This window comes from Phocoena sinus, chromosome 1, assembly GCF_008692025.1.
Source record: "Phocoena sinus isolate mPhoSin1 chromosome 1, mPhoSin1.pri, whole genome shotgun sequence".
Lineage (NCBI taxonomy): Eukaryota > Metazoa > Chordata > Mammalia > Artiodactyla > Phocoenidae > Phocoena > Phocoena sinus.
In genome coordinates this window covers 36,648,125-37,091,348 of record NC_045763.1, presented here as the reverse complement: position 1 = coordinate 37,091,348, position 443,224 = coordinate 36,648,125, and the positions used below count along the sequence as shown (strand labels likewise).

At 48.0% G+C, this 443,224-nt stretch overlaps 11 protein-coding genes, 1 long non-coding RNA gene and 7 other non-coding genes across 33 annotated transcripts; 8 read left to right on the top strand and 11 right to left on the bottom strand.

Annotated features, from left to right (window-relative positions):
* The first annotated feature begins 5,282 nt into the window (after positions 1-5,282).
* PTCH2 (patched 2) lies at positions 5,283-21,749 on the top strand. Of its 6 annotated transcripts, none has more exons than XM_032613338.1 (23): positions 5,283-5,586; positions 6,146-6,487; positions 6,932-7,124; positions 13,435-13,624; positions 13,732-13,801; positions 13,992-14,083; positions 14,722-14,917; positions 15,517-15,638; positions 15,787-15,934; positions 16,020-16,151; positions 16,234-16,389; positions 16,474-16,566; positions 16,844-16,969; positions 17,063-17,181; positions 17,288-17,636; positions 17,786-18,098; positions 18,190-18,332; positions 18,418-18,598; positions 18,726-19,006; positions 19,096-19,233; positions 20,297-20,439; positions 20,527-20,626; positions 20,995-21,749. In XM_032613338.1, exons 2-23 carry the CDS (start codon positions 6,416-6,418, stop codon positions 21,256-21,258), a joined length of 3,621 nt encoding a protein of 1,206 aa, XP_032469229.1. In that variant the 5' UTR covers positions 5,283-5,586; positions 6,146-6,415; the 3' UTR covers positions 21,259-21,749. The 6 variants fall into 6 exon arrangements, 4 of the variants coding, with proteins under 4 accessions (XP_032469229.1, XP_032469238.1, XP_032469221.1 ...); XM_032613347.1 differs by having other exon boundaries at positions 5,752-6,487; positions 14,722-14,830; XM_032613330.1 differs by having other exon boundaries at positions 5,752-6,487.
* A 2,452-nt stretch (positions 21,750-24,201) lies between these two features.
* Positions 24,202-24,312, top strand: LOC116745669. The gene has a single exon (XR_004347515.1). It is a non-coding gene; the product is annotated as a U5 spliceosomal RNA (small nuclear RNA).
* Positions 24,313-28,331: 4,019 nt separating this feature from the next.
* On the bottom strand, positions 28,332-33,693 carry BTBD19 (BTB domain containing 19). Of its 2 annotated transcripts, XM_032602436.1 has the most exons (8): positions 33,077-33,693; positions 31,603-31,816; positions 31,457-31,510; positions 30,209-30,268; positions 30,041-30,109; positions 29,832-29,963; positions 29,579-29,704; positions 28,332-29,451 (listed from the first exon to the last, which is right to left on the bottom strand). In XM_032602436.1, the coding sequence occupies exons 1-8, from the start codon at positions 33,160-33,162 to the stop codon at positions 29,317-29,319; spliced, it is 876 nt and encodes a 291-aa protein (XP_032458327.1). In that variant the 5' UTR covers positions 33,163-33,693; the 3' UTR covers positions 28,332-29,316. The 2 variants fall into 2 exon arrangements, with proteins under 2 accessions (XP_032458327.1, XP_032458320.1); XM_032602429.1 differs by having other exon boundaries at positions 28,335-29,451; positions 30,041-30,268.
* A 108-nt stretch (positions 33,694-33,801) lies between these two features.
* On the top strand, positions 33,802-36,022 carry TCTEX1D4 (Tctex1 domain containing 4). The gene is given in 4 exon segments (XM_032637200.1): positions 33,802-33,874; positions 35,292-35,516; positions 35,519-35,856; positions 35,858-36,022. Coding segments are annotated over 4 exon segments (777 nt in total). The 3' UTR covers positions 35,999-36,022.
* On the bottom strand, positions 36,010-40,989 carry PLK3 (polo like kinase 3). Its single transcript, XM_032602402.1, has 15 exons — positions 40,642-40,989; positions 40,374-40,481; positions 40,163-40,279; positions 39,894-40,023; positions 39,725-39,812; positions 38,835-38,930; positions 38,549-38,747; positions 38,311-38,437; positions 38,026-38,117; positions 37,691-37,784; positions 37,471-37,554; positions 37,215-37,377; positions 36,928-37,057; positions 36,636-36,749; positions 36,010-36,528 (listed from the first exon to the last, which is right to left on the bottom strand). The coding sequence occupies exons 1-15, from the start codon at positions 40,849-40,851 to the stop codon at positions 36,337-36,339; spliced, it is 1,944 nt and encodes a 647-aa protein (XP_032458293.1). The 5' UTR covers positions 40,852-40,989; the 3' UTR covers positions 36,010-36,336.
* Positions 40,990-41,097: 108 nt separating this feature from the next.
* On the top strand, positions 41,098-54,160 carry BEST4 (bestrophin 4). The gene is made up of 10 exons (XM_032602414.1): positions 41,098-41,217; positions 50,140-50,303; positions 50,396-50,490; positions 51,083-51,316; positions 51,471-51,625; positions 52,030-52,107; positions 52,401-52,586; positions 52,687-52,767; positions 52,879-53,033; positions 53,207-54,160. The coding sequence occupies exons 2-10, from the start codon at positions 50,152-50,154 to the stop codon at positions 53,472-53,474; spliced, it is 1,404 nt and encodes a 467-aa protein (XP_032458305.1). The 5' UTR covers positions 41,098-41,217; positions 50,140-50,151; the 3' UTR covers positions 53,475-54,160.
* Positions 54,161-56,732: 2,572 nt separating this feature from the next.
* On the bottom strand, positions 56,733-59,380 carry RPS8 (ribosomal protein S8). Its single transcript, XM_032612929.1, has 6 exons — positions 59,307-59,380; positions 58,804-58,910; positions 58,237-58,336; positions 57,676-57,851; positions 57,314-57,443; positions 56,733-56,895 (listed from the first exon to the last, which is right to left on the bottom strand). The coding sequence occupies exons 1-6, from the start codon at positions 59,308-59,310 to the stop codon at positions 56,786-56,788; spliced, it is 627 nt and encodes a 208-aa protein (XP_032468820.1). The 5' UTR covers positions 59,311-59,380; the 3' UTR covers positions 56,733-56,785.
* On the bottom strand, positions 57,013-57,081 carry LOC116745435. Its single transcript, XR_004347429.1, has one exon. It is a non-coding gene; the product is annotated as a small nucleolar RNA SNORD38 (small nucleolar RNA).
* Positions 57,548-57,615, bottom strand: LOC116745440. The gene has a single exon (XR_004347430.1). It is a non-coding gene; the product is annotated as a small nucleolar RNA SNORD38 (small nucleolar RNA).
* LOC116745444 lies at positions 58,416-58,519 on the bottom strand. The gene has a single exon (XR_004347431.1). It is a non-coding gene; the product is annotated as a small nucleolar RNA SNORD46 (small nucleolar RNA).
* Positions 58,994-59,073, bottom strand: LOC116745406. The gene has a single exon (XR_004347419.1). It is a non-coding gene; the product is annotated as a small nucleolar RNA SNORD55/SNORD39 (small nucleolar RNA).
* A 5,867-nt stretch (positions 59,381-65,247) lies between the features above and the next one.
* Positions 65,248-88,502, bottom strand: KIF2C (kinesin family member 2C). 2 transcript variants are annotated; one of them, XR_004350672.1, is made up of 22 exons: positions 88,337-88,485; positions 87,387-87,481; positions 84,783-84,884; positions 84,567-84,615; positions 82,242-82,364; positions 80,352-80,477; positions 79,700-79,800; positions 78,952-79,047; positions 78,257-78,311; positions 78,003-78,165; positions 76,544-76,634; positions 76,211-76,274; positions 76,040-76,131; positions 75,137-75,279; positions 74,149-74,353; positions 73,920-74,030; positions 72,979-73,046; positions 72,536-72,641; positions 72,329-72,442; positions 70,724-70,847; positions 66,385-66,512; positions 65,248-65,534 (listed from the first exon to the last, which is right to left on the bottom strand). XR_004350672.1 is itself a non-coding variant. In XM_032637012.1 (21 exons), the coding sequence occupies exons 1-21, from the start codon at positions 88,401-88,403 to the stop codon at positions 70,532-70,534; spliced, it is 2,178 nt and encodes a 725-aa protein (XP_032492903.1). In that variant the 5' UTR covers positions 88,404-88,502; the 3' UTR covers positions 69,934-70,531. The 2 variants fall into 2 exon arrangements, 1 of the variants encoding a protein (XP_032492903.1); XM_032637012.1 differs by lacking the exons at positions 65,248-65,534; positions 66,385-66,512 and adding an exon at positions 69,934-70,614 and having other exon boundaries at positions 88,337-88,502.
* Positions 88,503-97,706: 9,204 nt separating this feature from the next.
* Positions 97,707-97,822, top strand: LOC116745646. Its single transcript, XR_004347509.1, has one exon. It is a non-coding gene; the product is annotated as a U5 spliceosomal RNA (small nuclear RNA).
* A 5,260-nt stretch (positions 97,823-103,082) lies between these two features.
* LOC116756521 (armadillo-like helical domain containing protein 1) lies at positions 103,083-105,950 on the bottom strand. The gene is made up of 5 exons (XM_032637059.1): positions 105,938-105,950; positions 104,232-104,456; positions 104,058-104,130; positions 103,621-103,920; positions 103,083-103,329 (listed from the first exon to the last, which is right to left on the bottom strand). The coding sequence occupies exons 1-5, from the start codon at positions 105,948-105,950 to the stop codon at positions 103,299-103,301; spliced, it is 642 nt and encodes a 213-aa protein (XP_032492950.1). The 3' UTR covers positions 103,083-103,298.
* A 2,265-nt stretch (positions 105,951-108,215) lies between these two features.
* Positions 108,216-162,452, bottom strand: ARMH1 (armadillo like helical domain containing 1). The gene is made up of 13 exons (XM_032637029.1): positions 162,297-162,452; positions 148,738-148,850; positions 147,488-147,715; positions 140,448-140,516; positions 139,197-139,363; positions 138,038-138,234; positions 134,699-134,783; positions 116,053-116,175; positions 115,879-115,951; positions 115,612-115,741; positions 115,442-115,519; positions 115,069-115,150; positions 108,216-114,994 (listed from the first exon to the last, which is right to left on the bottom strand). Exons 3-13 carry the CDS (start codon positions 147,691-147,693, stop codon positions 114,789-114,791), a joined length of 1,416 nt encoding a protein of 471 aa, XP_032492920.1. The 5' UTR covers positions 147,694-147,715; positions 148,738-148,850; positions 162,297-162,452; the 3' UTR covers positions 108,216-114,788.
* Positions 109,528-109,643, top strand: LOC116745653. The gene has a single exon (XR_004347510.1). It is a non-coding gene; the product is annotated as a U5 spliceosomal RNA (small nuclear RNA).
* A 201-nt stretch (positions 162,453-162,653) lies between the features above and the next one.
* Positions 162,654-180,959, top strand: TMEM53 (transmembrane protein 53). 4 transcript variants are annotated; one of them, XM_032603556.1, is made up of 4 exons: positions 162,906-162,925; positions 174,727-174,848; positions 175,116-175,275; positions 179,401-180,959. In XM_032603556.1, exon 4 carries the CDS (start codon positions 179,437-179,439, stop codon positions 180,052-180,054), a length of 618 nt encoding a protein of 205 aa, XP_032459447.1. In that variant the 5' UTR covers positions 162,906-162,925; positions 174,727-174,848; positions 175,116-175,275; positions 179,401-179,436; the 3' UTR covers positions 180,055-180,959. The 4 variants fall into 4 exon arrangements, with proteins under 4 accessions (XP_032459439.1, XP_032459430.1, XP_032459454.1 ...); XM_032603548.1 differs by lacking the exon at positions 175,116-175,275 and having other exon boundaries at positions 162,654-162,925; positions 179,491-180,959; XM_032603539.1 differs by lacking the exon at positions 175,116-175,275 and having other exon boundaries at positions 162,654-162,925.
* A 1,515-nt stretch (positions 180,960-182,474) lies between these two features.
* On the bottom strand, positions 182,475-406,602 carry RNF220 (ring finger protein 220). 5 transcript variants are annotated; one of them, XM_032603511.1, is made up of 15 exons: positions 406,227-406,602; positions 399,087-399,822; positions 219,384-219,516; positions 210,167-210,212; positions 206,547-206,648; positions 202,051-202,093; positions 198,335-198,378; positions 197,759-197,891; positions 189,433-189,529; positions 189,139-189,225; positions 188,944-188,999; positions 188,749-188,827; positions 184,478-184,586; positions 184,256-184,330; positions 182,475-183,502 (listed from the first exon to the last, which is right to left on the bottom strand). In XM_032603511.1, the coding sequence occupies exons 2-15, from the start codon at positions 399,709-399,711 to the stop codon at positions 183,431-183,433; spliced, it is 1,701 nt and encodes a 566-aa protein (XP_032459402.1). In that variant the 5' UTR covers positions 399,712-399,822; positions 406,227-406,602; the 3' UTR covers positions 182,475-183,430. The 5 variants fall into 5 exon arrangements, 3 of the variants coding, with proteins under 3 accessions (XP_032459402.1, XP_032459392.1, XP_032459415.1); XM_032603501.1 differs by having other exon boundaries at positions 182,476-183,502; positions 198,257-198,378; positions 406,227-406,519; XR_004345500.1 differs by lacking the exon at positions 406,227-406,602 and having other exon boundaries at positions 182,476-183,502; positions 189,135-189,225; positions 198,257-198,378; positions 399,087-399,783.
* On the top strand, positions 202,610-208,047 carry LOC116739280. The gene is made up of 3 exons (XR_004345511.1): positions 202,610-203,013; positions 206,300-206,350; positions 206,571-208,047. It is a non-coding gene; the product is annotated as an uncharacterized LOC116739280 (long non-coding RNA).
* Positions 406,603-443,224: the final 36,622 nt, after the last annotated feature.

Sequence of the window (443,224 nt, the reverse complement as noted above, 5' to 3'; positions counted from 1 at the left end):
ACCCCTGCCATTTACTTCCTATCCTTCCAGCCTCGGGTCAGTTTCTCCAGCTCAACTATTACACCTTGGAGACACTAGAGCAATCAGGAGGCAGCCCCTGCCTAGCCAACAGCCTATCCCCACAGGTTTTAGTGGAAGAAAGAGCAATAAAAGAAAGCCATGGTTTGAGAGAAGCCAGACCCCTTCTCACCTCCTCTTAGTGAGGTCTGCCCAATGTGGTAAGAAAGAGCCAGCAACCTATATCATCGTTGGAAATTCTTTCTGAGTCTTCTCCAACTGCACTCCTTTATACCCTAGTTACACAGACTCTCCTGCTTCAGATCATTGAGAAGTGACATTTCAGTACTCACAGCTCTTCTGGAGCCCTGTGCACCTTGCCTTCACCACCCCCGCTCCCAAACACACACACTCTGCTCTTGCCTCTCCCTACATTGCTTTTACAGCCTGCAGGTGTTTGGTGGAAGATGAAAGAGGTTCCTGGGGTGAGATTTCATCTCCTAGAATTATCAAAGGAAACGTTTCTCTTGATGTGCTCACTGTGGGTGGCTGTAATTATAAAGAATGATTTGAAATACTGGTTTCTATCTTGCTTCAAAAATCTGAAGTCTCTCAGGTTCATGTGAGTGATCTTGCCTGAATCTTAGTTGCTTTTATTGAACTTGTCAGAGACTAGATGAGCATTCCTACCCTGGGGGATCTCCACCTCCGCCAGCCTTCTTGGTTGCTCTAGAGCTCCACATTCCTCCCACTGGTCAGGACAAGGTTCCTGAAAGTTTGTCCTAATCAGACAGGAGTTGAAATGGCCCAGCAGAGTGGTTGAAACTGATAGGACTGCAGGGGAGGTGGGAATAAAGAGCTGTGGTAGTGCCCAAGATGATCCCCTTTGGAGGTGATATTAAATTTGTGGGGCTCCAATGATGCTAGAGACAGTTCTGGCCTCGATGGAAGAAGACCTGCCCTGTGGAATGTTGTTTGGCTTTGGCCAAATCACTGTCTCTCTCTGTCCCTAAGTTTCTACATCTGCAAAATGGAAAAGTTGGACTGGGTGACTTTTAAGTGACTTTCTCAGGTTTTGTCCCCTCTCAGAGCTTTCTGACCCTTGGGGTCCAGGTGGCCCAAGATGCCAGAAGACTGCTCCTTGACCGCAGAAAGGGGATAGAGGTGGGTGGATTTGGAGGTAGGGTGGAGTAGGGGAAGAGAAGGGATTGATTAAACTGTCCCAGAGCCTTCCCATACCCCTTTCTGATCTTCCCCACTGAGCTCGTGGAACCCCTGACAGTAAAGTAGAGGAAAAGCCTCTCCTCTACCTTCCCTTGCACAAGCCCACGAGCAGCTCCTGCTCCAAGGAAAGGAGGGAGCTGGAGAAAACACAGGGTGGGCTTCCCTGGTGGTGCAGTGGTTAAGAGTCCGCCTGCCAGTGCAGGGGACACGGGTTCGTGCCCTGGTCCGGGAAGATCCCACATGCCGCGGAGCAACTAAGCCCACGAGCCACAACTACTGAGCCCACGTGCCACAATTGCTGAAACCCACGCGCCTAGCGCCCATGCTCCACAACAAAGAGAAGCCACCACAGTGAGAAGCCCGTACACCACAATGAAGAGTGGCCCCCACTCGCTGCAACTAGAGAAAGCCGGCGCGCAGCAACGAAGACCCAATGCAGCCAAAAATAAATAAATAAGAGTTTACAAAAGAAAGAAAGAAAAAGTAGACAAGGTAAAAGTCCCCCAGGGGAAGACCTTGCTGAGTTTGGGTCCCAGCTGGGAGCAGCCCCCAGCTCAGGACACTGCTGTTATTGTCTCCAACAATTCCAGAACGGGCTGAGTGCCCAAGGTGCTTTGATTTCTCTTCTCTTTGTTCTGTTTGTCTGCCAGAAGGCAGGGACAGCTTTTGGCAGCATCTACAGAGGTTTGAAATGTAGTGAGCAACTGCATGTCCACTGGCCAGCTACCTCTCCATGGGACAGAAGCCAGAAGAGCCAGGCAGGCAAAAGAATTGATAGAATCTGCCCTGCCTCTCTCTCCCAGTGATGCTGCATGAGGGAAGTGGAGGAGAGGGGGAAGGGGGCCTTTAATGCCAAATCAAGGAGGACTCTGGGGAGGTGTTGAGGGTTTGGGGTTTTGGGAGCTTGCCAGATCAGACACAGTTTGATGGCTACTGGTGCAAGAACCCCTCCCCCAGTAACCCATCTCCCCTACCTGCCAGCAAGAGCTCCCTGAGCCTGTAAGGGGATTGACCGCCAAGACTGCCCTCCAAGCTATTTCCAAGGAGGGAGGCTGAACTTCCCAGTTCTTCACCATGTTGCTTTTGCTAGCCCACTCCCATCTGCAGTGGAAAGCGTCAGGGAAAACTCTAGCTGGATCCCAAGAGTGATCTAGGGGTCTGCACAGCCTAGTTTAGAAGCTGTTCCTATTTCCAGAGAATTGCAAAGAGTAGACTTTTTTTAATCCACAGGCATCCCTACCCCTAAGAAGGTACATAAGCCAGGTCTTGGTATGCTGCTTTTTAAATAGTTAAATGTGTCTGAGGAAGGGGGAGAGGGGTGTGGGGAAGGACCACCCAGACAGAAGGTCTAGAAAGCTCAGCTCTGATGGAGCTGACAGGGAGATAAAGAGGCTGAGCAGGAGAACACATTCTACTAGAGGTCAGGATGACCTGTCTTCAGCCTGAGCCATCTGCCACCACCCAGAAGGCTTGCATCAGGGGCTCTTCTGCCATGGATAAATGGGGAAATTCTGCCTTGATTCTTATCCTCTCTCCTTCCCTCACCATCAAGGTAAAAGGCCATTTTCTGATCTCTGGTTGCAGCCTGTAGCACTAGAGACTTGACAGGTGCTACTGGAATAAATCTGCCTAGAGGGAAGGGGCATACATTCCCAGGCTTGGCCCCTAAACATAATGGGTGGTGGTAGGGGGCTGCTAGGGCATCTGCTTCCCTCCTCCACATCTCAATGTCAATGACTTTGCCTGGCCCAGGTAACAGAAGCCAGCTCAAAGCATGGTGAGTGAGTAGCTTGGGGAATACCAGGGAAAGAAGGCCTGCCCTGGCTCCTCCCTCATGGACCCTACCCTGATGTGTGTGTGTGTGGTGGTTTGCTTCACTTTTCCTGGCACTGTTCCTCAGCTATATATATTATCTCATTTAATCCTTAGGGCAATGTCAGAGATTATGTGACTTGCCCAAGATCTCATAGCCAGTAAATGAAAGATCCAGACCTTGAACCATGTCTTCTCCTTTTATTTATTTATTTATTTTGCGGTATGTGGGCCTCTCACTGTTGTGGCCTCTCCCATTGCAGAGCACAGGCTCCGGACGCGCAGGCTCAGCAGCCATGGCTCACGGGCCTAGCCGCTCCGCGGCATGTGGGATCTTCCCAGACCGGGGCACGAACCCGTGTCCCCTATATCGGCAGGCGGACGCTCAACCACTGCGCCACCAGGGAAGCCCCGTCTTTTCCTTTTAGATTCTGTCACCCTCCCACCTCTCCCATCCAGATGTTCTCACTTCTGGAAACCTCCCTGAGTATTCCAGCTCACAGTGGTTTCCCATGTGGTCTCTGTGCTCCCTCTTAGGCTATGAACTTCTAAAAATCAGGTACTCTGCAACCCCAGAGCTTAGCAGAGTGGTGGCTCCATAAGAGACCTTAAGGAATATTTGTCTCAATCAGTAGTGAGATTTACTCCTTGGTGATAATGAATGATTGCTTTTCTCTTTTTGTTATTCCTTGGAGAATTTCTCTGGTTTGGGCCCAAGACACATACCAAGGTCCAGTGGAAGTGACTGTGAACCAGGCTATTCCATAGTTGAAGCAGGCTGTTTATAGAGAGAAAAGAGCAGTTTCTTCCCTCCCTGTTCCCTGGGGTCTGTGGCTTTAGCTCACCCTGGCTGAACTCAGCTGTACTTAGGAACTCAACTTTGTTGGGGAGAAGAAAGGTCACTTTGGAGCTCAGAGCAGTCAGAGGGCACTAGGCCCTGGGTTAGAATTGTTGGAACTGCAGACCAGTTTCTCCCACCCTGGTGTTTGGACTTTACAAGGCAAGAAGTTTTCTCAGCAGGCAGGCCCTGCCCTGAAAGCATCCATAGAAGTGCCAGACTTTACCACAGTTGTTAGCAATGGTGGGCCTGCTGTGGAAACAGTCCCAAGGCCCAGGTGATTAGCAATCTATTTCTCCATGGACCTTATGTCTCCAAATCTAGCGAGAAGGAAGGAGGCCTCAAGAACTACTTCCAGTCCTGACGACACCCAGCCATACTCATCTTTTGCTATAGCCGCAAGAGCAATCTGGGGGCCCACACAACCTAGTTTAGAGGCTATTTCTATTTCCAGAGAATTGCTGAGGGTATACTTTCTTTATCCACAACAGGACCCTCTTCTCTATGACAGGGAGGAACAAAGTGCTATGCACATATGCTGCTTTTACTGTGTAGTCACTACTTAGCCAACACCATCACATATGTATTAGTTCCTCCAAGGCATTTTGCTGGATGAATGTACCAATGGAAGTGGCAAACCTGCTAGGTGTTCACCCGCTTGGCCTAAAGTTCCCCTTTCCCCAGAACTGAGGAGAGATCTCCAGGGAGATGATGTTAATTGACACAACTTTTCAAAAAGCAGTTTGGCAATGTGTAGCAAGAGCCATAAAACTGTTCATACTTTTTGACCAAACACCCCAACTTCTGGGAATCTGTCCCTAAGGACATTCTCCGAATGATTGATACAAAGACTATGTAGTAACATGAAATGTTTGTGATGTAATCATAAACAAGTCTGGGAGAATTGACCAAGAAATTGGCCAGAGATAATAGTAGTTGTGTTAGAGTAATGAGTTTACTGGAGATTCTTTTTCTCTTTCCCAGACTTTACATGCTAGTATATTGATTTTATCCTCCTCTGCCACTCAGGGTTAATCAGTCAGGAACCTGCAGAAACACACTCAGAGGCCAGACAGTTGAAAGTTTAATAAAGGGACTAGTCTCTGTTTCCAAGTCACTTCCAAGACTGGTTTGTGCAACTCTCAAATTACTCACTCAACAATTTTTTTTTTTTTTTTTGCGGTACGCGGGCCTCTCACTGTTGTGGCCCCTCCCATTGCGGAGCACAGGCTCCGGACAGCCGCTCTGCGTGGCATGTGGGATCTTCCCGGACCGGGGCACGAACTCGTGTCCCCTGCATCGGCAGGCGGACTCTCAAACACTGCGCCACCAGGGAAGCCCCACTCAACAATTATTGAGCACCTACTTACTCTCTAGTGAGGGAGGCAGACTTTCAAGTACATAAATTGTATCACGTGCAATAATAAATATATAAATTGAGTGTTATAAGGCGCACAAAGAAGCAATTATCCGTTAGGAGGGGTGGTGTGACTCAAGGAAGACTTCAAAGGCGGATGGTTGATGCATGTTCAGTTTTGGGTCTCTTTTTTTTTTTTCCCAGGCCACGCTGAGAGGCTTACAGTATCTTAGTTCCCCGACCAGGGATTGAACCCGTGCCCTCGGCAGTGAAAGCGCGGAGTCCTAACCACTGGACAGCCAGGGAATTCCCTCATGCTCCATTTTGAAGGTGGCCTGCCAAAACAAGAGGGCCACGTGTAAGAAGGCAGAAATACATGGAATAACATGGTGGCTTTAGGAAATTACATGTGGCTCTGCAGGGCTGTAAGGAACATGGGGTGGGTGTGAAGGAACTATGGGAGGGAAGACTTTGATTGGATCCTGCAGGGCCCTGTGCTCCAAGTGGGCTTTGTGTTTTGCAGCTGTCATCAGATTCGCGTTTTAGAGAGATGACTGGCCTCAGTGGAGAGAGTGGACTGACGTGGGAGAGAATGGAGGCAGAGAGTTGTGAAAAGCAGTCTTTGGGTCTTGGTTGGGTCGGCCAGCAGATACCTTTTCTCAGCATTGGTCTCTCCTGACTTAACATTTGGCCAACGCATCGCCTCTCCGGGTTCTCCCTCCCTCCTTCTCCCCGAGGGCAGGCAGGCGGGCGGGGAAGCGAGGAGAGGGGTGGCCCTGCCTGGGTGGTCTCCTGCCCCGCCCCCCGCGGCGCCGTTGCCTAGCAACGGATCCGGCCGCGCAGCTCCGGGTAATTTGTCGGCGACTAAGCCAAAGGGAGGGCGTAGCCCCAGCCTTTCCCTTTTTCTTGGACTACAGACGCCTCCTCGGCACAGCGGTCGCCACCTCGAGCCGCGCCGGGCGTCGCGTAGCTGTTCCTGCACGCGGGAGCCACTCCGGTTCCGCGCCCCGGGCCCGCACCGCCCTGCACTCCTACAGCTCACGAACGCCACTGTACACCCGTACCCGCGGCTGAGCGGCCCCACTGAATTCCGACGCGGGACCTCGCGGTACGCGGGACCAGGCCAGCCTATGGGGGCGCCCAGATAACGCGGGTTGGGGGCGCCCAGGCCCCCCATCCCCGCCAGCATGGCTCGGCCGCCACCCCTTGGGGAGCTGCCCCCGGGCTACACACCCCCAGCTCGATCTGCAGCACCCCAGGTGAGTGGAGGGGAAGCCGGAAGAAGGGGCCGGGTCTAGAGACCCCAGGTCTGTCACTCGGCAAGGTGTGATGTCTCTTAAATGCCATGTGTTATTGGCCCTCGCCCGGGAAGGCTGTGTTGTGTGTCTGTCTGTCCGTGTCTCCTGCTCTGCCCGGTGAGAGTAGGTGTGTCTATATCCACCTCTGTCCACCTGAGAACAGGTGTGTGTATATGTATCCTATCTCAGAAAGGAATCTGTGCCTTCCTCAGGTGTATATCGGGTGGGAAGCAGGGAATGGAGTCAAATTTTTTCCAAGTTTGGGCCCGTGTCTGTTTAGGTCCTCTGTCTTGTATCCAGAAACCAAGAAGCTAGAGCTTGGTAGAGGGTGTAATAAGGAGAAAAGGGAAAGGTTTCATGTGTTGTTGCAGTAATGCCTGGCTGACCCTTCTCTTTCCATCCCAGATCCTAGCTGGGAGCCTTCAGGCTCCACTCTGGCTTCGTGCTTACTTCCAGGGCCTGCTCTTCTCTCTGGGCTGTGGGATCCAGAGACACTGTGGCAAAGTGCTCTTCCTGGGACTTTTGGCCTTTGGGGCCCTAGCGTTGGGTCTCCGCGTGGCCATCATTGAAACAGACCTAGAACAGCTCTGGGTGGAAGGTGAGTTGTGGACACTGGCCATAGCTGCTTGGGTATGGTGAGAATAGGGTGAGGAGCTGGCTACTGAGTTCTAGTGGGCTTTGCGCTGGGTCTGGAGGGGGCACCTGCCTTCCAGAGCCTGGGCGTCTTGGAGACCTGCTCCCTCTCACATCCATAGATGGACATCTGCAGATGGTGGAACCCTGTGAATGGGTATATGGAACAGTTATCTGTGAGTGCGTGTGTGTTTATTTAGCATTTACTGGCAATCTTTAATATGTATTTGACTGCACTGCAGTGCTTGTAAAGGCAACTAAAACAAGACCCATCTTTCAGTAGCAAGGAAAGTAAAATATATGCTGGGATATAATATACAATATAATACAAAGCAGAAAATGATTATGTTGTATAAAAGAAGGCAGGGAGAGATCACATCTAACTAGGAGAATCAGAAAAGTTAGAACTAGAAGGCTGGGGAAACAGTAAATCATCTGGCAGGCTTCCAGGGAGAGGTCCCATACACCGAGGTCCCCTGCAACCATTTAGTGGAAAAGTGGCACAGAATCTGTACTTTGAGGCAACAGCAGAGTCAAATGGAACCAAATCTTCACTTCCTAATGGTAGCATTAGAGTAAAATCATTTCTTATTAATAGTTTTGACATAATTCTCTTTTGCTGGAGCCTGGTATGGCAACCCTTTAACAGAGTCCAACTCTCCTCTGTTCTTTCCTGGGAAATTTACATTTGTGGGCTCACCCAAACCTCCCCCAGCCCTGGCCCACACCCAAAGGCAGGGCCCAGGTTAGACTCTCACACCCTTGAGTTATTTTAAATGCTAGCAAGCCCTAGGATACAGAGCAGATGTTTCCTGGAGCCTGCCTGCCTATTGGGCTCGCACACCCCATCCCCACCCAACCCCCCAGCCCTCTGCAGACCCTCACATATATACACACTCTAGGCCAGCCCTGGGGTCCAGAGCAGATGTTTCTCTGTGCCTGCCTGCCCCCAGCCCCAAGACAAACTTGCGCACACACGCACGTGCACATAGCCCCACCCACACTACTGCTGCCTGGGTGGTCCCAAATGACTCTTGGATTTCCTGCCACAGTAGAGGCTGTCTCCCACCTCTTCTTCCTTCTCCATTCCCCAGATCTTCCCAATCTAAACACTGCTTGAACCTCCATGTTTCCTCATCCTTTCTTCTACACTCCAGCACAGGATAGGCTGGATCCCACTGGATTTTTGCTGCTGCATGTGCTAGGGTGATATAAGAGGGTGGTAATCAATTCCTAGGTCTTTTCTCTTTATGTCAGAACATCACTCTGGGACTTCCCTGGTGGCGCAGTGGTTAAGAATCCGCCTGCCAATGCAGGAGACACGGGTTCGAGCCCTGGTCTGGCAGGATCCCACATGCCGCGGAGCAACTAGGCCCGTGCGCCACAACTACCGAGCCTGCGCTCTAGGGCCCGCGAGCCACAACTGCTGAGCCAGTGTGCCACAATTACTGAAGCCCTCACTCCTAGAGCCCGTGCTCTGCAACAAGAGAAGCCACTGCTATGAGAAGCCCGCGCACCACAACGAAGAGTAGCCCCCGCTCAGCGCAACTAGAGAAAGCCTGCACACAGCAACAAAGACCCAGTGCAGCCAAAAATAAAAATAAATAAATTTATTTAAAAAAAAAAAAGACATTACTTAAAAACAAAAAAAGAATATCGCTCTGCCCTGTATTGCTGGGGCTATGGGTGAGGTGAAAGCAGTGATCTTGACCTGATCTTTTCTCTGTACATCTGTCATTGAGGCTTCTTCCAACAATGCCCTAGGCAGTGAGGACTGAAGGGTATTTTCCATTCCTTTCCTGTTTTGTTAATGCAGAAAGCAAAGAAAGAAGCTAGACATTAGCTATCAGAGTTCTGGACTCTCCAGCTTTGCCATGGTGAGATTTGGAATGTGACTTCTCCTTCCTGATCAATATTAAAGCTGAAGGACTCAGATAAATTCTCTAAAATAAAAATCACAGGGAATCCCCTGGTGGTCCAGTGGTTAGGACTCTGTGTTCTCACTGCCGAGGGCCCGGGTTTGATCCCTGGTCGGCAAACTAAGATCCCGCAAGCCAGGTGGTGCAGACAAAAAAAAATAAGAAGAAGAAAGGAAGGAAGGAAAGGAAAGAAAAAAGGAAAATCATAACATGTAGCCCAACTAGTACTTACAGGAACAGTGATAGAGATGGTTTGAAACTGGAGCTGTCCCTGAAGATAAGGAACATATGGCCCTTCTGTCAGGAAGGCAGGGGACAGCCACGTATCAATTGGTGGAACCACTATTCACTCAGACACCCAAGGCTGAAACCTTGAGAGTCAGCCTCAGTTCTTCTTGCTCACCTGATTGGTCACTAAACAACTAAAATTCTTCCTTCTCAGCCTCTCTCAGATCCCTCCTTTCCACCCTTGCGGCTGTTGCTCTAGTTGAGGCCTGGCAGTATACTCCTGATTGTATCATTTAGCATGCTTTTAGCCACATGAAAGAGAGAGAAAGGGAAAGAGGGAGGAAGGAAGAAGTAGGATGATTTATTATCCCCCCCAACAAGGAGTCTAGCAGTAGACAGTAGAGAATTTCCAGGATGGATAACTCAGCAATCTAAGGACATCAGCAAGGACCCAGTTTCTTTCTATCTTTCTCCTCTGCCTTCTGCATGTTGGGCTTTTGTCCTCAGGCTTATCACCTCCTTCTCCCAAGGTGGCTGCTGCAGCAGTAGAAAAGGGAAGTCATCCCTGTCTTGCATCCCTTTTTGAAAGTGAGGAAAAATACACCACCTATCCCTCCCCACCATCCACCCCCACTGACTTCCCATTTGGTTATATACTTTGGCAAGAACTGTGTAGCATCCTATGCCTAAATCCTTCACTTGGCAAAGACGGTGGAATTACTGTGATTGACTTATTAGACTAATCAAGTTTCACCTCCGAAGGCTGGGGAAGGGCCCAGCTGCCCTGAATCATTAGGCCTTTCAGAGGATGGCCCAGGAAATTGAGGTCTATTAAGTGACTCATCTTTCCCCCTCACCTTCAAATCTGCCTCCGCACTGCCCTCCTGTGGTGCTTCTAAATCTGGCCGAGTCAGTCCCTGCTTAGAGCCCTTCCACCACTCTCTACTGGGTTTCGGGGAGTCTCCAAATCCAAGTTCAAGCTCCTTAGCATACTCTAGGCTGCTTATCCAGCTTTGTCTCTGCCTCACTCTTAGCAGCCCAGCAACACGGAGCCTCTTACAGTTACCTGCACGCACTTGGTCCAGAACCCCTTTCCCTGACTTCTTTCCCTGGCCAACTCCTATGCATCATTCACAGCTCAGCTCCAGAATATATCAGGTGATGAAAAAGCCAGGTCATCTCACTTCTCTTCTTAAAACATAACATGGCTCCCATTCCACACAGAGACAGCTTGAGTCCCTACAATAGCTTACAGGTCCTCACATGTGAAATTTCTGGACCAAAGATTATGAACATTTCTGAGGATCCTAAAACATACTGCAGTATTGCTTTCCCCCAAATATTGTACCAAATTAAACTCCTGCAGTAGGTAAGTTAGAATGCATTCCTGTAAGCCAGCAATGAGTACGACCAATTCTTAAATTTTTGCTAATTTGAACTATGATAATTCATTGCTATTTTAATTTGCATTTATTGGATTACCTATAAAGTGGACTCTTTCCATGCTGGCTAACCGGTTATATTCTCCCTTTTGTAAAGTTGTTGTTTTTTTCCCCCCACAGTTCAGTGGCTTTTATTTATTTATTTATTTTAACATCTTTATTGGAGTATAATTGCTTTACAATGGTGTGTTAGTTTCTGCTTTATAACACAGTGAATCAGCTATATATATACATATGTCCCCGTATCTCTTCCCTCTTGTGCCTCCCTCCCACCCTCCCTATCCCACCCCTCTAGGTGGTCACAAAGCACCGAGCTGATCTCCCTGTGCTATTCGGCTGCTTCCCACTAGCTAGCTGTTTTACATTTGGTAGTGTATATATGTCCATGCCACTCTCTCACTTCATCTCAGCTTACCCTTCTCCCTCCCCATGTCCTCAAGTCCATTCTCTACGTCTGCGTCTTTATTCCTGCATCTTTATATCCTTCCCCTAAGTTCTTCAGAGCGATTTTTCTTTTTTTAGATTCCATATATATGTGTTAGCATACGGTATTTGTTTTTCTCTTTCTGACTTACTTCACGCTGTATGACAGACTCTAGGTCCATCCACCTCACTACAAATAACTCAATTTCATTTCTTTTTATGGCTGAGTGATATTCCATTGTATATATGTAAAGTTTTCAACAAATGTGATGATTTTGACGTCTCCTTCCCCTGTTCCCCCTGCTTCTTCCCCACTCACTTACAGTCTCTTTTTCTCTCCAGTTCTTTCTCATTTTTCCATCATATCATTTCTCTCCCAGCAGCCATTGAATAATAACTCCATATATGTACCTACTGTGTTCTGGACAACTTCCTAAGTACTTTGCTCACATTGATTCTAATTCTACCAAGGTAGACATTTCTCCATTTCACAGATGAGAACATTGAGGGTCAGAGAGACTAAGTAATCTACTCAAGCACAGACCAAGCATCAGAGCCAAGACCCAAAGCCAGGTCTGTCCAGAGCCTTTGTGCCCCTCCCCCCCGCCCCATCTCTTCTTGCCTCACAATACATCCTAGTGCATCTGTCCTCATATCTGTCATCATCATCGTCAGCGAAGACTTATCTTTTTCTCTTCCTCATTTTCTCTGAGGATTCCTTATTCTCTTTGATGCTGTATTTTTTTTTTTTTAATTTTTTGGCCACGCCACATGGTTTGCAGGGATCTTAGATCCCTGACCAGGGATCGAACCTGTGCCCTCGGCAGTGAGAGTGCAGAGTCCCAACCATCAATTCCCTTGATGCTGTATTTTAAATTGTGCTTGTCTCTTTCTCTTGCTTTCTTATTAGCTCTGTCCGGGTTCCTTCTTTCTGCCATGCCTCCTTCCCCTCAGCAAACTCACTTACTGTGAGGAGCTTACCTCTGCCCTCCCCTCCTGTCCCTCCTTGTGGCAGCTCTGGCCCAAGCCTGGTGAAATAAACACTGCAGTACGGACCTGCTGCAGAGGAGTGGGGAGTCAGGAAAGGAAGAAAAAGAGTAGGTGGAATTGCCAGCGGAGAAGGCAGGATGATGGCTGTGTGAGACTGTTGTGGGGATGGGAGGTGTGAGCATATGGGTGAATCTGTGATGGGGAGTTACCAAGGGTTTGGGGCTCGCATGAGGGAGGGGATTGTGTGGGTTTGGAAAAGAGATTGGGGAGCATGATAATCCCAGGTGGGGCTGGAGTCTCAGAGAAGCAGTCCGTTGGGCCCCAAGGGTGGCAGTGACCTACAGGAAGAGGCCCCAGATGGGTTGAAGCAGGATTATGGGTCTAAGACCAGGCCAAGTCCACAAAGCCTCCGGGGTGGTTTGGCCCTGGCCCTCGCCTCCCCCAAACCACAGTCAGGTCATAGCATCCCTCACAGCATCCCCACCTCCCCAGATCCCAGGTACAGAGCTGGCCTCCGTGGCCAGTGCAATGCAGGACTTGATCAAGGAGATGAAGGCAGGCCTGGCGCCGGGACTCGCCGTTGTCTGAACAGAGAGGCTGGTGAAAGGGATCTTTTTCCCCAGGCCCGCTTTGATGTCACCTCTGCCAGGATCCAGGAGTGCTTGCATGAGTGGAAGCAGTATGTTGGCAGCATCACACTGAAAGACCGTCTGACCCTCCCCCGCACCTGTGCCACCACAGAGCCATTATTGCCAGGCACACCCCACCCCTTTGCAGAGCAGTTTGCAAAAAAGTGTCTGGATATAAACCACTGCCTGGGACAACCTGAACTAGGAACCACCCCCAGCGCTAGACCTGTTCTTTTAGGAGACCCTCCAAGGGCAGCCTCCCGATTGGCCCCTCTGTCCCTCCTTCTCCTCCCCACCAGAGTAGAGAGGGACTGAGTGAGGGCTCCCTTACCAGGACACCCCCAGAACCCCACCCTGGCCCAGCTCATGTTGATATCTCATTTTAAAGTTATTTGCTCCAAAGCCAGCCAGCCGGGTTCATGCTTAAACCTTAGGTCCCACAAGAATTCCACAGAGCCACACAGCTGGACCTCTCCACTCCAGATTCCAAGCAGAGGGCCAGGAGCCTGCGAGTCAGCATGGCCATCAGGGAGAAGCTTCCCCCACTTGTCCTGGGAGGCCTCTATGGGTTAGGGTCCCACGTCCCCCAGAGCTCTGATCCACTGAGGCTCTTTCCCCCCAGCTTTCTCTCTCTGCTCTGGCAGCGGGCAGCCGGGTGAGCCAAGAGCTGCAATACACCAAGGAGAAGCTGGGGGAGGAGGCTGCATACACCTCCCAGATGTTGATACAGACCCCGCGCCAGGAGGGGGAGAACGTCCTCACACCTGAGGCACTTGGCCTCCACCTTCAGGCAGCCCTCACCGCCAGTAAAGTGCAAGTATCACTCTATGGAAAGTGAGTCTGACTGAGCCCCTGAGCAGCTGGGGGTGAGAGGTGCTGCAGCAGGGCTGGAGCGGGAATCCGCCTCTTCTGCTGATGTCCTGTGCCCCTGGCTATTGCAGGTCCTGGGATTTGAACAAAATCTGCTACAAGTCAGGAGTTCCCCTAATTGAAAATGGAATGATTGAGCGGGTGAGTATCCTGAGCTGTTCTCTGAGACTAGGTAGAGGTGCAGCCTTTTCTGCAGTAAGGGAGGGCTTGGAGAGACAGGGAAGGGGGAGGTGGCGTCGGGAGGTGGGGGCATTGCAGAGGGCATCCTACAAAGGTCATGGAGAAAAGAGCCCAGAGACAGGACTGATGTGGCCTGGGATGTCCCTGGCAGATGATTGAGAAGCTGTTTCCCTGCGTGATCCTCACCCCCCTCGACTGCTTCTGGGAAGGAGCCAAACTCCAAGGGGGCTCTGCCTACTTGCCGTGAGTGCTGCCACAGCTGCTTCCAGGGCCCTGCTTCATCCCCTGCCAGGATCTCCCCAGCAGAAAGGAGGGTGGGAGTAAAGATGATGATCAAAAGCTCACCCAGGGCCTAATTACCTCCCAGGCCAGGGTCAGAGCACCGGCAGCCTCAGAGCTCTCTCCACATCCCCCTTCGCCTCACCTCCGAAGGAGAGGCAGACCTGTCTTATTTAGACAAAACACGAAGATCTGTAAGATCTGAACAAAGGATGGAAAAGATCCCCAGAAAGACTTTGCCAGGGAGACTTAACTAGGTGTCAGCTCAGCTGTGACCCAGGCCAGAAAGAAAACCTGTTATAAGCAGGTGCCTGTATGGTTATGTATTAGAACCAAGGATAGACGGTTTGGGAAGGAATGCAATGGGGCTTTTCTGGGCCTTTTCATTGTGTTAAGTACCATCTGTCTTGAGGTCCGTCTCAGCCCCGGTATCTGCCCACAGCTCACTGCAGCAGCCTGCTGGGCTGAGCCCTGCCCACCCTCCACACAGAGACACAGATAAGCAGCTAGGAGGAGGGTGGGCTACTACATGGGTCCCATCGCAGTGGTTTGGAGGGTGCATTGATCCTTGATCCTCACCAACTGTGAGCTCTCCCCTGCAGGGGCCGCCCTGACATCCAGTGGACCAACCTGGATCCAGAGCAACTGCTGGAGGAGCTGGGCCCCTTTGCCTCCCTTGAGGGCTTCCGGGAGCTGCTAGACAAGGCACAGGTGGGCCAGGCCTACGTGGGGCGGCCCTGTCTGCACCCTGACGACCTTCACTGCCCATCTAGTGCCCCTAACCATCACAGCAGGCAGGTGGGTTCCAGCCGGGTCTGCCAGGGACAGGTTATTTTCCTTCCCTTTCCCCTCATATGTTCCCCTGTTCTAGGAGAGAGCAGACTGCTCTGTGCTCTGCCCCCCATTTCCTGGACGTTGTTACCCTGCCCCCACTATGCTAGACACCTAGAGGGTTCCATTCCTATTCAGCTCTGCTAAAGAACCCTCAAGTGGCCTATGAATCCCTTTGTCCTTTTCTAAGCCCAGAAAGACTAGACTTCATCAAAATACACGTTTACAGGGAAACAGGACAAATTAGCTAAGCACGAGTATCATACCTAATTTCCTGAGTGTCTGTGTGGCCTTGTGTACGTGGACCTTTTTCCAAAACCACCAAAGTTATGCCGGCTCCTCCCCGCAGCCTGTCTCTAGGCCTCTGCTCCCTCTTGTGGCCTCCTCTCTGCAGGACACTAGCTGCTCCCTTACAGAGTAAGCAAGAGGCTCAGCAGAAGAGTTGTCTGCACTCCAGGTCCACAGAGCTCCGTGGCAAGCATGGTTCCTGGAGGTTCCAGCCCAGAGACACCAGTTATCCAAAACCAGGGCCTTGAGTAATGAGCCCCTCCGCTGTCCCCCTCCAGGCTCCCAATGTGGCTCAGGAGTTGAGCGGGGGCTGCCATGGCTTCTCCCACAAGTTCATGCACTGGCAGGAGGAACTGCTGCTGGGAGGCATGGCCAGAGACCCCCAAGGACAGCTGCTGAGGTAGGGCCTCCCCTGGGAGTTGGTAAGGGCACCCCAGGTCTGGGGAGCCACACCCTGACACCAGGCAACTCTGGCAAAAGCCCCTTGCACACCCCCTCCTGGGTGTTCAGACCAGCTCTGACCCCTACTTCTCCTGTACCCCAACCAGGGCAGAGGCCCTGCAGAGCACCTTCCTGCTCATGAGTCCCCGCCAGCTCTACGAGCACTTCCGGGGCGACTACCAGACACACGACATCGGCTGGAGCGAGGAGCAGGCCAGCACGGTGCTGCAGGCCTGGCAGCGGCGCTTCGTGCAGGTCAGCGTGGAGGCGTGGAAGTGGCGAGCGCGGCTCCCTGAGGCCGCCGCCACCTCCTGCCCCTCACACCGCCCTGTCTCTCCAGCTGGCGCAGGAGGCCCTGCCTGGGAACGCGTCCCAGCAGATCCACGCCTTCTCCTCCACCACCCTGGATGACATCCTGCACGCCTTCTCTGAAGTCAGCGCTGTCCGTGTGGTGGGAGGCTACCTGCTCATGGTGGGTCCTCCTGGCACCTGGTCCCCCACCACCGGCCTCCACCCTGGGAGGCCCTATCCAAGACTGCCCTCTCTCCCCACAGCTGGCCTACGCCTGCGTGACAATGCTGCGGTGGGACTGTGCTCAGTCCCAGGGTGCCGTGGGCCTCGCCGGGGTGCTGCTGGTGGCCCTAGCGGTGGCCTCGGGCCTCGGGCTCTGTGCCCTGCTCGGCATCGCCTTCAATGCCGCCACTACCCAGGTACATCAAGACTGCGGGGCAGACTTGGGGGCCGATGGCCCAGGCTGCCCGGTTCCTCCAGCTGCCCGCCCCGTGCCCCTCCAGGTGCTGCCCTTCTTGGCACTGGGCATTGGCGTGGATGACATATTCCTGCTGGCACATGCCTTCACAGAGGCTCCACCTGGCACCCCTCTCCAGGTGAGGCCTCGTCCTCCAGCCTGGGCTCATCTGAGGCAGTGCTGCGTAGGGGCTCAGAGCCTCTTGGTTTGAGTGACCTTGGGCTGGTAATTAACCTCTCTGTGCCTCATTTCCTCATCCGTAAACGGGGGTGATAATAGTGCTTGTGTCGTAAGGGTTGTAGTGAGGATCGGTGAGGTAATTCAAGTCGAGTACTTAGAACAGTACGATAAATATTAACTGCTATGAGGCTCCTTTCCCCCCCTCTGCCGTCCTTCACGCTGCCTTGTCCTGACAGGAGCGCACAGGTGAGTGTCTGCAGCGCACAGGCACCAGCGTTGCACTCACGTCCATCAACAACATGGTCGCCTTCTTCATGGCTGCCCTAGTTCCCATCCCTGCACTGCGGGCCTTCTCCTTGCAGGTGAGGCCTCACAAACGGGGCCCGGGCTCAGGGTGAGCATGGAGCCGGAGCAGGCTTCATCCAGGCTTTGTGCCCCTCCTGTCCATCCCGCAGGCGGCAGTAGTGGTTGGCTGCAACTTTGTAGCCGTGATGCTTGTCTTCCCAGCGGTCCTCAGCCTGGACCTGCACCGGCGCCACTGCCAGCGCCTTGATGTGCTCTGCTGCTTCTCTAGGTATCCCTACCCCACCAGACCATCCTTCCTTGGCCCCATCCCGTCCTGTCCCTTCAGCAGCATTTCCAGGCACAGACCCATCACCCTCTCTCTCTGCCTCTTCCAGCCCCTGCTCTGCTCGGGTGATTCAGATTCTGCCCCAGGAGCTGGGGGATAGGACAGTACCAGTGGGCATTGCTCACCTGACTGCCACCGTTCAGGCATTTGCGCACTGTGAAGCCAGCAGCCAGCATGTGGTCACCATCCTGCCTCCTCAAGCCCACCTGGTGCCCCCACCTTCTGACCCACTGGCCTCTGAGCTCTTCAGCCCAGGAGGGTCAACACGGGACCTTCTAGGCCAGGAGGAGGGGACAAGGCAGAAGGCAGCCTGCAAGTCCCTGCCCTGCGCCCGCTGGAATCTTGCCCATTTCGCCCGCTCTCAGTTTGCACCCTTGCTGCTCCAGTCCCACACCAAGGTAAGCCTCCAGGCCCAGGCAGGTCAAGGTGAGACACAGCAGAGGCTTCTTAGGTATCTCTGGGCCCCAAGAAGGGAAGAGGGCTTAGCCCAGCATCTGAGGGCCCAAGGGTATCCCTGGGCCTCCAGCTTAGTTGCCGTTTCCCACAGGCCATGGTGCTGGTACTTTTTGGGGCTCTTCTGGGCCTGAGCCTCTATGGATCGACCTTGGTGCAGGATGGGCTGGCCCTGACAGATGTGGTGCCTCGGGGCACCAAGGAGCATGCCTTCCTGAGCGCCCAGCTCAGGTACTTCTCTCTGTACGAGGTGGCCCTGGTGACACAGGGTGGCTTTGACTACGCCCACTCCCAACGCGCCCTCTTTGATCTGCACCAGCGCTTCAGTTCCCTCAAGGCAGTGCTGCCCCCACCGGCCACGCAGGCACCCCGCACCTGGCTGCACTATTACCGCAACTGGCTACAGGGTGAGAGGCAAGGAGACCGGCAGGGAGGGCTGCGGCCAGCAGGAGCTCCCAGAGCTCCAGGCCAACCGGACCCCACCCTGTTTTCCCCCAGGAATCCAGGCTGCGTTTGACCAGGACTGGGCTTCTGGGCGCATCACCCACCACTCATACCGCAATGGCTCTGAGGATGGGGCCCTAGCCTACAAGCTGCTCATCCAGACCGGGGATGCCCAGGAGCCTCTTGATTTCAGCCAGGTTAGGAGAGGACTGGAAGGGTCAGGGAGCACCCTGGGGCTCCAGGCTCCATGGGCCCAGCCTTCAGCTCTCTCTGCCTCTACAGCTGACCACAAGGAAGCTGGTGGACAAGGACGGGCTGATACCACCTGAGCTCTTCTACATGGGGCTGACCATGTGGGTGAGCAGTGACCCTCTGGGTCTGGCAGCCTCACAAGCCAACTTCTACCCCCCACCTCCCGAGTGGCTGCATGACAAGTACGACACCACCGGGGAGAACCTTCGCAGTGAGTCCCAGGGGAGCCCGCAGAGCCTAGGCCTGGGCCCACACAGGCCCTACCCTAAGGCCCTGCCCACTGCTCCCGGTGCTTACTGGCCACCCCTCCCTCTCCCTCCGTCCCCTGCCCTCCACAGTCCCGGCGGCCCAGCCCCTGGAGTTTGCCCAGTTCCCCTTTCTACTGCACGGACTCCAGAAGACTGCAGACTTCGTGGAGACCATTGAGGGGGCCCGGGCAGCGTGTGCCGAGGCAGGCCAGGCTGGGGTGCGCGCCTACCCCAGCGGCTCCCCCTTCCTCTTCTGGGAGCAGTATCTGGGCCTGCGGCGCTGTTTCCTGCTGGCAGTCTGCATCCTGCTGGTGTGCACTTTCCTCGTCTGCGCCCTGCTGCTGCTCAACCCCTGGGCAGCTTCCCTCATAGTGAGTCCTTGCAGGGGTGGGGCTGGAGAGACCCCTAGCTCCCCACCCTGCCCTGCCCAGGAGCCCTGGGTGAGCCCTGCCCTCCCCAGGTGCTGGTCCTGACAGTGATGACCGTGGAGCTCTTTGGCATCATGGGTTTCCTGGGCGTCAAGCTGAGCGCCATCCCCGTGGTGATCCTTGTGGCGTCTGTAGGCATTGGTGTCGAGTTCACGGTCCATGTGGCTCTGGTGAGCACAGGCACTAGGGGAGGGGTGGGCCAGCTGATTTGGTATTCAACAAATATTGATCAAGCACCTACTGTGTGCTGGGTACTATTTAAGAACTGAGGAGATAAGAGTACTACAGACGGGCTTTACCTTCAAGGAGCTTATTCTAGAGCATAGAGATAAGCAATAAACATGTAAACAAACAAATAAATAAGCAGCCATTTCAGTAGAGAGGAGGGACAAAGCCCTGACCAGAAAGGGGGGAGGACAGAATGGAAGGTGAGAAAATGGGAACCAACAATTCTTTTGGATGGATTTACAGTGAAGAGGATCAGAGAAATGGGGTGGTAGCTGGATGGCAAGATCCCACCAAGACAGAGATATTAGAACAGAGGCAGGCAGGCCTCTCTCACAGCCTCATGGTCTCTGGCAGGGGAGGAGTGTGGGTGGGGTGGGGTGGGGTGGGGGGCGTGGACCAGCTGGCAGCTCCGGCACAGACCTGGCCAGACCCTGCAAACAGCTCCCTTCTTTCTTCGCCCATAAAAAGCCTTATTATTTTTCCGCTTATAAGAATAATATATACTCCTTGGGAGACAAAAAATGTCAGCATGCTGGAAAGTACCAAGAAAGAATTAGAAATCCTCTGAAATGCCACCCCTAGAAGTTATCACTTTGGTGTCCATCCTTCTAGACCAGGGGTTGGCAAACTTTTTTCTGTAAAGGACCAGATAGTAAATATTTTAGGCTTGGCAGGCCATATCGTCTCTGTGGCAACTCTGCCGGGGTAGCCCAAAAGCATCCATAGATACTATGTGCACGAATGGGTGTGGCTGTGTTTCAACAAAACTTTATTTACAAAAAAACGTGGGACAGACTGTAGTTTGCCAGCCTATTCTAGACATCCCTGTGTCTCATTCATCTATACAGTGTTACCTATATGGACTCGTGCTTGCGTCCTGGGCAGCTCCCAGGGACTCGGTTCACCTGGCCTTCTGTGGGCCAAGGCATGGGTGAGCCCTGGGGACACAGATGAGCTGGCCGTGGTTGGCCAAGGAGCAGCTCCAGGACCACTTTATTCCCTTAGGGCTTCCTGACCTCCCAGGGTAGCCGGAACCTCCGGGCTGCCTGGGCCCTAGAGCACACACTGGCCCCGGTGACCGATGGGGCCGTCTCCACGTTGCTGGGTCTGCTCATGCTTGCTGGTTCCAACTTTGACTTCATTGTAAGGTAGGGGAGGGCTCGGGGCAAGGAGGCAGGGCTGGCCTGCACTGGCTGCAGGACCTGCCCAGACTGACTGGCCTCACACACCCCCAGGTACTTCTTCGTGGTGCTGACAGTACTCACACTCCTAGGCCTCCTCCATGGGCTCGTGCTGCTGCCTGTGCTGCTGTCCATCCTGGGCCCCCCACCAGAGGTGACCGCCCTCCTGCTCCCAGCCCAGGGGACGGGGTGGGACAGAACCAGAGCAAAATGCCCTCAGCAGCCAACAGACAGGGCTCAACTCACAGGGACCCCTCCCCATAAGTACCACCAGCTGAAGGTGGCAGCCTCCCCCTTTGCCCAGACATCATGCCCTACCCCTCAGCCCTCCTGACTTCTTCACGGGACCCACCTTAGCCATGAGGTGCAGGGTTTGCCCCAGACCTCGACATCCTGTCCCTTGTCAGCTCTCATATCCTGCTGGAAGCCACCAAAGACCCCAGCTTCCCAGCCAGGGAGGTGCTGAAGGAGGCTGCGTCCCCAGTAGCCCCTGGGCTCACTGGGGCTGGTGTCTCCCCCAAGGTGGTACAGATGTACAGGGAGAGCCCGGAGGTCCTGAGCCCACCAGCTGCACAAGGAGGAGGGCTCAGGTGGGGGGTAGCCCCCACCCTTCCCCAGAGCTTTGCCAGAGTGACTACCTCCATGACCGTGGCCCTCCGCCCACCCCCACTGCCTGGTGCCTACATCCACCCAGCCTCTGAAGAGCCTACTTGGTCCCCTGCTGCCACACCAGCTGCCAGTGGCTCCAGCAACCTCAGTTCTAGGGGACCATGTCCAGCCACCTGATGAAAGAGCAGCTGAAGCGTGGAGACCCTGTTCAGGCCACATGAAGGCACTGGGAAGCCATGGGGGGTTATTGAATGCAGGGCGGACTCCTGGAGAGCCCTGCTGCTGCTGCTGTCTGCCTCCATCCCCTCCCAGACCCAGCCATCACAGACCTCCCTGAGATCCACACTAAACCACCACCCTCTAGGCTGTGAGCAGCGTTGCACACCCGGGTGCTCCGTGTCCGTGCCCGTGACTGGGTGGGGTGAAAGCCAGCAAGCACTTCAGGCTGCAGTGCAGCCCTGTCCCCCCTCCCACCCCGCCCTGCTGCCCCCAGCAAACCAAGCCTGAGGGATCCTCTAGCACCCTTCTCCAGTCCTGGTCCCCCGCTGCTTGCTGACTTCTGGGTAGGCTCTCTGTATCCCTGCCCACCTCTTACCACATAAATTATTTATATGGAGACGTTTATTTTTGTAGTTTGTATAGATGTTAGCTATGCTGAAAGTTTTATTTTTAAAAGTGAAATATATTCTATATGAACTCATCTCAAATGACTTTGGCGCTTTGTTTTCAGATAGAGCTGTGAGTTTGCAAGTGGAGGCATCGGGGCCGCAGGTCATGGGGCTACCCTAGTCCTTGGTGTGTTTATTCGCCTGGCACGTGAAGATGATGTTCAGCCAATGTGTTTGTCATGTACATGGTAACAGGGTCTGGCTGAAGTGCTTAGTACACAAAGTGATACAAATGCTTTTGATGTCAAAGCCCGCCATGTGGCTTTCAGAGCCATCATAAGCCAGCCTTGTGCACCTCTCCAGACTCATCACCCACCTTCCTTTGTGAGTGGCATGGGGGGAGGGGCAGAGGGACACAGCCAGGCAACAGGTGAGAGGAGAAGTGGAAGCAGATCAAGAAGGCGTCTGAGGGAATTCCCTGGCGGTCCAGTGCTCAAGACTTGGGCACTCTCATTGCCGGCCCAGGCCCGGGTTAGATCCCTGGTTGAGGAACTAAGATCCCACAAGCCATGCAGCCAAAATAAAAGAAAAAGAAGGTGGCCGATTGAAACAGAGATGGGGATAGCAGGGAGGTATTTTAGGAGTTTTGTGCCCAGACCAACCTCCAAGGCAGAGGCCTCTGCAAGTCAGCAGTCAGCTTGGCGCCCCAGAGGCATCTTTGGCCAGACAGCTAGGGGATCAGTAGGGGCACTGCTGAAATTGAGGTTGCATTAGCAACCAGGGAGGCTCTGTATTTGAGCTGTTTGTTCTGTGAATGTTGAACAGGCCCACTATACAGAGGCCTGGACGATTCTGGCCACACCCCTGGGTGTAGAGTGCAGAGTCTCATCTGACGCACGAGGTGGGGGAGGTCTTTTATTGCCCTTCTCCAATTATCCCAGGGCTCGGTCTCAACTGACACACATACACACCCTGGGTTCCAGCCACCCACTCACCAGGACCGATCCCACCCCCAGAGTACTGCTTTCTCACACTCCACCCCACCAGGCCAAAGGCCAGAAAATCATGTTCTGACCAAAAGTGGGCAGGGAGGTGGGGGGGGAGGGGGAAGACTGCTGCAGCTGAATCAACACTAAGATGCTTGAGAAGACTTAAGAGAAGCAGGTGGTTGGCTTGGAACCTAGAGTAGGGGATGCATCCAGGATGCCCAAGGGATGGACACTGGATTTGGAGCCAGTAGTGTTTGGGTCACTTTGGAGGGGCTTTTGGGTAGAGCAGGAGAGCTCACCAGGCTGGAATAGTGCAAAAGATGTCACTCCATCGGTGCCACTTACCAGCTGAGTGACCTGGAAAAGTCAGAGAACCTCTCTGAGCCTCAGCTTCTTCATCTGTGAAATGGGAAGATTAGAGCCTATCTTGTAGGGTACTAGTTTTTCCTTCCAGGATTTTAAATGAAATATTTATGTAAGACATCACCCGGCTTCTCATAGGTGCTATTTCTGTAGTTTGTGGGATATTAGCTATGCTGAAAGCCTGTGCTCCAACTGCATGCTTAGTGAATAACCCTGAAACATTGCCCAGTGTCCTGGTGTGGCAGCAGCTGAAGGATTCCAGCCAGTTGGAGCCGGACCACCCCAGGAATGGTCAGTTCCGGGGCACTGACCACAGCCAGTCTTGGGGACAAGTCCCAGTGTTTGCAGGACAGCCCACCCTGCGTGGCAGTGCACACTATTCAGCCCCGTTCATGGCTCCCCATCACTGATCGCACAAGATCAAAGCCAAGCCCTCTCCAGGCCTAACTCCATCTAGCCTCTGCCATCATCCCAGCTCTCTCAGGACAGCGACTGGCTGGATTCACACCCTCATTCAGACACACCACACTCTACTCCAGACAGACATTACTTTCTATGTTCCCCACCCGTAACTTCACAGAGGCCGTTCCCTCTGCGGAGAACACGTTTCCACCTCCCATAAACCCGAACCATCCTTCCAGATAATTTGGATGCCATCTCCTCCAGAAGGGGTGGTGACCTGCCTCCTACATGGTCCCAAAGTCCCTGAGTGTCTGTGCTTGACCGTTTCTGCTTCTGTCCCTAGAACAGGGTTGGGGGCGGGTGGGGGGAGGGGTGGTCCCTGAGGGTACCGAATGGTAGGACTTAACCTCAGCCTGGGTAAGGAAGCGCCGGCTCCCGGGCGGACCCACAGCGATGAGAGAGTGCTGCAGCCCTGGGGTCCCCACGGTGCCGCCCTGCCTGGCCAGCGGCTGGTGTAGCCCAGCTGCCGGAACGGGCTGCGATTTGCATACCCATGGTGCACCACGAAAAGACAGTTTCACGCTGCTTGAGTTCCCCCCACGGGGTTTGTCCACTGTTGCAGGGGACAGTGCCTATTAGAAATCTATGGTCTGTGTAAATCCCACGCAGGGAGCGCGAACTGCGCAGGAGCGGAGCAACCATAAGTGAGCTGAGTGTTACGTTGTTCTGGGAGTGTTCCAAGCGGAAGCGAGTAACCATATTGCGGTTTTTCTTCGGCTCGTATAGAATTTTTGCCTTTTACTGAAGATTTCCATGGAGGGAAACAGTTTTGAGAGTTTATTTTTTGAGGTTGCGTATTTTAGTGGGGTTATTGGAGTGGGGTTATATTGGAGTTAAAAAAATGAGGTCAATGTTTGATCCTGTGTTTTAACAACTTGTCTGTAATTACCCCGGGGGAATTTAGACAAAAGTTCGTGTCGGAGGTTGGAGTTCCTTTCCAATTATCCACTTCGTTTTGCGAAGTGTGCCTCTTTTACTTTTCTTCTGGTTTCTCTCCAAGGCTTCGCAGTAAGTGATGAAGTTGACGAAATAAAGGAAGGCGTGAAAAAGCACTGAACGTTTTTGGCTCGACATATAGCGACACAAATTAAGCGCGACAGTGTTCATTTCCAATCAGGCTTATTGGTTCCCTTCCTAAAAATAGCAGAGGAGGCAGCTTGGTCAGATTGTTCCCGTTCAATGCTCGCTCGATGCCAGTTTTCCGTGTAAATATACACGGTTCCTTCTCTTAAGGAGCTTAAGTTTTTGGTGAAACCAAGAACTAAAAAAAAAATGGGTACATAATACAGAATCTCAGTGAAAAGTGCTCTACAGCAAGAGCATTATTGAGAGGACAGGGCTAGCTAGCAAATGTGGTTCTCTTGTTCCTGGGTCTTAGATCTACCTCACGGCAGGGGAAGTTACCTAGATCTGTGGCTTTAAGTAAGTATCATCTCCTACCTGGTGTCCTCCGAATTCACAGCCATCAGCTGCTCCCACTGACTCTCATATTCAAAGTATATGCTTCGCACAACCGCATACGTTCTTGGATTCCGGCAATAGCCTCCCAGCCCTCGCCTCACTCCCTTGACCGTCTTTGTCCCAATCCTCCACACAAAGGCCAAGTAATTGTTTAAAATGTAAATCCGATCACACCACCACGTCAATGTGTAACATGTTTTTTCTTCAGAGTGCAAACCCGCCCCGGAATATCATACATGCATTTCTTTACTTGTCTGCTCTTTCTCCTCCTAGAATGTAGGTTCTGTGAGGCAGAGACTTTACCTGATTTGTCCTCTGATAGATCCCATGACCCTAAATCAATGTCTAGCACATGAACACTCAATGAATATTTGTGTAACAAATGAATGAAGAGATTTATTTTCTAAACACATGTACTGTCCCACTACAGTCCTAAGCATTTTACAAAATTAATCTTCCTGAGAACCTAAATAGCTTCTATTTTTATCTCCATTTTATAAACAAAGAAACTGAGGCATAGAAAGTTAAATAGCCTCAATCAAATCACAAAGCCAGAAAATGATGGAGCTGAGATTCAAACCCAGGCAGCTTGGCTCCAGAAGAAGCATTCTCTTCATCACTGTGCTACTTAGCGATTGGGTTCAGGACATGCTACCCTAAAATATGGCACCTCCGCATATTATTTTAAGCTGAAGGAGTTTGAGAAAACAGGAAAGTCATTCTGACCTCCTCACACCCTCAATGCCCGACACACACACACACACACACACACACCATGAAACAGGTCATAAAACTCTCAAGTGAGAGCTGCCCTTAGTATACCGAGAGGAAAGCAGCATCATCTCCAAGGACAAGGAGACTCTGAGAAGAATTCTAACGAGCAAGTCTTGCTAAATTCCCCCCCAGATTACTACCCTTTAACCTAGCATAAAAATACTCAGGCTTAACTGTTTCTTTTTTTTTTTTTTTTTTTTTTTTTTTTTTTTGTGCTGTACGCAGGCCTCTCACTGCTGTGGCCTCTCCCGTTGTGGAGCACAGGCTCCGGACGCGCAGGCTCAGCGGCCACGGCTCACGGGCCCAGCCGCTCCGCGGCATGTGGGATCCTCCTGGACCGGGGCACGAACCCGTGTCCCCTGCACTGGCAGGCAGACTCCCAACCACTGCGCCACCAGGGAAGCCCTTAACTGTTTCTTTTGGTCTTCATTTCCTTATGAAGGCTCCCATGTCACGTAAAAACTTACATTAAATAAATTTGTAGGGACTTCCCTGGTGGTGCAGTGGTTAAGAATCCGCCTGCCAATGCAGGGGACACGGGTTCGAGCCCTAGCCTGGGAAGATCCCACATGCCGCGGAGCAACTAAGCCCCTGCGCCACAACTACTGAGGCTGCACTCTAGAGCCCACGAGCCACAACTAGTGAGCCCTTGTCCCACAACTACTGAAGCTCACACGTCTAGAGCCCATGCTCCACAACAAGAGAAGCCACCACAATGAGAAGCCTGAGCAACGCAACGAAGAGTAGCCTCCGCTCACCACAACTAGAGAAAGCTCGCTCGCAGCAACAAAGACCCAAAGCAGCCAAATAAAAATAAATAAATAAATTTATTTTTTTTAAATTGTATGCTTCTCTCCTGTTAATTGTTTTTGTCAGTTTAATCTTCAGATCCAGCCAAGGACCTGAAGAGGAGCAAGGAAAACTTTTTCCTCTCAATATTACCTTTTCTTTCAGCAAAATGAATCATGCTCTACTTGGTCTGCACTGTGCTTTTCTTACCAAAGATCATGGATTTCTTTTTTTGTTGTTTTTTAATTTTAGCTGCGCTGGGTCTTTGTTACAGCGCACGGGCTCTTCGTTGCGGCACACGGGCTTCTCGTGCAGGCTTAGTTGCTCCGTGGCATGTGGGATCTTAGTTCCCAACCAGGGGTGGCACCCGCATCCCCTGCATTGGAAGGCGGATTCTTAACCACTGGACGACCAGGGAAGTCCCAATCATGGATATTTTTTAATATCACTGTAGGAATATACCATAGTTAATTTAACCAGTCCTCTAGGTTAAACCAGTCCTCTAGGACTAGTTTGTCTTCAATTTTCATTATCCAAACAAAGTGGTACTGAGGGTAACCACATTTTCAGTCTTGAGAAATAATAGCAAATAACTATTTTTAATCCATGTACAATATTTTTTACATAAAATCCCTGAGAAAGAAGAATATTTTTTTCCAATTAGGGACTTCCCTGACAGTCCAGGGTTAAGACTCCGCACTTCCACTGCAGAGGGCACGGGTTCGATCCCTGGTTGGGGAACTAAGATCCCACAAGGCGAGAGGCACAGCCAATAAAAAAAAAAAAGTTAATTGTCCCTAATTTCACACTGATAGTATCTTTTTTTTTTCTTTTTTTGGCTGCTTTGGGTCTTTGTTGCTGCACACGGGCTTTCCCTAGCTGCGGTGAGCGGGGGCTACTCTTAGCTGCGGTGTGGGGGCTTCCCATTGTGTTGGCTTCTCTTGTTGCAGAGCACGGGCTCTAGGTGCGCGGACTTCAGTAGTTGTGGCACGCGGGCTCAGTAGTTGTGGCTCATGGGCTCTAGAGCGCAGGCTCAGTAGTTGTGGCGCACGGGCTTAGTTGCTCCGCGGCATGTGGGATCTTCCCGGACCAGGGCTCGAACCCATGTCCCCTGCATTGGCAGGTGGATACTTAACCACTGCTGCTACCAGGGAAGCCCCACACCAATAGTATCTTAATGGAATAAAATAACATTTAAATAAGAAAGCAAAGTCATCACTGAACATTTACAGAGCACTGATTATGTGACAGGGACTGGGGAAGTAGAAATGAATAAGGCAACACTCCAGGCCCCAGAGATCTTTCTCCAGGGAGATTCAGATCCTCAAGAAGACAAAAATGTGTAACAAATGAATGGGGAGTCTTCAATAACCAAGAAAGTAAATCCAGAGCTGGAGGACCATTGCCTTCAGGACCAGTGAATTTATGCAAAGGCAGTAGTTGAGAGAAGAGTTGCTAATGTTTGGAACCACTAGTAATTTTGAGTTCCCTAAAAGTGAAACCGATTATATTTTGTCCTGAGGGCAGTGGGAATGTTGAGGAACTTAATAAGGAGAGTAGGGCTGACAATCTTACACAAGTCTGGCAGCAGTGTGGGAAATGGTTGGGGGGGGGGTGTCGCCGCTGGAGTGAAGGCAGGAGGATTAATAAGAGCCTGTGGCAGTGATTCCTGCCACAGATACGACTGGCTGAACTGGGCTGAGAGAACTGAACCAACTGGAAAGATCTTGTAGGAGAGGAAAAATAATTTTCTCTCTACTCTCTGTGCTCCTGGCTGAGACCTTTGTAATAAGACATCTTAACAAGAGAAAACAAAAAAACCCAGAAGTTTATTAGCATGTATATCTCATGTATACATGGGAGATACCCAGGGGGAAATGAGTAGCTCCCTGAAGTGGCCTAAAATACCTGCTTAAATACCTCCTTCAGCTAACAATAGAAAGAAAACTGTGGGGAGGCCAGTTATAGGAAGGCCATCAGGAAAAAGCACCAAAAGCAAGGATAAGGTTTATTAAGCAGATTTCACTGACTTCGCTGGAAGATTCTCCTGTGAGTTAGTCATCCTGGTACAGAGAGGGAGACACCCTTACAAATGGAGATTTCCATTCTAAAAATTTCCCTTACAAAAGGGTAACTTCTCTGTTTTCAAAACTTCTCCCTTTTCTCAAAATAATCAGCTTAAAATAACCTTATGCCAAAAAGGCATATTTTGGGATGGCATATTCTGCTACCTTTCAGCCTCTTAAAAGGTAGAAGCCTCGGGAGGCAGATGTGAGGAAGAGGAATAAAGCAAGGATGAGCGGTAGACTTCTGGCTTGGGCACCCACGGAGATGAGAAACACGATGGGGGCAAAACTGGAGAAAGATGAGGGGCGAGCTCAATTTTGGATTGAGTCTGAGGTCTCTGTGGGACATTTAGAGAGAGATCGTCAGGAGGCAGGTTTGGAGTTAAAGAAGGGGCTGAGCTGAAACGATATGTGGGAATTAAAAGAGTAAACAGGGTGGGCGAGAGTGCCCAAGAGCCGGCTGTAACGCCACAGCACAGCGCGAAGGAACCCACTTCCCGGCTTCGCGAGGACCTTGAAGCCAAGGCTCAGCCCACTGACACGCCGCTCAGGCCCGCCCTCCCCCGGAACTTCACCCACAGCCCCTGAGCTTGTCAGACTGCCGCCCCTCCTGCGCCCCGCTAGCCGGGCATTCTGGGAGCGGAAACCCGCTCCGAGCGCGGAGCATGTTGGGAGCTGTAGTTTAGGAGAGGCCCAGAATTCCTCGCAAGTCGCGGCATTTGGTCACTTAAAGGGCAGGTCCAGAAAGCGATGATGCTCCCGGGGCAGGGTACCCCTCCGGCGGCGGCACGGGGCGCCCCGGGCCACATCCCCTCTCCGCAGAGCATGGCATTTCCACGCCTCTACGATCTGTTCCACCTGCAGGGAAGGCGAGTCATGGCGGAGTCACGCAATACCTACCTCAACCCGCAGATCCTGGGCTGCGCCCCCCGCCCTTCCCCCCACGCCGCGGAGTGAATCTGAACCGTGTTCCCCGCGTCCGTACCGGGATGAGCGGCTCCCGCCGGTTCTGCTCTTCCAGGGCGCTCAGCTCTGCCGGAGCCAGCAAGGCCAGTCTCAGCTCCCGCACCACCGGGGCCGCCACCTCGGCCGCAGGCCGCTCCAGCACCGCCTGCCGACGACGCCAGCGTTGAGCCCAGGCGGGCGGGGGCACCTGCCCAGCCGCCCGCTCCCCGGGTTCCTAAGGCCCGAGCCTCCTTCAGCGCCCCCACCCCGCGCTCCCCTCAGCTCCCCCTCACCGCGCCCACGCGCGCCCAGCTCCGGGCTGCCAGGACCAGCTCGGCCTCATCCACGCAGAGCTTGTCGCTGCGCAGCAGGAGCAGCAACGCGGGTGCCGACAGCTCCAGGAAACCACGGGTCCGGAGGGTCTCCTGTGGGTCCGCGATTGGGTCAGTGGGGAGCAGGATGAGGCGTGTGGGGTTGGGAGTATGAAGGTCGGGAGCTGTACCTGGCTGTGGGCCTCTATGAAAGCTACACAGCGCTCCTGCAGCGGTCCCAGGCTAAAGGATACGGCAATCTGAGAGCAGAATGAGGGAGGTCGGGTTGAGACTGGAGGGGCCATGTAGCCCGGCCCTCCACAGGGGGACCACCTGCAAGCCTGTCCAGCAACACCCACCTGCAGTGCCTCACAAACCAGCTCCACATCTAGCACCTTCATCACAAACTGCAGGCACAGCTGGGAACAGAAACGAATGTGGGTTGTGCCCAAATGTCCCTTTTCCAAGACCCCAGCCCCAGTCCAGAAGCAGTGAGCAGGCTTGGAGCAGTGAGCCACCCAGGCTTATAGCAGTCCCAGGCCCATACAGACCTCCCAGGCCAAGGGAGGCAGGGAATCACCAGGGCCCGAGACTTGGCAAACCTGGAGGAACTAGAAACTAGCAAAGCCAAGCCCAGCGACCTACCTTTTAGTAACATTCCTCACTAATCAAGCTAGGTAAGAGCCATGTGAAAATTCCACTCTCCCTTTCTCTCAGGACACTTATCTTTCTCCATGTGTCCCCCTCTGGACTCTTCTCTTTTAACCAGAAACTTGAATTTCATCCACAACATCTCCCTCTCACCCCCCACATCCAGAAAAGCACCGGGTCATGACAATTCCACTTCTCTCAAAGCCATGCACCTCTCTCGGGCAACCACCCCCACCCCCACCCCCCCTCACTGGACTGGTAAGCCCTAATCCCTTCTCCCCTTAGCTTCCAAATCCTCACTCCTTTATCTGAAACCTCATGAATTTCCACTGCCCTCTGGGTAAAAGAAGTCCAAATTCTTGAAAGTTCTGCAGGAACCAGCCCTTGGCATGCTCTCCAATCTCATATCTCCCTCTCCTCTCACACATTGAGTCCAGCCACACTAAATGTCTCACCAGCATCTTTTGTACCTCTGTCTCTGTAACTAGAATGCCATCTCTCCTCTCCCCCTCTGAACAAACTCCTACCTGTTCTACCCGATCCAACACAAATGTTTCCTCCTCCAGGAAGTCTTCCCCTCCTCTCTCCCTGGTGGCGAGACTAGAGACTCTCTGTACAGTCTCAGCACCATTTGCCCTTATCTGTCACACTTCTTATGGCACTGGGTTAAGAGTTTTCTTGTGTCTGTCTCTCTTTGAAGAACAGGGATCAAGGCTAACTTATCCTGGTATCTACAGCACCATCCATAAACACTCCACATGCCCCCACAGCACACACAGGGCACGCGCATATCCGTTTGCACACAGGCACACATAAGTGCCTATCTACACAGAGATACCCATACTTATGTCTGTACCGGTGCACGTTGCTCTCCAGGCTAGCCGGTGTGTGAGGCAGGATAGGAACTGAGCCCATAAGAGGCAGGGGAAACGAGATGAGGCGCCACATAAACCCACCTCTCGCAGTTCCTCCAGCCCATACTCCACAGCCGCCGTCAGCACCTCCAGCACCTGCAGAGTGGGTGATTGGGGGAGTGGAAAGGAGTCTCCCCCGTCCCTCAGCCACCCCTCCTCCCACCCAGACCCCTGCCCGGTGGGCTCACGGAGTGGCGGTGCAGCTTGGCACTGTTGGTGTACAGAAACTCCAGCACTGCCAGGAAGGCCTCAGCTGGCACGGTGCTCAGCACCACAGGGCTAGGCACCCCGGGGCCCGGCTCTGAGCCCAGAAGTCGCTGGAAGAAGTTGCATCTACATGCCAACAAGCACCGGTGGGCAAACACCTCCTGCCGTTCTTGACCGACGACAAAGCGAACATCACTGTGGGAGAGAGGGGCAGAGAACTAGGAAGAGGAGACCAGAGTCTCTGTGCAACTCTAGGCTTTGCCTTTGCCCAACTCCGTTTCCTTATCTGTCCTGTAAAAGAGACAGTCCCTCCAGCCGAAGGTCTGGGTCACACAGGCGTGGTTCTAATTCCAGCTCCACCTTGTGGTGCCTGGGCAAGAGACTTCCTACTCATTAATTCAGCTTTCTCATCCCTGAAACGGGATGCGAATCCCAAACCCTAGGAGGTGGCTATGTTTGATCAATTGATCACTGAGGGGGCACCAGGGCTGATATAAGGTTGATCCCAATACCCCTCTCCTCCCCGCCCCCAGCCTGTGTCTTGGGGGAAGGGAAACTCTTTTTGGCTTCTCCTCCACAGACTGCAAACTCAGCTTTTTCAGCCTCCTCCAGACAGGAGAGGGTAGGGTTGGGGGTGCAGAGTGCACCGGCTGCAAACAGACACGTCAGTGAGGCACCATCATGAGGCCGGACCACATTTTCCATCTTCACGATCACTACCGGCCCCAGCCTCTGGGCCTCTGAACAGCATAGCGGGTAGGAAGCAAGAGATGAAGCTTGAGCTTCCTGGAGCCTCCCAGTCTCAGGTCCAAGGCCTGGGGGTTCCCACTGCTCAGACCAGACTGCGATGCCCAAAGAAGTAGGGTTATAGGAGTCACCGACCCGTAGGGAGGGGCCCAGCTCCGAGGCAGGGGGAATAGAAAGCTGCATTCTAGTTCTCCTGACCAGCGTGACCCCCGTACTCTATCCCTTGGTTTCAGACAGCACAGCGTCCTGGGCAGGCAGTGTGCCCCAGGCAGCACCCTTGAACTACTTCCTGTCTGCAACTCTGGCTCAGTCTCTTGAGCTTTGTTCCTCTTGTGAGTCCGCAGTTCCCAGAGCAGGGTTATCTGCTCCTCTGCCTCCCTAGGGAGGCACTCAAGTTACATTCCATTTCTCAGGGTCCTGGGGGCAGAGGGCTCTTCTCTGCCAGGAGCCTAAGATCCAAAACAGGAAGGCCTTTCCCTGAGGTCACATAGCTGCTCTGAGCTCCGGTCCCCAGTGCCCCCACCTCTGGCTCTCGTAGACACTAAGCGACCAGTAGTTATCCTCTACACTTGACTTCCCCAGACTGAGTTCACCAGGGAGGAGGGTCAAGTCCTAATTCCCCACTTCCTCTGTACCCAGCGCTTCCTCAGAGTCAAGGGGCCCAGCAGAGCCAGCTAGGGAAAACCCACAAACAGGGCCCCCCCTCACCTGTATAGGGGGTTGTTGACGAGGCTTCGGAGTGCTGTGGAAAAGGGCGCAGCCTCCCCGTGCACAATCAGTCCTGGGGTCTCCATGGGTGGGGTAGGGCAGGGGAGTGAGCAGGAGGAACAGCCTAGGAGGCCTGTTGTCTGCTGGTCCGTGGGAGGCGGTAGGTGGAAGGAGCAGGAGGCCTGGTTGAGCCCTAAAGCTTGTGAGGAGCTAGAAAGGCCCGAGAGGGAGGGGCAAGAGCTTGGGAGGCCTGTTTGCTGAGAAGCTAAAGTTTAGGAATGAGGCAGGAGGCCCAGGTTCCTGAAGGCATCAGAGGCCAGTGGAGGAGGCCAGAGGCTTGGCTTGGGGATGGGGACTCAGGGAGGGGACCAAGAGAGGCCAAGGTAGAGCAGACTGGACTCAGGAGGAGAGGCTGGCTGTGGATGAGGCCCCAGCTGGGAGCATGCCCAGGCAGCGCTGGGGTGGGAAGCCTGTGGGTTTCCACGGAAACTAGAGCCCAGCCAGAGACGAGGCCCCGCCCAGCTCCCACAGGCCCAGAGAAAACTTCAGCCCTAGAGGGGCCCTAAGCAGAGTCGGAGGGTCTTGGCACCCTGGCCCCTGCCTGTCCTGGGTTCAGAGTTCAAACTCCCTGCCCCCTCCCACCCTCCCCCCAACAGGCACACAGGGTCAAGATCGGGCTAGCCAGGCCTGGGGAACCCCCCTCAGCGGGGAAAGTCCTTGTCCCTATGGACCGTTTTCAGGGCCCAGACCTGGCTTGTTTGGGAGGTGGCAGTCCTGTTGCTCCCAGAGAGGGGTCAGGTGAGGAGGTGTCACCTCTGAAAGAGGAGTCATGGTCTCTGGCATCCCTGAAATGCAACCGAACGGGGGGGGGGGGGGGGGGTCGGCAATCTGAGCAGTAGGGCACACAAGAGGTGTGGATAGGTCAGCATTGAGGTCAGCAGGGTGCACTTAGGAGTGGAGTCATCACTGTTGCATCAGGTCTGTATTCGGATGGGTCTCCCTTCCCCCTCCCCCAGCCCTGAATTGAGGAAGTCATCCGAGCCACACCCTAGCTCTGCACAGGGAACGGAAAACTTTTGCCCTAGTTGAGGCTGACGGGGAGATGATAGGGCCGGGGGCGGGAGTGGGGGAGCTCCTTCCCGTAGGCCCAGGTCCGGATTTCTGAGGGGCCTCCCCCACAGCCTCAGGGTTTCCCCATATCCCAGGCCCTCTGAGACTTGCTGACAAGTGGAGAGCCAGTCTTCACAAGGGGTGAAATGGACAGTGGGTCAAGAGCTCTGGGGTGGGGGGACACCAATCTGACCAGAGCCCCTCTCTACATCTGCCCCTTCAGTCAGACTTGTATGCCCTTGGGCTCTAAGCCCCCGCTGATCCCTCTCCCCTGATGACTCAGTCACCTGGCAGGTGCTCATAGTAGGCACACTCCCAGGTTAAGCCAGAGCCGGGACAGGAAAGAGGGAACCGGGAAGAGGGGAGTGCTTGCCCAGTAACCCATGGCAACTCCACAACAAAGGCAAGGGGCCCTTAACCTCCCACCTGCCAGCCAGGCCAGCCAGACAAGGGCTGTTAGGAGAGAGCTCGGAGGCCAAAGGCTACAGGTGACTCAGGTGTCTGAGGAGTTTCGGGAGAAGAGGGCAGCCATCCCAGAAGTGATTCTGGAGGTAGGCCCGGAAGCCAAAAGCGGAGAGTGGAAGGACCATCCTGAGTCACCTGGCCCCAGCCGCAGCCAGTTGTAGGGATCCTTGTGCCACCGTAAGAGCAGGTAGGGGTGGAGGGTGTCTGGATTCAAGACTCACAGGGCTAGAAGGATCTGTGGGGGATGAAGGAGTTGGGTCTGTCTGTCCCTCCCTCTGGTCAGGGGGTGGAGGCGCCACTGTCTAGGTTGAGGCAGAGGGCAGATACATCTCCCCCTTCTGCTGGTGAAGTCAGGTGGAAGGGAGAAAAGGAGGTGTACTTCGAGCTCATTTAACTAATCTCCATAGTGCCCAAGGCAAGTGGAGCTCAGGGGGCAGGGATAGCAAGATGATAGTCTGAGCAGCATCGCTCCCCTTATTGTGTCCCTAACAGCCCTTAACCCTCTAAGCACCTAGGAATCCACGCAGCCCCGGACTATTTGATTCACCTGTCCCAAAAAAAACAGGTAAGAAGGGATTAGGGGTTAAAAACGCTTATCATTAAGTAAAAGATGGGATGGTGTACAGAGACGGCCAGTGAGGGCCATCCCGTCCAAGCGTGGGTCTTCCAGCCGGCAGGTCCACGGCTGGCAGGCCTGTGCCCTCCGGTTACGAGGAGGAGGAGGCTGCCAAAGACCATGGGCTGAAACAATCACCAGCGCAGCCTCCAGGCCGTCTGCCCAGCATCGATGAGACCCGACCAGACGGCACGGCCCCGGCCTCCCGCCGTGGCTCCGTGCTAGGTCCGGCCTCGTCCTTTTCGCGCCGCACTCGCTGGCCGGGCCAGGCGCAGGTCTTCGGGGTCGGCGCCCATCCCTGGGCCCCTTGCCCCCTCTAGGCTCGCGGGTCAGCTCCTCTGGCTTACCCCTGGCGGCCGCCCGCAGGGCAGCGCCCTCGTACCACACGGAGTCGGCACCACGGGAGCGCTGTGAGGCCGCGTGTGCACAGCAGGCCCTGGAAGCGGCGTTGGAGGCAGGATTGCGTGAAGCGTGCTACTCCCACGCCGAGGCCGGGCGGCTGGCGCCGGAGCTGTGTGAGCTGGTGCACGTGCGCCTGCGCCTGCGCGAGCTCAGCCCGCCGCGCTACAAGCTGGTGTGCAGCATGGTTGCTGGGGCCGCGCGCCGGACAGGGCATGTGCGTGGTCAACCGCACGCTCTGGGACTGGGCCCGCGACAGGCTGGCCACGGCCGCGGTCACCAACGCCTCCTTCTTCGCCATGGCCACGGTCCACAGGCTCTACTGCGAGTGAGGACTCCCCCGAGTTTTGCAAAAACGGTTTATTATACCAGGAGGAGGCCCTCCCTGGGGCTCACATCCCAATAAATAAATGTCTGTCAATAAATAAAAGTGGTCCATAAATAACGCCCCCTAGCGAGGGGCTAAGGCTCAGGCTTTTCTTGGAGAAGGGGTAGGAGGCTGCCTCCAACCCCAGTAAAGCTGGTCCCTGATTCCCTGGGGGATTCGGCCCAGAGCCCCCAGTGAGGCACCAAAGGAACAGGGAGGGCCACAAAGGCAAGGGCCAGAGCCTTACAGGCATAGGCGTCAGGCCTGAGGGCTTGGGTGGTGGCCGGCCCCGCAGGTTGGGGCCTAGACTGGGCAGCGGTCCCGGAGCAGGCGCAGAGCATAGCAGAGCCGCTGCCTCAGGTCTGGGGAGCAGCCCAGCTGCTGAAGGTGGGAAGCAAGGTAAGTACAAGCACTGCGATTGCGGGCCACAAAAGTCACAAGGAGGGGCTCCCAGCCACTGAGGATCAGCTTGGTGTGGTCTCCGTAGAAGTTCACCTGTGTGCAGGAGGGTGGCACTGATCAGGGCCTAAGGCCCAGACCGTTTCCTCCCCAGCACCCTGGACCTCCCAGACCTTACCCCCAACTCCAAGAGAAGCTCTTACCTGGATGGTGCCATCACTAAAGAGCATGAGTAGGGCCTGATCAGTCTTGACCCACTGTAGCAGGAGTGGGGGGACAGGCACCTCCACCTCTTCCACACTGGGCAGATCTCCACCCTGGGAGCAGGGGCAGGTCACTTGTCTGACATGAGTCAGTCCTCTCTCCATTCATGTCTCCCTTAGAGGTTTAGCTTCTAGCTGCAGCACCCATCCCCTCGCCCACCCACCCCCAAAGGGAAACAGAAAGGGATCAGGATGTGTTCGTCCTCAACGTGCCCCACCCCAGTCCACAAACCTTCATGAGGCGCTGCTCCATGTAGGAGGCAAAATACCTCAGGACACTCAGCTGAGGCTGCAGGGCCCGAGGCACAGCACCCACAGAGAAGGAGAAGTGCTTGGTGCTGGTGGGGTCGTAGTGCACAGTCCTAGAGGGGAAGAGATGGAGACAGAAATCAGATGGAGCCCTGTACCCACGCCCCTCCCCTGAGAGACTGCAGGTCCGGGAGCCCAGGAGCACACACCAAGGTACAGCCCTGCTGCGTACAGTGGGCTGGATACAAGACACCCCATGACACCACTTACTTTCTGTTGGCTGACAGGGCCATGTGTGTGCCATCGTTGAAGAGCACAGCCACACGGCAGCTGGACAGTTGATACCCAAAGCCAAACTTGTTGGAATAGTCAACCCACTTGCTGACCCACACCAGAGGCTCTGGCTGGGCCAGGGGAGCGGGGTTCTGTTCAGCTGTCATGGAAGAGGAAGGAATGAGGACCTGTTCCTGGCCTCCCAGTCAAAGAACTCCCACCACCATTCACATACACCAGACCCCAGCCTCACCTGGGGACATGAAGGCCAGGCAGTTTCTCAGAGCACAGAGGGCTGACTCCACCACTGTGGCCACAGTCAGACCTTCTTCAAACCCTGAAGGGAACAGGGCACTGAGAATTAGGCAATAGTCCCCAAGGTCCTAGACAGTGACTCTCCACCCACTCCTTCCCTTTGGGCCTGGTCTCAGGCCTAGCAACCTCTAGCACCCTTCACCCTCCTGGTGGCTCACCATCTCCACTGCTCGCCAGTGTCCCACGGGGTGAACTGTCCTCAAGTGCTGTCTCTACCAGGCTGATGGGGGCTGGACCTGAAGCTGCCGGAGCCTGGAGGGTTGGGTGGAGAAAGGGAGTGAGATAGGCCCCGAAATCCAAATCCTTGAGAGTCCATGGCCTGGCCCTGCCCTGGCACCCGGGGCACCCCAGGTCAGCCCTTTCTGGCCGATGAGACACAGCCAATTAGGCCACCACGAGGCTAGATGTTTCATCAGCCTCTTTTATCCCAGGCTTCCCGCAGCTGCTAGGGTGGGGGTGAGTCAGGGGAACACTGTCCACGTGAGCACCTCACCTCGGGCCTGGCACCCTGATGGCCAATGGACATCCGAGTGAGGCTGTTCACCAAACAGGAGACTTCGTCCTGCTCCTCAGGATGGTTCTTATCTGGGTGGGGCGAGACAGAATCCTCAGAACCCTGTCCAGCCCCACTGCTTCCCGCTGGGATGATACTGTTAGGCATACCCACGTGCCTGTGTAACACATGCTCTCCCCAGGGACTCAGACTCACACCCTCACATGTACTTGACAAGCCCCCTGCCGCTCTGTACCCTCAAAACCACTGACATCCCAGACTCACTCTTACTCTTCTTCCTCCCAAATAGGCTCTTGGTAACTTTGACAAACAGAATCCTAGCTGGGTTAAGGGGTGTCAGGTCTGGGACTGTCACACAGCTGCTGACAGGGAGCCGGTAGGGGGTGTAGCCCTGAAGAGAGAAGGCGTGTGAGCAGAGAAGAGCAGTGCAGGGGTCCTGTCACCTGCTCCCATTCAATCCCCTGGGAATCCGCAGACTGGACATGTCTGGGGGGCCACAAACCTTGGTAAAGAAGTTGTGGCGCAGGATCTGGTCAATTGAGGGGCGGTCTTGGGGTGAGGCTCGAAGGATGGTGGCCAGGAGCTGCCGGGCAGGCAGTGAGAGGCTGGCAGGCAGCGTGTAGTGAACCTGTTTGATGCAGCGGTATGTCTCCTTCAGGTCAACTGTCTCAAAGGGGGGGCTCCCACATAGCAGTGTGTACCTGTGGGGCAGAGAAAGGGGGTCAGGAGTAAAGTGGAACATATGCCTCCCTGGGTACCCCCTGTGTGCACATGACCCTGGGACTCACATGACACAGCCCAGGGACCACACATCTGCCTCAGGGCCGTGGCCCTGTCTCTGCAGCACTTCTGGGGCCACATAGTTGGGGGTGCCACAGATGGTCCTGAAAGGGGGTAGGGAAGAGCAGAGGACAAGGTTCAGAAGCAGCCTGGCTGGCCCCTCATCCCTGCCCCCACTGTGAGTTCAGACAAAGCAGCTGCCTGTCACCAAAGGCCAGAGAACTCCTGCTTGTTCTGAGACAATGGATGCTGGGGATGGCAGCTGAGTCCCTGCCCACCCGCCTGGCCCAGCTGCTCAGCTGCTCTGCAGGACAGGGGGAGGCCCTGACCCCCAACCCAGCCCCCTCCTCCAGGGTCAACAGAGGGTCCATCACTGATCCCTTCCTCCTTCCCCCACTCCCGTCTGTCAGACACCCGTACAGGATGTCACCTCCTATGGTCTGTGCCACACACACCAACACCAGCTGTCACGTCCCCCATAAACACTCAACTACCACACATGCTATCTGTTTTACACCCAGTCTTCGTTGCCACAGTAGGTTATCGTGACACATGGGGTGTCATGTCCCACCATCCCTACACTCTCAGTCCATCTCACACATTCTTATGTCACCATCCACATTCACACAGGATCAGTCATACACCTCCAAGAATCCTTACACCCATCTGTCTCGGGGACTAAACACACAGAGGACCCACAGCCTCTCCATCATTCCCATTCACCCAGGCTGCCACTGCCACCATCTCACACACACACACACACAGCCCATCATCCTTTCCCATCTATTACACAGACACATCAGGCAGTCATCGTGCCTACCACATACATATTTAGTGTCTGTCACGCACGTCATCTGTGTCACACAGACTGTGGCCACCCCCCTCCTCAAACACTCACTTGTTCCTATGCTCCGGGGGCTCCAACCTGGTTGCCAGCCCAAAATCCCCCAACTTCAGTTCCATGTTCTCAGTGATGAAAAAATTTCCTGGACCGGGGTAGAGAAATGTGTCAGACGCCTTTTTCTCTGCCTCCCCAACCCCCCATCCTGTTGGCCCAGGAGTCTCACCCAGCTTGAGGTCTCGGTGCAAGATGCCTCGCTGGTGCAAGTACTTGAGTCCGGAAAGGATCTGCCGAAGGTAGTAGCGCACCTCTGGCTCCAACAGGGTGTGCCGGGCCTTCCAGATGTGGGCCAGGGACTGCAGAGAGCCACTGCCTCAGCCCCTCGTCTGCCCTCCCGGATCCTCCCTCCACTCGTGCTTGCTGAGGAAAAGCAGGGCTCCAACTTTGGGTCTTAAGGTCCCCATTCCCTCCACCACCTCCATCACCATCCCTCACCTTTCGGCTGCAGAGCTCCAGGAAAATGTATATGTTGTCAGCATCCTCAAAGTGGTGTGAGAAACGCACAATGTGGCGGTGCTGCAGGCCGCGGTGCAGCTCAATCTCGTTTAGGATCTGCAATGGGGACGCGGGGTTGTCATTCGCAAAGGGCTCCCACGCCACTGTCCCCACCCCACCCGTCATTTGCTGGGACTGGGTCCCGGCTCACCTTCTCGCGCTGATGCGGCTTGGTGATGCGGCTCTGCGAGATGACTTTGACCGCGTAGGCATTGCCGGTCTCTGTGTCAGTGGCCTCGTAGCAGCGGGCGAAGCCCCCCTATAAGGAGGGGGCATCAGGCAGGGCGCTCCAGGGGAGCGCCAGGGCAGGCCAGCAGAGGTTCCCGCGCCGAGGCCAAACGCCCCTGCCACGCCCCGCGCGGGCAAAGAGGCCAGCAGGGTCCCCCTCTACCCTCGCTGACACCACCCCCCCAGCTCACCTTGCCCAAAAGGCGGCCTTTGAAGTAGGTGCGGCCGCTGCGCGGGTCAGTGATGAGGCGCCCAGCGTCCGGCGCCAGCGGCCCGGCCAGCACCTCCGGCTCAGGTCCCGGCATGGGACTCCCAGGAGGTCCGGGCCCGGCGGGGGGCGCTGGCAGGGCGGCAGCACGCGGGAAGGGGCGCGGGGACAGGAAGCCGGTCGCGGGCTCCATGAGGGCGGTGCGGCGCTGCGCGGGCCCGGCTAATTCTGGCTTCCGCCAGGCCGCGGCAGCGCGTGGCGCTGGCTGGATTTGCTACGCGGCGCTCGCGCCCGAGAGAGCCCAGCGTTTTTATCAATGAACGCCTGCCCCCTCCCTGGCGTCTCGTCATTAAGAGCCCGCCCCCTTCCTGGAGGCGAGTCACCAAAAGCCACGCCCTTCCTCGGGCCTTACGTCATCAAGAAGCTCCTCCTCCCACCCATGCACCCGGAGGCCCAGCTTCCTGCTCCAGCCTTGAAGACGCAGCCATACCGCTAGTCACCATGCTGCTGGCCATCAGGATGTAGGAGCCAGCTGCGTCCCCGGTCCCCTACCTACCTGGTGATTGAGAGTCCCTCTAATGGGGGTCCTCTTTTCCCTCATCCTTGGGGGCTTATGCTGAGGTCCGAGGGGGCCTGGACATGTGGGGAATCCCCCTGGCAACTAGATGGACTAGCGTTCCAGCCTGGAGGACAGAGGCAGGGGCGGCGCTCGCTTTTGCCTGAGCTCGTCACCAACACTCCCCCTTAAGTGCGCGGGAATTTGCGCGCACTGGCACTGGCCACGCCCTTGGACAAAGCCCCCAGGCTCAGGCCAGTGCTGCCCCCCCTTAGGGCCTGAGAGGAATTGCACGCGCCCAGCTGGGCTTACCTGGCGTGGGGAGGAGCGTGGAGGCCTGGGCTGCTATGTTGAGTTTTGGGTTCAAAGAGCCTGGCATTCAAGGCTTTTGACATGAGCCAGGCCACATCTTTCGCTACCCACATCCACACCTTTGAAGGGCAGATCTCAGGTTCTGGAGGGGTGCCTATTCCTTTTCCCTGAAAACAACCACTGCCCTGGGTCAGCAGCCAGAGGCCAGAAAGTGAGGAATGGGAATTGTATTTTCTCAAATCTAGCAATAGACAATTGGGCAGGTGGTCCCCGGGCCATCTGAACCCCTAAATCTGGTCTATGCCTACCGTTCCCAGGGCCAGAGACAGAGAGATGGGGACTTTTTTAAAAAATTTACTTTATTTGAAGTATAGTTGATTTACCATTTTGTTAATTTCTACTGTACAGCAAAGTGATTCAGTTATACATCTATATTCTTTTCCATATTTTTCCATTATTGTTTATCACAGGATATTGAATATAGTTCCCTGTGCTCTACAGTAGGACCTTATTGTTTATCCATTCTATATATAATAGTTTGCATCTGCTAATCCCGAACTCCCAATCCATCCCTCCCCCACGCCCTCTCCCCCTTGGCCACCACAAGTCTGTTTTCTATGTCTGTGAGTCTGTTTCTGTTTCGTAGATAAGTTTATTTGTGTCACATTTTAGATTCCACATATAAGTGATCTCATATGGTATTTGTCTTAATCTTTTTGACTTGCTTCACTTGGATTGATAATCTCTAGGTTCATCCATGTTGCTGCAAACGGCATTATTTCATTCTTTTTTATGTCTGAGTAGTATTGCACTCTATATACGTACCACGTCTTCTTCTTCCATTCATCTGTCAATGGACATTTAGGTTGTTTCTATGTCTTGGCTATTGTAAATAGTGCTGCAATGAACACTGGGGTGCATGGGTCTTTTCTTTTTTAAAAAAAATAATTAATTAATTAAATTAATTTTTGGCTGCGTTGGGTCTTCGTTGCTGCACATGGGCTTTCTCTAGTTGCAGCAATCAGGGGCTACTCTTCGTTGCGGTGTGTGGGCTTCTCATCGCGGTGGCTTCTCTTGTTGTAGAGCACGGGCTCTAGGTGCGTGGCCTTAGTTGCAGCGCGTGGGCTCAGTAGTTGTGGCGCACAAGCTTAGTTGCTCCGTGGTATGTGGGATCTTCCCGGACTAGGGCTCGAACCTGTGTCCCTTGCATTGGCAGGTGGATTCTTAACCACTGCCCCACCAGGGAAGTCCCGCATGTGTCTTTTCGAATTATAGTTTTCTCTGGATATATGCCCAGGAGTCGGATTGCAGGATCATATAGCAACTCTATTTTAATTTTTCGAGGAAACTCCATACCATTTTCCATAGAGGCTGCACCAATTTACATTCCCACCAACAGTGTAGGAGGGTTCCCTTTTCTCCACAGCCTCTTAAGTGATGAAAAGTGTTATTTGTAGACTTTCAAATGATGGCCATTCTGACTGGTGTGGGGTGGTAGAAAGGTGGGATCTTAACCCCTCTGAATCCCAGGATCACAGGCTTCTTCCTGGGCTTGTCCTTTCACCTCTCTGTGCTCACTCTGTACCATCCAATCAATTATTAACCTGTTCAGTCCTCAAAGATCTGAGAGCACCTAGTAAGTGCCAAGCACTGTGTATATAAGATTGGTCAAGGTTGCAGCCTTCATTTAGTTTACATTCTGCTTGATGGAAACAGATAATAGGCAAGTATATAAACAAGGTAGCTGCAGGCTGTGAAAAGTGCTGTGAAGGAACTAAACATAGGAGCAACCAAAGAGCTTACTTTAGAGACAGTAGTCAGGAAATTCAACAAATATTTATTGAGTACCCAATTCCTGTCAGTTTTATCTTCCAAATATCTCTGAAATCTATGCACTTCGCTCCATCTTCCCCAAGCACCCTAATCTGGGTCACAGTCTCTCAGGTTGGGGTAATTGCTACAGCACCTTGCTGGTCTCCCTGCCTTTAGTCTCATCTCCATTTCAACCTCTCGCCATATGGATATCCCACCCAGTCCCTCATCAGGCCCACAAGAGCCTGCTTCTCTCACCTTGCCCTCCATGACCCCTGAATGGAGAACCAAACCAGCCAGAGAGGTGGAGAAATATTAGTAGTTCAGAGGAGTGAGGGGAAGAGGGGAATGGGGGTGGGCAGGAAGGCCTTAAGTGCCATACTCTAGAGTTTGGTCTTTATTCTACAGGTCAGCAATTTTCTAGGCGGGTAGATGGTAGAGGTGAGGCCAGAAAAAGCAAATCCACAGGGGAAATGGGACTGAGGCATGTATAGTTTGATAAGGCATATTTGATATTGCAATTTTTAAATTTTATTTATTTATTTATTTTTGGCTGTGTTGGGTCTTTGTTGCTGGGCTTTCTCTAGTTGCAGCAAGCGGGGGCTACTCTTCGTTGCGGTGCGCGGGCTTCTCATTGCGGTGGCTTCTCTTGTTGCGGAGCATGGGCTCTAAGTGCGTGGGCTTCAGTAGCTGTGGCACGCAGCCTCAGTAGTTGTGGCTCGCAGGCTCTAGAGCACAGGTTCAGTAGTTGTGGCGCACGGGCTTAGTTGCTCCGCAGCATGTGGGATCTTCCCAGACCAGGGCTCGAACCCGTGTCCCCTGCATTGGCAGGCGGATTGTTAACCACTGCGCCACCAGGGAAGTCCTGATATTTCAATTTCATATTTGGGAAATAAAGCAAAATGTCTTTGTATGAGTTTTCTAGGGTTGTCATAACAAAATACTACAGACTAGGTGGCTTAAACAACAGATATTTATTTTCTCACACTTCTGGAGGCTGGAAGGTCAAGATCAAGGTATTGACAAGGTTGATTTCCTCTGAGGCCTCTTTCTCGGTTTGTAGATGGTGTCAGTCTCCCTCTGACTTCACATGATCTTTTTTATTTTGGAGCCCCACGGAGCCCCCCCACCCCGTGCCTCGCGGCATGTGGCATCTTAGTTCCCAGACCAGGGATCGAACCCACACCTGCTGCCGTGGAAGCGCAGAGTCTTGTCTTAACCACTGGACCACCAGGGAGGTCCCACATGATCTTTTTCTATGTGTCCTAATTGCTTCATCTCTTAAAGACATCAGTCAGAGCAGATTAGGGTCTACCTCAGGACCTCATTTTAACTTGACCTTTTTAAAGTTCGTATCTCCAAACATAGTCACAATCTAAGGTACTGGGGGTTAGGAGAAGTCAAAGCTCCATCCATCTTAGGTTTTCATACAGGACTCTTTTTTTTTTTCGGTTTTGTATTTTTTATTAGTAGAATTTATTTTTTAGAACAGTTTTAGATTTTTCAGAAAAATTGAGCAGACAGTACAGAGAGTTGTCGTATACTTCCCCCTGCCCCTGCCCCGCACACACAGAATTTCCCCTATTATTATCATCTCACATTAGTTGGTACATTTCTTACAAGTAACTCTTCAGTGGTTTCCCATTGCTCTGAGAATGAAATCTAGAATCCTTGCAACCGTCTATAAAGTTCCCCATAATCAGGCCCTGCCTAACTCTCTAAACAATCTCTTCTTGTCTACTTTGCTCCAGCCAGGCCTTCTCTTTCTTCCTCACACATAATACCTGTTCTTACCTCTGGGCCATTGCACATTTATTCCCTCTGTCTGGAATACTTTCCCCCTAGTCTTTACTTATTACTCATTCATTCTCATCTTTTCTGGCTTAACTCACATGTCACCACCTCAGAGAGGTCTCCCCAACCACACTACCTAAAGTTGGATTCCCTCAACAAATTAACCCATACAGGACTCTTCAACAAAGAGATTAACAAGAACAATACAAAAAACAAAAAGCAAGTTTATTAACACGTAGAGCTTATGTATACATGGGAGATATCCAGGGAAAAATGGATAACTCTCCCATGTGGCTTAGAATTTAGGCTTAAATACCATCTGAGTAGGCTTTCCTGCTGGCGCAGTGGTTAAGAATCTGCCTGCCGATGCAGGGGACATGGGTTCAAGCCCTGGTCGGGGAAGATGCCACATGCTGTGGAGTAACTAAGCCCGCGAGCCACAACTACTGAGCCTACATGCCACAGCTACTGAAGCCCATGCGCCTAGAGCCTGTGCTCCGCAACAAGAGAAGCCACTGCAATGAGAAGCCCGTGCACCACAACAAAGGGTAGCCCCCACTCGCCGCAACTAGAGAAAGCCTGAGCGCAGCAACGAACACCCAACACAGCCAAAAATAAAATAAATTTTTTTTTTAAAGTACCATCTGAGTAGAGAAAGGGGGAGGGGAATGTAGGCCTCTTAGGGGAGAGTAAATAATTTCTAGGAAAGATGAATGGGCCCTTAGAAGAATGAATGGGAGGTATGATAGTTTATGACAAAAGTGGCCTGGATATGATATAGAATTCTAATTTCCTCTCCCGTGATATGAGATGAAACTCCCAGGAAGGGGATTTATGACCATTGAGTTCCTTTTGGAGGCTCTGTCTTTAGGCAGTTAAGGGGAGTTCAGAGAAAGCCTCTCCCTGCATTTGCTGTTTTTCAAGTGCCTACGGCTCAAAATAATCAATATGCCAGAGTGGCATATTTTGGGGTGGCATATTCTGTAACCATCACTGGCTCCTCCCCTTGGGAGGTTAACAAGGCTCCTGAGTCCTCCTCCGGGAGCCACAGCATCAGGAGGACATCCTCCTGATGCTGTAACTGGAGGGGCTGGCAGCCTGTTCTGCCTCCTCCCTCAGTGTAACATATGCTGCCATTAAGGGATCTTATGCACCTGTCACATACCAGGCATGGGGCTAAGCATTTATCCTCTGGACTGCTCACAGTAACCTTATGATGTGGATGTGATTATTATCCCCATTTCACAGATGAGGAAACCGAGCCTCATGGGGCTAAGCCTCTTGCCCAAGGTCATATGCAGCTACCAAGGGGCAGAGCCAAGATCTGAACCCAAGATGTCTGACTCCACTATTCATCATTGCCTGACTTTTTCTTTTTGTTTGGCTGCGTGGTATGTGGGATCTTAGTTCCCCAACCAGGGATCGAACCCGTGCCCCCTGCAGTGGAAGCACGGAGTCCTGGACTGCCAGGAAATTCCCCTGCTTGAGTTTTCTCAGAGCCATAGTTCTCTGACCTTGCATCTGTCCTCCTATACTACTCCATGTCTCCCTGTCCCTCTTACTAGTGCCCTTTCTCCTCCCCCCAAGACTCTCACAACCCCTGCCCAAGCTGAGTTTTTTCTGACCTCTCTGGGTCTCCATCCCCCAGAGGATGCTCTCAGGCCCACTGCTAGTCGAGCACGTATCCCACACTCCTTGCCCCTTGGCAGCTCAGAGTCAGAATCTCTTGACAGTATCAGGTCACAGAGGTCAAGGGAGTCTTTCAAGAATGAAAGATACCAAGTAAGGTTAGGACTCAGGAGGGGCCTACTGGATTCAGCAATAAGGAGATCTCAGGTGTCCTTGGTGGTGGCAGAGGTGGAAGTAAAAGAGCTGGACCAAAAAGAAGAGAGATGCTAATAGCTACAGTAGCATTTCATGCTAACCAAGCGCTTTATAAATATTAATTCATTTAATAGTCACAACGACTCTGTGAGATAGATACTATCATTCGGTTTCCCCAAGGGGAAATTAAGGACAGAGAGGTTAAACAGTTTGCTCAAGGTCAAGGTCACAAAGGTAGTTCACAGTGAAGTCCGGATTTAAAAATCTGGGCGGTCTGGCTCCAGACTCCATGCTGTAAACTGCCAAGTCATATATACAGCTCTTGGTTGTGAGGAGGGGAGTGGGCATTGGTGGTTAGGACTGGAAGAGAAGGAGAGGCAAGAGCCAGAGGAGGATAAAGAAGGGTGGGGAAAATGATTTATAGGTGGAGTGGTTCCCTCTCCTGGACCATAAACCAAAGGGACCTGACAGCAGCTGGGAAGGGAGATAAAGTGACCGAGGAAGGAGGGGCTGGGTGGGGCCTGGGGACTGCTCCCTCCTGGGGCGAGCCTTCAGGTTCTGTACCTTTACCCACAGCTCTGTGGGAATTCACAGCCCAGTGATCCAGAGAGTTGGTAACAGGCAGATGTGAGGGGGCCTCACATGGGGATGGGGGCTGAGGTCTGAAATGCAGCCAGCTGGTCTGCCCTCAGGGAGCACTGTCAGAGAGAAGCTACCAGGACTTCAGGGCCTGAGCTCCCACAGTCCCAGGGCCTGGCTTCCCAGGTACCAGAGACTCTTTAAGTGGTAAGCAGCCCAGAATGCTCTAGAAAAGTCACAGATCAGAGCTTGGGAAGGGGCTGCATGGCCAAGATAGCTGAGGCCCCAGAGCTGGTATCTTGCCCTTCCCAGGTCAGGTCCTGGGTCTTCCAGACCTCCAGGACACACACATGGAGTCCTGTTCTTTCCACATATGGACATCTCACCTGGGCCCTGGAAGGAGAACATAACTTGTCAAACCATGAGTTGGCTTCCAGACCTTGCTCATCCAGGGAGTTTCTTATAAAAATTGGGGAGGGGGACCCCTCAGGTTAAAATATACATGCACCCCAATGTTCATTGCAGCCCTATTTACAATAGCCAAGACATGGAAGCACTGTCCATCGACAGAAGAATGGATAAAGAAGATGTATTACATACATAAATGGAATATTACTCAGCCATAAAAAAGAACGAAATAATGCCATTTGCAGCAACGTGGATAGACCTAGAGACTGTCATACTGAGTGAGGTCAGACACAGAAAGACAAATATCATATGATATCACTTATACGTGGAATCTAAAACAAGGGTACAAATGAACTTAGTTACAAAACAGAAGTAGAGTCACAGATGTAGAAAACCAATGGGATGGGGGCGGTAAAATTGGGAGATTGGGATTGACATAGACACACTACTATATATAAAATAGATAATTAATAAGAGCCTACTGTATAACACAGGGAACTCCTCAATTCTCTGTAATAGTCTATATGGGAAAAGAATCTAAAAATGAGTGGATATATGTATAACTGATTCACTTTGCTGTACAGCAAAAAATAACACAATATTGTAAATCAACTATACTCCAATAAAAATTTTAAAAATAGAATAAAAAGAAAGAAAGAGAAAAGAAAAGAAAAGCCTGCCTGGGTTCAAGTCCTCCCCAGCTTTACTGAGATGAATCAGATGCAATCCTGTCCTCAAGGGTTTCATGGGCTGGAGGGGAGATCTCTCTGTAGATGGATTATAGGCCAGTATGATTAACTGATGCAAGGATGGACCTCAAAGAAGCAGTGAAAAGGAGTGAGGCCAGAGGCTGGTGATGGCAGGTGGAAGTGGGGGGCATCTCAGAGGCCTTATACCCAGATTAAAAGCCAGGACCTGGCACTGTTTGGCTCAGGGACAGGCAGGACAGGCATCAGAGGAAAGGTCTCTGATTCTCAGTGTCTGCAGGATTGCCTGGTTCTGGGATGCAAACAGTGGATGGACCAGTAGGTGGAAACCAAAGGGAAAAGACTTGGCTTTTCATGGTAACAGCCGCCCAGGATAAATGCCTGCATGCTCCAGGCTCCAGGCATTGTTTCTCTGAATATTACCAACTTCCCTGTGAGGAAGGAGTTATTGATACTGTTTTGCAAAGGAGGAAACTGAGGTTCAGAGAAATTAGGTCTCTTGGACAAGGTTACAGAGAGCTAGAATTCAAACTCAGGTTTGTCTCTCAAGCTTGTGCTCCTAACCACCTCTCCATGCTTCCTCTCTTCAGAAAACACTTGCATTGAGAACCAGCTCACAGTGTGGGGGAAGGAGCTTCCCAGGACAGGTCAGAGGTGTGATGTAGTGGTGTTTGGCACAGTGCCTGTCACTTAGTCAGTGCTCTGCGATCAGCAGCTGTTATAACACTTAATCATGCATCTGTCTTCTCACCTGGAGCTGGGACAGTAATTCCTGTCACCCTAGCTTCAAGGACATGGTGTGAACTGTGAGGTCAATGATGATGGCATTTATGACACTCAAAGGCCAGCCCAGCCCTGCAGGCATAGGGAGACACATCCAGTTCCCAGCACCAGGGAAAGCTGGGTGACAGCCTCAATCCATCAATGATAACCTCAGTCCAGCCAAACTTTATGGGCCCAGGAGGTACTTAAGTGCTGTGGGGTGAAGGCTAGCCCAGTTCCCCTTCCTCAGCACAGGCTGCTGTCCAGAGCAGGTAAGTAGATGTGGGGTGCGGGTGAGAGTGCCCTGGGCCTTGAGAGACCAGCCATCAGCTTCGAGAGCAAGACTCCAATGTGCATGGGTCTGGGCTAGAGCTGGATCTCCTGTCCTCAACAGTTCAGGACCCGGTTACTCCTAGCCCTGCAAGTGGAAGAGGAGCTTGGGGAAGCTTCATGCATGAGAGGGTGTAGACCTCAGCTCCCCTTTGCCCTACCTCATCCTGGTTTGACCCACACACCACTGAGTTCTAGGGGGTGGGTGTGTGCTCTGTCTGCTCTGCAGCTTCCTCCCCCTTGTCTACTGACACAGGGTGAAGGCTGGGTGGCGGGTGACCAGAGTTGAAGGAAGGTTGCCTGGGGATCTAAGGTGGGTGATGAGAAGGCAAGCTAAGGAGGTTTGCTGGGGCAGAAGGACAGCTCTGGGAGCAGCTCTTGTAACCTTCTGCCCCAGGCCCGCAGCACCATGACGGTTTCATACACCCTCAAAGTAGCGGAGGCCCGCTTCGGAGGCTTCTCTGGCCTGCTTCTCCGTTGGAGGGGAAGCATCTACAAGCTCCTCTACAAGGAGTTCCTCCTATTCATCGTCCTGTATGCTCTGCTCAGCATCACCTACCGGTGCGAGGGTGAGGGCAGGGTCTCAGGGCTGGCCTGCAGGTGACTAGGCTGCCTACCTCCCTCTAACCCAGGCCTCACCTGACATTCCCCAGGCTGTTGCTGACCCAGGAACAGAGGTATGTGTATGCTCAGGTGGCTCGATACTGCAACCGCTCTGCAGACCTCATCCCCTTGTCCTTTGTACTAGGTAAGTTCAAAGAACCAGGGGTTCTCCCTTGTAGCCTCCTAACCATCTTTCCTTACCTTTGGGTTGGGTTGCTAGCTCTGAGGGTCAGAATTACCCCAGCGGAACCGCTTGGAGGGCAACCAGAGCAGGCTCAGCAGGCATGGGAGCTGCGTGCGGGGTCCAGGATTTCCAGAGGACTAGGCCCTGCCTATCACGTGCTGGACCCTCACTCCAAACAAGGCCCAAGCCACCTGCTGGCTTCACAACCCTCTGGGTACTGGAGGAGAACTGGAGAGAGGTGACACCTCCCTCCCGACCCCCATGTGAAGCAGGGCTCAGAGTTAACCATTGCCTGGACTTGAACCATCACTTCTCTTCTGCTTGAGGAGGTTTGCACTCTTCTTCCTCCCCGCCTGGGTTGGTACATCAGGGAGGGACCAAGAGGAAGAGGCTGTCCCCCTGACAGAGAGGCAGGGTGCTGGAGCCAATGTGTCCTTCCCCCTGCCTTGGTTCCACCTGGCCTGGACCACGCGCTCTGGGTGGGGGCAGGACACGCTGACTCCTGAGACCTCCATCTTGCCTTCCCGTCCCCCCTACCCATGATGGTGACCAGGTTTCTACGTGACCTTGGTGGTGAACCGCTGGTGGGCCCAGTACACAAGCATCCCACTGCCGGACCAGCTGATGTGCGTCATCTCGGCCAGCGTGCACGGCGTGGACCAGCGCGGCCGCCTGCTGCGCCGCACCCTTATCCGCTACGCCAACCTGGCGTCGGTACTGGTGCTGCGCTCGGTCAGCACCCGCGTGCTCAAGCGCTTCCCCACCATGGAGCACGTGGTGGACGCAGGTGCCGCGCTGGGGGAGCCCTGGAGCGGGCGGGACCGGACCTGCCTCCCGGGAGGGGAGGTTTGACCACTAGGGGGAGCTCCAGGGCCCCAAGGCGGTGAGTCCCCGGGGACAAGGATGAGTGAGTCTTCATCCCTCTCACTTCATCCCTGCAGGTTTCATGTCCCAGGAAGAGAGGAAAAAGTTTGAGAGCCTGAAATCTGACTTCAATAAGTACTGGGTCCCCTGCGTCTGGTTCACCAACCTGGCGGCCCAGGCCCGGAGGGATGGGCGAATCCGTGATGATATTGCTCTCTGCCTGCTCCTGGAAGTGAGTCAGCCTAGGACCAGGCCCATCTGCCCTCCTCCCCCTAGTTTTGCAAACTGGAATAATAATTTTAGTGCTTAACACTTACATGGTGCCAATTATGTACAGCACACTTTTGCAAGTGTGAGGAAGTGAGGAAACTGAGGCACAGAGTGAAAAGAAACTTGCTCAAGTCACACAGCTAGTTAGTGGAGCTGGGAACCATGCTCAGACCTGGCTCCAGGCTCTGTCCTTGCAGTTACTTTGCTAAACTGCTTTCCATCCAGTCACCCCAGCCTGACAACACCTCTGAAAGCAGAATGAGCCTCTAGACCTGGCCCAGGCCTAACATGTGCTGGGCTCCCCTGTCCCCTCCCCATTCTTCCTTCCTCGCCTCCACTGACTTCCTCTTCCTGCTGTTCCACCAGGAGCTGAACAAGTACCGGGCCAAGTGCAGCATGCTGTTCCACTATGACTGGATCAGCATCCCCCTCGTCTACACCCAAGTAACTGCCTCTCACCTCCCCAGTCCCAGTGCCTACTGTACGTCCTGTGCTGTGTGTGACACTGAGAATGAGAGATGGCACCTGCCCTGGGGCAGTTTGGTCCAGTGAGACACTCAACAGCCACAGGCTCATCTTCAAAGCCTCCCTGGACACCCCACTAAGATGATCTCCTCCTATCTGGTGCTGCCACACCTTGCTACATGTTTTATTATACTTATTAGATCTGCCACTGGCCCTCGGGGCAGGGGTGGCATTTCTCCCTGCCCCACTTAGCCTGGCTTCCCTTTCTCCAGGTGGTGACCATAGCAGTATACTCCTTCTTTGCCCTCTCCCTGGTTGGCCGCCAGTTCGTGGAGTCAGAGGCAGGGGCTGCGAAACCTCAGAAGCCTCTGGAGCCAGGGCCAGCCCTGGGGGACCTGGACATGTACGTGCCTCTCACCACTCTGCTGCAGTTCTTCTTCTATGCTGGCTGGCTCAAGGTGGGCACTTCGGGTGGTCAAGACATGGGCCCAGGGCCCACCCCAACTCTGGGGTTAGAAAATAGGGCTCTAAGCCCAGGAAACACTCCATCACCTGCAGGTGGCAGAACAGATCATCAATCCCTTTGGTGAGGATGATGACGACTTTGAAACCAACAAGCTTATAGACCGCAACTTGCAGGTGATTAGGGGTCTGGTGGCAGCTCACTGGCAGTCAGGATCTCCCTCCCTGCCAGCTCTCAGCCCAGGTATGCAGGAGAGGGGGATCCTTGTGACCCGCTGCCCGCCCCAGGTGTCCCTGCTCTCCGTGGATGACATGTACCAGAACCTGCCTGCTGTGGAGAAGGACTCATATTGGGATGAGGACTCAGCGCAGCCGCCCTACACTGTGGCCACTGTGGCCGAGTCACTGCGGCCTTCCTTCCTGGGTTCCACCTTCAACCTGCGGTGAGTGGCCCACGCAGGCCGAGGCAGGACCTGAGTCAGCACATGGGCCCCAGTTCCCCACCCACCCTCTGGGGTGCCCAGGACTCGGTCCCTCCTGCCCCAGGCCCCACTCTGGGGAGCCGGTCCCCCAGCTGCCAGAGGCTCACTCACACCGCCCTCCCGCCCACCTGCAGCATTAGCGACGACCCTGAGCAGAGCCTGCAGGTGGAAGCGTCCCCTGGGCCAGCCCGGCCGGTGACTGCCGCGCAGACCCCGCTGCTCGGCCGCTTCCTGGGCGTAGGAGCGCCCTCGCCAGCCATCAGCCTCCGGAACTTTGGCCGCATCCGAGGAGCCCCTCGGACCCCTCACCTGCTGCGCTTCCGGGCCGAGGAGGGCGGCGACCTCGAGGCCGCGGGCCGCATCGAGGAGGAGGGGTCAGGGGACGAGGCTCAGGAGCCCTAAGCAGAGGCAGCGGGGCCGGGCCATCTGGCTGCCTCCCCTAGGCCCTCCGGAGCTATTAGAGCAGCACTTCCATGCACCCTAAGCCGGAGCACTTAGGGACGACCCTTGTGAAGGCAGAAGAGCCTGAAACAGTTAGGAATGCATCCACTTTGGCTTGGGGGAGGTGAAGCTAGGATACAAGAGGTGAGGTACAGAGGACTAGAGCCAAGGGGCACGATTAATTTCCTCCGCAATGCGGGGCTAGGCCGGTTCTTGAGGGAGCATCAGTATCACTGAAGGGCTGGTTAAAGTTTTGGGTATGACTCCCAGCATTTGATTCATTAAATCTGGGATGGGGTCAAGAATTTGCATTTCTAATAAGTTCCCAGGGAATGCTGCTGCTGCTGCCCCAGGGATCACAATTTGAGTCATACATAAAGAGATGTTTAGGATATTCCTTACTGTGATAACCTCACTCTGATGAGGCGTCAAAGTGTGTGCTGGGGTACTTTTGCTTCATCTGTCATATTCAATTTTTTGTTTACAATGAAAATATATTATTGTGCAATTAAAATTGCTTAAAACTGAACTGTAATGCTCTGCCAATGGACTAAAGATGAGGGTTTGAGAGTCTGCCCTGAAGCTGATTCAACTGATACGTGAGGGTAGTCATACACCACCCAGCCTAGACTTCCAGCATCTGAACCAAGCCCTTCTCTGCTCCCACCAACCAAACAGGGAAAAAGGACAGTTTAAGGGGTGAAAGCTGCAGGTCCATCCATCTCTGCGGTAGGACCGCAGCACTCAGCTGATGGTAATAAGAGGGGGCATTGTGGAAAACAGCCCCACAGAGCACTATATTAAGAGTTGCTGCTAAACTGAGTTTCTCTAAGATTCCTGCCTTCTAAGCTCAGCCACCACTGAAGAAATTGGCGAATGCCAAAACTGAACATTAAGGCCAAAGGAAGACAAATGCCAGAATTCAAAGGAAGGGAGGCATGAAGAGTGTAGGCAGAGGTCGTGAGGACGCACAGCCTCCTGTTGACTGACAGGATTACAGTGCTGGCTTCTACTTTCCTGCTGGGTGACAGGGGATACTGAATTTTTCTCAGCCTTGGTCGACAAATCTATACTGTGAAGACAAAGCACCTTGTGGTCACCATTCACTCAGAAGGAACCTGAGGTGTTTTGCTGGGTCTACAGAAGAGGTAGCCTTGCTCCAGGGTAAGAATGTTCATCTATGAAGGCAGTGCAGATGGATAGTTGATGAATTCAAGGCTCTTTAGGAAAAGAACCCCTTATCCTATGGACTGACTAGAGGGTGAAGGAGGGGAGGAATAAACATCAATGCCTTGTAGAGCTCAAATTAGAAGATGAAGGCAAAGTGTTGCTGTGCCATGCCCAACACACAGCTCAGCAAACATCAGCTAATGTTCAGGTGGTAAGGGAAGATCACTGGGTGAGAAGGCCAAGGCCAGGTCTCCCCAGAGCCAATGGTAAGGTTTTAGAGGACTGGACTGACTTTTTGTCCTTAAGTTTTTGTACTAGAAAAGGGGGTTCACCTTTCCCAACGTCTATTCACAGAAGTCTGCAATATAGCCATGGTGATGATTAGATTTTGTACTTCTTTAGCTCTTAAGACATGTGCTTTCCAACAACTTTAAACTGGATAAAACCTTTTTTCTTTAGAACTCATTAACTTAAGCACATATTTGAGTGCCTGGTATATTGCCATGTACCTTTCCAGGTACTGGAGATGCCAAAGGAAACATATCCCTGTTCCCCTGGAGATATATTCTAATAGAGGGCAAAAAAAGACAAGCAAATAAAATGAGCAAAATTTATGCCAAATTAAGAGATAAGGAGAAAAAACAGGGGCAAAGGATATGGCATGGAGGGGAGTACAATTTAAAATCCTGTGATCAGGGGAGAACTCACTAGACTAACAAAACAAAGACCTGGAAGGAATAAGCAATGTGGGTATACGATGGAAAGTATTCCCAACACAGGGAATAGTAAGTGAACATATGTTCAGTAAGGCCAGGATGGCAGTCACTATAGAAGGGACCACGTCCCACTGAGTTCCATACCATCTGGTAGGAATTTTGAGATGGGATGTCCTGTAAAAAAAAATCTTATCTTGGGCTTCCCTGGTGGTGCAGTGACTGAGAGTCTGCCTGCCGATGCAGCGGACACGGGATTGTGCCTCGGTCCAGGAAGATCCCACATGCCATGGAGCGGCTGGGCCCGTGAGCCATGGCCGCTGAGCCTGCGCGTCCAGAGTCTGTGCTCCACAAGGGGAGAGGCCACAACAGTGAGAGGCCCGCGTACCGCAAAAAAAAAAACAAAAAAACCCCATATCTTTAAAAATGATCACTGATAGCTGGGATTGCACTGGGGACAACAGAAGAGCAAGTAGGATGCAGAGATGTGACCAGAACAGTAGAGGTGGTGTTAAAGGTTGAAGCAACAAGATGTGGTGACATTAGATGTGGGAGTTATGACCCAAGGATGACCGTAAGATTTATGTTGTCATATGAAGACCACTATTTGCTGCAGTCAAATAATTAAGAAACTGTTTGAAAAGGGAAAGCTGAAGAACGTGATCAGTTTTGAACATGGTGACCTTTTAGAGTCCGATTATGATATCCAAATGCAGGTGTCAAGTAGGTCTGGGCTAGTTAGAAAGATGGAGCTTAAACCATCTTTAAAAGTTGATGACAGACAACAATATAGCTAAACTGAAGACAAGAGCTGACCCTTAGAGATTCAGCAGCCATCACTGGTAATATTACATACTTTTGAGTAATGAGAGGGGAAAGGATTAGGGTTCAAAGGAAAATTAACTTCAGAAAGACATCCAAAAGCTGACAGCATACAGATTATGTAAATGTGTATAACCTGTTCAAGAATGCAGAAATCTGGAACACAATTTCAAGGTTTCTAGACCATCCATGAACCTGAAATAAACCCCTAAAACCAAGGTCTGCACAAAGGGTCTCTAAGAGAAGCTTATAGAAGCAGCATGGTTTCAGGTTCCAACCATGGTCCAGTCAACAGCCCAATACTGTTGGGGGCCCTGTGCTGGGATGCCTCCCTCATACAGTCTCTCCTCAGCCTGCATGCCACATCCCTGATGCCACTGAAACTCAGCCTCAGGGATGAGAAATGTTCCTCCTGCTATAGAAAGGCACATAATAGGCCTGGGCAAACAGAGGCAGGCAAAGGGAGTTGGGGCACGCTACTGTGTGCCAAAAAATCAAATACGCAAACACAGGGCATAGAACAATAAACACCTTTATAACATGAGCTAAGATAGGAAGGAAGAGGGTTTATTTGCCTTTCCGGGCCTTGATTTTCCTCAGATAGAACTCCAGCTCCTTTCCCTCTAGCACATAGCCATCTGCTCGGCCACACTGGCCTGGTCTTGAGGCGATGCAAGCTGCAAGAGAGTATGTGGTCCTTAGCAAAATGACACTGTGGGCCTACCCACACCTACGTATCCCCTTAAGAGTCCATGTTGGTCCAGGTATCCTGGGGGCAGGCATGAAGCCCACTGTCTCCTCAGATATACTTTATCATCACTTAAAGTCAGTAGCAGAACTGGACAAAGTTTTCATCACTGAGACAACCCCCTAAGCTTGGACACAGACTTCTCAGAATACTCCTGAAACTCAAGAGGCAAAAACCAAGCTCAGGCCTATGGGCTCCTGCCCACTATTTTCCATTTCAGCTTCAAACTAATTGGATGACCAAATATTCTGATTTGTGCTTGTGTGCTGTTACCAAACTCTCTAGCCTACAGAGGGCACACCGTATCTTGGGACCCTCCCCTCCGCCAAATGCAAAAGCCATCTCACCAAGAAGCTTGCCCTGCTGGAACTGCTCCTCTAGAAGACTGCTAATTTTGGCATTCTTTTTCCTTTCATCATATTTCTTCTGAATTTTCTTTGATCGTTTTTTGTTTAAAATCTCTTCCTCCTCAGGAGTCTGAATAAAGGGAACACACATGGGTTAGTGGGGCCTCCCCAAACCCTATCTCAGGGAAGGAATGTCATAGCCTTCAACACTGCATATCCCATGCCCCTGCCACCTTCCTCAGCACTAAAGGCTTTCATCTCTCCCTTCAGTAGCAGAACTGGACAGAGTTTTCATCACAAGAAGGCTGGAATCAGGGCGGCCTCCCCTCCCCCCACAGGAAGTTGGTTCCCCAAACACGCACCAGCTTGGCCCCCTTCTTGCGGCCCAGGGGCAGTGCATAGTGGGACTCGTACCACTGTCGGTACGGTGTGCTGTCAATGAGCACGATGCAGTTCTTCACCAGGGTCTTGGTACGGACCAGTTCATTGTTAGATGCATTGTAGACAACATCAATGATCCTTGTCTTGCGTGTACAGCCTGCTCACAGGAGAAATTCAGAATCAAGCCATGTGAACCTAAGGTTAACTGTCCCCCACCCGCGCCCTAGCAGGGCCTAAGGAGATGGGAACTCTAAGCCTTTACAGAGCCATAGGGCATAAGCTCATCTTCCACACACCCATCTTTCCAGACGTGGCTGACACCCACACATACATGGTCTCTAGATTCAGCCCCAATCCCTGAAGCTACAGGAGTTAAAAGGCAGGACAGGATGGAGAGAAAGCTCCAGAACCTCAAGGTCTTTCAACAGGAGAAATTTCAGTATCTTGGTTCAGGCCATGGACTTCCTGCTAAAAGCACTTATTGAAGCTTAGAAAACGTTTAGGTGCTGAGTTCCCACCCACGCCTGCAGGGCCTCACTCACACTCGGAGCCCCAGGAGAAGTTCCCCACGTCCAGCCTCAAGGCCCGGTACTTCTTGTTGCCTCCCCGCACACGGACTGTGTGTATGCGGCGGGGGCCAATCTAGAAAACACAAGGAGACAGGAAGTAGGTTATCAAGGAGAAGCTAGAGAGAGGGAAGGGAACCCGGGCTGGACGGAGGTAACAGTCAGTGTAACTATGACAAGTCCTAGCATTGGCAAGTGGCACACAGGTGACCAAGACGGCCACAACCACGCCTAAGGATACTTCTTCATCACCCTAGTTACCTCCAAGAGTTAAAACCTGATTCCAAACACTGAAAATTAAGTCTCCGTGCAACAAAAATTCCAGGTTTCTGACTATCACTGAAGAGCCCACTCGCTCCAGGCGCCCTGCAGGTACCACTAGGACACAGTAGCTGTCATCATGCAATCTCTCAGTATTTACCCAACACGCAAAGGCGAGGAGGCCGCCTAGTCCCTACAGCAAATCGCAGAACCCCACAAAGATTCAGGCGGACCGCGGAGAGCAGGTGGGAGACCTCCCGGGCGGTGACGCCCCGCACGCACCTTAGTGTTGGCAGCGGGGCGTCCCAGCTCATACTTCCGCTTCTTGTGGTAGGGCTTTCTCTTGCCCCCGGTCTTGCGGCGCTTGTGCCAGTTGTCCCGAGAGATGCCTACGTGTGGAAGCGGGGCGAGGGAGCCTGAGCCAGGGAGCCCGGGGCCGGGGCCCGCCAGCCCAACGCCCCGCGCCGGCAGCCGCACGCTCAGCTCTCCAAGGTTGGCTCCTCCATAGCGCAGTCGGGAGGTCACAGCATTTCCAAGTTGTCATCACGCGCGTGCGGCCCGGCCCCTTCCCGTCCCGACCCTGGCAGCCAAGATGGTGCCGCTCGCGGCCCCGGTTCGTGCGGCCCCCGGAGCGGCCCGGGCGGCCCAAGCCCAAGCATCACCCTCCTCGCGGAGGCTCGCTGCCCGGCGCCCGGGCGCCCGCGCTCCCGGCTGGGCTGCGAGGCAGGATGGCGCCGGATTGAACTCGTTCCCCAACCAAGGCCCCAAAGCAGAGAACCACTCACCCATCGCTCGGCGCTGGCTGAAAAGAGAAAACGCAAAGCGTCACGGTTCCGTTTGTAAAACGTAGCCCCGCCTCTTGACGTATTTTCCGGGCGCCGCAGAGAGCGGCCTTGGGTCGGAGGGCGGGGCGTCGAGGTCTTGGACCTGAGAGGGTCGTGAGGGCGCTGTATCCCGGTCGAGGGTCGGGCTGGGGTGTAGGAGAGCCCGGCCCTGTGCGCCCCTCGGGGGGAGGTTGAGAGACCCAGGGCACAATTCGGGCGGGGCTTGCCTGGTTTTATTTACGTCTTATAAAGACCCGTTTTAGAAGCTACTGCTGTAGTCCTGGATGAGAGCTGTGAGTGCGTTGGAGAAGTGCGGAAGGCAGTAGAGGTGGAAACGAGAGGGGGACTTGGGTTTTGTTTTGAAGGGTTTGGTTTAGGGGGCGGGAGGTGTGTTAAGGATTCCGAATTCCTCACGTGACCAGTTGGATGACTATTGGTGCCACTTAGTGGGAATGGGTAGGCTGAGGTAGGAGCTGGTCTGGGCGTGTGCATTTTGAGTTCTTGGTGACTCCCGCACGTGGGAATGACAGGCAGATGGATGGTCATGTCTGGTCCATCCATAGAGAAGGGATCTGGACAGAAGGTGTTACTTTGGGAATCGTTGGCGTATAAATGGTAGCCAAAGCTACCAGAATGAACGGAACCTAGGGAGAGCGCATAAAGCAAACTTTTCTTGTAAAGGGTAAGTTAATACCGTAGCCTTTGTGGGCTGTAGGGTCTGTGTCACCACTCAGGTTTTTTTAAAATTTATTTTTGGCTGTGTTGGGTCTCCCTTGCTGCACGCGGGCTTTAGTTGCGGTGAGCGGGGGCTACTCTTTGTTGTGGTGTGCTGGCTTCTCATTGCGGTAGCTTCTCTTGTTGCGGAGCACGGGCTGGCTCTAGAGCGCAGGCTCAGTAGTTGTGGCGCACGGGCCTAGTTGCTCCGCGGCATGTGGGATCTTCCTGGATCAGGGCTCAAACCCTTGTCCCCTGAATTGGCAAGCGGATTCTTAACCACCGTGCCACCAGGGAAGTCCCTGCGCCCGCTCTCTAAATAGCAACACTCCTTTTTCTCTACTCAATACTAACATTGTTTTTACATGCTCATTATCTGTATTCCCACTAAAATATAATAAGCATTAGAGTAGGAACTGTGTTGTTCACTACTGTATTTCCAACACCTAGAATAATGCCTGGCATTTAATAAGTACTCAGTAAATATTTGAATGGTAATTTGAGTAAATTATTGTTCTACTAACATTGTATTCAGTGGGTTTTCCCAGTAGACTAAGGTCTTAAGAACATAGTGCACATATGTCATTCATCTCTCCATCCCCAGCCCCTTGGCACAAGAAAAAGAAAAGGCAATTGCATTGGACATAAAAAGGAGAAAGGGGGGACTTCCCTGGCGGTCCAGTGGTTAAGACTCTGTGCTTCCATTGAAGGGGGCAGGGTTTGATCCCTAGTCGGGGAACTAAGATCCTGTATGCCACTTGGTGTGGCCAAAAAAACAAACCAAACCAAAAAACCCCAAAAAAACAAAAAGAAGAAGGTGGATTCAAGGGACATTTGTTTGGTGATGGGATTTTGTGATAGACTGGATTAAGGGGATGAGAGAAGAGTGACATGAGGTTTCTTCCCTGGGAAAACACATTAATGGTGGGGTGACACCACCATTAATAGAGAACACAGGAGAGGCAGGTTTCTGGAAAGTTCAATATTAGGATAAGTTTGAATTGCCTGTGGGACACATAGGTGCTAATCTTTGTATTTAAAGTATTTGGAAAGATGAGTCTGAAGCTTAGAAGAGAATGGGACTGATAATTCCCACCCCCACCCACCATGGTCTCACTCCTCTATCCACCTAACCCAGTGGTCCACCCCCTCAGCTAGTCTGTTTCACATGAGCATTTTGTTGTTGTTACTGCAGAAAAAGCTATCAAAACCCAGTGCTATTTCATAATACGAACACTCAAAGTAGGAATAAAAGGAAATTTATTCAATATGGAAAAGAGTAGTTTACAAAGCCACAGCAAACATCTGGCTCAGTGTTAAAGACTGAAAGATTTACTCCTGAAATCAGGAAGAAGGCCAGGAAGCGGGCCTTCACCACAGTTATTCAACAGTGTACTGGAAGTTCTACCCAGAGTCTTGAGGAAAGAAATAAAAGACATCCATGTGTGAATGGAAAAATTAAAACTGTGTTTATTCACAGAACACAGATCACATCATCTTATAAAACTTCATCTTATAAAACTTCCTATAACAACAAAAAATTATTTGAGCTAGTCAACTAATTTAGCAGTTATAGGACAAAATATCAATTCACAAAAATCTGTCATATATATACACTAGCAATAAATAATCTGAAAAAGAATTTATGAAAACAATTCCACTTTAGGACTTACAATGAAAGAAAACAATTCCACTTTAGGACTGGTGGCACAGTGGTTAAGAATCTGCCTGCCAATAAAGGGGACACAGGTTTGAGCCCTGGTCAGGGAAGATCCCACATGCCACGGAGCAACTAAGCCTGTGCACCGCAACTATCGACCCTGCGCTCTAGAGCCCGCGAGCCACAACGACTGAAGCCCACGCGCCTAGAGCCTGTGCTCCGCAACAAGAGAATCGACCACAGTGAGAAGCCCGCGTACTGCAGGGAAGAGTAGTGCCTGCTCTCTGCAACTAGAGAAAGCCCGCGCACAGCAACGAAGACCCAACACAGCGAAAAATTAATTAATTAAAAAAAAACAAAAAACAAAAAATTCCATTTAAAATAATGTCAACATTAATATTTAGGAATATATTTAATCAAGTTATTAGACTTATTTTATGTATGTAAAGTTGTACATTTGAAATTACTAGAAAGTAAATTACTTTTCAAAACACCATGTCAATACCATGCCAGAAAAGCAGAGAAAACATCAAACTTCCACATAAAGGCAAAGCCTTACCCAGATCCAATTCACCCAAAGTCTATATGTAATTTAGAGGCACTGTGGGAAGTTATATTAGGAGCCACTTTCTTCCGCGTTGTGGATGACCTCAATGTGATACAAACAGTGGGATTTTTGAATTCCAATTTTCCACAGCATTCCACCAAAAAACTGTCATAGTCTTGGCAAATTTCCCCCACAGCTACCAAGGCCTTCAGGTACTCATTGGGCTGGTAAGGGTGGATGTGGTGCAGGAAACAGCCGGTCCTGGCGTCCCCCATTCGAGGCAGTGGAATCTATAGCTACCTGGGGTGTTCAACAACCTCGACGTCTTGCAGAAGTAGGTGGCATATTGCTCACATGGAGGCGCTGTAAATGAGCTGAGTATTTTTCTGGGTTGTAGCCGCCACCGTCGTCTGCATCTGGAGATCATGAGACACTGTGGTCTGTACTTCGTCTTCTTTTAGCAGAGATGTAACCAAACACAAATTGCTGCGCCCAACGCACAGAGAAGCCAAACAATTCCAAAACATTGGAGTTTGGAGCAGAAAGAGGTTTCTTGCAGGGCCACGCAAGATGGAAGGCTGATGCCCAAAAACCCTGAACTCGAGCCTTTTTTTTTTAATGTACTTGAAAGGTAAACTAATAAATGCATCTGAATCTCTGTTGGGGGCAATATTCAAGACAGACTCTGGAGTTCTTGAAATCAGAGCAAGACAGTTCTCTGTGTCCCACACCATGCCCTCCAAGTCTCTACTCTTGCTTTAGCAGAAGTCAAACAGGGGCACTATGATGCTGTGTGATCCTGGAAAGATCCTCTCTTCTGCTGTCCTCCTAGCCAGACCATCACTCCATGTGCTTTGAGACCATTAACATTAATTGTCTTATGCCTTTGTCCCTATTTTCATTAGTCACCTTAAAAAAATCATCTCCCAGATTATACCTATCACCCATGCTCTAATCCTGACCTAGGTATTACATTATCTTTTTTAAACCCATCTCCCACCATTCTTCATTTTCTAAAAATCTTCTGTGTCCTGTGTTCATCAGAAACATCCTGTATATCTTCACCCTCTTCTCTGAATGTTTCCTTTTAACATAAATCTGCTTCTTTCGGGATTTTCTCTTTTCTTGTCAGCCTTCTCAAGTGGAGGATGACTGTGCTGTTCTCTAGATGGGAGACAGGTGTGCTCCATGGTCTTCATTGCCAATTTCAGACCATTCTTACTCTATCCTCCCTAAAAACCAAACTTTGAATCTAAGACTACAACAGTCACTGCTCCTCTTTATTGAACTTACCTATAAATTCTAGTTCTCACCAATTTGTGCCTGGAAGATTTTATGTCCTGACTCACTGTCTCTTCCTCTAATAATACCCTTGGCAGTTTTTTGGTGCCTACACATGAGCATCTTTACCTCCCTCAACCGTAAGCTTTCACCAGCTCCTCACCCTGTAAGTCCTTAAACCTGGGATTGGTCCAACCTCTTGTGCCTGACACCTGGGTTACAGAGTGCTGCTGGTTAAAGGCACGTATATCTGCAGACTACTGCCACTAGAAATTAAGAACAATAATTGGCATTAGGCCCTGGAGGATCTTTACAGTGAAAGACTTACTTGGGGAGTTCCCTGGTGGCCTAGTGTTTAGGATTCTGGGCTTTTACTGCGTGGTCTGGGTTCAAACTCCAATTGGGGAACTGCCTGCGCAGCGTGGCCAAAAAAAAACTTACTTGAAGCATAAACTCTACTGGAGAAGACAAGATATTTAGACTGTAATAAATGCTATGAAGGAAATAATGTGCTGTCTTAGGGCAAACTTGAGTTAAGATGCTCTTAGATTGCTTCTCTGGGGTGACAAGATACCTGGGGTAAACTGAGACCTGAAAGAAAAAAGGAACATTTTGAAGAGCTGATGATTCCAGTCTGAAGGAACATCAAGTGTGAAAAGCCCTGAGAAGGGTGTGCACTTCTGGAATGGTGGAGTAAGGATCTTTGAAAAACCACTCCTCCAATAAAGCAACGAGAACACTGGCAAAAATCGTCAAAATCAACTTTTTCAGAACTCTGAAATTAACTAAAGACTTACAACAATCCAAGGAGCATTTATTCAAGAACAACAGCTAAAACTTTGTTCAGTGATCTTTATTGCTTTTTAATTTGCCCTAATCCCCTCCCCTTCTCCTGGCTCCACATTAGCTTTGAAAACCAGTAGCCTTCTGGCTAAGGTACTTGTGAAAAGCGGCAGCGTAACAGCAGGTGGAGGAGGCAGATGGGTCTGGAGCTCCCCAAAAGCCGCATCCCCAAAGAACTATCACCATTTAACCTGTCTGGCAGCTGGCTGAAAAGCTCCATTCTTAGGGCTTGTCTTTATTTGATCTCACTCAAAGGTCACTCTGTGAACAGCCCTACCCCTGGTGTTTATAAGAAAAAAAAGTCAGGGGCAACACAACTGCCTGAGGCAGGGTTATGAGTTGGGGCTGACAAGAGGCTGATAAAAAATAATAATAAAAAAAATTTTTAAAAAAGGAGAAATAGGAGAATATGGGAGTTTTTAAAATTCCCACATTTTCCTGGGAATCTAGAAAATCTAGACGGTCATGTGTGTATGCAGGACTGAGTACATGCCCAGTAAAGACCTGCAAAGGCCCTAATATCGGTGATATATGGCTGACCTTGAAGCTCTGCACGAGCAAGTGGAATTTATCTTAGGTTTTCAAGGTTGGTTTAACATCTGAAAATCAATCAATGTAATATACCTTATTAATAATAAAGGGGAAAAAACACATGATCACCTCAAAACACAGAAAAAGCATTTGACAAAATCCAATATCCCTTCATGTTAAAAACACTCAACAAATTAGAGTGTTTAGAACAAATTAGAACTTCTTCACCTGATAAAGGAGCCACAGCTAACATCATAATTAATGATCAGGAACAAGACAAGGATATCCACTCTCACCACTTTTTTTTTCTTCGTCTTTATTTTTTTGGCTGTGTCGGGTCTTCCTTGTGGTGCGCGGGCTTCTCTCTAGTTGCAGTAGGTGGGCTTCTCTCTAGTTGTGGCATGCAGGTTTTCTCTCTCTAGTTGTGGTGCGCGGGCTCCAGGGTGCATGGGTTCTGTAGTTTGCGGCACGTGGGCTCTCTCGTTGAGGTGCGTGAGTTCAGTAGTTGTGGTGTGCGGGCTTAGTCGCCCAACCAGGGATTGAACCGGCATCCCCTGCACTGGAAGGTGGATTCTTTACCATTGGACCACCAGGGAAGTCCCTCTCACCGCTTCTATTCAAAATTACATTGGGTGTTTTATCCAGGGAAATTAGGCAAGAAAAAGAGATAAAACGCATCTTAATTAAAAAGGAAGAAGTCAAACTTTCTCTATTTACAGATGACATGATCCTATATAGAAAGAATCTCAAAAGAATCTACAAAAGAACTATTACAGTTAATAAATGAATTTAGCAAAGTTGCAAGGTACAATATCAACACACAATGGGGGCGGGGGGAGAGGAGATCAATTAGGAGTTTGGGATTAACATATACACACTACTGTACATAAGATAGATAAACATCAAGGACCTACTGTATAGCACAGGGAACTATATTCAATATCTCATAATAATCTATAATGGAAAAGAATCTGAAAAAGAATATATACATATATATATAACTGAATCACTGCTGTACACCTGAAACTAATACATTGTAAATTAACTGTACTTCAATTTTTAAAAAGAGGTTAAAAAAAAGATCAACACACAAAAATCAGTTGTGTTTCTATACACCAGCAATGAACAATCTGAAAAGGAACTTAATAATTCCTTCTGCAATAGCATCCAAAAGAATAAAATACCTAGGAAATAAATTTAACCAAGGAGGTGAAAGAGTTGTACACTATAAAATATTGTTGAAAGAAATTAAAGACCTAAATAAATGGAAAGACATCTTGCATTCATGGATTGGAAGACAATATTAGGATGGCAATACCACCCAGAGTGAATGTAATCCCTATCAAAATTCCATCAGCCTTTTTTGCAGAAATGGAAAAGCTGATCCTTAAATTCATGTGGAATTGCCAGTGTTCCTGAATAGCCAAAACAATATTGAAAAAGAACCAACTTGGAGGACTCACGCTTTCTGATTTCAAAACTTATGGGAGTTCCCTGGTGGCCTAGTGGTTGGGATTTCGGGCTTTCACAACCACGGCCCAAGTTCAATCCCTGGTCAGGGAACTGAGATCCCACAAGCCTCGCGGCACAGCTGAAAAAAAAAAAGAAAACCTTATTACAAACTACAGTAACCAACAGTGAAGTATTGGCATAAGGATAGACATACAGACCGAGGGAATAGCATTTAAAGTCTCAGAAATCAGCCCATTCATATATGTTCATTTTCTTTTTTAAAATTTTATTTTCATTATTTCTTCCAGTTTATTGAGATATAATTGATATATAGCACTGTATAAGCTTCAGTTGTACAGCATGATGATTTGATTTATATACTTATGAAGTGATTATCGCAATAAGTTTAATGAACATCATCTCATATAGATATAAAATAAATAGAAAAAATTTTTTTTCCTGTGAGAAATCTTAGGATTGACTCCCTTAACAACTTTCATGTATAACATACGGCAGTATTAACTATATTTATCATGTTGTACATCACATCCCTAGCACTTACTTATCTTATAAATGGAAGTTTTTACCTTTCGACTGCCTTCATTCAATCCCCTCCTGCCTCTGCCATCAACTGACTTTCAACAAGGTTGCCAAGACAATTCAATGGGGGAAAGAACAGTCTTTACAATAAGTGATGCTGGAAAAACTGGATCTTGACATGCAAAAGAGTAAATTTGGACCCCTACCTCATAGCAGCTACAAAAATTAACTCAAAATGGATCAATGACCTAAATATAAGAACATAAAACTCTTAGAAGAAAACATTAGAGTAAATCTTCACAGCATTGGATTTGGCATGAGATTCTTAGATATGACACCAAAAGCACAAGCAACAACAAAAATGTAAGTTAGACTTCATCGAACTTAAAAACTGTTGTGCTTCAAAGGATACCATCAAGAAAGTGAAGACAACTCACAGTATGAGGGAAAATATTTGCAAATTATACATTTGATAAGGGTCCAGTATCTAGAATATATAAAGAGCTCTTACAAGTCAACAATAAAGACAATCCAACTTAAAAAATGGGCAAAGGACTTGCATATACACAAGAGAATTGAAAACATATGCTCAGACAAAAACTTGTACATGAGTATTCATAGCACAAATGGTCTGTTCATAATGCCAAAAAGTGGAAACAACCCCCAAATTCATCAAGTGAAGGATAAACAAAAAGTATAGCCATGCAATTGGAATATTATTGGGCCATAAAAAGGAGTGAATTGATATATGCTACAACATGATTCTTTAAAACATATGCTAAGTGAAGAAGCCAGACACAAAAGACCACATATGATTCCATTTATATGAAATGTCCAGAATAGGCAAATCCATAGTGAAGGAAAAATAGATTGGTTGTTTCCTGGGGCTGCAGGGAGAGATGAATGGGGGTGTGTATGTGGCTGCTTGAGGGTAATTTTTTTTTTTTTTTAATTGAGGTATAGTTGACGTGCAACAGGATTTCTTTTTGGGTCATAAAAATGTTCTGGAATTAGGGGTGATGGTTGCCCAATTAAATGAGTATACTAAAACCCACTAAATTGTACACTTTAAAAGAGTGAATTTCATACTGTGAATTACACTTCAATAAATGTAAAAATGGATTTGGCATGAAGTCTATTTTCATTATTTTAATTAATCAATTTATTTATTTATTTTTGTGGTACGCGGGCCTCTCACTGTTGTGGCCTCTCCCGCTGCGGAGCACAGGCTCCGGATGCACAGGCCCAGTGGCCATGGCCCACGGGCCCAGCCATTCCACCGCATGTGGGATCTTCTCCGACCGGGGCATGAACCTGTGTCCCCTGCATCGGCAGGCGGACTCTCAACCACTGCGCCACCAGAGAAGCCCACATTTTCATTATTTTTTAAAAAGCCCTGGCATATTCAAGAAATAAAGGCCAGTGTGGTTGGAGAACAGTGAGTGCCTAGAGAACCGTTCATTCATTCATTCAAAATATTTTGTGTGCTTGTCATATGTTCAGGATATTGTGGATAGAGTATTAAAACAAAAATCTTTGTTCTTATGTGCTTAAATAGCTAGTAATTATATAGCACTTATTAAGTGTGAGACATTGTACCTATTGCTTGGTGTGTGAACTCAGTTTTCTTTTCCTTTTTTTTGGGCCACACCGCACAGCTTGTAGGATCTTAATTCCCCAACCAGGGATCCAACCCAGGCCCCTGGCAGTGAGAGCACAGAGTCCTAACCACTGGACCACCAGGGAATTTCAAAACTCAATTTTCATAGTAATTCTATACTGTACAAGCATTATTCCCATTTCAGAGAGCACAGAGGTTAAACAACCCACTTAAGGTTCTGCAGTCAGAGGTCGGATCCCACCCTGCACTATGGCTTAAGAAGCTGGGCTCTTAGCTTCCAAACCATTCTGCTCACATTACATTCTCACTGGACCAATAGAGAGGAGCTGACCAGGTGGGGCCTAATAGGCCATGATAGGGCATTTAGAATTTATTCTTTGTGTTATTAAAGGGTTCCAAGCAGGGGAGAACCTATAAAGATTCTTCTGGCTGCTTGAGGAGAATGGGTCACTGGGAGTTAAGAATTCACAAAGGGGGGCAGTTAGGGAAGATGGTCAGGTCTGGGATGGTGGCATTGGACCTTTGCAATTTAGTATACTAAAACCACTAAATTGTACACAAAATTGTGGGTATTGGTGGCCTTGTTTTACAGATGTGAGAGAAGTTAGGTATCTGGAAGCTTTTAAGGCCTCAAGAGTTAGTGCCATTTCTGTCAAACTTCTGATTTAGCTGAATTTCTGAATCCAGGCCCTCTATTTGGTTATTTAATGGCACCTCAAACTCCTGTAATTTTCTCACCATGAGGTAGAGAATGCCCCTACTTTACAATGAAGTAACTGAGTCTGAGAGGGCTAGAACCTGGTCCATCTGACCCCACTCTTCTCTGGGGTTTCGGCAGTAGCCCACATGACCCATGCCCCACCATGTCTCCCGGACTGAGGCCTTTCTGAAACACACATTTGGTTGTATGGCTCCCAGGCTAAAAACCTTTCAGTGGCACATTACCATTTAGATAATTCACGTTCTGTGACACGGGATCTGGAGTCTTCTAGTTCCCAAACCATACATGCCGTATTGTTTGGTTTCTCAGTCTACCTGGCAAACTTCTCATTTTTCAAGATCAAACGTGTTACCCATCAGATCCTTTCCTGTCTAGCAAGGCAAGTGCTTTCGTGTTAGTGTTGCCACAGAATCTTTTCACATGCCTTGAGCAGACTGTAAATGACAGAGCACCATCTCCTTTCTGCTTACGGCTCCTGTGCCCAGGAGAGGGCCTAGGACCTAGTCAGCATTGAACAAGGCAGAGGTTGGAGTCTTCACCATGTCACTGAAACTGCAGGTGTAGATTTGGTCTCCTGGGTAGAGTACAGAATCAGCACTACCCAGAGTTGCAGTAGGGTCCTAAGTCCCAGAAGGCTCATACACATCCCTGGCACTTCCCACATACCACTCAACAGGCTGATTTTTTTCTCTTTATTGTTAGACACAATGTATAAATACATAAAACAGAAAACAGCAGGGATCCTCTTGGGCCTCAAAAAACAGCAGGGAAGGAAGAGGTCCCGGCAACTTTTTTTCAAGTACAAAACATATAAGTGCCCCGACCAAGGGTATGGAAGGCAGGCCAGGGCCAGCAGAGCTGAACTAAAGGCTCCTTCCCTCTCCCAAGAGCCAGGACAACCCCAGGGAGCTCTCCACCAGCAGCCAGTCCACACAGGCAGAGTGCTGCCCAAGGGAAAACTCTACACCAGAGAGCTTTCCCCTCTTGGAGAGAAGGGCAGCACATAAGATAACTAAAAGCTCCCTCTTTCCATCCTTGTTCCCTTCATGGCTACAACTGAGGAAAAGAAAAGTCGTGTCCCATGCACTCTGACCCCTCCCCAGCTGCCCTGGGCCCAGATGCCCCCATACTTGGCATTTACCAAAGCTTGTCCCAGCTCAGACCTTGACTAGACCCACCAGGTGCCCAGACCCACCAGGTGCCCAGAGTTCGCTGAGGAGGGAAGGGGAGGGGAAAAGGCTGGGTGTGACACCAAACAGATCTTTATTTGCATTCGTCAATGGGGCCGTTTCTTGCTGCTTATTTGTTTGCTGGCCTGCTCTTCTAGCTGCATGGCCAGGCGCAAGGCCTTGAGGACATCTGGAAGGAAAGGGTGGTGCACCCGGGGTTAGTGAGTCTCTCAGAGGCCTCATTCCCTCTGGCAGAGCTGCCATCACCCGCAGAAGGCCCATCCTCTGGCCGCACCCACCTTGCAGGGCTGAGAAGTGCTTGGCTTGCTGGGCCAGGGCACATTCTGCTTTATTCACAAAGGTCTCCAGGTCGTAGTCTGGCTGCTCAGCCATCTCGGAGAGCTCCAGCCAGCCCGGCCCTTCCTGCAACAACACAGCGCGAACCTTGTCAGGTCAATAATGACCAAACCATCTAGCAAATCATTCCTAGGGCTCTACCATCTGCAATGCAGATGCCCACTCCTCCAGCCATGCCCCATACCCTGCCTCCTGATCCTCTCCCAGAAATTCTCAGCTTGAATTCATCCTCTTCCCCACCCCAAATTTGTGCGTGTGCCTTATATCAAATGAATGTTATCATCTGTCTTGATGCTCAAGCCAGAAATCTCAGCAAGAACTTCTTTCACCCTGCTTGTCCCCCAATCCTACTAATTCCACCCCTGAAATGGTTCTTAAATCTCATGCCCTAATTCCAATACCATGGCCATGGTCATAGTTGGTCTAGACACCAACATCTCTCTTGAACTCTAACAATCTTCTAACTGCTCTTAACTCCTAAGTGCCTCTACTCATGCTCGCCCCACATCCCGAAACCAGCCTCTATACTGTGGCCATAGTAAGGTACCTAAAGCTCCGATGTGACCATGTCACCACTCTGCTTTACTCTCTTCAAAGGCATCTACTGCCCTCATAACGAAGTCCAGGCCTTTGGTGTGAACCATTAAGGCCCTTTAGCATCAGGTCCCAGCTGACCTGTCCACAGCCTTGATCTCCTTCCCTCATCTACTCACACCTTTTGCTCTGGCCAGAGTGAACCTCTCATTCTTCCTGAAAGTACCACGTCCTTTCAAACATTTGTACCCTGAGCATGCCACGGAGGGAGGACGCATGTAGGTATTTATCCTACATGTTCCCTCCTCAGTTCTAAGTGCCCCGAGCTCTCCCCTCTGCTCTGCACTCTGAAAGCCCCATTCTTAGGGACTCTCCCCCACTTGCTCTTCCACAGCAGGGATCACAGCAGTGGTAGCATCTACCACTTACTAAATGCTGACTACAGGCTGGGGATGGCTGAGTGCTTTAAAAACATATCACTTAATCCTCAGATGTAACCATCTTGTCTTGCCCATTTTGGGGATGAAGAATCTGGGGGCCCAGTGAAACTCAATGACTTTCACAAGGAAATCAGCTTATAAATAGAAGAGCCACGATTGATCAAGTCTTACTTTCGGGCCTGTTATCCATACTTCAGGTTTTTGGCCCTTGGTCTCAGCACAGGAGCTGGCATATAGAAAGTACTCACCAAACATTCACTGAACAAACAAGACAAGGTTACCCTCCAAACCCTCAGTCAGGAGCATGGGGTAGAGAGACCAGCTCCAGCCAGAACGATGGAGGAAAGCCTATGTGTGCCAGGCTGGGGAAGGAGGTGCGGTAATTAGCTGCTCTAGAAGAGCAGCTGAAAAAATAAATGGAGAATTAAGAAATGCTGGTGTAGACGGCTGCCTCTTGCCACCCCAGCCAGAAGACCCAGGGAGGGGCAAAGCCCAGGTCACGGTCAAGGAATGGCGCTGAGCCCGTGCTAGGATGGATATCCAGTCTCTCCCAGCCCAGGGCTAGCCCTCCACCTGTATAATCTCTTTGAGCTCTTCCATGGCCCTCTCCTCCAGCTCCCTGATCTGAGTCATGGCTTCATTGAAGCTGGACATCTGGGAAGACAGTTCCTCCTCTTCCTTGGAGAACTAAGGGGGCAAAAGCAGAGACACAACAGTGTGGGCCAGTCCCCATCTCAGGAGGCCACGTTTCTGTCTTGCCTGGCCCACCCTGCCCCTTACATTGCCTGTGCTCAGGGCCCTGTCAGAGCTGGCTTCCATCTCTTCTGTTTCCATCTGAGTTGGCTGCTCCCCACTGGGCCCACTGTGGGGGCTCAGCTCCTTGACCCTGAGAAAACAAGAAGGTCTCAGATCCCACAGCAGCCTCCTTGGCACTCACGAGTGTGCAGCACCACTCAGATTGCGAGACTTCGAGGAGATGGACTAGCAGCTTTGCTTTGGCCTAGGAGAAGTCCCTCACTCACACTGCTCCCCACCAAAGCCTGAGGGGATCGGAAAAAACCTTGTAGCATCATATATGAACTCCCAGGCCTCAGATTCAGTGAGTCACAGAAGAGGAGACAATGGGCACTGAGTCGCCAGAGCTTCCTCCCCACTCTCATTGCTGTCATTCCCTCCCCCATCCTGCACCCCCTCCCCATCCCACCTGGTGTAGGTACTAGTACCTGTCTGCATATCTTAGTGTATTTAAAGTATATTCACAGGAGCTTATGCCTGGTGAGATCATGGCGATCTGCAAAAGAGGGAATGGGCACTTAAAGGTCAAGGGTCACAGGGTAAGAGTGCTCTTGGGGAGGCTGCCAGTAGGAGTTCTTTAGGCTGCTAATACCCACGTGGAATTGGGGGCAGAACCCATTAAGCAACCACTCTGTGCCAGGCAACTTGCTCCATGAGCCCTGCAAACTAAGGTGCCTTAAAAATTGGTCCCTGGGGACTTCCCTGGTGGTGCAGTGGTTAAGAATCCGCCTGCCAATGCAGGGGACATGGGTTTGAGCCCTGGTCCGGGAAGATCTCACATACCGCGGAGCAACTAAGCCCGTGCACCACAACTACTGAGCCTGTGCTCTAGAGCCTGCGAGCCACAACTACTGAAGCCCGCATGCCTAGAGCCCGTGCTCTGCAACAAGAGAAGCCACTGCAATGAGAAGCCTGCGCACCACAACGAAGAGTAGCCCCCGCTCGCCGCAACTAGAGAAAACCTGTGCACAGCAACAAAGACCCAACGCGGCCACACACACACAAAAAAAAATCACTCACAGTTGTGGCCCTCTATTTCCTAGGCTGGGAGCCAATGACCCCTGAGGGAAGCCACAGAAGAGACGAGGACTGCCTCTCCTGCTTCCCCAAAGGTCCTCCTTCTGAATTCTCCAGCCCCCTTTTCATCAGGTAAGGGAGGAATGACCTTCCCCAAAACAAGAGCTGCACGGACATACAATAAAGGGAGAAGACCCTTTCCTCCCCTCTTGGGTAGGCAAAGAGGAGCCTGGTGTCCAAAAGCAGGGGGTGAAGCCCAGTCAAGTTAGAGCCTAGAAACCCAGGTGGCCAAGAGCACCAAGCCTCTTGCCCAGGGACAGGAGTGCACCACCTCCAAAGGGACCCTACTCACCATGCAGGTCCTTGAGTTCTCCCCGATAAAGGAGTCCCTTAGCACCTGTGTCAGCTTGCTCTCGCGGAACGGGGTGTGAGCTTTGTTCTGTCCCAGGGCCCTGATGCACTCCTGGGGCACAGCAGGGGAAGCTGAGGTCCCCTCCCTCCTCTTGAGATGCCCACTCTCTCCCTCCCTCCCCCAGCAGCCCTCCAGGCCAACCCCCTCCCCTCCAGCTGGGCTCCACTACCTTCAGAGCCAGGAGACTCTTGTTGATTTCTGCGCCCTCCATGCGGGTCTGCCGGTCAGCACTGGAAGTGTCTGCGCCTCGCTCGTTCCCTGCCAGATCCACCAAAGAGAACTTGCCATGCACTCTCCCTTTGGCTCGAAGAAGAATCTGGAAACAGGCGTGGGAGCGGGAAGAGCTGGAGTTGGCAAATGTCTGCCCAGAGGTCCTGTGGCAAAGGAGGACAAAGAAGGACTATGAGCTCCCAGGGTCACCAGCCACCATGGCACCCCACGTTCCAAAGCAGTCAGTTCTCCGGTAGCAGAGGGACATAGGTCAGGACTCTAAGATGTCTTGTGTCATCCTGTCCCACTTCTGTCCTGCCCTCCCTCCAGCTCTGGACCTAGTGGCTTACCCTTGCAGTCAAAGTACTGGATTCTGTGTGAGGGCCTTGGCCAGACCCCAGGGCCCATAGGACATGGGGAAGCATGAGTTGCCTCTGCTGCAGGGCACACAGGGAAGGAGGGGCTGTCATGAACCACTTGCTGCAACTCAAGGGCCCTGGGGTGGGCAGCCCTCTCCCTGGGCCTCCATAAGCTGCCCAGCATCCACTGCACCACACCTAGGGCCCTGGTAGTGCACTTCCCTACCTCTATACAGGAAGGGAGCTGTGGCTCCATCACTTCCAGCCTAGAGCACAACCAGAGCTCCTGTCTCCCACCACAGAGGGAGGGAACAGCAAGGAGAAACCCAGAGAAGCCAGGAAGCATGCCTTTGGGTAAAAGCCGGGGAATAAAGCCTGCCTTGGTCAGATTCAAGATACTTTGACTCGACCCTGATAAGTCTCGTCCTGGGTCATCGGCCCCATTGAGACCACTTAAGGCAGAGGCCTTCAGAGCCCGCACCAAGCCAGGGAGAGTGGCGCTCTGTGGAAACAGCAAAGGACTCAGCGCTAGTCTGTTACCTGACCTGGCATTAGAAGGTGGCCCCTTCCCCTGGCCGGAACTCTGACCTGCAGGCACTGCCTATGTCGATCATCTTGATGACGTCATCAGCACAGCTCACCACGTGCTCCTGCAGCCCCACCACCTGCACCTGCTGCTTGCCATCCTCTAGCACGCGCAGCTTGGCCTTCTTGTTGAGCAGGTCGAACAGCTGTGTCAGGCAGGGGAACAAGGCCAAGGCCATCAGGCGCCGGGCACCCCACTGACTCCTCCCTCCTTCAGGGCCGGTCCCAGCTTAGACAAGGGCTGGCAGCAGGAAAAGCAGGAGAGGCTGAGCTGGGTTATGCCAGACTAGCAGCGGACAGTCCACTTGGGAGCTGAACCAGACTGCCTCAGTTTGATGCGACCCTGCTACTTTACTAGCTATGTGAACCTGGACAAGTACTTAGCCACCTAGCCTCGTTTCTCATCTGTACAATAGTGACAGTGACAGTAATACTTCCTAGTAGGATTGTGGTGATGAGCTGAGACAAGTAAAGCACTTAGAATAGTGCTTAGCACCTAGTGACATCTTAATAAGCAACCCTAGCTATTATTATTATCTAGACCCCACTTGGGGAAGATGACTCTGCAAAAGCATAGAGGTAGAAAGATACATAGACATCTATAGAGAGAACACGAGTGTGAGAATGGGGAAGAAGAGAGTTGTGAGGGAGGTGTGTGGAGGGAGGACAGGGCACACACAGGCAAACCTCCCATCTGAGAGGTGGCCCTGAGGCATATTCCTGCCATGCTTGTTGAGCGTGGGTACCATCCCACCATTGGATGAAAGCTCCCACACGTTTGGGCGAAGTGGCCCAGAGGCTTGACAACCCACAGGTTGTTTGGCTTCTACAATTTCTAGCCAACCTCAAGGTTTCTGAAACTTCAGGGGCCCCAACAGCATAAACAAAGGGCTCCCTGCCAGCTACCTTCCCATTATAGATCTCGAAGAATGTCACATAGACTTCCAGGCCCAGGTTCCGGTATCGGGGCTGATTCTTCAGGAGGAAGACGTCCCGGGCTGTGGGGAGAGAGGCTGGATTAAGTAAGCGACCTGCCCTTCTGTGCCCAACCCCACTGTGGCAGAACACACTACTTACAGGCCATCGCATAGATCCCTTTCGATGCGTTCTGGGCTTTCCCACAGAGGTCTCCACCCATCGTCTGCAAAGGGAGGGGGCAGAAGACCGTGGTAAAGGGCCCTTGGCCTAGGCAGGGCACTACTGGCTCCACCACCATAGTGGGCCACACCAAAGCTGGGAGGGGAGGCTGGACCTACAAAGGCCCCTCCTTGAACCTGGCACAGCAAAGGCATCTGGAGATGGGGCATCTGCACTGAGGGGATTTTCTGCAACAAACTCATTGTCCTCCTTTTCAGAGACCCAGAATTCCGCTATGGGTAGGCTTGCTCTCTGCCAGGCCTGAATACTCACATGAGTCTTACCACTTCCTGTCTGGCCATATGCAAAACAGGTTGCTTTTCCCCCTTCAAAGATTGTCTGTACGAGTGGCCTTGCTGTGAACCTAGGAGAAAGGATGGGGAAGAGTGTACATCTCTCCTCAAATGTGCTCCCTGGAACATGGAGCACAAAGCAGGACTCCTGGAGGCCTCCTTCCAAGTATGAGCACACCTCTCACACAAAGTGGTCCCACCTGACCCCATCCCCACTTATAAATTTGAAATTCTCCTAGCCACCTGGGGAGAGCTGGACCGACCTGCAGGCTGATGGTCCACGCTCTAACTGAGCACCTCCTCTACCCTGGAGACACAAGGTGAAAGCTTGAGCTTAGCAGCCGACTTCCAGCATAAGATATGCTACAAAGATCAAAGAAACCATCTAAAGTAGGAACCTAAATTATTTTAGGCTTTGTGGGCCTAAAATAGGTCTCTTCCATATATATACATACATACATACATAAATATACATATATATTTAATGATTCTTTTTTTTTTTTTCTTGCGGTACGCGGGCCTCTCACCGCTGTGGCTCCTCCCGTTGCGGAGCACAGGCTCCAGACGCGCAGGCTCAGCGGCCATGGCTCACGGGCCCGGCCGCTCCGCGGCATGTGGGATCTTCCCGGACCGGGGCACGAACCCGTGTCCCCTGCATCGGCAGGCGGACTCCCAACCACTGCGCGACCAGGGAAGCCCTTAATGATTCTTTAAAAACACAAAATCCATTCTTAATTTGAGAGCCATATAAGAAGGGATTGCAAGCCAAATTTGGTCCATGGACTATAGTTTATCAACCTCTGGTCTAGAGCAGTGCTGTCCGATAGTAGCCACTGCCACACATGGCTATTGAGCACTGGAAATGTGGCTAGTGTAACTGAATTTTTTTTTTTGGCCACAGCGCATGGCTTGCGGGATCTTAGTTCCCCAACCAGGGATCGAACCCAAGCCCCCTGCAGTGGAAGCACAGATTCTTAACCACTGGAGTGCCAGGGAAGTCCCTGAAGAACTGAATTTTTAACTTTATTTAAACAGTCGCATGAGGCTAGTGGGTGTTGTATTGGACAGAGTAGTTCCAGAGTTTGCTGAGTCTGCTAAGCCCAGTGGGAAATGGGTGGCTGCACAGGACATAGGAAGAACCCCTAGGGCTTGCCCAGCCCAGCTTCAAAGAGTGCAATGGGTAATACCTCACTTCTGTCCACTCAAGCGTGGGCCACTAAAGCTGAAAAACGGGATGGGACAGCCCCAACAGGGCCTTCCAGGTGCTGGGAGCCAGAGCCAGCTCTGTGTCATGGCCCATCCAAAGAAAACACAAGAGGAAGCCAGGAAGGGCTTCAGGGTCAGCATGTCTGTGAGCGTGAGTGTTACCACAATGTCCCTCATTGGAAAGAGTAAAGTGTCAGGGGGAAGGAGGAGAAACAAAGAGGCAAGGGACTAACCTGTAGACGACTTCATTTGAAGCTGTTTCGTCAAATGCGAAGTCAAAGCAGAATGCTTGGTTCTCCAGGTACTTTGTTAAATCCACTTTTAACTTGGGCTCATGTACCAAGAGGACACACTTGCTAGGAACGGAAATCACATCAATTTCTTTCTTGGCCAATTCTGCAGAAGGACAGTATTTCAGGGGATACTCCCTGGACACGGGGGAACCCACAGTCAGTCCAAAGCCTCATTCTGACTGAATAGGGCTTACCTTGTTTATTCAGCGGTCGTTTCCTAACACAAACACATATCCTGTGCTCTTCAATCTTCGAGGATGAGAAAAGACAACCAAGAGCAAAAGGTCAGAGCAATATTGAAAGAAAGCTTGTCCACAACCTGTCCAGTTCTAATCCCAAGTTTGGCTCAGGCAAGGGCCAAGATCTAACACTGGAACCCACTATGCCCATAGTTACTCTGGAGCGTAAGAAGGTAGCTCTGAATTTTCTTCCCAGTTTCCTCACTCTGCTGCCTATAGGAGGGTTCAGCACACTTTCGTGATTAGTAGTAAGAATCTAGCCAACCTACTGAAGCAGGGAGTATGGGGGTGTGGGAGTTGATAAAGATCAGACTCTCCCATCTAGGCCTCACTAGCTCCAGCCCACCAAAGGGTATTAAAAAATCCCTTGAGGGTGAGTGAAGATTCCTGCACGCTCTCATTGCCTTAAGAGATGATTCTGTCTCTCACTTGTACACCTACTCGGGAAAAGAATCTGAAAAGGAATCGTGTGTGTGTGTGTGTGTGTGTGTGTGTGTGTGTGTGTGTGTATTTACATATATATGGAGAGAGAGAGAGAGACTCAATCACTGTGCTGTACAACCAACACAATGTTGAAATCAACTATGTTTTAAAAAAAAATTGTACACCTACTCAGGAAGGAGAGGTAGAAACCCTTTGGGATTACTTACAGGATCAGTCACAGTAAGTGGATGACATTCCAAAGTAGCCCGAAATTCTTTAATCATCCGGGAAAATTCCCAGTTTGGAAAGTTGTTGTCATACTCCTGTTTGGGATAGGAGTGAAGAAAGACTGACTGCCAAGATGTTATGTGCTCTCAGGCCTCAGTGCTAGGAACAGCAACAACAGCTCTTCATGTGCACACAGCCCTGCAGGGCTGACAAGCCCCCATACAATCTCACTGCCCCCAACTCTGGCTCTGGGCAGAGAACCCAGGAACAAAGTCTTGGGAACAAAGATTGGCAGGGGGCCTAGGCATGCACAAACCACTCTAGAATCTGGGGCAAGAGCCACTGTCCCACATCTTAGGAGACCAGCAGGCTGGGATTCCCCTGTGCCATTAACCCAACTAAAGGGAAATAATCCAAACTGGAACTCCACTGTGGCACCCCTGCATACACGCAACTAGGAAGTTGGGGGAGGCAGGCAACTGTGCCCAGCAGCCCACTGGACACTGAACTGTGTGATGGGCGTGCCCATTGGACAATCAGCAGCAAACATTCCTCATCTGAGGGCCTTCAGAAGAATATCTGAATTATTTGTTCTCTGAATCCTGATGAGAAACTAGTTAAACTTCTTGGATATCAGAACTGGAGCCTCAGAAATGCTGGGGCCGTACTGTTATCTCTGTTGCAGACAAGGTTTCAGTTAAGGATGCCTGTCCAAAAACCTTTGCCCTTGCTTCCCAAGAAAGGTACCTGAGCTCGTTTTATTCTCATTTCAGAGTTCTGGGCTCTTTTCTCTTCTCGCTTGTTCTTCATTTTTTCCATTTCCTTCACAATACAAGATTTCCTCCGAACTAGGGGGAGGAAAAAAAAGGAAGCCCTTTCTTTTACCTGTCTAGGCCAGCCTGTTCTTCTCTGGCTGTTGTGTTGAGTCCTGGACCTTTCCCAGGACTAGGCCTTCTCTAGACCCTTGCTCTTATGTCACCATATGCATGGAGAGGAAGCAACAGCTATGACTCTTGGGATGGCCAAGCCCACAAGAGACTTGCTAATGTGGGCACTCCAGGTCTAACCCAAGCTCTCTCTATGCCTCTGTGGCATCTTCTCAACAACCAGAAGAGGTGAGATCATCCCTGCTTGGTCTTGGTGGGCACTCTGGGCTGTTCTTCGGGTGTTGGCCAAGACTTTAGCTGTGATAGCACCTCAACTACATCAGAGGGCTCCTGCCACCTGGCAGTGACAGGGTCACCTCTTGTGAAAGATTGATTCCGTGGCCACAGGGAAACACGACCCCATGTGACAAACATGGTTTGAATTCAGGTGCCAAGGCAAGCCAGGTGTGGGACAGGCTGTAACTACCTATCCTGCACTAGGAGCAGGGCAGCAGACAGCTCAGCGTGTCTACCTGAGTTCACAGGGTTTGCAGAAGAGCTGCCTTGGACGGAGGAATGGACTTGCTCTTCCACCTCCTCGTTGACCATCGTCAATGGTATCTCAGCCACTGCAGGGCAGGAGGGCCTAGTGGGGCCGGCTGTGGGGGAACAAGAGTCATTGGAGAAGCAGGCAGGCATACGGCAGCCATGCTCATCTAAGCCCTAGCGGGTCATAGGCCAGGAGGAAGGCTACCGACTGCCAGCTCAGCAAGGGCTCAGGCTCCTACCGTGTGAGCAAAGTTCAGGCTTTTTCCTGCATCTCGGCCCACACCTTGAACCCAACAAGTCCCTCCACAGGGGCTGGCTCCTGGGGTCAAGAAATCTTAAAGAGGGTGGTCGGGGCAAAAAAAAAAAAAAAAAAAAAATCTTAAAGAGTGTGTGAGTAGCTCAGTGTGGGCTTCACCATGAAGGGCAAAGCCTTTAAAGGCCTGAACTCTTCAGGCTTGACCAAGCATGGGTTCTCAGGCCAGGCCAGGCCTTTCTACTCATTTAGGAGAAATTTCTGACTTCAGAACCCAGGTGGTTAACAGGAGCAAGGACTGAAACCTAGGAATAATGGGAAACTGAGCAACAACCAACCATATATTTTTTTAAAATAAATTTATTTATTTTTATTTTATTTTTGGCTGCGTTGGGTCTTTGTTGCTGCGTGCAGGCTTTTCTCTGGTTGCGGCAAGCAGGGATTACTCTTCTTTGCCGTGTGCGAGCTTCTCATTGCGGTGGCTTCTCTTGTTGTGGAGCACAGGCTCTAGGTGCGCAGGCTTCAGTAGTTGTGGCTCACGGGCTTAGTTGCTCCGTGGCATGTGGGGTCTTCCAGGGCGAGGGATCAAACCCGTGTCCCCTGCATTGGCAGGTGGATTCTTAACCACTGCGCCACCAGGGAAGCCCCAACCAACCATACTGATTCAACCCAGAAAGGTACAACCCACGGTGACTCACTACTTCCCATACCTGGTCGTGACCCTTTTGTTTGCCTTCACTTTATTAGAGCTGAATTTGATACACATTAAATGTAATGATTACAAAAATCACCTACTTTATTGACTAATAACTAGTAAAGTTGACAATTAAAAATGTTTGGGACTACCCTCTACCCTGCTGGTGCAGTGGTTAAGAATCCACCTGCCAATGCAGGCGACACGGGTTCAATCCCTGGTCAGGAAGATCCCACGTGTTGCGGAGCAACTAAAGCCCATGCACCACAACTACTGAGCCTGCGCTCTAGAGCCTGTGAGCCACAACTACTGAAGCCCGCGAGCCACAACTACTGAGCCTGCGAGCCACAACTACTGAAGCCAGCGCTCCTAGAGCCCGTGCTCCAAAACAAGAGAAGCCACCACAGTGAGAAGCTTGCGCACCGCAACGAAGAGTAACCCCCACTTGCTGCAACTAGAGAAAGCCTGCGCGCAGCAACAAAGACCCAGTGCAGCCAAAAATAAATTTTAAAAAAAAGTTTTAAAAACTCCATTTATATAAAGTCAAAAAAAAGAGAAAAAGTTAATTTATGCAATCTGAAGTCAGGACGTAGGTACCCTTGGGGGCTTAGGAACTGGGAGTGGGTCTGAGGGGGACTTTTGGGGGTGCTGGTAATGCTCTGTTTGATCTGGGTGTCAGTTACATGAGTGTGTTCACTGTGAACTATGTAGTTAACGATAGGTTTACTCTTCTGTATATATATTATGTTTAAATAAAGTTTAAAAAGTAAAGTGAGATGATTTCCAGATAAGGGAGCAGTGGGGCAGGAGCAGAACAATACAAAAGCCAGGGAGTGTAGGAATCCTAGGATATTCTAGAACAGGTTCAGGGCGATGTGTGAGGACCACTCCAGGGCCTCAAACAAGGAGAACAGATTCATTACTCACTGGGAACTGAAAACTGCTTGCGGGAGTTTGCAGATGCAGGCAGTTCCACCTCCATATCATTCTCCTGAGTGGTGATGCGAACCTCTGGGACAGTGGACATGCGAGTGGAGCGGCCTCGGAGACCTGAAGGACCAAGGGCAGAAGCCGATCAGTGCAGCATGATCAGGAGAGCCAACAGGCATAATAGAGGGGCCGTTGGGGGTAACCCTCCAAGAGTCTATACAGGAAAGGAGCCCACCAACTCCCCATTCCTTCCACCCAAGGAAAGGAAAAATTAGAAAGGCCAAGTACTAGTGACCCGAAAACTAATTTGTTACGTTCTGCAATCTGAGAGCTCCTGAGGGCTCCCACAAGAGCATCTGTCTTGAGTAAATGGAGGGACCTACAGACAATCTGAAATCATTTCTGGAGACATAGGCCTAATCCCTGAAAAAAAGTATTCTTAACCTTAGCAACAGCACCTACCATTCTACAATCTTCCCATACCACGAAACATCATGAGGTAAGTATCAGTATTCCCAACTAATGGAAGATGACATTAAGGCACAGAAAAATTAAGCAACTTGCCCAATGCCACTCAACTAGTAAGTGTCAGAACCAGGATGTGAACCCAAGACTGCCAGATTCCAGTCTGGGCTTTTTCCACTGCTCCAAGATATTTTACAGAGCCAGGCCTGGGCCACATCTTTAGAAACCATGGGATCAGCTACCTGAATTTTCTGGAATCTTAAAAGAATGCTTAACTGAGAGAAACAATTAAGTTATACTTTAATTCTTGCCAATTTCTACCCATCTATATAGTTTCTCTCCATAAGAAAGAAAGAATGTACCTATAAATAAAAGAAGTAGTGAATTTGGAAATAAAACACTGGTGTCATATAAGCAAATATCAACTTGTACTGAATTTGAGTTTCCTAAATTTGGGCTGATCTGATGGCTCTATATAATCCCTATTTTTCATAAAGAGCATGAATTATTATAATTTTCCTATTTCTCAAAAGATCTATAATCTTGTGTTTCATTTCTACTGTTCAATATCATGCACATTCATTAAGGTTTTTTTTTCCATTAAAAGGAGCAGTGAAAAAAAAAAAAAAAAGAAAAAAAAGGAGCAGTGGCAGTATCCTTTCGTGTCATGCACGTGGAGTGGGATGGCTGCCACCCCCATCTCTCTTGCAGGCCCTTACGGTGGTATAGCCTGCAAGAGAGGGCCAGCAACACACCAGTCATGCCCAGCTGAAGCTCAAAACTGCACCACCTTTTACCTTGGGCCCCCGGGAACCTGAAGCTCCAGGCATGTCATTTCTGGGCCCAAGGTGGCTGTGTTATGTCAAGGCAGTGATACCCCCTGGACTGGGACAGGCTGTGAGGTATAGCTGGTTCTGGGTTATAAGCTGGATTATTTGGGCAGTTTGTGCCTACAGCCACTGTCACAGATGACTGTAGTCAAAGTAGGTTTATGCTGACTCCTTCTGCAGAGAAAGCCCAACCTTCTGTCGGAGTTCGAGGCATTGTTATTATCTGTCCAATCTCACCCCACCCCCAGATCACCACAGCACTGCCAACTCTACTTCTAAATGGCCCTGACCTAGCTTTTCTCACAGCCTGCCCACCACCTCACTCCAAGGCATGTTGTTCCCCCAAGGAGAGAAAACAAGCCCACAATGGCTGATTACTGCTCTGGATTCCACAGTCCAGTCAGCAAATTTCCCAAATGCACCAAGTCCCTGAGAGGTTGGCCTAAGTAAGAGCTGTAGGTTGAACTGCTGAATTCTTTCTCTCCTTTTCTTTTTTTTAAACTGATTTAGAGGTATGACTGACATATAAAAAGCTGTAGATATTGAATGTGTACAATTTGATGGGTTTGGAGGTAGGTATACACCCATGAAACCATTATCACAATCAATGCCATAAACCTACTCATCACCTCCAAAAGTTTCCTCCTGCTCCCTTTGTTTTGTATTTTGTTTTTTCCTTTTGTGGTAAGAACACTTAACATAAGATCTACCCTCACAGTAAATTTCTAAGTATACAATACAGTATTATTAATCATAGGTCCTATGTTGTACATTAAATCTCCAGAACTTCTTTATCTTGCATAACTGAAACTCTGTACCCTTTGACCAACACCTCTCCCTTTCTTCCTCCGTGTAGGTTAGATTCTTCCTCACTGAGTAAGATGCTTGGAAGACAGGGCAGGACTCAGTCCACACAAAAGCCACCTGCTAAACTGGAGCAATGAGTCTACTTCACAGCTTCCTGAGCTCCAAGAACATCATTCTTGGCACAAACCCCATGACAGTGAGCCAGTAGAAATCCATTTACCTTCCTTTGGAGCAGGAATTTTGGAGCTGACTGATCTGCGCTTTTGTTTCTGAAAAACAAAACAAACCACCACAATATATGGCTCTTATCAATTCTCAAGGGCCTATCCTGGGCCCATGTGCTGTGCTAAAGAACTAAGCAGCCCCAGAAAACAAACCAGCAAAGAGCCAACAAGCCAAATGGGGCACTGGCTGCAGTCAGGTGACAGGCACCTACCTGAACCGTTACATTCTCCTGCAGGGGCAGATTGTCCTTTGGGTGTAAAGGAAGAAGCTGTAAGATTTCTGGGTTTATTGCAGCCACATCATCAAAATCAATCTGCAAGGAGCAAGTAAAAGCTTCTGTGAACAACATAGCTTGTTCAATCCAATTGCATCTCTGCAATCAAGGCTACCCCTAGATTCAGACTTTATAAACTTTAAGTTCCACCAAGTACTAATAGCTATAAACAAATATTTATTCCCTAGTCGTGTTTTACCATCTAGATGGATATTGCTTTCTGATTCCAAGCCAATGGTACCTGTCAGTGATGAGAATGAGGTGAAGAGGAAGGCAGACAGGCAGGCAAACAGTCAGGAAGTCCACAGCAGATCTAGGCCACTCAGCTCCCCTACTGCTCTGCGGGGCAGTGGGGTCCTACTGGGCATAGCCCCCTGAGCACCCCTTGCTGCCTGACACCAAGGAGGAAACAAGTTCTAACTGCCCACTGATAGTCAAATGGAGGGCCCTTCAGGATCTTATGGGCAGGGACCAGTTCCTGAGAGCCGCTACCTAATCCTAAATCTACCTACATTTTCTACTGGGCCCAGAAACTTCAGACCCAGAAACTTCTTCCCCAGTCTTAGTGTCCTGCTCAGGCCTTCCCTACTTCCTGCTCATGCCTGCAATAAGGTCACAATTCTAGGTTTACATCACCAGAGTCCTGAAACCCTCTGGGGACAACTCAAACTTCACCAGCATACTTCACAGCAGGTTCAAACACACCTAAATAGTACCAACTTGATTATTTCTGTTTCAAAATGTGAAAGAGCTGAAGCATGTACTCCAGGGTGAGAGCTTCACCTCCTACATATGCAACCTTTATGTATTAATCAGCTATTCAAACACTTATTAGGCATGAGTAAGGCTGTAGGGGGAAGGTATTCAAAAATGAATTAAGACATGTATTGCCCTTGCTTTCAGTGAGCTCATATGCTAGTGGGAGACACAAGCCATGTGCACAAAGGGCTAGAAACCAAAGCAGCATGGGATAGACGAGAAGGACAGAACCACCAAATGCAAAAGCTGGCGAGTACTTCAGTAGCCAGGCTTCTATCCACTTTTCTTGGACAGCTACAGACCCTTACCCTCCCCCACTCCCCCGATTCCAATCCCTAGACTACAGAGAGCATAAACAACACAGGAGACCAAAGTTCTGACATTAACTGATCCTCACTTTGATGATTCAGGAGGAAGGAATAAGAGTGAGAGTGTGAAGGCAGCGAGACACTAGGCAGGATCATAGAGTGGGGAACTGCCCCATTTGTCCCTGGCACTACTTTGGAAGGAGTGTGTGGTATAAAGAAAAAAAGTTGATTGGGATCAGATCTTGAAAAGGCTTTAATTCCTCACTAAGAAGTTTGGACTTTATTCCAAAGGCAATATTTAAGCTGGAGTGAGACCCAATAAGAGCTGTATTCCTAAACGAACAACAAAAACAAAAATAAGTCACACGGAACTGCTAATAGATGGTTGACAGGAATTTTAGGAACCTCTTGATTCAAGGACAGATAATGTAAAGAATTCAGTTCTTCTATTTCTCAGATATACCACCTAAATATATGCATACCTACCATAAGGCACGATACTAAGCAAGCCCTTTACATGTGTTATCTGTTAAGCTCCACGGAAGAGGGTCCAGGTCTGTCTTATTCACTTCTGTATCCCCAGTACCAAACACACGGGCTGGCATTTTGGAACCAGTACAAATGGATTTGTTGAATAAGTCCTCAAAACAACCCAAAATAAGTAAATATTATCATCCTCGTTTTAGAAATGAGGAAGTTGAATTTTTAAGAGGGACAGAAACGTGCCTGAGAACACATTAAGTAGGGGCAGAGCCAGACTCTAGAATTCAGGTTTTCATACTCTTAGCTTGGTGACCTCTTCACCACACCACAATGCCTCTAAAACATAAATATCTTAGGTACATCCCTCCTCTTCTCAAAATCCTTCCAAGGCTCCCACTGCCTACAGAATAAAATCTTAAACAACTTACTGCCAGAGACAAAGACCCTCTAGTTTCCTTTTTTAGCCTTTTTGCTGCTGCCAAGCATCCTTGGCCTTCCTCAATGCCCGGAGCCAGCTTCTTTACCAGTCCCCATGAGGGCCATCTCACTGTTTCTGTTAAGCTTTCTGGCCCCCACAAGCCCAGCTCATCCTCAGTGAGTTTCCACCTCTGAGCTGCTCTAGCATTATTCATCTGTAGTTGCCTTCTATTATTTGGTGTTTCAGAAACATACTTTTGTCTCCCCAACTAGATTATCAATTTTGCTCCCCAAATCAATATCATAGGTAGTGTGCACTCAGAGCTAGCTTGGGTGGGCAAGGTTTTAGAATTCTGTGCAGTTTACTTTCTAGAAACACAACAGAAACTGTTGATTGCTTCAATTTAGAACAGGCCTGCCTAAATAAAATCCCAATGCATTCAAAGAGGACCATATTTAAGACTAGGGAGGACAAGTCGACATCAAAAACAAGGCTGACACAAGTTCCATTTCCACACACATCTTTTAGGTAGGAAGGTGTTAAATGTGGTACAGGCATACTCATAGAACCTACCTCTTTGCCCTTTGTGGCTCCTCCTTCGGTCCATTCCACCGAAACGCAGGATTTCTCCAAGTTCACAGTCCTTACATTGGCACTGTGAATTAAGCCTATAGTATGGAAAGATCAGAGTTACCCATCTTTTTCACTTTTAGGATCGCACAGAGACTCTTAATGTAGAGTTGGCCTGAAGGAAGGGACAGTTGACTTTCTTTCTAACCCCAGGAGACAAACCACCTGACACTTCACCCTTGGAATATCCCACAGTGAGGTAGGCAAGGAACAGTTCTTAAAACTGAGCTGCAGAGGATAAGGACTCATCCCTACTCAAAAGAGAGCCTGCTATGTGGTGAAGGTATGTTTGGGCAGGGGAATCACTCTAGTGCTTAGGTGAGCAGTTCCTCAACACAGCACTGAGGCTCTAGCGCCCTCAGGTTTCCCTATCTCACTCCTGACCTTTATGTCAGACAATTCTAGTGATATAGGTGTTAGACCTGCCAGAGGTGAGGTAGCTGCTCAACTAAAAAAGAGAGGGTAGGATTGCAAGCTCCTGAAGAGCAGGGATCTCGTCTGTCTCGTTACCCTGAATCCCAGTATCTGACATACAGCAAGTGCACAGCGTTTATGGGAGAACAGAGGGGCCAGAAAGCCGAGGTCCCTGCAAGAGCAGGGCAGTTGCAGGGGCGAACTTTGGAGGGGAAATGAATCCAGCAACCCTGACGTCCCGGAGAGGTCCAGTGACACAAAGGAGCTCCGCTCATTCCTGAAGGACGGGGAGGGGACCCACCGCCAGTGCAGAGGCCCCTGGCCCTGGTAGAGAAGACTGACTGCCAGTGCGGAGACCTAGACCTGGGGGGTGGAGGGGAATCCCCAATAGTGATTCAGGGCCTGCTGTTTGGGGAGGGGAGGTAATCTCTGCCGTCTCAGCCCACGGGTCCCCTTGGCCTCAGGACCCCGTCCCTCACCATTACTGCGTTGTATCTTGATGGCGAGACCGGGAAACAGGCGAGCCTGAAGAAGCGACGAGTCCATGGGTAGGCAGGAGCTCCGGGAAGAGAAACGCGAAATGCCAGAAAATCACCACTCTACCAACACTGAGAAGTCTTAACGCCGCGTAAACCGCCGAAGTTTAAATCCCGCGCGCCGGCGTCCCTAAACGTCATCACGCTGTCGCCGGCCTCTCTTCCGCCAATCAGCGGCGCCCTGCGGAGCCTGTTGGGATACGTAGTCTCCGGGGGAGGGGCGCCTTCCGGGGCATGGGACCGCCTACTCGTCAGACCACAGCGGAGAATGCAGGGCTTGCAGAGAGCTTCGGGAACCGTCGCGGCCGGAGGGGACAGATTACAGGCATTCAGAGGGTTGCAGTACTGCTGGGGTTCCCTAAACTGAGAAACCTCAAGATGGTGTCTCAGAGGGAGGGCTCACGGGTCCTACAGTCATGGGTTCGAATCCGAACTTCTTTAGTTGCCTGCTCAGTGACCTCGGACAAGTTACAAACTTTACCTCTTCACGCAGTGGGGAGCATGTTTCCTCCCTCGCGGAATTATTGCTAAGTTTCAACGAGGGGCTGTCATTTACAATGAATGGAAGACCAGATTCACTGATTTTTTATCGAGTGTCTACCACGTGGTAGGCATGGTGCAAGGCGCTGGAGATAGCAATAATGAAAGCGACACGTAGTTCTTGCCCTCGAACTAACATTTCTAACGTGAACAGGGGACAAAAAGAAGAAAATTACAAGTAAATTACGATATGTAGTAAGTGCTCTGAGGGAAACCGAGAACTGGAATACAGAAAAATGGAAGAACCTACTTTAGATAAAATAGGGGAGAAATCTTTGAAGTGATACTTAACCTGACTCTAGAGAACAAGGAGGAATGTCAAAATGAAGGGCAGGGAGGTGGAGAGGCTTCCAGACTAAGATCTGACAATGATATATGCAAAGGCCTTGAGGTGGGACAGAACTTGATCTTGAAGAACTGAAAGAAGCCTGTATGGATAGAAGGCAATAGGTGAGGGGGAGAAGAATGAGATCAACTTAGCATCTTGTATCCCATAGTAATATTATAATTTTGGCTTTTGTCCTAATGAGAAATCATTGAAGAATTTTGAGCAGAGGAGTGACAAGATCTGAATTACATTTGATTTTATGTTTATTGGGCTTGCTGCTGTGTGGAGAACTGATTTGAAGCGGGCAGGACTGGAAGTGAGGTGACCTAGTAGGCAAGAGATTATACCGGCCTAGCCTGGGGTCATGATACTGGAAATGTAGCTAAGAGGATGGATTAAAGGTGTACCTTATTTGGGAGGTGGAAAGGTGGAGTGAATGGTTCTTGCTGATGGGTTTGTGAAAGGATTTTAGTCTAAAATGAAACAGGAGGATCTGAAATGGAGAATCTCACAAAGGCACCCTCCAAAGAATGGAACTTAGAGACTGATTTCCCATAATTGCCTGGTTTACAGAAAACAGACTTATTTCCTGACCAATGAACATCCACCAAGAATTACTCCCCATCCTCAAGCCAATTAACTTAATACTTTAGGACTCTGGTCAGACGTGCTTCTGGTCCATAAACACAACTCTGCCCAAACCCTCAACGGACTTGCTTGTATCTTGCTATAGCATATGTTTCTCAAATTGCAACTCAATTTCTGATAGGTCGAGCTTGCCTTGGTTTGCCTCTGTTTAGGTTGACAGGTTGGATACGTGAGTGAAGGAGAAGGGATAATCATGGATGACTGCTGGTTTCTGGCTAGAGCAACTGGGTGGGTGGTGGACTATTTCTTGAAATAGGAGAGTGGGGTTATGAAGGAAACAGTTTGGGGCGGGGGTTAGGTCAAAAGCTTCACTTTGGTCATGTTGAGTCTGAGATATATACAAGACTTCAGAGTGGAGGTGTCAGGTTAGCAGTTGGATACCCGAATTAGGAGCTCAGGGAGAGATCCAGGCCAGAGATAGAGATTTGGCAGTCATTTTAGGTAGATGTATTCAGAGTCCTGGAACTAAATGAGATCTCCTAGGGAGAGAGTATAGATGGAGATGAGAAGAGCCATCATGGAGCCATGGGGCATACCAGCATTTTGAGGGAGTGCAGAGGAGGAGCAAAGGAGGTGAGATTAGGGTGGTTTGAAGGGATGAGGAAAACTAGGGAGTAGAAGTAGAGGAAGGAATGAAGGAGGAAGTAACTCTGGAGAACTGCAGTAAGGACGGGCAAGATGAGGACATGGAAGTATCCTTTAAATTTGCTAGCACCTAAGTCATTGGTGACCCTGAGCAGTCTTGGTAAAGTATTGAAGATGAAAGTCAGAGTAGAGAGAGAAGTGGGTTATTGTTTACAGATACATACATATGTGATAAAAGAATAAAGATATGCTTGGGAATGATAAACACTAAGATTCAAGAGAGCAGTTGCCTCTGGCAGAGAGAGTAAAGTGGTAGGAGAGGGGTACTTCAACAAAATAGAATTTTGTTTTTTAACATGAATCATGTGTATACATGATGTTCATTATGTTATTTTCTGGGCCTCCTGAGTTAGGAGGGCAATATAAATTCAGACCCATCGCTACCCTTTTTGCTTTTTCCACCTGTGGGTTCAAGTAGTTGCAAACTTCCTTGCTGCTTCCCAAGGCCCTTGGGGCACTTGGGGTTTTGCAGGGGGCATTGCCAGTTCCTCAACCTTGGGCAGACCTAGTGAATTTCTCCTGGCCCTGAATGGGTGATAAAACTCCAGCCCTCATAACTTGTTTCTGATTCCAATACCCTCCTGTTATAGGAACCTGAAGTCAAGGAATTAACACCGAGTGGTCCAAAAACAGTAAAACCTATAGGAAACTCAGAGTCTCCAAAGTCGAGAATTCCTTTTGTGCCAAAAATGAAGAGAGTAGTCAGAGCAGCAAGGGGAACTGACCCAGAAGAGTCCCATGGTCTGAGAATAATGAAACCTCTAGGACTTTTGGAAACACAAAGCCATTAAATTGGGGACACTTACGTGTGCCAGGGACTCCAACATATTACCATGTACATATCACCGCAATAGAGAGGAAAAAAGCCCTCCCTTCCTTGAACTGGTAATGGAACAATCAGAGTCTATAAAATTGGTATGCTTTACATCAAAAAAATAGCAAGTTAAAAAAATCATTGTGAAAGGATAGAACAATATGTTTACAAAAAAGACATATATAAAAAAACAAAAACTAGAAACACTTTAAAAGTACAGCCACTGAAATAAAAAAACCTCTGGAACTGTACTACAGTTCCCAATTAATTAAATGATTTAGTGGATGCTAGGTGAAAGGTTACTGAGTACAGGATGTTTGTATGGTGCCAGAGTATTGCTCCACAGATTATTTGTTAACAATTTGTAAAGGGAAAGCACACCTTTATATGAAAAAAAGTGGCAGTCACCATTATAGCCAAGTGATCAAACAGTATCACCAGTAGTGAGGCACCCTGACATTAAGTGTCTCCTGATAGGATACAAGATGAAGTACACAGCATCATCTAAGAGATAATGATGCCAAAAATGTGTAAGTTAAATCCAGTCCAGCATCTAGACTTAGGTTTTATTCATTTTTTTTTTCTGAACTACTTGATAGTTGTGTTAAAAAAACACAATTTAACTGAATAAATTTGAAGATCTAATTGGCGATTAGACTGGTGACTCATGAATCGGGCAGCATTCCATTTAGCAACTAGGAGGGTGCTCTAAGTGGTTGTATAAAATGGAAGGTTTTTATAGGAAGGAGGGTGGGGCAAGGGAGCTATTAGCAAAAGAGAAGAAAGGATTATTTTTAGGCCAGGACATCTTTTTGTGGGGGAAGGGACAGCAAGGGTTTTATTATACAGATTGACTCTTCTTTCTCTGGGGAATAAAGAAGGCCCATTTGGCAGATTACCTCATTGGTGCTGACTAGAAAATTCCAGACTAAGTGATTAAGATTACATTTCCAATGAAGGTTGAAACTGCCATAGGTTAGGTATTAAATCTAGGATTGGTGTCATGGGCTTTAGCACAAGCGACACCATTTTGGGCCTGTGGTTTTTCTCTTTAACAGTTGCAAACATCATGACTCTTTAGCTCTAAGTATTTCAACATGCATCTCCCAAGAATAAGACCATTCTCCCACATAATTACAGTATCATTATTATACTTAAAAAATTGAAAATAATTCCCTAAAGTCTTTTATATCTAGAAATGAGATTTGTTTTAAAATTATTCAATAATCCAGTGGGCCAGCGGTGAGGGATGGGGAGACAGGAAATAACTGTGGCCATGAATTGATGATAGTAGATGCAGTCTAATGGAAAATGGTGTCTTTGTACTTAACATTTATTTGTTTGAAAAATTTTTTTTAAGATTTTTTTTTTTTTTTTTTTTTTTTGCTGTGGACCATTTTTAAAGTCTTTATTGAATTTGTTACAATATTGCTTCTGTTTTCTGTTTTGGTTTTTTGACCACGATGCATGTGGGATTCTAGCTCTGCAACCAGGGATCGAACTCAAACCCCCACCCACTGCATTGGAAGGCGAAGTCTCAACCACTGGACTGAAGAGGGGTTAAGGATTTGAGAAAATATAGAGTGAAAACCGAGAAATCCATGAGAAGACGGAAGGTAGTTGGGGGCCAGTTGTGGGGAGACTGTGACTGTAGCCAGAGTTGAAGGGAGTCAGATGCCTTGAGATGGGGGTAAGACTGAGGGAGAGCTATTTCAGTTGTGCCTCTCCCCTCCTCACCCCCACTCCTCAGGACCCTGGGTGGATCATTACCTGCCCCATTGCCTCATGAGGCTGTAAACCCAGCACTCCAGCCTGACTAGGTAGGGCTAGACCAGTAGACCTTAAACATTACCTCCCCACCTGCTTCATATCCTAGGGTCTGGGCCTTAGCCTTCCCCTAAATTCACTGACACCCCTAAAATAATAGGAACTCAAAGGGAAACATATTTGCAATGAAAGAAAAACAACAAACAGAGAAACCTGTATTAGATGAAGCTGAGTTAATAGACCTGGTCAAGTTTAAAATAAGTATAATAAATATCCCCAAAATATAAGGGAGGATATTGTTAACCTAAGGTAGAAACAAACAAGAAGAATCAGTTGGAAATACTGGGAATGAAAAATTTAATAGTTGAAATCCATACATGGATTGAATAGCAGAATGGTTACAGGCAAAATGAAATGATGAGCAATAAGATTAGGGTGAGGATTCTTCCAAACGGCATCAGGAAGGGATAAAGAAAACAAGAAAGATAGAAAACAAATGAGCTAGTTGTTTGTGACCCACAGTGTTGGTGACTAATCCTACAGCCATTCTCAGCCCCCTTCTCCCTTACTTATCTCCACATTGGAGATCGAAAAAGAAGGGGCTGAAATGAGGATCATTTGCTTGTCATATGTCCTCCCCCTTTTTTCTTGCCTTGGACACGGATGTTTTGTCAGGAGCTGTGACAGCTGTCTTGCGATCATGAGGTAGGTTATAGTCATCAGATCAAAAAAATTCAACACACTCAGGACAGCCAAGTAGGAAGGCAGGAAGAGCCCAAGAAGGTTCTTGGTGGCTGAACAGTTGAACTAATGCCAGCAACCACCTACAATCCAACTCCTTGCTATGTAACTACAAACAAAAGAAAAGAAAACAAAACCCACTTGTTTATTTATTTTTTTAAAAATATTCATTTAAAAAAAAAATATTCATTTATTTATTTGGCTGTGCTGGGTCCTAGTTGTGGCGTGTGGGATCTTTTTATTTGCGGCATGCGAACTCTTAGTTGAAGCATGTGGGATCTAGTTCCCTGGTCAGGGATCAAACCCGGTCCCCCTGAATTAGGAGCATGGAGTCTTAGCCACTGGACCACCAGGGAAGTCCCCCAAATTGTTTATTTAAGCCACCATTATTCATGTTTTCTTTAATCAACAACTGAAAACATACCTAACTAAAATATTCCTAACTGATGCCTTGTTCAATAATTTGAAAAAGAACTACAAAGTTGAGATTCAAAGAAATGAGAGGGGAAAAGGTAGAAATCAGTGAAAAAGAGATTTAAAAGAAGTATTTTAGGACTTCCCTGGTGGCCCAGTGGTTAAGAATCCACCTGCCAATGCAGGGGATATGGGTTCAAGCCCTGGTCGGGCAAGATCCCACATGCCGTGGAGCAACTCAGCCCATGTGCCACAACTACTGAGCCTGCACTCTAGAGCCCGCGAGCCACAACTACTGAGCCTGTGCACCTAGAGGCTGTGCTCTGCAACAAGAGAAACCCGTGCACCGCAACAGAGTAGCCCCCACTCTCCACAACTAGAGAAAGCCAAAAATAAATACATAAATAAATTTTAAAAAAAAGAAACTACATGAAATAGTAGAAGAAAACATGAGTGTATTTTTCTTAATAATCTGTGTGTGAAGAAAGCCTTTTGAACTATAACTCAAAATCCAGAAGAGATAAAAGATTTATAAATTTGACTCCATTAAAAAACACCTGCTTAGCAAAATGAAAACCTGGGAGAGAATATTAACAACTTAACGATACATGGCAGATAAAGAACTAATGTCCTTAACACACAGAGAGCTCTTTAAAATAAAGGGAAACTTTTCCTTTCTGTGATGCATGGCTGAAAGATGGCAATGCAGGTTTCCGAGAAAAATTGAGGGGAAAGAGCAAACATAAAAATGGACAAAATATATAAACAGAAAATACACACAAAAGATACAAAAATGTGGGGCTTCCCTGGTGGCACAGTGGTTGAGAGTCTGCCTGCCGACGCAGGGGACACGGGTTTGTGCCCCGGTCCAGGAAGATCCCACATGCCGCGGAGCGGCTGGGCCCGTGAGCCATGGCCGCTGAGCATGCGCGTCCAGAGCCTGTGCTCTGCAACGGGAGAGGCCGCGACAGTGAGAAGCCCGTGTACCGCAAAAAAAAAAAAAAAAGATACAAAAATGAAAAATATACTCAACTTCACTTATAAAAAAGAGAAATGCAACTCTAAACTACACTGAGACACCATTTTTCACCATTTAGATAGGTAGAAATTTAAAAACTTGACAATATCCTGTTGACAAAGCTGTGGGGAAACAGACACCCTCATATGTTGCTGGAGGGAGCACACTTGGAAACAAACTATAGAATTTGGCAGTATTTAACTAAACTACATGTGAATTTAGACTTTGACTCAACAATTCACTTCTGAGAATTTACCCCAAAATACACACTTAGAAATATGAAAAAACATAGGCACAAATCTATTAGTTCAGTATTATCCGTAATAGCAGAATTCTGTAAACAACTGAAATTCCCACCTATAGGGACTGACCGAATAAATTATAGTATGTCCACACAATGCAGTACTGTGCACCCACAAAAGAATGAGGGAGATCTGTATAAACTGACGTTGCTTGATTTCCAGGGTGTATTAAGTGAAATAAGTAAAGTGTATGTTACCTTTTCTTAAAGGATATAAAATATGTGTGCTAATAATGATGATAATTTTTTTTTTCTTCAGAAAGAAACACGTAAACATAAACCAGAAACTAATGAACACAGGGGAACACAGGGTGGAGGGGATGGGGTGGATAGGATAAGGCCAAAAGTGAGACTTCTCTTGAGTTTATTTATTTATTTATATATATATTTGTTAAAATTTTAGGCTGCATTGGGTCTTCATTGATGCATGTGGGATTTCTCTAGTTCCAGTGGGCGGGGACTACTCTTATTGCATTGCCCAGGCTTCTCATTGCGGTGGGTTCTCTTTCTTGCAGAGCACAGGCTCTAGGCGCATGGGCTTCAATAGTGGCAGCATACGGGCTCAGTAGTTGTGGTGCATGGACTCAGTAGTTCTGGTACACAGGCTGAGTTGCCCCTTGGCATGTGGGATCTTCCCGGGCCAGGGCTGGAGCCCGTGTCCCATGCATTGGCAGGTGGATTCTTAACCACCGTGCCACCAGGGACATCCCGGAACCTATGACCCTTTAACACTATGTGAATTACATCCTGCACTGCCTTGTAGCAAATCACCCCCTGTAGCATTTGCATTTCAGAAAGAAGGTCGCGCAGGCCAAGAGCCCCGAGACACACCGGCCCAGTTACCGGGCTGCCTGACGCCAGCAGTGACTGTTTTGAAATAACGCAGGAAGGAGAAGAATGCAAGACCTTCACTATTTTGATCCTTATCATATATGCCGGACTGCGAGCCGCACGTATAAAATCTTTTCCGATTCCCGAAGGAGATGGGGGCACAGTTCTTCAGGCGCTAGCCTGCTGTGTCTTCCTTTCTGCCTGGCAGAAAAATAAAGCCATCTCTCTCTTCCTCCAAAATCTCTGTCTCCGTATTTCTGTTCGGCATTGGTGCACAGGCCAGCTGATATTTCGGCAACACCATCATCCATCTGCTCTTGCTCTTAAGGCCAGTTGAAGATGGTCCCTTGCAGTTTCCCAAGCTAGGTTAGTGATGTGAAATTCTCCTGCCCCTGGCCCTACCTCCTTCCCTGTCCCCAGCCGCGCAGAAGGCAGTTTGCTGGTTGTCTTCCCCAATTCTTCTCCAAGTAGGTTATGTTTACTTCCCAAATCCCTGATCCAGAGGTGGGGGTGCCTACACTCCCAAACCCTGAGTGTCCACCTTCCCCTGCTGTTTGTAGTCTCTTGTGCTGTGCCTACGGTGGCACCTGGGCGGGGGAGGACACTGCCCTTGTCTAGGTTTTTCTAACTGTCTTACTCAAGTTCCAACCTCCAGCTTGTGAATCACCTGTGTCTCTTTTTTGACTTGTAAGCAAGTATTAAGCTTTGGGGTTGGGGGGAGGTCTGTAATGTGAAACAACTTCTTTTCTTCCCTCCCCCCACAGTGTTGTAAGTAACTTTTAACGGCCAAACCCCAGATTTGCACTTCTTTTTTCTCTAACTGCTAAAACCATTTTCTTGCCCCTGGTCTTACTGTAACATTTGGAAAAGGAATAAATGTCGTCCCTTAAACAAAAGAAAACAAAATAAAACAGACTTTCTAGTTGGACTAGACGACTATATTCCTATCTGGCTTGTGCTCCGCCCCCTGGTGGTGGCTCTAGACCGAGCAGGAACACTAAAAAAGGAAGGCATTTGCCGAAGCGCGAGGTTGGTGACTCAGCTTCATTTACATACCCAGAATGCACTGCACTCGGGATCATGCCTACTTTCAAAAGGCTCTAGCCTTCTATTTCTTTTGACTCCCGGCCCCGCTCGGAATCAGGATATTTTCACAGAACTGTGTGAAATAATTGCAGAACTCACTCGTTGTTTGCGGGTAAATAGTTACCGTTGGTGCCTTGGGACTTCCAGTTAGCCGAGGACTGTGTGAGCGGCTCTGACGGCACACTCTGGTTTCTCTTCAGAACGCATAAATCTTTCGCCTTTTACTAAAGATTTCCGTGGAGAGAAACAATTCCGAGTTTCTACCCAATTTTTTGAGGCCTTGTTTTTACAAGGTTAGTAAGTTGGTGCAAGAGAGAGAATGTTTAGAGTTTCGATGCGTCGCGGCTGGTAGCGTTCCCTACGCTGGAATAGAGCAGTCAACGCTGTTTCGAGTGAGTTGTAGGCCGTTTTGGGGATAGTGAGTCCGCGTTCGTTTTTCTCCAGGAATTTGTTTTTCGGTCTGTCGTGTGTCCGCGTGGGTGGTTGTTGTGTTGGTGTTCTCGCGGTGAGGAGCGTGAAGTCCGTGTGATTTCGGACCCAAGACTAAGCGCCCGGAGTTAAAGTGGTTGGCGGAGCGGTGTGATAACATTGGCGAGCCGTGCTCGCGGTTTCTGAAGGCTGCTCGTAAACAGCTGCGTTTCTCAGGGGGAACAAGGTGTTGTGTCATGTTTCTGGGAGGTTGTCTTCAGGAGGCGGGCGTTGTTAGGTGTGGACGGTGCAGCTGGTGCTCGCGCAGCCCGTGTGGTGTTCTGGCGAGGCGGTATCGATCCTGGCTTGAGTGAAGGCGGCACCCGGGAAAGGAAAGAAAGAGGCGCGGGAGAAATGACCCCCGCTTTCTTCGCGCGAGCGGCCGCACAGTTACAAGGAATTCGAATACGCACAGAGCTGGCGAGCGCACTTTGTTCCTCGCGCTTCGGGTTTATCTTCGCACGTTGGAGACCACCAGGCATAATACAGTTGAACTGCTTCTTGTGCACGGCACGCGGCCTGGCGCAGAGCAGTCAGTCGTCCAGCAGACGGCTGCTCGCTGTAGACTATCCGCTTAACCTGGCTTTGGTTCGGTCTTGAGTTCAAGTTCAGGCTTGGGCCCATCTGTTTGCAAAAGTTTTTTCAAGGCAGTACGTGAGCACCTCCGGCGAGGCCCACCTCTCTGGGATTGTGGTTTTAAGTGCTTCGCTTTGTGTAACTTGGCTTTTCTAAAAGCTTCCAAAAAATTGAAGTATAGTTGATTGATTTTTGTATGATACATATTTAAATATACACTTTCTGATGAGGTAGTTTAGCCTTAAAACTAGAACTGTTAAGAATAAGAAATGCTAGGAATTCCCTGGCGGTCCAGTGGTTAGGGCTCCACGCTTCCACGGCAGAGGGCGCGGGTTCTATCCCTGGTTGGGGAACTGAAACCCAGCAGGCCGCGCGGCGCGGCCAAAAGAAAAAAAAAAAAGAAAAAAAGAAAAGGAAATGCTGGAGATCAGCGGTTGTTTCCAGTTTCTAATGTGGATCAAGATCGCAAGTAACTGCTCTAAATTTTAATTTTAGAAGTAAGCTTAGGGCTTCCCTGGTGGTCCAGGGGTTAAGAATCCGCCTCTCACTGCAGCGGACACGGGTTCGAGTCCTGGTCCCGGAAGATCCCCCATGCCGCGGAGCAACTAAGCCCGGGTCCCACAACTACTGAGCCCGAGTGCCACAAGCACTGAAGCCCGGGCACCTGGAGCCCGTGCTCGGCAACAAGAGACGCCACCGCAGTGAGAAGCCCGCGCACCGCAACGGAGAGCAGCCCCCGCCCCACGCAACTAGAGAAAGTCCGCACGCAGCAACGAAGACCCAACACAGCCCAAAATAAATACAGTACATAAATTAAACAGACAAGAAAAAGCTTATACTGCATGACAATCAAATGCAATATACAAACCTTAACTGGATCCTGAACAAAACACAATAACACACCAAGGAAAGGAAGGCAGGAAGAAAGCAGAAGGTACACTTTTGGTGCCTTTGTGGAAATTTTAGTATGTACTCTATTTCACGCGACACTATTCAATTAATAATTGTATTTGTTTTCTTGCTGCTGTAACAAATTATCACACGCTTAGTGACTTGAAACAACTTCTGGACGGCAGGAGTCTAGAATTAAGGTGTTGACAGGGCTGCATTCTTTCTAGAGGCTTCAAGGGAGAATCTGTTCCCTTGCCTTTAGAAAGCTGGCTTCATTCCTTGGCCTGTGACCCCTTCCTTGCAGTCCAAATCTCTTGCTTCTGTCGTGCCGTCTCCTAACTCTGGATCCTCCTGCCGTATAAAGAGCCTCGTAATTACCTGGGGCCCACCTAGATAATCCAGGAGAATCTCCCCATCTCAAGATCCTTAATCACACCTGCGAAATCCCTTTTACCGTGTGAAGTAACATATCTACAGGTTCCTGGGATTAGGAGGTGGATGTATTTGGAGGCTACGACTCACACTACCACAATACCGATATAGTAATTATGTAGGAGAACGGCCTTATTCTTAGTAGACACGTAATGTGAAATATTTAGTAGTGAAATGTCATGATATCTGAAACTTTCAAATAGCCCAGTAAACAGAGAGAGAGAAAGAGAATGTGTCATAGGTACTCATTCTTTCAACTTGTTGTAGTTGTGAACTTTTGGAAATAAAAATTTGGGGGAGATTAAATGTATAGTAATCAATTTCATGTAACGTATATTTGTTTTGGATATTTGTATTATACTTAAGATTTCATTTTTATTTATTTATTTTGAAAAGTATTTATTTATTTGGCTGAGCCAGGTCTGAACTGCGGCACGCATGATCTTTAGCTACAGCATGAGAACCCTTAGTTGCAGCATGTGGGATCTAGGTCCCTGACCAGGGATCGAAGCTGGGCCCCTCTGCATTGGGAGCGTGGAGTCTTAGCCCCTGGACCACCAGGGAAGTCCCTTAAGATTTCATTTTTTAAAGCTCCATTGTTATTAAAGAGTTATCGTCTTAGACCAGTGGTTTCCAGAGTTTTGGATTTTCCAAGTATTAAAATTTCCAAACAATTTTGCGGTACTAATTTTTAAAATCATGATTCTACAAAAAGGCCATTCCAAGACTAAAAACAGTAAGAGTGACTTGACACCAAAGAACAGGGCACGTCTTTAAACCAGGATATCCATTTAGCTTTATGGAAAACATACCGATATTTCCTTAACTTTTCTCTCCTCCCTCCGCCCAAATAGAGGAAAGCTGAGGCTCAAAATCCCAGTTTGGGGTAAGTTAGGCTGCCTCTGACCAACAAGATCAGGGCCGGTGATGCCCTCTTGTGGCACCCTGGGGAATTACTGCCATCTGACTTCATGTCCTCTGACTTTGAGGGACAATGCCCTCACAGTAACTCGGTCGTTCATTCATATGTGCCAGGCATTGTTCTCAGCATTTGGGACATATCAGTAATGAAAACAAATATCCCTGCCCTGCTGGAGCTTACATTCAGGTGGGGGGACACCCAATAAATAAATAACACATAAATAAGTGCTATGGAAAAAACAGCAGTGGTAGGGGTTGGGGGTCAGAATACAGGGGTTGGTAGTGTGGGACGCGACTTAAAAAAGGGTAACCCCCCCCCCCCGAGAAGATAACTTTGTTTTTTTAAAAAATTATCTTTTTATTTGGTTGCACCGGGTCTTAGTTGCGGCTGGCGGGCTCCTTAGTTGTGGCTCGCCAGTTCCTTAGTTGTGGCAGGCACGTGGGATCTAGTTCCCTGACCAGGGATCGAACCCTGGCCCCCTGTATTGGAGCACGGAGTCTTATCCACTGCACCACCAGGTAAGTCCTGAGAAGACACCTTTTGTGTAAAGAGTTGAAAGGAGGTCATGGAGTTAGCCATGCAGACACCTGGGGTGAGGGTTCTAGGAAGAGGACCTCTCTCAAGTGTTCAGCAGAAGAGTCTGCACAAAAGCCCTAAAGCGGGAGCTTGTTTTGTCAACTTCAAGAACCACACAGCCAATGTGTCTGGTGCCCAGTGAAGAAGAGAGAGAGAAGTAGGAGAGAGTTCAGAAGTCATGGGAGCCTAGATCACCCTGGAGGCCGTAACAGCACGGGCTTGGGCTTTACTCAGTGAAATGGAGAGCCCTGCAAGGTTCTGAGCAGAGTGACAGAATCTGAAGTTTACAAGGACCACTGTGGCTGCTGTGCTGACAAAGAGAATGGGGCAGAGAGCAGAGTCATCTAGAGGAGAGATGATGGTGGCCTGCACCCGAGTATTAGCGATGGAGGTAGTGAGACATAGTTGGATCCTGGATATACTGGGAAGGTAGAGTCAACAGACAGGATGGATCCAGAGGTTAAAGAGAGACGTCAAGGAGAACACCACGATTTTGTTCTGAGTGGCAGGAAGGAGGAGTTGCCATCAGTTGAGTTGGGGAAGATGGCACAGGACTGGGAGTTCAGCTTTGGACACTGATGAAATACAAATCCGTATTCTCAAGCGAGTCAAGGAAAATTTGAACATAAATAATTTTCTCCGCCCTTTGGCCTCCTCTCTTCCCTCTACTGTGCATTGCGTATCTGCACCATGCATCGACCCACCTCCCCGTCGGCAGAAATACCTGGTCAACTGTAAAGAGCAACCTTCTCCTAGTATCAACAAGATAACTCCTTAGGAGATAACCTTCCTCCTTGATCTTGTAAGGGGCCCTGATGACCCATGACCCATTACTTGCTTTGTAGGTGTCGATGTGGATTGTGTCAACGTCACTGTGTACGTCATTTAACGTACAAAGCCCTGGATAACTGTGCTTTGACCTCTCACAGGCAGAACAGTTCTTGGAGCTTTCCGAGAGGCTGTTCCCGGCTGATATACGCCGCAATTTGGCTCGAATAAAATTTTCCGTTGCTTTCTTAGATCGACTGATTAAAATTTTCGTCGACAACACCACGAGGTAGAAATGTTTAGCTGGAAATAGAAACGTGGGAGTCTTTGCACAGAAGTGGTATTTAAAGCAATGGAATCACCAGGGTGTAAAGGTAGGGAAGAGGCTCCAGGTCAGAGTCCTGCCTCACTCCACCTTGAAGGAAGCTGGGTTGAAGAGGAGGTATCGGCAAAAGAGAATGAAAGGAAGCAACCGGAGAGGCAGGAGAAATACCAGGTGGGTGTGGTGTCCTGGAGGGGAGAGCGCAGGGGCCAGCAGGGAGCTGAGGTAAGGCCCGCTCCTCAGGCTGTGCCCTTGAATCTTCTACGACGTTGGTGGTCCTTCCCCTCAGACCAGCGTTTTTCCTTGGTGAGCAGAGGCACCCCGACCCGTCATCATAACTCTCACTAGATCTCCCTCTGCCCTCCACACACGGACACCAGATAGATAGCAAGACCGTTTGTTTGTTTATTGAACCCTTCCCAGCCAGCTCTCCTTTTCCCCTTCTGGCGGGCAGATCCCCAGCCTCCCACCAAGGGCCAAGAAGAGTCAACCGGAGCTTGGCCCTGGCTCCTTCCTCCTGCCAGGCTTCCCTACCACACAGCCTGGGCTTCCTGGCTTGCCTTGGAGGCTCTGTTGCTCCTTTTCTCCCACAGCCTCCCTCTGGAAGTGTGTGATGTAGGCCACCTGACCCTGATTACAATGGCCAGAGTAAAAGCTCATGGTGCTGTCGGAGAGGCCACTGAGATACAGCTCTGGGGACAGGGAGACGAGCCTGAGTGTGGGTGCCGCCGCACCTCTGCTCCAGGCCCCCTCACACCCCACTCACCTTTGGTGACATTGACTTTGTTGGCCGCCAAGATGTCCGCCTGAATGCTATCTATTTTCCTGTACAAGTCCTCGGCGTTGCCCTGAGGACAGGGGCAAGGGGAACTGGGCTGGATGCCAGGGCAGCCTGGACTTGGAGTTGGGCGGGGGCAGATGGAGGCTGCAGGCTGCGGTCAGGCTCTTAGCCTGACTGGAAGGGCAGGAAAGGGGACGGAAGGATGCCAGGTGGAGAAGCCCAAGCCGGGGCAGTCCCCCCCGCCGCCGGCCCCGAGGCCGAGCTGTGTGTGGGGCGTACAGGGGGAGGGGCCGTGCGCTGGGCCGCGCACAGGGGCACTGTTGTGTCCCGCGGGGCGCGGCGGGGCGGGAGCACTTACACGGAAGAGCTTGTAGAGTTCCTCCCCCATGGACCTGCGCACGTGCTCCTCCACCACTGGGAATAACTGCACAAAGTACTGCGTGGGCGGGCGAGGGGGCGTGGCTGACGTGCCCACGCGCTGTGCCCGCCGCGCCGCCGCGCCGCCCGCCGCCCGGCCGCCCAGCGCACCTCTAGCGTGAGGCTGGCCTGCCGCTGGCTGTTGCTGTGGTCCATGTTGCCCATGGCGGCCATGAGGCTGTGCACCACGCGCAGGTGTAGCATCTCCTCGGCCAGGCTCGTGTTGCCTCGCGCCAGGATCCTGGGCGTGGGGTGGGGGTGGGATTCGTGCTGCGGCGGCCCCGTGGGACCCTCCGGCGGCCGGAGCGCTCTTGGGGGCCCGCGGGCTGCACCGGGGCCTGGCTTGCCGCATCCGCCCACTACCTGCTGCCCGCTTACCCGATGGCCTTGGCGGCCGCGGCCTGCTGCAAGAACCACGGCAGGTGGGCGGTGAGCTGCAGAACCGAAGAGTCTGGGAAAGGGAGGAGTGGCCGTGAGGCTGGAGGACCCCTCGCCCTCGTCTTCCACCCTGCCCCGTCGGGGTCCACCACCCCGATCCCAGCGGATCCCTACCGCTGACGATCTGGGACTGCTGTTTGCTGGTCTCCTTGAAGGACGGTATCAGCAGCGCCACGAGGCCCTTGAGCAGCGCCGGGCACACGTCGTAGTTGACCAGGTCCTTGATCAGCTCGATGGCTGGGGAAGGCAGGGGCGCTGGAGAGGCCCACCGCTCCACTGCCCGCCCTCGCCCTCGCAAGGAAGCAGCACCCCCTCCCCTCCAACTCTTTATCGACCTTTCTTAGCACCTCTTACTGGCCAGCACTGTGCCAGGCGTGGGGAGAACTGGGCCGGCGACCCCTCAGTCCTGCCCTTCTGGAGCTCGTGGTTAAAGGGGAGAGGGAGGAGGAGGCCGAGGCCCCCTGGGACTCACAGAGCCAGCCAGAGCCGGAGGAAGAAGGTTGGAGGCTTAGAGGCTGAAAAGAGCTGGAGGTACCACAGAGGTAGGGCCGCCAAAGGGCTTTGAGGAATCTAGAAGGTTTCCTGGAGGAGGGAAGGACGGGCGCGTCTTCAAAGGGCGACAGGATGGGGAAAGACAAAGGGTGAGGGGGAGACAGAGCAAGTGGGTGTGGATGTGTAGCAGAAAATGAGAAAGGAGGCAAGGTCGACAGCAGTTTAGAGAAACTTTCCTTTCTGACGAACCCTTATTGAGGCCTTGTTTGCCTAGGCTCTGTGCTGAGGGCTCTCTGTTCAGTGTCCCAGTGACGATCCCTGTGACCAAGGAGCTTCATTTTGCAACAGCATGATGACTTATCCCTGTTGGACATTTGAGGGAATGAGGCACAGAGAGGTAAAGCACTTGCCATAAGGTACCACAGCTAGGAAGTGGTGGAAGCAAAAGGAGGGAAAGGTTCGGTTAGGAAGGAGGAGGGGACTAGAATTTAAAGAGGGCATTTTCTGTGGCTGCTTCGCAGTCATTCATTCCATCCAGCATTGACTCAGCCTTTCGGCCAACCTGCATAGCACGCGTCTTGTGCCCGGCGAACAGTTTGGTGACAGGTGCTATAAAAGGGGTCGGTGGGCTGTGGGAGAGCCTGGAAGATGGCAGAGGACTGAATATTTTTGTAAAGAGGAAAGAACCCCAGACAGGCAGAGCTGGAAGCGGGCGGGTAATGTGGTGTGATAGGACAGCGGGTAAACACAAGTGCTTGCTGCATGGAAGGCGGGGCTTAGAAGTGAGCTGTTCCCCCCCCCCCCCCCGCCCCGCCCCGCTGCAGAGTCAAGGGCCGCTGGCCTCTCCACCTACTTCGAGGGCACAGTTGTTTCCCTGACTAGCTCATCTGCACACCAGAATGCAGTGTAGACTACGTGAGAAATATTAACAGTATTATGTTTGAAAAACAAAAAATCAATGTTTTATTTTCTTTTTAAAAAAATTAAAAAGAAATCTATTTATTTATTTATGGCTGCGTTGGGTCTTTGTTACTGTGCACGGGCCTTCTCGAGTTGTGGCAAGCAGAGGGGATACTCTTTGTTGCAGTGCGCGGGCTTCTCCTTGAGGTGGCTTCTCTTGTTGTGGCGCAACCGGCTCTAGGCGCGGGGGCTTCAGTAGTTGTGGCCCTCGGGCTCAGTAGTTGTGGCACAGGGGCTTAGTTGCTCGTGCAACTGGGATCTTCCCGGACCAGGGCTCGAGCCCGTGTCCCCTACGTTGGCAGGTGGATTCTTAACCACTACGCCACCAGGGAAGTCCCACCTTTTATTTTCTTGTCAGGAGCTTTTACCCAGGAAGAACATGTTTAGGAGTCATTCTGTACAATGGAAGACAGGTTTTTGTTGGTAGGTACAAAGGCACCACAAACGTTGGGGGACCAACGAGTATATGGGAGGATGGGCATGCATGGTACACACATACACATTCCTCCCCAGTTTAATGAAATCTTTTGTGTCTTGGCAAAGACTTTCGTGGAGAGGAACACTTGAGAATTGGTAGTGGAATCTTTTGAGGTTTTACTTAAATAAGGGTAAGTATGTGGGATTTCAAAGACAAATGGCTGATGTGTAGAACTATAAAGAGGTTCGTAGTTAAGAAATAGAAGGTGCAGCCAACTTGTTGTTTTAGAAAGCAGTTCCAAGTTTAAGTTGTAGGTTGGGAACTGCGTTCTCTGATTCCCTGCCCCCAGCTGTAAGTGAGGCTCTAGAGAAGTTATATAGCAATCTTATTCATGAACACAGATGCAAAAATTCTACACAAAATATTAGCAAATTGAGTCTAGCAGTATGTAAAAGGAATAATGTGCCATCTAGCAATGCACATATATCATCTTAATAGAAAGAAAGTTTGAGAAAATTGAATCTCAGTGTGGTAAGAGCTATCTACCAAAAACTATAGCAAAGGTCATACCTAATAGATGAAACCTTGGAAACTTTCCGTCTTAGATGAGAAGGCAACCTCCCACACATTCCTCTCCACAAAATCTTTAGTAAAAGGTAAAAGACAAGCGATCTGGGACTTCCCTGGTGGCACAGTGGTTAAGAATCCGCCTGCCAATGCAGGGGACACGGTTTCGAAGATCCCACGCGCCGCGGAGCAACTAAGCCCGTGCGCCACAACTACTGAGCCTGCGTGCTAGAGCGCGCGAGACGCAACTACTGAGCCCGCGTGCCTCAACTACTGAGCCCGCGCGCCACAACAAGAGAAGCCACTGCAACGAGAAGCCCGCGCACCACAACGAAGACCCAACGGCAGCCGAGGAAAAAAAAAAGGCCAAGTGATGTGAAGAGAGACCAGAGTACACTTAGCTACATTTGCCACTCTCACCTTAACTGATTGTAACTCTCCAAGACTGGTGTCTATTCCTATGCTATGGCCGCTCCTCCAGGAAAATCTGTGAAAGGGATTTTTGGCAAAGATGTACTCTCTTTTTCTAAGCTCTGGAAGAGTCTAAGACTAGAATTTTTTCTTGAATGTTTGATCGCGTTCTCTGAAACTTCTGATCTTATGGGAAAAATTGATTACTGATTCCTTTTCTTTAAGGGTTAGAGGACACTTTGGGTTTTCTACTTCTCGAGTACGTTTTGGTAAATTATATTTTCTCGCTGTTTTCGTCTAAAGTTTCAAACATATTGCAAGAAGTTTTCATTATGTCATTAAAAAATCATTTTAATGAATGTACCATCTATAATGATGTCTCCTTTTATAGTCTTCATATTGATTATATGGGTTTTCTCTTTTTGCATCAGTTCCGTTTGCCCCCAAGACCCATGGGAGTAACACAGATGAACGCCTGCTTATGCAATGGATGTTATTACAAAGAGGAACCCTGATTTCAGAGAACCTGAATGTTATATAGCAGTCAGTAAGCATGCCTGCCCTTTGCTCTAAAGGGGGAACTGTCTTTCTTTTCTTTTCTTTTTTTAATTTATGGACTTTATTATTTATTTATTTACTATTTATGGCTGCATCGGTTCTTCGTTGCTGCGCGCGGGGTTTCTCTAGTTGCGGCGAGCGGGGGCTACTCTTCGTTGAAGTGCACGGGCTTCTCATTGGGTGGCTTCTCTTGTTGCAGAGCACGGGCTCTAGGCAGGCGGGCTTCAGGAGGCGTGACACTCGGGCTCAGTAGTTGTGGCACACCGGCTGAGTTGCTCCTTGGCATGTGGGAACTTACCGGGCCAGGGTTCGAACCCGTGTCCCCTGTATTGGCAGGTGATTTCTTTCTTTCTTTCTTTTTTTTTTTTTTTTTCTCTTTTTGCGGTACGCGGCCCTCTCACTGTTGTGGCCTCTCCCGTCGTTGCGGAGCACAGGCTCCGGACGCGCAGGCTCAACGGCCATGGGTCACGGGCCTAGCCGCTCCGCGGCATGTGGGATCTTCCCGGACTGGGGCATGAACCCGTGTCCCCTGCATCTGCAGGCGGACTCTCAACCACTGCGCGACCAGGGAAACCCGGCAGGTGGATTCTTAACCACCGTGCCACCAGGGACACCCCGGAACCTATGACCCTTTAACACTATGTGAATTACATCCTGCACTGCCTTGTAGCAAATCACCCCCTGTAGCATTTGCATTTCAGAAAGAAGGTCGCGCAGGCCAAGAGCCCCGAGACACACCGGCCCAGTTACCGGGCTGCCTGACGCCAGCAGTGACTGTTTTGAAATAACGCAGGAAGAGGAAGAATGCAAGACCTTCACTATTTTGATCCTTATCATATATGCCAGACTGCGAGCCGCACGTATAAAATCTTTTCCGATTCCCGAAGGAGATGGGGGCACAGTTCTTCAGGCGCTAGCCTGCTGTGTCTTCCTTTCTGCCTGGCAGAAAAATAAAGCCATCTCTCTCTTCCTCCAAAATCTCTGTCTCCGTATTTCTGTTCGGCATTGGTGCACAGGCCAGCTGATATTTCGGCAACACCATCATCCATCTGCTCTTGCTCTTAAGGCCAGTTGAAGATGGTCCCTTGCAGTTTCCCAAGCTAGGTTAGTGATGTGAAATTCTCCTGCCCCTGGCCCTACCTCCTTCCCTGTCCCCAGCCGCGCAGAAGGCAGTTTGCTGGTTGTCTTCCCCAATTCTTCTCCAAGTAGGTTATGTTTACTTCCCAAATCCCTGATCCAGAGGTGGGGGTGCCTACACTCCCAAACCCTGAGTGTCCACCTTCCCCTGCTGTTTGTAGTCTCTTGTGCTGTGCCTACGGTGGCACCTGGGCGGGGGAGGACACTGCCCTTGTCTAGGTTTTTCTAACTGTCTTACTCAAGTTCCAACCTCCAGCTTGTGAATCACCTGTGTCTCTTTTTTGACTTGTAAGCAAGTATTAAGCTTTGGGGTTGGGGGGAGGTCTGTAATGTGAAACAACTTCTTTTCTTCCCTCCCCCCACAGTGTTGTAAGTAACTTTTAACGGCCAAACCCCAGATTTGCACTTCTTTTTTCTCTAACTGCTAAAACCATTTTCTTGCCCCTGGTCTTACTGTAACATTTGGAAAAGGAATAAATGTCGTCCCTTAAACAAAAGAAAACAAAATAAAACAGACTTTCTAGTTGGACTAGACGACTATATTCCTATCTGGCTTGTGCTCCGCCCCCTGGTGGTGGCTCTAGACCGAGCAGGAACACTAAAAAAGGAAGGCATTTGCCGAAGCGCGAGGTTGGTGACTCAGCTTCATTTACATACCCAGAATGCACTGCACTCGGGATCATGCCTACTTTCAAAAGGCTCTAGCCTTCTATTTCTTTTGACTCCCGGCCCCGCTCGGAATCAGGATATTTTCACAGAACTGTGTGAAATAATTGCAGAACTCACTCGTTGTTTGCGGGTAAATAGTTACCGTTGGTGCCTTGGGACTTCCAGTTAGCCGAGGACTGTGTGAGCGGCTCTGACGGCACACTCTGGTTTCTCTTCAGAACGCATAAATCTTTCGCCTTTTACTAAAGATTTCCGTGGAGAGAAACAATTCCGAGTTTCTACCCAATTTTTTGAGGCCTTGTCTTTACAAGGTTAGTAAGTTGGTGCGAAAGAGAGAATGTTTAAAGTTTAGATGCGTCGCGGCTGGTAGCGTTCCCTACGCTGGAATAGAGCAGTCAACGCTGTTTCGAGTGAGTTGTAGGCCGTTTTGGGGATAGTGAGTCCGCGTTCGTTTTTCTCCAGGAATTTGTTTTTCGGTCTGTCGTGTGTCCGCGTGGGTGGTTGTTGTGTTGGTGTTCTCGCGGTGAGGAGCGTGAAGTCCGTGTGATTTCGGACCCAAGACTAAGCGCCCGGAGTTAAAGTGGTTGGCGGAGCGGTGTGATAACATTGGCGAGCCGTGCTCGCGGTTTCTGAAGGCTGCTCGTAAACAGCTGCGTTTCTCAGGGGGAACAAGGTGTTGTGTCATGTTTCTGGGAGGTTGTCTTCAGGAGGCGGGCGTTGTTAGGTGTGGACGGTGCAGCTGGTGCTCGCGCAGCCCGTGTGGTGTTCTGGCGAGGCGGTATCGATCCTGGCTTGAGTGAAGGCGGCACCCGGGAAAGGAAAGAAAGAGGCGCGGGAGAAATGACCCCCGCTTTCTTCGCGCGAGCGGCCGCACAGTTACAAGGAATTCGAATACGCACAGAGCTGGCGAGCGCACTTTGTTCCTCGCGCTTCGGGTTTATCTTCGCACGTTGGAGACCACCAGGCATAATACAGTTGAACTGCTTCTTGTGCACGGCACGCGGCCTGGCGCAGAGCAGTCAGTCGTCCAGCAGACGGCTGCTCGCTGTAGACTATCCGCTTAACCTGGCTTTGGTTCGGTCTTGAGTTCAAGTTCAGGCTTGGGCCCATCTGTTTGCAAAAGTTTTTTCAAGGCAGTACGTGAGCACCTCCGGCGAGGCCCACCTCTCTGGGATTGTGGTTTTAAGTGCTTCGCTTTGTGTAACTTGGCTTTTCTAAAAGCTTCCAAAAAATTGAAGTATAGTTGATTGATTTTTGTATGATACATATTTAAATATACACTTTCTGATGAGGTAGTTTAGCCTTAAAACTAGAACTGTTAAGAATAAGAAATGCTAGGAATTCCCTGGCGGTCCAGTGGTTAGGGCTCCACGCTTCCACGGCAGAGGGCGCGGGTTCTATCCCTGGTTGGGGAACTGAAACCCAGCAGGCCGCGCGGCGCGGCCAAAAGAAAAAAAAAAAAGAAAAAAAGAAAAGGAAATGCTGGAGATCAGCGGTTGTTTCCAGTTTCTAATGTGGATCAAGATCGCAAGTAACTGCTCTAAATTTTAATTTTAGAAGTAAGCTTAGGGCTTCCCTGGTGGTCCAGGGGTTAAGAATCCGCCTCTCACTGCAGCGGACACGGGTTCGAGTCCTGGTCCCGGAAGATCCCCCATGCCGCGGAGCAACTAAGCCCGGGTCCCACAACTACTGAGCCCGAGTGCCACAAGCACTGAAGCCCGGGCACCTGGAGCCCGTGCTCGGCAACAAGAGACGCCACCGCAGTGAGAAGCCCGCGCACCGCAACGGAGAGCAGCCCCCGCCCCACGCAACTAGAGAAAGTCCGCACGCAGCAACGAAGACCCAACACAGCCCAAAATAAATACAGTACATAAATTAAACAGACAAGAAAAAGCTTATACTGCATGACAATCAAATGCAATATACAAACCTTAACTGGATCCTGAACAAAACACAATAACACACCAAGGAAAGGAAGGCAGGAAGAAAGCAGAAGGTACACTTTTGGTGCCTTTGTGGAAATTTTAGTATGTACTCTATTTCACGCGACACTATTCAATTAATAATTGTATTTGTTTTCTTGCTGCTGTAACAAATTATCACACGCTTAGTGACTTGAAACAACTTCTGGACGGCAGGAGTCTAGAATTAAGGTGTTGACAGGGCTGCATTCTTTCTAGAGGCTTCAAGGGAGAATCTGTTCCCTTGCCTTTAGAAAGCTGGCTTCATTCCTTGGCCTGTGACCCCTTCCTTGCAGTCCAAATCTCTTGCTTCTGTCGTGCCGTCTCCTAACTCTGGATCCTCCTGCCGTATAAAGAGCCTCGTAATTACCTGGGGCCCACCTAGATAATCCAGGAGAATCTCCCCATCTCAAGATCCTTAATCACACCTGCGAAATCCCTTTTACCGTGTGAAGTAACATATCTACAGGTTCCTGGGATTAGGAGGTGGATGTATTTGGAGGCTACGACTCACACTACCACAATACCGATATAGTAATTATGTAGGAGAACGGCCTTATTCTTAGTAGACACGTAATGTGAAATATTTAGTAGTGAAATGTCATGATATCTGAAACTTTCAAATAGCCCAGTAAACAGAGAGAGAGAAAGAGAATGTGTCATAGGTACTCATTCTTTCAACTTGTTGTAGTTGTGAACTTTTGGAAATAAAAATTTGGGGGAGATTAAATGTATAGTAATCAATTTCATGTAACGTATATTTGTTTTGGATATTTGTATTATACTTAAGATTTCATTTTTATTTATTTATTTTGAAAAGTATTTATTTATTTGGCTGAGCCAGGTCTGAACTGCGTCACGCATGATCTTTAGCTACAGCATGAGAACCCTTAGTTGCAGCATGTGGGATCTAGGTCCCTGACCAGGGATCGAAGCTGGGCCCCTCTGCATTGGGAGCGTGGAGTCTTAGCCCCTGGACCACCAGGGAAGTCCCTTAAGATTTCATTTTTTAAAGCTCCATTGTTATTAAAGAGTTATCGTCTTAGACCAGTGGTTTCCAGAGTTTTGGATTTTCCAAGTATTAAAATTTCCAAACAATTTTGCGGTACTAATTTTTAAAATCATGATTCTACAAAAAGGCCATTCCAAGACTAAAAACAGTAAGAGTGACTTGACACCAAAGAACAGGGCACGTCTTTAAACCAGGATATCCATTTAGCTTTATGGAAAACATACCGATATTTCCTTAACTTTTCTCTCCTCCCTCCGCCCAAATAGAGGAAAGCTGAGGCTCAAAATCCCAGTTTGGGGTAAGTTAGGCTGCCTCTGACCAACAAGATCAGGGCCGGTGATGCCCTCTTGTGGCACCCTGGGGAATTACTGCCATCTGACTTCATGTCCTCTGACTTTGAGGGACAATGCCCTCACAGTAACTCGGTCGTTCATTCATATGTGCCAGGCATTGTTCTCAGCATTTGGGACATATCAGTAATGAAAACAAATATCCCTGCCCTGCTGGAGCTTACATTCAGGTGGGGGGACACCCAATAAATAAATAACACATAAATAAGTGCTATGGAAAAAACAGCAGTGGTAGGGGTTGGGGGTCAGAATACAGGGGTTGGTAGTGTGGGACGCGACTTAAAAAAGGGTAACCCCCCCCCCCCGAGAAGATAACTTTGTTTTTTTAAAAAATTATCTTTTTATTTGGTTGCACCGGGTCTTAGTTGCGGCTGGCGGGCTCCTTAGTTGTGGCTCGCCAGTTCCTTAGTTGTGGCAGGCACGTGGGATCTAGTTCCCTGACCAGGGATCGAACCCTGGCCCCCTGTATTGGAGCACGGAGTCTTATCCACTGCACCACCAGGTAAGTCCTGAGAAGACACCTTTTGTGTAAAGAGTTGAAAGGAGGTCATGGAGTTAGCCATGCAGACACCTGGGGTGAGGGTTCTAGGAAGAGGACCTCTCTCAAGTGTTCAGCAGAAGAGTCTGCACAAAAGCCCTAAAGCGGGAGCTTGTTTTGTCAACTTCAAGAACCACACAGCCAATGTGTCTGGTGCCCAGTGAAGAAGAGAGAGAGAAGTAGGAGAGAGTTCAGAAGTCATGGGAGCCTAGATCACCCTGGAGGCCGTAACAGCACGGGCTTGGGCTTTACTCAGTGAAATGGAGAGCCCTGCAAGGTTCTGAGCAGAGTGACAGAATCTGAAGTTTACAAGGACCACTGTGGCTGCTGTGCTGACAAAGAGAATGGGGCAGAGAGCAGAGTCATCTAGAGGAGAGATGATGGTGGCCTGCACCCGAGTATTAGCGATGGAGGTAGTGAGACATAGTTGGATCCTGGATATACTGGGAAGGTAGAGTCAACAGACAGGATGGATCCAGAGGTTAAAGAGAGACGTCAAGGAGAACACCACGATTTTGTTCTGAGTGGCAGGAAGGAGGAGTTGCCATCAGTTGAGTTGGGGAAGATGGCACAGGACTGGGAGTTCAGCTTTGGACACTGATGAAATACAAATCCGTATTCTCAAGCGAGTCAAGGAAAATTTGAACATAAATAATTTTCTCCGCCCTTTGGCCTCCTCTCTTCCCTCTACTGTGCATTGCGTATCTGCACCATGCATCGACCCACCTCCCCGTCGGCAGAAATACCTGGTCAACTGTAAAGAGCAACCTTCTCCTAGTATCAACAAGATAACTCCTTAGGAGATAACCTTCCTCCTTGATCTTGTAAGGGGCCCTGATGACCCATGACCCATTACTTGCTTTGTAGGTGTCGATGTGGATTGTGTCAACGTCACTGTGTACGTCATTTAACGTACAAAGCCCTGGATAACTGTGCTTTGACCTCTCACAGGCAGAACAGTTCTTGGAGCTTTCCGAGAGGCTGTTCCCGGCTGATATACGCCGCAATTTGGCTCGAATAAAATTTTCCGTTGCTTTCTTAGATCGACTGATTAAAATTTTCGTCGACAACACCACGAGGTAGAAATGTTTAGCTGGAAATAGAAACGTGGGAGTCTTTGCACAGAAGTGGTATTTAAAGCAATGGAATCACCAGGGTGTAAAGGTAGGGAAGAGGCTCCAGGTCAGAGTCCTGCCTCACTCCACCTTGAAGGAAGCTGGGTTGAAGAGGAGGTATCGGCAAAAGAGAATGAAAGGAAGCAACCGGAGAGGCAGGAGAAATACCAGGTGGGTGTGGTGTCCTGGAGGGGAGAGCGCAGGGGCCAGCAGGGAGCTGAGGTAAGGCCCGCTCCTCAGGCTGTGCCCTTGAATCTTCTACGACGTTGGTGGTCCTTCCCCTCAGACCAGCGTTTTTCCTTGGTGAGCAGAGGCACCCCGACCCGTCATCATAACTCTCACTAGATCTCCCTCTGCCCTCCACACACGGACACCAGATAGATAGCAAGACCGTTTGTTTGTTTATTGAACCCTTCCCAGCCAGCTCTCCTTTTCCCCTTCTGGCGGGCAGATCCCCAGCCTCCCACCAAGGGCCAAGAAGAGTCAACCGGAGCTTGGCCCTGGCTCCTTCCTCCTGCCAGGCTTCCCTACCACACAGCCTGGGCTTCCTGGCTTGCCTTGGAGGCTCTGTTGCTCCTTTTCTCCCACAGCCTCCCTCTGGAAGTGTGTGATGTAGGCCACCTGACCCTGATTACAATGGCCAGAGTAAAAGCTCATGGTGCTGTCGGAGAGGCCACTGAGATACAGCTCTGGGGACAGGGAGACGAGCCTGAGTGTGGGTGCCGCCGCACCTCTGCTCCAGGCCCCCTCACACCCCACTCACCTTTGGTGACATTGACTTTGTTGGCCGCCAAGATGTCCGCCTGAATGCTATCTATTTTCCTGTACAAGTCCTCGGCGTTGCCCTGAGGACAGGGGCAAGGGGAACTGGGCTGGATGCCAGGGCAGCCTGGACTTGGAGTTGGGCGGGGGCAGATGGAGGCTGCAGGCTGCGGTCAGGCTCTTAGCCTGACTGGAAGGGCAGGAAAGGGGACGGAAGGATGCCAAGTGGAGAAGCCCAAGCCGGGGCAGTCCCCCCCGCCGCCGGCCCCGAGGCCGAGCTGTGTGTGGGGCGTACAGGGGGAGGGGCCGTGCGCTGGGCCGCGCACAGGGGCACTGTCGTGTCCCGCGGGGCGCGGCGGGGCGGGAGCACTTACACGGAAGAGCTTGTAGAGTTCCTCCCCCATGGACCTGCGCACGTGCTCCTCCACCACTGGGAATAACTGCACAAAGTACTGCGTGGGCGGGCGAGGGGGCGTGGCTGACGTGCCCACGCGCTGTGCCCGCCGCGCCGCCGCGCCGCCCGCAGCCCGGCCGCCCAGCGCACCTCTAGCGTGAGGCTGGCCTGCCGCTGGCTGTTGCTGTGGTCCATGTTGCCCATGGCGGCCATGAGGCTGTGCACCACGCGCAGGTGTAGCATCTCCTCGGCCAGGCTCGTGTTGCCTCGCGCCAGGATCCTGGGCGTGGGGTGGGGGTGGGATTCGTCCTGCGGCGGCCCCGTGGGACCCTCCGGCGGCCGGAGCGCTCTTGGGGGCCCGCGGGCTGCACCGGGGCCTGGCTTGCCGCATCCGCCCACTACCTGCTGCCCGCTTACCCGATGGCCTTGGCGGCCGCGGCCTGCTGCAAGAACCACGGCAGGTGGGCGGTGAGCTGCAGAACCGAAGAGTCTGGGAAAGGGAGGAGTGGCCGTGAGGCTGGAGGACCCCTCGCCCTCGTCTTCCACCCTGCCCCGTCAGGGTCCACCACCCCGATCCCAGCGGATCCCTACCGCTGACGATCTGGGACTGCTGTTTGCTGGTCTCCTTGAAGGACGGTATCAGCAGCGCCACGAGGCCCTTGAGCAGCGCCGGGCACACGTCGTAGTTGACCAGGTCCTTGATCAGCTCGATGGCTGGGGAAGGCAGGGGCGCTGGAGAGGCCCACCGCTCCACTGCCCGCCCTCGCCCTCGCAAGGAAGCAGCACCCCCTCCCCTCCAACTCTTTATCGACCTTTCTTAGCACCTCTTACTGGCCAGCACTGTGCCAGGCGTGGGGAGAGCTGGGCCGGCGACCCCTCAGTCCTGCCCTTCTGGAGCTCGTGGTTAAAGGGGAGAGGGAGGAGGAGGCCGAGGCCCCCTGGGACTCACAGAGCCAGCCAGAGCCGGAGGAAGAAGGTTGGAGGCTTAGAGGCTGAAAAGAGCTGGAGGTACCACAGAGGTAGGGCCGCCAAAGGGCTTTGAGGAATCTAGAAGGTTTCCTGGAGGAGGGAAGGACGCGCGCGTCTTCAAAGGGCGACAGGATGGGGAAAGACAAAGGGTGAGGGGGAGACAGAGCAAGTGGGTGTGGATGTGTAGCAGAAAATGAGAAAGGAGGCAAGGTCGACAGCAGTTTAGAGAAACTTTCCTTTCTGACGAACCCTTATTGAGGCCTTGTTTGCCTAGGCTCTGTGCTGAGGGCTCTCTGTTCAGTGTCCCAGTGACGATCCCTGTGACCAAGGAGCTTCATTTTGCAACAGCATGATGACTTATCCCTGTTGGACATTTGAGGGAATGAGGCACAGAGAGGTAAAGCACTTGCCATAAGGTACCACAGCTAGGAAGTGGTGGAAGCAAAAGGAGGGAAAGGTTCGGTTAGGAAGGAGGAGGGGACTAGAATTTAAAGAGGGCATTTTCTGTGGCTGCTTCGCAGTCATTCATTCCATCCAGCATTGACTCAGCCTTTCGGCCAACCTGCATAGCACGCGTCTTGTGCCCGGCGAACAGTTTGGTGACAGGTGCTATAAAAGGGGTCGGTGGGCTGTGGGAGAGCCTGGAAGATGGCAGAGGACTGAATATTTTTGTAAAGAGGAAAGAACCCCAGACAGGCAGAGCTGGAAGCGGGCGGGTAATGTGGTGTGATAGGACAGCGGGTAAACACAAGTGCTTGCTGCATGGAAGGCGGGGCTTAGAAGTGAGCTGTTCCCCCCCCCCCCCCCCCCGCCCCGCCCCGCTGCAGAGTCAAGGGCCGCTGGCCTCTCCACCTACTTCGAGGGCACAGTTGTTTCCCTGACTAGCTCATCTGCACACCAGAATGCAGTGTAGACTACGTGAGAAATATTAACAGTATTATGTTTGAAAAACAAAAAATCAATGTTTTATTTTCTTTTTAAAAAAATTAAAAAGAAATCTATTTATTTATTTATGGCTGCGTTGGGTCTTTGTTACTGTGCACGGGCCTTCTCGAGTTGTGGCAAGCAGAGGGGATACTCTTTGTTGCAGTGCGCGGGCTTCTCCTTGAGGTGGCTTCTCTTGTTGTGGCGCAACCGGCTCTAGGCGCGGGGGCTTCAGTAGTTGTGGCCCTCGGGCTCAGTAGTTGTGGCACAGGGGCTTAGTTGCTCGTGCAACTGGGATCTTCCCGGACCAGGGCTCGAGCCCGTGTCCCCTACGTTGGCAGGTGGATTCTTAACCACTACGCCACCAGGGAAGTCCCACCTTTTATTTTCTTGTCAGGAGCTTTTACCCAGGAAGAACATGTTTAGGAGTCATTCTGTACAATGGAAGACAGGTTTTTGTTGGTAGGTACAAAGGCACCACAAACGTTGGGGGACCAACGAGTATATGGGAGGATGGGCATGCATGGTACACACATACACATTCCTCCCCAGTTTAATGAAATCTTTTGTGTCTTGGCAAAGACTTTCGTGGAGCGAAACACTTGAGAATTGGTAGTGGAATCTTTTGAGGTTTTACTTAAATAAGGGTAAGTATGTGGGATTTCAAAGACAAATGGCTGATGTGTAGAACTATAAAGAGGTTCGTAGTTAAGAAATAGAAGGTGCAACCAACTTGTTGTTTTAGAAAGCAGTTCCAAGTTTAAGTTGTAGGTTGGGAACTGCGTTCTCTGATTCCCTGCCCCCAGCTGTAAGTGAGGCTCTAGAGAAGTTATATAGCAATCTTATTCATGAACACAGATGCAAAAATTCTACACAAAATATTAGCAAATTGAGTCTAGCAGTATGTAAAAGGAATAATGTGCCATCTAGCAATGCACATATATCATCTTAATAGAAAGAAAATTTGAGAAAATTGAATCTCAGTGTGGTAAGAGCTATCTACCAAAAACTATAGCAAAGGTCATACCTAATAGATGAAACCTTGGAAACTTTCCGTCTTAGATGAGAAGGCAACCTCCCACACATTCCTCTCCACAAAATCTTTAGTAAAAGGTAAAAGACAAGCGACCTGGGACTTCCCTGGTGGCACAGTGGTTAAGAATCCGCCTGCCGGGCTTCCCTGGTGGCGCAGTGGTTGAGAGTCTGCCTGCCGATGCAGGGGACACGGGTTCGTGCCCCGGTCTGGGAGGATCCCACATGCCGCGGAGCAGCTGTGCCTGTGAGCCATGGCCGCTGAGCCTGCGCGTCCGGAGCCTGTGCTTCGCAAGGGGAGAGGCCACAACAGTGAGAGGCCCGCGTACCGCAAAAAAAAAAAAAAAAAAAAAAAAGAATCCGCCTGCCAATGCAGGGGACACGGGTTCCAGCCCTGGCCTGAGAAGATCCCACACGCTGCGGAGCAACTAAGCCCGTGCGCCACAACTACTGAGCCTGCGTGCTAGAGCCCGCAAGCCACAACTACTGAGCCCACGTGCCTCAACTACTGAGCCAGCGTTCAACAACAAGAGAAGCCACTGCAACGAGAAGCCCGCGCACCACAACGAAGACCCAACGGCAGCCGAAAAAACAAAAAAGGACAAGTGATGTAAAGAGAGACCAGAGTACCCTTAGCTACATTTGCCACTCTCTCCTTAACTGATTGTAACTCTCCAAGACTGGTGTCTGTTCCTGTGCTATGGCTGCTCCTCCAGGAAAATCTGTGAAAGGGATTTTTGGAAAAGATGTACTCTCTTTTTCTAATCTCTGGAAGAGTTTAAGACTAGAAATTTTTCTTGAATGTTTGATAGAATTCTCTGAAGCTTCTGGTCTTATGGAATAAATTAAGTATTGATTCATTTTCTTTAATTGTTAGAGGACACTTTGGGTTTTCTACTTCTTGAGTATGTTTTGGTAAATTATATTTTCTTGCTCTTTTCATCTAAATTTTCAAAGATATTGCAAGAAGTTTTCATTATGTCATTTAAAAATCATTTTAATGGATGTACCATCTATAATGATGTCTCCTTTTATAGTCTTCATATTGATTATATGGGTTTTCTCTTTTTGCATCAGTTCCGTTTGCCCCCAAGTCCCATGGGAGTAACACAGGTGAACGCCTGCTTATGCAATGGATTTTATTACAAAGAGGAGCCCTGATTTCAGAGAATCTGAATGTTATATAGCAGTCAGTAAGCATGCCTGCCCTTTGCTCTAAAGGGGAAATTATCTTTCTTTTCTTTTTTTTTAATTTATGGACTTTATTATTATTTATTTGTCTATCTATCTATTTATTTATTTATATATGGCTGCATTGGGTCTTCGTTGCTGCACGCGGGCTTTCTCTAGTTGCGGCAAGCGTGGGCTATTCTTCATTGCAGTGCACGGGCTTCTCATCGTGGTGGCTTCTCTTGTTGCGGAGCATGGGTTCTAGGTGCATGGGCTTCGGTAGCTGTGTCACGCAGGCTCAACAGTTGTGGCACACAGTCTTAGTTGCTCCGTGGCATGTGGGATCTTCTCGAATCACGGATCAAACCTGTGTCCCCTGCATTGGCAGGCAGATTGTTAACCACTGCGCCACCAGGGAAGTGTCGAAACTATCTTATTTTCCAACGCTTTTTGCTAAACAAACAGCCTTGAAAAGATAGTCTGGAACAAAGAACTGTAATTATTTCATTTACAAGGTATGCAGAAACGTGAAAGACCTGTAGAGAATTGTCTCCTAGGATTATTTTTCTTTTGCTAGAAGTAATCCGTTAGCAGACACAGTGGCTCTGTTCCTGAATTTAGGGGGAAAGCATTAGTCTTTCGTTATTAAGTATAATGTTAGCTGTAGATTTCTTTTTGTAGATGCTTTTTATCAACCTGAGGAAGTTCTTCTCTCACCCTTTCTTTTTTTCCTTCCTTTTATTTTATTTTTTTCCCCGGCGTGCCTCATGGCTTGTGGAATCGTAGTTTCCCAACTAGGAATTGAACCTGGGCCCTTGGCAGTGAAAGTGTGGAGTCCTAACCACTGAAGCACCAGGGAATTCCCGGGGAAGCTCTTCTCTAGTCCTATTTTTCTGAGGATTTTAAATTACGACATGAGTTTTGAATTTTGTTACATGCATTTTCTGCAATGATTGATATACAATAATGTGATTTTCCTTCTTTAGTCTGTTAATTTGCTAGATAAAATTGGTTGACTTTAGGGTATTGAACCAGCCTTGCATTCCTGGAGTGAACCCAGTTGGTCTCAGCCTGTTCTTCCCAATCAAAGAATCAACGCAGAAGATCCTCAAGGATGTATAGTGCCACCTCTTCCAGTGCTTGGTACTCTGGGGACAGGCCTTGGGACAGCCCCTTTCCTCTGTGGGCCAACCTGATTCAGAAACAGCTGGCCACTGCTTCGGCACTTTCTCTTTCATCCAGGCCTCCTGGGATAGCCCTCATAATCCCAACTACACCCTACCCCAACCTGTTATTGCTCAGATATGTTTCTAATCTGGAATCACAGAGCCAGCGACCCTGTGGAGGGAAAGGGTCCAGGACACTGAGCCTCCCTGTCTTCACCCATATGCTCTCCCACCTGGATAAAAATGCAGCCTAGGATGCCTCTGGCCACTTGGCAGCTATAGCCTGGTGCTATAGTCTTTCTCACTTGTTCTTTTATTGTTTGGTTGTGAAACCTTTTCTTCCTTTTTCTTGAATTAGTGCTGCTTGGTTTTGGGGTCTGAGTGGTTGGCTCCTCCTCATATCTGACTATAGGGGCCTGGTCAGCTGCAGCACAGCTCTCAGTAGTAGCTGGGTTCTTCCCAGGCACAAGCTGGTGGCACCGTAGTGCCAGGATGCCCTGGAAAAAATGCCAACCTGTGCCTCAGCTTTTCCTGCAGCAAGAAGTGGCTAGGTGAACCTTCAGGGTAAAAATGAATAGATGAGGATATTTTCATGAAATTTCCCTGACCACCAATGGCATTCTCTACCCACATGGGACCAAGCTGTCCAGGAGACAACAACCCTGTTCTGCGTCTTCACTTTGTACTAAATGCTTGAGCCTTCACTGATTATGTATCTGCTCCTTGATTATGTATGGGGATCCTTGGCAAAATGAAGATTTATTCACTGAATCATTGTTGTGTTTTTGGGTTTTTTTGGCTGTGCCACTCAGCTTGTGGGATCTTAGTTCCCCGACCAGGGATCAAACCCGGGCCGTGGCAGTGAAAGCACCGAGTCCTAACTGCTGGACTGCTAGGGAATTCCCCAATGAATCACTTTTAAAAAAAAAATAAACTTATTCATTTACTTTTATTTTTGGATGTGTTGGCTCTTTGTTTCTGCGTGTGGGCTTTTCTCTAGTTGTGGTGAGCGGGGCCTACTCTTCATTGCGGGCTTCTCATTGGGTGGCTTCTCTTGTTGCAGAGCACGGGCTCTAGGCGCGTGGGCTTCAGGAGTTGTGGCCCTCGGGCTCAGTAGTTGTGGCTCACGGGCTCTAGAGCACAGACTCAGTAGCTGTGGGGCACGGGCTTAGTTGCTCTGCGGCATGTGGGATCTTCCCGGACCAGAGATTGATTGGCAGGCAGATTCTTAAACACTGTGCCACCAGGGAAGCCCCCACTGAATCACTTTTGACTGAGTTTTAAATTTCACAGGTGCCACTGTTTACACCCAAAGTGGAAGTGCTAGTCCCTGCCCAGATATCTCCACAAGAACCACAGCCAGTTACAACTCTATACACTGTGCAAATTACTCAGCATAGCTGACTCATTCAGAAAGCAAAGGGAACAGGAGACTGCTGCCATTGGCAGCTTTGCCTGAAGCCTGTGGTGTTGACAACACCCAACTGTCCTAAACTGAAGCAGCCACGGATTTATTCATTGGCTGATTCATTCATCTAACAAAATGATTATTGAGCAACTTCTCTGTGCCGGATCCCTGGGCTATGAGGAGGACTAACATACAATCCCTGCCCTCAGGGACCACACAGTCCATTGGAGAGTACCAGTAAAGAAATTGGCATTTATGATTTGGTGTGAAAAGAGCCATGGGAACACAAAGGAAGCCAGGCTGGTGTGAGGGCCTGTTGAGGTCGTGGGGGATAGAGAATCAGGAGAAGACTTCCCTGGAGAAGGTGGCACGTGAACTGGCAAGGCCATGGGGAGAAGAGAAGGACTGGGAGGGAGAATGTGGTGAATGCCATGTTGGATGGTGTGTGCCACTCTGGTAGCCAGGCAAACAGGGAGGTGTGGCTGGGACACAGCGTGGTGGGTCATGGAGTGAGAGCTAAGGCTGTGTAGGCAGGCCAGCCCCAGCTTCTGGAGGATTTGCATGTGCCAACTACCCTGTAGAGGAGATGTTTTCTCATCTTTCATTTCAGGGAAGACTAAGACTCAGAAAGATTGACAAGCTTGCCCAAGTTCAAACAGCTAATGAGTAGTGAAATAACTCTGTTGGATTCCAAACCTCATATTCTTCACCGTTAAACTAAGCTCCACTGCAGCCTCTCTGGTGGAGGACCAGGAAAATAGACTGTGTGGGTACCACGCTGGAGAGATGAAGATCAGTGTAGATGTGAGAAATACAAAGACCTGAATTATAGCAGTGGAGACAGAATGGAGAAGGCAGAACAGATCTGAATGATATTAAGGAATTAGAGTTGACTGGTCTTGTTAGAAGTTGGTTGAAGGTGGGAAGCAGGAAGAGATGACAATTATCCACATGCCTAACCTGGGTGATTGGATGCTTTTTGTTGAGATTGGGACCTCGGAGAATGAAAGGTTTGGAGCCGGAATACCAGGAGTCTAATTTTTTTTTAACACCTTTATTGGAGTATAATTGCTTTATAGTGTTGTGTTAATTTCTGCTGTATAACAAAGTGAATCAGCTATACATATACATATATCCCCATATCCCCTCCCTCTTGTGTCTCCCTCCCACCCTCCCTATCCCACCCCTCTAGGTGGTCACAAAGCACCGAGCTGATCGCCCTGTGCTACGCAGCTGCTTCCCACTAGCTACCTATTTTACATTTGGTAGTGTATATATGTCAATGCCACGCTCTCACTTCGTCCCAGCTTACCCTTCCCCCACCCCACGTCCTCAAGTCCATTGTGTACATCTGCGTCTTTATTCCTGTCCTGCCCCTAGGTTCATCAGAACCATTTTTTTTTTTAGATTCCATATATATGTGTTAGCATACGGTATTTGTCTTTCTCTTTCTGACTTACTTCACTCTGTATGACAGCAGGAGTCTAATTCTGAACATGGTCAGTGACATCCAAGGGGAGATGTCCAGAAGGTAAGTGGCTATGAGGGTCAGGCTCTCGGGCTCAGGAGAGAGGTCTGAGCTGCACAGTGGTCACTCAGCCACTCTGCACTTCATCCGTAAAATGGGGATAATAGTGATATCTACCTCATCAGCTTGTTATGAGGACTAAATGAGTAATGAGCTAGAGCAGTACTCAGTATATAGTCAATCCTCTATAAAAGTGAGCTATTATTGTTTCTATCGTTCTGGGTGGTAATTAAAACCATGGGAGTGGATGAGGTACCACAGAATCAAAAGGAAGAGAAGAGAAGAAGACCTGGCATTGATTCCTAGGAGAAAAAGAAACCAACACCTAAGGGACTGGTGGAGGAAAAGGGATGTATGAAGGGCTGAGAAATAGTTTCCAGAGAGATAGGAGGAAGACAGGAAAGTGTGGGGTCTGGGAAGGAAGGGATCAGAGTCCTCAGGGAGGAGTGTGGGATCAGGAGGGTTTGTAGTTTGAGAGTTCATGCCCAGGGAGGCTGATAAGCAGCTCTGCAGGACCTATGCCCATTCATTGGACAAATAACAGATTGGGTATGTGTCAGCTACAGTCAGCACCAGCGCTGACTGAAACTGCAGTAAACAAAACAGATGCAAGGAGCATGCCACCGACACTCGATGGAAACTGGAGTGCAAGGGGAAGGATTCCTCCAATCCAAAGAGGAACCACAGCCTGTCAGCACCAGAAGAAAGCTCTGTGATCACCTGTCTGATAGATGCAGAAACCCAGAACAAAGACTTGCCCAGGGAATTGCAGTGAATGGGAGACAGAGCTGTAGCAGCAGGCTTCGTATTCATGTGGCAGACATGCCTCAGAAATGGCATGGCACCTGGGAATTGTGGCTCTGTCAGACAACCGTTGCCAAGGCACTCAGCACAGATGAGGTTGGTTTTACAATTCTTTGCTCCTAGAGCCTGGGAAAACCAGTGCCCCCGTTCTTTGTCCTCACATCCAGACAAGACTGCCACCTGCTGGCCACACTAAAGAAGTGCACCTCAGTGCCATCCATACACAGCTTTGCTTCCTTTTCCAGCAGAGTTGAGGGTATGAATAAGTTGGGCAAATTGCACTGTTGTAAGGAAAAGACCAGTGCCAGGCATCTTCCTGACCAATTACATCCTGTCTTTGATCTCTGTACATTTCTCCACCTCTTTTACCAAATCCTGTTCAAAGCCCAAAGTTGAAACATTAACAATATATTTTATGCAGTATTTTGTTTTAAAAAGCCAGGCAAGGGAATTCCCTGGTGGCGCAGTGGTTAAGACTCCGCCTGCCAATGCAGGAGACGCGGGTTCGAGCCCTGGTCCGGGAAGATCCCACATGCCGCGGAGCAACAAAGCCCGTGAGCCACAACTACTGAGCCTGTGCTCCAGAGCCAGCCAGCCACAACTACGGAGCCCGTGTGCCACAACTACTGAAGCCCACGCGCCTAGAGCCCATGCTCCGCAACAAAGAGAAGCCACCACAGTGAGAAGCCCACGCACCGCATCGAAGAGTAGCCCCCGCTTGCCGCAACTAGAGAAAGCCCGGGTGCAGCAACGAAGACCCAATGCAGCCAAAATAAATAAATAAGTAAATAAATAAATTTATTAAAAAGAAAAAAAAGCCAAGCAACAAGGTAATTAGTGTTACGTGCTATGGTGGTATACCTGTTGCTGAATCAATAATTACCAAGGTGTGTCTCCCACTGGTATCTGCCCTTCTGGGCCGGTCTCGCCAAGCCCAACCAGCCTGTGTGCTGGTGCTTAGAAGCATCCCTGTTGAGCGGCACACCCTACACCAGGTGCAGGGTTGGGTGAGGGGAGACAGTATCAGGCCCTGGCGGACACAGTGTTTAGGGCCAGGCCAACTGGGCAATTAGAAACAAGTTTTTCCCAAGGATTTTCTATTTTTACAAAACTCTGGAAGACTGTATAATAAAACTTATAAATGCTAAGTTAAGTGTCGCAGTTGAAGGGCTCATGTAATTTTGGAGAAATAATGTATCTTTTAAAAACATTCAGTAGGTTTTTATATGAAACTGTCCTTTAGTGTCAGAGCCTTGTGACCGTTGTTCATTGAAGTTACACAAGACCTGTGCCTCTTACACAGCAGGAAAGGCTGACACTATTCCCTGTGACAACTCAGAGGAGGAAACAAAGGCACAAGGTTCTACGGGGCAAAAGCTGTATTTAAAAAATGAAATCTTTTAGTATTTGTTTGACCTTGTGAAGGGCATGAAGCTGAGACACATAATTTTTAAAACTATGTTTTATTGTAATAATAATGATGTTGTCTATCCTCAGGTTTTGTGTGCTGCTCCAAACCGGTAAAAACAAAGAAGAAAGTCTTGTTCTCGTAACACTGGGGAGACAAGAGAGTGTGGTGGTGAGGAGATGGGTGCAGGAGTCAGACTGTCTGGGTGACCCACAACTTTCCCGCTTAACATCTTTGAGACTTTGGACAGGCTGTTTAATTGCTCTGTGCCTCAGTTTCCTCACCTGTAAACCGGGGATGATAATACTACGTACTCCTCAGAATTATCTGAGCGTCACTGGAGATGATGAAAGAGCTAGAACAGTGCCTGGCACATAGTCATCCTCAGTCACTGGTAGTGATCACCAGTTATTATTACTATGATTATTGCTTCTGTAACAAAGTTCTGGAACAGCAGGGACTTTGTTTCATTTGTCACTATATACACAGTGCCCAGCCCAGTGCCTGCTCTTGTTGAATAAGTAAATGAATGAATGAAAAACTTAAGTTATTTAAAAGTAAACCAACAAAGTACATTATCAAAAAAGTGAAAAGATAACAACAGAATGGGAGAAACCATTCTAGTATCCAGAATACATAAAGAACTCTTACAATTCAACAGCAAAAAGACAACCCAAGTTTTAAAATGGGCATAGGACTTGAATAGATAGTTCTTCAAGGAAGAAACATAAACATCAACAAGCACACGAAAAGACGTTCAACATCTTTAGTCATTAGGTAAATGCAAATCAAAACTGCAATGAGGTACCACCACTCCACATCCACTAGGATAGCTATATATATATATTTGGACATTAACAAGTGTGGGCAAGGATATGGAGAAATTGGAACACTCAAACATTGCTGGTGGGAATGTAAAATGGTTCAGTTGCTGTGGAAAACAGTTTGACGGTTCCTCAAAAGATTAAATGGAATTACCATATGACCTGGCAAATCCACTCCTAGGTGTATACCCAAAAGAACTGCAAACAGGCACTCAAACATGTGCATGTATATTCATAGAAGCTCTATTCACAATAGCCAAAAGGTGGAAACAGCTCAAATGTCCATCAGCAGATGAATGGAGAGACAAATTGTGGTATATCCATACAATGGAATATTATTCAGCCATAATAACGAACAAAGTACTGGGGTTCCCTGGTGGTCCAGTGGTTAGGACTCAGCGCTTTCACTGTGGTGGCCTGGGTTCAATCCCTGGTCGGGGAACTAAGATTCTGCAAGCCGCGCAGCGCAACCGAAAAAGAAAAGAAAAGAAAAGAAAAGAATAAAGTACTGATACATGCTACCACGTAGATGAACCTCAAAAACAGTATGCTAAGCAAAAGAAGCCTGATACAAAGTTCATATATTGTATGATTCCACTTTTATGAAATATCTGGAATAGGTGAATCCATAGAGACAAGATTGATGGTCTCCAGCAGGTGAGGGGAGGGGTGGTGGTCAGGGTAGGTCCCTGACTAGGAATCAAAGCCCAGCCCCCTGCATTGGGAGTGCGGAGTCTTAGCCACTGGACCGCCAGGGAAGTCCCAATCACACCTCTTAGTATTAGGAATCTACATAACTTCACAGAACAAAGAACCTCAGGAAAATTAACAATGATGCTCTTGCCTACCGCCAGTCTCTCCAGGTCTCTGGAGGACAGGGGAAGAGATGTTACACATTTGAAGACTCGTCTGTGTCTGTCCTGTTTGGTCACTTAGGGCCACTGTTTCCCTGCACTAACATTTCTAGAGGAGTCCACTGTGTCAGTGAATGCAGTTTGCTTAGGCAGGAATCCTGCTGTTGTACTTTGTGGCTGGTAAGCCACACTTCCAACTTCACTATAGGAAACAGGATCATTTTATGAGCATGTCAAGTTAATCATAGGTTGTAGGTCAATTAGAAAAAGAAATTATTCTCCAAATGACCATTTTCCAAATTCGCAAACATTTCCATTTTACCATAAACTTGTTTCTTTCAAGAGGTGGCGCCCAATTCTTCTCCCCTTGAGTGTGGGCTCAACTTAGTGACTGGCTTCCAATGAACAGAGTGAAACAGAAGTGACATGTGCAACTTCTGAGATTAGATAATGAAAGATATTGGGGCTTCCTCTTTGCTCTCTCTTGGATCACTCGCTCTGGGAGAAGCCAGCTGACATGTCAGGACACTCAAGCAGCCCTATAGCGAGGTCCACATGGTGAAGAACGGAGGCTTCCTGCCAACAACCAGCACTAACTTGCCAGGCGTGTAAGTGAGCCACCCTGGAAGCCTGTCCTCCAGACCAGATCATGCCTTCGGATGACTACAGCCCCAGCTGACTGCCTGACTGCAGTCTCATGACACACCCTGAGCCAGAATCATTCATTTAAGCTGCTCCCAGATTCCTGACCCACAAAAACTGCGGGAGATAATAAATGTTTATCTTTTTTTAGTCACTGGGTTTTAGGGTAATATGTTATATAGCAATAGGTAATGAATATAGATGGACTGATTTAACAGCTTTTGTGGATTTCTGCAAAGTTTGAATATAATGCCTTTCATGTGGCCTTCATAGCAGCATTTTAAGGAATCTTCATTTGTCTCTGCCCAAGCTCTCTGTAGCTGCAGTGGCAGGGAGTAGGGGCAAGGAGGGGGGACCTGGTGAGGAAACTTGCTGGAGGTCACCATGCTACATGGCCTAGACTGCCCATCCTTGGGAGAAGAGGGGATGGGGAGGGGGTGGGGCAGAGAAAGGGAGGGCAAGGGTCAGAGAAGGGGACCAACCAAGGGCAGAAAGTGGTACTGAGGGGCCGAGAGAGGCTGAGAGCCCTGAGAACTCCGGGCTTCTCCCGGAGTTCCGGCTTCTCCCAGCTTCTCCTAGGCCCTACCAAGTTCCGGCTTCTCCCAGCTCTCCTAGGCCCTACCAATACAACCAAGAGGAACTGCTATACACTTTAAATATTTTAAACATTTAAAGTAAACATTTTCAGTAAATTGGTAATTTGGTGAATTGGGTACTCAGCAAATTGGTCATCTGGCCAGTTGCATTTTGGGTAAGCACACACTTGGCAAATTAATTTACAATGATTCATCTGTTTCTAGTTAAGTCATACATAGTAATTTTTATGTTCCTAAGGTAACAGATACTAATATATGTACACACACATATATATTTCAAATTCCCAACAGAATTAATTTCTCCTTCCAAAAAATGTTGTGACTTTGACATTTCTCTTCTCCAGGGAGGGAGACCAGTGAGTGAATACTTCTGTGGCTTTAGACTGCTCGTCATGATTAAGTCCCTGCCTGCCACTAATTCCATTATAAATCGAGATAAATTCCAGGCAGGACCACTTTGGAGAAGTCCTCCCTTAATTTTAATTTTGACTCTTTTAGACTGAATGGGATCATCGTTAAAAGAAATTCTGAAGTCTTAATTCCATGAAAAAAAAACCAAAAACAAACAATCCTCAGAAATTAGCAGGTGTAAGTGTCAGAACCCTTTCCCTGGTTATTTCTACTTCAAAGTGAAGAACAGACAAGAATGGGCGATCAGATTCTGCTGCAGTGGGGACCAGAAAGCCATTACTTGGTCCCAGGTTTCCTCTTCCACTCTTTTGTAGGAACCTGGAAGGGCAGGGCTTTCCCCACGACCTTCAACATGGGGCTCCCTGACCCACCCCTCCTCCAGGGGCCCCTGCATGGGTATGGAGGAGATGTAATGTTACAAAACCCAGCTTGGCCAGACAAACATATTTCAGGAAACTGCATGAAAATATGGAGAAAGGGGAGAAAAAGGAAGAAAGAGAAGCTTATCCCACCTAGACAGACATGGAGCCACCACAACATATGTGCCCCACATGGCCCACTGCAGTGGTTTTAAAACTTGGCCACAAAATCATTTGACCCCCCTCCCATCAAGATGTGGGATCTACTTGCTTCCTTTGAATCTGGCCAGGAAGTGATGCTATGTGACTTAAGAAGCTAGGTTGGGCTTCCTTGGTGGCACAGTGGTTAAGAATCCACCTGACAATGCAGGGGACACAGGTTCGATCCCTGGTCCGGGAAGATCCCACATGCCGTGGAGCAACTAAGCCCCTGCACCACAACTACTGAGCCTGTGCTCTAGAGCCCGCGAGCCACAACTACTGAGCCCGCGTGCCTAGAGCCTGTGCTCCGCAACAAGAGAAGCCACAGCAGTGAGAAGCCTGTGCACCGCAATGAAGAGTAGCCCCCAGTCGCTGCAACTAGAGAAAGCCCACACACAGCAACGAAGACCTAACACAGCCAAAAATAAAATAAATAAATTTATTAAAAAAAAAAAAAGCTAGGTCAGGAAAGGCTATGCAGCTTCGGTCTGGAATGTCTTGGAAGCTCACTCAGGATTCCTCTTGGAATCCAGCCACCAAGCTGAGAGAAGCCTAAACTACAGGGAGAGGCCACATGTAGGTGCTGCAGTGCACAGTCCCAGCTCTGAGTCCCACCTTCAAGACCCAGAAGATCCCAGCCTCCTTGTGCTGCTCAAGGCTTGGTCTTAGGTGAGGCAAGTGAAGCATTTGCCTCTGATGCAAAATTTAAGGGAGAGATCAAAATCCAGTAATCAAAATAGATACTTTTTAATGCAATTTAAAAAATCAATGCAAAGAAATGAATGAAGAACGACCTATCAAAATGTTAAATAGGGCTTCCCTGGTGGCGCAGTGGTTGAGTCCGCCTGCCGATGCAGGGGACATGGGTTCGTGTCCCGGTCCGGGAAGATCCCACATGCCGCGGAGCGGCTGGGCCCATGAGCCATGGCCGCTGAGCCTGCGCGTCCGGAGCCTGTGCTCCACAACGGGAGAGGCCGCAGCAGTGAGAGGCCCGCGTACCGCAATAAATAAATAAATAAAGTTGGCACCAATTTAAAAAAAAAAAAAAAAGTTAAATAAAAACAGTAAGAGTGCCACGTGGAGCCATATTGGAGCCCGAGACAAAAGGAAAAATCAGTAAGAGTGATCCTCATCAGCCTCACTCGAGCTCCTGCTGTGGTCCCAGCTGTCTTCCAACTGAGGCCCCGGGAATCATGGAGCAGAGATAATCCATCTCTGCTGTGTCATGTTCAAATTCCTGACCTACATAATATGTGAGAATAAAATAGTGATAGTTTTACAACATTAAAACTGGGGTGGCTTGTTATAAGAAACAGGTAGCCAGAATACCCACCCCCCCCCCGCCCCCCTGCTGGAGAGCCTTATCATCTCCTACCTTCCTTCTCCTTTTCCTCCTCCGAACCTTGTGCCTTGGCCCTAAGAACTCTCAGAAAGTAAAGAGTCACTTAAGACACACAGCTTCCACTTAGCCATCTGGGCTGAAAAAACTAGGTATTTCAAATTTTATTCCCAATATGATGGAAGAAAATGGAAAAATGAGGAGCTGGAGGGGAAGTTGGGGGTCAAGGAGGTAGCCTGTAACGGGAGTAGGGACACTCTGTTGTAATGGGAAAGAGAGTAGAGGAGGTGGGTGACAGGCCAGGCAGGTTGGTAGGTTTGGAGGGGGGAAGGTCTCAATGGAAAAGGAGGTGAGGTCATCTCCTGGCTCCTCCATCACAGACGCCCACTGCGAGGGAAAGTGTCACCAGGCCCACTGAACCTCTCCACCTCCTGTTTTCACGGGACTTCCCCTGAGAATCCACTTTCCCTGGAGCCTTCTCAGGGAAGGATGTCATCCCCCGCCCCATGCAGCACGCAGGGTAGAGAGCACGGCCTCCGTAACTTCCTCCTTCCAAACCATTCCTTTTTCTCCTCAAATACAAACAAACAAACACAGACAAAACCCTAGTACTTGGCATAGTACTTGGCACACCACAGATGTTCAATTAATACTTGTTTTTAAAAAACAAGCCCTTATAAAGTTTAGTCCCTTCAGCTGTATCACTGGCTCCCCCTGATGTTGCCACCATCCTGGGGGAGCTCCACCTTGGTCTTGCAACTTGGTGTCCTCAAACTCAGAGAAATTCATCTCTGATCCTCTCCGGTCATCAGTGTTAGGCCCCACCTAAGACCTGTCAGATTTTCCCTCCCCTGCCTTTGGAGGAGTCGCCGTGAAAACTGAGAACCATATTCTTGCCCTTAACTTCCACTCCACCAATCGTGTGAAATAGTTCCTCCTGGTGGACGATCAATGCACATGCATGCTCTATATTCCCAAGGACACGAAGATTATTTTACTTTTTTTTTTTTTTGCGTGCGGAGCACAGGCTCCGGACGGACGCGCAGGCTCAGCGGCCATGGCTCACAGGCCCAGCCGCTCCGCGGCATGTGGGATCTTCCCGGACCGCGGCACGAACCCGTGTCCCCTGCATCGGCAGGCGGACTCTCAACCACTGTGCCACCAGGGAAGCCCACGAAGACTATTTTGAAGTGCCCGGTAAAAAAGAATAATTCTTTCATTCAACAGACATTTCTTGTACTCCTGTTACGAGTCTGGTTTATCCGAAATTATTTTGAGGTGCACAGTTTCACACCAGCAGACATCACACCAAAAAGGCAGTGACAATTCATGCTCCTGCTGCCTCTGCCAGAGTCAGTTGTTACGTAATAAACGCAGCAGGACTCTAGATTGGGCCTGATATGGGAAGAAGCTGGGCCAGTTCAACTCTGGAGGACTTCATCAGCGAAACTGAAGCAAAGCCATTTTTGCATAAATTCATTCAACAAACTTCTACTGCATACCACACTTTATATGCCAGGCCCTGAGCTGGAAAAAGAGATGAATCAGACCCTGTCCCTGCCCTGAAGCTGCTCAGAGGGGAAGGCATTTAGGCAGGTAGTCACTAATACAACGTGCATGTGCAGGACTCCCTCCCTCCCTCACGCACTCAACAAACACCTACCAAGGACCTAACATACGCTGGGGACTGTGCTGGGGGTATACGGACAAAAACTATGAGAGCTGCACGGAAACTGTGCACAGTCTGTGTAAAGGGAAGTTACCATTCTGGAGATAACTGCTCCAATGGAGGCAGGTGCTGGCGGGGAGGAGGGAGCAACATGGTAAAAAGGAAGGAGGCTGACATTTGGGCAGGGGTGACGGCAGGTCAGGGAAGCCCTCAGAGAAGAAATGCTTAAGGCGGGAAGTGGCGGAATGGTCACTTTGCCACGTGGAAGTTGGGTGAGGGGAGGGAGGTCACGGCGCCACTCAATCTAGTCTCCTCGGGGCTGTTTGATTAAGCCTCCTGACATGATTCCACCGCCAGCTCACCCCCTTGCTCCAATGCCAGCAACAACTCTCTGCTGCTGGGCCTGACCTTGGCTTAGATGCCTCTACCACTCCACCTGGCAACTCCTCCCCAGCTAGGAGGCTCTGCTCCAGCTGGTAACCGATTCCAACATAGCATTACTTCCCAACACAGCAGTCCGTGCACCCCCGCAGGGGTCAAACAAATACAAAGCTGACAGTGCTGCTGAAGGAAAGATAAGGTGGGCATTCAATCTCAACACTGCTTCCAGAAAACAATCTAGGCTGGGAGTGAGCGCCAGGCCTTTGCTGATCCCCAGGGTCTCACTTGTATACCTTAACCCTGGTACCGGCCTCCTCCCTCTGACCCTCCTAGGCTTCCTGGACCTGGGGCTCAGCCTGTCATCCTGGGCACAGAAATCCCGATATGTAGTGCCACCCAGACCCTTCCTGCCTTATGGGTCTCCCTGCACTGGCCTCCTCGGCTAGGCCCATTCCCCCTTCATGTGCCATCTCACTCTCCACACCCAGGCGCTCCCCAGTCCTGTCCCTCCTCTCTCTTCCTGGGGCCTCTCTATCCTGCTAGATCAGCACATTCCATTTTGTTGTCTGAACAACTCCAGTCTAAAGTCTCCCTGTGGCTCTGGCCTGCTATTCTATCTGACATTCAAGGTGCTCCATGATCTGGTCCGGGCCTACCTTCCTAGGTCTTCCTAGACTGAGACCGCTACCACCAAATGATCTCCATGCCACTCCCCAGACACATCTTGTACTTCCCTGTGTCTGGGCCTTCCTTTACACCATTCCCCTTTCCAGAATGCCCTTCTCTGCTTTCTACCTTCCCATTTTTCAAGGCTCAGCTGAAATACCACCTTCCCAGAGAACGCTTCCTTGATCTCTCCTGTTGAAAACAGAATCTCCCTTCTCTGAACCATCGGAAGAGCAGGGAAGGAAATAACATCCTGGAAACACCTGCCGTGTGCTGCATGTTAAAAGCACAGGCTTTGGAGTCAGACAGATCTGGTTTGAATCTGGTCAGCTGTGTAACTTTGGGAAGCATACTTAATCTCTCTGTGCTTCAGTGCTTTAGCTTGAAAAACATAAAAATGCCAACCCCCACCATTCATTCATTTGAACATTTGAATACCTAATATGTACCAGAATCTATACTCTTGTGGTTATTTCGAGAATTAAATGGAGCAATGCATGGAAAGTGGCTGGCACATAGGCATACTCAATAAATGAAAACTTATTAATACTACCTTTACGCAATCTGGTTTCTTAGAAGAACAGTCCTCAGGGTGATTTCTGTTTGGAGGGGAAATGCCACATAAGTCTGGGAACGAGAGCCAGCTCTGGACCCAGGCACATTCTAACAACTGCTAGAGCGTGTGGCTGATTCCAGGCCCAGAACGTGACTGTCGTTTTCTGAATAGCTTGCCCATCAGCACAGAGCCAGCACCTTCCCTCTGCCGAGGCTGCCTAGGACACTCACTAAGGCTCTTTGTGAATAGGAGAAAACGTCTCAGAGCAAAGCTGCCTAGTTCTCATGGCCACCTTGTGCCGTCTGGAGCAGACCCGGCCGCCTCCCCTACCTTCATACTGGACTTCCAGGTGCATAGTGCGTAGCACCTTCAGCACGCTGTCCACAATGCCGGGGTGTGTCGTCCCGATGATCGACTGGCAAGAAAGACAGCAGGACAAGGTGGTTACTCTTTCCTTTCCGTCTAGTCCACCTGGGAGAAGTGAAAAGCTGACTTCCAAACAGCCGGGCAGCCTTAGCTGAATGGGGAGAGGGGGGCAGCAGTGAGTCACTGGGCCCTGACCCCGCACCCGAGAGGTTAGTTTCTTTCTTTCTTTCTTTTTTTTTTTTAACATTATAGTCAATTTTTTGCATACTAGTAAGGAGGGAGAACTCTCTCTCTCTTTTTAAAAATTAATTAATTAGTTTGCCAGCGTTGGGTCTTCGTTGCTGCGCGTGGGTCCTCTCTAGTTGCGGCGAGCGGGGGCCACTCCTCACCGCGGTGCACAGGCCTCCCACTGTGGTGGCCTCCCCAGCTGCGGAGCACGGGCTCCAGGCGCGCAGGCCCAGCAGTTGTGGCACGCGGGATCCTCCAGGACCAGGGATCGAACCCGTGTCCCCTGCATTTGGCAGGCAGATTCCCAACCACTGCGCCAGCAGGGAAGCCTGAAGTTAATTTCTTCTGGAGAGGAGGGGCAGAGATGGGCAGCCAGGAATCTCCAGAGACTCTGCCGAGGTTGCCACTGAACCCTCTGGCTCAGGAGGCACTCGGTGGAGGCTAGCTGGCCACTGCTAGAGGTGCAGGGATAAGTCGGCTATCTTGGCTGCAGGGAAGACAGTCACAGGCTGGAGAGAGTGGAACTCATCCAAAATCCTAAATCTTCTCTCTCTCAGGATCTCACCTAATCAGGCAACCCTCCTGTCTGTGTCTTCTACCCGTGCACTGGTTCCTGTCTTTTGGCATTAAACATTCTCAAGATCACCCAGATTGAAAGCAACCGTCCTTCAACTCTGTCTCCTCTTGCTACTGCTCTTTCCCCCTTTACACCTAAGCTTCCCAAAGGAAGCTACTTCTTCATCCTCCATGCATCCTTTGACAGGTGGCTGTAATTTAATTTTTCCTGCCATCGGACAGTCCCCTAATTCACCAAAACTTTTCCTGCTGAGCTCAGCTTTCTGTTCTACCTGCACTGAATCTCTCTGCTGTATTTGAGCCAACTGATCATGTCCTTCTTCTTCGATTTTTTAAAAATTAATTAATTTTTGGCTGTGTTGGGTCTTCGTTGCTGTGCGTGGGCTTTCTCTAGTTGTGGACAGTAGGGCCTACTCATTGTGGTGGCTTCTCTTGTTGGGGAGCACAGGCTCTAGGTGCCAGGGCTTCAGTAGTTGTGGTGCAAGGGCTTAGTTGCTCCGCGGCATGTGGGATCTTCCCGGACCAGGGATTGAACCCATGTTCCCTGCATTGGCAGGTGGATTCTTAACCACTGTGCCACCAGGGAAGTCCATGTCCTTCTTCTTGAAACTCTTTTCCCTTACTTTTCACAGCCCTGTGTTTTCCTCTTCTCCTTTTATGGCTTATCATTCTTTTTCTTTTTTATTTATTTATTTTTTCTTATTAGTCATCCATTTTATACACATCAGTGTATACATGTCAATCCCAATCTCCCAATTCATCCCACCACCACCACCACCCCCTGCCATCATTCTTTTTCAAGGAGGCAGAGTGGTATATGGAAAGGACTCTGGAGTTAGAGTTGGATTTTAATGTTCACTTGGTATATATTTTCTACTTAGTGTGTGGCCTTGAATAAGTCACTGAATACCCTCCTAAGGCTTGTTAGCATCACCTTTAAAATGGGGATGATAATACCTGTCTCCATCAGCCACTGTGAAGACTAAAGGAAACAGTGTAAGCAAGCCCTGAGCACAGTGCCTGGCATGTAGGAGGCACTTAATAAATGGAAACTGGAAACAATAATGATAATCAGATGTTTTGCTGATCTTCTTCCTCAGCTCATCTCTTACATGCTGGCAGTGTTCCTTCTCTTCATACTTGGTGTATTCTACCGGGGTGATCTTATTGACTTCTACTCTTTCGGATATCACTTCTCTGTTCATGAACTCCAAACTGCCATCTTCATCTCGGATCTCTCTCTGGAGCCTCAGACTTTTATTTTCTACTGTCCTGTGGGCATCTCTACTAGATGTCCCGAGCAGTGATTCCTCAATTGAGCTAGGAATCAGAATTGCCTGGGGGAACTTAAAGGCCACCCGAAAGCTGTCAAATTCTACAGGAGGGGAGCTCAGGGTTCAGTATGTTTTGCACAAGTCATCCATCTACATCTTCTGCGACCAGCTTGGCCTTCTCCTGAGAATGGGCACTTGGGAGCCACCAAGGCTCATCAAGTTTATTGGGCCAAAACCTAAATCAGATCCGTTTTTCCTGTTCTCTTGGTGGCACACAACTCACCCCGTGGTCTAAGTCCAAAGCTGGCATCTTCTTGACTCCTTTTCTTTTTTTTGTTTTTGTTTTTGCAGTACGCGGGCCTCTCACTGTTGTGGCCTCTCCCGTTGCTGAGCACGGGCTCCGGACGCGCAGGCTCAGCGGCCATGGCTCACGGGCCCAGCTGCTCTGCGGCATGTGGGATCTTCCCGGACCGGGGCATGAACCCGCGTCCCCTGCATCGGCAGGCGGACTCTCAACCACTGCACCACCAGGGAAGCCCTTGACTCCTTTTCTTTTACTGTCCCAAGTCCCATACTCTGCCTCCGAAATGTCTGTCCAACCTGGTCACCTCGATTTCTCCTGCCATGGTTCAGGCCGTATCATCTCTTTGGTCTCTTAACTGCCTCCCTGCCTCCAGCCCTTCCTGGAGCTGTACTACTGAGAGCTTTCGATGGTTCATCTCAAAACCTCTCTTGGAGCCTCTATTGCCTCCTTACACGGTGTCTTCGTGTGGTCGCCGTGCCCCAAAGCTGACTTTGCTGCATTCTAGGGCACCGAGAAGAAGGCAGAAGACAACGAGAGAAATGGAGCTTTCCCAAGCACCGGCGATCTGGCTTCTTTCTTCACTTACATGCTGCCTACAAATGCACCAGGATTCTTTCCCTACCAAACTGATTCCTTTAATCTTTTCTACGGTCCTTTCATCAACCTTGCTGCTTGTCTCAACCACTTTTAAGTCTGCCAACATCTTTCTGATCCTTAAGTAAACAGGACAAATCACTCTGCTGGGAGACACGAACTCTCTGCCCTGCCCTAGCCTCCTGGAAGTAACGCTGATAGAACAGCAGACACGCAGTGGGAGGCTGAGCTCTGTTTCTCGTGCCTGCATGGAGTGCAACTGTGGAAGGTAATTGTCAGATGACTGAGTTGGAATCAGAACCACCGGAGCATGCGGCCTGGGCTCACCTGGGCAGTCCTGAGAGTCTGCAGGGACAGCTGCTGAGCTTTCGGGGACGCACAGGGCAGCAAAGCTATTAGACCTTTGTACACTTGATTCTGGTACTTGGGATTACTGTGGATCAAAGAATCCAACAGAACCTGCACTTCTTCCTGGGTCTCTTCTGACTTAGACTTTGCCAAGAATTCTGCTATGGATCGTACACCTGAGCAAAGGAGAGAGGAAATGCTAAATTGGAAGGGGTTTATGAAAATAATCCTTACTCAAGGTTACATAATATGAGGTAATAGGATTAAGATGTATTTAACCAGGCCTGTCCAGTCAAAGCAAAATCGAGGCTCTGTTCTCATGTTGCATAGCTACTGTTTTCACCTCGTGCCTAGGTGGCTGGGGGATTTTGTTTCAACGTAGGCATGTTGTCAAAATCTGTTTTAAAATTTAAAATGGCTCTGCAAAATGCACAAATAAAACTTGCACTTTTGATTGCTGTATGATAACTAACACATAGATAGCGCTCAGCACTAAATGTTTTTTGACAAATACTACCTTATTTAGCCTTGGAAACTACACTGAGAGGGAGGTGTTGGTCCCTTTTTAGGATAAATACACCGAGGTTCAGAGAGGCCATGGGGGAGAAATGACGAAAGAGCAGTGAGGGAAGTGCTTTAAAGAGGGATGCGTGGGGGATGGCATCTCCTGTGCACACCTCAAGCAGACCACTTGGTGGGACATACTGAAATTACCGGGTTATTTCCTTTTCTCACGGCACTGTAAGCCCTTTGAGGACAAGGACTGTATTTTATTCATCTTTGTGTTCCCAGCACCTTAGCGTATACCTAGCACACATATTCAACGATTTTAGTTCAATCTTATTTCTAGAGTTATTCATAAATGGCTCAACAAATCTTTGTTGAATGGATGCACGAAAGAGGATATACTTGAAATGAAGTATTTCCAAAACCACCATGGAAAGATTTGAGCAAAAGATAAATCGAGAAAATCGTAACTCTGGGTCTTCCGGTGGTGATCCAGACAGGAGCTAAGTGAGTCCAGCCCACAGAACGCTTCCTGTGCAACCAGGTCCTTGATGCGTTTTCCTCTAGCAGTGCTGGGGGCGGCCCCCAGGGAGACAGGAGAAGTGACACCCTCGTTCTACGTGGTACCCACCATAGCTTTCACAGATGAGCTCCTTGTACTTTCTGCCAGAGTTTGAGATAACCTGAAGTAGCTTGATGGATTCCTTCTTGTCCTCCTCCTCGATCTCCTTCAGTGCAAGTATTTCCAAGAGTGTTAGGGCCCCTCCAACCTCAAGAAATTCTACGAGATATCGACTACTGTCCAGAGGGATAGAAAAGTAGAAATAAGACATTGTCAAGTTCCTTGACACTAACCTTTCTAAGGGATCTCAAGGACCTTTCTTCATATACTCCTCCTACCCAGGAAATGTTTGTGGGTAAAGTGACACAATAGTTTGGAAATTCTTCCTTCCAGAAGGAAATGCGGAAGTTAAATACAATGGCCATTTCCTGTGCTTGGATTTCCAGCATCTGTGTCTCTTCTTCTTGAAAGGGCACCTCAACTGTCCCATGGGAGATCACCCCTCCACCACTCACGAGCCATGTGGTTTTGGGAGGGTAAGCAGGTGAAGGTGTGTCATCCTTCTGGCTGCAGTAATTGGTTTGGGGCCAGGCATGTGACCTAAGTTGGTCCAATGAGGCTCAAAACCTGGGACTTTCTTGGGAACGCTTGGGAAAGACATGTTCTCTTTTTGGTGTGACTGAGCTAGAAGGATGCATGTCTGGAGTACTGAGGACTACAACACATGGAGGCCTATGAATATAGAGGGAAACAGAGCTGAGAAATGGAGAAAAAGCGGGACAGACCAAATACTGAGAAATGGAGAAAAAGCGGGACAGACCAAATACTGAGAAATGGTGGAAAAGCGGGAGAGACCAAGTACTGAGAAATGGAGAAAAAGTGGGATAGACCAAATACTGAGTAATGGAGAAAAAGCAGGATAGACCAAATACTGAGAAATGGAGAAAAAGCGGGAGAGAACAAGTACTGATGACATTTTTTGAGCCCCTGGATATAGTCAGGCCTGAAATATGGATTTCCACTCTCTGGACATTTCAGTTTAGTAGTCTAATAATTTCTACTTTTTCCTGGTCCAGTATGAGTCGGTTTTCTGTAATTCACAACCAAGAAGGTGCTGACTAGCAAAGTATCAATGGAGAACATGGGATGGAGGAGCAACTAGACCAGGACCACAGCTGCCACCACCTCTGGGTCCAACCTGAGGGCTACCAGGTACCCACTGATAACTAGAAGCTAAGGTCCCATGTGGTGTGAATGTCAAGGATACCATGAGTCAGGCAGGCAACTGAGACCCCCGAGTTTCGCTAGAACAGAACTCACCTGCTTACAGCTGATAAGAAGATGCCAATGGACCTGAGCAGCTTATCTAAACGTGAGCCAGTCATGTAGCTGTACGACAAGTTAAAGAGTGAATTTCAGGGTGGTTTTCCATCCCGTGTCTGATCCCTGATACCACCTATGGCCCAGGATGACCAACAGCTGAATTGTATCCTTTATCTGAGAGGGGCCACTAGGTTGAAGGGGTAGGGGCATGGGTGGTGGTGGCAGGCATGTTCATGGTTCTCCAGAAAGCTCTTCTGGGGTAGTTCAGCCACTTTGGCTCTGACATGCTCTCTAGAGAGTAAGAGGCGCTGATGAATGGAGGGTGCATGAAGAAAGCTGGGGGTCAATTTCCGAGGCTTCTCTGTGCCGTGACCATTGCACCCTTGGGCTCAGCCCAGTTCATTACTTTATGCCTCATTCTTGGACTTCTCTAAAAATAATCAGCTTCATCATTAATTCTCAATTTTGTACTTGCTCAAAGCTTTATAATGGAGGTCACTATCTTTATGAAGAATTGTGTGTCTTCCTAATAAGAACAACAGGAGATGGTGGAAAAATTAAACTCTGATTTAAAACAACCCCAGTACTTAATGTTATTTTTTAATGTGAGCTTTTGCAAAAAGCTTCGTTGTAATAAAGCACCCAGAGCACGCTTCAGCTCGGATGCAAGGTATGAAATCAAGCCACAACAGAAAAGGAACCAGTCAACAATTACTAGGCTCATAACACATCACAGGCTCTTAGAACACTTAAGAAATTAGCTGAAATTACTGCAGCTCACGGAGGATGACTGAGAGCTTCCAAGACTGACAAAGGCTAATGTAATGGGTTGGAGGTAATGGTGCTTTGTTGGGGAGGGAGGGTGCATGAGGCAAATTATCTCGGCTGCACCCTGGTTCCCAGGATGCCAATAGAAGTAGAGACAGATTGGCTCATTAGAAAAGGCTCTTTACTGCAAAAACAGTGTTTGCTCTGGAGCCAGGCTCCCCTGCCTGTTGCCGTTTTAGCTGGGGGCCAGGCTATCAGCCCACCACCCAGCTCCTCTGAAACCCCAGCCCCCATTTCTGCCTCCATGCCTTCTCAGTGCCTCTTTTCTTCAGCTAGCAGCAAGGCTGACCGACTTTCGTCACCTTCTTTTTCCTCTGTCCCAGGCTAGCCTTATTTTCATAACCACGTCATTATACATATTTCTGGCCCATTATTTCCAGCAATTAGTTCCAGAAGTTTGCCACGATATCAGCAGTAGCTAACAAGTACTAAGCATTTATTGTGTGCCAGGCACTGTGCTAACTGCTTCGCTGGCATTGTCTCATTTAACCCTCAGCGCACCCTGCAGTGGGTGCTATCAGTATTTCCACTTCCTTCATGAGGAAACAAGCTCAGACAGTTTAAGGACCTGATCATGGTCCCAAGGTTAACTGACGGAACTGGGATTTGAACCTAGGCAGCCTAACTCAGAGTCCTGCTTCTTACTGTCAGCCCTTCCTGCCTATAGACAAACAGAGGGAGGGAGTGGGCTATTGACACAGATGGTGTTGGAGGTGGGACCGTGGCAGGGATTCACTGAAGTCACCTGGATGGTGTATGGGCTTTGGAGCCAGACCACCCATTTTAATCCTTATCTCTGCCACCTGCTAGTAAATTATTCAACCTTTTCAAGGCTCATCTTTCTAATCTATAAAATAGGATGATACTGAATTCCCTGGTGGTCCAGTGGTTGGGACTCCATGCTTCCATTGCAGGGGCCGCAGGTTTGATCCTTGGTTGGGGAACTAAGATCCCACATGCCTCACGGTGAGGCCAAAAAAAAAAAAAAAATGGTGGTTGGGGGAATGATACCAATACCTATTAGGCCTGGTGTTAGGCTCAAATGAGATATTTGTGCTGTACACAGAGTTCAGTGCCTAGAGCATAAAAAGACTCAATACATGGTAACTAATAGTTTTTGTTATTATAATATATAAATCTTTAGTTTTACTGATTGGTTCTAGAAGTTCAAGTTTAAAAAAGGGGTTTGAAGCTAATGTGGGATTAGGTGGCAGTCAATTTTACAAAACATAATGATGCTATATTGATTTGTTTTCCTTCAGAATCCACCGTAACTGGAGGGGTGGGGAGGAGAAGTGGGGGGGGGGGTCACTGATTCAAAATGCTATGTCTCTTCAGCCAGTCTCTTTTCTCTCCTGTATGACAAGGTCACAAAATGTTAGGAAATTATGAATAATTCCAGGTGTAGAAACTGAATATACAACTGTATATTAAAAGCGTGGTTTGGGAGTTCCCTGGTGGCCTAATGGTTAGGATTCTGGGCTTTCACTGCTGTGGTCTGGGTTCAATCTCTGGTCGGGAACTGAGATCCCACGAGCCGCGCAGTGTGACCAAAAAAAAAAAAAGTGTGGTTCATTTAATAAACATTGGCTGAGTGTCCACTAAATGTTGGGTGCTCTGATTAGCACTTAGGACATGGAGAAGAATGATACGATGCCTCGGTTAACAAGTGCAATGATTGAGTAAGAAAAGAAGAGGGCTTGGGCTTCCCTGGTGGTGCAGTGGTTACGAATCCGCCTGCCAATGCAGGGGACACGGGTTCGAGCCCTGGTCCAGGAAGATCCCACATGCCGCGGAGCAACTAAACCCATGCGCCACAACTACTGAGCCCTCGTGCCCTACAGCCTGTGCTCCGCAACAGGCGAAGCCACCGCAATGAGAAGCCCTCACACCGCAACGAAGAGTAGCCCCAGCTCTCCGCAACTAGAGAAAGCCCGCACGCAGCAACGAAGACCCAATGCAGCCAAAAATAAATAAATTAATTAAATTAAATTTAAAAAGAAGAGGGCTGAACACAGAAATCTTAGAAACACTAATATTTAAGGGGTGGTAGGAAAGACCCTGCAACAGTGACTGAGAAACGGTGATGGGAGAAGGGAGGGAAGAGGAGAGCTTTTTTTTTTTTACTTTTTATTTTTAAAAATATTTATTTATTTATTTTTTTGGCTGTGCCGGGTCTTAGTTGTGGCACATGGGATCTTCGTTGCGGCATGCGGGATCTTTAGTTGCTGCACGTGGGATCTTTTTAGTTGCGGTGTGTGGACTTCTCGGTTGTGGCAGGCGGACTCTTAGTTGCAGCATGGATACAGGATCTAGTTCCCAGACCAGGGATCAAACCTGGGCCCCCTGCACTGGGAGTGTGGAGTCTCAACCAATGGACCACCAGGGAAGTCCAGAGAGGAGAGCTTTAGAAAGGGCAGTGGTCAAGCAGGGCTGGGACCAGGGTGTGAGGCGAGTGACTCACTTGCTTCAGGTATTAACTTTTTTTTTTTTTGGCCGCGTGGCTTGTGGGATTTTAGTTCCCTGACCTGGGATTGAACCCGGGTCCTTGGCAGTGAAAGCGAGGAGTCCTAACCACTGGATTGTCAGGGAATTCCCTCAGGTATGAAATTTAAGGGGGCATCAAAATCTCAGTAACTAAATAATAGTTCCTGCATTATTAAAAAAAGAAAAAATAACATAAAAATACACAATGAATAAAATATCAAAGTTTTAAATAAAGCTAGGATCTGACACTGCCTCACTCACGTCACCCTTTGGTCGAGTGGAAAATGTTGTCAAGTTAGTGACAACATTTTGGTGAGGTTAGTGTCATGAGTTATGGGGACAAAGCCAGATTGTAGATCCTGATGTTTTTCAAAGCACCACTTGTGGACCACTGGCATCAGAGTCAACCCAGGGCTCTTTTGAAAACTAAAGAGTCCTGACATACAGATGGCCAAGAGGCATATGAAAAGATGCTCAACATCACTAATTATTAGAGAAATGCAAATCAAAACTACAATGAGGTATCACCTCACACTGGTCAGAATGGCCATCATCAAAAATCTACAAACAATAAATGCTGGAGAGGGTGTGGAGAAAAGGGAACCCTTTTGCACTGTTGGTGGGAATCTAAATTGATACAGCCACTATGGAGAACAGTATGGAGGTTCCTTAAAAAACTAAAAATAGAACTACCATATGACCCAGCAATCCCACTACTGGGCATATACCCTGAGAAAACCATAAGTCAAAAGGACACATGTACCCCAATGTTCATTGCAGCACTATTTACAATAGCCAGGATATGGAAACAATCTAAATGTCCAATGATAGATGAATGGATAAAGAAGATGTGGTACATATATACAATGGAATATTACTCAGCCATAAAAAGGAACAAGATTGGGTCATTTGTAGAGATGTGGATGGACCTAGAGTCTGTCATACAGAGTGAAGTAAGTCAGAAAGAGAAAAACAAATACCGTATATTAACGCATATATGTGGAATCTAGAAAAGTGGTACAGATGAACCTATTTGTAGGGCAGGAAGAGAGACATAGATATAGAGAACGGATATGAGGACACAGAGCGGGGAGGGGAGGGTGGGATGAATTGGGAGATTAGGTTTGACATAAATACACTACCATGTGTAAAACAGATAGCTGGGCTTCCCTGGTGGCACAATGGTTAAGAATCCGCCTGCCAGTGCATGGGACATGGGTTCGAGCCCTGGTCCGGGAAGATCTCACATGCTGTGGAGCAACTAAGCCAGTGTGCCACAATTACTGAGCCTGCACTCTAGAGCCTATGAGCCACAACTACTGAGCCTGCGTGTCACAACTACTGAGCCCGCACACCTAGAGCCCATGTTCCGCAGCAGAAGCCACCGCAAAGAGAAGTCTGTGCACCGTGATGAAGAGTAGCCCTGCTCGCCGCAACTAGAGAAAGCCCGTGAGCAGCAACGAAGACCTAATGCAGCCAAAACAAAACAAACAAACAAAAAACCCAGATACCTAGTGGGAACCTGCTGTACAGCACAAAGAGCTCAGCTCAGTGCTCTGTGATGACCTAGATGGGTGGGGTGGGGGGGCCTGGGAGGGAGGTCCAAGAGGGAGGGGATATAGCTATACATATAGCTGATTCATTTCATTGTACAGCAGAAAACTAACACAACATTGTAAAGCAATTTTATTCCAATAAAAAAAACAATAAAATAAATAAATTAATTTTTAAAAAGAAAAGAAAAATAAAGAGTCCAGGGACCCACCCTTAATCTACTAAATCAAAACCTGGTGGTGGGGTGGGGAGGCAGACTGGTTACCTGCATTTTAAACCTCTTTCATGCACACTAATGTCTGAGAATATTGGGGTTAACCCAGAGATGTATTCAGTGGATTCCCGTCAGACTGTGTTCAAGGCCTGAGTCTAATTAATAATTTAATCAATGATTAACTATAAGAAGAGAGAGCTGTGTTTACCTAAGCCTTTAGTTCTGCTTAGCTTCAGAGTCTCTGGTTCATTCATTCCGTTGTTCAACAAACACGTATTAAGTACCCATTATGTGCCAGGCACGTGTTAGGTGTTAGAAATACAGAGAGGAGTAGAACAGATGTAATTCCTGCCCTTGTAGAGCTTACAATCCAGTGGGGGAAGAGAGATATTAAGCAGGTAATAACAAGATGTTATGACTATTAAAATAGAGGAAGTGCCATGAGTATATTTAACAGGGGAACCTAAGCTAGTCTGGGGCTCTGAAAAGGGCTTCCTGAGAAAGTGATGCTTGGATTGAGACCTGAATAATGGAGTAGAAATTAGTTAAATAAAGAGGAGGTTTAGGGAAGGGGAGAGGGTTCAGGCAACGAGAAAAATACATAAGAAAAGGGTCTGAGATGAACCCATGGAGTGCTACGGGCATACGGAGCAGGAATATCCTGAAATCCACCCACGACTCAAATTATCACCATCATGGGGACCAAATCTGTCTTCAGCCCCAAGTCTGCTTCTGGGGCTCCAGAGCACAGGCACCTCAAACACAACATGTCCCAAATCAAACTTATCTACCCCCAGACTCACTCCTTTCCTTGTATTCTCTTCCCACGTAATGATGTCCCATTTGCCTAGTTTCCCAAGCCAGAAACGTGAGAGTCTGTGGGAGACAAGTGGAGGTGGCAGCTGGGTTAACAGGTATGGAACTCAGATTCCAGAGAAATGTGGGCGGGGTACACATCTGAGAGTCCTCAAACTGGAGTGGTGTTAACATCCTGACAGTGGCTAGATCACTTAGGAAGAAGCTGAGAGCAAGCAGAAAAGAGGGCTGTGGCTGGAGGCCGGCAAACACCAACATTTAAGGCATGGCTGAAGAGGAGAAGGATGGACAGAAAGAAAGGAGAAAACCAAGAGAACTGGTATCAGAAACCACAGGAAGTGTGTGTGTGTGAGTGTGTGTGTGTGTGTGTGTGTGTGTGTGGTGATATGGTCTATATGTGCTTCTTTTTGCTTTCCTTCTCTCTCTCTCTCTTTTTTTATTGAGGTAAAATTGACATAAACATTACATTAGTTTCAGGGAATAATGTTTTGAGAAGTGGGAATGGTCGGCTGACAAACGCCACTGAGAGGTCCTGTATAAGGCCTGAGGATGTGGTCACTGGGTTTCACAATTAGAAAAGCACTGGTAACCTTGGCAAGACCTGCGTCAGTGGAGTGGAGGGGACGGAAGTCAGGCTGCAGCGGGTGCAGGGGAAAGGGAGGCGGGGAAGGTCAACAGCCTTTTCAACAGGCTTCAGCACGAAGGGCAGAAGCAAGGTGGAATACAGGTTCCAGACAAGGACTGAATTAAAATCTTAAGGTGGAAGAGATCTGAGCATATAAATGCTGATGAAAAAGCTGGTAATGAGGCAGAAGTGAAGGCTATAGGAGAGAACGAATAAAGTCCTTGGGGAGATGGGAGGGGATTCAAGCACAACACAGAGTATTAGTCCTAGACAAGGAACACCCACTTCAACTCTGATGGGAGCAAGAGAGGTTAGCAGTGAGAATGAGGATATCTTTATAGACTGGGAAGACGGGACGTTGAGGGAGTTCTTGACTTCAGGGATGGTATTTTGATCACTAGATGTCCTGCTCTAAAATCTGATTGAGAATCAGGAGAAGAGCTCCCTCGACTATCTTTGTTCCTTTTCTCTTTTGAAGATTGCCTGTTTGTTTTCCTGTTCAGCAAAGGATACGTGAGTCTAAGCCAGGTGGTCAAGCGGACCAGGAACAAGCTGGCTCCCTGGGAAAACTCCTGTTCCAGCTCAGGGGCAGTCTTGCCTTGGTTGGTTTCAATGAAATTGTTGAGGATGTGACTCCTTGCGACTTTGCCAGCATTGTCCCAATCCTGTAGAAAACTCAAGAGCCGGCTAATTGCTGCCTGCTCCTTGACAGAAGTCATGATCAGTGAGTTCTCAAGTTGGCTACAGAGGAGGGAAAACAGACAGGTTACCAAAGTATTCAGAACCATGCAAGGCCTGTAGTTACTCTGTGAGTTTTGCTTTTCCAGCAATCATCTGGAGGCAGGGTGAACCTCTGTCACCCTCATGGATGTAGTGACGTTCAAAATACACCTCTAGGACTGGTCACCTGCTACTTGAACAGGGAGGATCCAGTTGTGTTGTCATGGAATTAAGAATATAGAATATAAATCTTTAGCTCTTTGGCTTCTCTGCTGGTGCCCGCAACTAAAAGGACCACAGGCTCCTTTTAGGCAGATGCTGCCTAAAACCATGGCCTCTCTTAGCCCTCACCTCATACAACATCAGAGACTGGGCCTTTAGAGACCCAGGCCCCTCTTACGCCAATCAGCCAAAAAGGTAAAATGCTCCTTAATCTTGTACCTGTGGCCTTTAGACTCTCTCTCTTAAAAACAACTTTTAAACAAAGTTAGAGGGAAGAAAAAGTTCTCATTCCATAGTTAGATTAATGGGCTGTGGTTTGTAGGAGTCTGTGTCCTTGGGAGAGTGTTTTCAGTGGGGGAGGGAAGGTTTAAAATAAACCCGCTTTCCAAAAATAGTTGTGATTGAAAGTGTTATTATCCATAACAAATGTTAGTGCTGATGGGAGAGAGGCATGTGTGATTCTTTTGTCTAACAGACAAGTGAAAGTCATATTTCACATCATCATGGGGTTTTCTGTGCTTTACAGAATATTTGTGAAACATTACTTGCAGGGCCACGATTGATATGGAGAAAACAGCTTGTGTGTAAGGGAGATGTGTATTTCACGAAGACTGTTCAACGTGAAATTTACAGTCCCATAAAGTGCTTCTACATCTTCGCCAGAGATATAGTTAAAAGGACTTTACAGTCTGAAACATCTTAAAACTGATTCTAAGTTAACATTTCCTCACATGTATTTGAGATATTGATGGGGCCCAACTCTCAGAATTTTATCAGGAAGCAATTGAGGCATGCTAAGACAGACATACATACACACCAACCTCCACTGCTCCCCGGAGGACACCGGGTATGTGCTCCCAGGAAGGGCATCCACGTAGCCTCAGGGATGGAGCCAGCTACAATGTCCTGTCAGCCTTAACAGCCAGGCGAATAACTGTGGATCAACCAAAATGCAAAAATGACCAAAACCCCTCATGGGATCAGGCATCAATCATTGTGAATGACATTACAGCCTTAAGTCTGAGAATAACTTACAGAGGCCATGGCCACCTTTAACAGCCAAACTGGACTCAAGAAAATGGGGATGAGTGGCTGTTCTAGACCCCAGGAAGGAGGGGTTGATACACCACCAACAGCAGGAAAGCAGCCTGTGCCCCTCCCCTGCCATGGATGGACTGTTTCTAGGATCAAAACTCAAAGTGCTATCAGAGATGCACCCAACGATTCTAGAACACCAAGGGTGGGAAACTTTCAGCTGGATGCTCCATATTATGGCCCCTCGAGGTTTCTTTGGATCTGTCTTCCCCATCAGCTTTTTTTTTTTTTTTTAAACAGGAAAAGAAAACTGACAAATGGCAGCTTTAAAGTCATAGTGATACAGCTGTAAGTCGTACATACGTAGTAAAGCACTGTGCAAGGTGCTGAGGGAGGTGTGAAGAGGCGCACTGCACTGCCCTGGCCTGGAGGAGCTCCAAATCTCATAGCAGTGGGGAAGAACATGAGATTTAGAGTCAGACTGGGTTCAACGCCCCACTGCCCACCTGACAAAGTAAAAGAGTAATAGTACCTGCCTCCCCCTTTTCTATCCTCCAGTCTCACTCCAGAGGCAACCACTTTCAACTCCTTTGGCTGTTTCTTCTGGTGTTACTTCTATTTGTCCAAATAATGAGTTTATACTACTTGCTATGGGCTGAATTCAACAAATCCATATGTTCAAGCCCTAATCCCCAGTGCCTCAGAATGTGACTCTATTTAGAGATAGGGTCTTTAAAGAGATAATTAAGTTAAAATGAAGTCATCGGGGTGGGCCCTAATCCAACATAACTGGTATAAGTGGAGATTAGGATACAGACACATAAAGAGGGAAGGCCATCTGAAGATACCAGAAGGTGGCCATCTGCAAGCAAAGGAGAGAGGCCTCAGAAGAAACCAATCCTGTGACACCTTGATCTTGGACACCTTTATCAGAGGTACAGAACTGTGAGATAATAAATTTCTGTTGTTTAAGCCATCTGGTCTGTGCCACTTTGTCATGGCAGCCCTAGCAAACTAATACATTACTATTATTTGGTTCGTCAATTTTAGGCACTATTTATTTCTAATTCTGAGGAATTAGCTCTCTTGCACCCTCTAACCCCCATTTTTCTCCCCTCATTCTCACAATATAGTTTTCCACAATTTATAGTTAAATCAATAGTTAGTGTTTACATTATTGACCAAGTAAAAAACACTGTTCATTCAAGCTGTAAACTACTATTACGTTTTCCTTCTCTTACAAGTTGGTTTTACCTGGAGTTAATAATTGTTTCTTTTTTCAATTGTTTAATTTTCTAAGTACTAGAGCTGTTTTCTTCCAAATATTCCAAACACATAGCAATGATCTTTCTGAATGTTCAACCCCTAACTGATCAGTCCCATCTTCTCCCTGGAGAACTCTGTCCCAAGGACCTCTGTCTTTCTGCTCCAGTTTGGACTGGCTGCTTGCTAAGCTTGGCGTACAAATGTTGTCCTGGGATTTCCTTTTGCTTGTCTTCGCTATTGCCCTATTTCCTGGATCCACGTCGTCCTCTTTGGTTTACTCTCTCATTTTGTTGAATCACATTCTCCAGTAGCTTCCTAAGAAATGAATTTTTTTCTGTGTCCTTGAAAATCTGAAAGTATTCTGACCTCATGTCAGATTGGTTGGGTGTGTAATTCCACGTTAGAACAAGCTTCCCTCGATTGAGCATCCCAGGGTTGCTTTTGAGAAATCTGACATCATTCTGATTTCTGTGCCTTTGTCTGTGGCTTGTTTTTTCACTCTTGATGCTTTGAAAACCTTTTCTGAAATTGTATGATGATATGCCTTGGTGCAGGTCTTTTTCAGTTATTATACTAAGCCTTCCATCCTGTGTCCTTCAGTTTTTGAAAATTTCTTTAACAGGCAACAACTAGACTTTTCATTGAGAAACTCACAAATGTCAGTCAGTGGAGGGTTTTTTTTTTTTTTTCTTTTTTCCCCACCTGGGGTTCTCAGGGCCTCTGGAGAAGAGTTTTCTACTTTCCCAGGGAGGATGAGAGGGTAGGGGTGCTAAGCACCTGGCTGCTGGCATCCTGGGGGTGGGGTGGGGGAGGGACTAGGGCTGCCACCATGTAGTGTGTAAATCTTCCCTCCATCCCTCAGTTTTCCACCCTGTATCTCATCCCTGCCCTTCAAACCCTGCCTGAAGTCCCTGAGTATGGAGGCCTCCAGAGTTCCTCCTTATGCAGCAAGAGAGTTTAGAGTAGTCGTTTGGCTTTTGAGAGCGGAGCTCTGGGGCCCGTGCTCTGCACACAGACTCCAGCCAAGCCCCCATGTTTAGCCCTGTACCTCATTGCTGACCTTCTGGAGTAACTCATGCTTCCAAGGCATTAAGTGTCTTGGAGATTAAGCTGGGTGAACTGATTTGCTTCTTGTTGGTAATCTCCCCTGGTTGGCAGTTGGTTTGGAACTTCTTAGGATATTTCAAGCCAGGTAACACTCCCCCACCTGCCTTCTATTTCCATATATCTGTTGACTTTCATCTGCTGTTGCTTCCTTCTCTGAGCTTTTGTAACTTAATACCTTTTATATTTCTTTAGTGTTAAGTCAGCAAGGTTTTGAGAGGTAGGGGGAAATACAGGGGGGCAGCCATGTTTAATCAAGAGACTACAGCCACATATGTATTTTCATCTCAACTTTTCTTCAAAATAAGATTTGATGATGATTGAAAAAACAACACCCTAAAACCTAATAAGTACAGTTTTTAAAAGAATTAAAGAAAGAAAACTGGGAAAAAGGGAGAAACCTACCACTTTCAAGAGTTCATGTTAGATTCGTAGGCTTTATGACTCCCAAATCCATATTTTCAGCCTGGGCCTCCCTCCCAGGCTGAGAATATGATTAAATGACCACAGACGTCTTCCTTGGTAGGTTTCACACACTCTTCAAATCCATAAGTCCCAAACTGAATTCATCAAGCCCTCACCCCTGCTCCTTTCCCTATGTTGCTCTTATTTCAGTGACTGTTACCACTCTCCTAGTCACTCAAGAGCTATGTTGACGTATTCCTCTCCCTTGCCCTCCTCATCCAATCTGCTGCCAGGTTCTGCCAATTATACCACCTAAATCTCTCTCAGACCAGTCTATTTAGCTTCATCTCCACTGCCACTGTTGTAGTTTACCCCCATCCCTCACGTGGATCGCTGCTACAGCCTCCTAACTGATCTTCGGGTTTACCCCAACCTAATCTCCACAGTGATGCGACAGTCTTCTTTTTATATCATTAAAATAAAATGCGCTTTATTTTCTATACAATTTTTAAAGGATACACTCCATTTACAGTTATTACAAAATATTGGCTATATTCTCCAGGTAGTGATGTGAGATTCTTTAAAAAATGCAAATCGGGCATATTTCCCTGCTTAAAACTCTCCTGTTGCTCCCCATTACCCCTCTTCATTCAGGCCGAAGAACGTCTTCCATCTAAGTTTTGCTGCACCTTAAATATGAGTCTGTTCCCGCTACCCCGCCCCCCATGTCACTGCTTCCAGTAGGAACTAAGGGGAGGCTGCCAGCTTCCCCATGCTTCACACACCATTCTCTAAAGTTCTCATACTGCTGGGACTTCCCTGGTGGCGCAGTGGTTAAGAATCCGCCTGCCAATGCCGGCGACACGGATTCGAGCCCAGGTCCAGGAAGATCCCACATGCCACGGAGCAACTAAGCCTGTGTGCCACAACTACTGAGCCTGCGCTCTAGAGCCCTCGAGCCACAACTACTGAAGCCCGTGCGCCTAGAGCCCGTGCTCCGCAACAAGAGAAGCCACCTCAATGAGAAGCCCGTGCACCTCAACGAAGAGTAGCCTCTGCTTGCCGCAACTAGAGAAAGCCCGTGCACAGCAACAAAGACTCAACACAGCCAAAAATAAATAAATTCATAAAAAAATAATAAAGTCCTCATACTGTTTCTCAATCATTTCTTTTCCTCTGAGGTCAGGCGTCCTGTCCTTCCCCGTCTCCCTTGCCCCAGTGCTGATTTACTTGCCATACCCACTTGCACCCAAGTCCTCCTGTTTACCCATAAGCTGCTAGGCAATTTCAGCATCAACCTGTTCCATCTTCGTAATTTTGGCTAGCATCGTCCCTGGCACATCGTGGATATTCAACAAGTGTTATTTAAATTGACATCCAACACACTGTGCTCATAATGAGCATTTTAATTTCCTTAATCTCACACAGTAATTAATTAAACAGATGTCCTGGGTGCCACTCCTAGCCAAGCACTGGGACTGGCATCGGTCAACATAACAAATATATTTTTTGCCCTCAAGGTGCTTACAACGCTGAGAAAACCATAATTCAAAAAGAGTCATGTACCACAATGTTCACTGCAGCTCTGTTTACAATAGCCAGGACATGGAAGCAACCTAAGTGTCCATCAACAGACGACAGGATAAAGAAGATGTGGCACATATAGACTCAGCTGTAAAAAGAAACGAGTTATTTGTAGTGAGGTGGATGGACCTAGAGACTGTCACACAGAGTGAAGTAAGTCAGAAAGAGAAAAACAAATACTGTATGCTAACGCATATATATGTATGGAATCTTAAAAAAAAAGGTTCTGAAGAACCTAGGGGCAGGACAGGAATAAGGACGCAGACGTAGAGAATGGACTTGAGGACATGGCGAGGGGGAAGGGTAAGCTGGGACAAAGTGAGAGAGTGGCATGGACATATATACACTACCAAATGTAAAATAGATAGCTAGTGGGAAGCAGCCACATAGCACCGGGAGATCAGCTCCGTGCTTTGTGACCACCTAGAGGGGTGGGATAGGGAGGGTGGGAGGGAGACGCAAGAGGGAGGAGATATGGGGACATATGTATATGTATAGCTGATTCACTTTGTTATACAGCAGAAACTAACACACCATTGTAAAGCAATTATACTCCAATAAAGATGTTAAAAAAAAAAAAAGGTGCTTACAAACTGGTGGGGTAGAGAGAAAGGGAACCAGATGATTTTACTGAGAAGTGTAAAGTGCTCTCATGGGGGTAAATCCCAGGGTCTGCTGGGGCTTGTAGGAGAGGCACAAAATCTGGACTCTGGTGACCTCCATCCAATCCAGCATCCACACTCATGGTCCATAGCCTAAACTTTGTGAATAGCCTGGGAAGTCTACAATTCCGAGCTCCTTACCCTCCCACCTCTTCCATCTGTTCTCAGGAGATCTACTCTTGGGCTTCACAAAAAAGTTATAGGCCATTAGGCAAAAACGTCCTCACAATCTCTTCATTCTTCTCATGTTATGGTATCCATACCCATCCTTCTCTTTTCCTTCTTTACTCCTTTACCAGAGCTCTACACCCACCCATCCTGCCTCCTTAGAGCCCTCACTCTATCCACTACTCCCTCTTCCCCTGGATCCTCAACTGCTCTCTTTAATTAGGCATTTTTTCTTGTTAACTTACTTAATTCTTGCCTATCCTAAAACAAAAATAAGCAAAAATGAAAACAAAAACCACTTACCTCACCCTCTTGTCCCCCTGCAGTCACCTCTCTGGTTTTTGCCCTTCACAGAAAAGCTTCTTAAAAACAGTCTACACACTCTTTTCTGATCCTCCACGGACCAGTCTCTCCTCAACCCACTGCAATTCTGCTTCTCTGCACTCCCCCTTCACTTGCTTGCACATTCAGCCATGCCTCTGATAACCTCCTAATTGTCCAGGTCAATGAGGACATCTTAGTCCTTTGTTTACTTGTTCTGTTGCTGCAACAACTAAAATCACTGACATCCCTCCTGCTCAAAAGGCTTTCTTCCCTGATGCCTCTCCACCCTGACATCTTCTCTTTGACAGCCTGCATCCCTGGCTGCTGCCTCCTGCCATCCCATCTTTCAGTTTCCAGTGCCTGTCACATTGTACGTAAATTGTCTCAGACGTGACTAGGACTCCCTCTGCCCCACTGCCAACCTTACTATCAGCAATTCCATTCAACGTGAAAGTCAACAAATACTGAGAGACAAGTGTGTCCCATCCTTGGGTTAGGCCTCTAGGGATAATTGTGAGAACGAAACAGAGTTCCTTCCCTCAAGGGGTATGCAGTTTGGGGGTGGCATAGAGCCCTGTAAATAAACCATTTTAAGTCCAATAGTGTGGTAAGCGCTAGGATGGGGCAAGCACAGGATACTTTGGGAATGTGAGCGAGGGACACCTAACCCAGCCTTAGTTGGGGTACGGGCTGCTATGGAAAATTTCCAGAGGAGATGCCATCCAGGCTGAAAGGCATCTGCAGCTAGCCAGGTGAAGAGGTGAGGAAGCTGTACTCCAGGTAGAGGGAATAAAATACGCGGAGGCTCAGAAGCGCGCGAGTGTAAGGTATATGTAAAGAATTGCGAGTGGAAGGCAGTGTGGCGTAGCGATTAGGAACACAGACACTGGAGCTGGATGATCTTCCACCTCCCGGCTGTGTGACCTTATGCATATTACTTAACCTCTCCAGGCTTCAGTTCTCTTACCTGAGAAGAGGGGATAATAATACCTCATAAGGTATTATGACCCTCATAAGGGTCAACAAACTGCCTAACATATAGGAAACTGTCAATAAAGCTTAGTTCTTATTTTCATTGCTGAGATGGTTCAGAGTGGCTGGAGCACAGTATGAGGAGGGAAGCGGCAAGAGACGAGGCTGGGAAAATGGGTGGAGGCCAGAGAACAAGGGGCCCTTAATACTCTGCTGCAGGGTCAGCACTTAACCCTGAGGGCAACGTGAGGATTTTAGGTCAAGGGCTTTAAGTCAAGAGTGACAAGAAAAGACTTTGTTTAAGGAATAGCATCTTGACTGTAGTGTAGAAAGGTGATCCGAAAGGGGCAAGACTGGAGGCAGGGCACCAGTTAGGAAGCTGTTCCCATAATCTCAGCAAAAGATGCTGATGACACTAGGGTTGGAGAGAAGTAGAAACGCCACATAGGAAGGAGCGACAGGACCTGGTGACTATCTGACTGTGGAGGATGAAAGGGGGAGGAATCAGGGAGGACGCCCAGATAACCTTGCTTCCTACTTCACAGAGAAAACAGGGCCCATCAGGAGCAACTCCCTTCTCTCCCTCCATTTTTTTGGTGGGGGCTGTGCCACGTGGTTTGCGGGATCTCAGTTCCCTGACCAGGGATTGAACCCGGGCCACGGCAGTGAAAGCCTGGAATCCTAACCACTAGGCCACCAGGGACCTCCTTCTCCCTCTATTCTTTTTTTTTTTTAAGCCATGTTGGGTCTTCGTTGCTGTGTGCGGGCTTCTCATTGCTGTGGCTTATCTTGTTGCGGAGCACTGGCTCTAGGCATGGGGGCTTCAGTAGTTGTGGCATGCAGGCTTCAGCAGTTGTGGCTCACGGGCTCTAGAGCACAGGCTCAGTAGTTGTGGCGCATGGGCTTAGTTGCTCTGCGGCATGTGGGATCTTCCTGGACCAGGGCTTGAACCCGTGTCCCCTGCATTGGCAGGCGAATTATTAACCACTGCGCCACCAGGGAAGTCCTCTCCCTCTATTCTTAACCTTACCACATGGGTATGCAGCCTTTTCGTGTGCGCTAGATTCTGCCCCTCTATCTTCAATCTCTCCATCTCCTCTGACTCCTCTTAAACTTGCTCGATCTCTGTCAACCCCAACAAATACATAAACAAAGCCTTTCCCTCATGCTTCTACACTTCCTCCCTTCTTCACCCCCAACTTTCTCCTTCTGGCCTAGAGGATAAAGTCTGAGCTCAATGTGGCATATAAGATCCTTCAAAACTTGACCCCAGCCTAGCCTCATCTGCAGTGACTTCCACGTTGCAGCAGACACCAACTTCTCAACTCCCCAGGCCGTTCCAGGGCCCACTTGTATCTCAATCCTGCTCTGCCATCAGGAATGGCCAGCCTCCTTTTTGCCCTTTGGCCAATTCCCCAAGACAGCTAGGGGTTCTCAGGTCTGTGGTCCCACTTATGCCACCTCTTCTCCTGCTATGCTGTAAAACTTCACCGTCCCTCCCACTAGAGTGTGAGTTCCTCAAGGGCAGGGGTTGGTCCTCCCTGTCTCTACGTCCCCAGGGCCTGCCTAATGCCTGGCACAAAACAGATGTTTAATAAATGCTCACTGGTGAATGAGTAAAGAAATCAGCCAGCTCCCGTTTAGATGGCTATATCTGAATGTTCATGATATGTAGGTCCATAAAACTACCAACTTCCCAAAGCTGCCATGTGCAGAGTGGCAGAATCTCCATCCAAGAAGGCCAGTGCATAGTCTATGAGGCATTTTACAGCTGACAGGAAATAGCAATGTCAGCAGCGGTGTCATCTTTGGACACTAAGGACAGGGATTCAGTGCCATGAACGGTCAGTTAAATTGTAATTGGAGTGAACTGTTCCTCTGCAAACCATAATGTTCTTTAGCTGCAGCCAAATGGCATTCAAGAAAATTTTTTGAAATGTCAAAGAAATCATTTCCTATTTGGTGCTCACAACCAGAGACTCTAATGATCAGTGGAAATGAGAAGCAAACAAATTAGCACTAATGGATAATGGCTTTTGGAAAAGAGGATTTAATTTATAGTCAACTGATCACGGCATGCAGCACGCAGTAAAAGTCAGTTTCACCAGCTTGATCGTAAGAACCAGAGCACACCCAGAATGCCAGAGAAAAATATACGTATGCCATCATGCTTATTGGAAACTCTCTGTAAGTGGCAGCCAATTAAAATGGTCATTATTTTACCTTGGAGAGAAAATGGTCTGAAAAAAATCAAAGCACATGAAATTAAAATCTGGATTAGGAACCTCGGTCCAAATTGGTTTGTTTGTGGCCTTCTAACCTTGGCAAGGTCTTCTGCAAGGACGACAAACCTACTTTGTCTTCAGCCCAGAGTGGACTCTTTGTTTTTAATTTCGTCTCCATCTTCAGAGGTGATTAATAAATCTGGACTCATCCATAAATCATTTCTATAGCAGCCAAACGGTTCTTCTTCGTGCCAGGAAACGAAAATCACAGAAATCTCAAAACCCTCGGCTCTTGTACTAAGTCAAAGGTCCTTAGCAACAAGTGAGAAGAGGTATTAAAAATCAGGGCTTCCCTGGTGGTGCAGTGGTTGAGAGTCTGCCTGCCAATGCAGGGGACACGGGTTCGTGCCCCGGTCCGGGAAGATCCCACATGCCGCGGAGCGGCTGGGCCCGTGAGCCATGGCCGCTGAGCCTATGCGTCTGGAGCCTGTGCTCCGCGATGGTAGAGGCCACAACAGTGAGAGGTCCGCGTACCGCAAAAAAAAAAAAAAAAAAAAAAAAATCAAAAGGTCACTAGGTTTCATTTCTAAATAAAATTTCTCAGAGGGCTTTTTTCCTCCTAAATCAAAAGACACATTTCTAAAAGCAAGAAGCCTCCAGGGCATGGGCTGCCAGCCTGGCTCCTTGTCCCCACATGGCCTCGGAGATAAGGCAGTCACTGTCTCCTGTTCCTGTGGGTTCCACCTGCACAATGGGACAGAGGCCTTCTCCCAACCCGACTCTTCACTCTCAGCTCCTTATTCAGAGAGAGAGGGAGAAGAGATAGAGACAGAGACAGAAACATTCTCCTTTCAACTTCAGGCCCAGCCAGAGGGTGTTCTGGCTTTTACTTCCACCTCAGGGCCAAATGCAACACAATTTGTCACTTTCTTCTCATAGATGCCCTTCCTTCTGCTCCCCACTCATACCCTCTTCACAGACTCCATCTGCCCCATCTCTTCCCCACAGCCAGCCACCATTCCCTCCATCCTGTTTCCATAGACCATTTTCCCCATCTCCTTCCTGCAAAACCTACTGCCGTCACCAGCTTCCCATACCTACCCTCATTCTCTACCCATGGACCCCCTTTTCCTCTCCCCAGACTCACTTCTGCCCCCAGCTCCACTCCACAGGCCTGGCTTCATGCCCTCCCCACAAAATGTAACTCTCTAGGTCAACCAGAGTCTCTCTGCCCACGTTCTCCTCACCTCTTCATTGCTCTATGCTTCATCTTCCTTGACCTGATTTCCTGTCCTTCCTTCCCTTCCCAACCTTCTTACTCTTCCCTGGAAAACTTTTGTTTCTCATCAGCAAAGTCTCCTCCACACTTAACGGCTCCACACTCGCTCTGCCCACCTCCAGCCTGCCCCGGAAGCTGGCTCTTCCTCAGGGTGCCACTTCTGCATAGCCGACCCTGGAGGAAGCTGCTTATACTCTTAAACCCAAGGGATCTCAGGACTGGGAGAGGGGCTAATGTCTCCCCACCAAAGTCCAATTCAGTTCCTATTCTACCTGCTCTTTGTAAAAACCCTTGCTACTTTAGGGTCATGCCATTCAGCTGTATTGACCTTTGCCCCTCCTCTTGCTGTCATCTACAGACTCCAGAACAACCTGCTTTACTGGTACCTGGCTCACAAGCATCCTCTTCCCTTTTCCTTCCTCAGGTCCTGCCATCATCTGGGGGGATTTCAATGGCCATGTCAACATCTTGGCTGTCTTCTGTATTCCACTTTGGCCACCTGCTACCATGGCTATACCCTGGACCCTGTCATCACTTGAAACTACTCAAACTTCATTACTCCACTTTCTTATCATAACTCTCTCATCCAACTGTTTCCAAGATATGGGTTCTCTGACTTCATTGGGACCTCCAGCCCATAACACTTTTACTCTCTTATGCAGTTTAGGTCTAAGATCCACCATCTCAACCACTCTTTTGCCAGGATCCTCAACTTCCTTGTCCTTTGTCCTTCCATTTCATCCACCTGATAAAATTCAAACCTGGATCAACTCAAGTCACCTCTCTGCAGCCACCAGTAGATGGCTGAATATTGTTTGGGGAAAAGTACATAGCACACAACCATGCAGACTGCTGCTGCTACAAAATAATGGTCACCAACCTCAACAGGGCTCTAACTGCCCGGAAAGCTGTATGATACCTCGGTCATCTTGCTCCCATTCTCCACTGCAGCTATTTCAATCCTTCTCTGCTGGTCTCAAATCTTGTAAATCATCTCCAATCCCTTTCTCCCTGGCTGATACCATGTCCCTATTCCACAGAAAAAGTAGGAACCACCATACAAGAATTCTCTCAAGTTCCTGCCACCAAATCTACTAATGTACTAATCTCACATGCCTCCTTTCTGTCACAGTGCAAATGTCCCTCTAAGTGAACTTCTCCACTAATGTTTTGGATCCCCTACTCAGGAGTCCCCAACCCCCAGGCCGCGGACCGGTAGCAGTCCATGGCCTGTTAGGAACCGGGCCGCACAGCAGGAGGTGAGCGGCGGGCAAGGGAGCGAATCTTCATCTGCCGCTCCCATCGCTCCCCACTGCTCGCGTTACCGCCTGAACCATCCCCTCCTCTGCCCCATCCGTGGAAAAATTGTCTTCCACCAAACCGGTCCCTGATGCCAAAAAGGTTGGGGACTGTTGCCCTACCTTATTCTTTTTCTGGGGGCGCCACTCTCTGTTCTCTCTTTTTCCTTATAATATTATCTTTTTCTCTTTGCTGGATCCATGCCAACAGCATTTCTCCCATCTGAATAAAAACCTGCCTCTCCTTCCAGCTATTTTTTTCTCTCTTTTTGCCTCTTAAAGAGCCAAACTTCTTAAAAGTGTAGTCTTCACTTCCTCACCTTCCCACCCACTTCTCAACTCACTGTAATTCGACCTCAGCTCCCACCACGCCACTGAAACTGCCTTTACAACCACTTCCTTGTTTCTAAAGCCAGTGGATTTTTTTTAGACCTTATTTTACTTGATTAGTCATCAGCCTTCAACACTTTCCTCCCGTGGTTTCTGGGAAACCATGTTCTACTACTGATTAATTAACCACTGTGGACACTTCATCTCAATTACTTTTGCAGAACCTCAAATGTAGGTGCTTCTCAGGGCTCTGTCCTAGGCCCTCTTCTCTTCTTACTCTACACATACTCCCTGGGCAAGCCCAACAAATCAATCCACTCATGTGGCTGCCATATAAGGCACAACAGACTGCACATTTTAATTTCCAGTTTAGACTTATCTTGCAAACTCCAGTCAGGCATACTCAGCTGCCTCTTGGACACCTCCACTTGGATGTCCCACTGGCACCTCAAACTCACCATGCCCAGAACTGACCCTCTCCTAAGAACTCTCCTTTCTGTTTGCCCAAGGCAGGAATTTAGAAGTCATTCTTCATTTTTGCTACTCACCCCATGTCCAAGCAGTCACCAAGGCCAGTTCTTTTAAACTCCTAAGTGTCTAAGGAATCCACCCCCTTTTCTTCAATCCTGTTACCTCTCCATGTTTCAGGCCACCATAATCCTTCCCCATTACTAAAACAACTTCCAAAACTGGTCTCCCTCCTTCTCCCAGTCCCCAATCCATTCTCTTCATTGATCTTTCTAAAACACATATCTGATTGTTACTCTTCCACTTAAAGCCCTGCAGCCTCCCCATTGTCCTTAGGATAAAGTCTAAGCTCTTGTGCTCATTGGTGTAAACTGCATTGGAAATTTTTTCCATCAGTAAGATCTACCCATAAGTTCAGAGCTGAGCGTGGTATCAAAGACCCTCCAGAATCTGGGCCTACCTGTTCCTCCAAGGTTGCTCTCCCATTAGTCTCTCCTCTGGCCAGGAAATGCTCATAATTCCTGGCACCGACCCCTCACTTTCCTCTCCTTTTATATATTTATTTATTTATTTTTGCCTGCGTTGGGCCTTTGTTGCTGCACGTGGGCTTTCTCTAGCTGTGGCGAGCGGGGTTTACTCTTCGTTGCAGTGAGTGGGCTTCTCATTGGGTGGCTTCTCTTATTGTGGAGCACAGGCTCTAGGCACACGGGCTTCAGTAGTTGTGGCTCACAAGCTCTAGAGTGCAGGCTCAGTAGTTGTGGCTCATGGGCTTTGTTGCTCTGCGGCATGTGGCATCTTCCCCGACCAGGGCTCGAACCCGTGTCCCCTGCATTAGCAGGCGGATTCTTAACCACTGCGCAACCAGGGAAGCCCTCACGTCCTCTCTTTGAGCCCTATAAGGTCTCATGTCTCCACAAGTCTTTCAAAACCCAGCTCAAGAGCCATCAGCACTGCCATAAATGCCCCTTCTAATTCTGAGCTCCTAAAATCCTTAGGGCCTACTCTTCTTGTAGTACTTACCCCTTGCACAGTATTGCAGTTGGCTCATGCATGATTTCTTTCCCTCTCCTTTTAAGACTTACGGAAGTCAGAGCCAAAAACTTAATCCTCACTAGAGTAGGTGGTCGGTAAATATTTTTTAAGCGCGTTGATAAATTTAAGAAAACTGTACCCTCTAGCCCCTTTATGTCCCGCTTATGTCCCGCACGAACAGGGCATTCGCTAGAAAATAGCACCTCCTTTGCATCCTCCCCATCTCACCAGTCAGAATATTCCTCGACCAGCTGGGTGGAGGATGGGCTGGCACGCATTCCTGTAGTCGTTTTGTACCGTTTTCTACCTCCAGCCCTCGGAGCTGCGGCTGGTAGAGGGTAGTAGAGATAGCTAGATGATGTAAGTCAAAGGGCACTGCTGTCCACCCGGTACGATAAGACACGGTTTAGGAAGGAAGACCCTCCCCAACCCCAGAACATAGCAACTCTCCCGCAGACCCTCTTACCTACACAGGAGGGTGGGGACTCTTCCTGACCGGCGTCTTGGCTGGCCAATACCTGACCCAGATCAAGCGAGTCAGCCAATGGCTGAGGGCCAGGGATAGAGCGGGGCGGGGCATGGTTGCTAGGGCCGAGCTAGCAGGGTGCTGCGTGAGGCCCCGAGAGAGACTCGGTGGTTGCTAAGGCGGGAGGTCACAGAGCGCGGCTCAGGGATTGGGTAGCGTCGAGGGAGGTGGGTGGTGATTGGGCGGTGCCCAGGAGGCCCCCCGGTGAGGTGCGGGAACGTGAGCGAGAGTTCCGGCCGGAGGCCCGAGCTGAGGGCCGGCGCCTTCATCATGGCCTCGGCCCAGCTGGACTACACCATCGAGATCCCGGATCAGCCCTGCCGGAGCCAGGGTATGGAACGAGGGTTGGGTCCAGTCGTTGGGAGGTGACCTAAGGAGTCTGTGGGTCTCAGGCGCAGCTGTGGCCCCACCCCTCTTGCGGCCCTGTCCTCTCGCGGCCCACCCCCTCACGGGGGGGGTCCCCCTCACCGCAGGTCCCAGACTTGGTCGGGTCCAGAGAGCCACGCCCCCTAGTAAGCCCCTCCCCCAGAGTGCTCTTGGTGTCCGAGCCCCGCCCCTTCGCGGCGTCTACCCGACCCCTAACCCCGTAGGTTGTGGCCCTTTTTTCTGTCTCTTTAGTCGGAGTTCCCAGGCCCGTACCTTCGCTTCTCTCCTGGTAGCTGAAGGCCCTCCTGATTCCTTTGTTTGGGGTCGGGCTTCCCACTGCTAGCCTTTCTTCGGCAGTTGTGGTTAGGGGTCCCACCCATTATATTTCATCCACTATTTTCCTCGGGGTCCATGCAAAAGCCCAGGACACAGAGCCTTCATCCCTCCCTCCTCTGCACTCTCCTTGGCAGTGGTTACAGAGCCGCCTCTGCCATGAAATAGAAGTCTGCTCAAATCCTGACTCCTCCCTTTGGTAGCTGGCTGACCTTTGGCACGCTTCCAGCTCTGAACTTCGGTTTCCTCATCTGCACAGCTGGGGTACCAATAGTAACCTCCCTCCTAGGGTTGTTGGTTGCACAACTGAGATTATTTGTCTAAAGGACCCAGCATAATGCTTGGCACAGAGTGAGCTTAATGATTAGCTTTGTTTTCCTCTCTACAGTCATATCATTACAGAAGGATGTGTGGGAGGCTCCACAAAATTAGTAGCCTGTAGAACAGGTCTGGATCCCTGTCAGTGTGAGTCAGATTGGGGGCCCAGAGAATGGAAAGTTTGGCCCTGATTGGGAATCATGGTAGAGGAGCCTTGACATGCACCCCAGCCTAAGCTGCATGTCTTGCCTGCGTTACTCCACATGGTCTTCACACCTCCAGCTGCAGCTCAGCCTCTTCTATTGCCACCACAACCATCTTCCCAGTGCAGAGCTTTGATCTTATCACTGTTCTACATAAAACCCTTCAGTGGCTCCTTATTGCCCTCAGGATAAATCAAATCCAGATTCCTTAGCATGGTATAATTTAGCAGACCCTGCTTACCTCTTTGATCACTGTGTCCTTCCACTGTTCGACTTGAGTTTTATGTTCTAGCAACCCCAAACTGCTTGTGATTCTCCACACACTCCTTGCTTCTCTGCCTGTGCTCCCTCCATTTCTTCTGTCTGGAATGCCCTTTCCCTCTGCTGCCCCACACTGCCCCCTCGCTTCCCTAGTTCATTATTTAAGGCTTCGCTCAGATGTTACCTCTTTCAGGAGAGCCTTCCCAGACCCCTCCCATTGCATCTTGTGTTCCTTGGGTGGGGTCTAGGAGGGGAGAGCAACCCCTAGGCTCCCCCAGAACAGATGGCTCCAGACCAGCTGTATTTCCCTAGAGTCCTCTGTCAGCTGAGGGCTCTTAGGCTTATAGATGTAAAAATGCTTTTGAAAAGTTTTGGCATCAGTGGGAGATAAAGCCAGTTAGTATTATTGCCCTTGGAGAACCTTCAGCTGCAAAGAGCTGGGGCTGCCTTCTGCATGGCCAGGAGGGCAGAAGTTCTCCTTCATCCCACGTGGGCAACCTGGCGGTCTTGGCTTGCATTTCAGTTCTACCTCCTGCTGTTCTATGGCTTTGGCAAGTTATTGAACCTCTCTGAGCCTCAGATTCCCTGTTGTGAGGGTTAACAAGGTAGTGACTGGATGTGTGTGCCTGGCATGGAGCAGGTGCTCCGTTGGTATATTTCCTCCCCTTGTGGCTCCCCTCCCTGCTTCAGGGGGCTGGGTCCTAGAATTGGAGGAAATCTCAGGGGGCCACTTTGTCCTGCATCCTTCTCCTGGCATGAGAGCATGCTGTTGCCACCAGACCCTTCCCTGACAGGATGCTTCCTCCCAAATATCCTGGCCTGTTGGAGGCAACTGGGATTGTTAGAAAGCACTTCCCTTTCTTGAGCCACAATAGGCCTTCCTGTCATTTCTGCTTTCAGTTCAGCATTTGCTGTGTCCTGGCGATGGGTTAGTTGCTGGTGCCTCAGAAGTGACTCACACACAGACTCCTTCAAGGAGCTGTGGTTCTGGGGAGGGCTGAGGGCTTAGAAGCAGGGGGTTTCACAAAGATGTGGTAACCGCAGGGCTAGGAGGTCGTGGTGGGTGCAACACAGAGCAAGGTAGTCTCTCTTCCTCTCTTTTCAAGCTCATCTCTCTTCTCCAAGAGAAATACCTCCAGTGCCTTCAGTTGTTCCTCCTCTGGTGTGGTTCTAATAGCCTTCTCCTTCTGATTGCTCCTCTGCACTGGCTTTGGTTTCTCATTCCTTTCCCTCTCAAAGTGCATAGCCCAGAGCTGACCTCAAGGCGGTATGGCCCTCAGAAGGAAGTGACAGCACTGTGATCCCCTGAATCTGTTTTCTTCCTGTCTGCAGAGAGCTCCCCTCCAGGCTGACAGGGCTTCACAGAAAATCTTTGGGGGTCCAGAGATTGTCTCTCTTTTGCAATTACTGTTTAATGGTGGAGAAGTGTGTAGGACAGCCATATTTGGTTTCTGGAATTGCTTTTCCCCCCTAATTGAACATCAGAGCCACAGAGCCCAGCACTGCTGTGAGTTGATAGAAAGGCGAGCAGCTTCTGCTGGCACGTCAGTTAGCTGGAAGGCAGCTACAGATCTGGGGTTGTTCAGAGCCCAGGGACCTTCTGCTGGGATTCCCACCAGCAAGTATCCATGGCTGTCTGGGCCAAATGAGTGTTGTCTGCCTGGTCCTTTGCTGAAGCTGATCCCTTGACCTAGCATTTCCCGCCATCCCACCCACTCCTCTTTGACCAGTGAACCCCTCACTCTCCTAAGTGAGAGTTGGGTATTCTCATCTCATTTCCTTGGGGAAGGTTCTGTTCTCAGGGCTCCCACAGCAGGGATCCCTGTCGTATTGCTGGAGGGTTTTGCTCAGTGTTGCTGGAGCCTGGCAAGGATGAAGTGCCAAATGAGCTGAAGGGAGTTGTTTGGCAGCACTTGGGCCCCGCCCAATTTGCTGTGCCATCCCAGGCCAGGGCTGTGCTGCCCCTCCTCCCAGCCAGAGAATGGTCAGCCAAGCCCTGCCCTGGGGCTCCTCTGCGGCTCACTGGCAGGCCAGCAGGCCTTCTTAAAGGCACCCTGTTGCTTTCATGTTCAGTAAACATTTTTTAGAAATAATTGATTCACAGAATTAATGAGGCTGGGACAAGGGGCTCACTCTTAGAGTACAAAGAAAGCCTTCCGTGGGGAGGGAGGGTGTCACAGAGAAGGGAAGTGATAGGTTTATCGTAGGCCCAGGCTTAATTGTCAGTCTGCTCTTCTGCTGAGCGCCTGCTGGGGTCGAAGAAATGTAGACCTTGTCTTGACCCCCAGGAAGTTTTCCCTGGCACCGGGGAAACAGTCTGGGGTGGACCACAGTCCAAACAACCATGGTGGGCCCCAGGGGTCAGCTGCCTTCCTGGAGTAGAGTGGCCTAAGCTGGACCTGGAGCTGCGGGAGGGCTGACAGGTAGATGGGGAGCAGCAGGAAGTGCAGAACTAGGGGCACTGGGGGGACTGGGAGTGGCCCGAGAGAGCAGGGCCCTGGCGGCAGGCCGCGGGGTGCTTTCAGGAGCCAGAGAGAAAATCTCAGGAGCTGTCATACCAGAGAGGCCTCAAAGGCCTGGGCGAAGGGTTGGGACTAGACCCTCTTCTTGTCTGTGGGGACCCCGTAGGTGCTTTTTTTTTTTAAACAGTGGAGTTTTGTTTATTTTTTTAATTACGGTATGTTTTCTTTCATACATTAATAAAAACCCTTCCTAATTTGTCTGCTTTATACCAGGCACCGTGCTAGGCCCTGGATCTGAGCTCCAGACGTGAAGGACCCTTTGCTGGCCTCCTTTGCCTGAGGTCTCTGTGGTTTCTGTTGCACTTACATTGTTGACCATGCCTGGCTCACATGCCAGGCCTGCCAGGAACCCCTCTTACGATTTTATTACTTCTCACGACCACCTTGTGAAGTAGGGAGTACTGTTATCCCGTCTTACAGATGAGGAACAGAAGCTCAGGGGAGGTGAAGTATCTTGCCCCAAGTTATCCCAGATTCCAACTTGGGAGCCTCACTCCAAAGCCTGTGCATGCAGATTTCAGTTGCCATCAGGAAGTACTGCCTGAATACAGTTCCATTTCTAGGAAACAATTAAGGACATGCAGGAAGAAAGAGGTGTCCATTAAAGTATTTTTGTAACAGCAAAAGATTGGAAACAACATCATGTCCAATAATGGGAGCTTGGTCACCATAAATTATGAAATATTCTGTAGCTGCTCTGCAGCCACTAAAAAGAATGGTGTAGAGATATATAAACCGACAGGGAGAGATGTTCACAACATATTGCTAAATTGAAGAAAGCAGATTACAAAAGCAGTATGGTTCCAATTTTATGAGATACTCATTTTCTGCTTTTTCTACAGTGAGCATGCGTTCCTCATGAAGTAATAATAACTTCAATTCATTGAACTCTTTCTTTGTGCCAGGGTAACATGCTAAGCCCTCAGTAGTCTCTATCTTATTCAGTCCTATGTATTATTATCCCCATTTCACAGATAAGGAAATTGAAGCTTAGAGAACTAGCTCAAGGTCTGTTTCATAGTTATTGGTGGCAGAACCAGAGACTTGAACCCAGGTATGGTTTTATACAGTATGCACTCCTAGATACCATGCTACTCTCCTATGCTGTTACTCCAAAAAAAAAAAAAAAAGTAAATTTAAAATGAAGTAATTTGGTTTAAATATAGGAACTGTGAGACTCTAGAAAGTATTTCTTGGGAGTAGAGGAAATTGAGGATCCTTTTATTCCTTGTATTTTAAGAAGAAAACATAGGTTCTTTGTATTTTCGTTCTGGCTTGCAGAAGAAAAGCACATATTGTTCCACAGATTCTTACCTTGTCAGCCCTTTCCTTTGTCTTCCCCATATGCCCCTGGGATATACACAATCCAATTTATGCTTTAGTTTTATGACTTGAACTGTTGTACAATATAGTATGTATCTGTAATTCTTGTATTACTGGTGTCAGTGTTGTTTGTTGAGAAAAGTCCAGAGGACAGAGAGCCCATGGGATTAAATTGTTTTGTGGGGTACTCAAGAAGTGCCAGGGTTGAAAAGAATACTTCTGCCTCGCCAAGGGGCTTCTGGGTATCCGTGATCTCTTTGACTTCTCAAGTGCTGTTGACTCTGCAGGACACCTCCCCCCACCCTTTTTAAAAAAATAATATTTTAACTCTCATTGCAAAAGTGATACATAGGGATTTTAGAAAGCGAGTAGAAAAAAAATCATGAAAAAGAAATTGCCTCTGATCCCAGAAATAATTGCTATTAATATTTGATGTATTTTTTCTATACATAAGTATGTGTAGGTATGTGTGTATGTATGTATATAGGTATTCTGTTGTATGTACTTCTTTGCAGCTTGCTTTTTCGCTTAATGTGTTACTGTTAATTCTTAAAATAATAACATTATTGAGATACAATTCACGTACCATAAAATTCACCCTTTTAAAATGTGCAATTCATTGGTTTTTAGTGTATTTACAAAATTGTGCAACTGTCACCACTGTCTAATTTCAGAGCATTTTCATCACCTCCAAAAGAAGCCCTGAACCATTAGCAGTCTCTTCCCATTTCCCCCTCCCTCCAGCTCCTGGCAGCCACTAATCTACTTTCTACTGTGTGGATTTGCCTATTCTGGACATTTCATATAAATGGAATCATGCAATATATGGTCTTTGTGTTTGACTTCTTTAACTTAGCATATGTTTTCAAGGTTCATCCATGTTGTAGCAGTGCTTCATTCCTTTTTATGACCAAATAATATTCCATTGAATAGATATACCACATTTTATTCATCCATTTACAGGCGATAGGCATTTGGATTGTTTCTACTTTTTGGCTATTGTGAATAATGCTGCAGTGAACATTCGTGTACAGGTTTTTGTGTGGACATATGTTTTCAGTTCTCTTGGGTATATACCTAGGAGTGGAAGTGCTGGGTCATATGGAAACTCAATGTTTAATTTTTTTTGAGGAACTGCCAAACTGCTTTCTAAAGTAGATGCACCATTTTTGCTTTCTCACCAGCAGTGTATGAGGGTTCTGAATGCTCCATATCCTCATCAACACTTGGTATTATCTGACTTTTTATTATAGCCATCCTAGTGGGTATAATGTGCTGTCTCGTGGTTTTGATTTTCATTTCCCTAATGACTGTGATGTTGAGCACCTTTTCATGTTCTTATTGGCCATTTGTACATCTTATTTGGAGAAATGTCTTCAAATCCTTTGCCCATTTTAAAGTTGGGTTATTTGTCTTTTTATTTTTGAATTGTGAGAGTTTTTTTATGTATCCTGGATACAAACCCCTTATCAGATATATGATTTGCAAAAATTATCTCCCATTCCGTGGGTTTCTTCATTTAAAAATTTTTTTTATTTATTTATTTTGGCTGCATTGGGTCTTTGTTGCTGCGCGTGGGCATTCTCTAGTTGTGGTGAGTGGAGGCTACTCTTCGTTGAGGTGCACGGGCTTCTCATTGCGGTGGCTTCTCTTGTTGCGGAGCATGGGCTCTAGGTGCATGGGCTTCAGTAGTTGTGGCACGCGGGCTGTAGAGAACAGGCTTAGTAATTGTGGCGCGCGGGCTTAGTTGCTCCACGGCACGTGGGATCTTCCCGTACCAGGGCTCGAACCTGTGTCCCCTGCATTGGCAGATGGAGTCTTAATCACTGCGCTACGGTTTCTTCACTTTTTGATGGTGTCCTTTGATGTTCAAAAGTTTTCAGTTCTAATGAAGTCTGTTTTTTCTTTTATTCCTTGTACTTTTAGTCACGTCTAAGAAACCATTCCCTAATCCAAGGTCACAAAGATTTACTCTTACATTTTCTTCTAAGAGTTTTATAGTTTTAGCTCTTACATTTATGTCTATGATCTGCTTAATGTATTACAGACTATTTCCATATGATTAAACATTTTTCTTTCATAGAAGTAGAATTAGTAAGTCAAAGAATGCATGTTTTTTGAGGCTTTTAATACATGTTCCAAAATTGTTGTGATTCTCTTCTCCCTATCATTTCCTTCCCCCTTCCTACCTGTCCCCCACTGCTCTGGTTCATGCATTTGCCAACTCTTGCCTGGCATGTTACAGTAGTAACACGACGTGTTCTTAACGGGCCCTTTCAGTGTAGTGGATAAACACAGTGGCGTGGTGATGGAGGTGCTGTGACAATACAGAGGAGGGGCATCTAACCCAGTCTAGTGATGAAGGGGCTGGGGAGGGCATCAAGGGGGGCTTCTTGGATGTCAACAGTGAGCTGACTCGGCAAGTGGCGTGGGCATTAGCAAAGCATAACATGGAGCATCAGCCTCCAGGGCTGGGGAGTGAGGAGCATGTGCAAGGTCCTGGAGGTGGGGAGTAGTGTGGCATGGTGGTCCAGAGATGGATGCTGGCTGTGCCACTTCCTGGCTGTGTGTTTTGGGGGAAAAAGACACCCTCTCTGTGTTTTAGTTTTCCTATCTGTAAAACGGGGATAGCAATAGTAGCTAACTCCTAGGGTGGTCAAGGGACCAAATGAGGCAGCGTATGTTGAGGTTCTGACTGTGATGGCCAGTCCCTGAGGAGGAGCAGGTGGAAGAGGTTGGTGTTGGATCTGTTGATATACAGAGGCAGCCATGTGTACGGGTTTGGAGCTGAGTGGAAAGAGATTTGGTTAAGACTTGTTTTTTTTACCCAGGGGGCCCCCTGGGGTAGTGGTGATGAGCTAGTCTCTGGGTCAGACCACCTGAGTTTGGATTCCAGCTTCACTGCTTATTAGTTGTGTAACCTTGAACAATTATATACTATCTCTGTGGCTTAGTTTTTAATCAGTAAAATGCGAATAATAACAGTACCTTGTTTGTACGATTGTTGTGAGGATTAAATGAGTTGATATATAAAGTGCTTCGAATAGTGCCTGACACAATTCTCTTTTTGCTGTTATCGTTATTGTTTTTCTTGGTGATGGCAAAGAGGGGGAGGTAGGAGCTAAAGGAGATGTGGAATTCAGAGAGGTTTGTGGTGGTTTAGGACCAAGGTGGGTTTGATTGCCTTTGCAGGGCTGTGGTAAGTCCTGGTGTAGAAGTGGGAGACAGAGCCAGTGCCCGAGTCTTCAGTGCCTGAGGGGCAGTGGCCAGAGGCCAGGAGATGTCAGCAGTGGGAGGGGGAGAGGGAGATGACCAGTGGAAGGAGCATAAAAGGAGCAGGGGCTTTTACAGAGAATGGAGGAATCATGACCCGGAGGTGGCAATAAATAACAATAGCCATAGCTCTTACTTTTATTACTCTGGAAAGGGCAATGGGTAACAAGAAGAATGCCAGCTCTTTCTCCTTGGATCTATCCTTCAGTTTGCAGCCATGTGTTCGTTCATTCAGCATGTTTCCGCTGAGTGCCTAGACAGGCCAGCTACAGTGCTGGGCACCGGGAATGTGGCGCTGAACGCGACAAACCCAGGTCCTGCCTTCACAAAGCCTACTGGCTGAGGGGAGACGGACATTATACGAGTAATTGTGCAAGTCATTAATCAATACAGACTGGATCATGCCACTCCCCCAGTTCCAGAATCTTCATTCGCTCTCCACTGCTCCGGATAAAATCCTGACTCCTAAGCATGGCTTGGGGGACTTTCAGGATCGGACCCCAGTCCCACTCTTGGCAGCTCTCCTGCCCACTTCTGCTCCCTCTTCCAGGCTTCTAGCCTCCTAGGACTGCTTGCTGTGCCCCAGAGCAACTGTAACATCTCCATCGCCATCTCATGCCCTTTCTCCACCTGGCATGCTCCTACGGTCCGTCAAGGCCAGCACAGCAAGCGAGTCTTCCTGTGGGAGGCCTTTCCCGGTCACGATCACTCTCTCAGCCATGTTCCCGGAGCATCTTGGACTTTTCTGGTTTATAGTGCTCCATGTCTAGAATCAGAGTGGGCAGCGTGGCTCCAGTGGGAGGAGGTCATGACAAAGGCTCTGAGTTAGGAATGGGCGTGGAGAGGGGGCCCTGGGAAGAGACTGTGTCGGGGGCGTGGGAGATGCCTGTGGGTAGGAGGAGCACCTTGTGGTTCAGGGGGGTGGCCGCAAATGCCTGGCTGGAGTAGAAGGACAAATTCCCTCCTTTTAGGAATGTTATGGAAAGCTTGGGCTCTGGGAAGAGGCAGTGTGTCCAGGGTGTCCGTATTCTGAGTTTCTCCGTGGAGATGTGTGTCTGGTGAAGAGTCATTTCTGCCTGAGTTGGTGAAGCCAAGGGTGCTGGCAAAACCTGCAGTGGAGCAAAGTGGAGTTATAGAGCCCAGCTGTGGGGTGAGGGGCAGCTCAGAGGCCCGGCAGAAGTGTCTGAACCTTCCCGGACTGGGAATGCCCCACCACTGCTGGTAAGGGCGGCCACCAGGGGATGTGACCACCCCTGGCTGCCTTCTCTCTTTTTGAGATAAACCCCCAAACCCTTTGCTGGTGTCTTGGTGGTGGTACCTGGAGGGGAGCCCCATAGGCTGGGGGAGGGGAGCCCATTCTCAGACAGCTGCACAGAGCTTAGGGAGCCTCCCTGGGGCAAGTCTCAGAAATCCAGCTGCTGGACCTCAGAGGGTCAAAGGCAGATCCAAACTGTAGCTGTTGATTACCACGCATGAGGCTGCTGCAGCCTGAGCTTTACGGGTAGTCATTGCCAGCAAGGTTGGGCCAGGGCCCCAGTGAGGCCCAGATAGAGCCTCTCCACCAGAAAGGCTAGTGCAGGCGAAGAGCTGCCCTGGCCAAGGACAGGAGGCCGCCAGGCCAAGAAAGGTGGTGAGAATATTTAGAGTGGCCTGGTTAGAGCTGTGGGACCATCTCTCTTATCGGAGGCTGAGGCCGGTGTCAGGGGAGCCTGGGACGGCTGGCAGGGGTCAGCAAGGGACTGAGGTGCTGGGAGCTCCTGGTCCAGGCTGAGTTGCAACTCAGTCTGGCATCCCCATGGGTGCAGGCAGTCAATCTCCAAAGGCCGGAGTTGCCACTGCTGGAGAGCAGGAACACTGAACTTTTCAATCACATTAATTTCCATGGGAAATTGTTGTCTTCCTTTTGTCCAAAGGTTAGTGATTTATATTTACCATCCTCTTAACTAGCCTTGAAATTTACTGTCGCCAGGTCACCACCAGCATCCGTAAATCTTAGGGTGGCAGCTGAGCATAGCCAAGTGGCTTGATCCTTGGAAGGGTACACCCTGGTCCTTTCAGAAGAGCAGATAACTAGCAACAGACAGTCTGTGCACAGAAGTCGCCCCAAGGAGGGTGGGTACTCACTTGGCAGGGGAAATGAGATGAGGTCTGACCGACAAGGTTGCAGGGAGGCCTTCTGAAGCAGCCAAGGAGGAGGCAGGTGGCTTGTGCCTTGGCACATCACCGAAGGAGATGAGCTTCTAGTTGTGGACGGGGCTGGTGGCAGAAGAGGTCTCAAGTGACTTAGCTAGGATGGGGAGCAGGGACCAGATTCCCAGCTCTACACTTCCTGTGTGACCTTAGGCAAGTAACTTTACCACTCTGTGCCTCAGTTTCCTCATCTATAGTAATATTACTTGTATTGTTGTTGTGAGGGTTAAACCTCAGTAAATACTGGCTGTTATTCTTCTCTGTCAGGACGGGGTGGGTGGTTTGGTAGTGGCCGCCAGAGTCTGTCTGCTTCACTTCCCTGCTTATACTGCCCTATCCATTTCTCCTTTTTTTTTTTTTTTTAATAATTATTTTATTTATTTATTTTTGGCTGCGCTAGGTCTCTGTTGCTGTGTGTGTGGCAAATGGGGGCTACTCTGTTGCGGTGTGCGGGCTTCTCATTGCAGTGGCTTCTCTTGTTGCAGAGCACAGGCTCTATGCATGCGGGCTTCAGTAGTTGTGGCGCACGGGCTTAGTTGCTTCGTGGCATGTGGGATCTTCCCGGATCAGGGCTCGAACCCGTGTCCCCTGCATTGGCAGGCAGATTCTTAACCACTGCGCCACTAGGGAAGTCTCCCATTTCTCCTTTTAAAGACCTCTTCTTCCGTCTGCTCATGGAATTAGGATAGCAACTGGCAAACTTTTTCTGTAAAGGGCGGTATCTTAGGCTTTGTGAACTGCGTGGTCTCTGTTGCAGCTACTCCACTCTGCTGTTTAGCTTGAAAGCAGCCGTAGACATTATGTAAATGAATGAGCTGGGCTGTATTTCAATAAAACTTTATTTGTGGACACTGAAATTTAAGTTTCATATGATTTTCACATCACAAAATCTTCTTTTGATTTTTAAACAAAAACATTTTAAAATGTAAAAAACATTATTAGTTTTAGTTCGAAGGTCATATGAAAACAGATCATGGGTCGAATTTGGCCCATGGCTTGTAGTTTGTAGATCCCTGGATTAGAAGGTGAAATTGCATGGTGGAAGTATTTATTCACTTTTCTCACCTGGGCTATGTCTTTGAGTCACTAAAGAAAGGGGCCCTCGCGTGGGTTTTTCCAGTTACCCTGCAGTGCCTCCTGAGAAGCCTAAAAGCCAGTTGAAGTGAAGGACAGAGGAAGGAGCCCCCTGGGAACCTGAGGCACAGGGACCGGCAGGCTGCCTGGGCCTGGCACCTGGCGCTCCCCTGCCAGCAGCCCGAGTAGCGCTGGCTCTGGATTGGCCAGTCACCCCCACCCCGAACCCTAGCTCCAGGGATGACAGTCTCATCCTGCTTGTGTTTCAGAGAACAGCCCCAACCAAGGCGGGAAGGAGGCGGGGACTCGACAGCCTTTGGTGATTCTCTTGGGCTGGGGTGGCTGCACGGACAAGAACCTGGCCAAATACAGCGCCATCTACCACAAAAGGGTGAGTACTGCAGGTGTGCGGACGCCCAGTGCGCTGGGGCCGCTCTGCGGGGTTCTCCCAGCTTTGGCTGCCCTCATCTCCAGGCTGCAGTGGAGGCTGACCACCAGTCAGCCCAGGAAGGCCTGGGAATGGCACCAAGAATAGCCTGTGAGGAAGACGCTGGGCTCGTGGGGACTTGGGCAGGATTATCCACCCTTTGCAGCCAGCTCTGTGGCCTGGTCTGTCCCCTTCAGCCCCCTGACCTGCTCCCCCTCCTTCCTCCCCAAGCCCCACAGTGGACAGCCCATCCCAGATGTGCTCCCAGCTGCGGAGTCAGCCCAGACCTCAAGTCTCTGTTGGCTAGTGCTGCCTCTCTGGGCAGCAGGAACCTGGGCCGGGTGTGCTGGGCATAGTCTGGACTCCTGGGGCTTTCTCCTTTTCTGACCAGGTGAGTTTCTGTCTTAGGGCTGACCATGACCCCTCACGTTTCCAGAGTAGAAGGGCCTCTTGGAAGAGAGATTCAGGACTGCGGTTTCCTTGCTTCATCTTAGGAGGCACCAAGAGTTGTATGTAGAGGCTGTGGTTATTGGAGAGAGCCTTGGGAGGGCCTGGTTATATCTGGGAAGCCCCTTTCACAGCTTTGGCCGCTGGCCTGACCCTGCCCTCCTCAGCCCAGACCTCCCAAAGCAGGGAGGCATCAGTACAGACCCCCAGCCACCAGCTGGAAGCCCTGCACTGAGGAGGAATGGCAGTCACCTGGGAGAAGGGCCAGCTGGGGCCCCCTCCTCTCAGCCTCCCTCCACTGACCCACGTCTGTGCTGTGCCCCAGGTGTGTGGTGGCCCTGGAATGGGAGAGGAGTTGGAGGAAAGATGTAGTTCTGAGCTTGAGGCCTCCCCTCAACCAACAAGCCTGGTCCTCTGGCATTGCCTTATTCCTTAAGTAGTTTCAGCTGCTTCTGAATTCTACTTACTGGGTGAGGCTGGTTTGGCTTCTCCATTAGACTAAGATCCTTGAGGGCAGGCAGAGGACTGGGAATAGGTGAGTGTGGCCAGAACAGAGGACAAAAGAAAGGGCAAGTGTGAAGAGATGAGGCTGGGAGGGTCCTCAGGGGACTAAACAGGGGTGTGATGTTAGACTTGTACTTCTGAGAGTCCCTCACTGCTGAGTGGGGAAAGGATTGTGGGGGCCAGGACCAGAGGCTGGGAAGTGAGTTTGTTGAGGTGGCCAGGACCTTGGGGCTGGTGGTGCTGGTGGAGGGAAGTTGATGGATCAAGGAGGGAAGTTGATGGATCAAGGAAGTTGATGTTAGGAGGAAGAGTGGTCATTGGATGAGAGATTGTGTGTGGGCACAGGGATAGGGAGGGGTCTGGGTAATGCCAGGTTTCTGGCTGCAGCAGATCCTGGGTTCTTTGAAACAAGGAGCACTAGAAGAGAAGCCGTGGGCTCTGGGGTGGATGAGATTTCCCCCAGGGAGTGTGTAGAGGGCAAGGAGAAGAGGCCCAGGACAGAACCCAAGCTTAAAGGAGCAGAAGACGAAGAGGGTCCCACGTGGAAAGGAGGAGTGGCTACAGATGGACAAGAAAACTCAGGGAAATGTGATGGAATCCACAGGAAGAGAGTCTTAGGGAAATGGACCACTGTCGAGGGAGAGAGGAAAGATGTTCTTGGGGCAGACGGCATGGGAGGAAGTGATGGAGTGGAGGGAGGAAGTGATCCCAGGGAAGGCAGAGGGGTTGAGGTGGCAGCGCTCGTTGGCAGGGGGTTGTCTGGGAAAGGAGTGGGTGCCTTTACCCCCTGGTCAGGAGGATAAGATGGGGGTAGAGAAAAAAATTTTCCAACCCCAAACTCCTGATACTTTATTATTTAAAAGAATATAAAAACGTCCTAGTCTGTCCCCTAGAGATCACCTCTATTTAGCCTTAGTATATATCCTTTCAGCTTTTTTTTCTGTTTGTGCATCTTTTCTTTACCTAAATAAGATCTCTTGAATACACTATTTTATATCCTGCTTTTTTTCGGGCCATGATCTCCACCATCCCATGTTAATACATTTTAATCTCATCGAGTTTCCAGTCCATATTCAGATTCTCTGATAGTCGCCAAAGTGTCCTTTACAGTTGATTTTCCCGAACCAGGGTCCAATCCAGGATCGCCCATTGCATCTAGTTATTTCGTTCCTTAAGTCTCTTATAAGTCTAGAACAGTCCATTTTTTCCTGTTTGTGTCTTATTGAAGAGCCAGGGCTATCAGAGAGTGTTTCTAAGCGCTCGTAATCCCAAATGCTGCCGGAAGGAAAGTACGGTGGGGACCGAAAGGTGTCATGGGATTTAGCCATTCGGGAGAACTTGGGCGACCATGGTAAGAGCAGTGCAGCTGTCAGAGTGGAGTCAGTGGGAGGGGACCAGGTGGAGAGGGTGTCAAAGTTTGGGAAGGTGAAGAAAGGGTGGGACAGAGTTAGAGGGGAACATGGTGGGAAGGCAGAGGCTTTAATTTTTTTTAATGAGATCAGTTTGAGCAGGAATCTGGAACGAGGAAGAGACTGAAAGTACAGGAGAGTGAGGTGAGGGCAGATGGATCAGGCTGGGACCGAGCATGTGTGGAGATGGAGAGATGGTTGGCTTCAGGGGAGAGGGAAGAGACTGGGATCGGACAGCCAGTGAGAGCCCGGCCCTTGGTGCAGGGGGGTTCCAGGAGCATCTGACTCGGGAGGTGGCAGCAGAGATGGAAACCTCAGAGCGAGGCCCAGGGAAGCTTGGTGTATGTGCCCTTCCTTCACAGGGGGTGTTGGGCGTTCACAAGGCAAGCTCTGTGCATGCACTCATGGGTGACGTGGAGGTGGAGGGCACGTGCACCCTCAGAGACGGTGAGTTCCCAGGACTTGCTGCTGAGTTTACGCCTGTATCAACAGGTAGTGCTGCATGGGAATGCTTCTGGGGAGAAGCGTGTGTGGGCGTGTGTGCACGCACATGTGTGGGCTCCTGAAGGTAGTACCTACAGTGGTGTGTGCACTGTGGGTGTGCGTTGGTGGCTGTGCTTTTTTGTGCACTTCACAGGTGGTGCAGTGGGTGCCATGGGTGTCTGCATCTGTGGGGTGTGAGGTGGACAAGGCTGTGTTTAGTCCCAAGGGTCGTGTGTGTGTGGTGGTGGTGTGGAGTATGTTTGCGTTCGTGGGCGATGCTGTGTGTAAGTTGAGGGTGGGTGGAAAGCACCCTCTGGGGAGTTGGATCAGAGCTCTTTGTGAAATTTTCCAGATCTGCGGGGCCAGGTAGCATCCGTGACCCCCCCTGCAGAGTCCTGGGAGGGGTGCTTAGGTACGTTAGGGTCTTGGTGAGAGCAGAGCCAGGAGGAGTTGGGGCACATGTGATCACAGTCAGCGGGAGGGGACAAGGTCAGGAGGCTGATGGCAGGGTTACCTCAGCTGACCATCTCTCTCTGGCTCTGGGTCATTCGAGTACTGCGCGCATGTAATTTTCTCCTTGTTATTACTCCTACCACCACTAATGACTGCTGTTCTTAGCTGAGGACTCTGTGCCAAGTGCTGTTTTGGGCACTCGAGGTACATTTTTTCGTTTCATTTTCACCACAATCCCATGAGATGGATGTTATCCCAACTTACAGCTGGGAATGCAGACTCAGAAAGATGAAGATGTTCATAAGTGCTGGTCCCAGGAATTGAGCCCAGAACTGTCCGACCCCAGAGCCTGCCTAACTCAGATTCCCCCGACGAGGGGCCCTTTGTCTCTGGCACATGTTAACGAGAGAGGATTAGGACTCAGAGTGGCTTTGGCTGCCTGTTCTAACTGGCCTAGAAGGGGATCTGTGTGGAGACCTTGAGGTGTACTTGACCCAGGCATTGAGGGGTACAGAGGCCTAGAGAGAGTTTAGCTAAGATTTTAGAATTTGAGGAACAACGGAGTTTACTGTATTTGGAATTTCAGGGAGAGTGAGGAGTGATCCCAGGCCTTGGAACCAGACATTTGGGAGTATGGCCTCTGTTCTCAGGGCCCTGTGGGAAGGTGGCAGTGGCCAGAGACTGATGCCATGTGGGCCTGGCTCACGGGTGGCCTCTGGTGGTCAAGGCTGGACCTGCAGGCTGTCTCGGGTGTTGGGTCTTGTGGGGATACCTGTCTGTCCCTGGGAAGTAGGGACAGGCAAGAGCAGAGTCGCTGTAGCAGGGTGTAGCCAAGCAGTGAGGCCTTAAAGGTGCCAGAGTTGAGCAGATGAGGGTGCAGGGTCAGGGGTGGGAGGGAGACAGGGAGCGGACCAGAGTGAGGAGGCTTCCTTCTGGTCAGCCCAGATGTTTCCAAAGTGAGCTCTGGGCTCCAGGCCTCGCATACCATCCCAGGCTGAGGGGGCTTGGCCAGCATGAAGCGCTTATTCCACAAATGGGCCTGGAGTGGACCTTCCTGTGTCTAGGAGAGGTGAGCTGTTGCCCAGACTGCAGCAGGGCCTGGAGCACTGCCAGCTTATGGGCCTGTGGAAATTGGAGATGCTGGACCCCTCTGACCTTAGCTGCTCCCCACCTCCCCACCCCATCCCCGAGGATAGACAGGGCCTCTCTCCTCTCCTCAGGGCTGCATCGTGATCCGATACACAGCCCCCTGGCACATGGTCTTCTTCTCTGAGTCCCTGGGCATCCCTTCACTTCGTGTCTTGGCCCAGAAGCTGCTTGAGCTGCTCTTTGATTACGAGGTTGAGAAGGAGCCCCTGCTCTTCCACGTCTTCAGCAACGCCGGCATCATGCTGTACCGATATGTACTGGAGCTCCTGCAGACCCACCGGCGCTTCTGCCACCTGCGTGTGGTGGGCACCATCTTTGACAGTGGGCCTGGCGACAGCAACCTGCTGGGGGCTCTGAGGGCGCTGGCAGCCATCCTGGAGCCCCGGCCTGCCGTGCTGCGCCTGCTGCTCCTGGTGGCCTTTGCCCTGGTGGCAGTCCTGTTCCACGTCCTGCTGGCGCCACTCACCTCCCTCTTCCACACCCACTTCTATGACAGGCTGCTCGACGCAGCCTCTCGCTGGCCAGAGCTCTACCTCTACTCCAGGGCCGACGAGGTGGTCCTGGCCAGGGACGTGGAGCGCATGGTGGAGGCACGCCTGGCGCACCGGGTCCTGGTGCACTCTGTGGACTTCAAGTCATCTGCACACGTCAGCCATCTCCGTGACTACCCTACTTACTACACGAGCCTCTGTGTCAACTTCATGCGCAGCTGCGTCCGGTGCTGAGGTCCTTGCCCTACCCACCTCACCTCTGCTCCAGAAATAAATGCCTGACACCTTCCCATAACCTACATCCATGGGTGGGGTCCTCTTCTGGTTCAACTCCCTGCAGCCCTCTGGGACTTTATGGTCCTCCAGGTAGAGAATTTCCATGGGCCTCTGTCCTGGGGACTGTGGTGGTCTGCTTATCCCAGGATTCTTGGGGCAGGAGTGCCTGCGCAGGTCTCTGCGGAAGCCTAGCAGTGGTTGTGTTTGGATAAGTGCAACAGGCTGCTGACTCCTGTGGCATTTAGGCTGTGAAGGGTTAATAAAGCTGCGGGTGGGGGGTAGGGGTGAGGATGAGCCCCAGCATTGAGTTCTGATTCCTTGAATAGAAGGTGAGCTTTGCAGGGAGGTGCCAGAGGGTAGGGGCAGGCTGGGGCAGGGGCTGTGATCTGTGCTCCCAAGTCCCGGAAGGGCAGAGCCCCACAGCATGGAGTGCCGTCCCTGTGGATCCCATTTAGCAGTTCACTCAGGCTTCTCATTGCCAGGGAGTCTAATGTGGAAGCCAGATGGGGAGCTGAGGGTACACAGGTGGGGGGCCTGTCCAGGTGTACCACACTTTGCCAGGAAGCTGCTAGATCCAGGAAAGTTGCAAGATGTGTGTGTAATGGGCAGATGGAGTGGGGTGCAGGAAGACAGCAGCGCCAGATGGGAGCTAGGACAAGCTGAGTCAGGAGCCCTAAAGACCAGAACCAGAACCACTGGCCTGAAAAAAACTCCTTCATCTCCTTGAGGGAGACGCACTTGGATCCTCTGTAGGTAGAAGTGGTGGCTTCAGCCTTAGAGTCCTGTATCATCTATTATTCTACAAGTCACTGCTGCACAATGCTGGCACATAGCTGGCATTCAATAAATTTTTGTTGATTTAATGAGCTTACTGTGGTGATCGAGGGACTTGGGGGGGCAGGGATGGGCTTTGAAAGTTTGACCTGCAGCGAAGGAGATGGCTGGAAAAGCTCTGGGTGGGAGCTGACCCTTGATAGATAGTCTCAGGGCTGATGGACCCTCTTGTCTCCAGAGCCAAGCTCTCCCTACATCGCCTCAGCCCTCTGGGACTCCCCCACTACTGTGGCAGCCAGTTCCTATGCCTGCATGGCTGCATTCCTAGACATGGCCAACAGGTGGCAGTGCTGCATGCGACAGTGCTCAAGGATCCCACAGCAGGGCGGGTTTCATGCCCTCACTCTGGGTTAACGTCTCCTGTTAGCATATGGTCCCCAGGGTGGAAGTAACCAGCCATCAAGGACCCACTGACGTGAGTCCAGGGCAGGCAGAGGGGAGAGTAGAGAGCTGAAAGGAGCCAGCCCGGTGGGGATTGGGCATTGCCCACTTCTCTTCCAAACCCTCAGCCGTCACTGGGGCTGATCCGCCTCAATGGGCCACATACATCCCCTAAAATCTTGGGGCCCAGGATCCTTGCTTTCAGAATATTTGGTGTCATCAAGCTGGGCCTGGGCCTGTGAAGGGCCTTTGCTGGACTCCAACCAGGGTGATTTGTCATCTGGGTGCAGAGAGGGACAGGAGCTGCCAACTAGACCTGATTCTATAATATTCACTGTGGGCAGCCCAGAGGAGACAGGTGTGTCAGATTTGGGAAGATGGAGGGTGGGCCTGCTGTGTGAGAATGTGTGAAGGAGATGAGTCTGGAGTCATAAAGATACTGAGGTCTTGAATTTTAGCAGAATCTTGTTTTGTCAAAACAGCTGTGTGTGGGGGACAAGGACTCATCTGCAGCTTTGAGCCCCTGCCCAAGTACCCAGAATGCTGCTCACTCACTGGCACTGGGCAGCCATGGGGATAACTGTTTGACAAAAGTCCATCTCCAGTGCTGGCTGCCCAGCCTCAGTTCCCTGACTTGAAGGCCCACTTTGTTTAAAGGAGGTTCCTACTGTTTGTTTCATCTGGGCAGTTAACTATACCAGACTGTTGGTCACTAGGATGGAGAACAGAAGAAGCCACAGGGGACTGAGATGGTGGTTCCATTTTTGGTCCCTGGCTCACTTCAAGGGACTAGAAAGGGACAGAGATTTGGGGCTTACGTTTTCACCCAAGCTTATAGCTGTTCCAGCCCTAGACTGGGGGATAGAGCCTGCAACCCCTCTGTAGCCCCAAGCTCTGACCTCTTCTGTGATTAACGAGCTGACGATTCTGCATCGATAAGGAATTAACCTGGAGCCCCTACCCATCAATAGTCAGGAGTCCAGGTCCCGGCCTCACCCCCACCGACAGTGCTCTAGGGCCCCTGAGCAGACCAACCCCACACTGCTTTACAAACCCGAAGCCAAGTCCTTTCCCGCACTGCGGCCAGGAATTAACCCCTTAACTGCCTCTGTTCATACCACCCCATCATCCACCCCTTCCTATACACATGCACAGAGGCAGCAGCTGTTTATATTGGTTTAATCCATGTCAAATGTAGTTTACAAAGGGAAAGGACAAGTACCTTTGTATAGAATATACAGACACAGCATCACACCATGGGGCCCACAAGAAGGGCAGGGGAGACAAACACTTTTCCCTGGGAACAGCAGTCTAATCCCAGGAAAGGTTCTCTGCAGAAGGCTGGGTAGCCAGGAGCACCCTCATCCAGCCCCAGTCTCAGCCCCTGCTTCAGCTCGGTTCCCATTTCCTGTGCCTCCCCCCTCCCCCAACTCCTTATGAGGAGCCCCAGGAGCTAAGACTAAGGAGAGGATCATGTCCCTTGGGGCACGTGCCCCACATCTGGGAGAAGAAATATACACCACTGAACACCGAGCACATGGGAGAGGGAAGAGAACCACGGGAGAGGGAGTGGGGAGGGAGAGGCAGGCACCCCAAGAGGTGGATGGGCCGAGCCCCCAGCCAGCCCTGAACGAGGCACTGCTTCTAGGTGTTCTTAACAAAAGAAGAAAATCATACAACCAAAGGGCAGGGGACGGGATAGAGGGTGAGGAGTTGTCCCATTTATACACAACATTGTAAACATACACGGTCTATATTACATGTGCTTCAGTCTGGTGTTTGCATGTCTGTCTGTCCATCTGTCAGTCGGCGGGGGGGGGGGGGTGCTGGATCTCAGGAGCCTTGCCTGGCTACTCCCCCTACCCCCACCTCCCTGCCCCATCCTGGGAACGGAACCTGGAACAGGTATGGTCCCCAATCTTGGTGGGAGCCAGCAGGCAGGGCCTGGGCCTCAGCCTCCACTCTGGCTCGAGTCCTGTGTGTGTGCATGTGTGTGTGCGTTTGTGTGTGCACATATGTACACGGGAAACCTGTGTGTAAGTATGTACAAGGGGGGGGGGTCACGTCACAGGCGGGGCAGGTGGGACGCTCGAGGCAAGGCCTGCCTGGGGTGGCCAGCTCACAAGTAGATTCTCCGCAGGTCTCCGGGCGCTGTGATGGTGTTGCACTGAGGGCAGAGCTTCTTGGCACCCTGCAGGGAGAACAGGGAGGGCTCTGGTTATACCCTGTGCTGCACATTTGCTCGTGTGAGCCCCTGGGCGTGCAGCTGCATCTCCCTGAACCAGCTGTATGCTGGGACCTCGGATCGGTCCTGCCCGCCTGCGCTGGGGAGGCATGGTCGGCTTCTGTGAGCAGGCAGGCACGTTCCTGTGTTGGGGAGACGCCAGGATCAAACCGGCTGGCCAGGTCCGCAGCGGGAGCCCCAGTAATGAGAACAAGGCTGGGTCCAGCTGTGGCTGCCGCGGCCCTAACGAGATTACACGCGGCCTTTGATCAGGACACAGAGCCCACGTCCGGGCCTTTTATTGCTGTCTCCGGGCGACATTTTAATGGCTGCTCCCGAGCGAAGAACAGGGGCAGGAGCAGAAGGAGCTTAGTAATGGGAGGGGGAGGGGCTGGGGCCCTGGTCCTGCTTACCCACACCCAGCCTCCTCCTGACCCGGGATCTCACTGCTATGCGTCATACGTGGGCCTGCTGGGGTGGGGAGATGGGGGAAGGGAGCAGGCAAGAGAACCCACCGGTGGGGAGAATTTAATAAACCTGGGGTCGGGGAGGAGAGAGGGTAGTGAGCTTGGGGGTGAACATCCTGGCTTCGGGCTGTGGTCTATGCTTCTGCTCCCCTGCTCCTCGCTCCTCCTCCCCCGAAGCAGGCTCAAGCACGAGCATGGACATCTGGGCAGTACCCCAAATGGCCACCCACTCCCGACCCCCATGCCACTTCACCAGGGTCCGCAGCCAGCACTCTTCACAGTGCACATGCCAACACTGGATGGACGTTAGGGGCATCGAGTATGAGTCCTAGGGAGAAAATGGGCAGAGAAGGGAGGGGTCACTCTGAGGCTGTCCCACCCTCTGAAGGGCCCAGATCACAGGGCAGAGACCCTCTCCAACCCCCAGGGAGCACTGAAGCCTCAGCAAGGGCGCCCGAGGTTCCCTTCCTCTCACCATGCAGATGAGGCATTTGTAACGGTCCCCACGGGATAGCTGCCGCTCCAGTTCCCTGACCCGAGCCTTCAGGGCCTCAAACGTGGTCACAGCTGAATCTTCGGTGATTCTGCAAAGAGGATGGCATACCTGGGCAGGCAGCAGGCTGGCATCCCTAACCTGAACCTCCAGCCTACAACTCCCCTGAATTCCAGAATCGCATATATAGCTGTCTGCTAGACGCACCACCCATATCCTCGATCCGCAAACTCCACATTCCAGAACTGCACTCCTCACCCTCTCCTTGCTCCTCTACCTCCGGTCCTGGTGAATTTCTAAACCAGACACCTGGGAACCATTCTCAAACCACTTCTTCCCAGTCACTCCTCACATCCAAAATCTGTCATCTAGCTCCTAATATCTCTGGCATCTCCACTTCTTTCCACAGCTACCACCCCTAGTCCAGGTGCTCATGATTTCCTCTGTGGATTGTGCCATCAACCTGAATGGCCTCTCAGACCCCAGTCCCCTCGTTCCATTCTGTTCTCCTAGCACCTAGAATTCTGCAAACCTGACCACTTCTACTTCTAACATTTTAGTGTCTACCTCAGAATAAAGCTCCACCAAACTCTCCACAAGCTTACAAGGGCCTCCTTGGGCCGGTCCCCGCCAGCTGCATCCCTCAAGTGCCCTGCCATGTACTTTATGCTCCATCCATGCCAAACTCCTGAGTTTCCCCACACACCCCACCATTTTTCACTCTACTGGCCTCTCAGCACTTTCTGCTCCTTCTGGATCACCCCAACCTCCTAACTCACTAGTCCCATCTCATCATTCAGGCCTAGTTCCCACCTCCTCCCAGAAGCCTTTTCCAAGCCCCCAGCCAGTACCCCAATGGTGGCTGCCCCTTCTGTGCTCTTCCAGCCCCTGTACTGGACTTCACCACAGCAGTGTAACCACAAATGTCTGTCACTGCTAGACTCACTTCCCTGAGGGCAAGCTGCTCACTACACCACTACACTCTGAACATTAGCCCCATACTAGGCACGTGAGTATGAATAAACATCTGCTGAAGAAACAGCTGGGCCAACCCCCAGGGAGAGTGAAAAATGCGGGGACTGATGAGGCCCCTGGCTATAGTCCTAGCCTACCTCAAGGGCTCCTGCTTGCTTCTTCCTAGACATGTCAGATGTCCTGTTGGTCCTCACCCGTAGTCCAAGCCCTGCACAAGGTCCCTACAACTTCCTGAAGACTCTCTGAGCTGCAATACTGAACAGGGAATAGCTAGGACTATTCTAAAGAGTGATCCCTCCCACCTCTCCTAAAACAAGTCAACAGAACCTGGAGAGGCTCAGAGGACGAAGAATGCTTCCTGGAGGAGTAGAAAAGATGGCACTGGAGACAGGCTTTAGGGAATAATAAGGACAATAATACAAATAAAAGAGCTAAAATGTATTAAGCACTTACTAAATGCCAGGGATTGTACTGAGGGATTAAAAGTAATTATCTTATTTACACCTCACAAAAACCCCATGATGAGATCCTAATACTCCTATTTTATATATGAAGAAACTAAGCACAGAAAAAGTAGCCTGTCCAAGGTTCACAGAGTGGGGAAGATGGGATTCAAACCCTGGCTGACTGATTCTGTGATCAACCAGTAACTGTGTAAGTAACCACTACCCTACACTGGCTACACGCAGGAGGAGACAGGCCTCCAGGCTGAGGGAACAGTGGGAACAAGGCCTAGAGGCCCTAGAGCCCCATCTGGCTGGAAGGCTCACTTCTGAGTAAGCAGAAGGTGCTACACTGGGAAAGGAGACTGTGTCCAAGAAGACCCCAGATGCCGCAATCAGAGAGGAAAGTTTATCTTACCGGCAATTTACAGGAAGTTGTTGAGAATGTTGGAAGAGGGCTGTAAAGGGTAAGAGCTGAGGTTTAAAGGGTGTATTCAATCAGCTGAGGTAGAATCACAAGGGTGGTGTGTGGGCAAGGACCATCTCCTAGGGTGGCCTGTCTTGCCAGCTTAGGGGAGAGAGTTGGCCCAGAAAACCTGAAAGCTTACAGGTAGTCTGTCCCTGCTGGGTGTAAGTGGTAATGGGGGGGCATGGGTAGGATGATGGGAAACATTTCATGGGCAGCAATGAACTTTGATCTCTGACCTTTCTCTTTTAGGGCACTAGCAGCAACACAGAATGTGACTTCCTGATGGCTGTGTCCCTATGTCAGGGATGCTCTAGATCCATCACTCCATGGGTCCATGATTCTTTCTGCCTTGCCTCTCTCCAGGGAAGCTGAGAAAGGCTCTGACTACAACTCCTCCTGGCACTGGCGGATTTCCTGGGAGCATCCATTCAACTTTCCAGCTCTGGAAAGCTTTTACCATCCCCTCCTTCCTCACAAGCACTTGCACGGCTGGCTCCTCCCCCAGGCACTTTGCCCAATGCTCTATGTGCCATCCCCACCTGGACTGTTGGTAAGTTCCTGACAAGGAGACAAGGATGGGTAGCTGTGTTCCCTTCCTCTCCAAGGACCAGGCTGATCCTATGAGGTTATTTCAAAGATTGGGAAACCAAGGCCTGGAGCTGGGGGCAGCCTACCCGAGTAGAAAACTAACTGTCAAACCCCAAACCAGAGAATGAGTTAGGGCTGGGAAGGCAAAAAGGATGGGGCCAGGAGAGAATGAAGCCATTTCCCACTTCCATCTCCAAAGGCTCCAAGGCCACATACAATTCCAGAGCCCACCCTATCTTGGATTTGCTCGGCACATAACTGGCCTCTATTCTTTGCTCTGGTGAACTACCCAGTCCTCCAGGCCCCTGACCCAGGTAGGTTGTGAGCTATTCCTGAGCCCCTCTAGGGTATGGGGTGGAGAATTTCTTGGAAGAAGCCATGTCTTCCTTTCTCCTCCCCTAGGTTGTGAAAAAGATCTAGGATGGGAACCCATAATGTGTACAGGGAAGAGAGACATCATGGGGACTGAAGGGCCCTAATCTTGGCAAATCCAGACCCAATGGAGATCTCTGCACATGACTGAGCCAGTCCCCAGCTCATCCCAGACAGCCCTGCCCACTGGTGCCTGTGCTCACACAGGTGGGACAGTCCCCAGCTCCCCCAGCCCTCAGCGGGTAGGACCTTCATGGATGGCCACTGGTTCTGGCCCCCACCTCCCCCTGGGCGCCACCCCTGATTAATGATCTTGTCTTTCTGATTTATGAGCAGCCCCTCCAGATGAGGGTGGGTGCCCCTTACGGCCCCGCCCGCCCCGCTCAGCTGGAGTAGGAGAGAATTATTAAATAAACATCCATACGTCATTCCTCCCCCCCCACCTCAAGCTGGTTGCGCCGAACCCGTACGGCCCGCTCTGGCGCTGACATGGAGCAGCTGCGGTGATTCATGGGCAGCTGGGCCCCACGCTGCGGCCCATACATCATGCCAGCAGCACTCACGGCCCTGGCCGAGATAAACTGATCAACCACAACGGGCTGGAATGAATTTATGACAACACAAAATGGAGGGAAACAAATGGGAGGTGACCCTGGGCCACCGACCCGGCCCTGCACCGGCCTGCAATCCACTCTCCTGGCAGAAGGCAAGATGGAACACTGGCCCTGGAATGAAGAGGTTGCCTTTTAACCCTGGGCAACCTAGCCGCGAGAGGAGGGAGGGGCGGGTGTGAGGAGTTAGGCAATGGCCAATGGCAGCAGCTCCAGGCAGCCAGAACTGGACAATGCCACCTCCTGGGGCCAGAACTGGCCTTGCCTGGGCTTCTGGAAAGGCAGTAAGGTGCCCTGCTGATTTCAAATCCTGGTGGCTCCTGAGGATCCAGGCCAGGGGTTGCCCAACCCTGGGAGAAGTGCTAACAGATCCCCTTTTCCCCTGCCTGAGAACACCGGCCAAAAATTCCTACCAGAAGTGATGAGACCCAATACTCCTGCCTAAAACCCACTGCAAGTGCCACCGGGACAAGAAAAATGAAACCAATTTAGCTCCCGATTAAGAAACAGAAACTGGAGATGAATCAAGTGTGCTGGCTGGGCTGGGCAGCCATACATCACACTCCCTGGGCGGAGGCCTCTGCAGCGGGCGGGCAGGCAGGCAGGCTGACTGCTCCTCCCTCCACGAAGGTTCCCAGGGCCCGGGCCCAGCGACCAATTCACAGAGGCATGCTCAGCACCAGCTGGGCCCCACCGTCGGCTGTGTGCCCAGGGCAGCAGGCCTTCCTGGTAGCAAAGGGCCCCTCGCCCTCCAACTGAGCTGTGGTTCCCCGGGCCTCCCTCCTGGCCACTCACTTCTCGATGTCACTGTTCTTGCAGGTCTTCTGCATGGCCTCCTGCTTGCTGCTCTCACCGTTGCTGGTAGATGGCATCTCTGCTGGGACAGAGAGGCAACTCACACTCTGGCCAGACTGGGCAGCACAGGTGAGGGGTTGGGCTTAAGGCAGTCACTACCACCCCCCATCACTCCTAACCTGCGTTAGGACTTACCGTCACTGGCCCATTTAGAGAACTCAGGTGTGATGCGTGTGCTGGGAGGGCCACCACTAGAGGAAAGGAAGGAGGAAGAACGAAGTGGGCCCTGAAGGCAGGCAGGATAACCCTGAGGGCGGGTACTGGGTTGACACCCACCTCAGGGCTTCCTATCCATCTAACCCACCCGCCCAAGCCTGTGCCCACACTTGCTTTAGGACTGCGCCCCGGAGTGCCTCTCTCTCCTTGGCTTCACCGGGCTCCTCGCCTGTGCAGGGGATGACGTCGGCCTCCGTGTATCTGGCATGGTGGTTAAGGACAATGGATCCTAGTTTGCGGTGGGCCATGAGGGTTGAATCCTCAGGAGGGCTCCCCCGGCCCAAGCTGAGACACTGACCCTGGCGGGGGGCGGGGTGTGGATGAGTGACCGGAGGTGCTCTCTACTTTTCTCATTCCCTTTGGACTGTCCCACCAGCCCCACCTTGTCCCGCAGTGCCCCAAGGATACTGTGGTTTCCCATACTCCAGAGTGTCATCCCCATCCACATCCAAGTCAGCATCACTGTCCGGATTCTCCTTGCCGCTGCACATGACGAAGCCAGAGCCTGTGGGAAGCAGGATATGAGGAGGGCCTGGGGCCAGCAAGACGAGTCCAAGGGTACCCCTTCTGTTTCCCTAGGTACGGCTCAGGTTTTGGGCTAGGCAAGGCCAAACAGAAACGTGGGCTTGGGATATAGAGAGCCAAGAAACTTGGGTGCTCTTGACTCTGACATTTCAGGCCTTTTCACTCTGCATACCTCAGCCTTCTCTGCACTGCCTCCTGCTCCAAGTGGTCTCTGCTTATAAACTAGCCCATTCATACACTAGGTCAGGTCCTCAGGAGACACCTAGTCTAGGCCTGCTGAACACCTGTCTTCCAGGTCTAAGAAGAGCAGGAAGAAGACAGAGACATTCAGGTCTACAAGGCCACCCCCACCCAGGACCTGGGCATCCCGTGTCCCATGGTCCAGCCTGACAAGTCTACCAGAAGGGAGAGTAGGCTGGCAAAGGCCCGTCAGAGCCATACAGCGGGATCCCCAGCCAACGTCCTGGTTTTGGCCATCAGGTCCTTGCCAGCAAAAACACCAGGCAGCTGTTCAAATATTTGGTGTCTGAAGTGCCTGACATTAATTATTCATCCCAACCTCACTCAGCCCAGATTCCTGGACAAGTGCAGTTATAAAGGGATGAAGAAGGGATGGCCGAGGGAGAAAAAGCATGCACACCTGCTTCTCAAAGCAGTGCATGGAGGCAAGCAGGTGGGCGGAGGCAGGGCCAAGGGCCGGGCAGGTAGCTGACCTCACCGAGGAGCATCTGGCACAGCCACAGGCACTCTCGGCCAGTGGCGGCGGTGGTGATGTAAGGCGCTGAGCTGCTTAAGCTACTCCAGGCCCGCTCACCTGCCATGTGGTCTGACTCCCAGGACCACCCTTCCTGGTGGCCCAGGGCCAGTGACCACAAAGCTACTTCTCCCTCCCTGCCCATGTCTTCTCCCAGTGGTCCCCGTCTCGGACCACATCTCATGAGCCAGTGGAACAGCCCTGCTGGGGACAAAAGGGGCTGAAAGCGATGGGATCTGGGTTGAGTGGAATCAGAGGTGTGAAGCAGCTCAGGGTTCTGCCCGATGATCTCAGAAATTTCTTGTTCATTCTTCCCACTTCCAGGGTCTTAACACGCTCATCAGGGCAACAGACATGTACCGGGCTGTCATGCCTCTCGCCTGTTCCTTCACCCTGTTACCTTAGAGCTCTGACCCTTCTTTTCCCTGCTCCAGCAGTGTCTGCAGCTCCCCTCTGCACACACGACCAAGTCCCAGCTCCTCAGTTAGACACGCTAAGCTCCGGATGCCTCCACTTCTCCACCTTCCCTCTTTCTCTCACTTCACTCCGTAAGCTCCACCTATACGGATAGACTACTTACTGCACCTCAAACGTCACCGTGTCCTGCTCATGCTCTCCCCTCCATCTGGAATGTTCTCCACCTTTCAAGCCCATTTTGAAAGCACTTTCTTCCTGATCCTTCTTCTCCCTCCTACACCTCTGGTCTCTGGTCTCACAAAGGTTCCACCCAACCCAGAGGGAAGCAGCACCAGGGAAAGAGAGAGGCCAGGCACCGCCCAGCCTCCACCCCTCCCTGCCAGTCCTCATCTGCCCTCCACAATGAGGCACCAACCAACTCGAGGCAGCAGGCAGGTCAGCAGCAGGGCCATTAAGCTGAGAAAACACCAAGTTACAGCTCTGTCTACTGTTCACGGCCAAGTGTCCTGACAGGCAATTCCTGCCTTGTGGGTGAATGGCACCTCTATAAACCCTCTGACAGTTTGGGAGACAAACTCTGCCATCAATCACAATGTAGCCGTCAGGTTCACTTACAGCCTGCGCCTCCCGAGCTCTGCCAACCTCCCTCCCCCAAGTACACAGAGCTCAGCAGTCAGCCTCACATCCTTGGCTTAGCCAGGGCCTGCCCGGCCCTGCCCAGCCCTGCCTTTTGGGTGGGCGAGAAGCAAAGCCGAGAATCCTGGCACCACTCCTCAGCCCAGTATGGCTCCCATGGCAAAGCTGAGAAAACTGGGCACCGCCAAACTGCTAGGAAAAGTCCTAGCTTCTCAACACATAAAGCAGCCCAGTGGCCGAAGTCCTTATCTCTGCAGTCTCATTGCCTACCAGGCCTGGACCAGGTCTTGTACTCCAGTGGAACATAGCTATTGTGGTTTCCCAAGTCCTGCATGTTTTCTCATGCCCCCTGCCTTTGTACTTCCTGTTATCTCTGCCTAGAAACATCTCCCTCTTGGTCTACAGAACAAATTCCTGCTCGCTCTGCGAGTCTGACTCTTCTCAATCATGCCTTCTATTCATAGTGCCTACACATGGTAGTTGCTCTATAAATACTTCCTGAATGAACTCACCTCAACATTCTCTCAACCTTTATCAAACTCACCCTCTGCCTGGCTTGACACTGAAGACAGTGTTTCCAGATCTGATTCCTACCCTCAAGGTGCTGAGTGTGGACGAGATGTCCCCAGACATTTCTACATAGGGGTCCCTTCTGTGGCGTCCATCCAGGCTCCTGTGCAACTCCAAAATCATATTTATTACCATGTATTGTCACTGTCCCTTACCAGAATGAAAGCCCAAGTCTGTGATCTCAGCGTCATCCAGCACAGAGCTGGCCAGGCCCACAGCGGGTGCCATACAACACACCCAAGCAGTAACGGCTTAATGCCAACAATGCTGTTCTATTAGGTCCTGGGAGCCCTGTGCCAGAAGGAAGGCCAAGGCCTGATTAGCCGGTGGCCTGGAGAAACCTCTCAGGCCACAACCCTCCCTCTCAGACCCCAGCTCTCGGGTGAGCCGCGACCTTCTGCTCCCTTGACCAGCCTGGCAGGATGGAGAGCACAACACATCTTGTTTGCCAAGGAAAAGGCCTCTCTCTGGTCTGAGCAGTTTCCTCTGACCCTGACCCCACGGGCCAGCAGAGACAGATGTTGGGAACCTCTCCCTACCCCCACAGGTGTTCAGAACAGGCTGCCGCCACCAATTTCACTCTTGTGCTGCTCCAGCCAGCTCCAACCTCCTTCCCAGCACATTAAACTTTATTTTCTTAATGAAATGTCACTTGCTGACTTCTGGCAGAATCATAATAAAAAGAAACCGCCATAAAGCCATTTTATGCAGATAGCGTCCCTGCCAGCTTGCGCCCCCCACCCTGCTTTGAGAAGAAGGCTCCACAGTCATTTTATGTTCTCAGCTGCTGGAACATCCCAAGCCAGTACTTAGAGGCAAGATGGCACAGAGTACTCCTTTCCAAGCCTCTGGCTCCTGTTCTGTGTAGCTCCAGGGATAACAGGCAAGCTGCCACTCCTGATGCTACTATCCAGAGAAGGGACTCTGCCCCTGGGACCTGCAAGATGACCCAGAGTACCCTATAGTCACCAGGGAGGCCGCCTTGCTGAGGCTCAGCCCCACTGTATTGTGGCACAAAGGGCTGGGCTGCCGCCCACAGGCAGACTAAGCCTGAGAGTCAGTGATGCTCAGCAGTGGGGGCCTGGTCCTGGGAGGACAGGCGGTGCAAAAAACCTCTTCCCTCCATCTGGACACTAGCAATAGAAAGGGAGAGGGTTAAGTGCATATATAAGCCTAAATTTTATAAAAACGACCCCCCTCGCATAAACTCCTTTTTTCTTAGGTCAAAGAGAGAGAGAGAAAAAAATCAGCATTAATTTGATCAACTGATCAGATAATCGATTGAGAAACTGGAGATGCCCGCTTACTGGGGGCAGTAACGTCGTGGAACATGAAACCACAAAAACGGAGCCATCGATTTCCTCACCTGCTGCTCCCAACAAAACCAGAGCCCAGGGAGAAAGGAGTCCCGGGGCCTCTGGAGGCGTGTGCTCTCCAAACGTGTGGTTTGGGGGTGGTGGTGCAGAGCAGCAGCTTCCGGACAGTTTTACACTGGAATTAGTTACAGATGCAGTTACGGTGTCTTGTGTAAACGCCATCGATTGGGGAGCTGACAGTCTGGGGAGCTGCGATGCGGGACAATCAATCGGCCTGCAGTGTCACCTGCCACCTCGCTGAACAGTTGACAATGCAATTATCCAGTGTGGAGGCAGGGAGTTGGCGTGTGTCAAACGCACTTAGCCACTTTCCGGGCCTCCTCGATAACGTGTTTCACTGCTTCACGTCAGGAGAGACGCAGAGAGACAGACGCCGTTTAAAACCACTGATACTTACTCCTTCTGCCTGTACTCCCCCGGTCCCAGCTTAACAATTGTGTTCCAAAAGGCGATTAAATCCCGTCAGTCGCCACAGGGGACAAGAAGGTGCCCTGCTCCTTGCCACCTCTCCTCGCCCCTCCCAGCAGGCAACAGTCATAACTAAAGGTAGTAAGGAGGTAGAAGGCAGCAGCCCTAACGCTCTCCATTCCAACACTGCCTGCAGCAGTCGGCTGTTCCAACACCTGTCACTGACTGCACCTGGCAGCAGGGCTGTGCTGGGGGACATTTTTAGCATCTGGGGCTCCTATCTTTTGGAAACCAACATGGCAAAGGAGGCAGCAGCTACGGCCAGGCCAATTTCTCCATGCCCCTGGGCTAAGAACACCTCTCAACCCCTTGACCCATAATCTGGAGCTGAAGTTTTATCAAGCAACAGCCAGTTAAAAGACCTGTGCCACAGCTGCCCTGCCTGTCCTCTCCATGGCATCTCATCCCAGGCCACATGGAACCAGCTTAAATCTAAGGCAAGAACTCGAGAAAGATGCAGTTCCTAGGCCAGGATTGGGGCAGGGCAGAGGCCCTGGACAGTGGGTTCTCTTAGTATCATCCCTGTCCAACACCTGTTTGATTCAAAGGGGCTCAGTGCTGGATTCCAGGGATGCATTTTCCTCCAGGGCTCAAAGATGGAGTTGCAGCACCTTCCACTTTCTGTGCTGCCTCCTGGGAAATCCCTCCATCTCGCCACTCATGTGCCCACCACATCACTGTGACCTTATCTGAGGCCAACCATTCCATATTCTCTCTCCAGCCTGTCCATTCCAGATATGATGAGCTCCAGGCTCCCCCAATCCAGCTGGGTGAACTTTCACTGGCAACCAAAACAGAAGGGACCAAAGCTCCCACCACAAGTCTCTTCTCCGGGACCCAGGAACTGGTGACAGGCAATGAGGAGAGCTGGGGCTCATTCATCACATACCTCCGTTGACTATAGGCAGGAGCGGGTTTGTCCCCAAGGGCTGTATAATTAGGTTTCTGCTGTGGCCCAGCCTAGAGGTCCCTTGCTCTGCCCAGGGCTGGCATAGGGCACCAGAAGAGCGTCTTCCTTCCCTAACTGTTGAGCTCTTTTAGGGGAATGTTGGTGAAACACTAGGGTCCATGTGCTGCCCTTTATGCAATTATTAACTCTGGGTGGGGAGAAACAGCAGTAGCAGGTTAGCAAACCTAAGGTTCAGAGAGCACAATCGACAGCTTAGGCACGCAGCCCAGGGTGTCTCCAAGAACTGAGAAGGCCAGAGCGTTTCCTAGTCACTGAAAGTTTCTTCCAAACTACTCTCCTGAAAACTTTATCTCTTCCTTCAGATTCTTAAAGATCCACTTCCAGCTGGACCTGTCTCAGTGCTTACCTGTTCTGTCTGGTCCTTCGCTTTGTCCTAAAATACCAATTCCAAGTACTCCCAGGCCTAAGCAATCTGGGCCTCACCCTCAGTAACCACAGGCCCCATCTCCAAGGCCCATTCCCCTCAGCCAAGTGTCCCACCAAAACCTCTTGCTTGTTCACTGGTTCCACGGCAGAATACATTCAAGGAAACCGATTTGCTCCACCAGACCAGCTCCCAGTGGGCCTGGTGGGAAGCTTTGCTGAGGATGATGAAGGGGTCCTGGTCCGGAAGGAGGGATAGGGGGTGATCGGATACAGGAACTTATCTGCGAATCTTTCATATCCAACAAGAACAGCAATCTCTGTTCTGTCAGCACGCACAGCTTGGCTTAAATGGGCCTCACCACTCGCCTGCTCATCCTGCCTCTGCTCCCTCTCTCTGAAGTCGGCTGGGCAGCTTCTTCAGCCAGCGTTATCACTCCCTCTAACCGGTCTTGGCAGGCAATCTAATTCCTCCTGAAAAGGTCACCGCCATTTTAACTGCCTTTCAATCACATTAAGCACGCGCTGCCCGGCTTGCGGCCCAGCCCGCCCGGCGGGCGATCAATGCGCTACACTGACACCAGCCCGCCTGGCGGGGCCACACCCAACCCCCCAAGAGTTGGGGCCTATCGGTCCTGGCCAAGGAGGGTAGACTGACAGATGGCCAGCTCCTGCAGACAGGGTTTCGGGGGCAGAGGCGGTCAGGATCAGACAGGGCCTCCTTTGATAGCACCCCCCACCGAGGAGCCTCAGCCTCCTCCGCTCCACTGCGCCCTGCTCTCTGCCTCGTGGCCCCTGCTGATCTCGCTGTAAAACAGCCTTTCAAGTCTGCCTGTCTTTTGACTGCACTAAGCTGTTTAAGAGGCGGCAGCAGCTTCTATCAGGAAAGCCGGAGCGATTCTCTGCAGATAAAGGCACCTCCGGCCCCCGTTCCCTCTTCAAGTCTCACTCTCATTCTCGCTCTCCAAATCGCTCAAAGAAAAGCCCCCTTTGAACTCCTCTCAGGAATTCTTGAAAAGAACAACCTCACAGTGTAAACACTCAGGGAAAACTGACACCCCCCCATAGGGCTGAAGAGCCCCTCACACCCGCTCTGCAAGTGCGTCCCAGCGCCTGGGAAATACTTGGTTGTAGCAGCAGGCCCCATGCAGCTTCATCCCCCTAAGCCCTGTTTGGCGCCCAGAAGCCACCAGGTCCAGTTCTGTGCCAAGAAACCTGACTAAAAACTTGCCGCAGTAATGGAAGATATGAAAATCTGCAGCCACCCAACAGAGCCAACCCGGAGCAGCATCCTGGAACTGCCCCTGAACAGACACCTGTGTGTACAAGTCACTGGACCCTGGGCTTTGCTGCTCATCTTCCCTGGGCCTCAAACACTCGGAAACTCCAGGATAGGACCAGAGTGAAATGGCAAATGGACATCCTCCCAGCTCAGCGCTCAGGCTCGGGAAACGGTTTGGCCTGATTAACCTTCCTGATTTACACTTTGGCTTGTCCCCAAACGCTCGGGCAATATGAGAGAAGCCCAGTAGCGTAACGCCACACCTGGGCTCGTGGCCCCTTCATGTAGCCGGTCTGCCCTGGATGGCACTGTGGGGACCGATCCTCAGCACCAGCCCGAGAAGCACTGCCCCAGTGAGGCAGAGACCCTCCTCCCAGCTGCTGTGAGATTCCCCAGGGACCAGACACAGCAATACTCCCAAGGGTGTTGCCCAGAGAACTGGAGGCAGATGGGAAGCAGACTGGATCACTTCATGACCACAAGCTGCAGTGCCAGCTGTGCCTGTGCACAGAAAGAGAGAAGAGCTGGAGGCTGACAGCTCCCCCTTTGCCCTGCCCAAGGCAGAAGGCTTTGACAAGAGGACACCGACCCTGGGCACCTACCAGTCTGCTATTTGACCTGGTGGGGGTGGGACACTTCCACTGGGCCAAGCTATATCTCTCCAAGGAGCCAAGTAGGTAGTGGGGCTGGGCAGGGTCCTGCAGAGTCCTCTGCAGCAGTGGGGGAGAGTCCCAGGGAAGCAGGGAGCAGCTGGGCACAGGTCCCTCTTGCTTCAGGGCAGAGGGTCCCCAGGGAGAAGAGATGGGATCAGAGCTAAAATTAGATTCACCAGTGAAGCTCATGGGAGGTCAAATTTTGCCATAACTCACTCTCTTCTCTGTAACTGATTTCCCTGACATGGGGCTGAGGAGGAGGGGCCGGGGGGGGAGGAGTGGGGGGAGGGAGGCGGGGGGCGGAATCCAATGTGTTTGCCTGGAAGCCCTCGGGGCCCCCAGTGCTGGAGGTGTACAGCATGTTGCTGGATTCTCATTTATCAGCCTTAAGAGGGATGGAGTGATAAATGCATAACCGTCCCTTTAATATTTTATGCAGGTGCTAACGTGGCTTGGCTGTCACCTTCAATGCATCACCCGAGGCTGAGAGACCCCCTCGTCACTCCTAGCCTGCAGCCTCACAGTTCCATTTCCCCACCCAAATACATCCATTTTAATATGCACATCACAGGCAGGCAGCACGGTCACAAAGGAGCCCCACCAGCTCGCACGTGGTGGAATGACCAGCCACCAGCCCTGGCCTCTTGGCTCCCAACAGATGGATACCCAGCAGAGGCCTGGCCACCCGAGTGCCACTGCCTATGTGTCAGCTGCTTGTACCTCGGAAACCACCTTCCAGGAGAGTGGTGGCCCGTATCCGCTTCTGCCCGCACCACTCATACTCCTCAAAGCGGTTGCTGTTCTCATGCTCGATGTCCACGGCATCATCCTCAGCCATGCAGGAGCCTTCCCTCTGTGAAGAGCAGAGCAGGATCATGCGGGTCCCAGGCCATCCCTACCTGCTCCCCAGGGCCTGCAAGGAAGGCACAGCCCTAGCCCCAAGATGCAGTGTGCCCCACAGGCCCCCAGCTCTAGGGCTCCTTTGAAGTAAACCAATCTAGAGGTCAAAGACCTGGGCTTTTCCCCAATAGTTTTCCACTGGAGCCCCAGGGGAGGAGTGGGAGAGCGAAAGCAAAGGAAGAGAGCAAAGAACAGAGAGTAAGAAGCTGCTGAGACCACAGAGAGACCCCAACAGCCCATAGATCTGGAGGCAGTCAGCAGCTAGTGTCAGGGGAAGGAGGAGAGGGGAGGGGAGGGAGGTGGTGATGGCCCCTCTACCTTAGAAAGGCAATGCTCCACATGCCTACTCATCTCCTGCTCCGATCCTGCCAGGGGGCGGCTGCACAGGGGACATACCTGCCCTTCATCTTGCTTCCTCCGTTTCATTTTCCCAATCCGAGCTGCATGGAGAAACCGAAAACAAAGCATAGAACAGGCAGACGGTCACTGTAGTTCCCAAGGTCCCAGTGGAGCTGACACATCCTGACCTCCTGCCAGCCATTAGCCCTTTTGTTCAGTGCCTCATCTGGCCCTCATCATGCAGCACCTTCGGCTCCTTTGGGGACTGGACCTTGCCAAGAGCACCTGGGGAGGAGAGGTGCTAGGCCACTCTTTGGCCACAGCTGGCTCAAGCTCAACCCTTACCTTCCTACCTGCAGTGCTCAATGAATCCAGTGAGCAAAGATGCTCTCCTTGGCACTTGCTATGTGTCTCCCCAGAAGGCCAAGACCACAGGCTCTTTTAGAGTCAAGAAGCATAACTTTAGAGAACATTTCTTGGCTAGAATCCAAGGTCCCTCCAGGGGCCTGATTTGGCCTGCTGTTAACTTATCAGTTAAAACCCCTTTGTTCCTGGGCCAAGAGCCCTGAGGTACAGACCTTAGTGTCCTATGTAGAATGACCCCAGTGAAACTTCTCTCATGTCCACTGGTCCCATTTTACAGAAGAGGAGACTGAGGCCCAGTCATAAAGTTATAGAGGATCTGAGTCAGACAGCCCAGATACCTTGAGAGGGTAGCCCTTACTGTGCCTACCCAAACCTGTTCCATCATTTCTAATCAGTGCAGAGGGCTCCCTGCCATGCTGTCCCGCAGGGGGTTCAATTCCAAAGTGCATGCTGCAAGCCCACAGCACTGCTAATTAATGCCGAGAGATACAATCATTTCTAATTAGCTCACTAATCCCTCTCTGCAGCCCTCCTGTCACTGAAGCAGGAAGGGGTCAAAACAAGGGACTCTGTTCCCTCTATCCACTCCTGTGATGCAACAGGAGTAGAGCTAGCCACTCTGAGACCAGACTGACTGGGGTGGGGGTAGGGGTGGAGCCAGCCAAGGAGGGAAGGGTTCCCCACTGCAAGGCCAGAAAGAACTTCCTGTGGATACTGACCCTGGTGGAAAGCTCATCAATGCAGTTTAGGGAGCGAGACACAGGTGAAAGGTGATGCAGGTGAGAGTCGGTAAGTTACAATTTAGAGCTTCAATTGTGTGTAAGGTTCAGAGCCAAATACCTAATACAAGGTAGCTCATTTTATTCTATATCCAGAAACTAGGTTGTATTAACCATTTTAACAGAAAAAGATAGTCAAGGCAGTTGTCCAGGTAGCTAAAAAGTGGCAAAGGCAGCATAGGAAACCAGGCCTGACTCCATAGCTTAGAAGGCTCTCCTGTCCCAAGAGTGCCCCCAACTGATTAGCATCAACAAAGATTGATCCTCTGAGTGTGCTAGGTCAGCAAGAATATGCACTTGGGGATCCTGCCTGTTGAGGGTCTGAGGCAGGGAGCTACTCCAACCCTAAAACAGAGTAGCCCTAGAAAGAGCCAAATCAGCAAGAAAGCCACCATCCCACCAGGACTGAGCATGGAGTTTGAGAAACCGTGGTCTGCAGCCTGGCCCGTCTCAATTTCCTGTGCTCTCACTATAGGAGATGTGACTATGTTCTGGTGCCCCGCTTGATTTTGTGGACAAAGATCTAGACTCCTTCACCTTGACTTCCCTAACCCTTGGACTCTCAGGCTTGGGCCATCTTGACACTCTAGAGCAGGGGTCCCCAACCCCCAGGCCACGGACCAGTACCAGTCCATGGCCTGTTAGGAACCGGGCCACACAGCAGGAGGTGAGCGAGGGAGGCTTCATGTGTATTTACAGCCGCTGCCCATTGGTCGAATTATGGCTTGAGCTCCACCTCCTGTCAGATCAGCGGCAGTACTATATTCTCACAGAAGCGCGAGCCCTACTGTGAACTGCACACGCGAGGGATCTAGGTTGCGCGCTCCTTATGAGAATCTAACGTCTGATGATCTGAGGTGGAGCCGAGGTGGTCCCATCACTCCCAGATGGGTCCATCTAGTTGCAGGAAAACAAGCTCAGAGCTCCCACTGATTCTGCATTATGCTAAGTTGTGTAATTACGTCATTATATGTTACAATGTAATAGTAATAGAAATAAAGTGCACAATAAATGTAATGCGCTTGCATCATCCTGAAACCATCCTTTCCCCCCACCACCGTCCCAGTCTGTGGAAAAATTGTCTTACACAAAACCAGTCCCTGGTGCCAAAAAGGTTGGGGACCACTGCTCTAGAGCCAGGGCTAGGATGGAGAAGGGATGCTAGACATCAGAAAGGCATTGAGCAAGGTACCCTGAGACTTCTAGAAGCCTGTATGGAGCAGTGTGCCAGTACAAAGGTTCCTCCCCTACCCGGCCTAAAGCTCAAGGGAGTGCCTCTCTGGTAAGAAGGAGACTATGACAGACACTCATAATTGAATAAAGGAATGACTCTCATAGGATTGCCAAGGAAGGCATGATACTGGATGCTCTCCTTGCCCAGGCCACCCATGCCAGAAAATTCCTTGTAGTCCCAGGAAAGTCCCTGATGGATTGGGCATCACCTGGAAATTCTCAGATAAGCAACTGAGGTTTGATTATTTTACTGCCATTCATCTTCTAAGTCCTGAACTAAGCTTACTAAAACATGATAGGGAAAGTTTGCTCCCTACCTAGAGGCTTCTACTGAGTAGGACAAGTCAAAGTATTGCCAAGGAGGTAGCACGGCATGGTCCAAGAAGCACAGGCTCTGGAGATAAACAAACCAGTTCAAACCATGGCGCAGTTACATCCCAGCTGTGTGGTTTTAAACAAATCACCTTCACCTCTCCCAGCCTCAGTTTCCTCATCTACAAAATGTGTGTTAACACTTCCTCTCAGTTATGATAAAGGTGCTTAACATGGTGCCGGCTCATGATAAATGCTCTCCTTTTCCCAGTCTTGGGCTCAGCCTCCCAGCAGAAACCAAGTGGCAGGAACTGGGGATCTTGAACGTCCATGGCCTCACTCACCAGTTGGCCTAGAGACCCCCAAGCCCCTTAGAGACAACCCCCATATATACCACACCCTAGCCAGCACAAAAAACTAGATCATTCAATTGTGTTCAGCAAATAGGAATGTTCCAGAGGCTTGAATCCAAAAGGGACACGGGGCAGGGGGGCGGGATGGTGGCCTGCCAGGTAGTACATACACGGAGTGCTTTCAGAGAAGGCCTCTAAGAGCTGTCGAGCCCACGCTGATCACCTTTGTGAAATGTGGGCCGACTGATAACTCAAAAAGCCCTGGGATGAGTTAGTTCCTGTTGCCGTGGGAACTCCAGATCTCACTGCATTGTCAAGTCTCAGCAGAGAGGCTGTATTCACACTACTGGGCACTGATTAAAAACTGGAAGAAAAACATTCTCAGCGCCCTGCCGGCTTGTACAGTGAGGTCCCAGCAGTTTGCAAATTCAAAACTGAGCTCCCGCGTAGAATTGTGTGGCTTGTTTCTCATTCTCTGGCACTTACTGACCCCCAGGGTTCTTCAAGGCCTAGAGAGGCTCACGCAAGAGCTGGGGACCATAACCTCCACTAGACAGATGGAGAAACTGAGGGCAGCCGCCATGGTCAGCATATACTCAGGAGCTGTGACTGTGAAGAAGCCGCCAGTGGGCCCTAATGTCGAAGAGACCCAGGGAAGTCAAGAACTGCAGGCAGTGAAGGAGGGAGGAGGCCGGGGGTGGGGCGGAGGGAGGGGCCGCGCAAGACTCACCATTCAGTCGGGTCTGCCGGTTGGCTCGCACTCGCAAGAAGGTCTGGGAAAAGATCCCGGGCAAATGCAAAAAAGAGAGCGTCAGCGCGGCCTGGAGTCCCGACCCCTGCCCCAGCCCCAGCCCCCGGTCCACACCTGCCCCGCCCCAAACAGCCCGTAAACAAACCTACTTCCTCCCTCCCGCCGGCCCCCCTGCTCCGCCGGCCGCTCCGGGCCTTCGGCATAGCCGCCGGAGGCTGCTCTAGCGGGACCCCGTGGCCGCCGCGCAGTGCCGCCCCAGCCCCGGCCTCCGGCGCTCCGGGCCCCGCGGCCGCCCGGCCGGCGAGGGCGGCGATGCGGGCGGATTCCCCCCGGCTGCCCGGCGGCGGCGGCACCTCAGCTCCCAACGGCGGCGGCGGCCATGTTGGCCTTGATCACGTGACTCGCCGCCGTCGCGCGCCGGGGGTGAAAGTTCAAGAAGTGGTGGGGGCTGCCGGACCGGGACCAGGAAACAGCGGCTCGCACTCCGGCAGCAACAGGCTGAGGCCGCCCTGGGGTCCCTCCCACCGGCCGCAAAGCCAACCCGCCCGGGTTTTAGTGGCTGCGAGGTCCTCCCACCCTACTCCACGGCCCCTCCCAGCGCGGGGCTCCTTCCGTCCCGGAACCCCGCCTGGCTCCCGCCTCCCGCGCGGCTACCCCTTTGCTGGGGAGATGGCGTAGGACTTCCTGATCGCAGTGGCCCGTCTCACCGCGAGTCCCAACTGTCTCTTCCCCAGTCCCCAGCCTTTCATCAATCCCGATATTAGAGGATTCCCAACGTTTCACCTATCTTCTGGACAACCTTTGGAGCTGCCACTGGCAACGCACAGCCACGCGGCCAAAGTGGAACCCAGCATCCCTCAAACAAGGGCCTTCTTCCAGGATTCTCAGTTTCTAACGGGATACCGCCATCCACTCTGGTGTGCCCACACCAGATAGTTGAGAGTGAGTCGTCCTTGACCCCACCCTCCTTCAGTTCCTCACACTCAAGCCTTCTTTCATCTCAGAGTCTACCTCTAAAGGTCTCCTACATCTTTTTATCTCCCCTTCTGTGTATCGCCTTCTCGCCCTTCCAGGCCTAACCGAAAAATATCATTTCCTCTCTACTTCCATCTCTACTCTCAGTATGGCTTGTACAAATGGTTGTCGGTGGGCTGACCACTCCAGGGATGGGGCCATGTGTGAGTCCTGGGTGAAGCCAGAGCCCGGCACAGCGCTGGGCACAGGCCAGCCATCCCTGCGTGTTTCTTCAGTGACTATACCTATCTTGGATGTCCTTGCTCTAGTTCATAATCTTAGGAGCTCTCTAAATTTGCAGCTGTCTCCCATCTGGTCTTCTCATCTCCAGCTTTTCTTCCTGTAACCCATCTTCCACCGTACATGCAGTGTGATCGTTGTATCATGCAAAATTGACCCTCTTTCTTCTCCCCTTTAAATCCTTTAGTGGTTCTCCACTGAGATTGCACCGTGGCATACAGGTCGTCTCTGACGTGCTCTGCCTATTTCTCCAGACTCTTCTTCTGCCACTCCTGCTCTCTCCTTTTCCCCTCCTGACACTACCTGTAGCTCTTTGAGCACCCCATACTCTGGACTTTGGGCTATATTATTCTCCATGCACCCATATTCCCTGCTTGGATAACTGTTTGTTGTTCATCCTACAGGACTCTGGGATGACTTCGCTTTTCCCTCAGTGTTGGGTTAGTTGTTTCCTCTGAGTTTTCACAGTCCCTTGGCTTTCCTTTGAACTTGGATATTTTGACTGTTTACAGACCTGTCCCTTCTACTTGGGAGGTCATCTCTATCCAGTAACGGTCTGGCATGCAGGAGAAATCCGTTGGGTGGAGAGGAGGATATTTATGAGGGAAGCCCCTAAGCCCAGTGCAGGGCTGAGAAACAATCTAGGATTCAGGGCCAGACAAACTCAAGTTCAAATCCTGACTTGGTTACTTATAATATATGTGCTCTTAGAAAAGTCACTTCTTCTCTCTAGGCCTGTTTCCTTAGCTATAAATTGGGGGCAATGAATCCTAGCTTGCACAGTTGCTATGAGGGTAAAGTGAGGTAATGGTTAAAGGGTTAGGTAACCCAGCAGGGGCTAAGGAAATGGGAATCCAAACCAGAAACCAGTGCCTCCTGATTTCAGGGCCAAGTTTGATGATTTTTAAAAAACAGTCCAACATAATTGAGCAACTACTACATGCCAGGTGTTGTGTAAAGATCAGGGGATTCCAGCTTCACTTTCTACCAGTTCCCCTTGTGTTTTACATTCTAACAAAACTGAACTGCTAGTGGGTCCCCAAATACATCATTCTGTGTTACACCTCTCTGCCTTTTGCACATACATAGTATTGCCTTGATCTGGAATATCTTTTCTTCCTGGTCCACCAAAGTGAACTCCTACTCATCCTGTTCAGTCATTACCTCCTCTGTGAATCTTACTCTGATTTTCTCTTTCATAGCACTTAAAACACTGGGCTGTAATTACCTATTTGCACATCTAACCCCGTGAGGGCAGGGAGCCTGGGCTGAGCATGAGTGAGTACTAGATAAGTGTTTGAGTAAAGGAAGGAGTAAAGAAGGGGCCTTGGTGAGCCCGTCAGTCTAGTGCAAGAGTCAGGCTCATCATGATAGATTAAGTATGTTCATAATTCTTGGCAGCTCCTCCTATCAAAGAGCTGCATTTCCTCATCCCTTGATTGTGTTAGCTTTGTGAGTTCCAGAGCCTAGGCCTCAAGAGGCCTTTCAGCTTTGGCCTTCGCCCTCTTGGCATGACACTGCCCTGAGACTGCCAAGTAAGGAAGCCAGTCTAACCTCCTGGAGGATGATAGGCCGTATGGAAGAAAACCAAGGTCCCTAATCTCCCAGACATGTGGTGAGGCCATTTTGGACTTTCTAGGCCAGCTAGTCCTCTAGCTGAATGAGCTTAATGAAAGAGGAAAGGCCTACTCAGCCGACAGAATCATGAGAAATCATGAGAGATTATAAGTTGTATTAAGCCACTAAGTTTTGGGATGGATTGTTATATACTAGAAGATAATGGAAACATACTTAAATGGGTGTTGATATAAGATGATCAGGGCAATAACATGGGCATGAAGGGGTCATGAGAAGAGAAAGCTAATCCAGAAAGGCTTCCCGGAGCAGAGGGAAGTTGGGCAGGTTGTTGAGGGATAAATAGAAATTTGATGGGGTGGGGTAAAATAACCCGGTTAAAAGCAGCATGTGTAAAGCAGAGAGGCAAGAAAGGAGTGGCACAGCCAACGAGTGGTTAGCATTAATCTGGTGAGCACAGCACACAGGATTCACGGAAGGCAGTATTAGGAATGAAAGCTGGAAAGGTTGACTCTAAATCACAGAGGCCTTGGTGCCATGCCTTTGCACACCTAGCGTATGCCTAGCATGCCATGCCTATGCCTGATGGTTACTCTTCCCCTAGTTCAACAAATAGTGGAGCTGAATGCTGTGGCTGAAATAGACAGGATCCGCTTCTGAAGGCAGGGCTCTGTCTCCCTTTGGGATAGAATTCTCTGGGATGGAGCCTTGTCTCCCTATCCCAGAATCCCCTAGAGTTGGGTCATTTCTCCATCTTGAATCAGGATTGTTTGGGTGAGGACTGACTGCCTTTCTCAAACCAGGGCTCACAAGAGCAGGGATCCCTCCCCAGGGCTGGCACTTTGGGCTCTGCAGTTTGAGTCCCAGACAAGGGCATCCAGCAGAGGAGGTGCTAGTTGAAGCTGGTGTACAGCCCACACTCCGTATTCCACTCACCAAACTCTGCACCCTGACGCCAGGCTGTGTCAGCTAGGAGGAAAAAGTGCCCAGAGAGAAGACCTCGAATTCCAAGAAAGGCTTCCTGTGTGCCAGCAGTGGCCCTGGTTCTCTACCCCAGATGACAGGTCCCTGCTGCCTTGTCTCTTTGCATTAGTCAGGGCTGTGTTTCCCTGTTCACATAAGGGCTCCCTGAGAAGCCGTGCTGCCATTTAGATAGCATGTTCCTTGGAGCAAGCCCTGTTTTCTGCCCTCTGACTGGGGCTCCTGAAGGCAGGGCTCTGTCTCTCCTCAGAAGCTTCTGGGGGAAGCTCCTTCTCCTTCCTACCACAAATAAGGTCTGTATAAGCTGGGATATTACCCTTAGGTCCCCCTCCTGCTCTGATGTTTTAGGATTGTGTAGTTATGCCCAAGGCACTCACAGGCAATCTCTCTCTCTCTCTCTCTCTCAACGGAACCCTAGAGGAGACCTCCAGATGGCTGGGATGCTTCCGAAGAGCCCACCTGAGCCCAGGTGACCTTGGCATCTCTCCCTGAAATCCATCTATTTACGGCACATTCCCTGACATCTGTGCCTTTCGGTTCAGTTAGAAGCACTAGACACAGAGGGAACCAAACACAGTTCAGGCCTTTCCCCTTGTATCCTGAGGATGGGAGGAGGTAGCCCCAGGCCTGCCCTATAAGGCAGGGCCCATCCCACCCCTCCTCACCTGGTATCTGTCTGAGTGGTGCAGGTCGTCGGTGGCAGACGAGTGTGGTGATGCTGTCGGAGACTCTCCTTCCCTCTTGATGGAAGCAGACAACAAGAGGGACTGGAAGAAGAAAAAGGACACGTGGCCTCAGGCTGAATGAGACCTACAGTCAGTTCCCTAGAGTGTCCGGACCTATGGAGCTTTTGGGATAGAGGCAGAGAAAAGGAGGGCAGAGGGGTAGAGACCACTTGAGATTATGAAGGCATGTGGTCAGGCCCCCCAGAGTCTGGTTGTGGGAAAGGATAGCTTGATCCTAGGGATGGGTGGAGACCCCTAGAGAGGGTCCAACCTCTTCCACCCCAGCGAATCTCTGTCCCAGTGGGGCAGGCCTCCCAGTGGGCTGAGACTATATATAGGCTTTGTTCTCCCATAGTGAGCAGAGACTCTGGGACCCCTCTGAAGGGTTGGGGGTAAAGCCCTGCCTGCCCCTAATACAGGCTGGTGGCAGCCCCGCTATGGAGACAGTAAATTAAATAGTGTGTAAGAGTTGCCTTCGTGCAGCTAGGGATGTACACTGGCTCCATTTATCCCTGTGCTGTGGCGATGACCCCAGCAAAAATCCCAGCAAAATGAATCCCCCCATGTCAATCCTGCATGGGCTCTTCTACATATGCCCGCAGTTTAGATTAATACACTGTCTGCTTTAAATTGTACACGAGCACCACAATTCTAAATACCACATGGCACGTTCAGCCTGCTCTTGCTGCCTCTTGCCAAGGCCTGTTCAACGGCAAACTGGGGCCTGGAGGCCTGAAAGCAATCCATACTTCCTCCCCCCCACCTTTTCCAGCCTGCACAGCCCAGAGCCGGAAGCATACAATTCCCTAGGAGGCCTCCCCAGCTTAGAAAACCATGCCAAATCACCACTGACAGCCCAAAGAAAGCAATTTGGGAAAGATGGAGCAGCCATTTATCCTTCATCTCCGACTGAGCCTTAGGATGTGACCTGCATGCGGTGGCCATGCTGCACATCCTCAGGCAAGGACCCTGGGAAGGGGGGGCAGCTGCTGGTCTGGCAGGGTTCCCTGACTCAGCCTCATCACAAGAGCAGGAGGAGGGAAGAGGCCAGGCAGGGACTGGGATGGGATTCCCTGCAACTTGGAGCCCCTTCCTCACCTACCCAGGCCCAGTGGGAGGCCTAGTGGGTGCCTTGGCCCCCAGCTCGGAAAAGAGGTAGGCTTTCAGGCAATGTCCTTTCCCTTCTCTGGTCCCAAGGAGGATGCTGAGGAGGGGAAGCATCGTGGGCCCCCTGCCCCTACCCCCCCATCATGAGAAAGTTCACGCTTGTGTGCTCTCTCTCATTCTCTCTAGGTTAGAAGCCCTGAGAGGCCTCAGCATTACACCTGGGGCAAGCGGAATAAAAAAAGGTCACTGGCGCTTTTTAAACATGGACCAAAAAGCAGTAAAATGTGTTTTGAAAAAAAAATCCCGACATTAAATCATGACTTTTTGCCTGGCTCTTCGCCTCATTAAAAGTGGCCTTTTGGAAGGTAAAATTATCATTGTAAGCGATAAGATCTTTAAGAAAATAATTCACGGCTTCTTCACCCTTTAATATGATAGCCGCCACCGGCTAATTTTTTTCTTAATGGCAACGAGGCCATCAATCTTGTCTGAGGCCCCCTCGCCCTCTCCTCCTCCTCCCTCCCTCCTCCCTGTCCTCTCAGTCTCTTGCTTGAACCTTCTACCTCGTGCCTCTTCTACCCATGACCTGCTTCCCTAAAGCCCCATTCCAGGCTGAGGACAGACCCTGAGACAGGCAGCTTTGGGGGCGTGAGCCTATATCTAGAAGTGGGTGAGCGGTGGCCCTTGCCTCTAAGTCTGATTATCAATGAGCCCACGTTGGTGGTTGCAGGAATCTGCACATATTTAAGACTTCCTGTATGAGTATTCTGACGGGGCCAGGTGGGCGTGCATCTGTGTATGTGGGGAACCAGGTGTGGACGTGGATCGTGTCTGTGTTTGTGCTTTGAACCCAGGCCTCACTGGGGTCCAGTCCCCAGCCTGCCAGCCATGCTCAGGTGTCAGGGATCAGTGGTTGTGGCTGACCTGGCAGCACGTCCGTGACCTGCCTGCCTTAACCACAGCCACTGGAGACTGCAGCCTGGGCCAAGCTCTGCCAGTGTGGCCCCCCGCTTCTCCCCCAACGCCTTTTCTCTTTAGGGCTGGGAGGGCTTTGCTTCCTTGGCCAGGGCCTGCATCAGTCCAGGGCTGGGCTAGGTTCCCTGCCCCTCCTCTGTCCAGCTTGCTGTGTTGAGTGATTTCCTGAATGAAAATGCGGAGTCCACTCCCACCTTTTTGAAGGGCCTGCAGGGGAGACAGGCCAACCCCCTGGAAGTAAGATTGTCACTCTGGCTCCTTTTCCCAAAACTGCTCTCTCAGAGGTCACCAGTGCTTTTAAGACTTCTAAATACAATGGCCTCCTTCTCTAGCCCTTTTCTGCTTGACTGCTGACCAGCCCAGACATTTTGGAATTTTCTTCTCTTAGGATCCTGGGACACCATGCTCTCCTGTGCCCCTCCTCACTTGTCACTGTTCCTCTTCTGCTCCTTCCCTGGCTCTGGGACCTTCTCTTGACCCCCAGCACAGGAGTCCCAGACTCTCTTCTTGGCTTCTGCTCTGATCTCTCCACACACACTCCCTTACTGATTTCATCCATTCTGGGGAATTCCCTGGTGGTCCAGTGGTTAGGACTCCACACTTTTACTGCCAGGGGTTCGACCAGTCCCTTGTTGGGGAGCTAGGATCCTGCAAGCCATGCGGCGCAGCCAAAAAAAAAAAAAAGTATCCATTCAGCACTCATTCCTCACTCCCTGTAGAAAGGGCTGAGGATTTCTGCTTTTATAAGTCATTGTGAGAACTTATAAGACAGGATGCCACCTTACTGAGGGGTGGGGGAGAGGACACTCAGTGAGTGAGTGTTTAGTCCTCCAACCCCAGGTCCCCACTCCCTCAAAACATCATCACCTTTGGGGATGCAGTACCATCTACCTGTGTGGCCACCTATGGGAGTTCTTGGTACAAGTCATGTCATCCTGCTGAGGCCTCTGGCCCTTCCTTTGAGCCACTTGTCCTTAACTCTTCCTTTCTCCATCTGATGCTTTCAAGCTTCCCTTCCATAGTGTCTGTTCAGAGGGTCAGATTGTCTCCCCAAAAGAGCCCAGCATCCTCTCTGGCTCCCTGTTGCCCTCAGGACAAAGCACATGCACACACCCCATGGTCTGGCTTCTAAGGCCCTGCACCACCTGTCTTGACCTGCACTTCTATATTTTTCTTTACCTGCGACAGCTCACCTTCCTCCTTTGAGTCTCCCCAGACTTAGTGTCTGGGTCCCCCACACTCCCAGGTCATTCTTGGCTTTGACCCCATCCTGACTAGAAGAGAAAGTCAGGTGAGCATACTGTTACTCACATGTATACACACATGTACTCAAGTGCACGGGGCAGCCCGAGGCCTCAGGCTGACGATCAAACCCTGAAAACAGCCGGGGATCCAAGAAGAGCTCCTTTTTTTCAAGAACCAGTTCTGAGTGGGCTTAGGTTAGGATGGGCTGGAGGAAAACACAATTGTCCACCTACCTTGGGGGTGCCTGGAGCCATGGCATCCTTCAGAAGGGAATTCTTGCTGCCAAGAAAGAAGAGAACAGGGTGACCATTCCACTTGCTGCCCAGGGCATGTAAGAGTAGAATAGGAAGAAGATCCCAAGGAGAGAAGACATACCCAGCCTAGCCCAGCCCGCCTCAGCCAAGCTCCACCCAGCCCATTCAGCCCCAGCTGGCCCTGCCTCACTCAGCCTCCATCAGGGGCCAGGGCCCAGAGTGGGCTCCTGGGCAGGGGTACTGACACTAGGCATGGTAGGCTGTCTCGTGGATCTGAGGAAAGGGGCTTTACCTGACTGCTCCTATCAGCCCTGAGGATTCTTCCTGTCCTGCTCCCTTCCTTCCAACCCAGTCCTCAGCCTGCTCTTAGTTCCTATGGGATTGGGGTGATAGAACTGACATGGCTCTTGTCAATTCTCCCTCCAACATGCTGCAAACTGCGTTAGGCCAGGAATGATCTTCCCCTGATTCAATTTGTCAGCCCCAGGCCCTCCGGCATCAGGCGCGGCAGGCGCGGCAGGTGGGCGGTAGCTGGGCCCTGAAATACGGTGGGCGGCTCAGAGTGGGGGGAGCAGGGGTGGGAGGTGATGGATGGGCTGTGGGGGAGGCGAGGACTGTGTTTAATAACAAAATTGGTATGCAAGGCCAAATCCTGCGCTAAGCATGAATGATCCAGAGCCACAAAGTATTACAAATCCCCGCTAAACAGATGCTGACAATGGAACAAGACGTATCAAATCAGATCCACTTCAGAAACATTAATATCCCTGTTCCTGGCCCTCCCTCCCTGCCACCCCGACTGTGCTCACCACATCTGTGCTCACACGTTCACTTACGTGCTATCACGCGCACAGAAATATTACATGCACACAGAGGCGCTGGCTGATACACACAGGAGGCAGATACAGCCAATTCACATAGCGTCCCCACACAGATGCACATACAAGGTGTACAGGTAGAGCACACCCAAGAGATCCACACAGCACAAAAGACGCACCCCCAGGGCAGATACACTGGGCACACACGGGTGGTGTATACACAGGGAACACACACTGGGTCAGGTATAGACACACCCAATATGTGAGCAAAGGCATAGGCAGATTTGGATAAAGTAAGAGTTCTCACCCAGGGCCATTTTGCCCCCCCCAGGGGACAATTGGCAACATGTGGAGACATTTGTTTTTTTTTTTTTTTCGGTACGTGGGTCTCTCACTGTTGTGGCCTCTCGCGTTGCGGAGCACAGGCTCCGGACGCGCAGGCTCAGCGGCCATGGCTCATGGGCCTAGCCGCTCCACGGCATGTGGGATCTTCCCAGACCGGGGCACGAACCCGTGTACCCTGCATCAGCAGACGGACTCTCAATCACCGCGCCACCAGGGAAGCCCCGTGTGGAGACATTTTTGATTGTCAGAAGTGGGGGCGGGGAGTTTTCTACTGGCATGGAGTGGGTAGAGGGGATTAACCATCCTGCAGGGTACTGGATAGACCCTCACAACAAAAAATTATCCAGCCCCAAATGTCAGTAGTGCTGAGGTTGAGAAACCCTGGTGTAAAGGCAGATACACACATATCCATTGTCTATAATTCTGTCAACGTGTGGTCACACCTGGAGGCTCAGACATGCACGAAGAGGTGCAGGCACACAGAGTCCTGTTCCCAGAGATGTGTCCTTAAAGACACATTCACAACTGTCACCCAGGCCTGGATGAAGAGCTGTGCCCACATCCACACAAGCATGCACAGACACCCACGTGCGCCAACACACACCTGACACTCGTGCACCCACAAATGTAGACACACATGGATACACACCCACACAAGCAGACACGTACATCACAGTGCAGGGTCCAGAAGGCTTGGCAGCAGCAGGCTGAGGCTAAGATCTGAGTGTAAAAACAGCTGTCTGGGGACTTCCCTCGTAGTCCAGTGGTTAAGATTCGAGCTTCCACTGCAGGGGGCGCAGGTTCAATCCCTGGTCGGGGAACTAAGGTCCCACACGCCACGGGACATGGCCAAAATGTTGAAAAAACAAACAACAACAAAAAACAGCCGTCTGCCTGTCTGATCACACAGTGGGGGCATCACAGGCAGGAGAGGACCACCAGACTGGGTTCCAGTCAGTGCCATTTTGTTCATAAATGGTCCCTATGGTCCTGCTCCTGATCCAGGCACCAGGGATACAGAAAGGAAACTGAGCTGCTTTTGAGGAACTGCTAGGTGCGAGTTTGTTACTTTTATCTTTCCCTCACTCAGCAAGTGCTGACGTCACCGTTGTGCCAGCCCCATTCCTGGACTTAACGGGTGCAGAACTGAGGCATCTACTGTATGACACTGTTCTCGCCAGACCCCTGGACTGAAGTCGGAGTGTTATCCGAGCAAGATCAGGGTGAAACAGGAGGAAAGAATGAACAATTATTGTGTACCCACCACACGTGACAGGCACGGGCTAGGAACTTTAGATGTGTCATCTCTTTAAATCTCCACAAAAACTTTACAAAGTTGACTAGCAGGCTACGTGACACCTCTCTGCTCACACAGCCCATGCAGGGTTTGGGATTTGAGTTCATGTCTGATGGAGTTGTGCTACTTTTCGGTTGGCCACACAGCCTCCTAAAGACATTCAGGGGTTAGGATGGAGGGCTGAGCTCTGAGTTCTTTTTCTTTTCATTTTGGGAAGTGTACTTCTGACTCTGGGCTTTAGTTTACTGCGCTGGTGAATAGAAATGGAGACGTTTAGGGCCAGGATGTCCAGCCTCTCCCTTTGCCAGTCCTATGGATCTTTTCCTGGCAATCCTCTTCCCCTTCCCTCGAGTTGGACTGGTACTACGCCAGACTCCTTCCCTCTCCCTGAGCAAGTGCCCCACTGCCCTACCTTTCCTCCAGCAACCTGCTTACCTCCAAGTGTGCTTGGTTCCCCCAGACACAGGAATCTGGCGAAGGGCCCACCTTGGAGAAGAGAGTCTGAGCCCTGAGCTGAAGGCTGCCGGGCTCCAGCCCAGCCCATCCGCTCTGCTCTGCCTTCGTCCCTCCCTGTTTCCACAGCCTGCCCCCAACGATTTCCTCCCTTCTTAGTCACTCGCTGCCTAGTGATCCATGGGTTTTAAATTATAACTGGGACCCAGGAAACGCGTTCCTAAGTACAATATTCATGGGCTGGGCTGACACTTTTAATTAAGGTGATTTACACTGAATTATCCTTGGAAATAAAGAAATGGTGTGCTGCCCGGGAATAAACCATCATCACCAGCCGCCTTTGTAAGTTACACTTCGTTTTAATCTATTTGGGGAATTGTTTATCTAGTTCATTACCCAACCAAACACCGAGGCCAGCCTTAAATAAGGCTTAAGTGGGGGTGGGGGCACTGCCATCTCCACACCCCGCCTCCTGTCTAGTCACCCAGCCTCCCTCTGGCTCCTTCCAGCCCCTTTAAAGCACTGACCAGAGATCCTGCTTCCCAGCCTACAGGCCAGATCTCAAAGTAGGGAAGCCTCCAGGAAAAGGTCTCTGAGCTCAGGCCCCACCAAGCCAAGCCCTCCTTTCAGCTCTGTGCAATCTTTCCACATCCAAGGCTCTTTCCTCTCTCTGGGTGGAAACTCCTGTTTGAAGGCCACAGAGAAGACTGGGGGCCACTCCCCGACCTACCCTTCAGCCTTCAGCCCCCATCTATTTTCCTGCCTGTCTGTACACATCGTCTCCACCCCATCACCATCCTAGAGAAAGCTTAGCGTGCCCAGAGCTCTGTCCGCTGTCCCCTCCTTCCTTCAGATATCTGCTTCTCTGCCATCATCACTCTTCCCGTGACCCAAGTCAGAAAGCTCTTCCTAGTAAGTACCCCACAAGTAATCAGCTAAGTTCTCTTGCTTCTCCCCCCCCCCACCAGTCTCTCATTATTCCTTCTCTGTTCCCACTGCCACTGCCATTGTCCTAGATCAGCTTCACAACCTGTCCCCTGGACCCTGCCTAACCTCCTCACTTGCTTCCTTGCTTCTACCCCCAAATCATGTCCCACACTGGCCTCCAGAGTGATTCTCCTACAGCTCAGCTCTCTGATAGGCTTCTCCAGCTCACTGATGTTCTAATTCCCCCATTACCTCCAAGACCACCCTCCAGCATCGAAGGCTCTCCACTATCTGTCCTCAGTCTAACTTTGCCCTTCTCATTCTAGGCAGCCGAGTCCTGGGGCCTATTGGAGTTCCTATGCAGGACTGAGAGGGGGAATGGTAGAAGATGGGGTGAGGGAGGGTGTGTGGGCACAGCCTCTGATCTCTAATGGAAAAGTGCTTTGAAAAGTGTAAGTGCTTTGCCAATGGGAGTTCTGACTCTTCTTCCTGTGTCTGTGTGCCCTTGTGCCTGTGGGAATGAGCATATGTGGGAAGCGGTTCTTTTAGGGGGTAGGTGTGAGCACATCTATGTGTGTTGGAATGGGGCTGTGTGCGTGTGTGCCTGTATGTTGTGGACATACATTTGCACCTGTGTCTGTGAAAACCAGCCAGCCCTACTTTGGGAGCTGGAAGGTCCCTGCTCCTCCATGTGAGCCCTTGGGTGTGTCTAAAATAGCAGCCTGCTCTGTGCTGTTGGGCAGAAGGGGGCAGAGAGCACAAACCAGGCCCACCCAGAAGAGCTCCTCTGGGACCAACCATGTGGGAGGGTGATGGAGAGGCACCCTGGCAGCAGCATGCACGGACTCAGGAGCTGGCTAGGCTGAGGGAAGGGAAGGAGGGCAAAGGAGGCAAAGGCAGGGTAAGAGAGGGGAGGGGACAATTGGAGAGAAGAGGAAAGAAAAGAAAGGGAGGGGAGCAGAGAGAAGGGAACAGAAAGGGAGAATTGGAGAGCTGGGGAAGAAGCTGCTGGCCACATGCCGTGGATGGGGACGCCCTCATCTGGGCTCTGACCAGAACTCTCTGAGTGATGCACACACAAGCTCTGCCCTCCTGCAGGACTCGGTTTCCCCATCTGTGAAATACCTGATTAAAGCTCGGCGCTGATGGCGGGAAGAGGAGGAGGGAGGGAGCCCGGGTGCCACATCCTCTCCCAACCTCCACTTCTCCCCTCCTGCCTCCTAGAGAGCGGGCAGGAGCGGGGCAAGGGCATCCAAGAATGGGTCCCTCCCCAAGCTACCCAGGCGCCACGGCCCTCAGCCCGGAGGGAGCTGACACGCTCCTTGGGAATTTATCACGCACCCAATTACAATGTTAATTGGCAAGTTCCTGAAATCAATTAATTCGCAAATTTTTTCCAATTAAAAATCCAGATAAATCACAAGGGCGGCGGCGGACCGGTCCAGCCTGCAGTCCGGTGGGTGCAGCGGCTGCAGGGAGGTGGGGGGGGAGGGAAGAGGGGAGGGGGCGGAGGGCGCGGCTGCCCTTGAACGCCTTTGCCGGCCGGTCGGACTGTCAGCGCGCCGGGCGCGCGGGGCCGAGACAGATAAAACCATCGACCCGTCGCCGCCAGCGCTTCGGCTTTATCGATCCGACGGGAATTTCACTTGCTGTGCAGATCCCGCTGTCCGGCTGTCAGACACCGGGTTGAGGAGGGGGGACGTGCCAAGGGTTAGGGGGTGCTGGGCTGGGCCTGGACGAGAGGGGCACAGAAGTGGGGCACGCAAGACCTGGCGGTGAGGGGCGGGGCAGATGTGAAGGCTCCGGGTGAGGAAATGGACGTGGGCCGAAGGGTGTGGACGTAGGGGATGCTCTGAGAGGACGTGAGGGAGGAGTGATTGGTGCAGGGTCACGGGTGGGGGTGGAACACTTCTGTGGGCAGAAGTGGATGCCCTGGGCAGTGCAGGGATGGGGCCACAGGGACTAGGCTGTAGCGTGGCCCCCAATGAAGAGGCAGAAAGAGAGCTTTGGCCCTCATTCTCCAGACCCTTAGGGGTGCACTGCGATTACAAGGCTCTGCGGGTCCCTCCATCTCTGCCTCTATTCTTAGTTCCTGTTGAGAAGTCCTCTACTGGGAGCAAATTACCCAGAAACACTCCTGGATAGCCAAGGTATGTAACTCAATTGCAGAAGGGTGTTTCTTTCACTCCCTGCCTGTTCTAGGCTGGTCCTCTGTGTGTGTGTGTGTGTGTGTGTGTGTGAGGGAGGCAGGAGTGGTTAAAAGCATGGGCTCTAGAGTCAGATTGATTGGGTTTGAATCTTTACCACTTCACAGGCTGTGCAACCTTAGAGAAGTCACTTAACCTCTCTGACCTCAGTTTCCTCATCTGTAAAATGGAGTTAATAATTTTTACCTAGCTCAGTGGTTGTTGTGAAGGTTAAATAAGTTGACATAATATAAAGTTCTTGGCACACGGTGTTCACCAGGATTATTATTATCATCATTAGTACAGTCTTCTGTGGTAGTTTTAAGTATTCCCACAAATTCTTTGGTGCTCTCTCCTTCAACAGCTTATAGTGTTTAATTCTCCTCTGTTGAGTGTGGGCTGTACTTGGTGACCTGCTTCTAGTGAGTAGAATAGAATACATTAGAAGCCATAGTGTATGACTTCCCAGACTAGATCATAAAAAGCATTGTGGCTTCCTCTCTAGTCTTTCTCTTGGATCACTTCCTCTGTGGGAAGTCAACTGCCATGTCACAGGGAAACTCAAGCGGCCCTGTGGAGAGACCTGCATGTTGAGGAACCGAGGCCTCCTGCCAATAGCCATGCGAGTGAGCCAACCTGGGAACGGATGCTGCAGCCCCCGTCAAACCTTCAGATGACTGCAACCTTGGCTGACATCCTGGCTGCAGCCTCATGAGAGACTGAGCCAGAAGCCACAACTACCCACAACTACCCACAATTACCCAACTAAGCTGTGTCTGAACTGATGACCCACAGAAACCGAAATATTAAGTGTTTGCTGTTTTAAGCCATGGATTTTTGGAGGAATTTGTAACACAGCAACTAGTATTTTGGCCTTCAAAATTCAGCCCAGGCCTCACCTCCCTTAGGAGGCCTTCTCTGCTCCGAGCTGGGTTTGCTGCCTCCTCGATGCTCCCACAGCTCCTGTTCTTCCTGTAGAGCAGTCTCCATCCCTCAGGGTTTCTAGTGCTTGGCTCTCCTTACTCTGCTATTATGAGCTCCTGAGGGTGGGACCATTTCTTTCTTTCTTCTTTTTTTAAATGGAAGTGTAGTTGATTTACAATGCTGTGCCAATCTCCGCTGTACATCAGAGTGACTCAGTTATACACATAGAGACATGTTTTTTTATATTCTTTTCCATTATGGTTTATCCCAGGAGATTGGGTATAGTTCCCTGTGCAGTAGGACCTTGTTGTTTATCCATTCTAAATGTAATAGTATGCATCTACCAACCCCAAACTCCCAGTCCATCCCTCTCCCTCCCCCACTCCCCCCCCACTCCCCCTTGGCAACCAAAAGTCTGATCTCTATGTCTGTGAGTCTGTTTCTGTTTTGTAGATAGGTTCATTTGTGCCATATTTTAGATTCCACATATAAGTGATATCGTATGGTATTTGTCTTTCTTTTTCTGACTTCACTTAGTATGATAATCTCTAGGTCCATCCATGTTGCTGCAAACAGCATTATTTCGTTGTTTTTTTTTTTTTTTTTTTTTTTTTTTTTTGCGGTATGCGGGCCTCTCACTGTTGTGGCCTCTCCCATTCCGGAGCACAGGCTCCGGACACGCAGGCTCAGCGGCCACGGCTCACAGGCCCAGCCACTCTGCGGCATGTGGGATCTTCCCGGACCGGGGCACGAACCCGTGTCCCCTGCATCGGCAGGCGGACTCTCAACCACTGCGCCACCAGGGAAGCCCCATTTCGTTGTTTTTTTATGGCTGAGTAGTATTCCATTGTATATATGTACCACATCTTCTTTATCCATTCATCTGTTGATGGACATTTAGGTTGTTTCCATGTTTTGGTTATTGTGAATAGTTCCACTGTGAACATAGGGGCACATGTATCTTTTTGAATTACACTTTTGACTGGGTATATGCCCAGGAGTGGGATTGCTGGATCATATGGTAGCTCTATTTTTAGTTTTCTGAGGAACCTCCATACTGTTTTCCATATTGGCTGCACCAACTTACATGGGACCATTTCTGATTCACCTTTGGTGCCCTACACCCTGCACGGGGGATTAGGTGAGAGGGTAGAGGAAGGAAGATCAGTCAAGTCTGGTGACTTGAACTGAACAAGGGGTGGGATTGGGAGTAGTGGAACAGACTGTATTCCCCTTTCCCCCAGAGATGGCTACGACCATGTCTCCCATCCCACATGCTCTTCTGTAATAGAAGCTTGCCACTTCTCCATCAAAAGGTGGGGTGTATGTCCTTGCCCCTAAAATCTGGGTGGGCTAATACTGCCTCAACCAAGAGAGGACAGCAGAAGTGATGTTAAGTGATTTCTGAGGCTAAGTTATAAATGGTGGTCCAGCTTCCATCTCGTTGACTGGAACATTTGCTGTCGAGCCCTAAGCTGCCATGCTATGAGGAAGCACAGGCCACAAGGAGAAGCCATGTGTAGGTGCTTTGGTTACGGCCCCAGCTGAAGTCCTGGCTGACAGCCAACATCAACCACCAGATGTGTGAATGAAGCAGCCAGGCGATCCCAGCTTCCAGCCACCATGTCTTCCCAGCTGGGGCCCCAGATATCATGAAGCAGACACAAGCCACCCCCTCTGTGCTCTGTCTGAATTCCTGACCCCACAGATTCTACAAGCATCATGAAATGGTTGCTTTAAACTGCTAAGCTTTGGGGTAATTTGCTACACACCTCCTCTGCTGCCTTTAACAACCATAGCTCCTCCACAAGGCCCGGGAGGAGGCTCTGCTCAGTCCTTCAGGCAGGGACAAGGGAGGTGGGGTGGAGCAGGGGGGACACACCTGAGCACGTTCTCAAAATTGTCACCGTTCAGACCTTGAGATTCATAGAGAAGGTGGATGGCAACCCCAGGCTGCACTTCTGGGGGAGCTGCCAGGCCTGGGCCCTGCTTCCGTAACCCTGCCCTGAGGCTCCTCCCCTTTCCAGCTCCTCTTGTGACCTTTTGAGGCTGAGGCTCACTCTCCTCACATCTCCAAAACCAGAGCAAGAAGAGAAAGGCAGCACCATTCAGCTGGTGGAGCTGAGGATTGAAAGCAGAGTGGAGAATGGCAGCAGGGCCTTGCCTTGTGCCAAAAGGCTGGGACCTGTTGGCCAGAACCCCGAGTGGAGGCCTCCGGCGGGCAGGCTCCCCGTCAGGTGGCTTACCTGGCAGGCAGCTGCGCCAGCTGTTCCAGCTCTTGTTCCATATGCTCCTGCAGCTCGCTGGGCCTCAGCAGGACCTGGCAGATGGGGCAAATAGGAGCCTGGCTGTCAAACAGTGCTGCTGCCTTTTTCTTACCTGGTAAGGGAAGAAGAGACAGACGTATAAGCCGGGCTATATGTGGAGGGAAATGCCTTGTCCCAGTCCTCCACCCCAAGCCGGCTGCTACCTCCTAGGGCTTCTTGGCCTAGAGGAAGGGTGAGCCTGAGGGTCTCAGAGCCCATGAACATCACTCAGCTTTGCAGTTCCAGAGGCTGTGGCTGTGCACGGCACCTCCCCAGCCAGCTGCCCCTCTCGGAAATCTATCAGGACGCAATCAATGCTCTGTGCAATCAAACCTTGATCACTTCATTTCACACGTTAGTGAAGCAGGTCTTGTTTAATCACACCATCACCCAGAGTATCCAGGGCCCTCTATGTCTCTACCTTAGCCTCACTGCTTTCACACTCCCCAAAGCGGGAGAAGGAAGAAAAGAGGGAGAAAGGGGATTCTTTCCTGCAGTCATTCAACAAACATTGATGTCTTCACTGAACCAGGCTTAGTGCAGAGTGGTGGGGACACAGAATATAATCCGATCTAGTCCCTGAACCTGAGGTGCTCACAGTTTAGTGGGAAAGACAGAAAAGGACCTGGGTGACTGCCAGGGTGGCATCCTCTCCCAGTTCCTCACTTTTCCCCATGCTTCTTTCCATGGCCTCTCCTCTCCTCCCTCTGCATTTGGGATGATCTTGTTCATTCTTATGGCCATCACTCCCACCTGTGCCCTGCCGACTCCAGAATCCATTTCTCTATGCCAGATCCCTACCGTATTCTTCAGACCCCTATATCCAAATGCCTAATGGACATAAATGCCTGAATGTCCCACAAAAACCTGAAACTCTACAATCCAGAATTGAGTACTTCAGGTTCTTCACTTTCCCCTCCCTGCCCTCTTCAGCAGTGCTCTTCTCAGTGAAAGACACCTGCATTCACCTGGTCACCCAAGCCAGTAACCTTCGCCTCGCCCTTGGCCCCCTCCCTGGCTTTACTCCCCTTCCCACATTCATTTAACCACCAAGTCCTCTCCATTCTGCTTCAGTATTCCTGGAATCTACATTCTCCCAGTTCAGGTCTCACTCCCTCTCACCTGGATAACCTCATTGGCCTCTGTGAGTATAACAGATTCTGAGCTCTTCCCCTCCAAAATGCCCTGCAAATTGTGTACCCCCAACACACAACCACACGTGGGTTTAGCACTGGCTATGCTGACTTGGGGGCCCACTGGGAGCCTGAACTCTGTCCCCACCCTGTCCCTGATGGTAACCAGAGCACACGGTGCTAGGAAGGGGCCTGCAGGTTGCCTAGTGCACCCACTGGGATACCGAAACTCCCTCCCTTGCCACTCTCCCCAGCCAATGCTCCCCTGGCCTCTGCTAACAGGCACAGTGTTGAGGAGCCCTATTCATCTAGAAACATCCCTGTCTATCCATGTAAACTCTGACTGTAGGAAGGACTTCTTTAGCTTAAGGCCACATTTTCTCCCTGCTTCTTCTTTCCTCTGGTGCTTAGGGAGGGTCAAATTAGCTTTTAGAGAGATAAAGGGCCATGCCAGTGATGACTAAGATGGTTGCTTCAGTAGGGTTGCCAGATAAAATACAAGATGCCCAGTTGAACTTCACATAAATAATGAATAATTTTTTCATATAAATATGTCTCAACCATTACACAGGATATACTTATGTTAAAACTTATTCATCGATTTTCTAGAATTCAAATTTACCGGGACGTCCTGTATTTTTATTTGCTAAGTCTAGTAACCCTATGCCTGAGGGAATTCCCAGTTCAGGCTGAACACAAGAACCCACCTCCTTTTGACACAAGACTGAGGGTGATCACGGCTCTCCTGGATGCCCAGACGAGGTCATCTGAGAGCTCAGAGGAGGGAGTGATTCATTCTGGGTGTGTGTTTTGAGGAGTGGAAAAAGAGAAGGTTTAACCAAAGAAATGAAATTTGAGATGTGCCTTAAAAGAGTTCCAGGCAGAGAATGGAAGCAAAGGAATGAATGATTGAGTTGTGAGTTTCTTGTGGGTGGGGACCATTTCTTAACCATCTTTTAATCTATAGACAATAGAAAAAAGACCTGGCATAGATTAGATGCTCAACGGTGAAATGAGACAGTGGAGAAGAGGAAGGGAAGGAGGGGAGGTAGGAACGAAGAGCTAACTGCCCCAGAAGCAAGATGACCTTTGCAGAGCTGGGATGTCAGCTGGGGAGGCTTTGTGTGTGCCGGGGTCGGGTCGGGATGGCTCTAGTTGGTGTGACTAGGTCTGTGAGGAAGGGAAGGGACTCTACTGATCATGTGCCCTGGTGGCTGGGCCTCAGATGCTCAGGGGACAGCAGCTGGAAGGCAGCTCTGAGTAAAAGAAGCAGATGTGGGGCTTCCCTGGTGGCGCAGTGGTTGAGAGTCCGCCTGCCGATGCAGGGGACACCGGTTCGTGCCCCTGTCCGGGAAGATCCCACGTGCTGCGGAGCGGCTGGGCCTGTGAGCCATGGCCGCTGAGCCTGTGCGTCCGGAGCCTGTGCTCCACAACGGGAGAGGCCACAACAGTGAGAGGCCCGCATACAGCAAAAAAAAAAAAAAAAAAAAAAGAAGCAGATGTGGTCCCGGTCTGGGAGTGAGGAGATGAGGAGTCTAAGCTCATTCTAACTTTATTCAGCCAGAAAATTTCAGAGGCGAGTGAGGCCCTAGAAATTCTGCAGGCCATTATCTTTATTTTACAGATGGGGAAACTGAGGCTCAGAACTAGGCAGGGGCCTCTGAACTTGGCTCTTGATCTCATTGCTTCATTTATTTATACATTCAGCAAACACGTATCAAACAATTATTCTACATCAGGTATTATTCTATGAGAAACTGAGATATCTTTATCCCTTTCTCCGAGATAAAGATAACACATTCCTGGCCTCAAGGAGATCACAAACTAGTGGAAAAGCTGAAAAAGAAAATCAGTGATTGCAGTCAGTGCAGCCCTGGTCAGGGCTGAGGGAGGCGTGAATGGGTGCTTGTGGGGGTGGGCAGGAAGGGACCAGAGGATGGTGGTAGGACCCAGCCGGGGGGGATGGGGGGTGGGCATTGCTTGATGGCAGGCATGAAGGATGAATAAGGGAGAGTTGACAAGGCTGTTGAAACCAAGCACTGAGGAAGGATCTGGGCATAAGAGGGGAAATGGTAAGAGAGAAGAATGGAGAAAGAGTAGGATCTAGGGCATGGGCTAGGAGCTGAGGTGGAAATATCAGGATTTCAGCCCCTCTCAGCCTGGGATACCAAGTACGGCTCTTAGGGCTTCCTAGAGCCCAGGTTCCTCCCTCTACACCTGGGAGCAGGCACCAGCATTCCCATATACCTGTCCTCAGTTCATCTGTTTTGTTGACAGGGATCTTCTACTTTTCTGAGGTTGGCCTCAGTTTCCCTTTTGGGGAAGGGTCCTCTTACTGGCTCCCAGCTTCAGGAATAGCACTCACAGGGATCAGCGGAGGGACCCTGCAGACTATGCCCTCCATCCCACCCCCATTTTCTCAAGGGCTGGAAAGGCAGGTGTCAGCATGGCTGTGGGCCCCCTTCTTCCCCTCCCCTGCTGTGTTCCCTATAATTTTATATTGAGACCTGTGGTCATGACGTGGGTTTTACTGCACTAACGACATGGCCTGCCCAGGTTTAATGACAAAATCCATACTCTGGCCCTGGGCCTGCTCCTCGTTTGCATAATTCCCAGAATACAGCTCCCTGAAGCTTTTGACCTGGGCCATTACAGTGGCCATAAAATGGGCCATAAAACCGCTGGGGATGGCCAAAAGGAAGGGGCTGTGGTCTTGCAGGGGTGGGAACAAAGTCTTCAACCCCCTACTCTTCCTAGGCATCCTTTGGCTCTTCCCTTCCACAGTTCCCAGTATCTGGGAGTCCATCTCAGGCTGGAGAGGCTTCCAGAAATCCTTAGTCCAGCTGCCCATCTAATGCAGGAATCCCTTCTCCAACACCTCTGCCAGCATCGCAGGTAGGCAGGCCGAGCCCACCAGGGGCGGGCTGTCAGAAGGCATCTTCTCCTAGAGCATTCCTCACTCCTGACCCCGCCCTCCCACCCCACAGCTGGCCAAGCCCTCGGCCACAGGTGGGTCTAGGTCCGAGGGGCCTAGGTTGAATCCCGTCCTTCTTCAGGAGGCCTAGCTCTCCAGGGAGGTCAGGAGCCAGGCTGAGCAGCATCGTGGGGAGACGCGGGAAGCATGAGGGGATGGGGACAGCGACTGGGACGGGCTGTCACTGCTAAAGATGATGAATGGGGGAGGTGAGGCAGGAGGCCCGGTGTTATCGGCAGTGGATGGCGGTGCGGGCGCTCGCCGCTTCTGCTAATCCCCGGGCGCTGCCTCAGCCCTTGCACTGATAACGAGGAAATGGGACTGACAACAATTTTTAGCTGAGAGATTCTTCACCAAAATGCCAGGCGGCCGGAGGTCTGACAGCGCCTGATTGAGTGTGTGAGTGTGTGGGGGGAAGGCGCGCGGCCCCCTCCCCTCCCCTCCCCTCCCCTCCCATGCAAAGACGGATCGCTCATTCCGCCTCCCGTCCACATTCATTACCGCACCTCCCTCCCGCCGCCCCGCCGCCGGCTCCGCCGCTCCGGCCACCTCCACCTCTCCGGCTGCCGCAGTATCACCCAAGCAGGAGGAGAGCAGGGAGCAGAGCGGCCTGACCCTACCCTCGGCCTCACACGGGGCACCGCCAGCTCAAAGAGCAGAGAGTCAGGGCTGAGTCAGGCCCTGCCTGGAGGCTCCTTAGTCGTGGGACCTCCAGAGGGTCCCTTCCCCTTTCTGAGCTGCCGGGATAGCTCCCCACCAGAAAACAGCCAGGCTCCACCAGGAAGTGACTGCCTGAGGTTGTAAGCAGCGGGGGACAGGCCTGCTGAGGAGGGGCAGTGCAGCCAAGTAGCTTTTCCCTGGCCTGGGCCAGGCTCCAGCTAGTCCGGCCCTCAAGCCTTGGATCAAGGCCTCAGGTACCTGGGGTCAAGGATCAGCCCTCTGTTGTGCCCCTCTGTTGGGAACTGCTGACCACTGGCAGCTCAAGGGCTGGCACAGCTGCTCCTCTGCCATCTTGCATAGTGAGGCCTGGTGCAGAACTGGGCCCTGGAGAATGAGGGTCTCATTCAAAGGGAAAACCCTCCCTTCCTAGATCACTAACCCACATCCCGCCTTGCAACTCCCAAACATGTGATTCCCTCTCCAGCTTGGCCTGTTTGGTTTTGTCCCAGTTCTGCTGCCTGTGGGTTCCATTCTTGCCTCTCTGTTTATTCAAGCAGCAAACCCCAAATTCATTATCTTTTTTCCACGGACCACAAAAGGCAGAGCTTGACTGACTGGTGTCTGACTTAAGAATGGGGAGGGTTAAAATGAGGGGGAGGGTAACTCTAATGACAACTGGCAGTGGAGGCTGGGACTTTCAAGAGTATGTACGTGTGTATACATGTGTGTTTATGTGTACATATGTGTGCGCTCCACCCTTTTCCTCCTGCAATCCCGACGGAAGGGCTTCCATTTCCTGGTGACCGAGAGCCTTCAAGCAACGTTCAACAGAGTTGCCTCTTACTAGCTGTGAGACATTAGGCAAATCACTTAACATGTCTGAGCTTTAGTTTCTTCTTGTCTGAAACAGGGATAATAACAACTAACTCTCAGGACTTTTGTGAGGATCTAGTTAAATCAGGGCTGTGTGCTGAGTCACTATTATCTCTAGTAGGACACTAGCACAGTTTGCTGTTTGTGCCTGGATCTACCCCATCCTGACACCAGCCTGGCCTTGCCCTGTATCCAGGCTTCTTCCCTGCTATGATCAAGATTGTGTACCACTCAGTAGGTACCCTGGCCCTTTTGGCTTCCATGGAGTTCCTTCTTCCTATCCATCCATACCCATAGAACTATTTACTGGTTTGTTTGTCAATATATCCATCCATCCACTTAAACATTATCTGCCCATTAACAATAATAAGAGTTTATTGAGTGCTATTATATGTTAGGCTGTAGGTTTAATGCTGCACATATGTAATCTCATTTAATCCTTACAACAGTCCAATGAGATAGGTATAATTAATCTGTCTCTATCTCACTGATGAGGAAAACGGAGCTCAGAACAATGAAATGACAGCTGGAAGGTTCAGAGCAGAGATTTAAATCCATATCTGTCTGACTCCAAAGCCAGTGCTTTTAACCACTGCATAATACCCAGCTACCTACCTACCTATCCACCCACCTTGGTAATGATTCAATAATCACTGACAAATGTCAACTGAGTACCAAAGATGGGTCTGCTACAGTATGGATGCCATGCAGTAATGAACAGACAGACACACTCTCTGCCCTCAGGGAGCTTACGAACTAACTGTGGATAGAGACATTCAACAAACATCCCCAGCGTGGTCTTAGAACAAGGGAAGTACGTGGAACTATGGGAGTATATCATCTGGTCTGGGAGGAGAAATAAGTGACATTTAAGCAAAGGCTTGAAGAATGACTGGGAACCAGTCAAGCAATGATGGTGAAGTAGTGTTTCTAGATAGAAAACAGCATGTTTGAAGGTACAGAGGGGAGAAAGCCTAAGTGAATAATTGAAAAGGGTCCAGTATGGCTGGAGCAGAGAGTGAGGGGCAGAGCACTGAGAGCTGATGAAAGAGAGGCCAGATCCTGGAAGACTTTTCAACTATGTTAATGATTTTGGCTTATTATTAATATTTTTTAACATACAGTGAGAAGCCATTGAAGAATTTTAAGCAGGGAAGTGACATATCAGACTTGCATCTTTTTTTTAAAAAAATTTATTTATTTTTGGCTGCGTTGGGTCTTTGTTGCTGCACGCGGGCTTTCTCTAGTTGTGGCAAGTGGGGGCTACTCTTCGTTGCAGTGTGCAGGCTTCTCATTGCCGTGGCTTCTCTTATTGTGGAGCACAGGCTCTAGGCGCGCGGCTTCAGTAGTTGTGGCTCGCAGGCTCTAGAGCACCGGCTCAGTAGTTGTGGCGCGCGGACTTAGTTGCTCCGCGGCACATGGGATCTTCCCGGACCAGGGCTCGAACCCGTGTCCCCTGCATTGGTAGGCGGATTCTTAACCACTGCGCCACCAGGGAAGTCCCAGACTTGCATCTTAAAAGGATCATTCTAACTGCAAAGCGGAGAATGGTCTAAGGGGACAAGATCAAGTGCAGGAAGACCATCTAGGAGGTTATCTGACTAACTCAGGTGAGACATGAAGGTGACCTGCTCTAGTGAGATGATGTGGATGATGATGGAGATGAACAGAAGCGGGTGGATTGGACATGGGGGTTCAAGGACAGAGAGGAGTCAAGGATGACTTCAAGCTGCCTGACTTGAGCAACGGCGAGGTGTTAGACCATTTACTGACTTGTGGAACAGGAGGAAGAGCAGTAGGCTTGGTAAGGAAGAAAATGAGTTCAGTTTTGGATAAACTTACTTTGAGGAACTGTTAAGGCAACCCTGTGAAAATGCTGAGTAGGCACTATATGTGAGCCAGAGCTAGAATTAGAGAACTGGAGACGCTGACGAGATAAAGACTGACATTCACCACTGCATGTTCTGTGTCTAGAACAATGTCTCGCATGTGGTAAATACTCATCAAAAGTTAAGAGTAGGTGAGATCACCTAGGGCCAGAGCGTACAGTAAGAAGAGGCTGGAACAGAACCCTGAGTAACTCCAACAGGTGGAGGAAGTTTAAGTCATTGAAGACTAAGAAGGAACAGCCAAGAGGAGGATGAAAACAAGGTGATGTCATTAAAGCCAAGAAGGGAAGAGTTTCAAGGAGGGGGGAGCGTCATCGATAGGGTCGCATGCTGCTGAGAGGTTAAGAACACAAGGCATGAAAAGGGTCCCTTCCACCCATCATGTCCACAGTACACCCATCTACCCCAGCACATCCATCCAAGCCACCACTCTGCCCTCTCACTCATTCCCCTCTTCCTTCTCTTCTCTCCAGAAAACGATGATTGGTGCCTCTGCTGAGCGTGGGACACGAAGAGTTAACATGCTGACAGATGGCATTTTTTACCTTCAGTCAATATGAACAAGGCCCCAAGACTATGATTCCAAACATCTGGATTTCATCAATATGTGATCTGTCATCGTATATTGGCATTCCCCAGTCCCCGCGCCAGAGCAATGCGGCTGGTTTTATTAATACGTCAAATACATTATCCGTGTAATACACTTGTCTGGCTGGGGCCTCCCGCTGGGGCGGGGCGGTGGATTTGAATGTATGATGAATCAGTTTGCATTACATGTTCGTAAGTCATCATTTGTCAGGATTAATAGGCATCCCTGATCGAGGAGGTGGGGGTGGGGCGGGCAGAGGGGAGACGTGTATTTAGCTATGGCCCATCCTTATCCACCAGTGCCCAGGGGTGCCCTGAAAACAGCTGTGCACCCTCCTGCCCAGACCCCAGGGCAGTGGCTGGCGGTCTGGTGACATTTTTAGCAGTTCCAGAGTCACTTGGAACCAAATAGGTCTATCTGTCTCTGCTTTGGGCTTGCCAAGCAACCAAAAAGGATATGGCAGGGACCATTTGCACAGGCTGGCTAAATCTCACTCATCCTTTAAGGCTCTGAATTCTTTCTTCCAGGGAGCCTTTCCCGACTCCTCCAGACTGCACGAGGTGCATCCTCTGCGTTGCCACAGCTTCTTGCGCTTCCTCTGGTCACACGGTGTTATAATTGCCTATCATGTGCCTGTTGCTCTCTTTAGACTGTAAATTTCTTGAGGTCAGGGAGTAACTTGTTTACTGCTATAGCCCCAGTGTCTAGCAGAGGGCATAGCCCAAAGTAAGAGGATAGTAGTAGTAAAAGTAGGAACGAAAAGATATTCCTTGAATGAATGAATAAGTGATCACTGACCTTGCTAAACCCCCTGAAGACGCAGATGCTAGCTGGGAGACGTTGAGGGGGTTTTCTCTGGCTCCTTGCCCCTACCTCGCCCCTGGTCTGGTCTGGTCTGGTCTGTTCATCTATCCTACTGTATATGCTCTTCTTCCCTTGCTCCTCTTCCTTGCATAAGGAGGACCCCCTCACACAGCACTGGCTCCCTGACACGTGACATACACACTCAGGTAGAATTCATAGGGGTGACATGTTCATGCCCACATGCCCTTGCCATCTTCCCTTCTCCCTCTGCTCTGCTGGCAGAGACTCAGATAGGCATTGCCCATTCCACACGGCCTCCTGCCAGCTCCAGGTTCTTGTGAAACAGGAGCCGGGCTGGTGCCCTGACCCCTATTGTGATGGCTGCTATTTACTGTCTCTAGCAATAGAGGGGGCCTGGATTGAGCCAGACATGGCTCTTGGGTGGCCAATGGCAAACATCTGCAAGACAGCCAGGAGGAGGTCAGCCTGTGGGTAGTCTAGGCTCACGCTTGGGCTCTAGCTGGAACCAAGGGCTCTGGGCCAAGGCATAATCAAGCTCACTGAGTCTTGGGCGTGGACCCTAAATGCTTGGCCCCATGAGCATTTGCTCCAGCCAAGTGCACCAGCCAGACTGTTGAGAGGCTGGTGGGGCTTCAGGGGTCACAGCTATCTCACACCATTGACCTTGGCTGCCCCAAACACGACTGCAGCCTCTCTCCTCTTAGCTAAGTTCCCCTCCTCCCTTATCTAATGACTTCCAGACAGTGCCCTGTGCTGGGCCAGGCTAGTGGTGGGTAGGGCGGATGGGCTTCCCAGAGTTCCCTGGGATTAGGCTTTATTATGAACTGCAGAAAAGGGCCCAGTTCAGGACAATATCCACATCTAGACATGCACACATAGCCTCTCAAATGTCTGGACACACACACGCACGTGTGGGCACTGGCACACACACGTGCTCAGACAAGTGTGGGTATTTGTTCCCATCTAGACGAACACATGTGAGCACACGTATATATGCAAATGTAGACTGAGTACACCCGGACACTCTCCCCACACACTTCATTCTCCCCCAGTGTCTTCCTTGCTGTGGAGCCAAAATGCTAGGACTGGACTGTGTAAAGCAAATCCAAGTGTGCTTTACCCCCTGCTGGCTCTGACTATGGGCTTATAAAAATGAAGTGGGAACCTCCAGCAGCTATGGGCAGTAAATCCTGAAGCGCCGAGGAGGGCAGCGTTACCTGCCTTCTAAGCTCATGGGGGGAAGTTGGGGCACTGATTACAAATGTCTGCGGGGCTGGGTGGGCAGTGGGCCAGCTTCTTGGCCTTGGGCACAGCCTGCTAGCCTAGCCCCGGCCAGCTGTCTCCCACAGACCTCTGGGGTCCAGAGCCCCAGAGCCCAGGGGGGTTGTGCAAGGACCAGGAGAGGGGGAGAGAGAAGGGCTGGGGGTGTGCAAGGGCTGGGGTGGGCAGAGCGAGCAAGACAGCCTCGCGCTGCTAAGGCTGAGGGGAGCCCTCGCATCTGGAGATCAATTAGCATCAATTACTGACTTCATTTAATTGTCGTCCAAGACGAACTTGTCATTTTTAGCTGAGAATTAATGGGAGACCTTCACCTCTCCCTGGCACCAGCCGCGGAGTCAACAGCGGTCACCTCAGCCCGCTAGGAGCCCTGAATCCTGCTTGGGGATGGGGCCAGGCAGGGGCAGGCAGCTAGTGGGGCTTCTGCTCTCTGGGCAAGCTCTGGCCTGCCCCAGGCCCAGCCAGCCTGGCCCACTGTAGCCCATGGCCAAGGTGGGGGTCGTGAGTCCTGCGGAGCAGTTCTTTGTAGCCTCTGGTTTCAGCCAGAAATTAATTTGCTGGGCTGAGCATGTTTACCTTTTCCCAGCAAAGCCGAGACAGTAAACAGCGGACCGGCGGCTGAAATTGAATTGATAACTGCATCAACGTGCCAGATAACGCCTAAAATAATACACCGATAAGGAAATTCGATTTGATTTGCTGCTGCACATCAGATTGGCCCCATCTGTAGCTGCCTGTAATCATTTTCAATTGCGTTGGGAAGCCTTATTTGTCCTTAAATATTTCTGTCATTTTTCATTGCCGGCGACAGATCCTTGGGCAGGTGGCAGGGGTGCGCTGCCTCTGTGGGCGCGGGGCGGCGGCCTGAGGAGGAGGGGCGGCGGGCATTTGTGGGGAAGGAGGCAGGGAGCAGGCAGCCGGGCGGTGACAGCTGTTCCTCCAATCAATCACGCTGTCGACAGGGAGGGACGACTGGCCGGCAGAAATTGAGTTTGCCTCACAGGGGACGATTGAGCAAATTAATAGCCCATTAGCCAAGCAGTGACCTGAGAAATGAAGGTGCAGGGGTTCTTGCTCACTCAGGCCGGCTGGGGTGGGGCAGGGCAGGAAGAGGGTTTGGGGAGGAGAGAACTGGGGAGGAGGTGTGGGAAGAGGAGAGAGGGCCGTGAGGGTGGGATGGGGAACATGCATGTGGGAGGTGGGCTGGGGAGTAGATGGTACAGGAGGAGTGATGTCAAGTGGGGGAGGTAGGCTAGAGACGCAGACAGTCCTAGGAGAGATGCTGGGAAAGGAGGGGGTGGAGGGGGCTTTTGACCATCTTCCCATCACGCCCTCTGGGACTGAATACCATGCCAATAAAATCCTCTCCATCCTTGCTCCCTGTATACTCCCTTTACTTCCTCTCTTCACTTTCCCGGAAACCTGGTATATTCCCCAGAGACACCACTTCCCGGCAGTCCTCTCCAGTGCTGGCTGTTTTTCTTCCAACTCCAGGTTCCTCAGGCCAGGAGGTGGGGTCAGTGTCTTCCTTAGTGCTCACTGCCGCTTTCAGACCACTGCTTCTCCACTCATTGGGCTCTGAGCGCAAGTACCACGCTGCATCCCTCATCACTGTTATCCCCCTTCTCCACATCTGCCAAGGACTTTGACACTCACCTGTCACCCCGAGCCCTGTCACTGCCCTGACCTCCTCAGCTCCTGTTATTTTGTCCTGTATTCCACATCCCCCTGGAGAACCTTGTCAACAACCTAAATTGCTCTGTGAAAGAACTCCCTCTCCCCCGGCCCTCTCATGGCCTTGTACCCGTCACACTTGCTTCTCTCTCTCTCCCCTCCTCCCACCTCCTGAGACCACTTACTCATGGATTCTAGCCTGGACCCCAGGGCGCATCACTGCAACACCCTCTTGTCAACATATTCAACCTCTTTACTTCCTTTGCCTTCTCTACAACCCAGCTATTCTCCTTTTTGTCTCAGACACACAGGCGACTCAGCGCAGCTGGGGAAAATCACAAAGCCACGCAGAGATGTGCCAATAAAAATTCATAGTTTCCAATCTCAGCACTACTAAGCAATCCTCTTCCGTGCCCTTGGTCAGCTCTGTCTCCCCTTCACACAGAGACAATCCAATAATATTTTACTGTTTCGAGTCCCCCTCCCCATCTTCTGTCCCTCTCTCTCTTTCTAGGTGGCGTCACTGCCAACTTCACTCAGAAATTTGAAGTCCTTAGACACAAATTCCCTCAACTTCCAGACCCAAACTCACTTCCTTGTTTCCTCTTCCAGTTTCAGGGCAAGAGGTTTGCACCGTCCTGTTTTAGCTTAATCCCTTCTCCTGGACTCAGAATCCCATTCCTGCCCACATTCCTCGGGAAGCTGTCCTGTTCTCCCCTCTCTCCTGCGTCCTCCCCTTTCCCTCCTCATGCTTCCCTCCATCAGCATATACATCCTCGAGTCTCCCCCGTTACAACAGTACCAACAATGCATCCCTCTCTTTCTTATGGCATTAGCATTGTAGCTAATGCCCTTTCCTTCTACTTCCCTTTTCACCCAAGATGCTCCAAGGAGTCTTGCTTGCTGTCCATACTCCTTTATCTCCCAAGCACTTATAAACTCATTGCAGTCTGATTTTCATCCCCCTCACCCTACTCTCAATCAATCTGCTCTCAGTCAGATCCTTGATGGTCATCATTTGCCAAATATGATGGAACTGCAGCTATATTCATTTATTAATTCGATAAATATGTATTGGGTGTTTTCCATGTGTGAGGCACTACACCAAGGTCTAAAGATACCACGAAATCTATGTCCTTATGGAGCCTGCAAAGCAGTGAGGAAGCATGTAATAAAATAATTTTACAAATAATTGTAACGTTGCAGTTGTGTCAAAGAGAGGTGAACAGGGTTATGGGAGCCTACAATATGGAGATCTGCCCTGCTCAGAGGAATCCAGAAAGGCTTCACTGAGGAAGAGACACAAGATGAGATGTGCTGGATAAGTAGGAGTTGAATAGTTGAGGAGGAAGGGAAGTGATAACATTGATCAAATGCTTACCGTGTGCCAGGCATTGTGCCATTCCTCACCACCCCCTTCATTTTATAAATGAGGACACAGAGGCAAAAGAAGTTCTGTAACTTGCCATGGTTACCCGGTAAGTGGTGTTGCCGGACTTTCCACCCAGGCAGTGCTATAATGGAGCCCATGCTCTCAACCACTCTCCTTCCTCTGATGTCAGCTGTCATCCTCGCCATCATCCACTCCCCTCTCTGCACACTCTCAGCGTGATCTCTACTCTGGTTTCATTTCCTCAATTTGTACCTCCAGTCCTGAACCCTATGTATCACTGTACACCAGATTCTCTACGTGGATGTCCCACAGGCTCTTCAAGCTCAACGTGCCTGAAACAAGACTTATCTTCCTCTAGACCTGCCCTCCTCCTGTTTTTCAATTTCAGTGGCTGGCACCAGCACCCACAGAATTCCCTAAATCAGCAGTCTGGACTCTTACTCTCGACTCAGGCCCCTACATGCAGTAAATCAACATCGTAGCTGTTTTTACCTCCTAAGTACCCCGGAACCATCCTCTTTTCTGCAGTGCCCTCGTTCAGGCATCATCATCTCCAGTCTTTACTCTTAAGTTTCCTAATGCATCTCTCTCCCCTCTAATCCATTTCTATCTCTACAGCTAGAAGCATATTCCAAAAACACAAATCGGATCCTATCATTCAGCTACTTAAGACCCTTCCTTGGCTCCCAAAGCCCACAGCAGAAATCTTGAACTCCTTATCAGACAGTTTCTCTCCAGTCTCATATCCCTTCCAGCAATGCTGTGTGCTATGTATGGCTGGACAAGACCTAGCTGTTCACTTATAATTCTCACTGCCAATAATGCCCATGACATCCATCTCTCCGTGGACAACTTGTAACTCCTATTCATTCTTTAAGATCACACTCAGACAATACTTCCTCTCTGAAGCTTTCCCTGATAGGGAATTCCTCTTTTTCATGTTATATTTCTTATATGTCTACACCTCAATTATTGCACACATCGGACAATATTGCAGTTATTTCTTTATCCATCTGTCTCTCCTGGTAGACTCTGAGCTCCTTGAGGGCAGGGAAATGATCTGACCCATCCTGGTACACCCAGGACCCTGGAGAAGGTCTGGTACAGAGTGGTAGTGACTGTTGAATGATTCCGTGACCCAGTTAATGGGAGGAGGACTTAAAGGGACAGAAGGGGAATGTGCAGAAGGGGAGGGAAAGATGGGGTGGGTGGGGGTGAGAGAGGTGGGAAGAGGGGAAGGAAGGCAATTGAGGTGATGTTGAAAATTCCTTTTGCTTTAACGAAGCCTGGCTTTCATGGTCAATGAGAGGCAGAGGCCGCAAGGGCTTCAAAAGGCAGAGGCTCTCAAAAGACAGAAGCTCCATAACTGCTGCCCCAGAAAAATACCAAGTGTTCATAGACTTGGTGGGAAGAGAGTGGACAGTGGCCACCAGACAGTAAAATCCCACGTCTGGAAACACCGACAGACAGACATACCCACCAGGACAGGCAGATACCCACGTGCTCAGGGAGGGTCCCCAGCAGCCCCCCGCTGTCGCAGGGCCCTCTGCGGCCTCTGTGCTGTCCTGCCACCCCACCTGGAACCCCTGGTTGCTCTTCCTCAGCAATTTCCCTACCCGGGAAAGCTCTAAGGGTTTCAATTACTGGCGCGTGGGATTTAGTGCCCTGGGCTTCTCTGACTGGAGATTTATTTGAAGGTTTAGTGTCGTGGAGAATTCACGTCTTCGCTCCCAGGAGCCCAGCTTCCGTCCTGAGCCCCTAAATCAGGAACCAAGATGGGCTATTGTCACTTACCGCATTAGCCTCGTTAGCGGACCAGGAGGGGTGATTAATAGCAAGGCACACACAGCCATCCTGCTCGCTGGCTCTGCCGCTGCGCCTGACCTGGGGAGGGGGTGGGGACAGGCTGAGCCTGCTCCAGGATAAGTAAGGAGACAGGGCTAGAGCCCCTGCCCCTGCCAGGCAGGGCAGTCCCTGTGGCCCTTCCCGATCTGGGGACAGTTCAAAGATTAGCAAGCCTAGCCAGAGACAGCCCAGCTGGAGGCCTCTGGGCTTGACTCGTGGAGGGGGCAAGAGAGTGGGTGTGTGCGGGAAGGCGGGAGGAAAGGGTGGGTGTGTTTATTTCAATTCCCAAGTGCTCTTTGAGTGCTTACTTACTACGGAGGCCAGTGTGCATGGGACACAAGGGCACACGGAGAGAGGGAAGTATGGGGGGAGGGGTGAATGATGGAGGTTTCTATGAGAGAGAGAGAGAGAGGGAGAGGGAGAGAGAGAGGTGTATCTCTGTGATGAGGCAGAGAGGAATACCTGTGGGAGAGGAGTGCATATATAAGGAGAGAGATGGTGGGAGAGAGAAGAGTGGTTGTGTGTTTTCTCTTTTTCCCTTTGTCTCTGCAAATTCTTCCCTCCATAATCCTTTTCCCCCAAACTTTGTGGAGTCAGGCTAACCTGGGTTTGGTTTTCAGTTTTGGGTACTTCATGCATTTATTTATCTGTTCATTTACCAAGTTGTTACTGAGCATCTACTGGCTTTTACCTTTCTGTGCCTCATTCTTCTTACCTGTAACACGGAGATTAATAGGGTGGTTATGATAACTCAGTGATGTAATTTATTAAAAAGTCTTGTGAGCGCACAGAATCAGGAGCAAGATGTGCCCTGGCACCGGGGGGGGGGGGTTGCGTAAGGACCGGGGGGTGTCAGAAAAATGGTAGTTAAAGAGCTAGGGCTCCCCTGCCAATCCTCTCTCCCTCTCCTCTTTCCATCTCTCTTCTCTCTCTCCATCACCCTCTCTCAATCACAGCTGAGCCATAGTATTAATTATTAGAACCAATTGACTGTTTAGACTCTGATGTTTTAACTAATCACCACTAATGCAGACACTGGTGGGCAATCACAATCATTTGGTTCTCAGGCAAACCCCTCTTCAGAGCTGAGAGCAGACTAGAGGGGCATCCAGTGATAACTGAGATTTGGGAATGATGGGAGGGGGGATGACTGCTGCCCAGAAGGAGGCCCCTCTCTCGATCCTGGTGGCCCTGGCCCAGCAGCCTGGCACCCAGGGGCCCCTCTGGACCAGCCCGGTCCCCTGGGGCGAGTCCCTTGAGCCCTGTCCTTGAGGTGGGCTGGCTTCCTTCCCCATCCTCTTACTCCTCTGCCCTTTGGCCTCAGCCTCCTGCTTTAACTTAGAATTCTGTCGTGGGAGTCTCCTCCAGCAGCCACCACCGTGGACCAGAAATAGTCCAGCAACTCCCCTTCCCTGAGCTACTTTTCAATTGTTGTAGCTCCTAAATGCCTGCTTCCAGGAAGAGTTGTTTAGACAAAGGTTCAAGTCCCACTGGGGCATCTGCTGGATGATGATTGGGTTGGGAAGCTGCACCCTGTCCGTTTTGGCTGAGGACCTAAGAGAAGAGTGCAAACATGCATTCTGTGCTGTTGAGTGTGGAGAGAACACCAGGGCTGGTATGTGACCTGAGTTCTATGTGCCTGAGGACACCTGCTCACCTGTCCTGCCTTCCTCACACGGAGGCCCCAGCGCCTCAGCCTGCACATAGCCCTGCTCCACCCTGAAGCCCTGGCCCATCCTACACCTGCTCCAGCATTGCTGGGGAAGCCAGACCCCCAGAACTCCGGAATGCCAGCTTCAGGGTGGAGGCCAGGCAGAGCAGGACCATAGGGTCCAGATGTCCTGGAGGGGGCAGCCTAGATGCCCGTGGCCAGTAGGTGTCGCTGTGGCTCCAGCACTGGGAGGGGTTGTCAGGCAGGGGGCCCTGGAGCAGGCCGAGGGGCTGGGTGTCCTTTGGCCTCTCCCACCCCTACCTCGGGCCTTCCTGCTAGGAAAGCTTCCCCAGTGCTTCTCAAACTGGAAATGTCTGTGGAACACTTGGGAGTTCATGTTAAAATGCAAATTCTCATTCCATAGCTCTGGAGCCCATCCCAGGGTTTTGCATTTCTACAGAGCTCCTGGGTGAAGCTGATGCTGCTGGTCTGTGGACCACCCTCTGAGGACCGAGATCCTAACCTCTACGGCTCCCTAGTCGGGGGACACTGACTCTGCTCCCTTCCAAAGCCAACGCTCACCCTCACTCCTATTTCCTCAGTAAAGCTCCCAGAGCAGAGGCCAAGGGTAACTATTAGGGTCCCTCTTTTTGGAGGTGGGCTCAGCTGGATTGCATGAAGCAGGCAGTTTCTAGGGAAACCCTGAAGCAAAAGCTAACCCCAGCCCTCTGCGTCAACTCAGCCCTACCTCCTAGCTCAAATCCTAAACTTCAGTCTAAACTTGAATCAATCAATTCCCCCTAATAATCCCAGCTACCACCTTCAGAGCTATATCTCGATGCCAACCTCAGCCCAGTTCTCGTGCCCCATTAAGTCCAGCTTGTGCTACTCGTTGCTTCAGTTCTATCCCAAGACTGAATGTCCTCTCCGATAACGTCCAGGTCCTCTGCTATCCTTTCTTCTAGATACCAGCCTGAGCCAGGACAGGGGGGCAGTAGGATCGGTGGACATATGCCTCCAACAAGCTCATCCAGACCTCAGCAATGTTCAGGCATTTGCCTCCAGGCAGAGAGAAAACGCAATTCAGCAGTCCAGTTGAGAATAGACATCCCACACTCTTCCTGGAAGGCCCCTTGCTGTTGGGGAAACATGTCTTACCCCATGTTTTCTGTTCTAAGGGCTCCATTTCCTGGATGTGGGGTAGGTGGGGAGGAAGCATGTACACTAGCCCAACCCTGATTGCAGGTGAACAGGGAGGATGTGTGTACGTGTGTGTGAGTGTGTGGGGTGAAGTGAAGGGAACGGTGAGTGGTGGGGTAGGGCAGGCAAAGCACTCACCAGGGCTTCTCTTCTAAATCAAGTTTTCTCTAAGGAGACTTCTTCTTTCCCAGCCCCATCTACTCTCCAGCCCTCCTGGGCACAGCGGAGGCTGATTCTTGCAGGGGTGATAGTTATATGACCTGGACTATAAGGATTTACCCCTTCCAAGTCTCACATGCTGTGATTTTCTAAGTGGGAATGCAGTTTTAAATAGGAGCAATCTGGCCTTGCCCTGGTGGGCTACCCACCGTGACCCACTCCCCAAGTCTGGAGTAGAGGAGATGGGTCCAATCAGAGAAGAACCATCTCTCACACTGAGGCGTCGTGTAATAAAAAAAATACTCTTGCATGTACCAAAAAAAGCCCCCCCCCCCCCCCGCCAACTTACAAATATCTCTATTTAGGAAAACGGTCTCTGCATTTATAAAGTACTTCTACATTTACAAAATATCTCTATAGTTTCATAAGTCACTTTCTCATCAATCATTTACATAAAAAAGATCCTTTGAATACCTTGGGAAAGTTACTTAACTTCTCTGTACCTTAATTTTCTCATCTGTAAAATGGAAAGACTAAAAGTACTTATTTCACAAGGCTACGCTTAAGTAATTCGAATAGTGCCTGGCACATGTAAGCCCTCTTTGTCAAGTGTTTGCTATTATTATTATTAATATCCTGGGATATTAAGCACCTTAGATAGGGACAGTTTCTTTAGATAGGGAAAGGTAAAAGTACTTGTCTGTTGCTAGTAAGCTTAAAAGTGAAACTTTTGGCTCCTATAGTCCAGTGCTGTGTTCTGTCGACTACACTAAAAACATCTGGCCACAGTAATCCGTAACAGGAAGCAAAGACTGACTGGGTAGGACTGTAGGTACAACGGTCTCCTGCCCACTGCTAAGTCTAGTACATGCGAGGGAACAGGCGGGGGGCGGGGTGGGTCTCGTCTCCCTTTGTTGAATTGTGGGAATTAATGGGGGTCTGTGTAGGGGGAGGAGACTGGGTAGCCTCTGTTCCTGGATCTGTTCTGTGGGTGCCTACTGGGCTTCCATGACCCAGAGGAGACACTGACCATGGCAGCTCTGGACCCAGTGCCCCCACCAGAAACATCTCCTCTCCCCTCAAGCTTGTGGCCTCCTCATCTCTTTCCACATTGGCATCCCCTCCACCTCCGCTCTCTGCTTTCTGTCCTGGTGGCTCAGTCGTAGACAGAATCCCGGGGCCAGGGCTGAGCTGAAGGTAGGGAGTGGGAGTTAGGGAAGAGCCTGGGAAGGTGGGCACATGAGTTCTGGGGTCAGACAGACCTGGTCTTGAAACCCAGCTTTGCACTAGTAGCCATGTACCCTTTGGTACCTTGATCTAGCTGAGTCTTCATTTCCTCATCCCTAGAGACTGAGGATGATAATACTGGCACCCAGGTTGTTTTACCAAGTGAATGAGAAGAGTGTGCAGAACCTGAAGCTCAGAGACTTGCACAGAGTAGGTCTTGGCATGTCTTCCTGACCTGCTGGGGAGCATCTGTGGGCCTGGGAGTGCAGGGGGACCAGGAGCCTTGGGAGGCTCTGCCCAGAGACTCTAGAACCCCTCCTTCCGGGCGTGCCTAGCCCTCCCCCAGGCATAGCGGTCAGCGGTCATCAGGACAACACAGGCCAGTGTCATGAGGAAGGCAGCTGCGTGGGGGGTTGGGTTGGAGGTTATGTGCAAAGAGGGCCAGAGACAGCGGGGCAGCTGGGAGGCCTGGCCAGGCACAGCCTGGTACCAGCTGCGCCACGGGCCTCTGACCCCAGCCTCAACCAGCAGGCCCTGGCTGAACGCCACGGCCCCAGGCTCCCATGTCCTAGTTCTCAGTTCTAATTGTGGAGCAGGGCTGAGGGAGGATCTGGGTGAAGACTACCATGGCTCAGGCTGGAATGCTCAAGGGAGACTCTGCCCTCTCTCCTTCTGTCCATTGGTCTGTCCCTTCCTTTCTCTTTCTCTCATTTTTATCATGAGCAGTTCCAGACTTAGTCCCGGAACACCCTCAAAGTTTGGGAGCCAGTGCTCTGGGGGTTGTGGAGAGAAGTGCAGCCCAGGCTCCAAAGCTCTTAGGCTGGGCACAGCAGATGCCACTACGAGGCTGAAGTGAGAAGGGCTAAGGGGGACAGTAAGGTCGCAACGCACAGGAGCGGAGGGCTTCCTGGAGGAGGGGGTGCCGGAAGTCTGGAGTGTAGGATGGCAAGAGAAGGAAGGGTGGAGCCATGACCAAGACAGAGGCTGAGAGACGGCCCAGCAGGGTCAGTGTGTGGCTGGAATAGAAGGAGGATGGAGGGAATACTGGAGTCTGGGAGATAAAGTTTGCTGGGGGCTCCTCTGGTCCTTTGTTCTGTAGGCATCAGGGGCCCAGGGTGCGCTGTGAGGCAGGGATAACACGGCCTTGGCATGTCAGAGCCAGGAGGACTTATAGACCCCCTCCATGTTATTGAGCCCTCTCAGCGTTTAGACAGGGAACTGAGGCTGGTGACTAGAATAGCCCTTTGTGGAAGGGCATGTCTTGACCATGTCTGTAACCACACCCTAAAAGCCGGTCCTGGCCCAGCACAAAGCAGCCTGAGCCTTGTGCTTGGTGAGGGAGCTGGGATTATTACCCCCATTTCACTGAGTGGGGAACCCAGACTCAGAGGAGTCAAGCGAGATACGGGAAGTCCCACCGCCAGCACATCATGGTGCGGGGACCTGAAGGGCCCAGTTCCTCAGCAAGGCCTGCGGGGCGCTCCCGTGGAGACCACTGCGTGCCCGGCCAGCCGCCTGCCTCACCGCTTCTCGCCCTCACACCGATGCTCTCGTCACAGAGTTCCTTTGGTTTCTCAACCGGGCCATTTCCTCTCACCTCTGGGCTTTACACTTTGTTTCCTCTGCCCAGAACACCTCCTTTCAGAGCTCAGCTTCAAGGTGAGCTCCTCTAGAAGCGGTACCCTCCGGACCGTTGGGTTCTGTGTCCCCATAGCCTCCCAGCCTCACCTGCCACACTGTAATTACACATTACTTCTCTATTTTCTCAGCAGGCCTGGCGCAGTGGATGATGTCAAACGAGAGAATGAGTGGAGGGGTGGCTAGCGTCTGCCCCGACCTTCCTATTCTCTGCCTCTGGTGTCAGCAGCATCCCTCCCCACGGACCCCTGAGCTAGCAGCCCTGGGAGAGCGGCTAGGCTCCAAGGACAGAGATGGTGCTGATACGGTCCTGGGCCTGCTGGGAGCAAGCGTTCCGGAGGGGGCTGGTGGAGAAAGCAGAGACTCACTCGAGCTCAAGTTCAATGCAAGACCTATCCTAGAGCAGGTAGTCCTCAGGGCCACGGTGGAAGGCCCCATTGGGTTGGGAAAGGCCAAACCTAAAGGCTGGGGATGGGGTCATTGAGAGGAAGGTCCCAAAGGATAGGGAATACCCAGCTTCATGGAGAGCAGAGGACTGTAAGTCTGGGAGCAGGGGGACAGGTGAGCAACGATGGACAGAGGAAGGCATTCAGCCCCCTAGCTAGACTCCTTGTCCAGCAGGGCCTAGGCTGCCCACCCTACCACAGGGATCATGTTGGTGATTGTCCGAGGAATCTGGCCCTTCTAACATGAAGAGTGGATGAGCTGGGATGTTATAGACCACGCCTGAGAGTGCTAGCACCAGGTGCCTACTCCCCAGCTTGGGGCTTCCCACAGGAAATGCATTTTCCGAGGACCATGCCCCATTGGAGGGGCCAGCACCCTCACGGTCACAGAGCCACACACATCGGCCCCATTGTGCCTTGTCCATCCTGGTCATACCTCTGTCCTCATATCTGGCTTTGCCTTGGGCCCATGACCTTCACCTGTTTCTCCTCCAGCACTTTGCCTCTTAACTTGTACCAGGGCTCACAGCCTGCACACTTATCCTTGAAGCCTTAACTTAAACCAACTGATTGTGTGCACCCCTTTTCCCTGCACTGTACCACCACCAGACCGGGAGCTCCCTGAGGACAGTGGCCTGATCTTAGAATCATCTTGTTCTTTCTGGTTCCCAGTGTAGATGTTGTTTTTAATATATATTAAATTTAACTATTGGGAGAGACGGAGAAGTGTAGGACACGGGGATGAGGATTTTGACTTTTTTAAACCTGTTTTGTCACACGTAAAGAGGAGACAGTAATCCCGTCGCCTGTGACTCTTGAGAAACATAAGTGAGATTAAGGTTGACGTTACTACACGTTTAGGAGGTGGATACTCTTCTTATCTCTGTTTCACAGATAATCACACTGGGGCTCAGAAAAGCTTATGACTTGTCCAAGGTCACACAGCAGTGAAGTGGAGGGGCTGGGATTCAAATGAATGCTCCCCCCACTCTACCACTCTCTCTAGCTTCCTGGGGCATGTGAGGTTCCGTTGGAGGTCGGGATGTGTAAGTCGTGTCAGGGAGTCAGGAAAGGCTTCTTTCCTGGGTTTAGAGTTCAACCTGAAGCACCCAGCCCGGCAGAGTGAGTCAGAAAGGAGAAATAGTGGGAAGAGGCATGCCTGAAGCCAGGGGACTCTTCAGGGAGAAGATGTGGCCTTGTCCTCTCCTTATACATTCTGGGAGAGGAGGTGGCCTCGGGCACCAGAAAGGCAGTGTGAGTGCTGGTAGAGAAGTGCATGGTGGTGAGGGAGGCCTGAGGTCACAGGGTCTGAAGGTGGGAGAGCCATGGGAGATGGCTGGCAAAGGTGACTCCGTCCTGCCTCCGTACTCTTCACACCCTGGTCCCCCAGGCAGGGATGGGGATTGGCCACCTGCCACCCTCCTCACACCTGGGCTGGGGTCCAGCCCCTAGGCAGCCCTAGGCTCCAGACACCTCTGCCCCTGGCCCAGCAGCAGGCCCAGCTGGCTCACCTTTTCAATCAATACTGCGCTTTTAATGGGCCCAGCCACCAGCACCAACCAGGGGCATTAAATGTTAATTATATCTATTTGGATTTGAAAATTTTTATTACTCCAGTTAATTATGGCTGGAGTCATAAAAAGGTTTCAGAGTGAAAGGGCTGCCTTATTGGGGCCACTTTCCCCAAGAACAGATTGGAAAGGAAAAGAAGAAATAAAATCTGGCTCAAAGGGCCGGGCACTCCACATCCACCAGGCTGGGAGCCCTGGGCTCAGGACCCGCATCCTCCAACTTCAGGTGAGCCTGAAGCGCGGCTCACCTGCCCACAGTGCAAGGGCCCAGAATACTGGAGAGGCCAGTCCTGGGAGGGCAGGGCCGCGGCCCCAGCCTCAGTGTGAGTGGTGCTGTCGGTAGAGAAGGGTACCCTGCCAGTGGAGGCTGCAGGGAAACTGCAACCCTGCTGAGAACAGCCAGGCTCTTTGTGATCTGGGATTGCAGGATATGCCCAGGGCTCCTCTCCAAGTGGTCCTAATACTGGGAACTCCTCCAGCCCAGCACCCCACCCTGGCCTGGCCCCACCCAGCTCAGTCTGATTGCTTCCTGTTGGGCCGCTTTTGATTCACGGGCCTGACCTTGGGCTATAAAGTGTTCCCTCCAGTGGGCACAGAGGCAGGATTTACAGCCCTGGGGTCAGCTGTAGGCAATGACACACACAATAGCTGACTCACAAGGGTGCCCCATTCCCGGCCCACACATAACTCTCTCTTGCACACACAGGTATACATACACACACACACACACACACACACACACACACACACACACACACCTTGACAGAGACAGGAATGCCCATGCATGCCTAGGAGCTATCTGCCTCATGCATCCGGTAATGGGAGTTCCATTTGTGGAACAAGTGCTGTGTATAAGGTGCTTCGCAAGCATTTGTCTAAGCCTTAATGCTGATCCTGTAAGGTGGAAGCTACTGTTACTCATTTCATAGAAAAGGAAGCAAGCTAGGGCTCAGGCAGGTTAAGTGATTTGAGCACATGTGCCCTACAGGAGAACCAGCTCTACAGAGAGCCCCACACGCTAACTGTTAGCCAGGGAAATAGTAATTCCATGGGACAGCTGGGCTGCAGCACCCTGGAGGGGGTCAGAGAGGCCAGACCACCCTCTCTCCCTCTACCCCATCCGAGGAGCTGGAGGCTGGTTCAGAGGGAGAGACAATCCTCCAGAGGCTTACTTGCCCCCCTCTTCACCCTGCAAGGTGGTAGGAGGGGGAATAAAAACCAGGAGAGGAATGCCTTAAGCCAGAAATGAGATTGGAATTTCAAATTGCATAAACTTTTAAAAAGCAGAAGTAATTGGGAATTAGCAGGGGAATTTGCCCATACTGTTCAGGTTTCAACTACCATCCAAGAAAGTGCATTTGACAAGGTAGAGCTGGTATAGATTGGAGGCGGTAAGGATTTCAATTTGTACCTCTCAAGTTGAGCTACTCAAGGAACTGTTTTTATAATCATTGTTGTCACTATTAGTCTGTTGCTGAGATGACCACGTAAAAGGTGTGCCCCCACTCTTCTCTTCCACTCAAAGACCATTTCCCTCTACTTGGTTCCTTCTATCTACCAGGCCTCAGAATCTCTGCCTTTCCTCCAAAACCAGTGCCTACTGTCCTCTAGAGCCGTTCCCACTGTCCCTGGAGGGGCTTCACCCTCACATCTACTCGTCTCTGACTCTTGGGTGTTGCCCTTAGGTTAGTCCTTTCTCTTCCCCTTTCAAACTTGTGTGTAACTTCTCTCTTAAAATGGCCAGCCCGGGCTTCCCTGGTGGCGCAGTGGTTGAGAGTCCGCCTGCCGATGCAGGGGACACGGGTTCGTGCCCCAGTCCGGGAAGATCCCACATGCCGCGCGCGGAGCGGCTGGGCCCGTGAGCCATGGCCGCTGAGGCTGCGCGTCCGGAGCCTGTGCTCCGCGATGGGAGGGGCCACAACAGTGAGAGGCCCGCGTACCGCAAAAAAAAAAAAAAAAAAAAGGCCAGCTCTTCCCTTGATCTTGCTGCTCCCTGTCCCTCCCTCCCTTTCTAATCTTCTTCCGGCTTCTCATCTGCCTCCTGGAATAAGGGACCTCATGGCCTCCTTCTCACAGCATCTGTGGCTTTCCCTCAAGGCTCCTGCTCTGCCACCTATCCTCTTCCTGTCCCTCCCTCCTCTTCAGTGCACCTGACTCCCGTATTTTGTCGCCCCTTCCCAGTTCCTCCGTAACTCTTGTGCTCTCTGCTCTTGGAGAATCTCTCTTCTTACCCTCGAGGACTTCAGCTTCCCCTCCCAAACCTGCCTCTAATTAGATGTCTGTCCAGAACTCCATCTGAATTGTCAACTGCCCAAAGGACATATCCATGATGGAAATAATTATCTTCTCTTCAAAATGGCTCCGTTTCCTCCACTTCATTTCTATCTGTTAAATAACTGTTGTTGGGCTTCCTGGTGGTGCAGTGGTTAAGAACCCTCCTGCCAATGCAGGGGACATGGGTTCGAGCCCTGGTCCAGGAAGATCCCATATGCCGCGGAGCAACTAAGCCCGTGCGCCACAACTACTGAGCCTGCGCTCTAGAGTCCGTGAGCCACAACTACTGAGCCCTCGTGCCGCAATTACCGAAGCCTGTATGCCACGACCACTGAAGCCTGCACACCTAGAGCCTGTGCTCCGCAACAAGAGAAGCCACCACAATGAGAAGCCCGCGCACCGCAACAAAGAGTAGCCCCTGCTCGCCGCAACTAGAGAAAGCCCGCGCACAGCAACAAAGACCCAGTGCAGCCAAAAATAAATAATAAATAAATTAATTAATTTGAAAAACCCCAAACTATTGTTCTGGTCCCCTAGCCTCCCCAAACACAGAACAAACCGATTAAATGAACACATTGAGCAAAGATTTTCCAGGTAACTACCACGTGCCAAGCCCAAATAGCCCAGGGTGGTGGGAGTGAGGGGGAGGCAGGAAAAATAGGGAGGTAGCTGATGCCACTGAGAGTGAAGGCTCTGGAATCAGGTACATTTGGGTCCAAAGCCTGGCCCGACCACTTGCCAGCTGTGTGCTATTAGGTGAATTATGTAACGTGAATGTAGCTAGAGCACTTGCTATGAGCCTCCATAATTCACTTCACCCTCACAACCATCTTCACAACGATACTATGATCATTCCATTTTAGAGGTCAGAAAGCCAGGCTCAGGGAGGTTAAGGAACTTGCCCAGTATGAACCCAGGTGGGCTGGCAGCCTGTGCTTATGCTGCATTTAACCTCTCAGGTTCTCAGTTTTGTTCTTTTTTGCTTACTATTGTGTCACCAGCATCTAGGAACCCATTAAGTATCTGTTGGGTGAAAGAATACAAATAAAGGAGTAAAATACACTTATTGGACTTGACAGTATATTGTATTTGAGTAGTTGCTGGATCTTGGCAAGAGCAGGGTCAGGGAGCAGCAGGGACATGCGTGAAGCTGCAGGGGTTTAAGGAATCAAAGGGAGGGAAAGAGCGGACAAGCCATTCAAGAACCAGAAGGAAGGAGCGAGAGTGGCACGGGGTTGTTTTGCGTAATGACTATTGTGTGTTTCTTTTCAGTGTTTGGAAGAAAGTTGGGGCTCCAGAGAGAGGAGCATTGCTGGAGCTAGGCCTCAGAGGGGACATGAGGAAATGGGATCCCAAGCACCAGGAGAGGGAACAATTCCTGCCCACGGGGGACATTAATCTGTTGGAGGGAGAGATGGGTTAAACGGACAGAGGCAGCCTTACTACGGAACAGCTGAGCTAGAGGAAGCCTCAGGGGCTGGGGAGCCAGGAGAAGGGAGATGCCTCTGTACGGCCATCTTTGCTGGGAGCCAGGTAGCCTAGAGAGCAGGTAGGTACCTGAGCTTTTTTCTTCTGCTTTTCCTCAGGATGCCTAGAGCCAGCTCTAGAGAGAGGGGCTTGGGTGGCTGGATTAGAAGTGGCTACTTCTGGCTGTGTCAAGACAAGCCTGCAGGGAGACTTACACCTAAGCCCCAAATCCCAGTCGTGCTGGTACCAGCAAACTACTAAGGGACAGTAGCAGTCTCTGCTGGGGGAGCCAACTTCTGTTTCCAGAGTTGGAGCCAGCTAGGCTTTCTCAAGTGAAGCAATAAAAGAGGAAAATCAACATCCCAATGATCTTGTTTATGGTGCTAAGTAAGCTGTACAGCTTAATCCCTTCGAGGTTAATGAATTTACAACTTGCTTTGGAATTTGACAAGGGCCGTAAAAGCGGAATGAAACTCTGGGCAGCTCCTGCCCTAGTGGCTGCTTACGGTTAGACTAGCCTGGCCTGGCCGGCCCTGGTGAAGGAGGGGAGAAGATTTCAGTGGTGGGTTCATGGCCAATTGTCTGGGCTCTGAACTGAACGGGCTAAGGGAGGGACCATGCATGGGCCAAAGGATACTTTCTGTAAGCCTGGGGCAGGCCGGACTGAGCTGGAGCCCCCAGGCCCTCAGGACCTCTGCATCTTGGGCAAGTCATTTAACCTCTCTGAGCCTCATCTGTAAGAGAGATTAATACCTTCTACCTCCTAGTTCAGCTGAAAGGATGAAAGGTACTGCATGTAAAGAAATGAGCATTAGTCCTCAGTAAGTGTTGACTATGTAATTATCATTTTACTCTGTCTTACTTCATAATTTGCTGTTTACTTTTCTATGTCTCTCACCATTTATCCATCCATTCAGAAATCCAATAAATCTTCATTGAGAAATTACACTGGGTGCCAGGCCCTGTGTCAGACACAATTTGGTGTGAGAGGCACACACCTTGAAACACATTAAAAATCAAGGGAGGCCAGTGCTGGAGAGGAGGAAGTACACGTTACTCTGAAAGCACAGAGAAGGGAGTGACTAAGCCGCCTCTCTAGTCTAAGCCAGTTTGAATAATGCCTTGTACTGATAGAGTCCTTGGCAGGTCACGGAATACTTTCATGTGATTAATTCTTTTGATTCTCACAACAATCCCATAATGACCACAATTGCTAAATCAAAAATTAGAACCCAGTGTGACCACCTGGTGTGATAATAGGTCGAAACATTTGGAATTGGGGCAGTTTAGAAAATCTAGGACGTGTTGAGTTTCGTAAGCAGAGAGGGCAGGGATTTCTAGTATCTCTATGTGAACAGTTAGGAAAATGAAGCTAAAATTGTCAGTGGGAGAACGGAGACTTCATCTCGTTCATTCACTGATTACTTTGTGAGGCTGCCAAGGTCAAGGTCTGTGCTGCTTACTTCTGGGTACACACGCCGAATACAGAACCTCGCAGAGATTAGGGCCTCGATAAATGTTTCGTAAATGAATCTTTGTATAAATGTATCTATCTGCTGCTAGGAGCAAAACTCCTCAAAAGAGATGTCAATAGTCATCATTTTCTCTTCCTTCCCTCCAATCCTCTCTTGAAAGTGCTCTTGCCAGGATGGCCAAAGATGCCTGGTTTACCAGTTCCGATGGTTAAGTCTCTGTAATCCTCTTCGATTCTATTGGCAGCAACTTCACTGTAGATCACTCCCTCCTTCTTAAACACTTATTTCACTTGGCTTCCTTTACAACACACTCTCCTGTTTTCTTCTTGCCTCACTGGACACTCCTTCTTAGCCTCCTTGCTGGAGGCCCCACCTTTTCCCATCCTCTAAACACTGGAGTGCAAGAATAGGTTTAGGAGAAGGTGTGCATGAGTGTGTGACGGCTGACACCACAGTTCAGGGTCCAGGGCCCTCTCTGCTTATGCTGGGGTGCTGGTTTCTCAGGCTTCCCTCAGGGAGTATCTCTTTCCTGTTCCCCTCCTCCTACCTCACTGGGCCCCAGTTTTAGTGTTTTCAAAGTCATCTCTCTTCCTCTGTCTGTCCTCATTCTTCTACTCTGACACTAGACCTCTCTGTGATCTATTGGTAACTCTCAACAGACAACCCAAAAGCCCCAGGATCAGGCTGCTCCCATTTAGCTGGGAAGGGGATCACCTCTCAAGGTGAGCGCCGAGTGTTCTGTGTATGGCTCATCCTCGGCCACACCAGTGCTGACAGATACTGCCCGTTCCCGTAGACCTGGCTAGTGGGTTCAGCTGCTTCATACCCAGAGACGAAATCGAAGAGCATACAGAACACAAGAGTGGAGTAAGAAGACAGGCCTGGGCCCCCACTTTGGCAAAGAGGAATGAATAAAATACTAGGAGACCCCAGGTTCCATCCAGGGTCCCCAAGGAAGGCCCAGGATCCTGCCCAATGTGGCCTCCCAGGCCTCCTTCTTCCCCCACATCCTTCACCTCCTCATAGCATCCACTCTGTACTCTCAGCTCTTTCTCCAGAGCCTCTCAACTCTCATTCCCTCTGCCCAGAGAATGATACTCTTAGAAAAACACTGAGGGTCTGTCTTTCCCCTTTCCCATGCACTCCAGACCCCGAAGCCAAGGTTGCCTGGCCAGAGACTGCATTTTCTCTGGATCCCACCCCTCCTTACTCCTCAGGCACGTGTGAGAGGGAGCTTGGCCAAAGCAAGGATTCCCTGGCTAGCACCCTGGGGAGTCCTTTTGCTCTCTAGGGAGGGTCCCTGTGGGCTCCACCTGTCCAGCTGGCCCTGCTACAGGGGACAGGCAGTTGGGACCCCTCCTGCAGGCGCAGAGGCTGAAACAGGCTAATGAATCCTGATGGGAGAAGTGACCTTTTCCAAATGCCACATGTCATTGGATTTTATATCACACAAGGACAATGTGCCATGGGTATTAAAATCGTTTTTCCAATAGTTATATATGTGTGTGAGTGTGGTGCACAGTCTGTATGACGAGAGGAAAATCCTAATGAAGATGTTCTCAAATGAGCCTTCCCTCCTCAGCCCCAGACAGCCAGTCCTTCAGGGCACTCCCTGCCTCAGCCAGGGTCAGGCCCTAGACCTCAGCTCTCGAGCATAGGTAAGCCTTTCTCCCATGAAGTTCCCCTGGCCCAGACCCTGGCTCTGAACCTGGCCTTGGTTCCACTTCCTGGCCTAGGAAGGTCTACCCAACGTTAGAGGAAAAGCGAGACCTGGAGGAGCCAGTGACCCACCCAACTGGTCACCCACCCACATGGTGGTAGCAGACCCACCATGCTGGTCTTCTCCCCTGGGTCTCCTGGAGAAGCTGGAGGATGCTTTGGACAGGAAGGACACATACCAGAGAGAGCAGGCCAGGTGGCAAGTGTGGTACTCAGGCTTTCAGAACTCTGAAGGCCAGGAGAGGCTGGACTTGGAGCCGAGAACCCCAGATTATTCTGTTTAAAGCCTCAAAGTTCTCAGGGTCCAGCCCATCTTCACAATACCCCTGACAGGTGGCCCGCCTAAACACCTCCAAGGCCAGGAGACTCCAGGCATCCCCAGGTACCATGTCTGCTCTGGAGAGCTTTGGCTGTTTAGAAAGTTCACACAGAGGCTGAACTAAAATCTATTTCTCTGGAAGTTCCACCTCCTGGTCTGTATATAACTCCTTGGGCTCAGACAGAAAAGGTTTGATCTCTGTTCTACACAATAGTCTTTTGGGAATCTGAAAACATCAATAATGTCCCCTGATGTCTTCTTTTCTCTAGATTGAGCACTTCTAGTCCATGGTTCCCACTAAGACCCAACTTCAAGTATCATAACCTATCGGCACTCCAGTTCTGTTCCACTGAGAATGTTATGTCTGTTTTCTATCGTCACGGTAGGAAAAGTAAGTCTGTATGATAAAGGGGAAAAAAGCAAGCACCCAGAGTCAGAGCCCAAGGTTCAAAATCTCAGCCTTGTTATTTAACAGTGATACGAATTTGAGGAAGGTACTTCACCTTTTGGAGATTTCATTTCTCTATTATAACACTAGGTAGAGGAACAACCTCCCCATTGGAACAAGTTCTTCAGGATGTGGTCCAAGGACAGACCAGGATCTTAGTGGAGACCTGCCCAAGCAGAGGAGGTCCACAGAGGTCCTAGGATGAGGAGAGAGGCAGAAACAGCAAACAGTATCCACAAACAGCTGCTTGTCCCGGACAAGCGCCCAGAGTTAACTGCCCCAAATCCTAGTAAATAGCTTCAAACACGCAGTCTGTCCCCGTTCCTGCCCTTCGTGCTCAAATGAGCCCACGGGTAAGAGGCTGCTTGTCTCAGTGATGGAGCCCCTCCCCTTGCAGGCCCCCCAGCACCAGTACTCAAGTGTGTAGGCTCAGACTGGGGCTTCTCAAGTCTGGGGAGAGATGAAGATCCAGCCTTGACCTTCCTGCTGAAGCAACTAGTGCTGATTCCCAAAAAGCCTCTGTATCTTCGGCTTGCTCAGGCTCTTCAGTGGTCTGGCTTCGGATCTTGGTCCAACCACTTGCTAACTGTGTGATCTTGGTCAAGTCACCTAACCCTCTGCACCTGTTTCTTCATCTGAAATATTTACCTACCTCGCGGTTGTTACAAGGCTTATGTGGTTTACGCGTGTAAAACACTTGGAACAAAAAATATTGGGCACACAGTAAGCATTCAACGATATTAGCTATTATTATTATTCTGCTCCCAGGACAGCTGTGAAGGTCATGGGTGCTAAATAATAGGAATTGTGTCATTCTTGGCAGACACAGTCAAGTTCTGTGTTCGGGGGGGGGGGGGGGGCGGGGAGCGGTGATTAGAGCTGTTAATCAGTGCCTAGTCTCCCACATTGGATGTAGGCCCCCAAGTTAATCTGAGCAATGCAGGGTGAAGCAGAACTATGTGTCCCCTCCATTGTTCTGGGATCCAGATGATACCAGCTGCTTGTGGGTAGCCATAGTACTTGTTGAATTCTTCTGAATTTACTATCAAAAATCCCCCTGAGCTTCTTTAGCATTGTCTCCCTTCCCTCTGCATGTACTCAAATTCAAATATTTATCCTGGTTGCATTTCATCTGGCTGGAAGATTCTACCCCTTCTTTGAGCCAATCAAGATCATTTGATATTCTGACTCAGTCATTGTTCCTCCTAGGATCATGTCTTCTGTAGGTCTCATCAACATGGTTTCAGGTCCTTTGTGATATTCCATAGCTCAGAGCCAGCAGAGAGAAAACACAGCCTCTGCCTGGCAACCGGGTGTCTCAGTCCTCCTTGTTCACCTGGTTAGTTCATTCTCACCCTTCAGGACCTAACTCCAATGTAAACCTTCCTTGAGAACCCCTGGATTAATATTTAGTTTAAAAAACATTTGTCAGAACACTTTATACCTACTCAAAAGGCTATAACCAAAAAGCTAGTAACAAGTGTAGGTGAGGATGTAGAGAAACTGGAACCCTCATAATTTGCTGGTGGGATTGTAATTTTCACTTGGTATATAGTCAAGAGAATAGAAAACATACTTCTACACAAAAACATGAATGTGGGGCTTCCCTGGTGGCGCAGTGGTTGAGAGTCCGCCTGCCGATGCAGGGGACACGGGTTCGTGCCCCGGTCCGGGAAGATCCCACATGCCGCGGAGCGGCTGGGCCCGTGAGCCATGGCCGCTGAGCCTGCGCGTCCGGAGCCTGTGCTCCACAACGGGAGAGGCCACGACAGTGAGAGGCCCGCGTACCGCAAAAAACAAACAAATAAAATAAACCAGACATGAATGTGAATGTCCATAGCAGCATTATGCATCATAGTCAAAAAGTGGAAACAACCCAAATGCCTTTAAACTGATAAATGGATAAATAATAGGATATTATTTGGTCATGCAAAGGAATGAAGTACTGACACATGCTACAGCATGGATAAACCCTGAAAACATGCTCTATGAAAGAAGCCAGGCGCACACAAAAGAATGCATATTGAAGAATTCTGTTGCTATGAGTAGGCAAACTTATAGAGAGAGCTGTTCAGTGGTTGCTTAGGGCTGTGGAGGGGGAAGAGGGGGACTGACTGCTAATGGGGTTTCTTTTAGGAGGGACAAAATGTTCTAAAGTTAGATTGTGGTATTGGTTGCACAGTCCTGTGAATATACCAAAAAAAAGCAAAAAAACAAAAAACACTCTACCACACATTAAATTGTACACTTCAAATTATATGGTATGTGAATTATATCTCAATAATGCTGTTAAAAAATTTTATCAGGCATCTACTACATGCTAGATATTCGTTGCAGCAGGGCTAGGGTGCTGGGAGAGAGACTGGGGAAGGGTGGTAAGGGAGTGTTCCCTGGAGTTAATGATTCATGAGCTCTGTCTTTATGGAGGAGTAGAAATTAGGCCGAGAAGTAGAGACAAGGGTACTCTCAGCAGAGAAACAGTAGAGCAAAAAGCATGAGGTTTGTTGTCAGACTGCCAAGATCTGAACCCTAACATTTACTAGCTGTGTGACCTTGGTAAGTTACTTAGCCTCTCTGTGCCTCAGTTTCTTCATCTGTAGAAGGGGGACAGTTGTAGCATAGAATGGATAGTATATTATAGAGTCATATAGTATAGTACAGGTCATGGTGATGATGAAATGAGTTAACTTATATAAAGTGCTTAGAACGTATAGAGACAGATCCATAACAAGGGCTCAATACATACTAGCTATGTTGGCTATTGGGTTCAGCCTGATCTGGTGTGAAAGGATAAGACATAGAATGAAGGGAGATGAGGAAGGAAAGGTAGAGATCAGACCACAGGGAGACTTGTATGCAGGCAGGGGAGCATGATCCTGAGCAAGAGGAGGTAGTCCTCTAGGAAAAAGAGAAGGAGAGAAGAAAGAGTCTAAGTGCAGTTGAAGAGAGCGGCTCAAAGTTGAGGGATGGCACGTAGGTGTCCTTTTTTTCTAGATAAAATAGGCTGCAAGAGCGATAGAGGGATAGAAGAGGGTCAACACGGAGACGAAGATGATTTGGAAGACATGTCTGCAGAGTTGTATAACTCTGGGCATAGAGATAGAGCATGGCAACGGTACAGAGTCAGGGCTGTGCTGAGTAGGGTTACAGGGCAGGTGCAGCGGTGAGTCTGGGTAAAGAAACAGCAAGCAGGTTTTACACTGGGAGAAAATGTTAGAACTGGGTACTGGAGATCTTGATGAGGTCAAAGAGGAGGTGTTCAACTGTGAATTAATTTATTCAATTATTCATGCCCTCATGCAAACAATATTTATTGGAAACCAGTCATGTGCCAGGGATACAGGGGTGAAACCTGACGGATGTTGTCTTTGCCTCTCGGGTGGGAGTACTGGTGTGAAAGAGGGGAAAGCATAGTTTGCTGGAGTGACATTTTCAGAGGTAATGCAGTTTTATCTAAAACCTTTTATCTAAAAACCTTTAAGTAGCTTCCCATTGTATATCCAAACTTTTTGCCATAGGCTATGAGGCCCACATATTCTGGCTTTCTGTTGCCTCTCTGACTTCTTGTACCACTTTTCCCTTTCTACATCCTAGCTACTCTGGCCTCCTTATCAAGTCCTATTCCACCCAGTTCTTTCCTTTCTTAAGATCCTTCTTTGCATGTCTGACTCCATTTCATCTATCAGTTCTCAACGTGAATGTTACATGTAACATGTGGAGTCCTTTCCTGTATCATCCTATATAAAGGAGTCCCTCCCACCACATTATCTTATCATACTATTTATTTCCTTCATAATACATAATATGCTCTCTTAATTATCTTGTATTTTTTCATCATCTGTTTCCTGCCTCTAAAGCAAAAGCTCTTTGACAACAGGGTTTTGTTCACACTCTGGTGCTGAGAACAGAGTAGATGCTTACTAAATATGTGTGAAATGAATGAATGACATTAGATCAGGGATGGACAAATAAAGCGGTGGGAAAGGTCACTGAAGTTAAGGTGATCAAGACCCGAGAATTGAGGTACTGGATGGCGCATCATTTCACAGGCCCTGAGATCCCTAAGATGAGGGAAGGAGATGGGGTACAGAAGACTGATACAGGTATAGATGTCGGGGAACAACAAAGAAGTTGGTAGATTATGAAGATAGCAAGTGATACACGGTCTAGCCAATTGGCAAGAGCTTGAAGGGAAAGGGGATTTTCTTTTTACACGGGGGTAGACTTGTGACAGTCTGGAAGTGCTGCAGGAGAGGAGAATGAGGCTGAGATCTTGGGAGAATGAATGGCCTCTATTAAAGAGAGCTGTAGGAGAAGCAGAAGCCTTTGAAGAGAGTTGAATTTCAGTTAAGTTGGGAAGTAGAGGGAATATTAAGAAGCCAGGGTTTGTGGCTTCAGGTGGCAGAGAGGAAAAGCTGGGAAGGGAGGTGGCTGTGGGTAAGGGGAGGGAGTGCACAGTGGTTTGGGGATGAAACTACAGGGGAGAAGCCTGCAGGGGCTTGTACCTGGGCAGTGACCAAGGAAGACTAGGATGTGAAACCCAATAGGAATGACAATCCTAGGCTTCCACATGGAGCTTTGGGATCAAGATCATTGGAAGGTTGGAGTGAGCTCGCTTTGCAGGGTCAGAGTGGTGCTGTCGGAGACAGTGTTACTCAGGCAGCCCCGACTAGTCACATGTCTGTTAACGTTCTCCCAGCACCTCGCTTACCTCCATGTGCGCACGGAAACTTGGCAAACGCCCAACCCCTTACCCTCTCATCAGCTCCTGGGGCCTGTCCCCACTGGTTTGCAGTCCCCGTCTTTGGCCCCTTTCCCAGAAGTGCGCCTCCAGCAGGGAAGGCAGAGTGAGGTGAGGTGAAGAGGCTGACTGTGACTTTAGCCTGGCCCCGGTCAGCCAAACTCGCCCGGCCCAGCCCAACCCAGCCCCGCGGTCAGCACAGCAACTGTCGGCTGAAATAACAAGTCAGAGACGAAAAAACTGGCCAGCACTTTTTGTTTACTCAGCTTTTTTCCCCCCCTTTTTCTTTGGACAATGCCCTGCTGGGCTGGGGCTGTCCTGCTGGGTTGTTGCTGGAGCTCCCCTGCCAAGATGGAGCCCAGCTGCTCAGCTGTTTACAAGGCGAATCCGGTTTACACTGGGGCCCATCCTGTTCTGGCTGGGCCAGGAACTCGAGTCAGAGCCCAGCCAGTGGCCTCTCTCAGCCCAGAGTTCCTCAATCTCTATCTCAGGCTGAGGAGCAGGAAGGCTGAGGGGATCCTACGTGCCTTAGGGCCACGGATGGCAATGTCTCAAGAGAGAGTGAAAAATGGAATAAGATCTGGCCGCATAGCCACACTTCTGCCCTAAGCAGCCCCTGACAAAGGAGAACTGCTGGAATCCCATGGCCTCCATCTCTGTTCTTTCAAGTGGTGAACTTATGACAACAAAGATGGCACTCCTCCCCCCGATTCTTCCTGGTAGCTAAGGTCTGGGAACTAATCTCTGCTTTATCTACCACCTCCCTCAAAGCTGCTTGAGGATCAAAGGAAATTATGTATATGCAAAGACTTGAAAAGCATTTGTTACTATGATGAAGTGATCTATAGTAATTCATTGAAGTCAAATAGCTGAACTCCAGGGATGAGGATCAAGCCCCTAGATTGGCAGCCGTTCAAGGCAGGGCCCTTGTCCTAGTCAACCTGGTGGCCCCAGGGCCCATCATGGAGCATGACACAAAGTGGGGGCACAATTATTCTATTTATTAAGCAAATATTTCTCAAGAAGCTCTCTGACGAATGGGAGAGACAGGTAAGAAAAACACAGTGAGAGGGACTTCCTTCATGGCACAGTGGTTAAGAATCTGCCTGCCAGTGCAGGGGACAAGTGTTCGATCCCTGGTCTGGGAAGATCCCACATGCCGCGGAGCAACTAAGCCCGTGCGCCACAACTACTGAGCCTGCGCTCTAGAGCCTGCGAGCCACAACTACTGAGCCCACGTGCCACAGCTACTGAAGCCCGCGTGCCAAGAGCCTGTGCTCTGCAACAAGAGAAGCCACCGCAATGAGAAGCCTGAGCACTGCAAGGAAGAGTAGCCCCCGCTCACCGCAACTATAGAAAGCCCGCACACAGCAATGAAGACCCGATGCCAAAATTAAATAAATAAATAAACGTACTTAAAAAAAAAAAAGAAAACAACCCAGTGAGAGCAATGCTATGGCTGGGATGAGTGCAGGGGCCTGAGCAAGTACAGAAGAGGCACCTCCCTGGACCTGGAGGTCAGGAAAGGCTTCTCTGAGGCAACAGCATCTAAGATACAGTAAACAAACGTGCTCATTAAATGAAGGAAGAATGAACTTGCAGAATCCCTAATGGCGGTGCAGGGGCAGGCTGACCCGGGTGATCTCTCTTATTCTCTTGTCCTCCCAAAATAGTACTGAAGGGTGAGGCCTTAGGCTCTCAGGCACCTGGAGCCAGTGAATGGCTGGATCTGTCTTCCCTAAGTGAATTTATTAAGGAATGATGTGAAGCCTTGGGAAGCTTTTGCCTATGCTACCCAAGCTTCTTAAACTGGAGCATGAAGGGGCTTGAGGTGGTGTACTTATGGACTACAGGAGGCACAGGACGAATATACGTTCTCCTGGACTTAGCACCTCAGCCTTCTCAAGGGCAAGCAATTTAAAGCTTGGTTTTGTCTGAAGTAGGAGTAGGGACAAGTTAGTTTTCCCAGAAAGGAAAGCCCAGGAAATGGCCTGCAGGTGGAACAGCACGGTCCAGCTGGGGAAATCTAAGAATTATAGTATGGCCGGAGGGGAGAGCAACTCTGAGGGGACACTGAGGGATGACTCCCAAGAGGTAGGCAAGGGTTAACTGATGAAGGGCCTGGTAAGCCCAGTTCTTTGTCCTGAATGGGGATATGGTCCCACGGAGGCAACTGCCATCTATATTCTGTTGATTCTAATTTTTATGTTTACGCTGTGACTCTCTTGGGAGTATCAGACTCTTACATCCAACTGTCAGTGGATGTAAACTCCTTAAACTCAAACTATCCAAGAGAACTCCTCCTGATATCCTTCCAAACTTCCAGACTCCTAGTTCAGGCTTCTGCCCGGGTTCGTAGTGAAGGTCTACTCTCCATGATGCCCACCTATAGTTTCCTCCCATGGATTCTGGACTCTTCTCCTCTCTCTGGCCTGTTGTCCCCATGGACTGATAGCTTAGTAATGATCCCATGGTTTTCCTGATCCTGACATCTCCCCACTTTTTTTAATTGAAGCATAGTTGATTTACAATGTTGTGTTAGTACTACCGTACAGCAAAGTGATTCAGTTATATGCATACATTCTTTTTCATATTCTTTTCCATTATGGTTTATCACAGGATATTGAATACAATTCCCTGTGCTATACAGTAGGACCTTGTTGTTTATCCGTTCTATATATACCACTTTGCATCTGCTAATCCCAAACTCCCAATCCATCCCTCTCCCACCCCCTGCCCCTTGGCAACCACCAGTCTATTCTCTCTGACATCTCCTTTTTTTGCATGCAACATTCCATGTGCAAGCTCTGGACAAATATGACCAAGCAATTCTCCTTCTTCAAGCCCTGAATGGATCCCCATGCCCTCAAGATAAATGAGATGCAGTTCAAACTCCTTAGCACCTAACTCACAGAGTTCTAGGGAAGGGCAAATGAGATAATGCATGTAAAGCACTTGGCACACCACCTGATACATTTTAGGCATTCAATTAATAACAGCTATTATTACTATTAAATACTATTAAATAGTTTAATAATTATATAATTTCTATTATAGTGTATTATAATTATAGTATAAGCTCTCCCAACCCACAACATGTGTTCTGCTGCCTCTCTTTCTCTTGTCTTCTTTCGTGCTATTCTCCCACATGCTTTCCCCCATGAGGTCCAAGAAAACTCCTCTTTCAATCCTCCCTGTACTTGTCCATTTCATCCAGTGTGATTTCCACCTGGAGGACCCTTCCCTTTATTGTTTACTTGGTGAACTCCCCATCATCCTTCCTCAGGTGCATCTCTCCACAAGCAGAGCAACAGGACAAAATTCTATGGACAGACGTTTCTCTTACACGGCATGGGTACTTGATATTGTAGAGAAGAGGGGTGAGAAGGATCCTCCGTGGTGGTAGCCGACGGCAGAGATCAAAAGCTACTCTTGTTGCAGTGAGTCACAGACACCAAGAGAGCTGAGAAGTGGCTGAGCCAGAGAAGATCAGCCGGGCAAGATGGCTGGCCTTGCTGCTGTGGAGGCCGGCTGTGCAGGAGGAGTAGAAGGAGCAGTAAATGGAATGTTGCAATGTCCCAGGGAGAGAGTCAGGCTGTCGTTTAGTTGACAAATGTTACTGAGCACTCACTTTGGGCTGACGATTTATCTGTGAAAGAGGGGCTCATCATTTAGCAAGGAATCAGACGAATACACAGGAATTACAGTATGGTATGATAAATATTATAATAGCAGTGGTGGGGTGCCATTGAGGCATGAATGTCAAAAGAGTTCCTTCTCTAATGAATTTCAGGGTGACAGTCACACGCAGTAAACATTCACGAGCACCTGCTCTGTGCCAGGCACTGTGCTGGGTGCTGAGGACACAGAGGATACAAAGGTAAATGAGACGATCTCTGCCACCTAGTGGGAGGAGACAGTCAAGGTAAAAAATGCCACAAAGCGGGGCTTCCCTGGTGGCGCAGTGGTTAAGAATCCACCTGCCAATGCAGGGCACAGGGGTTCGAGCCCTGGTCCGGGAAGATCCCATATGCCATGGAGCAACTAAGCCCCGTGTGCCGCAACTACTGAGCCTGCGCTCTACAGCCCACAAGCCACAACTACTGAGCCCATGTGCCACAACTACTGAAGCCTGCGCGCCTAGAGCCCGAGCTCTACAACAAGAGAAGCCACTGCAATGAGAAGCCCGCGCACCGCAACGAAGAGTAGCCCCTGCTCACTGCAATTAGAGAAATATCATGCGCAGCAACGATGACCCAACACAGCCAAAAATAAATAAAATAAATTTATTTTAAAAAAATGTCGCAAAGGCAGTCAAATGTCACATGTCCCCAAACTGCCTCCTCTTCCATTTAATGTGATAGGAGTCATTATCATCTAATTCCTCAAGCTAGAAGCCTGGACATTATCTCTGACTCAAAGATTTATGTTTTAGATAAAACATAAAACATCCTGTAGAGGACGGATTAGAGGGAAAGGAGACTGGAGGCAGGGAGACCAGCTGGAGGCTGATGCAGTAATTCTGCAGAGAGATGATGGCTCTGGCCTGGATTAGGCTAGGAGCCTTGGAGATGGAGGGAGGTGGATAGATCTGGGAGCTATTTAAGAGTCGGATAAACAGAATTTGGAGATTGGATGTATGAGTGAGAAAGGAAGAGTCAAAAATGACCCCAGGTTTCTGGTTTGGACATCTAAGATTATGGTGCCATTTAATGAAATGGGAACTAAAAGAGGAGGAAAATGAGACGTTCAATTCTGCAAGGACAGACGTCCTTGGTATCCACGGGGGATTGGTTCCAGATCCCCCACGGATACCAAAATCCACGGATGCTCAAGTCTATCATGTAAAATGGCGAAGTGCAGTCGGTCCTCAGTATCCGCAGATTCTGCGGTTGGTTAAATCTGTGGATACGGGACCCACAGATATGGAGGGCCGGCTGTATTGTGCTTTAGACATCTTTATGGGGAGATGTCCAGTAGGTGGTTGGAAAGTGAGTTGGACCCTCAGGAGACTGATTTGGATTGAAGTTAAGATTTGGAAGCCATTGACATATTGGAGTAGCCCTTCCATGGGTGTGTTGAGATCACCCAGAGTATGTGCAGAGAAAAGTGGAGCAAAAATTCATTCATTCATTTAATAAATTTATTGAGCACTTACCATGTCCCAGGTACAGTTCCAGGTGCTGGAAATATAACAGTGAACATGGAACTTACCTTGTACTGGTGGAGGTAGACAATCAACAAGTAAAAATACAATAGGAGGTCAGAAAGGGACAAATGCAATGAACAAAAATTAAACAGGGAAAGGAGGTGCCCAGCATGATGGTAGGCGGTCAGGGAAAGGCTCTCTGAAGAGGTGACATTTGAGCACATGTCTGAATGAAGTGAGCAACAGGACCATGGGAATCTGTGGGAAGAGTGTTTTAGGCAGAGGAGCCAAGTTCAAAGGCCCTGATGGGGAGTGTACTTGGTGTCTAAAGGAGCAGCCAGGCTATGTGGCTAGAGCGAAGGGAGCATGTAGGTGAGTGGCAGGAAGTGGGGGTGGAGAGAGAGCCAGGGGCCAGACCATGGGTCCTGCGGGCCCGGATAAGGACACTGGATTCTACTCTGTCTGTGATAGGAAGACCTGGTAAAGTTTGGAGCAAGGGATTAATCTAATCTGGTTTATGTTTTAAAGGATTACTCTGGCTGCTGTATAGAGAACAGATTGTAGGAGAGAGAGAAAGGAAGCAGGGAGACTATTGCAGGGGTACAAGGAAGGCTGATGGTGGCCTGCGTTCCCATCCAAGCAATGAAGGTGGTGAGACGTGGTCTGACACCTTCCCATTGGCTGATACAGCAGGTTAGTAAGATTAAAAGAGGTGCCAAGAATCGTAAGTGAATTAGAAAGGAGGAGCCTTCAGTTTTAGTCTCTGCTCAGACAGAACTATGTGGTCTCAGCTACATTTTCTGACTATTCTATACTTCACATCTGTCAGCCCAACAAACACGTATAGAGTGCCTACTGTATGCCGGCCCTGTTCTAGGTGCTGGGTGTTCAACATTGAATGGCACTGACAGAGAACTTAAATTCTAGCAGGGGAGAAAACAAGCCATTTCAAGAAGTGATAAATGTTACCCCCCAAATCAATCATAGAGAGTGACAAGGAAAGGGATGAGTAAGAAAAGCCCCCACGGAGGCGCCATTTGAGCTGAGTCGGGAGTGGGAGCTACACCCCTTGCTGGGTCTGCTTCCCAGCATTGCTGGGTGCTCACTGAGGCAATGGATGGAAGAGCACATCAACTAAAGCAGTTACAAATAATGGTCTTAACTTGGCTCAGCTCTCCTCCCCATTACCCAAAACATACACCCATCATTTCTGTTAAGACCTGAACAACCCCCCGGGCCACCCCCCACTTCCTTCCTTTGTGCTAGGATGGTCCTCGGTCTTCCAGGAGCTCTTGGTACCTAGGACCACCGCCAAGAGCCATCCCACAGACCATCGTGGGTCTGAGCTCCCCTTGGGGCCCAGGGCAATGAAGGCATAAGGCATGTAAGTCAATGACTATGGAAAGAAAGGTCTAGAAAGGAATGCCCTTTCTGTCTCCTTTCCTCCTCTCCGCTCACCTCCCCATGGTGTTCTTTCTCCCTTTCTCTCTGTTCCCTCTCAGCAGCCCCCACGCCTTCCTGTTGGTCCTGGGTAGCTGCTGCCTTTGGAGGTGATACAAAGATCCTGGGCACGGCCAGGGTGGGGCTTAGGCTAGCAAAGCCATGGCCCTGATTCCTCCGTCTCCACGTTTAAGAACATCTCTAACTGCTCCTTGGATAGCTCAATTAGTAAAGTGAATATATTATATAAAGTCTAAAAGATTAAACTATCATCGTCAGCCCATAATTTCATGAAGAAGTCAGGGGACCGTATCCCTCTTATTAACTCTATAACAAATGTGATGAAAATGTTCAAATAGAATGTTAATGCAATGTTACGCGTAATTTTCCCAGGCGATTTTCTGCTGAAATATTTCTTTATTAATAGTAATTGAGGGTATAAATTATGAATGAGGCGATTTTCTCCTTTCAGTAGGAAAGACGTACTAATGGCAATAATTCTTTATAATAATTTTTTGGGAGAGTGGGGCGGGGAGAGAGGCTAGTCTAAAAACAGAAAAAAGCTCCTTTTCAGAGTCTCCCTTGGGGGGACAGTGCCTTTGCTGCAGTCACCTCTCTTTAGCTCCACACCCAGACTGCCCGCAAGTGAAGTCTTTGGTCTTCATCAATTTTCCAAAAACCTCAAGGTCTGTTTGGAGGGTAGAAAGGAAGTTTTTGCCTCTAGTCCTGAAACGGATTAAGTTCTGAGGCCAACTTTTCTGCCTAGAAACTGTTCTGCCAACAAGACCAAAAATCCAGGCTCCTCTGCTGAGCTTCCAGACCCAGTCAGTCTGCACCCAAACAGCTTGTGTAGCATCCTAGAATATTCAAGAAAGAATGGCCTTCAGAAATCTTTCCATCTAATCCCCCCATCCCATTCCATAAATGAAAAGAAAAAAGAACAGAGAGGGGAGATGAGTTATTCCAAGTCACACAGTGTGTCTGTGGGAGAGATGCAACTCAGCCCAAACGACCTTCCACACGCCTCTCCTCTCCTGCCTCTGTAACTCCATCCTCACTGGTCCCCAGCCTGGGCATCCTCCTCAACCGTTAAGACCAAGCTCAGATGCTGGGGCCCCCTTGAGTCATGGGCACATTGCTCATCAGTCAGTCACATGGCCTTGAGTTCTCTCTGTCTCTGATTGTCATAGGTCTGGACAGAGCTCCAGGAGTGCAAGGGCTGTAGAGAAACACCTTCCAAGTTCTGCAGAGTGATTAGACTAGTGCACTTCTCCAGGGTCTTTCTTCATCCAGGGATACTCCGTTTGGTTATTTGCCCATTCATTTATTCAGCAGATATTACACAAGCATCTACCATGAGCCAGGCACTGGGGTTACAGTGGTGAATTTATCCAACAAGAATTAAGATGAATTCAGTGTTCTCAAGATCACAGGGAGGAAAGTCAAGAACACGTACACAAATGTCTATGTGAAATAACACGTGTAAATAACACATACTTATGTCATCGCAAGTGTTTATTAATATTATTAAATGAGGAACAGCCAGGCAGCCGGTGTGGCTGGAGCAGAGTGAGGGTGGGAGAGGCAGCTCCTGCAGGACCTTGTGGCCGCAGTAAAGGTGTTACCCTAAGAGGAAGAGGAGGATTGGAGGATTCTCGGCAGAGGAGTGGCACGGTGTTAACTACATCGGGAAAAGGGGACACTTGACAAATCACTAGTTGGATGTGGACATTGAAGGTTAGGAGGGAATTGAGGCTGAGCTGAACTTTTGGCTGTGCTGGCTGAGTCCTGGTTCACTATGGCACCATTCACTGAGTTAGGGACACTGAAGGGGGAACAGACTTGGGGACAGATGGCAAGTTCAATTTTGGGCAAGTTGAATCTGAGAAGCGTGAGGGTCAAACAAGCAGGGATGCCCAGGAGTCTAGGTGGAGTCTGCAACTGCAGGGCGAGGCTGGGCCTTCCAGGCTGCTTTTATCAGGGACCTCTGGGCTCACAGGCTTGGTTTCGTCATCTGTTTACAAGTCTGTTTCTCCCTGCTAGACTCGAGCTCCTTGTGGCAAGAGTTGGGCCTGGTTAACCTCCCACCTTCAGTCACCAGCGCAAGGCAGGTTACACAGAGCACTGAATGAGCAAGTGAATAAATGAATAAATGAATGAATGAAAGGAAGGAGGGAGGGATGTAGAGCTATGCTTATGCTCTGGAAGGCTCCCCTGGGGCCCTGGGGGCCACCTCCGAATCTCTCTGGATTGCTCCTAAACAAAGGTTACACACCTCCCTACCACCCTCCAACCTAGAAAGAGTAGGCTCTCTCCAAGTCTCCTGAAAGATCTCGTGAGAAATGCTGTTGATATTAATAACCGCCATGATATGGGCATTCTTGATGTTATTCCCAGGGCTCAGTCTGTTACTGCTGTGACTATTTGGCCCCTCCCTGGAGCAGGAGATAAAGTCTCCTTCAGGTCCAAGACTCTGGCTAGGGGCTACGTGGCCAACTTATGTCCCTGCCCCAGGATCCTGCCCAGCTGGGAGTCTCACCACATGTCCTTCCCTTCACCTTCTGCTGTGTCCTCATCCCACACAGCTGGTCAGAAATGGGGTCACTGTAAAATGCAAATCTTGTTTTGTTCCAAATAACACTCTTCCAAGCCTTCTGTTTGGACTCTTCCTGGTTCCCTAACCAGAATCCATAGCAGGAACATCCCATCTCCTGCACCCTGTTAAGGAATCCCGGCCCACTCACTTGATCCCATTCTAGAGAACCCAGACTTCAGGAGAGAAGCCTGACAGCCTCCTGGACACACTCCAGAATAATTCTCTGCTAGTTCTCTGCCCTTCACCATCTCTGGCTTTGTCTCTTCTTTTGACCCAAGAACCTTAGGAATATTCTAGGAGTCCTTGGCAGGGGCAAGGGCCTGGGCCTGTATAACCAGGCAGGCTCAGCTTTCTGCCCTCTGAAAACAATAGGAGGATGGGATGGGAACTAGAGCTCTGTTAGTGATGTTCTCTGAGCAGCCATCATGACCCCTTGACCAGAGGCCAATGGGGTGACCTCCAAGGGCATCTCTGTGTCTCCCCAGGCAGGGCCCTGGGGCCAGGAGGCCAGGCAGAGCTCTAGAGGTCCTCCTCCCTCCCTCAGGGAAATCTATCCATTAGCAGTTGCCCTCCAAATTAAGGTAATGTATGTGCTCCCCAGACCCCCTACTGTGTAACAGCCAGCCCTGAGTCTTCCCCAGCTTCTATCTCAGATCCATACCACTTATCTGGAGAGACCCCATCCCCTCCTCAGTAGAGGTCATTTCCAGACCAGAAAAGCTCAAGTCTAGCCCAAAGCAGCCTTGATGGACAGGGGGAGATGGATCTAACAGGATGGAGACCCCCAACTCCTAAGCCTATCTGCTGGTCCCTTTCATGCCCCACAGGCCCGGGCCTTGGAAACAGGCAGGCTTAGCCAGAGAGGGACAGGGACTTCATCTCCCCACCCCCCCCGCCCCCACTTAGTCTTGGCTCCCCAGGGCACTCTCCTCCCACCTCGGCCCCCTTCCTTGTTGAGCCAACAGCTCGATCTTGATCTCTTGAACGGGAAGGTTGACTCCAGAGGGGCCTTCTCTGAAAGCCAATGCTAATCCGGTTAAGGGCCAGGCTGGGCGCTGCACTCTCTCTGTAGGACCAAGTGCAAGTGAAAAAATGTCAATTACCAGATGACAAAAAGGGTCCCTGCCCCTGGGGAAGGGCAAGCTGGGGGGAGGGACGGGAGGGGCACAGTAACTGAACACCTTGCCGGAAATAGCTCCTATCAGTCCACTTAGGGAGCCATCAGCCCCGGCAGATTTATGGGCAGCGTATGCCCCTCTGATAGATCGGACTATTTAAAGGCAGCCGAAGCCTCCATTTATATCAATGTGGAGCAGAGAGGGAGGGTGAGAGGCTGTGAGGTGGGGAGTGAGGAGCAGAGACCGGGGCCCAGCCCCGAGGTGGCATATCGTCTTCAGATAAGAGGGAAGGCCACGGGCCGGCAGGGTTGGGTCACACAGTGGGATGGGAGTCTCGGATCAAGTCCCACTGGCACCAGGGCAGGGGGGTGGGTGGAATGGAGGGTTTCACAGATCTCCCATCAGCATCTCCGTCTGGGTCCTGACCCAGGCTCCGCCAGCCCCTCCAGCTAAAATGGGTAACTTGGGCTAATACTGAAGTGGAACTCCTGATTGGATTTCTCCAGCCATGGCTCCCACCCTCCCCAGCTGCGGGGCATGCTTGCCCTCCGTGCAACCTCCCCCTTGCCTGGGCCGAGGGAGAAGGAAGGGGTAATCGCGTTAGGCTGGGGGGCATTAGCCGCTGAGGAATGGCCTGCTGCCTCCTGCCTGCTTGTCCCCAGCCTGCACTTCCTGGGGGCAGATTAAGCAGCTTCCATCGCTCTCTGGCTCTGCCGGGGCCTTCCTCCCTAACTCCATTACTCTTGGGCCGAGGTGCTTGCCCGACTCATGGTGGTCCCTCTGATAATTCACCTCTCAGGAAACTCTGCCTTTCTGACCTCTCACTGCCTCCTTCCTCCCTCCCACCCTCCCTGGGGTCTGCTTTCTCCCCAGCCTTCCAGATCTGTACCTAACTGGCCTTATCCTCTTGGCTCAGTGGTGAATTGCTGTCGCTCACCAACACATTCCTAGTAACAGAACCGACTGCTATCTGTCAGTTTGTTGGTTACCGATTCATTAGTTCATTCACTGAATGCTAACTGGGTGCTCTCCACTGAGGGCCCCATGCCAGGGACTGTGATACAGAGCTGATCCAGGTATAGTCCCTGTGCTGGAGGAACCGAAAATCGAAGGGCAAGGAAGCAAGGGAACAGCACGACCAAACTTGTAAAGATCACCCTGACCACACACGGTATGGACAACAGGTTAGAGGGGATGAGAACAGAGGCAGGAAGACAGGAGAGTGGTTCTCGTCCTTGGCTGGACAACAGGTTAGAGGGGATGAGAACAGAGGCAGGAAGACAGGAGAGTGGTTCTCGTCCTTGGCTGCACAACAGAATTAACGGGGGAGCTTTAAAAATGCGGATGCCCAGGCCACATCAAGATCAATGAAATCCAAATCTCTGGGGAGAGATCCAGGCATCAGATTTTTAAAATATCTCCATCATGGGATTCAGACATCTAGCCAAGGTTGAAAACCACTGAGTTAGAAGGCTACTGCAACAGTCCAGGCAGGAGATGACAGAGATATAAACAGGGGTAGCAATAACAAGGGTGGGAGGAAGAGGAAATTTGAGACCTGTTCTTTTACAGCTATTTTTAACCGTTAACATTCTCTGGTCTCCCATTCCTCCCATTCCCACCCCTCTTAGCAGATGACCTCAATTACAACTTCACGAAGAAACTGAGGCCATTGGATAAAACTGTGGGATTATAAATCCTGGAGGGCAGGCACCAGCTCTGAATCCACAGGAGCCAGTAGAGTTCTCCCAGGATAGGCATCTAATAACTGATGAACTAGCTGAATCTAATGGGCGCCTAGACCTGTGGGTCTCCAACTCAGGAGAGAAATACGAGGACATATGGATTGAGGAGCCATCAGCCCTGGGGAACCCCAAGGGTCTTGTGGAAGAAAAGGAGCACAGGAACAAGACTGAAGGGCACTCGGAGAGGCGGGAAAGGGGGTGGTGCTGGGCAAACAAGCCGTCAGCTTTCCGGTGCCCAACAGTTATCATTGCGTTTGAACTTCACAAAAATGCTTTGAAGTAGGTGCTCTATCTCTCTTTCACAGGTGGAGGTTCAGAGAGTGTAACTTGCCTCGGGTGTTATCAGGCGATTCAAATTCAGGAGCTAAGATTTGAAACCAGTTCTGTCCAATCTCAGGCATCAGTGCACTAGGTCATACTACAGGAAACAGTGGGGTCACAGAACCCCGTGATAGAGAATTTCTAGGACAAGGCAGGAGCCAAAGTGTCAAGTGCAGCAGCTCCCCCTCTTCCTGTTCACCTGGCCCCACTTCCCTGGAGGGCCTTGGAAGAGGCACCGTCAGGGCCAGGAGGAAAGCACCGCATCCCTCAAGCCCTCAGCCGTTGTGCACAGAGCCCGTTGCTCCACAACCGCTGTGCTGCTTCAGTCACCCCTGCAGCAGGGGGCCCACGGCCCGGCGGCCCTGCTCAGCCTCCACTCAGCCCAGTTAGAGCTTGCTTAGAGCGAACGAGCGCAGCCTGGCCTTGCCCCTGCAGACTGAGGACCTTGCCAGGGAAGAAGAGGCTGCCTCTCTCTGCTCCAGCTCACAAAATCCTTCTTATTCGGTGAGGCCCAGGCCCCCAGGCCCATCATCCCCTTCTTGGTGAAACAGTCCCCATCTTCTCCTCATTCCCCTGGCCTTGTCAAGTGCACCATTTTCTGGGTTCCCACCATAGCGTTTTATTCTTGCCTAAGAGAACTTCGATCACGTGTATTTGGATTACTTGGTAGGTGTCTGCCATTTCCAGCCCCAATCAGGTCACCAGCAGCCCAAGGGCAGGGAGCAAGTATGGCTCTTGATTGGATCCCTGGCTTCCTTCTGTGGTGGCGTTGGATGAATACATATTGATTGAATGAATCAAGAAAGTGAAACTCTAGGACAAGGCTGGAAGGGGCCGCATGGGGTGGAGGAAAGGAAGGTAAGAGAAACGAGGGCCCTTTGGATTTGTAATGGCTCCAGCAGGGAAAATGGCCCCAGGCTTTCCAGGGACAATATCCAGTCCATAGGAAGAAAGCTTTGGGGCGTAAAGGGAGCCGGCACCTGCCTTTTCTGGGCTTCTTTGAGCTAACTGTGTTCCAGTCTCCTTCAGGCATCCCCACTTAGCCCCTGCAGCTGTCTGGGACCTGCTCAGGCTGAGGTGGAGACTGAAACAGCAGCTCGGAGAGGCTGAAGGCGCTCCTATATCTTTGCTCAGGAAATGGCCTCATAAAAGTGACAGGGAGACACACCTATGGATGCCTGTTAAAGTTTTATTACTAATCACCTCCAAAGTCAGCGAGGCAGAGGGAGGGAGTGGGAAACGGAGTCTTCAAGGCCTGGGAGCAGGTGTCAGCTGCCTCGGCATCAGAGGCGGGGACTGCCTGCGGGTTGAAACAGCCACAGCTCCCTGCGGCGCCTTCGACCCCCACGTGGCCCTGGGTCCACCTGGATGGGGCACTGCCCCTGTACTCTCCCCTGCTGTGAAACGGAGATGGCCTCCTCCGGTCCCTGTATCCAGCAGGTCTCCTCGTCAACCGATCCCAGTGCCACTGCCCTGGTCTGACGCCCTCAGCCCATTGGGAGACGGCCCCAAATGGGCCCTGCATTTGCTCAGCCCCTCTAGACAACCTCTTTCACTGCTGCCAAGGGGACTTTTCCTCTTCGGTGACCCCCGGTGCCTGTAGAATGGTTCCAACTCCAGGGCCTAGCATGGCAATTCCTTCTGGATTTGGGCTTCCCTCTTTAACACCATTTCCACTACTTCCCTCATGGCTGAATGGTTTAAATTCCCCCCTAAATCCATGTTCTGTGTGCCTAGAAATTCCTCTCCCTGAATGCCTGGTAAACATATGCTTTTTTTTTTTTTTTTGTGGTACGCGGGCCTCTCACTGTTGTAGCCTCTCCCGTTGCGGAGCACAGGCTCCGGATGCGCAGGCTCAGCGGCCATGGCTCATGGGTCCAGCCGCTCCGCAGCATGTGGGATCTTCCCGGGCCGGGGCACGAACCCGTGTCCCCTGCATCGGCAGGCGGACTCTCAACCACTGTGCCACCAGGGAAGCCCAAATATGCTCTTTTTTAAGACTTAGCTCAAAAGTCTTCAGGAGGGCTTCCCTAACCCCTCAGTGCATTTATTGCACTGTTTGATAATTGTCTGTTTCCTTGTCCATGTGCTTCACAGACTATAAACTTCTCTAGGGCAGGATTCATGTCTGATTCATTTCTCCACCCCCAGGAGTCTGGCCTGGCGTCATTGTTTGCTGAACGAAGGAATCCATGCAGAATTGTCATCAAGTTTGCTGTGCAGAAGGCCATATGCTACACAGGGGGAGGGACAGCTTGGGTTTTGCTCACAGAGGTAGCTCCAGTGCTTGGGCAGTGTCTGACAGGGAAAAGGAGTTCAACAGGTATTTGTTGAACAAGTGAATGAGGATTAAACGAGATAATGTGTGTGAAGACTCTCTGAAATGCTACAGATACTATTTTTATCCTTCTATTCCCACACGTTTCCTGCCAGTGTCCTTTTTCTTATTATGGTCACCACCACCTCTATTCTCCAGGAACCAAACTAATGAAGTAAGGAAGGAATTTGAAGATATTGGAAGATCTTGGGGCTGATTTTCCTGTTTGAAAACAGTGCCTGGTCCTCGAATCACATCATGATTCTTCTACTATCTGAAAGGGTGGGACAGGGGTGCAGAATTTTCACTCACTCAATCAGCCACCAACTCAACCTTCCATGGAAGAAGCCCTCTTTGGAGCCAGGCTCTGCACTAGTTCTGGGGGCACAGAACCACCCAACAAGTACCTGCTCACCATGAGTTCTCCCCACGTGTCAGGAGGGGATCCTGAGTAGCCAGTGGCTACAGCCTTTTTAAAGGCCACCCTACTCAGAGCTCTGAGCTCTGCTGGGGCTACCTGGATGACAGGAGCTGGGAGCCTGGAGGCTGTGAAGGAGCCATGACTCTGCCTGGTCCGAGGGGCCCAGCAAGCCTCAGCTCCCAGCCCAGGAACAACCTTTCCTAGAGGGAGCTCAGGGCTGATGGAGCTGTAGGCAGGGGGCTGGGGGGCTCTGCCCGACGAGGCTCCCTCACTGGGGGCAGTGATGGGGCAGCTTCGCAATGCTTTTCTGTACGGGCCCACTCTTCTGACAAAGCACAGTCACCCTCTTGCCTTCACAGTACGCAAATGAACAGGGCCGGAGCTCTTCAGAAATTATGTGCCTGGGCAAAGAGTGACATTTGATGCAGAGAAGCGGGCATTCCCGAAAGTGGGCTGGAGATGCCTCTACCCCCTAGGGGCCAAGTCCTCTCCATCCACCTCCTCACAGAGATGGCAGCTTCAGCTGGCAAAACTTCCTCACGACGCCAGGAGAGCCCCGTTCCTTCAGCTCTCATTTGCAGTGAGTCAGAGCTGTGGCCCCTCTTCCTCACCGGTGTCACCCACCTGCTCCTTCAGGGCCGGCCCAAGGTCTCCCCTGAGATGCCCCCGGCCTCGCCTGCTGTGCTTGGCCTCCCCTGCGGTGCTGCCTGCCCTCCCTTCCTCATTCCCATCTCCATCTATCTGTTTAATGAACATTTCAATAAGCCGAGCACAGCTTTTTCCACTTAATAAGCAGAGTGCTGACTTCATTGCGGGTTTGCTCTTCACGTATCTGTTTGGGGCCTTAAATCATTCCTAAGGAAAATGCTTAGCAAAGGGAAACCTGGTATCCTGGCTACTGGCTGCTCCTGTCAGCACCCTGCCCTGCTGGAGTTGAGGGGCTGCTGTGCTTCCAGAGAATGGCATGAAAGTACAAACAAAACTCCCAGTAGCCAAGAGATGGGAAGGCTGAGGACTGAGGTGATGGGATGCTGGAGTGTCACCACTGAAGGAAGTTCTAGAAGCAAGGTGGAGGTGGCAGAGGAGGGCTGGCCTGGGGTGTTCTGCTCCCAGCTGGGGAGGAGGGAGGGCTGGAAATCCAGTGAAGCTCCCTGAGAAAGAACGTTTAATGAACATCTACTATGTGCCAGGCACTGTGCTCGGCGCTAGGGACAGAAGGGTGAACAAACTTGTCATAGGTCCTGCCCTCTGGACTTGCTTTCCAGTAGGAAAGGAAAACACGAAACAAACAGTTGCTTAAATGTGGCTGCAAGCCACTATGGAGAACAGTATGGAGGTTCCTTAAAAAGCTACAAATAGAACCACCATATGACCCAGCAATCCCACTACTGGGCATATACCCTGAGAAAACCATAATTCAAAAAGAGTCATGTACCAAAATGTTCATTGCAGCTCTATTTACAATAGCCAGGAGATGGAAGCAACCTAAGTGTCCATCATCAGATGAATGGATAAAGAAGATGTGGCACATATATACAATGGAATATTACTCAGCCATAAAAAGAAACGAAATTGAGCTATTTGTAATGAGGTGGATGGACCTAGAGTCTGTCATACAGAGTGAAGTAAGTCAGAAAGAGAAAGACAAATACCGTATGCTAACACATATATATGGAATTTAAGGGGAAAAAAATGTCATGAAGAACCTAGGGGTAAGACAGGAATAAAGACACAGACCTGCTAGAGAATGGACTTGAGGATATGGGGAGGGGGAAGGGTAAGCTGTGACAAAGCGAGAGAGTGGCATGGACATATGTACACTACCAAACGTAAGGTAGATAGCTAGTGGGAAGCAGATGCATAGCACAGGGAGATCAGCTCGGTGGTTTGTGACCACCTAGAGGGGTGGGATAGGGAGGGTGGGAGGGAGACGCAAGAGGGAAGAGATATGGGAACATACGTATATGTATAACTGATTCACTTTGTTATAACGCAGAAACTAACACACCATTGTAAAGCAATTATACGCCAATAAAGATGTAAAAAGAAAAAACCACCAAAAAAAACCAAAAAAAAAATGTGGCTGCAAGAGGCAAGGGCAGGTGTTATAGGCGTGAATAATGGGGGCTGGGGAAAGCTTCCCGGGGAGAGACCAGAAGAGTCCAACACTGACCACTTTCACCAGGGCTCTGACATGTCAGGTAGCTGTTATGTGTTGAGACCATGTAATGTAGTGACAAAGGACACAGACTTGGGAATAAGACACACCTGGGAAAAAATTCTAACTGTGAACTTACTAGCTGTGTGAACTTGGGGCAGTTATTTAACCTCTCTGTGCTTTGGTGGCTTCATCTGTAAAATGGGGTTAAAACACCTACCCTGTGGGGCTGTTGTAAGGATTAAACCTGATTCCTCAATATAAAGAATGTCTGTAAAGTACCTGGCAATAAACTCAATAAGCAGTAAATGCTGCTGCTAATAATACTATCGTATGTGTCTATTTCCCCACCCCCACCCCAAGCCTACTACGGGGTCTCTGAGGGTGTATACAAAGGCTTATATGTTTCGTGTCTGACTAGACAGCGAGAAATGGAAGAGTCTGCTATCTTACATGGTGCAAGGACTCTCCCAGAAGACAGCCCCAGGCATCCAGCCAAAGTTATGACCCTTGGAGTGTGTATGTATATATGGTTGGAGGACAGGCCATGGGACGCTGTTTTCCAGAATCCTCCTGGACCTAGTTGGCAGGAAGACTTCAGGGCACAAGGGTACAGACTCAATTAAATGTGGGCAAGTGCAAGGCACTGCCTTTTGTGATAAACACATCAAAACCCCCTCTCCAGTGCTCGACTCTGCATGGTCAGCCACAGTTCTGGCAAAGGACCTGGAAATCCTTCTTCATTTAGACAGTTCCCCGAGGCTGTTGGCCAAAAGACTAAGAGAACCGTGAACAAGGATCTTAAAGAAGGAGCACACACTCCTCGAGGTGTCCAGCTGGGGCAGTCCTACCTGCAGGGCTCTGCTGTGTCATTCTGTCCCGTCCTGGAGGAGACCCAGGGGCTGCAAAATCTCCTTGGTAGGAAAGGCTAAACGACTCACGCTCCAGTCTGCAAATGTGAGGGCTGCTGGGGGACGTGCAGGAAATCACAAATGGTGTAGGGAAGGTGGCTGGAGACTTACTCATGAAATCCTGAAACCCTAGGCAAAATGGGTTTACCTTGAAACTTGAGCACATTTCGGGTGAACACAGGTGATGGCTGTTTTACACAGGGGCCAGTAAACTTAAGAAATTCATTATCCCAAGTTGTGGGTCTAGCAGAAAACATAAATGAATTAAAAAGTCTCTGGACAAATTTATGAAAGACAGAGTCGTAGATGTCCCTTAATCAGGGTTTGTTCAGTGAATGAAGGAATGAATATGGATGATCCTGAATCTCAAGGCATTTCAATCCAATGCAATAAATATTCATGGAGCACCTACTATGACAAAGCATTGTGCAGGATGTAAACCTGAACAGTTTCTATCCAGAAGCTTACATTTTTATAAGAGGATTAGAGAGAACACTGTCAACACGGGGTGGACACAGTGAGGGCTGTAAGAAAAGTGCAGGAGAGTATGGCACTCAAAGAAGGGAGAGATTCTGTGGGGTTTGGAATAGGGATCAAAAAAGATTTTACGGAGAAGGTGATATTTGAAATGGGCCTTGAATAACAAGTCGGTTTTTAACAAGTGGAAAAGGACATAAAGGTATCCCAGAAAAGAGGGAATGACAAGTCCCAAGATTTGGGGGTGGAGAATAAAGATTCAGACAATGGAACAGTGAAGGGGGTGGGGAGGACAGAGAGAGGGAGAGAGAGAAGAGTTATTTGGAAGAGAACAGGGTAGTGACAGATGAACAACAAAGGAAAATCTGGGCTCCCCTAAGGAGAGTAAAAGCAGGGTCAGAATTCCCAAGGCAAGACCCTCAAGATCCTATGACAATCAGGCCTTAGACGGAAAGGGGCAGACAGGGATTCTAGTGGATCTCAAATTTGAGACTCGAAATAACTGGTAAGTTTTAGAGCTAAGCAGAAAGAAGCTCCTTCAGCTCAGCCCCTAGAGAGATGCAGAGTGAGGCCCCATGGTTCACCATTAGTTCTGGGATTGTCTTGGCCATTTCCAGTCTCCTGGGGTTCTCAGTGGGCAAGGACAGCTCAGTTATGCTCTGAGCTCCCTGGGTACTCCCTGCCTGTCAGGCAACATTTATAGACGGGAGCTTTGGTTAAAAATGAACATCAGGAACAGCCAGGGAGAGACACGAGAGGCAAGGAGATATCAATTGGCCCAGCCGGTCTGGAAGAGTTGTAGTAAAAAGAGGGCAGGTTTAGCAGAGGACAACAGGCAAGTCTCAAGACAGAGAAAGGAGTCATTTGTGCATTCAGGTTGTCATGAACTGGCTCTTTATGGATCGTGTTTTATGTGCCAGGCACTGTGCTAGATTGAAGGAAACCTGTTTTTAAGAAGCACATGGTTTGAAGGGGGAGAAAAACATGTGAACAGATCTTAGAGAATGGTATAGTGATAGAAACATGTTCTGGGTAGAGGCACAAAGGAGGGAATGATCAGCAATATCAAGGAAGGCTTTCAGGAGGATGTGTCACTCTAGCTGGGTCTTGGAAAATGAGTAGGAGTTCAACACGTAGATGAAGGGACATAGGGCATTTTAGGCAGAGGAAATGAATGGTATGTGGAGTCACGGAGGTAAAAATAAATTAGTATTTGCAAAGGAAGTACTTCAGTATAGCTGGAATTTAGGGTATGCAGAGAGGAGCCGTAGCAGCTGAGACTAGGGAGGTAGGTGGGGTCAGATCATAAAGGGCTTTGAACACTGTACTCAGGAGTCTGGACCTGGTCCTACAGGCAAAAAAGAGCCATTGAAGGAATCAAGAAAGGGGTGAGAAATGGTTCGATTTGCAATTTAGAAGTATCACTCTCAAAAAAGTATGGAGGAAGAATTAAGGATTCAGAATTGTTAAGACTAGCTAGGAAGCTATTACAGAAATCTAGGAGGTAAGTCAGACAGAGAAAGACAAATATAATATCACATATGTGGAATCTAAAAAAATAATGCAAATGAACTTATCTACAAAACCGAAACAGACTCACAGACTTTGAACACAAACTTATGGTTACCAAAGGGGAAATATGGCAGGGGGAGGGATAAATTAGGAGCTTGGGATTAACATATACACATTACTATATATAAAATAGATAATAAACAAGGACCTACTGTATAGCACAGGGAACTCTACTCAATATTCTGTAATAACCTATATGGGAAAAGAATCTGAAAAAGAATGAATATATATATATCCATTCCGTTATATATATATATATATATATATATATATATATATATATATATATATAAAAACTGAATCACTTTGCTGTAAACCTGAAACTAACACAACATTGTAGATCAACTATGTTCCAATATAAAATAAAAATTAAATTAAAAAATTTAAAAAGGGAATTCCCTGGCAGTCCAGTAGTCAGGACTCCATGCTTCCATTGTAGGGGGCATGGGTTCGATCCCTGGGCAGGGAACTAAGATCCTGCAAGCTGTGTGGCGTGGCCAAAAATAAATAAACAAACAAATAAATAAATAAATAAATAGAAATCTAGGAGGAAGTATGAGGACAGGTCTGAGCTAGAACAATGGAAGCAACGGAGATAAAGAGGAAGAGACCAAAACAGAGAGAAGAAGGGGTGGGGAAGGTTAGCTGGGAAGGCCATTGCCTTCTACCTACTTGCTATGAAATTCCAGCGGGGACCTAGGCTGGCTCCCCACGTGGCTGCCGGCAAGGAACTGCTCTGTTATGGGGCCCCCAGCTGTGCCTCGGATGATTTCTAGGGAAAAGGTAGATCTTTCTGTCTCTCCATTCTTTTCTCAGCTGATTCCAAGCCCCCTCCTTCTTGGGGCTAACACTGGAGCCCTTCACTCCACACACACTGAGGAAGCTCTTGGCAGGTTCTCAGCTCTTCAGAACAGGGAGTTTTGCTGAGTATGATTAGATCAAGAAACGTAATTTGAAACAGCTGCCAGGGGTCCTACTCAGTGTAAGTTTGGGAACTGGCGCTATGCCAGGGGAGGGGAATAACAGAGGAGTGAGGGCAGGTGAGAAATGTACTCCCTGCACAGTGATAAGAGTTCCTAGATTTTTGGCCCAAGTCCGTCTTCAGTGCCCACTGGGCTGCCAGAGCCCCACATTCTGGGCTTTGCCTCTTCAGAGGCTCTTGCTCTTTGGGCTGGGTGCAGCCTGAGTGGACGAGGAGAGCCAGCTCTGCTCATCTCCATCCTGCCTCCCTTCTCTACTTGCCCCTCCCGCTCTAGACACCGCCTTTCTCCATCCTGTCCTGTCCTCCAGAAGCCGACTTCCGCGCACTGCCTCAAGCACGCTTCCTTGCCTCCAGGATTCCTATTGGGTTTGACGCATGGAGGACATTGGAGGACAGGAGGAGAGAAGCAGTTGAGATAAATAATGTCCTGGCTCCTTCCTCCTTTTCTGAAGGTCACAGCTCCTAAGCACAGCTGCAGTCACAGCCACAGCTCTTTCTGGGATCTGGCTGATGCTTGGGCCAAGGGGTGGTAACAGCTCCCCTGCTGTGCTTCACCTTCTCTTTGTAAATAGTCCCTTCATTAAACTTTCCTCAATTACTCCATTTGTGGACCTCTGTTCCTTGCTAGAACCTTGACTAGTACAAGAGGCATCTTCAGAGATATGACACTAGCTGGACATATATTTGTTCCAGCAAGTTCTCTTCGATCCCATCCTAGTTTGTCTACCATGGGCCTTTCAGTGTTATATTAATAAGAAGCTGCCTCTCCCTGCTGGGTTGACGGGCAGACTGTAGAGAAACCAAACAGAAATTTAATCCCACGTCCTTGGCCTGGGCAGCTTCTCATTGCTCTACTTAGATGTTCACTCCTACAGCTTTGCAGAGGGTACAATGGCTAAAAAGAAATTTAATTGAGACACAGAGAATGTCAGGACTGGGGAGCTGTATGGCTTGGTGTATTCATTCATTCTTATATTCAGCAAATATCTGTGGAACACTTACCATGTTCTAGATACTATGCTAGGCCCCGTGGATAAAACAAACAGTAAACAAAATATAATCCCGGTCTCACTGAGTACACAGTTTTGTTGGAGAGACAGATGAGTAATCAGGCAATTACAATAAGATAACCTTATCAAAGGGGTGAACATGGCTTGATGTGGAAATACATAGAAGTGGCACCTATCCTAATCTCGGGGGGTAGGGCAGAGAAGGCTTCCTGGAGGAATTGAGTTTAAGCTAAAATCTGGGGAAATCTTGGAGGTGACAGGAGTGGAGGGTAGGGGAGAAGGGGAGGGAGGAGAGAACAGCACGTGCTAAAACAAGGAGTTGGAACCTGGTGCCTTGGAAAGCTGAAAGTAACTCAGTATGGCTGGGGTTTGTAGAAGGGGAGGGTGGCAAGAGATTAGGCTGGAAAGGAGGTAGAGACCAGACCCTGCCTGGCCTTCTAGAGTGTATTAAAGACTCTGGACTTGGTTCTCAGAGCAATGGGGGAGGCCATTGGTGGTTTTTAAGTAGGGAAGGGATAAGATCAGATTTGTACTGAAGTAACTGGCTGCAGTGTGGCAAGTGGATTGGCAGAGGCAAGATGGGAGCGGGGAGCCATCTCAGAGGCTGATCCAGTAGCCCAGACAGGGACAGGGACAGGTACAGGGACAGTGAGACTTGATAAAACCTGGACTGGTGCTGGGAAGAGTGAGGAGAACAGAAGAGGCAGGGACTGCTCCCATTTCTGGCATAGGTGACCGGGTAGATGGGAAGAAAAGGAAGAGAATGGGGAGCAGGTCTGGTAGGAGGTGGAAGATGAGTTTTATTTCCATTCATGAGGAGATGTTGAGATGGATATGTCTGGGGACAGCCTGAAGGAAGCCGGTTACAGGAATCTGCAGTTTCCACAATCACAAGTTCTGAGTTTGCTACTGAGCTTCTTTCTCTGAGCACCCTGAGATCGTCTTGGGTGAGGTCTATCAGAGCTGCCAAGCAGCCTCCATCCTTCCTGTTTCAATAGCCTGCAGCCTGTCCTTTGATGGCTCTCCCAGGCACTAGAGGGCAATGGCTCCCACTGGCACACATCAAACCAGTTCCAGCTCTGGGTCAGGCCCTTGGAGGGTGGTAAAATGGAGGTGCATGGCAGGAGGAGACAAAAATAAGACTTGGGGGCTTCCCTGGTGGCGCAGTGATTGAGAGTCCGCCTGCCGATGCAGGGGACAAGGGTTCGTGCCCCGGTCTGGGAAGATCCCACATGCCGCGGAGCGGCTGGGCCTGTGAGCCATGGCCGCTGAGCCTGCACGTCCGGAGCCTGTGCTCCGCAACGGGAGAGGCCACAACAGTGAGAGGCCCGCGTACCGCAAAAAAAAAAAAAAAAAAAAAAAAAAAAAAAAAATTAAGACTTGGCTTGTAGAATGTCAGCCTGAGGAGCTCTAGCTTATGCAGCAGGCAAGTCAGGGAGATGGACTGAGGCTTCTCAGCAGGGAAGGAACATGGTGAAATTGTAAGCTTAGGATGTATGAACTGATGGTGTTGTGCAAGGTGAACAGGAGGTAGGAAGACCAATTGACCAATGGGGAGGTTGCTACAATAATGCAGAGATTATTAACAAAGATTTAAAAATTGATAATATGGATAATGGTTTAAGAAAATGGGTATAATCGTTCGCTGCTGTGAGATTGTGAATTGGTATAACCTTTTTAGAATGCTGTCTATCAATATGTATACAACAACTTTTTAAAAATTCATAAATTTGATCCAATAATTGCAAAGGTAATTATCAGAAATTCTCAAAAATATGTACGTTCAAAAATGTTCATTAGTGAAAAGAAAGAAGGCACCACCTAAGTACTCATCAAAGGGAAAATAGTTAAATATATTAAAATACACTAAACAATGAAATATTTTTTGAGTGAATGTTATGGCATGTGAAAGCTGTTTTTTAATTTATTTTTAATTTTAGTTTATTTTTTATTGAGGTAACAGTTTATAACATGATATAAGGTTCATGTGAACAACATTATATTTCTATTTCTATATGTCCTACAGCATTCTCACTACAAAAAATTTAATTTCCATCCATCATCATACCATTGATCTCCTTTACCCATTTTGCCCCTCACCCCCTTCCCCTCTGGTACCAATACTCTGTTCTCTGTATATATGTGTTTGTTTTTAAACAATGAAGTATTTAAACATCATTGGAAAAAGCGTCTTGGAAGCATACTTAATGGAATTAGAAAATGCTCACAACATTATGATAAGTGGAAAAACCATGATACAAAATGGAATGCAGTATCCTGAATTGAATCCTAGAACAGAAAAAGGGCATCAGTGGAAAAATTGGGGAGATCCAAATCCTGTCTGTAGTTTAGTTAATTTCTTAGTTTTGATAAATGTACTATGGTGATTGAAGATGGTAGCATTAGGGGAAGCTGAGCGAGGGGCATACAGGAACTCTCTATACTATGTTTGTAATCTTTCTGTAAATCTGTGGCTAATATTTCTTGAGCCTTACTACATGTAAGGCATTGTGTGAAGTACCTTCCTTACATTTCATTTAATCCTATCTTATGAAGTAGATACTATTATAGCTCCTTTTACAGATGACAAAACGGAGGCTCAAAGTCACACAGTTAAGTGGTAGAGCCAGGATTCAAATTCAGATATTCCTGATTCTAAGGTCTGTGTTTTTGCAATTCCGCATTGAAAAAAGAAATGCAGTATCAGATGGTTACTAGTGGTTACCTCTGGGAGGTGGGAACATGTTTTTCCATGCCTTTGGGGGTGTGGGTAGGGAAAGGATAGGGGAAAGAATGAATAGGACTTGCTGTCTAATTAGGGGTAGGTAGGTGATAAAGTCAGGAATTGAAGATGGCAGTAAACTTTGGTGCTACTTCCGGAAGCATGGAAGATAGGAGAGGGGACCAATTTTGGTGGGGGCTAGGGGAAGACTTGACTTCAGCCTCCACTCTGTGCAGATGGCGGTGCTAGAGGATATCGACTGTTCCATGAACAGCCTGAGTGATGGGCCTGCCTCAGAAACCTCGCAGCTCTGGGAACTATGGCTCAGGTTTGCCATATGACACTAGGAGAACACACACATTCAGGGATGGAGAGTGGGGATGAGATGAATAGGGGGTCAACCTGACCAGGGGAAGGAAGCATCACAAAGAGGCCCAAGAAGTCCCTGAGCTTCACTGAGTTGCTGCTGAAGCCACCCACAGGCTCGGGGCTAGAAGGGGTGGCTGGAACCATCACTCATAGCCTAGCTATGTGATACTTGGGTATAGCTCCTATGGCCTAACCTCGGGGCTGCGACAGGTGGAGCACGAATCTGGGGCAAGTCCTGGGCAGGCACGACTTTGCTCTCTGGAGAGGTTCCTATTCCTACGGGTAGAAAAGTAACCTTTCTGGGGCTTCCCTGGTGGCGCAGTGGTTAAGAATCCACCTGGCAATGCAGGGGACATGGGTTCGAGCCCTGGTCCGGGAAGATCCCACGTGCTGCGGAGCAACTAAGCCTGTGCACCACAACTACAGAGCCTGCACTCTAGAGCCTGCGAGCCACAGCTACTGAGCCTGTGCGCCACAACTACTGAAGCCCGCCCACCTAGAGCCTGTGCTCCGCAACAAAAGAAGCCCATGCTTCTCACATGGGCCAAACCCAACACAGCCAAAAATTAAATAAATAAATTTATTAAAAAAAAAAAAAGAAAAGTAACCTTTCTGCATCTTTTCAGAATCTCTGGCTCTCCCGATTTCCTCATGCCTGATTCTTCCCATCAGCTCATCATTGATGACAAGCCCTTAGATCTTCCCTATGCACCCAGAGGAGGAGCTTTGCCCTGAGGATGCTGTGAAATCAAGGGCAGCCACGAGCACTCGATGGCCTTTCCAGCTCATGCACCTGACACTGGCACCTGGGAGGCTCCCTGGGGGAATGTCTCCCTAACCCCAGAGATCTCCACCTGCCTCCTCATCAAACCCGCCTCACTCGGCTGCAGTAGGAGAGGCCAGACCTGGGTCCTCTGGGCTTCTTCTCTGGAGTAGCTTTGGGTCACTCACCCCTCTAAGACCCCTTGGCCTCCTGGCCTTGACAAAGGGACCGTGGAGGGACACCAGCTAGCAGTCAGGAGGGCTCAGGCCTGCTCTTGTGCTCTCTTCTTGATCAATCTGCTCTCTTTCTGTCCCTCTGGGCCCTAGGGCCTAAGGTTGTCCCAGGCTTTGGCCCTGCAGGGGACAAACTCTAAACTTCCCAGCTGGCTCTGGGTCCCTGCAGAGCTGTGGGCTGAGGACAGGGCTCCTGTGGTAGCTTGGAGCCCTTGCTGCTTCTCTCCGTGGAAGTTGGACAGATGGAGCCCAGGCACAAGATAAATAAACCAATTAAATCTGAGAAAACACCTTCCTGCTATTTCTCTCCAGAGTCACTGCCCACCCCGGCTCAGAGTGAGGGTAGAACTGTCTGCGAGCTGAGAGGCTGGTGTGGGGACTCTCCCTGCTCCTGCCTGGAGACCCCCTCCGTCAGGCCGGCCCCTGTGGCTTGCTGTGTTTTCCTAACGTGGTGAACACATGCTGTCTCTGGAGGAGCACTGTTTTCCCTCCAAGGCCCTTCAGTCACGCTGGAGGGGAGAAGTAGGAAAGGCCAGGGGTCCCCCAGCTAAGAGGAAGAGAGAGAAAGGGGAAGGGGTTGCTAGACTGGGGAGGCTGAACTGGGAAGGATGGCAGATGAGGCTGGTCAAGGCTTGGGGGAGACAGGGAGTTCCAAGACTTCAGAATCTCGTGGCTGGTGAACCCCTCCTACCACCAGACACACCAGGGATCAGTCTAGGAACAATGCGAGGCAAGAAAGAGACGGTCACTCTTGGAATCCACTCCTTTTGAGAACCAGAGAAAAGGTGGAGAGAGAAAAACCCCACTGTAGAGGAAGCTTCCTTGGGTATGCTGTGCTTCCTTTACTTAAATTTGACCTGTGCTTAGCAACCATTGGGAGAGAGCCTCCCTGATGGAAGGCCTCATGCCAGGTGCTGGGGCTGCTGGAACAGAGCAGACACTGCCTGGCTGGGGAAGATGGCCATGTATACTGAGCAATACAAGCTACATCACATCTGTCCTGAGAGAATATGATGGCACGAACAAAGTGCTTAGTGGGAAGAAGGGCTCCTTTATGTCTGGAGGGGTTGGCGAAGACTTCACAAAGGAAAGGACCTCTGAGCTGGGTCTTCAAGAATGATCCGGAGTGTACTGAATAGATGTTGAATGAAGGCATCAGGGTGGGGAGCTTGGGTGGACTAGAGCAGGCCAGGTAAAGGGAATAGTGTGTGCAAATGCTTGGAGGCGTTAGAGAGCTGGGATGTTACCCTGGGAACAACGAGGAGCCCTTGGAGGGTTGCAGGCAGGTCTTGGAGTGGCATTTTAGCAAGACCATGCTAGCAGTGGGGTGGAGGTTGCGTGATAGAAAGACTGGATGGTGGATACCAATTGGGAGGATTTTTAGATAATATAAGTGAGACATACTGGGACCTGAACTAAGTCAGTAGCAGGGGCTCGGGATAAGGGGACATATAAAAGGGATGATAAGGAATCTATAGGATTTAATGACTGATGGGACATGGGGGATGTGAGGCCAAGAAACAAGAGGAAAAAGGATGCCTAGGTTTCTGGCTTAGGTGCCTGGAAGGAGAGTGGTGCTCTTCATGCTGAGAAACAAAGGAAAGAGAACAAGTTGTGTGTGTGTGTGTGTTAAGGCATGATAATGGCTGTTATAAGGCAGGTTTGCTCTAGGTGGAGATACACAGGATGTAGTGGGTTTATGAGCCTAGAGCATCTATGGCAAAGATCGCTTGAAGATTTCATGACTGGGTAATTGAAAGGATGATCATGCCATCAACAGAAATAAGGACTGCTGAAGGTGAATTATGATGCGGTGGGGGCTAGATGATGGATTCAATTTCACGATGTCTGTGGGACAGAGCACTGAAGATATTCACCAGGCAGTTGGAAAAATGGGATCAGAGCAGCGAGAGGTCAGATTTGGAGCTTCATATTCAGGAGTCCTCTAAATAAAGATGAAAGCTGCAGCTGCAGGGACGGATGAGATCATCAGATTAAAGCATACATGGAGAGAAGAGGGTCAGAGACAGAACACTGGAAAATACCTGCTTTTATTTCGGGTGGGAGGAGGGCAAGGGCCAAAGAAGGAGCTGTCTGCAAGGAGAACCAGGAGTGTGGTGCCAGAGAGAGAGAGGAGGGTTTCCAAAAGGTGGCCAGCAGGTCAGCTGAAGAGATGCTGGGAAGGGCGAGGACTAAGACAGACTTGGGGATTCAGATTAATGACCTGTAAGAGAACAGATTCAATAGAGAAGTAGGGATGATGGCAGCAAAGAACCAGTGGTGGGAAGTGAGGTGGTTAAGTATAAATGAACCTTTGAGCAGTGAGACAGTGAAGGGGACAGAAGCGCAAGAAGTGATGAGGGTCTACAGGATTTTTAAATGGGGAAAACTTGGTCCAGGTGCATTTCTGTGATACACACAAGGACACATCTCCATATTAGCCATCTCAAGGGGCTGTTGGCCCTGCCCTGCCCATGTCCTGGGGTCTCTCTTGTTCACAGATTCCCCAGGGCCAGTGTGCCAGTGACCCTGGGGCAAGGGTGCCCCCTTCAGCCTGTGACACTCACCAACACCTTGATTCTTTCCTCCCTTCTTTCTGTCCTGACTCCTCTTCATTTCCAAAACAAACATCGATGGAACACCTATTACGTGCCATCTGCATTGGGTGATACAATACTGTACAGGGATTAGCGCAGGCAAGAAAGAACTGCAGGGGGAGACTGGTGAGGCGACCATAACAATGCAGTAGTTTGAACTAGGCAGTAGCAGGTGGGATGGAGGAGAGGAGGGTGGATTTGAGGGGTATGTTGGAGATGGAGACTCCAGGGCTTTGAGATTGACTGGAAGAGGGCCGAGGGGAAAGAAGAGGCTGAGGCTGCCTTAGAAGTTTCAGCTCTGGGATGCCAGTGAGGGGTCAGGAGTGATCCCTGAGGCCTCTCTTGCCTGCTTCTAGCCAGAGCTGGGTGCGTCACCGATTCTGAAGCAAGCACTCCATCTCGGGGTAACATGATCCTGTAACGCAGGGCTCCTCTGATGTGGGCTGCTTGCCTTTTACAGCATTAGGGGAGCAACATTTCATGGAAAATTCAATAAATCCCCCTGTACAGCCAGACGTCTGTAAACAATGGCTTCCAAATTCAATCAGGCTGGGGACCCGCAGCAGCATTTATGAGCTCTAACGTGGAATATTATATAGGGGAGTGAGTAGCAGGGGGCTGGGGGAAGGGACTTCCTGGAAGATGAAAGATCCTGTGTGGTTCCTGCTTTCAGAGGCTTACAGTGGGAGTGATCCTCCAGGTAGAAGTCCTGGCCCTGGGAACTCTTGGGCCGGGCCTGGGGCCCCTGAGCCGAGGCTCTGGGCTTGGGGAGGAGGACAAGGGACTGAGACTTTGGTACTGGCTGTGATGAGGCTGAATGGTCACAACCAGCGGGGCTGAGAGTCAGCTCCCCAGTTCCTCCCCCAGTCTGCAGGAGACGCCCATCTGAGCTGCCTGTGAGGTGCCATGGTGTGCTTACTGCCTTTGTCATGCGTGAAGGCCCCACAGCTTCAAACCTCCTGTTTATAAACCTTCCACCCCTTTGGTCCTCTGGCCTGGCAGTGATCTTCAGAGAACTATTCCCTCTCTATCAGGTTCAGATTGACCTTCACCTAGTGCAGAAGGAGGCAGGGGCAAGGACAGCAGCTACAACTCTGAGAGCTCTTCTGCAGCATGCTCTCTCAGGGAGGCTCCAAGGTCTCCTCCACTCTCTAGGCCCTCTAGATTTCTCCTGTCCTTTGCCCTTCGAACACCTCCACCCTCTGGCCGGCTCTCCCAGCCTCTTCCTCCTCTACAGCTGTTGCCTTCAAACCATCTGGCAGGCTTTCTCCAGAAAACCAGTGTGGGGCTTTATGGGGCAGAGGAAACAACAAAGGCTCTGGGTTCAAATCCATCCTTGTCATTTACCAGCTATGGATCTTGGATAAGTCACTTCCTCCTCTGAATCTCAGTGTCCTTATCTGTCCAGGGGAACAATATTAACTGCCTTGCAGAGTGCCCAAGAGGATGAAATTGGACAATGAATGTCAAGTGCCTGGTGTTCTGGTATGAAGTAAGCATGCAAAACATGCTAGCTTCCTTCTCCACGTTTCTCCTCCTCCTCTCAAATCTCCCTTTAATAAAGCTTCAGTTAATCACCGGAAGCTGCCCTCCCTCCAACCAAAGGTACCAGTTGTTCCATTGGCTCTTTGCTGGTGTCCTGCACATCTCACAGGCCTCCTTTGTGATTCCTGTGCAGGCCTGATTGGAATCCAACAGGAAGAGCATCAAAGATCACAAAAAGCCCTGGCCACACTGAGAGGCTCAGGTAAGGGGTGGAGGCACCTCTGGGGAGCCCCGACACTGCGGGGCCTTTCTTAGATACCTGGAACGTAAGCTTCAGGAGGACAGGGGTTTCCACCTGCCTTGTTTATGACTCTATTCCCAGTGTCTAGAGCTGGGCTCGACACTTGGTAAGTGTTCATTAAGTCCTTCTTGAATGAATTAATTACTTCAGCTTCTCTCACCATTTTCCTGTGGTTTCTCTCTGGTCCCAGAGGGAGAACAGAGAGTCTGCCTTCCAGAAGAACAAGCCACAAACCCTCCGGAAAGTCAGGAATCCTCTCTTCCCTCTAAATGTCCTTGGAATGCTGGCCAGGCTTCCCCCCAAGGAGCAAGTAGGGAGCAGAATCACTATCAGCAAGGATTCTCCTTGCCACCCGCTGCTAGAAACACGAGTTTGGGGAGGATGAAGGGAAGGGCGTGATTCTTGCAGGCGGGGTTTTATGGAGGCTCTAGCCTGGTCTGTATTCAGCCTTTGGAGATACTGGATATACAAGTTTTGTGAATGTGAACTGGATGTACACTCCCCTCCCTTTTCAGAGGACAGTTCCATACAGCTCCACCCCAGTCAATTTAAAACACGGGGCAAAAGGAAGGGAGAGGCTGGCTAGCCCCAGAGCAATCTTAAGTAGCATTTTAAAGGATTTATCACGTGCCAGCCTCTGCGCTCAGCACTTCAGGCATCAACTCATTTAAACCTCCCATCAGCCTAGTATTATCCCCATTTTATCTATAAGGAAATCGAGGCTTAGAGAGGTTAAATAACGTGCCAAGATCACAGAGCCGAGCAGAGGAGGAACAGGATGGGATCCCAGGTCTGAGCGATGAACCATGACCTGCTGCTGCTTCAGAAAAAGATGGACAGCAGACCTGGGCTTGAATGGTTCTGGGGCTCCGGCAGAGACCAAGCATTCTCCATCTGCTCCCGCTTCGTCCTTCACCCCCACCTCCTCCAATTCATAGTGGGCAACTGAGATCGTTTGGGAGAGGTTATCTCCTCTGGGCCCCCAGACCCTGCTGGGCCTTCCTTGGGGAAGAGAAAGAAGGTGGGATGGGGTCCAGGGAGACCTGCTGCTCCCTGACCCCCGCTACAGATGCAAGTGGGATGCTCTGCTGCTCAGCTGGGACCAGTTCCAGCCAACTGGGCATACTGGCGAGAGGCCGCTGCGCAGTCTCAGGCTTGAGGCCGCTGCTTGCTCCACGGCTTCCAACTGCCCAGTAATCCCACCCATCTGGAGGGAGGAGATCCTTTAGGATCCGTGCCAATGTTGACCTTTTGGTTTTCCATTTGGCCGAAGCAGGGGAGGGGGTCCAAGGAGACGGATACCTGGGGTGAGATCTCTCCCCAGGGCCAGATATCCAGCTTCCGGAGCTCTGGGATTTACGCCTGAGGCAGTCATGCAAAATGCCTGTTTCCCCCCCAGATATCCAACATACGATACCATGTCCCCTGCACACCCCAGAGACGTACCCATGGACACGCACACGCGGCTTCAACGTTGACTTCGGTGACTAGATGGGTCTGTTCTCCTGCTCTCTCTCCCCCTCTCTCTCCATCTCAACTCCCCGCCCCCCCACCCCGCCCTCTCCTTCTAATTCTCCCTGCGAGCTGCTGTAAGGATCAGTCCCCAAAGAAAAATGCCCAATTTGTCATGTCATGTCCAGCTGTTAACCTCCCGTCGGTAAGCCATGGGGAAGACTTACTTTCTCCTATTTATTTATTTGCCACTTGGACAATAGAAGGCCCCAGGCCTGCTGAGTTCTCCATAATAAAGCCACCAACGATCTCCCCCTTCACCCCTCCCCTCCCCCCACCCCCATGTCAACAACACTAGCCAACCTGCAGGTGTCACTGGGCATTAACCCCGGGCTTAACTCTGGCTCTGCTGAACCAGAGGGAAGGAGGAGGGGGGAGCGAGCGAAGGTGGGGGGTCTGACGGGGAGGTCTCTGCACAAAGAGGAAGGCCTGGGGATGGGCCGGCTCATAACCATCCCTCCGGAAAGCTCACTGTGCTGAGGCTGGGGGAGGGAGGGAGGGAGGGATCAACCATATAATGTGGCTCCTTCTTCCCAGCCTCCCCAGTGGTCTCCGGGCGGAGCCTGGGCCGGCGGGTGGCAGGCACCCGGGCTCACCGCACCTAGCAACACTGCCGAGAGACGGGGCCCTGCAGGAATGAGGCCCAGAGAGACGGGGCCCTGCAGGAATGAGGCCCAGCACGGCTGGCCTAGAGCAGGCCCGGGAGGGGCTGGGGCAGGGCGGGAATCTCAGACCCTCCAGACTCACACTCCCTTGCTCCTCTCTCCAGGCTCCTTTGGCCCAGCCTGATTTGCTCAGGTGGAAGGGCTAGCGATGCCCCCAGGCTGGGCTCCCCGTTCTCCTGGGCTGAAGAAGAGGTGGGGAGGGGGAGGGGGAGGGGCTACTCTTTAGTCTGCTGCCCTTCCTTCTGTTCAGATGTCAGAGTGAGTTATGGATAGCACTGAAGTGCAGCCCCCGTGGCCTTTCATCTGGGGCTCCCCGTCCAATGTCGTAACACCATCCTCTCTTCCCCGGGACCCTAGTTTCCCTCCCGGACCAGCTGTGGAGCAGAGAGCACAGATTAGGATTAGCCAGCGTTGCGCTCCCAAACGGTCCCTACAGTGGTTCCCTACACTTTGGTGACCACTCCTCCACTCCCAGCATCTTCCCCATCCTGGGACAGACGAAGATGTTAACTTTGTTAACTGCCTGCTGCACAGTACGTGCTCACTGTTCTCTGAATCAAAATGGAAATAACTAGGAAAAGAAAAAATCACGGTTACTGCAAAGTTGCCTCCGGGTTCGGAGGGGGTCTGCACGGGTTCCCACTCTGTTCTTGGCCTAGTGCTACCATCATTTGTACCGAGAAGCAGCTGGAGAGACTCTAGGGCCTGGAGGACCGGCGTACAGAGACAGAGGTCAAAGGCCATGGAGACCAGGCAGAAACAAGGTTAGGCAGGTTAGGCGAGTCAGTTAGTTAGTTACGTTAGTTACGTCAAGCCCACACTCTCCTGTAGCACCAGTCCTGGTTGCCACAGTGCTGGAAGCAAGGACCACACTCCACCCGGGGATGTCAAAGGCTAAAATTTTTCTCAAGAGGGACTTCTCAAGATTTCATTTTATAAAATTACCCATATCTAGGAGATGCATGCTAAGAGGGCTGCTAACAGCTATAATTTTCCAGAGTGAGGCGACCAGAATGAGAAGGCATCTGACCAGACTGGAGATGCTCCATCACCGTTCAGTGTGAGAAGCATGTGGGACCCTCTGGATCTGTTCCACGGTGCCCCAGAATGCCCTGGAAAACAGCAGCTTCCAGCAGGGGCATGGTTATGACCTGTCCAGCACAGGAAAAGGGGAGCTTCTGTGGTGGGCAGGAGATGGGGCTATGAAATAGTTCTCTGAGGAGTCTTCCAATCAGTGCTCAGAAGTTATGATTCTAAAGACGTCATGATTCAGTCTAGGAGACAATGGGTATAGAGGAAGAAAATCCAGACAAATGAGATGAACCTGGATTTGAATCCCAGCTCAGTTGATTGCTAGCTGTGTGACTTTGGGTAAGTTACTTGACTTCTCTGAAGTTCAAGTTCCTCTTCCATAAAAGGAAGCGCATAAACCTAACTAACTCCTAGTTGTTAGGAGGATTAAGTGAAATAATCTAAGGGAAAACACCTAGAATTATGCCTGGTATATAGCAAACACCGCAATAAATGTTAATGACTGTCTCCTTTCCTTGTCTGAAACTTACCTGGTTCAGCCTTGGCCTCAACAAGGAAACCTGATTCATTGTACCCAGCAGCCACCACAAAAGGAGGATGCATTAGTGCCCCTGTTCATGGCGCTTGGCTTGTCCACTGAGTTTGGTCTTTCTCCCTCCTCACTTCCATCACCCAGAACGCTTCGTTCTGGACAGAGACGCTGCAGTGGCTGTTTTGTGGGGGAGGCATACACACATTTCTTATCTGGCCTGAATAGCAGGCATTAAAATGCATTTTGGTTCGCCTTCGCCCAGGACAATAAAGAAAAAAAAGGAAGCTTTAAGTCACTAATAAAAATCAAATGTAGGCAGTTTGCAGGAGTGATCAGCTCAGAGCTTTGCTGTTCTCTTGTTAAGGGTCTGGAGCCATAAATAACTTCCCCATAAGAAGGCAGAGGCGAGGGGGAGTGAGTGAGAGGGAACGCAACAACACCAAATTTTTCATTTTTCTCCATAAATCATTTCAGCATGCGATAATATTTGTTTTTTCTAATGAGTCTCTTGTGATCCATTCCAGGAGCTAACATCAGGGCCTGTCATGGGGTGATGTGTGGTACAGTTCAACGCTTTACAAAAACTGCCTGCTACACAGATTTTTTTCCTTTCTTCCTTATGCTAAGTATTCATGAAGCCCATTATTCTGTGCTCATGCTTTACAGATCCTTCCTTTCTGATCTTTCTCCTTTGGGTAGCTACTCTCTTGCTCTCTCCTGTCTGCTTATACTGAGGGGCTTTGCTGTTGCCTGGGAAGGAGATGTGGGCAGCGGGAGAGGAAGGGGGATCAGAGGTATCCTTGGGAAGCCATCAGGTGTAGACTTTGAGCTCGGGTGGGAAGGGGGAGCATTCTTCAAAATTCAACTGAAGCCAATGTGGGAGGATGTCTTTTATAGGCTGGATTTCTCATGGCCAACTCCTGCCCACCCTAGCACAGTGGGCAGGACCACCTGCCAACCAAAAGCCCCCTTCCCCCCAAGAGAGCTGGCAGGTTAAACAGAGGCCAGATTCACAGGAAAGACCGTGCATACTATGCAGAAGAGTCTGGAGTTTAGCCTATAGCAAAGGAAGTCAATGAAGGATTTTACGAAGAATCAAATTTGCATTTTAGACTCTTCTGCTTGATGGGTGTGGACAGCAGATTGGGTAGGGGTGTAGCAGCAAGGAGTGAGATGGAAATCAGACAATTTTGGAAGTGGTATAGTGATACAGATGAAAAATGATAAAATAGTGGATTCAGAAATGAGGGATTATTAGGAGAGCTTAGTAAAGCCCCACTCATCCTTTAAGACTGATTTTAGCGTTACCTTTTCTGTGAAATCATGTCTACCCTCTCCAGGTTGGCTCACTAATTTCTCTTGGCTCCTATAATGCCTTTTTTGTATCTTCCTTCAAGCACTCATCACATTGAATTAGGACTCTTAGCCCAAGCTCCCTGAAGCTAGAGTCCGTGCTACCTTGATCCTTCTATCTTACCTTCTAATATGGTGCATGGCACATAAAATTGCTCGGTGGTACTTATTTTGAATAAGCACACAAACTAATGGACAAATAAAAAGAAGAGGAAAAACAGAACTATAGGTAGAAAGCTGAGGGTTTGGGGGCAGGTGAAAGAACAGGAGCCACCCAAGGAGAACAAGAAGGAAATGCTCAGAGTTAGGGAAGATCTAGGAGTGTCATGTCATGGGCTCATGGTGAGTCATAGGAATAGAGCTTTTGAAAAGAAGGCAGTGATTTTTGTTGCCAAATGTGAAAATGAAATTAAGGAAGACAAAGACAGAAAAGTGTCCACAGGATTTGGCAATTCAGAGGTTGTTACTGAGTTTGTGAAAGCAGTTTAATTAGAGTTATGAGGGCAGAGGCCAGACCAGCCAGGTCACCTCTGAATGGGAAGTGAGAAAGTGTAGACTAGTCTTTCAAGAAATGCAGCCACAAGGAGAATGAGAAAACTAGGGGTAGCTTCAGGAGATATACAGGATCAAGAGTAGTTGTTTTTAAGAAGGAGAGGGAGTTTAGAGAACACTTATAGGGACTTTCCTGGTGGCGCAGGGGTTAAGAACCTTCCTGCCAGTGCAGGGGACATGGGTTCCTGCCCTGGTCTGGGAAGATCCCACATGCTGCGGAGCAACTAAGCCTGTGCGCCACAACTACTGAGCCTGTGCTTTAGAGCCCACGAGCCACAACTACTGAGCGCACGTGCCACAACTACTGAAGCCTGTGCGCCTAGAGCCTGTGCTCCACAACAAGAGAAGCCACAGCAATGAGAAGCCCGCGCAGCGCAACAAAGAGTAGCCCCGATCACTGCAACTAGAGAAAGACCATGTTCAGCAATGAAGATCCAATGCAGCCATAAGTAAAAATAAATAGATAAATACATAAAAAAGAACATTTATAGGGTAAACCAGACAGAAAAGAAAGGGTGATAGAGGAGACTACAGGAGAGAGACAGGTAGATCCAGGGCTGGCTGGATAACTGTTCCCAAAGAATACTGGTCAGTGTTTGAAAAAGAAGTCTTCAGTGACATAGGACAGGATTTTGTCCTTTGCCCTGTTTAGCACTTTGATCAACACCTTGAAACCATAAACAATATGGCTAACAAATTTATAGTGAGACAAGCTAGGGACAAGTCAACAAGATGGAATACAGAATCAGGATTCAAAAGTTACGTCCACGAGTTGGAAATTTAACAGAAAAAGGTAAGTGTTCTACATGTAGGTTAAAAATAAATTCTGAAAGTGTTGAAGAGTTATGTCTTCAGAAGAATTCATGGGAAGAAGACCTGGGAGTTTGGGGTGAATGTACATCTGCCAAAAGACTTCCAAAGGTCTTGGCCACATTAGCAGAGATACAGCGAACAGAACAAAGGAGGCCACTCACATCACAAGCGCAGTGGGAACATTCTGCTCTGATTTGGGCTTCATGTTGTTTGGGGGACATTGGTGACTAGGGCAGATTTGGTCAAGATGGAAAGATGTCTTGAAATCACGACTTGTAATCATTGGTTGGAGAAGCTGAGGAAAGAATCATTGAGAAATGCGATAGGAATTCTTAAGTATTTGCCAGTTCATCATAGAGTAAAAAAAAAAAAATGCATTTTCTCTGAAGAGACTCAAAGGACAGAACTTTAACTCCAGGATGAGAATTAAATAAAGGCACATTTTGGCTCAATGAGGTAAAAAGTCAATGGATCCTCCTCTTTGCATGGGTTTTAGGATTCCTAAAACTGAATATAAATGTGTATACGTGAATACGTATGGGCTCCATGAGTTTCCAGAAATTCTTAAAGGGGTCTGTGACACACACACAGGCACATACACAACCATAGAAAAAGGGAGACTTTTCTTTCAAGTATGGCAATTGGAATGGAACCATGCTTCCAGAAGGAGCAGGCTTCCTGTTACCGCATATGTTCAATAGAGGTAGAAAGAGCTAGTTAAGCCTCTATCAAGTTTGGAGGTCTGATTCAGGAAGAGGTTGGTTGTAGACCACGCAAAGGAAGGGGTGTGTGTGTGTGTGTGTGTGTGTGTGTGTGTGTGTGTGTGTGTGTCTGTGCAGAGGGTTAGAAAGAGATAAAGAAGGCGGCAAGACAGAGGTAGTGAGATAAACACTGTCATGGGCCGTTTCCATCATGTACTCACAAGAGCATAATAAAGCCCTTGTAATATACTAGAACTTGTGTGGTCCCGGGGCCTAATTTGCATACTAATTACTGAGTGCAAATGGGACCGAGGGGTAGGGAGGGAGGGTGGGGGAGGCATGCAGGGAGCGAGGGGCCTGGACTGTTTGCTCTGCCATTTCATATCATGCTAACAAGCTAATCCGGCGTGCAGTTAGCTCCTGATATATAACTGCTCATTAGTATTATAATAAAGTACATGAAACAACCATAAAACGTTATATACTGCACAAGTGTTGTTTTCTTGCCAATTATCTGCAGGCGGATTTATCACCACAGTTGTTTCGAATTCCCCTTGGTGAGGTTTGGGCGGAATAAAGAAAGGTGTTGGTGGCGGCAGCAGCAGAGGGGGGCCTTTTCGAGGGGCAGACCATGTGTTTTCTTAAGTAGCACTTACTGATGCGCCATTTCATGAGAGTGAAGCAACAAGATCCCATCCTTCCCCATCTCAGCAGCTCAGGAGGAAAGCGAGGAGGAGAGACCCGAGGAAGGCTGCAGGCCTGCAGTGCTGGGCCCCAGAGATACAGGGCCTATAGTCCTTTGGACAGCCCAGAACCTCCAACCACAGAAGCCTGTACCAGTCCCATGGCTGTTTTATGAGATCTTGTAAATCTGTACCACTTGCTTTCCAACCTTCCAGAGTGACCCAGTTCAAAGTAACACTTGCCTTATCCCCAAAGTGCCTACTCAGTGAGTTCTAGGGAAGGCAGCCTTATTCTGGGAAGATGTACTGGAGATCAGCAGTTCTGGCAGAGTTCCCTTCTGCCTCTGTGCACTCAAGATACTCTGGAAACCCAGCCTCCACTCAGCGCTCTGGGAGAAGCTAAGAGTAAGTGAGGGAAGTCCCAGCTTTCCCAGCCAGTCTATTGGGTCCTGGCCACACCTCTTAAGGTCACTACTCCATCATCACCAGCAAACACAGGAAAGGCCGTAATAGTGCTGCGATCAGGGAACAGAGAAGGCCCGCTTCTCAGGTTTTAGATTTTAGGAGTCCCCTTATTTAGTAAGGAAGCAGGAAAAGGCTTTAGGGCCCTGTCACCCTTCTTCAGCCCTTCTCACTCCTCCCCAGGCTGAAGGAGGATTTGCAGAGTTCTCACTATATCCTCCTAGCAAGGTCTCTTTTGAATTGCCTACACCCAGCACATGGCCAGCTCCCAACAGCCGCACTGTCAGGAATGGGACAGAGGGTCAAAGAAGCCGATTCTTAAAACGGAACTCTCTGACTAGAAGCCTTAACTAGGCCCCATTCATCATCCCAGACCTGTAAGGGGACATCACTTTAGTAGTTCCCTTTGAGCCGTGGCAGAAGGACAGCAAGTCGATTCCACCTTGCTCTGTGCTGTCTCGGTGTACCAAAGGATGCACATGGGTATCAGGAAATGGATGTTGACTTCAGAGGCTGGAGATGTACCCCAAACAGCTATACTCCTTTTATCAATTCACAGTGGATCTGCTAATTCACGAATGAAATTCAAACTTTGAACACAACTGTCCTGGACTCTGGGCTCCTTCCAAAGAACCCTAATGGTAGATAAGGCAAGGCAATACCAGTAGGAGTTCCACAAATTTCTTAGAAGCAGAGGCCTCCTGAAGGGAGGGTATATCAGAAGCCCCTCCCTACAGGGAAGGAAGGAAATATGTGAAGCTGTTCCCTCTGTACTACCTCCCCAACCCCCATGAAGCCAGAAAGCTTCACACCTAACAAGAGGAGACGCTATAACTCTCTTATGTAATCTGGACAACTCAGTCCCCCTTGGAATAACATTTCCACTTGAAGAGCTTAAAAATATGTCATAACCTTCTGTTCTAGATGGGTTCTTTGTTGTCTTAATTCTCTACACCCTTTAAATGTCTGAGTCAGATCACAAATGGACGGAGAAGGACCACTTGTCCATTTTCTAATGTCAGAAACATGCTTTGATGTACCCCGACTTTAGGCTGATGCAATGGAGGATCACAAGTCTCCCCTCTATGCAATTCCAAGTGTTATTTTGTTATTCTGATGACAATGATGATGATGATGATGATGGCAGTATGATAAAGGAATGACCACCTCATTCGGATTCCCAGATTGAAGGAGAGAACGGTGGGCCAAAGGGTCATTCACGTCTCTAAACTAGACTAAATACCGTTGCTCTGGCAGAGTCCAACAGCAAACGAATGGTTCTTGGGATTTAGGTGCAACTATTATGTGAAGGGACTAAAGAATTTAAGTTCCAGCTCTTGAGCAGAGGCCACAAGAGCTTGCATGAACTGGTGTCCATCTCCCTCTTCAGCCTCATCTTCTGCGCCCTGTCCCTCACCCAAATGCCTCTGCAATGCTGAACTGGGTCTAGTTTCCCCGAACAAAGGATGCCTTTTTTTTTTTTTTTAGGCTCCGGACGCGCAGGCTCAGCGGCCATGGCTCACGGGCCCAGCAGCTCCGCAACATGTGGGATCCTCCCGGACCGGGGCACGAACCCGTGTCCCCTGCATCGGCAGGCGGACTCTCAATCACTGCGCCACCAGGGAAGCCCCAAAGGATGCTTTCTTGTACCTCTGCCTGTGCTCATTCTGATCCCTCTGCCTGGAACGGCCATCCACTTTTTTTCCACTGCCAACTTCTTATAACTTGGGTCTGGCGTTATCTCCTGAGGAAGCCTCTTCTGGCACTCTACCTGAGTCTGATCTAGGTGGCCCTTTACATGCCTGTACTTAACCTCTGCCTTAGTCGGTAGCTTTCGAACTGCTTCAGGGCAGGTGTCTTACTCTTTGAGTCCTAGCACCTGGTACAGAGCCTGGCCCAGACCAAGCACTTAATACATGTTTTTATTGATTGCACAGTTTGAGATAACCAACTTGGACTGAAGCTTTCAGCTTACACAAATACCCCAGACCAGAGCCCTCTGGGGACTTTTGTTTACCATTGTTCCAGACAACAGCCACTAATTCAGCATGCGTTAGGCCCTCAAAGCCAGGGAGTCCCCTCCGAAACCAGAGAGAAGGGGCCAACGCCCATCTCTGTGATACTGGAAGCCCTCTACCTTCTTGTCATCCTCTTTCTCCTTCCTTTGAGACTAGTCCTTACAGGTGCAGGTCCAGGGACAGCTTCACCATGGCTCAGTCCTACTGAGCCTGGCAGGCCGCCTCTCCCATTCCTCCAGGATGCTGGAGCTCCACTCTTCCTCCCACGCCTTGGTCAGTGGGTCTTCAGGGGCTGTTCAGCAGAAAGCCCCAGTCATCCCCTCTGCTTTGGGCTGTTCCCATTTGTAGGAAACTTAGGTGGACAGCAGGTGGGCTCTGGATACCTTTCATGGGATTGTTGGGGGGATTAACTGAGATTGTTGATGCCAGGCTTCTAACACTGTGCCAATCACACAATAAGCACTCAAGCCATACTGTCCTATTCCTTCTTCTCCATTGAAAGGCACACTTATGATTAAAAAAAAAAAGAACATGGGCTTTGAAGTCAACAAAATTCTGCCTCTTAAAAGCTACTCAACCTTGGGAAATTTGCTTACCTATCTTAGCTTCAGTTTTCCTACCTGTAAAATGGAAATAATTATGCCCACCCTAGCTTTAATAAGGAATACAAATATTTGATAAAAGACATCAGTATATGCATATATCTGAAGTGTCTACCCTCGGTATATAGTAGGGACTCCACAAATAGTAGAAGATAATAATAATAATAACAGTAAGTGGGGAGGTCTGAATTTGGATCTAAAAACATAACAGCATAGGAAAAGGGTGAAAGGGACATGACTCAGCAGTGAAAAAAGTGTTTGGGGTTTTAGTTGATAAAAAGCTCAGTGTGAGTTAGCAGCCAATATGATATTCACCTGCATTCACAAAGCAGTGACAGTCTCTTCCTGCTCTCCCTGGTTTGCTCACCACAGGCAGGGCAGGTCTGAGCACCCGCCATCCTTCGAGAGCCCCAAATAACAATGTATGTGAAGACCTATTGTAAACCACAGCACTTTCACACCTGTAAACTGTTTGGAATCAGCAGCAGCACCATAATGATAACGGAGAGAGAATAATCTGTACTGACTTCAGACGTGAGGAGACAGGACTGCAAGGGAGGGTGGGAAACTCAGCACCATAGAAAGAAAGGGGGAGTCATCAGTTTGTAAAAAGGAGGCTGATAAAGGAAGAGGGAGCTGATTCCTGTGTGTCCCCCATGGGGAAAACCAAGAAAAGTGTTAGCTAACTAAGTTAGCTTTAACTTAGACTGATCATAAGATTTGGGCTCATTTTAAGAAAAGTATTTTCTAACAATCAGAGATATCCAAATAAGGACTACTTTGAAAAGTAATGAGCTCCCCCTCATAAGAGGTATTCAAGCAGAGATCGGATGATGATAACTGGTCCTAATAGAGGGAATTCAAACACGGAGGTTGGGATCAGAGCTTTTCTGATGTAACGTCATGGCTAGAGGGGCTCTCTACCTCCTGTTCTCTGTCATCAAAGGGGCAGGGAAGAGTCGGAATCTTCAGTCTAATCACTCATCTGATATTCACTGAATATCTACCACATGCCAGGCCTTGTGCTAGGTGCTGAGAAAATAAGCAAAAATAAGGAAAAGACTTTGGCCTCTGAGCTCTTAGAGTCTAGTGGGGTTAACTGCTATGATAGAAGTCTGGCAAAGTGCTTTGGGTGCACAACAGAGAGAATAACTAGGTGCTTGGGACAGGGAGGGTCCTTGAGCCGAGTTTGGAAGAAATACTCTTATAGACGGAAAAGGGAAGTAAGAGTACAACAGGCAGAAGGCACAAGATGTACAAAGCCATGGAATCGTGCAAAAGCAGGGTATGTTTAGGGAAAGCTGAGGTGTATGGGAAATGGGACTGAGGAAGCACGTTGGGGTTGGATTATGAAGCACTTAGGGCAACTTAGTGAGGACCTTAAATTTACCTTGAGGGTTCCAGGAGGCACGGGTGGAATCTAAGAAGAGTGACACTTGTATTTTTAAAAGATCGCTGGCAGCGGTTGTAAGAGGACTGAAATATTAGGAGGCCATAGGTAGTAGAAACACAGGCATTGAAGGATGACTGGTGACTATATGATCAGAATGTAAAAATGTATTTTTTTCTGATTGTAAAAGTTATATATACTGATTGTAGATCATTTAGAAAATCAAGAGAACTCTAAAGAAGGAAACGAAGTGACATAATCCCACCACGCACTATGATATGTTGGCGTAATTCCTCCCACTTTTTTCTATGCATAGTTTTTACTTAACATTGTTTTAGAATCTCTGCTGAAATATTCTTCAAAAACAGACTTTTTTTAAGGGCTGCCCAATATCTCATCATATGATTGTATTATAATTTATGTAATGATCTCCTTGTTGTCAAACATTTAACTTGTTTTCAGATTTTCCCTGCTATAAATAATACTGCAATGATTATCCTTATGCATAAATCTTTGACCACATTTCCAATTATTCTCTTAGAATAGATTCCAAACAGGGAATTACAAAAAAAAAGGACATGAATATTTTAAGGCTTTTGCTACACATTACAAAACTGCTTCCAGAAAGATTATACAAATATATAATTTTACTAATAGTATATAAGAATATCTGTCTAATGCCAACCTTATTAAATAAGCATTGAGCTTTATAATTTTAAAAGTTGCCAGTTTATATAGGCCAAATGTTATGTCATTTATTTAATTTATATTAACTTTATCATTTTAAAGATTTTTATATTTCTCTTGTGAATTGCTTGTTCGTGCCTTAGTTCATTTTATATTGAGCTATTAGTGCTTTTTATTGATTTGTAAGAGCTCTTTACATATTAAGGACATCATATGTTCTGCTAGGTTTACTGCAAATCTTTGTTTCTCAGGTGGCATTTTGGCATTTGCCTTTTATTTTTGTTATGATGGGGCTTTTATTGTTGTTGTATCACAATTCAAAAATTTTGGTGACTTTTTCCATTGTGGTTATGCTAAGAAGGTCCTTCCTTCACCAGATACATATCTGATGCAGATCTAGTTATGGCTCTACCCTTTGCATTTAACTTTTAAATTCATCTGGAATTAATTTTGATATGAGGTACAAGGCAAGGGACTTACTTCTCCCCCCACCCCGAAGATTTCTTTTCTTTTTAGGTAAAAGAGGACTGATAAAAGGAAGGGAAGAGGGGAGAATTCTCCCCTCTATGTTGAACCAGGTGTGTTTGTTTGGATGGTGCTTAAGGATCATTTAAGTTGCAGGCTTGAAAAAAATATAATAATGTCAGTTTTGAATATGTTGAGTCCAAGGTGCTCTGGGTTCACGGGGAGATAGTGAGTTCGCAGTTGGAATATGGGCATGACATTCAGGAGAGAGGCTGAGGCTGAGGCTGTAGACGTGGGCATCATCAGTGTTCAGATGGCAAGTGACGCCACAGGCTTGGAGGAGCTCAGCCAGGGCAGATGTGTAAGGTAAGAAGAGAAGTGAGGCAGCGTACTCTGGGGAGCAACCCTGTTGATGGTGGAGAAGCCTAGGGAAAGAGAATGAGAAGGAGTAGAGAAAAGCCAAAGAAAGGAGAAGCTAAGAAAAAATAATCTGAAGAAGAAAGAGGTGATCAAAATATCAGTAGAGACAGAACACGGTCTACAATGGGAAGGGTGAATTGGAAATGGGGAAGTAGAGGGGATTAGAGTAAGACTGACTTTGAGCAGGTTTATTAGTAAAAAGAAAGAGGACGATGGGGCAGTAACTTGGAAGTGCTTGGAAGATAACATGAAAAGAAGGTTTAAAGGGGAGATTTGAGGGTGCGCTCGAAGGGAGGGAAAGGCACTGGTAGGAAGAGGGACATTTAAAATACAAAGGAAGAGATGGTGCAAGGTCTCAAGGGGCAGGAGTGCTGGGCACAAGAGGTGGGGGGATTAGCGCTGAGTGAAGATATAAAGCAGGGAAGGTGACTGCCAGTGCCAAGGAGAGGGTTAGAGGGGAGAAATTTGAGCCTGTTGGCCGAGATTCTCTCTGTAAAGCAGGAAGTGAAGTCATCTATGGAGAATGAGGTAAACAGAGGCAAGGAAGGACATTTTTTGAGAGAGGGAAAGGCTTAAGACAACTGCTGTGGGAAATGGAAAAGAGAATCGATTATGGGACAAGCCAAAGGGCTGGTGACATGCATTCAGGGCCTGGATAAAGTTGATACCAGGTGGATTGGTTATGTGATTTTCTTAGTCAAGCATTGCAGGCCAGAAGTCGAGGAGAAAGCAAGTGCGGATATGGATTTGGATCTGAAATGGGCAGACAGGTGGGGGCAGAAAGGCAGAGGGGTAAGGAAATTGAATGAAGAAATTCTTTAGAGAGATTGATCAAAGGGTCAAGGTTGGGTAAGAAAGGAAGTGAAGCTAGGAGAGGAATGATGGGCTTGTTAAATTAGGAATGGTCCAAGGATGGAAGGTCTAAATGAGGTCAAAAAGCAGATTCCGTGGGAGTGAGGAAGTGGAACAGATGTAAGGATAAAGGTTCTGGTTAGAAGGTGGAATTTCTGAGTTCATGATTTCTGAGGTGAAGAAATTCTAGGAGATGGTCAGATGGAGGGGGGCGGGGCATGCTCCTGTGGACTTCTGCTGGAGGAGTGAAGGAGAATGGAGTCGAGAATCCCAAGATTTGGATGATCTGTGTGGGCGTGGAAATTCCCAGGGTGAAGACGGGAACAGGGGTGAGCAGGGAGATATTGAGCCAAGTGCCAGAGTCCCCACGTAGAGGGGAGATGTCATCAGCAGATGACAGAGACTGGAAGGCAGGGATGGCCGTGGGAGTCTGAAAGAACGCGTGTGGCCACACAGGTGTCACTGCTTACCATACTAGGGGCTCACAGGTACAGTGCACACTTATTAGGCCGGCCAAAGTGGGGCAGCAGCTTCAAGGCTCCGTTGATTTGGTGTGTCGGTTGGTTCAGTCATCCGTTCATTCAAAAAGGATTTGATGAGATGTGTCTGCTGAGCCCTGAGCACTGCACTCGGCGTTGTGCTGAGGCTGCCTCTTCCACAAGAAGGCACTAGAGCCAGAAGCCTTTCCCCTTCTTGCTAAAGGCGGCCCCACTCTCTCAGCAAGCTCCCGCACCAAAGTCCTGCCGCCAAAGCCAGGCGGGCCCTGACACGGCTGATGGTCGGTAGGGGATCTTCTTGTTACAGCTTTTTCCCCAGAGATAAATAGGCCACAGTAAAAAAGATTGCTACATCCTTTCAATAAAGATTTTTTTTTTTTCTTTTCCAGACAGCTTGAGAAATGTTTTAAAAGCTTCTCACATTTCCAGTGAAACCCACAGAGAAGAATTTTGCTTGTTATCAGCCCTGGAAGCCTCTGATAGACGGGTGACATTTTTTTTTTCTTTTTCTTTCTCTTTTTCTCTTTTCCTTTTTTTCACCAGCTGAAGAGAGAGTCACAGTGTGTTTTATAACTGGCTCTCTGCATTTCAAAAGCTCAACGAGAGCTCTCTGCTAACCCCGATAAGCCTTGGGCTCTTAGCGTCTTAAATACCTCTGACAAGCTATACATTACAGCGCTAATAATTCGCCAAATTTGCGCCCATAATATGATATCTGTAAAACGTCAAGGGCAGTAATGCGATTAGCGGTCTCAAATGAAATATCGAACATTCAGCGTTTAGGTCCTGAATAGGGGGAGAAAGGAAAGGAAATCAATTTCAAAAGCAGGAGGGAAAAAGGCGATAAGCGTGTAATAAAAATAGAGAGAGACAGAGGAGAGATGCAGGGGAAGAGAGACAGGCAGAGCAAGACTCGGGAAGAGATATACCCGTCTTATATTCATTTTTCAGGCAGGTAAGAGATGTAAAAAACTTTTACAAATTAGTTGGAATGGGGAGCTGGGAAATAACATTTGGTCACCACGGCAACGGGATTTGGGTGGAAGGAGGGAGATGGGGGCTGGGCGCTGAGCAAGGGGTTGGCCAAGCCTAGGGAGGAGGGCCTTTCGCTCTCTGCCCCCAACAGCCTCCTTCCATAAAACACAGGAAGTTGAATTACTAGGAGTCTGAGGGTGGGCTCTCACCCTGCCCCCACCCACTCAAGGTGGGAGAGTCGTCATGGACTAATTATCTGGCCAGCAGAGGCGGTGGCGGCAGTCGCAGGAGTGAGGGTCCGGGCTGTCACATACCAGGCTCTAGACTAAATAACAACATCGCACACCTGCAGCTTTATGAGCCCTCGCTGAGAGGAGCAAGCCCTCCCCTCTCCTCTGACCCTCCAGCTTCTCCCCATGCACTTGTGGTCCCCCACTCCAGGCTGCCTCGGGGGCGGGGGTCTCACCCTTGCTGAAGCCACGGCCCCCCCCCCCGTTACTCCATCCTTGTAGCCTGCAGGTAGCTACACACAATGCTCCTTCTCTCGGGCCCTCCAGGTAACTGTCCAGAGCTGTCGGCAAGGTGAGGGGACCAGGCCATTAAAACACGCCATTCCAGAGTTCACTGGTGAGCAGGTTTATCTGCACCTGCGGTTACCTGTCTCAGGCTGAGGGACTGGCTCTAGGCTGGGGCTGCACTGGAGCGTTAGGGCAGAAATTACTAGTGGGTCCTTCTAGGCTTGAGGGGACAGCTGAGGCAGGAACCCTGGGCACAGCTCTCTGCTTTGCTCCTTTCACATCTCTTCCTGATACCCTGCTTCACAGGGAGGAGCAGTTCTTTCTAAATGTGCTGTGCCTGCCCTTTCTGCACCACTTGGTCTTAGAAGTGACCCCATAACCCTGAACCTCCCTCTTTGGCAAAGAGATGAGACAGAGCTGCATCAGAGGAAGAGAAAAAACCATGATGGACGCCAGAGCCAGTGCCTGATCAAGGGGATGGCAGTCAGAAGAGTCGGACCACATCCTTGCCCCCTCTAAATGCTGAGTCCTCTAGTCCCACGGCCGCCCCACAGCCAGTCCGAGGCTCCCAACCAGGATGCAGGCCAGCTCACCTGGGCAAAGAGGGGCCGAAAGGTGGTAGATGGCTGGGGTGGGAGAAACGCCAACAGGCTGCCTGGGGCGGGCCCCAGACCCTACCCAGGGCAGCCTGGAACGGCCATTACAGGGCCACCTCTTGCGGCACCACGAGCCATTAAAACAGGAGTGCTCAGGGAGCCATCAGCCCAGCACAGATGACTTCCCCAGATGTGGCGGTGGGCAGGATGTGGAAGCCCCCGACCTCAACCAACAGACAAAACATTCCCGCGCTAACCATCCTCGGAAACCCCACAGCCCAGAGCCCCTCTTACAGATGCTTTCTACACCATTTAGCAGGAGGCAGTGTTTATTTTTGAACATGTGTTCTTTCCCATCTCTCGCCTCCCTTCTCCCTTACTAGTCCTTCCACACCCAAAGCTACCCTCTGGATGGGCTGCTGGTGCTTGTTACTGCCAGGCTCCGAGGCCAGGGTGGGTAGCATGCTTTGTTCTGGCTTTGCTGTGTATTTCAGTGTGTGCACATGGTGTACGCTCACAACCACACTCACACACACACCAGTGCTTGCTCAAACCTCCATTAGTGGAGGGTGTGTACGACGCAAGCTCAAAGAGTGCAGGCTCTCAGAGGCTGCCTGTTTGTGAGCAAATCCTGAACGAGGCTGTAGGTTCCCTCCTTTCCAAAAGAGATACCCTAGTCAGAGATGGTTCCAGGGCATTACCTTCCTGTTGGGAAGGTGAGATCAGGGATGGAAGTGGGGAAACTCTTGGCCTGGAGCTGGGGACTGGGCTCTACTTGGTTCTCTGTCCACGTGCAGAGCCCAGCACAATGCTATGCTCCATTACCCTTTCCCCACCTTCCTAACTAGGGCCTCTCTCTTTTCTTCAATAAAATAGAATCCCCCAGTTCTTAAGTGACCAGCTCAAAATTTGCCTCCTTCAAGAAACCTTCCTGAACTCAAATAGCCCAGAGTTCTTTTTCTTTTAGTAGACGGGGGGCTCGCATTTACTGGGGACCTACTGTGTGCCAGTACCATGTTAGGCATCTTCCATGTTATTCTATTTAGCTTTCAGAACGTGCATAGACAGGAACACAGGCTCTGAGAACTTAAGTGATCCATCCGATTCAGCCAGCAAGTGGTAGAGCTGGAATTCAAACTCAGGTCTGAGTCAGAAATCCCATGCTTTTTCCATCATGGGATGGAGCTTCCCACATGGAAATGCTCTGCAAATATTTGTCACAATCCTTTCTAAAGTGTGGTCCCCAGGAAAGCAAACCACACCCAAGGGACAGTCTCGAGTAAAGAGTAGGCAGAGAAGAGAGACAATTTTTCTTAACAAAGCCCAAGTTTGTAGCCGTCTCACTTTGTTGTTACATGTGTAGCTGGTGCTCAGCTTTTCTCAGACAGTCATTCTTCTTCTCATTCTGTTCCCAGACGTATTGGTCTGTGGTGCTTGTTCCCTCTGCCTGGAATGCCCACTTCCTCAATCATTCACTCACTCATTCGTTCGTTTATTCTTTCCTTCATTCAGGTAAACAGTTGAGAGCCTACTCTCCTGGGAATACACTGGTGGGCAAAAAAAGACTCTTCACTGTGCATAGTGTAGTGGGGTGATGGGCGTTAATCAAGTGACGACAGAAATAAACGTGACTCTGAAACAGTGAAGTTCTGCGAGAACGATCCATGTAGCTACAGACCAGGCTGGATCCCCATTGCACTCGGTGGTCTTCTCTACAGCATTTCACTTATGTTTAGCTACTCATCTAAAATCTGCCATCCCAGTAGCCTGTAAACTCCATGAGGGCAAAGAACGCGTCTCTGCGGTTTCCTGCCGTATGTCCAGTGTCAAGCACACTTGCTATTCAACAGCTGTTTGCTGAATGAATAATCTTGCTCTCCCTTCCTGTACTGGTGCAGGAGGTTTGGATCCAAGCGCAGGAATTTACATGTATTACATTTCACATTATGAGATCATCCCAGTTTATTAGGACAGCTATTCCTCAACCTACCATGTGGTTACATCTTGATAAACCCATCCTAGGTTGATAATATCCTAAGTCAAAAATGCATTTAATACAGCTACCCTACTGAACATCATTGCTTAGCCTAGCCCACCTCAAACATGCTCAGAACACTCACATTAGTCTACAGTTGGGCAAAATCATCTCACACAAAGCCTATTTTATAATGAAGTATTGAATATCTCATGTAATTTACTGAATACTGGACTTAAAGTGAAAAACAGAATGGTTGCCTGGGTACAAAATAGCTGTCAGTATACCGGTTATTTACCCTTGTGATCGTGTGGCTGACTGGGAGCTGTATCTCGCTGCTACTGCCCAGCATCAGAAAGAGTGTTGTACCACATATCACTAACCCGGGAAAAGATCAAAATTCAAAATTCGAAGTATGGATTCTGCTGAATGTCTATCACTTTCCCACCATCATAAAGTCAAACAAGCATGTCTTATAATTGTAAATTGGGGATTGTCTGTATCCCAATACATTCCAATCCATCTAATATTTATTGAGTACCTACTGTTTACCGTGAACCATACCTGATGTTGAGGATACAAAGAAATGTGCACAGTCAGCCCTTGAGGAGCATACAGTCTTGTTTGGGAGAGAGCTGAGAAACAAGTTGTTATGGCCAGAGTGATGCGGTAGCCCAGAGAACAGAATTGTTAAATTTGTCTCTGGGGGAGAGGTGTAGGGAAGACTTGAACTGAGACTTAAAGTTTTAGTTTAAGATGGACAAGAGGCGGGGGGAGCTTTCAAGAAGAGGATGCAAATGGCAAGTAGGTCAGTGGACTCATGAAGGTCAGAATTGAGACTCACATAGATAGCTTCTTACACACACAAACACACACACACACACACACACACTATCTTGGACTTTGGTATTTTCTTACCATTTTATTTTTCAATCTGAAGAATGTCTTCTTCACAGAAAATATGGTAGCTTCTGTTCATGTTTCCATTAATCCATTTTTCATACTAGCCATGAGTTACTTCTAATATATGTATCTGATCACGTCACCACCACCACCATCACCCTTCCCAATTAAAAACTTTCGATGGTTGCCAATTGTCCCTAGAAGTCATACTCTTTATTATGGCAACAGAAACTCTTCCTAGTTTGGTCCAAGGTTACGATTCCAGCCCCACTGTCTCTCTGCCCACTTTCCCTTCACACATGTGGCTGTGAGCAGTGACTTACATCTGCGTGTGACTTTCAGCTCTCTCTGTCCTCTCTCAATGGAGAGACAGAAAGGGGGCATGTGGAGGAGGTCCACAACTTGGGTGTCTCACTACTTTTCACAGAGCACCCTGCTCCCAACACCATAACTCCCACCTACTGAGCTATGTACTGTCCTCTGAATGCTTTTCTTTTCTTTTTAATCACTGGGCTTTTGCACATGCTACTTCCGCTGCCTGGAACACTCTCCCTGGCTTTTAGTCAGGCTAGTTCCTCCGTCCTCCAGGAGGCGATAGATGGAGGCTTTACTTTCTCCAGGAGGTCTTTCTGCTTCCACTTCGCAGGTCCCACTGCCCCAAGTGCTTACTTTTACAGTGGCACTAACCACTTTGCGTTTGAACATGTCTTCTTACCCATTTCCCTCACTTGACTTTATCTGATTTATTGTCGCATCTTCAGCACCTAACATAGTGCTTGATATATACTAAGCTCTTAATAGACATTTGTTGGTTGAGTGATTAAGTGAATAAATGACTGAATGAATAAACTTCTCATTGTTCCTGAAACACACGCCTATTGGCGACTGTGCCTTTCTCTATATGTCATTCTAAAACTAAACTCTTCATTCCTCCCCACCTGCCAATAACTCTGCTCCTCCTCTCCCTTCTCCACCTCAGTAAATGGTACCTCTGCCCATTTGCTCATATTAAAACCTGAGAGATTCTCATGGCACAATTGTTGGTTCATTCATCATTTACTGAGCAGCTACCCTGTGCCGGGCACTTTACTAAACAGTGAAGAAATGGCCCCTAGCTTCACAGAGCTCACTGTCCAGTCAGGATTGAGTTTCCGAAGGATCCTCTCCATCTCATCTCTGAAACAAACTCTAGGAAGACCGCTGCCTGACTGCCCAGGCTGGATCGCATCCCCATGAAGGCAGTATGATGGAGAAGAAAGTGCATGGGCTTTGTTGTCAGGAAGAGATAGGTTTAAATCCAAGCTCTTCTTTATCCTGAACCAGTTTCACTTAATACTCCTTTTTAACGAAAAACATATCATATTTTTTTTGGGCGGTACACGGGCCTCTCACTGTTGTGGCCTCTCCCGTTGCAGGGCACAGGCTCCGGACACGCAGGCTCAGCGGCCATGGCTCACGGGCCCAGTTGCTCCGCGGCATGTGGGATCTTCCCGGACTGGGGCACGAACCCGTGTCCCCTGCATCAGCAGGCGGACTCTCAACCACTGCGTCACCAGGGAAGGCCAAACATATCATATTTTAAAATATAACATACTGAATGCCTGCTCTGTGCTTGGTACTATGCAAGGTGTTGATGATTCAGTGGTGAACAAAGAGAGAGAGGCCTACCTTCCTAGAGCTTGTGCTTAGCGGAGGAGACATTAAACAGACACACAAATAAATATACCACTACAATTTTTCAAAAAGATAAGAAATAGAAAAATAGGGGGAAATCTGTTTTAGAGTTTTTAGAACTCTCTGGGAAGAATTCTCTGAGGAAATGACATTTAAGGGGAGATCTAAAAGATGAGAAGGACCCAGCCATGTGAAGGGGTCGGGTAGAGTGAGCTGGGTGGGATGCAAAGACCCCAAGAGGAGAGAGTCAAGGTAGACAGGGAGCAAATCTTGCTGGGGAAGGACTAAGGGCCATGTATCTTAAAAGGATTCCTGGGTTGCCAGGTGGATTGCAAGTGGCAAGAATGGAAGAGAGAAATCAAACAAGAAGACTATTCAAGAGTGATGATGGCCCGATTTTTAGGTGGTACCAGAGAAGCTGGGCAGAAGTGGATGCATTTGAGATACATTTTAGAGGTAGAGTGGTCGGGACTCAGTGATGCATCAGATGTGGGGCTGAGGAAGAGGGGAAGGTCAAAGAGTGATTCTGGGTTTCCAGCTTGAGCGAGTGGATGGGGATGTGGCATGGGAGGGGTTGAGAAGGAGCGGGTTTGGTGGGGGAAATTACTGCAGCATTTTGGATGGAGTGTCTGTTAGAGATCCAAGTGGTGGTGGTTAAGTGCAGCAGGGATCTTCAAAGAGAGGTAGAGTTACAGTGGGAATGGAGGACAGGAGGGGACTGAAAAGCGAAGAGAGGGTGAAGGAATTCATTCATCTCTCTGAACCACATCTTAATTTAGAAAATGGCATCCATAACATGAAATGAGATCACATAAAACCACCTGGCACATAATAGCCACTCAATAAATGCTGGTTTCCTTTTCCCTCTCTTCCTCCCTCTCTCTATTTTATTCCCATCTTCCTTTCTTTTAGTGACTCTTCAAGCCCTTTCCCTTTCTCACTCTTCCTGTACATGGCACACAATTGTCACAAAAATGAGGAAAGTGAACTTAGGAACTGCTAAGCATATTAAGGAACCGAGAGCCAGGATTAGTTGACTTAAAATTGATGTCTTCAACAATCATGCTATGTCTTTCGCTTGGAACACTCTGCCCTTTGCTTTTCCTCTGCTTAGCAAACTTCTCTTCCTCCCTAAAGAATCATTTCAGGCGTTGCCAACTCTGTGGAGCCTTCCTTGAGGTCTAGCTGATTAAGGTGCTTGCTTCTTATAGGTGGTGCTGCATCTTGCTTATTCATCTAACTTGGCACTTATAGTATATTGAAACAATCTCTTTGGAGGGCTGTCTCCTAGTGAACTATGAATTCCTTTAAGCAGACACTGTTTTTAAACCTCTGTATCTCCAGCATTTAACTTAGACTAAGCAGTCTATTGAAAAAAATGTTGCCTGACTGTCAAGAAGGCTCTGAGATTCCATAATTTTAAGCAGAAAGTTTAGATGACTGAAAAAGCAAATACCACCCATATTGCTATCCTTTTAGGAGGTTATGGTGTAACAGCTAACATCATGTCCAAGCGGGTCAGACGAGAAGGGTTTAGCATCTCATCTTCAGATCAACACGCTGCACTGACTGGCAAGCCAAGTGGTACCCAGAGGCACCTGCATCCAAGTCGTTATTCCAGATCCCAGTGAAAGGACTGTATTTTAGGAAAATGCATGTAATTTACGATTTTAATATTCCTAAGCAGAGGTAATATAGGAGCACAAGGTTACCATCTCTGTGCCAAATGCCAGAGGAGGAAAATTCTGTGAGCTGCAGCTGTTACCCTAGACTCTTGGATTGTCTACAGAGCTTGGAGAGCTCCAAGGTTGTAAGAGAAACTTTTCACATTTTGTGATTTTCTTGGATGGAATGCCAGCCATTTTTTTCTTTTTTTACAATCTCAATTCAGCCTATAAAGGGAAAATAAAACGGAAGTGACTCAAATTAAATAGTAGGTCTGAGGGGCTTTCACCAAATACGAAATGCCTGGAATAGAGTAGTCATTCCATAAATGCTGGAACAAATAAATGGTTTCAAAACCCTGAATGCCTCAGTTTTTCTTTAAGAACCTCTATTCTGACCATAAGTGACCAATTCATCTTCCCCACTCCTAGAGCACGTCAATCCTATGAATCATTTCCAACACTACTTGCTATTACCTAACTCAGTGCTGAGCACATGGGCCACACCCTGTATCATTCAGGAACCATCCACTGAATTGTACTGACTCGACATCATCTCAGTGACTACCACAGCTCTAGAAGCATTGCTTCCATTTGATTCTAGACACTGATGCCTTTCTCCCACCCCCAGCAATGCTCACCCAGTGTTCCGGATTCCCCTGGTGGTCTTGGAACCTCCTGGGTTGCCTGGGTTGAAATTTTCTTTAAACACTGAGGTAAAATGGGGAGGTCATAGAATGCTGCCTGGTCCTGTTGCTGCTACCTATATACCCCCATTCTACACCAACCTCCTGGACTCTCCTTTCAGAAAGGATTCCCACCTCCACAGCAACTCCCTGGCACAGCCCTTGCTGGGTCTCCCCTATCTAACTCTGTTTGTTCCTCACGACTGACCGTTTCCCCAGGGCTGGCTTCTGCTCAGCCCAGCTCCTAGCCCTTGCATTTCTTGACTCTAAGCTCTACCTCGCTGGCTGAACACACCAATCTTCACAACTGGAGTTTGAGAGGTTATGGTAGAGATTGTGCTTGCAACTAGTGAAGGGTGAACTTCAGAACCTCTAAAGCCACTCCCCAACCTGAGATTCTGTGATTCTGGTACTTCACCTCGAGCTCATGTGAATAAAACATTCAATTTAGTTTCATTCGTGTGTCTTGTTATTACGTTAGTCAAATGGGATTTTTTTTTTAGAAAGCTCAAAAGTAGACTGATAGCTGACTAGTTCGCGTCTTAGCCCCTACACTTTGCCTAAATCCAAGTAAAACAGGGAGCTGCAGTATAAGTTGCGGGCTATGAGTGGACCAGCTTACACTGGGAATGGTCACTAGCATCAAAGAGTTGACTGGAGTTTGACTGTAGAGATTCTAGTACTGCTCACAATGAAGAAGGTCTTAAGCATTCTCAACGAGGGATGAACACCTAATAGTCTCGTTGCTCTGCCACCTCTGATGTCTTCCTGTCAGGCCACATTTCTAAAAAGCAATGAAGAATCAATTTTCTGAGTATTCTAGTACCTGAAACAAAAGTCTGATTTATCAGCATTTTATCCTCAGGAAGGCATGGTCTTCCAACCCAGCTCCTGTCTCAAAAGAATTCGGTTATCCTGGGCCACCCAAACTGGAAGCCTGCTATGTGCTGGGCACTGAGCTGGGTGCTGGGATTATGGCCCTGAACGAGATAAACAGAGACCTGCACTCAAAGGGCTCACATTCTGGAGTGGGAATTAGACACTAAACAAATATAATTACCCAATCTATTACTTGGTCTTATTTAGGACTACGAGCTACAAGGATAAATACTAGAGGCTAGCTGACTGTACTGAGACTGAACAAGCACTGTTATGGCCAAATTACACAGGGTGGCCTCTTATATTACTGGAATCGTTCTCTTCATTCTCTTAGGCTCTTTCTACTTCAGAAAGAGAAACTTCCAAAGCTGAGCAATGCCTCCATTCGAGTAAAGGAGAAAACGGAAGGCACTGACAATGCAGAGATAAAATGCACATATACCTGCGGGCCAGCTGCATGTCCGTGTGTGCATACACACACGTACACGCACGCATACACACACTGGCAGAGGAAGGCCCGTGAAACATGCCCTGGGGGGAAGAAGAGGAAGAAAGAAAATGAAATCCAAACAGTCTTTTTCACCCCGAAAACATATAATTTTGTGTAAATTTTTACTTTAAACATCTCTCTTTTCCTGAGCTGTGATATGGGCCCTGTCAAAGCCAGGGCCAATTACTGCCATTAGGTTCCCATCATGTCACTACTTCTCCCCCCGTCAGGAAGGCCCTCGCCTCACAGGCCTATAATCTGCACTCACTTTCACTCCATCACTTTCAGAAGGAACAAAATTGTTTTGTGTGTGTTTTTTTAAAAGGGCTTTATTTGGCCCCTGTCAACTCTGAAAAGAAGAGAGAGAAAGAGAGAGAGAGGGGGAGAGAGAAAAGAGGAGGAAGAAAGATTGTTTAAGTGTTTAACTGTGAGATTGCCAACAGGAAGCAGGATGAGAGGCATCCCAGTTCCCCCAAGGGTCCAGGCTTGGGGGCCCCTGGGATAGTGGACCATGGGCCTCACCGTTGACCCCCCTTTGGGGGGAAGTTCTTTCTACTCCTAGAAGGTTCTGATCTCACAGGCTTAGAAGACTATCCGAAGACATCATCAAAGAACAGCCTGGGGCTTCCCTGGTGGCGCAGCGGTTGAGAGTCCGCCTGCCGATGAAGGGGACACGGGTTCGTGCCCCGGTCCGGGAAGATCCCACATGCCGCGGAGCGGCTGGGCCCGTGAGCCATGGCCACTGAGCCTGCGTGTCTGGAGCCTGTGCTCCGCAATGGGAGAGGCCACAACAGTGAGAGGCCCGTGTACCACACACACAAAAAAAGAACAGCCTGGCTGTGAATTGCCAAACCAGCTACTAAGAACATCTGCCACAGGCTCCAAAGTGGGGTAACCTTTTTGGACTCCAAACCCCCTAAGGCACTGACTGCAGTGGGGATAGCTGTAGGCCAGAGAAGGCCCTCAGGAACGCTGGAAATGGTGTCAGCAGAGGGCAAAGTGGAGGCTGGGGGTTGGGACAGGTGGGTTGGCTCAGTCCTTCCCTTCGCTCAGCCGGGATGTCCAGACCCTTGCCTTCTTCTCCGCAGGTCGACCTACTGCACCACGAGCGGCTGAGCTCACAATGGGTTTCCTCCCACTGATGGAGGCTGAGGCCCCTTGCACCACCCGAGACAGCTGCTCTTCCTACACTGGAGCTACACACACCTTTCTGAAATCTGCAGACGGTTATCACACCGCTTGCTCGGCCGGACAGGCCCAGCATGCCTCTCCACTCCCGCCGCCTCGGTCGTCACTTAGCCAAGCTAAACAGATTTCGTTCCTTTAATCTTTCCTCATTAGCTGGCAATCTGGAAAGGAAACAAATGCTCGCCCCATACAGGTTCAAGCTGTTGCTTTAACCTTGTAAAAGCGTGCAGGCGCTGGGGCTGCAGAGTCCACAGGATCATTACCATGAGAAGCCACTCCCTCTCAGCCTGGCCCCTCAGGGGCCGGCCCCTCAGGGGCCTGCCCCTCTTTTTTTGGAAACCACTTCAGGGTGTCAGCGTCACCTCCCTTCCAGGCCCAAGAGCTCCACACCCAAACTGTGCACGCAGCTCCCAGAGCAAGGCAGCTTCTGGGGCCTTCCTTTGGCCTCTTGGAAGAGCAGGGGGAGTTCCCTCTCAGACACATTGATTTGTTCCAAGCTGGCCCCATCGCACACATCACCGGGCGCTCACACTGGTGACTTCTCCAGGTCCCCGTGCTGTTCCTCAGCCACACCCACCTACCAGCTTCTTCAGCTGCATGCAGTTTTCTCCCAGCCCCAAATGAGACCTCATTAAAGAGGCTCAGAATCCTCTGCTCACCGGGGGGGTGTCCCTCTCCCAGAATGGATTCCCTGCCATCGATTTTTCTTCTCTGTGCAGTTTTCATTTGCATACCTACACCACTGGCGAGAACCAGAACCTGTTTTAACAACTACCACTTGTGGCGCACCCGTTACAACACATCTGTTTTTCTGTTTCCAATCTGATCACTTAGTGTTATTGTTTGGTGTGGTTTGGCCCTTAGGTGTGTGTGCACGCACACCCCCCCCCCCCCCCCACTGAGCTCGATTCTAGTTTTCTCCCCAAGATGACAGATATCCCACCCCCCGTTCTTTGTATCTATCTCCAGACTGACTGGGTGAACAGTTGTAGGACTGTCGCACCATGTTTTAGAAGACAGGAGTCACATCGTTTCACTTCCCCAGGCTCCTGATGGCTCCTTTTACTTTCTATGATTTTCCGGACGTAATTATAAGTGGTTCCATCAGCTCCCCACTCAGCACATCCCCAGAACACCAGCCTTAATACCCCATGATGGATGTCATCCAGGCCTGCTGATTTGTGGAACCTTTACATTTTCTGAGGATTCTCCTACCTGCTTTCTATCAGTACCGATTTTTGCACAGTCTGCATTTACTTCCTAATTATCCAAATTCCTTTTTGTCATTTTTCTTCTTAAAGATGGATCTAAAAAATGAGCCGAGTATCTCTGCCCTGTAGGAGGTATGATGGATCTCCCACTTCTCTTCATTTATTAGCGGTCTATATGCTCGCTGGTCTTTCCCCCACCTTTCCCTTCCCCTGAACCTCAATATACTGCTAAACGTGTATTCCCTTTAACCCTTCACTAGTTCAAGCTTCTCTCCATTTCCTCTGGTTCACCCTCTTGCTCACAGTCCCAGGATCTATCCTCTGCTGCTTCCCGAAGACAATCCCTTTATTTTGCAGAAAACTAGGGTGACGGCCTCACCCGAAGCGATTCTAGCAGGCAAAGCCTCTTTTTTTCTCTTACACTTCATCACACCTGGCTACAGTTCTTAGCGTTCTTCTTCTCCTCCTCAGGGCTCCAAAAATGAACTGACATCTTTGAAATACAGGGGAGAAACTGAAGTCGGCTGCCTGCTTTCCTTGCCTCACCTAAAAGTCCTCAACCATCAGTGATGTTCTCTCCCACCTGCTACCCTATAAATGTTCTCCGCACCATTCATGCCTACTGACTTCCATTATGGGATTCGAAAGTAATTTTCTAGATGTCAAAGCGAGATTCTCACCTGTACTTCTGGGAGAACTTGGTGTTCATTTTGCTCATTTTTTTCGGTGAGTTGCTACCTTTCCCCATCCATTCATTCATTCTTTCAACGTCTGTTAAGTCCCTGAGTGCCTACCACAAGCACTGGGGATAGGGTAGTGAACAAAGTGGCAGGATACCTGCTCTCACAGTGCTTAAGGTCTAGTGGAGGAGAGACATTAAACAGCCCCAACTCCGTGTATGACTCCAAACCATGATCTGTTATATCAAGGAAGTACAAAGTGCTATGAGAAAGTATAATCCGAGGACAGGATTCGCTTTCGGAGGACAGGAAAAGCTTCTTTGAGCAGTAAAATTCACAGAGACAGGAAAGGCAGGTGAGAGTTGAATGAAGTAGATGCTAAGATGCTGAAAAGGAAAGATTGTACATTTGATGAACCAAAGGAAAAGCAGTTTGAGTGAACATAGTCAGTGAAGGAGAGAGGGCCCCGAGCTGAAGCCTGAGTGTAGTGTCCTTAACTGAGCATGACTTACGAGACAAAGAGCGGGCTTGGGAGGGAGGCTGATGCTCCACTGTGCCCTAGGAGGGTTGCAACAACGCGTTTCCATATTTGTTTCCCACCATCATCCTCCCCTGTCGCTTTGATGAAAGCCAGGGCTGGTGAAAAAGCAACTGAAACCATTTGGGTTTATTCCCTCTTTTGCCTCAGCTAATTTGAGTGGCCTTCCTCATTTTCTCTCCTGTCAATGGGACTCCGTACTTGGCTAACAGAAAATGCACAAGATGTAATTTCATGAATCAATTCTATTCTGAAGTCATGATAGGGGGAGGAGGGGTGAGAGTTTTGGGACTTTTGGGTAGGGATGGGCAATTTGAAAGAGGCCCCCAGGTGATTTGATGTGCCATCCAAAAGATGCCCTATTTTTCAAAATTAACCTCTCTTGAGTCTCAGTTTCCTCATCGTAAAAAAGGGATTAATCCCATCCATCTATCCCACACACAAAGAGAAGACACACGAATCCTCTGAAAACTACAGACTGTTCTTCTCATTATGGCAAGAGAAGTCTTCACCACTGGGCACCCAGGAAGAGGTGAGGCCCTGAGTGACGAAGAGACCAGTGGAGCCTAAGGAAGATCTGCTCCCAGATCCCAGGGAAGGCGGAGAAGGCCGCGGGATGCAGCACTGGGGATACAAGAAGTGTAAAACCTGAACTCTTGGGCTCTGATTTCTGGCCGTGTTATATTCTGGTTATATTCTACATTGCCAACCGGACAGGGCTGGAGAGCCCTTTGAGCACATCTGGGTCAGATGTCTGAAGTGAGTCCTTCCACAAGTGCTCTTCCGTGTTCTGGGGCACCCATCCCAAGAGGTGAAATGAAAAAAGCAGCCCTTTTGAGGAAAAGAAGGGAAGATGTGTAGAGAAACAGGGACAGCCATTAAGGGGGTAATTAAGGGGGAAACAAGGTTCATACTGATCAGCACTGTCTTCCCTCCACCTGTTGACACCGTGGAGCTCTCCCCATCTCTGCTTGGGGTGTGCCCTCTGGGGATACACGCACAAACCCACTCTATGCAGGTGGGACCTCGGCCGAGGACACCAAGAGCTTCTGGGGATATTCACCAGAGGACAGGGTTCCCTGCTTGGCCTGAGGAAACAATCTCACCGCTCCCCACCCCCGCCCAACCCTGCCTCGGGAAGAAAGGTCATTCCCTCCTCCTCGCCTCCACAGTAGCTTTTCAAAGGTTAAATTCAACCAGCCTGCTCCACCACCCCCCCGCCCCCGCCTCAGCCCACCGCCAAACAAGGGAGGAAAAGTTAATTGAAAATGCTGTTTAATTTTTCAGCTCCAGTGGATCCTACCCCAGCACAGATGGCTCCCCCAGGACTGTCTGTCCAGAGCCCATCTCCACCATCCATCGCTCCCCCCAAGCATGGGGGCAGAGGCACAGCCAGCAGTGGCTCAAAGGGAGAAAAAAGAAGGGGGAGTGTGTGTGTGGGGAGCACCTCCACACAAAAGAGCATTCTGAGCCCTTGGTTCCCTGGCCCGGAGAACAATGCTTCGGACTTGATCCTTTCATAAAGAGAGTTTCTGGTGTCAGGAGACAGCCGCCCAGCGCCCAAGCTGCCCGCACCGGCCACTTCACTGCCCGGCACCAACCGCTGTGCTGGTGGGGCTTCATTCCGCGCCCCCCTCTGCGTCCAGCTGGAAGTGAGCGCGGTACCCACCCCCACCCGACTCGGGGCCTGCCCGCTACTTGTTGCCCCCTAAAGGCTCTGACAGGGCCCCAGAGAGGCCAGCCAGCTGAGATGAAAGCCTGGGACTCTAACTGGATTACCCCAACCAGCCCCGGGACTAAAGAGGCCAAGAAGCCCTAATTAAAGCCATCCCCCTGCCCCTTTCCCCCCACCCCAATCACCGCCGCCTTTCTCCTTTCATCCCAGGTTCTCCACTTTGTTCAAATTTCCGCTACTGATGAGTTACTAGGCTCTGGAGAGGTGGGGCAAGTGGAGAGAAGTACAAACGCCCTCAGCCTCCTACAGCTTAAAGCCAGTAGCTGGCAACGCACTTGGGCTCTGTTGTCTGCTCTGTTGGAGAAACCCTAGAGGGGGAAGAAAGGGACGGAGGTGAGCGAGCCAAAGAAGGGGAAGGGATTGGGGCTGGAGGGTGAGAGGAGACCCTAGGTGCTGGTTGAATGGTGTCCCACCAAGTCGGGGCACAGCCGAGTTACCCGTCGGGTGGAGAAAGAGCAACAGTGATTTCCTTCTCCGTGGAGAGCTATGGGGGCCGAGGGGTCTCTGCTACCCTCTTCCCCTCTCTTTGTACCCCCCCAGCTCTCCCCCACTCCCACCTCCTTCTCTCCCTTACGCAGAAGTAGCCGCTTGCCTTTGGCTAGAGAGCACGTGGGGCTAGGCGAGCCTCCCTGATAAACCTGCACATTTGTTCTGGGGCTTGTATTAATCCATTATCTCCTTTTAATTATCATGATCATCTCACAAGGTGGGCATTTTCGCCTTCGTTTTACAAACAGAACTGAGATGGAAGGATTCCAAGGAACTTCCCTTTCCACAAGTTTACTAGCACCCGCCAAGTTGGTGGAAAGTAAGAGCACAGATCTCCTGACTCCTGCTTCAGTGTTCTCCCCTCTGCCAAACGCCCTGAGGTCTAGAGTAAGCCAGAGGGCCCTCTCCGGTGACTCTGGGCCTGATTTCGGGACAGGGGGCAGAGGTTTTACTTTTCTTGGACCATCCCAGCCTATGGGGCATTGCCAGAGGCTGAGAGATGACCCTCGGGGCAATGATGACGGCCAGCAGTGCCCACCTCTGGGAAAGCAAAAGGCTGAGCCTGCGGGCCCCATGGCACCTGCCCTCTGCTCCGTTCCACAGCCTGGAATGACAGCCTTCCTCTGTAGGACACACGGCAGGCGGGGCCAGAGGTCTTCCTGCCTGGGTTTGATGGTACCAAGAGAAGAGGAAGAGAGAGTCCCAGTGGCCACTGGAGGTCGTTTCCCTGTCCCACTGTCAGGAAGTTGCTGGCAGACCCAGTCCTCCTACACACCTACCCCCTACTCCTCCCCACGCCATGGACCACTGCAGCCCTGGTGGGACTATCAAGTTGGTGAGGTGGGCCCTAAAGAGAAGATTAGTGTCCTGGCTCATGCCAGAACCTAGCTTCCTTGTGTGAAACGAAGGACACCCACCTCTGAGCTGAGATGCCCGGGCATTGCTTGGTGTTGGGTCCAGGCAAAAGAAGCCTCCTTGTTTCTGTTTATTCTTTTGTTTTGTCTTGCTTGCTGCCCAGAGAAGAGGTAAGAAATAGGAGTGCTTTTTTAACCTAGTTTTCAAAATAAGGGGGTAAGACGGGATACCTTCCTGAGGTGTCAAGGGTGGGGAGAATGAGTCTACCAACCAGAGAGGGGCGGAGACTGCGCAGGGCATGGGGGGAGGGGAGGGGAGAGGATTGGAGGGAGGTCAAGGGAGAAACGAAGAAAGAGGAAAAAAGAAAAACCCAGCAGTGCGCCATGTCGCATTGTTCATGCTCAGCCCTTCAATTTGCTCTCTGCATTCTCCTGCCGTGGGGAGAATGTTACGCTGGCTTAAGGGACAAATCAGACACAAAATAAAGACCAACGCTCAGCAGTAAAGCAATTATCGCAACATTTTATGCCAGGACTGTTCCTTTTGAAGGCAGCCTGGTGCTACCCGCATGTACCTTAACCCGTTCCTAATAACCATAAAGTTACCATTATTTACGGTACAAGACATTAAATAAATAATGCAAACTCAGGCAGGCGAGCGGTCGGTGCAGAGCTCGGCAAGAGGGCTTCCCCGCTGTGGGCCAACCGCAGGGGTTAACACTGGATGGAAGGGACGCCCATGGCACCCTGTCCAGACTTTACCCTGCCCTCTCTCCCAGGTGCCAGGCGGGGCCAGGAGGGCACGGGGTCCAGCTGGCCAGGAGAAGGGAAGGGCAGAAATTAGACGAGGCCTGATCCTGAGGCTCACCAAGAGGGAATCCAGCCAGGACAGACACAGCCCGTGGACTGGGCCAGAGTTCTGTTTCCTTGATGTTGGAAGGACTCTCAAGGAGAGTCCCTCCTCCTGGGAGGGAGCCAGGACCTGGAGGAACTCTCCTGAGAAGGTGTGGTAAAGAGGAACGAACAGATCTGGGTTCAAATCCTGCTGCTACTTCAAGGCTAGGCAACCCCACACAGCAACAGACTTTCCACACCCCAGTATCCTCATGGATCAAAGGGGAAATAATGAGTTTACGGGGTGGCTATTAATTAATTAATTGGCTGCGTTGGGTCTTTGTTGCTGCGCGTTGGTGAGCGGGGGCTACTCTTCGTTGCGGTGCGGGGACTCCTCATTGTGGTGGCTTCTCTTGTTGCGGAGCACAGGCTCTAGGTGCACAGGCTTCAGTAGTTGCAGCACGTGGGCTCAGTAGTTGTGGCTCGCGGGCTCTAGCGCGCAGGCTCAGTAGTCGTGGCGCAGGGGCTTAGTTGCTCCGCGGCATGTGGGATCTTCCCGGACCAGAGCTCGAACCTGTGTCCCCTGCATTGGCAGGCAGATTCTTAACCACCACGCCACCAGGGAATTCCTGTAAATTGGTTCTTAAAGCTACTGTGTGTGAGCCATTCAAGTCCACAGCCTTGGGCAGAGGGGCCCAAGAACTAACCAAATGACGGGTGCAGGGCTAGATTGGTCCACTGGCTTGACTTCCACCCAGAGCAAGTTATTTTTGGGGAGCATCAGGACTGTCTAACCAAGAGTAGCAATGTTGCTCAGCATCGCTAAAACTTTAGGGAGTGCCAGAAACATCTGGAGAGCTTGTTAAAACACAAATGGCTAGGCCTCACACATGGAGTGTCTGGTTCAGTCGGTCTGGGGTGGGACCTGAGGATTTGCGTTTCTAAATTCCCAGGTGATAATGACGCTGGTGGTCCAGGGCCCAGGCTTTGAGAACACTGGCCTAGAAATCTTCCTTTAGTTGACATCCCAGTGACCTCTCTTCACCTCAGATCTGGCCCTAACAGATGAACTGAGGACCTCCTGGTGGAGGTGGTGGTGGGGTTGGAAGTGGGGAGTCTGGGATTACTTTTTGGCTACAAAACAGGTGAAGACTAAAATCAGAAAAATACTTTCAGTGGGGCATTGGATGAAGGGCAGCATAGCTATGGACATTTTCTAGCACCTTAATTTGTGTGCACACAAAAATGGACACATTCCTCTTTCTTCCTTAGCCTGGGTTTGGGATCCAAGCCTCTTCTTGCTTGGTGGGGCAAGGTTTCACGTCTGCAATGCTCTTCCTTTGTAAACACTCCAAATGCACCAAAAATTGAGACAAAAATGTGAATGTAGTCTTAAAATTTGGTTCACACATTTTTCTGTAGAATTCTCTTGTCAAATGAAGTTAGATGTAATTTATGTTACAGTATATTATGTGACATGGGGATATTATTATTATCTCATTGGATTATAATTCTTTGTGTACTGTTTGTTTTTCTATTCTAGACAGTGAGCTCTTTGAGGGCAGGGATAGTTCTTCTTCCCTCTGCGTCTCCGAGGGCCTGGCACAATATCAAGCTCAAGGAATGCTTAACAAATATTTAATGAATGAACATTTGCTCCCTGAGGACGAGGCCTAACACTGTGTGCAGATGTAAAAGAATGATCCCATTCCCCAATTTTCTTCCTCTTTTTTTTTTTTTTTGCGGTATGCGGGCCTCTCACTGTTGTGGCCTCACCCGTTGCCGAGCACAGGCTCCGGACGTGCAGGCTCAGCGGCCATGGCTCACGGGCCCAGCGGCTCCGCAGCATGTGGGATCCTCCCGGACCAGGGCACGAACCCGTGTCCCCTGCATCGGCAGGTGGACTCGCAACCACTGCGCCACCAGGGAAGCCCTCTTCCTCTTTTTATGAGAACCTTTTCTTTTCATGTATTTCCAGGCTGGAGTTCAGGGATTGGTCTGGGCGGGGTGTCATGGCAGGTCTATAATCCATGGTTCCTTTTGGAGAACTGACCGCCCACAGGAGATTTCTCCAGAAGGATTCCCCAAACACAGAATCACGCCTCCAGCCTTAGCCAGGAGACTCACAAAAATGTGTGTGTGTGTGTTTGCGTGTGCGTGAAGTTCAGAGAGGAGACGGATCCGAGGACTCTGTGTTATTTGTGGCATCAGTGGTACTGCGCCGGGCAATGCCAGGCCCCCACAGCCTGACCTGGAATTGCAGATCTTTAGCCTGTTTCATGCCTACGGCTTCTGCATCCCTTCTTTTTCTCCTGTTCCAAAGACTGCAATAGCTCCACATTTTTCTGTTATATCTTTGGAGGAGTTAGGGTGCAGAGGAGGGTCAGCAGAGGACAAAGGCAGTGAAAACAGCTGACTCCCACCCTTGCCTCCCCTCTCTGCCAAACCTAAGCCTGCGCTTGTCACAAAGTCAGTCCGGGCAAATGCACTGCTGCTGTGATGGGGTGGGGTGGGAAGGAGGGGAGAGAGGGAGGAAACTTCGTTCTTTGCTGGCTTAAAAAGTCAAAGGCTCTGTAAGGCTTGCAGAAGGAAGAAAGAAGTTGCCCTGCTCTGCCCCACGGTTCTTCCCTTCCCGCATTCGTAGTAACCCTGATGCTTCTCTGAGTGGCAGGCACTCCTCAGTTTGGTCCCGCAAAGGGAGATGGGACCCTGCTCCTTCTCCGCTCTCCCATCCCAGCCTTTCTGCCAGCCGGGGTGTCCCACAGCTGACTGGCCTGCAAGCAGGACTCTATCTTCAAAACCCACCCCCTCCCCCTCAACTTTAGCATTAACTTTTCTCTCTCTTTCAACAAAAGCCAAACTCTTTCAAAGCCAATCTGATTGAAATTCAAAAACTTTCTAGGGCCTCTGCACCACTCTCTACTCCTCCACATATTGACAGCCGCTTACCAGCTCCTCCCCAACCTTCCAACCCCTCCCCCCCCAGCAATGTAGAAAATAGTGGGACAAAGGGCTCTCCCACCCCCTTCCCCCCTGCACAAGACTCTCCCTTTGTATCACTTCAGGCTGGTGGAAGAGGAGAGCTGGCTCTGGGCTCTCCATTGTCTCTCACCATCCCCACCCCCACTGCCTTCTGCATCTTGGGGGCCTAAAGCTGGGCTCAGCTTAGTTGGCCAAACCAAGAGAAGTTGGGGCCTCTGTGGGGAGCTCAAGGCCTACCCTCTGACAGGGGAAGAAAAGAGCCAAGAGCAAGTCTGGGCCCAAAGGGCACCAGGCCCCAAGGCTCCCTGGCCTCACTTCGTGGACTCCCGGTGGACCTAGCACAGCAGACCCTGGCTTGCTCCCTTATTTTCCTGGACACCAGATGGAGCTCCTCCCTCCCTCCTCCCTCTTTAGCTACTAACTCCCTCCTTCTGCAGCAGAAGCAATTAGAATAGTCTGGAAGGCCCTGGGGAAGGGAGGGGGCCCAGGTGGTGGCCAGGAGGCTATTAGAGAATAGAGAAAGGCAGCCTGGAAACACCTCCCCAAACAGGGCTGCAGCCACTGGGGAGGAAAGACCTGAACCATTTTCAATTAATTAATTAATTCAACAAGTATTTATTGAGCACCTACCATATGCTCATTGGGGAAACGGCCACGAACAAAATAAAGTCCCTCCTCACAGAGCTTACATTTTAGTGGGCAAGGCAGATGATCAACAAATCGAATCATAATATTTCAAGTATAAGTCTATATAGAGAAATAGAGCAAGAAAAGGGCAAAAAAAAAAAAAAAGAAAAAAAAGAAAAGGGGCAAAGAGTGCCAGGAGGGGGTTAGGTTATGAGGGGAGGGGTGGTGGGCGTATCGTGAAGGCCTCTGGATACCAGAATTTAGACAGAGACCTACAGGGAGGGGGTGTCTGGGAAAGGAGAATCCAGCCTGAGGGAACAGCAAGAACAAAGGCTCTAAATTGTTGATTTAAGAACAGAAAGACTGAAGCAGAGAGATCAAAGGGCAGACCCAACAGCATGAGAGAGGAGCAGGGAGGCCAGATAACAGTGGGGTCTTTGAAGCCTTGATAAGGAGTTTGGATTTTACTCAGAATGAGTAAGAAGTCAGAGGAGTCAGAGGATTTGATTTATGTTTTAAAAGGTCCTGGGGCAAGGGGAGAAAGTGGGAGACCTTAGGGGACTGTTGCAAGGATCTGGGTGAGAAAGAATGGTGGCTTGCACCAGGGTACTATGGTAGAGATGGAGAGCAGTGGTCAGATTTGGGATATATCCTGATGGTAGAGCCTTCAGGATTTGCTGATAGGCTGTATGCAAGGTGTGAGAGAAAGGAGTCAAGAATGACTTCAAGGTTTGGGGCCTGGTTCAAATGGAAGACTGAAGTCGCCATTTACTGATATGGCAGAAAGAAAGGGGTTCATAAGGAGCCTGTGCAGTTAGAAGAATCAGGAGTTCAGTTCTGGTCTTATACACTTGAACTGCCTATTAGACATGCAACCAGAGATGTCCAGTAAGCAACTGGGTACATGAGTGTGACGTTCAGGGGAAAGGTCTGGGCTAGAGGTATACATCTGGGAGTCACCAGCATTTAGCTGGTATAAAAGCCACAAGACTGGATGAGATTATGTAGGATGGGAGTGTAGATAGAAAAGAGAAGAAATCTGTGGACCAAATCCAAGGGTACAGCAAAGTTTAGAGGTCAGAAACAGCAAAAGAGGAGCAAGCAGTGAGGCAGGAGAACCAAGAGAGAGAGGTGTCCTGGAAGCCAAGTGAAGCTCTACAGGAGGGAATTGCTCGAGCACGATGTGCACGGAGGATGGGCCATCGGATCCGGCAATAGGGGAAGTCACTAGTGACCTCGACAAGAGCCATTTCAGAGGAAGGATGGGGGAGAATCTGACTAGCGAGGGTTCAAATGAGAATGAAAGGAGAAGAGGTTGACAAGTGTAGGCACAGCGGGGAACGGAGAAGTGGAGAAGTAGCTGTAGGGGGAAAGGGGACCAATGGAAGGTTTTTAAAGAGATGGTAAATATCATTGCATGTTTGTATGTGGACAGGAATGATCCGGTAGACAGAGAAAATATGATGATGAGATGTAAGCAGGGGAGACAATCGCTGGAACTGTGTCCTTAAGGAAGTGAGAGGGACTGGAATCCAGAGCATAAGTGGTTCTTCTGGAGGAGAAGCATGACCAGTCACCCATAGCAACAGGAGAGAAAGCTGAAGAATGGTACAGACGCAAATGTATTGGTACATGAGGTGGTGGGAGCAGGGCGAAGTTATCTTCTGATGGCTCCATTTTCTCAATTAAATGAGAAGCAAGAATTAAGCGGAGAGAAGGCAAGAGGCGGACTTAACTAGGGTTGGAGTTTTGCTAGGAGAGTATAATGAAAGAAAGAAGAGTGAGGGAATTGAGGGTATATGCAAGGGAATAAACACAAAAGCAGGCCATGGGATCTAAGCTGGCTTAGGGGGGAAGTTAGGGCATGATGGGGGTAAGGGACGGTGAGAAGCTGGTAGGATCAGTGGAGTAAAGTCCCACTGGGGTTGAAATTGGGGCACAACAAAGAGCAAGTTGGTGGCTGGAGGGCAGGAGGCATAAAATGGACATTATGTTATGAAGGGGTACAGTCATTGGTAATGACAAGGTTTGGGGGATGAACATTGGACTCCATGACTGAGGTAGGGCAGAGGATTAGATCACTGGAGGAGAGAAGGTCAAGGAAGCAAGAGAGCAGGATATTGGAGATGATTCTCAAAGTGGGGTCCTTGGATCAGTGGCACTGGCAACCCTTGGGAGCTTGTTAGAAATGCACATCTTTGGGCTGCACTCCAGGCCTACTAAATCAGAACTCAGGAGGTAGGGCCCAGTAAGCTGTGTTTTCACAAGCCCTCCTGGATGATTCGATGATTTTAACATTTGAGAATTACTGGTGTAGGGGATTTTGATGGATTGTGGAGTGGGGAGGGGTGAGAGAAGGGTCAAATTTGGGCAGTGGTTCTCAACCATGGCTGCCCAACATTCGAATCACCCTTAAAAATCCCAGCATCGAGGCTGCACTCCAGAACCAATGAAATCATAACCTGGCAGGGAGGGGGACCTTAAGGATATCAGTATTTTAAAAGTTTGTCAGGGGCTTCCCTGGTGGCGCAGTGGTTGAGAGTCCGCCTGCCGATGCAGGGGACACGGGTTCGTGCCCCGGTCCGGGAAGATCCCACATGCCGCGGAGCGGCTGGGCCCGTGAGCCATGGCCGCTGAGCCTGCGCGTCCGGAGCCTGTGCTCCGCAACGGGAGAGGCCACAACAGTGAGAGGCCCGCGTACCGCAAAAAAAAAAAAAAGTTTGTCAGGTGATTCCCCTATGCAGGCAAGGTTGAGAACCACTAGATTATGGGATATGCAGAGCCCTAAGGGGATGACAGTTCAGGTGATGAAGGCTTTCTGGGAGTCAGGGAGCTTCTGTGGTGAGCGAAATAAACAGACAACAGGATGATACTGGTCCTGGTAGCCTCTGGGGCAGAATTTGGTGGTGAGGCTGGTTGTGCTACAGCTGAAGGTGTGAGAGTATTACCAGGGGCATGTGGACCTCTAGGGTTTCCACTTCACACCTGCCAATGTGTCCTTCTCTTCTGGGAATCTGGAAGACGTGTAGTTTGGAAGGATAGACAAATCCATGAATGAAAAAAATAGGGATGTGTATCGCTCACCAAATACACTCCATAATAAATGCTGGCTTCCTTTTGGCATGCCTGGGTTTAGGAAGAAGCAACCGCCAAGGCCAAGTTAGGGTCGGTTGCTGCTAATCCACTGCTTCCAGCCAGCAAGCTCCTTGGCCAGGCCAAGCTTTTCCCCAGCTGGCTTCTGTTTTTGTGGAAGCACAAGGAGCTTTTCATGTATCAGGCATCTTGGCCTCCAGGTCCAGTCCAGATGCCTTGGGAGTTCAGATGAGAAAAGGAACATCATTAGCTTTGGAGAAAGGTGTATCCCAAGAATTTAGGGGGCAACTTCTAGCAGAAAGAAGGGGGTCATGGGAGCAGTAACACTATGTGCTCAATAAATGTAGATAGTAAATGAACCCACGAGTGAGGGGAACGGTTGGACTTGGGGGCATGGGGAGATTATCAATGTTCTGGGGAAGGGAAGTAAGGATGATCATATATTCACAAGGTTTGGCCTTTATGTGGAGGACTTGACTAGGGGAGATGATCTCATTCAGTAAAACAACACTAAGGCCAAAGAGAAGGATTATCACATGGTGGTGATGGGGCAATAGAGCTCTCACACACAGGTGGATGAGAGGAGCTGCCATACAGTGGAGTCTGATCATACGCTCACGAGACCTGGTGTTTACTCAAGATTCCAGGGGATTATCCCACACAGGTGGATAAAGGTCCAAGGGCATAAAGGGCAGGTGATTATATATAGAAAGGTCTTGGTCTCTAAGCATAGGGTAGAATACTGGTTGGGGGGAGGTGGGGGAGAGGAATTATCACGTGCCCAGAACCAACAAGAACTTTAAGAAACTATCTGGATTGTGGGTAAGGGGGGCACAATCAGAAAGAAAGACAGAAAAGTGAAATATGTCTGTTATAACAGCAGTGTTTTAAAGGAATCTCCAGAGATGCTCCAGGTATTCTGGGCTCTAAGACCCAGAATTTATTTGAAAGGTGACACTAGTTTAACTCTTCTCTGCATCCAGGGAAAGGGCAGACTGGCCAGAGGAAAAATTGTCCTGGCGCTCCTCCCCCATCTCCAGGCCAGTGTCACAGAGGAGACGTTACTGGCCGGGATTCTTCACCTTTGAAGCAATAGGCAGGTGGGCAGGAGGCAGGCACCAGAGCCTTTCTGGCCATCAGGAGTTTGGAGAGGGACCACAAGAAACTGGAGGCACCTCATGCAGCTCTCACACTATAATTAATTGTCTGCCCCAGCAGTTCCCTGTTCTCGGCATCCCCAAGTAAACATGCTTGATTGTTTTAGTTTTAGCAACTTGCTAGGTGAACAGGGGAGGCTGTTTCACTGTTGGGGGGAAGGGACAAGCTAGAATAAGAGCTGGGCTCTGGACCATCGCCCACATCACACAAATCCATTATACATGGCAGTACCACACTAGACTAGAAAGCCCGATTACCGGTGAGGTGGCAAAGGGCAAGGGTGGTGTGGCAAGTCTCCCTTGCCTCCTTCTGGGCACACAGCTTTCTTCCCTTACATCCACACCTGCAGCGTGGGGCTGGGAGGGAGCACTGGTTCATAATTTAAGCCTTCCTTCTTTCCATAGCACTCCTCATCCTGCAGGATTTTAGCCAAAGCTAATCAGAGCACGTTGTGCATTTCATTCATTCATTCACTCATTCACTCACCCATTCATTCTCTGCCTATAGGTCCCTCTTCCAGGGATAGCTCCTTTACTTCCACAGTTTTAGTTACCATGTAAATGTTACCGACCCTATCACCAGCCCAGACCCCTCTTCCGGGTTCCACCTGGTAAAACTGCTGTATCCCCAAGTTCACCAGGATTTCCCACAAGCACCGAAAATTCAGTATGTCAAAAGCTGAATTCCCTCCCTCTTCCCTTTACATTCATCCTTCCACCTCGGTGGATGGTCCCTTTGTTCACCCTGTCACCCAATCTTTCCCAGAGCTCCTTTTTATTCTCCACCCTACAGCCATACTGCTCCTTCTAAAACACAAATCTGTCATATTTCTGCCCCACTTACAACTCTTCAATGGCTTCCCACTGTCTTTAGGATTCAGTCCAAGCTCCTTAACAAGGATTATAAAAGCCCTACATCTTCTCTTGCCACTGTCCTTTTTATTCATTGCATCATCTCTTACCACTGTCCCATTTATTAATTCATTCAGTGAACACGTATTGAGCACTTATTACGTGCCAGACACTATTCTAAATACTGGGATACAGCAGTGAACAAAACGGATCTCTGCCATCCCAGAGCTCCAGCCCATCTGACTTACTTTCTTTTCCCCTCTCACCTCTGGACCGATCGGTACACAGTTTATTCAGCTTAGAAAGCTCATTGTCTTCCTTCTACCAAAATGTCTCCCTACTCCAATTCCCTCTTGCCTAGTGAACTCATCATTTAGGTCTCTCTTGCTCTCCAGACTAGGTTAGGTTCCCCTAACTTCATGCTGCCAAGGCAAATTGTACCAGCCCCATCAAAACACTCGCCACATTTTATTGTAACTACTTTTCAAGTTGTCTGTATTCCCATTAGACTATATATTCTTGCAAGGCAATCTTTGCCATCATCTTGTTGTATTCTTAGTGCCTAGCACTATTGAATTCAATAGATATTTAATTATCATCACCTGCTCTGTGCCAAGTACCGTGAAAGCCGGAAAATATTTATCTTGCCACCCGAACTTAGTCTTTTTCTTTTTTTAAATCTCCTGTTGCTGTTAATGGTGTTACCCATTACTCCCAGCCACCTAACTTAGAAATTTTATCATGAATTTATCATGAATCTCACTTGTCCATAAATCAAAATTTTAGTTAAGTCCAATAGATTTTCCAGTTCTGTAATCTATCTTTAGTTTATCCCCTCTTTTCTATCCTCACTATTACTGTTTCAGTTCAAGTCTTCATGATATCTTTTCTTTAGACAACTTTATTGAGATATAATTTATATACCATACAATAGATCCATTAAAAGTATAAAATTCAGTGTTCTGGGTATACTCAGATGGTTGTGCAGTCATCGCCACAATGAATTTTAGAACATTTTCATCAACCCCCCCAAATTCATACCTTTAAGCTATTACCCCCAATCCTCCCATTCCCCCAGTCCTAGGCAACTACTAATATACTATCTCTTTCTATAGATTTGCCTGTTCTGCACATTTCACATAGATGGAATCAAACAATACATGGCCTTTTGTGTCTGGTTTCTTTCATTTAGCATGATGTATGCAAGGTTCATCAATGTTACAGCATGTATCAGTACTTCATTCCTGTTTTTCCCCACCTTTATTGAGATATAATTGACATGTAACATTGTACAAGTTTAAGTTGTACAGTGTGTTGATGTGATACACATATATTGCAAAATGATTACCACAGTAGTGTTAGTTTATACCTCCATCACCTCACATAGTTACCATTTCTTTTTTGTGGTGACAATATTTAAGATTTATTCCCTTAGCAACTCTCAAATATATAATACAGTATTATAAGACATAATCACCATACTGTACATTAGCTCCCCAGAACTTATGCATCTGATAACTGGCAGTCTGTACCCTTTGACCAATATTTCTCCATTTCCCCCACCCACCAACTTCTGGCAACCACCATTCTATTCTCTGTTTCTATGAGTTTGGCTTGTTTAGATTCCACATATAAGTGATATCATACTTTGTCTTTCTCTGTCTGACTCATTTCACTTAGCATAATTCTCTCAAGGTCCATCCATATTGTCGCAAATGGCAGAATTTCCTTCATTTTTAATGGCTGAATACTATTACTTTATATATGTATATACCACATTTTCTTTATCCATTCATCCGTTGAGGAACACTTGGGTTGTTTCCATGTCTTGGCTATTGTGAATAGTGCTGCAATGAACATGGGAGTGCAGATATGGCTTCAAGATCCTGATTTCATTTCCTTTGGATACATACCCAGAGGCGGGATTGCTGGATGGTATACTAATTCTATTCTTAATGTTTTGAGGAACCTTCATACTGTTTTCCATAGTACCTGCGCCAATTTACATTCCCACCAACAGGGCACAAAGGTTTCTTTTTCTCCACATCGTCACCAACACTTATCTCTTGTCTTCTTGATGATAGCCATTATAAAATGTGTTAGGTGGTATCTCACTGTGGTTTAGATTTGCATTTACCGATGATTAGTGATACTGAGCACCTTTTCATGTACTTATTGGCCATTCATATGTCTTCTCTGGAAAAATGTCTATTCAGATCCTCTGCTCATTTTATTTTATTTTTTTGGCCATGCTGTATGGCTTGTGGGATCTTAGTTCCCTGACCAGGGAATGAACCTGGGCCCTCAGCAGTGAAAGTGCAGAGTCCCAACCACTGGACTTCTGGGGAGTTCCCCTCTGCTCAATTTTTAATCATATTTTTTTCTATTGAGTTGTATAAGTTCCTTATACATTTTGAATATTAACCCCTTATCCAATATATGATTTGCAAATATTTTCTCCCACTCCATAGGTTGCCTTTTCAATTTGTTGACTGTTTCTTTTGCTGTGCAGAAACTTTTTAGTTTGATATAGTCCCACTTATTTATTTTTGCTTTTGTTACTTGTACTTTTGTTATATCCAAAAAGTCATTGTCAAGACCAGTGTCAAGGAGCTTTTTCTCTTTGTTTTCTCCTGGAAGTTTTATGGTTTCAGATCTTACAATTAAGTCTTTAATCAATTTAGAAGTAATTTTTGTGAGTGGTGTAAGATAGGGGTCCAGTTTCATTCTTCTGCATGTAATCATCTAGTTTTCCCAGCACCATTTATTGAAGAGACTATCCTTTCTCCAGTGAGTATTCTGGGATCCTTTGTATGAGGGTTTATTTCTGGGCTCTCAGTGCTATTCCATCACTCTACGTGTCTATTTTTATGCCAGTACCATGCTGTTTTGATTACTATAGCTTTGTAGTATAGTTTGAAATCAGAAAGCGTGGTGCCTCCAGCTTTGTTCTTTTTTCTCAGGATTACTTTGGCTATTCAGGGCCTTTTGGGGTTCCATGTAAATTTTAGGACTGTTTGTTCTATTTCTGTGAAAAATGCCATTGGAATTTTGTGAGTGATTACACTAAATCTATAGATGGCTTTGGATATTGTTTTGACAATATTAATTCTTCTGATCCATGAACATGGGATATCTTTCTACTTCTTTGTGTCTTCTTCAATTTCTTTCATCAAAGTCATAGTTTTCAGTGTACAGATCTTTCATCTCCTTGGTTAAGGTTATTCTGAAGTAGTTTATTGTTATTGATGCTACTGTGAATGGCAATGCTTTCTTTCTTTCTTTTTCAGATATTTAATGGTTAGTGTATACAACTGATTTCTGTATGTTGATTTTGTATCCTGCCACTTTACTGAATGTGTGGATTAGTTCTAGCAGTTTCTTTTTTGGCAGAGTTTTTAGGATTTTCTACATATAAAATCATATCACCAGTAAACAGAGACAATTTTACTTCTTCCTTTCTAATTTTGACCCCTTTCCCCCCGCTTTTTATTGCCTGATTTCTATGGCTAGGACTTCTAATACTATGTTGAATAGGAATGTGAGAATGGGCATCCTTTTCTTTTTCCTGAAACAGGAAAAGCTTTCACCCTTTTAGTGTTGAGTATGATGTTATTTGTGGGCTTGTCATATATGGCCTTTATTATGTGTGGAGTGTTCCTTCTATAAGCAAGTTTTCAAGAGTTTTTTTCATGAAAGGATGTTGTGTTTTGTCAAATGCTTTTTCTGCATCTATTGAGATGGTCATATGATTTTTATTTTTTATTCTGTTAATATAGTGTACCACAATTATTGATTTGCCTATGTTGAACCATACTTGCATCCCAAGGATAAATTCCACTTGATCACGGTGTATGATCCTTTCAATGTGCTGTTGAATTCAGTTTGCTAACTTTTTTTTTTGAAAATTTTTAGGTCTATGGTCATCAGGGATAGTGGCCTATAGTTTTCTTTCCTTGCTCTGTCCTTATTTGGCTTTGGTATCAGGGTAGTGCTGGCCTCATAAAATGAGTTTGGGAGTGTTCCCTCCTCTTCAGTTTTTGGGAAGAGTTTGAGAAGGATTGGTGTTAACTCTTCTTTAAATGTTTGGTATTTATTGCTTTTTATGGCTGAATACTATTCATTGTATAGATAAATCATATTTTGTTTATCCATTCATCAGTTGATGGATATTTAGATTGTTTCCCTGTTTTGGCTATTATGAATAATGCTTCTGTTAACATCAGTGTACAAGTTTTTGTGTGGACATATGGTTTCAGTTCTCTTGATTAAATATCTAGGAGTAGAACAGCTGGGTCAAATGGTAACTCTATGTTTAACTTTTGGGGGAGCTGCCAGACTGTTTTGCAACGTGGTTGCAACATTTTATATCCCCAAAAGGAGTTTACTAGTGTTCCAATTTCTCCACATCCTCACCAATACTTGTTATTGCCTGACTTTTTGATTATAACCATCCTAGTGGGTGTGAAATAGAATCTCACTGTGGTTTTGTGTTGCATTTCCCTGATAACTAATGATATTGAGCATCTTTTCATGTGTTTAGTGAGCATTCACGTATCTTCTTTAGAGAAATACCTATTCAAATCCTTTGCCCATTTTAACATTGGGTTATTCTTTTTATTATTCAGTTTACTCCTTTCTTTCCTATCTGGATGGCTTTTATTTCATTTTCTTGCCTAATTGCTCTGTATAGAACCTCAATATTGAAAAGTGATGAGAGTGTACATCTTGCCTTGTTCCTGATCTCAGGAGGAAAGCATCCAGTGTTTCACCATTGAGGAAGTTCCCTTCTATTCGTAGTTTGTTGAGTGTTTTTTTTATCATGAAGTGCTGCTGAATTTTGTCATTTTTGGGTATCTATTGAGATCATCATGTGGTTTTTGCCCTCTATTCTATTAGTATGGTGTACTGCATTGATTTATTCATATGTTAAACCAACTTTGCATTCCTGTGGTAAATCCCATTTGGTCATGGTGCATAATCCTTTTTAGATGTTGCTGGATTTGGTTTGCTATAAGTTTACTGAGGATTTTTGCACGTATATTCATAAGGGATCTGTAGTTTTATTTTCTTGTGATGTATTTGCCTGGTTTTGGTATCAGAGTAATACTGGCTTCACAGAATGATTTGGGAAGGGTTCCCTCTCTTCTATGTTTTGTAAGAGTTTGTCAAAGATTGGTATTAATTGTTCTTTAAAAGTTTGGTTGAATTCACCTGTGAAACCATCTGGGCTTGGGGTTTTCTTTGTGGGAAGTTTCAAAAGTACTAATTTACTTTCTTTACCTGTTATAGGTCTATACAGTTTTTATTTCTTTTTGAATCACTGTTGGTAGTTTGCATTTTTTTCTAGAAATTTGTCCATTTAATCTAAGTTATCTAATTTTTTGGCATACAGTTGTTTATAGCATTCCCTTATAATGCTTTTTTATTTCTGTAAGATTGGTAGTAACGTCTCCTCTTTCATCCCTAATTTTGGTAATTTCATTCTTCTCTCTCTGTTTAGTCTAACTAAAGTTTCCTCCATTTGTTGGTCTTTCTAAAGAGACAACTTTTGGTTTTGTTGATTTTCTCTTTTGTTTTTCTTTTCTATATTTCACTTATTTATTCTCTAGTCTTTATTATTTCCTTCATTCTGCTTACTTTGGGTTTTCAGACTTACTTCGTTTGCTCTTCTTTTTCTAGTTTCTTAAGTTGAAAGTTTGGGTTATTCAATTGAGCTATTTCTTCTTATTTATTTATTAAATTTATTTATTTTTGGCTGCATTGGGTCTTTGTTGCTGCATGCAGGCTTTCTCTAGTTGCAGTGAGAGGAGGCTACTCTTCATTGCAGTGCATGGGCTTCTCAGTAGTGGCTTCTCTTGTTGTGGAGCATGGGCTCTAGGTGTGCAGGCTTCAGTAATTGTGACTCGTGGGCTCTAGAGTGCAGGCTCAGTAGTTGTGGCACATGGGCTTAGTTGCTCTGCGGCATGTGGGATCTTCCCAGACCAGGGCTTGACCCCTGGATTGGCAGGTGGATTCTTAACCACTGCGCCACAGTGGTTAAGTGGTTAAGAAGGGAAGCCCTCTTCTTTTTAAAATATAGATGTTTATAGCTTTAAATTTCCCTCTGACCACTGCTTTAGCTGCAGCCCATAAGTTTTGATACTTTGTGTTATCATTTTCATTCATCTCAATTTTTCTTTTTTTTTTTTTTTGCGGTACGCGGGCCTCTCACTGTTGTGGCCTCTCCCGTTGCGGAGCACAGGCTCCGGACGCGCAGGCTCAGTGGCCATGGCTCATGGGCCCAGCCGCTCCGTGGCATATGGGATCTTCCTGGACCGGTGCACGAACCCGTGTCCCCTGCATTGGCAGGCAGACTCTCAACCACTGCGCCACGAGGGAAGCCCCTCATCTCAATTTTTAATTTCCCTTTTGATTTCTTCTTTGATCCTTCATTATTTGTCTTTAACTATCCCTAAGAAAGATATCCAGTATTTCCCTTTCTAGTTGATGTTACATTTTGCTACCCAACTAGTCTTATGAAGAACAGTTTAGTTTAATAAACATTTGTTGAGTACCTACTACGTTCAAGCTGAGGGTTGGAAATACAAAAATATTTAAGATAGTTCCTGCACTGAAGTAACTCACAGTACAGTGGGAGAGATGACCCTGAAACAGACAATTGTAATATAAGTTGATAAATCCCGTGACAGACTTATATTTAAAGTACAAAAGAATATAGAACAGAAAGTGATTAGCTCTGTCTAGCAGAGTAGATTTCACAATGGTGATAATTACTGAGCAGGGTTTCTAAGGACAAACAGTAACTCTTTAGTTAGGCAAAATAATGAAAGACCATTTCCCAGGCAGTGGAAACAGTATGGGTGAAGACTTAGAGTTGTGAAACAAAGTAGGGTATTTAAGACCACCCTTTCCCCCATCTTTAGTCTATGAGATTCTGATGAAGCAGATTTTACCCCTCACTCCCGGCTGATGGATCTGACCCAGACATAAGAGCATTGGTTCAGAAATGAGCACAAGTCAAAGTCAAAAGGATACACTGGGACTTTAACTGTGGTTTTGAGAAAAAGACTTTTCCTTTTTCATGCTGAAAAATACCTAATAGGCAGCTGAAAATCCAAGTCATCCTCATGGGGTTGAAACCAGGGAGATGGAGGAGAGCCAAGGGAGAGTGCCTGTCACATAGTGGGAACTCAATAAATATTCACTGAATGAATGAATACATGAACAATGTGGAGAACAGAATCCTGAGGAAAACAAGGAACTCCTGAAAGCCATCTCACCTTCCTCTGAACTCCCACAACTTCTCAGAATTCTTCTTATGGTGTTTTAAAATTATCTCTAAATCTGCATGATCTCTTCTCTTAGGATCTAATGCTTTTCTGACCATACTTACTTGTGTCATATATAAGATTTTATATTATCTGGCCCTACCTCTTCAACTTCAACTTCATTCTAGCAGTATTTTAAAACTTGCTGCACCCTGAACATGCCACACACACTTGTCTTTGTTCTTCCCATATTCTACCCCCTCCTCCAGAATACTTCACCTATTGAGAACTAACCAAATACCTGTCACTTGCAAAGTGAGATCTATTAGTGGAGGGTGATATCAACGTAAGAGTGTATTTTAATGAAATACAATAGAATAGAGTAAGGTAGAAAATGGCAGAGTGCATTGCATAACGTATGGATGAGTATTACGTTTGTGAAACTTTTGTTTCAGTTGGTGGGTATGTAATGAGTCACGCTGTAAGACATATTTCTTACTGTAAATCACAGTGTAAAAAGTTTAAAGGCCTAAGACACTGCTATTACCAAGGTGACCAAGTCTTTGGTTTAGAACTCAAACAACTAAGGATGCCCAGAGACTTCCCTTCCTGTGTCTCTAACTGAAACTTTGAAACTTTGTCCCTAAGTCCAAACTCTGAAGAAGGGTCACGAGTCAGGTTAGAGTCTTTACTTCTGTGTCAGCAACAACATTTTTTAAAACTGTCTTTTCAAATCTATCACACAGATTTAGATCTAACACACTTGCTCATAGCAGTTTGCTGCTGTTAGCTATGCTACTTAAAATAATAGCACTTACTGAGCACTTGCCGTTTTCCAGGCATTGTTCTTCTTTTCATGTACTATCTTATTTATACCTTACGACAACCCTAGAGGTAGGTAATATTATTGCCAATTTCATTTTATAGAGTGGAGAGATTGAGGTACGGAGATATTGACTCAACTTTCCCAAGGCCACACAGCTAGGAGGTGGTAGAGCTAAGATTTGAACCCTGCCGTCTAGCTTCCCAGCCCATGCTCTTAACCACTAAGCTCTCCGGCCTCCCAAGTAGCTTTCTTGTTGAACAGACACATGTATGTCTCATGGAACAGCTCTTCTGAAATGGCCCTGAGTAGCTATTACCTGAAGAATGTTCTCTCTGCTGTGGCTCCTAGCTTTTCTAACCATCCATTTTGATCAAGAACAGCCTAATTTATTTGGCCCTGGGTCTGTAGTTCAATGTTAATCTGCAGGTTGATTTAAACTCTCACTAGTTCCCTTGGAGAGAGAGAAAAGAAGGAGGAAAATGAGGCCAAAATTCATCCCAATTTTTAAAGTTATTTTTAAAAAGCAAGATGATGGGGGAAGACAGCATACGTCTGTCTCTTCAAAGGAAGGAGCCTCTGTCTCCTGCCCGTGATTGTCTCTGACTTTGAAGCTCTGCTCCCCGCTGGAGGCTCTGAGCTCTCTCTGCTCTGTGCGCTCTCTTAGCCCGTGGACTCCTGTGGAAGGTGATGAGGACAAAATTGGGACAGGTCACCCAAAAGACCCCCCCCTTCCTTTGCTCTGAGTGAATGCTCTCTCTTTCTGAAAATTCTCAGCTTTATCTAAGAAAGGGAAAGGGCAGACTCTATTTCATAAGAAGAAGGGAAGAGGGTCTGGGAGACTGTTCCTTCCCCAAGTATTCAGTGAGATACTGAATAACAGGGAGAAAAGAGTCAGAGAAAGGACAAAAAAATAAAAAATAAAATAAATAAAATGACACAGCACAGCTCTGAGCCCCTCTCCTATCAGGTTTTACAGAGGGGCAATAGATTTTCTTCATTGCCAGCCCTGACTTATCGCAGGCTTGTTTTTAATGAGGTATAATAAGGGGAACATTTTGTAACAACACGGTTCCCCTATTTTATCCCGCAAACAGCTGTGTCATGCTTGTGGCTGGAAGAATGAATCATATCTCTGCCTGCATATGCTAGCTCCCATGTAATTACCCCAGCATCTTAAATAAAGCAGGCCCTAAACCTGTCGCTCACATTACAAGCAAACGGTGCAGACCTTGTGAGGGGGGCCTCTATCATTACAATTAATTTATCACAGAAGCAACTGAGATTAGAGGCTAGAATTAAAACCCAGAGCATGGAGAGTCACCGTAGTGACACTGACAAACAGGTTCTTGAAAGGCGGCTGGCTCCAGCGGCTGCCTGACTAATGCTTTTCCTGGGGAAAAGGAGCCTTAGTTGGATTTGGTTTTCTTTACATTTTTCCCACTCAGAGGTTTTACTAAAGTGATTTCACTGTCTCTCTTGATTCAAAACGATGTTGGAAAAATTCTGCCCGGTACTTAACCAGAACTCTGAACAGGAGTCACCATTTTCTCATTCTTAAACGACCACGTTCTCTCCATGCGAACAATCCCTCTGAGACCTCCCATTTGTTTTTGTTATTAGAAAGGAATTTCTTCTGACATCACTTTGCTTCCTTTCAGGGGGCAGGAGATTGAGGGGAGGGGGAAAGAGCCCAGAGAATTTGCTTCCAATAGAAAAATACTGTTTGCATCTTCTCAGGTAGTGTTTCTCACCAAGGTTCCTCAGCTGAACCAGACAGACAGAAAAATTACTTGAGTAACTGTTTCCTTAGTTCTCCCAAGGGTGGTACCACTAGTACATCTAGATGGTACATCCTAGATGCGTAGGAGAGAGGCCGATTCATTACATTCAAGGGGGGCCTTAGCACGTTCATACTCATCCTGATTGGAAAGGGCTGCAGAGAGACCATTAGACTGACTCTGTTACAGCATTGTTCAGAGAGCCCAGCAGAGAACCCCCTCCCAGTCCAGAGTCACCTCCCGTCCCACTCAGAGCAGTTCTCACTCACCCCCCACCCCCATGCATGGGCTCTCATTAATGGGTGGATAGTGCCTTTCCCAGACATCCTAACCTAAAAGCTGAATTAGAATATGCTAGGCCTCCAGACGTTGGCAGATGCCGTTATCGTCATCGCCGTCATCATCACCAGAGCTCAATAGTCTACTCTCTCTGTCAGCTCCACACGGTGCAGCCAAGCCTACTGTGTGCCCACCGAGGCCCAGCTCCTCTCCTTCCCGGGCACACGGCGGCACCGCCTTCCCCAGCTTCCCTTGCCCTGAGATGTGACGGAACTCTGCTTGTTGGATTGCAGGTGGAGGGGATGTACGCCACTTCCCCCGGGCCAGTAAAGATCTCCCACTTGCTCTTCCATGTTCTCCTTCTTTCTTAAATGCCAGCTAGAACATCCAGCAGAGGGTTCTGAACCCTAGGGGCTGATGAACCTGAATTCCAAAGTCACCACCATGAGGCTGCCTTCTAAACAGGCTTTGTTTGATGTAGTAATTACCCTATCCTGGCTAATAAAGCCTGCAAATGAGATGACTCCACCCCTTCCTCAGAGGCTCTACAGCTTATGAAGAGCCGAGAAGGAAGGAGAACCTGGAGCATAAGGCTGGGACAGCAGATTTCGGAGACATTTCAGCACTTGGATAGGATAAGGGGCTTAGGCCAGCTGAGGCCGGCTGCGGGCCCAGATGCTGGACCTGGAGAAGGCTGCTCACGGTTCCTTGGTCCCTCACACACCTGGCAAGTTTCATTCTGATAGCGTCTGGAAGGCTCAAGGGAGGAAAGGTAATGAGGGGGAAGTATATGAAAATCTGACTCAAATAGAATAATAAACCTGTATGTGAAAGTAAACTCTAGATCATAATCTCAAATCAGATCAAGTTGCACCACTGCTTACACTCTTTGGTCCTCCTTGATCTGGTTCCTTGTCTACCCTGGCACTGCTTGTTCTCACAGCTCCCTGGACACATCTTCATCAGACACCTTTTCGGGATAATCTGCTTGCCCGCTGGCTTGGGAATTCTTCAAGGTCAGGAGAAGAGCCTCATTTGTCTCTGTACCCGCTCAGCCGGCTCAGGGCCTGGAGCTCAGTCCTGGCTCAATATCTGCTAAATGAACAGGCACCAAGCATTGCATGTGTTAATATGACGAGTCTATTTTCTGATACGGGCGTGGCTCTCCTCCTCTCCTTACTCTATAGTGGTGCTGTGAAACTGGAGATAGTCCTCCACATACTTCCTTTCAGTTTTCTTTCTGATCAAGAGCAGGTATTTGAAAGCTGGGCTTCTGGCATTGAGCAAGGTAAAGCAGAATTAACTGGCTTACAAGAAGTTGGGAATCACCCCTGGAAAGGTGTATATTAACACTACGCTTGAAATAGCCATCAGCTGTGCCAAGGCTGCACTGTGAAATAGGAAAAATCCCACCTCCGATCCCCTAGAACTCAAGTACCTCATGACTACCAGAACACAGCTCCTTTTCTTCCTACTGATAGACTTTTACCTCCATTTAAGCCATGCATCACTCACTGAGAGAAGGAACGCAAAAATACTTTGAAAAATATGCAGTATATGCAGGGGAACAGATTGGTATTACTGTCTGATCTCCCTCCTTCCCTTGAACGTCTTCACTGCAGCACACTCTCCCCACTCCTCCCGCCCACTCAAGAAGGGAGGCTACAGAGGTCTAGACTGGACAGTGCTGGTCTGGCTTGGTTTAATATCATTTAAAAAATACTATTCCACTATGGAAAAATGTATTGAATCAGTTTGGAACAGAAGTTAAGAGTGTGGTTCAAGGCTGGACTGACTGGGTTCAAGTCCTAGCTCTGCTACTTATAAGGTGATAATTCTCAGGAAAAACACTTAACCTCTTTAAGACTCTTGTTTTTAATCTGTAAAATGGGGATGAAAAAAACCCAAGTTCACAGGGCTGAAGTATTGCATGCAATCGTTTGGCACAATGTCTGACAAATAAAAGGCACCCGAAAATGTTAGCTGTTATGTTTGGCTTCCTATCTCTGAATTAACACACATCTTCTCCTTGTGCCCCCTTGTTACAACTGAGACAATGACCCTCTTCCTATTAAAGTCTAGCCCTGGGACTTCTCTGGTGGCGCAGTGGTTAAGAATCTGCCTACCAATGCAGGGGACATGGGTTTGACCCCTGGTCTGGGAAGATCCCACATCTTCCCAGAGCCACAGAGCAACTAAGCCCATGTGCCACAACTATGGAGCCCGTGAGCCACAACCACGGAAGCCCACACACCTAGAGCCTGTGCTCCGCAACAAGAGAAGCTACCGCAATGAGAAGCCCCCGCAATGAGAAGCCCGGGCACCGCAACGAAGAGTAGCCACCTCTCATCACAACTAGAGAAAGCCCACGCACGGCAATGAAGACCCAACGCAGCCAAAAATAAGTAAATAAATAAATAAATTTATGTAAAAAAAAAGAAACAAATAGAAATTTGAAATAAATAAATAAATAATAAAGTCTAGTCCCCCCCATGTACTCTGGATCCCAACCCTCCCTGCCTTTTAAAAACTGCTTCATTAATCATCATCTCTCTTTCTTGCACTACCAGCCTTTTTCTTTTCTGGATCATTTCAATCAGCATACACACGTGCACTTGTATCTTCTATCAAAAAAAAAAAATCCTTCACTTAAACCCACATCCTCTCCACCTGCCGTCATATTTTTATGCTCTTCTTTATAGCCAATCATTTCCAAGATATTGTCTACATCTGCTGTACACCTTTTCTCACCTCCCCTTAACTCTTCAATTCATGTCAATTTGAATTTGCCCTGTCACTCCACTAAAATGGCTCTCAAGGTTACCCGCCCTCCATATTGCCAAATCCTGAAGACATGTCTCTTTCTCTGACCTCTCAGTAGCATTTGATAAAGCTTACCATTTGTTCTTTTTAAAAACACTCCCCCTCCTGCTCCTTGGTTTTACCATCTCTCTGTCCACTCCTTCTCAGACTACTTTCTTCTTTTCTTCTACTAAATATTTAAATGTTAGAGTTCTCCAGGGGTTGGATCTTTGATCCAATCAATCCAAACTGATTCTTAAAAAAATAATAATAATGAGGTGTTGTTATAACAAAACAACAGAACATCTGAAATATATGACACCAGCTTTGGAGCTAGATAGTGGGCAGCAAGGAAGCTGGTATAAAAGTCAGGAATAATAGCAACTTGTATTATGTAGTGGTAAAGCATTTGGCTAAATGATAATAATCTGGAAGGCAGAAAATGTATCTAATGAACCAGTAGAGTTGGAGGAGGAGAGTTTATGGCAAAATACGGAAAGCATGAGCTGGTTGCTTTTAGCTACATTTGTTGAGGTACTAACAAGAAAGAGATAAACTCAAAGAGAACTGGCTAGTTTGCAAGCAGAGTTCAGCAGGAATATTGAGAACCCAGAACTTATTGGGTTGAAAAACAAAACTTTCTCATCTCCAGCCTCTCTAGGAAAAGATCTTCAAATTAAGATCCATCCTGGGGCTAAAGATCAAATCCATGGTGCTGCCAGAAGATAAAGTTTCAAGGTGAATTCAAAATCGAGGGTCTCCATTAAGCTCTGAAAAAAACAAGGCGGCATTTAACAGGCTCTTTCAGTTGGAAAAGAGGCTTCTAGAAAGCTTATGAGCATGGTTCTACAGCAGCCTGACATATCCAGAGTGCCAGTAATTAAGTCTGGTTAGATCATGCCTTGTATGAACTGTAGGTATGGCTTGTGGCACATAGAACTGACTAGTATTGGATACATGGGAAACCCACAAAGTTTGTGAGAGAGTTGTATTAGCAAATACACTGCCAGTTCCAGCTAAAAGGGACTGAGACTGTTCAAGATGTAAAAAGATCTCTGAGTCCCCAAATTTCTACAGCCAGGCAGTACACTGAAAAAGCTGCTCAGCCACCAAAAAAGGCATATTATTCAATGTCCTCTTCAGAATTATCCAAGGATGATGGAAAAGGTAGGACTTTCTGAGTCATGGAAAACAATGGATTGGAGACCCACTCCCAGGAAGCAGAACCAGGGCCTAATCAGGGAACATTCCCAACTCCCAGCATGGTAGGACCTGTCAACATTTGCCCAGTAGAATTTCAGAACTGCTGTGGACTGGTGATTTCTATGTACAATTAGTTCTTCCCTTTTTTAATGAAATAATTTATTGCTGTTATCATGTACTTTTCCACCACTCTATGTTGAAGTGGGGGCAGGGGATGGTTGATTTTTTTTTTTTTTTTTTTTTTAGTTCTTAGGTTTTCAGATCAAGGGAAACCATATTTAGACCTGACATGGATATAACATGATCCTTTAAGCCAGGAACAATGATTCAGATAAAATTTGGGCAAGTCTTGGGATTGTGAGTGAGTGTATTTTACAGGTGAGAGGATTGTGAATATTCGTGAACAAGAGGTGGACCGCGATCGATTAGATTATTGTTCCGGACTCCACGGAGGAGTTTACTTTCCTGCTCCTTGATTTTTGGCTCAATTATGTGATTATTTTGGCCAGTGGTATATGGAGTCAAAAATGACCCAAACATGGGCTTGAAATATGCTTGTGTGGTTGGCCCTCCCGAGGAGAAGAGTTCTCCCCAGGTAGCTGCCACCTCTTCAGCCGAAGCTGCAGAATGAACATTCATGGATCAAACTGGAGCTCAACCTCCTGCAAGGAACAGAGACGCCTGGCCAAGTGGAACCTAGATCAGCCAACCTACAGATGCATGAGAAATAAGTGCTACTGCTGTATTCAGCTGAGACTTTTGTAGTTGTTTGTTATGTAGCAATAGCTAACTGGTTCTTTCTCATTCTTCAAAACACTAGTGCCACTGGTTCCTTCTCATCCTTCAAATGTAACAAGCACTTTTCTGCCTCAGGACTGTTAAAATAACCTGTTCCTTCTTTTTTGAACATGGCTTTGCTCATTGCAGGTCTTAACTTCAGATCTTTATTTAAATGCATTTCTTCAGAGACCACCCTTAGTAGATCATCCAATTATTCTATATCTTTGTGCCATTTGTTTCATAGTTCTCATCCTCATTTGTACAATAAATATTTATGTTTCTTTATTTGTTTCCCACTGGACTATAAGCCTTGTAAAGGAGAGGACCATGTCCATTTATTCACTAATGCGTTCTCAAAGTCTAGGATTAAGACTGGTGCATAGTAGGTTATCAATAGATATGTTGGGGAACACTTGGCATACTCTTTGGGCCACTCAGAAAGCAGCTTTAAAAATGTAATTTATTTCCATTTTTCTTATTTTTAATAATAACTGTTTTGTTCCCTTCCTAATGAGCTGTGTTTCCCAAGGAACTAGGTTGCCTCTTTGGTAACCAAACCAACCAATCTAACTGATGGGCTCCTTCTCCATCACTGTGTTTCATTGCTTCTGGACAAATATTATGATGGGGTCAAAGATGGATGCAGGTGAGGCCATCTGCTGTTTCTGCCAAGGTCAGGGCAAATTTTTTCACAAACTTTGGTTGGTGTATTCTATCTGCTCCAAAAACATAAACTTCCCCACAAAAACACACACAGACACAAAGAGCTTGGTTCAAAGCTATGGTGGAAACCTGAGGCCCAAGGGTATCATCAGCCTGATGGCTCTAAGCCCACACACTGGTGACTCCAACATATATCTTCTCCAAGCCACTTCCAGCTTCCTCCCTGTAGCATCTGTTGCCCCTGCTGCAGGGTCCCGATGTCAGTCTCTGAAATATTTCTGAAGCCACAGACCACACACTGGGGTCTCTTGTAAGCCTGGATGTCCTCTTGTAAGGGAGGGGAGGAAAGAAAACCCAAAACCTGGATCCTGGTACAAGCTACCATGCTAAGTTGAATTGTTTCTGGAGGTCTGGCTTTCTGGCTTCCTAACCCTAAGCTTCTCCAAGTCAAGATCTTTGACTTCAATTTCTATACTTTTCTACTTTCTTTTCCTTCTTTGAGGCTTAAAATTGTATTAAATGTTATATCTGAGTTATATGATACACAGATATCATATCATATATGATATGAAGCAAAATAATAAATGAACATTTGTGGACCACCGTCCAACTTAAGACATAGAACATGACCACTAATAGTTATGCACTCTTGGGCTTCCCTGGTGGCGCAGTAGTTGAGAGTCCGCCTGCCGATGCAGGGGACACAGGGTCGTGCCCCAGTCCGGGAGGATCCCACATGCCGCGGAGCGGCTGGGCCCGTGAGCCATGGCCGCTGAGCCTGCGCATCCAGAGCCTGTGCTCTGCACGGGAGAGGCCACAACGGTGAGAGGCCCGTGTACCGCAAAAAAAAAAAAAAAAAAAAGTTATGTGCTCTTTCTGGATTCCATCTTCCTATGTCTTCCATCCCACTCATGTAACCACCATCCTGGATTTTTTTCATCCTCAGATCCTTATTTTTCTCTATAGTTTACCAAAAATGTATGTTTTTAAGCAATACATGGCTTGCTTTGGAGCTTTATGAGTGTATCACACCATATGTATTCTTCTGCAACTGGCTCTTCTTACTCAGCATTATATGTCTAAGAGTTCTCTGTGTTGATTCACATGGTTGTAATGCTTTCATTTGCACAACTCTATAGTATTCAATTACATGAATATACAACAATCTGTTCATCCATTCTCCAGTTAATGGACATTTGGGTTATTTACAGGCTTTGTTTTGTTGCCATTATGAACAATTCTGCTGTGAACATCTTGTGAGCAAAAGTTTCTCTAGGGGATATGCCTAGGGATGGAACTGCTAAGCACTCAGCTCTATAGGAATGTCAGCTGCAATGCATGAGGTCAGGATTTCTGTCTGTTTTGTTCATTGTCTTATGCCCAGAATCTAGAACAGTGCTTGGCACAGAGTGGGTGTCTCAATAGATACTGATTGAATAAATGTAGATAATGCTATGTTTTTCCAAAGTGATGATAACAATTTCTATTCCCAGCAGTCTATCAGGTTCTACTTATTATTACTTTTTAGATCAAACACAAATACCTCTTCCGCTGTTCTGTTTACTCATGTACTCCACGTTAGCCTTTGTGTCTTCTTCCTCTTGTTTCTACAGCTAACAGACCTGGGATGGTCACTATCTCTGAGTGAACTAGGACAAGTTTAACCACTCTAAGCCTCAGTTTCTTCACTTGTGAAATGGGGACAGCAATGCCTTCCTCTGTGACGATTTAACACACTCAATAATGGCACCAATAAATGATAAATCCTATTACAAAGAAACCTTCTTGTCCAACACACTGGTTGATTATCCAGAAAGTCCTGTATAGCAGAACATCACTTACAAAAGATATACACTTACCTGAACATTTTATTTTAACTTAAAATATATAAATGTATATTCATTCTCCAGTTTTTTGATATAAGGCCAGGGCATGCGCTGCTGACTGGCTTTCCAGACCTTTCCTGCATAAATCACACTCATAATTCATTGTCTACAATTCTTGGTTTTGGTTTTTTATGGTGGAACAAGCAGATTCTTAGATTGTTGTGATGTTTTTCCTCAATCTATCTAACCCACACCTCTTTCAAGAGCAATTATTTTAGAAACTCACCTTAATTTTCAACTTGACTTTCATAAAACAACAACAAACAACACCTCTTTCCAATTTTATATTGCTCAGTTTATAAAATATTTAATGAAATGAGGCAATTACAATAACTGCTACCAGTGGCATAAAGAGGTTTAGGAACAAGTACAGCTGAGTCTTGATAAGCACACAAGTTAGCTGGTGGGAGAAGCTGTGAGTGGCCATACTGTGTAACAGCAAAATTGACAGTAACTGTCAGGCGAGAGTACACTGTAGGCATTAGTTAGTGTGTTTCACAGAGCATAGAGTGTTGGTTATCTTGGCAAGTCAGTTAGGTGGAAGCTGGTGAAGACAGCTACCATATTATTATTCTCTTTGTTTCTACCGTTGACCTAGTACTGGGCCCACCTGGCTTCTCGGCTGATCCCCCCCCCCGCTGAAGGCAATCATCTCAGTTAGACTTGGTTCACTGCCTAGATTTGCTCCTGGGCCAGTAAAGGGAAGACATGGACTCCCCAAGGAATGAAGCCTGATAGGTTAGGAGATTTTGAAATATTCAGTAATTGAATGGTTATTCTTTATTTCTAAGAGTTCTGTGTCCCTGATAAGCTGAGGTAAGGAACAGAGTGGGGAGAAAAGTTCCACCTTCCTACATTGTCCGCGGATGGGGCACAGCATTGTGGTGAGGAAGAGGGCCTGACGCTAATTAGTCAGACCATCACCCTACTAAACTCCACCGAAACCAAAACAAACCAGGCAGTCCCATATGTCATAAGAAGTAAAGGCATGGTTCCCACTTCCTAACGATGCTTTTACAGAAACCGTTCCACTGTAAAACTTTATGATTTGAATCTTTATAGCCGCCAGCAGAGCACATGTTCACTGCCTTAAATTATAACATAATCACAGTAGAAGCTGACTTTCCAGCCCTTTGCAGCCACAAGAGAGGGAAGGGGGCTGCAGAAAACAACACGTCCTCTTCCTCTGCCCACCTGCCTCCTCCTGGGTTGTACAGTCCCAAGAAAGTGGAGGGACAGGAGGAAGCACACACCCTGACAGCCCAGGAAGACCTCAAAGCTAGAACGTTCCAGAAAGGTCTAGAGACATGAATCTAGTCCCGGGTCTAGGACGTATATGGCTTGGTTAAGGCAAAGTGAGTGCTGCCAAGAAGCAAGACAAGAAGGATAAGAATGAGAAAGGAAAAACCAGCAGAGATTTGCAGGTATCCTAATCCCACATTATCATTCCACTGGCCAGATGACTCTTCCTAACTTTGGTTGAAAATCCTCTATTGTTGGAGACTGGGTTGACAAAAAAAGAGACAACAGTTAAATCCCCCCAACCTCTCCTCAGTTCAATATGGCTACAAAGTAAAGAGTGAGGAGGAGAGTGTTAGAAGAGGTGGAACAGAAGGGGCCTCGTGTACTACATTAAGAAACTTTTATTTGATTATTTCAGCAATAAAGGAGGGATAAAATTTTTGAAGTACAATGATGGGATTGCTTTTTTCTTGTGTTTTGCATTTCACCATAGTTTGTAGAGATTACTTTTTTTTTTTTTTTTTTTTTGCGGTACGCGGGCCTCTCACTGTTGTGGCCTCTCCCCTGGCGGAGCACAGGCTCCGGATGCGCAGGCTCAGCGGCCATGGCTCACGGGCCCAGCCGCTCCGCGGCATGTGGGATCTTCCCGGACCGGGGCACGAACCCGTGTCCCCTGCATCGGCAGGCGGACTCTCAACCACTGCGCCACCAGGGAAGCCCCCGAGATTACTTTTTAAAACTACTTCACATCCAAAGAAGATATACAGACAGCTAAAAAATGAAAAGATGCTCAACATCAATAGTCATTAGAGAAGTGCAAATCAAAACCACAATGAGATATCACTTCACACCCACTAGGATGGCTATTAAAACAAACAAAAAGGAAAACACCAAGTGTTGTTCAGGATGTAGAGAAATTGGAATCATCATACTCTGCTGATGGAATGGCAGCTTTTTAAAAAAAATTTTGTTTATTTATTTAGGCCACTCCAGGTCTCAGTTGCGGCACGCAGGATCTTTGTTGCGGTATGCGGGATCTTTAGTTGCAGCATGTGGGCTCTTTTAGTTGCGGTATGAGAACTCAGTTGTGGCATGTATGAGGGATCTAGTTCCCTGACCAGGGATAGAACCCCAGCCCCCTGCGTTGGGAGCATGGAGTCTTAGCCACTGGACCACCAGGGAAGTCCCAGGAATGGCAGCTTTAAATGGTGCAGCCACTATGGAAAATTATTTGGCAGTTCCACAAAATATTAAACACAGAGTTACCATATAATCCAGCACTTCTACTCCTAGTTATATACCAAAGAGAACTGAAAACATATATCCACAAAAAACCTTGTACACTAATATTCACAACAGCATTATTCATAATAGTCAAAGAGTGAAAATAACCCAAATGCCCATCAAGTGATGAATGGATAAACAAAATGTGACATATCCACATGATGGAATATTATTCAGCCATAAAAAGGAATGAGGTACTGATATACGTTACAATGTGGACAAAGCTCAGAAACATTACGCTAAGTGAAAGAAGCCAGACACAAAAGGCCACCTTATACGATTCCATTTATGTGCGATGTCCAGAATAGACAAATCCATAAAGACAGAAAGTAGATTTGTGGTTGTCAAGAGATGGAGGAAGGGGGAGAGTTGGGAAATATAGGCTTTCTTTTTGGAGTGATGGAAACGTTCTGGAATTTGATAGTGGTGATGGCTGTACAACGTTGTGAATATACTAAAACCCACTGAGTTGTACACTTCAAGATGATTAAAATGGCTAATTTTATGTTACGTAAATTTTTTTTTTTTTTTTTTTTTTTGTGGTACGTGGGCCTCTCACTGTTGTGGCCTCTCCCGTTGCGGAGCACAGGCTCTGGACGCACAGGCTCAGCGGCCATGGCTCACAGGCCCAGCCGCTCTGCGGCATGTGGGATCTTCCTGAACTGGCACGAACCCGTGTTCCCTGCATCGGCGGACTCTCAACCACTGCGCCACCAGGGAAGCCCTATGTTATGTAAATTTTTATCTCATTTTAAAAAAAAAAGAAGAAAAAGACTGAAGGGGAGCAAGATAAAGGCCAGAGAGACTAATTTTAAACCTACTGGAATAATCTAGGTGACCTATGGTAAGAGTGAGACAGGAAAAGCCAGCAGGGATCTGATGAGGGCCAGAAGTAGGATAGTAGTAGGGGGGACAGAGAGGAGGAGACAGATTCAAACACATTTAGGGTGAAAATAATCAGATCTCCTTACACCAGTAAGGAGTCTGGTGACTAGATGGGCGATGCTACCATTAATCAGAATAAGAAACATAAAAAGAGGAGGAGTGCGTTGCAAGGAAAAGCTGATTTCTTTTTTGGACATGATAACTGTGAGGTGCTTATGGAATTTTCATTCATTCATTTAACAAATATTTAATGAATGCCTACTGGGTGCCTGGTGAGAATATCCAGTAGGCAGTTGGAGACACATTCTTTGAGTTCTAAGCTGGACATAGATATTTCAGGATTAACAACAGAGAAAATGGATGTGATTGTTTAGGGAAGATGTGTAAAGGAGAAATGAAGAAGGTTGAAGACAATCCTTGAGGGTTAAGATCCCTCAAAAGATATGAAGAAAAAGTGATCAGAAAAGCAGAAGATGCAGAACTTAAGGAAACAGTGTTTTAAAAGGAAGGCAGCAGTGTTCTGATAAAACAAAGCTGAAAAGTATCCATTGGGTTTGGTAAGTAGGAAGCCTTACTGGTCTGAAGATGGAGTGATGGAGGTCAACACTGGACCATGACGGGTTGGGGGATGAATGGGAGATAAGGAAGTAGACATTCATTCTCTCAACAAATACTTATTACAGGGGCTTCCCTGGTGGCGCAGTGTTTGAGAGTCCGCCTGCCGATGCAGGGGACGCGGGTTCGTGCCCCGGTCCGGGAGGATCCCACATGCCGCGGGGCGGCTGGGCCCGTGAGCCATGGCCGCTGAGCCTGCGCGTCCGGAGCCTGTGCTCCGCAACGGAAGAGGCCACAACAGTGAGAGGCCCGCGTACCGCAAAAAAAAAAAAAAAAAACAAATACTTATTACATATGTCTGCTATGTGTCAGGCCGTAATAGGGAGGAAGTCCTTTTAAAAGCCTTGGAAATAATGGAAGGAAAAAAATGGGACAGCAAATGGAGGAAGACATGGACATGGAGGAAAAATGGGAGAGCTGGAAGGTATAGGAGGGTATAGTTTGAAAGTGAAAGAAGTTCAAGGTCGATGAGTTCTGACTGATAAGGTTCATGGTGTGGCCATGGGACTACGTAGTGGAGTGGTCATTAGAAATTAATAGGCCAAGAAACCATAAATGTGAGGTATTGGATCATTCCATCCAACAAATGAAGAGTCGAGAGAGTCAGACAAATGACAGAAGTAAGAAGGAACAGACAATATAATAGTGGAACAGCAAGGGCCTCAGAAAAAGGGGAATTGTGTTTATCCTTTTTTCTCTTTTTCACAAATAAACAATAAATCTGTATATTCCACTGCCAGCTGCACAGTACACACTCCATAAATAAATGTTGCCAACGGACTGATGTGTCTTCTCAAGAGTATCTCGTATTTGGCATGTTCTAAACTGAACTCTGAGACTTCCTCCTAAACAGTTGTCTTCCGTTGTTTTCCCTCTGAGTGAATGGTACCACCATCTATCCAATTAGGAAATATTATTGTTCCTTCCTCTCTGTCAGTCTTCAGATCTACTCCATCACCAAGTCTGGTCAATTTTACTTCCTAAACTTCTTTCACATTTGCCCAGATCGCTCCACCGCCAGCACTCTCATCTAAGCGACCGTTCTCTCTCGTCTATTGCATCTCCTTCCTAACTCACCTGTGCCCATCTGCTCTTGCTTCCCTCCAATCCATTCTCCACTAGGTAGCCAGATTAATAGTTTCAAAATGTGAATCTGATCAAGGCACTTGTCCCCTTTTCCTGCTTCCCTAAACCCTCTGTGGGCTCTCCGTGACGGGCTCCTTAAGGCCAGACTGCTAGCTCCTCAGCCTCGCCTCATACCATGTGCTCATCACCATTTTCAGTCTCTTCCGTCGTAGGCCTCGTCGTGAGCTCTCCTGATAGGGCCTTTGCGCGTGCCGTTGGCTCTGCCTAGGTGTGTTTTCCCTCTCCCTGGTGCACGGTTAAACTCCTATTCAGCCTCATGAGCTCAACTTTCCTAAAATCCTTGTCTGGGTCATATCACGCCCTTAGGCTTTCATAGCCTGCCACTGTTGCAGTTTTACATTTGTTTGAATAAATATTTGATTAATGTCTGTCTCCATGAGGACAGGGGCTGTGCCTGACACGTTGAAGGAACTCAGTAAATATTTATTGAACGAATGAATGATTTGGTAATAAGCTTGCTCAATGTTATTAAGTGGCAAATCTGGAACTGTGCCCCAAGAGACAATGTATTAGGTGGGATGTTTGAAAGATGAGCTCTAAGATCCCTTCCATTTCTGAGATTTTGGGGCTTTTAGGTGAACTTCCATTATTTTCCTTTCCTTTCTTTCCCTAGGCTTGTTTGCTTGGCCTTGTCAACACCCCTCCATTGGGTACCATAAGGAATTAAAGACCCTAATGATTGGAAAGAATTAGTTCCTTTGGACGCTAGAAATCTTTCCTTTATCAGATGCTTGAAAGAAACCCGTCAACAAACAACTTTAATAATTGGTCACTTAGTCTCTCCTTAAACACATCTAATAACAGAGCTCAGTTCTTCTCTGAAGCATTCCTTCTGATTTTTCCTTTATTTTCCTTAATAATGTATGAGTTAAGCATCTTTTTCATATAACTATTGGCCATTTGTATTTCTTTCTAAAACTAGTTCTTATATCCCTTCCCTTCTTCTCCCTCTGTCTTAATTTAACTGATTTATAAACTCTTTGTAGATTAAGGAACTTGGCCCTTTGCCATATTATGTCACAAATACGTTTTCCAGTTTGTTGATCTTCTGATAGCGTTTCTGTCACCTAAACAATTCTATTCTATATGGAACGAAACTTAAAAGATACAAAAGAATATACAGTGGAAAAGAAATCTTCCTCTCAGCCTTGTTCTCCAGCTCAATTCACCTCCTCAAAAGGGAATGTTATTAACAGTTTCTTATATATCTTTCCAGAGCTTGTCTGAGCAATAACAGCGTAGACGTATATCTGATTTTCTTCCTTCCACGCACACAAAAGGTATCTCTGCTCCGTGTTCTGCATCTTGCCTTCACACTTACAACACAGGGTCTGTTGGAGACCCTTCCATATCAGTACATAAAGAGCTGACAGATATTGCCAAATTGCCCTCTGTACAGGTTGAACCTATTGGCCCTCCCATCAGCAACTTATTATCTCTTTCCACACCCTTCACCAGTACAGCGTTACAAACTTTTTTGATCTCTGCCAACCTGATAGGTAAAAAGTGGCATATGCATTCCTCTCAGAGTGAAGTTGAGCATCTTTTCACATAGTTAAAGTGCTTATGGCCATTTAAAAATTTTTGTGGCTTCTAGACCTTTCCATCTTTGAAGAATTAGGATCAGGAAGGATTATTGCTATTACGGGAGAAACAATCTTTAGTTAATCTAGATCAAGTAGCCTGCTTTTCCACCACTGTAGGAGTGAGAGGGTTTGAGCTTTATCCTTGTTTTTATCAGCAACACATCTGTGACTAAGGCTAAATTATGGTAGAGTAGAAAGATTTTAAGCTTTAAGGTCATATAGACTTAAATTGGAATCCCATCTTTCTTTGCTTCCTTCTTTCCGTATTCACTTATTGAAGTTTTACATGCGTCAGGCCCAGTGCAGGATGCTGGAGATTCAAAGATAAATAAAACCCAGTTCTTGCCATCCAGAAGCTCTCAGTATAATGAAGGAGCCAGGCACATAAACCAGTAAGTGTAATGCAAAGTTGACACAATAATGCTGATGCTGTTGCCGATGCTGATGAGATACTGATAATAGCTGGCAGCTCTGTGGATGATAAATTGGGAAAGGAGAAGACCAGAGACAAGGCGAGCAGTTAGCAGGCTACAGCAGCAATGCAGGCAAGCAATTCAGTGAGAATGAAGAAGAATCACGTTCTGTGTATAATGAGGCAAAATAAGTAAGACAGTGATTTTGGTAAAAGCAGGGAATAAGGATAGACTCTGGTGAGTTGAGGACTGAGAGGTGAGGAAATCTGCTCTTTCTTTTATATATTACATAATGGTTCACCAAGTGTTCACCCCCTCCATTCCCCCACCTCCATCTTCCCTGCCCCACTGATGTTGCCTTGCCCATATGACTTGCTTTGCCCTCAAAGCAGGGTGCGATGATTTTCCTACCCTTGAATATGGGCTTGGCCGTTAATGTGCTTCATCCAATGGAATGTTAGCAGACATAGTGCAAGCAGAGGCTAGAAATGTGCTTGCACGGTTGGCATCGGTCTCTTGGGATCCTGTCTTTCACCATGAGAAGAGCACGCCTTTGGTGGCTGATGGTTCAAGGGGGATAAAGGACACATAGAGCAGACACGGACCTAACCCACAGCCTGAAGCCAAGCCCGGCTAAGCCCAGCTGAGATCAGCTGACGCTCAGTGATCCACATACTTGTGCATTCAATAAACAAACACCCACCACGTTATGGCACTGAGTTTTGAGTAGACATGTTATACAATGTTGTGACAAAAGCTCAAACCCGTGATACAGGTTTCCAACAGAGACATTGCTTCTCCAGGCTAAATATCCCCACTAACTGCAACCGGTCATCGTATGTCTTCTGCCAAATTTCCTACAAGATGTACCAACTGGGACCAATTAGGAGGCACTGCCCCCAAAGAGACATCAAATTAGAATTAGAACGCATGTGATGCTCTTCCCCCTTCTTCCCTTCAACTCTGCCTCCATTCTAGAGCCAGCCAAATGGCAAAGGAAGAAGGAATCTGTCCCTGGGGCCTGGGCTCAGAGAGACTCTAGAATTAAGAAGCTGGGTAAGGTTAAAACTCAAGCTCCATGAGTGTATCAGAAGGGAGTGGTCCTCAGCTCCTGGTTAATTCTAGAAACACAATTTATTCTATAAACCAAAAAAGGAGGTCAGGTATCATCTAAAATGTCTCCATGGCAACTAGTCATACACCAATTATCTACAGTTGCAACTCTAAAGACTGTGTTGCTTCACATCCAAAATCACCTAAAGCCAGGAAGAGAGAGGGAGGATACAGGAACAGATCCATGTTTTTTTGTTTTTTTTTTGCGGTTCGCGGGCCTCTCACTGTTGTGGCCTCTCCCGTTGCGGAGCACAGGCTCCGGATGCGCAGGCTCAGCGGCCATGGCTCACGGGCCCAGCCGCTCCGCGGCATGTGGGATCTTCCCGGACCGGGGCACGAACCCATGTCCCCTGCATCGGCAGGCGTACTCTCAACCACTGCGCCACCAGGGAAGCTCCAGGTCCATGTTTTGAAGCTTAGCATGTACAACTTTGAGAGCTCTCTTTAAAAAATTACAAATATAAATCAGGTTCAAAAGTGAGTATTCAGGATGACAAACGATAGCACAACAAATTACAAAATTTTAAAAGTTGAGGAAAATCAAAAGCATCACAAAATTTTTTAACAGACTGCATACTCTGATTAACTCTTCATATGAACAACAATTTTTAACTGTAATTTTCTGTAAAGAAAAGGGAAATATAATTCAGTCTTTTATCTACCATTATTGATCAAACTTTGTTTATTATTGAAAATATAGGGAATTTCTTTCAGCTTCAAAACTCCCTATTAGTATTGTTATATAATTTTTAAAGGATTATTGTGAAATTTGGGGAAACATCTATCAAGTTTCTTTCATATAGGCATTCAGGGCATTTCAGATTTTCCTGAATACTTTTGGACTTTATTGACATTCTTTTACCAGTTTATTATTGATGCCCTAGTTATAGTGCACATTAAGAGTTTTATGTTATCTTCAGTGATGTGAATATTTTGGGGATGTGTAAAACATAACTTCACATAAGAATGCACTTATTATTAGTAGCATTGCTACAGGTTTATGCCCTATAAACACAGGAATTTTAATAAACTCTATCTCATGTGATTCCCATCAAAAAAAGAAAAAATATATAATACATTTATCATTGTATATACTGCATTAAGAAATATATCCCTGGGGCTTCCCTGGTGGCGCAGTGGTTGAGAGTCCACCTGCCAATGCAGGGGACACGGGTTCATGCCCCGGTCCGGGAAGACCCCACATGCCGCGGAGTGGCTGGGCCCGTGAGCCGTGGCCGCTGAGCCTGCGCGTCTGGAGCCTGTGCTCCGCAACGGGAGAGGCCACAACAGTGAGAGGCCCACGTACCGCAAAAAAAAGAAATATATTCCTAATAGGTGAGAGGTTCTGTTTTGACCAGGCATCAGTAAAAACTAAAATTTCCACTTAAAATTTTACATATGTGATGACTAGTTTCTGGATCCATACATTTTTAGTCTTGTTTCTCTTCCATGGCAGGGTACCCTAGGGCACATTCATGCCCATAGAAGCTCTGGCCATGCACCTTTGCGTCCTGGTCCCCAGTGAGTTAGCATAGTGGGCAGTAGCAGGTCTCCTGAGAGCCACTTCTACACCAGGACAGCCAGTAGTAAGTTAACTCTGCACAGAAGAGACTGTGAACCACGTAAATAGATCCCATTAAATCCAAGTAAACAAACGATATTCCCAACACAACTTCCCTTTAACCAGGTCCCCAAAACACCCATAGCTACTTCAAAGCCATTCCACAGGAGGAGAAGTACGGAGTTAGAGTGGAAACAGTGGTCATCTTCAGCTTTGATTAAGGTATTTTTTTGCAAATTTAAAAAATGTGACCATGAAGGCCTCTCCTAGGAGCTCATGCAAATAAGGGGCCCTTAAGTTTAAATTTTATTAGCTTCATAGACAATCCATTTCTGGGGCGGGGGGCTAAAAACCTCAGCTTCTTATTGGTCTAGGCACCATCAAGAGACAGCATTACTTGTTTTTTCTTCCCCATTAAGCAAATATTGATTGAATACTGAAGGGATACAATAGTGCTAAAATGAACACAGTCCCTGCCCTCATGAGCTTATGCTTTAGCTGAGATAGACAGCAATCAAATAAAGAGCCATACTTTAGATGAATGTCACAAGAATGTTTCTTTTGTGGTTTTGCCTGTTATGCTTCAACCCAACCTATTGTTGCGATTTGCTGACATGAGAGAGGAAGGCCAGGCACGCGAGGAGCCACTCAGCGGAAAAGCCCACAGGCCTCTCCTCGGACCCTGTGGTTCTCCGTGGGCTCAGAGTCTGGCCACTGGGCTCCACTCCTGTCCCAATCTGCTCAGCACCCACAGTCAGTCTACCCCCCCTGGCTCCTCAGGCTTAGCATCTCTGGAAGCTTGAGGCTGGAAAAGACTAGCTCAGCAGGGCTTCTTCAGTGGGGGAACTCAGGTCCCAAAACCCAGCAGAAAAAACACTGGATGCTGATCTAAGGAAGCTGAAGGAGGACCCTGAAGTGGGAAGTAGTTAGAGAAGCTCGCTACTTCTCACACTAAGAAGGGGAAAATGAGAATTTCCTCAATGACCATCACCAGGAGGTTCTGATCTCCCATTATATTCTGCCCTTCTTTTCTGCCCTCCGTTGAGTCAGCCTACTGACATATCCTTTATCTTCTCCTTTCAGCCAAGCATCTTGAAATAGTTATCTACAGTTATCACCTCCAGGTCTCACCTCCAACTTACTACCAGTCCATAGAACTCTAGCTTCTGTCACTGAAACTACAGATCCAAGGTGCTGTTGCCACCCTGTCCATATCCCTGCCCTTACTACTTGAGGGCACACCCGACTTCCAGCTGCCAGCACCTGCATTCATTTGCTTCTTCGTGCAACCAGGGTCTGCTTTGCTGCCCAAGTATCAGGCTGGAAATGTCAGTAAGTTAATGCCCCTAAGAGCAGCCCTCAACACATGACCTGCAGGAGTCCGTATATAATACCCCAGCTCCCTCAACTCCTGAGAGGGGTAACTGTGAGCTGAGTGTTCTGCACTGACTTCCAGAGCTTTCCCAGCGGGATGAACGGTAATTGCCCACAGTGGTTGCTGGCTTGATAACTCATCCTTTATTGGCTGCTCCTGGGCCCCATTTCACTCTCTCCCACCTCCCAGCGTTCCCTCACCTTTCAAATAAACTAATCCTTGTCTCAAGGTCTGCTTCTCTGGAAACTCAAACCTAGCACCAAGATCACCAATGACATCCTAACGATTTCAGTGAAGAAGTATGCACTGGAGTACCTACCAGGTGCCAGGCCCTGTCTAACCTTACCTCACTTCTTTGTTATGTCTGACACTGGTAACCATCGCTTCCTCAAGCCCTCCTGCCTTGGTTGGATTTAGGCTTCGTTGCATGTCAAGATTCCCTCTGTCATCGGCAGCTCCTGCTTCCCCTGCCCCTTACACAGTGATGTTCCTCAGAGCTCTTAACTCAGCCATTGTTCTTCCCACTCAACATGCCCTTTTTTGGTGATGTAACCTACATACGTGGGGTCAAATTCCACTTATGTGTTGCAGATTTTTAAATCCCTTTATCTACTTTTACTCTGGGTTCCAGACTTTTATGTTCGACTGTCTATTGAGCATTTCTACTTGGAAGTGAAAAGTCACCTCAAATTCAATATATCCAATGTTTGGGGGGCTATTGGATGGGTTCTGTGTAAGGACAAGTATGTGAGGAAATGGAGTAGAAGATTTTGGCAAGAAAGCAGTTAAAAGTGATGGATCTTGGGATCGAGGGTTGATAAGGAGGAAAGTGATTCTAGGCAGAGGTTGAGAGGTTGGGAAAAAATGCAAGAGTCAAAGGCAGTGCTGGATTACCCGATAGATAAACATATTCTCAAGGCACCAGCAAAGCAAAGGGAACCCCTGCAACAATTCTGGAGAGAGAATCTGAAAATTTTTTAAAAAGCACCAAAATAATCACCATGGGAAAAGTCAGACTTTACTGGACTTCCTTATGCTTATTTTATAAGTTAGTATTGTTTTTATTTTAAATCCCATAGGGAAGTACTGATGAACCTAGTGGCAGGCTAGGAATAAAGGTGCAGACGTAGAGAATGGACTTGAGGACACGGTGGGTGGGGGGAAAGGAAGGGGAAGCTGGGATGAAGGGAGAGAGTAGCACTGACATACATACACCACCAAATGTAAAATGGATGGCTAGCGGGAAGCTGCTGCATAGCACAGGGAGATCAGCTCGGTGCTTTGTGACCACCTAGAGGGGTGGGATAGGGAGGGTGGGAGGGAGGCTCAAGAGGGAGGGGATATGGGGATATATGTATACATACGGCTGATTCACTTTGTTGTACAGCAGAAACTAACACAACATTGTAAAGCAATTATACTCCAATAAAGACGTAAAAAAAAAAAAAAAATTCCACGGGGAGCTGTCTCTTTTTTGATGCTTAGGAAGATTACAGGTCTGGCCTGGGCCTAGGGAATTGATGAAATTAAAGTGTAGCTATAAGAGCAAAGGAGAAAGGCTGCAAGAAGGATAGAGGTTGTCACCTAAGAGTAGATGCTCTCTTAACTGATCGGTTCTTTACTGACCTACTGGGCTCACTAAAACTTCCCCTTCCCACTGTAACACACCCTGGTTAATGACCACAGCACCCTGCCTGGTCCTGGCTAGTAGGCTACCCTCTCGCACGTCCACATCCACTTCCACAAGTTGAGTGTAAGTCTTTGTGATGGTTCCAAAATTAATTTATGCCAATAGTAGTAGTTACTGCACTTACATAATTTAATTAAATATTATGTAAGCCAGTGATGCAAAAAGAAAGAGAACTATTGTTTCTAAGAACACTAAACTAAATGCTTTGGGAAGTCCCAATAAAGGAAAGTCTCTTTAAAATGCTATTGGGTTGGGTGTGGGTGAGACAACTGGAAAATAGTTAACATCCACTGAATGTTGACTCTGTGCCAGGCACTACATTAAGCCTTTATATAAAATATTGATTTGATCCTCACAATAATTCTCTGAAGTGAGTGTTGAGGAAACTGAGGCACAAAGAAGCCAACAACTTGCTCGAGGTAGGAAGTGGTGCAGCCAGGATTTGAAGCCAGGCAGTCTGGCTTGGGAGATTGTGCTCTTTTTGCGGTTTGCAGGCCTCTCACTGTTGTGGCCTTTCCCGTTGCGGAGCACAGGCTCCGGACGCGCAGGCTCAGCGGCCACGGCTCACGGGCCCGGCCGCTCCGCGGCATGTGGGATCTTCCCGGGCCAGGGCACGAACCCGTGTCCCCTGCATCGGCAGGCGGACTCTCAACCACTGCACCACCAGGGAAGCCCGGGAGATTGTGCTCTTAACCATTATGCTATCATGTAAAAGAACCTGAAAAAAAATCATAATCATGGAGTCTGTGGCAAGGTTATTTTATAAGAAATATTTAAGTTACTTGTTCTGTTGAAATGAATTAGACGATTCAATATGGGTGCGGTCATTCAAGAATCAAAGACTCCACACTTACGGGAATGCCTTGGCCCCCTACCTGAAGATTAGCAAGTGCATTTGTATATTCTAAATTAGAGTAAGATGTTGAAAACGTATACGGAGTACTTTTGATGATTTCCCACTTTAACTGATTTTGATTAATCATCCTACTAGCCATGCTGAATGAACAGGACTTCTCTGTTTTAGAATTTAAAATTGGGGGGATGGAATAGCAGTAGATGAAGAATCAGTTCTCTCTCTATCCCTCTTTGAATATAACACTCTCTTGCTTAAAAACCTTTGATTTCCACCACCTTCTCCCACTCCCAACAGGGAAAAAAGCCAAAATTACAAACAGGATCCTCCTCACCTTTACAATCTTAACTCCAGCCAATCCACTTAGTCATATTTCTAGTGATTTGCCAATTACTTCATGCCCATTCATGCTTCTGTATCTCTGCACGTGTCGTTTTCCTTGCCTGGAATTCTCTTTAGTACCTCCTCTGATGAGAGAAATCTTACTCATAATTATTCTTCATTCACTTATTCAACACGATTCTGGACATCTATTTGTGTGAATAATGAACTAATATGTATAATAATATAATTATATGTCTTTATTGAAATATTATAAGCTATACTTTTCCTTCAAAGCATTTATTGCAATTTACCGTTTTCTATTTCTCTTTGTGTTCATTTGTTTAACGTTTGAGGGAAGGAGGAGAGGAGAAAGGAAGAGGGGACAGGAAAGTAGACACAGGCTGTTACAAAAGTTGCAGGAAAAGGCAAACGCTGGTAAAACTCTGAGGAGTGAACTTTGGAGCGGATCTGAAGGGTAGTGGGATTAACTGGGCAGAGTGGGCTGGAGGCAAGGGTGGGTAGGGGCAAAGAGGTGGGTGGGAGAACACGTGTTCTGGATCAAGGGAACAGCAGGTGCCAAGACCCAGAGGCAGAAGCAGGAGGGGAGACATGTTTGAGATACTGAAAAAGGTTGGGGTGGCACGACTGCAGAGCGTAAGGGAGACTGTGGGCGACGGGCGTGAGGCCAGATCCCTCAGGGCGCTACCCGGTCACGCTAATGCAACTTGGATCTTTCTCAGAAGAGCACAGAGAAGCCATTGGTGAAACAAAGCAAGGGAATAAATAACATTTTCTGTTTTGTGATTCAAAAAAATCTTTCTGGTTGTGTGTAGAGAACAGATAGGGAGGGTGACAAGTGTCACTCTTCTCTTCTCTTCCCTGGTCTCAGGTGAGGTTAATACTTTCTCCCACGTGCTCCCACCAAAATTCAGAAGCTTTTTGAGGGCAGGGCCTCAGTGTGTTTTGTTCACTACGGTGTTTCTAGTGCCTAAAACAGCACCCAGCACTTAGTAGGTTCCTAACAAATGTTACATAAATAATGCAACGTTATGATGTCATTTTTCACACTACACTATTTTCTTACATAGGACTCAACTCCATGGGCTTTTCGGTGCTCTGAGATGTAAACGGCCTTTCTTGTAAAGCGGGAACTGAATTATTCCTTAATGTGCCATTGAAGCTATGAACAAAAATCATGTAATCTGAAAGGAGAAGACATCTGTCCCGCCGCCTGATTTTTTCCTTTTCCTACAACATGTAGTAACCATACCTCATTATAGGAGCACTGGACAAAAAATTCCACAAATTCTGCAGTGGAAAGAGCTGCATTCTCTCCTAAATGAAACACCTCCAGAGATTAATGGTAACTGTCTTGGCTTGGGTTACCCCATAGCCTTTACTTAGTCTTTTCCTCTAAAGGTCTTAGGGGCTTTCTCCAAATCAAGAGAGTCCTTATTCTTATTCTGGGAATATGACACTTGAGCAATATTTTCACTAGAATCACTAGCAATATTCTCACAAGATCCCAAGGCTAGAAAGGTTCTTGAGGGGCATTTAATTTGCCCTCACCCCCCCACACACAAAGCTGAGACCCCCTCAGGAGCGCTCCTTCTCATCACTTGGCTCTCTGGCTTCAGGGTGTCCCTAGACGAGCTCTGGTCAATCAGGGACAGATGGCAGGTGCTGGAGCCAGAGAACTCAGAGTCATCCTTGATCTTCACTAGGTTTCCATGTTTATTCCAAAGAGTCTGTGCTATAGTCATAGCTTTCTGACTAGCTGATTCTCTGTCTCTGTTGCCAACTCCTTCCCTTACCCCAGACTGTTAAATTCATTTTTCAGGATTCTTTTCCCCTTTCAACCTACTCATTTTTCCATATTGTTTTCAATGTTTTCACCATCTCCAGTTCATTCATTTGCAGTTCTAACAAACCTCTATTTTTTGCAACCAACTTAAAATATCAAACTCCTTAATTAATTAATTAAACAAGTATTGATTGGATGCCTACCACATTTTCCAGCCCACAAATTTCTTTCCCTTTATAGTACCAGGAGCCCCCCCCAAGACTCATACAGCAGCTTCACTGCTGGCCCCACCTCCAGCCTCTTTCCTTTTCCCCAACCCCAGTCCCATCACAACAATCACTGGGATCAGATCAGTCCCCTTTTCCAAAGCCCATAATGGCTTATCTTTACTCAGATTGAACTTTGGAACCACAGGCTTTCAGGATCTGCATGAAGGGATCCTGGCCCACCTTCCCTACACTATTGTCCTCAAGGTCAGTGCTCTCTGTAGGCTCCCATGACATCATCATGTTACATTAAGGTATTATAAGGCAGCATGCATCACTCTCCTTCCAGGTACCATTTTGTTTCCTTTTCTTTTCTTCCTATTCTTTTTTTAATTTTTTTTTATTTTTGGCTGTGTTGGGTCTTCATTGCTGTGTGCAGGCTCCTCTCTAGCTGTGGCAAGCAGGGGCTACTCTGTAGCAGTGCGCACGCTTCTCATTGTGGTGGCTTCTCTTGTTGCAGAGCATGGGCTCTAGGCACGCGGGCTTCAGTAGTTGTGGCACATGGGCTCTAGAGCACAGGCTCAGTAGCTGTGGTGCACAGGCTTAGTTGCTTTGCGGCATGTGGGATCTTCCTGAACCAGGGCTCAAACCTGTGTCCCCTGCCTTGGCAGGTGGATTCTCAACCACTGCGCCACCAGGGAAGCTCCACTTCCTCTTCTTTTGCTCTCTTTTTCTTTCTATCCCATTTTCCTTCCCTCTCTCCTATGACCCCCATGGGTGTTTCAATTGAGAAAACATAATATCATCTTGCTCAACCACTTCCCAAGTCTTGTCACTGAGGTGCCTTCCCTGGCACCTTATGTTTGAGGCATGCCCTTGCTATCTGAATCAGTGTGAGGAGACCAAACACATTCCAAAAAGAGATTTGACAGAAGCAAAGGAAAGAACAAAACAAACAGAAATCCAGTAAACGGAGAGTGACAGGAAAATGATTTGGCAATTTCTTATAAAGTCAGATACTTACCATATGACCTAGAAATCCCACTCCTAGTATTTACCCAAGAAAAATAAAAACTTATGTTCACACAAAACCCTATCTGAAAATGTTTATAGTGGCTTTATTCATAATCGCCCCAAACTGGAAACAACCCAAATTTCCTTCAACTGGTGAACAGATAACTTCAATATAAGCATATAATGGAATACTACTCAGAAATAAAAAGGAATAAACAACTAAAACAGGGAATATGATGCCAGAAACTGGGGATGAAAGGAAAGGTCGACTACAAAGAAGAATGAGGGAATTTCTGAGGATGGCAGAATTCTTCTGTATCCTGATTGTACCGGTTGTTACATGGTTGTATTGATTTGTCAGAACTCATAGAACTGCACACTATAAAGGGTGAATTTTACTATATGTAAATTATACCTCAATAAATCTGATTTTAAAACAGATGAACCTCTAGAAACAGAAGGATAAAAAAGAAAACATAGGGCTTCTCTAGTGGCGCAGCGGTTGAGAGTCCGCCTGCTGATGCAGTGGACGAGGGTTCGTGCCCCGGTCCGGGAAGATCCCACATGCCGCGGAGCGGCTGGGCCCGTGAGCCATGGCCGCTGAGCCTGCGCGTCCGGAGCCTGTGCTCCGCAAGGGCAGAGGTCACAACAGTGAGAGGCCCGCGTACCGCAAAAAAAAAAACCCAAAAAACACATACGGGCAAACAATAATGAAAATAAAAGAGGGGGTTTAATATTTGACATAAAGAGAATCTAAAAACTGTAATTTAAGCATAACTTTATACTTAAAAAATAAAAATCTACCTGAAATTCCATGACTTTCTAGGTAAATATAAACGTACAAATTGAGTCAAGAAGAGATATAAAACATGAGGACAGTAACCATAGAGGAAACTGAAATGGTAGGCAAAGTTATATCATGCCAAAAACCATCAGTTCCAAATAATTTACAGATTAGTTCTACCTTCAAGACATAAATAACTTCTACGTTATTTATTAGTACACAGGAAATATGGAAAAATTATAACTCATTCTGCTAGATTGGCAGTTCTCAAAGTATGGTCTAGGGATCCCTGAAGCCCTTTCTGGGAGCCCATAAGGCAAAACTATTTTGATAACAATACTAAGATGTTTTTGCTTTTTCACTCTCATTCTCTCATAAACGTGTACAGTGAAGTTTTCTAGAGACTGATGGAACGCCATGTGATGATGTCATTTCTCTGGCAATTAAGAAAACGTATGCTTGTACATTCTTGTGTTTTAAATTTTTCTCCATTTAAATTCTAATAGTGACAGGAAACTCACATAAACAAAAGTTCTTTGAGGATCATCAATTATTTTTAAGAGTACAAATGGGTCCCGAGACCAGAAAGTTTGAGAACCATTGTACTAAACTAATATTACTCCAGCAGGAAAAACAGACGAAGGAGAAAACTACCAGTTTACTTAAGAACATCAATGCAAATATCTTAAACTTAATTGTTCTTAAAAGAAGATAAAAATAAATGAAGAATACATCATGTTCTTGGATGAGACTCAAATTAAACTATAAATTTAATGAAATTCCAATCAAAATACTTATAGGATATTTTATGGAACTGGGCAAATTTATTCTAAAGTTCACCTGGGAGAGGAAATGTACAAAAGCAGTCAAGAAAATTATGAGAAAGAAAAACAATGTGACAAAGAAAAAATGGTAGTATATGTAGTTTTGGGCCCCATAAGGTATAAAAACATTCTATAGTGCTACAATAATGGAAACAGTGTGGTGTTGGTACAAAAATGGACCCAAAAAGTCCAGGGAGCAGGATAGAATCCAGAAGCAGACCCATGTACAACCTGACATTTCAAATCAGTTGGAAAAACGTAGACTCATTAATTGTGTCAAGACAATTAAAATTTTCTTAGGAAAAAAATAAAGTTAAAATCCTAATTCACACTATTGACGAAAATTAATTTTAATTGTATTAAGGATCTAACTTGGACAATAAAACTATGAAAGTATTGAGAGGAAAAAGATTATATGTATAAAATCTTCTGGGAGAGAAACACAAACCCCAGAAGCCGTAATAGAAAAGGCTGATGAATTTTACTACATATGAAAACCTTTTGTATTATGTAAGATACTGTAAATAAAGACAAGCAATAGATTAAAATATATATGTATATATTTGTAACATATGTAACAGAGAAAGAATATCACAATGAAATGATGCAAGCCTTCAAATCAATAAGAAAAAGATAACAATCTAATAGAGAAACAGGCAAATAACATAGAAAGGCAATTCACAGAAGATATACAAATGATCAATAAATATATTAAAGCATGCTCAAATTCACTAGTAACCACAGAAATGCAAATCTATAAAATATAAGTATAGCTTTTTAATTCATTAGAGTTGCAAGCATTGAAGGAATGATAATATCCTGTATTGATGAGATGTGGGGAAATGAGCGTTCTCATTCACTGTCGGATGGCAGTCTTTTTGGAGGGTAACTGAGCACACGCTAACAAAAATTTAAATTCTCACATCTTTTAACCCAGCACTTCTACTACTAGAAACTTACTTGCAGAAATAATTGCATATTTCTGCAAAAAGTTTGCTGTAGCAGTGCTTGTAAGAGTAAAAAACTGGAAGCAACTGAAAAGCTTTCAACAGGGAAATAACTAAATAAATCATGGTAGTTACAAAATATGGAAGAGCATTTGGGGGTTAAAAGAACAAGGTAATTCTATTATGTATTGACATGGAGAAAAAAAATTTTTTTATCATCTTTATTGAAGTATAATTGCTTTACAATGGTGTGTTAGTTTCTGCTGTATAACAAAGTGAATCAGCTATACATATACATACATCCCCATATCTCCTCTCTCTTGCGTCTCCCTCCCACCCTCACTATCCCACTCCTCTAGGTGGACACAAAGCACCGAGCTGATCTCCCTGTGCTATGTGGTTGCTTCCCACTAGCTATCTATTTTACATTTCATAGTGTATATATGTCCATGCCACTCTCTCACTTCATCCCAGCTTGCCCTTCCCCCTCCGCATGTCCTCAAGTCCATTCTCTGTGTCTGTGTCTTTATTCCTGTCCTGCCCCTAGGTTCTTCAGAACCACTTTTTTTTTTTTTTTTTTTTTTAGATTCCATATATATGTGTTAGCATACGGTATTTGTTTTTCTCTTTCTGACTTACTTCACTCTGTATGATGGTCTCTGGGTCCATCCACCTTGCTACAAATAACTCAATTTCGTTTCTTTTTATGGCTGAGTAATATTCCATTGGATATATGTGCCACATCTTTATCCATTCATCTGTCGATAGACACTTAGGTTGCTTCCATGTCTTGGCTATTGTAAATAGAGCTGCAATGAACATTGTGGTACATGACTCTTTTTGAATTATGGTTTTCTCAGGGTATACGCCCAGTAGTGGGATTGCTGGGTCGTATGGTAGTTCTATTTTTAGTTTTTTAAGGAACCTCCATACTGTTCTTCATAGTGGCTGTATCAATTTACATTCCCACCAACAGTGCGGAGGGTTCCCTTTTCTCCACACCCTCTCCAGCATTTATTGTTTGTAGATTTTTTGATGATGGCCATTCTGACTGGTGTGAGGTGATATCTCATTGTGGTTTTGATTTGTATTTCTCTAATGATTAGTGATGTTGAGCATCCTTTCTTGTGTTTGTTGGCAATCTGTATATCTTCTTTGGAGAAATGTCTATTTAGGTCTTCCACCCAGTTTTGGATTGTGTTGTTTGTTTTTTTGATATTGAGCTGCATGAGCTGCTTGTATATTTTGGAGATTAGTCCTTTGTCAGTTGCTTTGTTTGCAAATATTTTCTCCCATTCTGAGGGTTGTCTTTTCGTCTTGCTTATGGTTTCCTTTGCTGTGCAAAAGCTTTTAAGTTTAATTAGGTCCCATTTGTTTATTTTTATTTCGACATGGAAAAAATTTAAAGATATATCATTAAGTGGAAAAAGCAAGAGGTATGTTTATGGTATGATTCCATTTGTGTAAAAAATTATATTTTAATCTACCATAAAATATATAAACGTACACATGTATAAACAAGAAAAGGTCTGGAAGGGTACATACTAATCTGTAGACAGTACTTACCTTTATGGAGGAGAGTCAATTAAAGAAGGAGAGTAAAAGAGACTTTTACTTTGTAATTAGTGTTCTGTAATTTATTATAGCAAGTATTTCTGTTTCACCTGTAAATTTTCAAAATCAATCAAAAGAAGAAGGGAAAAAGACCTCCTGCAGTATCTACAGTAAGAGGTGATGCAGGCTTAAGCGAGAGCATTGGGTTTGAAAGGCGGAAGAGATATCTCTTCCAGGCTCTTTTTTTTTTTTTTTTTTTTTTTGCTGTACGCTGGCCTCTCACTGCTGTGGCCTCTCCTGTTGCGGAGCACAGGCTCCGGACGCGCAGGCTCAGCGGCCATGGCTCACGGGCCCAGCCGCTCCGCGGCACGTGGGATCTTCCCAGACCGGGGCACGAACCCGTGTCCCCTGCATCGGCAGGTGGACTCTCAACCACTGCGCCACCAGGGAAGCCCCCAGGCTCTTTTTAACACACTTTGTGTGTTTCCATTATGCGGATCATCTGAAGGCTCCAACTATGTATGTATCTGCCTCTGCAAACACAGAAACTGGTAGATATTCATCTCTGTGTCTTTTGTGCCTGGCAATGTGTTTGGCATTCAGCAGATGTTGAGTAAGTATATGTTGAATGAATCATAAAGACAGTAAAAAGGTAGAACATACAGTTTTTGGTGACTAATTAGATGCGAGGCGTGAAGGAGAGGGTTGGAGTGGATAATGATATCATTACCAAATAAGGAAAACAGGAAGTTCGGGGGAAATTATGACAATAGCTAACATTTAATGATTACTATGTGCAGGTACTATGTCAAATGCTCTGTATCCATTATCTCATTGAATCTGAAGAAAAACCTTATAGTTCCCTCACACGAGGAAAGAAGAGCTAAGAGACTTTCCCAAGGTCACTTAGCCGTAAGTACAGCCAATATCCCAGACTCTGTGCTCTTATTCCCGAGGTTATACTGCTTCTCCAAAGCAGGAAAGTTAATAAAATCAGTTTTGATATGTTGTGATTGAGGTGCTCATGGGCTATTCACTGAGGTTAACCAGTCCAGTGGAGAGTTGGATATCTCAAGTCTGCAGCTTGTTAGAGACGTCAGGGCTAGAGGTATGGATTAGAAGTTGTCTATGAGAGTGGCATCTAGAAGGTCAACATTCAACAATCATTCAACAAATATTTATTGAGCTCCCACATAAGCTCCAGGCACATGTTACATCAAACACTCACTTCAAACCCATTTGATTCACAGAATGCTTACCATGTGAAAGTACTCATTTCTTTTTTCATGTCTAATGATCCCCATTACACTGTAAGTATGTTAAACTACTAAATTTCTCTGTATTCCCCCTTGTTATAGGGCTCTAAACATGTTTGTTGATTGAATGCTTGAGAAAACATTAAGAAATGAGCAGCCATTCACAAAGACTAGCCTAAGTCTCAGGAAACCAAGTGCAGAGAGTGTCTGCATCTCTTTTACCAGCTAAAATTCTATAAAAGCAGTCAAGTCTCGACGCAAATATAAGATTTTTCATCGATGTCATCAAGGTTAATTGTAGGCATCAGAAAATTGTAACCTGAAGCAGCAGGCTGGCTGCCAGAAGACCCATACCAGGTGGTATTTCCCTTGGCAAATTTATCAAAGTCCAGAGTCTGGCCCTCAGTCTTACTGGTCTAGACACTCAATCCTGTCAGAGTTGAGAGAACCCAGGGAGCTTTATGCATGTTCACTAAGTCATAAAAAACTGAAGTATAAAACTAGAGTGTCAGTTATTAATATATGAGCAGATATTTGCCTCCATCATCATCTCCCTGTACCCAATTGATGTGCAAAGCCAGATTCCTAGGAGACCATGTGGTAAGCCCAGAATCAGCACACAGGGAGTTAGTCACGGGATTAGGAGGTTTAACAACACCAGGCTCTGAGCCTGATGCAGAGGCAGCGTGAAACAGGAACAAAGCACATACTTTGAAACCAGAGAAACCTGGACACACACAGCGCCCCTTACTTCCTAGCAGAGTGGCTGTGGGCAAGTCATTCAATCTCTGCAACCTCTAGTTCTTTGAAGGTGAATGACGATACCTACTTCACAGGCTTATTGTGAGGATTCAATGAGATAATGCATAAAATGCTAGACCAGCTCCTTTCATGTGATAGGCGCTCAGTAAATGGTAGCTACATATCCGTCTCCATATGTTAGGGGTTAAGGGTTCAAGTCAGCCTTACCGAATGTCCTTTGCTCTGAATAAAACAGGGCAAGAAAGGACGGGGGCAAAAGACCAGTAAGAACAATGCTGCAGTAATCCAGAACACAGATGCTAGTGGCTTAAAACAGGGATGCAGCCTCGGAGATGTGGGGAGCTGGGACAGATACATACATACAGATTTGAAAGATATTTAGGAGGCAGGCACTATGTGAGTGCTCTACATAATTATTTGTAGTCCTGACAGCAACTTATAAAGTAGCCCATTTTTCAGATAAAAGTCAGAGATATTAAGCAACTAGCTAAGGATCACATGGCAGTGACTGAACTGCAATATGAATTATAGTTGGTGTGATTCCAAAATCTCTCTTCTTCCTACAAATATACCTCTGTACATATCTTGGTTCTCAACCAAGATGTCAATTGTGAGGAATATAGTAATTTCTTACCACTAACAAAGTATTGAAGTTTAGAGAAATGATTGAGGTTTTAGAAAATATAACTTGGAACAGATCAAGGTTATCACTATAATAAATAATGTCACTACTGCTCACTTCCATTATGATATGCTTTCTTGGGGGCAGGAGAGAAAGAGGTGGAAGCAGAGCTCGTGGATCAGAAATTCTACATCATTCATTGTAGGTATGCTATGACAGAGTACCACGCATGTGAACTTCATCCATTGTTTCATCTTGGAAACAGTTTCAGAATGGTTACTCCGAGGAACAGGAACTCTTGTTGAGCAAAGAAAGTCTTAGCTGGGTCATGTACAAGCTTTCACTGTAACAGTGACAAGCTCTTCAGACAGCAGACATAGGTGCTAACCAACGGATAATCTCCTGACACTGTGTTCCTTAGATTTTCATCTTTCCAGTCACACGCAGATTATAATCCACTGCAGAAACTTAACTGTTTTAGATGGAGGACAATATTATCTAACAAATTTCAATTCCTTTTCCATATGAACCAACAAGTTAAGTTTTTCCTACTTTTACAGCTTAATATTTTAACCCAGGTGCTGCCGCCATTTCTTCTACCTTCAGTCTCTGCGCCTTTCTCAGAGCTCCCAACAGCGCTATGTTGGGACAGAGCATCGCAGAGGTTCACAACCTCTATGATCTGTAAGAGCCACTATGAGGAAGGTCCAGGGAATAATTTACCATTTTCAGTGGAAAACAAGTGGTGGTTATTAGCTATGATGACTTTGTACTTTGGGTCTGGATTTGCTGCACCTTTCTTTATAGTAAGACAACAACTGCTTAAAAAATAATCCATGAGGGACTTCCCTGGTGGTCCAGTGGCTAAGACTCCACACTTCCAATGCAGGGGACCCGGGTTCGATCCCTGGTCTGGGAACTAGATCCCACATCCCACAACTAAGAGCTCACATGCCGCAACTAAAAGATCCTGCGTGCCACAACTAAAAAAAACGATCCCGCATGCTGCAACAAAGATCCCGCGTGCCGCAACTAAGACCCAATGCAGCCAAATAAATATTAAAAAAAATAAAAATCCATGAGACAGATATGAAGAGGAGCATTTTAAGAGGTGCAATCTCTTTGAAAAAAGGATTGAACTCAACGTCCTAGATATGTTTGTAAATAAACTTATGGCATAAATCCTTAAAAAAATTTTAACCCAAGCATAACATTTCACGTTTCTTATTATAAAATTTTGCTTTGAATTAGTTTGAGCCTAAAATTTCATCCTCATGAGATGGATGTAAATCAGTTTTGCTTCTCTGCAAATTTAATACTCACGACTTCTATATTCCTACTCCAAATATTGCTTTAGGTTGTTTTCAGAAGTTTTTATAAGCTATTCATTCATTAGACAAATGTCACTGCATGCCCCCCAAGTACCAGGGCCCTCAAGGAATTCACAATCTAATAAGGAAAACAGATAGACAAGTACTCCTAATGATAGTTATAACATTAATAACAATTTGTGCTATTTACCACCACCTGCTCTGTACCAGACACTGTGCTAGGCCTTAGGAATGAAAAGAGGAATAAGAAACTTCCCTACATTCAGGGGCTTCCCATGCCTTCAGAGGGTTTATGTACAGTCTGATGGGGGAGGCAGGTATATGGACCAATACATGAAATAGAGTAAACAAATGCCCTGCTAGAAATAACAACAGTGTGCTTAGTAGAAGGACAAGAGATGGAGAGGTTAATGAGAGGTGAGAAGGCAAGCTGGAAAGGTTTCACAGAGGCAGTGACCTTTGAATTGAGTTTTAAAACGATGAGTATTTTCCAAATTCAGGGCAAAAGGAAGAAAAAGGATAACTGGCAAAGACAGGTGTAAAACAATTTCATGTGTTCAGGGGACTGCAAGCAGTTTGGTAGAGATGGAGGTTACAGTAATAAAGGAGGGAGGAGGAGTTGGGAGGATCCAGTAAGAGCTGAGGCTTATTGGGCAGAGGGCAGATGATGGAGGGCCTTCCACGCTATGTTGTCTGTGAAGCCATGGAGGTCACCAAAGGGTTCCAGGCATGGGAGTTACAAGAACAGGGCTTGTCTTAGAAACAGAACTCTGGTAGCCTATGAAGAGGATGGAGTTTAGAGATAAGGAGAGCAGTTAGAAAATACAGAATATATGTGTAGGATGGTAATTCCCTGGTGGTCCAGTGGTTAGGATTCTAGGCTTTCACTGCCATGGCCTGGGTTCAATCCCTGGCTGGGGAGCTGAGATCCCACAAGCCATGCAGCGCAGCCAAAAAAAAAAAAAAAAAAAATATATATATATATATATATACTTGTAGGAGATACTCAGAGGGAGAATAGGTTGACTAGAAGGAGAAATAGTATGTCGACATGAAGAAATCAGGTTAGAGACAACCCAACAGAAAAATCAGCAAAACTCTGAAAAGGTACTTCACAAAAAAAGAAAAATCAATGGCTAATAAACACATGAAAGCGTACTCTACCCAGTAACCAGGGAAATTTAAGTAAGAACCACACTGAGAAATTGTTATATATCCACAAGGCTGGCAAAAATGAAAAGGTCTCACAATACCAAGTATTGGTAAGAATGTGGAACAACAAAAATTCTACGTGCTGGTAATAGAACAAACTGGCAGAACCTCTTTGGAAATGGTTTGATGTTAGCTAGTAAAGTTGAAGAAGCACTTATCTCAGGACCCAGGAATTCTAGTTCCAGGTTTCTACCCTAATGAAACTTGTGTCCTGTACACCAGGACGCTTATAAAAAATGTTTATGGTAGCATTTTCCATAAGAAAAAAATTGGAAATAACCTAAATATGAATCATCATTGGAATGGATACATGAATCAGGGTGTATTCATACAATGGACTACAACACAGCAATAAAAATGAATAAACTCCAAGTACATGCAATAATATGGATGAATCCTAAACTCTTAATGATGAACAAAAGAAACAAGACCCAAACAGTACAAAAACGTGATTTTACCCATATAAAGATCCAAAAATGCTACATTAAACTATATTGTTTAGGGATACAGACATAGGTAATAAAATTATAAAGAAAAGCTGGAAAGTAATCATCATAAAAGCCAAGGGAGTGATTATCCAAGTAAGGGAGAGATGGGTTGTGACCAAGGAGAAGTATACAAAGGACTACTAGGATGCTGGAAATGTTCTGTTTCCTGGGCTGGCTGTGGTTTCATGAGGGTTCAATTATTTGTTTAACTGTGCACATATAGTTTGTGCATCTTTCTCCAGGTTTGCTATATTTCTCAATATAAAAGAAAAAATTAATGTTCTTAGGAAAAGAACAAAAAGTACATTAACAACTATGTACTGCTAGATGTGTTTATAAGTGAAAAGCTGCTTTGTTGAAAATTAAAAAGAAATCAGAAAAGGCTTCACATAGGAGATACATACATGTGAATTGAAACATAAAGGATCCCCCGCTTTCCAATCTGGGTCCCACAAAAAAAGGTGGCAAGAAGAAGGACTGTTCTGAAATCAATGAGGTAGTGAGCAGAGAATACACCATCAACATTTATATGAACATCCATGGAGTTCAAGTACACCATGGAGTTCAAGAAGTATGCCCCTCGGGCACTCAAAGAGATCTGGAAATTTGCCATGAAAAAAATGGGAACTCCAGCTGAGCGCACTGACACCAGGCTCAACAAAGCTGTCTGGGCCAAAGGAATGCCCCATACTGTATCCGTCCAGGTGTGGTTGTCCAGAAAACGTACTGAGGATGAAGGTCCACGAAACGAGCTCTATACTGTATACCTATGTATCTGTCACTGCTTTCAAAAATCTGGATGAGAACTTACAGCTGATGGTCAAATAAAGTTATAAAACTGAAAAAAAAATTCCTTGACCTAATTCTAGGTTGGGTACCAGTCCTGTGAACTATACCATGAACTAATCTGTCTTAAAATACTTTCTGCAATGTAATGTATTTGGCTGTTTATATATCTGTGTTCTCCACCACTGTAAGCTGCTTGAAGGAAAGCTGGGTCTTGTTTACACTGGATTCTTATGACCTAAGAGTTCACAATATATAGTAGGTACTCAATAAATTTGTGGAATGAACGAATGAATGAAGAAATGCTGCTTACTCTTCTTATAATCATGTCTTGAGTAATCTATGCACTACATTCAGTGGAGATCACAAACCTTCTCCATGCATTACGTTTTCAGCTGCTACTCTGTCTTTTCCTCCGCGGTTCTCCACTTCCTACTTTAAAGGTAGAGTCCACTAGAATCTTTCTCTCCATCAATTAAAATTTTTCTCTTCTTTCACTCCTCTTAGAATAACTGCTCATCTCCAAGGCTAATCCTTTTATCTATCACCTTGACCGTATCTCTTGTATTTCTTCCCCAGATTTGCATCCTTCATTATTCCTGTTCTGAATGATTCTACGTTTTATCTTCCCCTCATTCATTCATACCAGCTCAGAGAATGCGAAGGTACCATGTTCACCCTAGAAAATAATAGATACTGTACTTAGGGAAACAGACTAATCTAGAATTCACAACCTGGTGGTAATTCTCTTTAATATCCTGCCATGCATGACTTTCACAGGCTCAGAAAATGCCTGGAGTTGTGACAGTAAGCTAAAAGCCTCGGTCCCCATGGCTGCTTAGGGCTGGGGCAAGCATGGCCTGACACTTCTCTCAACTGCTGGATGAGATGGGATTGTGGGACTGTACTAGGGCAAGGAATTCCCCTTTAATGGGGGACGGGCACTCTTTCTTTCCAAAGATAGTATCTTGGAAGCGGCCACCACAACAGGTTCTAGGTCAGGGAATGAATCAAGGGACACATTCTGATACATAGGAGCACGACTGCCAGCTTTCAGATGGGTTGCTTCAAGCTGGCTGCTCTCCTTGACAATGCAGTCCTGGTTCTGAGGGCCAGGTCCTGAGAAGAGCTCCTGCTTGAACTTGGCTAATATCAAGGTCTGTAAGATACCTGAAGGAGTTTCTCTTTGAGACTCAGGGAACAGGAGGCCTAAGGCTCCAAAGAAAGTTCTGCCTCTAAGCTCTCACTTGTACCTCCAGGCGGGGTCCCATGCTCACCCATGATTAACATTCCCCCAATAGAAGAAGGACCAAGTTGAGAAGGAGTCTGTTCTAAGTCAGAATCCCTTCTATCCTGATTGAAGAGATCATTTGGTAGAGATTTCTGCCATCTAGTGCAGTGATACAGGGAAAGAGCACAAGTTTTTGGCATCAGACAGGTCTGGCTTTGAATCCCAGCTCTGCCACTAACTAGCTGTGTGTTGGTCAATGTCTTAAATCTTCTGAGACTATAAAATGGAGATGATATCTACCTGAAGGGTTGTTGTATAATAAATCTTAAACTTATTTCCCGGTTTCCCTTTTACTTCCTCTATAACCGGCTGGGGGAACATCAGCCCCAATCCCAGGGTCAGCTTTGACTAAGTCCCTCCATTCTTTGCTATGTCCTCTTCATCTTTTGCCCCTCCCCTCCCTTGCACAATATGTATCTGCTGGAGTAAACTCTTGTCAGTTCCCTGAATACATCAAGCTCTTTCTCCATAGAAACTGTCCAATAGAACTTTCTGCAATGATGAAAAAGTTCCATATTATAGCTGTCCACTATAATAGCCACTAGACACATGTAGGTAGTCAGCACTTGAATTGTAGCTAGTGGGACCAAGGAGATAAAATTTTAATCTTCTTTAATTTTAATTAATTTAAATTTAAATAGCCCCACAAGGCTAGTGGCTACCATAACTTACAGTTCTAGACTGTAAGTCTTTGCGTTTGCCATTTCCTTGCATGGAAATGTATTTCCCCACTCTTCTACTCAGTCTTAAAATCTCAGCTTGAATATCTATTCTTCCAGGATGCATATCCTGAGACTTGGACTCAGTTAGGTTTCTTCTTTGTTACCTTCCATAGCAACCTCTACCCTTCTCCTATAATATCACTCATCACATTTTTTTTTAATTACTGTTTTGTATTTTCCATTAGGGTGTAAACTTCATTGGTGTTCTTGAGGCCCTACAGACTTCCTCTCTCAGGTAGGGATACTCCTTTTCTTCCCTTTGAGTGGACATCCACGGGACCTTAGGATTTAGGCTTTTTCCAAGTTGGGGACTGTTATCTTTGAGCTAACTTCTGCATATTGGAAGCTTTAGGGATTGATTAGGAGTGGCCTTATACCTTTCTAAGGATAAGCTAAAAGTCAGAAACTAAAAAGGAAAGGAATAATAAAATGCCTCATTAAATTAAAAACTTCTATATGCAAAATAAACAACAACAGGGACTTCCGTGGTGGTCCAGAGGTTAAGAATCCGCCTTTCAATGCAGGGGATGTGGGTGCGATCCCTGGTTGGGAAACTGAGATCCCACATGCTAAGGGGCAACTAAGCCCTCATGCCACAACTAGAGAGAAGCCTGCTGCAACAAAGAGCTGCAACAAGGACCCAGTGCAGCCAAAAAAACCAAAAAACAAAAAACCAACAACAATAACACCCCACCAATACATCAAGACAAGTGATAAACTGGAAAAAAATATACAACATAAATTATAGATTAAAAAGGATTAATAAAAAGAGTACTTAAAATCAGTAAGAGAAAGGTGGACACCACGTGGATAAAAGAAATGAACAGGCAGTTCAAAAAAGAAGATAAACTAATCTCAAAAAATATTAAAAACTGTTTAACTTCACTAGTAACTAAATAAATGCAGATTAAATGAACATAATACCATTTTTGCTTATTAAATTGGCAAAGATTAAAAAGTTTCATCCTAATGTGTTGATCAGAGCATGAAGAAATAAGTAATCTGGCACTAAGCATAAAAATTGAAACAGGCACACTTTTAATCCAGCGATTCTACTCTTAGGAATATATCCTAAGAAAATGATCAGACACTTGACAAAGGTGAATTTATAAAGATGTTCTCTGTAAGTGTTGTTTATAATACTGAAAAGCTGGAAACGATCTAATTAGACAACCAGAGGTTGGTTAAATAAAATATGATACATCCCTGCAATGGAATACTAAGTGGCTATTAGAAGTGGTGCTATGGGTCTATATTTACTGACACAGAGCACTAGCTATAATAAATGAAAAAGTGAAAAAGAAAGTCACAGGCTAGCATGTTAACATAATCCTACCTTTATAAAATTTTTGTCAACTTACCTATCTACTCATAAAAACAATCTCGAAGGATATATGCCAAAATATTGATAGTTCTCTCTGGGTAGATGTTTCACTATCTTTCCCTGCTTAAAATTATGGCAACTAGCCAGTCCTCCCCAGGATTCTCTGGTGTAGGGTTTGATGTCCCCTCAAATGGGTCACAGAGGACCTCAGAGATAGCCAGTACTAGGTTTCCTGATTGATGCAGTCGTAGACTCACTAGTAGTCCAGACTTTACCTATTTTATTCACTGCTGTGTCTTTTGTGTCTATAACTGCCTGGCACATAGTAGGCATTCAATAAATATGTGTTGAATTAATGTATCATATCAGAGCACCAATTCTACTAATGATAAAGCATATTTAAACATTATTTTGATAAATTAAACCCAGAATGCAAAATTCACAAAAAGTTTAGATAATGCAAGATTCCTAAATACGTTATACTCTCTATTCACCATTACAGTGCTGGGGCCAGAAGTTTATTTTCTTCTATCATTTGTGTCCTTTCCCAGAAGAGTCTGAGAAGCAGTGAATAATATCTTTGTGCAAGGCCTTTTCCACCCCCTTCTGAGGCTAGGTATTACAATCTCTAACTCACAGACGAGAAGACGAAGGTTTGGCATTGCTCAAGGTCACACAGCTAAAAAGCAGGGGAATCGGGACCCAAATCCAGGCCCATTTGTCTCCAAAACTCATCTGTGGCTTTGAGAGGTACAAAGTAAGACAATGAAAAGGACACTGCAGGTCTGTGACAGCTAATGTCTGTGCTTCCTAACAAGTCACCACCACTTAGCCCTGAGCTCCCATGTCTAAGAGGTGCTTTTTCTTAACCCTTGGAGAATCCAGAGGATGATCTGTCACCAGGGTTATTAGCATTTCTCCCTGGATATCGACAGCTTGTCTTTCCTCCCTCCAACCAGTGACTGATTTCTTCAAATGCTCGCCAAATACGGCCCAAGTCACCATGGTAAACGTATTGACAGAATCATATTAAAAGCTACTGAGCATTTACAGGGTTGTAAGTTATGCAAGGGAGGAACAAGATAAGAAACACAGGGAAAGAAAACAGGTTCAATCAGCAGTGACAATTATTTATTTAGAAGCTGCTGGTTGGAACAGTTTTTTAAATATACTTTAATTGCTAATTACGGTTTCTTCAGGAGAGTTGCTTCACCTTAAAGCTAATCATTGATATTTTAGCTGCCCAGCATAGAGACTGTGTACATGCCGTAGGCCTACCCAGAGCCGTGTCTATGCAGTTAGCATCCGCTGCTGGCTTTGAAAACAGAGTCTACTGCGTTGGTTGGTTTCCTACCCCAAACTCAAAGTCCGCTAGTCCACTTACAAGAGAGCAGATATTTAAGTCCTTATTTCTCTAAAGATTGAGGCTGGTTCAATAAGCAAAATTCTGCTCTAAGCCACCTAGACAACTGACAATTTTTCAAAGGAATGACCTATCTTTTCTAAGTTAATTTACACCTTTTATTGGGGGACATAAGTGTTGCCTTAGGCAAGGTAGAGAATACAGAAGAGTTTGTTTTCAGCTTCTAATTCCCTGGGTACTCCGATGTGAACCTTATAATAAGGTCAGCTTCCAGGCCCAGGAGGTACTGAGGGTAAACAGGCGGGAGGGTGCCGGGGTCCGCGTGGGAGTATATTTGGTGTAGCCCCGTCTCCCGTGTTTCCAACTTCACATGCTTCTTAAGGAGAATCTAATCCTCACAGGAGAGTTGAATCTGTTCATTTGCAAGCATCTCATCAGCACCCTGCTTTGTGGAGGGCTGTTTGATGTCCCAAGGAAAAGACTTCGAAGTCTTTTAAAGCCTTTTTGATGTGAACCAGAAAATCACGTTTTGTCGAGAGTGCACTCAACTTGAACCTCAAAAGGTTCAGGACTCAGAAACCACACGGTTCAAGTGGGATTTAAACTGGGCAAAATCACTTCCTTGTCTTCCCCGGCAAGTCCCACCCCTGGCCTTTGTGCTAACAGTTTCTCTACACTGTTGGGCCTTTTTCCTCTCTCTCTTTTTCTCTCTCTTTCTCTCTCTTTCTCTCTCTCTCCCTTTCTCTCTCTCTCTCTCTCTCTCTCTCTCTCTCACACACACACACACACACACATATCTTGGCAAGAAAACCTTAAGAGAAAGAAAAAATACATCACCCCCAAAGAGGTGGCTCTCTCCTCTCTGAGGATAAATGCTGTCTCCAGCTCCACCCTGTCCTCAAAGATTCTGAATGGTCATTGCTGCAGTCCCAGAGACCTGGAATGCGCTAGGTGAGGGTGAAATGATTTACAGAGCCAAAAAGCTACGATTGCATCCTTAAGTGAGGCATTTAACTAGGTACAAGACTTGCAGAGAAAACTGGAAACTTGCTTTGGGGAGCAGCTACTTTGCGTGGAAGGAAGCACATACCTTAGGACTTCACTGTTCCACTTGGAAATGAAGGGACAGGAGATAATGACTCCTCCTAAAATCAAAGGGAAGAACTGAGCTGAGAGAATAATCTAACCCTAACTTTCTCTTTCCAGAGTTCTTTTCTTATTTTTCCTCATTAGACTTGAAAATCCAGTTACTCAAGAGCCAGTGAAAGTTTAGATTCACGAGACAGAATCTCAATTGTGAAAAGATCCAAAGTGTTCCTCACACCCTAAGGAGTCTCAGATGCCCTGTCCCCATGGCTGGAACCACATCAAAGCTCCAGTGACCACTGTCTCATGTCCTGCTAACCATAATAGTTACTATTTATTGAGTGGCTACCACAGATCAGGCACCATGCTATAAATACATTATCCCATTTAATTTGTTCAATAAAACAAAAAGGTGAGTCAGCTCACTCCCATTTTGCAGACACGAAAACTGAGGCTCAAAAAAGTTTAAATGACCTGCCCCAAAGCAGCTCAGCTAATAAGTGCTTGAGCTGTGACTAAAATCCAATCTGTTGAGCATCAGAGTCAGTGGTTCTTGGCTTAACACCACGTTACTCAGCATCTGTCCTGTTGCAGTTTTGGTTTGGTTTTGTTTTAAGACACTTAGTGCTTTATAAATTTATTTATTTAGTATTTATTAAGTACCTACTATGGGAAAGGCATTGTGGATATTTCAAGAAGTGTAAGACAGACATGCTTTCTTCCCCCCTCTCACTGTGACACTGCAATGGCCTTTTTACAGTGGTCCTCTTTAACTGACACTTACCCTCCTTCAGTCGGTTATTCACATAGCAGCCCGAGTAATCTTTTTAAATGATAAATGACAACACAGTACATCTCCCTGTTTAAACACTCTGCGGCCTCCTGTTGCATCTAGAATAAAATCCAAACTCTCTGTGACCCTAAAGATTCGTGGAGGTCTAGCCCCTCTCCATTTCATCTCTTGCTGCATCCCCCCAAGTTCACCCGATCCAAGCCCTCAGACCTTCTCTCTGCTCTTTAACTGTGCCAACACACCCTTCTTCCAAACGCTTATGTGGTTGTCACCTGCTCATCACTCATATTTCAATTCAGACATCACCTCCAGAGGTATACCAGGCATATTTGACACAGCGTGTCATTTTTTACATTTTTTATGACATAGTCAGTCATAAAGCTATTTTCTTGATGAATTCTTTAGTTTTAACATAAGTGATTAACAATATTAAAGGAATGTTTTATTTTTAGAGATATTCTAGTTTAGTAAACTATTTACTAGGTGAACTAAAATTTGCACAGACCAAACAAAATTGTCCCACCCCTCAGTTCACAGCTTGTTTCACTGTTCCAAAATTTAAACATAAATAAGAACTCCAAGTGGTCACAAAGAATGGCAGAATTGAAATAACTCAATTTATGCTTCCTCCTCTTTATAATTAATGTGCTCTCATTGTTCACTTTGAATCTACTGTTCATATGCAGGGATATGCAGTATCACATGACTTGGATACTGTATATTCCTGCATATGAATACGGATAGAAACTGTGTCCTAAGTGAGCTCAGATGCTTCTGAGCTGTTAGGCACTTACACTTGAAGCGAGTCTGCAGATGTAGTGGCCCACAGTGTAACTGGAAGTCCTCCCAATTCTTCCTTACAGAATGCAACGTTTATTAAAGAATAACTAATAAAAAAGATGCGAATTTGAAACTTACATATGTATTATTAAAACTCAATAACCACAGCAATTTTTCAGAACTTAGACCAACAAAAGATATTTTCGGGGAGAAATATTTTATAATCAACATTGTTTAAAACTGTCAGCATGTCATGGTATTTAAAAGCAAGCAAACTTTTAGCTGATTGTTGTTTTAAAATTCCTCTACAGAGTAACATAGCACCCTACTCCCCTCACCTGCACACTTCACTCTCTATCATGATAAAAAAAAAAAATAAGTGCTGCAATAAGGGGAAACACCAGGTATTATGGGAACAAAAACACGGTTGAAGAAGTAGAAAAAGAACCAAGGGAGTATCATGTCCCAGAAGCCAAGGGAGGGGAATTCCAAGAAGGATGAAGTCATCAGTTGTATCCAGTACTACAGAGGATCCCTCCTCTGAACTGGGTGCCAAGGCCAACTGGGCACAGGGCCTAGAGATCTCCTTCCACTACACGGAAAGGTAAAACCAAGTCCTCCTTCCTCTGGATGGCGTGTAAACTAATTCAGAGGGAACATTTCTTATACGTGGTCTTAACCATTTCTTACCATCAGTGGCAGAAAGACAGATGTGGACATATATTGAGCCAATGGCAGGTCTGTGTTTTCTAGACCCTAATGCTGCAAAGAACTGCCAATGGCCACCACTAGCCCTCATGGTACATGGAGGAAAAGGACCCCACTTAGAGGATGGCGAGGGATGGAGTCTTCTGGCCTGCTTCTACTTGGCTGCAGTGCCGACGTGAGGGGCAAATCTCATAGAAATGGCCATAAACAGAGCAGGTAAGTGGGAGTCCACATACCCTTCACATCCGTTCTCTGTCCACCCCACCCTGCTCATCTGCAGAAAGCAGCAAGCATCTGACCACCTTTAAGTCTCTTCATTTTTGAAACTCCTTCACCATATAGCTCCCGGACCAGTCTGTACTTTTTGGACGTTGAAACTGAAACAACCATCAGTTAAACTTTTTTACAAACTGATTCAGAAAAGAAAATAAATTTAATAAACAACAACAAGAAATCAGACACTTGTCCAGCTATTGTGACTGTACATCTCATCCCACTTGGCCGTTTCAAAGAAATGGAACCAATTAGTAATTAGTTCTAGAACCAGAAAAATCATTCAATTTTATCAATTCATCTCTCTTATATTCAATCTTTAGATGCTAGGCTATGGACCTTTCCCATAAAATAGTCTTCCAAATTGTCTTTTTTAAAATAAATCTTTTAGAATAGTTTTTAGATTTACAGAAAAGTTGCAAAGACAGTACAGAAAGTTCCTATATTCCTCACACTCAGTTTCCCCTATTATTAACATCTTATTTTAGTATGGTACTTTGTCATAACTAACAAGCCAATATTGATACACTATTATTAACCAAAGTCCATACTTTTTATTTGAATTTCTGTAGTTTTTACCTAGCGTCCTTTTTCTACTCCAGTACTTCCACATTATCTGTTTTAAATTATAAACCAGATTTTTAAATTATAAAAATAGTACATGTACATGTTAACTATTCAAATACCACAGAAGAGCATAAAATATAAAGTACTACTCCTACTTTCCATCTCAGTCATACTCCCCAAAGGAAGCTATTGTCAACAATTACTTTTGTACCCTTTCAAAAGTTCTGCATGCAAATATCAAATAAAGATATATACATATCTTCTTCTCTATACAAAGGGGTCATATACTTCTCTGTACCTTGTTTTACATATAAGCACATATGGCTCTAACTCATTTTTAAAAACCACTACCTAATATTCTATTATACAGAGGTATCATAATTTATTTTATCAATTCCCTATCAATTTACATTTAGGTTGCTTCTTTTTTTTCAAATTACAAACAATACTATAAAGTACATACATCTTTAGGTACTCGACCAAATATATGTAGGATAATTTCTTATTGTTGAATCTCATCAAAGGATATTTGCATTTAAAACTTTCATAGGCAAATAGTACTAACCTGCCCTCCAAAGAGACTGTACCACTTTACACTCCCACCAATGACTCCCACCTGTCTCCCCATACCTTCACCAACAATGGCTGTGTTATCAAACAAAATATGTGTAATTCCTTGAAATGCTTCAAAATTTCCATTGTCTTCCTGCCTCCATCTTCAAGTTTTCTTTCCTTCTTTTTAGCTTTCTGATCATTTTTGGTTTTCTTCCTGCCTCCTCTGTGAAGTCTGTCCTGTACTTTTTCTACTCTTACACTCGGGATTCCCTTCCCTCATTTCTCCGACAGCCGCATTTTTCCTGCTCACAAAGTTCCCTTAAAGTTTCTCTGCAGCTGACTGTGATTCAGTAAAAAACAGACACTCTTCTGCTCTCCAACCTGCTGGCCCTCCTGAAGCAAGAAAGAATGTTAATAGGGAAACCCGAAAATCTTTAATCTGGGTCCAAATATCAGAAGGAAGAAATTCATCTTGGCATAACTCTGAGGAAAAACATCAAGAAGAATTCTGCATTGTTTCCTTGTTAGAACTGAATCTGTTATTTTTTCCTACATTCCACACCTGGATTTCCTGCCTTTGAATCAATAGTTCTTAATTTGTATTCATTACTCTTTTTTGTGTGTGTGGCTATAATGGGAGTGGAGGCAAAAGTTAAGGTGGAAGGAAAGAAAGGAAAAAAATCCCAAAGTGGTTGATTGAAGAGCAAGAACAAATGGGCAGGAAGGATAGTGGGGAGAGTGCAAAGCACAGCTCAGGAAAAAAAAGCCAACTTCTTAAGTCCTCTAAGAAATGTTCTTTACTTTAGCTCCATTACCACTCCCTTCATTCCTGAGCTCTGAAAACAGAATCACAGGGCAGGGATGGCTTGGAGGGAGGGAAGGGGGACTGAGAGCATCCTATGCCTCTAACTGCACCCCACCCCCACTGCCCCCAACTTCTTATCCAGCGAAGCTCTATGCACCATCAAGAATCAGCTTAATAGAATAAACCACTTAGGGCTGAGGCTCAGAGAAAGTCAAAGAGCCCACAATCTCCTTGCTTATTAAGCTTCTTAGAAGTTAGAACGCTGCTAAAGAAAGTGATATTGTGGCCATGCTACTTAGAAAGAACACAAGGATGCTAAGTTGGGAAGAGGGAGGCCAGTTTGGCGGTTTATGAGCATCAACCGATCGTTAACCACCGATGATGGGGCAGGGGGGTGGATACTGGAGTGGGAGCAAAAGTGGCCAGCCGTGGGCTTCCCTGGTGGCGCAGTGGTTGAGAGTCCGCCTGCCGATGCAGGGGACACGGGTTCGTGCCCTGGTCTGGGAAGATCCCACATGCCGCGGAGTGGCTGGGCCCGTGAGCCATGGCCGCTGAGCCTGCGCGTCCAGAGCCTGTGCTCTGCAACGGGAGAGGCCACAACAGTGAGAGGCCCGCGTACCGCAAAAAAAAAAAAAAAAAAAAAAAAAAAAAAAGTGGCCAGCTGTGAGAACAAGTGTTCTAGGAAGTCTTCAAGTTGAGATTGAGAAGAGTTTTTGTAGCATGTACGAATGGGATGAGAATCTAGAGAGTGAGAAAGGATTTTTTTCCCCCTTAGGATAAAGGGGAAAACACAGTCTTAAGCTTCAGGTAAGTAATTAAACAATAAGAAAAATAAAGCAACCTGCAATAACTCCTTCCTAGCTCAAATTTCCCAATGATTCTAGGGATTCTGCCACTCCCTTATCCTCTCCCGAATATAGCTGGCCCACAGACTTTGCTATTTGAGTGGCTGGCAGGGCAGAGGCCAACAACAAGTCTAGCCAAGCCCTTTATCCCAAAAGAAAGTCCTGATGGTTCACTGTCCTTTCCAGGTTAAGAGTTCTAGTTATTTCCATCCTATGCCTTTGAGGGCAGTTAAAAAGGGGGGTCACCAGGTGAGTTCTAGTCCTTCTTGCCCCAGCCCCATTTAACTGGAGCCAAGAAGGAAGGACAACATTGTGGGTACCAGCTCCTTAATATCAATCGGGAATTCTTTTGGCTATAGAAAGACCTGTCACAAACTGTACAAACCCATAAGAGATCAAGGCTCACTAGAGTTCACTGTCCCTGTAATGTTATCAAGAGTAGAGGTTGGGGGTCAGGGGAAGAGCCTGGTTCAAGAGACTTCAGATCTGTGCCCAAGCCCCTGTAATAGTGATTCTAGCTAACTCGTATTAAAGGCTTACTTTGTGCCAGGGCCTGTTCTTAGGACTTCATTTGCATTTTATATGAACACATTTAATCCTTGTAACAACCCTAGGGGATTGGTACTAGTGCTAATTCCACTTTATCTCGAGGAAACTGAGGCACAGAAAGATGAGATGAAGCTGTCCTGTCTCAGAGTTAGGTCTTCTGAATGGTGGTATCTGTAAAGTGCGAAGTATCCGAAAGGCAGGCACTGCACCGTGAGAAGCACTAGGACTTAGCAGACGCTAAAGCATCTTCCCCCTTCCATCAAGGGGTACATTTGACAAACTGTTTTTTGTTTCATTTCATTTTGTTTTGTTCTGTTTTGTTTTAGATCATAACTAGCACGTTCCAGGCAGCACTCTAGGTACTGAGAACAGAGATGAATAAGACACAGTTCCCACCTCCTAGAACTCAGTGGAGACAGGGTGACAAAGGCTTGTGAGCGGCCAACAGATTGTGCCTAACAGCTGCTCACTGCAGAAGACTTCACATCAGGACGCAGCCTGACATACATATGTGTGGTACCGAGAACTGTGTCCAGCACAGACGGGCAGATACAAGGATTACTCATGTTCTTATTTCCTCATGAATCTGACCCACAGGCCTCCCTCTCCTGGGGTTTTCCTCCTTCCCATTGACTCTGGAGCCAGGTTGCCTGGATTTGAATCTCATCTCTGCTATTTCCTGCTGTTGTGACAATGAGTACAGTGTGTTGCTAAAACGCTCTGGGCCTCAGTTTCCTCATCTGTAAAATGGAAATGGCAATACCTATCTCATAGGAATGTTATGAGGATTAAATAAATGATTGCCTGTAAAGCACTCAGAATTGGGCCTGACACCTAGAAAGCGCTCCAAAGGTGTTACTATTCTCATTAGGAGCGGCCTCTGTGCCTGTCTTTGCCCACAGTCATTTCACTCGCAATAAAAAGACTGGATTTAAATGCATCTGGTGTGGTTAGTTTAAGGAGGATAGGAAGTCTCTGGGACTAAATAGGAGGAGAACAGTTCCCTTGGGAAGTTGGAGGAATAACCCTGGAACTTGTTAATTAAGATCTTGTTAATGAATCTGCTTGTTAATGGTCTATTAAATAATCACACAGTGAAGTTTACCGCACAAGTAAAGCCTTTTTCAAATGCTTGCTCTTTCCAATCCTCCTGGCCCAGCTCTGACTTCTAAAGCTCTCCCCTAAGGGAAGGCCCTTCCAAATCCTTCCAAATCTGACAAGGGCCTCTTCATCTTGTCCTACTCGCCTGTAGAGCATGGCTATTCTCGCAGCCTAGGATAGGTCTCCAGGGCAGAAAGCCCTCTTCACCTTGATTCTGGCTATCATTCCTTAGGCCGAAGCATTATGCCTCTGAGGCAAAACATTTCCCTCCTCGAAGTAGGATTAGAGTCACCGGCCCTGGAAACCGAAAAATAAAGACGCTCTGAACTTTGCTGAGAAGAAAGGCAGAGGGTACATTCCTTTCAGTGGGAATCTGGCAAGATAAAATTTCAGCTGAGATGTTACAGATCTGTTATAGAGAGGGGCCTGCCAACCTACGTTCACAAAAAGTCTACACAACTTTTGTCCCAAACTGCCTAGGAAAATAAACAGCTGCAGCCAGTGTCAGGGAACGCAGCCTCTCTTATGGAGCCAACTTCAAGGATGAAACAGCATGTAAGAGGGCTCCCTCTAGGTTGAACACTCAGGTATTTCATAAACTACTTTAGTCTCCTAAGACCATTTTACTCTTTAGACAGATGTTCTTGGAAGGGGATATATATATATATATAGTGTGTCCTTTATATGGTTACTTTTAGATAACCAAAACACATCTGTATTATCTTTTCTGATTCAAGAACCCTATAAGGCAGGGCAAAGATTATCTGCCACCTCCCGTTTTATACACGAGGAGCTGGGGCTCAGAGAAACAAAGCAACTTACCCAAAGTTACACAACTAGCAAATAACAAGTCAGAGCTTCTGGCTCTATGCTCCTGCCCCATCGCTGAGCTGTACCCAACGCCTCTATACCTTGTCATCACTTCCCACTTGTAAATGTGCCACGAGGTGCCCAGCCCTTGGTGGATCCTGTGTGGTCCTTCAGACTAGGTCAAAGTGGGTAGAGCCAGCTGGCAACACTCAGCATAACCTGGCCCAGGAAACAGTGATCCTGGGTTCCCTTACTCTCCCAACAAATGTTTATTGAGCCAGGTGCTACACGAGGAGAAATACTGCACAGAGTCACACAGGGGACAGACATGGGCCCTTGGAGGTGGGACAATTAAGCAAATAATTACAATACAAAGTGATGAGTGTTTAAGAAGGGGCAAGTACGCTGGGAGAAGAACACCACCCCAAGTCCATTAGCAAGGTTGACAAGAGCAACCACTAGCGTACAGGTGTCTGCAGCCACCCGAACCTTGAACCAGGCCCCTATTCGCGGCTCATTTAACCTCCTGCCCACTGGCAGCTGCCCCCAGAAGGGTTAAAGCTTGAAGCAGAGCCAGCCTGCAGGTGCTGGTGACCGATTCTGACACCGTGAGATTCCTCTAACCCTTCTTTCTTTCCAAATGAGCATTCCAGCAACAGAAGCTTCAGGGGGAAGAGGAGAGAGGAGGCTGGCAAAAAATACTCTCCAGCCCCTTCTCGGCAGTATAACAGCAGTGAGAAGACAAGCTGGCTGGAGCCCAAGGAGCCCAAGCGCTCACCGGCCTCCCTCACATCTGGCTAAGCACCATGAACCCCTCCGCTGGGCCACGTCAATTACAATGCTGCACCAAGAAAGGGGAGGTCTGCGCCAATACAGTCAGCTGATCGGCAATAAGGGAGGGAGAGGGGAACAGCACGAGGAGGAGTGAAGGCAACGCGGGGAAGGAGAGGCAGCTGGCCAGATCCCACCCACGACAGGAGACTGGAGAAGGTACTGCCGTGGGCAAGCCCTGAGCCTTCACCCTTACCAGCCCCGGGCTCCTCAGTGGAATCCCAGCCTCTCCCTCTCCACTGTCTGGTCCTGACTCCCCTTCCTCCAAAGCCATACTGCTCTGCCAGAGCGTCCCTCTGAGACTCTCACCCTGGAGGAGGGGGTCATAAACTTTAAGGAGAGCCACCTGCGTGTCAATATGCAGATTTCCAGGCCACATTCCCTGTGATTCTGATTAGGAGGTCTGGTGTGGGCCCTGGGAATATGCATTATAAGTAACATTCTCCCCCATCCCCAACCCACCCCCTCCGCCACCACCACCACAAGTGATCAGGACGCTGGTGGTCCTTAGATCACGTTTTGAGAAACCAGCCTTGGGGATTACTCCCTCTCCTGAAATCCCAGAGCCCTATCTGTCTGTTATCTTACATTATCGTTTCTTTTTCACATGTACATCCTAACTACTCACCTTAACCATAAGGCCCTCAAGAAGAGGAAGTATCATCTCCTAACTCTTTGACTCCCCCACCAACAGCGCAGAGCCCAGGGCTCTACACACAGGAGCTCAGGAAATGCTGTGCGTGTAGAGCTACGACAATGGCGATAAGAGGCCGGGGGAAGGAAAACCACAGCAGAGACGGCGGAGTCCCGAGGCCCCGGCTGGAAGGAACTGTTTTTAGGACGCCTACATGAGGCAGGCTGGGACAACAGCTGGCTTCGCCTTCTTTTTTTCCTTCTTCGGTAGTCTTCGCACTACACTCCTAACCTCCCTCGTGCAAGTCAAGTCTGTGCAATGCACCTCCCATAGGAAACTTTGCCAAGAAATCCTGCCAAGAATCCTGGGTGCGATGTGGCTTAGTTTAACGGCCAGGAAGTACTCTAGATCCTGAGATCCATCAGGTCTCCATGCAGGGCAAAGCACCTAGCTGAGCATGACCTTTAGTATAAAGCTTAGGGCACTTAATCTATCCCACTAAACACCAGGAGGGTCATGGTCCTCCTGCATTCAGCAAATACTTCCTGAGCGTCTACTCCATCCCAAGCATGGTTCTGAGTGCTCACGGGTCTTAAGACATCATATGTCATCAGAAAGTATTTTACAGTGACTGATCTTTAGAAAGTTACTTTAAAAGCAAGACCCTACATGATACTGGGCCTCAGAACCATATAAGCACCAAATGGACATTCTCAAGAATGCCTGGCTATAGGATGAAATATAATAGAGACCCAAGGTCAGGTCTGAGGCCCTGGTAGAGAGAAATTCTATTCTTACTCACCATCATGAGCAATCCTTGGAAGCTCCGGAGTTCTTTTTTCCGCATTCAGATGCCATACTTGGTCCAGAAAAGCATACTGCCACACCTAGCCTCTTTGAATACGTAACTCCTTGATTTTCAGATATCAGCTTAAAGGTCACTCCCTCCATAAAGCTATCCCTGACTCATAGACAAGATAGGTGCTCCTGCTTCTAACCCCATGGTGTTTTATAGTTCCCCTATCAGAGTAGTTTTCACAACATCCTGCAACTGCTTGTTAAGCTTTCAGCTCCAGTAAGGCAGCAACTCTAATCTGTCTTGCTCATCATAGTATCCCCAGCACCCAGCACAGTGTCTGGAAGGACACACGTACTTAGGAAACACTGGTTGCATGATTAAATGAATTGATGAGTGTATCATACTTTCTATCAGGTTGGAAACTGAACCATGCCTCCTGTACTCTGCAGTTTTACCCACGACGCCACCAAAAAACACCCAAGATGAAGCAGCACCCTTCCTTCTGCCGTATCAGTATTTTATAGATGTAGATTGGAGGCTCACAGGATCACCCCAGTACAGATTCCAGGAGGCATTTCCCATGATCTGAGATGGACACAACACTCCAAAGTCGATGTAATGTCACCAAGAGCCTGAGAGTTATACCAGCCAAAGCCACAATGCCAGCCGTCACAGACTGGATGGTAAGATCTCTTTCAAGTCATTCAACTTCCAGAGACCCAGCTTTTTCATGAAGAAGATATTAGGTCCTTCAGCAGCAGGTACTCTCTTTGAATAAAGAAGCAACAACAATAAAAAGCTACCCATGCCGTGATGGGAAACTGGAAGAGGAGGGCAGCATTTGCAAGGAGGCACCTCAGCAGTTAGGAAAGGGTTAAGAGCACATGTCTGTCTGGGACCTCTTACCCGTAAATCAGCCTTGACTGCTGCTCAGGCTGAATGAAGCCCCACCAGGTTGGCCTGTCAGGAAGGAAGCCCATGCGTCCAGACTTTTGTTGTTCTAAGGATTTTTTTTTTTTTTTTTTTTAATTTTACTGCTCAGGAAGGAAGCTGAAGCCTAGGCCCTAACTGCAGTCCTGCTGATTACTTACCCTCGCAGGCACTGCTGCCTTTACCTCCCTATCTACCTCTCAGACCCAACTCTTTCCTTTCCTAGAGTTCCTTCCTATGACTGTGGCATTTGGGCCTAAATCCCAGACTTTCCACCCTTCTTTAAAAACTCAAAATTAAGAATGTTCATTGTTTCCCTTCCTACATCCCATACGTTTCTGTGTCTGTGTGGAAAGGACTGGGGACTGGGGGAGAGGAGTAGGTGCTCTATGATCTACAGAGACATTTTGTCCCCCAGAGTGACTTGAACCCCTTCTCTTAAATGGAGCTGTGAAGGAACGGATGGGGATTGAGGTGTCAGACAACTGGCCTCCAAAGGTTATTTCTGCTATGTATATACGTGAAACCTATATTTAAATAACAGACTCAAATCCAAGGTCCTCAGGCAGAGGGTCAGTGTTTCCCACTCCCATCCTCCTACTCCCCACCTCTCCTACTGATGCACAGTCATTCTCTGGTGTTCCCAAGCCCCCGGGGCTTTCTTTCTACAAAGAGAAAAACACTGAGTTTATTTGTGCGCTCAGGGTAATGGACAGCCCTCTTTTACTCCTAGGAGAATGCACACAGACACTATGGAAGAGGCCTATCCCCGCCCAACCCTGCCCTCCCCTTCCCCTGCTAATCTCTCCCCAGCAGCCCCCTGCCCCCCTCCCCGGGCTCAGTCCTGCTGCTGTATTTCTCTCCTGACCTACAAGGCCTCTTCAAGCCCCTTCCTAAGCCTCCCCCAAGCAGAGACAATCCATCATGCTGTGGGACTGTGACACACACAGATGGGGGAAGGTTCACAGATTTCTCTCACACAGGCAAGAGGGGAAAAGTGCCTGTATAACTTAAAATCTGAGGACATACTAGAAACTCTGGGACTCTGAATTCTAATACTAGTCAAACACCATTAAAGCAAATCCTATTTTATATGGCCCAAATTTCTAGCACACACAAATTCTACTGGCCCATTTATTTCTAATAATATCTGATAATACAAAGTTCCAGAATAAGAAAATATGATGAGATTCAGATTCTCTAACCTGGGCTGCTGCCTAGATATCTAATCCTAGTCAAGTCCCTTCCTGACTCAGAGACTCAGTTTCTTTAACTATAATATTACCTTGCTTCTTAACAAAATGAAGGAAGAGAGAGGTCAGAGGGCCACCAGGGCTAATCCTGGTGGATGGATAATAATGCAGGGAGGTGAAGCAGCTGCTATCACAGAAAAGGGCTCTGAGCCTTTCTCCCTCCCTCTTCCACATCGCCATAAGGCATGAGTGCATGAAAGGATCCTACATACATGCTAGTCAGTAATGACCCTGTGTTTGTCTACATCAGTGCTTCTAACAAGGAAGATTATACCACCAGATTGTCCTTGAAAATAATAATAGTCATTATGTATTGCACACTTAGTATGTGTGAGGAACTGTTCTAAGCATTATCAGTGAGCTTAATCTCATTCAGCCCTTCACAACAACCCTTTTAGGTTGTGTAATTCCCACTTTACAGATGAGAGTACAGGGGCCCAGAGAGGTTAAGCAATTTGCCCAAGGTCACAGAGCAAATAAGCTAAAGGATCATGATTTTACTCCAGAGGCTGAACTCATAGCCACTATGTTATATTGCCTCCCCACCTTTGACGTGAAACACCTTCAGGTTGAGGCTCAAAGGGGCAAATACAATATTTATCCCTCTAACAGGTATTTATTATGCTAGGCCATTCTGACTCAGTGTGCATCAAACTCTGAAAAGCAAGGTCAGGTGAGAGCAATATAGGATCAGCTAGCACCTAAATGGAAATCATATACCTGAAAATAAAGCAAAGGTCTCTCCAGGGCTGGCCCTTGCCCCCTCCCTACAGCTTTCTGACTGTCTGCTGCTCTAAGATGGATGCAAAGCCATAAGTCTCAGCCTGCAAATGAATTTCAGTGGAAAAAGACAACCCTCATCTGGTGAGTCACACTAAAGCTTACCGGGCTTGATTTCTCATGAGACTGTACCAAGAGGTTCCTTCTTCACCCATGCAGCTCTAGACTTTCCTAAAGCTCCGTGTCTGCTGAACAGAATGTACTGGATGCAGCACCATGTCTCCCCCCAGAAACACAACTTTCGTTTCCTCTAGGTCATCTTCACTCAGAACACATTCCACAGAGAAAATTGCCAGTCAAATGTCTGAATTGCCAGATGCTTGTATGTATCTACAAAACTCCCACATCACTTGTCTGGTTCCAGCTGCAACCAGGATCTAGGTAGAAATCTTTTTTCCTAAAATACACACCCAAAGATCTATTTTTGTAGACTCCATGATAGGTGATGTAATGCTGTGGGAAAACATTTGGGTAGGGGATAGACTCCAGTCTTAGGTTTCTAGAGAGTTAGGAGAGAAAAGCAAATTTTAAATTATTTTTTAAGTTACGAAAGTTTTTTAACCAAAATAACACAATAAATCTGTACTTGAGAAAGGTAATTGCACATCTCTTAAAAAACTCCCTCCCTACCTCCTCATCAAAACTCAAGGTATATAAATTATTCCTTTCTTTCCTCAAACCACTACACCTTTCCGATAGCACAGTTTTATGGATACTATCCAGTGCAAGGCTGAAGAGTGGCAAATTGATGAAAACTTAAAGTAAAAGTTAGATTATAATCACTACCATCAATTTATTCAATACTCAACTAACACTTATTGAACACTTTGCTGTGATTGGTACTGATTTAATGCTAAAATTTTTTTAACACTGAAACTAAAATGTGATTGAGATAATAGAAAAGCCTGATCCATTGGGTAAGGCTGGAAGGGCATGAATTACTTCTATTTGCTTAGCATCTACCAGGTTCACTGATTCATACTACAGCCTCTCATTCCCTCCAGGCCTAAACCCATAGCCCCAACTCGGGATCTCTTCCTGGAAAAGGCACAACGGAGTGACTAAGTAGGTGAAAGTTCTTTTGCAGAAAATTCTCCTCCTTGCCTCAAAGAGGTATTTAGAAATTTCCACTCTGTAGCACACACTTTGAGGTTCCAAAGGATAAAAACACACTCTTTTCAACCACAAATGCCACAACTTAAATGGCATTTTAAAAAAAATTTAAGGCATTTTAGCTGCTATGTAGCAGTACGTCATCCTTAGGCCTGCAGCTCATCTCTCTTTAGGAGGGGTAAAATGGCACTGGGAAATGTTGCCGAACTGTGTGAAGGGAATATTTAAATGCAAAAATTATTGTTATTTTGGTGTAAAATCGTGTGGGTTTTACAATAAAATGTAACATCACTCCGAATCTCAAGTATTTATAAAGAGTACATTCCAACATGTGTTCTGATATTTTTTGACCAGAGGGATGTGGTTAAAAAGAGTTAAAAATATGAAAATCCATCATAAAAATATAACTCTATTAAGTGTATTGTCACTCCAAATCCCGAGTATTTGCAAAGGCTCTATTTCAAAGTGTGCCAACATTTATTAACCAGATGGGTGTAGTTAATAAGGGTTAAAAATAAGAAAAATCAATATAAAAATATAATTCTATTTTTTAGTTTCCTCTTCCCTGCCTAATGAGGAAAAGGGGTGGGGAGGGAAAGCAACTTTTGTTATTTGGATACAATGTGTGTTTTTTGTTTTCAAACAAAAAAGGGCCACCAAATAATCAACCTGGGGCCACTGACCGGAAGGCAGCCCCGGAAAACTTCCCGTGGGAAGAGTTCCAGAAATTGCCCGGACATTAACGAGCCCCGCTGTGCTGGCTGCGAGCCTCAGACGGTCAGAGGTGACCGCGACTCGCCTCGCCCGAATACCAGCCATCCTGCCGATTCACGAACCCCGGGACTTGGGAAACATTCCCCGGACTTGAAAAGCAAGACGGACGGGGAAAACACTTCGAACCTACGTGAGAAACCTCAAAGTCCTCGGATGCCGGTGGCGACGCCAGATCCAGATGCGCGCGTGCACACGTCCATGCCCCCGGCTCGCCGCGCCCCGGAGCCCTCCGCGCTCCCTCCTCCCACTCCCGCCTACCCACAGCCTCGCCCCCCAAGCCCCCTCCCCGCTCAGTGTCCCCTAGCCTCTTCACTCCGCTACCCGCCCATCTGCACCTCCCGCCGGGTCCCCCGATCGCCCCGACCTCCGCGTGGGCGCGCCCCGTCCTCGGCCACAACCCCTCCCACCCCCTCACCCCGACCCCATCTCTATGCGGCTCGTACGACGTACAGGAAACCGGCCCAGGGCTCGGTTCTCAGTGCGACCTGGGGGCGCTGGGCGTGGAGGGCGGGGCGCGGGTGGGGGACCAGGCAGCCCTCGGGTCCCGGCCGCGGGCGGCGGCGGCGGCGGCGGCGGCGGCGCGGTGCTCGCCCGGCCCCGGGGTAGCGCCCGGCGTTCTCCCGCAGCCTCCGAGTCCGGCCGAGCGACGGCGAGGTCACCAACATTTCTGAAACCACTTGAACGCCATCTCCGTGGCGGAGGCTGGGGGTCCTTTTCAAGTGAGCCAACGGGGCCCACGCTGTGGTCCTTCCTCCCCCCTCGCCGGCCTCGCGCCTCTCCGCGCCCCCTCCCCCAAACGATCAATTACTAGCCACCCTTCTGCCGGGAGCCGCGAGGGGCTGGCTGGCGGCCGCGAGGAAACGGCAGCCCGGATCACTTCTGCATGACAATTGATGGGAGGGAGGGCGCGAGGCAAGGAGGGAGGACGGCTGCGGTGTCCGTTTTCTCACCATGGTGATTAGGCATTCCGGCCGTGCGAGGAGGCAGCCGCCGACCAGAGCGGCGCGGCGTGGAGCGAAGGCAGGGGAAGAGCGGGAGCGGGAGCGAGCCCAGCCTCCGGGCGGGCCAGCGGCGCGCCGAGCCAAGCCAAGCCAGGCCAGATGGCTCTGCAGCCATCAGGGACTTCTCCCGTCCAGCCCGGCCCCACTTTAGCTGTGCAAACATTTCTTTATCCCAACAAGACAATTAAACCCAGCAGCATGAAAAGGAGTCTCCATGACTGTGTTGGGAGTGAACAACCAGAAACAACCACACACATCACAGGAGTTCTCGCCCCCTCCTCCCCCACCCACCCCAGATGGGGAGGGAAAAGGGACTCCGCGAGAACCCCGGGAGCAGCTGAGCCGACAACCGGGCTAGGTCTGGGCAATCAGTACAGAGGGCACCATCTGACCCATCTTTCTGATGATTTCTGCACCCTTTCAGAGTGGTCATCTGCTCCAGTTACAATCCAGAAGTTGAGCCTGGTGACCTGAGAGCCGCCGCAAACATTCTTCCCAGCAAGAGCAATTCTCCTAAAAGCCCAGATCAAGGTCCCTACCCAGACGTAGTCCTGGGTAGTCCCAGAGCCCTTGGGAAGTAGCCCCCCTAACACCACCCCCATGTTGTGGCCAGCCCTGCTCATTCCAGGCTGCCCTGGGCCTATGTGGGCTCAGCTGATTTGATTCCTAGGACATAGGGTCTTCAAGGATACGTGCCATTGTAAAGACACATCTCAGAGTCAAAATACCATCTCTCCTACTCAGGGCTTTTCAAATGTGAATGACTTCGAATATATCAAAGATGAGAGCAAAGCAGAACATCTGGGAACTGCTGTGAGTCACAGGGTTCCCTGCCTACCTGTGAATCTGCCTGACCACAGGGAAGGGCGAAGAAAGAGGGCCACTTGGGGTCAGTGTCCAGTGCCCATCTCTGAGGTGAGCCAGAAGGCAGGGCCCATCATCACTTCCCAAGGGCAGTTCTGATTCCTCTCAGCCCTCAGGGCGAGCATGCATCCTAGCCAACTCCAATTGCTGTATCACCCAGACAGGGATTGGGCACAGGAGAGGTCTACAGAGAACAATCAGGAAATGCACATGATAAGAGCCAGAGTGCTAAGGGGGTAATAAATGTATAGATTCTAGCACAAGGCAACAGAGAATACCTATTTTCCCTTTTGTTGTAAAGTTTCCTTAATGAGGAAATGTTTATTTTAAAAGCCCTGGGAAACATATCTGTAGACACTTCATATGTAAGACACACGTGGACTATTCATAATTGGTCCATAAATTTTCACCTCATTTCCCTGGACAAGGAGACTTGGAGACGGGTTCAGGGCATGACAATAAACGGGAGTTACCTCAGTCCCCTTCCTGGGGAATCATGCATCCTCCACGAATGGCTTCTCACAAAATACTTCTCCCTTTTTCCAGGGCACATAAGTCAGTCCTGTTGAGTAAAGGCTTCTTTTTTCCATAGAGCCCAACACCTACCTCAGGAATCACCTGTGATGCCAGGTAGATGAACAGGCAAGCAAACTGGAATCATCTACTAGGAGAGACAATACTTTACCCAAATAGCTACATTTCTTTCTACAAATATGCATATTTAATCACAAAAGAAATCCTGCCTATCAGTACCCAGATTTAAGGAAAGAACACGTGTGCATTACACCATGTCTGCAGGCCCCTCTTTCAAGCGCTCTCAGATGTGGACATACCTGCATATGGATGCAGTGTGTGAGCAGGGGGAGGCTGCGAGAGTAAAAACTGCCAGTGTTTCCACTGTAAAACTGATATTTTTCATTGACTTAAAACTCAGTCATAAAACTTCTACTCTAAGTAAGGGACACACACACCCACACTCATCCCACCCCCCAGCAAACCCCTAAAGCTACATGCTTATTTAGGAGTTTTACTGTTGTATTTAATTAAAACTTTTTTTAATTTTATGAAAAACATTTTATTTATATGAAGAGAACTGAAAAATCAGTCAACCATATCAAAGATTAACTCTAAATTTTAAGTATTACAAAACATAAAATATACACGGTTAATTTCTGGCAATCTGGGCAAAAGCCACTGTATCCTATCACTTTGCTCTTTTGAACACTTTCTATCCTCTCTCTTCTTGCCTCCCCACCTCCTCACTGCCCCATCTGCCCCTCAAGCTCTCCCCTTGGAAGCAGTCTTGTATACTGTCACTCGATTATCTGAGAAATATTACTTATTTCTAAATGGTTCTGTAGGGAGGACCTGAAAGGCATCTAGTGGGAATAATCAGGCCTTCTAACGGCCCTTAAATATGTATTTACATAAAACAGACCATAAATATTCCGACACACGTCGGCATATGACAGGAGCCAAGAAAGCTGCAGCAGACTTTGTCGTGGTGCCTCTTCCTTACAGAAAAATGTTTCCCCAGCCTTCCAAATACTCAAAATCAAAAGCACAAATGCTCCCCAGTACAACCCTGTGAAGGCTGCTATCCCACCCAAGGGAAGGAAAGGAGAAAGAAGCACAAATCCAGGGTTATCACAGGGTAACAGTCTCCTATTCACTTTGTACCTTTATTTCTCATTTAAGATCAGTCACAAATGCAACTCTAGATAATAATGTGTGGACAGTCTACACTCACAGACACGCCTACAGGTCTAATGTCTGTGTAAGAGAAAAAGGAGAACACAAAATACTCATTAAAGAAAGGATATTTTAAACAAATAAAAGGGGAAAGGGCTCCAATTTATACAACACTACAGTTTGAAGTAAAGAAGTTTCCCCACCCTTCTGATCAGAATCTCATTAATTTCAAGGTCAGAATTCCATTTCACTTTGGGAGACAGACTCATTTAATTTTTCTCCACCCAGGCGTATTCCTGTGTGAGGGATCCATCTCCATGGGGGATGGCACCCCTACACAATGCAAACCAGGCAAACGGAAGAGTTATGGCTTTGACACTCAGAGGGGAATGGATATCCACATCTATGAGTGCTGACCTGACTAACAAGCTTCCTCCTGCTCTGGGGGTCTGAGACAGGTTTGGGCTAAAAAATGGAAAAATGGAGACAAGCTGGATTTGTTAGGAGAGAAGAAAGGAATCTTGACCTCCAGGTGTTACTCTGTGGCATGTTCGTTTTAAGAGGATTTCATATTCAACTTGTGTTTGGAGAAAAAAGGAGCAGAATCTGTCACACCCGAACCCAGGACAGTTTGGGCCAGAGGTCAGGTTAGAGCTCGCCTTTATCACTTGCACTTCGACCAATGAAAACTAAACTACACTAAACTAAAACAGACCGATACAACACCAATCCGTGTTCAGCAAGTATATTCCTAAAGCAGGGTCAGCGCGCGCACACACACACACACACATACTCACACATCAGCTGTACAGAAAGGGAAAGGTGGAATAGGAGCTAAAGCAAAAGAGAGAACATGGGCAGTTGTGCTGTCAGATAGCAGCCTTCTCCCTTAAGTGGAGAGGTCTTGGGCTTACAGACGCTGACATAAAAGACACACTCGCAACATATTTCAAAACCAAAGAGCGATGGATTTACAAGGCAGGTTGATTTTATGATGACTTTTATTGAAAAGGTACGCTGGGTTCAGGCAGATGCCTTTTAGTGCAGGAAAGTTAACACAGTGCCTAATTCAAGGAGACAGCCTGAGGAAGCAGTGCCGACAGGGGAGAGAGCTGCAACGTCTCTATTACTCTCCTTGGCATCATAAAGAGAAGAGAAAAAAATGACATTCGTGGTGGTGGTTATAGAGAGGACGGGAGCACAAAAAACAGAGAAGAGGGGAAAGCAAACCTCAGATGTAGTTTTCTTAAGAAAATAAAATGAAGCAAATCTTAGAACAAAGGATCGGGTGGGAAAACACCCTCAGTTCATAAATTCTCACCAGGCTTGAAGAAAACTGCTCTGTGGGGTCTACCCATAGTCCCAAAGCTTCGAAACACAATTATTTTTTGATTATATTAGAGGGGAAGATGGCAGGGTTCAAAACTCCTACTCTACAAGTTCCAAGTAAAGGTTTAGCCCCAACTATTAGTGAGTGTAGCCAGAGCCCAGCAAGGCACTTGGAGAACATGACAGAGCTGTTCCCTAAGCAGAAATTAATAATAGTTGTGAGCATAAAATATGGAGCAGCCACACAGGCCAGCTGTGTCTACTCCTAAAAGGGAGCCCCTGGATAAGCACCCAGAAAACCTGTTAAATCCCAAGAGAAGTCGACTTTCTAGCCTTGTGATTGCAAGGAAAACACAGCTGTTTGAAATGCTTTATGGTGATTGACGACACCTTTGTCCTTCTCTGAAAAATAGCCTGATTTGGAGTAGGGCTGAGAGTTGTGAAAAATACAGTCACGTGGAGTCTGCTGGATGTGATAACAATGGAAAAACTAAAAAACTAATACCGAGATCAGAGAAACATAATGAGGATAGCAAAGAGAGGAGGGATGGACGGTTTCTTTGAGCCCCCCAAATTCCCTAGGAACCTACACTTACTAATGAAATGACATTCACTCCGGTCCATATACAGCACCCCCTCCACTCCAGAGTCCCCAGAGAATAAGCCAATCAAGCCCTGGAGGGAAGGGCAGTGCAGGCCAATGCGCCTCTGGCTACCTTCAGAAAAACGTTTCCTACAAGAACTATCAATGCTCATTGACAAGAGACAAGTAAATGTCAGCACTCCACAGCTATTGAATGGGAGGGAGTCGGCCCTTCCCATTACTAGGAGCATGAAAAATGCCACCGACCTGTTGAATCCTATTGTAAGGCAGGGCTTACTGGGGTTAGGGGAGGGCTGCACCAAAGTACTTACATCTGTCATTCCGATCCTCTGGGCTAGATGAGGCTTCCCGATCCGAAATGAGGCCAGAGACGGCAAAAATCTTCTTCCCAGTGTCGTCAACCTTAAGTGAACCGGGGGAGCTAGATGGCAGCTGTGTCCCAAAGTCATATTCCTTGCCATCTGCATCTGAGAAGCGCAAGTGGGGAGACTCTGTGTCATGGCAGTTTTTAAGTCGCTTGGCCGGCGTAAAGGCTGACTGATAACTCTCCCGGTCCTCAGTGGAAGCAAAGGGACGGAAGGCCCCCACTCCACTATGATTCAGCATACTGATTGGGGTGCAATCTAGATTTGGGGGGGCGAACTGAGGGTGGAGGTGTAGTAAAGAAGGGGGAAAATCACGATTGGCAAAAGTGCCCGGCACCCCACCTTGCCGATGGTACATAGAGGCAAAGGTGTAGGAGCCATTGGTGAATGGAATATGCACGTCCTTGTCTACCGAGACAGGTACACCGAAGGGTCGTGGCTGCTGACAAGGGATGGAAGCATCACGGCTAGCCTCAGCCGTGGACGCCAGGACCATCAGTGCTGGGGATGCCAGTGGGTTGGGGAGGTAGGATGAGTTCTCCATCTTGAAGGCTGCCCGGTGTAAGTCCATCGGAGTCTCTTTCTATGGCCGACGTCACACAAGAAGCAGTCTTCCCTGGGAGGGAGTGGCACCTGGGATCAGGGCAGGGAATATTACTGGGGAATCATCCCCTTCTAAGACCTGCGGAAACAGCAAAGAGAAAGAAAGAGGGGGGAGGAAGGTCAGGGGGAGGAAAGAAAAGGGAAACCCCAAGTGATCGAAACACCATCCTTCTGGCTTACAGATGCTCGGGCAAGAGACACCACAGGCTTTAGGAGCCAGTGGGCAGCAGCATCAGACCATTTTCATTCAGGAAAATCAATAGACAACTTACTGTGATGTACGCGTAGCTGACTTTGGTCCCTACACGTTCCGGGTGAAATGCGCCTGAGCCCAGCAAAGGAAAAAAAATCATAAAACCTCCAAATACAATATTCCCTGAGCAAATGAGCTTTGGAAGGCCAAGTCACCCAGTAGGTTAGGTGGGGGTCTATATTTTAAAGGGCTTGCACCTGCATACACTGCTCATGGCTGGCCTGGTGTTCCAACAGAGACCAGGTTCTACTCATATGACCCCCCGCATCCGCATCCCCTCTTCGTCTTCTCTAGCAATGCCCTGAGACTGAAAAAATCCTAAGTCAAGCACATCTAGATCATGAACACCTCCACGTGTTAGTTGGTACAAGTCGTACATGTGGATAAATCACACACACTGGCACATACATAAACACACATCTTCATGTATCATCTAAGACTGTTTCCAGAAAGAAGTACTATGTGAAGAAACAACAGCAGCATTATTTTTGATCCACACCCCTCCCTAATCATATAGGCTTTCTCTTTTCTGAGAAGGAACAAAACCTTCATCAATAAAGTGCCTGGCGTCTCTGGCAATATTTAAAAACATAACGGGTGCCTTTGGCATATGTTCTCTGGAAGCGTCTGTCTTCCAGGGGCAGCAAAGAACTGATTGGTAATTTTAGTTACTAATGCACTCACTCTTAAGTAGATTTGTAAACTGCCTTGAATTTGCCATTGCCATTTAGAGCAAAATGTTAACAAAATTTCTGACTTACTTTCCTGTGCTTACTGGCCCAGTCAGAGTTGATGTCCGCTAAAGACCCCTGGAACAAATTGTAGTTCAGAAAGACTTCTTTCAATTTCCCTTTTAAATTTAGGTTGTACATTTTCATAGCCACTGATTCTGTTTCAAAATTTATTTTGAGTAGGGGGTGGGAGAAGGGCTGTGTATGAAAGTCGGGATAACAGAAGATGAACACTAGGACTTATTAGCTTGAAGGATGTACACTAAATAAAAACTTAATGAAACTTAAAGTGTAACCAGAAAGCACCATCTGCTACAAATCATAACCTCTAAATTGAGAGTCACGTCTCAAATAAAATTTACCCCCTCCCTTAAAAAAAAAAAACCCACCTAGATAAAGGAGTATCTCTGATATTCCCCCAGACAGAGTGACCTCAGTTAAGCAGTACATGAATCCTCCCGGCTTAATGCAGCGCATAGAGTATTTCCTTCTCCCATCCTGTAGCAGACATGTCAATGACTGTTATAAATTGGGAAGATGAGTGCACACCATCGGACTGCTTCCTCATTTGGCATCTTTCCTTATAGACATCATTGCTAAATTACCAGATTATGTATCTCACATTAAAGGATTTTTCTCTCTCCCAAATTTTAAATAACTTTCCTGTCAAGTTATAGCAGTGCAGGGAATGATCTGCCAAGGACAGCCAGTTAGGCTGACAAGTCTGGGAATCCTGTTCTTGGCTGTTTTCAAGTCAGATTAATGGTCATACAACACGGATGCTCCGAAAGTGGGTCCAGGGCTGATCCAGGGGTTCTAAGCAGCTCCTCACAACAGAAATAACAAACTACTTGTCAAACAAGCAATACTATATGAGGCAAGCTAGAGAAAAGGGCAAACATAATACACTAGGGGTGAGGGGAAGGATGTTTTCCCCCCCCCAAAATAACCATCACCCAGAGGATTCGCTTTTTATTTTTACTTCCTGGATCACCTCATTATCTTAAATGAGTTTAATAAATTAGTAATCTGGCAACAGCACTGGACACTCCAACAGAACACAGTGAATCACTCAAACCTGGTTATTCATTTGAAACTTCATTATATTGAAAAGAAATCAACAATATTTTCCCAGGCCACATCTCTTTTTCTCCACTGTGTGGGCGTTGGTCTCTGTGGGGGAAGGGGGAGTGCTTTTTTTCTTTTCCCTTTTCTTTCTTACCCCCTCCTCACATTAACAACTTGTATAGATGAGGCTTCAGCAGACCACAGTCATTATGAAAATCTATAGTTAATACACTCCCAATGTCAAAATGTCATGGGTTTAAACACAGAACCCCAAATAAGAAAACTGACCCTCTTAATTAAAAAAATATGGATTGTAAGATAATCAGCTTGATGGAGCATTTGGGTGACTGTAAAGAACTGGCCAAAGGGAAAGTAAGTAACTGTTACTTTTCTGCCTCTATGCTGATTTTTTTTAATTTAGCACTTCGTGCAAATCCAGATTAAAATAACTCCAGCTATTGATCTGAGCAGTGGAATTGACATTAATTTTAGTTCACTTCTCACTTTGCAAAGGGATCAATAGGAAGTAATAACAGCTGACATCCCCGCTGAAAGGAGGAGAAAGAAGGGCTGAAGACAGAAATCGAAAAGCAACCAAATAAATCATCAGCTACTTTTCCACGGCATCAGACAAACTCCAAACAGATTGCAAAAAGTCTTTGTTGAATTAACTAAACAAGGAGGAGGGATCAATCCACGAAACTAAATAAATTGTCTGGCAGGCAGTGAGGTTGGACAGAGGGACCAACAAATATTGAGTTTTTAAAATTTCAAATCCTTGACGTGATGGGTTTGGTTCAGGGCTGTATGTGTGGCAGTTTGCTAAATCACACACCCGACCCTGGTTTAAAGTGATTACAAAACGCCAGCTAACTGAATAATTAGTGAGATCACTAATTGCGTGGTTAAACATGCCAGAACCAAGACAAATGAAACGAAGAAGCTGGCGTTTGGAACATGAACATGTCTGAAACTGGGCTGATGCGCAGCGCTCCCCGCTCTCCGGCGCGAACTAGCCACTTTCCCATTGAAAAACCGAAAGCCTGAGAGAAAGTCTCAGAGAGCGGGCAATCTCCCACCCCAGCCTCTGACCATCCCTGTCCAGGGTCTTTCCTGACCCGCGCCGGGGATCGGTGTAAAAGGAAGAGGAGCTGCGGCTGCTTCTGCTGCCCTGAGCCAAACCCACTTGCAAATGACTGCCACAAAGAAAGCTGCAAAAGCCTCTTTCCCGGAGCCCGAGCTCTGAACGCCCACCAAACTACGACTCTGCTGGTAATTAAAACGCACACACAGCCCCCCTCTGCTTATTACAACAGGTGACATTTTTGTGGTCTCTGAACCGTTTCCAAAAGCCAAGAATTAAAATAATAGAACAAATTAAACGATATTTTTCCTTTGCATAAATAAACTTTAAAAAATTAACAGGCATCTTAAAAAGCAAAGAACAGTGGGAAATGGGGCCAGGGTGGTGGAGGGTTGTGAAGAACTCAGGGAAGATTTTTTTTTTTTTTTTTTTTAAGTTCACAGACTTCTCCGCTTGAAGAGAATTCCCGAACGCCAAATGCCCGGGGGGTATTTGGAAACACCGCTCTAACAGAAATATTTTACCACCATATGCACGAGCTCAGGAAGCAGAAGGCTGACGCGGTTCCGTGGCTGGGGCCAACGCCTGCGATTCACACTTGGCCTGGTATCTGTCCCAAGTTTGGGCCCCGACTCAGGCCCGGCTTGGCCAGCGGGTGGGAAGCCAAGACCACCCGGCCTGTCCGAGAGTGCGGGGCCGCGGGGCTGCCGCTCAGCGAGCGGGTGCACAGTTCAGCCTCTAAGTCTTCAAACCGGGAAAACCCAACTCTTTTAGGGAAAACGGAGGAAGAAGAGGGGAAGGCGAAACCTGCATAAACTTAGGGCCAGCGCAGAGCCGAGCCCACCACTCCTCGGCCTGACCTCTCCCTCCAGCTCTCGGCTGCCTTTGCACAAACAATACTTTAGGTCCCAACAACCTCCGCACGAAACATCTGTTTGTAACTTTGGGGAACCGGGGCTCCAGCCAGGCAAGAACCGCTAAGTGCGACGGGCCCTCGTCCGCGGCCGGGTATGACCTGCGGGGCAGGAGCTCGGAGGAGGCTGCCTTCGATCGAAGTCCAAGGACCTCGTGCCCCTGCACAGCCCCGCCCCGCAGGTCACCCGGGTCCTGTCGCCGCGCGCCACTGCTTCGGCGGGCAGCCACCAGGCTCCTGGATTGCGGGGCTCCTGCACAGGCGGGCCGGCGCGGGGGAGCCGGGCCCTGCCGGTTCTCGGACAGCGGGCCTGGAGTGCGGGAGGGAGGGCTCTGCCTCTCGCGCCGCGGCCGCTCGGCCGGCGCACACGACGCGACTCGCAGAACAGGTGTGTGGTCCTCGCTCGCTCGGCGCCCGGCCCCGTCTGTCACCGCCGCCCTGTCCTCGGCCTTCCCCCACTCGCTCCGGAGTACGGCGAGAGAATTGACGCTACTTTCGCCGGGTTTCCGCGAGCCGGTAGGGATCGGCACGGAAGACGCCCTCATCGCTTTTCCTCGACGCTTTTTCTGCCTTTCCCACCTCGGCTCATTTTCCATCTGCGGGAAGAACCCCCGAGACGTGCAGAGGAGGAGGCCGGCACCCCTGACCGCTCTGTTCCCTCCTGCCTGACTCGCCGCTTCCTCCCGGCCGGCCCTTTTTTTATCTTTATTTTTCCTTTCTTTCCCCTTTGCCCCTCAAGCCGAGTCTGGTGCGGAGGCGAGGGGCGAGACGTGGCTGGTGGGCATCGTGGGCAGAGAGTGCCCGAGTCTTCCCTCTGAGCTGCTCCAGGGCGGGAGGCGGCGCGGGCCAGAGACCCCAGACTGCCGGCCCGGCCCGGCCTGGCAGGACTGAGCCCCATACCGAGAGCCCCCGCCCCATACACCCGCCCGGTGCGACGCGCGCCCGGCTCGGGGCCCGGGCTCTGGCCCTCCGCTGGAGCCGCTGCCGGGCTCGAGAGAGCGCGTTCTGATCGGGAAGCGAGAGCTCTCCCCCTGCCTTCGGGTAGCCCGAGTCCCCGCTACTTCTGGGCTCCCGCGCGCCGGGCCGGCCGGGGTCCACCCGGACCTCGAGCTCTTGGAGGGGCTCCTGGAGCGGAGGACAGACCGGGCATCCCCTCGGATGGCCTCACCACCGTGGGCGGCCTCGCCCGAGGGGCCACACGGAAGCTCTCCGCCCAAGTTTGTTGTGCCCTGGAAGAAAAGGCTTTCCCTTACAAAGCACAAAGGCGAAACGCCCAGGCGGAGCCCTGAAAATCCCGGGGCTGGGGAGAGGGAAGACCAGAGGCTCGGGAGCGAGGTGACGGGCCTGGCTCCGGGCGGAGAAGGTCGCTCCGCCCGGGCTGACGAGCGCGGCTGCGGTGGCCGCAGGACTGCAGCGCCCGGCGTGCTCGCTGAAAAGTTTTGTTCTCAAGTCGGAAGAAGAGAAATTGTTACTCAGTTTAAGGCAGGTCTAAGATAAAAATAAAACTACAAAAAGAGCCCCGCGCCGCTGTCTGTACGGCGGTCCTCCCGCCCCTCTCGGTGGAACCGCTGGGAGAGAGAGTCCCGGCCCCGAAAATCCCGGGAGACCTCTCACGGGTCGGGCTGCTCTGAGACCAGGCCCGCGGGCCGAGCGGAGAGGGGAGTTTACCCGCTGCATTTCGAGCGGTCCACCTCTGGGCCAGCACCTGCCTCCTTCCTGCCCGCGGGGGCTTCCCCCACCCCCACCTCCACCTCCTCCACGCCCTTCACCCCCGCCCCCTCCAGGAAAGTAAGCCGAGCCCCCGGAGGCCCCAGGTTTCCAGCCTCTCCCCGGGTACCCCACCGGGCAGGCCGTGTGTTGTGTGGGGGCGGTCGAGGTCCTTTCTCATTCGGATCGCCCCTTCCCCATCCCGCCAGCAGCCTCGGGCTCCCCGCTGAGTACCACCCGGCCCGGGCCCAGCCGGAAATCACCGCGGGATCCACTGGGGAGCCGGGTAAGAGGGCATTCTGGCGTTCGACCCAAACAAAGTGGGAATGTGGCTTATTAAAAGATGGAGAAAAGGAGTCCCGCTCCCTTCCCTCGCCGCCCCTGCCCCCTCACCCTTCCTACTTGTCCAATTCCCGCGTGTGGTCCCTCCCCCTCGCACCCCCCAAATAAAACACATTAAGGAAAACTCAAGACGGAAAGTTTGACTGAAGCAGCGCATGGAGTGCGCAGGGCACCGATGCCGGGAGGCACCGTCGCGAAGATCTGAGACGCGCCAGTCCAGATCCCAGCCCCTTCCCCTGTCGGGAGGGGGGGCGGGGAGCTGCCCGAATCCCTAGGAAACGAACCCGGAAAGTTAGCCAGGTTCCTGAGCCAGCCGGCTGCCTTCGCACCCACCCCTCTTATGTACGCACACGCATCCACACCCCTTTCTGGTCTCCATACTTGCCGTGGAAATTCCTTGGGAGAAAGGTCGCACTTTTCAGGACACGGAGGGAAGGAGGCGGTGAGTGTGGTGCATGAAAAGTCCCGGGTGCGCAGAGCCGGCGGAGGCAGCGGCGGCGGCGGCGGCGGCAGCGGCAGCAGCAGCAGCAGTAGCAGCAGCAGCAGTAGCAGCAGTAGGCGGCTGGCCCCGGGTTTGTGTTCGCGAGCTGCCTGGGATTGCATGTACAGATCAAGAGACTCGGTTGGTGTAAGAGAAGGAGCAGTGCTGCCTCTCAGCGCTGGCTCTAATCAGTGAATGAGCCTCCACTCTCCCAGGGACTCGGAGACACACACGCGCGCACACACACACGCACATTCACACTCACACACATACAGGCACTCTGAGCACTGAATACATTAGGGCACTAAGGGACTCTGGGAAATGGAGTCCAGAGCCAGGACACTCCTGGAGCACAGACCTGCTGGCCTTCGCGAAAGAGCTCGAAAGTCTTGGGGTTTCGAGACGTTGTGGAAACTGAAGAGAGCTCCTGGTTTTGTTCACATTTACGCGCCTTGAAAGATCTCAGTAGGTGGTTTGCTGTCCTTCCTCTCTTGAACCAAAAGCTACCAAGAGTAAATGGGTATCTTTAATACTGACACCCACTGCAGCTGAATGACTCCCAAATCCTGGCTCCCTCATAAACTCTGCCTTTTACCCAGAAAAATCTTACCTATCACTTTGCTCCTGGAATGCTTCTCTGGGTCTTTGCCTATAATAATAAGATAATAAATGAATATAAATAAAACTGTTACTTGCAGAGGGGATGGAGAGGGCCTAGTTCATCATGCATTTTTGAGATAAAAATTGTTATTGGTGTTTATATTTACAGTTCTTTCCTTTCAAATAATTTTATATCATCCTTTAATTCACCACATACAGAAAGATAAATAAGGGAAATGGATGGAGAACTAACATTCCCTGAGTGACTTCTAGAAGCTGGGTTATGGGACTAAATGCCTTTACATAATCCCATTTATCCTTAGATCAATTCTGGAGATAATATTAGCACTATTTTATATATAGAAGAGGAAGCTGAGGTTGAAAGGGTTTTGTAACTTGCCCATGGGAACACGGTTAACTATTCTAGGGTAGCAGGTATTCCAAACTCTGGAAGGGAGACCCAACCAAAATCTAATCCTGGTTTAAGAAATCCCTCCTTTCTGTGGCTCAATTTCTAAAACCACAGATTTCTCATCTCAAAAGAAAAATGGGGGTGGGGTGTGGTGGGGTGGGGTGGGGAGTACATACTGATAATCCTCCCTCCAAAGAACCACGTGGGATTACAAATTGTCTATCTAGAAGCATAGAGCCCTCACAGTCTCATTCTTGCTATTATTTCATGGTCCCTTTTTTCTTACATTTAACATTAAGGTAGCATCTAAATATTATGTATGTTTAGGTGTACATGTGTTGTATGCATTGTTTGTATTTAAAATTTTTAGTTAGCAGCTCTAAGTAAATAGTTAATTTGATCAACCTAGAGGTCTATCCTTATGACTATTTCTGTCTCTGAAATTCATGAGATCAGGGTTGTGAAGGAACCTCTAAGTCTTTATCTCCACGTTGAGTCATTCATTCACACAGTGGCATTTAATGTATTAGGCACTATTCTTCCTGCTAGATTATTCTTTCCTGCTGGATTGTAAGCTTCATGAAGGCAAGAACCATGTTTGCTTTATTCAGCATTATACCTCAGCGTCTAACAGTGTCAGTCTCTTAGCTGAATGAATAAATGAGGATATAAAAGTAAAATGAACAAAATTTCTGCCCCCAAAGGGCTCATTATCTAGTAGGTGAGACTAGAGTTAGAAAACAATTTGATGACTGCTAAAATTAGGGTAACCATGTAATTTTTTGGCCTGAGACAAGTTTGATAGTGAAAAGAAGTACTATTAATAATTATGCTGGGGTGGAAGGGGTAAACAGGGACCATTCTGAACCAAGCATATTGAATGGTCACTCTAACTACATAAGGTGTTTCATTCATTCAATTAACAAGCATTTATTGGGAACTGTCTTGTGTGGTGTGTTGGAGAAACTACAAGCCACTTGATTTCCCTAGAAATTGAAGTATGAGCATTGAGTAGCAAGAGAAAATCAGGGGAAGTGGGACAAATCATAAAAAAGTTACGTATACTAATTTAAGGAAAGTGGATGTTATTCTACAGGTGATGAGAAACCCCTAGAGGGTTTTTCAGGGGTGTGACATGAGAGAATTTCTGTGTTAAAAAGAGCACTAGGGACTTCCCTGGTGGTTCAGTGGTTAAGAATCTGCCTGCTAATGCAGGGGACACAGGTTCGAGCCCTGGTCCGGGAAGATCCCACATGCCACGGAGCAACTAAGCCTGTGTGCCACAACTACTGAGCCTGCGCTCTAGAGCCCGCGAGCCACAACTACTGAGCCCACGTGCCACAACTACTGAAGCCCGTGCACGTAGAGCCTGTGTTCCACAACAAGAGAAGCCACCACAATGAGAAACCCGCGCACCGCAACGAAGAGTAGCCCCCGCTCGCCACAACTAGAGAAAGCCTGCGTGCACAGCAACGAAGACCCAATGCAGCCAAAGTAAATTAAAAAAAAATAATAATAAAATAAAATGCCAATTCTAAGAGCAAAAGTACAAAACAAAAAGAGCACTAGTTACTGGGTGAGCAGTGTGGAGTTTTGACTGGAGGTAGGGAGACCAATTAAGGAGTCTATTACAGGTAATTCAGTTGGGATATAATAGGGTCTGAACCAAGGTACTAGGGCAGCGGGAATGGAGAAGAGGGGACACATTACAGTGAAAACTAAAAGGTGGAATTAACAGGATTTAGCCACTTACTATAGTAGATGAAGGCGGAAAACTCTATATAAATCCTAAAAAGGATTTTATTATTTATAGGACAAGATGCTGTCAGTACTTTAATGTTCATTGGTAGTAAAAGACTTCCTCAGATGAGCTTATAGAGTTCCCATAAATCTAATGCACAATCTCACAGGTAGGTGATATAGATAAGAAGCCCCATGTCAATCACCAAGCCAAACATTCTAATTGCTACCATATGCAATGGTCTGCACTATGATGCAAGTACTTAGGTTTAGAAGAAATAATCACTGTCTACAAAGACAGTCTAAATTTAAAAATTAAATGCACAACCCTCACAAAACCATAACATAATCATGTAATGCAAAATCGAATATGTAATACCTCACTAATTCACAGGTCATATATCCAGCAACCTCAGCTATCCAAAACACAATGAACTAGGAAATAAGCAAAAGGGGTCCCAGAGTAGCCAAGATAAACATTACAAAGACTGTTCACTAAAGTTAACACATTTCACTCCTAGGAGGATTCCTCAAGCCTTCACTCAGAGCCGATTTACTCTTTCTTAGGTACAATTCTAATAAGCTTGATTATTTGGCTTTCCCATTCACGGCTGATTAAGATTGTCAAATTAAAAGGGGGCAGCCATTAAAAAGAATGAGATAGACTTGGATGTACTGCCATGCAAAATACCTATTGTATATTGTCAACTGGGAAGAAAAGCCAGTCATAGAACAGTGTGCAGAATATGATTTGATATTTGTATATACACAAGTATACACACACGTTAAAAGAAAATGGCCTGTGGGGATGTACATTACACTGCTAACGGTGCTTATGCCTAGAGAGTGGGAGTGTGAATGTGGGGGGGACGGTGGGGGGCCAGGAACAAGGAAGGACTTGGACTTTAAGCACTTCTGTTTGTGTGTCAATGAACATATATTAGTTTTGGGATTTTAATATCCATTAAAAGACAGACAACAAGAGCAAAAGGCAGTGCTGTTAGAGCGAGCACACTGACACCAAGAAGTGGTGACCAAAACACAAGAAGTGAGCACAAGAGCTCTCAAACCAGAAGAGAATGGAGTTATTTGGTGTGGAGACAAAAAGTCCTATCCCATCAGTGTCCCCAGAGGATGTCATGAATTCCAAGCCAGCATAAAGCTGGTGCTTTCAGGGATTAGTCATCAGGAACACATTATGCTTAGTATATTTTACTTAAGAGAGGAAGCGTGTAAAAACTTAAAAAAAAAGTAAATTCCCACCAAAAACAGATTTTGATACTTTAGGAAGTAAATTTCACTTGTCTGGAAAATAGGCTTTTGTGGAACACATCACTCCCTGAAGATGAGAAGGAAAGGAGATATTACTTAATGTAAGAGCAGAAGGGATGCAGAGTAAGGGATGGTCCATAAACTCAACATTCAGCAAACATTGACTGAGGGGCTACCAAGTGCCAGTCACTAAGGGCACAAAAATAAAGTTAAAAATAGTCCCTGCCCTAGAGAAGCTTACAGTTCAGCAGCAGCAATGGATAAGGAAACAGACAGTAAGCTTCGCTCTACAGTGTGAGCAGTGTTGTAATGGAAACTCTGGGTAAAGGGTGGTGGGAACACAAAAGAAGGTGGTCCTAACTCTGCCTGGCGCTATTAGGAAAGGAGGCAGAGAGGTAAGTGGGTGTCCAAAAAATTTAACTGTGCTAAATTAACTGTCCCCTCTTACGGGATGACACTTAAGTTAGCTTTGAAGGATAAGTAGAGTTTACCTAGGGAGAAAGTAGGAACAGCCCTCCGGATGAGGGAATAGCATATGCTAAGGCACAGAGACCTGAAAGTTCCTGGTGCATTCAGATAGTGCATTTCAAACTTTTCCACAAGAAAGGGGTGGTGGTTGATGGTGGTGTCTAAGGGCAAGCCACAAATGACTTGTCATTAGCTTGGAATTTATGTATCCTGTTTTATCTTGAAAAAAAATCAATGCAAATTTTGCCTTCAAGTCCACAAATATATTGTGCTTTAATATAAAGCAATATTTTATGTTATTTATCATCTGGTAAAGCTGATGCTTAAGAAAGATGCACCACATTTATCCAGTACTTTCTCATATCCCATGTGTAACACTAAATGATCCAGGGGTCCTTGTTCCTAATTTAAAAAACAAACATATAGAAGACATAAAGGTGCGCTGGCAAAGTAGAGCAACGGATTGTGAAGGGTCTTGTTTGTCACGTTAAGGAACTGGATGCTTCAGCGTCTAGCATACTTCAAGACTTGGCTTAGGCATGATCTCTTCCAAAAGCTTTGCTGCCTACCAGTCCTCTCTCCTCTTCAACCCCTGTTATCCTAGCATCCTATGCATTTATCTATCCACGGACCACATTGTGCAGGAATTATCAATTAAGTTCTCAGGCTCCTCCACTAGTCTTTGATCTGCTTAAAAGCAGTTGTTTTGCATAGTACTTAGCACAATAGATACTGGTATCTGTTGGATTGTATTGATTTAAATCTGAGGACAAGATTCAGGAAGCACAAGACTGGACAAGGCGTGCCTCTGTATACACCCACAGAATCGTCTGCTTGCCCTGTCAAAGCTAGTATGAAACTGTACTGAAACTGTCTGCTTACTTGTCTGTCTCTCGGTCTAGACTATAGGTTTCTTTTTTATTTTAATTAATTAATTAATTAATTAATTTTTGGCTGTGTTGGGTCTTCGTTGCTGCACAATGGCTTTCTCTAGTTGCGACAAGGGGGGCTACTCTTTGTTGTGGTATGCGGGCTTCTCATAGCAGTGCCTTCTCTTGTTGTGGAGCATGGCCTCTAGGTATATGGGCTTCAGTAGTTGCAGCGCACAGGCTCAGTAGTTGTGGCACACGGGCTTAGTTGCTCCATGGTGTGTGGGATCTTCCAGGACCAGGGCTTGAACCCGTGTCCCCTGCATTGGCAGGCAGATTCTTAACCTCTGCACCACCAGGGAAATCCTAGACTATAGGCTTCTTGAAGGGAGGAATTGTTTGCTCACCACTGCATCCCAAACAGTTGGTGTTTGCCTGACACAGCACAGTAGGTGATGGATGGATATGCAGAATGAATGAGTAGCCATTAAAAATTCTCAAGACGGGAAGGACAGGATCAGATCAGGGTTTAGAAAAATAACATTGGAGGCAATTTTATTTTATATTTTTTAATAAATTTATTTATTTATTTTATTTTTGGCTGTGTTGGGTCTTCATTGCTGCGCGCAGGCTTTTCTCTAGTTGCTGCGAGCTGTAGCTACTCTTCGTTGTGGTGCGCGGGCTTCTCACTGCGGTGGCTTTTCTTGTTGCGGAGCATGGGCTCTAGGTGCGCGGGCTTCGGTAGCTGTGGCACCTGGGCTCAGTAGTTGTGGCTCACGGGTTCTACAGCGCAGGCTCAGTAGTTGTGGGGCACGGGCTTAGTTGCTCCGCGACGTGTGGGCTCTTCCTGGACCAGGGCTCGAATCCGTGTCCCCTGCATTGGTAGGTGGATTCTTAACCACTGTGCCACCAGGGAAGTCCTGGCAATTTTAAATGTAGACTAGAAACAAAGAAATCAGGGGGAAATTGCAAAAGAAACAACGGACATACTGGTAAAAGACTGTCTTACTAAATGTCTTTCTAATTGGCTAACTTGATTAGATGTTTATATTTATTTTACGAGGCTGATCTCTTCATTCTCTTAGGATTCCCCAAAGGAGGATATTCAGTTACCTCGTTCAGGAAGCCTTCCCTGACCCCAACCCCCAGCAAGCTGGTGTCTTCGTGTACATCTGGAGGTCACTGAGGGCAGCGACTACATCTTATTCATCTTAGTATCTCCAATGCCTAGGACATGCCTGCTCAATAAATGTTTGCTGAATGAATGAACACATAAATTGATCTATTAGTATACTGTACTCAAGCTCTGACCAAGACACAGAGGACCTAATGATCCCCCGCGTGCAGGTTTCTGGATCCAGGAAAAAGAACAAATAAAGCAAGACTGGATACGGAGGTACACCTATTCCACAGGTAACACAGGGTAAATTTCTCTCTCTGACCCCTCCATCCTCATTCTGAAGAATAACTCTCATTGAGTGAAAATCAATAAAAGTCATTTTAAGGGAAGTAGGTTTAGATAAAGGTTCTGCAAGAGGAGAAAGGAGGAGGGGAACTTCAAGTTCGACCAATTTGGACTTTTTCTTATGAGAACTTGTAAGCTTCAAAAAACCTTTACAAAATAAAAGGTCTGCTTTTTCTCCACAATCCCTTTCAAAAGGACTGCCCCCCACACACATACAAACCAACAGTCTTTTTGAGATTCCCAGCTTTATAACCAAAAAGGAAAAAATAAATCCACAGCAGAAATAAGAACTCCTCCATTTCTCAGAATGATATCAACAGGAAACTTTGTGAAGTGGTTGCAGGCAGTTCTCAGAGATATTCAACCAGTATCAATGATGAGATTGACCCAGCAATCAATCAACAAATATTTATTGACTACATACTATGGATAAGGCATTAGGATGAAGTTTTAAGGCATTAGGATGCAGTTTTAAAAGATGTCCAAAAAAAACACCCAAAAAAACAACAAAAAAATACGATGCACTTCCTATCCTCTGAGAAGCTTATGGATTTGTGATGTTAAGTCATAATCAAAGAAAAGTGAAATAATATCCAACTCAATTGTAATGCAGATAAAATTCATCAAATGAGTAACACTGGCAGGTTGTCGCAGGACTTTAAAAGCCAGAGAGACCATCAGGATTTGAGGTGTCCTGAAGTGTTTGGGGAGAAGGTGGGATTTAAGTAGGGCATTAAAGAGGTAGGATTTGAATATTGAATAATGGAAAATATCACAAAAATAATGCCCATGGCCACCCCAATGTTCATTGCAGCACTATTTACAATGGCCAGGTCATGGAAGCAACCTAAATGCCCATTGACAGATGAATGGATAAAGAAGTTGTGGTACATATATACAATGGAATATTACTCGGCCATAAAAAGGAATGAAATTGAGTCACTTGTTGAGACGTGGATGGATCTGGAGACTGTCATACAGAATGAAGTAAGTCAGAAAGAGAAAAACAAATATCATATATTAACGCATGTATGTGGAACCTAGAAAAATGGTACAGATGAGCTGGTTTGCAGGGCAGAAGTTGAGACACAGAAGTAGAGAACAGACGTATGGACACCAAGGGAGGAAAACTGCAGTGCGGTGGGGATGGTGGTGTGCTGAATTGAGCGATTGGGATTGACATGTATACACTGATGTGTATAAAATTGATGACTAATAAGAACCTGCAGTGTAAAAAACAAACAAACAAAACAGCTAATACTGAACTTTCATTGGGTTATTTGTATGGAAATACATTAATATAAATGTTTCAGACATTACATGAAATTTCTAAAAAAATAAAAAATTTGTCAAGAAACAATTTACTCATGATTGCACCACAAAGTGTGTTTGCAATGGTAAGAGTTATTAAAATTCGACATGGAAGTAGAGCACCACGGTTAAGAATGAGTGAAGACAGATCTGAATTTGAACCCTGTTTCTACCACTTATTGATTACTCTCCAGTGTGGAAAGTTACTCTCCGCCATTCTTTAATGGTTCTTTTCTATTCAGTATTTAAATGTACTCAGGAAGCTCTCATAGGAAACGAAAGGAAAGGAAAGATCCCCCTCAGTCCTTCATCCACATCTTTCTTCAGCTCTCACTGCTTTCTCCCCTCTCTCCTTCCCAAACTTACGGCAAGTGTTACCTACATATTCTGCCTCTATTTTCTCACCTCCCACTTAGTCCTAAACCCACTAATCTGTATTTCGTGCCTGCCATTTCTCAAAACCTGTTCTCAGTAAGATCATCCATTTTTATTTCTCATTTTACACGACCATTCCCTCTTTGAAATGCTCTCTTCCTTTGACTTCTGTGACATCACATGTTTCTGATTTTCTTCTTTCTTCTCTAGCTGCTTCCTCTTAACCGTCTTTGACAGATCTTCTTTTATACAACCATTAAATGTTTTGCACGTTCTGTTCTAATGTCTCTTCCCACTTGGAATTTTTCCTGAGGTAAATGCATTCACTCCCTTGGCTTTATTACCATTGATACACCTAAAATGGTCAAATCTGTAGCTCCAGACAAACATATGCAACTGCCTACATAAGCTCTCCACCTGAATATTTCACTGGTACTGCAGACTCAGCATATCAAAACCTGCACCTGTTATCTTCATCCCCAAACCTGATCCTTCTCTGAATGTTCCGTAATTCAGTAAATAACAGAACCAGCTGTTTTGGGAGCCATCCTTGACCATTCCTTCTTTACCATTCATTACAAATCAATTACCAAATTTGTCATTATACTTTCTAGGTATTTCTAAAAATCATCTTTTTCTCCATTTCTACCACCATCATCTCTTGTCTAAGCTACTGCAACAGCCTCCTTCTAGAAAGAGCAAATCAGTTTACATTGCTTTCAATGCTTAAATTATGGCTGCCCATTGACCTGAGGTAAAGTCCACAGTTCTTAATGTGGTCTACAAGGTCTTATAATTTCTGACCCCCGCCTGCATTTCCAGCTTCATGCCATGTCCCTTTCCCCACTCCTCTTTCCTCTTTAGCCATATTGGTCTCTTCTCAGTGTTTTAGTACCTCATACTCTCTCCACCTCAAGATCTTGCTCTCTTTCCTTCTCCTATCAATCTCCACCCTTCACCTAACTACTCCTATTCATCTTTTCACATTTCACCTTAACTGTTACGGACTTGGTTGCAGAGTTGGTTAGTTCTCCCTTTACGTATTCACATGATGCCCCCTCTTTTTTTCTAATACTTCTCACTTTTATACTGTCTGCCTTCCCTAATAGCCTATAAGCTTCAAGAGGACAAGGGTCATACCTGTCATGTTTATCAGCGTATTCCCTGTGCATAGCATAGTGTCTAGTAAATTGTAGTTAACAAAATATTAATTAATTCATATACTAAGCCACAGGTCAACTTCATCTTTATTTCTGCAAATCCTTCTTTGAACCACCCAAGCAGAGTTGATAACTTCCATGTCGACATCACCACTTTACCAAAATCACTACCTCTGTGTTTGCACCTCACACACTAAATTGCAATTATTTAGTTGCATGTTTATTACTTAATGTGAGCCTTCTTGTATATCAGGATTGTATCTTATTCTTTTATCCCTAGCACTTCACTTAGTCTCTGGAACAAAGTAAATGCTCAATAAGTGTTTATAGAATTGAAGTTGACAATCTCTGCCAATTGGCTGGATATGAAGGAATATGGAAAGTCAAAGATAAACTCTAAAGTGTGGTCTACCCTTCAACAGAAATGGAGAAGTTGGTAAAGGAGGGTGGTTTAGAAAATAAACATATGCAGTTCTGAACATAGGTACTGATAGCAGTGGTGACAGAGGGAAGAATTTATACTGAGTAAGGAAGTCAGTGAAGCAACTGAGTCTTGAAAGGACAACATAAAGATATTTCCCAGGGTAGGAAGCAGTCTGCTGTAGCCAGGAGAGGACTAAAGAGTAGGATACCTTCGAATTTGCCTAGGACACTCCCAGTTGACACTGGTTGTCATAGCATAATAATTGATGGTTCCTGCCCCCTTACACTCTCAAAAGTGTCCAAATAAATTATATGGTCAGCCTACTAGAAGACCACATGTATTTGGAAAAGCTGAAGTAGTTCAGGGCAGGAGCATTTAGGACAAGAACATGGCAAGGGATTAGAGTGATTTCAAGTCGCAAATAGTGAAGGAAAGTACTGACCTGAGTAACATTTTTTTTTTTAAAGGAATTTTGCCTTTTTAAAAAAAGTATTTATTTAGTTATTTATGGCTGTGTTGGCTCTTCGTTTCTGTCCCAGGGCTTTCTCTCGTTGCGGCTAGTGGGGGGCCACTCCTCATTGCGGTGCGCGCGCCTCTCACTATCGCGGCCTCTCTTGTTGCGGAGCACAGGCTCCAGACGCGCAGGCTCAGTAATTGTGGCTCACGGGGCTAGTTGCTCTGTGGCATGTGGGATCTTCCCAGACCAGGGCTCGAACCCGTGTCCCCTGCATTGGCAGGCAGATTCTCAACCACTGTGCCACCAGGGAAGCCCCCTGAATAACATTTTTGATGAGGTAACTATGAGATTAAACAGCTAGCCACTCTTAAATAAGCGCTGTCACTTAACTCCTTCAAAACCCCTGATAGGTAGGCATTTTCATCTACATTTTATGGTTAAAATAATTGATGCTCAGATTAAGTAATCTGTTCAGAAAGTTAGCTAAAACATAGCTAAAAAGTACAACATAGCTATAAAGTAAACCTAACTAACTAAATATAAGCAAATAATTGAAAAAACAAGTCAAAGGGGGAATACCTGGAAGTCACTGGAGGTCCCCTCTCTGATAACTTGCAAGCTGTTTGGGTAGAAAGGGAGAAATAAGGCATCAATATGATACTTTCCCCATAACGCAGGGCAACCACTACTCTCAAGATCCTTCATTCTAACCTGTAAAATCAGTGCCCATTATTTTCTGGAGTAGTGATCTTCATTGCAAGGCACCCTGCTTTTCCCAGGAGAGAATTAATTCCAAGAAGTAACTTGAGTGAAATTGGAAAATAGACCCTTCCACACTGGGACACATCTGGCTTCAAAACAAGCTTGTAGGTAGAGAAAAATCAAATATTCAGGAGCAAATGGAAGTTAATCTTTTTTTTCACCATGACCAAGTGGAATTTATTCCAGGTATTCAAGACTAGTTCAACATTTTAAAAACAATCAATGTAAACCACCTATCAGCAAGCTAAAGAATAAAAATTACATGATCAGATTAACTGATGCAGAAAAATCCATTTGACAAAATTTAGTACCCATTTATGATAAAAATAGGAGTAGAGTGGAATTGCCTCAACTTTCTAAGAGCATCTGCAAAAAACCCACAGGTAACATTACTATTATTATTATTTTCTATACAGCAGGTTCTTATTCGTCATCAATTTTATACACATCACTGTATACATGTCAATCCCAATTGCCCAATTCATCACACCACCACCCCCAACCCCCCGCCGCTTTCCCCCCTTGATGTCCATATGTTTGTTCTCTACATCTGTGTCTCAATTTCTGCCCTGCAAACCGGTTCATCTGTACCATTTTTCTAGGTTACACATATATGTGTTAATATATGATATTTGTTTTTCTCTTTCTGACTTAACTTCATTCTGTATGACAGTCTCTAGATCCATCCATGTCTCAGCAAATGACCCAATTTTGTTCCTTTTTATGGCTGAGTAATATTCCATTGTATATATGTACCACATCTTCTTTATCCACTCATCTGTCAATGGGCATTTAGGTTGCTTCCATGACCTGGCTATTGTAAATAGAGCTGCAATGAACACTGGGATGCATCTGTCTTTGTGAATTAAGCTTTTCTTTGGGTATATGCCCAGTAGTGGGATTGCTGGGTCATATGGTAATTCTATTTTTAGTTTTTTAAGGAACCTCCATACTGTTCTCCACAGTGGCTATATCAATTTACATTCCCACCAACAGTGCAAGAGAGTTCCGTTTTCTCCACACCCTCCCCGGCATTTGTTGTTTGTAGATTTCCTGATGATGCCCATTCTAACTGGTGTGAGGTGATATCTCATTGTAGTTTTGATTTGCATTTCTCTAATAATTAGTGACGTTGAGCAGCTTTTCATGTGCTTCCTGGCCATCTTTAGGTCTTCTTTGGAGCAATGTCTATTTAGGTCTTCTGCCTATTTTTTGATTGGGTTGTTTGTTTTTTAATATTGAGCTGCATGAGCTGTTTATATATTTTGGAGATTAATCCTTTGTCCGTTGATTCATTTGCAAATACTTTCTCCCATACTGAGGGTTGTCTTTGCATCTTGTTTACGGTTTCCTTTGATGTGCAAAAGTTTTGAAGTTTCATTAGGTCCCATTTGTTTATTTTTACTTTTATTTCCTTTACTCTAGGAGGTGGATCAAAAAAGATCTTGCTGTGATTTATGTCAGAGTGTTCTTCCTATGTTTTCCTCTAAGAGTTTTATAGTGTCCGGTCTTACATTTAGGTCTCTAATCCATTTTGAGTTTATTTTTGTGTATGGTGTTAGGGAGTGTCCTAATTTCATTCTTTTACATGTAGCTGTCCAGTTTCCCCAGCACCACTTATTGAAGAGACTGTCTTTTCTCCATTGTATATCCTTGCCTCCTTTGCCATAGATTAGTTGAGCATAGGTGTGTGGGTTTATCTCTGGGTTTTCTATCCTGTTCCATTGATCTATATTTCTGTTTTTGTGCCAGTACCATACTGTCCTGATTACTGTAGCTTTGTAGTATAGTCTGAAGTCAGGGAGTCTGATTCCTCCAGCTCTGTTTTTTCCCTCAAGACTGCTTTGGCTATTCGGGGCCTTTTTGGTCTCCATACAAATGTTAAGACATTTTTGTTCTAGTTCTGTAAACAATGCCTTTGGTAATTTGATAGGGATTGCACTGAATCTGTAGATTGCTTTGGGTAGTATAGTCATTTTCACAATATTGATTCTTCCAATCCAAGAACATGGTATATCTCTCCATCTGTTGGTATCATCTTTAATTTCTTTCATCAGTGTCTTATAGTTTTCTGCATACAGGTCTTTTGTCTCCCTAGGTAGGTTTATTTCTAGATATTTTATTCTTTTTGTTGCAATGGTAAATGGGCGTGTTTCCTTAATTTCTCTTTCAGAATTTTCACCATTAGTATATAGGAATGCAAGAGATTTCTGTGCATTAATTTTGTGTCCTGCAACTTTACCAAATTCATTGATTAGCTCTAGTAGTTTTCTGGTGGCATCGTTAGGATTCTCTATGTATAGTATCATGTCATCTGCAAACAGTGACAGTTTTACTTCTTCTTTTCCAATTTGTATTCCTTTTCTTTCTTTTTCTTCTCTGATTGCCGTGGCTAGGACTTCCAAAACTATGTTGAATAAGAGTGGTGAGAGTGGACATTCTTGTCTTGTTCCTGATCTTAGAGGAAATGCTTTCAGTTTTTCACCATTGAGAATGATGTTTGCTGTGGGTTTGTCGTATATGGCCTTTATTATGTTGAGGTAGGTTCCCTCTGTGCCCACTTTCTGGAGAGTTTTTATCATAAATGGGTGTTGAATTTTGTCAAAAGCTTTGTCTGCATCTATTGAGATGATCATTTGGTTCTTCTTCTTCAATTTGTTAATATGGTTTACGCATTGATTGATTTGCATATCTTAAAGAATCCTTGCATCCCTGGGATAAATCCCACTTGATCATGGTGTATGATCCTTTTAATTTGTTGTTGGATTCTGTTTGCTAGTATTTTGTTGAGGATTTTTGCATCTATATTCATCAGTGATATTGGTCTGTAATTTTCTTTTTTTGTAGTATTTTTGTCTGGTTTGGGTATCAGGGTGATGGTGGCCTCCTAGAATGAGTTTAGGTGTGCTCCTTCCTCTGCAATTTTTTGGAAGAGTTTGAGAAGGATGGGTGTTAACTTTTCTCTAAATGTTTGATAGAATTTACCTGTGAAGCCATCTGGTCCTGGACTTTTGTTTGTTGGAAGATTTTTAATCACAGTTTCAATTTCATTACTTGTGATTGGTCTGTTCATATTTTCTATTTCTTCCTGGTTCAGTCTTGGAATGTTATACCTTTCTAAGAATTTGTCCATCTCTTCCAGGTTGTCCATTGTATTGGCATAGAGTTGCTTGTAGTAGTCTCTTAGGATGCTTTGTATTTCTGTGGTGTCTGTTGTAACTTCTCCTTTTTCATTTTTAATTTTATTGATTTGAGTCCTCTCCCTCTTTTTCATTATGTGTCTGGCTAATGGTTTATCAATTTTATTTATCATCTCAAAGAACCAGCTTTTAGTTTTATTGATCTTTGCTATTGTTTTCTTTTTTTCTATTTCATTTATTTCTGCTCTGATCTTTATGATTTCTTTCCTTCTGCTAACTTTGGGTTTTGTTTGTTGTTCTTCTTTCTCTAGTTCCTTTAGGTGTAAGGTTAGATTGTTTATGTGAGATTTTTCTTGGTTCTTGAGGTAGGCTTGTATAGCTATAAACTTCCCTCTTAGAACTGCTTTTGCTGCATCCCATAGGTTTTGGATCATCGTGTTTTCATTGTCATTTGTCTCTAGGTATTTTTTTATTTCTTCTTTGATTTCTTCAGTGATCTCTTGGTTATTTAGTAACGTATTGTTTAGCCTCCATGTGTTTGTGTTTTTTACATTTTTTTCCCTGTAATTCATTTCGAATCTCATAGCATTGTGGTCAGAAAAGATGCTTTATATGATTTCAATTTTCTTAAATTTACTGAGGCTTGATTTGCTTTCTGGACTTTGGTGGCTATTTCCTTTCCCATGTTAGGGAAGTTTTCAACCATAATCTCTTCAAATATTTTCTCGGGTCCTTTCTCTCTCTCTTCTCCTTCTGGAACCCCTATAATGAGAATGTTGTTGCATTTAATGTTGTCCCAGAGGTCTCTTAGGCTGTCTTCATTTCTTTTCACTCTTTTTTCTTTATTCTGTTCCACAGCAGTGAATTCCACCATTCTGTCTTCCAGGTCACTTATCTGTTCTTCTGCCTCATTCTGCTATTGATTCCTTCTAGTGTATTTTTCATTTCAGTTATTGTATTGTTCATCTCTGTTTGTTTGTTCTTTAATTCTTCTAAGTCTTTGTTAAACACTTCTTGCATCTTCTCGATCTTTGCTTCCATTCTTTATCCGAGGTCCTGGATCATCTTTGCCATCATTATTCTGAATTCTTTTTCTGCAAGGTTGCCTATCTCCACTTCATTTAATTGTTTTTCTGGGGCTTTATCTTTTCCTTCATATGGTACATAACCCTCTGCCTTTTCATCTTTTCTATCTTTCTGTGAATGTGGTTTTTGTTCCACAGGTTGCAGTTCTTCTTGCTTCTGCTACTGCCCAAATGGAAGTTAATCTTGGATAAAATGGATGTCAGATAAGACATCACTGCCATGAACACAAGAGCAGGAAAGGGATGAACTAAGGAGAGCCTGGAAATGTGTGTGTAGAAGTGAAAGCTATTCCAAAAGTGGAATAGAAGCTAAGCAGTGGAGTGACACGATGGAGGACTGTGCAGAAGAGCCACGCAAGACAAAAGAATATAAACATTTCATGAGGGACTTCCCTGGAGGTGCAGTGGTTAAGAATCCACCTGCCAATACAGGGGACACAGGTTCGAGTCCTGGTCCAGGAAGACCCCACATGCCTCGGAGCAGCTAAGCCCGTGTGCCACCATTACTGAGCCTGAGCTCTAGAGCCCGTGTACCACAACTACTCAGCCCGAGTGCCACAACTACTGAAGTGAAGCCTGTGCTCCTAGAGCCTGTGCTCTGCAACAAGAGAAGCCACAGCAACGAGAAGCCCATGCACCACAATGAAGAGTAGTGCCTGCTCGCCACAACTAGAGAAAGCCCACGCACAGCAACAAAGACCCAATGCTGCCAAAAATAAATTAATTAATACATACATAAATAAATAAATTTATTAAAAAAACAATTTTCATGAGAATGACTTAAAGGTTCTAAGTTGGAAAATGAATTGACATTTGTGATGATTCCTTCAAAGTGAGCGAAAATTGCATTTTAGTAGTAAATATCCTTCGATCTTTCCCAAGAACTAAATAAGGTGCTCTTTACTAGGCAATAATAGTAGTTTCGCTTCTTACTGCCTCCCTCATTGAATGATGCCTAATAAGCAATTATGCTTTAGGTCTGCAGTATCTTTTCCCACCCTTTCTTTTAAAGACTAGAAGGAGATGAAGGCTACAGCACATGTGTAGTCTGAATTTCACTTCATGGCAATCAATTTTAAGACGACCTTTGTAAAAATGGGTTGCATTTAAGAATGCTTTTGTTCCATTTGCCTTTCCATGGGACAATACAGCCCAGTGAAAAGAACAAGTACTGTGAGCCAGGAAAGCAAGACTTTGACTAGCTGTGGAACTTGGGCAAATCATATACTTTCTCTTTTATTCGTTTAGTCTTTTTTTTTCTACCTGTATTGCAGAGGGGTTTTGGTGACAAATTCTACACGAAAGTAAAGTAGGTATTACAATGGAACACCTTTTAAGTATTAAATCCATTTAAAAGTCATTGTAAAAGCAGTAAATAATTACATTTTCCTCATTTCTTTCTTCTGTTTTTTGTAACAATCTTTTTATTGAATAAAGACTTGGGGACCTTAAGAGTTTGAAGAAATGCCAGAGGTCAAGTTAAAGTTTGTATTTGAGAAGTAATTCAAGGGACTTCCCTGGTGGTCCAGTGGATAAGACTCTGCGCTCCCAATGCAGGGGGCATGGGTTTGATCCCTGGTCGGGGAACCGGATCCCACATGCCACAGCTAGGAGCCCACATGCTGTAAGTAAAGATCCTGCACATGGCAATGAAGATCTCGTGTGCCGCAGCTGGGACCCGGCACAGCCAAATAAATAAATAAATATTAAAAAAAAAAAAAAAGAAGTAATTCAAATTAATTGATCTCTTCAATTACGTATTAGTCAAACAATAAACAAACATTTGCTCAGTGCTTACTGTGTGTCAGGAATTATGTTAGGTTATATTGGACAGTGCTACAAAGTGCTATATCTCATCTAATCAAAGATAGTTTGGATTATAAGAAGCATCCCAATGTCAGAGCTGTTAAAATGTGGAAACATATGTGTCTTAGAAGTGATTATATGTAGGTGGAAAACAAAGAGCCTCCACAGTGAGAAAATAATGGAATATACCTATAAAAAGCTCCGAGTGTTAGAGACAAAAGGATCTCAGAAGTTCAGTGGAGCAAGAAGTCACAAGGAGCCTCACTGTGTATAATTCTGGCCTGGTTCTGCTAATGTATTTCCTGTTGATTCTATAAGGCACTGGAAAGAAAAGAATAAACTAAAAATTAAGCTTTATACTTTCCCTCCTAAAATGTGACAACTTAAAATTTTTTTAAATTAATTAATTTATTTATTTAGGGCTGCGTTGGGTCTTCGTTGCTGCGTGCGGGCTTTCTCTAGTTGTGGTGAGCGGGGGTTACTCTTTGTTGTGGTGCGTGGGCTTCTCATTGCCGTGGCTTCTCTTGTTTCGGAGCACAGGCTCTAGATATGCAGGCTTCAGTAGTTGTGGCACATGGGCACTAGAGCGCAGGCTCAGTAGTTGTGGCGCACGGGTTTAGTTGCTCCGTGGCATGTGGGATCTTCCCAGAGCAGAGAGAACCCATGTCCCCTGCATTGGCAGGTGGATTCTTAACCACTGCACCACCAGGGAAGTCCCTAAATGTGACAATTTTAAGTTCTGTTAAGACTTCTGAACCCCATCATTACACCAACTGGAAACCATGATTTCTCTTATATTGGAAAATTTAACTTAACCCCCTAAATTTTGTAAATTAAAAATTAAGCAAATACATAATATACTAAAATAAGAATGAAATTTGGGGGAAATGGCCCAAATCATTTAAAATTTGAACTTGCGAGAGCAAGTGTAAATATTTTGAAATAATAATTTAGGTATCATTTCTGTACGTGGAGAATGAAAATAAAAATTGTGCTCTAATGGACGTTCTAAATCTATATCTGCATCTGGAGATCTAGGCTCAATTCCTGGGCCACTACTAAGTCCCTCCTTCCACGCACCCAATCCCAAGCTACAAGCACCAAGACCTCCAACCCCTTATTATACAGGACATCAGTGGAGACTGAACTTAAGAATTTAATCTTCTTAGGACAACTGTTCACCCCTCCCCTTAAAGAACCTTGAACTTCAAGCTTCTTTGCTCCCACTACTGTCCTGTGCTTATTCTGCTGTGACTAATCATACCTCTGCATCAAAACATATACTTGCAGAAACTTCCGGACCACAGTTGACTTTTATTAAGCCCTTGTGTCCACTGTTTTCCATGGGTCAGTTGTGACTGAACCTGCCAAGCTTCATTCCTATTTTCATAGGTCAGAGCCCCAAATATAAGTATCTGCTCCCCTCCTAAATTTGTCCTCTATGGAACTGTCATTCCTAAAATGCTCTATACTTCCCTAAGCCTAATCAAATCACTTTCTTTTCCCTGCCAAAACTTTCCATTAGCCCTCTGGAAATTCCAACTCCTCTATGCCTTCAATCACTTCTCTGAATGTTCCTTCTGCTTCTTACCTTATCTAAACCTGACTCTCTTTTTGCTACTTTCCCTGCAACTCCCTCCAGTAAAGTCTGCTCATATTCCCATACCTATGTAGTGTTGGGAGAGGAGGATACTCCTCAGTGGTACTCAGAGTACACTGCTTCTCCACCCTTTGGTAAAAACCCCTGCTACCTTCACCTTGATTGGTCATTGTAGTCTACTTCAGATAGTGACAAATACTTTGAAGACATAAAACTAGGTGCTTCGAAGGAGTAACTAGAGCATGGATACCCTTAGAAAGGGTAATCAGAGGAAACCTCTCTGAGGAGGTGGAATTGGGATTTGTTTTTGCCTAAGAGCCACAGTTTGAGGGTGGACTAGGGTAGTCTATCTACATATCTGTAGCCTGAGAACATACAGTGAGGGTGAGGGATGCTTAGCTGCTATGACTGATGAGTATTTTCTTTTCTCTTTTAGAAATTATTATTTTTTGTTGAGGTATAGTTGATGTACAATATTATATAAGTTTCAAGTATACAATGTAGTGATTCACAATTTTTAAAGGTTATATTCCATTTATAGTTATTATAAAATATTGTCTATTAACCTCAGTATTTTATAAAACACTCTTATGGTAATTCTAAACCAAAGCAATTAAATATAAAAAAGAAACAAGAGGCATCCATTTACCAATTGTCTTAGAATTCTGATTGGCCTTGTCTGTGTATGGGCCCACTCCTTGTACTAAATAATGTTGGATAGGTCTCATGAAGGAATTCCTCCACAACATCACCATGATAAATGTGTAGTTATAGCATGGAAAATAGAAAAGAAAAAGAGACAAAGAAAGAAAGGAACATGGCATGCAAAAAATAAAGAATGCATGGTTGAGGAAAATATAACCAGCGGAAAAGAAAATTGTCCATGAATGGTTCATGCTACAGAAGAAATTTCTAAAAGCATGGATTAAGTAAAAGAACCAAAAGACAACATGATAAAACAATAGAATGAGATGAAAAGAGATATTATAGAGCAGAGAAAATGAGTTAGAGACTCAATGAACACTTACATAACTTATAAATAAAGTAAAACAACAAGGAACAAAATGATTCTTGGCTTAATATTAGTGAATCAGAGAAAAAAGCCACTTTTCTAAAAAACTTGAGAGAAGATTTAAAAAAATATGGAAGACACATAAAGATGATACAACCTAAGGAAAATTGATGTTCTCAGGGAATGCAACAAATTTTTTTAAAAAAGCTGTTTTAATGTATAACAGAAGAAATTTTTCCTGTTATGAACTATGGAGAACTGAATCTACTCATTAAAAGGACATACTGTGTTCCAAAAAAACCTGATTGTGAGCAACTGAAACCAAGATATATCTTGATTAAGTCCTTCAGTTTTCAGGAGGAAGAAGGAATTACTCAGTCATTTAGGCAGAAAAAGCAGGTTACTTAAAAGAGGGAAGAATCAGGCTGGTCTCAGACTCCTCCACCAGATTCAGTGGCTGCAAAGTGCCTAGGGAAATAAAGTGAGCCCAAGAATATTACATCTGGTCAACTTGTCATTTAAGTAAACAAGCTGAAGACAGACATTTGCAAACAAACAATAACTTAGGGAATAAAGAATATATGATGTCTTCCTGAAAAGGAAAACAAAAACAAAACAAAAACTTAAGATGAAATCAGACCAATCAAGAGATGAATGAAAATGCTGGGGTAAAAGAGCTAAAGCAACGCTCAACATCAGAAAAACAATAGAGCCACGACTTTAGGTTTTGAGGGGAAAAAACTGCAAACAATTCTTAGCCAAGTTGTCTTTCAAGTATAATAACGAGTCACATTTTAATACATACTTCCAAATGATCCTCCAAAAGAAGCTCTACCAAGGGATATCCCATTAACAGTATTTTGAGAATATCTGTTTCTACACACCCTCATCAATTGTATTAAAGACACTATTAAGTTTTCAATTAAGTAGCAGTGATGTACCCCTCTAATATATCTTTTAAAAATTATACAATGACCTATATGGGAAAAGAATCTAAAAAAGAGTAGACATATGTATATGTACAACTGATTCACTTTGCTGTACAGCAGAAACTAACACAACATTTTAAATCAACTATACTCTGATAAAAATTAAAGGGGCTTTTCTGGTGGCGCAGTGGTTGAGAATCTGCCAGCTGATGCAGGGGACACAGGTTTGAGCCCTGGCCCGGGAAGATCCCACATGCCGCGGAGCAACTAAGCCTGTGCGCCACAACTACTGAGCCTGTGCTCTAGAGCCCACGAGCCACAGCTACTGAGCCTGTGTGCCACAGCTACTGAAACCCCCATGCCTAGAGCCTGTGCTCTGCAACAAGAGGAGCCATCGCAATGAGAAGCCTGCGCACTGCAACGAAGAGAAACCCCCCTTGCCACAACTAGAGAAAGCCTGTGTGCAGCAGTGAAGACCCAATGCAGCCAAAAATAAATAAATTAAATAAATAAAAATTTTTTAAATCTTTAAAAATTAAAAAAAAGATTATGTAACTACTTGTGGCAATGGGTGTTAACTAGACTTATTGTGGTGATCATTTTACAATATATACAAATATCAAATTATTATGTTGCATATCTGAGGCTGTTATATGTCAATTATACCTCAATTTTTAAAAATAGACTAAATAAATATGTTCACATATTATTAAAAAATTATATCAATCTTATGGAAGGGTAATATCACTGCTTTTTAAATTTCATTTCCTTAGTTAAAAGTGACCTTGAACCATTTTCAACTATGTGCGAAACATATTGATATTGGACATATTTTCTGTGATTTTCCTAATTCATATCCTTTGCCCATTTTTTTATTGGGTTATCTTTTCCTTATTCATTATTAGTTTCTCTTCATATTTTGTGGGTATTCATCCTTTATTTCTTGTATATGTTGCAAATATGTAATCTCAGTCTATAATGTCTTTCAAATCATAGTTTTTCTTTGTATAGAAGTTTGAATTTTTTTCCTTAGTTAAATTTTTTCCTTTACACCTTCTAGATGTTATGTCGTACTTAAAAGGGACATTTCAACCACACAATTTAAAAAATGTTCTGCTCTATTTTCTCCTGGTCTGTAAGTTTCATCTTTTCCACTTAGATCTTTACCTAATTATCAGCTTCACATAAACCAAGATTACCAAACGTTGATAATCAGACTCACATAAACAATGGAGATATAATTTTCCATTGACCAGAATGCTTGAACCCCTAACAGAGGCCTCCATCTCCATCTGGATGTACTTGGGAAGCAGAATTAGTAAACCAGTTCCCTGACTGTATTCCCAGAACTAGTACAGTTGACCCTTGAACAACATGGGCTTGAACTGCACAGGTCCACTTACATGCAGGTTTTTTTCAATAGTAAATACTATACGATCCACGGTTGGTTAAATCTGCGGAAACTTGGATATGGAAGAACCACGTAGGTGGAGGACCAGCTATGTTATACACAGGTTTTCAACTGCATGAAGGGTCGGTACTCCTGACCCCTGTGTTGTTCAAGGGTCAACTGTAATTAAAAGAGGGGAATATTTCATCCAGAAGGTCAAAGATGAGAAGAATGCTGGGTATATTACCTAGGGAAGTAAATGGAGCAGGACCTCTCCTGGTGGAGGAAGTAACAGCCCTGAAGACTAATGATTGAAGTACTCAGGTTCCCCTGGGTCCAGTAACTTTCTTCCATGGACTTTGCTGGATGCATTCAGCTAAAGTTTAATAAACTCTGGCTTTCCTCTGTTTCCTCTATTGCAGACCATACTGATGCTTTCTTTCCTTAGATGTGTTAATACCACTGATTAGTTGTCTAGTAACTGTTCCCAAGGGCCTAGGAGATCTTGGGTTCCTTTCATGACCTGCTGATTAAGTTAAATTCTCTCAAGGGCAACCTGATTTTCCTTATTTGTAAGTTCTAAGTACTAACTACAACAGTTTTATCTGGAAGAGAAGTCTAACAAAGAAAAATCATTGAACAATATGAGACAGTATATAACAGACAGAATTGTCTAGGACAAGAGAATTATGGAAGGTGTGTAAGCATGGAAATGAGTGATGAGGAGGACTGGTTTGTTGGTCACATGAAAAGGGAAGCTGGAGCCAGGGAACAGTGGGCGACAATGAAGGCAGGGAGATTAGACAGAGAGCTGTTGCAGGGATCCAGACAACGTCAGCTCCAAATTGTGGACCACAGGATCTATGCCAAATTAGACAAATACCATATGAGATGGAATCTAAAATATGACCCAAATGAACTTATCTACGAAACAGAAATAGACTCACAGACATAGAGAACAGACTTGTGGTTGCCAAGGGGGAGGCAGGTGAGGGAGGGATGGACTGGGAGTTGGGAATAGCAGATACACACTATTATACATGGACTGGATAAACAACAAGGTCCTACTGTAGAGCACAGGGAACTCTATTCAATAGCCTGTAATAAACATAATGGAAAAGAATATGAAAAAGAACATATATATGTATAGTTGAATCACTTTCCTGTATAGCAGAAATCAACACAGCATTGTAAATCAACTATATTTCTATGAAATAAATTTTTTTAAAATGTTGGCCAAAATATTGTTTCTCCTATTAGTTTGTTAATCCTCTTTTTTTTTTTTTTTTTTTTTTTTTTGTACATGGGCCTCTCACTGTTGTGGCCTCTCCCGTTGTGGAGCACAGGCTCCGGACGCACAGGCTCAGCGGCCATGGCTCACGGGCCCAGCCGCTCCGCGGCATGTGGGATCTTCCCGGACCAAGGTCCGAACCCGTGTCCCCTGCATCGACAGGCGGACTCTCAACCACTGCGCCACCAGGGAAGCCCTGTTAATCCTCTTAATTTGGTTTAGCAATATCTTTCTTTGTAATAATGTCAACCATTTATCAAGGGCCCACAATGTGACAGACATTTAAACATTTTTATATAATCCCTAAAACAACCCTATGATGATTTACAGGTAATCAAAGCAAAGGTCAGAGAGGTTTTTTTTTTTTTTTTTTTGCAGTACGCGGGCCTGTCACTGTTGTGGCCTCTCCCGTTGTGGAGCACAGGCTCCAGACGCGCAGGCTCAGTGGCCATGGCTCACGGGCCCAGCCGCTCCACGGCATGTGGGATCTTCCCGGACCGGGGCACGAACCCGTGTCCCCTGCATCGGCAGGCGGACTCTCAACCACTGTGCCACCAGGGAAGCCCGGTCAGAGAGTTTTGAGACACTTGTATGAGGTTTCATAGATAGAAAATGACTGTCCAGACACTAAATAACGTATCACAAATTAAGAGAAATGAAGTTTTATCTTATCACTGTTCTGAAAAACAATAATTATTTTTGACAAAACCTGAGCCACAGACAAGCTAAAATAGTGATCTCCAAATTTTTAAACCATGCATACTTAGGAAAAAAGCACACACACCCTTAATATATGTATATTTATATATTTCTAAATTACTACTCTTGGCTAATAGCTCAAGGTACAATAGGGCAGAATTTGTTATAATTATGTAAACCCATATTTCACATACTCTTCTACTCTTCTAAATAATTTTTTAAAGTTTTTGCTGCTTTCTTGTCAGACCTGATAAGCTTGTAATTGTTTTTGTCTGATAATCTGACTAAGAACTCCTACTAGGAATAGAAGTGATTGCTTGGGCTTGCATTTTTTTGGTATTATTTAAAAGTCATGTTTTCTTTGCAGGAATCTTTTAAAACCATCTGTCCATTCCATGAAGATGTTTAACTAAAGCTAACTAACATAATCAGTAAATCCCTTAGGTGGACACGTGTTAACTGCAATATGTCATAAGCACCCCGTCAACCCCATATTGTTGAATTCCCCGTCTCCCCTCAGGACACGTCATGTCCCCTACATGACAGGTGACCAAGTGACTCACCAAGTGAGGGTGCCTGTGTCAATGTGTATGTCAAATATCAGCAAACCCCAAATTTCTTTCTTTTTTACATAAAAAATACATATAAACTGTAGTTCAAGTATTTTCTTCCTGACCTTTGAAGACCCATAGAACAGAAGGTTGCCTCAAGTAACAAGGTCAGAAGTTTTCTAGTCGGCTTTCTGATTCTCAATCCAGAGTCTGCCTGAAAATGAAGTTCCAAGGAAGAAACATGTGCATCTGGGACTCTTTGTTCACCTCATGGTGCATTAGCTTACTCTGCCTAGAGCATGGGGAGAAGGGGAACTGGGCCTGGTCATCTTAATTTTAAGGTTCCAGAGCCCAGAAGAGTGGTAGAAAAACCCTCGAACTGAGCTCTGTTCCATCATTTTCCTGGTGGCCACCACAAGAAGACATGGAATTTCAAATGGGCCTTTTGATGGAGGAGGTTTTTAAGGGAAACTTTTCAGACCCCCTTGTTTCATTGAAGAGGGAGATGTGGGACAAAGTGCCCAATCCTGTGGGCCTGGGGCTTTGTGTGACCCAAAGGGGACAAGTCTCCTTGCCTGCCGGGCTTATCTTATCTCCATCATGTTACCACTTTGGGTCAGGGCCAGGAACCTGGGGATTAGCCCATGGGCAGCACAGGGCAGAGGCAGGCCAGGGGTGCAGGGCCACCTGCCCATCGCACAGACATCCCGCCTCTACCTGCCACCTCCACTGCATACCCTGTGCTCCAAAAGGCAAGAGAATACCACATTCTCCCTACTACTCGTAGGCGAAACATCTAGACCAGTTAACGGGGGTGTCAGGCAGCCCCCACCACTTAATGCCCAACAAAAGGCTGAGGCCCTCCCATCACCTGGAGCCCAGCCCTTCCCTCCCATGACCCTTTGGAGGTGGAATCCTCTGGACTTTACCGGGTGTCTCCTCAGCACCCCACCGCACATACCACTCCTAGCCTAAATCTCAACTCCCTCTCCTCCCCTCCCCTTCACTTCTAATGACTTAGGAATTTACTTCCCAATAACCCGCTTTGGGTCCTATAGGCATCCTAGGCCCTCCCAAGTCTCTTGCCAATAAGTAATAGCTAACCCTTAATGAACACTTACTATATGCTAAATGCTTCAAATGGATTAACTCCTTTAATCCTCACAGCAAGTCCCAGAGGTAGATACTATAGTTACCCACGTTTTATAGATGAGGAAACAATCAGAGAAGCTAAAGCAGGTGCCTGAGTTCACCTAACTGGTTAATGGCAAAGCTAGAATTTGAACTCGAGCAATCCAGCTCCAGTTCTGTTCTTAACCACTGTGCTGTGCATTAAGATACACTTTATATAGAAAACGGATGTCTTCTCCACTTGTGTAAAGTATGACTGAAAGCACGTTAAGAAATAGCGTTGCTCTGTATTATACAAGCTATACAAATGCAGCTTCAAGGTAAGACCCCCCAGCTGCCTTCCAGCCAAATGACCACTGCCCCAGTAACCTTCCTAGGTAGAAATTCTGAAACTGCTGCTGCAGTGCCCTTCATTCTGCTCCTTCTTGAGACCCTTGTTATCCCTGCGGACACCTTCATTGGTGGTCCTGTCTGCTCTCAGTGATATTCCTTTCCACTCCTCGAGGGAACACCTGCAGTGCTCACCAGCTGAATGTTTACTCCTCCTTCTGGGAGGAAGATGAAAGTGAGCAAGGAGAGCTGGGTACACAGCCATCCATCAAGGGGCCTTTTGATCTCTCTGCCCGGGAAGCAGATTTCACACCCAGGCCAACCGCAACAAGTTTTCCTAGTGAAGTGTCCTGTGATATCCCATCCAGTGTGGAATTGAATTGGCACAGAGGTGAGTCCCCTCATGCCATGCCCCCCGGAGGGCCCTGCTGTGGGGTGGGTGCAGGGGACATTCTGCAAACGACAGGACATGCTGTCGATTCCTGTAGAGGTTGGGGGGCCAACAGGCCTCACACTCCAAGTTCCTGCTATGCGTCAAGCCCATCATGTGTCCATACTTGCAGTCACAGCCAGCCCTGGAGAGAGACATGCCAGACACCGACCCCAGCCCTGCCCACGGCAGCCGCCCTTGAGCCCTTTCATTCTGCTGTAGGATCAGGTGACTTGGCTCAAGGGAAAAAACTGTCTCTCTGAAGTAAAAGGGATTCGATGAACAGATGAGGGGGCTGCCAGGAGGAGATGCCAGGTAGCAGATGGAGAAGAAGAAAAGCAGTCAGTGAAGGCAAGAAGGACAGGGGACCAGCTGTGGCAGAGGCCAGACAGCTGGCTGGCCAGAAGAAACCCTTTAGGAGGCTGTTCAGGGCCTGAAATGCACCCTCAGCAGGGTAAGTTATTGCAACGCCCTTGCAAATATAAAGTGCTGTACAAACACTAAATCTAGAATGGCTAATAATTTTGTTATGTTAAAGCATTCATGTCGGGTAATTAATGTACTCATTGTGATCATTTAATTTTATGGCAGGTAGTGTAGGGCTGGACAGAAATAAGGCTCTTTGGCCCAGTCCTCTCATTTCTTGTTAGATAAGCCAGCACAGTTTCCCTGATTTCCTGCGCCAAGGTCCTGCCGAGGGGGCTGCTGGGGCCCAGCAATTGCACCTAGGGCCTCCATGCTTCGGGGATTTCCTTTTCCTTGGCCCTTGGTGCCTAGAGGCCCTAGTGCCCCCTGGTGGTGCCTCAGGCACCACCAAGTCCTCAAAGGAAATTCAGAGATGAATGAGTGGGGCAAAGAGAAAACTGGTCTCCTAAAGGAAACTTCTCCCTTGACAAGTGTACCTCAAAGCCACCAGATGCTGTGCACAGTAAGAGGGAGTCGGCGTTGCTGTGTGGGGCTCCTTGGTGTGGGGGGGGGGCGTGGGCGGCGCTGGCAGAGCAGAAGGCTTTGTAGCAGTTGGAGCACCTGGAGCGAACCAAGAAGCGCAGCCATATTGCCCCAGAAAGTCCTAAAGGGAGGCTGGGGCCGGCAGACTCCTACCCACAGCACAGGCCACGGCGGTGCTCCATGGAGAAAGGGGCTCTCCTTGGTCCTTGTGTGGTCTTCTGAGGACTCAGCTTGCAGCAGCGACTCAGCCTCCCTCTCTGGCTCTATTCCTTCTCCCTGCCCATTACCTGTGTGCCTCCTCAACATATCCTGAGCCAAGGTGACTACTCGTATTCTTTTCCCCAAACCTTCTTGCAGTCTCTTCCATGAGGAGCCCTTCCTGGTTAAGTAGGTCCCAGAGAAGAACCTCACTTTCCATCAGCTCTCAGTCCCAAGCCGTGTGCCAGCCTGGAGCAGGGCTCAAGAGGATGTAAGGCTAGGCTTTTCCCTCCCTGAATGAGCTTCCAATCTCCAATGTGTCTGCATGCACGTAAATGCACAGACAGCTATCTCCGTCTTGATCTTCTTATTGATCCCTGTGTTTCCAGAGGTGGTGACCAGAAGGCTTCTCCAGGCCAGATGGGCTTGGATAGATACTGAGTTATAGCTTCCAGAATCCTTGACTCTGGTCAATGTGCTCTTGCTCTCTCTCTTTTTCCCTCCTCTCTCTTCCCTTCCCCATTCTCTGCTGGACACCCCTCATGTCAGGAGATTAAGGGTATAGCAGCCTGCTTGTCCAGTGAATAATATATTTATTACGGACTCAGAAAGGTTTTGGGGGTACATCCTTCAGAGTCGTTTTCTTTGCTAAAGTCAGCAACAGCTGCCTGGACGACCCATGAAATTGTAACCTGGTGGATGCAGGCAGAGGGAAGACTGTGGGTCCAGCCAGTTGACCTGGCCCTGCCATCAGTGTGCTCTCTGCATGGTAGGACCCTGCCTTATTCCGTTGAAAGTGGGACATGACTGCTGCCTTCCAAACCAGGATTTAGCCTACAGATCTGTGCTCATTAGCACGAGTCTCACAAAGGAAAATAACACCATTTTCTATTAAGGCATCACCACCTGCCAGGGACTGTAGAAAAGTACTTTATTATATTGTTCATTTAATGTACCGAACACTTTTATGATATCAGAGCCATCTGTGGCAAGAACTAAGTCTCAGAGAGGTTATGTATCTTGCTTGTGGTCATGTGGTTGCTGGGTGGCAGAGTTGGGATTTGACCTCAGTCTAGGGCAAGAATCCACATGCAAAACCACTACTTTTATACTTTTTCCTTCTGTACAATGCTGTTTAGATACACTGGCCTTCCATTTCAAAATAACTATTGTCTATCTTGTGCCAGCCATTGTGCTAGCCCTTGGGAGGGGTAGACTTTATACAAGATTGATTGACTGATCTTCCCTATTTGCCAGTCATTGTGCTGTAATGGAGAGGAGTCTGTACTGGAGAGTGAATAACAGTCACATCTATTGCCCCTTGTCAGGAGAAGGAGCTCTGGGTGCTTTCATATGCATAGATGACCATGCTTTGTATCAAGCAATCTTATTACTCTGACCACAGCTAACTGGATCAGGGATGGACACTTGACCCAAAGGCAGCCAATCTATTGGCTGGCCAGGAGTCCATGAAGTGGTCCAGCAAGAACGCTCTGCTCGACAGTTATTGACTGGGTGTGGCCAGACCACTTAGATCCTTTTTCTTGGAAAATATAAACTCATGTTGGCTGGAAGTGTTAGGTGCAAAGACAGAGTAGTAAGTGACTATAATGGTGAACTATAAGAGCGGAGCTCAATGAATGCCTATTCAGAGGCAGCAATGAAAACACCTACTTTCTAGAACTATGCTATATCCTGAATAACCTTCCAGTTCGCAAAGTTTTTATAGTCTCTGTGAAGTCTCACTGTGTGGCTATATGTCTTGACTTCCTTATTTCCATCTATATCCTCACAATGATCCCCTTTGACCAATGCAATCTCAGTGTGTCCTCATAAAGCTCACGATTAAAGTGGGTAACACAGACAATGAGGCAGTTACAATAGAATGTGATAAATGCAACCATGGCAGAAACCCAGGAGGCTGTGAGAGCACAGCGGAGGCACCAGAGAGAGTGCATCTAGCCAGAGGGAGTCAGGGAAGGCTTCCGGGAGGAAAATGAATAAGACACAGTCCTCATTTTACTCAAAGTAAAAGCCATCATCTTTAAAATGGCCCTACATAATCTGACCCTCTAGCCCCACATTACCTCTCCAATTTCTATTTCTGTCATTGTATTCCCCTTTTGCTCACCCTAATCTACCCTCACTGGCCTCCTGGGTGCTCCTGAAACACATTGGCTCCTGACTTAGGGTGTTTGTTCTTGCTATTCTCTTTCATTGGAATGTCTCCAGATATCCACTTACTCAACTCTCTCAACTCGTTTAAGTTTTGCTCAAATCTCATCTCTCACTAAGGCCTACTTTGACACCTGATTTAATACTGCATCCTATCTGCCAACTCCTACACGCTGGCACCACTGATCTCCTTACTCTGCTCTACTTTTCCTTTATGTCTTAGAACTTACATACTTGACATCTTCCAACATGCTTAATGATTTACTTATTTATTATGTTTATTGTTTTTTGCTTGCTTCCCCCACTAGAATGTAAGCTCAACATGGATAGAGATCTTATATTTTTAAAGTATTTATTTATTTATTTGGCTGCGACGGGTCTTAGTTGCAGCACGTGGGATCTTTGTCGCCGTGTGCAGGATCTTTAGTTGTGGCATGCAAACTCTTAGTTGCAGCATGTGGGATCTAGTTCCCCGACCAGGGATCAAACCCGCCTCCCCTTCATTGGGAGTGCAGAGTCTTAGCCACTGGACCACAGGGGAAGTCCCGAGGGATCTGATTTTGTTTTTCTGACTGTCATAAGTTGTGTTCCCCAGAAAGCACATTCTGAGACAAAGATTAGCATGAAGGAGGTTCATTAGAGTGCTCAGCTAGGCTGGCAGCTTCTAGATGCTGGAGTGTGTGATACAACTAACGGATCCTATGTGATGGGCTCACTCTTGCACCTCCTATGCTGTGAAGTGGGTCCCTTGGTCTCACGTGGTGGATTTTATATGGGATTCTATGCTGGGGATCAAACACTCTGTAAACCTTCACTTGGTGGTGCTAGTTAAAGCCCTTTAGACAGAAAAGGCAAACTCATAACTGGAATGTGGGACTATTCCTGTCAAAGTGAATTTCTGCTCCTTCTAGAACGGAAAGGGCCCAAAATAGTCAACTTACCACCAGTTGGCCGATTGATCTCCTCAATGTATTGTGCCATGCTTGGATTTAACATGGGTTTGTGTTACTGGTAGGTTGGACATTCTGCAGTGGCAGTAGCTAGATTAGCCTTGGTAAGTAGCAACCCATGCTTTTGGGCCTGTGCATAACTTCCCTCCATCCCTGCCATCATAGCTACTTCATCCATGCGTTCATTGTGTTGATGTTGGGGTAGTGGATGACAGAGGCTGGCTGGTATCAACAAGCAGAGTAATTTGTTTACTTGATGGTTTAGCGCTCCTTCCATGGTAGGTACTCTCTGGTGGATATTAACATGTGATACAAAAATCGTCACACTTTGTGCCCATTCTTTTTGTTTGTTTGTTTTAAGTTTAATTTAATTTAGTTTTCTATATAGCAGGTTCTTATTAGTTATCCATTTTATACGTATTAGTGTATATATGTCAATCCCAATCTCCCAGTTCATCACACCACCACCACTCCCTGCCACTTTCCCCCCTTGGGGTCCATACGTTTGTTCTCTACATCTGTGTCTCAATTTCTGCCCTGCAAACCGGTTCATCTGTACCATTTTTCTAGGTTCCACATATATGCTTTAATATATGATATTTGTTTTTCCCTTTCTGACTTACTTCACTCTGTATGACAGTCTCTAGATCCATCCACGTCTCTACAAAATGACCCAATTTTGTTCCTTTTTATGGCTGAGTAATATTCCATTGTATGTATGTACCACATCTTCTTTATCCATTTGTCTGTCAATGGGCATCTAGGTTACTTCCATGACCTGGCTACTGTAAATAGTGCTGCAATGAACATTGGGGTGCGTGTGTCTTTTTGAATTATGGTTTTCTCTGGGTATAGGCCCAGTAGTGGGATTGCTGGGTCATATGGTAATTCTATTTTTAGTTTTTTGAGGAACCTCCATACTGTTCTCCATGGTGGCTGTAACAATTTACATGCCCACCAACAGTGCAGGAGGGTTCCCTTTTCTCCACACCCTCTCCAGCATTTGCTGTTTGTAGATTTCCTGATGATGCCCATTCTAAGTGGTGTGAGATGATGCCTCATTGTAGTTTTGATTTGCATTTCTCTAATAATTAGTGACGTTGAGCAGCTTTTCATGTGCTTCCTGGCCATCTTTAGGTCTTCTTTGGAGCAATGTCTATTTAGGTCTTCCGCCTATTTTTTTATTGGGTTGTTTGTTTTTTTAATATTGAGCTGCATGAGCTGTTTATATATTTTGGAGATTAATCCTTTGTCTGTTGATTCATTTGCAAATATTTTCTCCCAGTCTGAGGGTTGTCTTTTCGTCTTGTTTATGGTTTCCTTTGCTGTGCAAAAGCTTTTAAGTTTCATTAGGTCCCATTTGTTTATTTTTATTTTTATTTCCATTACTCTAGGAGGTGGATCAAAAAAGATCTTGCTGTGATTTATGTCAGAGAGTGTTCTTCCTATGTTTTCCTCTAAGGGTTTTATAGTGTCCGGTCTTACATTTAGGTCTCTAATCCATTTTGAGTTTATTTTTGTGTATGGTGTTAGGGAGTGTCCTAATTTCATTCTTCTACATGTAGTTGTCCAGTTTTCCCAGCACCACTTATTGAAGAGACTGTCTTTTCTCCATTGTATATCCTTGCCTCCCTTGTCATAGATTAGTTGACCATAGGTGCATGGGTTTATCTCTGGATTTTCTATCCTGTTCCATTGATCTATATTTCTGTTTTTGTGCCAGTACCATACTGTCCTGATTACTGTAGATTTGTAGTATAGTCTGAAGTCAGGGAGTCTGATTCCTCCAGCTCTGCTTTTTTCCCTCAAGACTGCTTTGGCTATTTGGGGTCTTCTTGGTCTCCATACAAATTTTAAGGTTTTTTTTTTCTAGTTCTGTAAACAATGCCTTTGGTAATTTGATAGGGATTGTATTGAATCTGTAGATTGCTTTGGGTAGTATAGTCATTTTCACAATATTGATTCTTCCAATCCAAGAACATGGTATATCTCTCCATCTGTTGGTATCCTCTTTAATTTTTTTCATCAGTGTCTTATAGTTTTCTGCATACAGGTCTTTTGTCTCCCTAGGTAGGTTTATTTCTAGATATTTTATTCTTTTTGTTGCAGTGGTAAATGGGAGTGTTTCCTTAATTTCTCTTTCAGGTTTTTCATCATTAGTGTATAGGAACGCAAGAGATTTCTGTGCATTAATTTTGTATCCTGCAACTTTACCAAATTCATTGATTAGCTCTAGTAGTTTTCTGGTGGCATCGTTAGGATTCTCTATGTATAGTATCATGTCATCTGCAAACAGTGACAGTTTTACTTCTTCTTTTCCAATTTGTATTCCTTTTCTTTCTTTTTCTTCTCTGATTGCCGTGGCTAGGACTTCCAAAACTATGTTGAATAAGAGTGGTGAGAGTGGACATCCTTGTCTTGCTCCTGATCTTAGAGGAAATGCTTTCAGTTTTTCACCATTGAGAATGATGTTTGCTGTGGGTTTGTCGTACATGGCCTTTATTATGTTGAGGAAGATTCCCTCTGTGCCCACTTTCTGGAGTGTTTTTATCATAAATAGGTGTTGAATTTTGTCAAAGGCTTTTTCTGCATCTATTGAGATGATCACTTGGTTCTTCATCTTCAATTTGTTAATATGGTTTACGCATTGATTGATTTGCGTATATTGAAGAATGCTTGCATCCCTGGGATAAATCCCACTTGATTGTGGTGTATGGTCCTTTTAATGTGTTGTTGGATTCTGTTTGCTAGTATTTTGTTGAGGAATTTTGCATCTATATTCATCAGTGATATTGGTCTGTAATTTTCTTTTTTTTATAGTATTTTTGTCTTGTTTGGATATCAGGGTGATGGTGGCCTCCTAGAATGAGCTTAGGAGTGTTCCTTCCTCTGCAATTTTTTGGAAGAGTTTGAGAAGGATGGGTGTTAGCTCTTCTCTAAATGTTTGATAGAATTCACCTGTGAAGCCATCTGGTCCTGGACTTCTGTTTGTTGGAAGATTTTTTTTTTTTTTTTGCGTTACACAGGCCTCTCACTGTTGTGGCCTCTCCCGTTGCGGAGCACAGGCTCCAGATGCACAGGCTCAGTGGCCATGGCTCATGGGCCTAGCCGCTCCGCGGCATGTGGGATTTTCCCGGACTGGGGCATGAACACGTGTCCCCTGCATCAGCAGGCAGACTCTCAACCACTGCGCCACCAGGGAAGCCCTGTTGGAAGATTTTTAATCACAGTTTCAATTTCATTACTTGTGATTGGTCTGTTCATATTTTCTATTTCTTCCTGATTCAGTCTTGGAAGGTTATACCTTTCTAAGAATTTGTCCATCTCTTCCAGGTTGTCCACTTTATTGGCATAGAGTTGCTTGTAGTAGTCTCTGAGGATGCTTTGTACTTCTGTGGTGTCTGTTGTAACTTCTTTTTAATTTTATTGATTTGAGTCCTCTCCCTCTTTTTCGTGATGTGTCTGGCTAATGGTTTATCAATTTTGTTTATCGTCTCAAAGAACCAGCTTTTAGTTTTATTTTTTAAACAAAGAAACGTTTTAAATTAATTAATTAATTAATTTATTTTTGGCTGTGTTGGGTCTTCGTTTCTGTGCGAGGGCTTTCTCCAGTTGCGGCGAGGGGAGGCCACTCTTCATCACGGTGTGCAGGCCTCTCACTGTCGCGGCCTCTCCCGTTGCGGAGCACAGGCTCCAGACGCGCAGGCTCAGTAGTTGTGGCTCACGGGCCTAGTTGCTCTGCAGCATGTGGGATCTTCCCAGACCAGGGCTCAAACCCATGTCCCCTGCATTGGCAGGCAGATTCCCAACCACTGCGCCATCAGTGAAGCCCCCAGCTTTTAGTTTTATTGATCTTTGCTATTGTTTTCTTTGTTTCTATTTCATTTATTTCTGTTCTGATCTTTATGATTTCTTTCCTTCTGCTAACTTTGGGTTTTGTTTGTTGTTCTTCTTTCTCTAGTTCCTTTAGGTGTAATGTTAGATTGTTTATGTGAGATTATTCTTGGTTGTCGAGGTAGGCTTGTATAACTATAAACTTCCCTCTTAGAACTGCTTTTGCTGCATCCCATAGGCTTTGGATCATCGTGTTTTCATTGTCATTTGTCTCTAGGTATTTTTTGATTTCTTCTTTGATTTCTTCAGTGATCTCTTGGATATTTAGTAATGTATTGTTTAGCCTCCATGTGTTTGTGTTTTTTACATTTTTTTCCCTGTAATTCATTTCTAATCTCATAGCGTTGTGGTCAGAAAAGAGGCTTGATATAATTTCAATTTTCTTAAATTTACTGAGGCTTGATTTGTGACCCAAGATGCGATCTATCCTGGAGAATGTTCCATGCACACTTGAAAAGAAAGTGTAATCTGCTGTTTTTGGATGGACTGTCCTGTAAATATCAATTAAATCTATGTGGTGTACTGTGTCATTTAAAGCTTGTGTTTCTGTATTAATTTTCTGTTTGGATGATCTGTCCATTGGTGTAAGTGAGGTGTTAAAGTCCCCCGCTATTATTGTGTTACTGTCGATTTCCTCTTTTAGAGCTGTTAGCAGTTGCCTTATGTATTGTGGTGCTCCTATGTTGGGTGCATGTATATTTATAATTGTTATATCTTCTTCTTGGATTGATCCCTGATCATTATGTAGTGTCCTTCCTTGTCTCTTGTAACATTCTTTGTTTTAAAGTCTATTTTATCTGATATGTGTATTGCTACTCCAGCTTTCTTTTGATTTCCATTTGCATGGAATATCTTTTTCCATCCCATCACTTTCAGTCTGTGTGTGTCCCTAGGTCTGAAGTGGGTCTCTTGTAGACAGCATATAGATGGGTCTTCTTTTTGTACCCATTCAGCGAGCCTGTGTCTTTTGGTTGGAGCATTTAAACCATTCATGTTTAAGGTAATTATCGATATGTATGTTTCTATTACCATTGCCTTAACTGTTATGGGTTTGTTTTTGTAGGTCCTTTTCTTCTCTTGTGTTTCCCACTTAGAGAAGTTCCTTTAGCATTTGTTGTAGAGCTGGTTTGGTGGTGTTGAATTCTCTTAGCTTTTGCTTGTCTGTAAAGCTTTTGATTTCTCCATCGAATCTGAATGGGATCCTTGCCAGGTAGAGTAATCTTGGTTGTAGGTTCTTCCCTTTCATCACTTTAAATATGTCATGCTACTCCCTTCTGGCTTATAGAGTTTCTGCTGAGAAATCAGCTGTTAACCTTATGGGAGTTCCCTTGTATGTTATTTGTCATTTTTCCTTTGCTGCTTTCAATAATTTTTCTTTGTGTTTAATTTTTGTCAATTTGATTACTATGTGTCTCGGCATGTTTCTCCTTGGCTTTATCCTGCCCGGGACTCTCTGCACTTCCTGGACTTGGGTGGCTATTTTCCTTTCCCATGTTAGGGAAGTTTTCGACTATAATCTCTTCAAATATTTTCTTGGGTCCTTTCTCTCTCTCTTCTCCTTTTCCTTCTGTGAGTGTTGTTGCATTTAATGTTGTCCCAGAGGTCTCTTAGGCTGCCTTCATTTCTTTTCATTTTTTTTTTCTTTATTCTGTTCCACAGCAGTGAATTCCACCATTCTGTCGTCCAGGTCACTTATCCATTCTTCTGCTTCAGTTATTCTGCTATTGATTCCTTCTAGTTATTTTTCATTTCAGTTATTGTATTGTTCATCTCTGTGTTTTTGTTCTTTAGTTCTTCTAGGTGTATATTCTTTAATTCTCTAGGTCTTTGTTAAACATTTCTTGCATCTTCTCGATCTTTGCCTCCATTCTTTTTCCGAGGTCCTGGATCATCTTCACTATCATTATTCTGAATTCTTTTTCTGGAAGGTTGTCTATCTGCACTTCATTTAGTTGTTTCTCTAGGGTTTTATTTTGTTCCTTCATCTGGTACATAGCTGTCTGCCTTTTCATCTTGTCTATCTTTCTG

Bases quoted from the DNA above. Each gene is read 5' to 3' on its own strand.
- RNF220 (XM_032603501.1), bottom strand. From the start codon at position 399,711: ATGGACTTACACCGGGCAGCCTTCAAGATGGAGAACTCATCCTACCTC. The intron at 206,649-210,166 runs GTAGGTGGACAA...TTCTTCTTCCAG, and splicing joins TGGCTCCAGGCACCCCCAAG to TCCCTCTTGTTGTCTGCTTC. The intron at 198,379-202,050 runs GTGAGTCTTGCG...TTCTCCATGCAG, and splicing joins CCGGCAGACCCGACTGAATG to CTCGGATTGGGAAAATGAAA.
- BTBD19 (XM_032602429.1), bottom strand. From the start codon at position 33,162: ATGGAGACCCCAGGACTGATTGTGCACGGGGAGGCTGCGCCCTTTTCC. The intron at 30,269-31,456 runs GTGGGTTTATGT...TTCTGTTCCCAG, and splicing joins GGCTGGAGGAACTGCGAGAG to CTGTGCCTGCAGTTTGTGAT. The intron at 29,705-29,831 runs GTGAGGGGGAGC...CGTCGTCGGCAG, and splicing joins GCTGGGCGCGCGTGGGCGCG to GCGGTGCTGGAGCGGCCTGC.
- KIF2C (XM_032637012.1), bottom strand. From the start codon at position 88,403: ATGGACTCGTCGCTTCTTCAGGCTCGCCTGTTTCCCGGTCTCGCCATC. The intron at 84,616-84,782 runs GTAGGTGCCTGT...TTTGTTTTTCAG, and splicing joins AGGAGAATGTAACGGTTCAG to AAACAAAAGCGCAGATCAGT. The intron at 78,166-78,256 runs GTAAGCCCTATT...GTCCTTCTGCAG, and splicing joins ACGACCGCTGAATAAACAAG to AATTGGCCAAGAAAGAAATT.
- TMEM53 (XM_032603539.1), top strand. From the start codon at position 162,865: ATGGCCTCGGCCCAGCTGGACTACACCATCGAGATCCCGGATCAGCCC. The intron at 162,926-174,726 runs GTATGGAACGAG...CTTGTGTTTCAG, and splicing joins TCAGCCCTGCCGGAGCCAGG to AGAACAGCCCCAACCAAGGC. The intron at 174,849-179,400 runs GTGAGTACTGCA...TCCTCTCCTCAG, and splicing joins GCGCCATCTACCACAAAAGG to GGCTGCATCGTGATCCGATA.
- PTCH2 (XM_032613338.1), top strand. From the start codon at position 6,416: ATGGCTCGGCCGCCACCCCTTGGGGAGCTGCCCCCGGGCTACACACCC. The intron at 16,152-16,233 runs GTGGGTCCTCCT...CTCTCCCCACAG, and splicing joins TGGGAGGCTACCTGCTCATG to CTGGCCTACGCCTGCGTGAC. The intron at 20,627-20,994 runs GTGACCGCCCTC...GTCTCCCCCAAG, and splicing joins TCCTGGGCCCCCCACCAGAG to GTGGTACAGATGTACAGGGA.
- BEST4 (XM_032602414.1), top strand. From the start codon at position 50,152: ATGACGGTTTCATACACCCTCAAAGTAGCGGAGGCCCGCTTCGGAGGC. The intron at 52,587-52,686 runs GTGGGCACTTCG...CATCACCTGCAG, and splicing joins TCTATGCTGGCTGGCTCAAG to GTGGCAGAACAGATCATCAA. The intron at 53,034-53,206 runs GTGAGTGGCCCA...GCCCACCTGCAG, and splicing joins GGTTCCACCTTCAACCTGCG to CATTAGCGACGACCCTGAGC.
- RPS8 (XM_032612929.1), bottom strand. The intron at 57,444-57,675 runs GTGCGTGTTTGG...CCCTTTATTCAG, and splicing joins GCAAGAAGGGGGCCAAGCTG to ACTCCTGAGGAGGAAGAGAT. The intron at 56,896-57,313 runs GTGAGATGGCTT...ACTCTCTTGCAG, and splicing joins CCAGCAGGGCAAGCTTCTTG to CTTGCATCGCCTCAAGACCA.
- ARMH1 (XM_032637029.1), bottom strand. From the start codon at position 147,693: ATGACTTCTGTCAAGGAGCAGGCAGCAATTAGCCGGCTCTTGAGTTTT. The intron at 140,517-147,487 runs GTATCCTTTGCT...CTTGTCGTACAG, and splicing joins ACCACCTGGCTTAGACTCAC to CTACATGACTGGCTCACGTT. The intron at 115,151-115,441 runs GTAAGTGCTCCC...CCCTGTCCTCAG, and splicing joins AACTCTACAAGCTCTTCCGT to GGCAACGCCGAGGACTTGTA.
- PLK3 (XM_032602402.1), bottom strand. From the start codon at position 40,851: ATGGAGCCCGCGACCGGCTTCCTGTCCCCGCGCCCCTTCCCGCGTGCT. The intron at 40,482-40,641 runs GTGAGCTGGGGG...CCCTCCTTATAG, and splicing joins AAGGCCGCCTTTTGGGCAAG to GGGGGCTTCGCCCGCTGCTA. The intron at 36,529-36,635 runs GTAAGAGCTTCT...TCCTGCACACAG, and splicing joins TTAGTGATGGCACCATCCAG to GTGAACTTCTACGGAGACCA.
- LOC116756521 (XM_032637059.1), bottom strand. The intron at 104,131-104,231 runs GTAGGGATCCGC...TCCCTTTCCCAG, and splicing joins GCAGTCCCAGATCGTCAGCG to ACTCTTCGGTTCTGCAGCTC. The intron at 103,921-104,057 runs GTAAGCGGGCAG...CCCCACGCCCAG, and splicing joins GCGGCCGCCAAGGCCATCGG to GATCCTGGCGCGAGGCAACA.